The following is a 539,948-nucleotide window of genomic DNA, read 5'->3' on the forward strand; positions in this document are numbered from 1 at the left end:
ATTCACCTCTACACCACCTTGTTCATTACCCAGGTGAGGAACAACCACCTTTTTAATAAACCACAGAACCAAGGAAACTATTTCCAAGTCCAGCATCCAAATTTAGAGACCCAGCATTTATTTTAGTTATTGCAATAAGACAGAGCTCACTCAAATCAATGTGCCAGTTGAGAAGGTCTGCCCCGAGGCACTTCAGTTTATATAGTAGTTCAAACACAGCAAACAAAGAGTCATAAAACATCTTCACATACATCAGGAAAGGTTACAGATAATGAGATGTAAACACACAGGGCTCCATACTGGTATCTTCACCCCCGCAATCACCTTGGAGTGGCCCCAATGTGCCCACGCCATTTGACCATTTTAGGTCTCAGATATCCGACATTCAGTGCAGGAAGAGCATCATAAAATCCTCTTCCTGGGTCTCAGATAGTTTCAAGGATAGCTGATTTACACTCTGGTGCTGAAACATCCTGCCACTTATACCAAATGCAGAACACACAAAAAAGCAAGCCTAATACATTCTAAAAGGTTAAATACAATTAAAGTTAAACATTGAAACATTATTAAAATAATAACAATATATACCTGGGGTCTCTAATTCTTATATCAATGGGAAACTGAGGAACTAGTTGTTGTTTTTTAAGAAAAAAGAAAAACACACACAACAAAATGAAATATCTTCAATAAATTTCTCAGCAGGCATTGAGTTAGACCCTTGCAATCCCACAGACATCCTTAAAAATTTATGCTACCAAACATCGGCACTTCTTTACAAAAGATGCACCTACATTTAGTGGGCAGATGGGTAGTGGCTCATAGTTTGCAGCAGTTCAATGAAGTATTTTTGGAATGTAGTACTGAAAGATGCAAGCTTGTTGGATGATAATTATCATTATTTACCTGCTGTGCCCATTGCTCTGTACCTTTTAAAACAGCATTTGCTGTTTGCCCACCTGTCTCGGTGCCTCTCATTATGATAACATCAAGATCTCAGCCTGTTTCACAGGTACCAATAATATCTGTTATGCATCAGTGGGAAGAATTCTTTTTTATTTTGCGCCGTCTTCAAAGGCAACAAATTTGATATGCTGGAGTCTCATAGACACGGGCAGTTATAGACGGAGCTTTACAACACTGCCGTCCTTTCCTCACATGCAGCTACCCTTCACAGTGCGAGCAGCCATTCAATCCCATTTAGCGGAACCAAAGTGAGGTTGTTCAGAAGAGAAGATAATTAACATGGGGAAGCTGAAAAATTTCACTTGTGCTTTTACAGCCTCTAACCCTATTAGACCAGCTATTTGGAATCCTGGGAGGGCCATTTCTTGCCAGAATGGATTGCAGCAGAATTGAGTTTCATTATATTTTTAATTAAGAGAACAAAGAATGGGGTGAAAAAGTGGCACAGTTGTTAGAAACTTTGGAAGAAGTTTTCAAGGCTTCTCAGCATATCAGCCTGGGTTAAGTTGCTTTGTCCTCCACCCTCCTGGGTGACATTCCAGCTGGTCACAAATAGCAGGTGAGGCTTTGGCTGGTTGCCTGGGATGTTCAAGAGGCAGGAGTAAATAAGAAAATGTGGGTAAAGTTGATAGCATGGGTGTAGGGCAACATAGTTGATCACAGACTGGATGCTGCTGTTCCAGAGGTTCCCTACAGCTGGAACAAGGGACTTGGTGATCTGGTGCTGTATGTGGGTTGTCTGGGTGAAGGTCTTGTGAGGATTGTTTCTTTGTGATTGTTTCTTTGTATAAGAGGGTAGTTCATTGATTGTTTGGGGCGGTTTTACATTAGAGGTTTATTTTGTTCAAATAAAAGTCTTTCCCCTCAACAAGTGCTTTATTGTCTATCAAAGATCCATTAAAGAACCTGTAATTTAACTTGGCAAAACAGTATGTTTAGCCTGGTAAAGAGGAGACTGGGAGGAGATATGATAGCCATCTTCAAATATCTAAAGGGCTGTCACATACTGTAGAAGATGGACCAAGCTTGTGCTTTTTCTGCACCCAAACCAATGAATTCAAATTAAAAGAAAGAAGATTCTGACTACACATCAGGAAAACTCTCTGATGCTAAGAGCTGTTCAAGAGTGGAATGTACTACTTCTGAAGGCAGTGGACTCTCCTTCATTTGAGATTTTTGGGCAGAGGCTTAATGGCCATCAGCATTGGATGCTTAGTTGAGAATCCTACATTGCAGGGGGTTGAACCAAATGGCCCTTGGGGTCCCTTCCAACTCTACAGTTCTATGATTCTAGGAACTTCAAGATTTCCAGTGGTGCAAAATCTGGATCTTCTCTGTAGTGATGCGCTGGCTGTGAGATGAATGCTCTTCCATTGGAAGCACATCTGGCATCAAAACTTCTGGCATTTTGATGAAAGACAAAAGTTGAGCTGTTTGCCACAGCATTTACGGAATGGTAGCCACAGCCGTAATTATTGTTGTCACAACGGAGCCTGTTTATTCTCTTTGCTATTCTCATATGGTTGGAATTTTGTTTTTAAACAGGTCATACCTTGCCCTGAGATCATATGACGAGCACCAGAATACAAATGTATTTAAATAAATCGGTTTCTCAGATGGAACTGATGATAATGATTAAATTTGTACCCCACCCTTCCTCCCACAGGTAGGCATTTCCTATGGTATCTTGGCTGAAATGTAAACTAACATTTTAACCATTTACATTTTAACAAATGTAAACTAAATAAACAGTTGCCACTGTGGGATTTTTCTTTCATGCTCATTGCTCTTTTGTTTACTCATGATTTATAATTAGGGAATATATCATTAATCTTTTTCAAGTTCCTCTATTTTGATTGGTTGATTGATATGGCCTTGGAGGGGTAATATGTTCTGGTCGTCTGCTTTAAAAGAGAGGGTGTTAGGAAAATTGCATTTTTAGACAAACCAGGCCTGAGGTTCGTTGGCTGAGCTGTGTGGCACAGCCTTATTTCTACCTTAGTTGCATTAGATTTTCATGAGTGCCGTAATTCTTCCTGAGTCAATGTATTCATTTTCCTTTTTTTCTTTTTTAAAGCAAGCATGGCCCCATACCCTGTGATGTGCCCTGCACAGTGTGTCTAAGAAGCCCAGTTCTTCCTTATCTGTCTCCCACACTGTCTCAGAATCCTTCTGCTAAGTGTCTTTTGTCCCTAATAAACTGATAAGCTCCTGGTAATCCACTGATTGCTGATAGTGGGAGCAGGTCTGCCCTGGCCTGAGTAGATAAGGAACCTCAGTGCCAGCAAACAGAAGGGTGATATAGCAAGAAGAGGATGTGACACTCATGGGGGTGACAGAGTTTACTGAATGCTTGGTCTCTGGTTTATGTAGACTGCTACAGAGGTGCTAAAATAGCGGTATGACTCCTGAAAGAGCTGAAGATGTCAACTCAGTCTGTGGGGGCTGCGAAAAAGACAAATTCTACGCTAGGGGTCATTAGGAAAGGAACTGAAAATAAAACTGCCCATATCATAACACTGTTATGCAAATCTGTGGTACGGCTGCATTCGGAATACTGTGTACAGCTCTGGTCGCCCCACCTCAGAAAGAATCTGTAGAATTGGGAAAGATTCAGGAAAGGGCAAGCAAAATGGATATTGAGCAATTCTCCTATGAGGAAAGCGTGCAGCATTTGGGACTTCTTAGTTTAAATAAAAGGGGCGTAAGAGGTGACATGACAAGGGACGCGGGTGGCGCTGTGGGTTAAACCATAGAGCCTAGGACTTGCCGATTAGAAGGTCGGCGGTTCAAATCCCCGCGACGGGGTAAGCTCCCGTTGCTCGGTCCCTGCTCCTGCCAACCTAGCAGTTCTAAAGCATGTCAAAGTGCAAGTAGATAAATACGTACCGCTCCGGAGGGAAGGTAAACAGTGTTTCCGTGCGCTGCTCTGGTTCGCCAGAAGCGGCTTAGTCATGCTGGCCATATGACCTGGAAGCTGTACGCTGGCTCCCTCGGCCAATAAAGCGAGATGAGCGTCGCAACCCCAGAGTCGGTCACGACTGGACCTAATGGTCAGGGGTCCCCTTTACCTTTAAGAGGTGACATGATAGAAGTTTATAAAATCATGTTTGGCATGAAGGGAGTGAATAGAGAAACTGAGTAAATAGTTGCATCAGTATCCAATGCTGCAGCTCTGCTAGCGCAAGGGATTTCCAAGCAAGTGATTAATGTCCCTCTCCCTCTCCTCTCCAGCCCCTGCACCCCCACAAAATCAGCTCCAAGGGGTTTGTGGACCCTCCAGAACAAATTTGGGGTAGTGCATGGGGGGAAGAGAACAGAAGTCCTGTTTCACCAACAGACTCCCTAGGGGTGTGCATGCGGTTCAGATGAATCACAAATCCCATACTGAACTGGGCAGAATTGGAAAGATCTGGGGCTCTTCTGAGGCAAGGTAGGTGTCTTCTGGGGCTTCTTGTACCAAACTGGGCTGCTCCCAGAGTCTCAGGGCTGCCTTGGAGATTTAAAGTGCCCAGAGTCAGGAATTCAGGCACAACCTGTCTATCTCTTTGAAATGGTTATATTTCATCTCCCCAAGCTGTCCTTATAAGAATAGGGAAGAACGGGGGAGGGAGAGAAGTGGGTGTTCTCTACTACCAAAATCAACTTTAAAAGTGGATTTAATAAACACTTTAAGGACCCTTTAAGAAATTCAGCATGTTTCTTATCTAGGGACACCTCTATGAGCTGTGCTTTTTCAATACAAATTGTTCACAAAACAGAGGGCAGAAATCAATCCCTTCTGAACCCCTAACGAAACTGTAAACAATGCCCTTGCAGAACCCCCTCTATCTATCTTTTTGAAATTTGAGAGGCTTTATCCATTCAGGAGGGGCTGCTAGTCTGCAAATTTCATTCAGTGATGTCAAAAGATAAAGGGGGCATATTGAAAATTTCCTTTATATTTGTCAGTGGGAAGGCAGAAAGTTTTGGTTTTTCCCAAAGTGAGGTTCTGATTTTGCCTTTAGCTGTCCAACTAAATTGGTCCACTTTCTGAATTGGAGTCCAAAGTGAATTCTGTGTTTGGTGCACACCCATAGCAAAAATAAAAATAAAAATGGTGTATTGATTCTTCTAGGTTCCTGCTCATTCCGCTTTGTTTTGGACATATTCTATTGAGCAGTTATTAAAATTGCAGAGCCTATAGATTTCTCCCTGGCCTAACAATCTGTAAACAAGTGTGCTAACAAGCAATCCCTCCTCTATAAAAATGATTAGTGGCAGTACTTTCAAGGAACCAACTTTTCTGTATTTTAATTTGCTGGCAGAAGCCACAAACAAGGGATGGTTAAAATCTATCACTCTAGCATCATGTCAGGGATATTTCTGGATCAACTCTTAGAGGACTAAGCAAACAAAGAAAAAGAAAATAATGAAAGTGTTTCAGCTACCTTGATAATTTCTCAATTGCTGCATTTTGCATTAGGCAAAGCTCAAGACCCTGGAATTGATCATCTTCCCCTTTTACCAAATGTTCTGAAATCCAGATATAACTCATTCTCAAGTTACAGAGGCTTTCAAAAGCATTGCAGAGGGGTATCTAAAGCAGTGACTTTCTGTTAGTAGGGGGATTCTTGCTAACAGAAGCTCTTCCATGTACTTCAGAGGCACTTTCCCTGTCCTTTTTCAAACATAATTTTATCTCTCTTCCTCTTTGGACATATTACTGGGATGCCAGGGTTAAAATGAAAAAATGCTGAGCAGTAGGCTGAAGTGGGGATTTGCAGCACCTTATTTGAGAAATGGCCTTCCCAAGACCTTGGCTTCCCTCAATATTTCTCATATATTTCACTTGAAGAGGATCAGTCACATTCTCTTAGAATTTCACTTTAGGAGGGCTTCCACACAAATCCTTTGCTCCCCACTGTTCAATTTTTTGCTCTAAATCAAGGAGTGCTGTGCCAAACTTGAGGGAGCCCTGGGTAAGATATCCTGACCCCACCAACATCCTGGCCACTCTCCTCCCTATTCTGTCCAGGGCTACTCCACTGCTTCTGCTATGCTTCCCTACCACCACAAACACTGCCTCTTCCCTCTTCCCTCATCTCCACTTACTGCTCCTCCCCTGTTACCCTGGTTGCTCTGCTCTCACCCCCTTCCTAAGTTTATCTTGCAGCTGTGGAAAGGGCTTCTTCTTTCCTTTTACAAAGACAGGAGCTGGGTATCGCGAGAGATGGGGAAGAAATTCATTTGGTTCACTTTTAGACAGTGCACCGATTCAAACTGGTGTGGATCGGAATGCAATTCCCTGTCAGGCAATACAATTCTCCGGATTTTGCCACATACTTTCATCTGCGCGAAAGTGCACACAGAAATGCATACAGTCATACCTTGGTTTTTGAACAGCTTAGTTCTCGAACGTTTTGGCTCCCGAACACCACAAACCCGGAAGTGACTGTTCCAGTTTGCTAACTATTTTTGGAAGTCGCACGTCTGATGAGGCTTCTGCGGCTTCCACTTGGCTGCAGAAGCCGTGCTTTGGTTTCTGAACATTTTGGAAGTCGAATGGACTTCTGGAACAGATTCCTTTCGACTTCCAAGGTACAACTGTATTTTAAAAGTATACATTTTCTGTAAAAATGTCCACAAAAATGGGTAAAAATTGCTTGCAGCAGCACGGAATGGAATGGGTCAGAATGGGATGCCATGGAACTGGAGAGAACAGGCCTATGACTGAAATGGGATGGAATTAGCTGCTCAACCTATCCCTAGGTGTCACGGTGTACTTGACCCCTATTCATCTATTCTACCCCCCAAATTCCTACTCGGCTCCCAAATGGGCAACTAGTGAAAGCCCATATGCAGCATAGGGAGGGAGGGGGAGGGGCACTCCAAAGATAAGACTGCAATGTTTGGGGAGGAGTGAGGTTTAAATGGGGCCTGCACCTCCAATTCCCCATTTGGTCCAGGTATCCATTTGGGCCAGAAACACCCCTCCTCTCAAGGAAACCGCACAAGTCTTCTTTCCCTGGGGAAGTTTGCCCCTACTCAAGTGTGGGAGTGGTATTGAATCTCCCCCATTACCATGGTAATGAAGATGGTGATTCCAGAAAGCCTATTCAGATTTGAGCAAAAGTTAAACTTCTGAGTGTTGGCTTTTGTGCAACTAAAGCAATCAGAACCAGTATATCAGATATTTTCAGATAGCTCTATTAGCCAAGGGCAAGATAAACCACAATCCTTCACTGCCACTTAACTTCTCATTACAGAAGAGGTAGCAAATGAGGTTTTCCCCAGCTTACACATTGTGTAAAGTAAACTACTGATTTACATGGCCATGGTATGTGTCTAATTTAGCGATCCATAATGTCCTGTAAATGAGTGCAAGCCACAATTTTTAAATCACACTGTCTAATGCAGATGAACAATTGCGCCTTCTATTTCACTTGTTAATAAAAGTGACATGAGAACACATTTACTGCTTTATTTGCTGAGCAAAAAAACCCAGCAGTTTCCCTTGGTGGGAATGAAAAAATATTACTTGTAGTTGCAAAAGCTCAATCCACTTACAGACTCCACCAGGCATCTTAATAAACTTTTTCCAAGGCATCACTAAAAGCCATGTATCTCTCCTAGCTACATTAACATCAACAAGAAGAAGATGAGAGTCAAGTCTGGACGCAATCTATAGGGAAGTTCTCCCCTGTAAGGTTTATTCCCATTTTACTGATGGGGGACTGAAGCTGAGTCTGAGTGACGGTCTCTTCCCTACTCCCCCACCTCCCTCATTATCCCATGTATAGTCTAAGTGAATACTAAGCCCACTGGATGAAATTCCATCAGATACCCATGGGCCGGCTGTAGTATGTCAAGCTGATCCTTTCTTGAGGAGCCAATAAAATAGTTGAATAATCTCTTCCAGCATCATTTTCCTCTTTGCTTTGGTTTCTGTCCTCAAGCTTCAGACAGCTGTGGAAATGCTCAAATGTCCATAGGAGGTCCATATCAGTCCTATTTCCAACTTGTCTGAAAGCAGAAACACTTAACATTTTATTTGTCAAGAAGATTTCCTGGAATCAGCTGTCTAAACTCAAGAAAGGCAGAATGGATTGCAGGAGGGTAACTGCAGTGACAGTAACAGCCTTCTAGTTGGGAAACAGAACTGAGATGCAAATTTTTAGGTGTTCAAACTCAGTGGCCTTGTTACACAGACCATCAGGCTGGATGGGCAGAATCCATTTTTGCTTTCAGTTCTACACATCTCTCTCCACTGTCATGGCATGTGGCATAACTTCACCATGAATAGAAACTACCTTCTGTGCAGCCATTATGCGAGTCCCCAGCCTCAACCCCAGAGTGATGTTTTGAGACACACATGTTGGAAAATCCGCCATGAGGGTTAATGCAGTTCAAGTCTTATCGACTGCGGTGGTGGTGGAAACCCTGATCAGCCGAGGTGTTGTCAAATATACTTGACAGAGAAGCAGACCCAGCCTCCTCCTCCCCCCCCGGCAAATGTGTCATGAAGATTGGCTGGTGTGTGGATGGCTACTGATAACAGGCACAATTCCAGAGAGTCAAAAGTTGCCACTCGAGAGCTGCTGTAGAGGGCTTGGAACAGAAGTGAGCTGTCAGAGGCTGGGGAGAGGAACAAATCATGGGCAAAAAATGAGGATACGCAGGAGCTTTTCTGGGAGATATATCCAAGACAAAAAGAAGAAGAAGAAGGATTTGCTAACTATGCTTCCTGTGGGCATCTGAGTGGCCTTTGTAAGAATGAGATGCTGGACCAGATGGGCCATTGGCCTCATCCAGCAAAGTCTTCCTATGTTCTCATGCAGTAAAATTCACGAGGCAGAAATATTGATACTGTTATGCCCATCTGACTTTCCTGAGCAGAGAAAAGCTTAGGGACAGTTTAGGTTTCCTTTGGTAGGAGGGATCACAGGAGGCATATTGTATTTGGATTCATTCACACACAAACAGGCTGAGAATACAGTGGTACCTCGGGTTAAGAACTTAATTCGTTCTGGAGGTCTGTTCTTAACCTGAAACTGTTCTTAACCTGAGGTACCACTTTAGCTAATGGGGCCTCCCGCTGCTGCCATGTTGCCACCGCGTGGTTTCTGTTCTCATCCTGAAGCAAAGTTCTTAACTCGAGGTACTATTTCTGGGTTAGCGTTGTTTGTAACCTGAAGCACCTGTAACCTGAGGTACCACTGTAGGCTGAGACAAGCATAGTTCTCCTACAAGCAGTAAATCCACTGCTTTGCACCAAGGGGAGAAATTCAGCTTCATTCACATTTTAATCCAAACCTGCCTTCTGAAACAATGCACAAACTGAAGCACAACTACCCTTGGAAATCCCCACTCCTCAATCACCACATCTGTGCAAAAATGTGCACATTAGGGGAAAGTGTGCATAAGAATGCATATATCAGTGAAAAATCACATAACCAAATGCACTGTACTGGGGGATATTGCTCACAAAAGTGTGTGTATCAGGCAAAATGCATAGGAAAATGTGCATATTAGAAGAAATTGTCACCAAAATGCTAGTGGATTTTCATGTGGATTTGTTAACTGAAGATCAGGAAACCAAGGGAAACAAAGGGACATTGACTGATTTGTTCATCCTTCTCCACATCAGACCCCCCAGCACCCCCATATGCCCTTTTGCCTTCAGTCCATTCCCTCTCCTCTCAGTCTCAAATTGCAGTTTTTCTGATTTGCTTCTCTTGTTCTTTTCTCAGGTCCAGTTGCAGGTGGGGGTGTGTGTATCACCTCAGAGAGATCTCTGTATCTCTCCCATTAAGAAAACATTGATATTCTATTCTGCATCATTACTATTCCTTTGCCAAGTTCCAGACCCTGGCCAGCTATTGCTTTAAGATAAGTTCGTAATGAACGTCCCACCCTCAGTAATCAGATAGCAACTCTACAACAATGCAACAGATTCAAAACAAGTTAGTGGATTCCCTAGTGGAGAAATATAGTCGCATAGTTATAAAGTCTGCATGACTTTACAGTAGTGAGGCTATTAATAGCCTCTGTTCCCAGCACTAGGCATATAAAAATATACACAGGGACAATTGATTCCAAAGATACTGGCATGTAATTCAATAGAACAGCTTTCTCTGTCTATGCCAGAAACTCCAGTGGAGATCTCGGTCAAATTACTTAGTCTCTCTGAGCTTCAGATTCCATATAGCTAATCTAGAAACCGTAGAATGCTAAACCTTACCTGAAAAGTGTTAATAATAAGACTTCATGACCTTGAGTATACTTTATCCACACAATGAACAGCTTTTGTATGCAGTTTCCTACTCCATAGTAGTAGAAAGATATTGTGTTGCATCCAAGGCTTCCCAGGCAGCACTGAGCTTAAGCAATGGGACTTCACTTTTCTTTTCTTTCCTCTCTGCTCTTCAGAGGGTCCCACAATCTTCTGGAGAGGATTTTGAGAGTGCTCAGGGGACTGCAAGGGAGAGAAGGAGAGGTGGAAATCTGTTGCATGATAAGAAAAGTAGCACAGGAGACCACCCATCATCTTGAAATACTCTATGTACTTGCAGATGATGGTGGTGATGATGATTCTATTTTGGAGCAGAAGGTCATTATTAAAGTTTTCAAATTTCAACAAAAGTTAGAATCAATATGGAATGGCTTCAAAAGTCAATGAGAGCCCTAACAGAATCACACTATTAAGATATCTTTGGACAGAGCTGCTAACAAGTTTGTTCTCAAGTGCAATTTATTTTATTTTGAGAAGATAAACATGCTGATTTTTTATTTTATTTTTTAAAAAAATGCATTTTAGAGATGACTCTGAGCTATTTGCATCAAACAAGTTGGAATTTATATACCACTGCTATCAGTAAGTTTGTCTCTTGCAGCAGCTGGTCCTTAAGGGAGGAGAATCTGCTTCTTAGTGCCATTCATTTGGGGTGTTCCTCTCATAACCATGCTCCAAGAACCTTTGTCCAGCACATATTGTCCAGCACAATATGGCCTTCTGGTGGTTCCCACACTGCAAGAAGTGACGCTACAGGGAACCAGGCAGAGGGCCTTCTCAAGTAGTGGTGCCCACCCTGTGGAATGTCCTCCCATCAGATGTCAAGGAGATGAGTAATTCTAGAAACTTTAGGAAATATTTGAAGGCAGCCCTGTTTAGGGAAGCTTTTTAAAGTTTAAAGTTTTACTATGTTTTTATATATGCTGGAAGCCACCCAGAGTGGCTGGGGCAACCCAGTTAGATGGGCAGGATACAAATAAATTATTATTATTATTATTATTATTATTATTATTATTATTATTATTATTATTAGGATATCTGCTATCCAGCATCAGCATCTGAGATCGAATCTGCAGCATTTGACAACATCTCCTAGCTAGCACTGGCTTGCGCTACCATTCAGCATTTGGTGGTATCTGAAATACAGCAGTCAGACAACATTTGATACCTGATGGGCAACAGATGCCAAATTTTGATAATATCAGACATGCAGCAATCAACATTTACTGATGAGTGACAACAGGCATGCAGTAGCAATGAGCACTTGATGGTATCTGACAGATGACTTGCAGTAGAATTAAATACATATATTGGGTGGTAATCAACTAAGTTTTACTTGGAGTAGAGCTACTGGATTTAAGGGGCATGACTAAGTTAGGTGCTTTTCAAACTGATGCCAACCAGTGCCTGGATGGTGGGTGTTTTTTTTTTAAAAAATAGGGAAGAAATTGCTTTCCTGGGGCAGGGAAGGGGATCTATTGGATCCCAAGCTGGCCCTGCTACCATCACATGGCAGCATTTGGCCCAGTCTAGGCCCAATCCATATGCCAGCTCCAGGCTGGCACAGCAAATTTGCCTGCGCCTCACCTTCCACCTTGGAATAGGATTTCTCCAGCAGTCCATTCAAGATGGCAATTTTCAAAAGTAACATACACATAGGCATAGTGTATATATCTGCTACCAAGTATTGGGCATGGGCACATATAAACAAGAATCGGGACTTCAAGTTTGCTTTTGGAGCTCTTTCTGGTAGCCTCCTTTAAACTCAGGCAAACCTGGACTCCTCAATTAAATCCCAGATTTGAGTATTGCAAGATAGCAGATACTTCTTAAAGTGGTGCTCTTTGGTTTATAATCTGTTTAGCTCTTATCTCCTCAATTGTTTGGGGACACACGGAAATGAAAGTGGATGCAATAGGGGAACACTTTGTTTAGGAGGACCCAGGTTGTCATGGTTTTTACAGAACAGCATTACAGTCTGAGTGCTCTTGAGCTCAAAATCTAGGAGATCCTTTGTTTCCTCCTGTCCTTTGCAAAGGTATTTCTCTCAACCAGCAAGCTCATCACATGGCTTGAGTTTCCCTGTGATCAAGGGGGGGGGGGGAGAGATGAAATCTGGTGTCAAAAAAGAAAAGAATAAAAGAGCAAATTACATCAGGGACAATTCTTCTTCAGTAAGTACCAATGGCAGAAGGTGGGATAAAGAAACTGAGAATACAACAAGGAAGCGGATGTGATTTTAGGAACATCATTTAGGCACAAAGGAAGTAGCTGGATCCTTCTTCTCATGTCTAGAGATATCTACATTCGGTTGTTGAATTACTTTTCTTAGAGGAAAAGTGGACTCATCACCACAAAGAGTTAGCAAACTTGGTGGCCCAAACCAAAGGTTCTCAAGGGAACTCTGTTTACATTGTGAAAAAGGCTACCGGGAGGAAGCCCTGTCTTGGAGGCTGAACCTAGTGACACACAGCCGTGGAGCCTGGAAGCAAATATCTGGGCAAGAATCCAGAAAGTGAAGACAGAAAGGGCAAGGCTAACCAAGAACAGGTTGAGAAACAGCCTGACAGAGGAAACACTGTGTCAGAAGCAGGTCTGCTGCAGTGCAATTATAGGGCTTCCTAACATTTGTGGAAGTAATGACCATTCCACAAATTCCTGCTATCTCTCTTAGGACTTACCTTGGAACGGTGCTCCGAACATTACAAGGTAAGGTAGTTTAATTTGCCTCAGGGTGAATATTCTCCTTTCACTAAACCTTGAGATCAAACTGGGTCAAAGAGGTGGAGTGCTTCTTTTAAACAGTGCACAGGTAAACTCTGGGATTTGCTCCCACCAGGGTAATGATGGCCTCCCACTTAGATAACTTTAAAAGAGGATTAGATAAATTCATGGAGGAAAAGGCTGTCACTGGCGACTAGTCATGAGGGCTATGCTTTATCTCCAATGACAGAGGCAGTCAGCCTCTGAATGACAGGTTGTTTAGAATCACAGGTGGGGAGAGTGCTGTTTCCTCTAAGGTCCTGCTTATGGGCTTTCCATAGGAATCTAGTTGGCTACTGTGAGAACAGGATGCCAGAGTCAATGAATCTTTGGGCTCATCCAACAGGACTCTTCTTATATTCTTATGTTATTAACATATTGATATTTCAATGATTCCTCTAGGCTGATTAGAAGTGTTAAATTGCTACAATACTGCCTTGTTCTTTCAGATTCTTTATAGGTGCACATGTGTGAGCATACATGAGAGAGAGGGGGGCTGCAGGACATGCTTTTCATTCCTTTGAAGGAAGGAGACCTCTTGCATGATATGTAATGGCCTCACTGTGTTGTAGTAGTGACATGGCATCATGTGTTTTTCCTTCAGGTAGGAAAGTATATAAAATGAAGAGGTAAAAGACCCTACAATTCTCAGAAAGTTCATAGCAGCACAATTTCCAGCAGTGCCACAATAGAGGAATCCCAAAGTATAATAATGGGTTCAAACAATTTTTCTTTCAATTTCTCTTCCCATTGTATCAGCAATATGCTGGATGTTGCCTTCTGCCTCTAGCAGAAATGGGTCTCTTTGGTGTTATTCATTCTGAGAGACAGGCTACCTTTTTATTTTATAGTAATATTTCAAAACGATATAGGGTATATTTGTGCCAGTCTCAGGGCTTATAATATATGTCAGGGCCTTATACATAGAATATTCTCTTTCACTCTCTCCCTGGACTAATCATATTAAAATATCTGATGCAAGCATTTCTCTTTGTTGGGATTCCTATATGGACTTTATCTCACCTTCAACTTCATGGAGACCAAAACAACAAACAAAACACTTAGGCTTCTCTCAGGGGAAGCATGAACCAGTTTAGAGTTAGGGCCAGACTTCACATTACATGAGAAACCAGTGATTGGAACTCTTAGCATTTTTTTAAATAAAAATGCAGCCCAGTTGGGAACTAAATATGATGTGTTTGATACTTTCCCCATGATATTTTCTCAGGGAGCTTCTAGACCATCACTGTTTTAGGGTGAGTTTCAATCACAAACTGGCAAATTTGAGTTACACAATTATAGTTCACTGAGACACAATTATACTTGACCTTGCCAAACAAACCTTCCCCAAAAGATTGGACTTTTTGCAATAAGGCACATGATGGATAAGTTCCCTGTGAAATCGGAGATACCACTCACTTTAACACAACATTGTCTAACATTCCCACCAATTCAGAATGAAATGTTCATTAGCAAATCTCCCTGTAAACAAATCAGGACAAATGCTCAATAAACAAGCTGTTTGGACACGTGCTCTGTCCAAATCATTACTTCCAGTGGTGACTGGTGCCTATTGAGACTGGTAGGTCAGAAGGCAGAGAGGCGAGCAGTAGGTAGAGCCTGAGCCAATGAGATGAACCAGAATGAATGACAGGTAGAGCCAACTAACTCTAGTTTTGCTCCCATCCACCTCCCTAATGAGTTTTATAATGACATCACTGAAGCTAAGAAGCAGGAAGGTTAACAGCCAGTGCCACCATCTGGACTGGTTGTAAGAAAGCAGGCATGTGAGGATTGGCAAAGGGTAGACCAAGGTTGGTGAGGCAGCACCCCATTTGCCCTGATGAATCAGCCTTCAATGACTGCTCCAAAACTACTGCTAGCTCCACAGCAGCAGGGAGTGGTATTGCTATTTTTTTCTACAGTGGAGCAAACTGTGACTGCAAGATGGGAATTTAATATAGGGAAATGGTCCAGAGGAAACATTAAGCAAATTCTGATTCGCAAGTCAGATTTGTAGGGGTTTCCCCCAGCTGCATTTCCATAAACATAAAAGCAGAGGAAGGCCTGTTCACTCAGTTTAGCCCTCAGTATTACAACCCTGGAACTCTTACTACTGTACCTGTTTTCCTGGTGTCAGTACAACCAGACATGATAGGTGGCTGTCAAAAGGTTTGATTTGTGACATTCTCGTGCATTACACAAATGTGTTCTACTCCTTTTGGGCTTAATATGACATGCAATATTCTTGTGTCAAACTTACACTTGAGAAGCTGCCTTATGTCAAAATCTGAAATATGGAACACTGTAGGGCTGTGCACAGACAGCTTTGCCTCTCCCCCACCTCCAAATGCATGCAGAGATAGCAGGATTGTGCTCACTGGCTATGAACATGCCCCAACACATCTACTGGCAGCAAACCCCATGGCAAGACATAGGGTATTAATGAGAAAGGGCACAATGCCCATACACCTGTGTGCGCACAGGACCTTTTCTAAGGGCTTGCCCACCCTTCTGCTTGTCCCATGCCTAGAATGCTCAGGTTCAAGAACTTTCCCCCATGTCCCACTCCTTTCCCCAGGAAAACCTGCTCTTTAGTGCTAAATTGGAGCAAAAGTCACTCCGGAGAAAGCCCATACTGCCATTTGCTCTGACTGAGTGCTAAATAGCAGTTTTCACCAGAGAAGAGCAGCAGGACAAGAGGAAGCATGGATAATCCCTTAGTCATGCTGAACACATGGCTGCTGGACCGTGAGTGGACCCAGTGGATGCAATCATATTTTCAATGAACTGAAATGTGGGAGGGTGGTATAGATCTTAAAATAAGATTGCTTGGCTTGTCAATAATATGATTGTTAGTCCAAAGCCCTGTAGACTTTGTTTTTTCAGCAAAATAAAGCATTCTTCTAATCCAAATACAGTGGCACCTCGGTTTTCAAAAGTCTCGGAAGTTGAACGTTTCGGCTTTCGAACTCCGAAAACCGGGAAGTAAATGCTTCCATTTTTTAATGTGCCTTGGAAGTAGAACAGCTTTCTCAATTTTCTCAATTACATTTGCAGACCACTCTTTGCACCTTGGTTTTTGAACGTTTTGGAAGTTGAAGAGTCTTCTGGAACAGATTACTTTAGAAAACTGAGGTACCACTGTATTTATCCGAAGTCTACCATTAGAGCAAATCCCTACAGCTCTTGTTGGCATTCAGAATTCTTTGAAGTTTCTTAACAAACCTTGCTGCCCTAGGGCTCTCAGTATGCTAGGTATGAGGTTACTGCTTGTCTTGCCGTCTCCACAACATTGCGAGGTAGAAGCTGGGCCAGCACTGAGACTGATGTCAGGGACTAATTGTGCCTCCATGACCAACATGAAGACCTCTACCTCATAAGAACATAAGAAGAGCCTGCTGGATCAGGCCAGAGATCCTAGTCTCACAGTGATGGACCAGAGGAATCCTGCAAGCTGGACAGGAGTGCAACAGCACTCTGCCCACCTGCAATTCCAGCAACTGGTATTCAGATGCATAATACCTTTAACAGTGGAGGTAGAACGTAGCCATTGTGGCTGGTAAGCATTGATAACCTTGTCCTCCACAGATGTATTAATCTTTTTCGTCACAGCCTCCTTTGGGAACAAGTTCCATAAACTAGGTACTGAGTTTTGCTCCTATGCACCTGTGTTCACTCCCAAGACTTGGCCATTCAATACTTTCTGAAGTTACCTAACAGCGCTCAACAAAAATGCTCTTCTATGCCCCATGCCCGACATCCAGCTTTACACCCCATGTCTATTAGGTTCTAAATGTAACCTCACAAAAAGGGTGAATTGGAAAGAGTGAGAAAAAACTACCTAACTTTACAGTGACTGCTAGATTTATTAGCATCCCGTATTCTATCGATTCTGGTATCTTCCTTTTTTTAATGCCGTTGTTTCTTTTGCATTTGCTATACAGCCAATGAAAAAGGCGCTGGTGGTGAAGTTGCTTAATAAAATGGAATTTTTATGTAATGCTCCCAAGCAGCCACAGCGCTGCAGTTTAAAGGGAGATATAAAACCATGTAATGAATGCCATGAAAAGCTTTGCTTTGCTCGATGCCAGGATAGCTCAGACTTGGTTGGTTTCAACAGGTTTATCAGCTTTGTGTAATATGATTATATTGTGTTACATTAACTGTGGATATTGTTGAGAATTGGCAGAAAGGAAGGGCAATTTGCATGCATTAGAAAGCAGCTAGGTTCAATGCCAACATGACATTTTTACCCTTCTCCGCACCAGTTCTCACGCTATTGAATCAGTGTCCAGCCAGCTCTGCTGTTGTGCAGCTTGAGTATTGCTGCAGTGCTGTCTCCACTATATCTCCAGGATATTACCAAGCTGCTATACTTTGATTAAGGAGTGCAGAAATTGCTGAGGAAAAACCTAAAGGGGAGCAGAGAAACCTGCAAAATATGGCCACCAAGGATGCCCAAGATGCTGTATGGAATGCTGAACAGTTCTTTCCTGGATAACTTACAGCAGAATGATGAACATCGGATTGGGTCATGTTTGCCTCCACCCCTCCTTTACTGCAAGATTTGGTAGTTTCACTCCTGAAGGGTAGGGGTTTGACTAGAGAACAACATAGGGTGGGAAGGACTCTAGGAAAGGGGTTGGATACTGGCTTTATAAGCCAATCCCCCCCCCCCGGCCTTCTTCTCTTTCTGCTGCACTTTCCCTACCTAATATAGTGCTAGTTGCCAGATATAGGGTCTCATAAGGATTTTTTTTTTGGTGTGGGGAACTCCTTTGACCTGTAGGATCCCTCTTTTTCACCTGCTCTTCAGTGCTGGGAAATTCTAACTTGCTTTTGGGGAGTGGGGTTACTTGGTATTTATGGTTTGGCATTTAGTGTGGGCAGGCACGGAAGTTAAGAACATAAACATCATGTACACTGGTGCATTATTGGGCAAGGGACATCCTCTATGCACCTGCCACTGCCTTTGGCCTGGTGAGTCCTTGGGGACAGAGGTGTCCTTTAGCCCTGATCATTGAATTTTGGTGAATGTTGGACAGTGACGTTGTGAGGTTGTTTCGTTTTGTTTGTTTCGTTTGTTGGAAGTCACTTTGGGTTGCCTTGGACAAGATAAAGCAACTAACAAATTAAAATAACAGCAACAGCCAAACCTCTGCTTTTGTGCAATTTTCAAAAATTTTGGCATCAATAATTCACTTCGCTAACCCTTCTTTATTCAGTTTTTGTGGACTTTCATTAAAATGCCACTTTGGGGGCTTATTTAACAGATTAGTCACAGCACAATTTGTGATGTTGATGATGCCAACGCAGAAGAATGCTCTTTGACATTAAATCCCATTGTGCAAAATGCAACTTTCTAAAGCGTATTGCATTTTGCAATTTTCACGTTAGCTTAGACCTTTGACAATTTGCCCTCTCAGCCTCTGCCTGACCACCATTCCTGTAAATGAATGGAACTGCTGGGGGACTGACATGGAGTAGGTCTGAGATGGAACATCCAACCCCCGTCATCATTGTCCTTTGCCAATTCTAAAGAAGTAGCTGAAGTCAGAGCACAGTGTCCCTTACATGGTAGCACAACCCATTGCAAAGAGCAAGACCCCAGAGAGTGTTTGAATGACAGATTAATTAATGGGGGTGGTGAGAACACTCAGCTTAAACACACACATACACCTCTGCTCTGCACAAAGATAAAAATAACCTTCAGCACATCTTGCACTGAATGGAATAGCTCTGAGTTATAAACAAGGATGATGTAAGAAAGCTGCCCCCCCCCACAAGGCTAGAAGAGGCCCAGTATTTAATAAATATGTGAATGTGTAAATACAGTGGTACCTCGGGTTACAGACGCTTCAAGTTACAGACGCTTCAGGTTACAGAATCCGCTAACCAGAAATAGTACCTTGGTTTAAGAACTTTACTTCAGGATGCGAACAGAAATTGTGCAGTGGCGGCACGGCGGCAGCGGGAGGCCCCATTAGCTAAAGTGGTACCTCAGGTTAAGAACAGTCCAATTGCTGATTGTTTAAGAGGGCTACACACACTCGTAGCCCTGGCTGCTGCCTTCACACACATTTGGATCAGAGCCAGTTTCTTCTAAGTGATTTTTGAAGTTCATTTACAGGGCAAAAACAAAAATAGCTACCAAATAATTTATTTCCACCAGTAAGACTATCTATCATAGCACACAAATCCTGCTTTGTAAACTAAATTCATTAAGATTCAAAACATGACCATCTTATTCCAGTCTAGATTCCACACATTCTCCCCACCCTCCCCTCACAACTATTGTGTGGGCTGCTGATTATTGACTGAGATTATGCAGAAATATGAAGTAAATTGTATGCTGATGAAACCCAATCCTGTCTTTCTTTATCTAATTTATGTCCTAGAATTTCCATACTTGATATTTGGATTGGATAAAGAAAAGGAGCTGCCTTAAACAGAACCAGAGCAATGTCCTATCCTCTATACTTTGCAATCCATCAAGCTACAAACATCATTTACCAGCTATGTATGGTGGTTCACCAGGAGCTCAGGAAATGCACTGCGTTTGGTTTCTGTCTTGACCTTCCAAAACTGTGGAAGAACCTGGAGGCCATAGCAAATGTCTGCACATGAGACTACCCTAGAATATTGCAGTGAATACTCCCAGAACTATTGGTTGCTGCAATGGTCAAGGACATCCTTTTCTAAGTCCATCTGTTGAGAAAGCAGTGGCCTATATTGGTATGTGCATGAGGATTCAAGAACTCTTCTCCATTGCTCTTAGGGACTTACATTCCATTTCATAATCTGTGTACATTGACAGTGTCTCCATGGTGTTCTTTTTTTCTAGGATCAATCTTTGGCAACAGTGGTACAAGTAAGTAATAGCCTGGGCCAAACCATAGATTCAGGGTGAGTTGTTCACTTCCAGATGATGTTTGAGCATAACAGTGGATGACTGTTCTGGGGAAAATGCTTATAGTTTTCTAAAGCAGGAATGGGGAACCTGTGGCCCACTAGGCAACATGGGCTCAAAATCCCACCAGCAAGGTTACAGACAAGGGCTACTGGCACCCATGCCAGCAAGGGCCCCAGACTTTTAGCTTTCTTTCTTTCTTTCTTTCTTTCTTTCTTTCTTTCTTTCTTTCTTTCTGTCAATCAGACATTTCTGAAGAAAGTTAGGATACAAAACACAGAGGCAGCTCTTGTGTTTTGGCACTCAGCAGGTTGTACCATATTTCACTTTATCACTGTTGCTGAGCAATCAATGCCCACGTCACTTCATTTACTCATTCTAGGCTGCTTTTACATACTAAAACACAATTGGCTAGCTTTGGTCTGTTTTACTCAGAGGTAGAAACAAATGAGGTCTTTTTCCTACTGAGATTTCACCATGGTCAGCATAACCAGTAGGCAAGGGATGATGGGAGATGTAGTCCAGCAACATCCCTGCAGGTTTCCCATCCCTTACGTTCACATTTGGCAGCTGTTCACAGAGCTCCAGAAGCTCACATCATCTTTTTATCATTTCTCCCTCTGCTTATGGTCTTGTATCTTGAATAAAATGTGGTTTATGAGATACAGGCTTGTTAATTCATAGCTCCACTTTGTGGTGGGGAAGCAGGAGCCTGGTTCCCCATGTTTGCCAACATATTACTAGTTGCACCAAAAAATAAACTATTAGCAATTGTGTGTTGGACTCTGCTCTGCACAGTATTTGCTCTACGCTGCCATACAGCAAGAAAGGAAGAGAAAACATCACATGTTGCATTCAGTTCAATAAAAGTTCATGGCCATTTCCACCAACTATTAAATTATATAGGATTTTTCTGAAGGGCAAGACAAGGATTTGAGCCCCCAAATGAGAAAATGCACTGCAATATTCTTATTATTCAAAAAAGAGAGTGGCCGTGGTTCCAGTGTGGCAGCAGGCAACCCTAAAGTTTAAAGGCGTATTCAGCGGTTGTTCTAAAAGAATTAGACCCTATAGAAAGTGATAGGAAATTGCCTAAACGGTTAGTCTGAATGAAAGTGGATTCCTTTAATGGCTAATTCCTTGTTCATGGGGCGGTCCTGCTTTGAACAGCAATTCTATCCAAATGGCATCCTGGGGTTCCATGTTTGTTCACGTCTCTGTGGCTTGGTGTCAAATTTGCTTTAAATGAAAAACATCTGCTGCATGAGTAAATGTAACTGCCAGAGCCCTCTGCTCAAGCTGGGATCTGAAAACTAAGCTCTGTACTCTCTGGTTTTCATTCTGCTGTCTGTAATGGATAGCTGGAATTGATGAGTACAAAAGGGGAAAAAATCACAAAGGCAAAAATTGCAGGTGTCTAAATGTCCACTAACTTTTTCAGTTGAGATAAGGAGCCTTGGGGTATCATTACTGAATCAGGGGTTTGCTCATTGTGGTCCTTGTATCAGTGTGTTTCTATCAGTTCTTGATCTTCCCAGCTTGATAGTCTTTTCAAGAAACTGATGCTACACAACCATGATAGCTAGGTGTGTTCTTGACACCTATCCTGCTGCTTGCAGTGCCCCAGTTCTCAGATTTGCCCCCCATTTTTTACCCAGGCTAAATGCTTAAAACAGCACTTAAGGACTGCAAGAGGAGCTGAATCAATTTCAAGAAAATCTGAACAATCATGCCAGCAATTCCTGAGGTTTACAAAGCTGGTCACCATTCCATGCACGCCATCAATCTCTTTTACATTGTGCTGGTTGTGTAGTCCATAGAACACAGCATAATTATCTAAGGCCCGTTCATTTAAAGCAGTATCACACCACTTTAACTTCCGCCAAAGAATTCTAGGAACTATAGTTTGTTAATAAGACTGCTGATAGTTGTTAGGAGACCCTGCTTCCCCTTACAGAGTGGCTCAACAATCCAGGGAACTCTTAGAAATTGTAGCTCTGTGAGGAAGATATAGGGGTCACCTAACAACTCTCAGAACCCGTGATTCTTTGGGATTCATGGCTGTTTAAAGTGATATGATCCTGCTTTAATTGTATAGTGCAGATGGGGCCTAAAGCAGCAGTCCCATACCCCACCAAACTCAAGGGAACTTACACCTGAGCGGAAGCAGTGGCGTAGCGTGGGTTGTCAGCACCCGGGGCAAGGCAAGTAATTTGCGCCCCCTAACCCGTGGATTTGCGCCCCCTAACCCGTGGATTTGCGCCCCCTAACCCATGGATTTGCCCTAACCCCCAGATGTTGCGCCCGGTGCGGCCGGCCCCCCCTGCACCCCCCACGCTACGCCACTGAGCAGAAGTGTATAGGAGCAAGCTGTAATTCTAAATCATCATCCACCAGTTTCCTGAGACTGAGCTGGAAGAAAATTTACCACCATCAAAGTTTAAACTTCAAAGGAAGCAAATTTGCAAGATCAGAACACCAGCAAATCTGGGGCCTCAACAAATTAACGGACAAAAATTGATCATGACCACAGTCCTCTTCCTTAGTATATTCATTCATTCCTTAAGTGCCATATTTGCCCTTGAAACTGTATCTTTCCTTTCATCCTGCTGTAAGTCGTCAGAGTAGAATGCTTTCCTGTAGCTTCATTGACCCAGCAAGGGGAAAGAAAAGTTATTCCCAGAATCACTTAAACAAGCAGTTGTATTTCTCTTGCATCATAATGACAGCACTGAACATCCAGCAAGCACTATTTATAAAATTAATGTTATGCACTTGGCTAATGATATTTAGCTTCTAAGTTGATTAATTCAGCCACATCATATGTGAAGAAACAATTAACCTTTAGCTGCAGATGGGATTTCAGAGAGGTTAAATGTCTTTCCAACGGTAGCTATGCCAAAGATAAGAGTAAACCCTATACACAGGGCTCATGCTATCTCCCAAAAATCCTTGTCTCGTTTTCATTTTATGCCTGCTCTAGTCCCCCCTGCTGCACAGATATATGTGCTTTAAATGGAGAAAATATTTCAGGAAATATAGATGAACATCTAGAACAATGGGAAATAATCCACCTCTGAAAATTCATATAGATATAGGTTGGAGGGGGTTCTAGTGGATCCTCGCAGAATCCACAATGATCTGCTTTGCAGAGGTCTGCAAGCTTGAGAATGCATTTCCAGAAGATGCTTAAGGAATCTGAAAAGAGTTCTGAAAAAATGTCTGCATTGGCCTGATGGAGTTTCCTTACCCTTTTTGCATTTGAATTCAGATTGTTGCAGTTTTTTTAATCAGGCAAAAATTCTTCCACACCCAACATTATTGGTTGTAGGGAAATCTCAAAGCTACTGGATTAATATACTGGCCATTTATTGAAACAGCAGGGCAGAATTACCTCTGTCTGTCCATTGCAGAGGAAATAGGTGAAGTTGGTCCAAAGAACAGGTGAGGCTTGGGATTCTATGAAAGACTCTTATCTGTGGCAGAAACACAGAGACAGAAACATTGGCAATAGGTGCAAAACTCCAATTTCACTTTAATGGCCCCTTCTTCTTCTTCTTCTTCTTCTTCTTCTTCTTCTTCTTCTTCTTCTTCTTCTTCTTCTTGTCTAGTTCATGAATTATTGAGTTTTCCCCATAGTATTTAACTGCTGGGAAAAACTACAGTGAGATTATCTTTAGGTTGTGTTAAATGTTATGTGAACATTCAAGTCATCCACCGGTTGTTGGCACATGATAGCCTGTTTAGTAATTGATGACTGGGCAACATGTACATCTTCAGCAGTCTTCTGTACCATTAGTCTGCTGGACAAAAGATGCACATTAACTTTTGTTTCTCACAAGCTGCACATCTTACCTCAAGCCAATGTGGTTTTTTCCTGTGAGAAAACTGCTTTCTTAGCCCTCAAAGCACAATATTCTATACTGGAGGCAAGGGGAAATTCTTTCTTTCTTTCTTTCTTTCTTTCTTTCTTTCTTTCTTTCTTTCTTTCACCTGTATACAGTGATACCTCAGGTTACATATGCTTCAGGTTACATACGCTTCAGGTTACAGACTCTGCCAACCCAGAAATAGTGCTTTAGGTTAAGAACTTTGCTTCAGGATGAGACCGGAAATTGTGTTCCGGCAGTGCGGCGGCAGCGGGAGGCCCCATAAGCTAAAGTGGTGGAACAGTTTCAGGTTAAGTACGGACCTCCGGAACGAATTAAGTACTTAACTCGAGGTACCACTGTACTGCCCTTCATTCGTAGAACTCAGGGAGGTTCACAACATAAAAATACAATATAAAAAACCACAAAATACATAATAAGATAAAGAACAAACTAAAACGATAACTTCCCTCCCTGCCACACGCATTTGCACAGAATACACCCTTGATAAAATGGTTTAGACATCCCTCGTGCTAACCTTTAAAGTGTCTTGGGACTAGGAATGTCAGAGAATTCCAACAGAAAAGGAAATGGGAACAGAAATTGCCAATGTTCGCTTATGTCCAGAATGGAAATGAATCCAGCAAATACATGCAGTATTTGCAATTGTTGTGTTCAACCCATAAACAATATGTAATTGATCACACCCCCCCCCAAAAAAAATTGGATAGTATTTCCTTTATATTGAAATGAATGGCCCTTTCATTGAAATGGATGGCATTAAATAATGTAATAATAGTGTACTTAATTATGTAAATAATTGCACAAAATTCTACCACAGCAGACAGCAAGCTAAATACTGTCTAGAACTGCAAATGAGAAAAATGGAGAGAAACTGAAATTGACAGATTGTACCCATCTCTAGCGGGAATGTATCACTGTTATCTCATGCTAACCATCTTTGGAGTTTCCATTGCTGTGTCTTCCATCCTCTGTTCCAGCTTGACAAGATGAAGTCTCTTGACTCTTGAGGTCTCTGCTGTCAGGCATTAAGCCAAGAAGCCACGATAATATTCCTTCTGACTGTCACACAGCAGGTGGTCTGTAAAGAGTCTTCTACTTTTCAATGCAGAAGCATTTATCCATGATACTGACTCAGGTATTCCATGAAACATGAATGTTTCTCTTTTTATACATCCTTGTTCATGTCCTATCTGTGATGTAAAATTTATGATGGCCATTTCTACTTCCCTTATTGATGTAATCACTGACGTTGTAAGAATCAACGTATATGTATATGTGATCTGGCCTTCAGAAGAATAACTGAGAAAGCAAAGAAAGACTAAGACAGGTAAGATTCAGGTAGGTAGCCGTGTTGGTCTGATGCAGTTGAAATATATAATAAATAAATAAATAAAATTGTCCAGTAGCACCTTAGAGACCAATTAAGTTTGTTCTTGGTATAAGCTTTTGTGTGCATGCACACTTCTTTGGATACCTGAAGAATACCTGAAAAAGTGTGCATGCACACAAAAGCATATACCAAGAACAAACTTAGTTGGTCTCTAAGGTGCTACTGGACAATTTTTTATTTTTTTGTATATTAAGACAGGTAAGGACATTTATCACTAAAGTCACTAAGAAAAAAACATTCACTGACTCGCATAGTGAGTGAGATCCAGCATGTGATGGCATCTGTTCATAACCATCTCCATCTTTAGCTTTTAAATGCCCTCCTTTGCCAGGGGCAAGCCAGCAATAAATCACACAAAGAAGCAAAGTTAACCCTTTATTGGAAAAATCAGGATCTGCACATGAGTGTCAGACCTAATGAGACAGCAACTCTTTCCTGGTAGGCCTTGCCCCTATGAAGCAGTTGCAGAGACTGAAGGTATGCAGGCTGAGACCCTACCTGCCCATGGACTGCCTCGCCAGAGTAGTGCATGCTCTGGTTATCTCTCACTTGGACTACTGCAATGCGCTCTATGTGGGGCTACCTTTGAAGGTGACCCGGAAACTGCAATTAATCCAGAATGCGGCAGCTAGACTGGTGACTGGGAGTGGCCGCTGAGACCACATAACACTGGTCTTGAAAGACCTACAGTACGTTTCCGAGCACAATTCAAAGTGTTGGTGTTGACCTTTAAAGCCCTAAATGGCCTCTGTCAAGTATACCTGAAGGAGCATCTCCACCCCCATCGTTCTGCCCAGACACTGAGGTCCAGCGCTGAGGGCCTTCTGGCCATTCCCTCACTGTGAGAAGCCAAGTTACAGGGAACCAGGCATTATTATTATTCCCACAGCTGCCTAAGACCCCTCTTCTCCAGAGTTTCTCCAAAGCAAACCCAGACTGCACCTGCATAACTCTAATTTCTCCTCCTTCTGCTCCTGTGGAATTCCCTCCCAGTTGAGATTAGACAGGCCCCCTCCTTGCTGAACTTCAGGAACATGACTAACACTGTTAAGTTGTGGGTGAACATATCAGACGACACAGTGATTCTTCAAACAGCTCTTGTTTATTCACAGGCCAGAACAGAACTGAACTGAAGGGTTCAGCCAGCCTGCTTATATAGAGCTCCACTAGAACGCAAAAGTAACCATTTTCTGTAACTATCCAATCACTGAACATCACTTTCGATCCCTTATTTGCATATGTGGACCTGAACTATCTACAGTATCCCCCTGCTGGCCTAGGGTGAGAACTTCAGTACATAACAAACACTTTCTTGTGTCAGTGGGCATATTATGGTAGTGTTCAGTATTGGGATGGTGCGGGATCCTTCTACATGCTAGTGGGTGCCTTGTGCAATAGGGGCTCCTGAGCACATGGTAGAATCTGTATAATTGTGGCCTGTTTCTCATTCAGACCTTTACCCAATGCACACAGGTCAGGGTGTGTGGTACTGTGGGTACGGCCTATAACAGGGCCTGCTGCACCCGAAACAGCCCTGTATTGGGAAGTTTTTAATGTTTTATGTTATGCTTTGTTCCTTTATATTTTGTGGGAAGCTGCCCAGAGTGCCTGGGGCAACCCAGTCAGAAGGGTGGCATATAAGTTGTGGTGGTGGTGGTTGTCATGTTAACCCTCCATGTGGCCAGTGTATAAATAGGGCTACCATCTTAGTAGGGCTAATAATGTAAGAAGACATAGACATGATGGCCATGCAGTGTCATGCTGCATAGAGGCAGGTTTTATTATTGTTGTTGTAAAAAGAAAAGGTTGCAGCAGTGTTGTAAATCATACCTGCACATATCAGGGCATGGCTGCAGGTAAATGGATGGATTGCCATTGTGCCTGATCCTGCAGCCATATCTTCCACAAGAGACAGAGAGCAGGTGGGGGCTCATGCTCTCCTCCCTTCTTTGTGAGAAAGAGATCAGAAGCATCTGCTTACACTTTTAAATGAAATACAGTTCTATGTTACGATCAAACAGGGAGAACTTTCGTTAATTTAAACTATAGTTTGCTAAAACAAGTCAGAATCAATCTAGTTTATGATCTTGTTAACAAACTATAGTATCTAGAGCAGGCATCCCCCAAACTCAGCCCTCCAGCTGTTTTGGGACTACAACTCCCATCATTCCTAGCTAACAGGACCAGTGGGCAGGGATGATGGGAATTGTAGTCCCAAAACAGCTGGAGGGCCGAATTTGGGGATGCCTGATCTAGAGTTCCCCTGTTCAGGCACAACAACAACAACAACAAGCTGCCCTCTTGTTTGTTTAAAATGAGAAAGGCAGACTTTTGATTACTTTGCAGCCACAGATGAGCATTACAGGTGTGTGTTTAAGTCCAAGGCTCACATTGATCCAATGATACCAGCTATTCAAAGTCTGATAGTCATTTGCATTTCTAGCACAACCCCCGCTGCAGCTTAGCGCCCACTAGGTAATTCCACTGTCCCCACCCCACCCCAGTGGATAGTACCACCCACTTTGGGAACTACTGATTTAGTGTTATGTAGAAAACACACCCTTGAGAATATTCAAGGAAGCAGCAGTTGCATCAGAGCCACTTCAGATATAATCATTTAGGGACTGCTAGGCAATGACCGTAGGAGCTGGTCACCAAATTGGACTGCCAATCTTTACTATACTTCAAGCTGCGAAAGAGACAGTTTGCAGTGATATGAGAGGGGGATTAGAGGTTCTGTTCAAGGGTGCCACAAATAACTGAAATGGGGAACACACTTCAATTACTCATGAGGTCCAGTTTGAGCAGACTATAAGCAGGGCCCTAATCAAACCAAGATGGTTGGATAGTGTTCTTGAAGCTACCAGCATGAGTTTGACCAAACTGCGGGAGGCAGTGGAAGACAGAAGTGCCTGGCGTGCTCTGGTCCATGGGGTCATGAAGAGTCGGACATGACTAAACGACTAAACAAAATCAAACCAAACTCTGAGTGCTTGGCTTCCACCACACTTACTTATTTTCCACAAAAGATATACACTGCTTGATTGTAATGCAAATCTCAAAGTGGTTTATTTACATAAGGCATGAGGAGGAAAGGTTTCCTGCTCCCCTTTCTTTCCTCCCCAACAAAATGAGGTTTTAAAGCTATTTTTTTAGGAAAAGCACAAAAAAATCAACACTTCCGATGTGGGCTGCCCAGGTTTTCCTGGACATTTCAGGCAATTTTCAAACATTCCATCTGGACGCCATTTCCAACTGGCGAATCCCAGTTATGTCCAGGAAATTACAGACGTATGGCAGCCCTATCCTAATGCCACCTTCATCAGGAATGTATGCACCATCAAGGAGCTGCCTCCACCTTTCTTCTGCCCCAAGTAAATGTGGTATGCCATGGAGGGAAGGAGCTGAGAGAGGAGGTGGTGGAAGAGGAGGAGATAGTTGCAGAGGTGGAGGCAACTGCTTATTCACCTGTGAGTGTTTTTGTGAGGCTTACTTGGAGTGCTTGTAAAAGGCCAAGTCCCTCTGGGGCAAGCAAAGGGATGCTGAAGTATCCCAAGAGCAGTGGCACACACACAGCCCACTAGCAGTTAGCTTTATCAATATGAGCCCAGAATGCAATGCCCAGGCAAAGCCAGTTTCAACCACAATGGACACCTTCATTTCCTCAGAGTGCTGGGCCCATGTGGCTCCAGAGGCTGGGTGTGGCTCTGCTACTGCTTCCCTGAGGAGCAGGGCACCCAACTGAATATTGCTTTTTCAAGAGGGAGATTGTGGCGACTGGGCTGCATTAGTCTCAGAAAGCCAATGCTGAGTGCTGATGCCTCACCTCTTTCCCACCACATTGCCATCCCTTATCATCTGCTGCTGCATCAAGGGATCTTTTGAGACCACTTGGTCTACCTGCTCCTGGACTTGGCCCTGCAGCCCATCAGTTATGGTACCACTGTCCACAGTACTAAGAAGGGAATTATTATCCTGCAGGTGAATGAGCTGCATGGCTTTAGAAGTGTGATCAATATCCATGCATACATAGGCATATCATTTCTGCTTGACCTCAAGAAATAGAAGAGTAAGCCATGGTTTATAGCAAAGAAGAGAAATAAATAGAAAGATGGCTTTAGTACAACTTTGTGCACTGCTACCCATACAGGCATCAGCTTTTAAAGATCCAGGCCAACTATCTGGCCATTCCCTTACCAAAGGATCTGACATTCAGTAAGTCATGGGCCAAAGCCAACAGTAATAATCGCTTTATGACTTTTCATTGGCAGTGTGGATTGATGCTTCTCACAAGTTGGTCTTGGAGACTGCACAGTTATTTTCGACTTGGCAAAAGACTTGGGGGAGTCTTTGCAGGCAATTAGTGTCACTAAACACCCTTCCTCCTGCAACAGCAGACACAAGATGAAAGACAGCCTGCTCTGCACACGAACAGAAACTCAGATTGATCTGTTGACAGGTGGAAAGTCATGTTTTTTCTGCCTCTCTTGCATGGGACTTCTCTTTCCCAGATAGCTTAAAAGATGCTTGCTGCAGAGAACTCAGAGAGGTGCTTGTTGCAGAAGCAGCTAGGCTGAGTTATTTAGCAGCTCTTCCCCTTAAAAGGAACTGATTGCATCAGAGCTGTTGTCTGTTTACAATGGGAGGGGACATGCCCAATATACTTGTCTTTGCACCATTTCTTAAGATATAACTTTTTAACCATTCATAAAAAAACAACACTCTGCTGGATCAAACCAAAGCCAGTGTAATCCAGCAAAATCTATGTAATCCACAATGGCCAACCAATGTGGATCTATGTACAGTGGTACCTTGGGTTACAGACACTTCAGGTTACAGGCGCTTCAGGTTACAGACTCTGCTAACCCAGAAATAGTACCTCGGGTTAAGAACTTTGCTTCAGGATGAGAACAGAAATCGCGCGGCAGCAACGGGAGGCCCCATTAGCTAAAGTGGTACCTCAGGTTAAGAACAGTTTCAGGTAAGAACAGACCTCCAGAACGAATTAAGTTCTTAATCTGAGGTACCACTGTAATCCGCAATGGCCAACCACATAAAGCCCATCCCTGCTGCCCCCTAGATGTTTATTTAGCTCACATGTGCAATGCCTAAATAATGCTTCAGTTGGTGCCCATCTTAATGGTGGCAAATTCCCAAAGTTAGCTACGTGTTGCATGAAATAGCTTTTTATTTTGTACCCCTCTCCAACTCTTCTCCTTGGTGGCAGCTGCTGCTTTTACACCATTTTGTTTTCCTAGCAGATGCTGCATTTTCCTTGGAGCAATCATGTAGATGATCTTGTCCAACTGGAGACTACACAGGGAATAGAATGATGACACAGTGCTTCAGATCTGTGAATACAAAGACAAAATAGGGAGCAATGTGAAGAGGGAGCACTGGACTTCCCCAAAGGGAGAGGGGTTTTATTTCTTTCTATGTGTATTCACCAGCAGTCTTGTAGCAAGCATTGCTTAGGAATTCTAATAAATCAAAAACTTGGTGCAGTTTTGAAACTGGGGATTAAATCAGTGCGGATTTGAAAGCTTCAGCCCACTGTCTTGATTCAAAATGGCATCCAATTGTATCCAAGCATAGAAAAACACTGCTCCATTTCAGTAACCATCATGCAAAATAAGATTATGATATCTTAAGAGGCGTCTAAATGCATAGCAAATAAACAACATTCCAAGATATATGGTAGCTATATCTGCTACTGCCAAAAAAAATATAGAAAAGAGGACTTCTTAAATTTCTAACACACACATACATTTTTTTATTATTATTATCTTGCCACCTCTCTTTTCACTATACTGTATTATCCGCCTCAGAAAGATCAGGAACTGAGGCCTCCTTAATCTCCTCAGTAATTAATCCAACCTTTTCTTGTGCGCTCAGTAAGTAACAGAAGAAGACAGATTAAGCAGGATACAGGCTCATTGTTTACCTCAATTCTTACCTCAGAATTATGCCTCTGTATGAAGGAGCTGGTGTGGCAAAAGAAGCATAGAAACCTCCCCTGAATGCAAGCGGGAAAGTTGTCAAGCCACCATGAACAGTGGGCTGTATAATTAAAGCATAATTGCATCCTTAAAGCCCATGCTGCATTTAATGAACTCATTCCATTTAAATCGGCTATGAGTCAAGAGCAGGCAATGGAACTCTTCCCCTCCCTCCTTGGTCCTGGAAAGGGAGGGAAGTGAAGGAGGGGGCGCAGAGAGAGAGAGAGAGAGAGAGAGAGAGAGAGAGAGAGAGAGAGAGAGAGGTGGGCTTTTTCCCATTCTAATTACAGCAGAAACAGCCAGTGCTTGACCCTTACCTCTCCAGCACCTTTCCTGCTCAACCACTTAATCACTGTAAACCAGTTTGTGTAATTAGTACTAGAAGCTATTTATCTTGGGTCCATAGGGCTGTGGTGTCAACAGAAATGTAGGTGCCAGAAAACAGGATATCTTACTAGGCAGTAGGGAGGGAGCGCTAGAAAGAGCAAAGAACACTCAATCTATGCAACATTATAATTTTTTGTTTCAATCTACCTGCAATAACAGTTGGAATTTTTAGGGTTTATTGTTATTGTTACGTCATAGGCCTCATGAAGGTGTTGGGCACGTGTTCAAGATATCCAGCACGCTCTGAAGGTTGGGGCCATTTTCCTGTTAGGAAAGCTGGTTGTCTTCTTGGAGAGCTTAGCATGGCTTCAGATGAATCACACGCTGCCTCAATACAAAAAGGAAGGCTGGTGTGAAGTTTAAAAGAGCTGCGGCTGTTGTTTGGGTTCCAAGTAGCTTTATCGAGTTACCAAGAATTAACGACAACCAATGTGGGAAGCCATTCTGATACAGAAGGCGGTGAGAATCCAAGCTGTAATTTGATTCCTTTATTTGGATTAATTGAAAATCACAAAGTACTTGAGCTGGCTTTCCATTATCACAGAACATTTTCTCAAACATGATGTTGGACTGTAAATAAAGGCAGGTGACTGGGGGAGGGGAGAGGGGGGAAAGTTTGCAAGCTGCACCAATTAACGCTGGGATAAAGAAGCAAAATATAAATGCCAGTGGTCATTCAAATTTTTCTTTAGCACCATTGAGAACTCAGGGGCCCCTGTAAGGCAAACAGCAGAAATTTAAAACAAAACATGACATTCAATACATTAGCAAAGTTGGAGACTAATTTTAGATTCTGCTTGCAGAATGAATGAATGAATGAATGAATGAATAATGCTTGTATAAAGATTATTTGACTGTAATTGCTCTGTTTTTAGAAGAGTTGGTATTTTAATCCTTTATAATTAGCTAAGCAATCAGATTGCGATTTTTAAAATATACTTATAAACATATAAGATGTCCTACAGTTGGTTAAAAAGCAACACTTTTTAGTGACTTTGAATAATGCACTGCGCCCGTGCTCACACAATAAAAAATTGGTTTTTGTTTTGTTTGCAACTGTATAATTTACTCCCATAAACATCCACCGTAAAAATACTTTGCAATAATAAAGTATTTATGTTTTTTGCTTTGGAGTGCTTAGGTTTTGAATGGGATGTTATAGCGTTTTGGGCTTTGTAAATGATACACTGCTTAAATACCTTAACTCTTTGCAGTTTTTTTAAAAAGGCTTTGTCCCCTAGCTTTGGGATTTTCCAGCTCCTTTAGTATTGTCTGCTTCTCATCAAGGCTGGCTACTCTGCCAAGGTGCCCTCTATCACTGCTTCTAATAAATCCTGCCAAATGGTGGGTAGCACTCCCAGCAGTGGTGGGCAGTTTATAGTTGCCCTTTACATATCCTGTGGAAGCTTGGATGTAGCAGCACTTCAGGGCACCACAGAAAATGTCAATGGGAGTTCAAAGACACTTGCCAGTCATTGGACTGCTGGGAAACGGGTCTCATGACAAGCCTCAAGGGTGAGGCACCCTGGCAGCTGCCCTAGGATGCTGGATGCTCTGTTTCTTACAATGAGAATTCTGCAAACTGCTCATAAGACTTTATTCTCTGAGGGCCCCTTCCCATGTTAAAATGCCAATGGGTTATATCACAGACCCATTGTTTGGGCAATGTGAATCTGGGCCTGGATGACATGTTGCCCAACTCAGCACCCCTGAGGTCAATTTCTGGAGCTGAAAGTAAGGGGCTGGACTCTGAGGAGCACCACTGCTGGCCAGGCAAGGACAGAGGGACATATACTATACCCATATTTATACTACACCTGCCCTCCAAAACTACAGCTCTCATAATCCCAACAATTGGCAATGTTAGCTGGGGCTGGTGGGAGTTGTCTGAAGCACCATGTGATTCCTGCTGACAGGGAGGGAGAGGCAGCTGAGGAAGAAGACTCTGAGTGGGAGGGGGGAGATATTACATAGCAGACCGTACCTGGTGAAGCCCCCCACTTGCTGGCCCCAGATGGGCCTGGGGCACTGATAAAGTGGGACACTGCTTCTTTACCACATGTAGAAATTGAGGAAGGCTCAGGACCGTGGCCTGTTCAGACAAAGCAGAAAGATTCAGAGGGAAGGTTGAGCCACTCCTGTTTCCTAGGGAGAGGTGGTAGATCAAGACAAAAGAGGAGACTTGACCCACTAGATGGAGTGACTGCCTGTAGGCCAAGAATTCTGCAAGGACAAGGATGCCCGTGAGTAACCATTTTCCATCTCTGCTTAGAAGCTTGGTGGGTAGGTAGGGAAACTCATTGGAGCAACTTGACAGCTCCCCTACAGTCTTGGAACCCCTGTTGCTAATCTTGGTCTCCTGAACCTTCGCTCTTACTCCTTTGCCTTGAAAGAGCACTTGGACTAGAGTCTGTTTTTGCATTGATGCTGAGTTTGCACTGTTAGATTGCCAAAATAAAAGTCAATTGCTTTCCTTCTTTACTTTTATTTAAGCAAACTTGTCGTTGGTTTGGGAAAGGAGTCAATACACCCTGTCCCACAGCCATTCTCTGGCTGTTCCTTCCATGGAAGAAGCATGATGATTGGAAAGCCCAGCTACAGGTTTACCATGGCTGCTTGCTATCCAGATTTCAGAGCTCACCTGTTCTCATCTTCCCAGGCTGCCTCACCTTCAGTTGAATACTTCTCTTGCCTGTGCTGTGTGAATAGAAACACCATGTTAACAATGATTCAATCGTGCATTTCTAAGGTGCATTTTTAGATGACCATGCCCTTGCAGGGAGTTTTATTTTTATTTTTTGACTGCCGTGTGCAGTACATTGTATGCTGCTGTGTTATCACAAACTCCCCCGGTATTCCTTCCTGAACCAGCAATTTGGTGTGTGTGTGTGTTAATTTTAAATTATCAGTCCCTCAGTACGGGAGGAAGGTGAGGTTGAGGCTGAGTAATTGGAGGCCAAGAGGCAAAAGTCTCTGACAGAACAGAATTGATTGAAGCTTTTCACTGGAACACTTGAAAAAATCAATGCCTGTTCCCTAGATTGCACGAGTGTGTTTACTGTATTCAGCTGCTAACATTAAAAGTGAATTCCAGCAATTGCAATTACAGCTTTCTGCTTCCCCTCGCCTAGCCCTTCTCTTTGCTTGGCTTTCGTTTTGTCTTGCTTTCGAGCCTAAGGCAAAGCTAATGCAGTCAAACTGAAAGCGGCTTTATAAATTGCAACTCACCCCTTTCCCTCTCCTCTGGGACCCTCTTTTTCTTGAGCACTGTCAAACTTGATTCAGCTCAGAGGCATGGAGCTGCCTGGCTGAGGAGATTTCAGGGCTCAGAGTGTGGCTCAGTAGCTAGGCGCATGGCCAAAGTATGTTAATCCTAATGCTCTCTGATATCACTATTTGATTTCCTAGTGCCTGATGGCAGGAATTTTAAATGCTGTTGAGAGAAGCGTCGGGGATAAGGAGGTGAGTGATTTACTCTATTCAGAGGTGTGGGTGTGTTTTAGGAGATGAATAAAAATTTGGGATGGGACGTGGGTGACCCTGATTCATTGGTACCACTTCACACAATAGAGGTTAAGATGGTACAGATATGCAAAATCTGTGCACTCCACAATACCTGAAGCAGCTGTGTATTGCAAGTCCAGCTGGAGGAAAATATGCCTATATTTGGTTCAAACACAATACGTACATAGCATGTCTATGCATTTGCCAGGCAGCTTTCTGTACTATTCCCACCACAAGCTGTCATCCTCAAGAGACATTTGTAGAAGCAAGTCTTTCCTAGGCATCCACAATATTTTTTTCCATCACCCCCTTCTCCTGTGCAGGTTCTCTTCTTACCATGGATAACAGGCTGCATCCCCAAAAATGCATGGTGGTGGGGCACAAGCCCACCACCTCCCAACAACCCTGGGAGTAACAGGGTCCTTGCACTGGGAATGACTTCATCCACTTTCCTGGGGATTCATGATCCTTTTCTCTATAGCAACAGCCCCCTTTGATTCCTCTTCTGCCCACCCCAAATAGTAAAGTCTGTCCTTGTGGGAGAACCACCACAATTATCATTTCAAAAGTTAGGAGGTGTGCCTGTGCCTGTGAAAGAGAGAAAAAATTATCACAATTTTTTAAGATTTTGCATTCTAGTGATGGTGTGGGGAGGACCAGAGCTTAGTTTTTAACAGATGTAATTTGTTTCTGAATAGCAACTTGAATGGGAAAGATGCAGAGCAGCTCTGAAACAGATAAGATGCTTCCTTATATAGACAGTAGTGGAGCAACAAAGTGGGGCTGTGTTGCCCTCTTGGCTTCCAGCACTGAGCCTGCACCCCGCCAAGTTCCCTGCTGCCTTGTCCTTCTCCCGCTCCGTAGCCAGCAGCAATGTAAGGTGTTGGGAAGCCAGCATTCAGCTTCACTGGAGGCCTTCATTGGATGCAGTAGTAGAGGAGAGGGAGAAAAAGTTCTCTTTGCCCACCTCCACCCCCCCCACATGCATTCTCTCCTGCCCCATTTCCTCTAATCTATTTGTTGAATCTATATTGCATTTTGTGAACAACTGTTGCTGTCATTTTTGCTAGCGGTTGGTTATAATTTTGTTCTGTCCACATTTTCAAGGAGCTGGCCTAATTCACACCTCCTGGACTAATAATATGGATTGTATCGCAATTTTCTATCAGATTTCACACTCCTCTGAATGTTGTGGTACAGTTCTTGGCTAAAAAACCCCACCCCACATCCATACCAAAAGCCATATAGTTGCTTATTTTAGGATGGAATTAACTGAGGAAAGTGTATGTTGAAATCTAATGTGTATTTATTTTTTAAAAAAGAATAATATACAGTACATAACCCCTAATGCATCTGTTACTGCCAAAGGCAATAATGCTTCTGAATACCAGTTCCTGGAAACCTCAGGAAGAAAGGTTCTGCTTGCAGATTTCCCTCAGGAATTTGGTTAGCCACAGTGAGAGAGAAAATGTTGGACTAGATGGGCCATTGGTCTGATCTAGCAGGACCTTCTTATGTTCTTAATAAAACACATATTTAAGTCCATTTTAAAATGTGATCTGGGGCTTTTGGGCTCTCCCCATTGTGTCCCCTTACTGACCAATTCTAACCTAAAATCTCAATGCTGTGCCATTCTTAATTAATGGCAGTCAAGCTCTTTTTTTACATCTCTCTTCTATCTCCTGATCAGCCTTAGGGGAAGCTAATTTCGTGCTCTTGTAATGTCATTGGTTCACTCATAGAAGCAAGAGAATCACTAGAAAGTGGATTGATCTGCAAAAATACTTAAGGCCTTACTTCTACCTATGAAAGCCAACATATGGCTTGTCATCCTTAGTTTAGTTTCCTTTTAGATCTCAGTATGAGAGTGCGAATTTAACCCTGCTCATAACCAAGCAGTGTTTGTTTAGCATCTGTTTTATTTGCTTAGAAGCTGGGCTACAAAAATGAAAAGAAAACAACATCACTCCATTTGAAATTAGTGTCCATATGGATCTTACTAGAGTTTCATTTCATGTACGTTCATTTCAGCAGCTTGGCTCCAGTGGAATCGTTTTCCCATATGCATATAACTTACATTATTTCCAAGACATCCAGCACCATTCACTGAAGCCAGCAAAACTTGCAGACAAACCACCCAGTCATTTGCATGTTCACTCTTAATAGAGCCCTGTTGATTTCAATGGAACCTGCTTCTAGGAAAGTGTGCAGAGAATTTCAGTCCAAATATATTAATTTGTTGTGGCTGTGGTGGCCAAGCATGGGGATCAGTCTTTGCGTCTTCAGTTCACTGTCCATGAGATGACATACAAGTGCTCAGTTCAGGAGATGATCTTAGGCAGATGGGATTCCAGCAGGTGAATTCAGATTCTGGCGAAGGAAGCCAGGCAAACTCAAGCAAGTCCATGTCTGAGTTCCAATAAGGCAAGGTAAACAAAGCCCATAGCATCCTGGATACCTCTGTGTGATACTCAAGCTGAAGGATCTTCCCAACAGGCACCAGTGTTGCTTTAACAACATGCCAACATACACTGAGATAGAATTGAAGCTCAATCTGGGTATCTAGCTCTGGCAACCTCAGCTTCTTCAGCTGAAGGGGAATAATATTCTGCTGTTGACTCTGGTGGAGGCATTACTATAAAACCAGAAGATTCCCCCAGAGAGCAACCTCTAAGACTGCACCCACATTTTCAGCCCATTCTACTTAGAATTTCTCTCACACCTTCATTAATTCAGTCAACTAATTCCCAACACAAACTGTAAAACTGCTGTTTTTCACACACATGCATACAGTTACTCCTTCCCTCAGCTGAAAGGATAGCACCTTGCCTAGTTTCCAATGGGTATCACTTTCAGAAACACAAAGTGATTCCCAACTAGTGCCGTGCCAAACAATTTCCCTGTGTTTCCCGCCAAGCATTCTCTAGTAATTAAGGAGAAATGAAATCACATTTAAAAATTATCAACGGTGTGAGAACATTTTGGTGAAATCCTCATGAGCATGCTACAGGATTTTTCTCACACTTGCTATATTTACCCAAGGTAGGCAATGAATGTTTGTGGGTATCCTCTCTTTCATTCAACAAATCATCTCCCTCTGGTGTTCTGCAGACTTTGTGCCTGCACCTCTTGAAAACCCCATAGTATCCATAGCTGGGGACTTTCTTTCTTTCTTTCTTTCTTTCTTTCTTTCTTTCTTTCTTTCTTTCTTTCTTAGTACAGGAAGGTGGGGAAGCCACCTAGCATGTTCCTGACAGCTATTCCTTATTTGTTTTTTAAGTGAAGGCTTTTAAGAAAGAAATTCAAGTGCTCCCAGAGTATGAGGCAGAAAAATGGAAGCCTCTTTTGCAGGGGAAATTTGAGAGAATGGGTTTCCCCATAGCACTATTCCCAACCATCTCCTAATCATTAGCTCCAAGATAAAACATAAATGGCCACCCCAGACTATTAACCAGCCATCCCCCTAACAAAGGAAGGGGTCAACCAGCAGCCATCATATTCTGGGGATTGGCTGACTTTAGAAAGTCACTCAGCAGCGGGGAGGTTCAGTGTTCTTCTTGATACTGTTGCAAAGACTCTATATAGATTTTACAGCAAGCTCAGGACTGGCTTTGATTCCCATTTGATGCCTAATTCAAGAAGATGTGATAGCTAAACCCACCCTAGGGGAAGAAAACAAGCGCTGCATGTACTGGTTTGTTTTTGATATTTCTTATATTATTATTATTCTTATTTTACCCTCTTGCTACTGCATACGTTTGTTAATAAGACTGAGAGAACAAAGCAAAGGAGGATGGAGGCAGAAGAAACCAAAGGGGGAACAAAAATTGTATTAAAATAATAATAATTTTACTCTGAGACTGAGCTTCAAGAAAAATGAGCAATGCCTTCTCTCTGTATCCCCAGCTGGGAATAAAACGGGTTTTCTGCCATGCTTCACAACATAACAAGTCTAATGATTCCATGCATACTCAGCTATTTGTATAAAACCAGCCACAAGAGAGTACAGTAAAAGGGTACAGTCCAAAGCCTTGAACACTTTTTGCAATTGATTTCAATGAGATGAGGCCTGTCCTTTGAACCTGCCACTCCAGCTTCCAATAGATAAACCAGCATGCCATTCTTTCCCATTAGATAATGGGAAAGAATACTGAGCCTGATAAGTAGGTAACAGAAGGAGGGCACAGGAGTTAAGCTGGTAGGAAGTCAGGGCAAAATTCATTTGGGAGTGATGGAAGTGACCGTTCCCTTGCCCTACAGGTCATTTTACTTCCTCTTAGTACGGGGGGAGGTTTTTGTTTTCCAGTCCACAGAATGTCTAGATCACTTTTACCTGGACATGGCCTCATTCACACTGTTTCAATTCCCTACGTTTAGGCAGAGTGAGAAGGGCACTTCAGGTGGCAGATATTGGCACAGGTGGCAGTCTCCTGCCACACCGTGGAAGGTCCCTAGTCATTTCTCTCTACCTGAGGACAGAGCTGTTTATGCTACAAACCCTGCTACCCTCTGGTGTTGAAGTAAGAGTCAGCTTCCAGTCTAGTTAGTTTCTGCATGTGAAATGGAAGGGGAGGAGCCATCTTATCATTGCCTCAGGAAGCAAAATATATTGGCAGTAATGCTCCTGAACATCAGTTGCTGGAAACTATAGGGGGAGAGGATGCTCTGTGTTCAAATCCTGCTTGTGGGTTTCCCAAAGTCATCTGGTTGGCCACAGCAGGATGCTGGATTAGATGGGCCATCGGTCATATCCAGCAGGCTCTTCTCATTTTTTGTATCAGTGCTGGTGGCTAACTAAGGACAGCATATTCCTTTGGAGAAAAGACTAGAGGTCTATGGGATCTGTTTGTTTACAGGTGTACAGGCTAAGCAGATTTTAATAGAGAAAGGGGCAGAAGTGAGCACATATGCAGGCAGTGATAGACATGAAGCAACATCACATGAACACAGCCAAATTAGGAGGAACGCAAGAACTCCTTAGAGTTCAGTGTATTAGCTCTACACTGACTTGGCAGCAGCTGAACTGGGTTTTAGACAGGATTCTTTCCAAGTCCTCCCTGGAGATGCTGAGGACTGAACCTGGCACCTGCCATAGGTAAAACATGTGCTCTGTCCCTGAGCTATGGCCCTTTCCAGAACTCTAAGGTTTCCTCTCTGCAGGTGCATGTTCAGCCAGGCTCAGTCTGGGCAAACCAGTGACAACCTCACATATCCATGCAGGTGAGTATGACTTAAAATTAATTCCATATTACTCGCCAAACAAACTGACATGAACCACTTCATTCACTGGCTGTTAGTGTCCATTGCCCAACATCAACAACTAGGACATGCCATTCCTGGGGAAGTGAGCTATTTCTCTTTGTGCAACAGAACAAAGCAACACATTTCCAACCTGCTTTCTTTATAACCTGGTTTGGGATTCCCCCACTGCTATGTTGCCAGCTCCTCCTCCTATGTTTGCAAGCAGCTGTGAATAGGTGTAGTTTGGGTTGCCCATGGGACGAGGAAAGCTACTATTATGGGCAGCATGCCTGCTTCTTCTAGCAGCCCCAATTTCCTGGGAAATGGTTTAACTAACCTTGACATTTGATTGCCCTTATCCTGAAAGGGTAATATGGACCTCAGGCTTAATAATCAGAATTGCTGAACCTTCACATCTCAATCTAAGGAAATGGAACTTCTTGTACAAGCTCTAGTCTTAAATGGATACTTAGGGACTCCAATATACAACCTGTGAAACCAAGGGATATAGTCTATTTCAGTGCAAGGAGCTCTGAAAATGAACTCCACATGTACAAATACTGAGCTCTTTAAATCTCTGAAGGGTACAGGCCCTGGATTTTTAATTGAGACCTTTTTCTGGACTGTCATCCCAATATCCATCTGTGCTTAGAGGCCATCTATATTTGAGGCTTCTGCTATCACAGCTTGTTCATCGGTGATCAGCCCTTTGCTGTGGCAGGTACCTCTAGGGATACTGGCCTTAGGGAGCTTTCCTACTTCCCTTGAAGAAAGTACCAGAAATACTGCTTGAAAAGCATCTTTAAAAAATGAAACAGTCTATGTACTTTTAGAGGAGTGACAGTTAATTCCCTTTAATTCCTAAGCTGTTCCTCATTAAAATTGTTAAAAGAAATTTCTTAATGCCGCTTAATTTTATTATTTTTATGCGAAGCATCCCTTTTCCCTGACTCAACAATGCTATATCATAAACATTAATAATTATGCATGTATATTATTATTATTATTTGCCATTTCATGCTTTAAATGGATTGAGGTGCTCAAAGATCTTTAGCACATATGAACTCTTTACTTTGTGGTTTGGTTTATTATAAGGATCTCCTTGCTCAGTGCAATTGGAGTTGCGCAGGGAAGCAATTTTAGAAAACTGGATTTTCATTTCTACTCTAGGAAAGAAGCTTTCCCCTAGGGTTTAAAGAAGGAATGTTATTCTGTTCCCTCTCTGTGTCGCCCACCCACTCCACACACATAACGAAGAGAAGATACATGCCTGATTTATTTGTTTGAAAACACCATACGAATGTGACCAAAACAAGAGTGTAAAATCAGTTTTCTGAACATGATTAACCTCGCATAATTGCTTTGTTTGCTGCTCATTAAAAGCCTCCAGGTACTTTCAGCTCTGGCAAGTGGGTAAACAAAGCAAAAGTCAAGATTTTCTCCATAGGCAAATGGCTGTTTCCAGTGTTAAAGTTCTGTACTGGTAACAATGAACATTCTTAGAAGCCTCCACAGTCAAGAGTCTTGATCACGCAGAGTTCCTGATTGCAGAGAGGCTTCTAAGTGCAGACAGTTGTGTGTGCTTAGAAACCTCCTTCAGACCTTCCTCCTCAACACAGGACTGGGGCAGACAAGGGACAGCATGCATGCATGCCCCTGCATCCCTTACACACTCAATGCCAGGAGTAACCATCATGGTGCTCTAGATGCCATAGGACTGCAGTTTCCATCAGCTCCAGCCAGCATGACCAATGTTCAGGGATGGTGGGAGTTGGAGTCCAACAACCTCTGGAGGGCACCACATTGGCTATTCCTGCTTTATGCCCTCGCAAGAGCAGCAGACTGCCTGAACAGGGTCTGGGTTGCTTGAGCATCATTAGCTTGCCTGCCTGCAATGCTTCCAGAGAGCAACCCAACCTCCTGTTTCAGAGGCCCCGTACTGAAACATTTCACTGCAAAGAATGGCGAAGCTCCCCATTGCCACTTGCATGAGTTTCAGCTGCAGGTGACCGCATCCAGAAGCCCTTACTTCCCACGCTAATTCATAAGCATGATGCATTACTGTTCTGGATAATCCTAGTGTTCATGGTGGTGTGTTAGGGCATCACAGGGTTATGCTGTGGAAGGCAAGCACAGAATAGCTATTCACATGCCTGAAAGATGAATACCTATTTTCCTATCCAGGTAATTTACTACTGAGTGGAGAGTCCTTGCTCTCTCTCAGTTCAAGAGTGGTATCCTGTTAGAATCTGCAGAGCTGTTGCATTATCTCCCCTCAAACCTCTCCTTAAACCTGCCTCTGTTATGATGCCTGCAAAAACACTTGAAGGCAGTAAGGCTTTGCCAATTTTAACAGATTCTTACTTATTATGCCAACCCAGTCTGACTTGTTTTTTTCCTGTCTTTTGACTCCTTCACTGCAATCCTGAAATGGTTTCAGGCCCAGTGAATCCCATAGGACACATGATGGTTTGCACAGGGCCCAAGACATTTTGCTTCTTATGGTGCTCCTCAAGTCAATGTACATAGAAGTTTTGAATTTAATCCTTTCTTTAAACATTTTTGTTTCAAAAGGGTAGGTTTTACAAATATAATCCACACAAATATGTCAACTGCCACCCCTTCTCATAAGGCTGACAACTCCTCATGTATTTATGTATTTATTTATTTAGGTAATTTACAACCTGCTCTTCATTTAAAAACACACAATCCCAGCAGGATGTAACATTGTGTGTGTGTGTTACATAAAACAATCTGAAAAATCAAACCACAACCACAGTAAAACACATTTATATCACATCACTGTGAGAGCAACAAAAATATCCTTCAATCAACTAACCCAGTGCCTCAGCAAATAAAAATGTCTTTACAAGACACCTAAAACCCAGAGAGACAGTGTGGTATAGTGGTTAGAATGCTGGACTAGCACCTGGTAAGACCAGGGTTCAAATACCCACTCAACCATGAAGTTCACTCACACTCAGACTAACCTACCTCACAGAGCTGTTGTGAGGATAAAATGGGGAGGAGGGGAACTATGTATGCCTCCTTGAAGGAAATCTGGGATATAAATGCAATAAATAAATACTAAATAAATTACTAAATCAAGGTTTATGAGTGTGTGTTTGTACATACACATGCGCACACACATTCGCCAGGTGCTAAATTTTATGAAGCTAAAATTGCAACATCCACACAGATGAGGAAGGAACCAGTAGCCTTGGGGGGGGGGGGACCCAATATTTGCACAAGGCAAAAAAAGGATTTTATTGAGGGGGTGAAGCGGAGGGGGGCCAAACAAAAAAACACTTCAGTTAGGTGTTCCCTCGGCTGACCTGGGGAGATAGAGGGGGAAAATTAGTGAGTGGGGAGGGAAATCTTTAGAAAGTATCTTTAGAAAGGGACATGGATTGGTCGCAAACTGAACAGGATCAATCAACACTGAAAATTTTGTTGCGGGTTTCATTTGTGAATTCCAAACTCTCCCCCTCCCCACATTTTGCTGCATTTACCCATGAGAAATTACTTGTGCAACCTGATCGTATGCATATTATTTCCTCAGGAGTAAGTGCTACTGATTTCAGTGAGCCTTCCTTTCCAGAGAGTGTGTGTAGCATGTTAACATTGCCCAGATTCTAGCTGTGGCAGGAGCACAAAGGAAGACCAGTAAATTCATTTTGCAAACAGTCACAACCCTCATAAAATTCAGTATTCAGTAAGTACTTTTTTTCAGGGGAAGCCACACAACCACCTCTTTAGGACAGCTGCTGATCATCAACAATGACTTCTTTCCCCTGGTGTGTACCACAGCAGGCTACAGTAACCTTAGAACATGGGTAGGCAAACTCAGGTCCGGGGGCCGGATCCGGCCCAATCACCTTCTAAATCCGGCCCACGGACAGTCCGGGAATCAGCGTGTTTTTACATGAGTAGAATGTGTCCTTTTACTGAAAATGCATCTCTCGGTTATTTGTGGGGCATAGGAATTCGTTCATTCCCCCCCAAAAAAAATATAATCTGGCCCCCCACAAGGCCTGAGGGACAGTGGACCAGCCCCCTGCTGAAAAAGTTTGCTGACCCCTGCCTTAGAATAAAAGGAATCTGGTAAACTCTCCAATAAAAAGTTCAATGCATAAATTCTTACTTGGAAAGGCACCAGATGACCAAATACATGAAATAGGTGAACCGGCTCATTTTGAGCACAATAAAAAGAAAACTGGTTGGACCACTTCTGTTTACCTAATTTTCTTTTGTACAAAGAGTCTACACAATGTTACATAGTTCAGAAGCTGCTTAGTGTGATCAAGAATGAGCGTTTTACATCATTGTTCTACCTTTTAAAAAATAGGAATAGCTGTAACATGATCTGCAACTGAAACACAAAATGTTTTAAGACAAAGATACTACAAAATGTAAAACCATTTTGAAAGCAGCCATAGAGCACCTGGGCACTTTATCCTAAGGGTGTGCTTTGATTTGACTGATCCACAAATCCTAAGAGGAAAAGGGATGCATCAGAGGTATTTGGGGCTTGCAGGGATGAAACAGGATCTCTACAAGATGGTGCAGCCTAAGAGAGGAGCCCTGGACTATTTTGTGGTACACTGGCAATGCAAACATCGAAATGATGCAGGCAAACATTTGCTAAAAGCAAAAACAATGCCTCTACGTTTGTTACGAAGGTGTGGGAGAGAACAAAATCCATAGTGTGGGGAGGGTGCAGAGGAAGCACGCCATTTATGCCTGAAAGTCTAGCTTGTAATCAGTGGTTTTAGCAGCATTTTCTAATCCTGGTGCTTCTTGGAAGGGAGCAGTCTTATCTCTAAAGTTAAGGAAGGAAGACGCCAGGATGTTGTGGGGGGGGGCAGTATTCTTTTGCCTCTGGTCTTTTGCCTCTGTAATCAGAGGGAATGATTTTTTTTTTACCAAGGAAGTGAATCCCTTTTAGGTTTCCCCACTCCAAAATCAACTCTAAAGGTGCCTAGCACAAAAGTCACTGGATCTTTTTGTCTATAGTTTGGTAGGTTTCTTACCTGGATGGCCAGACTCCCCCAAATACACTTGCTGGCCTTGGTACTAGAGAATGTTGCTGCTGAATACCTGTTGCCATGAAACTAGCCCTCTTCAGATGTTGAAGGTAAATATGCGAAGAGTGCATTGAATAGGAAGATCTGAAGGAGGCATCTAAGCACATTTGTCCCAACGCATTCAGAAGACCACTCAGGCCTTAGCACTCGATGTGTATCCAAACACACACAGTGGAAAGACCCACAGGTATGAAAATATACTTATAATATACTCAAAACCATCTAGAAAGGGGGAACAAACAGTAATACAAATAGAGCAAGAAAACAATACACAATAGAACAACTGGTTATGGATCAATTTCAACCAATAAGACTTTTTCAAATATGTCCGAATAATCCTAAATCCTGAGGGAAGTTATTTTCAACAAAGCTCTTGTGTGCCTAATCTGGAACTTGCTTCTAGGTGCTAGCATATTGGTTGAGCTTCTCACATACCCTCCAACATCTTGAGTCCCAAAATTGGGACACATGTCTTCCTGCTCTTGCACAAGATCATGGAGCCCAAAAGGTGTGCTTTTCTCAGGGTGCCATGCTCGCACAATGCCCTAAAACACATTTTTTGAGTGCCACACAAGATCATGGCCCCCCAAAAGTGCTTTTGTCAGAGTGAGATCATGGCACCCAAAATGGCCGCCATGTTCTCGCTCGAGAAAATGGGATGCCCCATTTTTTTCTGGGACACTTGTGAGGGGGTATGTTCTTCCCCTTTCCTTTTCTGTTCAAGGCAGTGATTGTTCATGAAGAATCACTGCTCTGGGAAAGCTGAACAACACACACATGCCTGGACAAACACTCACTGCTGTTTTTAGGGAAAGCAGGCCGTTGCTCATTTTTCTAGGCCTCTGGCTTTTAATTTAATTGGATATGTTGGCCTCCCTTCAATGACTCCTGCTTATGAGTGGGTTACTTCAATCTCTTACGGCATGGTATGGTCAGATTAAATAATCACAGCATTTTTCTTTGACTATAGAAATCTTTGAACATGGAGTGAATATTTTTAAAGAACCCTAGGAGTTCTAAGAACACAAGCTTTATTGAAAATCAATAGCATATTGACTCCTGTTTTCCTCAGGAATGTATAAAAGTTGATCTTGCCAGAATGTTGATCCTGAAAACACCTATGAGCAACGTGACACTGTTTCTATATTTCAGGATTTGTAGGAATAGAATTAATTAACATAGTTAATACAATATAATTAATTATTTTTTTTTAAAAAAAACCCACAGTCAATCTTTATCATCTCTATATTATGTTGCCCTGGTCCAGCAAGAGCAGGGGTGAGGAATTGCAGGACTGGTGGGTGGTTCAGTCGTTGCCCTCCAAACCTCCCTGTTTGGCCCTCAAGACGCTCCACGGCCTGCCCCAGTAGTGCTCTGTACCATCCATGGCTGAATTTCCTGGTTGAAATGTGTCCTTGAACTCTGATCATTTTTATTTATTTATTACATTTTTATCCCACCCTTCATCTGTAGATCTCAGGGGGCTTCACAGGCAAGTCATGTGACCCACGCCTCACTCTCAAACCCCCCCAAACTGCTTTCTTGTGTGGTGCCCAGCAATGCGCTTTTTTGGGCGCCGTGAGAGATTGTGGCCACAAAAAAATCACTTTTTGTAGGGTGAGAGCACAATGCGAGAGCTTGCAAGATCATGGCGTGCAAATGAGCTCTCATGAGAAGAAAATGGGATGTCCTGTTTTTTCTGGGGCACTTGGAAGGTATGGAGTTTGATACTCAGATGGTGGCAGCTGTTTAAAATTATTATAAATTGGAGATTTCTCTACTTTCACTGGGAAGCTACCCCATTTACAGTTTTATTTTCAGCTGCTCTGGCAAGCCTCCCAATGCTCAAGCTGTGGAGCAGGGGCAGGGAACCTGGGCACGAACACCTCACTAGCCCCAAGCGACCAACCAGCGTGACCAATGATCAAGGATGAGGGGAGCCCAACAACACCGGGAAAGCTTCAGGCTCCCAACCACTGTTGCAGAGGCTCAAACATTAGCTGGAATAAAGCCTGAATGCAAAACTGCAAACTCTGGGGAACCTACTGGAACAGTTAAGAGGAAAGGAAGAGTGCAACATAAAATCAGAAACAAGGTTGCCCTTGATAGATCTCCCTCGAAGGTTGACAAAGCTGCCAGGAGATGCAAAATATTTTCCTTATTGATCTATCAAAGTCCGTTTTACACAGAGGGGATTATACACTGCTGATAACATAGCAAGGTTGCCACTGATGAAAATCAATAGGTTTGGCCTGCCCAGTCTTCATTTAATTAGAGAACCCTGTAAATACCAGGAGAGGATGTGTGTATTTGCTATTGTTAACTTAGGCTACTGCTCCTTTCACCCTGTTCTGCTGAACCCTTTTTCATGGTTATCAAGATGAATGGGTTTAATGAAGACCTTTCTCTGCCACCCTCTCTCTATAAAATATGTCTCTAGCCATTGTTTCAGAACTGCATCATCTCTATTTCAATACAATTAGCCTAAAATTAACAAAAAGTGCAATAAACACATGAAATACTCACCTCTCCTTTAAAGAAAAAGGTAACATTCTAATCTCTAGGTTGCATAGTAAGAAACATGAATGAGTTCCAACGCAAAATTCATATATAGAAATCCCCCCCCCCCCCGATGTTACTAAGCTACAACAGCGGTGCTATAATTAAAAGTGAAGTATTCAGCCTGAGCAAAATACGATTTAAATTAGAAGAACTTCAACATGACAAAGGAATGCAAGAGCCTTGTATTTTAGAGAATGTTTAGTAAGCTCTGCAATGGTATTGAGTAGCAATGCAATTCAGAACACAGCAGATGAAAAAAAAGTCAAGGGAAGCCTTAACTAGAGGAAGGGTTATATTTGACTAAGGCGCCATCTACACAATACATTTTAAAAAGTATCATACTGCTTTGGCTCCCCCATAATAATCCTGGGTACTATAGTATGTTTAGGGTACTGAGTTTTGTTAGGAGACCCCTGTTCCCCTCACAGAGCTACAATTTTAAGACTTGTTTAACAGTCAATCCCTCTTCCCAGGCATCTGCTACTGATATCACTTACGGGTGTGTGATACACGTCTAGCTCTTTCCTAAGACATGCAGAGTGGACCAGCCTGTGGAATTTCTGAAATGCTTCCCTTCAGCAAAGAAAGAGGTACGCCCCTGCCTGCCCTATTCTTTAGTGGTATTTGCACACATCTCTCAGAATGCAACAAGATACACCTACAGAAAGAGAAGCAGCAGTAGAAATGGTTCTTAGACAACAGCACGAAGGGGAAACCTTCCAGGGAACTGAAGGAACATGCCAAACCATTCCTTCCTTTTAATGCTGCCAACCTGGGTCCTTTCCAAGTCAACCAAGAGCACAATGTGTGCAAAAAGCTCCCAAAGGATTCTGCAGATTCCGAGCTGACTGCAGCAGTGTGCAAGCCTGAGAATGAATGTAGATGGTTGTGTGCAACATCACCACCTGTCGGCTCATATTTCAAGGATGTGAACAAAAGCCAGATTTCTATTGAGCTCCCCTGAGATGAAGTTAGCAACCTGCTTGTTACCTTTTTCACTTGTGAAATGTGCCATTATAAACACTTTCACAGAAATTGCACACAAAAACTTTGAAAACGGGTTGTTTGAAGCATATCAAGCCAATATTAGGTCACCAGTTAATGGCCACCTAGGCAAGCAGCCCAGGACAACTTTGGTACTGCATGCTGTTCATAAAGGAACCTACCGCTGGGCCAGCTGGGCCATGTACACACAACTACAATCCTGGGTATAGCCATAAATCTGCAGGATCACCGGCCTGTTATCTGTTATTATTGCTATTTCCCAACCAGCCTAGGCGCCAGTCTCCTTAAGAGTTATAGCTTAGATCTGATCCAGTTTGGCTTCCCCTGCTCTGAAACTGCACTGGTCAGTGTGCTTGTTTCTCAACTCATATTTGTCTCAGTGCAGGGTATACAAAACCCCGCCAGACCCTGTTTTGCAACAGAATTGTTAAAAATAATGACCTGGAGCCAACTGAAAGGCATCGAGGCTTCCTAAAAGCTGTTGTTGAGTTAAACCCTTTCATTCTAAAACATTGGGGCCTATCTATAGCACATACTTACATTTAAACTAGTTTAATTGCCATTGTTTTCCCCAAAGGGTTTCAGGGGTTTTTTATAATGAGGATGCTGAGAATACATTAAAGATCTCCCATACAGAACAACAGTTCCTGGTGTTCCCTGGAGGGAGGAGATGGCTGTGGAACTAGTAAAGTGTATATATGCCCTCAGTGAGGATCCCTTGTAGCATCAACCAACCAGCCCTTATTGACAGGTGTGGTAAGTGCCAAGAGCATCTATCATTGAAATCAGATCTCTGCCATGGGACCAGGCAAGGAAGAATAGGCCAGCACAAACTGCATGCATTGTGCTGCAGGCGCCCAGGTGTATCCCCAGGCAGGAGGGAAATGAGACACTCGCTTGGGAGCTGCCCTGCTGAAACCTTGCATGTTTAACTGGCCAGGCATACTCTAGTTTGGACTCATTCCAAGCAAAAAGCATATGCTGTCTGCAATTTGCCTGCCTGAGACCATGGCTGTCAGGCACGTGTTGTTGTAAAGGATCCTTGAAGCATGTGACAGACCTTGGCAGGCAAGGGGACAGCTGGGTGAGTTACGTAGAGTCAGATAAACTCTGGAGGGAGTGTCAGAATGGGGTCAGGGGCTGCTGCAGACAGTTCTGTTGAACTTATTATCATTATTACTCCTCTTCTCCACGACAGCTGTGAAAGTGGAACTACAAAGGACTATTGCAATGTAGCCTTACTCCTAGTAGGAGAGATCTTGAAAACTATTCTCTCCAAGCAACCCTTCCACTGTGCACACACCTCAATTTAGATTTTCCATTTTTATTTTGCAGTTGTCACTCATATACTGTATATACTCAGTCCTCATTAAAGTAAGTGGTGTGTGTGTTGTCCCCTAAGATAGATGGATAGATATTACTTCTGCAAACCTCCAGGTTCCCCCAAGTATGAATATACCTCAGCAGATACGGCCAAAGATCTCTTCTACCCAGAATCTGCTTGGAAACGTTTTCCACCGTGAGAGACTTCAGCCAGGAAGGATTCTCCTCTGCACAAGAATAAAATAATGGTGACTAGTACAACAGCAGCTCAGCGGTAATTAATCACCATGCCAGCTCAACCCTGCATTGCCCTTGAATTCTCTTCAAGTTAATTGTATTTTTAATTTAATTTCACAAAAAAATGTTGACTAACTCATGAAGATGTCCCTCAATGCGGTGGGGGCAGAGGTAGCGTGGGGAGAGAGTGCGCCTGGATTAATCATACAGCCAACAAGGCATAAAAGCATACAACTCATCTGTCAAGATTCTGTAAGCACATGTTCTCTTGCAGTTGGCTGCTGAATTGGTACAGAAGTCCCTTTCTTCTCATAGGACCAATATTATTTGCTGGTGCAAAGGGTGCCCTCAAGGGTGTCCCACCTGATGATGCTTTCAGAGTGCTGCCTTGCGTTTGCACCCAGCCTAACTTCAGCGAGTGCCACCTATGAAGCTGGGCTCCTTTTGGAGGAAGGGTGGGATAGAAATGTAGCCAATAAACAAATGAATATAATTCTTCCATCTAGCCTTAAACAGTAACTTGTCCTTGATGGTTAAGGTGACATGGTGGTGTACATTCAAAAACCCTTATATATTGATGGGGTCACACCTAGAATCATAGAAGTGTGGAGTTGAAAGGACTCCCAAGGATTATCTAATACAGCCCCTTGCAATGCAGGAATCATAGCTAAAGAATCCCTAACAGATGGCCAGCCAACCACTGTTTAAAAACCTCCAGTGAAAGAGAGTTCACCACCTTCTGAGGTGGTTCCACTGTCAAAGAGCTCTTACCCTCAGAAAGTTGTTTGTAATGTTTAGCTGGAATCTCATTTATTGTAATTTGAATCCAATGGTTCAGGTCCTACCCTCTAGAGCAGCAGAAAACAAGCTTGCTCCATCTTCTATGTGGTGGTACAAGTTCATTTTTTGCTGCTCCAGAAGGTGGCTACGGGATTCCCCCCTCTTGTGTGGAGGTGCTCTACATGGGGGTGAGCATCATGCATGTAGAGCCTTTCACAGCCTGGCCCTATGTGTGGCTTGTGGTGGGTACACACCCCCTCCCTCCATCAACATGTGATGGGATATTGTAGCAACACTCCTAAAGACAGCCCCATTCATAATAACCTGCAGGGCTGACTGGATACATTTTCACTTTCTTTCAGATGCCGTGGTTCCAGCAGTGGAGGTAGGAGCCAAGGGGGGTGGTGACAGGATCAGAGCGTGGCCCAGTGGCTTCCCCCAGTTCATATGTGCAACAATGTTTATAATTCTGGACAAGTTACCAAGTGTAACTCTTGGTACAAGTCAGCAAATAGAATTTTTGTTCCCATCAATTTGCTAATGCCATTAGATACCATGCACACATTACATTTGCATACATGCAATTATATGAGGGTGCGTGTGGTTTCTATTGCCCTTCATCTTAACCCTTGAAATAAACAACATGGTATACAAAATTGAAAATATTACAGAGCCCCACAACCACTGAACAGTTGCATCATTTACATAAACGCAATACATAACTGCAGGAAATGTGCACATAAGATATTCAAGCCACGCTTCAAGGGTTGCTTCCGGAAAACACTTGGGAGCTCATTTCAGTCTGAACGGCAGCTTTCACCCTGTGTGGATTTGAACTGGCAGATGGCAGCAAGCTAGTCCTGAGAACTGGTCCATATTAGCCCAAGTGATCAAACTGTGGATTTGAAGGAAGACTGTTGCTTGGTGACAGAGCACATGCTTTGCCTGCAAAAAGTTCCAGGTATCGCCAGGTAGGACTGGGAAAGACCCCTCTTCAAAAACCTGGAGAGCCACTGCAAGTCAAGTCAGTGTAGACAGCTGGATAGACAGATGACTTGCCTGACTCTGTATAAGACAGCTTCCTCTGCCCTGATAAGGACACTGAGAACATTCACCCCATTTAGTGGGTGATTGCAGCTGAACTGCAGAAACCCTCAAACCACAGAAGTGCCTCTGCAGCATCAGGACAGATAACACAATGCCCATCCTTCTGCAGTATGGTAATTAGACAGTGGTACCTCAGAAGCTGAACAGAATCCGTTCCGGAAGTCTGCTGAACTTCCAAAACATTCAGAAACCAAGGCACAGAAACCAAGGAAGCTCCTGCAGCCAATTGGAAGCCACGGAAGTCGCATCAGACATTTGGGTTCCAAAGAACGTTCTCAAATTGGAACACTCACTTCCAGGTTTGCGGTGTTCGGAAGCCAAAACATTCAACTCGCTAGGCGTTCGGCTGTACTCTGCTTTGGTTATTTGTTTGTGTATTACAGTGGTACCTCTGGTTGTGAATGGGATCCATTCCGGAGGTCCATTCGCAACATGAGCAGAATGCACCCCACGTCTGCGCATGCGTGGGTCGTGATTTGCCACTTCTGCACATGCACGTGACATCATTTTGCGCGTCTGTGCATGCGCAAGTGGCAAAACCTGGAAGTAACCCTTTCTGGTGCTTCCGGGTCACCGTGGGACGCAACCTGAAAATGCTCAACCTGAAGCAAACGTAACATAAGGTATGACTGTCCCACCTTTCATCCAAGGAGCTCAAAATGGCAGCATACATGTTTCCACCCTCCTCATTTCATCCTCACAACAACCCTGTGAGGTAGGCGAGGCTAAGAGAGAGTGACTGGCATAAGGTCCCCCAATGAGCTCTTTGACCAAGTAGGGATTGAACCCTGATCTCCCAGGTCCTAGTCCAGCATTCTAAACAATAGACTCTGTTTTAAGCACTATCACATAAAAAAATTGTAGGGATCACAACTACTTGTTCACCAAGAGGCCAACCATGCCACAGTTTAGTCTAGGTCAGCTTGATTTATTTATCTGGCCCAGTATCCTGTTCTCACAGTGGCCAGCCAGATACCCATGGGAAGTGAAAAATGCTGAGCAAAACAGCATTTTAAATGCATTTTCTCTCAAACGATGCACTTCTGGGTGTTTTGTCTCAAAATAAACATCTCTAAGTGTTTGTTGTGTCTTTTCCAGGTAAGAAAATTTTGCAGGAAGATTTGAGCGCTGTGAAAGCTAGTGGACTGCTAACACAGTACAATCCAAGCCATGTCTACGCAGATGCACGCCTTATTGGATCCAGTGGAACTTACTCCCAGGCAGGTGGGGCAGGGGACTGCAGTATGTTTCAGTCTTCACACTAGACTGGGAGGTGTGGATCAGGTCAGTTTGTGTTAGAATTCACAAGGATCAGATTCCTTAAGCAGCCTTAGGCCCACAACCTGGAAATTCTATTGGGCAAACTTCATGGAAATTGAAATGAGCTGTCTGGGTTTACTGCACCTCACTGTGCACAGCTCCCATTCCTTTCAGTGTGGCTTTTGCTGAAGAATTTTATTGCGGGCCATGGTCCATGCATCACATCTGTTCGGGCAGTATCCAATGCACTTGTTCCATTAGTGCAAGTACAACAGAACTCCCTCTCCCCAGTGCCCAACCTGTGTCCCCCCCCCCCAGTCTGCTCCATTGGGTTGGAGAAAGCCGTGGAACAAATTGAGGGGGCACTGGCGAAGGAGAGGGGAAACTGGGTTGGGCTAGTAAATCCTTGTGCTGATGGAATGAGTTACTTAGCACTACATTGGATCCAAGCCTTTGTTTCTTGCTCTGCCACGCTCCATCATTTCCCAAATCAGCCACCTAAGGCGACACTTCACCCTGCTTCATTGAAGTACTGCTTCCTTTCATGCAAAGACCCAAGAAGGGAACAATTTTGCAGCCCAAGAGAGATGCCTTTTTATCAACTCATCTGGCACTTCAAATAGGAGCAGCAGCCAGATTTCCTCTGTGTGTTTGTTTGTGGCCTGTTTTTCAGCCAAGATTGATTCCCAAAGCAGCTTACAATTAAAATTCGTGCGGCGATACAGTCAAATTGGGAATCTGCTGGTGTGTGTATGGCAATCTCTTCTGGACCTGGTAGCTGGTGATACTGTCCAGGCTCCAGGCTTTTCCTTACCAAGCGGGTGGGAGTAGAAGCTGCAGGTGGACTCAGGCTGGGCAGTGGTAGGCTGCTAACCTATGAAAGAGGCCTTCCATTGAGCTACAGGGTCTTCTGGCCCCGGGAAATTGAGGGAACAGTCCTGATTCGAGGTTCTGTCATTTTCTTCAGGAAGGGGGCTCAAAGAGCTTCAACTTACTGATGGTAAAGATGCTACAAAGACTTGAGAGATAACCCACTATCCTAATGCTCTGAATAAATGCCATAACATACTTGCCAGCATTTAGAACTGCTGACATTGGGTTACGTAACCTCACCCTCTGTTGTATTCACCAAAGCGTCCAGTCTGGGAGACTTTGCTGGAGAATTCTACATTAATTTCAGCTGACACTCTAGCCACTGAACAACCCTGCCTCTTCAACTCTGCTTGAAGATCTCCCCTCGGCCTGAGTAGGCTGGGTGGGACTACTAAGGGTTCCCTGCAGCAGATTTGTGCTCAGCGGAGGAAGATGCAACGATTTACTTTTGTGCATTTTAACCAGTTCTATTGTGAATTTCTGTCAGTGCATAAAGAAAGGGTTTTGAGCAGAAATTGACATTGGAAATTACAGTGTTGAGAAGACCTAGACCTGTCAAGAAACAATGCCCTGACCCCCAGGCTGCCTCAGGAGTGCTGCAGATTTCCAAAGCACAATTGTAAAAGCCTTTGTTTCTTCTTGGGTAGATGAAAGGCAAGCATTTTCCCTTCCTCCCACTCGGTCCCCAGCAGGTAGAAACCTGGGGATGGCAGAAATGGCTTGCAAGATTAATAGGAACGCTTTCCTTTCCCTTGGTGATAAACAGAAAAAAATCCACAAGTGAAGAGAGTTAGAGACATACAAACAATCCCCTCCCTCCTACCATCCGCCCACATCTTTCTTGAAAGGAAACACAGGCAGCTACACCAAAAATGAGAAGACATTTACAACCTGGTGCCCTCCAGGTTGGCTGGGACTGATGGGAGTTGTAGTCTAAAACACCTGGAGGGCACCAAGTTGGTAAAAGCGAATTCAAAGCAACATCTTCTGGGGGTTGGCTGGCCCAAATCGTTTTTGATGGTCCAGGAATAAAGCAAGCAAGCTTATTTTCCCACTGCTACTCCCAAGCTGACCAGCCATTTCCCTACTACCTAGGTGCCCATTTCAAATATCAATGGTTTTCAAGCCCTACCTGAGTTTTCTGGCTAAGATCAGCCTCTGATTCTTTTGCCTTGCTGACACACCTTGGGATTTTTATTTCTGAACCTTGTGCTTGCTGCTTAGCCTGTACTGCTATTTTGCTTACTCTCAAGTAAGAGTCAATGCCGTTCTGTTTTGGGATGGGAGCCTAACGCAAGCTGGATAGCTCAGATGGTTAGAGCACAGTGCTGGTAATGCCAGGATTACAGGTTCAATCCCTGTATGGAACCACTGCATATTTCTGCATTGATCCTCAGGGTCCCTTCCAATGATTCTATGAAATTGTGTTTGTGGTCTGTGGACGTGGTATGTGAGTATAGCCTCAGGGGCCCAATTGGAACTTGTGCAAGGCCCAGTTAAGTTAGTGAGCTGGAGGCTTCCCCCAACTGTTCCAGACTGGCAAGGGGTGGGTGGGGGGAGTATAAAAACTCTTTGACTTACACAGAACTCTTTGTCAGGGAATGCACAAAGGAAGCTGCTGACTCTTCAATATCTGTGGAGATCAAGGGTGGCTCTAAATGCAGATGTTTTTAGCCACTTCAGCAGCAGCTTATTCACAAAGCTTTTGGCATTCAGATTAAAACATCAATTAGGCAGTGTGGGGATGGCGAGGTTCACAGACTGCTGCTTTGCTGGTTAACATGCTGTGTGGTATTTATTTAAGATGCTGAAATGTTTCGTGATTAGGAGGGGGCACAACAGTGAAAGTGATTGCAAGTATTTGCATTGTTCTCTAGATAGCTGAGAATTCAGCTACTCTTCCTCTACTGGTCTAAGATTTCTCCCCAATCCAGTCTTCCACCTCCTGCCATTAGTCCAATAAAAGAGATTGTTTTACCCAGTATGAATCTTTCCTACCCACGGATCATCAGGGCAACAGCATAATAGACCAAAAGAGCTAAGGAATTATTTAACGTAGCAGTGCGGCAAGCAACTACAGTTAAACATTTTCTTTCAGTCACAGGTACTAGCATCAGCTGCAACTCTCATCCCTCAGAACTATGGCTCAGGGATTAGATGGTGCAGAACCAGCACCTACCCTGACCAACCGTTGGAGCCATTATTAGCACACTCAGCAAGGGGAAGGGATCAAGTCCAGGGGGAGAGAAAGAAAATAGCAGGTACAAGAGAGAGACTATATGGATCTTGACATTCTCCCCCACCCCCACCCTTCAACATGTTCATGTAAGTTTGGTTCAGACTAGTGTGTGTATGACCCAGCAGTAAAATCATGTGATATCAGGGCATACTTGTATGTCCACACTGTTGCTGTTACTATTGTTAGTAGCAGCAGCAGCAGTGCTGCTTTTTGCTCTTTTTTGTACCTCTTTTTCTGGTACCCATAGCAGCAATTTGGGGTGACACCAATGACACTTTTATCAATATATATGTATTGGCAACTCCTGAATGTGAGAAGTTAGGATACATAACATCCCTATCTTTTCATGACTTGGCTTCAATTTAATGGCTCATATCCTACACATCACCACCTCCAAACACTGGTTTAACACCTCAGCCACCTCTCCCAATTCAGATGGAACAGAGAGACAGAGCTGCATTATATCTGCTTATTGATGACATTTTGCTCCTAATCTCCTGATGACAGCTCCCAGAGGTTTCTGTCATGTTACCTGTGTGTTGGCTAGAATTCGCAAAGATGGAGTTATTCAGGAATCTCTATCAGGGAATTCTTTTGGCCAAAGGATAGTGAGGAATGGGGTGGGATGTGCCAACATAGTATTTACTATGATAGTGTATCTTTAAACAAAATGGCTACCATCTTCAGTATATATTCAGAAAGAGCTTTAAGGGATGCAAGCATTAGGATATCTTATACCTCTTATTTTCCATTTCTAAGATACCTATTCCTCAGGAGTAGAGCATATATTAGCTTATACAGGCAAAGCTTGTTCAACGAAGCCCATTTTCCTGGATAAATTACATAGAAAAGGCCAGTATACCTGGTTACTGGACTGCATCAACCCAGCCACTCAATTTCCCTCCCAAAACCAAGTTCTCTTGTGTTGTAGATGAACCATCTACCTGCCTTGAAAAGCAACCAGGTTGGCAGGCCTGACCTGAATTCTAGTGGGGCTTTGATACCAATGGCCAATACCAGCAAAACTATTAGTACAAAGAGATTAAACCAACCGTGCTCACTTACACGGTTACCGTGGTAACGCCTGCTCTGTACAGTGTGTGAAACACTCCATTCGTTTATTGATTGAGCCCCAGTCAAATTCAATCACAAGTGAAAATGGATTTTTTAATGCGACTATTAGCTGCTTTTGAAAGGCAAATTGAGTTCAGTTATACCGAGTCAGCCATCAAAAAACAATTTACCATCAGCCAGGCAGTCCAAATCGGAGGCTGACTCTGGTGAGACGAGGGGCAGGGGCGGGGGGCAGGGAGTGAAAAAGTGAAAGCGAAATAAATTTTTAAAAGGTAGAAAGAGAGCAGAATCATTCTGAGAAGATTTAAAGGATCTGGCATTTTGTGTCTCAGTTCTGTGCTGCTTTGGCTACCCATTCAGCCAGAAATACATATTCTCCTGGGAAAAGGTGTGTTTTGTCAGCAGGTAAAGCACTGCATTGGTGCTTGAGATTTTTAGGTTCTCCTTCTAAGGGTGCTGTGGAACTTCCAAATGTTTCTCTGAACATGGACTTCGGTATTAAAAGTCACTAATCGGGTGGAAAAGAAAACTGTTGTCAATTATAAAGGGAGCCTGGAAGACAGTTTCTCATTGTTTCTCATTGTCTTCCTGAAAACAAAGAAGCAAAAAGTAAGATTTGAATGCGTCTGTGGAAGAAGAGGCAAGACGCAGATTAGCCTTGCCCAACCTATTCAGATCCAGATGTTTGGGGCTACAACTCCCATCAGTTCCTACCAGCATAGCCAACAGTCAGGGATTATGGGAGTCGGTGTCCAAAACATCTGGAGGGGAAAACTAGATTGGGGAAGGCTAGCAAAGATCCTGAGTAACCTTCCATTGCTTTCATGGGCATTCCATTCCAGATCGTGATCTGAAACAAGGCCAGCCCACACACAAGGCAGACTGAAGCAGCTGCCTCAGGTGGCTGGAATCCCGATGAGGTGGCGCCCCCATGGGCACCCCACTCACAGCCACCACCAGAGAAGCATGGAGAAGTGGCAGTGGTGGGTTCCAGTGAAATCTCACAGGCCTCTGCATGAGCTCTTGCTGATGCCACTGCTTTTTTTCACTTCTCCAGTGCCACCACAGATGCCTCCACCCACCACCAGAGAAGTGAGAAGAAGCAGCTGCAGCACTGGTTTCCTGTGGCGGGGTGTGTGTGCAACTGTGGGTTCGTATTGGTTTGATTCCAGATTTCACACTCAGTGCCTCCTAAAACAGTATAATGATGATGTTGCCAAAGTTTCCTCACTGCCTTGGAGTCCGTTGGTTCACTCCCCTGCCGTGATTTATTGACTGGAAAACAGGTCAAAGCTTTGGAGCTTCATTTGGGATTCTTAAGAGGTCATCTCCACCTACTAAAACTTGTGCCTTGTACAAGCACACAGACCGCACTCAAAAGGGGCTTTCGCCTGTTTACTTTCTATCAGATTATCCACACACAGAAAGCCTTACAACTAAATGTACCAGCCCATTTACTGTTATATCTTTGTGACTTGGTTACTGATAAACCTACAAAGTGAAGGGCTAAATCTCATTAAACCAGAGCTTGGATTTATTTTATTTTTTAAGAGTGTATTGATTTCTAAGTAAGTCACCTGTCCTTTGTCTCTTTAAAAAAAGGGATGAACCAAATTCACTAAACAGGGGGGAAGGGAAGCCCTGCAGAGTAAAATGTCCCATGTATTTGTCACATTTGTATCCAACCCTTATTACAAGGAAGTTTAGATATATATAGAAAATGTTCTTCAAAACACAGCAAGGCAGGTTAGGAGGAGGGGTATTGATTGACCCAGTGTCACCCACTAAGCTGCATGGCTGTGAGATTTGTCTACTTAGCTGCAGAAAAAAAGAAGGAACTGCCATCTTGCTGAACTGTAGAATTCAGAGGCGGCCATTCTCTGTGGCAGTGCCTATTTTGTGTAATGAACTCGTCAATCCCCCACCCCCCAACCCGTGATATCACAGTCATCAAGAGTAGTGTGTAGAGATGGGTGGATCTATCAAGTTCTGTTTCAGTTTTTCAGTTTTCTAATCTTAAATTTAGTTCACTTTCCCACATCAGTTTGCAACCTTTTCTTAAGCCCTCATGAAAATTCATCAACATTTTCATTCCTCTACATTTTGTTGTGCAATTTTGCTGAATATTCACATTTTAGCAAAGTGTTCTGAATTGAATTTCTCCCCATCCCTAATAGTGTGTCTCTCCCATTTACTAAAAGCTCACATTTCCCCCCAAGCTTTTCCTAGTTATTGATGTGCCATTTTTAAATTGCCTGGATGATATTTTATTTTATTGTATTGCATTCATATGCTTTATCATTACTGTATTATTCAGATTTTTAAAAATGAAAAGCGGTCTAGGAATGGATTGGGAATAATATTATAATAATATAGCATAATAGTCCAGGAGCTCAGGCTTGCCAAATAGCAGCACAGCCAACTCTTGCTTTCCTAAGACTACTGAACCAACTCTATATTAAAGAGAGAAACTGATACAAATATAAGTTTATTTATTACATCCATACTTCTGCTCTTATCATTCTACTCTACTGCTCAGTCCCTAATGCCACAGTGTGCTATTTTCCTGCAGTTTCCCCCTAATTTTCAAATTCTACGCTGCAATCTTCCAAATCCATCACAGCACATCCCATCTATGGTGACCGAGTTAAAGAAAGTCATCTGAAGCAAGAAGCCTCAGCTAGCTAAAAAGGACCATAACTTTCAAAAGGAAGTGTTTGAAAGCCACACTGCAGCAGGTATTTCCACAGGGTTTCCACTTTTTCCCTTCCTTGGCAGAGGCTTTGAGCCTTTAGCAGCTGCATATCATGCAGAAACCCTCAGCATGGATATTTGTGCAGCTATACAAGGTGCAGTGCTTGTGCCAGGAAGATAATGTGGCAACTTTTCAAAGCAGCTCGTGTGTGTGTGTATGTGCACACACACACACACACACACACACACAGAGGAGATTACCGTCGTCATTTGCCCATGCGATTTAATATTATCCAAAGATTATGGGCTATGTAGTGAACCATACTTCCGCCTTGCCACAATTGCTGCTACTACAATTGCCAACATGTTTGTAGCGATATGGCTAAAACTTGTAATTAGTCAGTTCATTATACAGTTCTGGCCTCTTTGTAATTCCCATGTGTATAATGAGCCCTGACCCCGATGTGCCCAAACTGGAATATGTTTGCAATTAAACATGAGATTTGCGACAAGTTAATTTCTCTCTCCTTTTCTTTTAGCATGTCCCTCACAGCCAATGCCTCTGCCAGTAAGCTCCATGTTGTAAACAAAACCAGTGTTTAAGCAGACAGTGTGCAAACGAAATACATGGGATAGCAGCACTCAGGTAATGATGTGCCGTGACATATGATGTGTCACATGGGAATGGGGGCTGGGAAGTGTTCTAAACGTGCCCTGTCCCCAAGGTGCCCTTTGGTGAGTGACACATAAAGATCTGCTTTGTGAGGAAGGGCAGGATATAAATCCAATAGATAAATAAAAGCTGCCCATCATTGAAGAGGTAGGAATTTAGGAGACTCTTTGTCCAAGGTTGTCCTGAAAGATTCATAAATCAGCTTCCCAATGCCTAATTGCAGTGGGGTCAGTTTGCCCATCACTCCTGATTTTCCTGGCTGGGAAGATGAGGCTGGCATCATACCTGAGCAGCTCTGTGTAGGTTTTCTATACTTACTGATCCTCGTCACTCCATTGCCACACTAAAGTACCTGAGTCGTGGCTGGTGCAGATTGCAAATAGGCCTTTATTCTGCAAGGAAACTGCTCTCAGGTGTCATTAATTATGAGTAGGGATAGTGGGGCTTTGGTTCAGTATGTGAAACTACCTAATACGTATTATTTATATTTATTAAAATTTTATACTGCCAATCATCCAAGGATTATGGGGTGCTTTACAGTATAAACACACAAAAATACATAACATAGTAACAAACACTTATCAAAACAATACATGAACTGAAGCACATATCTCCTTTGAAATTCTCACTTCTCTGTTTTGATGCTGTCCTCCAACCAAATAATGCATACATTAAGAGAATGTGTGCATAAAATGCATATATTGGTGACAATAATATAATAATAGTTTATGTCAGGACCAGGGAAATTGCTTGTAAAATAATATATATTAGGGGAAACTGCATATAGAAGAAGTGTGTCTATCAGGGTAAATGTGTACTAAAATGTTGAAAAATTTCCACGAGGACTTTTATTTTAAAAATTGCAAACTGATGCAGAAATGTGAAGTACTGAATTTAAGATTGGGAAAATGAGAAACTGACAGAAACCAGCATTGACAAATTTGTCCATTCCTATTTATGAGTCTAAATACTTGTAGGATCCATGTCATAAATTACACAGCTATAGCTGCATGATGCAAACAACAAGCATCCAAAGAAATTTGTTTTCAGAGGTTCCTTGTCTCCTTTTCAAAGCTGCTGGTCTGAATTAATGAAAACAGATCTTAAACCACATGTTTGTAGTACAGGAAATAGTGTCATTTTACAATTATTGTCATTCAAACGTTATTTATTTAACCTGCAGCCACATTGCATCGACTGCAGAATTGCTTCCATTTTTACATTTGATGGCTCACTTATTGAGCAAGGCTTGGGTAATTTGGCTTTGCATTCTCAATCGCACATGGTGTTTTTCAGATACCCATGCTAAAATAGAAATACATAATATTGCTTCAGGACTTTGGGCCTGTGATGGGAAACAGTTTAGAGGCCAGCAACAGCTGTCTTTCACCTTCATCCTTGTGGGCTTCTTCTCATACCTGACATTAGCAGTGAATACCTTTCTCATATGGAGTCATCTCTGTGTTGTGAGCTCTAATGAAAATAAAAGGCTTCTGCCTGCTGAATTGCAGTGCCAAGCCTTTTAGTGTCCACCTTCCTCATCCCATCTTGCAACAGGCTTCTTTGGAAAGATTGCTTCAACCCAGCTAAACTTGAAAAATTAACATTAATATTTTAATATATTAACATCAGAGAACCTTGACATTCCATGATTTAGGAATGGACAATGGATGTTCATTCTATCCAGTGAGTGGCTAGATGATGTTGCATCAGGCAAATGTTATCCCACAGTTTTCAGTACAAATGTTATGCTCTGGTTTCTCTTCAGATCATATGAATATTTCACCTTAAAGTGCAAATGTTTTTCCATCACTTTCCTTATCATAAAAAGTAAGGTTTTTTGTGGGGGGAGCAGGTTTGTTGCTCAAGAGCTCCACATCAACTTTGACAGGATGCAATTGAATCCCACCCCAAAACAGGGACAATCTGGAAGTGACCTCAGGGAGCCAGTGTGGTGTAGTGGTTAAGAGTGGTAGACTTGTAATCTGGTGAACCGGGTTCGCATTTCTGCTCCTTCACATGCAGCCGCTGGGTGACCTTGGGCTAGTCACACTTCTTTGAAGTCTCTCAGCCCCACTCACCTCACAGAGTGTTTGTTGTGGGGGAGGAAGGGAAAGGAGAATGTTAGCTGCTTTGAGACACCTTAGGGTAGGGATAAAGCGGGATATCAAATCCAAACTCTTCTTCTCAGTCTTTAAAAGTGCACCAGGACCCTTTATGGGGTTTTTTTTTTCTAAACTATGTTACATGAAGTCCAAATATTGCACCAAAACATTCTCAGCTTCCAAGTTTTCAAAGGCCAATATTCTTAACCTTCTAGTTGCAATCTGTGGGAGAAAGTCCCATGACAGCGACAGCATTATGTGGCCAACCACTAATCTTTCCCTTGAGATTACATCATTGAAGCTTTTCCTTAGGTTGTTTGTGCACCTCATCTTCCTGACACTTGGATGCAGCAGGAGGCAGGATGAATTGCTGGGAAGCACTTCCAAACACAAATGCTGGTTGGTGTAGGATCTCCTACACCAATAACTGTATAGGTCCTAGTAAATGAACTCTGGGGTAAATTTGTAATGGATCTAAAAGACCACTGTAAACAGTTAAAATCAATGGCAGGTTTGTAATGACACTTGTAATATGGATTTTTTAAATCATAATCATGGATATTTTAAAGATGGATAATGGTAAAAGATACAGCAAACTGAAACATGGAACCCATGGAGGGAGATAAGGAGGTCCGAAGGTTCTGTGTCCTTTAATGTCACTGTGTGATCAGCCATGACATGATCCTGAGCAGAAAGAATTACCAGTGCCCTTCAGGCTGCCATTGGCTTGCCTACCCAGATGTCATAGAGCAGCCCAGTGGTAAAAGTTGTCAAAGCCCATTAGCAAGGAGCGAGGGAGAGTGAGTGGGAAGAGGCCATCCTGCTGACTTTCTGGCTTCAGACTTAACGGCTCCCTACAGTGGTACCTTGGGTTAAGAACTTAATTCATTCTGGAGGTCTGTTCTTAACCTGAAACTGTTCTTAAACCGAGGTACCACTTTAGCTAATGGGGCCTCCTGCTGCCACCGCACCGCCGCCATGCAATTTCTGTTCTTAACCCTGAAGCAAAGTTCTTAACCCGAGGCACTATTTCTGGGTTAGCGGAGTCTGTAACCTGAAGCGTCTGTAACCTGAAGCGTCTGTAACCTAAGGTACCACTGCATTCTGTTCCATGTGTCAGAGGGGCTGTGATTGGAAGGACACACCTAACTGCACTACCTAGCATTTCCAGGCTTCCACCTATAAGACCAGGTATGACATCAAGGCCAAATGCATTCACATGTGACCTGGGGGTGACTGCCCAATATGGCCAGGTATATGTGTGGGATTGGAGTACTCTGGAGCAACACCTCCAGCCCCAGCAACTTGCATGGCTTGGGAGCTGTGTCACAAACCAGTCCCTCTGTCTTCTGCTGACTCTCTTAACAGGAAAGAGGAAGGTCCTTTTGCTCTATGCCAATCTCAGCCGACAGCGCTACCAGCCTGTGGTGCAATATAGCCTCTTCCAATCTCCACCACCACATCTAATTACACAGAGGAGTAAATCACTAAACAATTTTTACAAAGCATCTGAAATATAGTAACAAAGAATGAATCATTGCCAACTAGCCGGGCAGCCGTTTTCTCAACAGCCTCATAAGGCAGGGAAACACTAGAAAACATGTTGAACAAGATGAAGCTTCTCGGTGCCAAGAGGAGGGAGAGTGATATTCTCAAATAACATGTGGATAGGCAGGAAGGAGACAGCAAATGCCCAGAAAGACAGAGGGGCTCAAATTTGGGGAAGTCCATTGACCCTCAGAAAGAAATACTGGTAGCACCATTGGAACATGGTGCTTTAATCTGACCTGCCAAATTTGTCCTTTTGTTTTCCTATATCTGTACTACCACATCCACATTCCCTCTCAATACTAATCCCCCACCAACCAGGAAAAAAAGTGAATCACAAATAACATAAATATTGCAGATATTTATTCGATTTTTATGCTAACAACTTTTGAGAACATGCTATTAAGCTTTGCATATGATGCCACGTAGTGTGAGCAGAACATGCCCCACTTCACTTTCAATAGTGCTGCCTTCAAGAGCTTCACTTCCCATTGAATTCCTGCACTCCAATGCTAGCTATGAAAAGTATAACCCACATTCACTTTCAAATAAAGAGGCATAAATAGCCTCTTTTAAACCATGGTGGTTCTTCCCAGCAGTCTTAACTCTGCAGCACTCAGAAGGCACATTATGGAAATATTGTTTGTCCCCATTTTTATTTCCATTTTACTGTTCCCACTCTTTGTGTTCAGAAGTCATTTCCCCAAGTTCATGTTTAAAACCTAGCAAATGAAAAACCCAGTGTAAAGACTATGGGGAAGGGTTTGGTTTCAATATGGACATTCCTCCTGCAATTATTTGGTTGGGCTTGGTTCTTCTGTATTCCACCCCTGCAATATTTCTCTTTAAAATCTGAGCTAAAATGAATCCCAAATGTTGAATCAGAACCCACCAATAGCTTCCAGAGATCTAACAGGTGAATCATGGAACTGTGAACAAGTGAGAGTTGGAAGGATAGTGCACAATGCAGGCAGCCTAGAGGAGTTCAGTTCCAGGGCCAAAAGAAGAGATCTCTAAGTGGATTAAATTTACAAATCTATCTTCTTGTTGTTTACAGTATTTGTTACACATCCATCCTCCCTTTGCAACAAATGGTACTCAAGGTGACACAATGAGAATAAAGTAAAACAAAATACAGTAACAGGACAATGTTTCCATATCAGGGGTGGGAACTGGAGAAGTAGATGAACTGCCATATCCAAAGTTCATCTGGGATCTCACCAGAAGATCAGAAGGTGGGTATAGGATATCTTTTCCCTGCTCCCCTCATGTTTTCAGCCCCTCCACCCCATATTTCCTTTCTCACTGGGCCCAATAGGGAGGATAATCCGTTCACTTGCCCCAGAGTTGGCATATTTTTCTCCCCACTCCAGGGATGTGTGGGGAGAATGGGAGGTCTTTGAATCTAGTAGATCTAAAGTTGTATCTGATCCACCTCCATTTTGCCTCCCTTTTTGCCCTCTTTGCCATCATAACTTCAATTACATAGGGAGAACAGCCAGTTCTTTTCACAATGGATGCAAAATTCCAAGAGTGGCTTTCCCTTTCCAAGGTGGACCTCCTCCATCCACAGAGAGGGAGAGCCGCTATATCCTATAACCTCTGGGTTTCTTTCCCATGGACTGTAGGCTTGTGCCCTAAAAGAGCAATAAGATCCAAAATAAAATAGAAGGCAAGTAAAATAACCAGCTAAAATCTTTTTGAGTTCAGCTTTTGAGTCCAAGTGCATGCCTAAATAAAATTATTTTGCCTGCTGCCAGAAGGTCGTCAAAGAAGGGATTTGTGGGGCCTCCCTTGCCAAGGAGTTCAGGAGCCTGGGAGTTTCTGCCAAGTATGTTTCAAATCAAAATGAAATCCTGTGGGTGGATCTTTGCAAAGTTATAGAAATCAATCTGTTGCTCAACTGAAACAATTAAATGAACCAACTGTGGCAGTGTAACGCAGTGTATTGTCAAATCTGAGAAATAACAAAAGCAAAGGTACAAAGAACTCAAACTCAATCTCCTTTTCTTGAGGAAACTTTTGGGAAGAGTTAGGTTCAGTGTAAACCACCATATTTCCAAATACAGCAATAGATAGAATTTGGTAGTGATTGCCCCCACCAACCCAGATGACTTTAAGAGCAGATTAGATAAATTCTTGGAGCGTAAAGATATCAGTGGTTCCTAGCCATCACTGTCTAGGTCCAACCACCAGTATCAGAGGCAGTATGTACATGGTATCACTATATCATAAACACATTCCCTATGCGTCTTGCATCTTCTCATTTTCCAATACAAGTCCTGCTTGTAAGCATCACATATTACCTAAGGACTTGTCCACACTAAGCTTTGGGATGGGTTATTTCAATCTCAGCCCCAGTGGGCAATCAATTCATGTTCTTTATGCAATATCATCTGGATGTCAATATGCAATGGATATGAATATGGAATGATCTGAAGGGCAGGCAAGCTTCTTCCTGGTGTAATAAAATTTCAACAGTCTGAACAATTACATGACAAGATTTACATAATTACAAACATAACAGAAGTCATAAACAATAAATAAAACACATCAAAAAGTACACAACCAAATGGAAACAATTTCCACGTAAATCATAAGATCTAAAACTAAAGATACAACAATAGTATCCATAACAGCAACAGCTCTCTCAACCCCCCCTAAACAATACTCCGGCCTGTTCAACAGCTTCAGCTTTTGTAGCTGGAGTCAGTCAGCGCTCCACTCTCCCAGGCCAGATGGGAAAGGGCCAGCAAGGCAGGGTGCAGGTCTTCCAGGCCTCACAGCCAAGATAGTCTCTTTTAAAACAACACAAATAAAAATTAAAAACAATTTAAAAGCAGCTGCAGTCCTTGTGAAGTCTGTCAAGCTCTGCCCCCTCCCAAGTGAAAAGAGGCAAAGGCAGGGTCCTTCAGGTCCTCAGCAGTCAGTCATTCTGTTCCTCCTTTTCCTATGCTGTACCACCGCCCGCTTTCTCAGCAGGTCCATATATGTGATATTGGGTTACTATTGTGCACCAGGTGTGTTGTATAGATTATTCAGATAAAAAGTGCTATATGCAGGTTGAGCATTGTTATTACGAAACAAGACTTAGGGTTTTCTCTATGCCATTCAGATTGTGCCACGTTTGTCAAAGCAGCGAGCGCCACCGAGAAATATCATTCTCCTGAAGAGTGTGATTTAAACACCATTTGCACAGGGCATCTGGAGGTTTAGGAAACAGAAGGCAAGAGCCTGGTCATCATGAATAGTATTTACTTATTCTCATTTGGGGAATATGAAACATGGCCGCTCTTAGCTGGGATAAAACACATTAACTACCAAACTATAAAGGGGAAATGGCACCATATCATAAAATAGATGGGAAGCGGTATGCCTGATGTTGCAGGCTTAGCTATGATGTGTTACCCTGACAAAACCCCAGCCAATTTATCCATTGAGAAAGTTTACATTTTCTCCCACCGGAAGAAAAATTGATACTTTCTAAGATGAAAAACATGACAAAAATGTTGTTTTATCAGTTTTCCTGCATACCTAAGATACCTAATCTCTTTCTTCCCTTCATCAATGTAAAACTCTGCTACTCCTCTTCAAGAAGGTCATGAGCTGATACGTCTTTGGAGGTTGTTCTAGACTGAGTTATTTTTTTATTTAAAAGAAAACTATTTCTGAGAGCAGGGATACATTTCATATCTATGATATTTATTTACAGGAGTGAAAATGCCTTATTGTTTCTGCAGAGGAGTGTGCTGAATATGCTACTAGTGACTGGGGCAGAGGAACAGAGCCAGTCTTCTGCCATTGGCATCACTGCAGCTCACCTGGACTGTGCTGGGTTTCTGCATCTGCATCTGCTGCAGTGGTTGATTGACGCCATTGGAGCATCCGCCAGCCCTGACCTCACCACGGCCTTTCTTCTCCATTTCATAACCTCCTCCAATTAAGCTGCAGTGATGCATATGTCAGGAGGGCGGTGCTATGCCCCCACCCACTCACTATTGGCTGCTGATAGTAGGTTTCCAAACAGGTTTCTTGCATCCACAACAAATAAGGGAAGTGGGATTTAAGAAAGTGATGGCCTGTTGTGAAATATGTTGGACACATCTGTACAGAATGGGGAATAATGTCAACTAAACCTGTGCTGCACCACCAATCATATTTAGCTCAATGAATATTTCATTGAGAGTAGATGAAGTCAACTGAGAATGAAGGCAATGATTTCTATATCATCACATGATACTTCCTAGCCAATCAGGAATCACACACAGAGTGTGATGTCATTGAGACCAAAGAAGACAATTAAGCTTTATAAATATGCTTTATAGCTAAAAAAATAGGGTGCTGCATAGGCCCATCCTCACCAATTACACATGACTTTATGAGGCTACTTTATGTGACCTACAGAAGGCTTATGTGATCCACATAAGGCTGCAAAAGACTACTGAACCTTCTGTCTATTTTATTCCAAATACAATAATGTACTCCAAACATTGTGTTGTTGTTGCTGTTGTTGTTGTTTGTTTCTTTATTGTTTGTATGTTGGCTGGATGGTTTGTGTGTTGTTTTAAAAAATTTTTTAAAAAAGATCTGACCAGTCATGTAAATATCATGCAATCTATTCAATGAGAATTTCATGTCCTTGCAAAGAAAATGTAGGTAGCTTTTTACAGATAGAGAAGACATTTAAAATCAATAATAACAGGAAACATTTTGCACATCCTAACCAGGAAATTATCTGACCTTGGGGGTTTATATTCTGGTAAGCATTCAAACTGGTACTGATTTCTTTGTTTGCCTTGTTGTCACCAGCTCTGAGCCTGAGCCTAAGATGAAGATAACTCCGAATGAATAAATAGAAAAGGAATACACAACAAGTGAGGAAAGTATGCTGACATTTTGTCATAGAAAATATTTGCCACTCTGAGTCTTGTTTACTTCAATCCAATTTATTTGTTGGTTGATCACCATTCCGACGCTCCCCTCCACATGTGCGCAAATGCCAGAGAACAGGTGTTTGTCAAGAATGAATAACGTACACCCAAGTCCTTATTAAAGTGCACGGTCTGCAACACATTGCAGAAACAGATGAAGTGCAATGACCCTGCAGCAACTTGGAGAAAAATTAATACACAGGGAAAACTCCTATCACAGCACAGCTGGTTTCCCTGTGTTGCTACAGAAAGGTCAAGTCCCTCTGCCTTGTAGGTCTAAGCCAAGATATTCCTTCTGCCAGTAAAAAGGGCTCGGGTCCTCTTAGCGCTCGTGTACATTGTTGCTATAAATTCTCTCCTAGGAGTCCCCACTTCCGCCGCCAGCCACATTTATTTTTGCAAACCGACACAGAAGTTCATTTTGAGCAGTTTGGTCAGTGACAGGGGAAGAGGGAAGAAACAGAGGCAATATTGGAAATTACATTATAGCAGACTTCCCCAATGATTCCCATCAGCCCCAGTTAGAACCTGGTTGGGGAAGGGTGATATGCAGAGTGGGCATGGATGCCTGCAGAAATCATTCTAGGGGAGGGCAAGAGCAAGGACGTGACTATTTGCAGTCTTTGTATGACTGAACCCCTCACACAGTGCTGAAGAGAAGCAATGAGAAACAATGGGGATTTACTTTATTGTATAGGATTATACATTTCAGAATTAATTTCTCACCAATTGCTTTATTTGTTCATTTAACAGTAACAGGAAAAGGCGCTAGAAAGACATGCAGTTTTAATGCGTCCTTTGAGCACCAAGACCATAGGACTCTAAACCAAAGTTCAAAAATTGCTTTGCAAACTTCTCAGTGTTAGGGGAAATTGCAGGCAGAAATTGGGATAATTTTTCACTAAAATGCTGATGAAGTTTCATGGGAATTTTTTTTCCTGATTTGCAAAATGATGTGGAAATGTAGAGTTTGGAAAAATGAGTAACTGAAATTGACAGATTTGACTACCAGCACCTTCAGCGCAACATATAACGAATATGAAGCAATCTAACCCTCTTTTCTGCCTTCCTTCTTGTCTGAAAAAAAGGGGGAATTACCAAGTCTTGTTTGAGACTGTAGGCAGCTAGTTATATATTAGAAAAGGAATGTTAAAGACACAAAGCAGCAGGATAAGAAACCATTTTGACAATAAGGAGTTGATGAAGGAGGGGAGAGGGCACCACACTGTATTTATGCTGCTGTAAAATAAATAAATTAAAATTCTGTGCCCCGGCTACCGAATTCCTGTGCCAATAAAAGTTAATTGCTTATTTTGCATAGATCATGCCAACTGAGTACATTTGATGCAAATGTGCGTAATTTCTTTAGGTTTGCATCTTTTATTCTGCACTTACAGTTTTCCTCCTTGTTTTGGCTTTGCTCATCATCAGGTGGGGTGGAACTTCAAGGACCATCTAGTCTGACCCCCTGCCAATGCGGAAAATCTACAAATTCAGCATCCCTGCCAGGTGGCTATCCTGCTACTGTTTAAACATCTCTAACAAAGAACAGCTCCCACTTTCTGAGGCAGTCTGTTCCATTGTGGAACATCTCCTTCTGCCCTAAAGTTCTTCCTCAAGTTTAGCTGAAATCCCATCGCTTGTCATTCGAAACAGTTGCTCATTTGAACCCAGGAAAAGGAGCAGAGCAATACATGCTGCATGTTCAAAAGCTGCCCTGTAATTCTGGCCCCACCTGCACTGTGCATCTAAAGCAGAATCATGCCACTTTAAATAGTCGTGGCTTCCCCCAAATAATCCTGGAAAATGTAATTTATTAAGAGTGCTATGAGTTTTTGGGAGACCCTTATTCCCCTCACAGAGCTTCAATTCCCTGAGTGGTTTAACAGTCAATCACTCTTTCCAGGGAACTCTGAGAATTGAAGCTCTGTGAGGGGAATAGGGGTCTCCTAAAAATTAACAGCACCCTTAATAAACTACAGTCCACAAGATTCTTTGAAGGAAAACACAACTACTTCAGATGTATGAGGCAGCACTACAATCCCAGTTTGGCTGGGTACTTCTTTATAACTTACTCATCAGAAAAGCTAGTGTAGCCTAGGCAGAAGTTAATCTTGGACTTCTTGCTTGGAAGAATCTGTCACAGTAGCTTGAATAGTAGCAGATAGCTAATTATAGGTGAGTATACTCATTTAGGGAAAGTTCTTTAGTCATGCAGATATGATAGCTGCTACCTTTTTTTACCTGGTGAGAAAGGAGAGGAGGTAGAAGAAGCTTCTGCTAGTGTGTGTGTGTGTGTGTGTGTGTGTGTGTGTGTGTGTGTGTGTGCATGCGTGCGTGCGTGCGTGTCAACCAAGCCCTCTAACTCAGGGGTATAAAAGCAAATGTGGCCCTTCAGCTTTTTCTATGTGGCCCTTTGGACTCTCCACAGTCTAGGGTCTCCTCCTCAGGCCACATCCCTCATTGGCCTTGCTTCACATATTGACCATTTTAACCTGCCTGGAATGTGTCACTGAACTCTCATGATGATGCTTGCCTGCTTGGATAGAGAGGGGTGTTCCAGTGTTTGTAGAAACTAGCTGCCTGTGAAAAGGTGAAATCTGTTGCCCTCAGAAAGTTGCCCAGAAGGGAAAGTGGCCTTTGGGTCGGAAAACATTCCTCACCTCTGGTTTAACAAAATTGCAATAATTGCCCATTTGTTAGCAAACATCTACACTAGTTAATAATAATAATAATAATAATAATAATAATAATAATAATAATAATAGCAGAATTGGTATTGGAAATTGGAGGATGATACTACAGCGGTACCTTGGGTTACAGACGCTTCAGGTTACAGACTCTGCTAACCCAGAAATAGTACCTTGGGTTAAGAACTTTGCTTCAGGATGAGAACAGAAATCACATGATGGCGGCATGGTGGCAGCGGGAGGCTCCATTAGCTAAAGTGGTACCTCAGGTTAAGAACAGTTTCAGGTTAAGAATGGACCTCCAGAATGAATTAAGTTCTTAACCCAAGGTACCACTGTACAGCCCTTTCCTAATGCACTCAGTGTTAATAGAATTACTTAATTCCACATGGAAGCTTTGAACAGGACCTATACCTCAGTTATGTATAAGGACAGGCATAGGCAAACTCGGCCCTCCAGATGTTTTGAGACTACAACTTCCATGATCCCTAGCTAGCAGGACAGTGGTCAGGGATGATGGGAATTGTAGTCTCAAAACATCTGGAGGGCCGAGGTTGAGGAAGCCTGTTCTAGAGAACCAGTTGGCAAATCACGGATAGGTGTTGTTACATGAATGCAAGGTTAGTCTTAGCCACTGAATCCTCAAGCTCCTCTTTTGTTTTTTACTTGGAGAGATAACATCAGTTGACAAGATAATCCTGCACAGTACATGTCTGCTCAGTGTATGTTCCCCTGAGTCTAGTAGGGCTTATGCCCTGGTAAATGGAAACTGGATTGTATCCTGCATGAGGCTGGCCAGGCTAACTTATAAAAGGTCAGGCAAATGACTTCTTTAACACAGTGCTATCAACTCTTTTTTTTTTTTTAAGGAATATTTATTAAGATTTTACAAAGACAAATATACAAAAACACATAATAAAAAAATAAAAAAATAAGTAAACATACAAAAAGAATAAGAAAAATTAAAAACAATTATTTTTCATAACTTAAAACTCATTTGCTTGTTTCTTTGACTTCCTCACACCTCCCCTTCTTGTATTCCCATTTAAATAATCAAATCAGCAAATCCTTACCCTCTTTCATTTATCTTATCTCTATAACTTAACATTTTATAACTCAGTATTTTCATCCATTATCAATTCATTTTTGCATATTCTTATTAACTTTGTTGCTAAACCCTTCTTCCATATTCTTAAAGCGTTTCAGCTGGAAACCACTTAATTTCTATCCAACATCATTCTAACATTCATAAATTTTACCTCCGACTGCACCAAGTGTCTGTTCTTGTTCTGTCAACTGTGTCTCTTTCTCTGGGCCGTGCAATCCAAAAGATAGGCTTGCTATATCCAGTATTCCTTTTTCCAGTGCTCTTGGCTCTTCTCCAGATTCCACTTCTTTTTGTAGATCTTCTTTGTGGTCTTTCAGAAACCTGTCTTTTTCGTTGACTGATTTTATTTTTATCTTTCTTCCTTTGTATTTAAAAGATAGACCTTGAGGAAATTCCTACCTAAAGAGAATTCTCTTTCTTCTCAACAGGGCCACTAAGTCTCCGTAGTTAAGCCTTAAGTCCAAAAGATGTTTTGGAATATCCTTAAATATCTCCACTCTTGAGTCGTCAATTTCCAAAGTTCTTTGATAGTGCAAGTTCAAAATTTTATCTCTCTCCTCTTTTGTTCGAAATGTAATCAAACAGTCCCTCACCTTGTTCCTCCTTTGTCCTCTTCCGAGTCTGAATGCACTCACTATCTTGAATTCTTCCTTTCCCAAGTCCTGCTGCCAAAAATCTGTAAATTCCTGTGTAAGAAAATCAGCCAGATTATCTTTCTCACGTTCTGGTGCAGCCCTGATTCTTAAATTTTTTTGTTTCTCTTTCAATTCAATCATAGACAATGTCAAACCGTGGTCCTCCAATTGCTTATATACTGGTGGTATCTTCTCTTGAGTGGCAGTTTCAGTATCTTTTGCTTCTTCAGCTATCTTTCTGGTTGAAGCAGATTCCTGTAATAATTTTTCAATAGACTGTGTATTGGTATTCACCTTCTGTCCCAAATTATTAATACTTGTAGTATTCAAATCAATTTTAACTGATGCTTCAGCTACTTGTTTATTTGTCTCCGCCACCTGCTTAGCTAAATTTTCCAAAGATTCATTAATTTTCCCAAGTGCTTGTGCCAAAACATCTTCAGACGACATAACTTTTGGGTTGACCTGTGGAGGTGCAGCCCCTGATGTTCCAAATGCGCCAGATATTGAAGGCCTTCGCTGCTGCGCAGTATCTGTCCTGTATTGTCTTCCAGACCTAGTAATCTTTTCTTGCGCCAGCTCTAACTTTCCTCTCCCATCTGCCATAACACTCTCATGAAAATCCAAGGCCAATCCCACGGTTAGAGATTGTTTTGAAAAGGAATTTTCCTATAGTCCAGTTGTTATTGTAGCAATGTCAAACCTCCTCTAGGGGGACACAGTAACATCCAAAACTTGCAACTTTTAAAGACAAATATAGTCCTTGTGAGTCCCCCAATTCACTTAAAAACAACAGTTTCAGTCCATTTAAACAGTTACTTTAAAACCAGGAGAAGTCCAGAAACACTGTATCTCTTTTTGCAGAGCTAAGTCAAAAGTCCTCTGCTTACCGATAGGCTTTCCACTGAGCGGCTTTCCTTGTCTAGGGGCAGTCCGTTCCCACAGTGCTATCAACTCAGCTGTATAATTTGATCCAAATCTATGACCAAGCCACCCTCACCATATAAACACGCAGATGGCTGGATTCCACTCCCACCCTAACCCAGGTATTTCTTCAGTCATTTTTGAATTGGGGATAGGAGGGTAGGATTTAAGATTCTGCATATTCTCGAGCTAACACACATAGAAGTCAGAGGTGTAATAAACCCCAAACAAAGCCAAACACAGGCCAGTAATGGTGGGATGCTGCTTTTTCGAAGAAGGGGGGGGAAGCAGTTAGAATCACAGAACTGTAGAGTTGGAAGGGACCCAATGGGTCATATAGTCCAACCCCATACAATGCAAGAATACACAGCTAAAGTATCCCGACAGGTGGTCATCCAAACTCTGTTAAAGAACATCCAATGAAGGATATATTGTTTATATTGAACGCACATTTCACAGAGACTAAATCACAGATACTAAACTCATGAGCATCATCCAAACCAACACCCCAATCCTGTAACATTATTGTTTTCATCTTTTCCTGACTGCTCAATAGCTTTTATCTGAGCTGATTAACCTACATACTGAAGGTGCAAACATTTTCTTAATAAATAGATGAAAGTTATATGTGCATAATGATACCATCATTCTGTAATTGCAAACAAGCTAGTAGAGGGAATTTACAACAGCTGGGCCTGAAGAGAAGTTGAATGGGGGGGGGGGTGTCAAAGGGCCCCAGGAGAACATTTCTTTTTCTTGAATTGTTATCCATGATCATGTTGCCTCTGTCGATGGTACTTTTTGCATATGCAAATGAGACCATCCTCCCTGCTATTACATGGCAATCAGAGGCAAATTACATTCTTGCTGTTTACTTTCAGTGTGTCCTTAATTAATCCGGTTATTAGACAATTAATGAAGCTTGTTTGGTGAGAAACAGTGTTTGGGGAGAGGGAGACCTGCACATCTGCCTGTTTGTGGTGATGCCCAGAAAACATGCTAGGAATCAGCAGCAGTTGGTGGGGTGGTGAAGGCAGGGTGAAGTTCTGCACCTGGATTCCCAAAAGTGACAGTCCGTGGCAAGAGACAGAGGGTGAGAGGTATCCCTTCACCAGGGCCTTCTTTACCTGGGGTGCGGGGCACCCGGGCATCGAATTCTGGGAGTCGCCCAGCACCCGCCACTGAAGCCGCCTAAGCTCTTAACTATCTACCTGTTGTGAAATAATAAATAATTTTGATCAAGCTAGAAAAACAAAATATATATATACCTAAGTATTACTGAAATGTACACCTACTGTTTCACTAAAGGACTTTAGACTTTGTGCGCTCATTTACCAAAGATGTGCCGCGCCAGCGGCGGTGCTTGTCATTCGCAAAGGGACATTTTAATTTCATCACTTACTGCTCTAATTTGTTTAGAAAAATTGTTAAAAAAATAATGTTTATTTTCTCTAATTGTCAGCATTTTCTTTGACTAACTAATTAGTACTTAGGGCTCTACTACACATGCGTTTCAGCACATGATTTTGGGGGCATTCAGATTCCATCACTGACTTCTGCTGCAATCTGATTTGGAATCAAGAACTAAGTTTTACTAGAATTTTTCCAGATTTCCATCAGGCGTTTGAACCACATCTAACTGTATGGAAGCAGCCTATTCCAAAACCCCTTTGCCAGATCCTTGCAAAAGTCAAATCGTAAAGGCTTCAAGCTTTTTTGTTGCACACTAAAAATGGGCATCCTTCCAGCTAGCTTTGGGAACTGTGCATGACTTCACTAAGAAATAGACATTTTTTCTGCACCTTTCTACGTGAAACTTAAGCTTGGGTGTGTATATCCATGCCTTAAAAGTCACAGCAGTGGAAGCAACATTTAGAAGCTCCAGGGCTGAATTTCCAAAGTGTTTGGCTGTGGTCTGCAGAAAAAGATAATTGATACAGCACTGGTGAAGATATTTATGTATCAAAGGATGTGTGTTCCTCTGTACACAACTATGACCAGTTTATGCAAGCATGAGCAGGTTGTAAAGATTTGCACCTGGAATTATTCAGTTTAGCTTGGCCATGGGCTAATCAATTGAATAATCAAAATGATAATAATTCCATAAAACCATTTTCTCCATCAGCACATCCATCAAGCTTCTCCCCATGTGGAGCCCTGTCATATAGTGCATGCTGATGTAGACACCAAGATCCCCTTCACACATTGGCCAAATATGTGGAGGAGGTGTGGCTGCAGCTGTGAAAGAACTCTCATACCTTCTTTCACTGTGTGGGGGCCATCCAACCTCCCTCCTCGAAGCCTATCACATGAGGCTCCTGGGTTAAACTTTGAGGTGTTCAGCAGGCTGCTGGGTGGTCTCAAGGATTGCCCCTTTCTGGAGGCTCCTGCCCCAGTAGCTCAGTCCTGATGCAAATGCTCCCTCTTCCTCCTTCGCTCTCCTCTGCTCTCTGTAGCAGTGGATTAGCAGTTGCTTACATGGATACACTTTCAGGAGAAGAGCTTTATCTTGTTACAGAGCAGGGAACTAAATAATTGCTTTTATATCTGGCTGTATACTTCCTGATGCATTAGACCTGCATTCATGAGCAGCTGGGTTATTCTGGGGCAACTGAACCCTCTTCTGGGAAGTGTGGCTGCCGCCTGCAGTTTCAGGCATCCTTCTAGGCTTTCCTTACCATACCACCACCTCATTTAAACCTGTGAAGAACAGGCTAGAGCTGAACCATTCATGAGGCTCTTGTGCTTGTTTCTGCTCTTGCATTTTGTCCTGGGCTTATCCAAGATGTTACTGGGGCTGAATTCAGCAAGTCACAGACACAAACATATTTTCACAAAGAAGCTTCAATCTTGTACATGTTTCAGGTTGCAATTCGATATGCACTTAACATGGGAATAAGCCCCATTGCATTCAGTAGGACTTACCTCCGAGCTAGTATAATGCCAGGGCGCAGATGTTGTCATAAATCAAGGTAGGCAAATTAGATGTATGTTACCATACCAACAATCACGGTTGCCAGTTAAACCCAGATAAAGCATATGCAGCTTTAAATTCTTTGGTATTGGGAGAAGAGGCACCTCTAGAAGATTCTTCCCCAACATCTGGCGGGGGGCAGGGAGACAGAATTAAAACTGCTTTGCTCCCAGACCATCCAAGTGTTCCCTGATTTAGAGAAACTCTCCCAGTTTCTGATTTGATCCCAGAATATCCCACTTTTCCTTAGGATGTCCCTATTTTCATTGAAGAAATCTTGGAGGGTATGGAGTTATCCAACCCCCCGAGCCATCTGAAGGCAATCCTGTATAGAGAGGTTTTCTAATGTTTAATGATTTATTGTGTTTTTATATATGTTGGAAGCTGCCCAGAATGGCTGGGGCAACCTACTAAGATGTGTGGGGTATGGAATGGGCCATCCCTATTTTCATCAGAGAAATGTGGGAGGGAATGTACTCCTAGGGTTGTCATAGCTATCGCTCTGTTAGACTTGAAGGTGAGAAAACTATGCACACACGTGCCTGCAGTGTACCTGGGTTGGAGGGTGATATCAAAAAGTAGTTTTCCTAGCTAGTTTGCACAAATGTATTCCTGTGGACAGTTGTACTTTGGAGATACAAAAGCCTCTGCGCCAGTCCTAATGTATACATCTTAAACATCTGAGGTGACCACCAGCAAGGGAGAAGCAGCCTGTCTTTGCATAAGAATTAGGAGCATCTCTACTTGCAGCTGGCTTCAACTGCAGTTGATATTAAAGTGACAGAGATGTAAAAAATAAGTTTATTTTATGTCTCCCCTACCTAATCTTCAAAGGCCTTGGGGGCTTACAAAGAATCCTGCACTGTGTTTTGAAGCTCAGGTGATCAAATGATACTTCAGAACTGTCCCCACTGATCAGGTGATTGGTATGACTCCAGCAACTCCTTTTTGCCCAGCCACCTTTTTACCTGCCTACATCCACCATCATGCTTGACACCAGGTGACTGGCAGGTGAATGCAGCTTGGACAAAATGACCTGATGTGCCAAAGGTACAGGCCTAATTAGGCCCATGGGCTGAAGGTTCCCCACCCCAGAATCAATGCTTTCTGCTCCATCTTCACCAACCCCACAGGTCAGCATCTCTTATGTTTGTCTAAACCCTGTATAATTAAATAGCATGTTAATCTAGAAATCCAATTGCTGTGGCAGAGGAAAGCAAAGAACTAATTAAGGAGCTCATTTGCATACTCCAGAGTTTCTGGGCTGTGAATGTGGTGTACGTGAGTAGTTCCCATAGAAACCTGCGCGCACAAACACAAACTCTCTCATGTATGTTTTCAGGGTTTTTTCTTCCCTTTGTGTATAAATTCCTATTGTTCCTGGGAAGATAGCAAAGGCTTTGTAATCAAGGGTGCTTGCAACCCAAAGAGGGGATCAGTTCGATGAAAAGCAGAAAACAGAACAAGGCACCAAAGGAGCTCACCATTGTACACGGGTTTAGTATTTCTACCTTTATATCTACATACTTAATGTCACTGCACTTGCTCTTGACACAGAGGAAGTGCACATGAGATGACCAGATGCAAAAGGCTATTTTCTCTTCTCTATGGCTGTTAAAGGTGCAAGAGGCTTATCCCAGCACCCTAACACCATTCCTAGTGCCTATTTTTAGGACTGGGGAGATCTAATGGGAAGCAGGGCGAGGGTCTATTTAAATATTGTATTGAAAAGCGAGTTTGAGCAGGTGGAGCTTGTCATACAGCTGTGAGAAAACGAAGCTGTGCCTGCCAAAATCGTCTCTTCTCTACAGCTATTTAAAGTCTGGAGTCTTCATCTTGCCTGCCAGTCACTGAGGAGAGGCAGATGTTTAAGCCCCTATTCCAGCCTTCACCAACATAGTGCTGTCCAAATATTTTTGGACAACAATTCTGTCCATCCTCGCCCCCAAGGAAAAGTATAGAAGAAATCTCATTCTCTTTTGCATCTGATCGCCCCACACCGAATGCTTTTGGTGCATAGCTGTCAACTTTTCCCTTTTCTTGCAAGGAATCCTATTCTGAATAAGGGAATTTGCCTTAAGAGAAGGGAAACGTTGACAGCTATGTTTTGGTGTGATACCATTTGCTTTATTTATGCTGTGTCAAAATAACCCTGATGTAGCCTCACATCATGTCACGTATTAGGGTGCTTTTAGATACCTGCCTTGCAAAGGTGTCAAAATCCTGTAATCTGTGTTCAGGAGAGGATGTAACGCCACGAATGCATTCTTGGGCATCCTTTTGGCATTCTGATGAGAATGCTAATCAAGTGTTATGGAAATATGAACAAATGACACTAAATAAAGTTAAGGCAGCGGGCTGAAGCAGGTTCTGCAATGCTGGAAAACAGAAGGTTGTTGCCAACGTTCAGGCGACTTGCATCAAAGCTGTGTTTTTAGAGCTGGGATGGACAGCACTTTTCTATGCATCAGTTATATGTGTGTGCTCAGCCATTACATACAATGGCTTACATAATTTGAGTGTTTCCTTTGCAATGTGCAAAAGAGGAACTTGTGTGAATCTCACCTGCTCATGCAGTGGAGATGCAAGTATCCAAAACCATATAGTCTGCTTATTTCTTTGTCCCTGCTTTCCTATATTCCAGCATAACTCTTGAGATTCCTATCCTTCTTCCATTGTTCCAGGGGATCAGGACAATAAATACACTGCCTTATGAAAAGTTCATCAAAGCAACCCCTAGACTTCCAGCTATCTGGATTAATTCTCATTACTAGGGATGTGCACAAAGTTTGCATTTTTTGAAATTGCTTATGAAATATCACATAATTCACTATTTTGTCCCTACATCATAATGAATACACATTGAGTGAGATTGCAAAAGTGTTCATGGAATTATGATGCCCTGGATTGTATTATGGTGGGGCGGAATTTAACAAACTTTTTTTTTTGTAAAAGCTTCACTTTATGCAAGTAATCTCCATTCCACTTACACATATATTGTATGCCTGTAATAAAATTATCAGCTATGCGGACAGAATGCTCGTTACAAAATGCACATCAAAGTTTTCAAAAACAATTATGCAGGCAGAGTGTGTAGGGATGAAAGAGCAAAAAAAAATTGAAAAAGAAAGAGCTGCAAAGCAGAATGGGCTCAATAATTTATGGAAAATGAATGAAGCGAGACGACATCAGAAATTACATCACTACTCATTACTGTAGGATCAGTCATTTTAGATAATCAGATTAATCTTTTATCTGGTTTGTTTTCGCTGCCATCACAGCATGGTAGCAACTTCCTCCCCAACCTTGAGGAATACCTGCATGTGACAAGCAACGTGTGAAGCAGTTCTCAGACTCTAGGAAGCTCTTTATTAAAAAAAAATTCCAGTGAAATATTTTAGCTTTCCCAAGCTAGAATGATTTGACTTGTGTGCCGTAAACAATATGACAGACTTCCCCTCTTTCTAGCTGTGAATTGCTTGTGAGCAAAGTAAAATTCTCTTCAATTTACCTGAAGATAATTCACCAGAGGATTCCCAGTCCCCAGACTGCAGAGAAACTGCACGGTATAAGTGTCTTAATAGTGTCTTTTGCATTGTCAAAACACCCGCAGCCTCAGAAGATCACGGTGAACTCAGGTGACCCATTTGTGTGACAAGGAGCTTGTTGTATGTGAAGCTCCATTTCCCATTGTTTGTGCATCTTGAAAGAACTGTCAGAGATAATCATCAAGATGAGTGTGACAGACCATTCAAAGAACCAGACTACAACACTGGTTAATTGATAATTCAGATAGGCCAAACCATTTCATTTCTTTGCTTTCATTTGGCATGTGCATGTTAAAGAAAAGGTTGATAAATTCTGTTTTCCTGGAAGAGTGTCATATTTAAAGATGTGAGGTTTCCCACAGGTCCTCATTTGAGAGGCAATTTGCTCCTTGTTTTAAACCATTGCTTGCAATGTATGGTCTCCTCTGTTGAGGAACAAATCCATAAACCCGACTTCTTTGATTTCACTGGTATGAAATCAAGGCTATTGGGGATTGGTTTTATGCAATGGAAGACAGAGTTCTCCTTCTTTTAAAACAGGGGTGGAGGACCTCCAGGGCGTGGTCCGAATCTGTACCACCAGACCTCAGGATCAAGAAGACGTGACCTCTTTCCCCAAACCATGTTCTGAAGTCAACCATTGAGTGCAACACATGAAGCTCTAACCCCATGTATGATCAACAGTGTGCCTGACTGCCTCGCAGAGTTAGTGTCTCGCTTGAGAGGAACAAGGAAACAGGCAGCCTTACATGCAAGCAGGAAGCCTGAACTTCTCATTTCCCTTAGGCCTCATTCTTTTTCTCCATGGACATCTTGCTGTTTTTTCATGCTGTATTCTGAGAAAGGGAGCTCATTTTTCAGTACATTCTCCACCCTTACTTTAAAAGGTGCACAGAAGAGGACATTTGGGCAGGTGTTATTTTTGTCATCATGTCTATTATTATTATTATTAGTAGTAGTGGTGGTGGTGGTGGTAGTATTAACAGTTGTCTTCTACTTATTAAGTATAGGAGCTCTCTCTCTCCTGGGTAGCAATCCATGAGGTATTCGATCTTTGCACATTCTTATACAGTGGTACCTCAGGTTACAGATGCTTCAGGTTACAAGCGCTTCAGGTTACAGACTCCACTAACTCAGAAATAGTACCTTGGGTTAAGAACTTTGTTTCAGGATGAGAACAGAAATCGCGTGGCAGCAGTGGGAGGCCCCCTTAGCTAAAGTGGTACCTCAGGTTAAGAACAGTTTCAGGTTAAGAATGGACCTCCAGAACGAATTAAGTTCTTAACCCGAGGTACCACTGTACTGACTGGCCTGATCACAGGTTAAATGTGTGCATCAGCATTTAGTTTTCCACAGAATTTGAACTTCCCAAGTGTCCTGACATAGTTTTTGGCTGAAAAAGAAATGTATCAAAATACATTAAAAATGCATAGTTTAAAAGAAAACATTTGCACTTAAATGTGTGTTTTAAAAGTCCACAAATAAAAGTCAGATGTCAAACAGATAAACAACTATTTGACTTTTAAAAGACACAGAAAGGGAAGTTTTTAATGGTTGCTGTATTGTGTTTTTAATATTTTGTTGGGAGCCACCCAGAGTGGCTGAGGCAACCCAGTCAGATGAGTGGTATATAAATAATAAAACTTTTTCTTTTTTTTTAAAAAAATCTCTCAGATATATCTGAACACAGGAAAAAGTGGCATGGAACAAAAGTAATCTGAACCATTCTTCTCTACACCTGAACAACTTATTTTCCACCCTAGCCTAAAATGTGCTGAGAGAAACTTGCAAAATAACACTCACCTCAGGGTGGTTGAATCTACCCTTTTCAACAATGTTAATCATTCTTCTTGTCGGTAGAACATGCAAGGACTTCAGAGTGAAAGGAAAAGAAATTAACAGCCTATCTCAACACATCTTGCAGAAAAAAACATGCTGTGTTTCTGGTGCTAAGAGCTTAGAATTAATGCACTAACACCCAGCATTAGAGTAAATTAACCATTAGCTTTATTGAGCAGGTCCACTCTGCTGGATATCAGAAAACATATTGAATGTAAACAACAATGAGAAAGACTGGCTGAAGTTTGAACATGTTCATGGGCTGGATTTGAAATTCTCTTCTACCTGGAATAGGAAGCACATAGGGTTGCCATATGTCCTCTTTTTCCAGGACATTTTCTCTTTTTCATGGGTATGTGAAATGAGAGTCATCATAGTGATTCATAGTTAAAAGTTGAAGTCGACAAATGTGTCCTCTTTTTTGCTCTACAAAATATGGCAACCCTACATTGGTTTGGGAAGCCATCCTTCAACAACTGGAGATAGTAAGCCCCATAAAATGTCTTTACTTTTTTTTAACCCCTGAGCATTTTCCAGCTTGAACAAATATTATATTTATCTACAATGTACCCCCAGAGTTCAGAAAAAATGAACATATTTTTTATGGATTAAATCACTGCACAATCTGTGGCTTCACTGATGTTTTGGACTCAGGTCCCATCATCCCTGACCAAAGGACATGCTTGGCAACTTCAAGACAAACAGATTTTTTTTGTAGCATAAACTTTGGTGGATTACAAGCCACTTCATCAGACACAAATTTCTTAAAGCTCCTTTTACATGTTAACGTTGGGATTATTTCCATGTCAAGAGTAAGTGTAGTGACATCAGGTACAGAGACCTAAAGGTGGAAATACGACACACACTTACAAGCTCCTTTGAACACTGTGCTACTTACTTCAAAGTAAATATGCATTGGAAATGTATATGACACCAAATGACCGTTGGGAGGAGTGCAGAGAGAAGAAATGCCATGGTGCATCTGTGGCAGAGCTACTGGATGCCTTCATCTGCCCCAGCTGCAACAAGACATGTCTACAAGAACAGCATGCGCTGTAACTTTCCAACAGTTTGACTTCACCACCAAAGGCACACTCCTCCACTGTCTACCAAGACGGTTAGATTCCAACCGAAGACCCATGCTGGCTGGGGAGCTGAAGACCAATAACATCTGGAGGGCTACAGGTCCTTCATTGTTGCTTTTAAAGTCATTTCAGTATCTACAGTTGACAAGTGTGCTTATTTTTTGGGTGGGCCCTATCTCGTTCTCTTAGAATGGCAATGGTGCCCACCTGAGAGGTGATGGAACTGGTGAGTTCTGGCTGAAAATAAAGCCCTGGCCCTACCATTAGTCAGAGTCAGGCTAAACAGATTCTAAGTGCCACGAGAGGGAAGCAAATTGTTAGCTGTTCTGCAGAGACGCGCTTGTGAGATTTTGTTATTTTGGTCTCAGGTACTCAAATAATTTGCGCATACAATGCACTTGTACTGGAATGGGGGTGATGGTGTCATTTGACACTCTACATCAGTCAGAAAAATGCCTTCAGCCAGCTCTGCTTCTACTTCAACCATCCTGAAATAATGGTTTGAAAAATTTCACCTACAGAATTCTGCACAATAGATTTGGTTTTGAAGAGCAGCAAGGTCTAAAGCTGTGGGCTTGAGTGGGCAAATGAAGAACTGACAATTTACCACAGCTAATATTGGATGGTTCTGCTATTCTCCTAACCTCATCCATCCGACGAAAGCTCCCATAAATCAAAACCAGAAGGAATCCCATTTAGCTACCCACATGCCTTTCCTCCCTTAACATTGTTTTCATTTTCTCGTCTTTTTTTAAAAAAGAGAAATCTCTGTAAAAACATAATTACTGGCCTTAAAAAAAAAATTCCAACAAATTATAGTGACATACTTTAATTATCTCTGAGCAATGGAGAACTAAATTACACAGCCAGGGAATCTGAGGTTACCTAAAAATAAAAGGAAGAAGTCTCATTAAAAACTAATTGCATCTTTTGCCACTGAAGTGAAATTTTAACACAATTTGCCTTTGACTCACTCGACCATTTATGAGAGTATTTGTGAAAATCTGGTTTGCAAACTGAGACAGATAGCCACTTTGTGAGGGACTGCAGTAATGGTTACTCACACATATTGTAGGGAAATCCAAACGGTGTTCTTTGAATGAGCATAGCCATTACTGTGAAAATGTGCCCTTTTTAAAATAAACTTGCACATGAAAAATGGGATCTGGATGATAGGCACATTAGATTCATCATCATTATGGAATTCACTCCCCTGAGATGCAGTGGTGGCCATGAACTTGAATGACTTTTTAAAAAGGATCAAAAAAAAATTCATGAAGGATAAGACCATTAATGGTCATTAGTCACAATAATTATGTCTCTGGATACCAGTTGCTGGGAATCACAGGTGGGCAGAGTGCTGTTGCACTCAGGTTCTGCTTACAGGCTTCCTATAGGCTTCTATAGGCCTGCTTCTTGGGAGAAAAGCGATGACAAACCTAGGCAGCATCTTTCAAAGCAGAGACATCACCTTGCCGAGAAAGGTCTGCATAGTTAAAGCTATGGTTTTCCCAGTAGTGATGTATGGAAGTGAGAGCTGGACCATAAAGAAGGCTGATCGCCGAAGAATTTATGCTTTTGAATTATGGTGCTGGAGGAGACTCTTGAGAGTCCCATGGACTGCAAGAAGATCAAACCTATCGATTCTGAAGGAAATCAGCCCTGAGTGCTCACTGGAAGGACAGATCCTGAAGCTGAGGCTCCAATACTTTGGCCACCTCATGAGAAGAGAAGACTCCCTAGAAAAGACCCTGATGTTGGGAAAGACTGAGTGTACAAGGAGAAGGGAACGACAGAGGACGAGATGGTTGGACAGTGTTCTCAAAGCTACTAACATGAGTTTGCCCAAACTGCGGGAGACAGTGTAGGACAGGAGTGCCTGGCGTGCTCTGGTCCATGGGGTCACGAAGAGTCGGACATGACTAAATGACTAAACAATAACATAGGCTTCTAGTTAGCCTCTGTGAGAACATGGTGCTGGGCTACGTTGGTCTTTGGTTTGAACCAGCAGGACTCTCCTTGTATTCTTATGTATGTGTGTATGCTATCAAAGCCACATGGAGCACACATCCTCCCACTTCTTCTGACAAAGTCACTTTATGAGCACTTAAAACTGTTTTTCTGTATTTTGCTTATGACTTCCAGGGGTTTGTGGGAGACATACCTCAAAGTGGCATGTTGTGGTGGTTTGCTAAAATGGGAGTGTGTTGAGTCTGAAGTGATAAGATCAGGTTACACTTTAAATTTGACACAGCTGGCATTGTTTTATCACTGGGCAAGGACTTAGTGGGAGTAAATGGTTGAGGTACATCATAACACCCCCACATAGCAACAGCCACATACCTATTTGCCCCAGTGGGAGAATTATTATTTACTAATGCTAATTGTGTGGGGGCAGGGTTATCAGGGGTTATAAAGTTCACTGGGAAGCAAAGGGTTAAAGCTGTTGTTCTGATATTAATTGCTCCCCACCCCCAGCCCGTTGCTGCTGCTGTTTGTTTGGGGTGTCGGGCACCCCCCCTTAAATCATGGGTCCAGTAGAGAATTTAATCAAGCCTCCTGAACCCCTGGATTCAGCAAGGATTAAAATATAAGAGAGTTTCCTGAGTTCAAGAAATCACATGGAAGAAGAGCCATTAAGGAGAATAAAAGGAAGGTAATGGGCCATTAGCAGCGCAAAGACTGTGTGGTGGATGGCAAAGGGGTGATACTCCGCCCTTAGTTCTGAGATAGTCAGAAGACAATGCCAGAGTTTTTAGAGTGGAGAGTTTAGGACTGCAGTTGGGGATGATGTGGGCTGGAGGAAAATAGTTGCAGGCTGTAAGCGTCAGCAAGCTGGGGAAATAAAAAGTGTGTTTGTTTTCTGTTCGAATCAAAGACTGAAGCTGTGGATGAAGCAATGAGCTCTTGGTATGTCAATGCTATAAGCCCCCCTCACCGTAGGATTGGATTGTAGAATATAAATAAACCATATATCATAAAGACACCACAGTCTCCACTATGCCTCATTTCTAAACTATGAACCCCTGGAATCTTGCACGACTTAGAGATTGGGGTACTGTATAACATTATTATTTTTAAAAACCAGACATGGTTGCTAATCGTAGGCCTTTTTGGTGGTGACTCCCCATTTGTGGAATGCTCTCACCAGGGAGGCTCACCTGGTACCTTCTTTACATATCATTAGGCACCAGGTGCAAACATTTCTCTTCAACCAGGTGTTTGGCAGATTCACATACTATGGCATTTTATATGTATCTGTGGAAGTGGGGTTATTTGTTTAGCTTTTGCTTTATTATGCATTTTGTGTTTTCATTTTGTATTGTTATGCTGTAAATCACCCTCTAATCTGTGGATGAAGGGTTGTAGAAACATTTAATAAATAAAATAAAAACATAATCACACTATTAATCTCTGGTTTGGCCCTTATTGGAACCCTTCGAATTTCTCTCAAAATTCTTCCACTGTTTTGCCTGCCAAATTCCCTTCAGAGTTCACTAGCACTCCAATTCAATGGCAAGTCTAATTCACGAGAATGAAAAATAAAAGATGTTCCGCATCAGAGAAAGTCGTGAGGAAGAAAAAGCCCCGCCACTGCCACTAGTCTCCCCTTCCCAGATGCACCAACTAATGGAATAATTATTTTGCTGGAACGTGGCTCTACAGGCCCCTCCCTTGTGCACCCCCCGTCTCCCTGCCAGCAGTGTCTATCACCCCCTGTCAAAGAAGAACAGCAGCTAATTTCACTCAGGCTGTCGTATTCAAAGCAGGGGGAACAGAGTTAAAAGAATTCGCAGAGAAATGATTTTGTTTTTCCATTTCCTATAGCATTGGCCTAATTGTGTCGCTAAGTCTGTAATTTGCCTCTCACAGAGCTGAGTTAATGATAGGCCCCACGCTGCTGACTCTCTCCCTTTTGATGGATGAGCGTGTAGACATGCAGGCACAGCCTTTGCCTGTGCCATCCCGACACTTACAGCCAGGCCCACTGATCACAAGGCTACACAAGTGACGGTGCACCCCTGCCAGGCTGGCTTTTTGCCATGGTTTGCTTTTTTTCTTTTCTTTTTGGTAGAAGCTCTGTAAGGCCAAGGAGAGCCTGCTGGGATCTCCCACCGGCAGGCATTTCCACTGAGGATTCTTTTAAAGTGCAATAATATATCCAAGGGGACTTTAGCAAGAACCACAATCCTCTGTGGTCTCATCTGACCTCGGTTCCTGCTCCCATTCTCTACAGAACATCTTTCCTATATCAGACGTCTTCGGACGAATCCCTTGTAACTTTGACTAAAAAAGGAGCTCAAGAAGGCAACCTTCTCTCGTCCATTCTTACTGGCAGAGGAATCTGGAGCTGTGTTAATATGTCAGTCAGCACAGCTCTGATGGATCCTAAAAAAAATCAATTGGATGCTGTGTAATGGTGCCAAAGAGGCCTATCCTGTCCTACATCTGTTACAGCTTAACCAGTGCCACATCTCAGCCAGATATTTTTCTAATAATATTGGATTAGAGTGGCCATGTGTCCTCTAGCTGAAGGGCTGTCTGATGCAAGTCTGGTGGTTTAAGAGAAAGAGCCATAAGAACAGAGAGCAGAGGCCTTGAAGATGCCCATCAAAAATTGCCACCTCGTTAGCAGACTGAGTAGCAACACAATTCACCTGGTTACAGCTCCCTATAGTAAGGTGTGTTGCATTTATGTTTAAATTATAGAAATTATTTCTAAATGTGTGTATTTGCATATACATAAATTAGTGCAAATTGGCAACCTCTTTTGACCTCTTTTGGGTGTGATGCATTTTCCCCCATTTTGATGATGGTTAACTGGCCACCCCATGTTGGATATAGCTGTGCTAGCCTTGTAGCTGGGCTTATGGCTTTAGTGCAGGGGTCAGCAAATGTTTTCAGCAGGGGGCCGGTCCACTGTCCCTCAGACCTTGTGGGGGGCCAGACTATATTTTAAAGGGGAAAAAATGATGCAAGAGCACCACGAGCCCCGGTGGCTGCTTACCTGTGTCTTGCGAGCGGCAGGGGCTGGTGGTGGTGGCAGGACGATGAGCGGTGAGTGAAAATGCTCCGGAGAGGGGCTGCTTAAAATGGCGGCCACTCGAGCGCTGCTGCTGCTGGCACCAACAAAGCCCAGCTCCCTTCCTCCTCTAGGCAGGGCGGTGAGAAGCCAGGAGGAGGGAGGGAGGAGGCGCCAGCACCGGTGCCGCTGCCGTGTGAGGGAGAGGGAAAAACGTGCGTGCTGGCAAACCACGCAGCAATTCCTGGACCGTCCACGGGCTGGATCCAGAAGGCAATTGGGCCTGATCTAGCCTGCGGACCTTAGTTTGCCGACCCATGCTCTAGTGCAAAGGTATTTTTGCTGATTATCGTGACCAGAAGCAGAGGCCTGCAGAGAGAAGGTGGGGCTTCTGCACCTTTAATAGTTGTGGAGAACAAGGAATTTCAGCAAGTGTAGCTAAGCCTGTTTAAAGGCGCAGGTGCCCTGTCCTACTCTAGTGCTGATGTAGTACCAAATCTGAGGGTTTGACTGAAATCCTGTGCTTAAAATTGAAAGTCTCTTCAAACATGTTTACAAATTGCTTGCTGTAGAGTAGCTGCAGGTCATTCTAAAGTCTATAGGATTACCTAAGAGTCAGGGATGCGTGGACGACAGTATTGTGAGCTAGTATTGCATAACAGTTACAGTACTGTGAATCAGATAGTCCCTAGTTCAAACGTTGACTCTGCCAAAAGCTTACAATGCAACTTGATCATGCTAGCTACAACGTCTGGGCCTAAGGCTCTATCATCAATATGAGGATAATAATAATACTCCCTTACCTTACAGTGTTGCAGTAAGGAAAACTTTTCAGATACATGTGAGGTGCATTGAATTATCTAAAGGTGCTAAGCATTATTTATAAGTGAGTGGTCCCAAATGCCAACAGGCAATTTCATTCTCCTAAAGTGTCTCTGCTGTGCCTTTCTGACCCTCCCCCCTCCTTTTCTGTGACTATCCATAACTCACCTGGCTACATTTAGTTTCTGCTGAACCTTACACATGCTCTGCTGGCAGCATCGATATCACCTCCTTTCACTGTGAGTCATAATCAGCTTCTTTATTCGTTACAGAAATGTAAGCCTCCCCTTCTGCTCTCTAACAAAAAGGAACTTGGCGCTTGGCTGTGCCAATCCAGCCCAGTGGTGCTGATAATAAAACAACCGTCGTAGTGACTCGACTCCCAGGAGCAGCCCTCTGACTCCAACCATGGGAAAGCTGTCAAGGAGTTGAGGCTGCAGAAATTTCCCCACAGGAGACGTTGGGTTTAAACAGACATTTTGAGGATTATGGCGGTCTCTTTTTATTTCCTATGTTACGGTAATATGGCTGTATTTTAAGCTGTAAAAGGGAAGGGAGAAATCCAGAGTGTCATAGGAACACGAGAAGAACTCTGCTGGATCAGGCTAAACCCCTGTGTAGCTAAACCCAATACAATGCCCATGGGAAGCCCAAAAGCAGAACTTGAGGGCAACAGCAATCCCGCCCCCCAATTTCCCAGCAACTGGTATTCAGCATACTGGCATATTGTTTCTGGCAGTGGACAATAGGAGGCAATAGAGATCACAGAATCATCAAACTGTAGAACTGGAAAGGGATATCAAGGTCATTTAGTCTAACTTTCTGCTTGATGTGAGAATCTACAGAAGCCCTGAGAGATGGCTTTCCTACCTCAGCTTAAATATCTCCAGCAAAAGAGAGACCACTACCTCTCGAGGCAGTCTGTTCCACTGTTGAATAGTGTCTCCTAATGTTTAGCCAAAATCTGCTTCCTTGTAATTGCCATCTATTGGTTCAAATCCTCCTCTTTAGAGCATTTTGGGCAAGGAAAAAGTCTGCTCCATCTTCTGCACGACAGCCCTTCAGATAGTTGAAGACAGCTGTCATGTATCCTTTTAATCTTCCCTTCCCCAGGCTAAACATACCAAGCCCTTTCAACTTTTCCTTATAGGACTTTGCTTCCAGACCTCTCACCATCCACCTACATATATGCATGCTCTCTCTCGCTCTCTCTCTCTCCCACACACACACACACACACACACACACACACCTCCTCCCTTCCATTTTAGGAAGTCATCTGAAACAGGTAAAATTGAGCTTCTCAAAGGCAGTCATCACCATAATACTCCAAGGCAATAAAAAAATAAGATAAGGTGGTACATTTCACCATTCATAATTTTATTGGTGCAGGTGCAATGAAAAATGCCTGCTGAAGACTGCTCTACAAGTCAAAAGCTTATATGATACAAGCACTAAACAATCACTCAGCTTCCAATGCTGCAATCACTCAGCTTGGTAACAAACAGCAAGTAATCTGTGTTCTTGGCATCTACCTTTCCACTTTGTTCATCCTGAATTTCTTGCAAACTCTGGTCAACCGTGTTGAATAGATGACACTGGAGAAGGAGCGAGAAACTTTGTTGAAAGCTAAAGTAAACCTGCTATTCTACAGTTAATCCAAGCCACAGGAAAACCAGTCACACACATCATCAGTCATTCTTTGTTTTGTCAGTGCTGACACCAAAACTATGAAAAAAATCACTTGATTCTCACATGTAAACACTATAAAAGTGCCACTACATGCACTCTGATGAATAAATGTAGTTTATGCCCTGTTTTATTTTACTTCAACAAATGCAGCGGATACAGAGAAATTCCTACTGATAGCTACTTGATTTGGTGAGATCAGAGTAACTGCATCACAGATTTGCAAGACATGTACAATAATCCCTAATCAGTGTTATTATTTCTTTTTGTATTTTAACTATGAAGAAAAATACTTCCAAATTGTGGTGCCACATTAGCAGAGGAGTCCATGCCATTTGGTGTGGGATCATGTAGAGGAGCCTAGAGGAGCTCAGTGGGGGTTCAGGAATAAGGACTTTGTGCAAGGATGGCCTATATTGAGAACTCACCGTGGCTCTTATGAGCTAGTTGATTGGAAGGTTATATGAAGACATGAAGCTACATTATACTGAGGGAGACTATCAGTCCACCTTGTCTTGTTCTGACTATTCTCATTGCCAGCAACTTTCCAGGGCATCATTTTCCGAAAATTGAGATCCTTTTAACTGGAGAAGCCAAGGAATAAATTTGGAAATTTATGTATGCAAAGCAGGTGCTGAATGATTAAGCTATAGGCCCTCTCAGCCTTTGGCTGCTTAACATTCAATGTTCTTTTAAATGTGTTTGTGGGAGCTTTGTTTTTGTTCTTGTTTTTATTATGTATTATGTATTTTTATATTCTATTTTTATGCTGCAACTGCCCTGAGATCTTCAGGTGAAGGGCAGTATACAAATTTAATAATCTCAGGTTCAGAACTCACAGATATTGATGAACTACAACTTCCATCAGCCCCAGCTGTCATAACCAATGTTCAAGGATGATGTAGTCTAAGAACAGGGGTGCCAACTATAGGGGAAGAAGGGGCTTTGGCCCCCTCAATATTTGTGGGTAGGGGGTTGAAACCCCCCCCATATTGAGAGAGCCATCCCTCACTGCCTGCCACTGCAGGGCGAGCACTCATATGCTAGGTGGGTGAGGGCCACCCAGAGGCTGAAGATCACCCTCTGTGCACCCCATCCCCTGTCTCCGTTGGGTAAGTGCTTGTGTGTCATGCAGGGGTGGGACCCACGGAGGGTGAATATTGCCCTCTGTGCACCCCTTCCCCCACAGCGTTTCGGGTAGGGGCCCAACGCGTGGAGGGGCTCATGATGTTGTGTGTATGACATCATGCGGTGCCCGGTCCCCTCAGTGGGGGGGGGGCAAGTTGGCACCCTGTTTAAGAACAGGTGGAGGGCACCATGTTGGCTATCTCTACTTCAGCATATGCTGTCCACTTAGCCATAACCTCTCATTTTTGCTTCTAAAGTGGTACCTCGGGTTACATACGCTTCAGGTTACGTGCGCTTCAGGTTACACACTCCGCTAACCCAGCAATAGTGCTTCAGGTTAAGAACTTTGCTTCAGGGTAAGAACAGAAATCGGGCTCTGGCGGCGCGGCAGCAGCAGGAGGCCCCATTAGCTAAAGTGGTGCATCAGGTTAAGAACAGTTTCAAGTTAAGAACGGACCTCCAGAACGAATTAAGTACTTAACCTGAGGTACCACTGTATTCTATTCCCCTCTCCAACTCTGCAGAGAATCCAGCTGTTGCAGAACAAGGTTTTAGTAGCAGAAACGATGCTACAGGCTGACTGATTCTAGACTTCTTAATATGTGTTTAGGGACCAGGGCACAATTTTGTTTACAGCTGCCTACAAGGAGGAATATTGACTGTCTTAAGAAGATCTGTTTAGGTGGGAGAACTATAACTAGCCATTTAGCAGGATTCTAGGTCTCCACTGCAAACTGTTATATGCGGTCATGACTTCCGTCCCACAGCTCCTTCATAAAACCCACAGCATCAAGATGGGCAATATTTGGTTGAAAAGTGACTGACAGCACAAGCTGCTAAATCAGAAAGTTGCTTTGCTGCCATCTGCTTCAACCCACTTCCAATACCTTCATCAATCTGACAAGGTCCCATCTCAGCAAGGTGCAGATAGACGGATGTTTCTGTCTTCCTTTGACATCCATCATCTAATCCCCCAATTTCTTTGATATTCATCAAATGTTTGTCCATTCCTGCTGGCCGCTGACAGGCTTGCAATTTCATCCAACTATGTAATTTCAAAAGTTACTTTCTTCTAACTCTTCACAATACTGTATCAGAAAAGAAGATGAGGCACTGCTAAGTTATGGGAGAGACAATGTGATATAGTGGACAGTGTGTTTGCTGGGCTTGGAGTGGGGAGATCTGGGCCAAAACTTCACTCTCTCTCAACCTAACCATCCTCAAATCATTAGTCTTATTCAGGTGATAATGATTCCGTGTTCCTGAACACAGGAATGGGGGCATGCAAAATAGCCTCACCCCCTAGCTTTTGCATAACCATCTGTGCCAATATCCATATACAGGGTTCTGTGTGACATTGTCACAAGAGCTCAGCTGGTGTGGGCAATGTCAGTGTTCATGTGGAAGCTATGAGGTAGGGCAGCTTGGTGCATGCATGTTCAGCAGTACAGGAGTGTTACCATTTTAATACAACTGTTACTGTGAGGATAAATAGGATAATGCCATTTATGCCTCCTCTAAGAAAGGGCAGGATACAAATGTGTTCAATAGAGTTACTGTTTGTAGGGGTAACTGGGTGAAACAATAATGCAATGCCTTTGTAAGCTGGCCTCTTTGCAGGTTCCCCAAATTGTCATTGGGTAAGATAAGTCATATGGGAATACATTTAAAGGCTTACATTTCCTAAGGTTTCTACACACACACACACACACACACACACACACACACACACTTCTGAAAGATGCTTGCTGCTGATGGAACCGGGATAATCAACCCCAGAAGGAGCATTTCTAGTCTCTGTTTGTATGTGATCTAGGGCTTTATATCTCAACTTCAAATTGGGTAATATTCCCTGTTAGCGCCATGAATAGTCTCAACATGTGTAAGATAGCAGCAACCAAAAGCTTCAAGGGAGAGAGGAAAAGAAAGAAAGGAGAGAGAAAGTAAGGCAGGATTAGGTTTACATGGCTCTTCTAAACTAGCTAGTGTTTCACATCCAATCGGAAAATGATGAATGTGGAGGTATGGGGTAATTTTTTTCTTTCCAGAAGCACTTTTGACAAGTGTGATCTTATCAAAGTTTCAGGCTTTTCATTATCTCTGGGGGTTTTAGCTTTGCACTCAGACCTGCCCCCTCCTCTTCTTGCTGGCAGAGGAACACTCACTTTTTCTTGTACTGATTGATTGCGTTCCCTTGGCTCAGGCAGCCATGCCCTCGCACTCAGAGCTTGTAGAACAGAGAGCTCCTTTCCTGCTATCTAGGAATCAGGGAAGATGGGAGGATGTTTCAGTGCCCAGACCTGGTCACCCACTTCAGATATGGTGTAACATCATCACTCGGCTCTGGTCAGTAGGTGTGTACTTTGTTAGGCTGCCGCAGAGCTCCCTTCCAGACCTACGCTTGCGGGTGTTGCAAATTATTACAAGATGCACGTACACTAAAGTATGAATTCATCAAGCTCCAGAAGCAGGGGGGTTGTAAATGGGGTGAGTGAACAAGCACATGCACACATAACTTACCCACACATCTAGTCCAAATGCACGGACACACATGTCTTCCTCACACATTTTAATCTGTGTACAACGAAAGAAGTAGCATCCCAGTGGCAGTCTCCATCCCCATCATTACATGTGATCATTGTACTCTGAAAAGACCAGCACACATACCACTGTATGCACAGAGGACTCTTCCCCACACCCTGCATTTTCAGGTTTCCTGAATGAATAGATATGCAGACAGATGCATACTTAGGAAGCTTTTATTTATTTATTGTATATTTTTATCTTGCTTCTCAGGCAATGATTGCCTCCCAAGGTAGCTCTCACAATTTTATTTTGCTTTTGAAAATGAAACACAGGCTCCGACATCAGACTTGCAAATGCAAAAGGACAAAGACACAAAGGCAAAAGAAAAGGCAGATAAAAGGAGACCAGCTCTTCCAAGGCCAGAATGAAGGGTTAAGCTATCAGCGAGCATTTATATCTTGTTTAGTCCAGGTTGATCTTCCCTTGCTGGTATATGTGCTTGAATATCAGTTGGTGTTCCTACTTCCTTCGATGGATGGAGGGGGCCAGAGTGCCCTTTCTGCAATCCCAGGAGAGATGGAACCAAGTTATATTTTTGTCTGCCAGGAAATGGTGAAGCAATATTTTTGCAGCTGCTCCTTAGTTGGCCAATGTTTAGGGCTAAGTTGGTCTCCCCTTGCCACCACATTATTCCAGCCTCTTGGTTTTCCCAGCTAATGGAAATTACAATTTCCACCAGTTGCTTGTGACTTACCTGTTCACCTTGGCCTCTGGAAGAGAAGTATAAACTTACAGTTTTTCTGCCCTGAAAATGTAAGTTTTAGTAGCTATGTGTTTTATGTTGTTGTCTGATTTTTATTGCTTATCTTTTTGTGTTTGCTGTTAATTATTTGATAATTTCCAATGAAGCATCTCAGTGCAATATCACGATTGATTGTGTTTTAATCTGTGTTGGCCACCCTGTGACCTTACCATGAAGGGCAGGTAAGAAATACCAGGAATATAATAAATAAATTAGACTTTGGAAGTCAGCAACTCTCTCCATCTTTCCATGCTACCTTCAGCAGCCATCTCCTTCTCTCTCCTGTATGCTGCACATGCCACTTCAGTTATTTGTTCTTGATTTTGCTGCTTTCTCCATGCCAAATGATTCAGCTTTAGCTGTGGAGGCGTTTGCAGCCAAAATGACTGTCGAGGACTAGAACAGCCCAGTCAATTAGTACAAGAGTTTCCAGGAGCTGCAAACTTTATGGACACCTGTGTTTGGCTCAAGAGTCACAGTCAAACTCTCCAAGTGCCATGTGCAGCTCCCAAGCTTCAGTTTCGCCATCAACATATATAGATGATAATACAGAAATACATGAAGAGTGTCTTTCCATCATGTAAGTCTGGTTCAGCAATTGGGGGGGGGCAAGCTACTTGTCTGGGGTTGCTTATCTCCCACCTCCACCCAGAATTGCCCCTGAAAATGTAGAAACAGCCAATCAAAATTGGTGTGGTGGGGGGATAGGTACTGGACAATATTGCAATCCTTAGGAACAGGTTGATTTTGCCCTCATGTCTCTTCAGTCAACTATCCCAAATGCTTTCTCTTCCCCCCTGCTACACTCATCCACTTTTGCACCCCATCTTGTGGCTTCCCTCTTTTTGGCCTCTCTGTTGTGTGTCCCCATTCCTTTTGCAAAAGATTCCCCATTCTGCAACAGCACAAGACACAATAGGTTTTCTTGAAAAGTTGGAACACTGCAGGTAACAAAGCCATGCCGCTGCTGTGCAGTGCCTTTCAGCTTTGAAGCTTTGATGGGCTGACTCAATCATTCCAGCACTGCTGTTTCACTAGCAACACCCACCACCTTTACCGACTCCTGTTCCTCTCTATCTCCCCCTTGATGAAGTGAATGTCCAGTGGGAGAAACAGGAGCTTGAGCATTTGGCCATCGTAGACCCACCACAAAAAAGGACTGCCCAGGCTGCCCATTTTCTGCCATCAGTCACATAACAAGTGCACACAGCTTCAGCACTCTTATGCATAATTTAGCCAGCCAGCAATATTTAATGTTCTTTCCTAGGCCACCGTCTCCCTTAAGGTACCTGAAGTAATTACCTCTTCTCGGAGTATTGCTGACACACCTCGCGCTTTCTTCTGAGCCCTCCCATCAGGGGGCCTGGTCCTTCCCAAGACTGCCGCACAAGGCTGCTTCTCACCTCCCATCCCTAGAGGCAGCTCAGTCTGCGTTCTTGGCTCTTTGCTATTCCCCCACCCCCACCCCTCCCTGGCAATGTGTAGCTTATTATAAAACTGTAAACCAAGAGAATAAGCAGTGCCCCTTTCCCCGAAATGGTCCCCTAGAGAGTGGCAGCCATAGAAACAGGAGCAAAGGCTTCCATGGGAGCAAACACAGCAAAAAGCATGGGGGTTATATGGGGGGCAGTGTGAGAATAGAGCAGAGAAAGACATTTGGATACTTGTGTTCAAGGGCGAAAATGATGAGTGATGCTGCTCTCTTGAGACAACCTGCAACATAGTCAGCCCTGTGCGGGTGGCAGGGCACGGACAAGTAGCAACTGGCAAGGAGGCCACAGGAGACGATACTGAGATGGCCCAGTGGGGAAATCATGGAATAAAGCTGGCTCCACTGTATTGTCCTGAAATATTGGCAACTCAATCTCTCTGCAAGTTTCAGTTCTGGCTTATAAAATTTGTCTGGGGCAGGCTTTGCATTCCTCTCTCATACACAGCATACACCATATAGGGCAATGTATTTGAGGTTTTTGTTTGTTTGCTTGTTTTTACAATCAAGCGGTATATAAATTTTATGAAATAAAATAAATAGTAATAAACAACTCCAACATCCCTGGGGCAGTTCAGTTGAGATGCTTCAGTCTCAAGTAGGCAAAATATAAAAAGTAAAGGCATCAACAGATGATTAATAAATAATTATAAGGCCCAATTTTTCAGACCAGAGTATTTGTTCATGCATTTCTCTGAACGTTAATTGCTGGATCTTTCCCCCCGCTTTTAAGCCAAAATCAGTATTTTGGTGAGCACATACAGAGGTGCAGTGCTGCATTTTCTACACAAAGAAATATGTAGAATGTGGAATGTTTGCTTTTGTTTACATGTGTTTTAATCTGTGTTTAGGTTTTTGCTGATTTTAATGATTATTTTAATGTTTTCAATAGCTGCTTTTAACTGTTTTCTCAGCTAATTTTATTCTTTATTCTTTTTGTTAACTGCTTTGATGGTTGGTTTCTGTTTTGTTTTTAGAATTGAGCAGCATATAAATCATATTAAATCAATCAATAAAAACAAATGTGGCAGCATCTGTTGGGGCCTGAAAGAACATAGAAGAGCTGGCAACATCAGTTGAAGGGAATGACAGTGGTAGCCCACAGAGTCTTTGATCACCATCCACAGTTCTCATCTTCAGTCTTCCACTTGGTGGCTGCTAGCTGCTATCTCCCATATGGTGTCCCTGCCCAAAGAGGCACAAGCCCGAGGCTTCCCTCAGAGCAAGCATGCCTAAACAAAAACAAACTGAGCAGCATGTATGATATGCATAATGGTAATCATCTTTAAATAAATTATATTCCCCATGCGACAAAAGCGGCTTGCTAACTCAAGGGAAATCTTGAAGCAGACTTTCTGATGCTTGCCAGTTGAGACCGTCTCAGAGTGCTGCGTGCATCAGCTCACATCATTCCACAGCTAGGCAGTGCCCAGCACACACAATGGGGCACTTACTCAAGCAAGGTCTAACTGAGCAATCCATAAGCTTCTTATGTTAGTATGTGTGTGTTGAAAAGAACAGAGATGTCCTTCTGCCTGATCTGACAGCTAATCTGGCCTCCTGCCATCCATATGACTCTTATGCATAACTTAAGCATCCCAAAATATTTATTGTTCTTTCCTAGGTCACCGTCTCCTATAAGGTTCTTGAATACCTGACTTTTGAGTCTTGGGTTTATTTCTTCCAGCGAGCCAGCTCTTCCAGGCTCTCTCATTCAAATGACATCTTCCCTGTTAGTACAGGACGGAGAAAGCTTAGTTTCCTCAGCACATCAAATTCCAGTCATTCTCAGCCAGCTTTTGGCATGCTTCCAGCAAGTTTATCCATATCAGTGAAGGTTGACTTTTGTGCTGCTTTATTGGAAGTCTATGAGGCCTTGGCAGTTCTGCTGCAGTGAGAACCCTCCTTTGGGACTGATGTCAAGCTTTGTGCCATCAGGGTCCAATTGGACCTGGCATTTCCATTAATGCCCCCCTGACTCTAATCTCGTTTTGTGACTTCCTTTGCTAGCTCCAACCCTTGCCAGTGGCTACGATCCCTCATGGTTTGTGCAGCGGTAATACCCAATTTTCTGCTGCAGAAATACAGCCCAAAAGCTCCTCTCTATTTCAACTGGCATATTCGCAATTAAAAAACAATAATGAGTAATTAATGTAGAAATTAGAGAGCACCTTATTATAATTTAGGGACCCTTAGTCTCTGATCCTGAACCTACTGGCCTTGGTGTAAGCCCCATTTAATTCAATGGGGCTTGCTTTTCAGTAGACAAGTTTAAGATTGCTGCATTACAGATGTATGGAAATGGGACTCTGGAGAGCTATTGCTGGCATCAGTCTGTCTCGAGAGACAATGGAGTGTGCCTCCATGTGAAACCACTGTGTTAGCAGCACCAAAGTGATCTCTCTGGGGCACAAGCCTGGTCAATGTGTATGGAGGTTCTGGGCTGCCCGGATGACAAGATGCCCATCTTGGCCTCACTGATGTGGTCCAAAGGAAAGCAGAGCAATACATTTGGCACTAACTGGGTTGCAGGGGTTGCTGGAAGGAGATGTACAAGACACCATTCAGCCATCTTGGGGGTCTCCACTCCAGATTTGTGTAGGGTTTACTCTTTAACCTTTTATTTTCCTGAATATGTCCAGCAAGGCAGTGAAGGTTCAGAACAGGCTTCCTTAACCTCGGCCCTCCAGATGTTTTTGGCCTACAATTCCCATGATCCCTAGCTAGCAGGACCAGTGGTCAGGGATGATGGGAATTGTAGTCTCAAAACATCTGGAGGGCTGAGGTTGAGGAAGCCTGGTTTAGGATCAGACTTTTCCTTCTCCTACATGTGTTACCTTCCCAGGTTGACAAACCCCATTCACACCTCACTTCCCACTACAGCACATGAAGAAACTGCCTTCTTGACCATTGGACCCACTATTGGTCTCATCCTCTCAATCTGATGGAACCTGTATTAGCTTGCAGGGGAGGTCCCTAACTCACTGAAGGTTTGAGACCCATTGACTACCCTCACCTGATTTAGCCAGCCAGCCAAAGTCATTCCTGGCATATGACTGCTGCTCCATGCTGACAGCTTCTAGGAGCCACAGGTAAGAGCTGAGTGCAGAACGGGGACCAAATGTGGACGGACTACCCTAGAAGGAGCACAATGTGTCCCACACCAGAGAAACTATCCCTCCCCTAACACCCCGATACCCCTCCCCTGAGTGCCATAGGTACACTGAATTGTATGCATATGGGAAAGAGTGAATTAATGGAGGAATGTAACTCATTTAAAACTGAAGCAAACTTGCAAAAGGCAGCCTGTGTGCGAGAGCACTCGTGCACATGTGCACATCTTCATGTACTGAGCTGGAGAGAAGAATGTGATATAGCCATCTGATAATTTTCTGCAAAGAGCAGTGGGTCTCTACCATTGGTACAGAATTTGTCCTGCAGTAATTTCCTTCCACCGTGGGCCCCCAGAACATGTATATGCAGGCACCCTATCTTCATTGCCGCTCTTGATACACAAGCAACTAGACTCTCTTGACTGTGTGTTATGCTAGAGACATGGGACCCCCTTCTGTGTGACCCCCTCCTGTGGACTGTGCTGAGACGTCTTCCACTGTTTTGTAGCAATATAAACTGCACAGTGGGTGCTGCTGAGACCAACTGAGCGGGTGGGGAAAGATGGATTTCAGTCACTGCTGAGAGTCTCCCATTGGGCTGGGAAGCCCTTGCTGAGGTAAGAGGATTCTGAAATGCTTGCAGAACAAAAGGGCAGACTGTGCTTGGAAAAGAAAAGAAAAGAACAAGTGAGAACAAGAAACTGTGCCGGACATGTTGCAGGGCCCCAGCTATATATACACCTTGCAAACAGGAAACTGTTATGTTGCACCTTTGTGTACAGTCATCCAGGAGACAAAAAGACCACCTGGGGCGAGAACATAATTAAAATGCTAATAAACCTGACTCAGAGAGAAAATCTTTTCTCTCCACTCCCACCTAGGGAACGCGCGCATGTACCCTTTTGAAATGGTAACAAGAGGTACTGGCTGTAAACAGGGGCACCTGAAAAGAACCTTTCAAAACACCTGCCCATTTGGGGGGGCGGGGGCTGGCAGTGCTTGTTATCGCTACAAAACCTTGCGTCCTGGTGGCAAAGCCATTATGTACAAGGGTGACCTCGAGCGTCAGCCACTGGAAAGAAATGTGACAGGCAACCCAGCAAAGGACAAGGTGGTGTGGTTGAGAAACGAGGAGAGAAACACCACTAGGACCATACAACCTGGCAATCAGATGGGGAGCCATGTCTCTCAAGCTCTCTAGGGCCTTGAAACTGATGGGCACCAGCCTACCATCCACATTAGAGTGAATGGGAATGCCTTGTTTATATAGAAACTCCATATGTGCACTGGAGTTTCCATGGGCCTTATTTGAATATGAACCTTAGAGCTCTGATTTCCAAACTACAGTACAGTGGTACCTCAGGTTACATACGCTTCAGGTTACAGACTCCGCTAATCCAGAAATAGTGCTTCAGGTTAAGAACTTTGCTTCAGCATGAGAACAGAAATTGGGCTCCGGCGGCGCGGCAGCAGCAGGAGGCCCCATTAGCTAAAGTGGTTCTTCAGGTTAAGAACAGTTTCAGGTTAAGTACGGACCTCCGGAACGAATTAAGTACTTAACCTGAGGTACCACTGTACAATGATCCATAGTATTTGACCCATAAAGTTCACATTTCAGAGCACTTCTTGTTCTCAGAGACATTATTTAGTAATAACTTGTGTTTTGCAAAGGTTTTCCCTTTGATTTTTCTAGCTGAACTTTGCACTGACCACTGCTGAGAATGACACCGAGGGTGAATTTAGCTTAACACCGTAGTGGGCAATCTGTGTGCATTTTCTACTTAATGAAGTTTGGGATAGTCTTTCCCAAAGAACATTTGTCTAACTCACGGGTGGGTTGGGACCCCCTACTGGATTGAAGCCTGACTGACCAATGCTGAACTGAAAAGGCAACATTTCCACTATGTGAGAATGCATGTTTAGGTGTAAAATGGGTACCAGGTTTGAAAATACTGTACTGCAGATAATACAGGCTATCAGTGTCAACCATTGCGTCTAGACTCATTAAATGGTTGAAGTTGAGGATATTTAACTGTCACTTTACAGAATCAAGATATCCCAACAAAAGCATTTTCCCCCCAATCCACATTCCACTGAACTAAATGGAACTAAACTCATACCTTGGTTCTAATCCATATGCTCCTGTCGGTCTTGTGAAAAGATCTCCACTTGGAACATCCAAAACAGATGGTTGCTGCATCCAACTCTGACAGTGTCATAACACTCACCTGTTCCATTTAGAGGAAGGGAGGGTGCTATATTCAGGATTATAGTGTACATCTCCTTCAGATGATTGTGTCAAAGGTGATTATAGATATTGTATTATGTTATGAATGACCCTGTAATTTACTTTTGTAAAGCAACACTTCCTTAGACCTACAGAGCCACACACAGACCAACATTAAGCAAGGAAATGCAACTCCTGAGTGCAAAACCATGGTTTTTATTAGAAATATTCTGGTATAAAAATGATCATGCTCTACACATCGTCATCGAATAATTCATAAACATCCAGGCACTGAACTTTTGAATTTTTTTGTGTTTTTTATCTTTTTTTGATTGGTCAGTACATTAAAGCAGACATATTTCAATCCATATGATCATCACATACATTAATTTACCACCTATAGAAATCAGCACTTTGAACACAGTCTAGGTTTTGTTTTCACTTTTGTTGTTGTTGTTGTTGATGGTTGTTGTTTTTTTTCCCCAAGGAATTTTTATTATTTTTGCAACACAGAATTTGATAAGGAGGAGAGAGGGAAGACAGAAGGGAAAGCAAGGTGGGAAAAGAGTGAAGAGGTCAGGAGACAGGAATGGAAAAGGAAAAAAGAAAAGAAAAAAATGAGAGAGAACGAAAGACTCTTCACAACCACAAACCATCTCACTATTTTGAAGGGGGGGAAGAATAAAAGGGATTTTTTTTTCTTTTGCCAAGATACAGGAATTTTAAAAAAACAAACCCAAAAAGTTGCTAAAGGTCTGTCACCTTCTTTCCACCTGGTGTGTTGTTCAACCCCATTGGCCTCTCCCTCCAATGGAAGGCAAATATTTCACGTGGGGTGTGTTGATTGATTCTTCCCTCTACTGTTGGTGGCCATCTTCCAAAATAGCTGCCTCCAGCAGCCCAGTTATCAGAAACAGGCACCCTTGATGAGTTCTTGGAATCACATTTTTTCTTGCACCCTCTCCACCACCATGACGTCATCTGTGCTGAGGGGCTCAACTCCACTTTCTTGTTCCTCCTCTTCAGCAGCCCTTTTCCTGTGGCCAGTTGCCACTGGCTGGTTTTAAATTGCGTGGTTGCTATAGCTGACGTAAGTCTGTTTGGTAGCCAAAGCTGGAAGGCAAGAAAAGCCACACATGAAGCATCATTCATTAATTTTCTCCTCTTTTCTTCCCCCAAATATGGAACCTTACGCTTAACCTTCATACTAGACCTGGAAGGTGCCATGTTCTGTGCCTCTCATTATCAAAACTAGAGGTACCAAAGAGGTGAACTTGGGCTGCCTTTGCCTTTTAATGGTTGCACAAAGCAAGAGCAGCTGCTTGGACTCAGTCAAATATGGGCATTCTTTAACCTTCAGGTCACTATTCCTTCCCCGTCTTCACAGAGGTACGACTTAATGGTCCCAGACTGGCTTTTAGACCATCTTCGGCAAAGAATCCACAAATCTCTTAAAGAGACCAGCTCATCTTGGGTTGAACTGCCGTCCTCTGTATTGGCGGAGATAAGAAATGTTCAATCCAATAAATAAATAAATCCCCAAACCCTAACGTTGTGGAGCCTGGCTTAGTCCTGGGGAGAATTTTTCACAGCTCAACCCCACCTATTGGGTGAGAATCAGAGGGACTGATAGAGCTGAGCAAAGGCAATATAAGATTCGTGTGAGCAGCAGTGTTTGGAGAATAGGGCTTGCACTGAGCAATTTACTTCTCCCCTGGGGTGTAATACGCATTAAACTGCAAAAGATAAAAGAAAGGAGAAAAGAAAAAGAAATCATTTCCCTGGTTTTTACTTCAGGCACTGGAGTCTGTGATGAGTTGCTCTTAATTAAATACCCACTTCCAGACAGGAAGCTGACTTTTGCAAGATAACAGATTAACCTCCCTTATGGACATTAGAACAGGAGAGCCAGTCCCCTGATTCTCCTCATATTACTCCAGATAAAGAAGGGTGGAAATTAGTCACATTTTGAGTACCAGAGGGCTTAAAATTGATGGGTGGAGCAGCTTCAGTCTTGTGATAGATTTCACATGTAGCCACACTAGCAAGGAGTCTTCTCAAAGTTTACAAGGAACAGAGACAGAGGGTTTTATTTTGAAAGAGTACAATGCCGAATCACCCAAACACTAGATATTGCTGCTGTCTCCCTACCTGCCTGGTGTGCTTTGCAAATTATTATTATTATTATTATTATTATTATTATTATTATTATTATTATTATTTCCAGTGCTAATGTGAAAACTAAAGGCCAGTATTGTAAGGCTGATGTTAAAAACTTTGGTGCATCCATATTTGGGATACAGTGTGCAGTTCCACTCATCCAGTCTCAAATCTGAGCTGGGAAGTTACAGAAAAGGTTGACCAAATTGATGAGGATGTTGAAGCATCTTCCCTATGAGAAAAGGCTGGAGTGTGTGGGTGGGTGGGTGTTAGAAAAAGAACAACTAAAGGAGGTGGGGATCTGAGAGATGTTTCTTATGCAGACATACAGTTTGTGGCTCTGAGAAGCAGACTGCTGCATTAGTTGGACCTTTGGTCTGATCCAGTGGGGAAGGTCATATGTTGTCACGTGGTCTAGGCAAGTCAAATATAGATGCAAAATCAAACCGAGTTTTTAAAAGCAGACTAGAATTTCCTGGGGTTTTTTTTAATTCTGCAGCCACATCACTATACACAAGCCAATTTCCCTTTCTCTTACTAGCTCTGCAGCGGTGGACTCCTGTCACTCCCCATATTGCTAACTGGCAGAGGGGTACCAGTATTTAATTTCTAACAGTGCACCATCTATGCAGTATTCCTGGGATCTCCCCAGCCCCCTGTCTGACAAGGCTAATGCAGGCAGCACAAGCTGAATGGTGCTGCTTTTTCTCCACCTGTGATGATGCCTCCCTGACAAATGAACCTTATTGAAGATTTCAGGCACTGTTATCCTCAGATAACGATTAGATGGGCCATAAGAAATCAGAGCTGACAGCGCTATTTGTTAGCCACAGTGTTTTCATAGCCAATCTGCCTGCAATCAAGCTCTGTAAATTATTTATTCTCTTGTTTATTTAAAGATACGTGACCTGCCATTGACAGAGTGAAAAATGTCCCTTCCTTCCCATGCTGACAACTCCATAGCATCTCCTGTCCTTGGTGTTAACAATGTGATCAGTCTCTGATATTCTCCCACAAGCTGCCTTGGCATTTGTACAGCCCGTCATGCCAGCTTCCATTTGGGCTGAGTTGTCGCATTCCAAACGTGAAGCACATGCAAGCACAAGGTACCGCAGACTGGGAAATGGCTTCGTTCTCTGTGTTGCGCACTAGTGAGCAACACTGCCAAGTGCAGAGAAACAGATCCAACCCTTCCCAGCACTGAGGAGTGTGGTGACAATGGAAGATGACAAAAACTCATGGCTTGACCAACGTTCAGCCAAGCCCCAGAGGCAACTGTGGATGCTGAGTCTGTGGGAGATGGCAGTCAAATTCAACAAATGTATACTTTTGATATAGTAAGTTTAGGGGCCAACTACCACAGATCTGAAAATTTCTAGACAGCCAGATTCAGACCACTGGAATGTAATTGGTGGAGAGCATGGGTGCCAGCTTAAATAAAATATTGGGGCCCCAGGTAAGACTCACTCCATATAACCAGTCACATGATGCAGCACACACACATGATATGAATGGCAATGCCCATCAATTTTGGGGGCCCCCAGCCCCTTCAAATATTTTATTGAGGGGGCTGAAGGGAGCGCTGTCCCAGGAGTTGGCTCCTATGGTAGAGAGAGCGCTCTGTATGATGTCATTTCCTGTTTTCAGTGGTAGGAAGAAATGAGAAATATAAATCCTTCTTCTTCTTCCTCTCTCTCTCTCTCTCTCTCTCTCTCTCTCTCTCTCTCCCTCTCTCTGCTCTTCTCTTCAACCAACAACAGGGGCAGATGTGTTTCTGCTTGCCTGAAACTGGTTATATAGTAAATATCAGTATTTTACTTGCATACTTTTTACTGATGCCTTTGCTGTGAACCAATGCAAGACGATTAAGTCAATCTAATTTCAAAACCTACTTTACAAGCCTGGTTAAGCTGCATAGGAATGGAAAAGCCAGTTTACTTTGTTAGCTGGACTTGCTCAGAAAGGGAGACTTTGCTGCCAAAGCTTCTATTTTGCTTCCAAGGATGGGATTTTAAAATTCTGTTTAATCCACATGCATGGGAGACTGGAGTGATAAATGGTAATTAATATATCCTCTCCTACCCATCAAAAGCCATCCCACAGAGTCATTGGTTAGCATGTCTGCATTTTACCTTGCCTCGACCCCCACCTGGGCCTTTCAAAAGTAAGTGGCCTACCAGGGAACAACTTGGCTTTTCTGGTCAACATAATAGGTTCCGCTGTTCTAAATAATGCCTGTCGCTGGGGAACATGAACGAGAGAAGGCTACTGTGCTTATGTTGCCACTCCTGCAGCCCCCACATCACTTTGCAAGATGTTGAGGGCTGAACTTCTAAAGCAGGGAAACTCTCCTATTCAAGTAAGTTCCTTGCATGTTTTAGAAGAATTGTGGAAGAGAAGGATTCTAAATTACTAGGGGTTCCCACTGAGGAGGAAGAAAGGCAGGAAAGTGCCCGGGGGGGGGGAGGGATCCCTGGCATTCACCTCCACCCCAGCTTCCCAGTCCACCAGGGGGGAGGCAACACCTGCCCCACCCTGGGTGCCCGCAAACCACAGTACACCACTGACCAGCTCATTCCTACTCTTCCCTGCATGAAATGGTAAGAGGAGGGGAGAGGATGACATGAATCTCTGCCATCTGCTCCATTCTGGATGCAGAGCCCTTTCCCCATGGTCTGCATATGCTAATTACGCATGATGCTCCTAGCAGTTCATTTCTGCGTGGGAGCCCTTCTCTTTAATCCCACATCTGTATAGACTGGTTGTGTTTACTTGACTTGACAAGAAGGCCTTCTGCGTAAGTTCAAATGTGTTCTCTTCCTGATTATTGCTTTCTGTTTTAAGAATGTAAAAAGAGCCCTGTTGGATCAGATCGAGGATCCATCAAGCCCAGTGTTTTGTTTCCCACAATGACTAACCAGAAGCTTCTGGGAAGCTGACAAGCAGGGCATAGCAACAGCATCCCCTGCTATTTGCCCCCCTCCAGCATCTGGTGTTCAGAGGCGTACTGCCTGAACACGAAACAACACTTAGCTACAGACAAGTGAATATCTCACTCCAGTTTGCATTTAAAGGCAAAATGTGAATCGAAACACAGCCATCCTTTGCAATTCATGCTTTTCTGAATTTTGTAATACAGTTTGCCAACCAACTCAGGTGTACAATAATACATATACTGGATGAAGTGTGCATAGAAAGGAATATGTTAGTAAAAATCTTACAAAAATGTGAAGAAATGAAGGTTGGAAATATGAGAAATGGAGATAAACTGAAATTGACACATCTCTACCATTAGCTACCATTGCTAATAGCCAATAATAGGCATCTGCCAGAAATTTGCCTGATTTCTTTTTAAAGCCACCTAAAGACAATGTGGGAGATCCTTGATCAGATCTCCTGCCATGGTTGTTTTTGGCTTAAAAACAACAATGTTATCTGCATTTATGAAATGAATCAGGACTGTTGTACTGGTATTGGCTTAGACCTTTTCCTTCCACTGCTTCTCCAATTTAAAACCACTACCCAGATAGTAAAAAAAGACTGGCACAATATGGATATTTATGTTCTCTCCCCCACCAACAGTTGCTAATAGTAGCTTTGGTGAGGTAAGAGAGATTTAAATTAAGGTAATGGAAGAGAGAGAAAGAGTTAAATCCCTTCTCCCAAGACAGTGACCCAATCTAATTTCTGTCCCCCTGACTCCTTTAAATTTAAAAAACAAATGTTGGGAGATGTGATCCTGGATCTCCCCTTTGGTTGACCTAAATTAAAGATTCCCATGGTGGCACTCAGTGGTTCCATTAGGCCTAAGTCCAGAGTCCCACAGCCTGGGGCATCCAAACCGTGCCGGAGGGTGGTGTTAGCAGCAGTAGAAGCAACACACTGTAAGGAGCTATGGCAGAGGCCACTTGCATTTTTAATCGCAAGCATTTCCCCAGAGGGAAAAGAGTGGCAGTGACATCAGCCAATCAGATGAACACAGCGTGGGGTGGGTGTTGCCAAGGTGGCAGGCGGCTCCTGCAAGGCACCTCGCCCAGAGCTCCCTTAAATTTGACAGCACCTCTGGTGGCAAAGGGACAAAGAGTTAAGTGTGTGATATTGTGAAGAGGTGCTTTCTTTTGCATGTCCTGAGTCTATCGTCAACCAATTTCTTTGGATGATTCCAAATGAGAGAGAGAGAATACTCTATGTCCAATTTCATCACACCATGCATACATTTATAAACTTATATGCCACTTTTCAACACGTTGTCAAAGTTGTTTTCAAACATCTGAATCTTTTTTTTTTTATGAACTATAAAGCCCCACATGTTTTAACCTTTCCACAAAGATTGCTCCATGGCATAAAACTCAGCACACATTGACCACCCTTAGCTCAAAAGTAAGCCATGCCTTACTACAGGACTGCATAACCTGAGTTTTCTTTTAAATTGGCTTTTATTATGATTCATCTAATAGCTCGCAATAGTTGTGCAACGATGCATTTGCAGGATACCAGAATCACACTCCACATGCATAGTAACGATAATGTTACTATAACTTTGATGTCTAAAATTTGTTGGATGTCTGTTCACATACTATCTAAAAGCATCACTAGCTGATAAAATTTCACCTCTTCAGATTGTTACAGTTTGAAGAGGGAACAGCTTTAAGAGGCTTAAGAGCCTCAGCCAGAATCGCCCCTAAGGAAAAACGTTAATACTCAAAATGTGTTGTGCAGTAAATTTGCCTTCTGTGCACCTTCTGAGGCCTCCCTGCTTGCTTTCCCACATTTGATACCTTCCCTTATTTCCTTTGTTTATTTAGTTTGAAGGATGGCAGCCTTGTCCCCTCAAATCTGTCTACACTGATGCCCAGTTGTTTTCAGTGCAGGTCAGATATATACTAACGGAGCTTCACACAAAATCATCTAAAGCAGGCCAAAGTCAGGAAGCTTTTGTAACGGCAACAGCAATTTACAGGCACCTAGCACCTTTCATCTTAAGATCTCAAAGTACATAGTAAAGGCGAATTTATTGATATGGGTGACTCATAATCCGATTAAATGGAAACCCACCAGCAGACTGTTAGGGAAGCTGGAGGAAGACAGAAGAGAGGGACAAATACTGAGGATTAAGCCAGTGGAAATGTAGCTATTAAAACAGTACAAAGCTGCTAGACAACCTCCTCCCTTTTAGAGTTTGGTTACTATAGAGTCAGTCACACAGTAGGGGCTTGCATAAGCAATGCCCGTGGACTGTTAGGCCAGAAAATACATTTTCTCAGATTCTCTGTAAGCAAAAGATCTGAATTTTTTTTAACGTGGAGCCTTTTGTTCCCTGTGAACATTCCTGCCTGCTGACTGCTCACAGCTTTACGGATGGAGAAGTGGAAGACCTCTGCTGGGCCATCACCACCCCGTTTCCTCCAGTGTCTGCAGCAGCAGAGTAGATCTGTAACATGCCCCAGCTGGAACTTTAGACAGCAGGGACACTAGTACTATGTTTCTTGCAACCTTCAGATGCCGACAGTCACCTGACAAGCATCGCAGCTGGATGAAAGGAAAAGAGGCTTTTGCAAGAAGGATGCTAAGGACCCAGAGCAAGGCAAATATGAAAGGAGGGTGGGTTGCCTTCTTTGTTGATGTGCATCTGGTCTACAAAACATGCAAGAGGTGCCCAAGGCCTTTTGCCTCACAGTAGATTGTTTTCATACGAAAAGATGAGAAATTCAGACAGCATAAAAGAGCAGAATTCTCCAGTTAGCTCTGCCATTCATGCAGCTACTGGTTGTGGTATGGAGGCAGGAAGAAAACCATAGTGACACTCCAGTGAACAAGGCCACATGAGTTATTTATTTGTATATGTCAGCATGTGCTATACCAGTGGGATGAGTTGGAAGAGCTTTTGTGACCTCATATGGCTCACAGCCTACAGCTATTTTGTCCACAATCTGTGCTGGCAGTAAGTTTTCAGGGGGAAAGAAAAGAAAAGAAAAGAAAGACAAATGGAATGTTTTCCAATAGATGGGAGTATTATTATTTTTTTACCATAAACTCACAACCATGACTATGAATTAATATGATGGAAGATCCCGCTTGGACTACTGCAATGCGCTCTATGTGGGGCTACCTTTGAAGCTGACTCGGAAACTGCAATTAATCCAGAATGTGGCAGCTAGACTGGTAACTGGGAGTGGCTGCCGAGACCATTTAACACTGGTCCTGAGAGACCTGCTTTGGCTCCCAGTACGTTTCCAAGCACAATTCAAAGTGTTGGTGATGAACTTTAAGGCCCTAAATGGCCTCGGTCCTGTTTACCCGAGGGACGCACGTGGCACTGTGGGTTAAACCACAGAGCCTAGGACTTGCTGATCAGAAGGTCGGCTGTTCGAATCCCCTCGATGGGGTGAGCTCCCATTGCTCGATCCCTGCTCCTGCCAACCTAGCAGTTCAAAAGCACATCAAAGTGCAAGTAGATAAATAGGTACCGCTCCGGCGGGAAGATAAACGGCGTTTCCGTGCGCTGCTCTGGTTCGCCAGAAGCTGCTTAGTCATGCTAGCCACGTGACACGGAAGCTGTACGCTGGCTCCCTCGGCCAATAAAGCGAGATGAGCACCACAACCCCAGAGTCGGTCATGACTGGACCTAATGGTCAGGGGTCCCTTTACCTTTTACCTTTACCTGTATACCCGAAGGAGCATCTCCAGCCCCGTTGTTCAGCCCCGACATTGAGGTCCAGTGCCAAGGGCCTTCTGGTGGTTCCCTCACTGTGAGAAGTGAAATTACAGGGAACCAGGCATTGGGCCTTCTCGGTAGTGGCGCCCACCCTGTGCAACGCCCTCCCATCAGATGTCAAGGAAATAAACAACTATCTGACTTTTAGAAGACATCTGAAGGCAGCCCTGTTTAGGGTAGTTTTTAATGTTTAATGCTGTATTGTGTTTTTAACATTCGGTTGGGAGCCGCCCAGAGTGGCTGGGGAAACCCAGCCAGATGGGCAGGGTATAAATAATATATTAATAGTAGTAGTAGTATTACTACTACTACTACTACTATTATATACACTGGGGTGAGGGTGGTGCCTATAGCGCTGTCTATTCTCCTGGGAAAATGTTGACAGGTTTCCTTCTCCCTTTGATATGGAGGGTCTGATTAATAATGTGGTAGGATATGTTCATTTTAAGCTGCAGAGAATGGATAAATTTTCAGCAAGCTTCTTTTGTTACTGGGAAGGCCATGGAAGAAGACGGATCATTTCCTTACAAGTGCTTTTCTGATAAAATATCAGAAAAATATGTGTGACTCTCATTTAGGAAGGTTATGCAGGAAGGTAATTCCCAGCTCCCAGAAAGCTGCATTTAGCAAAATCTAGAAGCCAGTGACCCAAACTTGCACCTTGAAATGAAGAACTGCTAACCCTTTCTAGGTGGCATTGTATGCATATTAAGACACAAGTGTTCAGGACTTATGTATGAAGAAAGTCATATTGAAAACCACCATGAATTGAAGTAGCACATAGATGTAATAATGTAAAAAATATCACTGAATCTCTTAACTCCAACTTACTCTGCTTACCTAGATTGCTGTTCTTGCAGAGGCAGAAATGGGATGGGAGAATGAGGTAGGGGAGAAAAACCTCCCTTTCTCCATTGCACTGCTAGGTGTGCGTACAAGCAAGGAGAAAGTGTGGAAGTTCAAAGGGAGGCTAAAGGCAGAATCAGACCCGCCTGTGCTGCAAATGACATCATCAAGGTGTGACAGAGTCCAAACTGAGCTCACAAGTAGCCAAACTATATTCCCAATTGTGAGGAAAACAGCTCAGTTGTCTTTGCTAAATTCTAAATGCAAGTGCCCTGTCGCTAACTCAGAGAGGGGCTCAAATGGAAGAGCATATTGAGACACTTGGCAATGGAGCATGGGTATTGAATTGCTCTCAAGAAAACTTGGTTCTTTTGCTTACACTTCAGCTACAGGTTCAAGTGTCCATTTACGGAGAGAGCTGAACTTGGACTGCTGCCAAAAACGGAATTTCTGCTTTGAGTTTACCTTCCCTTCATTAACAGAGCCCCAACGTAAGCATATGGGAAAACAAATATATGGGGGTTTTCTGGGAGTGTGGGTGAGGGAGGGGGGAAGTCAGCATGTAGCTGTGCCCTATAAAAAGTTCCTCTCTGCAAGTGCAACCCAATCACAGAAGACAACAACGTTACTGTATTACTGCTGCCCAATTTTCCATGGCTACGGTAAGCTGAAGCCAAGCGTGCAAATATAAGATTTAGATTTCCCATGATTTGGAGTGTTGTGTTTTTCTCCAGGATTTGCACCCATGCCTATTTCAGAGGGTAGAGTTGAAGAATGTGTACACACACACACACACATTTTCAAAGGCAATGAGCTCTGCAGCCTCCATTGAAAGCAACAGGAGTTCCAGGTAATTGGTACTTCAGAACATCAGGCCGTGCTGGTTTTGCTATTCTTCTAAGCACTGCTGAATTTCACAAGGGTTCCCATCCCAAGGGAGAAAGGGGAGGGTTGCCATGGAAACAGATTTCTAAGGGGGGGGAATACGCCCAATTTCTCTTGTCTTTGTTCTAGGTTTGGCAGAACGTGCTGCATACATATACTGAAACTATAAGAGTCAAGCTACACATTACACTGAGCAATCACATCTTAATGTACACATTTACATATTTAAGCATTTAACATCTAACTATGCATTGCATTTTTAAAAGTATGCATAGCACTGGATGCTTTCTTTTTATAGGGAAAAAAAGCAGCTGTGCAGGGGCCTGATCCTGATCAGGACTGCAGCATTGTAACACTTTCCTTCCCGTACATGTTTGCTTCCTATGCTGTTTTCTCACTGAAAATCTACCAGAGTGCTTAATTACTCTCAAAGATGATATTTGCAGGAAAAGGCACAGCCAGAGGAAATAGCAATCAGGGTATTATCAATGTTCACTGGGGAAAGAGCACAGGGCAGAAAACATTAGCCCAGGCTTCTTCAACCTCTGCCCTCCAGATGTTTTGAGACTACAATTCCCATCATCCCTGACCACTGGTCCTGCTAGGTAGGGATCATGGGAGTTGTAGGTCAAAAAACATCTGGAGGGCCAAGTTTGAGGAAGCCTGCATTAGCCCCCCTTTCCCACATGCCAGAGTCCTGATCCAGATGTATATGGCTACATTCCCCCCCCCCCGAAAAAGAGAAAATGGCAGCGCTAAGCATGCTTTTAAAAATGTTTGCTTGGCATAACATGTTTTTGACCCCAAGGTGCACTGGCAGGATTATGTGATCTCCTGTAAGCCATGCTACACACGACATAAGCAGGGAAACATGCCAAACAAGGTTTCTTTAAACCACTTTGTTAATCAGCAGGTTGGAAGATTTTAGGCTTGTGGGATCAACTTTGTTTTTCACTAAAACCCTGAGGTCTGCCAACAAGAACCAGCTACACAATAGGAGCCCAGGAAGGTGAACACAGAATTGCACAAGGTGCCTCTGTGCATATACTTGGTCTTCATACACAATTTTATTCCTGTTGAGCCCCCCACCCCCAAGTTTCTTGACTTCAGCAATCTAGGGTGTTTTGTTTTGTTTTGTTTTGTTTTGTTTTGCTACTGTTCAACCATTGAGATTCAGAAACCTCTATAGCTTTCAATCTAACTTCTGTGCACCCCAATGATCCTCCTTTATTTTATGCATCTTCCACAGACCCTTCAGATGTCCTTTATTCTGAACTTGTGAAATTTCATATGATAGGCCTCCCCTACTTTAAAACTTATAGAGGTTATGATTGTGTTGGTAGTGCAATTACATGGCTCAGAAATGGAGCTGCAAATCTAGAACGCAGAAACTCCATGCCTTGGCTATGAATTCATTTAGCCAGCTTTCTTGAGCTCTGTCATCCTCCTTTGCAATATGAGCACACTGCTCTCCCTTATAGGGTTGTTTTACTTGAGTTCACAATTAGAGGAAGATGTTTTAAAGGGGGCAAGGCAACATGGACTCAGGTGAGTTTAGAAGGTTACCTTGTGTTTCCAGATTTTCACACAGTTCAGATTTGGCCTCTCCATTGGGGCGGAAGCCTCCTTTCTGAGTAAATTTGTTGGACATTGTGGCTGCTGTCACAACTGCCTTGAGGCTGCGCTTTCGTTTGGGCACATTTTGCTCTGGGTGGAAGAGGATGATGTAGACTTTGGGCATGTAGAGCATACCCAGTGAGACAGAGGCGCTTAGGCTCACCGAGATGGTCAACGTCGTGGTCTGAATGTACATCTGAAAGACATAAGAAAACAGACTCAGCTCTGAAACCTGCTTCCTAAAATATCACAACCACCTTAAAGTTTCTTTGTGGGCAGAGTTGCTTGGAGCAAAACCAGGTGAGAGATGAGCATGTTTCAATTAATCTGAGTGGAAGAATCAATTAACTGAATATTTATTTCTAGTAGCAAAAATGGTCCTCGGGGATGGCTTTCACGACACACATAACTTATGGATGACCTTACCCCTTCCAATACAAATACACCATACAAACTAGTGTTAGTTATAGGAGCTGGCGAATCTGTCAATTTCAGTTTCTCATTCCTCTAATCTTAAATTCAATCCTCTTCATTTACATACCCATAAGATAATTTTCAAAGCATTTTAGTGTGAATGTTTCTTAATAAGTATATTTTTACATGGAATGTTGCCTAATATACACAGTTTTGTAAAGTTTTTCCCCAATATATAACATTTTAATGCTATTTTCACTAATATATGCATTTTCATGCACACTGTGGAGGACTGTGTTTTGGTTTGTCAATTGTTTCAGAAAAGTGCCAAATAACTCGGTTTGCATTTAAGAGTGAAATGAATTGAATTTCTTATGCATCCTAGTTGGGTTTTTTTTAGCAAACCTCCCCCTTGATCCAATAACTTAAATCTGAAAATATAACTCAAGAACAGGATATTACATTTACAGCCCCGCTTTCCTTCTATGATGCAATTCAAGGTGGTATTCATAGGATTCCCAGATAATCTTCCATTTCATCCTGCATTGGGCAGACCTATACCTGTTTGGTTCTCATAAGGTTGCAGTGTCATGGGCCTTCAGAGACTGCCCGGTGGCCAGAATGCCAGCTATTGCAGAAATAATGCCTGTCCAACACTATTCATAGCACATTAAATAGGGCAGAGTTTAGTTGTGCTTTCCTTCCATCCCATCTCAGAAGCTTTATAACTTTACAACATCTAAAACAGCCCCATTAAAATGAAAAGATAAAATACACCAATGCTTCATCAATATTGAGTCCTATCACATATTGCCAGTCTCAGTAAGAGGACAATTTGTAAGTTACCAAGGGAAGATGATCCCAGAGTTCAGGTGGCAAATATATTCAATGAATTCTCCTGAATAGTAGGATTGTCTAACAATTAAAAAAAAATACTTGCTTAAATGTAAATAAACTTTCACATTACCAAACCTAAATACGGGCGTATTTTTGACAAAGTGAAGGAAGTATGAGATGATTTTCAACTTAAGCAAAAGCTACCATTCATAATTAGAAGGTAAACACCCAAGGCTTCATTTTCATTCCCTGTAACAGTAACATACCAGAATCAAAATAACCACCAAAAATAAACAACTTGCAGATCCACAAATTCAAATTTTGCCCACATTAAAATTGGGTGCTATCAATTGATCAATGAAGCTTTAGCAGACTATGTTATAGATAGGCAGTTGCAGCTCTACTGAATAGCTATAGAAAGGAGCAGTTGCTGGACTCTAGCTCACATCAAATTATTTGGCCTTGCTAACTAGGGAGCTAGAATCCAGCAACATGTGGAGGGCCACAGCTTATCCACCTCTGCTACACAGTGTTTGTGATACTTTGTTGTATTGCAAAGCTAAGACACACTGTTGTACAAGGGATATTTTTGCATAACATTCCCTTTTGTTGCATCCACAAAGGCATCTTGGCTGCACTTCCTTCATCCTCTCACCTTTTACATTAATTCCATGGCAGCAAAAAAGGAGCTGAGATACATTGCAATCACAGAAACATTGTATGGGTGGGTATCCCCGCTCCCATTTTAAGCCTCTTCTCCGGATTCCATGCATTGCCCCTCCCATCCCAGAGTATGCGGGGAAACCCTTTCTCCTTTTAACAGGTAATTCTCATTCACCAGCTCGCTTCCTGAGCCGTTGTAATGTTAGTCACATATTACACACCGACGTAGCCTTTCTGCAGTCAAAACTAATTTCACGCTCACTGTCCAGGACTAACGGTGACAGATGTTTTGCAAAATGAAAGCCCATTAATCTGACTGTAGAATAATCCATTTTTCTATGGAAAGGGCCTGGCAGGCATCTCGCAAATGGGGGATGTGTAAATCAGATAGCACCAGGAAGAGAAGCTCTCTTCATTTTGCCCAATCACAGAGAGGTGGCAGGGATGGGCAATTCTTCGACACTTCAAATGACAAGTCATCCTCTACTGGTTTGTCCCCCACCCTCTTTACACGGTTGCATGGTGAATCTCTATCACACATTGAGTAACATCATACAAGATCCACATTTTATTCTTTGTTATTTGTCTTTAATAAAATTTTGGATCCATCCTACTAGAGCTATGCCAAAACATTTCAAACTTTCCATTTTTTCCTGGGGAAAAATAAGGCTGGTATGGAGGGTGGGGGATAGATTTCTTTAGAAATTTACAGGAAGGGTTGCCGCTTATCTTATTTAACCTTAGGAGGTGACCAAGGGTTTTCCATTTTTCCTTTGCTTTCTTTTATTAAAAGCTCCATGCCATGGAATAAGCCCCTGTCTACAACTTCCCACCAGCTGAATTCCTGAGAATGCCTTGGGGTCAACACTACATCAAGGTGCAGAAAGCAACTCAATGGTCTCTCTACAGCTTCCTGCCAACTACACTTCATGATTAGATCCAGTAACATAAGCAGAAACCTCATTCCAAAAGTGTTAAGGAAACTTCTTCCTCCGACTGCCACATCCAACAAGAAGATCACAGAACACGCCCCCCCCCACACATTTTTGCAGGGGGCAATTCCAGCTCAGACATACAGTCTACAAGTTGCTAATCAGGGTAGAGACTAGGACTAAAGTTTGTATAGATCTTTTCCCTACACACCATCTTCCTTATAGAAGCCACCTGTCACCACATTTTGGGGTTGGGTTGCAATCATCTTGATAGAAAAGAGAGGTGACTCCAGGTAAAATACAATGAGCTGGGCCAAGAAGGAGTATGGTAGATTTGTGAGACACATCCTGAATGTTGGCAGGTTCTCTCTAGGCCCGTTTCAAAAATAAACAAAGGCCTCCATTTTGGGCTGCTCCCATTCCCAAGGCTTCTTCATGGGCACAGTCTAACAGTGGGACAACTAGCATACATCATTGTAGGTATGGTGGTGTGCACATGTTCATGCAGAGGTAGCTTTATAAAGAGAAGGGGTTTCTTTGGGGGGGGGGATATAGTGCTTATAGTGGGAGACTAAGATGACAGGCTACACTACTTGTTCCATCCTCACTATGCTTAAAGATTCTAATGACAGGTTGGGCAGATGATGGACAGGCAAATCTTAGGGCGGGTATTTGCTCCCACCTTCTCTTCCCAGCTCCAGTACTGCCTAGAAACTTTCTAACCTCTAGAAAATTACTTCCTGCCATTGTTTATGAATAGTCTTTTAGCTACCTAAAGATAGATATAAAATTATCTCTTGATGCAGAAATGAAAAAAAGGTGAAATGAAGAGGTTTCTCATTGGCACCCAAAGAAGAAGATGGATTACTAAAGGTTGCTGAGCTTCCAACTACTGAAGAGGAGGGAACACACACACACACACACACACACACACACACACACACACACACATCATGGCAATGTTGCAGATCCTTGCTACAGTCTGTATGAATTCCTATTTTCAGATATGTGACATTGACAGCATTATTTCCCCCCCTCAATATATGCCACAGATGAACTTTATGTGAACCCAACCACATAGAATCATAGAGTTGGAAGGAACCATGAGGGTTATCTCCAACTACTGCAGTGCAGGAATCTTTTTGTTGGACTTGAACCCACAGTCCTCAGATTAAGAGTCTCATTGTCTGCTGACTGAGCTATAGAGATGGGGCACATGGATGGAGTATATGGAACATATGTATAGAAAACATGGAATATTCTGAAGAATCGTGGTATAATCAAAAAATAGTTTTGAGCCAAAATGTTGAAATGAGGGCTTACTGAAGATGCCTTAGTGATGATCGAGTCAATCAGACCTTCGGATGCAGAACACTAGTCCATATATTTGTTAGCAAGGATTTCATGTGCACACGGTATCAAGATACATGGCAGTAGGCATGGTGGGGGAGGCAGGTCACAGGCACAATGGCTGAGATTAGCAAATGGATATTTTGTGAGTACTAATGTTCTTACTGACGGTATTGCACAATCAGTACAACTGCATGGTAGAGCACACAATCACATCACAACATTTTCTGTGAAATGGTCCTTTGTATTTAGCAATTCAAATTATAAGGAGTGCTTCATTTTTCTCCCATTCATCTAACTGTATTCTGCTGCTCACAAAAGCAGTGGGATTCAGGGATGGGAGGATGACTGCAAAACCATAAATCCTGCAGCCATGGGGGAGTCTCCAAAGTTTACAGATAGAAGGCTATGAATTTCAATTACACTCTCAGCGTCCTTTTCAATCAGGTAAAGTGGATACAAAAGAGGACAGGGATCTTACGCTGTTCATCACTCTGTATAAGAGGGAATTTCAGCCAATGCACCTTTTCTCCCTATTGTATGATGACAGAGTATTTCCAGGCTTGGAAATATGAATGAGAGCTGGTGTGCTGCAGGGGTTAGAGTGTTGGACAAAGACCTGGGAGACCAAGGCTCAAATCTCTACTGAGCCAAGAAGCTCACTGGGTGGCCTCGGACCAGTCATTCTCCCACAGTTGTTGTGAGGGGAAAATAGGAAGAGGTAAAGCTATGTATGCCACTTTGAACTCCTTGGAGGCAGGCTGGGATGTAAATGTAAGAGATAAATAAATCACAGGGACTTCCAATGTTCACCTCAAATACTAGGCAAGTATTACAATCCAAAAGCCAGCTTAGATTTTAATCTGAGCCAGATAAGAATTCCTCTGCTTTAGAGTTCATGAACTGAATTCATCTTCTGCCATTCCCCAGTCCAGGCATCCCCTTTCCTCTCTCCCCTTCCCACTAATCCTCTATTCCCCTTCTCCCACTCCCCCCCACCCCCACTATACTGCCTCTAGCAGCAAGTAGGCAGAGGGAAGGGTCGCTATACAGTGGTACCTCGGGTTAAGTACTTAATTCGTTCTGGAGGTCCGTACTTAACCTGAAACTGTTCTTAACCTGAAGCACCACTTTAGCTAATGGGGCCTCCTGCTGCTGCCACGCTGCCAGAGCACGATTTCTGTTCTCATTCTGAAGCAAAGTTCTTAACCTGAAGCACTATTTCTGGGTTAGCGGAGTATGTAACCTGAAGCGTAGGTAACCTGAAGCGTATGTAATCCGAGATACCACTGTAATTGGCTTCTATACTTCTTTTCCCCCAATGGTCCCTGTCAATGACAATGTCAGTAGCCCTTGGAAAAATGATGGTTAGCATACAAGTAACAAGGGTTTCTGCTTATGCAATGTGACCTTCCCTATTTTCCTCCCCCTGTGTTCCCCACACCCTCTTCAAATCTGCTCCATAGGGTTGGGAGAACCCCTTGATCAGATTTGGGGGCATTCTGGAAGAGGGGAGGGGAGCAACTTGTTATTTTCTGCATTAACTGGATGCACTTTTCAGGCATGGTTGCCCCTGGTGAGAGGATGAAGCCTGCCAGCTTTCAGAATGATATGTGTAGTGGTTCTCCCACAAGGGCAGGCTTTACTGTTTTGAGCTGGTAAAACAGAAATCACTTCACTTCACCTCTAGTATTTTGTGGACAAACAGCCTAAAAACCAGTGACATGATGAGGGAGGTGCCTCTGGGTAAGTTGGTAACAATAGGCTGTCAATGAGCAACACAACTGAGAGTTTACTTGAGGGACAATCAGGTAGAGTTGAGGGCGAGGGAGAGAAGGGTAGTATCAGAACTAGAGGGGGGGGGAGATGATGATGATGATGATGATGATGATGATGATGATGATGATGATAAAGAATTCAATGTAATCAAAGCACAGGTACCCTAAAACTGCAGAGAGGAGAATGGGACTTTAAACAAGCAAACTAAAAGTGGGAGAAAAAACTAGGGGAAATCAATAGAACCAGCAAACACACACAGCGGCAACAAGTGGAAACTCTAAGAGAAGTCTGCACAAACCTAGTATAAATGAGGAAAATCAGATGGAATGCAAGGCACATTAAGGTAGGAGGTGTTTGTTGGAAAACAGAAAGGGATTGAATTAAAAGGAACAAATAAATCACATGACAAGCCCCAGAATTGAACTGAGGGAGAGGGAAAGTGAATGACCCTATACTAGGGACGGGCTAAGCTGTCAGTTTTGGTTTCTCTCATTTCCTCATTCTTCCAGTCTTAAATTCATTTCACTACATTTCTGCAGCAATTTGGCTGTGTGTTTTTTCATTCCCTTGAAAATTCATAAGCAGTATTGCTCAAGCATCTCCTAAAAGGCACATTTTTGTATGCAGTTTTTACTACTATGAACATTTTGGAAGCAATTTCCCTAAATAGATTGCATGTTTGTATGTTATTCCCATCAATATATGCATAATTATGCACATTTTATGCAGTATGTGCATTTTTGTATACGTTGGTTGATTGGAGAGCTGCTTTGCAAAACTCAGAGAAGTATAGTGTCCTGATCAAAGGAAGGTAAAGGACCCCTGACATTTAAGCCCAGTCGCGAACGACTCTGGGGTTGCGGCGCTCATCTTGCTTTACTGAGGGAGCCAACGTTTGTCTGCAGACAGTTTTTCCAGGTCATGTGGCCAGCATGACTAAGCTTCTTCTGGCGAAACCAGAGCAGTGCATGGAAATGCCATTTACCTTCCTGCCGGAGCGGTACCTATTTATCTACTTGTACTTTGACGTGCTTTCGAAAGGCTAGGTTGGCAGGAGCTGGGACTGAACAACGGGAGCTCACCCCATTGAGGGCATTCGAACTGCCAACCTTCCAATCGGCAAGCCCAAGGCTCAGTGGTTTATACCACAACGCCACCTGCGTCCCTAAGGAAGCGATAGTCCCACTCTATTCTGCCTTGGCCAGACCAATGATTATATGATTCTACGAAGTGTGAATTCTTAAGAATGACCATGTTTTGGCTTGCTTATTGTTTCAGAAAGTGTGAATTTGGTAGCTCCACCTTTAATTGAGAACCAAATCATTCTCCCCCATATCTACTCTGTACTCAGCTGTCCTAAGAGTTTGCAAACTAAGAATCAAAATAACTCAAAGTGGGGGGTGGGGCCAGCAGCAGAATGGAAACAAATTGATTTAAGTATTTATTTTTAATTGTTTTTTTGGAACCAAAGCAATAAGATAGGATACCAATAGTCTACCACAGGCATAGGCAAACTCCAGCCCTCCAGATGTTTAGGACTACAGTTTCCTTCATCCCTAGCTAACAGGAACAGTGGTCAGGGATGATGGGAATTGTAGTCCCAAACATCTGGAGGGCAGGAGTTTACCTATGCCTGGTCTACCACACTGCTAAATATTCTGCTTTCCCAGGCAAAACTCATAGAGGAACAACAACACAAAAACAACCACTTTTATTTACTTCAAGTTCCCTTGCCCAAGTCACTGTGATTGGAATGCACAAGGGAAATAATTCACTGAGGTTAAGACTTAGGTCTGTCCATCGAAACAAAAGATACCCTTCCCTCTCTACTCCTCCCCACTTGTGCTCAGGGCATTTCCCTAATTGGGTGGGTTTCCCTTTTCAAAATAACAACAGTAATAACGCAGCTACTTCATTTTAAGGGCAAAATGCAGCTTGGGGGGGCATCCAGATTCACAGAATGACTCAGTAGTTTAGGGTGTCTGGGATCTGACTCAAGTTACCTTGTTAAATTGCAGAATTTGACAGAGTCATGTGAAAACCGTACGTGGATCACCTCTGTTCTAGTTTTGCTGCAAACAGAGCCAATGTGCACCCCTAGTATATACTCAGATAGATTTCCCTGTGAAATACATGATACAGAATTTTTCCATTTCTGGCGATGCTCCCTCTGGTTCACGTGGCTGGCAAGGAGCATGTAGTGGCCCAGTTCAGGCTGTGGAGTCTGCATTGCTGGCCAGTTACAACCACAGAAATGAGGCATCCTTCTGGAAAAGGAGCCTGATTTTTCAAGAGGGACACACCTTCCATGTTCAGTTACGTGCCATTCTGGGATCACCACTCATGGCCAAGTCCTTAGATGAGCCCTGATCCACTAGCATGATCCCTACTAGTATGAATATTCCATTGAAAATTATTCGCTGATGAAGACTTTATTCCGAAACAGTTGAACTATTCCGCATATACTGTTCTTTTGAGACTCCAGAGAGACGTCTTCCTTTAGACTTTTGTGAGACGTCTTCCTTTGAGAGACAACTTAGCATTTCTCGCTATTCATTGATTTGTTTTATTCTTTGTCTCTGATACATATAACAACTTGTAGTTACTTGTATATTTTGTGAGATGTGTTATATAATATATACATCATTTTAAAGTGGCTTGTTCATATATTTTGAATGACATCATAACCGATTGTATATTCACTAACAGTTATTAGCCATCGTGTTGCATTTCCATTTTTGTAGATTGTTACATTATGCAACACAGGGGTTTGTGTTTGTTCAAGTCCTTAGATGAGCCTAGAAACTGTACCAGATTTCTCTTCTGCTAGAAAGCAGAGCTTATCAATGTCTCTGTTCAAAAGCTGTGTTTGTGCAACCGATTTGTCAGAGGAAGAAAGTGCATACGCTGAAGCATATCCATGGGAAAAAGTAGTATGCCCATTGCTGACTGATTTTCTGGCATTCTGCAAAAGTCTTTTACTGTCACAGATCAGTCGCAGCACACCTTAGCAAGGTATGCTATACACACACACAGATGCACACAGACACTCTCTACCATCTCAAGATCTCCACTAAAGGAAGGGGGAACAGCAAATTTCTAATTGCATTGGCTACAAAAGGGCATTCATGTTGTGATGACTGCTGCATTACCTTCCCCAACCAGGGACCAATCAGGCTGTCAGTGACAAACATGTTCACCACAAAGACTCAGAAACAATTGCAAGCATCACTGCAAGTGGGGCATTATTTCTGTTGGCTTTAACCAGGACACTATTTAATTCAGATCTCTGCCAAGGAGACCTAAAGGGGTATAGTCCCAAATGGCCAATTTACACCAGATGGGGACTTGATTAAACACACCGTGTTTTCCTCATTACACCTTTGCACTAGAGGCCTGTCCAGGCAATTGTTTACTGTGCAACACATTTGTAGCTTTCATTCTGCTGTTGTTGTGGATCCAAACTCTCTACCACAAGTATTAATCCTGTTTTTCCTTCAGTGAGTGCATCAATTTGGGGTAAATTGCATCCTCCCAAACTTCCTGTGGCTATTGGTGTAAACAGGGACAAGATTTTGTGTAGCGTGGAGCTGTAGGGTTCACTTCCTTGGGTAGAGGCCATTATTTGTGCTTTCCTTCTTAACACGGCCTCTGTATTAATGTGCTACATTTCATGAGAGACACTAATGTGCTGGTAGCTGTCATCTGTGAGGAAAACTTTGTTGAGCCTGAGGGTCCCATTCCCTTCTGGGCAACTTTCTGGTGGGTGGGGCCAGAAGCTAAAGTGGGTGGAGCCACACAGGTACATTTTACCTTTGTGCAGCAGGTTAGTTCCTCTGTACACTCACACACTCCTCTCTATCTTTCATCTAGTTAAGCAAGAGACAAGGACAGTCCAACTAGGTAAAAACACTGAGCATGTGAGGCTGGACCAGAGTGAGGTCTGGCCTGGGGAGAGGGGTGGATGGCATGGGAAGAGTTCTGGGGGCCAGACACAGAGGACTGCATTTAGCTCCCAGACCTGCAGGTCCTCACTCTGGTAATAGTGGGAAGGTGTGTAATAGCATTCAAGTTGCCACATAATAGCAAAGCTATGGAACTGAAATTGGGGCTGGTGGGGAATTTGCAATGCATCATTTCCCACATCTCTGGAAACAAAACAAAATATGTTATGCCTCCCAGTTTCTTGAGGAAATGTCACAGCACTGTCAGACAATGTCCATAGGGAGGACCTTTTTGTCTGAATTACACTTACAAGTTAGGAAAAGGCATGTCCTACTTCTCTCAGCTACTCCTAGGTGTGCACCCAATTAGGCAGTTGTCGCAACAGAGAAGCCTCACCCGGGACTTCAGCTTCCCCCACCCAAGCTGAACACAAGCAGACGTAGGCTCCTCCAGCTTCAATCCTGTCCTGGGAGACCATGGAGCAGGAGGTGTGGGGGCAGGAGGAAGAGGTGGGGCAGCCCTTGACTCTACACCAGCATGAACTATTTCCTCCTCTTTATGCACCTCTTCTTCACTGTCCAATCCTGCAGCTTCTCCTGCCTCTAATCCTCATCTCGTGGATGTTACATGCTCCCCCAGTTCTTCCAAGTCTGTCTCCAACCGTCCTTCTCTTAGTGTCATCAGTATCTAGCCATTACTCCGCATTGTCCAGCCAGTCCCTGACAGGGAAGGTTGCATTTTGGGTACATCTGCTTCACTGTACACCTAAAATTGCTAACAGGAGATGTAGCTTCAGCTTCATTCTCTCTTCTTCTGCTTGTTCGCTGGGGAGGGGAACTATATACTCCCTAATCCAGACAGCTGTGATGTGCCAGTATCTCACGGGAACCAAGCCAGAATATAGGTGATGACATCTGTCATGCACCAAAGCTCATCAAAGAGAACAGAAAACTATGTAAAACTTCTGCATTGCAACAGCTCTGTTATGGAATATAAAATACTCTGCAGTCAAAGGTAATGGCTTTGTTTAGAATTTACCAGAATCTATTTAATCTAAGTTCTGAAAATATTGCTTTTCATGTTCTAATGGGCTTATTTACAGATACACTACAGAATGGCTTCTTAATTTTGAGAATTATGACTGTTTGGTGTCTGAGAAATTATATTTAGGCTATAAATATGGTGTCTGAGAAATTATATTTAGGCTAAAAATGGAGCAATAACCATTACTGCAGAGGTTGCCAAGGTAGACCAACAAAGCCCCCTTTCCCTCTTATATTAGTCTTGAAAGAAGCATTCTATTGTTGCCAATAGACTAGGTTGTGGTGTGTGCTTGGTTGTGATGTGGGTGTAGGTGTTTGTGGTGCCTACCCAGTTTCTTTAGGTTGCAAATATACTCATGGGCCCAAAAAGGTTGGTGACCCTTGAATTGCTCTAAGGCTGAATGAATTGTGGATTTTAAAACATCTGCCATATTAAAGGTAAAACTCTTTTCAGGCAACCCAAGGATGTGAGTGCTCGATATAGATAATTCAAATTTAAAAATGCATCTATCTAGCTATCATCTATCTATCTATCTATCTATCTATCTATCATCTATCTATCTCTATCTGAAAATAAATGAACGTTGTATGATCCACTGGTCTGAAAGATACAACTTGCCCAATTAACATTTATCAACAAGCTAGGTCTTTTGAGGTCAAGTGACACTTTCAATAAATATTAATACCTTTATATTAAAAGCCTAACATCTATCATTGGATGAAAATGCATCATAAATGACACAGTAGATCTGGGTAAGACTCTGGCTGCAGGTAAATCAATTTTTAAAAGAAGAGATTAACAAGTTATCAGTTTGTTGTTAAATTAAAACAGCACAAACAATCGTGCTTGGATGGTAAAATGCTTCTCTTCAGATTAAATTAACATTGAGACAGGGTTATACCGTATTTTTCCAAGTATAAGACTAGTTTTTTTTCCTAAAAAATAATGTGGAAAATTAGGGGGCATTTTATACACAGCACCATCTCCCCCCATTTTCTTAAATCTGAGTCCCCCAAAATAGGGGGCATCTTATACATTGGGGGGGTCTTATGAACGGAAAAATCCGGTAGGTTGTTTGGGGAAGTTGTGAGGAATTAGGTTTGCATATTCACATCTTGGGTCCATGTATATAAATTAAGGCTTTGGGGCAGGAAGTTGTAATGGTTATTCAGTCAATTAGTGGTCTCTTTAGATCTCCGTCTTGTGTTATTGAATGGAGGAAGAAGGAGAGAAAGAAGTCCCAATTCTGACTCATAGGAAATTAATTATGCAGCAGATGCTATCTGCTGCTAAACTTTGCACAGCACAAAGTGATTGAAAGCAACAACAGTTCCTGCATCAAAAACAATTGCTTTTAAAAACTTTCGCCACTGTGCATAAACTTAGTGGGCAAGTTCAAAAAGTGAGAGGACTTAGTGAGAGAAATCAATTCCACTATAATGGTAGCCCACAGTGAGTGCTGAAGGAGGTAGACATGTTTTATGGTGGTAGCAATTTTGAATTTCCCAAGCTGCAAAAAGGGCTTCAGAACGCTAGGAAAAACAAAATGGTGGCTGCTCCCATTCTCTTCCCCTAAAAGAATTTGGCCTCATCCCCCAAATACCAATTGCTAAGAAAGGCAAATATAAATACAAGTCACTGAAAAAAATGGCCCTTATCAATTCAGTGCAGCCTTAATGTGTGTGCAATGACAAAATGGGTGGGGAGGGGTAGAGAAAAATGATTTGAAAACTGAAGCAAACTGCAAATGCACAGCATTTAAACCAAATTCAGAAATTTACAAAAACGGAATAATCAAGGGTCCTTAATTCATTATTCCCACTTCAGAAATAAGACCAGATAATGCAAAACTTTGGAATCTTGAGAGAAGTTTTCAGAGCAAGAGAATTTTGAAAGCATCCCTAATCAACACACACCATAATGGGGTGATGAGGAACAGGGTGGTCTTTCCTTTTTCCTGTTTGTCTTGTTATTTTTCAAAATTTTACCTGTTAATTTCCTGTTGGGTTATGACATTTGCAAAGCTCTGTGTATTTTTCCACTTTAATATGCCGATTGCTATAAAAAATAATTTTAATTTATGCTGTAAAATCATATTCAGAAAGTGTTTAATAAAATTTAACCAACAAAAGGGGAAAAAATACTACCATGCTGCAAAGATGGTTGCATTTGGGGACCTTCTGTCACAGAGGCTCTGGGATATTGATAAAAGCTGAGAGGCAAGAAGCTGCTCTTAATGAGCAGAGCTGGAGGAGGAAGAAAAAGGAGGTGCAGAGTGGCTGCTAATGGGTTTGTGTAGGCAGCAGCCACTGTCATGATGCTCCCACTGGAGTACTTACCAATGCTTTCTATTTAAAACAATAAACCTGCCTCCATTGACTAAATCAAAAGTGGCTTAGGCAGGGCACAACGTTTCAAGGACAGTGGATGCTGTCCCTAGAGAGAGGCTCTTGCTGAGCCCTGTATAGGTATCCTCAAATGTGGTAGCCCAGGCTGGAAGATTATTCATTCCAAATGGTGCTGATACTTAGGTGAAGAACATGTCGACCTTTTATTCCATTTGTGGGTGATAACTCCAACTTTGAGATATATTCTAAGCTAGAACCATAAGACAAAGCTTCCTGGAGCCTCCTCTTTCCTCATGACAGTTGGTATCTTGACTGAGGGCAAAGGGAGCTCGCCTGAGAGAATATCTGCATCAGATACTGGACTATATGTCAAGGAGACATTGTACTACCTTCCTGGCTCACTTCAAGTACCATTCTCTGATGTTCCAGGGAGCCAATCAGCCTTGGCTCTCTTGGATTTCTCAGGGTCACTTTTTTTTACTTTGCCCTCTTGGACAGCTCGCATTTCTCCTTTCTTGTGTCCTTCCCCTTTCTGCCCACCTCAGCCTCAATCAACTTCCTATATCTGTCATAGGAAGTAACCGTATACTGAATCAGATCATTGTCCCATCTTTTTCAGTCCTATTGACCCTGACCAGCAGCAGGTCTCCAGGATATCTCTGACTAGAGATGCTTGAGATTGAACCTAGGACTTTAGCCCAAAAAGCAACCACTCATCTTACAGAGTTCCCCCATTCTTGTTTTCCTGATGACTGCAATAAATGAAACATCTGTCTGTCTGTGGATCTAGTACTCCACCTCAACTCAGCATGCTCCAGTGTATCTACATGAAATGATGGGCAAAAAAGGAACCCATGTGGGTGATGCTGAACATGGATGCAGATACACTCCATGGTACCTGGATTCCATGGCAATAGATCAGGCTTCCTCAACCTCGGCCCTCCAGATGTTTTGAGACTACAATTCCCATCATCCCTGACCACTGGTCCTGCTAGCTAGGGATCATGGGAGTTGCAGGCCAAAAACATTTGGAGGGCCTCGGTTGAGGAAGCCTGCTCTAGAAGCTTTCCTTGATCAAAATTGTTGTGTTAGTCTAGTATAGAGATGGGCCATATTATCCAGCAGAAAGCTGTCAGAGCTTATGTTGCAATAACAGTGGGACCATACCCAAAAGTGGACAGAGCTGGGCCAACACAAAATCACAAATATTTTCCATAGGTGGGTGATAGGAAAAGAGGAAAAGAGGAATATATTTAATTCACAGAAACTCCACATACATTTTGTCCATATCCTTTTTTTGGGGGGGGGGCTTTCCAACACCCTTCATCAGTCCCCAGAACTTAGTAGCCACCATGGAAGAATGCACATGTCCCTTTCCCCAGGCTAATGAGGGTTGAGTTTGGAAGGCAGCCTAGCTTCTGCAATGAAGCAGCTCAGATTGGGAGCTGGAAGCTCCACCGCTTCCTGGTTCCTAACCAGGCTCTGATCTAAGCAAATGCTTCCATGCACTTCCCCTTCCTCCCAAGTAGCCTCATGTGCTCCTGACCAGGCACTTAGTGGTGGCTCTAAAGTCCCTACATGGATAGCTATATCCTGCTCCTATAGCCCTGGAAATTGTGTGTTGAGAGCCAGCCAGGCAGCTGGTGTGGGAACCTCTAGTCCTGGGGCAGTCATGTCTGGATCCAGTGGCTCTTCAGGGTCCCTAATAATAGTGTAGAGATCTGCTAGGGGTCTTGTCCTCCTAAGTTCTGATTAGGGTTGAAGTGTTGCAACAAATAATGCCCGTGTACATCTGAACTGCTAAGCCCAAGCTGTTCTAAATTAAACCCTCTGTTTATAGACGCTCCAGATTTTGGATTAATTTGCCTGTGGAGTCAAAACCTAGATTGCCTTTGGTGGACTTCATGCCTCTTTTCCTCCCTTCCTTTGTGTTGGAACATTATGGGGTCCTGGTCACCTGGGCAGAATACCCAATTATCACTTTTGTTATTTATCATCACCATGAGCCTTTGCTAAAGAAACAAAAGGAACAAGGAGCACCGGATTATTTCCCTCCTCTGCTTGCCATATCTCTGAAAGCGCAGGCGATAAATAGTGGAATAGACAATGATGATGCTATTTGGCTTCCCCCTTATCAGCACAGGAAATTGTCTCTTTCTTTAGATCCTCGGTTATTGCTATTTCTGTAATCCACCGGGATCTGTTAGGATAAGAGGCTCCTCTGAGAAAGGGCTTGGGGGACTTGTTAGAATAATCTGCTGCCTCCGTGTAAAGTTGTAGACACAGGGTGGGAAAAATTAATAAAATAACACTGAGATCTCATCAGTTGCTCCCTCGGGAGAAAAGAATGAGGCAATTTCACTTGGGCACACAGATCAAAAAGCCACTTCCATGCAGATGCTGTGAAGAAGCAAACAGGGTGCAATTTCAGCTCCACACAGTGCAGAGGCGCATGCACACACCACACACTCCCACAACTTGAATGCTTTTCTAGATAGGAGACTGTTAGACCAGGGAATGTAATAATCTTTGTACTACAATCACACCTTGAAGCCCCAGATTAGTTCCAAGGCCCCATTTACACTATGAAGACAAAAGATGCAGTACCTGCCTTGAATATTTCACATTCACCTTTACCAAGAGACAACGAATAAGGGATTGTGCTTCTCAGTCTTAAGGGGGAAGAAATATGAAATAAAATGTCTAAAAAAGTGAGTGTCCAGAGCAGGAATCAGAAATCCACCTCTTCTCAATTAGCACAGTTGTATTCCTGAAATGATCGTGACTGGCTGGTATTTTCCTGATTTGACCTGAATTCTTAAGAAACTGTTAAACATAACACTTCTGCATTTACAGCTTCTCCCACCTATTTCCTGAGTTTGACTGCAATCCAACGGTCACTGCAGCTACAAACCATTGTGATAAATGTCCAAAGTAAACGAGTGAAACATCAGTGCATCATCTCCAGACCAAGCACAAGTGTTAGGCGATGAACTTTATTTCAGAATGTTTCTGTTCCATTCAATAAACATTCCCCAACAGCTTCCTAGGTCTCTGGTCATAAAATTATCTGGATCACACACTTTAACTTCTGTGGACTCCCACATCTTATCTTCTAAATATGGGCATCTCACTTAAGTCTGCCCGAAGGAGCAACACATTTTCTTGTTAATAGAGAGTTTGATGCCCCTTCACTCCAGGGGTTTTCTCCTTGCCTCTAACTTAGGAAGCTCCTGCCCCTGTGCTGGCAATTAAACACTGCTGTGTAAATGCATCCTACTGCTATCTTCCTTCAACACAATTGGGCTATTACCTAGACTTCTTAATACTCATTGTTTCCCCCCCCTCTTTAGTTCAGCTTTAATGCTAATTAATAGTCAGTTTTGAATTTGCAGAAACAAATGATACAACAGCTGCTAGAGTCCGTCAACACCAAACAATAACTAGTGTTTGGTGCACCTACTATGAGATGTGGTAACACAGGGGTGTGCAAGTACCTCCATTTATTAGAAATTATCTCTCTCTGCACATCTGCCTGCCAGGCTAATGTAGATCGAGGATGGGGAATCTGCCAATGCCATTGGTTTCCAACTCCCACCAGTCCCAGCCAGCATGGTCAATGGTCAGACACGATAGGATATGTACAAAAATAACCAGGGGGTCTTCACCTCTGATGTAAATATTTCACATAGAAAATGGCAACTGCAATGATAGGACAATTGTGTTACACAGCTGAAAATGGCACAATATAAACCAGGAGTAGGCAAGCTAAGGCCCAATCGCCTTCTCAATCTGGCCCACGGAAGGTCCGTGAATCAGCATGTTTTTACATGAGTAGAATGTGTCCTTTTATTTAAAATGCATCTCTGGGTTATTTGTGGAACCTGCCTGGTGTTTTTACATGAGTAGATTGTGTGCTGTTATTTAAAATGCATCTCTGGGTTATTTGTGGGGCATAGGAATTTGTTGATATTTTTTCCAAAATATAGTCTGGCCCACCAAATGGTCTGAGGGATGGTGGACTGGCCCATGGCTGTAAAAGGTTGCTGACCCCTGATATAAATAAAGCCCTTTTGTGGGGGTATGCATCAATGACCCTGGAGACATTTCTCAGGGATCAGCTATTGGCATCTTGGAAAAGTAATGATTTTTTTAGTCCTCCTTTGCCTGGAATCGAAATGATGCTCTCAATATGCTATGAAATGCAAGAAGAGTGGATTGGACCTGACTGAGAATGGACCCCTTTTGGGTGGATAGTCATGGAAATTCCCATCTCCCTCCCCACCACCAAGCTTTTTCCATAATCCTAGCAACATTTTTGATATTGGCAACTGCTTCCATCAATCAGAAGTCCTGGAAGATTTCACAGTCACTCATCTACACTTCTTTTTGTCCTATGATTTCTTAGGATGGGTAAATGATTTCTACAAGCTGACATCTGATTTCTACAAGCTGGGTCTGATTCAGCAGTAAACAGTGGGTTTTCTTGGGCAAAGTGCTGGGACAAAAGAAAAAACTCTTCGACCCCCGCTTAGAAGGCACAGAAAAAATGGAAGCATGGATAAGCTGTTAGTCACACTTCATCCAGGTTTGGTAAACTTAAACGTAAAGGTAAAGGTACCCCTGCCCATACGGGCCAGTCGTGTCCGACTCTAGGGTTGTGCGCCCATCTCACTTAAGAGGCCGGGGGCCAGCACTATCCGGAGACACTTCCAGGTCACGTGGCCAGCATGACGAAGCTGCTCTGGCGAGCCAGCCACGGAAACGCCGTTTACCTTCCTGCTATAAAGCGGTACCTATTTATCTACTTGCACTTAGGGGTGCTTTCGAACTGCTAGGTGGGCAGGAGCTGAGACTGAAAGACGGGAGCTCACCCCTCCGCAGGGATTCGAACCACCAACCATGCAATTGGCAAGCCCTAGGCACTGAGGTTTTACCCACAGCGCCACCCGCGTCCCTGGTAAACTTAAGGGGACATAAATATATAATAGTTACTATGCACATTTGTTTTACTTGTAGTTCCACTGCATCTTGAGTAGTAAACATCTCAGGGAGTTAACTAGCCTTGGACAAGACTGTACAAAACTCAAAGTGGGCTGGGAAATTAAGACTAGCTACAGTCTTAAATGGGCCTCAAAGAAAGGATCTGAGGAGACTGTGGGATGTCAATTCTCACAAAAGGATCAAAGTGCTGTGATAACAAAGATTTTGCAAGAGAATAAAGCATTCTTTGCTCAAAGCTGATGCTGAAAGCAGTAGACAGATACGTTACAGATCTTATAAATGCAACTGTGGAATGCTCTCCCCAGGGAGGCTCGCCTGGCACCTTCATCACATATCTTTAGGCACCAGGCGAAAATGTTTCTCTTCAACCAGGTATTCAGCTGTTTAACATTCTATGGCTTTTTAAATGTGTTTGTGGGAGGGGTGATTGGTTGCTTTTTTGTTTTGTTTCATTATGTGTTTTGTATTCCCATTTTGCATTTTTCTGGGATATTTGGATGAAGGGCAGCATACAAATTAATAATAATAATAATAATAATAATAATAATAATGGCTAGTGTTTTTATTCTATTTTTAAGCTGTCCCCCTTACAACAGTTAGCAATGACAAACTGTCCAACTGAGCAGGTTTGGTATCTCCCAAGGAGAAGGACTCTGGTTGGCTACATTGAGAAGGATGTTTGTTCTTGGTTGCACGCAAAGAGCAGAAAACCTCAGCAAGGTGGTCTGTTGTGTGGGCTCCAAAGGGAGCCAGGAACATTGTTACGATAGCCTCTAATCAGCTTGTTAGCTGCCTAATAGAAGAGGAACACTGTATATTACAAGCCCCCAAAGTGAGGCAAAGCTTCATGTCGAATTGCAACTTGACAGCTAGCTTTCGGCAGCCCTAAATTATCCCATGACAAGCTGCAGTGAGGAGGTGAGCAACCTTGCGCATAATCTACAGTCATTATCATTTCCATCTTTATTACCCACAGTATGCTGAGCACATTAAACTAGCTTTAAGGGAGCTTTTGTTTTGGGAAATAATTTCTTAGGAAACCTGCTTTCTTGTTAGCATCTCCCCTGCCATTTCATCAAAATGGAAATCCTGCTCCATTTGTTCTTTCCCCCTGTCCTTTTTTTTTTTTTAGTGGACAACCTTAGCATGACACCAGATTAATTTTGGACCATAAGATTGATCAACAATTGAAATCGCATGCATGGGTTGGAGCTGAGATCCGGATCTAACAATGCACCACACTGGTCTCATGGCATATCCTCACAAAGAAAAATATTGCTTGATGTGCACAGGCAGATCCTGTTCTTGGGGCTTAATTTGAAACAAGGCTCAGAGCCAGAACTAGTTCTGAATGCCAGAAGCATGGCCTGGAACACATTCAGAAATAATAAGGATGAGTGCAATTGACGTGGAGCATTTGCCCCTATTGCTAGAGGCTGCTTCACACGTGACATTTTTTCATGTCTACACACAGAACACTCTACGCTGTATACCCCACAAAGTCATGTATGAATTCTCAAGTGTGAATCTTCAGCAAATCTGCTTTCACCACTGTGTGAAGAAGAACACAGTAGCACAGTTTACACAGCTAGGATTAATGGTAAGGCCTTCTAGATGACAGTTGCTTCCAGATACAAAACCAGCATCTATTTATTTATTTCCTTTCCTTTTTAAAAACAAACCCACTATAATAGAGCTGGCTAACCTGTGGCCCTCAAGATGTGGCTGAATTATGACTTTTACCAGCCCCAGCCAGCATGGCCAATGGCAAAGGATAATAGGAGTTCTAGTTCATGTGGAGGGTCACAGGCTAGCCACACCTACACTAAAAACTCCTCCTTCTGTGTGGCATGAAATGGATGCTATTTCAGGTGCTTCCAGATGGGTGTTTATTGTGGAATGGGTGCTGCTCATGCTTGCAATTCTTTTGCAGTATCCAATCAGCAACAAAATGCCAGTTCCTGTTCTCCCTTCCCCATTTAATCTGGATTTATCCCGGAGAAAATCCCAAAACTTAAAATAAACACCATAGTACGTTGTCCATTTGCTATGTCTGCATGACCGTTTGCAGTATTAAGCTCCCATGTGGAAGCACCCTTCCCCGAAGCTTTGGTTGAATCGGTAAAAGCCGAGAGCACATCAGGGGCATATTTAGTGCACAGCTCTACTGAAAGCATGAGACCGTTAAGTGTCACTTAGGCAATATAGAAAAGAGGCAGAGAGATACAATAGATACCACAGAGAAACAGATAATTACTATATCAGACTCTATTTTTTCCCCTTTTTGGAGATTGTATCTCACCCACACGGCTTGCAAAATGACACTTGTAAAGGATAACAGACACCTAGAGTAACACATACACACACACAGCAATTGAGAATGTTTCATTCTGTTCTTCCAAGGAGAAGCCTACAAGCCACACATTATAAAGTGTAGGAGTAAAAACTGCATGGGCTGTGGTTCAGCAATGCTAGCAGCCACCAGGCACACCTTGAGAAGAATCTTAAGTGAAGATGAGCAATAAGGGCACTTGCTGCTATACCTGGAGGACGAGGAGGAGGGACTGTAGTTACTGTAGGACACAAGCAGCACAGTGACATTGGCCCTACTTCTGCTGCTTGAGAAAGCAACTGCCTCTCTCTAGCTAAGAGGAGAGAGCAGTAGCTGGCAACTACATTTTTAAAAGGCTGTGTACCATCATAATGTGCTGCCACCTCCTATAGGGGATCATGGCAGCCACAGAGCCTCTCAATTTACCATACTATATTACAATGTAATCAGAGGCACCAACTTCTCAAGATGATTGAGGGGGCATGACGTGAATTCAGAAGCAACTAATGGGTTAGAGAGCTCATTCCATGCACCATCATAGCTATACAGATATGTAGATGCTCGACTGATAGAGAAAGACCCCTCTAAATAGAGCTTAGCAGAGGGGAAAGCTTTATCTCAAACATGGGCTGTAGACTAACTTGCATGAATACAGGAGGCTAGTTTAAAAGGTATGAGACTACTGGTCCATCTGGTTCAGTATTGTCTATACTGTCTGCCAGCAGCTTTCCCTCCCTTAGAGAGGGAGTGTTTCCCCACCCTACCTGGAGGGGAGATGCCAGAGTTTGAACCTAGGACCTTCTTCATGCAAAGCAGATGCTCTTCTGCTGAGTTATGAAACTTACCTAATGTGTTAATGTTCGAAAAACATAAGTCCAACTTTCTCTAGAGTATGCAGAAATAAATAGCCACATGGTCCTCTAGATCCCAGCCTTTTGTCTTAGGCAAAATGATAGATTCATAGAATAAAACTTCCCAGCTTTTTAATATGTGTGTGTGTACAGACACACACACACCCCAATATAGTAAGAAAAGTTGCTATTGAAAAGATGAATACAGCATACTAGAAGGATCGCTCATCCATTTAAGTAGGGTTGGTATGGAAAACCCTTAAAATCCACATTAATACAAACAGTTTTTGCCCAGCACCAGTGACTGATGGACTGCATCCACATCCTCCCTAATAAACCTGTATTTACAACAGATTTATACAGATGTCAAGAGACATTAGGTCAGGGATGCTCAGGGCCCAAAATAATGCCTTTCCTTGTGTTGCTAATAGAGCATGAAGGGACAGATTCTCACCAGGGCCAAAGCAGGCCTCACAGTCTCCGGCATTAGGCCGCTCTACACCAGCTGTGCATCAGGCTTAATGCGCTTCCTTTCCCACTGCTTGCCAAGTTGTGTTTAACATTGGATTAGCTAATGCGATTCCTCCGGGTCACGTTCTAGCTCAACCTGATCTGCCACTGAAGACAAGGCCCTGGAGAGCTTGTGACCAGAATGACGGAATTATTTTGTTTCTTAGCCTTGCTGCTGCAAGATGCGCCACTTCTCCCACAGCAGTGGAATCTGTCATGGGAGCTCAGTGTTGCCAAAACACCCAGGTGTTAATTAAATTCCCAACTACACAGTAATCGAGTGGGGAAGCGCACAGTTCAATGAGTGAGCAGTAGCTCTTGTCTTTCTCCCTCAGCCAGATTACTTGTGCTGATAACACAGGCCGGAATATGCAGGAGAAATCCTCTAGACTAAGTTAGTGCAGTGCTGGTGAATGGTGCCAGGTGGCTCTGTACATTTTAAACCATTTGAAAAATAACAATATATATCACATTGCAGGGACAGGAGAGGCAGTTTACCACAGCCTTAACTGATAAGAAGGAGCAGCCATCTCCAGCAAGGAGATAGGAACAGAATGTAAGACCAAAGAAGTATTCAGGTTTGTTTCAGGCAAAAGGCATGAAAGCTGTGTGCCAGGTTCTCTTGTATGTCCTTCCTTGACAGTCTGAAGAGAAAGCTCACAGGTGTACTAGAAATGCGGGTTGTTTTGCTTTCTTATTACATTTTGAGCAAAACTCTGCAAGGCTCCAGGGGAGACCTGAAACCTGGATAGAATGACCACTTTCACACTGCAATAACAAAAAGGCAAATAATAATAATAATAATAATTTATTATTTATACCCCGCCCATCTGGCTGGGCCTCCCCAGCCACTCTGGGCGGCTTCCATAAAAACCAAAAATACAATAAAATATCACACGTTAAAAACTTCCCTGAACAGGGCTGCCTTAAGATGTCTTCTGAATGTCAGGTAGTTGTTTATCGCTTTGACATCTGCTGGAAGGGCGTTCCACAGGGCGGGCGCCACTACCGAGAAGGCCCTCTGCCTGGTTCCCTGTAGCTTTGCTTCTCGCAATGAGGGAACCGCCAGAAGGCCCTCGGCGCTGGACCTCAGCGTCCGGGCAGAATGATGGGGGTGGAGACGCTCCTTCAGGTATACTGGACCGAGGCCGTTTAGGGCTTTAAAGGTCAGCACCAACACTTTGAATTGTGCTCGGAAACGTACTGGGAGCCAATGTAGGCAAAGGAGGACAGAGGCTTGCATAAAAGTTGTGTGTGCTCATTTATATGTATAGATGCAAATTATGAAACTAAACTATAATTTAAACAGAAATGGAATATATTTCTGTTTAAACTGAAATGGAATACAAACAGAAATGGAATACAATGGAGGGCCTTCTCGGTAATGGCGCCCGCCCTGTGGAACGCCCTCCCATCAGATGTCAAGGAAATAAGAAGCTATCCTATTTTTAGAAGACATCTGAAGGCAGCCCTGTTTAGGGAAGTTTTTAATATTTAATGCTGTATTGTTTTTAACTCTCAATTGGGAGCTGCCCAGAGTGGCTGGAGAAACTCAGCCAGATGAGCGGGGTATAAATAAATTTATTATTATTATTATTATTATTATTATTATTATTATTATTATTATTATTACTATCTCCTCTAAGCAATGGGAGAGCAATGTGACTGAGCAATCTATGTGCCTGCCTATTCTGCTGTCCAGGGTGCTAACTGCTGATGGGCACCTTCAAGGCCTCTGCTCTTCCTTCTCATGGTTCTTTATCTTCAAACCAGGCAGCCCTTCAAAGGACTGTAAAGCTGGACACATGGCCACCCTAACCTGAGACCAGCATAGAGGCTTACCTCCTGCAACACAAGCATCCAAAGCCCTACAAAATCAATACTTCTATGCCAGTTGCATCAACTCATCCTCTGATAGCAACATAGCCTTCCTGGCTCAGCCAGACCAGCCATGATCATGCTTCCTACCTCTGGGCCCTGGTTTTTGTTTCCCCGATTCAGTAACAGACCTCCAACCCATTGACCCTATCTCCTATTTCTATTTTGACCCACCTGTGTCAGACACAGACCTCACTGCTGAAAAGCTGTATCCCAGGACTAAGAGAAGCTCTAGTCAGGCAAAGTAGCCTCGATTATTACTCTGTAATATCTCTGATATAATACAGGAGGCTGATTTGCATGAACAGTCTCCTTAAAGAAGAGGCTTCATTGAAATGCCTTGGGCCTAATAAAAAATACATCCAGTTCATCTTGGAGGTCTCCTTTTCAGCTGTTTTCTATGCTGATGCCTTCCTTTCCTTTTCTCTTTCAGGAAAAAGAAAGCAAGTGCTGGGTACACAGGGGCTATGAGCAGTCGAGACAGGAGCCGCCTGATCTTTACTCAAACAACAGGAGCTGGGCCAGATAGTTTGAGACTCTGTAGTGCCACATAGAATGATTCTGCCCCTATGTGTTAGCCAAAGACTAGAATTATAATTACAGCAGCACTGATGCAAAGTAGACGTAGCAGATAACCGGACAGTAAAGGTTTAATTTGTGCACGCAGAGGTGCTATTTGGCTTTTTGACCCTCTTATTATTATTTCATAATAAATGAAGAGAGAGGTGGTGCCAGAGCAAGTGGTGTAAAGATGTAGGCAGAATTAAGCTGAATACCTACTGCTGGGAATCACAAGTGGACAGAGCTGTTGTACTTAGCTCCTGCTCGTGGGCTTCTGCTTGTGCAAACAGGATGATGAACTAGATCCAGCTCTTCTTGGGTTTTGAAAGATCTGACCCTTTCTAACAGTGACAATGTATTAAATGATTACTTTTGGGCTGATGGGAGGCAAGGAAAAACACAAGGAACTATTCAGAGAAATGTAGAAAATGTGTATGTTTGATGGCCAACAAATCACGAGGGCAAAGGAGCAATGTAATTTGTTTCTTCGTCCTTTTTGGATAGGCTAAATGTTTAGGAAATGCTGCTCAACATTCGGAGTTCCTCTCTACTAAGTGACAGGCAAGAATTGCCTTCATCTGCAGCTTACTGGGGATATCCTCAGGCTTACAAGCTCAAGGCCCATGAGGTGTGCCCTCAGTTAACTTACACTCTTCAGTGAGCATCAGTCCTTTAGGAACCATGGATGGCTTCAGTCACTACGACCTGTGCTTGCGGTTGCCAGCAGCCTTACAGCTGGCAGCAGCTCTTACCAACAGTGCATCCACATTTCAAGCATTAAGAATAACTTCAGCGGTAGAAGCTTGCCTGAGCAGGCTGGGTTGTTTTTTTCAGGGATTGGATCTGTTCACACAGATGTATAACTTGTTCCCACAATCAACACCACATGTCTTCTTGGGCCATGTTGATCCCCTTCCATCCTGCACTGCAGTTAGAGACAGTTTCATTTTTCATTTTATTATATGTATATCTCCCCGTTTTCTCCATCACGGAACCCAAGGCAGCATACATTTCATTCTCACCTATCCAGGCACTGACCGGATCCAGTCCTGCTTTGCTTCAGTAAGGTGACACTTCATGTGCCTTGAGACCATGATCAATTGTGCAATGGACACATGTGCATATATGCACATGATACTATTAGAAGATCTTCCCATGCCACATTGTTTATCATTTTAGAAAACCTTTTGGTGCTCCTACTGGTAGCCACAAAACTTTGACAGCAAAAAACTTTGGGAAGCAGCTAAATTATTCCAGCATGATCCGCTATCCTATTACCAACACCTTTGGGAGCAAGAGAAACAAAGATGCAGACTGAAATTATTCCATCAGGATTCCAGAAGCATGTGCTTTCAGAATCCAAGAATATCTATCTGCTATTACATAGCCTTGTTGGGCTAAAGACAGGCTGCTCTCTCCTGACAGATATATCCCTGTGCATTCTTTCAAGTCAACTCATATTCTTCATTAAGCATAGTCAAAATTAGGGCAAATTTGCATGTAGTTGTTTATCATGCATGATTTACTCTGCTTTTGTCAGCTCTTCCCCTGAACACTTACAAGCTCCTCCAGCTTTTGATAAATCAGAAGGATGTGTTTCCAAGTTTATCTGCTCAGCCATAAAAATGTGAAAGCTTGGGTTCTCAGAATGTTATATCCTGTGTCCAGTATACCAAACTGCATTTGGGGCAGTGCAGTGGCACAAGTGTAGAATATACTAAGACCTACCTGTGGACCACAGTTCAAGACACCTTGGCTTAGGATTCAATAGCGTACATTGCCTGTCTTCCACATGAAGCAAATGTCAAGAAGGCAAAGGAAAGAGAGTGGGGAAAGAGTGAGGAAATCACATTAGCACTGCTTTGGAAAGAATGTGGGAGAAGAGAATGCAGGAGGGGGAAATAAGGAGAAATGTGTCTGGAAGAGAGATAAATTGGGGAAGTAAAGAAAAAAGAAAGCAGCAGAGATTTGTGCAGGGAAATCCCAACAGAAAACAGGAGTAGTACCATTTCTACTGCACTAGGACACCAGCAGCCCAGATGTGTTTCATCACAAATGCACCTGAGAGTGAAGCAATCAGACCTACCAGTCACCCCCACCCCATTTCTGCCCTTGCCCTTTCTTCATTACCTTCTCTGCCGACTGTGATGTCCCAAAGAAGATAGGAATGAAAGCTAACCAGACGATGCAGGTAGTGTACATGGTGAACCCAATGGGCTTGGCTTCATTAAAGGTCTCAGGAACCCCACGGGTCTTTATAGCATACACAGTGCAGGTCACCATGAGCAGCATGCTGTACCCAAGCAAACAGATGAGGGAGAGGTCAGAAATGTCACACTTGAGAACCCCCCGGGCAAAGCGGGGGTCCGTAGTCCGTTGGTCCTCATAGTCGATGATGGAGTGTGAGGGGTCCACAATGAACCAGATGCAGACCCCCAGCAGCTGCAGAGAGATGAGGCTGAACGTGATGACCAGCTGAGAAGCAGGACTGATGAAGCGCGGGGCGCTGACTGACTTTTTGCCCTGCTCAAAGATGCGGTAGATGCGGTTGGTTTTGGTCAGCAAGGCAGCGTAGCTGATGCTCATGCCCAGCCCCAGGAAGACACGCCGCAGGGAGCAGGTTCCCAAGTCAGGCTCTGCAATCATCAGAAAAGTGGTGGCATAGCAGAGGAAGATGCCTGTCAGGAGCACATAGCTGAGCTCTCGCCCCGAGGCCTTGACGATGGGTGTGTCATTGTAGCGCACAAATGTCACCACCACAAAGAGGGTGGCAATGATGCCCACAATGGCAAGGAAAACGGGCACCACAGCCCAAGGAGAGCTCCACTCAAGCTTGACGATGGGGATGGGGATGCAGCCAGTGTGGTTTTCGTTGGGGCGCTCGCTGAGCCGGCACACCTTACAGTGGAACTCATCCTGCTGATACTGGTACCCATCACAGCGCTCACAGTGCCAGCAGCACGGGATGCCCTTCACCAGCTTCTTCCTTTCACCCGGCCTGCATGGCTGGCTGCAGATTGAGGTGGGCACACGGTTGCCTCCCCCAGGCCAATGCAGGCGCTCCATCTGCAGCAGAGAGAAAGCAAGAATCTCACCAACCACCATGAACTAACATGGCATGAGCTGGGTCACAGCAGGGGCTGGGTCAGCATCCCCCGCCAACTCTGCAAAACACTTACTCTAGTCTATGCCATGTCCAGCTATTCTAGCATTGCTCCCTCTGATTCAGTATCATTTTCAGGTGTGAGGAACCTGTGGTCCTCCTGATGTTCTTGGACTACAACTCCCATCATGCCCAACCATTGGCTATGCTGCCTGGGGCTGGTAGAAGTTGCAGTCCAACAACACCAGGAGAACCACAAGTTTCCAAGCCTAATTTAGTTTTTGATCTCTATCAGCTGTGCATGAAATGCTACTAATTCAAGCTTAGACATACCTGTTCTTCAATTCCAACCTGATATCATGTCACAGAGTAAGTGTTGTTGCTAGTCAAACCACCGACACTAACTTTGCTGAACTAAATCAACTGTTCATGGATACTACGTGGTCTAATACATCTCTCATTTCCCTCCTTCACAGTTCCTCATATTTACTACAGACCTGCAATTCCACACTGCAGTTTGTTGCCCCTTCCCCTTGATAGGTTAATTTTTGTCTTGATACTCAGCCAACTCTGAATTAGACCTGAAATGAAACTTTGCACAGGTTTAGAATTCCACAATATTTCAAATTCTGGATTTGTTTACTGTCAAACTTTACTGTTGAAATTCAGTTCTGTTGAACAGTCAACCAAGAATAAACACTTTGTCCCATTGACAAATCGGGAGTCTTAAATTAAAGATTGACAAATCGGGAGTCTTAAATTAAAGATTTGCCAAATTGAGATTGTGGCCTTAAATCTTAAGTCTTGCTGGTGAATTGTTGCTAACGTACCCATAAATTTGTCAAGTGCAATACTTTTTAAAGCATGTGTTCCCATTAAAAATCCAGTTTTCTACTGTGCTTTATTACCCATGGCATAAGTTGGGCTGTTGCAATGAAAGAGATCAGAGAGAAACCAGAGCTAAATGCTTTCAGAAATCTCTCTGTATTATATTAATGATGCCTATGTATAAAGATAATCCCATTTAAACTAGAGCCCTTGAGCATACAATAAGTACAGCTCCATTTCCTAATTAAAACACTGGAGCTTCAGAGTAAAAGTTTATTCCCTTCAGTGTTTAGGCAAATCTAAGATCTTGCTTACTTTTAAGTTCAGATGATCAGCCCAGTGCCCAATAACTTTGTACTCAGGTGTAGTGTTCTTGATCTGGTACTGGTAGATGTCATAACGGCCTGGGGCATCTCCATTCTCATTGAATGTCACAGGGGTCCCAGCAATACCTGCAACACACAAAGCATTCAGTCTCAGAAAGAAATACATTGCTGGTTTGGGCTGTATATTTGATCTACCAAAGGTAGGTTTGTCCCTTTTCTTCTCCTAGAAACAAATGCACATGCACACATATACATGGGAATCCTGAGTGTGATCCATCCAAAGTACATCCATTCATTCATATCTCACCTTTCATCCACAGAGTACATAGCTCTCCATTTTATTATCACAACAACCCTGTGAGGTAGGTTAGGCTGAGAGTTCATAACTGGTCCAAGGTCACCCAAAGAGCTTCATGGCTGGATTGGGATTTGAACCCTGATCCCACAGGTCCTAGTCCAACACTCTAACCACTATACCACACAGGTTGTCTGCAGTACATCAGAAGTCCAATTGGGCTTAGCTTACCAGGTTCAACTCTGCCACTATTATCAAGGGGACACAGTTAACTCTGCCTGGATTTTGCTCCAATTGACCTGAGGGCTTTTAGCAAATGCAAAGTTGTGAAGTTGTGGAATAAGTGAACTAAAGCTGCAGGATATGTGAACTAAATCTCCTTGCTTAGGCTGCACTCCAACCCTCTGATTGGTCATGCTAGAGATCGGGTAGAGGTCTCCCTCCATCCAGTCCAAAACAACTCTGCTGGCCTCCATGTGTGGAGTGACACCACCGTCACTTCTCCAGCATGAAGCTCCCCATTCCACCCACCAGACACAGGTAGATGGAAGTACGGTGGAAACCCCACCAGCTGAGTGTTCCTGGATCTCAAGCTGGTCCTACAACCATCACTTGACATTGTTGGGCTTTAGGCTAGCATATATTAGAGAAGGGAGTTCCTTGCTCCCTGGCTGGTATGGGTATCAGGGATGCAGTAGTGATTACACAGAGGTTGGGATTCCTCTGTAACTTCATTATTATTATTATTATTATTATTATTATTATTATTATTATTTAGGAGAACAGATGTAGGATACAGATTCCCAGCTGCTGTGTACCCAAACGGCTCCCCAACTTTTGAGTTGGACTGGCTCTACTGCCATTAATAATCTAGCCCACACTCTTATCTAAAATAGTTAAAAGCTAGTTCTTTACCTTGGGCAAGCAGAAAATAACATTAGTCTTACTCCTCGGCTCCTTGGGTTGCCTAGAGAAATCCTTGTGGCTTTTTCTGCTCACATAGTGATAACGCCTACAATTATATATTTGCACAGAGCTAGGGCTCCAAGAAACTCCTTTCATGGATCAGGCCTCCCGCTCAGTTAAGGTATAGTGCAACCTGAGAAGCAACTGACCATTTTTTAAAAACACATAAGGCTGAAATCAGTTTTGTTTAACATCAGCTTCAAATAACACAGTGAAACCTGCACACAGACCCATAGTGGGGGATGGTGGGGCTAGCCAGGTTTTTTTTGCCCCTGGTGAAGCCATCAGAATGGCACTATTGAGGCTCCCAGCCTGTGTGTGTGTGTGTGTGTGTACGCAACTGCACATTGGTGTGTGTGTGTTGTGTGTGTGCCAAACTGGGTCTCTGATCTGGGTGAAATAAATCCTAGTTTCGCTCCTCCCTGCACAGCTGCATTAGGAACATAATTTTCTATAATAATAAAAAAATCTCAATGTTGGGCTTATCTACACAGTTGTTTCCTATTTTTGTTTTGCTCATTTAGCTCAATGGGAAGCAAGGTGGAGGGCGGGGTTATAGTTCTGCTAAAAATACGAACAAACCTTGCTTATTATATGAAGTATCACACAAATTATTAAGTGCATTATTTTGGGCAAATTATAGACATATACATGCCAGGTTTCCGAAAGTAGCTGGCACATAACCAGATGCATGCACACAACAATACATATAGCTGTATAGAAATACTTAACGTATCAATACTTATTCAATCACGCTACATAAATGAGCCATGGCTGGTGTCCATTCAGAGTGATGGAGCAAAAGGCAAAAAGGCCAATAGGAGCTCGAGCCAAAGCCAACGATGACAGAGCCAACTAATTTTAGTTTTGGCTTCATCCCCCTCCCTGCTGAATTCTACAAGAGCAACACTGAGGACAGCATAGCTGCTCCTTCCATTTAAAGCAATTCAATACACCTTTAAACTTCCTTTCAAAGGATCCTGGGAACTTTAATTTCTTAAGGGTGCTAGGAATTGTAGCTGGGTGAGGTGGAAACTGCAGTTCCCAGAAATTTTTGAAGGAAATCATGTGCTTTAAATGTGCATTGAAGGTGCTTTAAATGGATGTTGTGGATCTTTGCTAAGGACCAGTTGTGAGTAAGAAGACAGGCAGGCGGGGCTGACTAAGGCTGACAAAGCTGGCTAATTTTGCATATAATTAGGCTTATTTATTTATTTATTTATTTATTTATTTATTTATTCATTCATTCATTCATTTAAAAACTAATCCCAAAATACATGGTCCAATTTTGGACAAAGCTCAATCAGACTACTGGAAAAGTCCAATCCTGTGTTTAATTCCATTTGAAAAGGATTCCTCCTCTGCACCAAGCCTGCACATGGAGCCCATTTGATCCCTTTCCCAAATTCCCTCCTGCGTTAACAGCATTCATGAATGGCACAAAAATCATAACGGAGACCCAAATATGCTGTTAGGTGACACACAGAGAAAAAAACACTTGGAAGTGCCTTGCCAAACAAGTTTGTAATTTGAATATAAAATGAAAAGGCCTAGAGAGCATAAATTTACGATTGTGTTTTATCAATTAAATTGTTTGCCACCAACTGTGTGAATGTGGTCAAATTTCTTGTAGGCACCAGAGCAGAGAGAGAGGGAGGGGAGGGAGAAAAGCGGGGGGTGGGGGTGCAAGTTTCCTGTGGGTTATATAAGGAATCAGATTGCATAAGGGACAAAGAAAAGGACACTTTCTTTTTGCTTGTCATTCACCCAATCAGTTCCATTATGTACATAAAGCACGCTCCAAAGGACATCATGCAGGCCTCCCTCCCTCTCTGGATCTTCCTGCATATTGTTACTCCCCTGCTGGATGTCCAGGCATATTCTTCTTCCCTAAGCCATTGAGCAATGAATCCATACATAGTGACAGTACATCATGAGGCTACATCATTCATTCACCGAGAGCGGTAATCCCCTCTCAGTATTCAACCAGAGAGCTTGAGACAGAAAATAACAACACATTTATATAGAGTCGGATGAACGTGCATGTCATGAAATCAAAGAGCTGAAAGCTGGGGCTGGAAGGAGGCTCGGTGCAGGCAGGTGCTGAAAGGGATTCTGCAAGACGTACCTAACAGAGCTTCCTTCCCGCACCTTGCAATGTGCCTCCACTCCCAGGAGACTAGATCCTGTCCCCACAAACCCTGAAGAAATGTTCTGCAACCTAGAGCCCCTGTGCTCTAGATCACTGAGATCTCAATAGTCACTGGAGACAATTAAGAACATAAGAAGAGTCTTGCTGGATCAGGCCAAAGGTTTATCTAGTCCAGCATCCTCAAAGTGGCCGACTAGATGCCCACAAGCAGAACCTGAGTGCAACAGCATTATCCCCACCTGTGACTTCCAGCAACTGGTATTCTATTTGGGCCAATGGGGCAGTGCCACCCCACTCTCATGTGTCCTCAGTCAGCCCTCACCTGCCTCTCTTCTTACTTTCAACCTGTCCAGGGGTGGCTCTGCCCATCAGCTCCTTCCTCCTTTGTCTCTTTGTTGTCCCTTGTAAAGCTCAGCAGGGCAAAGGATGGGGACAAAGCTAGGATTTGTTGGCTCTGCCTACCTTTGGCTCTGGCTCACCCTACTGTTAGGCTCCCTGCATTTTGCCCTCCCTTCTGCCAGCCACCCCTGCTGGTATTCAATATCAACGAGCCTTTTTCTGGTCCTGCTCCAATGCCCTGACACAATGAAGTTAAGTGAAGCTTGCCAACCTCACTTCAGGAGTGGTAGCAGGGAGAATATTGAGTATATACAAGTACTGGGCTCCATAACTCCCTCCACTTTAACAGGACCGTATATCCCCAGCGAAAGAGGGGGAATATTGTGTGACTTTCAGGGGGCAGTTGAATTTCCATCTCACCTGAAATACAAACTGGGCAAAGCTTTCATCTTTCTTAAAAAGAAAAATGACAACAAAAGCCTTGTTGTCATTTCACATGATGGCTTGGCTGCTCCACCACATTGTTCCCAGAGGCATTGAGTCCCAGGAATGCAGCTAGATCAGCCAAGCCTCTCTCCACAATGGCAGCAAGGAGTTTATAAGAGGTTTTATAAAAGCAGGGGGAAAGGAGGAAAACACTCAACCATCTGGTATTTAAAGCAACATGAACACTCTTTAGCTTGACCCCCTTCCCTCCCAAATAATCCAATCTTGGAGGAAGGTTGTTCTGTTTTATTTGGGGGCTTTGGCAAAAATTGCTTGGGTGAACTTTTCATCCCAGCTCTATATACAGCAGGCTGGGTGGCCAGCTTTTGAACCAGGGATTGTGTGCTTTTACCAGAAATTTTATCTACAGCAATTAGCAGGTGGCAATGTTTATCTCTCGGCTATGAAAAGCTTCACTTGCTAATTCCTGAAGATCAAGCCTCCATTAAAGGACCCAGCCATGGTGACCAGTTCAAAAGGTGATGGTGTTTTTCTTTGCATGGAGATAACGAAACTCCACTTGTTTCTTTAGGTTGAACTGCTTTTAAAACCACGAATGCAGGGCAGCAGGGGTAACAATAAAAGGCCAACATCTTTTCACACAGTCACCTCATTCACATATGATGAAGAAGAAGAAGAAGAAGAAGAAGAAGAAGAAGAAGAAGAAGAAGAAGAAGAAGAAGAAGAAGAAAATTTGGATTTGATATCCCGCTTTATCACTACCCTAATGAGTCTCAAAGCAGCTAACATTCTCCTTTCCCTTCCTCCCCCACAACAAACACTCTGTGGGGTGAATGGGGCTGAGAGACTTCAGAAAAGTGTGACTGGCCCAAGGTCACCCAGCAGCTGCATGTGGAGGAGCGGAGACGCGAACCCGGTTCACCAGATAACAAGACTACCACTCTTAACCACTACACCACATTGGCTCTTCATATGAAGTGAGGGGTGGGAGTCTAACAAGAAAAGAAGCATGGAAGCTCCAGTGTCCAGATGTAAAAAGGGGAGCAGGGCTTCTGCACCTTTGCAGGGCATTTCAACAGGTGCAGCTTGCATGAAGCTCCTCTTGCTGAAATTCCTGCTTGTGCAGAATGGTTAAAGGTGCAGAACCCCTGCCTTCTTTCGCATCTGGACACCTTAGATTCCCACCTTCCCTCATAGTCAGATTTCTCCATTCCTTGCTTGCTTGCAGTATGAGAGCTGGAAATGAAGAAAGCAAGGAAATGGAGGAAGGAATGGCATGGTTCAGCAGCCCTGTCCTGTTTGCTCCTCTCATTGTAACAGCAGGACCTCAGCTTCCCAGGGTCCAGGTGGATTGGGTGGATGTGTGGATCAGGCCAGGTTAGATCCTTTTGTAATTACTACGCAGCTGCCTTTGTATACTGTATGTGGTGTGTGCAACCCATCGAGCTGAAAAAAAATTCACTAACCATGTATGGCAGCACATCAGTGGTGCACTAACTACATGCCCTGTTTCAACAGGGCTAGACCATTATAGAATAAACCATTTATAAACAGATTAGTCTTCAAGGTGCCACAAGATTCTATGTTGTTAGATCTTCTGTTGTTGTTGTTGCATGCCTCTAAATGAGGCAGGTTCTCAAGCATCGTGGGCATTATTACATGGTGTAGGGGCATGCTGTATTCAGACTGGAGGTCACACATTGTGCAGTCCTGTTTGGGGCTGCCAGCCTTTGAACTGATTCCTGAAGCTATCCTTTAAATAGAGGTTTGATCTGCAAGGATTAGAAAGTGGAGCTTTTCACACCATGGAGATAACCACTTTAGCCGTGCCTCCTTTCCCCTCACCTTTCTCTGTCGTCTCCCCAGTGTCACATTTTAGACTGAAAGTTGCTTTGTATAGAAGTGTATGCTTTTATATTTTATAAAAGGCCATTAACACGGATAGTGCAATAATAATAATGAATAATAACACTAACTGCTGCAGTGCATATCAAACTTTTGAAAACTGATCTATGGGTTCCAAAGCTGAACTGCTGTTTATGCTCAATATTTTCACTACTACCATTCCCGCAATGAGATTGGCATGTGGTCACAGGTGGAGGAGTGCTGGTCTGCACTACTACTGCAGCTTTCAAGGAACAGAGGTTGCATTTAGCAAAAGTCTTTCTGCTGAAAACTATGGTCCACAGAAAAATGCCTGAACAAACAGAAGGGGATGCCAGCTGCTCTCTCTAAGTTCTGTTAGGCTGACCTGCTCACCACAACAACACCTGGAGTCCCACACAGATCCAAGCAGGCTAAAAGGCAAGCTGAGAGGCAGGATGGTTGGCTTTCCCAGCCCTGCTCTGGATGCCTTTGCAGACAGCTCATTACACTTGATGTGCACAGTGAGTGATCAGCATTGACATCCCTGCCACTCATGTGCACAGGGGACAGCCACAGAGGAGCACTGAGGGATGCAACCTAGGAGGGAGAGTGGGTGGGAGTGAGATGCAGCCCTTAAACACAAGAGCAGTCAGCGCCTGATTGGGCATTTGCACCAGCTGCTCAGTGCCCGGAAATGTGTGGGCAGATGCTGCAGACAGTACATTTGCTCACCCCCTTTGGCTCTGTTTAAGATTTCTATCTCTTTGCCCTGTGCTTGCACACATGCACATGGTAGAGTGATACAAATAGAGGCTACTCCAGTCTTATGATTGCACTGAATAGATTGATTAGTTGTTTAATTCTAAAAACAGAGGCAGAAAGCTTTAAAAGAGGGGGACCTGTAGCCCTCTAGTTAAGACTCCAACTCCATCAGCCCCAGCCATCATGGTTAGAGATGATGAAAAGTGTAGTTCACCACACATTTCCCATTCCTGGTCTAGAAGAAACTAGGATGCAGACACCTAAGCTTTTCAACTTCCTTCTCTCACTGTGGGACAATACATAAATGGGAAGTGGCAAAGTTCTATCCTAGTAGGTTTTCAGCAGGATCAGAACCCAATTGCTCCTTCATCACCTGTCCTCTTCTCCTCTACCAGAGCCCTTCTCCCCAGAATGGAATGGGGAATAATTCATTTTGCCACCAAATAAGGGAAAAGATGATGAGCAGAGAGAAGCAGGAGGAAGTCCCCAGCAGAATTCTGCACAGTGAATCAATAGCTCATTCCAAACCTTCATGGGGCTTGGAATACACAACCACTGAAAAAGTGTAGATGGAGAATATGATAGAGCTCTCTAACACTTGTGAATGGCATCTATATAATCTTCATATTACAGACGCAGACTCCAGTGGTGTGTTCTAGTTTGGTTACTTCTTTCAGCACCATGGACTTCTCCAATCTGTTTGGGAAAGTAATCTCCCAAGTCCCTTTACCTATACAGAGATCACACGCCACTAAGTTGTAGCTGTGCCCTACCCCCTATTCATGGATTTGCCAAAGACTGGTAAGTTACAAATGCTTACAAAGCATCCAGAAGACCTTTCTTCACCATGTCAAAAGTGCGGGGTGGGAACTGAACTACTGATGAGATCATGCAGTGAAAAAATGAGATTGCCTCTTTCCCTTAGACAGTTCTTAAAACATGCTAAATTTCAAAGATAAGCCCAATTAAAAAGAGACACCCAGTTGCCTGGCTGTAAATGGATAATCCAACATACAAGCGAGGTTTATGTAGTCAGATTGTATTTATCAAGAGAAGGATGTGACCAGATGAGAAATACTATAAAATATTTAATTACACTGATTTAGCAAGTTGCCTCAAAGCAAGACTCTTTGCTGTGCCCCCACCTTCCTCAAAAGTTTATCTCGAAACAAAATCAAATGAATTGCACAAATAAATCCCAATAACATTAAAAAGCAGGAAAATCAAACAAGAAGATAGGGAAAGAATAAATAAAGGAGACAGATTGTGAGGAGATTGCAGAGGAGAGATAAATAGATGTAATAAGGAGGCAGAAGCAGAAAAATGTATATTAAAGAGATATAATGTGAGGATGTGATGAGTTTCTAGAATATGTAAAGGAATTACTAATCAGGGGCAAGGGAAGATTGTCTAACAAGAAAGGAACAAAAATGTGGAACGAGAATAAGGAAATGGAACTGGGGATTGTTCATGTGCATAGAATTATGATGGGACTTTAGGAGATGCCAGCTTTCGTCTGTTTTTGCCACATGCTTCCTGGTCAATTCACATAAAAAGGTAAAGGGACCCCTGATCATTAGGTCCAGTCGTGACCGACTCTGGGGTTGCAGCGCTCATCTTGCTTTATTGGTCGAGGGAGCCGGCGTACAGCTTCTGGATCATGTGGCCAGCATGACTAAGCCGCTTCTGGCGAACCAGAGCAGCGCACGGAAACACCATTTACCTTCCCTCTGAAGCGGTACCTATTTATCTACTTGCACTTTGATGTGCTTTCGAACTGCTAGGTTGGCAGGAGCAGGGACCAAGCAACAGGAGCTCACCCCATCGCAGGGATTCGAACCGCTGACCTTCTGATCGGCAAGTCCTAGGCTCTGTGGTTTAACCCACAGCGCCACCTGTGTCCCAGTCAATTCACATAGGGAGGGCTAAAAAAATAGCCCAGCTATCAAGATGCAGATACATGCAGATTCCACTTTCACTTCTGCACATGGAGCTCCTTATCAGAAGCTCCTACCCCAATCTAGACGGTTTCCTTCAGCTACTTGAGCCACTTTGTGGGAGAGCTGAGTTTTCCCACCATGTGTGTTTGCAACTAAAGATGTGGAAGCCCAGAAAAATCTGAAAAACTGGAGAAAAAACTGAGATGGGAGGCTCCCCATTTTTCTGCCTTTTTCTCCTTTTTTCACATCTCTAGTTGCAACCAAGACTGTATGTGTGAAGAGAGGCAAACTGATGAAAATGATGAGTAAAACTGACCCTGGGAGGTTTGGCCAGTCATGCTCCCTAGATTTGTATGTATTTGTTATGAACTTTCATGGAAACATTTCCCCTCCACATATGGTCACTTCTAAAATATGTGCAATGGACAAAGAGAAGCTGATCTTTCCTATGGTGCATGATGAATGAACTCACTTAAAGTTAGGGATGGGGGGGGTGGAATTCAGTTTGGTTTGCATTTTAACATGAACCTACCTATTCCACATTTCCCTCCAAAATGTGCAAAATGAACCTTACCTGTCTTTTGAAATGTACACATCTTCAAATTATTGCAGTGCTGTTCTCCAACCAACATGGATGAAAATGCATATATATGGGGGAAATGTGCATAAAATGTATATATCAGGGGTAGGCAACCTAAGGCCCGGGGGCCGGATATGGCCCAATTGTCTTCTCAATCCAGCCTGTGGACAGTCTGGGAATGAGTGTGTTTTTACATGAGTAGAATGTGTCCTTTTATTTAAAATGCTTCTCTGGGTTACTTGTGGGGCATAGGAATTTGTTCATTCCCCCCCCCCCAAATATAATCACCCCTCCCCCCGGTCTGAGGCAGCCCATGGCTGAAAAAGGTTGCTAAGCCCTGGTATATATTAATGAAAATACCATAGAGCAATGCATTATATTGGGGAAAATTGCTTGTAAAAATATGTTATGTGGGGTAAACTTGCATACGAAAAGGTAAAATGCTGGTGATGTTTCATGAGAATTATTTTGAATGCAAACTAATGTGGAAATGTAAAAAAAAATGAACTTAAGATAGTAAAAATGAGAAACAGAGAGAAACATAACCTCCCTTCTTTGCAATTCCACAATTGTATGATTCATGTACCCAGTGGTTTTTTTCTAAAAAAAAAAAAAAAAATGTTTACGGGTACTCTCATTTTCCTACTCATATTGAAATACTGCCCCTCAATGAGGCCAAACTTAGATTCCCAAAATGTTTAGGGGTATGCGTACCCCCAGAAAACAGCACTGCATGTGTCATAATTTACTGATCTTTATAACCACTGTAGGGCAAGGAAGAACTACTCCCATCTCATAGACATGACCCAAAGCAACCAAAAGCCAATCATCTGACAAGTAGGGTTGCCTGTTCCCCCATTTCACCTTTATAGAGGCTCCGTGCCTTTAACTATGTAGCCATGTGGTCAAGAGGGGATAAATGGTGTTAATAATATGAAGAAAAATAAGGAGGAGGAGGAGTTGTTTCAGAATTTGCATAAAATTCTTTTAAGAGCTTTTGCATTGTTTAGTGCACATTAAAAAACCAATTAAATATAAAGTAATTGCTAAAACACATTACTCAAAGGTGTGCAAAGACATGCCAACAGGGTTCAATTGCCTGAAACCTTCCTGCACACATCAAACCTGTCTCTTTTCAAAAGATGGGCAGCACAAAGGTAATCTACACCGGTGGACCAACTGTGCTGTTGCTTTTTTATTTTTCCCAGAAGGTGGATTTTTGTTTGGGCTCCCAAACGAAATGGAAGAAGCCAGGAGAAACATAGGGAAACAACTGTTTGATGAGAACATTAATTAGATCCTCCATTAAAAAAGTGGTGAATGAAGAGTAGCAATTACAGATAAAACACCCAACGCCATTTCAACCTGGTGTGCTTGTTGTTGCATCTCAAGATGTATTATTTTCAGAGTACTGGGAGGCAGGAATACATCTTACACTAAGTCTGTGGCTGGGGGATGCAAAACCATAGAAAACGTTGCAAGTGGAACATTTAAACATTCAGTCAGTGTTTTATATTAAGCCAGGCATGGTTTGATGCCCCAAGAAGCCCCAAGCAGCTGTATGGCCTTGAGGGTTATCCCACCCAGACAGACAGACCTGAGAAATTGACGCTACGGATGTACTTGAGAAGCTCTGCACCATCTACTGGGTCCATCTTGGGGCAGAGGCCAATCTTCCCAGGGCACAAGTTCTTGTGCATGTTGTGAAGCGCATGGCCCATGGCATAGACAGCATCGATGACAAACTGCACCTTTCCTTCCTGCTCATAGGCAGAGTCCTGGCCAATCCGCTCACGATCTGGAAGACAAAAGGCAAAGGGCGGGGTTCAATCACATGCTTTCATGGGCAACTGCAGACTTACAGGGTTATCCATTTGCTTTGAAATCTAGTATTTACTGTGGAATTTCAGTTCCTGAAAAGGATTCAAAGGACTCCTGCTTCTTGCAAGGAGAGTTTCCACTGAACTCTTTCATGCTGAGGTGAAAATGTGTACTGAGATGCAAAATATGTGACTCATATCTTTATATAGGTGGCCACAACATTCCAGCCAAGTAAAACTCATAGGTTTTCTACCTATACCCACCCACCTCTCCATTATCTATTATCACAATTCATGAACATATTCCATCCAGGCAAAAGCTCCCAAGGAGGGTTTGGTACAGGGCCAAAGAGGGGTGTGGCCCACAGAGAGGAGGTGTGGTCTGAAGAGAGTCCCAGAGGCAGGGGGAGAAGCCTGCGGGGGCCACCTGTGGCACCCAGGCCTGATGTTCCCTGCAAGTGCTGTATACTGTTTTCAGTGAAAGAGCAAGACCTGCAGTTTTTGCCCATATAGTTTTCTAGTGTGAATGTAGAACTTATAACGATATTTCCACATTAACGACAATCACATCTTCTCATAAATAGCAGGAGAGGGAGACTGGAAGGTGATTTACTCCTCCTGTGTGAAAAATGCTTGTAGTGGTGTTCCATCCTGTTAGCAACAGCTTTCCTACGCAATTTTTCCATCTTAAATTGCTGTGTTTCACATTAGCACACTAGGAACACAAATGCCCCAGCTTTGATTGCAGAAAAACCTGTCATGCTGTTCTAGCCTCTGAATACTCAAACTTCTTATTTGTTTTGCTAGGGCATACAAAGTCCATCCTTCCTTGAAGGTTTTTAAAAAGAACTTGGAAGGCCATCTGTTATGATTGATCTAGTTGAGATTCTCACATTGCAGGCATTTGGACTAGATTACCCTTGGGGTCCTGTCAGTACGCCTTTCAACTGATGTCAGTGACTGGGCTCAAGAAATGGTTCTGCCCCGACTGGGCTAGGCGACTGGAGCACTTTCAGAGACCTTCCAATCCTGGAAAGCAGGTCTCGGTGCACTGGACTCACAACTGTGCATTGTGAGCACCAGACGCAGCAGAGTATAAACAACGCGGAAGCTAGCTGTGAAGCATAACTTCTTTTATTTCTAACAGCTACTACAAACTAAAGAACTACTGGCTTGCCTGAGTGTTACAGCTCCCACTCAGCCATCTAGTCACTACATAGATAAGACTCTCTCCGCACACAGAATCAGGCAGTCAGGCAGGAACGGAAGAAGTCAAAGAGCTGTTTCTGCCCCCTCCTTTCTCAAAACAGCATATTAGGAGATTCTCGCAATGGGAGGGGGTAAAAATATCAACAGGAACCTCCCAACTTTACAATTCTTTGATTCTCTGTTTTCTTTGTTTTAATAAATTCATACTGAGTACAGTAAATGAACTAGATGTGAGCTGTTAATAACCTAAGGTTAATCCAGAAAAGACTGTGACACTGTTCGTCAGCAGGAGAGCCGAACCAAGAGCTCCTGTTGCTCGGTCCCTGCTCCTGCCCACCTGGCAGTTTGAAAGTACGTCAAAGTGCAAGTAGATAAATAGGTATCGCTCTGGCGGGAAGGTAAATGGCGTTTCCGTGCGCTGCTCTGGTTTGCCAGAAGCGGCTTAGTCATGCTGGCCACATGACCCGGAAGCTGTATGCCGGCTCCCTCGGCCAATAAAGTGAGATGAGTGCTGCAACCCCAGAGTTGGTCACAACTGGACCTAATGGTCAGGGGTCCCTTTACCTTTTGCATCTTGGGAGTGCTTCTGACTCTGGTTGCACTCCTAGAAACTCATATGCTAGCAGGAGCTTGGAGAGCTTTTGCACAGATTTGGCTAGTAAATGAGCTATGCTTGATAAAACAAATCTGGCCATAATTACACATGTCCTGGTCACATCTAGACCAATGCAACATTCTCTGTGAAAATGCCTTGGAAAAGTGTTCAGAAGCTTCTGCTGGTACTAAATGCAGTGGCCAAAGATATTTCCAGATCCCCCACTGCTGATTATATCACCTATGTTTTATGTTGGCTTCTAGTTCCTTTCTGAGCACAATTTGAAACTCAATGCTCTTATTTACAACAGTCTAAGTGAAGACCCTTTGAAAGGTCTCCTCCTCCCATAATATCCTCCCTGCCCACTGCATTTAACACTAGAGGCCCCATGTCCTACCAATTTGATGAGCACAATTGGTTAGGATTTAAGACAGGGTCTTCCCAGCTGCAGCCTCCAGCTTGTAGGACTCCCTCCCTAGAGAGGCTTGGTTGGCTCCCACTCACTCTCTTAACCTTCAGGTGAACTGAGCTTTTAATGCTCTGTCTTTTTATTTTATGCCAAATTGTTTTATCCCACCTATAGTTTTATTGTATGAAACTAATTTTAGCTATTTGGGCTGTTTCTCATAGAATCATAGAGTTGCAAGGGATCACGAGGTCCCTGCATCTGTTCAGTCTTACTCCATATTTTATGAACTTTCTCATCAGTCACCTGGAATATTTTATTAAGAAAAGTGGGATATAATTTTTAAAACAAATAAGTGAATGCTTTGCAAGCCAACAGCTTCTGTCCATCACACAAAGATGCGTTGTACATAACTTAGTACTCATGATCTTGATGGTCCAGAAAAGAAAGGTCTAGAAGTAGGTTTTCAAATCTCCCCTGAAATTAAGAAAGATGAGTAAAAAGGTAAAGGGACCCCTGACCATTAGGTCCAGTCATGACCGACTCTGGGGTTGCGGTGCTCATCTCGCTTTATTGGCCAAGGGAGCCGCCGTACAGCTTCCGGGTCATGTGGCCAGCATGACTAAGCCGCTTCTGGCAAACCAGAGCAGCGCACGGAAACGCCATTTACCTTCCCGCCGGAGCGATACCTCTTTATCTACTTGCACTTTGACATGCTTTCAAACTGTTAGGTTGGCAGGAGCAGGGACCGAGCAACGGGAGCTCACCCCATTGCGGGGATTCGAACCGCCGACCTTCTGATCGGCAAGCCCTAGGCTCTGTGGTTTAACGCAACTTTCATGGTGGAGCTACAGATAATGATAGCACTTTCATCACAAAACCCTGGGAGGAACCAGGCCCTCTACAAGATATAGGAGGATGTCACTCATTCCAAATGCTATGACAGCAACCCTCTTCTGTGGATTGCTTCCTTTACAGTGCAAGATCTGCCTGTAGCTTGCAAGGGAAACCACACACACGCTTTCTTTGAACTCTCAAACTTGTACACCCAAGTCACAGCCTCAGTAGCAGCATATGCAAATATTATTCAGCCCCTGGCATCATCCATCTCACCACCGGTGGCTCTCACATCAGTCTCCCAAGTGCTATCAGCTGTGTCAAAGGATGGTCTGCACAGCATCCATCAGTTCTAGGATGTGCTCTATCAAGTCCTTGCCACTGCCAAACACACCTTCAGTTTTTCTCCCATCCTGATATTCCTCCCCCACCCACCCACCCACCCTCCCGCCCCCTCTCCAGCCAGCGTTGGATTGCAGGATCATTCAAGTATACGGTAATTACCCACGACAGCTGCCTGCCTCTTCCTGTCATAACCGCTCTTAATGGGACTTGAAACATGTTAATCATTTGGCAAAAGATACCGATTAACACAGCACACTGTTAATTGGAGCTAAAATAGGGTTCCCTGTGGTATGGTACTGCCAGAATAACACCAACCCAGCCTCCCAAATACTGCCCCTTCACCAGCAGAGAGGAAGGGTGTGCGTGTGCATGTCTGGCCATGTGCATAAAGCCATGAAACTCAGGAAGGAGAAGAGGATTTAAAAATAGGGGACATTCTGAACTGGGAAGTCTACGACAGTGGTGGGGAACTGGTAACCCCTCCAGATAGTCCTGGGCTACAACTCCAGGCTTCCCAAACTATTGATCATCTGTATGGGGCTGATGGGACCTGGAATCCAGCAAGAAGTGGAGAGTTACAGGTTCCTTACTCCCAACCTAAGGGAATAATCAGAGAAAGCACTGACCTACCAGAAGTGAATGGTGTCTCATCTCCTCTCTTGCATTCTACAGTCAAGACTGGCAGAGGTTTCACATATATAACAAGTTCTCTGCCCACCCAGTGTGCTCCTTCCAGCAGTATCACAGCTTATAAAAGCCAAGTAGAATGTTTATGTGCTTCGTATGACCCTGATGCTGTGATATGTGGTGTGGTGATTCATATCAGAGGGAAAGAGACTCCTATGGCTAGCAAAGGATGAGGCAGGGAAAGAAAAGCACATAAATGTATTTCTTTATTCACTTGATACTACACTTGCTGCTTGTTCAGGAGAATCAGCCAACCAATAATCAGTCAGGATGGGCTGCAGGTGGGTATGGGCGGGGCTGATGAGCAGCTACAAGCCTCCAGATTTCTCCTGATAGCGTAAAAACCTCCCCCCGTCTCTCTCTCTCTCACACACACACACGCAGAGGCAGACAAGCAAGCAAGCTATCCTAAGCTTGAAGGGGTCAAGGACAATGACACTCCATCCTTTAGCACTTCTTGAAGAATTTATTTTAAAATGTTCAACTGTCAACAATCTGAGTTTAAAAATATATTCCTTTTTTAAGGAATTCAGTTATTTGTTTTGGCCACACTGAAGTGACACCTGGTTGGTCAATAAGACTGAAATGGGATGTATAGAAGTGAAAAGTTTCTAAAATATACAAGGTATAGAACCTGCAGGAATTTATGTAGGCCTTCTGGAGATTCTATTCCAGATATTGCTTCTTGTGTCTGCAGTTAGTCTTGTAGGGGAGACCGAACCTAACCCATGTTTACAAAGAAGTATGTCCCATTGATTTTGCAATTCAGCTGTAGGATTGCATTTCAGGGGTCACTGGATAGCTTAGAGTTCCACAGAGCCTCAGATTGTTCAACTGTGAACCTTACGTATTAGGAATCTTAGACGTTTTGCAACATCAAACTAGCACAACTGCTGGAACATAAAGGATGCCTCGTGAAATTCAAAGTGCAAGGTTTGACATTGTTCTGAATCATACTATTCAATTGTGCAAAGCAAAGAGATGACCTAACCCCTTAAGCTTTTCTATAGCTCACTTAATGGCCTTCAGTGGCTGGTGGCTGCTGTAAGCCACTGGAATTTCCTGGATGTGAAAAGCTGTTTTGCTGTTTGATCCTGGTTAGGGAAAGAACCCTGGGCTTTTGTGATTGGTGGCAAGAAACAGTTAGGGAGTTGCAAGGGTAAGCTGTTGCTTTTTGTAGGGGTGGGCCTGTTCCAAATCTAATACTATTTGTCTGGGTGCCTGCTTCCTGTCCTCTGCTCAACCAGTATATTCTGCAATGGGAGCAGATGTTACAAAAATGCAATAAGCACATTAGCATTCTTCATACAAGGAAAATGACCCTGTAAAAGGCTGACCTGACACTTCCTGCTGCTTCGGAATTGGAGAATGCAGAAGCAATGTTCTCCTATAAAGGTTGCTTCGCTGTATAAATGCCAGACTACTTTAAAATAATGTCCTACAATAAGAATTTAACAACATTTTAAGTAATGTGGTTCTTCCCTGAATACAGTTGTAACTAAATCTATATGAGGGGTTTGCATCAGCACTGTGTGTACCTCAACTAAGAAGGCAAATTGGGGCGATTCTGAGTAGCTTTTCATTTACAGAGTTGGACCACACCATTACCCATGTGTGCCAAGGAAGGGCCCAACCATCTGAGTAGCTCTTTGCCTTGGGGGGTTTTTTCCTTCAAAAAGTTAAACATGGCCATCTCTACTTTCTTTTCCATGAAATCAACTTGAATGCAAGAGGAGAGGAGGAGATGGATTTCTTCTTCTTCTTTTGATGGGCAGGCCTAGCTTTTGATCACAGTGAATTATTTCCCCAGTCTACTCCAATCACAGTGAGCTGGGGAAGGGATGCTGAAGTAAACACATGGTGGAGTTAGATTGTTGGGGATGGCCTGTCCCCCCCCCCACTTCGTTTTCCTAACAAATAATTTTAAAAACCAATATATGTGAGCCACACATTTGATGGAAGGCCAGTCTGCTCTTCCACTTCATTCATGACCATGTAACTATAATAGATCCCTGCTATATACTTAGCTACTTATCATTTCCTCACAATATGTACTGTATAACTGATAGTGGAAATTCCACACACAACTATCATTAAGTTCATAGACTCAGTTAAGTGTCACTGGCTTCTTGTGCTCATGTTGTAATTCATTCCAGATAATTTTGTTCTATACTTGTGATTCCAAGTTTTAAGTAAGTTATGTGTTCCACTTTTAGTTTTGGTAGTGCTGAAAGTTGCTAACAGTGCATACACCAGCCTCTTGAAGAACTGCCAGAAATACTATTATTATGACCTCATGAACAGTGGCGTAGCGTGGGGGTGCAGGGGGGGCCGGCCGCACCGGGCGCAACATCTGGGGTTAGGGCAAATCCACGGGTTAGGGGGCGCAAATCCACGGGTTAGGGGGCGCAAATTACTTGCCTTGCCCCGGGTGCTGACAACCCACGCTACGCCACTGCTCATGAAGACATATATTCAATACCAAGCATTCAAACTGCCCACAGACAACATTGCCAGCCAAATAAGGTGATCTTCACTGACTCCTAAGTGACAACTATTGAAAGAAGAGCTGGCTTAATTATTGAGCCAAAGGAAGTAAACACAGTTAGCCTCCAATTCTACAAGTTCCCAACTGGAAGAAATGGAATAATCGTATTTTAGAAACCAAGGCTTAATGGGAAGAGGATGACATGGTTTTTCATCAGTTCTTCCTACCAATATCATCACAGAAACAGGTTTTATCTTTAGAAACTACCTAGTCTGGGGAAGGGCAGACCTAAGATAACCCCTTCTCTTTAGCTGTAGAAGCAATGATAGAGGATGATTACAAAACTCCCCCCCCCCCAAAAGAAAAATGAGATACTTCCTTGCATCAATGCCTTGATTCTGAATTTTAACATTCCTTGAAACATAAATCAAATTCACAGCATGGGACTCTTGACTTTTTTCCATGGATATGGAAAATCAATTTATGTTTGCATTAAATCTGCAAGATTAAAGACTGTCTATTCTGGTGGACCATATCTGTTTTCAGAAGCTTCTTGAAGGAATGAGGAAGTTTAAGTGGGTCCCTGATTCACTCATTCTTTCAAAAGATGCCAGCTTCTGAAAAGGTTCTGATACAACAACCTTGTATGTAACCACATAACAATGCCATATGGAATGAAAAACAATCTGGCCTTGCTCCTGCTGCTCCTTCCTGTGCAACATTCTTAACTGGGACATGGACACTATTCAATATTCTGATGTTACTTTAGCAACAAACAACTGCAGGTAGGTTACTGTCTTCCATGTAAACCAGCTGGTAAGTAGCAATTAACACAAAATGTACGCAAAAAATACCTGAGCAAATTAGGTATCAGCAGCCAGTCCCAATCCTCTTGATGTCTAGGGGTGTTTGGGGGCCAAATGAACACCATCTATAAGTCACATACGGCACCTTCACAAATGACACAGACAGAGCAATCCAATCCGGGTGGGGTGTGTGGAGTTGGTTTAGATGGAGATATCCCTCCACCCAGCTGTCCTGCCTCAGCTAGTCTCTTACCAGTTGCTGAAGGGGTGAGCAAGTGGGAAGCCCACTGGTGGTGTCCTGGCCCTCACTCACACCCAACTTTCCGTTCCTGCCCAAGTCTTTAATGCATAGATCTGAATGATAGATAGGCTAAACAAGGGCTAAAGGCACAGCAGGTAAACTGCATGGCTATGTGTGAGCTGAGGCATTGATCCAACAAGTGACATGCCTCCTGCCTCTTCCTTTTGAAGAGAGGCCTGGGAGGTGTTTCTGCTATGAGCAAGCAAACAGGCACTTCAGTGAGTGTGCAGGACCTGTGTGGTTTATTTGTGCCAGTGCTTGCGTCTTTGTGTCCTGGGTGACAGAGCTGCCTCCTCAGCAGCATCTGGCTGACTCTCATATGCCTGCCCAAGATGAAGTTCTATACTGGCAGGAATGACAGGAGGGACTAGCAGCTGTGGTAACAGCCCTTTTGGAGATGTCTGGTATCTTAAGGGTGGAACACCCCTCTGTCAACCCACTTGAGCCTTCCTCCGGATAAAGCCCTGAGCTTTCTGAACACTGGTCCCCTCTGCCAGCGCCAATATTTCCTGAGGCACTAAGGCCTTCCCTTGGGTTGTCTAGCTCCAACTCCCTGACCTCTGCCCTCCCCCACTTCTTTGGGATCCCCACATACCCTCCAAGGTGGCCCCACAAGGTTCACAACTGGTGGAAAGCAGCAGGAAGCCCCAAGGGGAGAGGCTGAGCTGACCCAGGATCTGCTGGAAATCATGCCGGTCTCACTACCATTGTATGATAATATCAGCCCCGATCATCTTGGCCCTCAACCTTTAGCCATGGTCACTGTGACTGACAGTAACTCAAATATCTGACTCAAATATCTGAAAGATCCAGCTCCCTCTCTACAGACTTTCTCTGGTGTCCACTCTCAGAAGCTGGGGTATGTGGACCAGGGGTGGCTCCATGGCAGCCCCATAGTCATGGAATTCCCAACCCACAGAGGTATGTCTGGCATCTGCACTATATGGATTTCATAGAATGCTGAAGATGTAGCTCTTGGTTCTGGTAGGGTTGGCATATTTCAAAAAGTAAAAACCAGGACACCCCAAAGTTGTTGTTTTAATTCTTTTTCATACTGAATTTAACCTGGTGGTGAAGGGCAGGTAATAAATTTCAACCATGATAATGATGGTATCCAGAAGGATGCTGCATGACACTGTGCATGCATCTCCCTCTCCCTTATCCCTCTTCTGTGCACAGTGAGAGAAGACGAAGAAACACAGAGATGCAGGAATGATACCCAGCAGCATTCCCAGTCTCTGTCATTGTAACCTTCACTTCAGGATGGGAGCACCATGCTCAGCAGCTAATGTATCAGGCGGAAGAGATGCTACAACAAATTGATAGAGAACTGACCAACAAAAAAAGATTATATCAAGGAGGTAAATTTACAGCCCATCCTTCAAAGTTATAAAAATGCTCTTGGACTACACTGAGATTACTCATGTGAAACCCGTCAAGTTATCCTTTCTTTCCCATTATTGACAAGGACTATTAATCTTCTCCCTCAGCTCAGAGCCCTTCCCGCATTCGTCTCTCAATGAACAGACAAGCCACTCTGTCTTGTCAAGATAATTACATATTTTTAAAAGAAGGTTGTAATAGACTTTAGTCTTGAGCTAAAAACCTCTGGGAGTTTCCTCCCAGCATTTTGCTATGTGGGTCCTATCTGATCTTCCATAAAAGTGGCTATTATTCAGTAGCACCCAAAATGTGGATGTTGCCATTTCAGACACTGGTGTAGATGTGATCTTGGGACTCTAAGCAATGGGACTTGTACCCTATCCATGAACTTCATGTGACCTTCAAAATAGGCACCATCTTAAATATGTTCACTGAAGCTGTGCATGACAGCACCAAGCACACCGAGCCCATAAAGTTAGATTAAATTATTGATTTAATTCCTTTATTTTCAACTTTCAAAAACAGTTCTATTTTCATTACAGGAAAAGGAAAAGGCACATTCTTGTCTCAGAGTCTCTGCTGAGATCTCACTAGAAGTGAGACCAACAAAAAGACTGAGAAAGTTAGGAAAGCAAAAGCCTCAATAATTCTGTCTTTCTCAAACTCTCATGTGGGGTCAAAATACATTGAACATCCTTCACAGCACAATAAATACTGCTTGGATTAGCTAGGAGCATTATTCTGAAAGTTTTGGGGACAATCAGGAAAGGTCCATTTCTAGTAGAAGCTACTATGACTGAAAACATAGCTATTAGTACTCATCTAAGTTTATACACTTCCGTTAAGAAATTCTTTCAGAATTAAAAGCTGAAGTCTCACACTCACAATAAGATCAAGACCATAGCTAAGCCTCAAGGCAGGACTGGAACTGAATTTCAGGAATGGAAGAGAAGGATCGTTTCTCAGCTCACTTTTTAATACTTGAAAGTCTTGAATCAGAGCTGATTCTGTGATAATTGAGAAAAGGTGAAGGTGTAATTATTCCAGTGGATGAGCACTTGGCAGCTGGGCTCCTAGCAAGCTAGTTTATTGAAAGTAGGCCAGCAACATCAAATGTATGACACAGTTTGGAACCTAGTTCCTGAAAGGCAGCCCCAATATCAGGTTTTGTATATGCTCATTACTTTTCATCCTCTCCTCATCATGTTGCTAGGAAAACGCGTAATTTAGCAACTGGGGCAGGATGTGTCAGCTGGCATTTTATGGACTATGTTACACCTCTTCTGTGTCAGTTGCCTATTGGCGTGGGTTGCTGGGAGCTGGGTCAAGCAAGTCACTGAAACCACTCGAGTGCCCCTCATCAGAGCCACCAGGCTGCACTGTGCCACCTGTCCATGCAGGGGGGAGCCCGGGCGGACAATGCAGCCCTTGGTGGGCAAATCCTCCCAATGCCTGTGGAGAAGAGCGCCGGGGCAGGCCTCCCTCTCTCCGTGCCTGCTCACTGTGGGCCTGAAACTGCTCTGTCACCTTCTCCAGGGTGGGGTAGGGATCCCCATGGTAGCTGCTGGTTGCACCCCCTCAGAAATTTCACTTCCGGGGCCTTGCCCCTCTCCCAGGCCCCCATGCTATCACATTGCTCTGCATACTTCCAAGCAGCCTTCCCTAACCTTTAGCCCTCCAGATTACAACTCCCATCAGTCCCAGGTTACTGAAGGCTGCCTTGGAGACAGCCAGCTTTCCACCTCATTTTAAAATCTAACACGATGAATGAACTAGCACAGCAGTCACCCCTGCAACCTAAATGGTGCTTCAGGAAACTAAATGGTGCTGCAGGAGACTAAATGCATTTCTTGTGTCTTAGATTTCTTGCACCTCTGCTATAAAGACTAACACGCGGCTAGCTAGCTATTAAGATGCCAACTATAATATTCTGATTTGTGTTCTGTGGACATTCTCCTCTGAGCTGGACAGAGATCCAATATAGGGCATAGCAATTCTAATAATACTGAAAACCCTTCAGTGAAGACAGTGTTGGACATTCAGCTTAAGAAGACCCTGATCTTTTTTGAAGCCCCCAGGGGAAAATATTAATATTTTTTGAACTGTGGTCCTTTCCATGCTGCATTCCCTCCAAAATCCCTCCTCCCAGAAAATAAGGTCAATTGTGTGAGCCTGACCCCCCTCTGCTGCTGTTTTTGTAGACTGGACACAACACCCAAGCTCAAAATTTGCCCAAGAAGACTGATCTACCTTACTACATGCCTGATGCTGAGTAGTGGGTCCTCTTCTTTGAAGGGCCTATAAGAAAAACTTTTGGTGCATTTACTCCGAAAGCACCTGTTCTCTGATGCGCTGAAGCCGTCAGCCCCAACGCCTTTTCACAAGATGCCAATAACTACTTTAAAAATCTTTTAAAGGACAAGATTAGGTTGGAACCAGCAAACCACAGATCAGAAAACAGTCGTGCAGTGGCATGTTCCAGACAGGAACACAATGAATCTCTTTGAAACTCACAGTAGATTAGGACAGCATAGGGAATGTGACCCTGCTGATTATAATAGCAGGGTCGTGCATCGTTCTACCCATCTGATAATTAATTTTCAAGTACGCAACGAGTCTTGCCGGGCACCCCTCTGAGAATGAATGCAGCTATCTTTTCAAGCGCCGGATGAGAAAGGATTAGCATCAATTCCGATCACATCCCAGCTCTGGCTGCGGCTTTCAGCAGGAGTTAATCAAACTCACTCACTATACCACTCTCTGGAGAGCTCAATTGATGGCCCCCCGGACCACCAAGGGACTTCTGAACCATAACCTTCCCTGCCGTGAGTCACTTCAGGGAGTAATAAATGGCTGCAGACAGCAAACGAGCAATGTCTCAGGGCCAGGTCCAACAAAATATCTTGCATCCACTCAATGTCTTCCCTTGGATGTACTTTACTTTGGAATCTCCCACCCCTGTGGCTTGTTAAAGTATGATTGCACAAACTGTTTCAACTACTTTGAAGGACTGTCCTGGAATGAGCTGAAAGGCCTTGGAAGAAGGGTGGTAGAGCATCTGCCTTGAATGCAGAAGATCCCAGATTTTTGATTCCTTTGCATCTCCAGGTAGCACTGGGAGAGACCCCTGTGGGATACCCTGGAGAGCTGCTGCCAATCAATGCAGACAATCCAGGGCCAGATGGGCCAGTGAGTCTGACTCATGGTAAGGCAGCTTCCCATGCTTCTACAAGAACACATTATGATTAAATATTTTTGCACATAGGAATTTATGGGACTCATTTCAAAAATCATCCAGTGGATGCAGAATGTTATAGCACAAGATCCCAAAGCACCACACAGCCATTTGCATCAATGAGCCCTCCACTGATCCCCGTATTATCATCTCCCAATACTATGGAGGAGAGTATTGATCCCGTGTTATGTGTGTGACTGGTGAAATGTTGGGGGAAGCCCTGCACTCCTGTCACAGACAACAAAGCTTTCTAATTACTATGCTTCCCATCAGCCCCAGCCTGCATGGCCAATGGTCAATAAGGGCTAGAGTCATAGTCCAAAACATACAGAGGACACCAGGTTGGGGAAGGCTGCTGTATGAGGTTATGGGTACCAGTCTCTCCAAATTCCTGGGTCCAGTAAATGTCAAAATATAAGCCAAGCCAGTTTCCTGACTAGGAAATTGCTTGGGGCGGTGAGCCATCAGGAGGACAAAGGGAAGGTGATGAGCCATTAGGGAAGCCAAAAAGAGGGGAGCTCCCTCTGCTCAGAGTTAGAAGATAAAAGGAGAGTTTAAAGTAGAGTCTTGGCTGGGTGTGACCTTGGAGGGAAAATATTGCAGTCTAGTAAAGGCGGCAAACTGGAGAGAAGGTCAGAGCACAATGGCTAATGTCTGTTTGAATCTAGGGCTGCAGTTATGGGAGACACTACCTATTGGGGTGTCAGTGATGTGAACCCCTCCATTGCAGGCTCAGGTTGTATATATGTATAAGTAAACCATATATCATAAAGGCACCACAACCAATGCTGTGTCTCATTTCCAAACGGAAACACGAACCCTGGGTAAGAGTGCCTGGAACCCCTGGAATCTCTGAGACTGGGGTGGTGTGCAACAGTGTGTATTCTAAAATGGCACCATCCACACACATGAGAATGGTATAGGCAGGCTTAGTGCTCTAAGGTTTGCAGAAGTATTCTTTTTGGAGGGAAACTCTGAAGAAGAGAAATAGCCCAGTGAGGACTGTGCATGCCCCCAGAGTACCTGTGTGGCAGTGGAAGGAGGAATTAAATGGAGGCGATGGCTGGCTAGAACTCCAAGCAGGTGCACTGCAACCCTGTGCTAGATTCCATTTGCATTTTCTACCAAAAATAGAACCATTTGCTGATTGTTGGAGGCCTCCTTAAATGTATTTGCCTAGCACTTTGATGGCCTTGAGATGGCAAACAAAATAATCCTCTTTTTACTAAGGTTTTTGGTGGGTTTTGGCTGCTGTCTTGGATTTTGTTTACTGTACCACTGCTTGTTCCCCTGACTTGCATGTGTTCATCCTTGTTTGGATATATCCTTGTATTTGTTTTAGCTTCATGAGTAAGCTGCCTTGGACAAAGTAATGGAAAGTGGATCAGCCAGTGAAGGAGCATCTGCTCCAATATTTTGTGTTCTCCCACCCCCCACTCCTTCCATCCCCCTTTTATACTATGTCTTAAAAGATTGTGAGCCAGCCTGCCGGCAGGTGCTGCCTTTTCCTGAACTGGCACACCCACCCAGTGGCGTAGCGTGGGTTGTCAGCACCCGGGGCAAGGCAAGTAATTTGCACCCCTAACCCGTGGATTTGCGCCCCCTAACCCGTGGATTTGTGCCCCCTAACCCTAACCCCCAGATGTTGCGCCCGGTGCGGCCGGCCCCCCCTGCACCCCCCACGCTACGCCACTGCACCCACCCAAAATCACTCATGAGCACCTGAAACAAAAACCTGGAGGTAAAATACATTACAAAAAATAAGATAATATTGGTTGTGTTGGTCTCCTTTGTGGCACCATCTGGATGACAGACAGATGTATGTGGGGGGAGGGTTTATCAGATGGGGGGGCTAGACATCTCCACATCAGTTTGAGTTACAGATAGGTAGCCGTGTTGGTCTGCCATAGTGAAAACAAAAAAAAAATTTTTCCTTCCAGTAGCACCTTAAAGACCAACTAAGTTAGTTCTTGGTATGAGCTTTCGTGTGCATGCACACTGTGTATCTGAAGAAGTGTGCATGCACACGAAAGCTCATACCAAGAACTAACTTAGTTGGTCTTTAAGGTGCTACTGGAAGGGAAAAAAAATTTTTGTTTCCACATCAGTTTGCTAATCCTTCCTTTTTAAGTCTCGTGAAAATTTGTCAGTATTTATGTTTCAAATTTCCCCTAATATGCACATTTCTATGCAATTTTGTCCCAAATCCCTGTGTTTGAAAGCAGTTTTCCCTAACATAATGCACTTGTGTAGGTTAATATGTATAATAATTTTATGCACACTTAGCCCTAACATATGCATTTTTGTACAACCTAGATAGCATCTTAAAAAGCAGAGACATCACCTTGCCAACAAAGGTCTGTATAGGTAAAGCTATGGTTTTCCCAGTAGTGATGTATGGAAGTGAGACCTGGACCATAAAGAAGGCTGATCGCCGAAGAATTGATGCTTTTCAATTATGGTGCTGGAGGAGACTCTTGAGAGTCCCATGGACTGCAAGAAGATCAAACCTATCCATTCTTAAGGAAATCAGCCCTGAGTGCTTACTGGAAGGACAGATTGTGAAGCTGAGGCTCCAGTACTTTGGCCACCTCATGAGATGAGAAGACTCCCTGGAAAAGACCCTGATGTTGGGAAAGATGGAGGGCACAAGGAGAAGGGGACGACAGAGGACGAGATGGTTGGATAGTGTTCTCGAAGCTACAAACATGAGTCTGACCAAACTGCGGGAGGCAGTGGAAGACAGGAGTGCCTGGCGTGCTCTGGTCCATGGGGTCACGAAGAGTCGGACACGACTATAACTACTAAACAACAACAACACATTACTTGGCTGGAGAGCTGCATTGCAAAATTCAGACAAGTGCAGATTTGCTAGGTTAGCCTTGAAATGCAAACTGAACCAAATTTCTCCCGCACACACAAACAGCAAATGAGAGCATTAGCTAGATATCAGGAATGGTTTTACACAGTGAGACACACATATATTAAGAAAAAGGCTAAATGGCTTGGAAGAAGTGTTCTAGGTGAATGCTTGCAAGGGGACAGATCAGAGAGATTGGTAAGGCTGAAACAACTTTTCTCTTGGTTGCTTGGGAAAGAATGAGGTTAGTAGTGCTGGAAGGAAAAGGTATCGATGGAGGGGGAGAGGCAGAGGAGAAATGTACGGGTACATGAGACAATGGGGGACACTCATCTCCTGTAGCTAGGAGAAGAGATAAATTCACCAGCACACGGCACTGATGAGGGCATAACAGTTTGAAGATGTCCTAATTGTGTCCCGGGGCACAATGAGCCAGACAACAGAGAGGAGTGACAATTGGGGAACTGACGCAGAGCTCCTCAAAGCACAGCAGTCACCCGTTACTACGGAGACGCACACACTGTTTGTTGGCAGGTTGTAAACTGTAATTGAAATGAATTCTCAAGGTTGAAATAATCAGGTGAGGTAGCCCCCTTCCTCCTGCTCCCCTCCAGAAAGAAAGGAATACAGACATAGTATTCACATGTTCAGATACAGCCCTTTGTAGCAGACTGTTGAAGGAGAGGGGAGGGGGGTTGTCAGTTATTTTACAGAAATATTATCTGCTTACTGATTCAGGAAATCAGGAAACATTTCCCCAGTTCCTTCTTTCCCACTCACTCTGTCTCCCCTTTGCTTTCACTCATTCATTTAGCTTGCATCACTGAATCCATTAGCTCAAGCTTTCCACAACCTGGTGCTTTCCAGACATTGGAGGACTCCAACTCCCATCAGCCCTAGCCAGAATGACTAATGACCTGGGATGGTGGGAGCTGTAGTCCCAAACATCTGGAGGCATCAGGCCAGAGAAGGTAGTAATAGATTATGGGAGGCGAGGCCACAGCTCAGAAGCACAACACACCCTTTTACACGCAGTTCCAGATTCTGCCTCTGTGGCATGTCCAGCTCAAAGGATTTCAGGCAGTGGTCCTTGAAGAGCTACTGCCAATTTGAGCTGACTATACTGACGAGAGGTATCAATGGCCGGATTTACTAGAAGGTAGCTCCATATTGATCATATGTCTGTAATTCAACCAGTCAGCATTCCCATGGGGTCTTCCCATGTTAGAAATAAATCCAATTTTTCACCTCCTATTTCACAAAGCCCATACCATATTATGTTGCCTGTCAAAAATGCTTGAAACAACCAAGTTTGAAAAAGTTCACCACCATTCAGCATTCCTCTCATTGGTCTGGAAATAGTTGTGGGTTGTATCTAACGAAGTTCTACTCAGAGTAGATATACTGAAATTACTGTATCTAAATTAGCACGCCCATCCATTTCAATGGGTCTACTCTGAGTAAAATTAATGTTGGCTTCCACCTCTAGGCTGCAATACAACTTCCCCATCTTATGTTCACCTCTGCAGGCTCAGCTAGCCTTCCACCATTGCAGACCTCCCTCTTTCCCTCACCAAATGTTCAGGCAGGTGGAAACCTCACCAATGGGGAAATCAAATTGACTTCACGCATGTTTTGACAGGCTGGATGGTGATGCTGTCAACGAAGTAGAGAGGAATCAAAGAGAGGAAGGCTTGGAAGGGAAGATAAGCAGCTCCATCATATATACATTGAGTTTGAGATGGCAATGACGAGACATCCTATTACAATATCAGACAGGCGGAATACAGAACGGTTCTTTCTTCATTACCTTTACTAAGGAAGAAAGACGAAGGGATCCTCCAGATGACCTGTTTATTGAGCCTCCAGCCTCATTTGCTTGCGCAAAGCTTATGTGGAGGTTAAACACTGTCTTTCTTGAGCATTCATTCTGATTTGTTTGCAGAGAAGCAATAAGAATTCATGCTGATTTGCTTTCATGATGTTTATGTATCTTCCTGTTAATCCAGCATCTCTCAAACTGTGTTCTATGGAACCCTGGGGCTCCACAAAGTAGTCCAAGTGGTTCCACAATGAAAAAAGTTTTAATGGCAGACAAGCACACACAATGTCTAATTTCCATTGAGCTGCAGCCAGGGAGATGAAATGCAAATACTCAAGCAATTGTCCTGGAAGTCCCTTCCCCTTCTTTCCTTCCATTGCCATATTTTCCAAGAATTAAATCAGGAGCAACCGTCAGGCTAGTGTGCGCAGGGCAGTGCTGCTTCCCTGGCTTTTCAATACTATACATTGCTGCTAGTTGCCAAGAGCAGTGGAGAGCTGAGCAAAGTGTGGATTCATCAGCCAAACCAATCATATGCTCTTACACTGTTACGTGGAGGCAACCATATAGGTGCAATGGCACAATGCAAGCCCTTTTGAATGCTCATTTACCAGGAATGGTCCCCACCCTGACATAATCCATTACTCCAAGGGCTGGAAGAGAAGACAGCCATTGGTTTACCAATGTGGATGTAGCTATGATTGGACCTGAAGGCAGCAAGTCCACCTTATGCAAAGTTCCCATGAACTTTGTTGATCACCTGCACTAAAAATAATATCTGTACATGAAAAAAAATGGGGACATCACGGCCTGTTCATATTATCACTTTCTGCAGGAGATTGTTTTTTGGTTTTTGGTTTTTTAAACCAACCCTAAAGTTGGAACCGGTCTTCAGACACAGCTTCGCTGTGAGATTTGGAATTCAAAGTGCTAAAGGGAAATGCCAAAGGTCAGGCCCTTCCCCAGATTGACGCTGGATGGAGGAAGTATTTCTACAACCCTCTGGGAAGCAAAATCAACAGGCTCCATCTGGCTGCATTATTTATTTCAATCTGTGCCACAATAAAATGCTATTCCCCCCCGTCTATTTGGTAAGCAAACATTTCTCAGACAAATGCGGAGATAATTTATTTGCTGACAAATTCGAATAATTTAAAGACACTCCTCGGATTGCTGAATTTCACCTGCCTCTGCAAAAAGAATGCTCTTAAAATATTCTCGCTTAATGCTATGTTATCATTAAGATGAAGTGATCAGCAGCTTGCAGCAACTGGTAATGGAGCCAGTGAGTTGCTCTGCAGCACCAGGGATTTCCAGAAGATGATAGTGCCAGTGTATTTCTTAATGAACAAGTTTCCCAATTTATGTACATGAAGACATAATGCGCATATCGGTGTAAGCACATAACTCAAAAACTGGTGCTGCTATCATTATGAGGAAAGAGGGAAAGCAGAAAGAGACTGATGATCTGAGGTTTATGTTTCAGATCTATGCTGTGAACAACTTTAAAACTGGAGAGGAAGCATTTGGGTATGAAACATAAGAGGAGGATAAAAAGGAGGGTGAAGGATATATATGCACAGGCTACAGGGAAATGATAGGTTAGAACCAAGGCCAGATTAAGGTGGTTTTGGCCCCTGGTACAGTTCCCCAAATGGGAAGGGCAGGGCCTGCCCACGCATGAGGTGAACTGAAGCAGCAGCTTTAGGTGGCATAATCCCACAGGGTGCCCTCCTACTGAGCCTCATTACTGGGATGGCACAGTGGTGGTTTCCAGTGAGATCCCACTGGAAGCCACACCCATGTGACTCCAGTAAGCAAGGGGTGGGTAGCAGCAACTTCCCATTTCACCTCAGGCAGCAAAATAGGATGGGCGTCCCTTGTGGAGAGAAGAGGGGCTCCCCCCCCAAAAAAAAATGCAGGAAATAAGGTCCAATAAAATACATCTTGGGGTATCTTAAAAACTAACCAATTTATTATTGCATAAACTCTCGTGGACTACAGAAAATACTCTGAGCATGTGCAATTTCACAACTCTCAGCAAAACACAAACAAGGAGTTTGGAATAGGTAAATCTATGCCAGCTGATGTCCCTCATTCTGGCTCAGCTGGAGATATGCCAGTGTAAGTCCTCCATTCTGACTCAGCCTGGACTCTGCCAATTTGCTGGGCTGAGGCCAGGGCAAGTCCTGGGAATGGGGCATTCTGTGGGGAATGGTAGGAACATTGCCACAATGGAGCAGGGGGAGACTTACTTCTTTTCTAAACTCCATTCAGCTTAGTCATGTTTGGTGTAAGTCAAACTATTTTAAAGGCTTCCTCTCAACCCCCATGACAGGCTCAGATCGGCTTAGTCAGGAGTTGCACTTAGGTTTTGTCCTTAGGTGCAGTACTACAAAAGCACATAAGTTAGGCATGAGTTCTCACAGGTCCAGAGCAAAACAGAGTAAAGACAGTGAGTTGAATACTAGATAGATGAATGGAGTATGAGCTAAATACGGCTCTGCTTTTATTCAATGTTCTATATGCACCCATCAGCTACATGGCTGATCTGCAAGGCCCTGATCCTTAACTGTGCAGTCTTGACAGTCACAAAGACATGTGCTCCAACCTCTCAGCAGTCTTTTCAAATGTGCAAGTGGTGACGCATAGCAGAAGGCAAAGAGAGAGAGAGAGAGATAGTCCCCATCTTCTCTTTTTGCCTGTCTCTGAAAGGAAATAAGAAGCACACAATTTCCCTCTCTCAATGCCTGTAAGTAATAGGCCATTTTCCTGAGTTTGACGTTGGGCTCCACGTCTGATTTCACTCCTGAAAAAACAACATCCTTCACAGTAGCCTAGGAATGAGCCGTCACTAACCAGGCAGGTTATATGAGGACATGGAAAGTTGCAGCCATCTTGCTGGAAGTTTGGGGGGGGATGGGGAAGAAGCTCTGCTGAACTACAAATAAATACCCATCACTTTCAGCATTTTATTGGCAGACATGAGCATCTGAGTAACAACACTCAAATTGTTCTTCTCAGCTACACAGAACCTTCTAAGCTCCATCAAGTTGCAGCCATGTACTGAATTCTCCTTCTTCAGGACTTGAGTAACTCTCCTTTTAGGAATCTCATGGTCTTCTGGCCTTATTCTTTACAAATTTTCCCACTTCCTTGTATCCATGTGTAGCTATACTTGCCAGTTTCATGCCTCTGACAAAGTGGGCTCAAGTCCACATGAGTTTATGCCACAATAAATGTATGAGAATTTAAGATGGCACAGCAGCCTTGCTGTTTTGGCTACAACAGGCTATCATGGCTACTCGTGATGGTAGGCTTCCCTTTGAGGCTAGTGCTCAAAAGAAGCTTGTTTCAAATTGTTGGCACCACAATGCCTTTTTAAATATCAGACATGGACTTGGAACTAACTTGAAGTTCATCACACAGAGAGCCAATTCCTCTGTCATGTTTAATGCTCAGGAGATGACAACTTGAAAGGGGCCTTGTGAGCGTGTACATGGAAAAGCAGCAACTGAATGTATTATCTGTATCTTTTCCAAGGACAATCTCCAGGTTTTGCTGTTTCCTTTCTAGTCACTGAATTGGCAGCAGCTTCCACGATCAAATTCCAAGCATAATTATTTAAGCTTCCTTAATTGTGGAAGGTGAGGTCATTATGCATAATCCTCAATGGGCCTTGGGAAACATGCATATCTTGAATGAATGTTGTATACACACTGCTTACTACGGAATCAGAACAAACAGCAACCTGGTTTTCTGAGGATTGCCATTTGTTCCGATTCAGCGGTAAACAACAGGTTTTCCCGGGGAGAGTGGTGGGACAAACAAAAAACAAAAAAACACCCTACTCGGACCTGGACTTGGAAAACACAGGTCTGTGCCTGGAAAGCACAATGCTAAAGGAAGTCTGGATGAGCCCTTAGACTTGCATTCCATGTCAAAAATTATACTGCACCAGAAAGCACCAACCCTCTTTATTTCTATGATCATTGTTATATATTTGAATCAGAATCATTTTTCTAGATGTGCTGTAAATTTCTCAGAGTCCCTGGAAATTTTAACAGATGCCTGCCTCTATGGGCCATTTTGAGGCATCAAGAAATCAAATTAGGATAAACAGAAAGCAACACCTGTCCAGGAGTGTCTGTTTGGAAGCACATGACTTGCATCCATGAAACACAGGACTTTGCTGCTGCCTGCTCAAAAGACTTTTATATATATTTGGAGACTGTCTTACATTTTCTTCCTTTGTCACATTTGCTTTCTCTCATCTCACCTCACCCTTGAACCTGCAAACCATTCTGAGATGCTGGCATCATGGAAGAGGAAGAGGGGGCACTGAGGAGCATCTCCCCCTGCTCTGCTGAAAGACCAGCAACTTTTGTATCCTCCTCTCCTTGAAATATTTCCATTTCAGCTGGTCATTACAAGACTATATAACTTTTTTTTAAAAGCTTTTCTTTTTCCGCCTCTCTCTCAAACCCTTTCCCCCTTTTCTATCATGCCTTTTAGATTGTAAGGCTGAGGGCAGGAATGGTTTTATCACTGGTATTTGTAAGTCCCTCTGGGAAGCCCCCCATTCCCACAAATATTTTTGTTGAAGTGCAGGATAAAAATGCTTTAACTAAATAAGAAATAACAAGAGAACCCAATAATGTCCAAATCAATTGTGTAGTCACCCACAAGCTTGCTGCATGGCAAATGACTTGGTGATGCTGCAACAGGTAACGGTGGTTTGGTTCCGTGGCACATCAGCCCAATGATGGAACAGGGATTCTTACAGCAGGCAGGAGGCAACCTACAGCCCCACCACGTCTCTGCCTGAAAGCCCAGACACCTTTATCTGTCTTTGCCCAGCGGGAGGCAAGCAGTAAATCTCTCCCATCTTTCAGTAAACATATCACCTCAACCACATGGCTGTCAAGAAGACAGATTCCCTGTGTGCCTTGTTTACTACTCTAATCCCTCCCAGTCAGTTTTAGTTGGAAATAGCAAAAAATACAGATGACCACATAATGACAGCAGAAATGGACCAGGGGCCGACACACACAGAAACAACCCCACGCCCTTGTAATTTATAGTCATTACAAGACAGGAAAGGACGGCGAAAGGGAAACACTTTTGCAGTATTGTAACAAAGCTCCGTGGTCCTGACCTGTGCAAGTTCAGTGACCATAGCATTCATACTTACTCAACTATTGGAGATTTGCCTTCTATAGCCCCAGAACTATCACCCTTGAGAATTTACAGGGTCCGTTGCATCAAGCAGAACCACTAGTGTTGATGCCTTCCTTGGGCTTCCTGGGCCAGGTGGCTGGGTGCACAAACCACCTTTCTAAATTTTGCACAATGCCCCAGGGCCACAATACTCATGGGCATTGTGGGACATGGCAGGACAAAGCTATCCAGTACTATTTAGAGATAGCCATTCACACAGGGCCAGGCAGCTGCGACCTGCCATTTATGACATGACTGGCTGGGGCTGATGAGAGCTGCAGTCCAACATGAAATTGGACACCAAACTGGAGAAGGCTGATGCAGAGCTTTTGGCAAATTACTGGAAATGCTGTGAGGTCAATTGCTAAGTTGGACTGATACCTCCCTTTCAATGTCTTTTTGAGTCATGTAAAGGGGAAAGTGCAAAGGATGTGCTTGGTGCTTTTAACCTCTGCACTCTCGTGGGCTCAAAAGTGAGCAAATCCATTGCAGTGCACTGCTCGTGAACAAGATGCCTCAACCACAATTGCAGCTCCACACATTATTGCCAGCTGACATGAAAGTGTAGATTCTGTGACTTAGAAGAACACAGGGTCTCAAAGCACAGAAACATAAGTAATGATTTTACATGCTTACATGAGCGGGGAGTGGATTTGTGAGTATTATTTGGAGAGGTGAAGCTAGTCCTGTTCAGTGCATGACCAATGTGAATCGTAGCAGGGAAGACTGGATACCCAGGGTGAATGGAGAGGGGTTCATTTCCACTCCCACCCTCTCTGATCTTAATAAAACTGTGCCTCTGATGTGAAATGACAGAAGCCCTGGTGCTGGGCACCTCTTGCCTGAAGCACCAATTAAAATATTTCACTCCATAAAAATATATAGCCTCATGCACAATACAGTGCAAAATTAATGTTAAAGGGAGAAGAGAAAAACCCCCAGAGAAACTGGCTGCCATGTAAATGATACAAAGTCTTCAAGCCAGGAGTACAGAAAGTGACTGGGACCTCTCCTTTATCTGTGCGTTGTCACATCCACTCACCCTCCTCACCAGACACTGTGCCTCTGTGGAATTCATGGGTGCCACAGTCGCTCAGAGGAGAGTACAGAAAGAAGAACAGGGACAGAGCAACATACCTAGACCCAGAACCGTTGCCCCTGCTTCTTCGTCTCTTTTTCTCTTGCTCAGGGTATGTTCAGATGATGCTGTCGCTACTTAGCAGCCTGCCCTGCATTGCTTCTAACTGCGTGGAGAAGAAGACTTCAGGCCCAGAAGCTATGAGCCTTGTAACACTTCTTTCTTTGTCCTCCATGCCCATGTTCCTGTTTCCCCTACGCAAGTGGTACTGCAACACAAGGTTGCACTATGGAGTGCCTCTGTTGCAATGTGGAGGGCTTCTGTTCAGGGTTCCATCCACCGAGCCATGCCTTTTCGCAGGATACTCCATTACATTACTCCCCATCCCACTGCCTTTTTTCTGGTCTAACTCCCCCCTCATCCCCCCCCAAAAGGAAAAACCAATCAGTGTGCTGGAGCAACTGAGCATTTTCAGTCTTCATTAGACTGGTTTGAAAACACCGAGTTTGTTTCAGCAGTTTGCTGGCACTTCTGCAGACCTTGAGGTTCCCCAAAGTCTACAGATATCTCGTTCTTCTGTGTAGATAGGGCTATTTTGACGACATAAAAGATTGGCACTTGGATACTCTGTTTGTGATTAAGATACTGGGTGAATAGTCTGCACAACAGCACCGCACAGATAGGATTCTGTTGTACAAGCAGAAACTTGCATACACAGATTTAAGAGATCTTATAGCAAAGAATACCAAGGCAGTGGTGAGAGTATGGGACAGAAGCTGGGATGGAAGGATTCAATCGGAGGGCAGCCAGCCAGATATGTAACAGAAAGAATATGTTTGTACTCAGCACTTATGAACAGAAGGCTCAAAATGATAGCAGACTCTAAGAAAGATGCATCCATGCCTTCAGAATAAACTAGTACTAATCCCTTTATTCTGTCTATCTATTTAATTGGCAATTTTCATCCTGCCCTTGGTTCAGTGCAATCAATGCTGTTTCCGTTCCACTTCAGATCAGCTTCCACTAAAGCCTATATGGTTTGTCTCACTATCCTCTATGGCCAAAAAATAGTCAATTAATTTCAATGCATTTGGGTGGAAGGGAAACAGCAAAAACAATGCAGTAAATAACGTAATTATGCCACTGTGCACTGGGGAAAAAAATTATAGTAAACATTGCTTATATTTGCTTGCATGATTTCTGTTCCTGATCTCTGATGAACATTGCAGGAATTTCTGCTCCCATTTCCAACAGGATTCTCTGACATCTCTAATATGAGCACCAACAAAAGAAAAAAGTATGGACTGTAGAGCAAAGCTCAACTTCTATGACTCTCATGTCTTTTGGTCTAGCTCTAGTGGATGGTGTGGTGTGGTGGTTAGTTTGTCAGACTAGGACCTGGGAGTCCAGAGTTCAAATCCCCATGTGGTCATGCAGCACACTATGTAACTATAGCCTGGGTAGCTCAGCTGGTTAGAGCATGGTGCTGATAACACCAAGGTTACAGGTTCGATTCCCATATGGGACAGCTGTGTATTCCTGCATTGCAGGGGTTGGACTAGATGATCCTCAGGGTTTCTTCCCACCCTACAGTTCTATGACCTTGGGCCAGTCACTGCCTCTCAGCCTAATCTACCTCACAGGGTTGTTGTGGGAGAGAACCATGTATGCCACTTTGATCTCACTGGATAAAAAGGTAGGATATGAACATGATGAATGGATGGATGCTCCATTGTGCATCTTGACAATACAGGCACATAGGAAGTGGCCTTATACCAACCAAGCCAGACCACTGGGTCCATCTAGCATAGTACTGTCCACACCAAGAGACAACAGCTCTCTCAGTTTTCAGACGGGGGACATTCCCAGCCCTACCTCAAGATGCCAGAGACTCAACCCAGGACCTTCTGTTTACTAAGCAGATGCAATACTACTGAGCTACAACCATTCAAGGGAATTTAAGCATGTACCTGTGACACCATTCTTGGTGTGCTCAAACACACACACACACACACAGTTACAGGTAGGTAGTTGTGTTGGTCTGCCGTAGTCGAAACAAAATAAAAAAAATCCTTCCAGTAGCACCTTAGAGACCAACTAAGTTTGTTATTGGTATGAGCTTTCGTGTGCATGCACACTTCTTTAGATACACTGAAACAGAAGTCACCAGACCCTTACATATGGTGAGATGGTGGGGAGGGGTATTACTCAGAAGGGTGGTGGGAATGGGTGATTGGCCATTTACCAAACTTAAAACCATGGAGAGACCTGGTCTGAAGAGACACATTGGATTCTTATCTCATTATACAGGATAAAGCTATTTTTAGCCATCTCACCCCTTGCTTTTTCCTGTAAGACCAATTGCAGTTGTTAACAGTCGTCAACAGGTTTACCACACCTATCAGCCAATCACCCATTCCCACCACCCTTCTGAGTAATACCCCTCCCCACCCTCTCACCATATATAAGGGTCTGGTGACTTCTGTTTCAGTGTATCTGAAGAAGTGTGCATGCACACAAAAGCTCATACCAATAACAAACTTAGTTGGTCTCTAAGGTGCTACTGGAAGAAATTTTTAAAATTTTGTTTTGACAGAGAGAGAGAGGGAGGGAGGGAGGGAGGGAGCTACATGCCTTCTATCCCTATTGTTGCTTTTATTCAGATCCAGCATACTGAACATGCCAACATTCCCAGCTGAGGGCAAAGCACTAAACACAGAGTTGGTACCAAGCAGAGGGAGCTGGAGAGCTTCCCAACTGTCAGTTCCTGTTTCAGAGAAGAATCAAAGGCAGCAACATGGCAATAAGGATAGAAAGTGGGCTGATCTGAGAGGCTGTAAGAGGAAACCAAATGAAAGATTTCTAAAGCAGCCCCGAGTAATATGAATGCCTTGAATATTTTATATAATCACCGAATGGGGGCTGGGGAGACATTGCCATGGCACAGGATCCCTACCCAGCACACAGCTCTATAACCTGCCGAAATGGATTTTCAAACAAATCATTTTTAAATGTGTGTTCTCAGGGGAGGAGAAAAAGGGGCGGGGGGGAGAGAATACAGAGGGAAGAGTTACTGAGATAGATACGACTGATGCCGAGATGGGGTAATGGACATTTACGAGCAAACGAGGGAAGAATTAGTGTGGCGTGGAGAAGGGACGGATGGTAAATAATTCAACAGGAAATGAATGTGTGGTTGGAGGTGCATGTGGAGAGACAGCAAGGCTAAGGAGAGCGGCACCCAAGGGGGCTTCGGAATGTGCCCAGTGGGTCATGAGATAAATGTGGGGTTGGCATTATTTAATGATCACAAAGAAGGCAAGGCATTTAGCTGCCTCGTTTGCTCATTTCTGTCATACCCCTTCAGGGCTTTCAGCACCCACTTTTGATTCCTGAGTCACGGCTCCTGGGCTTATATGCCAAAGAGGCATAATCCCCCCCAAACATGCTTCTGTTCCACCATCCCTGATGTCAAACAGTTCTGCCAATGCACATGATCTATAGCCCTGCCTTTGTGCTAAACAAGACCCACATACAGGGCCAGCCCTACTGTTAGGCAGAATGAGGTGACTGCTTCAGACGGCAGGCGCCAGGATGCAGGGGTGGCAGCCCCCAGCCATTCCTCCTGAACCTTCTGGCTGTAGCCTTCTGCGCAAAGCTCTATGTGCCATGGAGACTGTCCTGCACCCTCAAAGTTTCCCTGTGGCTCTCAGGTGTGGTGCAGGACATAGGGACATAGGAAGCTGCCTTCTACTGACTCTATCTAGCTCAGTATTGTCTACACTGATTGGCAGCAGCTGCCTTGGGTTTCAAACAGGAAGTCTTTCCCAGTCCTACTTGGAAATGTCAGCGATCGAACCAGAGACCTTCTGCATGCAAAACAGATGCTCTGCTGTTGAGCCATGGCCTTTACAGTGCACAGCCTGACTGCTAGTTTTAAAGGAGGATTTAGCTGCCACTTCAGTCAGGTTCTGCATGTGAAATTCTGGGGTGCCATCTTGTCCTTTGCCTGAGGCAGCAAAATGTCTTGAGCTGGCCCTGCCCACACAGCCACGTCAATCTTCTTCTGAGACAATCCTTTTCTTCCTCTCCTCCTTCCTGTCCCGCTGATGCACAGCAAGTCTTCCTCCCCCAGAACATCCCTGACTACTGCAGACCCTGCCACTTTCCCGACACTGAAAAAACAATATCAGTAAAGGATAGCAATAATGATATAGTGCTTTCAGATGTCCAATGAAAGTTCAGAGATCTGTAGCGATCGCTTGCAGAGCACTTTGGGAAATTAGGCTGAGGACCACATAAAATTAGGTTGAAAATCCTCACATGGATTTAGGAGCCATAGGATGACTCCCCTTGTTTTATAGCAGAGCTATAAGGTGGTTCAGAGAGGGGACGCGGGTGGCGCTGTGGGTAAAACCTCAGCGTCTAGGACTTGCCGATCGCATGGTCGGCGGTTCAAATCCCCGCGGCGGGGTGCGCTCCCGTTGCTCGGTCCCAGCGCCTGCCAACCTAGCAGTTCGAAAGCACCCCCGGGTGCAAGTAGATAAATAGGGACCGCTTACTAGTGAGAAGGTAAATGGCGTTTCCGTGTGTGCTGTGCTGGCTCGCCAGAGCAGCTTTGTCACGCTGGCCACGTGACCCGGAAGTGTCTGCGGACAGCGCTGGCTCCCGGCCTCTAGAGTGAGATGAGCGCACAACCCTAGAGTCTGTCAAGACTGGCCCGTACGGGCAGGGGTACCTTTACCTTTTAAGGTGGTTCAGTACTATTATCTGCATATTGCTGGTCAAGGGGAAGGCTAAGGTTGAGAGAAAGTCACATACCTGGTGAGTTCATGGTAGAGGGAGATTAAAAGTAGGGAGAGGTGTCCTGATTCATAATTCACTCATTTATTTATTTTCTCAAGTTTATATCCCACCCTTTCTCCCGAAGGAGCCCAGGGCAGCAAGTCACTATGACTCAGTCACTATGGTATACCAGTTCTGAGTGTTTCCACCCTGATCCCCATCTCAGTGCACCATCATTCCAGTCAACTTTGCTCCAGACAAGGCCAGATTTAGGTTTGATGAGGCCCTAAGCTACTGAAGGTAATGGGGCCCTTTATACGTCCAGCTGTCAGCAATAAATTGTCACTGTTTTTTGTGTTGAATATATGCTATATGGTAATTTATGGACCTAACAGGTATCTAAAGCCATTGGCACATGTTGCCATGCAACCAGTCCATGCAGAATGTAGGCACCCTATATATAGAAATGAGCAAATCAGTGATATTTTAGGGAGCAGGCTAGCAGGCGGGGCCCATTACTTACATCATTGGAGCCTACACAACACAAAACACTGTTGCTGTATGTAGGTTTTATTTTATTTGGTTTTTAACTTATATTTTGGAAATGTACACCAAGGGTTTTTTTCCCTTTAAATTTTTTTTGGGGGGCCCAAGAGAGTGGGGCCCTAAGCTATAGCCTATTTAGCTTATACGTAAATCTGGCACTGGCTCCAGCTCATTCCCACATCTCTAGAAATTTACATCAAGATTTATCTCTCTCTCACATCATGGCACTAGACGTCATGGATGATCTGATAGTGTGTTCTCTTGTTACAAGCTTAGGAATGGGATTTGGTAACAACATCCTAGCCTGGTTCATCCACACACACCCTCCACGCCCCTCCCATCTGCCCACAGCATCCTACTTGTGCACTTCTTGAAGGCGCTGCCTTTCTTGAGAGCATGTCGGCTCAGCTTGCAGTGGAAGTTGTCCTCCCAAAATTCAGCAAACCAAATGTTACGACGGTTATTGTCCAGGGTCCTGCTGGAGAAATAGCGATCAAAACCTAAGAGGAAAAGGAAGAGAGAGGTGATAGAAACATGAGGAAGGTCTTGCAATCAAAACATATGAGACCTGCTGCAGCTGTAAAAGGAAGTCTGCCACTTTCAGTGTCTACAAAGGTGAAAGGGGCTTTTAAGCTATTGAAATCAAGTGTTCAGAAATGAATAGATAAGGAAAGGGTGGATATTTATTGTGGAATAAGTGCTCTTCATGCTTGCAAATTTTGGTGGTGTCAAAATGCCAGTCTGTTTTTTCCTCCTCATTTAATATGGATTTTCCCTGTATTTAATCTGGTAAATTAAATAAAACCTGTTGCCAACAAACCATTTATGATAACTCGTTGAGCGGCTGCAATATTGAGTCTCCATCTGGAAGTACCCACAGAGATTCAAGGTACTGATGGTCAAAGTGATTTATTTCCTGTTCACCTGCATGTGCTCATTCATAAGTCCAAGTTGCCCTATTTCTGCAGTAATCTGTGAATCTTTAATTTAGAAAACCACATGAAAAATTCATATTTAAATTCACATTTTCTCATAAAATATGCATTTCTAAATATATTTTCTTTCAAAGTACACATTTCTAAATGTATTTTAGCCTAACTATGCGTTTTATGGACATTTTGGTATTTTTTAAAAAAACCAAGAACTGCATTGCAAAATTCAGAAAGGTAATGATGCTCCAATCTACACATCAGTCCAGGAGGTGGGGATCAGGTCTGTTTATATTGGAATGTGCAAAGAACAACTTCTTCAAACACTGAGGACCTTTATAATCCTTCAGCTGATTATCCAGTCCAATGATGCACAGGTTGAATGGTCAGTTCAAGATATAGATATATATATCTTGAGAGGGCAGTGATTCTGAGTCACAGCTCCAATGCTCAAAGCAGGATTTTCACTGTTTCAGTGCCATCACACGACAGTTCTTTATAACCAGGTAAGCCCCTGTTTGGGCATTCTCCCCACTACTTATAATTACCATCATGAAAAGGGGTTAGCAAAGATAAAGTCCATTGACTCTGTGACAGACACCCTCACTTAAGCACCTTCTGAGAGTCCTCACTCCTGGGTTAGAGTCTTGGACATCAGGTTCAAATCTCCACTTGGCCATGATCCCAGCCAGTCACAGACACTTAGCCTAATTCACCCCATAGGGTCGTTCTGAAAACAAAATGGGAAGGGGGACCATATATGCTGCCTTGAACTTGGGGGGGGCAGAGCTGGGATATAAATGTAATAATAATATAATATTATATATACCCCAGTGTAAATAAATAAATAAATAAATAATAATTTTATTTATACCCCACCCATCTGGCTGGGTTTCTCCAGCCACTCTGGGTGGCTTCCAACAGAGCACTAAAACAGAATAAAACGTCAAACATTAAAAACTTTCATTAAAAAAATAATAATGCAAAATTACTTAACCAATAAAGAAATTGGGAGCGGAACAGACCTGCACAAATAAGAAAGCAAGCAGAAAAACAGAAGTGTTAACTTACAGTGCCCTAAGCTGAAATTGGTATACATTTAAAAGGCAAGTTAGTCGCTTATAGCAATTGTTAAAGCAATTGTCCATTAGCTCCTCCACCAGCTTTGATCTTAAGCCAAAGCAAACAAGTTGAGGTTTCTGCACCCTCAAATCCAGGTGCACATGAGTTTCACAGCCTCAAGTCAAGCAAAGACTAACAGGCAGCCTGGAAAACACCTCTTTTTAAGGGAAAACAAGTGTGCGTGTGATGGGCGTGCCCCGATCCTGTCACTCTTGAAAACTGTTCTGCTCTGAGCCAATCTCCTGCAAGTTCCCACGATAGTAAAGTCTTAATTAACCATGCATATTTTAGTCACGCAGAACACAAACCTAATTTCCTTGGCATAAGTGGATGTCAGAGGGGGGTAAGGAAGAGACAGGAAAGATGGCGGCTTTGTATCTCTCTCCCTGGGGTTCCATCTGGCGTAGCCTTATTAATTGAATGGATCCTTTAATAGGCTTGGGGCACTTGACAGCTCTTTCCTTTCTAATGAATGACACCTCTACAAATGAAACTTTGGCCGTGAGCTAAATGTGGATGCACTTTGGTCAAGTATACGAAAAACTGTGCTAATAACTAGCGGAGAACTCGATAATAGGGTAGCTTGTGAGCGTGCGCAAACCTCACAGGACACTCTTGCAATCTCTGGCTCTAACCTTCTGCAGCACCACCACCACCACCCTGCTCTGGATTCAGTGGTCTCAGTCATAGAGATTCGTTGCCATGCCTTTGGCTGCCAGCGGTTTACCTCAGGTGTAGGGAATCTCAGGCCTAGAGGCTGAATTCAGCTCTCCAGGCCTCTCTACCTGGCCCTCAGAATTATCCGAAGACTGTATTCCACACTCGGGCTGCTTCATACCCCAAGTGTTTCTCCCTGACTGGAATGTGTCCTTGAGGACAGTTGGAGGCAGCAATGCTTCTGAATACCAACTGGTGGAAACCACAGAAGAGGGCTCTTGGGTTCAAATCCTGCTTGCTGGTTTCCCACAGACATCTGGTTGGTCACTTTGAGAACAGGATGCTGGGGTAGGTGGGCCATTGCCTGATGCAGCAGGTGGTTCTTATGATCTTAACTCCAATAATGGTTTTTGATTTTCTAGATAAATGACAGAGAGGGCTGTGAGAGTGTGTACAGAAACTAATCTACTAGCCTAGTCTACTGGACATTTGTGGTTCCACCACCTTTTGCCTATGGTTCCACCCACCACTGACTCATGGTGCTTGAAATGCCCTTGTCCTGAAGGGAATACAGAAGGGAAAGGGCTCCCAACCCCTGATATAACAATGTTTTCAGGCCTTTTCCTGAAGCAGCTTACAGGATCTTTTGAACTGATGGGATTTGCATTTTGAGTTCTGTGAGCAACCTGCATAAATTGATCAAAGAGTATTGTGACACCTGGAAGACTAAGAAATCTCTTGTCAAGGTGCTGACAGACAAGGAATGTCCAGAGGAGAGAATTAACTCTATTGTCAAAAATACGCTTACAAGTTAGGGAAAGGCATGTCCATCAGGCCCATGTCTCTCAGCTGCTCCTAGATGTGCAACAAATGAGGAAGTTGCTGCAACAGAGAGACCCTGACCTCAGCTTATGTATCTTCCCCCATCTGAGCTGCATATAAGCAGGCAAAGTCTCCGCTTGCATATAACTTTTTGCTCCTCCCACTTCAATCCTATTCTGGTCCTGAGAGACAGTGGAGTAGGAAAGGTGCAACAGGAGGAGGAGGTATGGCAGCCATTGATTCTATATGAGCCTCACCTGTCTCTAGCTCCTCCTGCACTTACTCTTCACTCTTCAATCCTGCAGCTTCTTCTGCCTCTGCCTCTTGCCTCCAGGTTGTTACATGTTCCCCTGGATCACTGATCCCTTCTTCCAAGCCGGTCTCTAACCCCGCTTCTCCAAGTGCTCATTGTCCATTCATCAGAATCCAGCCACCATTCCTCAGTTTCCAGCCAGTCCCTGTCCAGCTTTTGTGGACTCAAGCCACTGAATCCCATACATCTTTTTAGGAAGGCCATGGGCTTTCAAAGAACACCTTGCTGGTGTAGATCGTGCCAATGGTGTCTATGTATGTGCCAGCACACACATAAATCAAGCTGATGCAAAACACTGCAAGTCTGGATTAATCTAGTGAGTTCCAGTAGTCAAAGCCCACACAAGGAAAGCAATGAGGCCTTTCCCCACCCTCACATCTACTCGTGCCCTCCACTCTCAAATTGGCTCAGGTAGGGTGCAGGGATCAAGAGAACACCCAGAACAGCATGCAGGGGGATGAAATTTTTTTATGGGGGTTGTTGCTCCATCTAGCAAATTCATGCCAATGGAACTATTCCTCCCTCAGAAAAAAATATTATGCCTTTCTAAAAATATTCTTTTTCAAACTCATGAAGATGGTGAATTTCAGTCCTTGTTTGAAGAGTATTTGGCAAAATGCCCCCCCCCCCAAACTTCAGTATCTGTGGATTTGGGGCACAATTATGGATCAAGTTTAAATATTGCTTAATAGTCTTTTAATTTGGTCCCTTCGCTTTCCTGTCCTCCTCTTTAGCCTGCCATTCCTTCATTGACCAATATGAACTTACAATAGAGTATTACTGAATATTAAGCTAGCTGAAATTTCTTGTTGAATAATTTGTTGTTGTTGTTGTTGTGTGTTTAATGAGCCCTTCCTGGAGGAGTTCAGTGCTATCCTAGAGATTATTCCCAGTTTTGCTACCCACAAAAAGCATGGAGAATCTGAGGTCATGTTCACTTAGTACTCTAGATACACCCATTTTCTTGACAAGCAAAGAACATATTTCTTCTTGGTGTATAGACAGTGGTTAGAAGCTGGCTGACATGAGAAGCAAAGGGGAAATACCTTGGTCTGAAGAAAAAAATACTGCTGAAGGTCAGCAAGAGAATTTCAGTAAGTTGTTAGGGCACTATGAAATGTATATCAGGTACATCCATCTTTCACAAAAGTTAGATGCTTGCTAAATATTTAGATTATGGAAGGTAAGAGAATAACACAGGAAGGAACTATGGGAATGGGGTTGTTGAATGGGCCAGAATGCAACAATGACATGACACAGTTAAGGATGCACACGTCTGTCTATTTCTGGCCTGTGACATTTTTTCTTATTTTACTCCTAATTATAGTCAATCCTGTTTCTACATTAATCTACATTTTTTAAAAAAAATCATATTGGTATCCATATTTAAGTGTGTACTGTACTTGCATGACAACATTTGGAGAAATATAAGATTTCATGGATTTTAAAACTTCCAATCTCTGCATTAGGCCAAGGGTTACAGATTGGGTTATTTTGCATAGAAATTTTAAAAGATCTAATTCATCAACCACCCCTATTTGAAGCAACTTCATAATGGATAAGAGTTTACTGAGAACATATCCCATTTGACCCATTTGTTATAATGAGGTTCACATAGGAGAATTTATCTGTGGGTTGTGTCCATTGACAAATTCAGCATCAATGAAGATATCCAAGTGATATTTGAACTCCTTGCAGTAGAAAGAACTGACCTTTGAAGAAACTTCAAGGGGAAAATGCTCAAGGTGTTATAAAGGATACCCAGAAAAACATGACCATTTCTAAAGCATTAATATATACCCCAAACACCCAACTGAAGATTATCATTTTCAGTAGATGTATGCCATGACTCCTTTCAATTAAGCATGCATTAAAAGGAAGAAGGAAAATGCTACTCCAGGTGAAGGAAACATTTAAAGAGACCTAGAAAAGTCCTTGCAATAATTAGTGGCAGGACTGGGCTGGGAAAGAGAAAGCAGACTGATGTTTAGTAATGGCTTGGGCATATTGGCCAAAGAGCTATGAGAAGCTCTCTCCTGAAATTGTGACCCATTTATCTAAGTGCTGGGATGGGAGCCTCACCCGCAGATCTAGCCCTGAGAGCATCCTGCAAAATTGAAAAGAGAAAATGCATCTGCATGAAAAATGTATAGTGGCATTGGGACATTGAGGATCAAAGTTTTCGATAAACAGTTAATTTAAAGAAAGAAAGAAAAGGAATGCAACAAGGGGCATTCTATCCTGCTTTTCTTCCATTGCAGAACTCAAAGCACCATAGATGGTGTTCCCAGCTGTCACTCATCGAGACACTGAGCAGACTCAAACATGCTGAGCTTCAGCAGGTGGTTCCATTGTGTATGCAGGCATATATGTATTTGAAAATGTATATACTGCCCATTGCCAAAGGGCCACAGGATGGTATACTGCATAAAAACAACGTAAGATCCATACAGCACAAGAATGTAAAAAAAAAAAAATATTTCAGCACTTCTAGTAATAAAATCAGCATTGTCAAACTAGTCATAAATAAATACAATAAAAAAAATTCCTTCCAGTCGCACCTTAGAGACCAACTAAGTTTGTTATTGGTATGAGCTTTCGTGTGCATGCACACTTCTTCAAATGCACTGCATGCACACGAAATGTCATACCAATAACAAACTTAGTTGGTCTCTAAGGTGCTACTGGAAGGAATTTTTTTTTATTTTGTTTCAACTACGGCAGACCAACACGGCTACCTACCTGTAACTATAAATAAAAACAATTACAGTCCCCATCAACTGAGAACCTGCAGGAAGATGTGCGCCTTCATCTGTTTCCTAAAAGAAAACAATGATGTGGCTGTACACACTTCCATGGGGCCCTTCATTTTGCATGTGGATCACAAACTGGCCTCACTAAATGACCTTTCTCTTGTTCTCACCACCTTCACAGGTACTGAGAGAGGGCCTTCTCAGTGGCTGCTCCCAGATAGTGGAACTCCCTTCCATGGGAAGCTAGGCTGGTCTCCTCCCTGCTATTGGTTCACCAGCAGGCAAATATTTCTTTGTTTAGGACTTTGACCACTAACTGGCTGTTGCAGCAGAGTCTTCTAATCACAGGTGCTGTATATTTTCTCCTCCTCTTCTTGTGTCTTCAAATGGTTTCTAAGCTATTTGGATTCAGTGTTGCTTTTAATATGGGGTGTGTGTGTGTGTGTGTGTGTGTGTGTGTGTGTGTGTACTGATTGAAGGTTTGTTTTTAAGCTGAATCTGTTTTTAATGCATACCACCTTGGGCCCTACAGCGGGGAGGAAGATGGGATATAAACAATAAATAAATAAACAAATTAATGTGGACATTTGCGCTCTCAAAGCCTAACACATAGGCTTTCATGCAGCCAGGACACCATGCAATCAGGAGTTCTGATTGCATGAAAGCTGATCATGAATATGCTTTGACTGTGTGGAAGTCCAGGTGATGGTGTCCATGGTGCACCTGATTCCAGAGATGGGACCAGCCAGGCAACACCATTCCTTGGGAAATATATGGAGCACCCTTCAGATGATTAGCACATGAAGGAGCTTCTAACAGGAGAAAACAACAACTGTACAGTTCACACAACAATGGCAAATGTTTTTCTGTGCCAACCCTGAGAAGCAACCAGCTGACATTGTTGAGCAAACTGCTAGACATACCTCTAACAGATGCCCTCTTGGGCAAGATGGTGACGGTTCCTTCAGCCACCTCTTCTAGATCTCTCACGGGGGCAATTTTGGAACCCCAGCTGTCAGAGCCAATCCAGATGAAATGCCCAGTCTGATTGGCCCTCTTTGCTGCCATCAACACATTCCTGAAGAGAAAAGAGAAAAGTACCAGTTCATAGAATCACCTTTGCCTTTGTGTTCAGGCTAATGCACACCTCACAACGAAAGGGCGGGAGTGCAGTGACCACACTGAATACACTGCATTCACTGGCTTTATGTGCCCAGTCACACCCAAAGGTTGTGCATCCAACTGCTGATTACCACTGCACAACATATATTTGCTACATTCACTCATCCTTAGAGCTTCAGATAAATGTGGATCCAAACACAGATTCTGTATTAAGTTTTAACTGGCCATCTCATTTCTTCTCTCTCTTCAAAACCAACCTAGAAGAATCTATTCAGCCCATTCCTCATAAACCAGAAGTGCAGTAGTTCCCACCTGACAGACCTAAATTACATACCTTTAGGTGCCAGGTGAAAACACTCCTTTTATCCCAGGCATTTGACTAGTTACACAATGCATGGCCTTTTAAAATGGGGGGGGGGTATTGTTTTGTTTATCATGTTATGTCTTTTTGTGTTTTTATACTATAAACTGCCCTGTGATCCTTAAATGAAGGGCAGTATATAATATTAATAAATAATAAATAAAATAAAATTAGCTGGGTTGCTGGAAAAAAAAAACTTGTGGGAAACCAGGAGTGGGACTTAGGAGCTGGTTCTGGTACAAATTCCTGGGCTGATCTTGTATTCAGAGGCACCTTATTCCTTAACTTTGGGGGGGGGCAAGGATAAGGAATTTAGCATGACCCACAGAAGTGCATGAGAAGGGATGGAGAGAGATGGAGACCCTGCCTTAAGATCAGTCAGAGGGAGCTGAGACCCTCAGGAATACAACAAATAAAGCAACAAATGTTACTTCTGTAATCAAGGCTGATTGATGTTCTACGATGTTTAATTTGATCAGTTACCGGTTCTTAGATTTCTTTCTTTCTTTATTGAAGTGCATGTATGATTTCATAAGATTACTTCAACAGCACTGAATGTGACAGCTTATAATGCTATTGTTTTCAAATTAAATAAGCAGATGTAAAAATGAACCTGAGAAATAAATGAGCAGTATTCTGAGAGCCTTGAGCTGCATTACTCACCTACCAACACTTCTGAGTCCCTGGCCTTAGGTTAAAAAGAAGAAGAAGAAAAGCAGAAGGCTATGAATGAAGAGGATGGGACTGAAATTGGTGGTGAGTGTATAGCAACTGAGCTAGTAAAGGAGCAAAACAAAGAAAAGGGTGTTCGGCAGATCAATGGAGACTTTGTCAATAGCAAGGTTGATTAAAAAACAATTAAGGGAGTAGTGACAGCAAGACTTGAATGACAGACATGCCAGAGCCCTAAGGGAAAGGGAAGTATTTTTGGAATGCAGGGGGAGGGGAAATAAATTGAATCAGACAAGGGGAAAGAGCAAATGTGGTGGTGATCTGGATAAAAGAAAGAGAGAGATCATGGCAGTTATTGTGCAGTGAGCCTAGCTCCAATTGAGCTCCAGCTCTTCTTACTACACCATCAATTATTTCTATTACAGCAGCACCTCAAAAAACCATTGTATTGTGTTGTGACACTTAATAAAAGCTATTCATTGGCCTGATGAACCTACAGTGTGTGGGTGGGAGAGAGAATAGAGGCAAGGAAGTGGACTGGAATCGCTCAAGGTCACCTAGTAGGTCAGTGTTGCAGTCGAAAACTGAAATGGTCACGTGTAAGGCAGGCCTTCTAACACCAAGTCATAAAACGGTTGGGCAGATTAGACGGAAAAACATTTGAAAGGACATAAGAAAAGTCTCCAAGTCTAGATCAATTGCCCACCTACAGTTGTCCAGAATCCTGTTCTCACAGTGACCTGTGTGTGGGGAAACCTGCAAGCAGGACCTATGCACTTCTGAGGTTTCCAGCAACTGGAATTAAGAAGCATTACTCATCCAGGCATGAGGTATCATGGCAAGTAACCATTATTTTATCCTTCATGAATTTGTCAATACCTCTTTTAAAGTCATCCACATTGGTGGCCATCGCTGTCTCCAGTGGATGTGAGCTTCATAGCTTAACTACATGCTTGTTGGAGAAGTACTTTCTTTTATCTGTCCTAAAACTTCCAATATTCAGCTTAGTGTTCATAGAATCATAGAATCTTAGAGTTGGAAGGAGCCCAAGGTTCATCTAGTCCAACCCCCTGCAATGCAGGAATATCAGCTAAAGCATCGATGACAGATGGCCATCCAGCCTCTGCTTAAAAACATCCAAGGAAGGAGAGTCCACCACCTCTCGTGGGAGTCTGTTCCACTGCCGAACAGAAAGTTTTTCCAAATGTTTAGTCGGAATCTCCTTTCTTGCAACTTGAAGCCATCGGTTTGAGTCCTACCCTCGAAAGAAGCAGGCTCTCTCCTCCATGTGACAGCCCTTAAGATATTTGAAGATGGCTATCATATCTTCTCTCTGTCTTTTCTTTTCTAGGCTAAACATCCCCAGCTCCTTCAAGCGCTCCTCATAAGGCTTAGTTTCCAGACCCTTGATCATCTTGGTTGCCCTCCTCTGCACATGTTCCAGCTTGTCAACATCCTTTTTAAATTGTGGTGCCCAGAATTGGACACAATATTCCAAGTGTGGTCTAAGGCAGAGATGAAGAAAAATCTTTATCCACTTTCTCCATGCCATGCATAATTCTGGAAATTTCCATCATGTTACCTATTATCTGCCTTTTCTCTGTAGGTAAGTTACATGTATATTTTGAATGTATTTTTCTCTGAAGAGGCACATTCCTAGATGTATTTTATTGCAAAATATGAGTTTCAAAATGCAGTTGCTGCATTTTTTTCTCCAAGGACTGTGTTGCAAAATTCCATTTCAGGGAAGTGCAGGTCAGATTCTCACTAAAACTGAAGAGGATCAAATTTGAGGAGAGTGCTGAGAATGCTGTCATGTTGCGCTTGTGGGTTTCTCTTAGGCATCTGCCTGACCACTGTGAGGACAGGAAGCTGGACTAGATGGGCCTTGGGGTCTGATCCAACAGGGCTCTTCTTAAATTTGTCAAGCATCCCTAAACCCAGCACATAACAGCTGCCAAGATGAGACAGTAATTTTGCCAGCATTAAAGTAGAGTTCAATGGGTTGCTCAGATGAAAGTCTCACAGAGTTGAGCAGCCTGGATATGTTCCACCAGTCATTCCCCAAACCCTCGCTCCCTCTCTCAGCTTGTATAAATCAGCACATCTCCACTAAAGACAATGGATGAGAGCTGCAGACAACAGAAAACACTATTTTTCAGTGCTTTACACCTCTGGGTTTTTTTTATTGAACTGAATTTTTATCCCATCATTCCTCCAAGGAGCTCTGTGTGTGTGTGTGCGTGTGTACATGCTCCTCTTTTTTATCTTCACAGCACCGTGCAAAGTAGTTTGGGCTGAGAAAGAGATTGGCTCAGGACCACCTACTGAACTTCTCAGCTATGGGATAATTTGAATATGAGGAAAACAGCAGTAACAGAAATACTTGGGATGCTTTACATCACACAAGAACAAACCTGTACTAACAAGAGTTGCGTCTACAGGCCAGGTGATCTGAGAAGGGTGAACCATTTTCAAGGTTCTGGAGGAGAGGGGTCACCTTCAGTCAGTCAATATTTTGTAGGAGAGATTCAGGCACATACTGGAAATTTAGGTTTCCACAATTAATGTGAACTAAAGTGCTCTGTTGCCCTATTGCAATGAAACCACATTCTTTTAAAAAATGAACTTTTTGCAGATAGGAAAGTGATGGGGAAAGGCACTCAAAAGTGTGAGGTGAACAAACGATTAACAGGAAGACATATAAACTGTGCCAGAGAATCAGAACAATCACTACATTAAAATAAAAAAAAATCTAACCTCCATGTGTAAGCTTTGTGCTAGCAGATCAGGCTGAATGTTCAATAAACAAATCATCTGGAGGAGCCCAGGATCTCTCACTCATGAAGAGTGTTAACTCACTTCGTTTTGTGGCATAATATTGCTTTCTTTGAGCTGTGTGTGCTCTGCATGCATAATTTAATCTCCTTCACCTTTTTCCGGCAACAGGTGTGATGCGAGCCCAGAGAAGGGGAATCAAGAAAGGCAAGAAGATAGAATCATAGAATTGCAGAGTTGGAAGAGACCCTGAGGATCATCTAGTCCAACCTCCTGTGATGCAGGAATATGCAGCTGTCCCATATGGGGATGGAACCTGCAACCTGGGTGTTATCACCACCATACTCTAACCAGCTGAGCTACCCAGAAGATCATAAAGACTCCGATTTTTCTCCCTAGCCCATATTTCACCCACAAATTACTTCACTGCTTTTAGCACTACAGCTTCAAAAAGTGAGGATTCCTGTCTGAATCTGAAGGGATGAACCCACAAAAACAATGCCGGCCTCCACTATGCTGGGCCAGGAGCACAGGGGCGAGAGCCAGTATGGTGTAGTGGTTAAGAGCGGTGGACTCATAATCTGGTGAACCGGGTTCGGGTCTTCGCTCCTCCACATGCAGCTGCTGGGTGACCTTGGGCTAGTCACACTTCTCTGAAGTCTCTCAGCCCCACTCACCTCACAGAGTGTTTGTTGTGGGGGAGGAAGGAAAAGGAGAATGTTAGCCGCTTTGAGACTCCTTCGGGTAGTGATAAAGCGGGATATCAAATCCAAACTCTTCTTCTTTCTTAAATTTAGAGGAAATTAGCAATGCGGACCACCACCTCTTGGTGGCCCTATCGGACAGCTGTATCACCTTTTTTTTTGCAGCTGCATTTATTTAGCGCTATGAGAATGAAGGAAGCCTTGAAAAGCAAGCATGAAAATCAATATGAGATGGAAAGTTTATGCAGGCTGAAGAATCGTGAAAGCTCTGATGATCTGCACCGGGTGGTATCCAGAAAACACACATTTGCAAACACACACAGACAGACAGACAGACACACACACACACACACACACACACACACAGAGTGCTTTCATGACTCAAGAAACGATCACATGGCTAAGTCCCAAGAGAGGCATCTGGCTCAGCAGTAAACCTCACCCTATCACTGCATGAAAAATACAGAGTCTCCAGATGTGTATAAGCTACAGCCAACAGGGTGCAATTCTCCAGCTTACAGACTGTTTTCAGATAGGTAAATGTTTACAAATCCCTGTTTAATGGTGCTTGCCATTTACACTGCGAGGCAAATCTCTGATTTTGCTGGGAGTAAACGAGTGTAACTGTCTGGGTTTCAGACATATCTATTAGCCAGCTTCCCAGGAACTTAGATTGTTTGCATATTTGATGTAAACTGATTGAAAATGTCAGTTTACTCACATTTGCATAATGTTTGCTGATTAATAAATTAGACACTTGCAAAATCAGGTGTAACTCAGTGCAAATTGCTAGGCTCAAAAATATCAAATCAAAACAGAAGTATTGTGTACTCTTAGGTTTTTCTTGCGCTTCATTAAGAGTCCCACTTATTCTGTTGGAATGGACCATATTCTGACTTCCAGCGACTAATCAGAATACATCAACTTTAGTTTTGTACGACTGCAGGAAATTTCCATGGAGTCAGGCATTATAATCTCTTACAAAAATAAGAATTTTGGTGGTAATTATAAAATGGAAGAGTTTCAATATTATTTTTTTGAACTGCGATTTTTAAAAGTAAAAATAACAAGAACTTTTAACATTTTCACAAAAGCAATCAGGCTATATTTGACAAAGTTTTTTTGCTATTATTCCATGTTGTAATGTGTATTAAACAGAAAGAACAATTATAACAACTGATAAAAATTAAAAGATAAAAACAAACTATAAAATAGGCATGTTGAATAAGTAGCTGCAAAATCAGGCTATTTAAACTTAAAATAACAGCAGTTTTACATTTGAGAGGGAATGATTTATAACAGCTGTATCAAAAGACAAGCATCAGAAGACCTGGGTTTTATTTTATCAGAAACTGGAATTCTAATGGGAAGCCCATTATCAAGTTCCAAGCCATTTTGAAATATCTTACAGTATCATAAATGATACAAGAGCTGGATCTTGCGTGGAATCCATGTTTTCCTTCTTCGAATTTGATCTCATTAGTCCACCCATGCATACAATTGCATTTGCAGTTGAAGATCAAATACACTTGTTCCTGTCCATACCTGTAGGTGTTCCTTTTCTCTTTGTACCTGCCTCCCAATTTGTTGATTTGAATGTGTTAAGTTTGCACAAACGGGGCATGCATGCAGGAATCTGCTTAGCAGTGCACCCATCTATAATTTTCTTTTAATTAAAATTATTTTAAAAGCAATTTCACCTAAAATAATGCAAATTTCAAATGTTATTTTAGCTAAGAAGTGGGTTTTCTTTGAGCACATCACACTAGTATATCCATGTCTGTACCTGGCTGGAAAAGAGCATTGCAAAATTCAGAGAAGTGCAAATTTCAAAGGATGGCTATATTTCAGTTTACATATTATATCGGATATTGTGAATTACATAGACTCTCCTTTGAATGTGATCTTAATCAAATTTTTGCTCTTTCCCTACCACCAAGTGTCTGAGATGGGTGCACTTACTAATTTTTGTTTGTAAGGGAAGCTATTCCTTTTACATTAAAAAAAAAATCTCCACTAATTTCTTTAAAAGTACAAAGGCTGTACTTTAAAAAACCAGCAGCAATGTACAACTGTTAGACACAAAGTATGCTGCCGCCCTGTCTTTTTGTACTTACAGGAACACAAAGCTGAGAATAGCATAGGTGTAGGTATCTGGGAAAGCTGCAGAATGCAGACCGCTGGAGAGCAGATTTGTAAAATGAAAGGACAGTCACTGAACCCTTCAACAACTCCAGAAGAAAGGTAAATGGAACAAAAGCCCTGTACCCCACCCACAAGGATTTCACGAAAAGTTTCTCTTCCCTTTGATCATTTTCAATGTGATTTCTTTTCTTGTTAGTTGATGGAGAATGGTTGGGGTGAAAAAACTAAAACTGTCCAACACAGCAATAGCTTATTTCACCTCTATCTATCTGCATAATACTAAGCTACTGCACAGGTAGGCATATTGAGGACCTGGAGAGAATGCAGAAGTGGGATGCAAATTTGGAGGGCACAGTGACCCAGATACAGTGTCCACTTTGTTCATTAACAACAAGGACACTCATTCTTTGTGAAGAACACTCATGTTCTGTGACACATCAGGAGAGAGTAACAAAGGAACATGTATTTGGAACATTTTGCCTTCTTCTCTTGTTCTTCTCCTTCCCCTTCTCTCCCCACCCACACACTGTCTTTCTCCCTGCTTCCCACACAGACCCTCAAACCAGACCATGACCTTCTTACTTGATATCATCTTCATTAGCAAAAATGATGACGGCTCGGGCATGGGATGTTTCCAAGAGGCGCCGAATGATCTTATCAAACTCTCCTGCCTTGGGCTCCCGGGGGATCTTGACTGATTGTGCCACACACACACTCCCTGTAGTTGGGAAAAAAATGGCATCATTAGAGAGGCCTTGGAATGGAAAAATTACCAAGCAATCCAAAGCCTGGGCTCCTTTGCTACAGCCCAGATGGGTGGTCTAAAGGAAGCCACCCAGGGCACATCCTGCCATAGCCCATGCTGATGACCTTTCCATGTCAGTAGATGTAACTCAAATATAGGAGGAGATATGAGTGATGGACCTTGATGAGCATGCATATGTGAGCAAGCCCCAAGATGATTACATAAGACATGCAGCTAACGCCAAATTTCACCTGCGTTTTAAATGCCTGGATGCAACCATGAAAACTACATAGAATGACATGAATGGAAACCTAAAAGGCTGCACATCAGGTTCTTCTCCAATAGTAATGGCCTATAATTGCTCTGGAGTTTCATTCAGACCTGGATTATTTTACACACGCAGGTGCATCATCTGATTTTTCTAACCTTGATTACTGCATTACTGACAAAATGCCTGTAGGTAAAGAATGGGCAGGTTAGTTCAAATCAATATGTGTAATTCACTCTCTTCCTTTTAATGCCCTCTTAGAGTTGCCAGGTCACAACGATGCAGAGACAATAGAAGCCATAATTGGCAGAATTCAACATCTCTGAAAATCTAAACATTACAGTAGCCTGTATACCATCACCATCACCCCCTCACATGAATCACATTTAGTGGTATTACCATGGAGTCACACCCCAAAATCATCCCTATGGTTGTGTGGCTTTTGGCCCCACTGCTGATGCCTACATCTAAAGCATGGGTGTATGCAGAAGAAAGCTGGTGAGTGCAGATCTCTATTTTCATAGGCTTTCTGCACAAACTGGAACCCCAGGCATGAAGGGTTCCAGTCCATGCAGAAAGCATATGCACATAAATGACTGTGCACATAGGTTTTCCCTGCAGAGTTCCACATGTACCTAATGCATGCATAAGAACACAATAAGAACTCTGCTGGATCAGTCCAATCCAGGCAGTTGATCTAGAGCAGTATCCTGTTCTCACAATGGCCAGCCAGATACCTAAAAGCAGGACCTGAGAGCAACAGCACTTGTGGTTCTTAGCTACTGATATTCCATTGCCTCTGACAGTGGGGATAGAACATTGCCATTGAGGCTTGATGATAACCTTATCTTCCATGAATACCGTATGTCTAATCCTCTTTAAAAGCCAAAAAAAACCAAACCCAGCAACCCCCATGCATTGTATGAAGAAGTACTTTCTTTTGTCTGTTCTGAGGCTTCCAATCTTCAGCTTCATCGGATGTCTCCATGCATGTCAAGCATCCAGCCAAGGACCCCTTTTCTACACGCAATGCCTCTGCATGCAGTAAATGGGGCTTAGCACATTTTGGATATAGCAATGCTATGTCCCTTTGGCTCCTTGGGCCCCCACTTTCATTTCCCCGCCCCCTCTGCCCTTTCTGTGCAAGCCTCATTCTCCTTACATTCTTTCGCATTCCTGATTCTCAGTCCATCACCTACTAGGCATACCTCTTTCAACCACCATGTCTCCAGGCTGCCTGTCACATATCCAGCCCGCCACCTGTTACCCTGCACCATTATTCCCTAGTAGTAACATTTATTTTATCTAAATGAAAGTGGGGACTGTCCTGCCAAGACATGCTGCTTACCTTGCTTGTTAACAAGTGCACCCATGTGCTTAGAAAATATACAGTATATGTGTGTGTGTGCAAGAACAGGATAAATGGGATCCTCCTTATTGAGGGTCCTGGTTGCATGAGGGCCCCTAGGACACCCCTGCAAGGGTTAAAATTTGTTAGGGGCGTAATTAAGCCTGAGCTCCCTGAATCACGTATGGTGGCGTGATTCCTGGGGTTTGTAAATGCAGCAGCGCGAAGTAATTGGGGCACTTGCCTCGTGCTGCCGGACACCCGCCCTCCCTCCCTCCCTGATGTTAGGCAGTGTCGCTTTGGTCTTGCTTTGGTTTGGGTCACCTGCTTTGGAACAAGGGCTGAGTAGGAATTTTTTCCATTTGGCAGATTGGCTATAGCCACTTGGTTTTCGCCTACCCCCTCAGCAATTGTCACAACTTGGAAGTTTTGGCAGTTAGGCATTGGCTTATTGAAATGTGGGGGAGGGGAGGGGAGGCCATCACCTGCCCCTCCAGGAATAGGGTATTCCGGTAAAGGATTCTGGGGGTCCTGGATCTCATCCGAAGTCCGCTTGGGGGGCTAGGGCCATGCCAGGACCACAGGAACCCCGAGCTTTGGTTGGTTTTGTTGCTCCCTCATTTTGTGTTTACCCTTTCAGCCTGCCAGCCAGAGAGGCAAGAGTCAGTTATAGTCTCTTGCCAATGCCTAAGCCAACACCACTCACTTTTTCTGTAATCAGTAAAGTTGTGGCCAGAACTTTGCCCAATAATTTAAACTAATATATGTGTCCGTGTGGAGTTATTTACTGGGGTGGGGGTCTTGGGGGCCTCAGAGAGGCAGATAACAGTCAATTTATATACCCAAGTGGACTCACTTGAATACAGTTCTTAGTACATGACATTTTTTAAAAAAAAAGAAATCCATTTATAAGGAGATTCACATGGATAGATCCTAGGTTGCATTCCTACGCTTACTCATAATGGGGTATGAGTAATCCAGGCAGTTGATCTTAGAGCTGATTCATCTTGGAAGACTGTGAGACTCCTGCAGATAGGCAATCCAGATTCATACTCATGGGAAGTTGCTTTATACCAAGTTAGAACGTTCATCCAAGTGGCTCCTGCGTTGGGATAGAGCTGCAGAACAGCCCTCCCAGCACTGCTCTTGCTACAGCTTAGCTGGGCAAGGCAGTGGCAAGTTGGGCTGTGGCTGCACAGACACACTGACACAGCAAGCCAGTCAACTCTGACTGGCAGCAGCTCAGTGGGATTTTGGAAAGGAGTCTTTTCCAGTTCTGGCTGGAGATACCAGGTTTTAAACTTTCTACATGTGCTCTGCCACTGAGCTACACTCCTTCCTCATCAAGTATTAAGTATAACTCTCCTGTCTTACTGTTCTTTGTGGATCTTTGTGTAGCTTAGTATTATAAGATGTGAGCTAATTGTGGGAACAAAACGGTAGCATGCTACATACCCAGTTTTTATATTACTGGTGGAAAAAATCCGTAGTAAAAAGTTTTAGTTATCCTCCTCTAAGTATCTGTTTCCCCTTTGGAGATGGGATGTTGCAAACTCCATTGCCAGCTTTACTGCAGTTTTTCCTGGATCAATTTGACCTCTGGGCTGCAGCAATGAGAACCTTTAAACCTGACCGCTCCTGAGGGTTCTGTAGAAGCAGCTAATTAAAAACAATTTCTGAAAATCAAGACAGAAAACTGAAAGGATAGCTGGATGAGCTGGATGCTCTGGCTCGCTGAGACTTAACCCTCAACATCTGTTTGCTCCGGCCTTTGCAAAAATACCAGCCGCTCCTGCTCTGTGCGAACTTTTGCAGTGGCCAATCAGATGAAAAGGGAGCAAATATATGAGACAGGAGATGATGAAATGTTTCAGGACCTTCTGGATATAATTGATAGTCTCAATTTGCATAGGAAATGACAGGGCTGCTGCTCATATGCCACAAAAGAATCCCTATTTATGCAAAGGTCAGAATAATTAGCATAGGGTTGCTGTTCCAGAGGCCTGCCCCCACAGTACATTTTACCTGCAGAAAGGGAGCCTTTCTTTCCATCAGGAAAAGATTGAGAAAGAATACAAGGAAATAATAGCTAGTCCTCCTAGCAAAAGGCTCTGTGTATAAATTGTTCTGTAGGCCTTATCAGTAACCTTATTAGTTGGTGCTGATGCCAAGGAGATCAGCAGCCACACATCAGAGCTTTATTTCTAAAAAGAAAATAAAGAGTGGTACTGCAGATCAAATTTGCCAGCAAGTAGTAGTCTCAGGATTGCAGACCATCCTCAATTTTCAGACTTGGAAGTGGAAGTTCTATATATATGGAACAGTATTCTTATCTTTAAGAACGTTTTATATATGCCAGTGCTATATCTTGGCTTTTCAGAACAAGTTCCAGGGCTAAACCTTGGCTTAGATGAAATCCTGCTTATAGTAAAACTGAAAATATGAGACCAGATTAATGGAATCATAGAGCTGGACGAGATGGTTGGACAGTGTTCTCGAAGCTACCAGTATGAGTTTGACCAAACTGCGGGAGGCAGTAGAAGACAGGAGTGCCTGGCGTGCTCTGGTCCATGGGGTCACAAAGAGTCGGACACGACTAAATGACTAAACAAGAGCTGGAACCCCCTGTCCAACCCCCTGTACTGAAGGAATCTTTTGCCCAGAGTAGAGCTCAATCCTGGTACCACTGACTGAGCTGTCCCAGGAAAAATATCCCGTCTTGCCCTGTTGCTGTGGGCTGACATCTATGACTTGCCATAAAACAGCTACTACTGCAGAGATGTGAATGGAAAGGGGTCTACCAGTCTTGGAAGTGGTCCTGGAGAAATCCATTGCCAGAGAGTGAGAGACTGCAATGGATTCCTGAAGAAACTGAAAGGAAGGGGCTTCAGCCACAGAGCTCACATGCTCATGGTTGGACAGCATTTCTTTACACAAGGAACTTCAACCATTTGGGGCCCAGGAAATCTAAGAACTCTCATGGGCACCACTTTGCACAGAGGAAGACTGGTGATGTTCAGAACACACCCCACTAACTAAAACCAGACAACATACACAAGTAAAAGCAGGCATTGCATAAAAAGGCAACCTGCTCAACCAAACAATCTCCAGAAAACCCTCATTAAAATTATATAAAATTAAAGAGGGGCAGGGAGCTGTTTGGAGCAAAAAGGGGGCTTTCTGGTGGTCTATAGTGTCCAGAGTCACCATGTTGGGAGCCCCAGATTTACATTTTCACAAATGTCCCTCTTTTTCAATAATAAGAATAATAAAGCATTTGGGACTCCCACTTTCCAACCTCTCATTCAGCTTGAGGGAATCAGCCTCACTGGGTCATTTTGCCCTACACACCATCCACAGTGAATATCCTGATTACTCATCCCATATTTTGACATATCAGAGCTACAACTTCAGTATGATGTAGCCACCATCTCAGTCCTTTTATCCAAACATCATTTGCACAAATAAACACAAAAAAGAAATAAATCTTGTTAGCAAAACTGACAGCAAATGAGTGGGGAGATGGTTTCTCTATGGCAGGAAGAACCCCTAGAGGTAAGAGGTTAATGGAGAGCAGCTCATGAATAACCATGAGCAATAACTATTTATAAGGCAAACACAAGGTCCAAACTCTGGGATATTTTAATTATTTTGGAATAACGAGTAGGGAAAGGCAGCAGCCCATCATCAAGGAGGCATCTGCTCCTTCCCAGTTTTATCACACAATAGCCAATTGTTTGAAATGACAATTGCAAGGAGATCAGTTGTCACAGAGCTTGATTAGCATCTTGTCCTAGTAAACATCAATGGAGGCAATCCAAACTTATCAAATAATGACACTTGCAAAGAGGCAGTTATGGAAAGACAAGCTCATCACATGCAAGTTCCTTATGCGCTGCTAATGGCTACATGCTTATGATTAGGAATGTCAGAGGAATCCATTGAAAACAGACTGCTCTGTAGATTTACACCTGCCCTTTCAACCCCCGTTGCAGCTCTTACTATGGATGCTTTTCGCCTTAGTTCTCTGCAGCAAATGATATTTTTACAGGCACACATTATACATAAATAGATACACATATACATATAGAAACAGCTTGGTGTTATACATTATTTGCATATTCACTGACGTAACTGCTGATATTCCGAAGTGTTGTTTGTTGCCAGAAGTAGCCCAAGACTACAATTCTAACCAGGGATTGTATACATGATAGTTAAGGTGAATGTTCCATGATGTCATGGTAGGGTGCTGGCCGAGCCAAGACAGAGAAAAGGCATGACTGACAGATAACCCCAGGGAGGGTTCCCGTGGATTGGAAAGGTCTCTATCCGAATGGGGAGAACCCAAGGAAGAGGATCCTGAGGGAGGGATTTCCCTCACCTCATCCCATTTCCCCACCAGTCCCTGCAGCACAAGGCACAGGCTCCACCTCCACCTTCAGAGATGTTACAGGCTGGTTCTGATTCATCCACTTTGCTGATCATGCAAGCAACTCTGCCTCCAGAGTTGTCTTGGAGAAATGTTAGGTTGCTCCCTCAATCTGAGGCTCAGAGTCACTTGCCATGCTGAGTTGTGTTTGTTCCTTTCCCTTATGGTGGAGTTGTAGAGTGTGTGCCATTGTCAGAGCAGTATATTTGCTTGTGTAGCACCTGTTGTGCCTTTGAACAGCATTTTGCCTATGTAGCGCACTGAGCTGAGTATTAAGATTTTGGTAGAAACCACAATCTGAGTTTGAGTTCTTCATCAAGTGGGAACCAGGACACATTAGCACAACAACTTCTCCTTGGGCAACAGAATGTTCTTCCCTGCTCTCCCTCTGTGTGCCCCCAAAGTCTGTTCTGGGGTATCTCCAGAAAAGGCATGGGATGGTGTTGATGCAGGAAGAGAGGGGTCAATTCACATTGCACTAGTGCTAATCCTTCTGCTACTGGAACTTTTCCCATACTTCCCCATGTCTACTCAGACGTAAATCAGATTGAATTCAAGGAGGCTTGAGGATTTCAGTCTTAATATGCTTCCTACTGTGATTTAAAAAACAACAACAATGAAAAATATTGCTCATTATTGTTCTTTTTACATGAAAAGAAGTGAACTTCTTTGTTCCTGTGCTCTTCTGTTAAAGTTTGAACCTCTTTGTCAACATCTTGATGTGACTGCTCATGTTTGATAACTCATCCATCCCCCAAACCTTACTATAAAACTAAAATTAAATTTCAAATTCTTTTCCTCTTTCCCGCCTGAAGTTTTATTGACTTAAAACTTGTTATTTGCTACAAGCAGCCTCTATGCACGTAATCAAATGCCTTTGTACTGTACTGTAGATTTAAAAACTGAGCATTCATCATAATACTTTTCACAGGGCAGGAATACATTGGCATAAAAAGAGGATTTCAAGGTTTTGAAAAACAAAAACATGTTTACTACAAACAGTAAAAACATAGGAGAATGCCTGTAAAATGTTTTAATATACCCACAGGATTCATGCAATCCAGGACAAAATGAACAAAACATTAACAGGATGCGAAATTGTCCCCCCCCCCCGATGCCTGAGTGAGGGAAATGAGACAGTATGACAAGTTTATACTGAACTGTGAAATTAAGTTAGTAAGATAGGCTGCAATCCTAACCACACTTACATGAAAGTAAGCTCTGCAGAATTCAATGCAGCTTCCATCTAAGTAGGCATGGTTAATTTTGCAGCCATAGATGGGTTTCTGATGGGTCATTAGCTACTTCATTAACTTTGGTTTTAAGGTGTCACACGACTCTTTGGGTGTTTTGCTGCAAAAGACTAACAGGGCTACTTCTGTGAAAATTCATTAACTTTGAAAGGGAACACACAGGTAAGGTAATTGATTTGCAAATATCTGCTGATAGCCGAGATACATTTGTGTGCTATGTAAAAAAACAAAAACAAAACTGTATTTCCATATCAGTGAACAATAAAATGGAAGGCAAATGTTTGAAAAAACAAAACGGCTTGCAGCAGAACAGAAAATACCTGAAGTGGGAATGACTGACACAATGGACCGAGGCAGGTTTGTACATCCCTATTTATGATTAAAAGGCTATTGTGCTGCTTGATGGATGACATGATTAGCATGCCATCAAATGATAATTGCAGCCCCAGCCCCTGTGCAAGGACACAGGCACAGGGAATGCCCACACCACGCTTATTTGTGGGACTAAGCAAGGCAGAACAAGAGGTGTAAGGCACCTCTGGATATCTGGTGTCAGTCTCACTGGAATCCTACATATCTTTGGGGCTGGATAACCTCAGCATCAGGACAGCTTCCTGCGTTAGTACATGGATGTCTGATGGAGATAAAAGGATACCAGGAACATGTCCCTTGTTTGTGCAGCTCTGTGTGTCACAGCATCCAACCTGGAATGCATCCAGCTGCCATGTGGTGGTGCGAAAGGATTAAACACGTTGCGCGTCCATGCACAGGCAATGAAGAATCAGGACCCTCCTATCTCTGGCGCCAGCTTCCAAGGCAGTTTGTCAGGCAGGAAACTCGTTACAGAATGCCTGTGTGTTCCTTATATTAGGCTGTAGGCTATAAAAGTTAAGAGTCCATAGCTATCCATCTCAACACCTTGGCTTAATCCCTGTGCACTGGTGAGGGTGGACAGAATACGAAGACAAGAAGAGTATGTTAGCAGGCTAGTGCAGAAGAAAGATAAAGAAGAGATCTGTTTGAGAGTCAGACAGCTCTGGGGATTTAGCTTTTAATGCCTTTGATATATTATGTAAATCTTTTTTCATCTGGGGTTGTTGTTATTTTGAACTTTACATTTTATTAATTGATATCATAATGCAAAACTTGAAGAAAGGGGAAGGGGATTTAGCTGTGTGCACAAGAACCACAGACAGGCTTTCTGTATACATTATCATCACCAATGTATATAAAAGCCAGCTCTGAGAATTATGTCATGCTCCAGGGCTGTCATGCTGGAGCGTGACCAAGAGACATTACTCAGGGAACCAACAGGGGAGGAGTAGCACACACACATGCACAAACACACACAAACACACAACAAACAGAACTAGCAACGGAATGGGAAACAGAAGTGGGGGCATCTCCTTGCCTCTCTCCCCGTTCAAAAGAATCTTCCGAATTTGAAGCATAGGAAATGCATTGGGGAATTCTCAGCTGAGTAACTCTTAGATCCTGGCCCCGTGAACATTCGTATTAATCAGAAAGGGCAAAGTATCTTGAGGGCTTTCCTTTTTCAATACTGAATCACAGTGAATTATTGATCTCTGCATTCTCCTGCTACTCGCTCCTTCTTACCAAGGAGGGGAGATGACGACTAAAATTCTTATAAAGTGAGATTTATTCTCCCACTTCTTCCCATGTATCACTACTTCCCAGATTTACAAGAAGTTTCTATTTAGTATGTCTTATTCCCATGTCTTTCCAACATCATCTGGAAAAGTAGAAATATAGATATAGGGAGAGAGAGAAATATATGTGGCTCTGGCTGCCTACTGTTCACGGACTGTTCACACAAGTGACAAGTCCACTATCCATGACAATTTACTGGTGCACTTGGAACAGGATTGGGGGGCAGAAGCCCAGGGCCCCACACAGCAGAATGAGCAACTCACAGCAGGGCTGGCTTATTTTGAATTGTGAAGGAATACCCACTAAATTGAGGAGGAGTGGCTGTAAGACCAAAGTCCAGAATCTAATGTAACCTAATGGCACTGCTGTGTCCATCCATCCAAACCTTTCCCATCCACTGAACATTGGAAGGGCTACTGTATCTAGAACTGTCAGATCTCTGAAGTTGGTCCTGAGACTTAGGTTTGGGGAATCGATTCTCGGTGCCAAAGGCTGGCAAATTAAACCTCGGGGCTGTCAGCTGCTGCACACTTGATTCTTTCTTTCAAAGTGTGCAGCCCTGCTGATTGAAACCTGTGCTATACAATCTCTGCACATGCATAGCCACATGAAACTGTGCTGATGGGGGTACACTTAAAAGACTTTCATCAAAATATTGGAGGGGAACTTCTGGCAGGGAACTTCAGACTGGTTTCTCAAGCTCAGTGGGCCCATGAGTTCATTTACAGAGCAATCATAATAATAATAATAATAATAATAATAATAATAATAATAATAATAATAATAATAATTTATTATTATTATTATTATTATTATTATTATTATTATTATTATTACTCCACCCATCTGGCTGAGTTTCCCCGGCTACTCTGGGCGGCTTCCAATCAAGTATTAAAAACAATACAGCATTAAATATTAAAAACTTCCCTAAACAGGGCTGCCTTCAGATGTCTTTTAAAAATAGGATAGATGCTTATTTCCTTCACATCTGAAGGGAGGGTGTTCCACAGGGTAGGTGCCACTGCCGAGAAGGTCCTCTGTCTGGTTCCCTGTAACCTCACTTCTCGCAATGAGGGAACCACCAGAAGGCCCTCGGCACTGGTTCTCACTCCTTCAGGTATACAGGACTGAGGCCGTTTAGGGCTTTAAAGGTCAGCACCAACACTTTGAATTGTGCCCAGAAATGTACTGGGAGCCAATGCAGATCTACTCAGAAGAAAGCCCCACATTGTTTTCAATTAGACATTCCCTGATAAGTGTATCTAGGACTGCAGCCTTCATTTGTTTTTATCATGCAGTAGCTTCTACTAACTCTCAGTTGAGCCACTCACACATTTCCAAAGGGCCATCATGCTATGGAGGCTGAGGCAGAATGGCAAATGGAGCGCTGCCCCACCAGCCTCAGTCTACGTTCAGCCAGCCCCCACATGCCTGAATTTTTATTGTGCAACTACTCAGGGGGTGGATCTGCTTGTCCTTGGTTCTAGCACCACCTACTGTTGGTCTCCCTGCCTTCTACCCTGTCAGTCTATGTGGGTACCATCTACCACTGCCATCCTGTCAAAACTGAAGCTGATGGCTTTGCCTAGAAACTAGAGAATCTGGAGAATATTCTTTGTGCTAAGTGCTCCTCCCTGGCTCCTCCAGCTAAAGAGGTTCTGAGATCGTGTGGCTTGGCCATAGCTGTGCTTAAGATCTGTTGCCAGTTAAAGTAGACAATTTTAAGCTAGATGTACTAGTGTGCTGACTTGCATAAGTCAACGTCGTATTTCATATGAAGTGTCCATTGACTTAGACCTTCATTTTACACCAATAAATGGTATGGGGTACTTAATTTAATCCACAAGACTCACTCTCTAACTTGCTCCAAGTTCAGCCAAAATCATGTCCCACTCCCACAGTTTGACCCGTAGTTTGAGCATTGATTCTATGAAAAATCTGGTGGAATTCCCAGGGTGCATTGTTGCAACAGAAGCCCACTGATTTCTGTGGCATACTGCAGGGGGCTGGAGAAGATGATCCTCGTAGTCCCTAAACTTCTATGATTCTATGGTTCTATATGTCCAATGCAGCACTCAGTAAGCGCCCCATCTGCACAAGGATTCCCACTTGCACAATGAGACTTTCCCCCTCCCATCCCCCTGTGCACCTCCTAATCTAACTTCCCAGAGCAGATTTAGGATGTGCATGGGCGGGGGGGGGGTCCCCAGTGCACAAGCAGTAATCTCTGCACTGGTGGGACGCTTACTTAGCATGGCATTGGATACAAGCCTATAGAATTTAGAAACCATGAATTTAGCCTTCGTCACACACAAAAACAACCCACATTATATGAAGTGAGTTCAGTGTCCTAGAAGGCATCTCCAACAAGAAAACACTTGAAATTCTTTTTCATTAAAAGGATGATTCCGAATCTTTAGTTCTCGTGCCATGTTTTTCCCAGTATTGCTGCTTTTAAAAAAAATATGAATGCTTCTACCGTTCTCAAATCTTTGTGAGTTGAGTCTCAGAGACAAAATAATAAGATTCATGCTCAAACCACGAGAGCTGTAGAACTTATATTTGTTTTGTCCCTATTCACATTCATCCAAAGAACACTCGGGCTATGGATGCATTGCATTTTTGAATGCAGCTACTGTGGCTCCCCAATTACAGTTCAAAGCAAAGTAACCGCTCCCAATTTGAATGCCTGTTCCAGTCTGCAGACTAGGAACAGGAAGATTTCTATTTGCTGTTGGGAGTAGGTGAGGAAAAGAAGAAGGCTAGATTAAATCCATTCACAAATAACAAGATTTGCATGCTAAACACCTGCAAGCTGCTTTGGTATTTCACTTCCCTGAATGAAAAAGCAACATCCATGACTTTTAAAAGAAAGAAAGAAAAGTACAGAATGAATGAATTCCACAAAGATAAAAATGTTAAGTTAGCCTACTGCCGGCTCTGAAAGAAATAGACTTTTTTACATACACATTTCTTCTACTATTACGCCTCTCTTCTGAAGAGAGGCAACAACAGACTTAGTGCAGTTTCTTTTGGAAGTTCCACGCCCAATTTAGGGGTAGCTAATGTGACCATTGTCCATGCTGGCTGGGACTATATTCCAACAACACCTGGAGAGGATAACTCAAAATGTTGGTGTTGAGCTTTAAAGCTCTAAAACAGCTCCTGACACACCCTGCACCCTCCCCAAATTTGATCCAGATGGTTGTGGGAAGCCTGAAAATGGATTTAGGGGCATATTGGGGGAAGAGGGGAGGAACTTTCTGTCATGCAAGTAGAAGTCCTCATACTGATGGAATGTACACTTAGCACTATGTTGGATTCTACCCAATCCATTATGGCCCTAGTTAAGTCAACAATCTTGTGTCTTGTCTCATTATTCTTGGCTGCACTCACAATAGCTTGGTTGCTTAACATCTCAAACAACCCTCCAGAATCTATGTGTGCCCCACGCACAGCCCAGATGAAAACACTGGTTCTGGGGCTGCATACACACTGTACCTTTAAAGCAGCTTCAAAGCACATTCCCTCCCTCAAAGAATTCTGGACACTGTAGTTTGTTAAGGATGGCTGATAACTGTAATTCTGTTAGGGGTAAACTACAGTCCCCAGAATTCTTTGAAGGAGTAAATATTCATCAGGCATGCTTTAAAGGTACAGTTTGTACACAGCCTGGATACTATATAGACCCAAAGCAAAAGCTAAAGCAAGAGCTAAAGTGAAGAATGTCCTGCTTTCTTTTGACAGAAAACTGAATCACTAAATTCCAAGGTCAAGGGGAGAGCCAATATCTAAAAGCAGCACTACTGATGCCTGATATACTGAGTCTACCTGCCAGTCTGTGCAATGCAGCTCACTGTGGCTAGTGCCTCATACTTTTCATTTAAAGGCTGGGAGTGTGGCCAAATTCATTGTTTTTGTCCTTGTGGGGAAGCAGATGGATGGGCAGGAGGGAGTTGGATCAACAGATTCTGGGACTAACATAGACCAGGAAGGCAAGCAAAACAGATAGCAGATTCTGAGCAGCCAGAGAAGAGCAAACTCTCTTACACAACTGATGAGCCCCTGAGACACACTAGGACCAGCATTCTCTCAGACATCAGAGGTGGCTGCTTTTGTAAGGAGCTCTGGCAACTTAGGGCTCATCCACACTTCCTTTTGTGCTGTGCTTTCCAGGCACAGGTCTGGGATTTCCAAGTCTGTATGCAAGCAGGTTTTTGTTTTTCTTTGTCCTGGCACTTTCTCCAGGAAAACCCACATTCTACTGCTGAATCAGAGCAAATGGCAATTCATGGAAAACCTGATTGCCTTGGCTCTGGTAAAACACAGGTTTTACCTGTGACAAAAAAAGAAACCAGTCTAACATGGACCTGAAAATCCTGGACCTGAGCCTAGAAACACAACACAAAAGGATGTGTGGATGATCCCTTACTGATTGTTTCCATAGCAATAAAGAGGGAGATGCAACATCAGCAGCAGTTTGCAAATTTTGTTTGCGGAGAAATACAGGCACCTGCATGTGTGCATACTTCTGATTTATCTAGTACACATGCACACTAGTTTCATACAAATACATACATTTATGTAGACAACCATTCCTACCCACATAAAAATACTTCCTACCATATACACAAAAATGTTATTTTGTTTTGGAGGCAAAGGAGGGGGGGAGACTCCATATTATCCTGCTCCACATCTCTTGAATGTGTGCTTCAACAACAAGTGGATTTTGTGGTCTGTAACAAGGGCTGTTAAAATTCACTGCTTTTATGCAATGTAATCTTCCAGAGTAGACCTTTATCAACTTTACTGAGGATCTTGCCTCCTCTGCTGAAATCTCCTCTGTTTTCATTCACCCCAGAAAGCTGAGAGCACCAGGGCATGTACTAGAGCAGGGGTGGGGAATCAGTGGCCCTCCATATATTGTTGGACTCCAACTCCCACCAGCCCCGTCCAGCATACCCAATTGGTCAGGGAAGATGGGAGCTGTAGTCCAGCAGCAGATGGGAGCTGTAGTCCAGCAGAGGTTCCCAAAGTGGGTGGTACCACCCTGATGTTGGGAAAGATTGAGGGCACAAGGAGAAGGGAATGACAGAGGACGAGATGGTTGGACAATGTTCTCGAAGCTACCAGCATGAGTTTGACCAAACTGCGGGAGGCAGTGAAAGACAGGAGTGCCTGGCGTGCTCTGGTCCATGGGGTCACGAAGAGTCGGACATGACTAAACGACTAAACAACAACAACAACATCCCTAGCAGGGGGCACTGGGGATGAGTTTATGGAACCAAGGAAGCAATGGCACAGAAAAGTATGAGAACCACTGATCTAAAGGGCCACAGCTTCCCCAGTCCTGCAGTAGAGAACCTCTCCTCCACCTTAATTCCTTGTCAGAACCTAAGCAAGTATGAAGAAGTGAAGCATCTTAGCTCAAGTTCACCACAAATACAAAGATCCCCAATTCTGCCAAATATTAGTTCCATCATGCACGTCATGGCCAATTCAAAGAGCCTTGCATGGCCCAGGGAATGTGATCCCCAGCAGGGGAAGGCAGCGTCATGCTGGTTTAGCGGTATGTAATTCCATTAGCCTCTCAACCCTTGTTCTCTTTGCTTATCTGCTACGTGCTCAGCTCCAGCTCAAGCTAAGACTTTCATAGGGCTCACCACGCTGCTTGGCAGAAAACCAAAAAAATGGCCTTTTTACCTTCCTCTGCAAGGACTCCTGGGGATCACATCAATGGAGCTGCCAGAAAAGGATGGACTTAAAACCACCAATGCTATCAATAAATGATGGTTTTACAGGAAAGCTTGCTGACAGTCCTCCAAGGGCAGGTCCAAAATACTGGGTTGTTTTCTGCTCACTCCAATAGCTTGCTCTGATCAAATCCCTGGCACAAGAGAAAGGCTGGATGCAGCCAATGATCTGCTAATTGAAAGTGCTGCCAGTTTGGTCACTCAGTGCAGAAACTCTCCCAGTAGAAAAGCAACCCAAATGGTAGGGTTGCCAGTAGAAATCTGATTCAGTTCACATCTAAAGGCAAATCTACCTAATATTCACTTTTGGAAACATTACGCAAACTGAAGAACAGCCCTTCTTCAAAACATATGCAAAAGTGCATATTCTAAAGTAAAGGGTACATTAAAATCCATATGATACTGAAAACAACTACAAAAATGTTTTGTAATGGGGAATGTTGCTTTGTAGAAATATGTGCATTAGGCAAAATTTTCTTGATGACTTTTTTTTAAAATTGCAAACTGCTGTGGATATCTGGAAAACTGGATCTTTCACAGTTTTAATTGCTTTTGATGGGTTATACAGTGGTACCTCTGGTTGCAAACGGGATCCGTTCCGGAGGCCTGTTCACAACATGAAAAGAGCACAACCTGAAGCGCCGTATCTGCGCAGTGCGATTTGGCGCTTGTGTGCATGCGCGAGTGGCGAAACCTGGAAGTAACCCTTTCTGGTACTTCCGGGTCACCGCAGGACGTAACCTGAAAGAACGTAACCTGAAGCAAACGTAACATGAGGTATGACTGTACCTAAATGCATGGGAACAGTACAGACTTATTTCAGTAGAGGTCTGAAATGCGTTCTTTGTCAACGAGTTTCTGCCACCCTTGATAAAATTTCATAGTTGGGACCCTGAGAAAGAGCGGGGGTGGGGAGGAGGCAAATTGCCACAGTGCATAGTGAAACTATGGAACTCACTTCCACAAGAAGTTGTGATGGCCACTAACTTGGATAGTTTAAAAAGAGGTTTAGACAAATTGGTGGAACAGAGAGATATCAATAGCTACCGGCCACAATGGCTATGTTTTACCTCCAGGGTCAAAGGCAGTAGGCTCCTGAATGCCAGCTGCTGGGAACTACTCAGCCTTTGCTTTTGGGCTTCCCACAGATGTTTGGGTTGCCACTGTGAAAAGAGGATGCTGGGCTTGTCTTCTCCTTGTTTTCTCCTGCTTTGGAGGGTAGGACTCGCACCAACGGCTTCAAATTACAAGAAAGGAGATTCTGACTAAACATCAGGAGAAAATGACAGTAAGAGCTGTTAGACAATGGAACAGACTCCCTCGAGAGGTGGTGGACTCTCTTTGCTTGGAGGTTTTAAGCAGAGGTTGGAAGGCAACCTGTCATGGATACTTTAACTGAGATTGCTGCATTGCAAGGGGTTGGACTAGATGACCCTACGGTTCTATGATTCTATGACTCAATGAATTATTGGATTGATCCAGCAGGTTCTTCTTGTGTTTTTTACGTTAGGAGCCCATCCTTCTGCCAGGGACAGCAGCGTCTCCACAATTCTGTCTTCTCTCTAGAGTGGAATGCAGCAGCAAACAGATGTGAGACATCAGGGCACAAAGTCCCCCACCGGCCTTATTTAAGCCATTGTGTTAATTCGGCTTTAAAGCCAGGAGCTGTTCTGGCAGCAGCTAAATTTAGAAAGAGCTGCAAGGTGCTCCTGCCTGAGGATGGGGGTATGCTGGTCAGTGGAATCCAAACGGGCAGATAATCAGAGTGGAAAATGTTGCCTTTGAATGTGTTAATGGCCTTACATGTGCCTTGCACGACAACTGAACTCACTACCTGCGCATCTGTGTTGGAGCAGGGTGTTCTGGTGGAACAGGCTTCAGAATCCACAGCGTATGATCCTTGGGTTCTGTTTTTGTACTCTGGGCATGACACAGAAAGAACGGGGTAAAGGTAGCTTCCAACGGGGCAGGTTCTTTCTGGATCTCTGGGTTATCCTCTGTAGCACATCATGCCGGCAATTCTTATCCACCTACCCTCTGCTGTCTCTCACCTTCCATGCTGAGTGACAAGGCAGAGTCAAGTCCTGACCTACATTCCTCAAGGTGAAATCCTTCTCCTGTTTTCGAATGAAATTCAGATATTTGTTTGGACTGACAAATACCACAAATCCCTTTCACACCTCGAAAGAATGTTGGTGAAAGCGACACAATCTGCATAATTCCCAATTTGCAATTCATCATTTATGAATACGCTGTTCAAGTTGTCTGCCAGATGCCCAGGATGGTTCTCAATCAACGCTGCTCTTCAGCTGTTTGAAAGAACTTCAGGATGTCACCACATAACAAATATCCGAGAATGCAATTAGCCAATACTGGACTCCCAAATGAATGAGTCTCTTGATACCCCTGAATCTAGTCATGTGAGTTGTCATTTTGCATTAGCTAATGAATTATAAAATTATGAATTGCCTGGTAATAGACTGCAAATAGGGTATACCAAATTAATGAAATATAAATTAACTAAGTGCGAATAGGCAATTCAAAAGGCATATAACATAATAGATTGTTTTTTAAAAAAAAAAATCAGGCTCGTCAATTCCACCCAATTATGAGACAATCACCTTTCTTTTTAATCAAATCTTAGAATCCAAATATATCAGATCTGAAATGGGAAAAGATTCGTCTGGCTATCTATAAATCTGGCCCTTGGGTTTGGCAACAATGGAAATCAGAAGCTTGAATGCTGCTTTCAGTTTCTAATTTATGGAAAGCAGTGTGCTGAGCTTAATATGTCTTCCCTATGGTATATATAGAATGGGTGCTGGCTTCGCTGAGAATTGCCTGTGGCATATACACTATTTGAAAAACAACAGAGAGTTAAGGTGCAGGATGCTCCCTCTCCAGGCTAGGATGGGATTTTGTCTCACCCATCTCCTCTATGAAGCCCTGTAAGACTTGCTTATTTCACTAGAGGGCATGGTACACTGGTACAGTGCCATAAAAGTAAAGGTAAAGGGACCCCTGACCATTAGGTCCAGTCGTGGCCGACTCTGGGGTTGTGGCGCGCGCTCATCTCGCTTTATTGGCTGAGGGAGCCAGCGTACAGCTTCCGGGTCATGTGGCTAGCATGACTAAGCTGCTTCTGGCGAACCAGAGCAGCACACGGAAACACCGTTTACCTTCCCGCTGGAGCGGTACCTATTTATCTGCTTGCACTTTGACATGCTTTCGAACTGCTAGGTTGACAGGAGCAGGGACAGAGCAACGGGAGCTCACCCCGTCGTGGGGATTCGAACCTTCAACCTTCTGATCGGCAAGTCCTAGGCTCTGTGGTTTAACCCACAGCGCCACCCCCGTCCCACAGTGCCATAGGGTCAGTTATATGAGCCAGTCCATACTGTGGGCACTATCCTGGACACCCCACTTCCTTTTATGCAGTCTGGTATTAGTTAGCTGCCTACTTTAATTAGAGCCGAGAAAGAATTGGGTGGTGGGTGCTCTCTCACTAGCCTGTAGGGCATTCCCCCACACACACTTTTTCACCTAGAAGTCTCTCCTAGAAGAGCAGGCACTGAAGCAAATTAGCTGGGCCTGATGGGAGTTGCATTCCAAAACATCTAGAGGACACCAGTTTGGCCGAAGCTGGCTTATCCCTTAGTAACTGTGGCTCATCTTAATCATACGTTTCTTTAAGCTTTTTGCTGCTTTTGCAGTGGCAAACTAATGCAGCTACATTTCTGGAAGGCTTTCAGATGCCGCATACTTTGTCCCGTTGGCTAATATGCAAGTTGGCTGGATCCATTTGGTCATTAGTAACACTTTCCCCCACAAAGAGTAAGAGAAGCAGCGGCAGCAGGGGAGTTTTCTGCCAGTATTTTGCCCGGAGTCTGGGCACTGACTGCTGCTGCTGTCTCCTTTTGCGTTGCTTATCTCATCAGCCGGTGCTGAAGGCATCATGCTTGGTGCAGTCTTTAATAACCCAGAAGCATGCTGACAGGAACACTTTGTTAACAGTCTCTGAAATCTAAATCCACCTTGCCTTTCACTCTCCTATTCATTTCCCTCCACTCCTTTGAAATTTATAGCCCAACAACACATCCAGTCACATTTCCTAGACTAATGTGCATCTCCCGAGCTTTAGCTAATATACAATTTTGGCGCTGCAGAAGAGAGGGTGCAAAATTTCTTCTTGACCCCTGACCACTGGAGGCAGGTGCTTGGAGCAAAACCTCCCTCCTTCCAGCTCATAAATCTCCAGGCATATTTCTGGAAGAGGCCAGAGCTAGAGGGTGTCAAAATTCATTGCAGACGAAGTAGGGAGGGACGCAAAGTAGAATCTTCACAGCTCTTTGCCTTTGAGAGTGTGGTTGAGAGCCAGAATTATATGGTCAGGTCACATCCATACCATATACTTAAAGCACTCATATACCACTTTAACAGTCATTCAGAATCCTGGGACTGCTGGATTCACAGAGCTGATTTCACAGAGCTCCAATTCTCAGGACCCTTAACAAACCACACTTCCCAGAATTCTCCATGACTGTTAAAGTGCTGTGGTGCGGATGTGACCTCCATTGTTAGCAGAGAGCACTATTCCACAACCATTTTGGATGTCTCTTCACTAGCACCTTGGCTCAGAAAAGACTAGACTTTTTTTTCTGGGAAAGTGTCTGTATAGGCATAGGGGCCACTTCAGACTGATGCTGAAAACCTGTCGGGCAGTGAGCAGGCCTAAGATGCATGTCAGTGTCTAGGGAGCCAGAGCTAATCAGGTATGTCAACACCCATGGTTGCTAAACAACTGAAGAGGCCTGATGGTGGTGAGAAATGAAGTCCATTGTTTATCTTAGGCTACAGTCCTCAATGCAATTTTTGTTGGTGTTTAGTCGTTTAGTCATGTCCAACTCTTCGTGACCCATGGACCAGAGCACGCCAGGCACTCCTGTCTTCCACTGTCTCCCGCAGTTTGGTCCAACTTATGCTGGTAGCTTCGTGAACACTATCCAACCATCTCGTCCTCTGTCGTCCCCTTCTCCTTGTGCCCCCAGTCTTTCCCAACAACAGGGTCTTTTCCAAGGAGTCTTCTCTTCTCATGAAATGAAATTAGGTTCAGATAAAATCTTATGGTTGCACCTCATTTGCACTGTGGGTAAGACTCTGCTATGAGAATTCTTAAGCAAACATTTTCAAGGGCAGTTTTTTACAAACTGGCCCCATCAAGTGCAAGGATTACTGCTCTTGCAATGGGAATTTCCCCTCTCTCTTTTCCTGCATGCACCTCACGCCCTCCCCAAAACTGCTCCAAGGGTTGGGGAATCTCCTAGAGCAAATTTAGGGAGGTGCTGGGAGAGGAGGGGGAAAGTCCTGTTGTGCTGACGGCAGAGATGGAAGGATTTGTCAGTTTTTGTTTCTCTGTTTTTCTCATTTTTCCAATCATTAATTTGGTTCTCCACAGTTTGGAGCAATTTGCAAAAAAAAAAAAAAAAGTCACTCATGAAAATTCATCAGCATTTTAGTGCAAATGTCTCCCAATAAACACATCTTTATATGTACTTTTGCCTAATATATCCACTTTATGCCTTTTTAACATTTTGGTACACATTCCTTGGTTGGAGAACTGCATTGCAAAAATTGGATAAGTGTAAATTTCAAATAATAGTTGTGTTTCCATTTGCATATTGTTTCAGAAAATGTGAATTTGGTAGATTTGCTTTAATACATACTGAACTGAATTTCTCCTCAGTTGCTAGCTAGAGGTAATCCTTTGCTGGTGGAACCCTGATTTAGCACTACATTCAAGAAATCAATCTGTGTAAGTTATAATTTGGCCTTGGCTTCTGTATGAGCCAATACCATTACCTTCCAGAGCCTAATTTATTTGAATTCTATGAAATAAGCTTTGTTTTATTTTGTTCTTTTTAATGCTGAATATTAGTTAAAGTATACAAATTATTAATTACAAGATTTGTATCCTGCAATATAATTAACCATCCTCAAGACAGAATACAAAAATAAAATATAACCTGTTTGATATACAAGACAAGACAAAACTGCTTAAAAACAAAACTATTGAACAAACATACCCCAAAGAGTGAAACATACAGAGGAAGCCACCAACAAAATGGTTAAAAAGCTTGAGGGGTGTGGGGGGGTGTAGGTAGAGGAGGAGCCAAGCAGAGTTCTCAGAGGAGGGAATTCCACAAATGTGGGGCCATTACTGAAAAGGCCATGTTACTGGCACCTGCCAACCTGGTCCACCTGTGCAGCGGTGAGCCACACATGCATTGGAGGAGGATCTTAGGGGCAGGTTCATATGGGTATAGGTGATCCTCTATGTAACCAAGCCCAAATCCACTCTTTTTTTAAACAGAGCCCAGAAATAGGTAATGAAAGCAACTATTGCAAAATGGATGTGATAGGGTCAGATTGCCTTGCCCCTGCAAGTGTTCTGGCAACTGAATTCTGCACCAGCTGAAGTTCCAAGATTGTCATTAAAGGCAGCCCCATGCAGAGAGAATGTCAGTAGTTTAGTCTGGATATAATCAGCACAGGTATAAAGGCCTGGTTTACTTTCTCCTAATAGAGTCAGATTGAAGCATCCTAAGCTGGTTAAATGCACTCTTGGTCATTAAGGCTATCTCTGCCTCAGTAGGTAATGCTGGGTCCAGGAGTATCCCAAACTGGGTATGTATATCTTCAGGAGGAGGTTAAATCCATTCCATACTGGCTGCAAACCAGATGCTTTGTAACAACAATAGGCAAACAGCTCTAGGGACAGCATTTGCAGGGAGCCACCACATAGAATACCACTTCTCTAGTCACCACCTGGTTAAGGTCTGAGGCTGTTGGCACTCAGGGAAAAGCCACTATTCTGGACTGGTATTTCAGTTATGAAATGGAGAGCTGACTCCTGTGGAATGTTTGGCATCTTTGCAATTAAAAGCCTTCCAGTTCTGCCAGCAGCGACCTAATCCAGAAGGTTACATAAATACCGACAGTAAATGGGAAATGTACCTGCTACGATGAATTATGGACACCCAAAAGAGGTGGCCATTTAGCATAAGAAATGTGATTTCTGTAATTATGTAAATGCAGCCTAATTAACTTTTCCCCTTGTTTTTCAAAATCCTCTCTCAATTAAGTCTGGAAATCTTATGTTTGTTCTCAGTTATTCCCCTCTCTCACGTCCTACTCCCAAGCTAATTTTGCATTATTTCTGGTCCTTGCAATATCACTAGGTTGAATATCATTTGCAGACTTAATTTGCCTGATGTTTACTTTCATTTCCAGGTCATTTAATAAAGAAGTTGGGGGGAATCAGGTACACCTGTCCATTCTGTTGTACCCCTTCCACACAGCTCATGATTACATTCCTCCAGGTAGGCTCCACCTCATGATAACCTTTCTATACCAAATAGCTCATATGAGGAGGAACTTGGATAAATCTCATCCTTATATAGGCATAGGCAAACTCAGCCCTCCAGATGTTTTGGGACTACAATTCCCATCATCCCTGACCACTGGTCGTGTTAGCTAGGGATGATGGGAGTTGTAGTCTCAAAACATCTGGAGGGCCGAGTTTGCCTATGCCTGTCCTTATACATAACTGAGGTATAGGTCCTGTTCAGAGCTTCCACGTGGAATTAAGTAATTCTATTAACACAGGGTGCATTAGGGAAGGGCTGTAGCTCAAAGGCAGAGCAGATGGCTTGCATGCAGAAGGTTTCAGGTCCAAGCAGGAGACTCATGCCTGAAACCCTGGAGACCTGCTGCCCATCACTGCAAATACTAAGCCACATGGGCCAATGTGCTGATACAGTATTAGGAAGCTTCCTATGCACAGGGAGAGAGCAAAGAATAATGAAATTATCAGATTGTTTTCTATGATAATTTATTTACACCTATTATTGCCCATTTTGAAACTTCATGTTGAGCAAAAATGATGTAGGCGCAAGTCGCCCAACATCAGAAGTGACTTCTTGACAATTGGCCCATCAGGCCCATCAGTGGCTATACCAGGGTGAGTGTACAAAAACCACATCCTTCCTTCCTTTTGAATCCACTGCAAGCCATTCTGATATGGTTCTTTCTATTCAGTTCTGCTTCATAGAATTTTCAAGGACCTGATACCTAATAATAACCCAGCCTTCACAAAAGAAAATAATGAAAAACCCCAAGTTTTTAAAGGGTCGCAGAGGGTTGCCATGGCCTCCTGACCCTGCAGGACATAGATCACTTATTCAAGGCTAATTTGTGTCCATCCTTTGCTGTGCTTGGAAACAACAATTTCAAGGATGCTGGGGAGACGGGACTTGAAACACCATTGTGCTGAAATGAGTCATCCTTCTTCAGAATAGAAGAAATCTTTGAAAAATGGGGAAAGTATTGCAGTATAATGTGATTTTTCCCCCTCCTCCCTTGGATTCTTGGGGAGTTTATAAGAAGCCAAGAACAAGAGCTGAGAAGGAGGGCATTCTTGGGGTGTTTCTATCTTTTCCTACCAGCCACTCATATATCAGCCATGAGAATGATATGTCAGCCATGAAAGGACCTTTTATACTTCTCTTTGGCTGTTGCCTCTCTTTGAGATAGGTTTATATAACTACCCAACCACAGAGTTCAGAATTATTCTCTTATTCTCCTTTGGTTCTTAGTTGTCCACAAAATGCTTTGCCTGTCAAAAGAAATGAGGAAGGCACCCATTTGGATATACCACAGAACACCCTGGTCATTCACTACATTTTTTAAAACTTGCATTCTCCCCACCCCACCCGTCATCTAAGTATGTTTCTGAAGACTGCAGGGTTATTGCTGCTGCAGAGAACACATACAACTTCCATTATCACCCACCGATGTGAACATGTGAAAATGCCATCATTGATTATCACATTATCAGCTCTCATGCATCATTGCCTCTTATCAAATCAGGAAATCCTTCTGTAAAGGAAACTGCGCTGGAAACTCAGCACACTGTCTGTAACCAGGACCAGCCCTATTATTAGGCTGAGGGAGGCAATTGCCTCAGAGGGCAGGTGCACAGAGACAGCAGCTGCAGCTCACCACCTCCAGCCATTCCTCCTGAACCTCTCAGCCATTTCCCTCTGTGGGAGATCAGAAGTATGTGTCAGTCAGAAACTACTGTACTTCAGCAAGCCTACTATCTTCAGGTTAACTGGAGGATGCCATCCCATGGCTAGTATTGAAATCAGACACAACTGCCAGTCCAGGTAGCTTCTGTATATGGAATGTGAAAGGGTGTGGGATCTCAGCCTTTGCCTCAGGCAGCAAAATGTCTTGAGCCAGCCCTGCCTATCTCCCAAGACATGATGACTAATTAGAACAGGCAACTTTTCCATCATTGTGATAAATGGTCTGTCTGTCTGTCTGTGGAGGGAAGGCTTAGTGACTGCACAATCATGATCAGTGAAGCTACTTGGGTTTTGTCCTCACCACAACAGGTACCTGAAGTGCAGTGCTTTATTTCTCCCTAGGAATGAATGAGAACCATTCATTGCTATAAGAGAAAGTAAAAGATTGTAGGAGAAACCTCCATGCCAATGAAAATCAAGCCTTCTCCCAGCTGCATAGTGACATCCTTTTCTACTTTTCAAATAAGTTTCAGTGTAAGAAAATACTGGGAACTGACATATACATATACACATATATGTATGCAAATGTAAACCCGAATCTTGTTAGGTCTCACACCAGGTGGTTGCCTCCAACTATAACAGCTAGGAGCTATTTCATTTATGGGGCTCAGACACACCTCACAGGGCTTAAGTTCCAGGAATCTGCTGTATTATTTACAATGCTAATTATTCGGGACAGCTCTAGTGAAGATGGGCAAGCTTATTGGGCATCATTACAACTTGATGTTCAGATCTCAGCAGAATCATTCAGGCAACTTTAATGATGAGCCAAGTTCAGGCAGTCCAATAAAGTTCAACAGTGCACATCATAAGTATGGGGTTCATACTGTACTGTGCAGCATATTTATTCAGTGTCTCCAGTTGATGGGGTTTATTCTGTGGGTGGATTCTGGACAATGACTATTACTGTCATCTGCCAATGTCACCAAGATCAGTTTCTAAGCATTTTCAAAGTAGGCTTTTCAAAGAAAAAGAAGGGGGACCTTTTCCTCTAAAAGCCAGGTAAGCATGCGCCAGAATTGATTAGGAGAGCAAGTGTTAGAACTGAAGTCGCTTCCCTTTAATAAATGCTTAGTGTACAAAAACCTGCAATAACATTGTTCATTGGCGCCCCGTAGCATTACGCTGGGTGAGGAATGGTCACATTTTCTCAATGGAAATTACACGCTTCCCAGCTGTTTGCAATAATCAATGTGCCAAGCCTGCATGCTCACTGGGGAAAAGAATATGCATTAAGGAATAGATCAGTCTGTAGCCTTGTTCATAAGAGGATGGATGTAAACTGTGACTACCAGTTCTGTGAAGGAAAAGGTCTCAAGAGAGGGAATTCAACTCACGTTTTTACAGTTATGGTATTTTATGGTTATGACTGATAATTGATTATTACATTGAATATATATGTTGGAAGCCACCTTGAGAGGGTTTTAATCCAGTAAGCTGCCTAATACATATTTTAAATAAATATTTGAAGAATGTGAGATGGTGAAGGAAAGGAATACTTAGAAAGGAGGTGACACTATGTGTGTGTGTGTGTGTGTGTGTGTGTGTGTGTGTGTGTTTGGATGGATAGATATACAGACAATGGTACCTCAGGTTAAGTACTTAATTCGTTCGGGAGGTCTGTACTTAACCTGAAACTGTTCTTAACCTGAAGACCACTTTAGCTAATGGGGCCTCCTGCTGCCGCCACGCTGCCGGAGCACAATTTTTGTTCTCATCCTGAAGCAAAGTTCTTAACCTGAAGCACTATTTCTGGGTTAGCGGTGACTGTAACCTGAAGCGTATGTGTCAGGGAACTGCCATCGGGAGAACTGGAGAGGAAGAGGCTCACAGAGGCTGGCAGAGACTTGTCAGCTGATGAGGGAACCAGCAGGGGGAGAGAGGCAGTTCCAAGGGATAGTGAGTCGGAAGGAGGACTCAGAGACAATTCCAGCGAGAACAGCGAGGAGGTTTCAGGACCTCCTATAGGGACACCCACTCCTCGCCGGAAACTGTCACGCAGAGAGTCCAGAAGACGTGTTTCCGTTAAGGAGCTTTTATGCTGGAAGAAATTCCGTAAACGCCCACTGTCGGATTCTGCCAGCGACTGACGGAGCCATGTTTATGGGGCTCCGTTACAGACAGTGGTTTGTGGACTGAGCCAAACACTGAGGGATTAGGAACTTTACGCACAAGCAGCTCAACATCCCATCACAGTATGTAACCTGAAGCGTATGTAACCTGAGGTACCACTGTACACGTACTAATATGCTCAAGAAGAGGGTGGCTGTCCAGGTGCTAATGGCTAATTTGGGTAACTTATGGGCAGGAGCTTTTTTAAAACTTAAGAACATAAGAAGAGCCCTGAGGGATCAGACCACAGCCCTGTCTATCTAGTCTAGCATTCTGTTCTCACAGGGCATGACCAGAAGTCTATGAGGAGCCTGCAAGCAGAATACGACCACAGCAATGCTACCTCTGCTTGTGACTCCCAGAAACTGGGACTTGTGGAAGTTCTACCTCAGAGCTTCCCACAAACAAACAAATGGGGTCTGGGGTGATTTGATATATGGGATAGTAAATGATACAAGAATTGAGTTATGTTTCTTACATGTGGAAAAAGCAATAAAATCCATTTTTAAAAAAAGAATGGAATAATGCCCTGAGGCAAATTAGCCACAAGTAGTAGTAGTTATCCTGTCCATCCACAAAGGAGCTCAGGGCTTCCCCTCCCTGTGCACACATTTAATTTTTACAGCTACCCTGCAAGGTAGATTAGACAGTGACGGGTCCAAGATCTCTCAGTGAGTGGAGATTTGAAACCAGGTCTTCCTGATTCTGCTTTTAAACCAGCCACCCACAACATTGTTTCCTCCAGATGTTTAGGGCTCCAAATGCCATCATCTCTGAACACCGACCGGAAACATCTGGAGGGCATCAGGTTGTGGAAGCCTTGCTTGGAGATTCCACCAGCAGCATACTTGCTGGGAAGTCAGCTGACTCTAGGCTGGAACAGCCTACAATCCCTACAAGCCTAGTCTTCCTGGTTTACTGAGAATGCAGAAGGCAGTGGCACAGGAGGTAAGATGATGTTGGAGGCTGTCAACTGAGGCCCCTCCCCTTTACTGCACCCTACAATGTGCGATATTGTGGTCATTCACTCATCGGTACAGATGGCTCAGCTTCCCCCTTGATCATCAGTATGGGCTCACACAATAGTTATGCTGGCTGGGGCTGATGGGAATTGTAGTCCAAAACTTCTGAAGGTCGCCAGGTTGGGGAAGGCTGCTCTCATCACATCACCACATTGGCTCTCCATGATGGCAGGTACTAGCAGAAACACTCAGGTAGTTGGTGGGGGAGCCATCAGAACAGGCCACAATAGTCAACGCTTTCTTCTCTCGCAGCCCATTTGCCTCGTGCAGCTGAAGCTTTTAGCACCTACATTATTCATGGCCTCTCAGCTGTTGCAGCAGGAAGGGGAATTTCTGAGTGATATTCCTAATACCTTAACACAAAACCCATTTAGTCACAACACTGCTTTGAGGAGAGAAATAGAGCGAGGTGGAGCAGAAATTCCTCCCCCCACCCCCAGTAGTGACAGTTGAGGCCAGGCAGGAAGATGAATATTCTAATTTGTTTCCTCTCTTTTCACATTTGAAAAAACAAGTCAATTATGCAAGCATAAGAGCCGACCCAATGGATCCAGGAGACAAGCCTAGCTACCTGGTAGAATCAGAAGCCTTGAATCAGAGAGCTAGGTTTGCTTGCCAAGAATAATTTGACCATGGCAAGACCAACAAGGCTGGACTTGAGAAAGCAGAGAGTGTTGACAACTTCTCTGCAGTTAGACAAGCAGCCTTAGAGGACGCTTTAATTGCAGGAGATTTTTCTCTTTGTTTCTCTTTCTCTACTGCACGCTTTTGTTACTTCTTCTCCGTCACCTTATATTTCAGGCAGGGATGGAGATGAATTTTGATTCCATTCACCTTTAAAGGTAAATATACCTAATTTTCACTTACCAAAATGGAATGCAAACCAAAACGGAGCCATTCTTTGAAATTCATGATTCTACAAATTTTGCAGTGTGGATCTCTGGCCTAGGAATGTGCACAGAAATGAACATATTTGCAAAAATAGCATAAAAATACATTGTATTAGGAGAAACCCCGTTGCAAAAATGAATATATTAGGCAAAATCAGACACAAACATGTTCCTTTTAGAATGTTTTCTTTTTAAAGAAATAGATAGAAACTGAAATTATCAAGTTTGTTCATCCCTAATTTCATGCAAGCTCCCTTCTGCAGGGAACCACATACTTTAAGCTCTTTCTCTCCCCTGATACCGAAATTGTAATTATCAGCAGCTTTTATTCAACGAGGCCTTAGCCCCGAAAGGATCCTAGTCAAAAGATAATCCACTAAATTTAAGCAAGCATTTAATGTCATGATGTCGCCTGTGGGGAAGACTAACCAGCTGGATGACTTTTACATTTCAAGGCTAAACTCCACAAACTTCTTTCTAAAAACGGTGGTAAATTGTTCAACACCAGGAAAGGGAATCAGGGGTATCTGTACAGCAGCATCAGAAAGCTACAATGTTTTATTTATTTCATATATTAACCACATGAAATATCCCATGAAGTGATATAACATTGACCAAAAAACCAATCAGAAAATGTACAGACAATATATCATATATAAGTACATTTCTAGACCAGTGCAGATAAAGACTGAGATAATAAAATCTCTGCTTGTCACAATGCTTGAAATTTTTCTTGCATGGTATCCCTATTTTAAAATTCTGCATATCGAAATTAGAGTTGCCAGCTTTTTAATTGCCCTGTTTCTGTGCACTTAATAGCAGCTTGGCATGCAAAACTTGCCATTTTCCATGGATGGAGATACAGATATGAGAAATGCTAAATTCATCTGCTAAATGCCAATTGTGCCAAAGTGTGTTTAAAGTCACAGGAGCAGGACCACTACAATAGGTGGCAATGTTAACAAATGATTGGCCACAAGCTTCTCCACAGTCTGGCTTTGAGGAACAGTTGAAGAAGGTAGGAATGTTTGGTCTGGAGGAAGGATAATTAAAGATAATTTTAAAAAGAAAATATAATATTTTTTTTAAAAAAAATAGGACAATCTATTCGTATGGCAAATATGTATGCCATAAATAAGGCGATAGAAAAAGACAGGCATTACTTAGGGTGGGCATAATCAGTGTAGTGCTCTTCAAATATTTTGGACTACAATTCTTGCTGTGAAATTGTGACTGGCTGGCTCTTCCCAGCACATTCCTGCTAAACACACCAACGTGCCACCATCCTTCATGGCAGGCTGTAAGTTAGTGTTATTTTCTCTTTGAAAGTTTGCAGTTCTCATGTAGGAATTCTGTAGCTTTCGAAGCTGCCCTTAGACAGAGAACCAGGCGACCATTAGTACAGCATCAGCCCTCATACCTTCACCCCCGCTCCCAAGCCTTTACAAGAGCCTCCACATGGCTGCAGATGGCAAGGCAGCGCTTCTCTTCAGATTCACCTTGTTATGGTGTGGTTAATATATGTCGTCAAACATGGGTCAGGGTTTAATCTCCAGCATTAAGAGCTCTGTGGGAGCTGAGGCTCAGAGAAGTACACCAGTAAAACTCTGTCTTGATTGGAGGCAGATAATCAGCTCTTGCCGTTGCCAGGACCAGGTTCCCTGGTGCTCCCTACTGAGCCAACTGCTGCAAAGAAATGCTTCAGAATCAAACAACCTGGGAAGGTGTCCTGCCAGAAATTTACTCAGAAGATTCTGAAGGCCTTCTCTTCCCACCCAACATAATGCCTGGAGGGACATCTTCCCAGGTTGTTTCATTCTGAAACATTTCTTTGCTTCAGAATTGTTATATGTTTGGAGGAATCAGTCTGGATGTATCTTTATTATAGACCTTCCTGCAGAAATTGTTCAGTTTGGTTGTATATTTTTTTAATGTTTTATTTATTGTTGATAACTACTTTTGTTATACCTTGGTTGTTGAACGGCTTGGCTCCCGAACAAATCAGCTCCCAAATGCTGCAAACCCAGAAGTAAGTGTTCCAGTTTGCAAATGTTTTTCAGAAGCTGAAAGTCCAACACGGCTTCCGCTTGAGTGCAGGAAACTCCTGCAGCCAATCAGAAGCCATACCTTGGTTTTTGAATGGGCTCTGGATTCAAACGGACTCCCAGAAAGGATTAAGTTCAAGAACCAAGGTACCACTGTATTGTAGTTATGTATGTGTTGTAAGCTGCCTTAAGCTGTGGAAAGGTGATATACAAATAAAATTATATATGCATATATAGAAGACATTTTGTGATGGGTTCTGCCCCCAATTCCAAGCTGCCATTTTGTGTTTGGGTCTGGATATTTAAGATGCTGGGCTTCCGGTTAAAAATAAAGTGAATTTGCCTACTGCAATCTATGGCCCTGCTTTTTTTTCCCAACCAGTTGTAGCACTCTCTGGGTCAGCAAAACGAGTTGTGGTTTCACCCTTTATTCATCATTGCCATCAAACTACAGAACCAAGTGGGGGTCTCATTTTTCCTCACAACAAGCTGTAAGGGGAGGGTTGCTAAAGATACAGTGTTCCTATACTTCATTGCATCTGGTCATCCTAGTCACAGAAGTTGTCAGGAGATGTGGGTTTGTGGAAAGATGTCCCATGTGGTGAGCAACTGAACTACAGGTGGCAGCATCACAGTCAAGTCCCTCAGGCTCTGAACTGACCCCACCTATCAGGCTGGACAATGGATCCTCCTTGACATGGAGGTATGTCCATGTTGCACCTAAGCCTTACTTGAGTAGCAAAGGTCTTCTGGAGCTCACACAGGTTCCTGCATTTCAGTGACAAAGTTAGGTGGTTGTAAAATTCATACACACAGTCTCATGGCTAGCTGCACTCTGCCATGCGCTAGGCCCTAGCAGCAAGCCGCAATTAAGAATAGCTGCCTGCTCCCTCAGTGGTATAAGGTCATATCCATCACCGCATATAAATCAGATGGGAACTAATAACCTTGATTTAATTTCTCTTTCCCAGGGAAGGCACTCCCTTCTCTCCAGATCCTGCTGTCCCTCGTGTCTCCTCCCCCATCCTTCCCAAATGAGCCGATTTAAATGAAATGGCTAAGCCTGGGGAATTTTAATTGACAAGTTGGAACTCAACGCTCCCCTACCTGGAAAGATTCATTATTCATGTCACCTTGTAGGCCCCAGGAGGCTAGCTCATTAGAAAAGGTGGGCCAGATCCTGCCACCCAGGCTTGGGCAGTACTCTTGAAGCCTATTAAAAAGTGGCACAAGCACAAACTATTAGGGAGGAAATGCAGCCACTGCATTACCCTTCCCCATTCTCACCCCACAGTGCTCAACATCTAATAAATAGCAGTGACTGAAGTGAAAGAGAGACTATAGTTTGATGTGTGTGTTTTGGGAGGGAGGATATTAGCAGTGATGCATTTAAGTTATTTGAAACCAGGACTACGGATGTGGAGGAATTTGACTCTGTTCACATTTAAAGGTGAATCTACTTAATTTGCACTCCTTGAAACAACACATGAACCGATATCTCAATCCATCTTTTGAAATGCACACTTATCCATTTTGCAATGCAGTTCTCCAGCCAAGCAATGTGCCCAAAAATACATGTAAAGTGTATATAAGAATGCATATATTGGCGGGAACAGCATACAAAAATGCACTGTATTATGGAAAACTGCTTTGTAAAAAGCACTGTTTTAGTCTACTAGAATAAATTTGCACTAAAATGCTGGTAAATTTTCATGAGGACTTCTTTAGAGAGAGAGAGAAATCACAAAGTGATGGGGAAATGTTGAGACCTGAACTTGGAGAAATGAGAAACTGAGAGAAGTCAAAATGAATGCATTCACCCATCCTGACTCTGAATTTAATGGCTTTGGTGCAGGGGGCTGTTTGATTGATAAGGTGTATTACTTCACTTACTTCAAAATGTGGTGCATTTGGGGAGCCCTCCCACCCTTCCTGTTGAGTGGGGCCCTGGATGCCTGCCTCCAAATCCTGTCCTGATACCACCACTGTTTGTCAGCAACTGATTTGACTCTGCCAACTCCTCTAAAGCCAATCTCCCTTGCTCTGCCTAGGGAAGAGATCCATTTTGCTCGGCTAGGTGCAACCGCAGTGGCAGCTGAGAGCCATTCTGCAGAGAGCTTAACATCGGGTTAGGGAACAGGAATGCTAAGCAAGCAGGCTGCTTCCCAGTGAATGTGCTCGTTTCATCTGTCTCAGAGGAAAGAGTTTGGGGAGGAAATATCAATGAGCTGCCCAAGCCCTTTATTAGCAGCTGCTCTAATCTTCCCTTTGTCCTATCAAAGCCCTAATGAGAATGATACCCAGATTAGAGCTGCTCAGAGGAGACTGCAATGCCTTCCACTTCCCACTGCCAGACACAGCTTGCCTAGTCAACTCACTCATGGAGGGAGAGGAAGCAAAGGGAGCCAGAACTACACAGAAGTAGGACAGACAACCTGTCACTTCATATGGCCAAAGCAGGGGAGAGAGGAGGGCAGTTTTGTGGCTACTGAAGATTTACGTGAGGGATTCTGGAGTTGTAAGACACAACGCAACCTCTATGAAATGATCTTTCTTGGGGAATTTTCGTCTCCATGGCAGGTACATCAGCAACCATTAGCTGGTTTTTCCTTTGTTTCACAGGAAGTTGCCTTCATAAAAGCAATGAGCCTTCAAACTACAGCAAAACCTTCCCCAACCTGGTGCCCTTCAGATATTTTGGACTATACCAGTTGCATCAAACATGAACAACGTTCAGGGATGGTGGATGCATAGTTCAAAACACATGGAAGGCACTATGTTGAGGGAAAGATGCCACAGGTGTTAACTGAACCCTTAAATATGTAGGAATGCCCTTGAATGACTTGACAGCAAGGAAGGATTAGATGTGAATCCATTCTCATACAACTAGAACCTTCTTTAGATCATACCCTCCATGCATTACAGAAGGCGGGGGCAGCAATGCTGAAATCTCATCTGCTCCTTCCACACACTCTCATCTCCTTCAACTGCTGCCTGCTCTGCTTTGGCAGCCAAGCACTTATTTCCCGCATTGGGAAGGAAGCCCTGCCTCATGACCCAACTGGCCAGCATTCCTACATGTGTCTACAGAGGGGCCAATCTGGAGTGAGCCAATCCTGGGTTGGCCCAATGTGGAGCAATGAAAGTGGTGCAGTCACAGTTCCCACTCAGGGGACACAGCTACCCAACATCATTTGAGCCTGTGGAGCAACTCTTTTCTTGACAGTTGCAAAGGAGACAGCCTTTGGGGTGACCCCAAGGAGACAGGAAATAGGGCAGACACACCAGGCAGGAGCATCACACACACACACACACACACACACACTGATGAGCACCAAGAGAGGCACAGCCCTCAAGGGTGCAAAATTTTAGGACCACCTTTCAAATGTTAATGCCCTTCTAGTTTTGCCACCTTAGGCAGTTGCCTGTTTTGCCTTGTGGCTGAGCTGGCTCTATCTACAACATAGACTATTTATTATTATTATTATTATTATTATTATTATTATTATTATTATTATTATTATTATTTTATACCCCACCCATCTGGCTGGGTTTCCCCAGGCACTCTGGGCAGCTCCCAACCAAGGACTAAAAACAGAATAAAACTTCAAACAAAAATTTCCCTAAGCAGGGCAACTTTTAGATGTCTTCTAAAAGTCAGATAGTTGTTTATTTCCTTGACATCTGATGGGAGGGCGTTCCACAGGACGGGTGCCACGTCTTAATCCAAGTTGTTCATAAACTAAGCTCTTCTTAAACCAAGGTACCACTGTACTTGCATATCAAGCTGCTGTTAAAAGCACAGGAGTAATTCTGGGCCATTTGTTTCCTCTCCTGGTTAGCTGCAAATCTTTCAGAGCAGCAGAGTAAACATTAAGTAGGTGGTGGTCATGGCAGTACAGAGTTAATAGAGGCCTCTGCTTGCAGCTAAACATATAAGCCATGCCTTGGGAAATGGCTACCTCCTCCCAACGTATCTGCAATGCCTTGCTGTGCAGACCACCCTCTCCTCTTTTTAAACACTTTCCCCATGATCATTTCTCAAAAAGCTCTTGGCAGGCTGTATCTCCCTCTGGAACTGGTTCAATCGCTGCTCTGTACTGTTTTGAAATCTCATTAGACGTTATGAATTTGGGCAATTTAGCCTGCTTTTCAGCCAGCAGTGATGTACTGCTAAATCAGTAATTAATGAATTTGCAGTAATAAAAAGAATGTGATCAAAAATCCAAGTCTCTCCCTTCCCTCCCCCATCACAAAGCTTTGGACATAATGCACACCAAAAGGCGGGTTAAACTCCAAAACGATACTAAGAGATGGATCTGAAGTTTTGAAAGGCGGAGTAAAGATGAGCTGGATTTTAATATCAATCAGTGGGGAATCTTCAGTAAATGCATTTCAAGAAGGTTTCAAGAAGAGAAAAGTGGCCTCCTATCACAGGCTTGTTTTTGGTTTTGGTTTTGTTTTGTTTTTGGTTTTTTTTAGGAGAGAGAGATCCCTTATTTCGTAAAAACCATTATTTTTATATGGTGGTGGTAGTGGTGGTTGTAAATTGAATCTCCTGTGCTAGCCATGGTGTTGAAGGGTACAACCTCATCCTCAAGGTGATTCTTCATTTTTGGTTAGCAGAAGCCAACGAATGAATGACAAAGTATAGGCAATTTCTCCCAAACTGCCCTATACTCTTGTAAACTTCCTCAGAAGCACCTCATATTGATCAGTGCTGGAAATACAATACTGTGTTAGCTGGAGCAGACTTGCAGCTATATTGTTCTTTGAGGCAGCGATATCTATTCCTTGTGTGTGTTTATGGTACCTAGCATAGTAAGGCTGGGAACTAATTGACTACCACAATTCACAAGAAGAACCCAAGCATCCTATGCAACTTTTCCCCAAAACCATGACCAGCAAGTCCATTTCAGATTTTTTTGCCAAAAGGCTGGAGAATCAGCACATTTCAAATTTTGCCCTGGTTTAATAACTGTTCTGTTAAGTTTAATTTCCCTGAACAGCCTGCCCTACATTTGGAACACTTTACAACCCAGGGCTTATTTTAGCCAGAAGAGACTTTCAAACGGTACTTTAAAAGCGGATTACATGCTGGTTCAAAGCAAATGTCCCACCACAGTGAGGAGCTTGAGAGATCCTGGTGATAGCAGGGGTGTTAGTGAACTAATCTAGGAGAACTTTGATCACATGTGTCTAAGGTCAAACTTTGAAACAGGTTTAGTCAGTGATAAGTGCATGCTTATACTCCACAGTGGAGCTCCTTGCTTCCTGGCAATTTTGCCTTCCCATCTCTTTTTGGACAACTTGAAAGTAATTTCAGGGCAAGGATTATTATATACATTTGGGGAGCCCTCCAGGGTTTTGTGGACTGCAAACCTTTATGGAGAAACAACAGGTTTTTTTTCTGTGCAGGGAGTTTTGGGGTTGCAATGTGAGTATGTTGCTCCCCCCTCCATAGCATTTGCTTGTAACATAGTATCTGATTTGCAGGTGTGAGCTTCTGCCCTTAATGGAAATTCATTAGCAAAATACAAAAAAAAAAAAAAGGCAGTAGAAAGGAAGGAGGAAATAACAGAAGCCAGGAACGTTGTAAGCTGTGAGTACAGCCACAATGCAAGTACATCCACACAGTGATCAGAATAATGAAAGATTGCTGGATACAATTGCCACATAAATCCATTCCCCTAGAACACTCAAAAAGTACCATTTGAGATCTCTAACATAATACGCTTTGAAATAGGGCTGATTTTCAGAAAATACCTGCCACCTGTTTTTGGTGCAGCTAGTTGTCCATTGTGCGGAAGAGGGAATGACACTTAAATTGGGTTTCACTGTTGTCACCAAGAGAATCTCTCTCTGATCAATGTAAAGAATTTGTGGCAAAGTGCTGATGAGCGCAACCTCCATCCATACATCACCTGTGCTACTTCAACTGAAGCGAATGGGAGCAGTCAGCTGCACAGGAGATCTGGACGCAAAGTGTGGTGATCCCTACAGTTCAGCCAACACATAATTCCATGTGTTGTCAAGTTCCAAATAATTTACCAGCCCTCATCATGGAGAAGGATGTGAATTCTCTGTGGGGAAACACTCGTGAAATCATCATGATTTGTTGTCTGCAGAAGCTTCTTGCTGATCAAATGATAGGCAGTGATAGGCCCTCTTGAGTGTTCTAAGTGATGTAAAGAAACACAAATGCAACAAAACAGATCTGAAGCATAGCAGTAAAATGTCACAACAGTGTAAACTGTAAGAAATGAGTACAAGTTTCATTAGGCAGTGTATACATACAGCCCTTCCAGTCCTTGTAGCTGCCTTATATTGAGTCAGACCATTGGGTCCAGATAGCTCATGATGGTCTATACACCAGCTCTCCAGGGCTTCAGATAGAGAACCTTCCTAGCCCTACCTGGAGATGCCAGAGATTGAACTTGGTACCTTCTGTATGCAAAGTATACATTCCATCAATGAGCTAAGTGACTGAGCTTGCATCAAGCACATCCAGGGATGCTGATTCCATGAAGGCCTACTCCCCCCACCCCAGTAATTCATTTCATCTTAGTTCAGCACTTCTTAAGCCAGACACTACTTTCGACATCCTTTCATATTAGAAAGATGAGTGCTTCAGAATGCTCTTTTTGCACTTCTGATGTAACACCTGAATGGGAGGTTTCTGTACTGCCCCCTTGCCCAGTCTATGTTGTACATGCATCTCAGGATAGGGAGTTGCACTAGCTTCCCATTCGCACATTACCCCAGGAGTACAGAAATGTGAGGGACAAATCACGTCTATCTGCTTCTTTGTAACATGTGATGCCATACGTAAAGAATTCAATGGATGGTCAATCCAGCAAGAGCATTTATTAACTATTAAAAGGAAGCATGGGAATGAGATTAGTAAGAAGCAACAGCCTTTGCAAAGAAGGAAACACAAACTGCACATTCTATCTCATGTGTCCTTGGAGTAACACTTAACTAACAAAATGGTTGGGTCCTCTGAGCACAACTGCAACACTTCAAAGCCAGACCGCTACTACCCTCCCAATATTTTGTGACTAGACCCCCAGGTAGGGCCTCCTCAGACAATTAGCTGGCACCCATTGTCTATCTTTCTGGTGCCATTATATTCTCCTAGGCTTTTAAGAAAGCGTTTTAGTATTCTTCAGACCTTTCAAACTGCTGTAATCCTCTATTGCCGGTTTATGCTTGTTTGCATTATGATGTTTTTATTGCTTTCAATTTTAGTTATTCTTCTGTTTTATGGTTTTAACCTTTATTGTAAACTGCCCAGAGAACTCTGGTAATTGGGCAGCATGGTAGTGCAGCAAATAAATAAATCCCGATCCCCATTGCAGGTGACGCAATCATCCCCTATACTGCCAGGTCAGACTAGGAAATTAGAATTGCTCTTTACTCTGATTCAGCGCTAAAGAGCGATTTCCCCCAGCAGAAAGCAGTGGGACAAGAGGAAGTATGGATAAGCCCTGAGTGCCATTTCTTTTTTTAAGTGGATTTTAAAGTGTACCAAGGTGACAGGGTATTTTAAAGCACTTTAATTGCACAAAACTACATTTCTGGTATGCACTCAAATCCTTCCTGCAAACTACCAACGGTATAGGTGTGGTCTTGGTTGTTGCTCAGAGGCAGCAGCCTAACAATGCAACAGACACCCCTATACAGGCATGCAGCAGTTAAAGTTTAAGTGGTATACAGGTGGTAAAGGGTCCCATGTTTTTCTCAAGCCACCTGACTGTAAGTCAGTGGCCAAGTAGGATCAGAAAATTTATATCTATTAAGCGTCATGGCATGCAGAGCTCCTCTGGGGATCATCTAGTATTGGTAAGAGAGAGATAAATGCAACACAGGCTAGAGTCAGATGGTTTTGCAAAACTTGTGGGTCTGAAACTACAAATGCAGCTTATAACTCACAGTTGCCTGCACTCATGCAGTCTATTCACCTCACTGAAACCTCTTGCACTTGAACAGCGAACATTAACTCGCTTAGCACCTGTATGATGCTTTCAGTTTATCACTGACAGTCCTAGGGCACGTTCTTAAGAAACACTGGATAGCTTTCAAGGATCATCTATGACGTCTGTGGAATGTCTTTGTTTGTTGGAAAATGTTGAAAAACGTTGCAATAAATAAAACAGAACTGTATACTGTCAAAAGAAAATCTAGCCTTTTTGTCATTGCTGACCTTTAGCATGTAGTAGCATCCCCAAGTACAGGTGGCTGGAAAAAAGATAATTATGTTTGGACAAATGTAGCAGGGTAAAGCACCTCCATTTAGTTCTGAAATATGTGAAGGTTTGAGTGTAAGTTATCAAAAACTAGAGTGGCAATTTCATTTTCTTAATGCTCAGCTGTAAGTCATTATCACTCACTCCAATGGGATTTACTCCAAAGTAAGTGTGCACAGAATTGCGGTCTAATGCTGAGCACTCCTGTGCATATATAGTGGACCAGCAGTGACACGTGGGGGGGTAGAGTTGTGGAGCTGCAATGGGGCAGGACAGAATTGAGGTCAGGACCACATATAACTGCACCAGCAGGGCTTCCACTACCGGTCTGGCATCCCCAATGATGCAGTCACCTGTCCATGATCCCACCATAACCCTATCTGCCCCAGTCCTGTCTGGGTAAGTATTAGCAACACAGTGTTAGGAAAGCAATTCTTCTCTACCACCTACACTTCCTCTGCACTGGGCTGAGAAAATCCCATTCAGAGAAGGGCTTTGCGTGCCAAAAGTCCCAAGTTAAGTCCTCAGCACTGTCAATGAGGGCTAGCAAAGGCTCATGATTGGGACCCAGAACAGGTTCTTCTCTCAATATAGACAATACTGAGCTAGATGGACAAATGGTCTGATTCAGTATAGGACAGCTTCCTCCAACTGAGCAGAACTTGCTTCCACTTAAAAAGCACAAGACAAGGCTGTAACATTCATCATCACAGCCATCCATGTGAAGTACAGAAGTTTCATTAGACCCATTTCAGTGCATGGCCTAGGTTCACGCTCAAAGTTATGTGGTTGTACTCCTGTCGACAATTTCCTGGGTATTCTGATGTGACACTCCCACTTTGTTTTTAATAACGTAACACAGGCATAGGCAAACTCAGCCCTCCAGGTGTTTTGGGACTACAACTCCCATGATCCCTAGCTAATAGGACCAGTGGTCAGGGATGATGGGAATTGTAATCCCAAAACATCTGGAGGGCCAAGTTTGCCTATGCCTGACATAACAATTATTTCATGAAAGGAGGGGGCTTGGCCTAGGAGCTCTGAAGGGCACAGAAGTGCCATCTTCCTTGCACAGAGGATTTTCAGCCTACAACTGGGAAATGAGGAAGTGAATATCAACTATGAGTTGCCTTAGGCTGCAGGAGGGGGAGGGGGAGAATGATGACAACTCATTAATAAATTTCAGGAAATACCTAGTCATGGAGGCAGCCCGTGAAAGAGGGCAAAGGAGCAGTGGAGGATGTTGTGAGGCTGATTTATTTAAATCTTAGATACTGCATTTGCTGCCAAGCAGGTGACATTGAAAGCCGTGTAAAATTACAATAAAACCTGTATGAGCGGATACCAATAATAACAACCCATAAAATGGATACCAACAACGCTATTAAATCTGAAGCCGCATCTAGAAACAACTAAAAATACAGCTAAATGATGTCAACAAAAAAATCCCAGCAGAAAAGATGCCAACTCCAGCTGCCATTAACTGGTGAAACATGCTTTCCAAAACAAAAAAGTTGTGTTTTGACGGGGTGCCAGAGAGCTAGCCAGAGCTGTAGCAGGACTTTAAGCACTTAGCCACAAAGCAGAACTGGGGGCGGGATGAGAAGGGGGTGGGAGCCTGACTGGAGAAAGAGGAATTTAAGAAGCTACTCTAACGTAGGTTACAAGGTGTGACTGTCTCAATTGCCTTGAATGAACCAGGATAATTTTCAGGATAATATCAGGATAACTTTGCCCTGTAAACCTGATGGATGATCAGAGTCGTAACCAAATGATTGAATGACAGCCACTGTGGCGTAGCGTGGGTTGTCAGCACCCGGGGCAAGGCAAGTAATTTGCGCCCCCTAACCCGTGGATTTGCGCCCCCTAACCCGTGGATTTGCCCTAACCCCCAGATGTTGCGCCCGGTGCGGCCGGCCCCCCCTGCACCCCCCACGCTACGCCACTGCAGCCACTTTGGAAAACTGTAGCCACCAGAGTTTAGGGAAGATACAGGGAGAAAGCTAGCAGGAATTTGGGCAAGGAAGGAGAGAGCAGAGAGCTTTTAGCTAGAGGTAGCTAAAACTGGGCAGCAACTTTAAGGGTTTTGGCAGTTGGGAATTTGTTGCGTGGCAAGTCCCCTCCCCCCATGAGAAATGAAGACACTGGACACATTATTTAAGGTTAATGGGCATAAAAAAGGCCACAACTTTATTGATTACAGAATTGAAAGGTATTGGCCTTAGGCATTGGCTCCTATCGTCTACCCGGCATGGAAGGGTTGTCCACAAGCCGTGGGAGTCCTGTTGAAGTACGCCAACTAGGATCCCACAGGTGTCACCGCTCGGGGGCGTGCCGGGGGCCCTTACCTCCCTAGGTTTCGGACAAGGCAACGCCCCCGGAGTCCTCTACCGGACTACCCTTTCCATTGGGGAAGGTGATGGCGCTTCCTTTCCCCCATTCATTTGCAAAACAATTAAAGGTTTTGGCAGTTGGGAATTTGATGCAGGACAGCAGGTTATAGTAGCTGCCTTAAAGTGTTCTGCTTTGTAAATCAAAGGTATCAGGACCATGACTTGTGGTAAGAAGGGGGGTGTACCTTTGTGCCACAACCCAAAATCTGCTCCAAAGCTGCAATTAACCTCCCAGGGTTAACAGAAGTTGGGAATCAAATTTGGGTTGGTCTCTATGGAATGTTTGAAACGATCCTCAGCTGAGTGTTCAAACCTGTGTCTTTTAATGTGAAACATACTCACCACCTCCAGGGAATAATATTGACTTGAACCTACTGCAGTCTAATTTCAACACAGTGCATTTCCACTTCTCCATCAATAAAACTGTAGCCATGATGCCAACTATTCATGCCCCCCCAACATACTTTGAACCATGTGCTGCAGGAAAGCGCAAGACGACGACATATTGTTGGAGCGGAAACAAACAGTGTTTATCCAATCTGAGTATTAATTTCCTGTGATGAATACTCAAAATCTGCATCCTTTGAAAATTGATTTCTATTGACTTGCTTTGGCAGTTTCAGCAAAATGCGGACGCCGATTCATTATTTCCATTGCCATGCTACATATTTAATCAAGCGCAGGTGATGTAACTGAAGATGTGAAGCTCAAATTCGCTAACTTGCAAATCACAACTTGACAAAAACAGACACCACAAATTTATACATTTTTACAAAGTTTTCAGTAAAAAGCAATAAAAAAATAAGACTGCCTTTGGGACATCTGAATGTGACAGGCACAAACTTTAAAAAGAGCTTCACGTTTTAAATTCACCCAATTGCACAGCTATATGAGATTTCTCAGACATTTGTTGTGAATACTTGGTTCTACTCTATAAGCTGTCCTCTGCTATGTGGCAATTACATTTGCTGGGGAAGAGAACCTCACTCAGAAAACTCTGGGACATCTATTGCTGGGCCATTTGGCCAAAGGAAGGAATCAGACAAAGAGCAGCAATAAGCCTGCTATATTACCTGGGCCACTGCTGGGATTCAAGGCCGGGCAGTGCCAGCCAGTGCCAACTTGTTAATGTCTCTCATGTGTGAAGAGCAATTTGCAGTAACTACAGGATCGATTTGTAACTCACTCTTCAAAAAATATGAGAGGGGCTAAAGAAAGAAAAATGGGAAATATGGCCTTGCTGGACAAAAGCCCACAAAACTACAAGGGCAACAAAATGCTGGCCCTTCTCTTGACGTGATTCATCAGAGAAGACGCTAACCTGGAGACATGAATTCAGCAGCAACTGTCTGCAGCAGACAGATCAATGGCTATATCACACAGGAGACTAGTTCCATTCCTGGACTCTTTGTGCTGTACAAAATCAAATACCAGGCTGTGTCTGGAGGTTTTGGGGGTTTTTTATCCAGAGGTAAGGCATTCAGCAGTGACGCCTGCTGGTTAGGCTTGGAAGCGGTACATAGAACCATGAGTAAAATTTGTAGGCTTTGCTGTGGAAGCCACCATAATACTCAGTAGAATTTGTCTCGCCTAGCTCCTATATCAGGAGACAGGGTCAGCATTATACTGACTTGTGTCCTAAATAATGCCAATACTTTCTTGCTCCTCAAAAGCATTCAAATTACTCCATAAAGGGAGGAAGTAGGAAGAATGCCACCTGCTGGCTCTTCTCTTTCTCTGTCCTGTATCAAGCGTTCAGTGGTAGTAACGTTTGAAGTTGGAGGGAGACCACCAATATGGCATAAGGTAAAGGTTAAGGTACCCCTGACCGTTAGGTCCAGTCGCAGACGACTCTGGGGTTGCGCACTCATCTCGCTCTATAGGCCAAGGGAGCCAGTGTTTGTCTGCAGACAGCTTCCAGGTCATGTGGCCAGCATGACTGAGCCGCTTCCGGCAAACCAGAGCAGTGCACGAAAACGTCGTTTTCCTTCCTGCCGTTCTGTGGGGGGAGAGCAAAAAATGGGGGGTCCAGGAGGGTCAGTTGGTGGGGAGTGAGATATCTCCCTATTTTCATCTGAGGAGTGTTGGAGGATATGACGTTCATGAATTCTTCCTAGGTTTGGAAGAAGAGGAGGGCCTTTTTTTCTTACAATGCGCACTTCAGCTAATTATATTGTATAAGCCCTGCCAATCCATGAAGCCTGAGAGCCAGTCAAATTGAACCCAACGTCAGACAACTCTGCTGCTCTCACTGCCATGCCCATGTTGCAGGCACAGGCCTGCTGACATTCTGGAGCCTTGCTAGCACACAAGCTATTAAACAGCATTTAGTCAATCACACATTGGCAAGGAGGAGTAAGAGCTGCATCAGGGTTGGGAATTTCACGATACTGCCTTCCTCCCTCTAGTTCCAGCCAGTGGGCAGCCTTGCACCTGGTATCCCCGCATATGTGACATTCCTAAGTACTGCAAACCGAAGGCCAAGCTAGCTATGTCAAGGCTGCCACTAATCATATTATTTTCTTGGCAAGCCATAAATCACTCAGCTGGCACCTGGAAGATAAAGAATCCTTTTGCAAAGGACACGCCATAGGAAGCTCAGTTGAAAGCTCTGCTCTGCCAGCCTCCCTTGGCAAAACCAATCTCTCCTTTCGCCAAGTGGCTTTTGTTGAGCACCTTTTTTTCCAAGTGAGTGTACTGGCAGTAGTCCTTTGTAGCCCAACCTTTATCTGCCAACCTACTTTAGTTCAGCTTCTGTGAGCTCATAAATGAAAGTGGTGGGCCTCACTTTGGACCCATAATGGAATGTGCTGATAGCTTGGCATGTCCTGCCTTCCTATCCAGTGGAGAGAGACCATCTAGCCGCCAAGCCTGGGCAAGAGGCATCAGCCTGCTTGCCAGTGTCTTGGCTCCAGCTAGGAATGAGGGCACAGGTGCTGCCAAAGTAACTTCTGCCATGGCTGAAGTTTACTTTGCAAAATGGATCCTTTGAGCCCCTGGTGGATATGGGAAATTATGGGTAGGGCAGAAGAGGCTCATAAGCACTGGACATGAGAAACATGGGAAGCAAGAGACCGCATGGTAAAATGGAATATGATGATTAAAGCATAAGAACAAAAGAACCTGCTGGACTAAGCCAATGGCCCATCTAGTCCAACATTTTGTCCTCATACTGGCCACCTGGATGCCTATGGGAAACCCTCAAGCAGAATCTGAGCACAAGAGCACTCTCCTCTCCCATAGTTTCCAGCAACTTATATTCAGAAGCATCAGTGGTTCTTCAAGTTTTCAAGTACTGGAGGGTCTTCACAGAAACATTCAGATCATCTCTAAAAATTGGATTGTCTACTGAGACACGGTGAACCTCAAGCTTCCAGGGAGATTGAATGCTGAATAATTTTTGCAGGACATAATTAACAGGAGCAGTTATGAGATCTTCAACTCCCCACTTCCTACAACTGGGGTGGAGACCTTGTTGCCCTCCAGGTGTTGTCGGACTCCAGTTCCCATCAGCCCAGTCAGCATGGCCAGTGGTCAGGGATAGTGGAAGTCATAGCCCAAGAACATCAGAAAGGCCATCTGTGTTCTACAAGCTTGTAAAACAATGTGCTAGGGATAATCTGCCAGGAACCTCACTGGAGCAAGTCCTATTCGGATAAATAAGTATATTGAGATAAGTTATGGAAGCCCTACTCATTACAATGTGACTTGTAGTAGAGGGCTTCCTTGCAGCTCACATCCTTTCTATTCTATGTTTTGGGGGGAAACATTGTGTTGGGTTCAGTTTTACATTTTTAAAAAATCTTTTCCTGAAGCATTAAATAGATAGATAAATGTATAACAAACAAAGTCGAATCAGTTAGCAATTACATAGAAAGAATACAAGAGGTAAATGGAAGAGCAGCTAAAATGGGGTTCAGGTCTCTTGACTCTTACCATCTCTTGTCCCGTCTACTGCTCACTCAATTTTTGTTAAAACCAGCAATTACCACAACATTTTAAAAGAAACATGTGATAATGGGCTGTCAGGCATCATGACATGGAACAGTAGTGTGAAACGCCTAATTTCTTACTGGAAAGAAAGGTCTATCCTTGTGATTTATGAGCACTCTTAGTTTGATATCACTATAGCTTGGAATGACTCTGTGGATCAACAGTAACTCAGAAATTCATCATCAACTTGACTTTTAAAAGTGCTTCACTGTGCTGCCCACAGCTGTGAAATCTCCATCCATCTAATCACATACATATGGAGGTTTGCTTTGGTGGATAAGTCTTGTCAAGATAAAACAAAACTTGACCTTGGTGAGCTGTCTCCTCTAATCTGGCACAACGCTAATAAAAATAATAACAGCAGTTGTAGATCAGGCAGATAGGACAGCTGGGGATGAATGAGGAGACGGGAACCAGGAGAGATCACCTGCCCTTGCTAACTCCCTGATGATTTGCACAGAGCCTTTTCTTTTGCTGCAGCAACATTTTACAATCCCTTGAGACAGAAAGCAGTTAATTAGACTTGGTAACCCACTGCTTTCTGATGAAAGGAAAGTGTGATCAGCGGTAATGCATTTTGGGATTGGTGGGTGTGCTGGCAGGATTGAACCAAGCTGTTTCTGCTCCCTTTCATCTCTCAACATTAGGGTTGTTTTGTGCAGCTAGCGTTCAATTACCCCTTCTCATGCGAATGCATTGATTCAACACCCTAGACAGAGCCACAGCTTTCTACAACAAATAGTTCAAACGAAAAGACTTGATGGCAAGCCAGCACAGGGCTCATTTGCACAACTTATTTTTTACATGACAGTGATGTGCCGCTTCAAAGTACCTTTTTCATAAAAATAAATAAATAAAATGTGGTGAATATTGTGAATGTTCCCGAATATCCTTGACAACATGCCAGGATATGGGATGAGTCAGTTTCAGGTACTAGGAGTATCACACATTGATCAGTTTAGGGAGAAATGCTTCAACTTTTGCAGACACTTTCTGCAGCCTTTTGTGATTATCCAAATCTCTGAAGTGCCCCAAAGCATGTCAGAGCACTTCAAAGATCTCCCACTTTATGCCAGGTATTGGACTCAACAGGGCGAGGGCGAGGAGGAATGGTGGAGATCACCCCCCCTCCTTCTCCTGATGCTGCAGGAGAAGAGAAATGCAGCATAGATATACAGCAGGGGTTTGAGGGGTTGGAAGATCACAGCTCAGAGATAGATGAACAAAAGAGTTGGCAAGTGTTAGAAGGAGGAGGAAGTGAAACAGAGGCAGGGCAGCCAGTTGACACTTTGTCACTGGAGAGTATTTCTGATCCCCCTTCTCCCAGAACTCGGCGCTCGTTAAGAGTGCAGGAACAATGGACTCAGAGACAACCGAAGCTCAGTTGGAGCAACGCCATCGTCAGGGCTTGCTGCGTTCTCTTGTCTCTCGTTATTATGAATGAATAAACTCAAACAAGGACTCTACCTTGTTTTATCTGCTCTTGCTGCCACTGGGGCAGCAAGGAATTGAATTCCTGAAGCCCTGACACTTCAGCTTGGAGAAGTCCTCGATGTATCTGAAGCAGTCCCAATTCAGTTCTCTGTTTGGGATTTGTCAGCAGGTGGGGGGTGGCGGGTGGGGGTTACATCCCTACCATATATGTACTTAAACCAAAAATAAATAGAGTGCTGAACTTGCTCTGCAATTTAGCGAATTACCTTCTTAAGGAGTTTGCACATAATACTTCTACATCATTCTGTGATTAGTTTGACCACAATCCAACAGTATGCTTGGGCCCATTAAAATCAGTAGGCTCAAACCCATTTAACTCTCTATTGCATTGTGGGCTTCATAGGCAATAAATCCTGCTGGTTTGGTTTCCCACTATGCTAACACAAGTTGTAAGCAACTTCCATTCTCCCATTTGCTTTCTTGAGGTTACGTTTGTTATTTATGTATTTAGTAATTCACCCCACCCCACCCCACCCCACGTTGAATCAAAAGGCTCTTGAAGCAGCTTACAAGATTCAATCGATCCTGTATCCCAGGGTTTCCCAATCCTGGGTCTCCAGCTGTTTTAGGACCACCATTCCCATCATCCCTGACCACTGATCCTGCTAGCTAGGGATGATGGGAGTTGTAGTGCAAGAACAGCTGGAGAACCAAGATTGGGAAACCCTGCTGTATCCGCTTATCTAGGAGTAAGCCTCAGCAAACTCAGTGAGACTTACTTCTGAGTAGACATGTAGAAGGTTGGGCTGCTAATAAGAACATAAAAAACTGCCTTCTGTCAAGTCAGACCACTGGCTTGGTACCATTAACAATGATGGACAGCAACTCTCCAGGGTTTGGGAAAGGAGTCCTTCCCAGCCCTGCGTGAAGACTCCAGAGGTTGGACCTTCTGCATGCAAAACATGTTGCCTATCACTGAGCTATGACACTTCCCCAAATGTAGGAATCATTTGCTACTAATATTTGAGTACTTTAACCAACAAATTAAAAACAACAGTCATGCAATGCAGGAAAAAAAACCAGTACCAAAGATTCAGAATATCTAAAAACAATAACACAGGCATCTAGGAATTATAGCAACACACACGTGCCCAAAAAACTAAGTTGAGACATATATATCCAGTTTTTCCCATCCAAATAAGTCCCTCAAAGCTGTGACCATTGTTACCGGAAAAATCCGAGGGCTCCCTTGGACAAAAAGTAAAGACACCAACCAGAGTAAATTAGGGCAAATCAGCAGCCTGTAGGCTTGGCCTTTATTGAACTGTTGCAACAGGGTGTTTCCCTCACTTGCAGGAGAGAGGAAAGACACAGAAAAATGGTGTGCAAGACCTTATAAAAACTTTTGAAATTCCCATCCTCTAGGTCAAGCCCACCCCCAGAAACATCATGCATACATTACAGAAAGGAGGGGTTGAGGGAGGAGTTGTGGTGGTAACCTGAGTGTCCTGTCACCTGGCTGGTTCCCTTCTCCTCCTCCCCATGAGTCATTTTCTGAAGACAAAAGGTAGTCGCAGTTTCCTGCCCCCTGAGGGAAGATCTGATCATTGTCCTTTGTTCCAGTCCGTGCTGAATCCACTCCCATATGCAAGTTCTTTGTGATCTTGATTGTCTTCTGTCTAGGACCATCAGGGTTGGCATAGCAACTGGGCAGGGCTCCTGTGGATGTGCTGGGCTGGTCTGTATCAAACCTTCCCCATTTTGTAGTCCTTCCTTCATGGAGTAAAATAAAAGTGGAACAGTGCAAATCCGATGTATGGTTGATTTTCTAGGAATTTATAACAGAAGTGTAGCATTTGTAGTGTGTGAGTGTGAGTGTGTGTGAAGTTTGTACAAACTGAATGATTGGGGGGGGGGGTTTCCTGCTACACCATAAAAGCAAACTCTAAGGCGAAAACAACCATGATCCCATAATTAAAACAATGACCAGCAAACTAACAAACCCAAGACTAAAAGCAGCAAAGGGGGTGGGCAGGGAGCCAGGGCTAACAATAAATACAGAATCAATGTATGTTCATTTTAAAACAGTGCCAATGTTCTCTGCAGAGAATATTAGACAATCCTATTATACAGCCCCTGGATGATATCAACAACGCAGTGACAATTTGACACACATCATGGCTTTGCTTGCAACTCTGTTGCTCATTTTTTCAAACAGGGTGTAAGGAGATCATTGAGGATCAATTTACAGACATCCGGCTGGAGTTCAGAAGCCTGGCAATTGGAGTCCAAACTATGCTTTGATGTGCTAGAAATCTCATCTGTAGAAGCAGTCTCATGACCCAGCTTGAGAGCAGATATTTAGTAAAGTAAACCTAATTTGGGGACAAGGCAGACCTGGAATGGCAGATTATCTACTGCTGCATTTGTCACCTTTCCGTCTCCTGCCAGCCAGGGCAGAAGACGAGGGGAGCAATTTTGCTGTGCTACCTCCAGAATGGCACAGCACAGGGCTTCAAATCTGTCCCCACTCTAGGAACAAGACTGGCTTTAGATCCAGCAGATCCATCACAGCCCTGGTCCATCCCATTCTCCAAAATGCCTTACACTCACAGGGATGGAATTTTGTCCACCACACTGTTCAGTGCAGCCCTTTGTGGTGGTGGAGCCTCCTGCTTGTAACTCCTAACCGCCAACAACAGTAGAGGTCAGGAGGTTAGATTACTCCGTGAATTATATTAGGAATGGGGAATCTGTGGCCTTCCACATGTTGTTGGCCTCGAACTCTCATCAGCCCCAGCCAGAATGGCCAATAGTCAGGGATGGTGGGAGTTGTATTCCAAAACCATGTGGAGGGCTACAAGTTCTCCATCCATGCTTCAAGTCCTGGGGAGGCCATTCTTTCAGGATATTTATACTTTTCCAGCATCTACACAACAGGTTGAAATTCAGTGGTGTCTATTATAGGGTGGAACTAGGTACATCTGTTGAATTTCTCTCACAAAGCTCTTAAAGGCACAGAAACTCCATCAGAGACATACATTTAAAAAAAAAACCCCAACAACGTAGCCCTTGGACTATTACCATAAAGTTTTTAAGGTTTGATGTTATATTGTGTTTTATCATAGAATCATAGAATCATAGAGTTGGAAGAGACCACAAGGGCCATCGAGTCCAACCCCCTGCCAAGCAGGAAACACCATCAGAGCACTCCTGACATATGGTTGTCAAGCCTCTGCTTAAAGACCTCCAAAGAAGGAGACTCCACCACACTCCTTGGCAGCAAATTCCACTGTCAAACAGCTCTTACTGTCAGGAAGTTCTTCCTAATGTTTAGGTGGAATCTTCTTTCTTGTAGTTTGGATCCATTGCTCCGTGTCCGCTTCTCTGGAGCAGCAGAAAACAACCTTTATCCCTCCTCTATGTGACATCCTTTTATATATTTGAACATGGCTATCATATCACCCCTTAACCTCCTCTTCTCCAGGCTAAACATGCCCAGCTCCCTTAGCCGTTCCTCATAAGGCATCGTTTCCAGGCCTTTGACCATTTTGGTTGCCCTCCTCTGGACACGTTCCAGTTTGTCAGTGTCCTTCTTGAACTGTGGTGCCCAGAACTGGACACAGTACTCCAGGTGAGGTCTGACCAGAGCAGAATACAGTGGCACTATTACTTCCCTTGATCTAGATGCTATACTCCTATTGATGCAGCCCAGAATTGCATCGGCTTTTTTAGCTGCCGCGTCACACTGTTGGCTCATGTCAAGTTTGTGGTCAACCAAGACTCCTAGATCCTTTTCACATGTACTGCTCTCAAGCCAGGTGTCACCCATCTTGTATTTGTGCCTCTCATTTTTTTTGCCCAAGTGCAGTACTTTACATTTCTCCCTGTTAAAATTCATCTTGTTTGTTTTTGCCCAGTTCTCTAATCTGTCAAGGTCGTTTTGAAGTGTGATCCTGTCCTCTGGGGTGTTAGCCACCCCTCCCACTTTGGTGTCATCTGCAAATTTGATCAGGATGCCCTTGAGTCCATCATCCAAGTCGTTGATAAAGATGTTGAATAAGACCGGGCCCAAGACAGAACCCTGTGGCACCCCACTAGTCACTCTTCTCCAGGATGAAGAGGAACCATTGATGAGCACCCTTTGGGTTCGGTCAGTCAGCCAGTTACAAATCCACTGAGTGGTAGCATAGTCAAGGCCGCATTTTACCAGCTTCTTTACAAGAATATCATGGGGCACCTTGTCAAATGCCTTGCTGAAATCAGGTAGGCTACATCCACTGCGTTCCCTTCATCTACCAGGCTTGTAATTCTGTCAAAAAACGAGATCAGGTTAGTCTGACATGACTTATTTTTCAGAAATCCATGCTGGCTATTGGTGATCACAGCATTCCTTTCTAGGTGCTCACAGACTGTTTGCTTAATGATCTGCTCCAGAATCTTCCCTGGTATTGATGTCAGACTGACTGGGCGGTAATTATTTGGGTCCTCTCTTTTCCCCTTTTTGAAAATAGGGACAACATTTGCCCTCCTCCAGTCTGCCGGGACTTCGCCTGTTCTCCAGGAATTCTCAAAGATGACTGCCAGTGGTTCTGAGATCACATCTGCCAGTTCTTTTAATACTCTTGGATGCAGTTCATCTGGCCCTGGAGACTTGAATACATCTAAACTAGCCAAGTATTCTTGTACTATCTCCTTAGTTATTCTGGGCTGTGTTTCCTCTGCTGAATCATTTGCTCCAAATTCTTCAGGTCGGGCATTGTTTTCTTTATCGGAGAAGACTGAGGCAAAGAAGGCATTGAGGAGTTCAGCCCTTTCTGTGTCCCCTGTTTGCATTTCACCATCTTCTCCTCTGAGTGACCCCACTGTTTCTTTGTTCTTCCTTTTGCTACGAACATACCCATAAAAGCCTTTTTTGTTGCTTTTAACCTCTCTAGCAAGCCTGAGTTCATTCTGTGCTTTAGCTTTTCTGACTTTGTGTCTACACGTGCTGGCTATTTGTTTGAATTCCTCTTTGGTGGTTTCCCCCCTTTTCCATTTTTTGTACACATCCTTTTTTAATCTTAACTCAGTTAAAAGTTCTTTAGATAGCCACCCTGGCTTCTTTAGGCACCTTCCATGTTTCCGTCTCATTGGTATTGCCTGAAGTTGTGCTTTTACTATCTCCCTCTTAACAAACTCCCAGCCATCATGAACTCCCTTTCCTTTTAGTATTACTGTCCATGGGATCTCACCCAGCACTTCCCTAAGTTTTATGAAGTCGGCTTTCTTAAAGTCAAGAAATTGAGTCCTAGTATGCTTGGCTGCTCCTTTCCGCTGTATAGTAAACTTCAGAAGAGCATGATCACTCGCGCCTAATGATCCTTCCACTTCTACCCCACTAACCAGGTCATCAACATTGGTTAGGACCAGATCTAAAATGGCTGTTCCTCTTGTTGCTTCTCCCACTTTCTGGACAATGAAGTTGTCTGCAAGGCCAGTGAGGAATCTGTTTGACCTTATGCTCTTGGCTGAGTTTGACATCCAACAAATATCCGGGTAATTGAAGTCCCCCATTACTACTATCTCCCTTCCTTTTGCATGCTTGGCCATCTGTTCCAGGAAGGCATCATCTATGTCCTCCGTTTGGCTTGGGGATCTATAGTAAACTCCCACAATGAGGTCCCTGTTATTCTTCTCTCCCTTAATTTTGACCCAAATGCTCTCACTTTGGCTTTGAGGTTCTAAATCTTGGATCTCTTCACAGGTATACACATCCCTGACATATAACGCCACTCCTCCTCCTTTCTTGTCTGGTCTGTTTCTCTGAAATAGCTTGTATCCCTCCATTATTACATTCCAATCGTGGGACTTATCCCACCAGGTTTCAGTGATGCCTATTATGTCATATTTAGTTTGCTGTACCAAGAGCTCAAGCTCATCTTGTTTATTTCCCATGCTTTGCGCATTAGTGTACAGACATTGAAGTCCATTAATCATTCCCCCGTGTCTCTTATTTAAGGATTTTTTCCTCCCACCACTAGGTCTGCGTGCTGTTTGCTCCATTTGGTCTATGACATTTGGATGATCATCTTCATCAATTGATAGACTCCTACCTTCAGGAGCACTCCCTCCCTCCCCCACATTAGTCAGTTTAAAGCCCTCCTGATGAGGTTTCTGAGATTTTTGGCAAAAACATTCCTCCCAACCATTGTGAGGTGCAGCCCATCGCTTTCCAGAAGTCCATCTTCAAGAAACTGCAGTCCGTGATCTAAGAATCCAAACCGTTCCTGTTTACACCATTTGCGAAGCCAGTTGTTCACTTCCACTATTTTTCCCTCTCTCCCTGGGCCACGTCGTTCAACTGGGAGGATAGATGAGATGACAATTTGTGCATTTAATTGCTTCAATTTCCTGCCCAGAGCCTCGTAATCTCTTTTGATCTTCTGGAGGCTATTGCTTGCAGTGTCATTGGTTCCCACATGAACCAAGAGGAAGGGGTATTTGTCAGTGGGTTTTATGATTCCTTGCAGTCGTTCAGTTACATCTTGGATCTTAGCCCCGGGGACACAGCACACTTCCCGAGACATCTTGTCAGGCCCACAGATCACTGCTTCTGTTCCCCTCAGTAGGGAATCCCCTATCACCACTACACGCCTCCTCTTAGGTCTGGTCGGGGTTCTTCCGTGAGCTGTCCGTTCCAAGGTCGCCTGCACATTCCCTGAGGACTGACTTTGCTGCTCGTCTTCATATACCTGATCGACTGTAATGAGGGAGAGATCCTCAAATGGAGTCTGCTCTTCGTCTTCCATGCTAGGGGAGAGGATCTCAAAGCGATTGTGTATTTCTAAACAATCAGAGCGAACCCTGGGCCTCCTACTTCTTTGAGTCATGTTTCTCCATATATCAGGCTCCTGTGTTGGTGAACTAGCCTCCTTCTCAGGGGAGTCCCCTGTCTCCTCCTTGGTGGAGACGGTGTGCTCTGTTGCTTCCAAGAAGAGCTCCAGCTCTCTAATTCTTTGGAGCGTAGCTACACGTTCCTCCAGTTGCTGGACTTTGTCTTTTAAGACATGCAATTGCTGCAGGTAAAGCTGCCTGCAACCTTTGGCAAGATGGCAAACATTGCGCAGGAACCGCAGGCGACTGCAGCTGTTCCCTCACCCTCCATCTTGAGAACGTGTTGTTGGGGGTGACTACAGCGGTCCTCCATCATAAAAAGTGTGAAGACAGGACAAATAAACCCCCCCAAAAAAACCTAGGTATCCCCCAACAAACGTTTGAGACTAGCTCCCCTAAATCTAAAAGAAGAATCAAACTGCGCACGTCGCTAGGCGCGCGCCGCTGCCCTGCAAGCTCTGTTTTAATTTGTTGGAGGTTGCCCAGAGTGGCTGGGGGAACCCAATCGGATGGGTGGCATATAAATTATTATTATTATTATTATTATTATTATTATTATTATTATTACTACTACTACTACTACTACTATTTCTTCTTCTACTACTACTACTACTACCACCACTTGTGCATAAAAAATGGGGGATCCCACATGCTCAGACGTCATGTATAAATGAAGTAAAGATGGACAGATCAGTCATGTCAATTTCCTTGTTCTACCCCCACTGTTGGAGGCAATATACCTCTAAACACCAGTTGCTGGGAACTGCAAGTGGGGAGAGGTTAACTCAGGTCCTGCTTTTGGGCTTCCCACTGTCATCTGGTTGGCCATTGTGAAAGCAGGACACCAGATTAGATGGACCTCTGTCATGCCCCAGTAGAGCTCGTCTTATGTTCTTAAGGCAATTCCAACCAGTTTCTGCATTAATCTGCAGATATTTTTAAACCCATATGATAATTCATATTTAATGTATAAATAATGATAAAATACATATTTTAAATGCTACTTATTAAATATGACAAAATACATATTTATCAAAACTTGTATTGAAATATCATTTGACTTCTAAATGTATTTTATCATCTAAAAAAACCACACCACAGTTCTGAATGTATTTCAGTACATTTATTGAGCCAATAACTATATTGCAAAATTTTTAGACATGCCAGATCTGAAGAATAATTATGCTTTGATCCATGTGTCAGTCCAGGATGTGCAATTCAGAACAGATCACCTTAAAATGTAATTCTCCTCCATCCCTAAGACCAAGTCCTTGGCAACAATCGTGCACCAGGGATCCATGACCCCAGAGTTTGTGATGCTGATGTGTGGATGTGTTGGGTGATGTGCCAATGCTGCACATACAAGCACTGCTGACCCAGCTGTTGCCTGAAGCCAAGCACAAACAGGGTGCTTAACAAGCCCTGGACCATGTTTTAAACCATCCCTAAGAACATGGAGAGTAATGCTTTTCATTTCTACACTACTTTCTCTTCTTGTCAGCTTTGTTTGATTGCTGTGCGTCCTCTTTGGCGTCTTCTCCCGTTTCCCCAACACTGCCATACTGCAGTGCATATTAATCTGAGAAATGCTTAGCAAGATATATGAGCATGTTGTAGCATTTTAACCTTTCCAGTGCTTTTCCCTTGGCCTCTGTCGTTCTATCCCTTCGCCTATAAATTAGCATGAGCTCTCTCTGGAATGCAGGGCCTGCTCATTTCTTTTATGGCACAAAGTTAAAAGGCAGCTTCACCTTGGCTTACACTGAATCGAAACTGCTGTATAACGGGCTAATTGGAAATTACCTTAACCTGCATCACATGGGAGCCCCTGTTGAGAGAGAGTGTTGCATATTTAGCTGCTGCTCTGGTCACTGCTGTAATTATAAATATCCTTCCACTCAGTGTATTTGACTCTTTGTTTACCCAGCATCCAAGAAATGCAGCAGCTCACTTTTCTGTCCTTATTACAAAGGACAGCTGGCACCTTGAACATTGAAGTTCAATAAGTTTTGCAGACTTCAAAAATAGCATTTTAGTGCAAATGGCTTTTGGAGGATGTGTAGTGGTTGCAACCAAGATTTAGTTTTTGTTTCCTTCTGCATTCATAAGCAGGAACATAGGAAGCTGCCTCATGAGTTGGATTATTGGTCCATCTAGCTCTGAATAGTCTACATTGGCTCGTGATAGCTCTCCAGGAATGCAGTCCTGTTTAAAGACACCAGAGATTGAACCTGGACCCTTTGCATACAAAGCACCTGCTTTATCACTGAACTATGGCCCTTCCCTAAATGTAGAGAAATGAACTATGGCACTCCTCCAAGGCCTGCTTCTTGTTCTTTTGCTTTCTTTGCTCCTGGGCCATTAACAGTTTCCTGGTGCGTGGAATTTAAGGGAGGTTATTTTTTTCCCTATCTCTGTGTCATGAAAAGCGAACACCCTTCTTAATATCTGTGTGGTCAGGAGACAATTAAAGGCCCTGGAAGATGGTGGGTGGGAGGGAAGGTGATCCCAGTATTTTGTTCTGTATCTTATTTTAGGGTTTATTGTGGTCTTAAAACAATTTGAAGGGTTCGGAGATCCAAAACTAATAAACAGCAGAAAGGGTTGGCAGCTAATGAGGGAAATGGACACGTATGTTACTGCACAGAAGCTTGATGTGCCAGAATTAGCAGATGAGGCTTTTCATAGCTTTGATGTGCATTTTATCTCCCGCTAATTGTTGCAGATCATATGACTACTAAAGGCACAGCTAGAGGGACTGGTTCAAAAGTGGGCTAACCTAGGAGTTTCCTGTTGCACAGTCAAAAAAGGAAAAGGAGAGATAAGGATGGCTAGGCTTAATTTGAACCATGACTCTTTTCAGACATGTGGAGTAAGTGACTGTCAGCAATTTACTCTGCCATTTCCATCAGAATTTTCTGCCATACCCAGTGCCAGTACATAGAACAAGAGATGATGATTATTATAATTAATAATAATTAATAATAATAATTAATAATAATTTATTTCTACCCCACCCATCTGGCTGGGTTTCCCCAGCCACTCTGGGTGGCTTCCAACAAAAGATTAAAAATACATTAAAAACCAATGTTAAAATGTTAAAAACCAATGCAAAACAAAGAAGATCACTCCCTAAAAACAAGAACACCCCTCCACGCAAACACACACAAAAAGGTATGACCATCAAAGACTGATCCAGCAATTTCTGCAGGAGAATAGAAACTTATTTGCCTAATACCAAAAGCATGTCAATGTCTGTGCTTGGCAAACCTCTCTGGTGAGAGTAGCTAAAGCTCTTCTGGTTGCCTAACCATCTTCTAGGGCAATTGCATGCTAGATGGAGAACAGCAACAGTTTAAGACATAAGCCATGCCCACACTAATCCCTTAGCGCTCATCTAATATTACTATCAACACATTTGTTAATGTAGGCACAATGGGGTGTGGTTTCATTGCACCAAACTAAATGTAATGAACCCAACTGAAAAGCAAATAGACTGACACAAATGTCACACAGTAATGAACAAATGCATTGCAAATATATATGAGCCTCTTAACTGAAGAATGCAGGGAGGAGGGGGGAACAGGCAAAGGACAGAACAGAATGGAGGGAGAAAAATGACAGTGTGAGATTGATCCAGACAGATGACTAAAGAGCTTTGCGTTCTGTTAGAAATATTACTTGCCTCACACAATCAAGAGTGCCTCGTTACAAAACACTGTGTAGCATGTGCAGCACACCAGTTAAATTGCATATATATAAAGCTAATATTTCATCTCAAGAGTATTCGGTGGCAGAACAAGAAGAGATTGGGTCGAAGGCATGTCTGAGTCATGCAGAGCTCCGCAAGGAGAAGTCATTTGTCCTTCAGCAATGATTCATTTCTTCTTCATTTGAATTTCTGATAGGATTGCTAACTTTTCAACTGGCCTCTGTAGCTGCGCTTTTCTCGGCAGCGTACAGGACAGACCTGAGCCGGTAATAATGTTTATCACCATGCTGTGAAAAGCATCATCTGAAGATCAAACTGATGCAAAAGGCACAAGAGCAGAACAGCTCTTGTTTTGTTTTTATTATGGTCCATTTGCAACCTTAATTTCTAGCCCTGCAAATTCAGGGTGAGTTACAATTAAGGTTGCCAATGCTTTACCTGGTCGGATTCCTGTGCCTTTAACAAGTAGAAGTTCGGCAGGGGAAGCTGTTCCTGCCATGCAGACGTAGCAATGGAAAAGCATGACCTGCTGGATGTTTGCCATGTTGAATCAAAGCAGCACCCATCTTGCTCCAGAGATGGGTCCAAGGTGTGGAACTAGACAATGGGGTGCATCTTTCTAGATGCTGCTGGATAATGCTGGCTTGTATTCCAAGGGAGAAATTCTTGTGCTTCCCCAAAATGCCAGGTTTTAATATGAGACTTCAGAAAATATTGTAGCTGAAGGTCAAGTTGATAGTGCATCAGACAGAAAACAGCTTGAATTCAAACTAGTAACTACAGTAATAAACATTATACTATGAAAATAAACATTCATTTCAGAAATGTAGGACTGGCATAAAGAATAGAGGCACAGCTGTGTTATGGAGGAGGAAGAACACACACAAACTGGAATAAAGCCGCACCAAGAAAAGATGAGGGGTGGGTTGAGGCAGCATGAGGATTATTCTGAGACACACACACACACAGCTGCCTTTCCAATGCTGCCCCAGCTTTGTTGGAGCCATTTATGTGTGAGCGTCTCCTACGCAGCTGGGAGGATTTCCTAAAATGGCGTGGATCTCTCTCAAAGAACTGACAACCCTCCTTCCTGACACAGTGCCAGTTCCATTGGGAAAACCTATATGATTAGGCTCATCCATGTGGCCGGGTCATTTAAGCATTAGCCCAATGATATTGGAGCTGCTATCAGATCAGTCCCTAATATGTGAAAGGCACCACATGCCAAGGAGATACTGGTTGGCCTCTGCAAGGAAGGAAGGAAGGCTTAGTTAGATGTAAGCCCACTTGATTCCCTGTCAGGGGAAAAGGAGGGGAGATATATATGTTGAAGGAAAGGTTAATTGTGAGTAATCAAAAAATATAGAGGTGACACACTTTAGTTAGCAACTGCGTTTGTCATGGTTACAGGAGTGTGATTCACCAGACCTGAACCCACAGGCATAGCAGCAAGTGCAAGCATTCCTGTATGGCACCCTGATAATCTAAATTGAGTCTGGGTTCAGGTCTGGTTTGGGGATTGTATCAGTCTTGGTAGCCCTGATGGATGACCTGTACTGAGGGATGGCTCAGGGGGGTGCCACCCTGTTCGAGGACTCTTACACTATATCTGTGGCCTTTGATACCATTGACCTCTGTTACTAGGAGTGCCATTTATCAGCTCCGTCTGGTGTGCCAGCTACAGCCAAATATGGATTGAGCTAGCCAGGCTACTGGAGTCCAGACTGGATTACGGTGGTGTACTCTATGTGGGGCTGCCCTTGGACTTGACCCAGAAACTCCAGCAGGTGTAGAATACAGCAGCTAAACTGCTGATAGATTCAGGTTCGAGGTTCTTGTATTAATATATAAAACACAAAACAACTTGGGTCCAGGACACCTTAAGGACCACCTGAGCCCTTATATCCCAGCCCAAGCACTGAGATTATCCAAAGAAACACTGTTAGTTGTCTCTCATGTTTCAGAAACCCAGCTGACTTTGTCCCAATCTGTGGAATACTTGGCCAGAAGAAATTTGGCAGGAATCCTTACCGCTAATTTCCAGACGTCTATCGAAGATATTTTTATGCTGACAGCTCTATTCACTTGTGTGTGTGTGTGTGTGTGTGCGCGCGCGCACGCACGCACGCACGCACGCGCTCCCATAGGCCAGTCAGTCACTTATTTATCTATTAATTTATTTATTTGTGGCATTTGTATACTGGTTAATTATTCACAATTCTAAGCAGGGCACACAAAAAACAATCCATAGAAGATGGGACAATATAACAATAAGAAAGCCAAACACTACCTTAAAATGCCTGCTGAAACAAGAAAGTCTCAGTCATGCACCTGAACTTCAGCAAGGAGGCTGCCTATCTGATCTTAGTGGGAAGAGAGTTCTACAGATTTGGGTCCACTACACTAAATTCATGGTTTCTAGTAATTACAAGCCATGCCTCTGAGCCACTGGGGACCACCAAGAGAGACTCCCTAAAAATCTCAGTGATCAAGCTGGTATATAAGGGATCAGGTGATCTTCAAGATATCGTGGACCCATGTTGTTAAGGGCCTTGTAAGCTTTTAAACACTGGAGTGGGGGTAGTCTGTCTCCATCAAGAGTCTAGCTGCAACATTTTGCGCTAGCTAGAGCTGGTATATGAAAGCAGAAAGTATTTGCCATATCTGACAATTGGCATGCAATAGCAAGCAGTGTTTGACAGTATCCAATATGTAGCAGTCAACACTTGGCAACAATGTTATCAGATCTGAGAATGGCATCTGTAGCAGTCTGTGTTTGACAGGCTCTGACACAACCAATATTTGACGGTAGACATGCAGTAGCAATCATTATTGGACAGTATCTGACTATTAGCTTAGAATAAAAAAAGACAGCTGTATTTTAACATTCACGTTGACAATCAAAAAAGGCAAATTCCACATTTTAATTCCAGCTTTAAATTCTGAAATTCAAATGTAAACTGTTGAGGTCAGATTTGCAACATATGAACTTTCATCAGAGTTTCAAATTTTGCAAAAGTCTGAGCACTGACAGAGAAATCCCAAAGCCTGCCTTCTTCACTGTGGAGCTGGCACAGCAAACAAGTATTCTTTCCCACCTGGAACCATCCACCCTGGCTGATGTGGCTGTGGAAGTAAGTGGTGGGGACGACATGCTCCATACAGCCCCACAGCTGCCAGCCAAAGGATTGGACTGACCCCTAAGCTAGGAACCTTGTACACCACATTAGAAGTGACAAACCACTTCAAAGTGGGTTTGCAAGTGATGCTGATGGATGATCTCCACAACTATGGAGAGTTAAAAACTCTGGGTTGAATTTAGTTTTTATGCAGTTGAATTTTGAGGTGCTTCAAGTTGATTCAGACATTCAAAATCTTCTTGATGAAATACAACCTAGCTGGACCTGTGGGTGGCCTTAGTCACACCTGACATTCTTTGTGCAACTATGAGGCTCATGAACATTAAAAGTGAAGCCCAGTATTTATCTGCATGTGTGTGTTATGAAAAATACCAACCTTCCATTCACCACCATCAGATGAGTGGGCTCCAGTTGGGATTTTGCCTTTAAGAAAAGGTTAACTCTCTTTGTGGCTGGTATATTCCTAGCCAGAAATTGCATCAGAAAATGGTGATTGGTGGAACCAATAAGGCAAACTCAGTATTCTCACTTTCACTGTCTCGGCTAGTGAGATAAAATGAGGGAATACAACTTGTGCTCATCGGAGCAGGTGTTTGTGCAGCCCTGGAAAAGCAGAACACCCAGCAGCACTCACCTGTGCAAGCTGGGCAGGGGAGGACTGCTATTGCAGGTGGAAAATCTGTATGAGGGACAATTCAAAGTCATGACAAGGAATAGGTTGCTATCCCTTTGCTCGTGTCTCTTTGTCAAGACAGATCACATTACCACTTTGATCCAGATGTGGTTGATACTCAGCATTTACAAGCATCTGAAGGGATGGCAGCTGCCAGGAGCTGAAATCAGGAGCAGGTCAGCAATAAAACACCTGATTTCAGTGAAATTAACCCTTTATTCAAAGAAACCAAAACAGCTCAGGCCTAGTGATCACAGCAACTTTGGCCAGTAGGTCTTGTTCCAATGAGGCAGTTGCAATGACTGAAGGTCCCTGCCATCCCACTGCTCTCTAAGACTCCTGCCCCAGGTCCTTCCCCAGCAACCTGAGGCTCCTTTGTCTTGTCTTTCTTTGCTCCACCCTCTTCATTCCTCTTCATGTTCTGGACAACCAGGAGGGAGGGGAGCTGATCGCAGCAGGAGGGGGAGATACCCTGCCTTCTTCAGTAGCTTGCGTCATCTTCCTCTTGGCACCCTTGTTCTCCATCCTCCACTTCTGCCTCTGACTCTGGAACACTGCCCTGCCTTAGCACCCTTAGGTCCCCAGCTTCTCTTCTACACCAATCACTAAAAATTCAAACATGAATACTGACATTTATATCCAAAGAACTAGTCTAAACACCATTAGGAAGGACCACAGTGCAGAGGCAGAGCATCTAATTTGCATGCAGGAAGTCCCAGGTTCAGTCTTCAACATTTCCAAGTAGGGCTTGAAAGCTGCTGCCAGTCAGTGGTGACATTACTGTGTTCTTATGGAAGCTACATGCAAACATACCTATAAACATGCATATATGCATGTATGTGTGTAGGCAGAAAGCATATACACACATCTGTACAAATATCCAGCTACACTAAGTGTACAGTTCTATCATATACACAAGTATACAGTCATACTGTCCACATAAGTATATAGGGAGAGAGAGGGGGAGGAAAAGGTTCAGTACATAGAAATAAACACACTTTCAGGCTCGTCTATCCATGCAGTCCACAGATGTACAAAACCAAACCAAGCATGCAGAAGTAAAGCACTCTTTGTCATAGAAATTCATCCTGACTTATCCTCACCCATTTGTTCTAAAATTCAGACACAGGCACACACACAAAACGAAACTGCCTTGACAAAGGCAATGCTTGTCAACTTAAAATCCTGAAGAGCAGAGAGTCCCAAATGGGTTCACCTTATATGAAAAGCACAGCCAGTTCTCAGAGCTGTGGTAGCAAAGAAGAAGCCTAGAATTAACACAGTTCCTATTTATAGCCCTTTGATTAGAAGCTTGTCACCTCAAAGTTTTTATTCCCTTTATCCATTTATAAGGCCATAACACAGTTTGACTAGAACTAAATAGCCTAGTGTCCCACAGATCTCACCAGAACTTAATGTGCCATTCAGATACAGTTAAATTAGTAATAGACAGCAGCCTGTGCACCACAGGGCTGGAGTTGGCTCAGAAAACACTCTTTCCTTCCTCTCTCCCTCTCTATTGCTCTCTTGGTGGCTTATGTGTAGTAGAAAGCCAAGGGGAGAAAGGCAGCTCAGAAATGGTGGAAAGCTCTCATGATAGTCAGCCCCTCATTTCCTGCTGCATGTCCTGAGGAGAGAGACTGGGTGGAACTGGGTTTGTTCGATGCTCACAGTCAGTAGCACCAAAGCAACTGTACAAAAGAGGAGTTGAGTAGCTGTGGGGTTTGTCAATCCAACGTTGAGTGGAGCATGCTGTAGTGAGCATTTCCAGAGCCAGCTCTCCTGAATGAGCAGAGCAGAGGTTGCCTAATCGACCTCACAATGGCTAGTGCTCCCATTTTCTCCCTGTTTGTGAGCCTTGAGAGATGGAGCTGAAGAGCGGAATGTCTTGCTGCCTGTCTTACATAGCCAATGGCAGTGCACTGTGCTCCACAGTGGCCTCTTAAGGGAGAGGCTGGGAGTGCCTGCAGCTCACTGCCAGCGCTGCTTCGCAGCAAGGTAATCCCTTCTAAGCATCCTGTAGCAACAGTCAGCAGAATGCTTTCTCATTCTTGACAAATCCTTGCCAAGTTTTGCTGAGCATGGAATTTTGGGCCATCCAAAGTCTCCAGACAAGTTAAAGCACCTGCCTTCAGGGATAATTCCACTAAATTGGGTGAGCCGAACAACGGTGCCAACTTTATACTCTGTTAAAACCTGCTAGTATTTATAAACGTCTCCTCTCTACTGGAAAGTACCCAGCTTGGTGATGGGGAACAAAAACGGAGGGCTTGAGCTATGTTGTTTGTAATAAAAAAACGCCAGTTCGTTTCAAGTCTCCTTGAAAACTGCAAATGCATTGGGTAAATCTTACCAAGCAGCAACCTAACAATAATAGATTTATTTTAAAGAGAAAAATGGAAATATTTTGAGATACCTGTCTAGCTATCTCTCTATCTATCTATCCAGTGCTTTAAAAAAAAATAAAGTAAAAAAATGTTTAGGGATACTCTCATTTGGATTCAAGAAAATCACCATTTTATCGTTCAAATCAGAAAAAATAAATACAGTAAATGGGCCAAAGTACAAAGATTCACAAAATATTTAGGGGGGGTCCCCCTGCATCCCCCCCTGAAAAAGCACTCTATCTATCATCTATCTATCTATCTATCTATCTATCTATCTATCTATCTATCTTCTATCTATCTATCATCTATCTATGCATAATAGCCAATGGTGTGCACTGTTTGGCCTGCAGAGTTGTGCTCAGTTGTATATATTTATTTGTGGTTTTATTTATAGAAGTATTTCTTTACCACCTTACCATGAAATATCAGAGGGGTGTACAATGTTAAAACATAAAATACACTTTTAAAAATACAGATAATCATAAAATTGTAGCATTGCAGGGGACCCCAAGGGTCATCTAGCTCAACCCCTTGCAATACAGAAATCACTGCTAAAGAACACACACACCCCTTCATTATTATGGTGGCTGGCTAATCAAAATAAAAATTAAATAGTTGCAAAGGCCTGTTGGCATAAAAATGCCTTGGAGAGATGCCTGAAAGTCAAGTGCGAGGATCCCTGCCAAATCTCTGCTGGAAAAGTGTCCCCAGCATGGGAGTGGCAACACTGAATGCCCAACTTGCACCTGTGGCCAGCTGGGCTTCTGTAACACAACTAACAGTGCTCCTTCAAATGATATTGGTGTTTGAGCTGGGATATAAGGGCTTAAGGCATCCTGAGCCCACGTTGCTCAGGGCTTTGTATAGCAGCACAAAACCCAAATGTTCCCATTTTGTATCAGCAGTAGTATGTGAGGGACTGGAGTGGCAACAACGGCACTCCATGGGGCAGGGTGAGGCAGGGTGGGCAAAGAAAGTTTCCTGTCTCAGTGGAATTTTGCTTGTGCAACAAGGTCTAGGGTGGTCTTGCTGTTTGGTTTGGTTTGGACTTGCTCTGCAGTCTTGATCCTGATTTCTCTTTGGTTCTGATTCGTGATTTGCCCTCAGATCCTGATGGCTCTTCAGTTCCAGCTCCCAGGTCCTGACTCACTCCAGATTGTTGCCCATAGCCCAGCACTGAGATAGCCCACCTCAACTTGAGAGTACCCTAAACGAACACTGAATGTATGATAAGGCTGAAAGAGATGGAGCAGGGACTAAGAGGAAACTGTGTCCAGATCCAACAAATAGCTACCCATGTGAATGAGCACAAAGTTGCCTTTTGCCCTCTTCAGCTCAGTCCACCCATTCCCTAGGCACCAGTACCTAGGTCCCAGTGCTTCAGGTGTCAGTGCTGGTAGGTTCCCGGATGAGCCCCTGCCTACAGCTTCAATGAATCACTTCCTTTTAAAATTATGACAGCTGATTTTCTGGTAGTCATAAAACTTGATTATATGTTTTCGCAGAACTCCCAAAACACTATATACAGCAGTTACTTAATGACACATGTTGATGGTAATGTTTTGCTGATACCCAATAGCTGTCTAATCCTGCCCACAATTATTCCTGACCTCCTCATTTCTCTTTCAGAAGTTGATGTATATCATACCATCAGGGGAAAGGAGATGATTAAATCCATCTGCTCTGCCAGCCTTTAATGCTTCTTGCACTCATGCCATCCCCAAGTGCTTTCAATCCATGCTAGCACCACAGTCTCACTCACAAAAACCACTTGTTGGTGGCCATGGATGACAACATATGATCTTCAGTAATATGGTGCAAGGCTCTTCTCGCAATTACAGGTTGTTTTTAAGGTAAAGGTAGAGGGACCCCTGACCATTAGGTCCAGTTGTGGCCGACTCTGGGGTTGTGGCACTCATCTCACTCTATAGGCCGAGGGAGCCGGCGTACAGCTTCCGGGTCATGTGGCCAGCATGACTAAGCCACTTCTGGCAAACCAGAGCAGCGCACGGAAACGCCGTTTACCTTCCCACCAGAGCGGTACCTATTTATCTACTTGCACTTTGATGTGCTTTCAAACTGCTAGGTTGGCAGGAGCAGGGACCGAGCAACGGGAGCTCACCCTGTCACAGGGATTTGAACCGCTGACCTTCTGATCGGCAAGTCCTAGGCTCTGTGGTTTAACCCACAGCACCACCCGCGTCCCTATAGGTTGTCTTTACCTTTGAAGTTACATGGGTGTAACTTCCATCAGCAAGAGAGAGACAGAAGTTGGGTGTAAAGATATGGGGGGGGCACTCTTGAACGAGGTTGCTTATGGTGTTCGGCACTTCAGCAAAGCGTCTCCTCTTAAACCTTGGCCTTGAGCAAACCCAGAGAAGGCAATACTATGGATCTGTCCCTTCCTAGTATCCTCAAATATACATACAAACACAGAGATAAATACATGCCCCCTCCCCTTTTCATCCTTAAACATTCAACTGTAAGCACTGGTTGGTTGCCAGCCTGCTGGTGAACGAATGATTTATACTTCAGAGAATGAATCAATACAATATATGGCCAAAGACATCTTTAATCTTTCAGAAGGATTAGGCTGCAAGGGGACGTCAGCAGCATTGCACAGCCTTTCAATTCAGTTTTCAATTTGGAGAGTGAGAGAAATGGCTTCTCTCTTTCTTCTCTTCCCTTCCTACCATATGTCTCCCTTTTTCTCTTCCTTTCTTTTCCTAAAATTAAAGATGGGTGAAAAATCCAGTTTCATACAGTTGCAGGTGCGGACTTCTGTAATTTATCAGCTGTTTATTTTGCACTACCAAAAGGACATCACTTCCATAAGCCCTATTTTGGTCTCTGTGTGTTCTACTCCACCCTAGGAGAGTGCCAGTTCAGGTTTCTCCCACACCAAAGAGAGAAAGGAGTGCCTCTCCTCTCTCTCACCTCTCCCCAGTGCAACATGTCCACCCACAAAAAAAGAGGGGGGAAGAGAAGAAAAGCATCCCCCCCATGAGTCATGGGTGTCATAGAATCACAGAATTGTAGAGTTAGATGGGACCCCAAGGCTCATCTAGTTCAACCCTCTGCAATGCAGAAATCACAACCATAATATGCCGGCAGATGGCATCCAACCTCTGTTTAAAAACCTCTAATGAAGGTAGTCCATTTCACTGTAGATCAGCTCTTACCACCAAAAAGTTCTTGCTTCGGAATCCCCTTTCTTGTAATTTGAATTCATTAGGTCCTTTGTGGACTTTTGGAGCAGAGGAAACAAGCTTGCTCCATCATCCATGTGACCACTGTTCAGATATTTGAAGATGTCTATCATAGCTACTCTCAGTTTTCTCTTCTCTAGGCTAAGCATGCCCAACTCCCTCAACCATTCTTCATAAGGCTTAGTTTCCAGACCCTTGATCATCTTGGTTGCACATGTTCCAGCTTGTCAATACCCTTCTTAAACTGTGGTGCCCAGAACTGGACACAGTACTCTAGGTGGGTTCTGACCAAAGCAGAATGGAGTGGTACTTTTATTTCCCTCTTACTATCCTTTTGTTGATGCAGCCTAGTTGTTTTTTAATTATTATTTTTCCACTGCTGCTGCATCACACTGTTGACTCGTGTTAAGCTTATGGTCTACTAAGACCCCTAGATCCAATTTAGATATACTGCTGTCAAGCCAGCTGTCCTCTATCCTATATTTGTGAATCTGGTTCTTCCTGCCTAAATATAGAACCTTACATTTGTTCCTATTGAAATTAATTTTGTTAGTTTGGGCCAGTTCTCCAATCATTTTAAGGTCATCTTGAATCCTGATTCTATCTTCTGATAGTTCTGACAGCTGCAGTAGCTGGGTGAGCACATCAGTTCCCCTTCCATCTGGATATATCCTAAACCTAAAGAGGTGTGAGGAGTTCTTTCACATGGCATCATAAAGAACCAGAAGACTCTTTCATAACAGAAAGTTTCTGTAGATGCAGCAGAATTTTCACGCACCTCCTAAAACTGTATGCAATCGTGAAACTATATCTCTGAGCAGCAGAGGATAAAGGGACAGTCATAGGCTAATTTAGGTTGCACACAGTGTCCACCTAGGGCTGCCAAATCGACACCCAGAAATCTTGCCTATACTGTTAAATATTTCAAAGCAGTGAGAGTGGATCCAGCCACTGCACCTCTTGTCACATTTCTCTGCCAGTTTCTGCACTAACCTTCCTTCCCCAGCCTGCTGTGGCAAGCAGGATTCTCTTTTATCTTACACAGTGAGCTAGGAGGGAACATCGAGGGACCAGCAAACATATGGCATGGAAGACTCACTGGCTGTGTTGCCCACTGCAGACATCCACTTTTTGTAGACAAAGATTCTGTACCTGCAAAACAGGCAGAAATCAACACCACCTAAAACTTCCCCTGGCAGGATGGTGGGAGAAGTCTGTTAATTTCTGCCTGCCAAAGTTTCAGTCCATTATCAGGTGGCCATCCTATGTCCCAGCAAATATATGCTTGGGATTCCCACTGAATTATCATCCATGACATTAAGCTGGCATTGCAGAAGCTGCTTGAGATGCCCAGAAGCAAGTCTTATTCATCCCACAATGCAAATCATAGGAATTATGCAGCAAAGACTGAAGTGCCATCTACCGGTGCTGCAAGTAATCACACCTACCAAAAACTCATCTCAGCAGTCTTTTACACTCTCATCATTTTGAATAGCCCACAGTGGCTGGGATAAGAAGAAAGTCCACATGCACAGGATTTTCAAGAGTTCTAGGAAGTCTGGAGAACTGGAGATAATGAATGAGGACCACATTCCTACTAGAAACCATGGCCGTCCATTCCTGCTTAAGAGAGGGACTGCTATGCTCGCAGTTGAGCATTGTATTCTTCTCCATTATGTCCTCCTTATAGCCCTCCTAGTCTTTAGGAATAAGTTGACTCTACTTTCAATCAAAGAATGGTGAGAGTTGAGTCCCTGGCTTTCAGAGCAGTGAGCATTATCATCAACATTAATTCAGAAAGTCCCAAATGTAGCCAGAAGGGAGCTTCCTGTGTCAGGCAAACAGCTATTGGGCACCCCTATACAGAGGTACCTCAGGTTAAGTACTTAATTCGTTCCGGAGGTCCGTACTTAACCTGAAACTTTCTGAACCTGAAGCACCACTTTAGCTAATGGGGCCTCCCGCTGCTGCCGCGCCGCCGGAGCACGATTTCTGTTCTCATCCTGAAGCAAACTTCTTAACCTGAAGCACTATTTCTGGGTTAGCAGAGTCTGTAACCTGAAGCGTACGTAACTCGAAGTACCACTGTATGCGATTTAAAAACAAAGGCTTCCCCAGTAACACTAACTTTTGACTCAGTATAAACATTTTTTTGTGTTTTGGCGTTTTTTTTTAAAAATGAGGTGTGTGTGTGTGTGTGTGTGTGTGTGTGGCAACTAGATGTATAAAAAGAACCCATCTGGCTGTAACTGCTAGGTACTCCCTTGTCTTCCAGCACTTACTGTCCCTGCAATGAATGGAATAGATGGATGTCAGGCTTTATGCTGATTGCATATGGAGAGAAGGTATGGCCCATTCTGCTTCCTGGCTCAGCAAAGTCACACATTCAGAGTAGTGTCACTCATACCTGCCCCTGGCAACTGCCATGGCTCCCTACAAAGGACTGAGTCACACTTTGAGAACGTTTGTTCCACCTTACTTGGGGAAAATGCCTGCACCATTTTGCCTTCTGCAAGCCCTTCTTGTGCAACCCACGCCTTCTTATAGAGGATGTCTGGGCCAAATCCTAGAGTCCTTCCCTGTCTCTCTGCAATGCCCTGAAAACTGCCACGCCTCTGCAAACAGTAGCAATAATGAATTCAGCCCAGGCTGTGCAATTAAAAGGGCTTAGGCAAGATTTATAGCAGGATTATATCTGCAGGGTATTACCAATGTCTAACATTTGGACACTATGTGGTCCTTGAAAATAAGCAATTACAATGAGCTTGATGTGCTGTATAAACACATAAACACAGAGGCTTTGGCTCCAGGTTGGAAAATGTACCTCTACTGGCAAGTCTGGCAGATGGAGAGAGAAGGGCAAGCAACACGTACACCAAGCTGAAAGCAAGCTACCAAGGATTGCTTCCAGCTAAGGAAATTAGCATTTCAGCATCTCTCTCATAAGTTTGTATCACAGGTTGAGTTTCCACTATTTGTATTGTTGGCCCTTGCTCCTGTGATTTTACAGCAGTCTGAAACACAGCAAAGCTTTTTCTGGCAAGTGGAGATGATGGGGGTTACCTTCTCTATTTCTGCTTCTCAGGTTGCTGTTAAAAGCAGAAGAACAGAGATAGAACAAATGTGGTGGCAATCTTACAGGCGCCACATTTGATTTGAACCTTTACTCTGTTTAACAGTTACTATTCTCTCCGTTGAGCTTCTCATTCAATCAAAGGAAAGAAAGAGCTGGGACTTTGCTTCATAGATTATGTTGTGTGCACTAGGATCCCCACTTGGTTGGCTAGGATTGTGAATGAAACAGCCTCACTGTCCAAGGTTGGAAACAGGGTGTGTACAGTAATTTGTAATGGACCATCACTGACACAGTGATGGGTGGAGCTTTATCAATGAGTAGACCTTAGCAGACAGCCCCACACTTTCCATTCTGACACTTTACTACTACTTGCATAACTGTAGCTTAGTCTTGCTGCCTCATGGTATGCTGCACACTAATGCAGTGGTACCTCTGGTTACAAACTTAATTCGATCCGGAGTAACCTGAAAACATTCTTAACCTGAGATACCACTTTAGCTAATGGGGCCTCCCGCTGCTACCCTGCCGCTGCCATGCGATTTCTGTTCTCATCCTGAGGTAAAGTTCTTAACCCGAGGTACTACTTCCGGGTTAGTGAAGTCTGTAACTCGAAGTGTTTGTAACCCGAGGTGTTTGTAACCTGAGGTACCACTGTATAGCAGTAGTAAAAGAAAAATGGCCTCTAGGCTCAGGATGTACAAAACATGCCTCTTAATTTCCACAGGTATTTCTGCCTTTCCACATATTGGCACTCCGAACACTTAGCAACACAAAATATGCAGTCTTCTCACCGGACATGGACAATTCATGCACATTTATTTATTTAACAAAACTTATGTAATGCTTGATTTAAAAAACAAACAAACCTCTAAACAGTTTACAAGAACATAAAACATTAAAATTCTCCATGGCCACATCCCTTCTCTGTGACCTCCTTATGGCAATCACTTTTTCTGCTGCTACAGTTAAAACATTTAAAGGCAACATGTTCTCCTAACTGGATTGTAGCATGAAATCCAGCACACACTCAGTTTCTTAATGATTCTTTGAAAGCTGGTCATCACCATCACATCTGCCTCATTGACAGCATTGTTTGCACTTCATGAAGAATGAACCTCCTGAAGAACATTTTCAGCAACATCAACCAATAGCAATAACTTTCTTGTCTCCTTCAGAGATTATCACTTTCTAAACAATGTAGCCAATGGGGACCCATTATTCACTCAACTGTTACCTTCAACACAACGGATATATAGATGTGCTACAGTGAAGATTTGTAACAATCTTTTCTGGCTTCCAAGACTCACATATAAGTTAAAAGATAAATCCATCAACACTCAAGATACCCTATTATCCATGGTTTTTTTTAGCACTGTAGCCCATATCTCATTCCACAGCAATAGGAGCAGCTATCCTTTCCCCATGGTTCAGTATATTATCTCTATCCCATACATCATCTCTTTATAGGAACAGCAGTTTACCTACCATTCTCTCTGGATTTCTGGATGAAGGCCTCCACTCCACTCTCACCATAGCTGCCTTCAGAGGCTAAGGTCGAAACATAATTCCACTTGAATGCTTTGACAATATCCACCATGGCCTGGGCTTGGTAGGTGTCTGAGGGGACGACACGGGAAAAGAAGTCATATCTGCTGTTGTCACTCAGGTCAGGGGCGGTGGAAGCATAGCTTATCTGAGGAATCTGTGAGGGTGGGGAGATAGAAAGAGAGAGAGATCTCACAATGTCAAACTGGATAATCCATTCTAGAAATCCATAAACCCCATACTAGTATTTGAGCATCAGGTCTCTAATGGACTGTCCCATGGGAAGAACACTTGTTGTTCTTTGAAAGCAAAGACTCAGAGATTAATAACTGGGCTAGGGACAAGCAGTCCCCAGTATCTTACTGGATTCAGGTTAAGTCATGTCACAACTTTTGGAAAGAACATAGGATGTGGTCCTTCTAACTCAGTATTGTTGACACTGAATGGCAGTGGCTCTCCAGGCTTCCAGGCTAGGTCCTTCCCAGCCTTACTTGAAGCTGTCAGTGATTGAATATGGGAACTTCTGCATCCAAAGCATGTTGTGTGCCTCTAAGCTGCAGTCCTTCCCATGGGATGAGCACCACAAATTAGAAAGTGTCTGAATCATTATTGGGAACCACCAAAGAGCCAATGCAGAACACTTTTCTAGACATCCATACACAAGGGCAGAGCATAACTAGAAATGTTGAAACATTTTTATAGCAACCAATCACCCAGTGGAGAGGGAAACCATTGTTCTATTTTAAAATGGGATGGCCTATTTTGCCAGGCGATCAACGGTCATCAAAACTATTTGAATACTTCTAGTTGCATGGTCACTTCTCCCCTATAGCTATCTAAGTCTGTGTGGCCACAGTGGCCTCATTCAGACACTGTTTTAACTATGTTGATGTAGTATGTGAAGATGGCATGCGTCATTATGCTACTCCCACCCTCAGCATCTCCCATTGCTACACTCTCTCTCCTCCCAACTTTTGCATTTCAACCAGCAAGATCATATATTTGGATGAAGAATCTTCTTGCAATCAGAAGCCCTGATTGTGTTGGATTCCAATGCATGGGGAGTCCTAGAAGTTCATTCAGCCCAAAGCATGAATGATTTCCATTCTGGCCTCAATATAGGAAAAGTGGAATACAGAAAACAGTGATGTTGGAGGTAGGGGCAAACCTGTGCCCCCTCCACATTTTATTTCAAGATAGCTAAAAGAAAACCTAAATGTAGCTAGTGTATTGTGCTGCTTGTAATTCATACTTGGTTTATAGATGAAATAATAACTAGGGGCATGCACAGGACCCAAGATTCACATTTGATCTATATTTATGCTTTTTAAAAAAATCAGATCTGTTTCTGAGTCACTCTGGGTTCCCTCTGCTTCAGTCTGTGCTCCAGGTTCTGAGCTATTTTGGATAAAACCAAGCTCTGTGTTTCCCATTTGCTATAATAAGGAACCTAAAAACAGCTGCTGTATAACCCTCCGGCTTTTGGTCAAAGGGGTGAGATTTACAGGCACAAGAGCCCCTCCAGAGTGGATGGAATCTGCCAAATTGCAGACAGATTGGTGCAGGGACTAATTGTGGGTGAAGTAATTCATAATCAATATTAAGCAAACTAAAACTCCCAAGTCCATCAGCTTCTTATTTTTGAAAAAAGGGAGCAGGCAGTTCTCTTCCATTTTTTCTTACCCTCAAAGAGGCAGCCTAGTAGTGTGCAATCTGGCTTGTACATTTTTTAAAAGCTTTGCAGCCTCACACTAGCCTCTTGGTACTTGCTTGTGTCCTCTGAATCCTTAAGAGCAGACTAAGGTTTGCAAGAATATACCAACAAGCACCAGTTGGAGACAGAGGACCAGGTAGTCGTTTCATCCCACTGCACCTTTGAGACTTCTCATATTTATACAACGCCTGCAGGGACTAGGAAGCTCTCCCCAGTGCCAACCAGCCAGCATTCATTCTATGACAAACTGTGGGGAATGAGTGTCTTCTCTGCCACTTCTCCATCCTTAAGCCTCAGAATGTTGCAAAGGGAGGTTGAAATGGGAACTCCAGATCAGAGAGAAGAAAGGAAATGTGCTCACATTGACATAACAGAACAGCCTTCTAATGGAGATAGAGCTCAGCTCCTCAGCCCATAGATCTTAGTCTAGAGCCCCAATCAGTTTCCACTGGCTGTTTATTGGATTCTTAGCACTACCAGCAATAAGATGTATGTAGCATGACAATGGGTAAAGAGAGGGTGAAGAATCAGGCTTTGGAGTAGTGTCCATCTGGCTCCAAATTTCTTCTGAATCATCCCAAGAGGTTTCTTGTTCATTGCTAGAAGGTGACGGCTGTGATTAACAGCAGCAAAGCCAACGTTAAAAGGATATTCTTTCTCCTTCATTCCTCCCCAAAGAACACATTTGATCTGATCACAGAAGAGGAGCCTGGGAAGCACTAGAAAATAATAATGCCGTCACTATTCTGCATTTTCTCCCATGAAATTTGGCACCACTACAGACGATGGCAGATGAAAGGAAGGCTGGAGCATCCCCCAAGAAGGAAGAAAAGAAGACAGACAAAAAGCCTCGGTCTCTCATCTCTAAAGGATACACGTTGGAAGACGGGAAAGGGTCCAGATGGATTCCAGGCCCAGGAGCAGCTACTGAAGGGAGATCTGAAGAGCTCCTAAGACCCAGGTTTCAGATTGCCAAAACCTCAGACAGAAGAGCTGCTACTTTAACTCCTGCCCGCCCCCCTCCTTTCATGGTTTATCTTTGCTTAATTGGTGCAGCTGTCACCGCCCACCAACTTCGTCTCCTCCCACGCTTTGAGCCTAATTATGACAGGCTTCAAAAGGGCAGTCGGGAACTCAAGGGATAAGGATAGAGAAGAGAAAGATGTTTTTATAAAACATGGCAGCTGAAGCTATCAACAAGTCACTTTGGCAGCAACAGTCCTTGTTGAAGGGAGAGAGAACAGCAAGCAACTTCTCCCCACCTCTACCAGAACATTCCTGCTCACTTTTTGGCACACTTTTTGTGTGCACACATGAAACCCCATGTGTGCACATATATACTACCCAATCAACACCGACAGCTGGGAAACACTGGCCTGCAAGTGCTCCAATTGGAGAATAGCCTTTACCAAAGGTGTCATGGGTTTTGAAGACGCTCGAACTCAGGACGAAAGGGAGAAATGCACTAAGAGGAAGACACGCTTAGCAAACCGTCACCACGATCAACTCTCACCTGGAAACATGTAGCCCCACTGTGGAAGGATGTGTGGATCCAGAATTGGCCTCCACAGTCACTTATGGACTCACTGTTAAAACCGTGTTTATGGAAGAAAATCTTACTTGGCTACGGGTGATCGCCAAAGACTACCCAATCAGCTCTGGTACCCCTCCAGATGTTCTGAATTACAACTCCCACCATCCCTTATCAGTGGTCATGCTGGCTGGGGCTGATGGGAGTTGACATGTAATAGTATTTTTTACCTGACAGCATTTGATAGATGCAATTAGTAATTGCAATTAGTATTTGAGAGTTGACAGGTTATGAGACTTGACGGTTAAAGTCTTCCAAAATAATTGAGAGATAGCGACAACTCAAAGCCACTTACATTTTCAACTTTGAGAAAAATTCACAGGCAATATTTGGTGCTTTTTTCAAATATTTGGTAAATTTCAAACATTTGTATTAGTTATGCTAAAAATGGATGAAACTATTATGAAATGGATAAGATTAATTTGATTTCCCATTTAATGGTGATGCAGAGAATTAACTAATAATTTCTGATTGTTTGAAAATAATCTATGGCTCAAACTGGTGCTATTCAGATTTTTGGAACTACAATAATCAAATACTGTCTAATATTAAATCCAACTTCATGCCACCCATCAAACGTGATATACCAGTGATTCCATGCTCTACTAAATACCATTGCATGTCAACCATCAAATATTGAAAAATATCAGGTATCAAACATTAAGTTCAAATACCATTGTTTGTCAAATGTAGATAACAAATATTAAGGAAATTCAAGGGATTATTTGAGTGGAAAAGAGTTAAAGAACTTTGGCTATCAAAATTCACAGAGGACTATGTTGAGGTGAATGTTTAGAAGCAAATTCATTTATTCTAACTCCTGGAGACCACACCACCCATTAGTTAAGGTGCATAATAAATATATATCCAGTGCTTCTTTTTAACAAGAGTCCAATAACTCTACAATACATTATTATTGACAATATTTAGATTTATAACTCAAAGGTTCAGAGCAAGTAATCTCTTTTCTTATTAACCTACTGAAATAGATTGCTACTGTTTCCATTTTACTGATGTGGAACTGAAGTTGAGATTTAAGCAACCCACCCAAGGCCACAAAAAGCAGAGATGAAATATGAACCTAAGTTCACTGGAGAAGATGAAGGGAGTGCCCTCACAAATAGAACATAAGAACAGTCTTCTCAATGAGGCTTATGGCCCATTTAGTCCTGCATCCTGTTCTCACAGTAGCCAACCAGATGCCTGTGGGAAACCAGCGAGAAGAACATGTGCACAAGAGCACTCTCCCCTCCCATAGTTTCCAGCAACTGGCATTTGGAAGCATTGCCAACTGTGAAGGTAAAGCACAGCCACCATAGCTAGTAGCCATTGATAACCCTCTGCTCTATGAATTTGTCCAATCCTCTTTGCTCGCCTTTTCTCTAAGCTAGAAAGTCCCAAATGCTGCAACCTCCTTCTAGGGAGAGTCACTCCAGCAGCTTCAAAGTTCATTTGTTTCCAGAAAAGATGGAAGAGCAAAAAGGATTAAGCCAACCTGGCTTAACCTAGGAATGGCAGGAATGAAAACAGCATCAGTTTCAGATCACCTCTATTCATTACTCAGAAAAGCAATTGTTTCTTCCAATGGGGAACAGTCACAAGGCAGGGGAAAGAGCAGCAAGACTAGGAACAGGATTCATCAATATCAACAGTGGACAACATCCCTCTCAAGCCCGGCCAGCAGTGCTAAGGCTGAGCGAGGAAGATCTAAAGCTCCTCCAGATGACTTGTTCCTACAGCATTCATTTTGATTTGCTTCTACAAAGCTTGCACGGTGGCTAGCCTATGTCCAGTCTTTACTGAGCATTCATTCTGATTTGTTTACAGAGTGGTTATATGACAACGAGCATTCATCTTGATTTGCTTGCAGGGTGTTTAGACATCTTCCCATTAGTCAATCATTCATCCCACACTTTTCAATGCATTTCCCTGTTGCTTCTTCGAACCGTATAAAGTCCTGTTGGTTTTAAGTGTGTTTGTTGTATTAGTCCAACAAACCAACTAGTGCAAACCTAAAGTTCTGGTATGCGTTTGAATCCCTCCCGCAAAACAATGACAGTCTGAAGGCAAACCTAGTCCAAACCTTGCTGCAGGTCAGCTTTAATACACCATCTCCCATCAGGCAAGGAGCTGTCTTAGAGGGAAGGGATGTGGAGAGGCAGTTCCACCCCTTTCTGGGTGTTGGTTTTAAAACTCCTAACCAATGAAGCAATAAATAAGCCTCTTAACTTAATCAGTGCTGTGCTGTCCCCCACTGAATGGTACATTAGAATGATTTAGCACCAGAGGATCTTACGCGCTGCCAAGCACTTATATAGCACTTTACATCTTCAGAACGCTCTACGGGCATTAATTAATTTTGGAGATGGAGAAGGCATATTAAATCATCACTGCCTCTCCCTCTCCCCACTCTGCCCAAGTTTCCACGCAGATGAAGAAAGTTATTCAAGCAGCAACAAAACTCTGCCATCTTCATTCTCACATTTCTACAGTGGATTTCTCCCCAGAGTTGGTTGCAAGACTGATGCATTCAGGGAACACTACAAGTCCTCCAGCCTCCTCTGAAGCAGAAGATGACAGCTGATAACCAGAGTGCAACAGTGAGACATGGTCACTGAGGGAAATAGCTGGTGGAGAGCAACAGAACCCAACGGGGACATTAAAAAAAGTCATTTTACAGACAGAAGATCTTGTTATTGGAATGAGCAATTTGGTTATGGTTTGCAACCTCCCTCCTCATTTAGAAGAAATGGTTATGGCTGCATTTGGAGCCACAAGAGAGGGCTATTGCCTTCATGCCATTCTTTTGGGTATGCCAGAGACATCTGGTTGGCCACTGCAGGTAACAGAATGCATGAACCTTTACTCTGATCCAGAAAGGCTCTGCTTATAACCGACAGCAGCATATGTTGGTGAGCAAAGTCATTCTCCTGACATTGATGCTACTGCTGCTTCATTGGATGGTACTGGAGTGAGGCAAGGCTCACTGATGCAACAATACAGCACTGACCTCCCCACTGCTGTTGCACTGCCACACCACAGCCCCATCTAAATAAGCAGCTATGATGCTCTGTAGCTCACCCACCCCTACCCCCCATAAATGCTTATGGCCACAATCTGGGACGGCATCTTAGCCAAAAGATGGTAAATCTGGCCTGCAATAGTCTCTCACTTGTTTTATTTCATAGACATGGGATAATGGAACAAGAGCAACTTGAGATAAGTTGTCCATTTCTCGCTTTTTTTCTTAAGGGCCAAGCTACTTGTGACACTTAGGGCTTATCTACACATGCTCTTTCTAGGCCCTGTCCATATTTTAAGGTTCTATGCCCAAGTACCTGTTGAGGCATGTGCAAATTACCAATGGAACAGAAAAACACTAGATGGTTCTAGGTAGGGTAAGTCGCTTTACTGACAGTACAGTGCAGTTCTACAGTTTATACAGTTGTAATACACAGTCCTCTCAGCAGTGCACAGTCTCCTTGCAGCATTCCAACACAGACAAGGCTCTGATCAAGGGCAGCAGCCAAGAGCAAACATAAACCCTTATACATTAAGCCCCTCCCCTCCAAGCTTTCCTGGCAAAAATCTGCTCTTTAAAGCTTAATCAGAGCAAACAGCAATCCTCAGAAAACCCAAATTGATGTTTGCTCCAATTGAGTGCTAAACAGCAGGTTTTCGCAGGGCAAGATCCAGGGCAAAAAGCAAAACAAAATGCTCAGACACAGAGCTTTTAAAGTGCGGACTTGAAAGAGTGGGGCAAAACCCAAAGTCTTGTGTAGGAGTCCACACACACACACACACACACACACACACACACACACTATGTTTTTCATTTGTTGGGTTGGGCAAGCGCTGCTGTTATTGTTTGCTTTTTGTTTTTAGAGGTTGCAGGCTCAAATATAAGACTGGCTTGCAGACTAGAGTGGCTTCTTAATCTTTTTTCCCCAGGCTGTTTTCTGCTGAAATCCTTCCCCTGAGGAATAACGTAGGCATCCACGTCTTTATATATTGCAGGGAGAAAGGCAGCTAGGGGGCAGATGATGGTGTGCCCCTCCCACACATGCTCACACACCGCTTTCACAGTCCGCTTTGCAGCCTCCATTTGGCAAAACAAAATGAGGAAAAAAACACCAAACGAAAAACCCAGAACATCGAGGAGAAATGCCACATGAATCAGTCAGAAGCAAAGGAAATGAGATGCAGAGTTATAACTCCCTGGCTCCTTTTGTCCCCACATGCTAACTGCAGAGTTCATGGTCATTGAGCAACCTGCAACTCTCCAAGGGATGATGAAGTAACACTACAATGATGGGCTTTTTTTGGAGAGAGGCTGACCATGCAAAAGAAACATCAGGCACCCTGACAGAGCTTTGCAACCTGTGCTAAAGAAGCAGCCCATGGAAAAGGGGGGGGATATAAAAGAAAGCAGGAGGTCAGCACCGCTGGAGAGTAGATTCGCTGAACTGAAGTGCTATGTTGGGCTGGGTAAGCTACTGTGCCTCACAACTGTGCTGTCAGCCTCAAGATAATTATACACTCCCTTAATTATGGTGATTTACATAAAGCACTCGGCTGCTGCTTAAAATATTATCGTAACCTGCTTCAGTGTGATCATATCCAACATATTCCAGCCCCAGCATTTTGAAAACAGGAAGCAAAAAAGGCACCTTCCAGATTAGACAATTGCTGTCAGGTGCAGAGACTAAGGTAGAAAGGAAGTCTCTATTAGTAATGGTAGTGGTGTTTGCCTCCCCTAAATCTCATCGCCACCGCCAGCTCAGAGAAAAACATGTTGGTTCCATCCTTGTACAAAGCCCTACAGCAGCCTCAAGCCAAAGCCCACCACTTGTCTCTCAGGAGAATTAAGGGCAGAGATCAGACTTAGTACTTGCTTGTATTTATGAAGTTGTCCTTGATTACCTGGGTAGGTGAATAAGAGTGGCTTGTTGGCTGAGACACAAGGAGCAACGAAAACAAAGACTTGACGCATTTGCAGAGCCATTAGAGAGGAATAGCAGACACAGACTACAGCTTGGGAGAATGGCTGAGCCAAGGGCCTTACAACCCTTGTGGAAGAGGGGCATGGGAAACCAAGTTTTACTGTGTAATATTGAATCAATCACTGTCTCTCCACCTAATCTCAGAGGGTTCGCCACTGAAAACTTTGTGCAGTGAAAGGCACCCTAGACATGATTACATTTAAAAGCTCAGTGAAGTCAGTGCCTTGTACTCTTTCCACAACCATGAAGAGGATCCAGAGAGATGTCCCTTGTGAGGATCCCCAGTTAGAAAACCCCTGAAATGAAGCCCCATGACAGAATTTCATCCCCTACCACAACTGCTTTCCTGCAGAAGACAGTCCTTGCTTTCCCCCGTCTCAGTCAAGTTTATCTTTCATCTCTCCTCTCTCCAATTGAACATTTTCTATATATTTTCCCATTGCTGCGTAACTCCCCTTTCTTATTTATTTCCTTCTTTCACTCAGACTCCCCTCTCTCTCCCTCCCTTAAATGTGATGCCAGCTTTGTAAGTGCACAACTGCACCTGAATGCTAAGAGAATCTTGTAAAGTGGTATCTTCTCTTTTAACTACCTGCAGAGAAGGAGAGGGAGAGGAAGGGGAGGAGAGGGAAGGGGGAGAAACGAGAGGGAGAGAACCTTTGTCAAGGCACAAATAGGATTATTATATGTGACAATCTGCTTTCTGCTCCATTGCAAGGGACTGTGATCTGCTTATTAGGTATTTGTGACCAAGACTATTTATGTGATGCTTGATTAAAATTCTGCTCGGTGAGTAAAACTCTAGCATCCTAACAATTCTTGCTGGGGAGGTGGTACCTTGTTTTCTCCGCTCTTTCTTCCCCATTCTCTTCTTACAGGGTTATATCAGTTAAAATATTATAGGCACTAAAAGGGAGGGGCGTAGTATTGCAGAGCACTTAGATCGTCTGGGGAAATTTTGGCATCAACATGCTACAGAATGTTACAGGGTGGTGATCCAACAACAGGCATTTTTCACCATTGCCCCTGAACTATGGAATGCCTTTCCTGCAGCTGTACATGGTTGCTTCAAGGCCCTCTTATTACTGAATTCCTGTTTTTGAAATACATTTTTATAATACAGTGGTACCTCGGGTTACATACGCTTCAGGTTACATACGTTTCAGGTTACAGACTCCACTAACCCAGAAATAGTACCTCGGGTTAAGAACTTTGCTTCAGGATGAGAACAGAAATTGTGCTCCGGCGGCGCAGCAGCAGCAGGAGGCCCCATTAGCTAAAGTGGTGCTTCAGGTTAAGAACAGTTTCAGGTTAAGAACGGACCTCCAGAATGAAGTACTTAACCCGAGGTACCACTGTACTGGTTTACTTTATATTGTACCGCTGTTTCATTGTTGCATTGCCACAAACCTTGAGAGAAGACTCAAGGAAAGGTTATATTTATTTAAATATAATGATTAGAAGATCTGCAAAAGGATAAGGCAATTGGATAAGTGCTGCCTGGTAAGGTTAAATCAATGTGTATGAAGAAACCATCGCTCCACCCGGCTAGTCATGGAAGCAGCCACACTCTCTGGCTTCCCAGTCAAGGACTGAGAGAAAATTGCTTAAGTGAGCTTTCCGTGTGAGAACCCAATGTGTGCACCTGGGCTCTGCTGTCTAGAGTTCAGCAAGGTGTGGATACCAGGCTGTAAATGCAATCCCAAGTACCCTCATGCTGTGAGCGATGATTCAAGAGTGCCCTGGCCAAATAATGCCTCAAGATTACCTTTAAAATGTCTTAATTTTCTTTACCTGTCTGCCCTGAATGGCAAAATGACCAAATCAACCATATGGACACAAGTGCTACCCTATTAGTGTGAAGCAGGTGAAAAAGAGGCGTTCCAACTGCCAATTAGTGATTACCTTAAAAATATATATATATCCTACCCAGCCTTGGAAAGGGTGACTAGCATAAGCCCACCTTGTACAGGGATGGAGGGCACTGTGGTGCAAAGGAAGGAGAAGAGGTGGCAGAGCAGCTCTTAATACTATGCTGGGTCACCCCTTCCCACTGGGCACTCCTGTCCACATGGGTTGAAGCCCCCCTCCCCTTGGGAAAGGCCTCCTCAAGGCAAATTCACCCCTGTGAAAGGCAGGAATGTCATTTTCGCATACCGCTTAACATACTGAGCGGATTGGAAATTATTTTGTATACATAGTATGTTTTGATGCACAGAGGCAAATGTGTGGGACTGTGTGTACAAGCATGAGGAGGGAAGCTCACGTGTGAATGTGTAAGATAGAATTCTGGGTACAGTGGTACCTTGGTTCTCGAACGGCTTGGCTCCTGAACAAATCAGCTCCCAAACGCTGCAAACATGGAAGTAAGTGTTATGGTTTGCGAACATTTTTCGGAAGCCCAACGTCCAACGTGGCTTCCGATTGAGTGCAGGAAGCTCCTGCAGCCAATTGGAAGCCACGTGTTAGTTTTTGAACCATTTCTGGAGTCAAACGGACTCCCGGAATGGATTAAGTTTGAGAACCAAGGTACCACTGTATGTGGGATTGGATGTTTGAATTGGAAATCTAGATCATCAAGAAAAAGGCATTTCTATTGGCAAGAGTGTGACCATCTATGATGGATCATCCACACAGGGTAGACCCACAGTCAACATGATGCACAGGGTTCTATCCTGTTTTGCATCAGATGTGTGGATTGTGTACTCTGTTCAGATTCGGCCACTGTTCAGCAAGACTCACATGAGCAGCACACTTTGTTTGCTTCTCACATTTGGATTTAGTACACAAGCAAGGGCCAAGAGGATCTGGAAGTTCACAGTTGCCAAACTTTTTTAAAAACAAAACCAAACCCAGACTTAAAATAAATTTTATTTTTTCATCATAATAATGAATAATAATATATTTTTAATGTACATCCTACCCATCTGGCTGTGCTTCCCCCGCCACTCTGGGCAGCTTACAGCATATATAAATAGCATCAAAATTACTGTCAGAGGCAGGTGTGGGGTAAATTACACTGGATCCTCAAAATATACCTGCAACAGAAGCCACAGATGAGACACAAAGGCCCCGTTTTGTGTCTGTCCTGCCTTTCGCTACCCCTATGGAAGACCATTTCATTTAGCATATGAAGACTGCAGATTTGGATCCTAAAACCCAAATATCGCATGGCCAGCTGCTCCAGTTCATGGAAACATCTTCGCAACTCATTCCTCCCCTTCAGCCAGAATTCTCCTCCTCTCTTTTTTAATCTAATCCTCTTTTTATTTATTTATTTTTTTATTGAGTTTTACAAGCAAGAATAATGTTATACAAATAAGTATACCTTCAGTGGCTCTGGGCTGCCTACCCCACATCCTTTCCCAGGAAACTCCCTTTTCCAACTTGGCCTGGAATGTCAGTATCAGTTGCGATGATCATAGATGAATTTGTCACAGTCACATATGCTTACCTCCACCTGGGAACTTGGGGGAGGGAGCCTCCTTCCCACACACCTTCATCTGACTTGCTTCCCAGCCTCTCAAGCAACAGTCCCTCTACTTCTTGAAAAAGATTATATCACCTTTGTCAGTCCCTCCCGGGTGCCACTAAGCACAGTGTTATGTAAATGTGGACACAATGGCTGTCCTGCAATGGTCCCAACTCTACAGATGCAATAAAGTCACTTTTTCAGCTATCCCTCTAACCTCCAGCTCATCGTTCCAAATTAATTTGCCAGCATCTGCTTCCCCTGCAGAAGCCTGATGCTCATCCATCCCAAAGCATTAGGTGATTGTGCATTCAGTCTCAACTCCCAATCTGACAGTTGGGATCCTTCATCTTCACATCCAAAGACTCTGCTCAGAGAATCATACATTTATATCTTTGTACTTTCGAGTTCAAATCCAGCTACAGAGTAACAAAGCATTGTTTCCAAAGTGAAGGGTGGTGGAAAATAAAATTGCCAGGTTAGTCCCTTTCTATTAATGTTCCCCTTTGCCAAATCTGCTCAGATGATAGTATGCACCAAAAAGAGAAGACCTATCTCATATCAAGAGCCAGTGTGGTGTAGTGGTTAAGAGCAATAGACTCGTAATCTGGGGAACCGGGTTTGCGTCTCCGCTCCTCCACATGCAGCTGCTGGGTGACTTTAGGCTAGTCACACTTCTTTGAAGTCTCTCAGCCCCACTTAACCTCACAGAGTGTTTGTTGTGGGGGAGGAAGGGAAGGAGAATGTTAGCCGCTTTGAGACTCCTTCAGGTAGTGATAAAGTGGGATATCAAATCCAAACTCTTCTTCTTCTTCATAGCAAGGCATTGCCCTGTCTTTTTCTGAGATCTGTTCCTGGAACTTAATGTTTGGTAGCTCTCTGCATTCAGGTGCCACCTGCCCTTTGGAGATCCTGCCTGGATTTGGTGAAGCTCCATAATAAAACTGCACTGACCCAGCTAGGGGTGTGGATTCCTGAGATACAATGTGAGGGGTGGTAACGCTAGCCAATAGGGTGTCATGCAATATATAGACCATAGCAATTGCACAGTCACTTATCAGAAGGCTTTCAGTCTGCATTAGATGTGTGGAAAGGCCAGCATGCACATAACAGGAGATACAGCAGAGCTACCCAGTAAGTTCTAGAATGCAACATCTGCCTGAATATTTCTGACATTATCAGACATCTGTCCTTTTCATGAAGGAAACAATGAGAATATGTTCTGTAGCTGTCATTTTAGGCTGTTGTCTAAACTCAGTTTAGGATCACCTGATGATTTGCAAGCTACAGGCTTTGAGCTCAGGAAGGTTTTTTCCTCCATTCTGCTTTGGAGAGAGTGTGAATATGATTGTAGCTCCCAAAATGTTGGGTTTCACAGAGATTCTCCCGTTTCTGCCCCACCCCCTCACCCCCTAGTGCCTTTTTGATCTCACATACTGCAATAGCCTAACTCCCTACATCAGCTATTTTCTCAGATAAAAGTCAAAAAGTGTTTTTGATACATAAAAGCAAATACAGTGTGGAAATTCAAGGTCTTTATAAGAAAAGAAAGAGATAGATTTGCTGCACTTCAGGCTCAAAATTAAAACACAAAATCCAAAAATCAGATCTGTTTCCTTAAAGACTAGTTCACCTAGCTGTTCTTTGTGTATGGTGATGATTACGAAGGACTGTTTGCCACATGGTGGCTGATTATCGGAATGATTCCCCAGGTGTCTGCAGATGTGCTGCAATTACTCATAACATCCAGTCACACATGAGACTAAATTTTACCACATCCTGGTATCCCATACTTCCAACTGATTATGAACATGATACAGTGTTCTTCAGCATATATGTTGTTGGACTACAACTTCCATCATCCCCAGCTGGTTCAGTCAATGGCCAGGGATGATGGGCGTTGTTGTGCAGCAATACCTAGAAACTCAAGATTGAAGAGGACAGAGATAAAACATCTCTAAGCTGGAATTTTACAGATCACTGGCTCCCCTGTGTAATTGCAGTTGCTCTGTAATGCATTTACAAGAAGCTACTTAGTATTATTGCACATTTTCCTAAAAATTACGGGTTGTATTCAATGTAGTGCTGTCGGGGCTCCCATCAGCACAAGAATTTCTCCTCACATAATGAAATGTTCTCTCCTCTCTTCCCTCCATGTTCCCCCTAATTCTGTTTGAGGGGTTCTCCTGATCCTCTGGAGCAGATTTGGAGGTGGTGTGGTTTATTTCTCCTCCTGGTACAAGCCACAGTTTCCAAAGACTATCCAAAAAAAATGAGCCATACATTGCAAAAAGTCATTTTGTAGTGGCTTCCCTACATAATGGTTACATGCAAAATAGCTGTGTGAATTGACTCTGACCCATTCCTAGGGTCTGCATACATTATTACACCAATCCCACTGACATATTTTCGTATGGTTCCTCATTTCTCTCTCACTGAAATATAACAAGCTGACAAATTTTCTGTCCTCACTAAAAGCCATAAAAATGGTTAGCAAAATTGCCTAAAACCCCTTCCAAAAATTATGGAAGCTGATGTGTCCGTAGAGAAATGGGGAGCCAATGTAGTACCCTCCAGATGTTGCTGTTACTCAGCTGCCATCACCCCAAGCCAACATAGCCAATGGTCAGGGACAATGGGAGCATCCAGAGGGCATCATGTTGTCTACCCCCGCTATAGGACATGCAGAAGTACACCAAATGCAGATGAGTTACAGCAGAGAAAGAGAAGATACTCAGGGCAACCATCTGCTTTGCTGAGAAGACACTCCATCAGGCACCTCCTTTCACTGCTTGCCATTCTATCAAGCTGCAGCAGAGGGAGAGAAGGGAAGCATGACTATCATCAGTTCTACTGAAAGATAATCTCTATTATGGCTTCTCTCCTCCAACCATCACTTGCCAGCATCCACTTCCTCAGGCCAGGGGCAGAGAGAGAGAGAGAGAGAGAGAGAGAGAGAGAGGACACATCTAAAACCCATGATTCTTTTGCTGCATGTACACGTGGAAGGGCATGATGTAATTAAACAAAACAGAGCTTATGTGTGATCTTTTACACACAGCAGTGCAAACGTTTTGTTCATGTTTTCAACAGTCAGAAAAATGGCATGCATGAAGCAACACTGAGAAGGGACAAGGTTATCAACACAGTACCAAGGTGAACATTTGGTCAGCCAAGGAATTCTCCTTGTGCAAATGAATGTTCTCCCCCCTCTTCTCCCTAACTATGCCCCCTGAATCTGTTCTAGGGGTTCTCCAACCCTCCAGAGCAAATGGGGGGCATGGGCCACTCATGGGGGGGGGAGAGGAGGAGGAAATCCCCTTGTGCTGGCCCAAAATGGTAGTAGAATACCATCCTTGGGGGTCAAACTAGATGAGACAATGAAGATCCCCATTCAGATCATCTGATTCTTTAATGTTTTGCAAAAAGCAGCCATGGGGGAGGAAGGCAATTTATCTTGGGTTCATGGTGCTGGAGGAGGAGAGTTTGATCCTCTTCCTCCACACAAGATTTCTCTAGTGACAGTTGCAACCCCAAAAAGTTATATTTAGCTCTTTAAAGAAAAATGACATATACACAGGCTAGACTTCTCAAGTGCTACTTGAAGGATTGCTGCATGTATTGGGCTGGAGGCACTGGTCCTTCTCAAGACATTCCCTATCTGGAGCAACAGGGTCACAATTTCTATCAAAGGACTGTTACACTTTACTTTGCCTTCCCTCCTCCTCAAATTGCAGAAGCATCTCTGTTCTGTACACCCTCCTTTGCCTCCAGTTTATGAACTAATATAGAGTTTCCTTTAATAGCAGTGCAAGGCACCAATTTAACTGAATCAGTTTCAGATTGGAGAGTATTTGACAATGACGGCAATTTTGTGTTTGCCCACCAGTTGGGATGCTTGGGATAAAATTCTCAAACTTAAACCATCAATTTGAGTCTCAGCACGATTAGCCGAAGCAGCAATATCTGAAGATTTTATTTTATTTTATTTTAAAATGAGTTTTAAGGAAAAGAAGCAACAGTGCACCATAGCTGGGTCTCTGGGGTACAAATTCTGAGTATGGATGTGAAGTCAAGGAGATCTAAGGCCATACGCTCTCTGCACCGCTTCATCCCAATGATGAACAATGGTCAAGCAATCCCCAGTTGCCACCTCCCTTTTCTGATGAGTGTTTATCTCTCTTTTTTGGAGTCACGAGCCTTTCAGATCAATACGATGTCTGGCAGATCCTCAAAATCTTCACTGAAGAACCCCAAGGGCATCTTTGTTGCTTTCTAAACAGCAGCTCCCAAAATATCTGCTCACTAAACTGAAGTAATATAAAGAAAACTGCTTGCGAGAGCCTAGATGTCCCTGTCAATAAAAACAAGAAGCTGTTGATCAGCCACAGACTCGATGGCAGAATCAAGAAACAAAAATAAGCCCAAACACGTTTAGCAAAGGAAAAAGAAAACTAGAACACTCTCTTCTTGTTCCCCACAAGAATCTGTCGTCTGCATCCTGCTACTAGACACCACTACTCAAACTAATTTGGGTTCCTATTAGGGATGCAATGTGGTTTTTAATAAACAACACAAAATTCCTCAGAGCTAGAAAAGTGTTACAAATCAAGCAATGGTTTATTAACAATTACTGCAGCTTTGCAAATTAGAGGGAGGTTGGTATTTTATTTTTATTTTTTTGCATAAGTTGTTGTACTGGTTACAGAGAGTGCAATGAAATATTTCTGTGTTTTGAACAGCCTAACATCAAATACGAAGAGCAAGCTGGTCAGGACTTGATGGGAATCTTACTTTTGACTACATGTGCACTGCACAACGTTGTTATTACCAACACACACTTTCAACAACAACAAAAAGAAAACATCATAGAGGCACCCTCGGTCGAACCACTGGCAGGTGTCTCCAAAAAATTTTACACAGCACTTGGGAAGACAGGCAAACTAATGCCAGTGTACTGGAAGAAGCAAATATCAAAGCAATGATTCTTCAACATCAACTTTGTTGGACTGGTCACGTTGTTCAGATGTCTGATTATCGTCTTTCAACTACTCTATTCTGAACTTAAAAATGGAAAGTGTAATGCTGGTGGTCAACAAAAGAGGTTTAAAGACTCTCTGAAGGCAAATCTAAAATAATGTAGTACAAACACCAACAATTGGGCAACACTGGCCTGCAAACCTGGAGAACAGCCTTTACCAAAGATGTCATGGACTTTGAAGACACTCAAATTCAGAACGCAAGGGAGAAACTTGCTAAGAGGAAAGCATGTTTGGCAAACTCTCACCGTGATCAACTCCCACCTGGAAACATATGTCCCCTCTGTGGAAGGACGTTTGGATCGAGAATTGGCCTCCACAGTCACTTATGGACTCACTGTTAAGACCGTGTTCATGGAAGACAATCTTACTTGGCTACGAGTGATTGCCAAAGAAGAAGAAGAAACTAAGAAATCAACTAACGTTTTGAAAATTGCATGTCTGCTATTGTACATAAAATGTCCAAAATATGCAATGCTACATTTCGTTGAGATGGAAAGATCCACCTCAGAAATAATGATGGCTTTTCACATCCTATCACTTAGACAGCACCTCTCCGTTAGTTAGATGGTTGTTGAGTAACAAATTGAGCTTTTTCCGCAATCAGTTATCCTGGGATAACAACCCTGTGATCTCTTTGCAACATCTGTTTTTGTTTCATTTGTTTGTTTTTATGTAATTATGAAGTTAGACTGAAGTGAGAAGTCTGTTTGCTCTCCTTGGGCAGGCAGCTTTGTGGGCGGGCACTGCGACTCCCCTATGAACCGGCCTATTGCTGGCTGGATTGTACTCCTGCCACCAAATTGGCCAGTGGTGGCAGGTATGTAGGGCATGGTGCCAACTGACCAGTATCGATGCTTGGCACCAACCCAGGGGAAGGATAAATACCTGGCCAGCAGGGCCTTTCATACTCTCTCTTACCAGTTTTCCTGCCCACCCTCCCTCAAATTAGGGTTTTTTTACCAACAGTACGACTCTGCTATGGACAATGTCAGTCTCCAGATTCAGGGGCCGGGCAGGAATTTTTCCCATTTGGCAAATCGGCTCCGCCATTTGGGTTTTCGCCTAGCTCATAGCAATCGCCACAACTTTATAAGGCAAATAGGCATTAGATAACCCTAGTCTTGGTTGGTGGGGAGGTTGTAACCTCTGCCTGCCCCTCCATGGGTAAGGGTATCCCATTAAAAGGATCTGGGAGGAGTGGCTCCTGTCCAATGCTCAGACAGGGGCTAGGGCCATACCACTCCTCCAATGGGGACTGCTTGGGAGATGCCCCAATTTGACGTAGGTCATAGGGCGCGCACGCAAACACGTGCGCACACGCACACACACCCTGCTGGCTGCATCCTTAGAAACACTCCCGGCAGACAGGCAGGAGTGACATGCGCCATTGCTTACCTCAATGTCAATGGCCAAATCTTTCACATCTGTAACCAATAAAGTTTTGGCTTTATTTGATCCCCAAACCCCAATAAACTGTGCGTTGTCTAGTTATTTGCACCTTGGAGAATAGGGTGGTCGCAGGGCCTCACAATGCAAAAACAAAACCCAAAAGAACCTGCAACCTTGGCAAGATCAGGAGTTCTTGGCTTACCTCTTTCATCGCATGATAAGGCATGGAAAATAGCAAATGGGTTGAAATATGGGCCACAACTTTATTTGTTCACATGTCTCATCTACAACATTATTAACTAGTTAAAGCCAGCCTTCCCAAATTCAGTGCAGGAATACTTAGTACCAAGACAAGGACTAGGAACTGTCATTCCCACCAGCCAACATGGCTAGCTAGCCCCATTCTGGATCCAATCATGGAATCAATCACATAACTGAGATTTGCTCTTGAATGCACGCATATGTAAACGTTGGGAAGAGGAGATCTGGTGTTAGCATCCTCACTCAGGAGGAATAGGGAAACTCTTCTTGGCAGTTGTGAGGATGCTTCTTGGGAGCGAGGATGCTAACACCAGATCTTCATGGGCCTGACAGTCTTAGGTTGTTGCTTAGGGTATAATTCATCACTCTTGACATCTCAAAGTGCTCTCCAGTGCCCACAAAGTGTCTTCATCCCTTGAAGCTGTGCTGAACCTGCTGTGATGTATTTATATGAGAAAAGTCTCAGTCCAACTGAAGCCAATACTTAAAACCTTCACTAATGTGGCAGTGCCGTGTAGGCAAAACCAGCTCTCTCCCTGCAGCCAGATTAGGAAAAGGATCAAAATAAAAATTAAAAAATCATAACTGTCAGCAACTGGCTAATCCTTCACTGCCCAAAATCAGGTGAGGAGTGGAGTATCACAGTGGCTAGAGGTGCACTGGGAGTCATGAATGGTCAAGCAGGAGGAGATGGGAGGCAAAATCCATGTTCATAAGGCAGACTGGGGAGTGTAATACCTTGGGATGGTGGAGTTCATAATTCTAGAAAGGAACACAGTGGCCTGTGATTGATCATGAATTGTATTTCTCTTTTTCTAAAGCATGTTTCAAACACCCATGAATTCAGAAACAACAGACTGGGTCAGATCAGGGTTGCAAACTGAGTACCATACAATGGGCAAATAATACAGTTTAGTAAAAGGGACACACACACACACACACACACAAATTAGTACAGTACATCCACTGTAGAGCATTTTTTTAATGGGATCAACCAAATATTGATCAAGGTTTCGTGATCTTCAGAACTTTTTCTCCAGCTGGATGTTAAAACTGGGAGGAAGGATGGAGAGAGAAAGAGAGAGAGAGAGAGAGAGAGAGAGAGAGAGAGAGAGAGAGAGAGAACAGGCTGGTGCTGGCAGGATGTTAGAGCCACAAACTATGCAATTTGCAACACTTAAAATGAAGTGCTGTAAGAGTTATACAGATTTAATTAGATTAGCCTCTGCTAGATTCTAACCAGATTTCAACACAGAGGACTGTTGGGACAAGGAAACTATAATAACTGAGCATTTCCCCCTCCCACTTCCACTCATCTATATAATCAATCAGCTACTCAGATCCCTCACTATATAAATGGAACACACCTTTTAAGTCCAGGCATTGCCATGGCATGTACACCATCATCAGTATCTGGGCTCTCTGCATTTTTTCGAAGCCAGGGAAAATGGGATGAGGGAAGGTGTTCCAGATATGGCTCTGAAACAGCTGATCCCAAAACAATTAATAATTTCATGCTTTATTTTATGCAGACCTTAGGTTCACAAAGAAGATGGGGTTGATTTAATTAGAATTTCTGCCATCAAGCCATTTGGTTTGAGCTTTTAATTAGGGTAGCATAAGAAAAGAAAGGAAAAAAACCCTGTAAGGGCTGCCAGAACAAGGTGATGTTGCTTTTAATTGATGGCTTCTGGCCTTTTTAATCAGGTATTCTTTGGCACAGCACCCCCCACCCCCCCACCTCACAAAAGAAAAACAGATTATTTACAGTCAGGAAGGAAGGGACAGGCAGAAAGCTAGCTTACAGATAGCTGTGCTGTAATTGCTTTCACAAATCTTCCATTTACTGACTAATACATAGGGATTCGGGTCAACTTGGTCTCATAACCCTAAAGAAAAGTCTACATAGACTAGAGATGTTCCTGAAGAAGAGCAAACAGAACACCCACATGCTTTCTTGGTCTATATTGTTTAACCTGCCTAATTCAGTGCTCTAGTTGGCTAAAATCAAAATTTACATACTATCCAGGAAAGGGTTAAACCCCTGCACTCCTTTGCTCAAAGTGGCACCTTCATGCCGTTGCTGTGAATTTATGAGTCTATTAATGAGTTCTGTATACCAGATATTCCAACTCAGAAAAACATACATATGCTCATGTCGTCTCCAAAATCACTTTTTCCCATGACCTTCAATAATTTGTTGTTGGCTTTTTTCTTTCTCTGTACATCATCAACCCCCAAATCAAATCTCATTCAGAAATTTCTATCAAGAGGAAGGATTTATCCAAATAGTCAAGGATGCCTGTAATCCTATACCCACTTGCTTGGGAATAAGTCTCACTGAAATCAAAGGAGATTGCTTCTGAGAAGACATGCGCATGTTTGCACTGATTTGAAAACAACAGCATGGTATAAAATCCACCCATATATGAAAGGAGACCTGGTGCCAGAAGGAGACCTGGTGCAATGGTGTGGTGAGCTTCTTTTTAAAATAAGATGAGGCTAAGTATTTACCATACTTTTCCGTCTAAAAGACGCCCCCATGTATAAGACGCCCCCCTATTTGGGGGGACTCAAATTTAAGAAAATGGGGGGAGATGGCACAGAGTTGTTGAGCTTTTTTACGGAGGATTGCCCAGAGTTGTTGATCCTTTTTTGGGGGGGGTTACCTGGAGCATCAGCCGACCAACACCACCCATTGAAGCAGCACCCAATAACATGCACAATAGCTGCTGACAGCCACGGCAGCAACCAACCAAATGTCCACCCTATGCACTATCCATGTATAAGACGACCCCCACTTTTTAGCATGGTTTTTCATGAAAAAAACATAGTCTTATCCATGGAAAAGTATGGTACTCGAGCACATGCAAACTTCAAATAACTCAATGAAACTGTAGTGGGTTGTTGTTGTTTTTAAAGGGCATCAGGGAGCAATCCTAACCTCAGCCGCCCAAGCTGGTGGCGTTACAAAATGGGTTTAAAAACCCATTGGTGATACAGGGGAAGACAGCAGAAATCTTCAGAGACATACCAAAACAACTGTTGGATTTAAGAACAATATACAAGGACCTGGCAAGATTATTAAGAAACAACACAATCCCCTACAGGTGGGAATTTCCCCAAGGACTATCTTTTAATTTGAAAGGGAAGAAGGTGAGAATCAGAACAGCAGAAGAGCAAGAAAAATTCCTAAACGACTACGGGGAGGACCTTCGAAAAGGGACAGCAGGTACCTGGCCACCCCCCACGTCAGACACAAAAGATCCACCTCCAGACATAGACGATAAGGGAGACAATCCCATTGGCTAACAAGTGGATCCAGGATGTCTCTGCAGCTTTTTAGTTGGAATATTCATGGTGCAAATTCCCCTGAAAAAAGGAAAAGGATTTTCCATATTTTGAGGAAAGAACAACTAGACGTCATTTGTCTCCAGGAAACCCACGTGACTAGGCTCCACAGAAGAGTGCTAATAAACAAGCGACTAGGCCAAGAATTTATTTCATCAGCTAAAGAAAAGAAAAGGGGAGTCGTGATATATGCAAAGGAGAGCCTAGCACCAAAATTTGTGTTTAAAGATGAACAAGGAAGAATTCTGGCGATTGAGATACAATCACAAGGACAAAAATTTTTGATAATTGGAATTTATGCACCAAATGAGGGGAAATCTGAATTTTATGGGAAGCTGCATGAGACAATGCTGGACCACATGGACTATAACAACATCATTCTGATGGGAGATATGAATGGGGTTGTCTCCACACACATGGATAAGTCACAAAACCAAAATGTGACTAAAGATGGCAGACTACCAAAGACCTTTTTTGAACTCACAGACAATATGGATTTGATTGACATTTGGAGGACAAAGAACCCCTTAGGTAGAGAGGGAACATTCTTTTCTGAAGCCCACCTATCCTGGACAAGAATCGACCAAATCTGGATATCTGGAGGACTGGCACCTAAGACCAAAAAAGTAGAGATCTGCCCTAAAACTTGCTCCGACCATAACCCCTTGAAAATGGACTTGAGACTTACACCAGCTGGATCCTTCAGATGGAGAATGAATGACGCATTGTTTAGAGACCAGGAGATAGTGAAGAAGGCCCAAAAGACGATGAAAGACTACTTCGAATTGAATTTGAACACGTCGGTGGAAAAAAAAACAATCTGGGACGCAAGTAAAGCTGTCATGAGAGGGTTTCTGATACAGCAGAATTCTATTAAGAAAAAACTCTGGAATGGTAAAAAGGACAAGATTTTGGAAAGGATAAAAGACGGAGAGAAAAAGTTGAGACTAAATCCAAAATCAAAAGAAGTTTTGAGAGAAATAAAATTCCATCAAGCACAATATGCTAAATTGATAAACCAAGAAGTTGAATGGAAAATTAAACAGATGAAACAAAGATCATTTGAATCCGCAAATAAATGTGGGAAGCTGCTTTCATGGCAGCTGAAAAAGAGACAAAAACTGAACTTTGTTACCAATCTAGAGGTTGAAGGAGAATGTATTCAGAAACCAGAGGAAATTAGAAAGTGTTTCCAGAGATATTTTAAAAAATTGTTTTCCCAAGGACCCCAAGTGGAGACTGAAATAAATAATTTTTTAAAAAGCTATGGCCTACAAAAATTAACACAAGATAAACAAACTGACCTGAATTATAAAATAACCCAACAGGAAATCGAAAATGCCATTCAGCACATGCAACTAGGCAAATCTCCGGGCCCAGATGGACTTACCTCCAAATACTATAAGACATTAAAGGAATACCTGACCCAGCCATTGATGGAGGTATGCAACCAAATCATGGAAGGGAAGGGGGCACCAGAATCGTGGAAAGAGGCATTCATCACTTTGATACCAAAACTGGAATCTGAAAAGACTCAACTTAAGAATTACCGTCCCATCTCACTCCTAAATGTGGATTACAAGATTTTTGCTGACATTTTGGCAAATAGATTGAAAAAAGTTTTAAATGGAGTTATTCATAAAGACCAAGCAGGCTTTCTCCCTGGTAGGCATCTGTCAGACAATACTAGGAACATCGTCGATGTTCTGGAACTTCTACAGACAAATTTGAATACGAAAGCAGTATTGATATTTGTGGACGCGGAGAAGGCCTTTGACAATATATCTTGGAAATTTATGAAGAAGAATTTGGAAGGGATGGGAGTGGGAAGGGCGTTCCAAAATGGTATAGATACAATATATTCAGAACAAAAGGCTAAATTGATAGTAAACAATGTGGTGACAGAAGAGTTTAAAATTGAAAAGGGAACACGACAGGGGTGCCCCCTATCACCCTTGCTATTTATTTCTGTCCTGGAGGTTTTGCTAAATTTGATTAGGAAGGATCAGCGGGTGGAAGGAATACAGGTCGGAGGAAAACAATATAAACTGAAGGCCTTTGCAGATGACTTGGTTTTGACATTACAGGAGCCGGTGTCCAGTACAAAAAGAGTATTGGAACTAATTTCTGAGTTTGGTCGGGTGGCGGGATTTAAGTTAAACAAACAAAAAACTAAGGTCTTGGCAAAAAACTTGACATCTTTAGAAATAGATGGGTTTCAGAGGGAAACAGAACTAAATGTTGTTAATAAAGTGAAATACCTGGGGGTTAACTTGACTGGGAAAAATTTGAATCTGTTTAAAGACAATTATGAAAAATGTTGGTCTGAAATCAAAAAGGATCTAGAAATCTGGTCAAAATTGAAACTTTCCTTGTTGGGAAGAATTGCAGCAGTAAAGATGAATGTATTGCCAAAAATGCTGTTTCTGTTTCAGACCCTACAGATCGTGGACAGAGTGGAATGTTTTGGAAAGTGGCAGAGGGACATTATGAAGTTTGTCTGGCAGGGCAAAAAGCCCCGAATAAAATTTAAAATATTAACAGATGCAAAGGAAAGAGGGGGTTTTGCCCTGCCGGACTTAAGGTTGTACTATGAAGCTGCATCCCTCTGCTGGCTGAAAGATTGGTTTTTGCTAGAAAACACTGATGTCCTAGATCTGGAAGGGTTCAATAATGCTTTTGGGTGGCATGCATATTTGTGGTACGACAAGGTAAAGTCTCATAAGTTGTTTAAAAACCATATTGTAAGGAAATCTCTGTTTTCTGTCTGGACTAAATACAAGGACTTATTCGAAAATAAGACTCCGAGGTGGTTATCACCGATGGAGGCTAAAGCCATAAAAACACTTAATATGGGGGGTGGCTGGGCAAAATACTGTGAAATAATAGAAAGAGTGGGTGACACTTGGAAGTTGCAGAGCTTCGAAAAATTGAAAGGGAAGGTGCGAGACTGGTTTCATTATGCCCAAATTTTAGAGATTTTTAAAAAAGATAAAAAAATTGGTTTCCAGGTGGAAAAATCAAAATTAGAACTAGAATTGCTTGAACCTAAGACGAAAGTGCTTTCAAGAATGTACAACTTGTTGCTTAAATGGAATACTCAAGATGAGACAGTTAAATCAGCCATGATAAAATGGGCTCAAGATATTGGATACAACATTATGTTTGAGGACTGGGAAAGGTTATGGACCACCGGTTTGAAATTTACGGCATGTAGTGCCTTAAAGGAAAATATTATGAAAATGATGTACAGGTGGTACATGACCCCAGTCAAACTTGCAAAGATATATCATTTGTCTGATAATAAATGTTGGAAATGTAAGGAGGCTGAAGGAACCTTTTACCACCTCTGGTGGACATGCCCGAGGGTGAAGGCCTTCTGGGAATTGATTTATAACGAGTTGAAAAAGGTATTTAAGTATACCTTTCATAAGAAACCAGAGGCCTTCCTCTTGGGCATTGTGGGCCAGAGGATACCCAAGAAAGACAGAACCTTCTTTTTATATGCAACGACCGCAGCAAGAATTCTCATAGCTAAATACTGGAAGGCACAGGAGCTACCCACACTGGAAGAATGGCACACACAACTGATGGACTATATGCAACTAGCCGAAATGACTGGCAGAATCCGAGACCTGGGAGAAGAGGCTGTGGAAGAGGACTGGAAAAAATTCAAGGACTATTTACAAAAACATTATAAGATATATGAATGTTAAAAATTTGCTAAGGTTTGAGGTAAATAGGCTTCAGTATTGAAATTCGGAGACGATAGAAACAAAGTTAATGATTGAGAAAGTTTTAATTTCAGAGTGAATAACTAGACGAAAATACAAAAACACAGGAAACAAGGTACTAATTTGCTGTTTACATTTATTATAAAGAATGCAGGGATGGAGGGGATGGGGAAGTCCAGTGGATGATGGAAAAAGATGTTGAAAGATGAATTTTTTTCTTGCTTAATCTCTTTTTTTTTTCTGTAAAACTGCTTTTGTTGTGTTATTGATGATGGATTCAGATTCTGGAAAAAAAGCAATAAAAAATATTTAAAAAAAAAAAAAAAAATAAAAGACGCCCCCATGTATAAGACGCCCCCCTATTTGGGGGGACTCAAATTTAAGAAAATGGGGGGAGATGGCACAGAGTTGTTGAGCTTTTTTACGGAGGATTGCCCAGAGTTGTTGATCCTTTTTTGGGGGGGGTTACCTGGAGCATCAGCCGACCAACACCACCCATTGAAGCAGCACCCAATAACATGCACAATAGCTGCTGACAGCCACGGCAGCAACCAACCAAATGTCCACCCTATGCACTATCCATGTATAAGACGACCCCCACTTTTTAGCATGGTTTTTCATGAAAAAAACATAGTCTTATCCATGGAAAAGTATGGTACTCGAGCACATGCAAACTTCAAATAACTCAATGAAACTGTAGTGGGTTGTTGTTGTTTTTAAAGGGCATCAGGGAGCAATCCTAACCTCAGCCGCCCAAGCTGGTGGCGTTACAAAATGGCAGCGCCACTGCCCCATCCACACAGCGGCCAGAGCAGAAAAAGGGGGCAGGCAGATAGCTGCACTAGCTTGGAGCTGGTGTGGCAACTGGGCCTGGATTAGTTCCAATATGAACACTTGTTGGCAGTGGGACCAGCTTTGGAGCCAATGGATCCCAGGAAGGATAAGCCCCGAATGCCTTGCCACCCCCTGGAAAGCAAAGTCCTGTTTTGAGGATTTCTGCTGCCAGTGGTTGTAATCCAGATCCCACCAATCCCACTTCTGCCCACCTACGCTGGCAGGGCAGATGTGGCATAACATAAAATTGGCTGCCATGATCCAAAAGATCAGAAAAAGAAGCAGGAGCACAAAATGGTCCAGGCATGTCACTGTATCAGTGAGGGAGGCAAAGCACCTACCACTGGGCTCCTTCACAGAAGGAAGCTCTTTGCGCCTCTCCTGTGTTCAGAGTGGGGTGTGTAATCCTGGAATCCAGTGAAATGTGGGCATGTTTAATAAAGTGTGTTCCATGCTGCAGGAGAAGACAAGCTAGTGCAAATCGGAACTGAGAATAAAGAGCAAACAGCCTCTCGTACATTGTGGGTTTTCAATACAAATACAAAGTACTAGCATCTTCTCTGGCACCCATGGGCACCAGGTTGGTTGCCCTTAAACAGACTTGAGTGGTAAGGTATATCTGGAGTGTATCTGGCCCAATGTGGTTTTTTTAGGAGCAAAGGAAGATGAATGATAAGTGTGGAAGAAGAGAAGAGGCTGCTGAGCCGGTGTGGCTGCTTCGAAAAGCTAACAAAGGACTGGAGAGTTTTGATGCAAGCTCAGAGGAATTACAAAAGATAAGAGAAGCGAAAGCAAGGGAGGGGAAGGAGAGAGACAGAAGGGGAAAGGGGGAGAGGAAACAAGATTCTCAAATCAGCACTTGTCCTATTTCATAAGCAAAATGTAGATCAATAAATTACACTCACTTTTCAAGATTTAACATGCTGACTCCATAACCTTGTCAAGTGTGATACATCAGCCAAGGAAGCAGGATGCCAAGCCAGGAAAATGAGCAGGGTTTGAGGAGAAACACATGGGGAGAAGAACAAGGGAGAAAGGAAACCCCTGTTACCAAGATGGCCTGCCATCTCTTAGGAGAGAAACCCAGCTTCGCTTTCTGTTCTGTAAATAACTATACTACAGAAGATATTAAAATAACCAAGGGTACAAGGCAGGGATGCCCACTGTCGCCATTATTATTCATTATGGTGCTGGAAGTTTTGCTAAAATCAGTAAGAAAAAATGAAGATATAAAAGGGGTGTTTATAGGGAAAAATGAATACAAAGTTAAAGCATTCGCGGATGACTTGGTAATGACAGTAGAAGAACCAGTGGAAAGTATTGAAAGAATCTTAGAAGAAATAGAACAATTTGGACGAGTTGCAGGATTCTATCTCAACAAAAAAAAGATGAAAATTATGGCTAAAAACATGAATCAAGAATTAATTGAGGAAATACAACAAAGGACAGAGATAGAAGTGGTGAACAAAGTGAAGTATTTAGGAATATGGTTAACCCCCAAGAACACTGATTTGTTTCAAAACAATTATTTACCTATGTGGAACCAAATAAAAAGGGATTTGGAGGTGTGGGGAAGACTGAAATTGTCCTTTTGGGGGAGAATATCTATGATAAAAATGAGTGTGCTACCAAAGATGTTATTCCTTTTCCAATCACTGCCAATAATCAAGGGGGCATCAACTTTTAAAGAATGGCAAAAAATAATTTCAAGATATATCTGGCAGGGTAAAAAGCCAAGGATTCAGTTTAAGTTATTAACAGATGCAAAAGAAAGAGGTGGCTTCGCCCTGCCAGATTTGAAATTATATTATGAAGCATCATGCCTCTGTTGGATAAAGGAATGGATTAAATTAGAGAATGGAGAGCTGTTAGATTTAGAAGGATTTGATAACAGATTTGGTTGGCATGCTTATCTATGGTATGAGAAGAAAAAAATTCACAAAGGTTTCGAAAACCATATCTTCCGAAGATCATTGATAGAGGTGTGGGAGAGGTATAAAAACTTGTTGGAACCTAGACTCCCCCATTGGATTTCACCACTAGAAGTGATGAGTGTGGGAAAAAAAATATGAGGGGGAGGTGGATAACATATGGAGAATTGGTAACAAGAGGGGGGGGGAATGGAAAATGAAAACTTATGAAGAGGTGAAAGAATCTGTTTACGACTGGTTACATTACTTTCATATTAATGAAATGTTTAAAAAAGATTGTAAAATGTATGGGTATGAAGGTAAAGAATCAAAATTCCAAGTGGAGGTATTGAATAATGAGTATAAAAATCTGTCTAAAATGTATAAAATGTTGCTGGAGTGGCATACAAAAGATGAAGAGGTAAAAGCAGTAATGATACACTGGGCAAGAGACTTTGGTTATAATATACAGTATGATGAAATTATGGAATGAAAGGTGCCGGAGGCGGCGCCATCGGTAATGGCGGATTCCCTCCAGCTGTGAGGGAACAGCTCCACGGGAATCGGGTCTAGCCGCAACGGCGACGCGGGGACCCCTTAGAAAACTACAGGCGGGAGAAGCCTGTGTTCGTGGGACTCAGCGGGCACCTTCAGCGCCCCCCCTATTTGCGAGGGAACCCCACAAGGGGTCCTGGAGCGAAACGGGGAGTTAGGCGCGGTGCTGAGAGCCAACTGCTTCTTCCGTGGAGCGAAGCCGCACAGCTGTTGCCGGAGAGCGCTGACCTTTTTCCTGGGACAATTCAGCTAACAAACAACTACCCGTGAGTAGGTCAAGTTCAAAGACCAGGGAATTTAAGGAAAAAGAGGATTAATTTGGCACTGAAACGGGAAGGTGCAAACAGGAAGTCCGCCTTCCTTTTTGTATATAGATCAAAGCTCAATATGGAAAAATATAGAAAAAGCTCAATATGGAGGCCAAATGGCCGAAATATTGGGAAATATTGGAACAAGAAGGAGATAAATTGAAATTGCAGAGTTTTGAGAAATTAAAAGATAAAGTGTGAGACTGGCTTCATTATTATCAAATAAGAGAGGCCTATAATTTGGACAAAAAAATTGGCTTCCAGGTGGAAAAATCAAAATTGGAAACAGAATTGTTAGATCCCAAAACTAAGATACTTTCAAGAATGTATAACTTGCTGTTAAAATGGAATACGCAGGATGAAACGGTTAAATCTGCTATGATTAAATGGGCACAAGATATTGGTCATAACATTATGTTTGCTGACTGGGAACAGTTGTGGACCACCGGTATGAAATTTACGGCATGTAATGCCTTAAGAGAGAATATTATGAAAATGATATACAGGTGGTACATGACACCAGTCAAGCTTGCAAAAATATATCATTTGCCCGATAACAAATGTTGGAAATGTAAAGAAAATGAAGGTACATTCTTTCACCTTTGGTGGACGTGCCCAAAGATTAAGGCTTTCTGGGAGATGATCTATAATGAAATGAAAAAGGAATTTAAATATACCTTCCTGAAGAAACCAGAGGCCTTTCTCCTGAGCATAGTCGGCCAATTGGTGCCAAAGAAGGATAGAACTTTCTTTATGTATGCAACAACAGCAGCAAGAATACTCATTGCAAAGTATTGGAAGACACAAGATTTGCCCACCCTGGAAGAGTGGCAGATGAAGGTGATGGACTATATGGAATTGGCGGAAATGACTGGCAGAATCCGAGACCTGGGAGAAGAGTTGGTGGAAGAAGATTGGAAGAAATTTAAAGACTATCTGCAGAAACACTGTAAAATTAATGAATGTTAAAAATGATGTTGGATTGAAAATAAGTGGCATTAGCAACAAAGTTAATGAGAATATGCAAAAATGAATTGATAATGGATGAAAATATAGAGTTATAATATGTTAAGATACAGAGTTAAGATAAACGAAAGAGGGTAAGGATTTGCTGATTTGATTATTTAAATGGGAATACAAAAAGGGGAGGTGTGAGGAGGTCAAGGAAACAAGCTAATGAGTTTAAAGTTACAAAAAATGGATTTGCTTTTAATTCTTTTTTATCTATCCGTTTTTTGTATTTTGTATTTTTATTTTTATTTTTTATTTTTTATGTATTTTTGTATGTTATCTTTTTTCATCTTTTTCTTTTCATATGTTTTTTTGTATTCTGTAAACCTATGTTTTTGTAAAATTTCAATAAATATTTTATACAAAAAAAAAAAATTTACGGCATGTACTGCGTTGAAAGAAAATGTAATGAAAATGTTCTACAGATGGTATATAACGCCAGTTAAACTGGCCAAAATGTATAAAACATGCAATAAGTGTTGGAAATGTAAAGAAAAAGAAGGTACTTTCTATCATATGTGGTGGGAGTGTAAAAGGGTGAAAGACTTCTGGGAAATGATATGCAATGAATTGAAAAAGGTGTTGAAATATACGTTCGTTAAAAAACCAGAGGCCTTTCTATTAGGAATGGTAGGAAACGAAATTAATAAGAGAGACTGTAAACTGTTTCAATATGCAGTGACTGCCACAAGGATACTTCTGGCCCAAAGATGGAAACAGGAAGAAATTCCAACAGTGGAAGAATGGAGAAGGAAATTGACTGAATATGCAGAATTGGACAAATTGACTGGGAAGATTCGATATCAGAAAGACCAAAAGTTTATCGAGAACTGGGGGAAATTTACAGAATATCTGAAAAATATATGTGATGTACAGACAACGCTTGTTGGTTTTGAAGAGACTCTGTGAGATAGTAAGAAATATTGCAAAAAAGAAAGTAAGAGGAAAAGGAGTTGGGAAAGGCAATATCATGTTTAGAAATGTGTCAATAAATAGAAATTTTACGAAAGATTGACAGAGAAACTGAGGGAAGTCAAAAATTGAAGAATGAGTGCAAAATAATTTGTTGATTGTATAAAATTTGTTTGGAAAATGAATAAAAATTATTTTTTTAAAAAAAAGGAGAGAAACCCAGCTTAATCTGTTCTTGAGGGTTTCGGTTCCCTTGGAGTCCCTGAAGTACAGCCAGGCTGCATAAGCTCCACACATTTAAAGAACATGGCTTCCCCCAAAGAATCCTGGGAGTTGTGGTTTGTTAAGGGTGCTGTGAATTATAGCTCTGCGTGAGGTAAACTACAGTTCCTGGGAAATGAGTTTTAAATATACATAGCCATAGTTCCTTTTTATCTCCTCTTCCTCTTCTTTTACATCCTCTCCCTTTTCCTGTCCTCCCACTAAATGGAGGCAATTTTCAGCCTTTCTGAGGGCACGAGGAATGATTTCCTTAACAAATTTCCCAAGAGAAAGTGGAAGAGGAGAAAATATGGGTGTCAGTTCCACTTGGCTCAGGGTGACTGGGCATCTGTAGCTTTCAATGGCATAATTATCTACTACTGCTAGGACTACTGCTGTTTTTGCTATTACTGCTGCCACTACTTCATTTATCAGTTCCCTTTCCAGTGAACTATCATACATTTTTTAATATATAAAAACCCCCAAAGCAATAAATCAGAGCAGTTCCCAACAGCGGTGCAAAAGTAGAAAATCCAAAGTTCAGCTCCCAGCCTGCATATATATATATATATATATATATATATATATATATATATATGCATACATACACACACACACACAGAGAGAGAGAGAGAGAGAGAGAGAGAGAGAGCATACAGGATTCATGGAAGCAAAAGTACACCTCCCCAATAAAGATCCACAACTCAATAATTCATTCACAATTGGCTTTTGTGTAATGACCCACAACCTGGGTCAGTGTGTATTGCCTTGGATCCACTATTGGTCTCATCCACTCAATCTGCCACAGCCTGGCATCACATGTAAGAGAAGTCCCTAACTCACTGAGGGTTTGAAACCTATTGGCTACCTCTCACTTGGTTTAGCTGACCAGTCAAAACCATTTCCCAAGGTGTGGCCACTGCTGAATGCTGACAGCTTCTAGGTGCTACTGGTGAGAGCTAAGGGCAGGGTGGGAACCAAAAGTGGACAAACTACCCCAGAAGGAGCATGATGTGTCCACCACCAGACATACTATCCCTCCCCTAATACTCCATACACACAAAAAAGAAAAACCCTAAGCAATGTCATGTTAGCCTAAAAGCAAAAAGGTCTGGAGCATGGAACCAAGATACAGCGGTACCTCAGGTTAAGAACTTAATTCATTCCAGAAGTCCGTTCTTAACCTGAAAGTGTTCCTAACCTGAGGTACCACTTTAGCTAATGGGGCCTCCCGCTGTTGCCACACCACCGCCGCACGATTTCTGTTCTCATCATGAAGCAAAGTTCTTAACCTGAGGTACTATTTCTGGGTTAGCGGAGTCTGTAACCTGAAGCGTCTGTAACCCAAGGTACCACTGTACTTTCTAGAGAGGCCAAGTGTTGCCAAAACTATGACGGGCCAGGGGTCAGGGGCAGCCCTCCAGGCCTCTCCTAGCTGGACCTCCTTGTCACCAATCACAGACTCATTTCCACACTCTCCTTGAGTGTTTTTGCCTGGCTGGAATTCTCCCTCGAACTGTTCCCACAATGGCTATGCTCTACCTCAATGGTCAGAGGCGGGAATGCTTCTGAATACCAGTTACTGGAAGCCATTGGAGGGGAAAGGGCTCTTGTCCTTCGGTCCTGCTTGAGGGTTTCTGTCAGGCATCGGGGGGGGGGGGGGGCACTGTGAAAAAAGGAAGGTGGACTAGATGGGCCAATGGCTCTTCTTACGTTCTTCCAATAATACCTCATGTTTACCTGGCTGAAGGATGGAGAGGTGTGTTTGCATGGCTGGAATTCAGTCCCTAATGCAAAGGTAAGAGTCTCATCCAGTGCTGTGCCTATTTTTGCACCTGGCCCTGACAACCAGAGTCACATGGCTCCTGAAAGTTTGCTAAAGAGTGAGTGTGTCCCTCAAGCTAAAAAAGCACTCCCCACCCCTATTCTAGGGGGCAGATGCCTAGGAATATGTGTCAATCCTACAAGTAAAGGAAAAGGTCACATAGGATTCAATGCATCATAGTTTCATGGATTATACCCAGGCAGGCATACATGGAAATGCATCTGGTCTTTTAAAAATAGAATTGGAGAAATCAGCTTACTTAGTAAAGAATGCTTGGACTAAGCAAGTTATTTTAACTTTTCAGAGAGGAGATTGTTAACGTTGAAAAGGAATATTTAAACCTGAAGGAAAACAGATAAACAATGATAAACAATGACTTAAATTACAGTTTGGCTCAAATAGACAGTAAGGTTCTATTCAAACAGACTGGAAACTAACTAATGGAAGAGCTTGGGATCACTTCCTATGTTACAGCTCCCATGTGGCAGTCAGCTGAAAGCACTTCAGGCATGAAGACACTCAGTGCAATTGGGCTGGTTCATCTATTAAGAGGCTTACAAATGTTTCAGCCACCACAGGGAAGCTATTTTTAGCAGCCCCCATAAGGGGTTGAAGTGGTGATCTGATTTGGGGGTATTGGTGTAAATTGTGGGTTGCTGATATTGGGTTTAATAAAAGAGGCTGTCGGGCAGATTGCAAGAAGCTATTGTATTGTTGGAATGATAATCATGAGTGGAATAGATAGGCACTGGTGAGTTTGTGTTCCACAGGAAATGTAGAAATTAAGGTGGGGGGAGGAGAAGAATTGTGCATCAACAATACAAATAAAAATGACAACAGAGGGAAAATGACACCAGAAATGACAAGGCAAATAATACCCCCCAAAAAATGGGTTGTATTCAACTAAGTCCTGATTAGAGTAGACCCACTAAAATTAATGAACCAAAATTAGTCATGGTGATTAACTTCAGCAGGTTTACTCTGAGTAGGACTAGCACTGAATACCACCCTAAATAAATTGGGCTAAGATCATTTGGGGCAATACTGTGACTGGTTTCAGAGCTTTGTTGCAGAAACAAATACAAATTTAATTCTATGGTGTTTTTTTAAAAAAAACCTAAACTATTAAAACCAAAACAAAACAAAAAAAATTTCCTTCCAGTAGCACCTTAAAGACCAACTAAGTTAGTTCTTGGTATGAGCTTTCGTGTGCATGCACACTTCTTCAGATACACTGAAACAGAAGTTGCCAGATCCTTCTATATAGTGAGAAGGGGGGGAGGGGTATTACTCAGAAGGGTGGTGGGAATGGGTGGTTGGCAGATAGCTGTGATGAGCCTGTTGACGACTCTTAACGACTGCAATAGGTCTTACAGGAAAAAGCAAGGGGTGAGAAGGTGAAAGTAATACCCCCTCCCCACCTTCTCACTATATAGAAGGATCTGGCAACTTCTGTTTCAGTGTATCTGAAGAAGTGTGCATGCACACGAAAGCTCATACCAAGAACTAACTTAGTTGGTCTTTAAGGTGCTACTGGAAAGAAAAAAAATTTTTTTTGTTTTGACTATGGCAGACCAACACGGCTACCTATCTGTAACTGTTATTAAAACCAATTTAAAGGAATCCTACTATTCATTGTGGGTGTGATTTTACAGTATGTGCCTCAATATGTGGAACTGACATTTTCACCATGCCACTTAGTGTTTGTTTCATACTTGTGAGATATTGATATTTTTAGCGTGGCAGCACCTATTCTGTGAAACTCCCCGCCAATTGATATTGGGCAGGTACCCTCATTGTACTGTTTTCAACACCTGCTAATAACTTTTTTGTTTAGGAGAACCTATCCAGATAATTTTAACATGTACATTAGTTTCTAAAATCTGTTGATTTTATTTATTTTGTAATCATTTTATTACTTTTACTATTTTAAAGTCTATTTTTATTGCTATTTTTAATCATTTTATGTAAACCACTTAGATATACTTTCTTGATTAAACAGTATATAAAGGTAAAAGTAAAGGGACCCCTGGCCATTAGGTCCAGTCGTGGCCGACTCTGGGGTTGTGGCGCTCATCTTGCTTTATTGGCTGAGGGAGCCGGCGTACAGCTTCTGGGTCATGTGGCCAGCATGACTAAGCCGCTTCTGGAGAACCAGAGCAGCGCACGGAAACGCCATTTACCTTCCCACTGGAGTGATACCTATTTATCTACTTGCACTTTGACGTGCTTTCGAACTGCTAGGTTGGCAGGAGCAGGGAACGAGCAACAGGAGCTCACCCCATCGCGGGGATTCAAACCGCTGACCTTCCGATCGGCAGGTCCTAGGCTCTGTGGTTTAACCCACAGCGCCACCCGCGTCCCTTAAAACAGTATATAAATCTTAAAACAGTATATAAATCTTGCTAAATAAAAATAAATACATACATTTTGGTTTCTCTGCTATAGATTGGGGAAATAATGCAACCAGCAGTAGCTGGAGCCTGTGCATTCCTGAGCATAATGAAAAATTTTCTACCAATGCATTCAACCAGAAAGAATGGATTAAAAAAAGACCTTTAGTTATAAGGAGGATGTGATAAGGATAATGAGATAATTATGATCATGAGCCAATTTTATTTGATTAAATCAGAGGGTTCTTGGGAACCACAACTGTAACTTAAGGTGTTTGCTTACCTTTTCTGATGCACCTTTTCTGAAAAAGAGTTAGGAACATGCCTGAAGCAAGGGACCTACTGTTTATTTATTACATGTAAATAGATACAAAACAGGTTTGATATTATTCAGTCCTGTTGTTACACGACATAATCCACCTACCCAAAAATGCAACCACCTCTGCATGAGCAACGACAATTATTTATGGAAGGGCAAAGATGGTAACAAATCCCTGCATCTCACGTCCCATTGAGACAATGCATTCCTTTAGGAACGATCACCAATACATTTTGCTGCCCTGTGTCATGGGTCAGTCCAAGCCCAGGTTTGCATGCCAAGAGGTTGAGTGAAAGGATATACAAGGAAAACTACATCTTTTCTGCACAGTTTATTGCAGATATTGATCCAATTCTCTTAAACGTGCGCTGGAGGCCACTGATTTGTGTTGTTGTTTTCTTGCCTTCGATAAGGATTTGAGAGTCTGAACCTCAGCTGGTACAAAGTCATCGACTTCAACAGAGCTACTTCATTTAGCCACCTGGGGGCCTGAAAGTCATGGAATTATATGGGAGCTATTAACAAAATAAAATGGCAAACAATTATAGCTGTCACAGGACGATCTCACCAGCCGCCAGCATACCTGCAGCAGGGCACCCAGCCATCTGCTGGCCCCAGCTTATGCTGATGGCTTCTAATGCAAAAGTGCATTTCAGCAATTGCCTTACAATGATTTAAAAAGGAGAGAAGAAAAGTGGAGAACAAATGTAAACTACTGTGTGAAGCAGGCGGAGGTGGTGATTGTCCACCAGGTGTTATCATCACATTTGTATTCCCAATTGAGAGAGATCAGAATCCATACAAGATCTGGAGGGTCAGATTTCAAGAAGGTCAGCACCCAATTAAAAACCAAAATAGATGCTCAATTCTCAAAGTGCTGAGCATCCATTGTATCATCCCAGGGCAAGGTCCCAGAAGATAGCAGCTGGGTAATGAAGCCAAAGAGGAGCTTTCCTTGAGACTCCTACTCTGGAAGGAAAACCAGGTGCCTTCCTTTATGCCTTGCTGGAGAAACTGGACATGGAGGAAGGGTTTAATTTATTTCATGGGCACAAACCACCCCATGGTCTGAGGTGCAAGGTCAGCCAAGCCATTTGCTGTGGCAATGGTCCAGTGCCATTTATATAAGTGACTGAGGCATGTCATCACATTAGTCAGTCAGTGGGTCTGTCCAGTGTCAGGGTCAGTCTTGAGGAGTTGGAATCTGTATGACAACTTGAATTGCTGGAGCAACAGAAGTACTTTCTACTTATATATATCTGTACCTGTATCTGCAAAGCCTACAAACTGTATGTATATATGGAACTGTATTACTGAACCCTGATCTTCTGCAGCAGTAAACTGTTTTGGACCTTAAGCTGCCTCTGTGTGGTGACTGGAACTGGGGGTAACTTCCACTTTGTAGGTATCTCACCTAAGATTCCGAACATGCCCTTCCTTCTCCAAAACACCAGAGAAGTGCACCACTGATGGATGTCATGATGTACATAACCTTGTGGGAGAATGATGTATGTGCCCAGGGTATAAATATCCATGTTCATCACAGAACAAAAGCCAAGGAAGGGAGCTGGAGAAGCGATTGAGAAATGTATCCAAAGGCTAGGGTGTGATTCCTTAAGCCTCAATTTCCTTTTCATATGCTTTCACCCTGAATTACTGAGAGAGCAGGCAGAGCCATAAGGATGAAGAAAGAATGACTGCCACAGCCAGGAGAATTGATTCTCAAACTTTTTTGCTGGAAGCCAAATGAAGTGAGACAATCGACTCACAGAAGTGAGACAATCGACTCCACATGAAGCATTGATCATGGAAATATGGCAAGGACTTCTACCTCTGCCCTTCTTCATTCTCCTCCATGTTTTTTGTCCTCTGTGGGTACCCATCAACCCTCCTGATCAGTTTGCCTTCTGAGTTGCCCTGTCAATTTTCCCTTCAGTTTACCATGCACCAGTGCTTCACTGCTAGTCTGCGAAGGCCTGATTTTGACGTGGTCTGATCTATAATTAAGAGCTAAGGTAATTGGAAACTGAAGTCAGCCTATTATTCCTTTGCCAATAATTCTGAAAACACTCGGGGGTTCTTCCTTTCTTAGAAAAAAGTTTTGAGTTTTTCTCCTCTGATTGCTTCTCACATTTACCCCTCCTGTTCCATAAAACCCTCATTTAATTTTGGGCTTTGAAAATGTCCTACCTAGATACTATAGCTAGTCAGTCTATAAGAGTGCATGGCTACCATCATCACACAACAGAACACAGCCTCCAGTGTGGATCACAGCAGCTTGGGCAGGTCCTTTAAAAAAAAAATAAGAGAAATGTTCCAACTTTCATGTTTGAAGATCAAGTGCACAATGTAAGAGCCAAGTAAAGCCATATGAAATAAAGCCCCATTTAAACAAGTGAATGATAAAAGAATAAAAAAGTTATGACATTTCCATTGCAATGCACCAAAGCATAAGTGCTATGACAGAAGCCAGCCAGTTAAAAGAATTGCTCTGAGCAAAGAGATACATTTCTGGTGCATCAAACCAAGCTATCTTTCAGGAGCATGCCAAACAAGAATTCCTATTAGAAGGGCAATGGGTCCATTAACCTCCTCAGCAGTACCTTTTATAATCCTTTTATAGCCCAAGCTAAAAACTCTATCTGAAGCTGTGCATGTTAAGGTTTTCAGGATGTTCTCTGAACATCTATAGGGATCAAGCAGGAAAGGTCCCCAAACCTCCAAGGTGTGTTTCCTATCCTGGGGGCTAATATACCCTCCCAAATCTAAATTATCTTCACAGTTAAATATAGAGTGCTATAACATTAATAATGAAATCTAAGTCTCCTAATGTGTTTTCTTCTAGGACTTTCTTGCTACTCCGGTGGAGGAGGAATAGGGGAAAGGAGTGAGATTTCCCCCCCCCCCTCAATGAGTGGCACTTTGTTCCAGTTGCAAGGCAAGCACTGATCGCATGTAGAAATACAGTTGTTGCAATGTTAATGTCAGCCAGTGCTCCTGGTATTGAGCTCCTAACTGCAGGAGTAGACCAAATACAGAGGGGCAGGGAAAGAAACCTGACTCCCGTCCTCCTTTCCACTACCAGAGTACAGGTGGGGAAGCTTTGACCCTCCAGATGTTATTGGACTCCAACTTTCATCAGTCCCAGCCAGCATCGCCAGAGGGCAGAGATGGTGGGAGTTGTCCATCAAGAGGGTCACAAGTATCCCCATCCTATGGTAGAGGAATAAAGGAAGAGGAGGGCATCTGAAGGGAGGTCGAGTAGGTGTATGGGAGGGGTGGGGTTGAGGCACACCAGTGGCCTGGAAGACTGGAGCCTCTTTCACTCCCTGCGGGCTTGGAATAAACTGAGCTATTTTCCAAGATCAAGAAAAAATGCTCAGTTTTCTAAGCTCAATTCCAAGCCTGAATAGGGAGTTCACTCCATTATTTCTCCCTGCTGCACTGAACATGAGAAGGAGGGGTTAACTGCATAGCTATGGCTCTCCAATTTCAGTTCTGCACTTTCTCACTGTAGATTTCAGCACCAATTCACAATGCTTTCCCCATTAGTCTGCTCAAAACCCTACCCCCTGTCCATGACTTCCAGCGATACATTAACCATCTAAAAGCCAAAATATTCTGTGGCACCTGGTTTATTGCGACACAAGCTTTTACAGGCCACAACATCTGTCGTCAGCTTTGCAGAAGCTGTCAAAAAGGTTAGGCAGTGTACATGCCCCCCATATGCCAAGACACTAGGTCAGCTAAACCCAAGTAAACAGAGTAAGAATTCGAGGCAACAGGAATAAAGCAAACACATTTTGGTTTCTAGATGTGAGTACAGCACATAGAGGCTGGTGTAAAATATTTAACATCAAAGCTCTGAAGCTGTAAGTATTGTATTGGGGTGTAGCCCCCTCCCCAAACCTCGAGAAGCCTCCATCCGGGGAGGGTGGGGGGGTGTTCTGTAGCAGTAGGACACCTGGGATGCCCAGGCAGGTGTAGAGCATGTGATCTGCATTCTGAGCAGTGTATCCATCTGCTTTGTTTCTCAGCTAATCAAGGCTTCATTCTTCTTTGTCTGATTATCCTCCACAGGATCTCAAGTGGAATAGAAGACATGGAAGGTTTCTTGCGGGTGGGCAGGCAAGTGGGGACTCTCTCTCTTTTTTTTTTCAAAGGCACACAGCTGATTTTGTTTGTCAGAAGGAAGAGAGGGAAACAAAAGCCGGCAAAAAGTTGCAAGGAAGCTGTTCGGAAGTAAGAAAGTCTGATCTTCGGAGAGTGCCCCTTGGGAGAAATGCAGCTGTAATTTGTTTTAATAATCCCAGCAAACAGGCAGGAAATTAACAAGTGAGAACAGAGTTAGAGATTCATCAAAGTTTTCCCTTTACAATTGCCACCTTCCCATCTTAATGAAGGTTATTTATTCACTAAGTGATAAAATGCGGAATCAAATTATGTGATTTTTGTCTGCCCCACACCACTTAGTAAGGCCATGTGTTGTGGATGGATTATCTTTTTACACAATTCCAGGATTGTGGGGGACCTTGATCCTCTGACGCGATGGGAGCAACTCAATGTGCTCTTGACATTTATATTCATTTCAAAATGAGTCCAAGCTGCAATTCATTAAAACCACGAGACTACAGAGCTTTGTAATGAATACTCCAGTTATTTAGTGGAAGATAGGCTGCATTGACATTTGCAGGGGTGCCAGGAAAACCCACTGGAGTTTTGGATTTCCCGTTATGTGCACAGGTCACAACAGGTGTGAAAATAGCAGCCTCCAGCTATAAAACCCAACCTACCTACAGAGACTCTTAAGCAGGGATGTGACCATGTTAGACTCCAACTGCTAGCAGCCGCAGTCAGCACAACCAAGGCTCAGGAATAATAGTAGTAATAATAATGAGATTTGTAGTCCTGCAATAACTGAAGAGCCACAGTTTACACATCTTGCTTCTAAAGACTACGTAATGCCTTTATGATTCTGCAGCCCTCTGGCCAAAGAATCCCTTATGATTCCCATGGTAGGGCTGGGACTAGTGGATACTGGAATACAACATCCTCTGGGAAGCACCATATTGCCTATCCCTGCTGCAGAATACAGAGGCAAAGAGCTGGTTAAAAAATGGTTTTTGTGTCAAGGGTGTTTCCCATCCAAAGGAATTAACACGACAGAGAGTTAACTCTTTGTTGTGAAAGATAAAACTGACAGTCACTGGCAATACCTAAGCACACCGATCTAGCGTCTAGGCAGTTATTCCCATGTCTACGTCTTATGGAGCAGCTGCAGCAACTGGGGAACCACCAGTTTTTGTACCTGCCCCCAATGGACTGCACACACGCCAGAGACTATGCCTGTATGGAAGTTGCTTCTGCTCTTCCTGCTTTAATTCTCTCTTGGTTCTGGGAGACAGAGGTGCAGGAGAGGGTGGGGAAGCAGTCAGTCATTCACTTGCCAGGCCTGCCTCTTGCTCTAGCTTTGAAGCTTCCCCTGCCTCTGATTCTTGCCTCCTGGCTGGTCCAAGCCTCCACAAGCCACTGCCCCCCTCTTCTGAGTCAGACTCCAACCTCCCCCCTTCCCCCAGTGCATACTCGTCAGCACCCTGCCACTTCCTGACATTTTACTGGCAGTACTAGTTGAGCAGATTTATACTGGGTAATGTACCCCAGTGGATCTTGAGTCCTCTCTTGTTTGTGTAAGAACCTGATGACACTCTGAGTCATCAAGAACTGTTTCCCAAACCAAGATATTGTTGTTGATCCGTTTACAATAGTGGCACAAAAGCAAATGTTTGGCTCCATTGTACCACATAGGAATATATTAAGCATAGTCACGGGAGGTGGGCAAACGTCCCTCACTCTGCATGGAGTAATCTAACTATGTGGTTTACACATGCACCACACACCCATGCACACACAGCTTCACCATTTTGACCTGCACAGAACTTCTTGAAGGTTCCATATATAGGAGGAATGCCAACCAAGAGGCCCCTTGGTAAAGAGTCAATATGTACAGGAGACTCACATGACATTAAAGCAGCAGCAGCTAACCTTTTATAGCCAGAGAACTGCATTCAGTTGTAGCCAGACCTCTCAGGGCCACATGTCAGCAGTGGATGTGGCCTCCCTTATACAGTGGTACCTCGGGTTAAGTACTTAATTTGTTCCGGAGGTCCATTCTTAACCTGAAACTGTTCTTAACCTGAAGCACCACTTTAGCTAATGGGGCCTCCTGCTGCTGCTGCGCCGCCGGAGCACAATTTCTGTTCTCATCCTGAAGCAAAGTTCTTAACCTGAAGCATTATTTCTGGGTTAGCGGAGTCTCTAACCTGAAGCGTATGTAACTTGAGGTACCACTGTATTCTCTTTCATGCACAGCATCCCTTCTCAGGTGCCCTGTGCATATCATCTGAGTATATCAGCTGTTCCCCTCCCAACTCAGCAGCTGATCACTTTAATGTATGGAGAGGAGATGATTCTTATTCATGTAAGGGCACTGGGCTGAATGAAGAAGTGTTAACCTCTCTACCCACCTCAGCACTGCCTCTGCTTAACTGCTTTCCTTTTTTTTTTCTACCACCGCCCAAATCAGGGTCTAGAAAAAAATTGCTTGGGGTCTTGATTTGGGCCCTGGTTCTGAAGTTAGCAAACCCTGCATGGGAGTATTTGCAGCAGGGAGGAGTCCCTTGGCATATTTTGGCTTACTAATCCCTAACCCACCCATGGCGGGCCTGAAATGAAACATATGAATAATCCATATAGAAATATGCATACCCTGAAGAGGAAAAGTTACTGGTTAAAGTGACTAAGAACTGGATTACACTATCTGCTGAATGCGATGGTTGTGACAGTACTATCTGAAGAGAGACACAGTGAGCATCTTGCTAATATGGCAAGTTAGGATCACAGGCAGGATTATGAAGACCTAGTCCTCTTGAAGCCTAGACCCTTAACCAGATGCTGCCCTCTGTTGCCTTTTAGCTTATGTGCTGGATAAAACCTTTCTACAAAACATTCCCTACGTGCATGTATTCCTATGAATGCAGACACTAGGCAAATGCCTCCATTAACTGAATTATTTATTCTATACATTGTTAGCATGCTAAAGATAGCAACTGTGTCTCTAGGCCTCAATTAAAACATCAAGAGTGCCTATTTGTCTAACATGTTTTGCTCCGGCTCCACATTCCACTCCCACAGGAGTGTTCTGGACATCCATGGATCTCTGCCCTCTTCCAGCTGGGCTGACAGTCCTCCAGCTTGCATCTGTGCCTCATGGCAGTGGCACCAGCAGAGCAGAAGCTATTTCAGGACCACGGCCAGCATTATTCCTAAGCCTCACGTTCCTGGAAACCCTATGCACACAATTCTATTTCAGGCCTACATTACATTAACAGCAGCGGACACCAGCTAAAAAACTGGAATCAGCCTTGCCTTCTTCCGAGAGAGAGAGAGAGAGAGAGAGAGAGAGAGAGAGAGAGAGAGATCTGAATACATCTTTAATCATACAAAAATAAGCAAAGGAGAAAAAATTCACCCACCTACAACAGATACTAATACCTCCAGATCTGTGGGATAGTGGGATACAGTGGGAGGCATAAGACAAATGGTCTTCTGCCTTAGGTTCAAAGTAGGAAGGGGAGTGAGTGAGTGAGTGAGTGCTATTTTAAAAAATCCAAAGTGCCTTCAATAGACTGTGAATTTGTTCTAAGGAATAGCAGAGGGAGAAGATCAAGGGAAGTAATATGTGCCACTGTATTCTGCTCTGGTCAGACCTCACCTGGAGTACTGTGTCCAGTTCTGGGCACCACAGTTCAAGAAGGACACTGACAAACTGGAACGTGTCCAGAGGAGGGCAACCAAAATGGTTAAAGGCCTGGAAACGATGCCTTATGAGGAACGGCTAAGGGAGCTGGGCATGTTTAGCCTGGAGAAGAGGAGGTTATGGGGTGATATGATAGCCATGTTCAAATATATAAAAGGATGTCACATAGAGGAGGGAGAAAGGTTGTTTTCTGCTGCTCCAGAGAAGCGGACACGGAGCAATGGATCCAAACTACAAGAAAGAAGATTCCACCTAAACATTAGGAAGAACTTCCTGACAGTAACAGCTGTTCGACAGTGGAATTTGCTGCCAAGGAGTGTGGTGGAGTCTCCTTCTTTGGAGGTCTTTAAGCAGAGGCTTGACAACCATATGTCAGGAGTGCTCTGATGCAGTGGCGTAGCGTGGGTTGTCAGCACCCGGGGCAAGGCGAGTAATTTGCGCCCCCTAACCCGTGGATTTGCGCCCCCTAACCCGTGGATTTGCGCCCCCTAACCCATGGATTTGCCCTAACCCCAGATGTTGCGCCCGGTGCGGCCCGCACCCCCTGCACCCCCCACGCTACGCCACTGCTCTGATGGTGTTTCCTGCTTGGCAGGGGGTTGGACTCGATGGCCCTTGTGGTCTCTTCCAACTCTATGATTCTATGATTCTAAGATGATGAACACTTTGCCTTTTCCACTCAAAATCACACCCACCCCTGGATATATTTTCTCACATGTAGGGAAAGTCGGCTTGGGGATGATTTTGAGTGGGGCAATGGACAGAACAGAAAGGGGCTGAACCCCAACTTTCTCCATGAGCCCAGTTTCTCTGTTCTAATTCACAGTCTCCCCACACTACTGATGGCTAAAACATGTATCTGGGGAAACCATGTGCAATAATCTCTGCTTTGGCTCCCAGTTTCTTTGCAGATGAAAAGTATCCTGGAGGATTCGATAAAATGCAAGGAGCTCAAGCAGCCTGATTTACGCTTCTGACCCCATCTCAATTTTCTTTTCCAACTGGCACTCAAGATCCCATGGCTGAGCATGCTATGACATAAGGGAAGGGAGGGAGATGTCAAGAGTCATGGTGAGTGTGATATATCCCATAGGCATTCCATTGTTAGCAGGGTCTTAGGACACACCCACCATTCACAACACCCTTTCCTGAACAGAATCAAGATCTCCAATCTATCACAGGCATACATCTCATTTTTGGTTGTTGCAACAAATGGACATCATACATATGTAATTGCCAACTGTCCCAAGAGGAAAATCATCCTCTCATGCTATTATGTATACAACTCCAAATGTGATTTCCCCAATTTTAAAACCCACCATTTTTAAAGAAATACTAACCCATTTAACCAACTTTCATCATGGCCTGCATTTCCCCGAATCATGCAAACACCAGGATCCAATTTTTTCCCATAGAAGTAAAGCTTCTTACACTCTCCTCATTATGTCAGGACTTGCTTCCTGCATCCATGTGGCTCTGTACTATGCTAGCACCAAGAGTTACTGGTCTAATCTGTTGGGCAGCCTTCGCCAACCTGGTGCCCTCCAGATGCTTTGGACTACAATTCCAATTAGCCCCCACCAGCATTAGCATCTTGCAATTTCATGTATTTGTTCCCTTTCTCTTCTGTCCATAGGACAGATTATATCAGGCAAGGGAGCCAGCAGACCAAGAGTGAGAGACAGGTTAAATCCAGAGGTCAAGCTAAGTCATTTCCAGGAAGGACATCACACAGCCAGAAACCATTAGATCAGCACCATGTTTAGCAACTCTTTTGTCTTCTAGTTGTGAAATGAGATAGCTTCTATGCATAACATCTCTACACCTTAGCTATTTAGCCAGACTGAAAAACAAGCTACAATTTATCATCATCCGCTACTTAGCATCTTTGGGAATAGGTGATATCCCACTTTTGTAACAACTAAATTAAGAGTAGGCTGATAGTTGAGCATACTGAAAGTCACTTTTAAAAGAAAAGTTAACACCTATCAGGGCATGTTAAAGAGTAACCTTTTTAGTTTGCTTTTTCAAAACATCAATTGCATTTTTGTTCAGATTCAATGAGTTATATGAGGGAGGCAATGTAGTGTCTTACAGATGTTGTTGGAATACCATTCACATAACCTCAGCAAGCCTGGCAAATGGTCTGGTATTATGGGAGTTGTAGTCCACAAATTCTGGAGGACACTGTGTTAGCTACCTCTGGGTTATATTTGTGTTCCAAACACCATGCACAAAAGACACTAGATACAATCCAGAGAAAACTGGCAAAATTGCCATAGGGTTCACTGGACATAAAGCATTTGAATGTTGTTCTTATGTTCCACTGGTTCCAGCTAGTGCTAAGCTGAAGGGGGCCTCTTTTTCACAAACATTTTCTGTAGCACTGAAAAGTGTAGTGATTTGGCAATTTTTCAGGAAAGGGGGTGAAACGTGATAATTCTGTTTTCCACTGGAAGTCATGTCATGTCATAGACATGGCTACGTGATAACATCACTAAACCAAACCAATTCAGAGTGAGGGCAATGCTTCCTAAACCATATTGTCCAGACTTTTAATTTACTCTTGGTGGTTTCATTGGGTAGGTGGCATCACGACATCATCATACTTACTACATTATCCCCATTCGGCTGCAATCACTCCAGGATAAAGAAGCTGCCAGTTTAGTCTTGGTTTAGAATTCTGAGAAGGGAACATATAATCCCTGTTCACATGACATATTTGGGGATATGAATGCCACAGAAGGAGAGCAGAACTGTGTCTATTGTCCCCCATCCCCATCAATACACATTCATCCAAAACTCTCAATGGAGGCTACATTTATGAATAGGCTCTAGTTAGCATGCAGAGGATAGAGGCAGGGTAACCAGACACAATCCCCCCTACACACACACACTCTGCCCAGGGCTGGCCTGAAATGTTTTGCTGCTGTAGGCAAAATGCCCCAACAATGTTCCCCATGCTTCTGCCTGCATAGATCCATGCCCCTTCTCTGCCCCTCCCTTCCCCCACTGCCCCCAGCCCTGCCACTACAACTGCCCCATTGCCTGCAGCTATGCCTGTGTTGCTGCCACACTGCAGCAGTGAGGGTGCAGCAGGTGCATTGGGCATAGCCAGAGGGAAACGGCACAGGGGGTGAAGCCCCAGCAGGGCTGGCAGTTGTGCAGTGGTGGAGACAAGAAGGGGGTGAATCTTTTGCCCAAGGCCAATGGCTTCACCTCTTCTCATGGATGGACTGGCCCTGACTCTACCTCCCAGTCTGTACATTTAGTAATGTGCCATATATGAAGAGAGCTTTTTAAAAAAAAAAAAAAAAGTATCTTGAGATGCTTAAAGGAGGCTGTTTGAAATACAGTGAGATTAGTTTCCGGGAAAGAATCCTACAAGTATATGGAGGCCACAGAGAGGCTGCAGCAAATCTGCAGCTAGAACTTTAGCCCAATACAAGTCAGCGTTTGGGAGACAGTGCCCCATCTGCAGACTGATCTGCTGATGTACAACTTTAATTAGTCTATGGCATCTAATAAAGGGCAGCTCTTTAGTCCAGCAAAATGACAGAATGCACTCTGCATAACTGAAGTCCTCTCAATGAATATTTAAAGAACATGCAGAATAACGGTTGGGTGTTTTTTTAAAAAAATTGTCATTTCAAGTGGGGAAAGCAAAGATTAAGAGAAAATGTATGCCATTTAACTACAGAAATGAAAAAAGAAGTGCATGTTCCAGGAGATGGGTCTGCATTTACAGAGCAGCATGAGGACAGAGGTCATTGATAAGAAATAAAAGCTCATTCTTAGTTACAAATGGTAGATTTACAGGCTGGGATTAACATGATTTTGTGAGAGCTTCAGGACAGTGGGGCTGAGTCAGGGAGTGGGTCTGGGTTTAGGATGCTAAACAGGGGTTAGGTACAACCACTGGTGATTCCACTGTCACCAATCTGGATGGCACCAAATATGACATTACCCAGAATACCTCAGTTCTAAGAACAGGTTCTAGAAAGCGTTAAGATATGATGCACAGAAAGGACAATTATTCTGGCGGTTACAGTTTTGCCGAGGAGTTTGGGGATTCAGATTGAATTCCATTCTCCATCACAGACAAAATAATTTTCACTCCCCTCCTGTTAAAATAAACAGGATAGCCGCTTACCCAGCACCAAAAACAAGGACAAAATAGAACACAGATTTGCATGTGCAAATGCAAATATAGAAATAATTACCATCATTTAAATTGAATTTCATTCTCTGCCACAGACAAAGTAATTTTAGTCAAGAGTCTCTCCCCCCTACCTGTAGCATGAATAAGATGGAATCTCAGCCCTGAGGGTCAGATGTGGCCCTCCAGGCCTCTCTATCTGGCCCCCAGGAATCCCTATTCTACACTGCTTCTTCAGCCACATTCTCTCTCCTCAGGCCGCCCCCTCCATTGACCCAGCTTATATCCTCCTTGAGTGTTTTTCCCTGGCCAGGAAGTGTCCTTGAACTTGGATAATACCGTATTTCCATGAATCTAAAGTGCCATCAAATCTAACATGCACCTCAATTTTCAAAACCTTGAAACCAAAGAAGTATTTGCTGGCAAATGTAAATGCGCCATTATATCTAATGCACACCCTAATTTTCACGATGTAATTTGGGCAAACAAAAAAAAAGTGTGCACTTCACCAGAAGACAAGAGCAAAACACGATACAAAGTTGAATAAAAAATTGCATATGCTCACTGACATGTATAGATGCAAACTTGAAGATAATTGCTATTATTTAAATGGAAAGACAATACATTTTGCCATAGTGGGGGAGACTACTATCCCAGTGTAAACTGCTGCTGGGCAACTTCAAGGCTTCTGTTTCCCCTTCCTAGTTGTAAACTGGCCGTGAACTAGGTAGCCCTTCAGGCAGAGGACACTTTCAAAGAGAGAACTGCCCTCCAAAGAAAGTCTTCTGTAAAGACACCCTAAAAATTAAGTCTGCCCTTCCACACCTCATGAAAAATTGTGAGGAGAAACTATCTGCAAGGTGATCAAGTACTATAGACAGAAGACAACAAACTCACTGAGGCTGGTTCCTTTCTTTCCTACGTGGGTATCTATCAAAATGAGTTCCAATAGGGATAAATGTAGGGTTCTGCACATTTTGCCCCACACAAAGAGCCCTCTCCGACACTCTCTATCCCAAACTTGCCTTGGTGCCTAAGGAAAGGCTCCTGGATTTGGCAGTTGTCATAGGTTTAAGGTGCTTTAGATCCTAGCTGCTCCTTGGAGCATGAATAGCAGCATTCAGGTCTGCTGGGAATCAAGGGAAATGTCATTTCCACGGTTCCCAGCTTTTCTAAATATTGATGCAAGCATGCATGGCAGTGTCTGTGTGGATGGGAAACATAGGAAGTACATTTCCCATGGGTTCCTACATCTCTAACGCTGCCACGTGCAGCATTACTGCAGTGCCTGCCCCCACTGATAAGTAAAGGGGAAGCGAATGGGAAAGGGGACTCCTGTTGCAACACAATCTCTACTAGGATTAATAAGGTGGCCATATTTATTTTTTTCCTCTTTGGCCACCTAATTAAGGTTCTCCAAATTATTTGTGGTGTGAACCGGAGAGGCCCACCCTATTACAAATCCTGAAGAAGTAGAAACATTTCTTTTTACCAAATACTTTTCTAGAATTTTCCACCACTTCATCCCACAATGTACTGACTTCAGGTACAAGGAGAGGAAAACTGCAGGCTGCAATTTTCTTTCAGGTTATCGATTGGACTCAGGTCAAATCCCAAAGGCCAAGAATCTCTTGGAAAAAATGCTGACTAAAGCCACTCCCTCCAGACCAGCTCTGAGCTTCTGCATACTTAAAAGCAAAGGAGGAGAAAAAGGCTGTTTTCTTTAAATTACTTTGTTGTACTTTATAATTGATTTTGTGCCTATGTCACTTACGGGGATGTGTTACGACCATCTCAGAAAACCACTTAAGCAATTTAAAATAATCAAAGTACTTATAAGCCACTTAACATTTTCTAACCCTTCAAATTTGGGACAAAGCCCCCATCTCACACACACACACTCCCATACACAGCTAAATTCAAACAAGAATGGAACTGCTAAACACTCTGCAGTAGGGAATTTGTAAGGATAGGGACAAGGAGGTTTCCTCATAAGGCCCCCCACACACTATACAGTTAAAGCAATATTATACCACTTCAATACTTATTTTGAGAGATGGCATGGTGTAGTGGTTAGTGTTGGACTAGGACCTGGGAGGCCAGGTTTCAAATCCCTGCTTTGTCATGAAACTCACTGGGTGACCTTCAGCCAGTCACAGTTTCTCAGCCTAACTTACCTCACAGGGCTGCTGAGCTCACTGGAGAACAATTGGGACATAAATGTAATAACAAATAAACAAACAGCCATATCTTCTCCCACAGAATCCTGGGAATCTCAGTTTGTGCTGAGAGTGGTTAGGAGAGTCGTTCCCTGGGAGGAGGAATTCATTGTTAGAGCAGTCTGGAAATTGTAGATATGTGCCGGGAATAGGGGTCTCCTAACAACTCTCCGCTCTCTTAAGATACTACAGTTCCCAGAATTCTGTGTGGGAAGCCATAACTTTTTAAAGTGGTGTAATGCTGCTTTAAATGTACAGTGCAGATTCGGCCTGAAGACACATTTCTTAGGAGAGATTATAATAGAGTTTCTCACTATTCTTTTCTCACTTGCTTCCCCTCAGCCACCCTTTGCTCTCAACTGCTAAAGATCCTTGCCATCTCTGTGATTTCTCATATTTCTTTAGTATCCTTCTCAACATACAACAATGACCTGCAGTTTTATTAATCCTTCGAACTATTTCTGCAGTGCATTAACCAAAACCTTCGTCCTCAACGTGTGTCTGCTTTCTGTGTTCCAAGGATTAGAACAAAGGAGACACCCTCTCTGTAGATAAAATGGAAGCTATTCTGGGCCAATATTGTTCCCACTCTTGTAATATGGGGGGTATGTTTGCCTGCACTTACCCCTTCTTCAAAGAGGACATGGGAGAATGGCTCCCAAAGGAGCATGTGTGGCCCAATCAGGAACAGGTTGGAACCTGGCTTCACAACTTTCCTCCTCCTTTTTACAATTTACTGCACTCATCCTGCCCAAATACAGTGTGGGCTTCTGCTAGTGTGACCTGGAACAGAGACATGACTTGTGAAGAGTCCTGAGGACTAGAGAAACCTGGATGGCGCATTTGGTTCCCTTGGCCTGAGGTTCTCCACCACAGGTTTAAGACACCTAAATATTTAAAGCAAGTGGCACTGCCAACAAAATGTTGCTATGTGGAGTGATTGTGTTCAGGGTTCCAGGATACTCCATTCTTCCTCTTCCACGCATTTCTCTGTTTTTCCTCTCAACAAATAATCAGCATTCCATGACAACTGAGCATGCTGGCACCTGGTATAGGGAGCATCAGATAGCCTTGGGAGTTATCTGTCAAGTATTTGTTAGCCTTTCACTCTGTTGGGAAACCGTTGTATTCCCCAAACAGCAGGTGTGACTTACTCTGGTGGGAAAACTCAAACGCCAGCTGTGAGTTATAAAATGGTCTTCTGCTTTAGTGAGAGACTGATGTGTTCCCCAAATACCGGATGTGACTTGCATAACCGGAATAGCAGCAGGTGATCAGTGCCTTAATTAGCACTGACTAGTATAGCAGCCTTGCTTAGTGAGAATTGCAGACCATAGGCTAGCATATAAAATCTGTTAGAGAGTAAATTTGGTGTTCTTAATTGCCTACTGTTGCCCTCTCGGCAATACAGCAGCTTTTCCTAAAGAGTTTTTGTAATTTTGTAAACTTTGGGTTCCCCCAAGCCTGCTGATACCTTCCTCTTGTGGGTGGTGCCATTTCTGCTGCATGTGGATCCACGCTCTGGGATTGTGTCCTCTTGGTAGAGGGGGCAAGGCAGTGGTGATATTGAGGTTGCCTGGGTATACTGGTGGAGCCACTTTTGCCTGTGTGTCCCTGGGACTTAGACATGTTCCCGCACTATCCCAGTAAGTAGCAGTGATGGTGGCGTCATGAGGATTGTTCTGCCCCACCATGCTGGCCACTCCTAGTTTCTAGGTTTGAGCAGTTAACTGTGACAGCAAAGATGGTTGGTTTGAAATCTGGAAAGCTCTTTTCTGAGCCCAACTTCGAGTAGACTTTTAATATCTGGAAACCCAAGATCCTTTCCCTCCCCTCTCCTTCACAACAGCCATTAAGAATGTCAAAATGCATCCCAGGCATCCTGACACTTGTTTGTACTTTAATATTCAGATTTTCCAACTGGTAAATAGCAAATAGCCCCAGATTAGCAAAGCAGCAGGCTTGAAAGACAATGCATGATGACATTTTGAAATGCTGATGACAAATCCCCTCCCCAGTTGCAGTCAGCTATAGTTTACCAGCCTACATGGTAGGGCTGCATTGCAGTTCATGTGGCTTCCATTGTGCATTTGTAATTAAGGCCCATAGGAGATTTCTGAAACAGGAGGGGAGAGTTGTGTGTCTTGTGGGCAATGAACATGTCACCAGCCACCTGTGCCATGCAGCTGATTACGTACCACTGCGTCTGCACTGTAAAAGCTGGATTGTTTGTCAAGGCTAATAGAAGTACATGATTTGACATGGGACCCCTGAGAGGGAGAAAAGCAGAGCAAAAGGCAGCATGCCCACATCGTTTTCTATGATTCCAAAGGGTAAAATGAAGCTCTAAGCCTCAGCACTGCAACTTAAAGGTCACTGGCAGCATGAAATGGAATTTGCATTCTTTTTCATTTTTAATGTGATGAACCAGTGATGATAATAGATTTTGTAAAAATGGAAGGCATTGTTCCTCCGCCTTGTTCCTCCCCTGCTCCAATAAATAATGCCATTTCTTCAGGTGGGAGAAGAATGCTATTTTGGCCACAGTTTAATCCTTCGGCTGCTGAGGGAACAAAAGCGCCTTAAATAACATCGTGCAATCCAAGAAACTGTAGAAATTAGGGGGCTCTTATAACACTCTAGTGGAAAATCCAGAGTTTTAATCCAGTCTCCTCATTGGCAGTACTTGACATCATTACTGAGCACAGAATTAGCTGTGGTTGATGCAGCCTTTGCCAATACCTAATGATTCAGAGATGAAAATATTTATTTTTTATAATATTTATGAGATGCCTTTCTAACTCAGAAACTGAGGACTCAAGGCAATAATACAATTAAATCTAAAACCATCAAGTTAGAACACTATCAACAATCTAAAAAACTAATTGTACAACAACTGTGGCATAAAATTCCCAAACTGAGCATACTCAGCATGAATGCCTTAGAAAGGAGACGTGTGTTCTGCTGAGGGTGAAAACTGTGTATAGAGAAGACACCAGCTGAATCTCCCAAGGAAAGGCATCCTTCAAAATGGATGCCTCAGGAGAGAAAGTCCCTGTCCACACACTCTCACGGTTGTCACCAAAGTAAAGGAAGGCATATAATACCAGTACCAGTACAGTGGTACCTCGGGTTAAGAACTTAATTCGTTCCGGAGGTCCGTTCTTAACCTGAAACTGTTCTTAACCTAAAGCACCACTTTAGCTAATGGGGCCTCCTGCTGCTACCGCCGGCGCGCCACCGCACGATTTCTGTTCTCATCCTGAAGCAAAGTTCTTAACCCGAGGTACTATTTCTGGGTTAGTGGAGTCTGTAACCTGAAGCATCTGTAACCCGAGGTACCACTGTATAGAAATTAAATATATTATTATTTATTATTATTATTACTATTATTATTATTATTATTATTATTATTATTATTATTAATACAGAGCTAGCCTTCTTTCTTTCTTTTTCCTTTTTCCCTTTCAAGCACTTATTTATTCTTTTTAAGAAAAAATAGGGTTTCGAAGTTAATTACTGCAAAGCTACTTCATATGCTTTCTTGTGTTTGGAGCACACCTCTTACAGGCAAAAATCCAGACTAGCAGGGGCCAAATTCTTTCCCATTCTTGCATCATATACCCATGTCCTTTAAAACTACAATTTCTGCTTATGGGCACCATTCTTCAAAAAACTCTGTGCACACATTTGGTACTCAGAAAAAATCAGTTCGTGCATACAAATTTTAACATATGTTAGCTAGCCTTCTTTAAATACCTTCAAGGAACAATACCCTCCAAATGTTGCTGAACCACACTGCCCATCAGCCCTGACCATTGACTATGCCTGTTGAATGTCATGCAAGCTGGAGGCCAACCACATCTGAAGGGACACGGGTTCCCCATTTCTGTACTCACAGAATGCACTCCTCAAGGCCACAGTTGTATAAATTGCAAATTGGGTCTAACTACTTTGGCTCCAAGCTGGGAGATCTCTTCATATATTTTTTTTTATTTTTATTTCTTGCAAATTTATTGAAGGAAGGAAAAGGGAATGAAAAAAAACACACACAAAAGGAAGGGGACAAAAAAGGCAACAGAACAGAAAAAAAACCTGCAGTTCACATTCACAATACAATAAACATCCATCTTAATTTACACCTGCAGATCAATATATGCCATCCAAATGTTGGAATAGGTATCCAAATGAAGTTGGTGTTTACAGAAAGTACGTTTGAAGGTAGCAAGGGTGTTAAGGTCTTCATTCCATTGCATAGTAGATGGTATTTATCATTCCAGTCACAGAGTAGGTCTCTTAGAGGCCATAAGAACTCGTAAACTCCATTTTTGTTGTCCTGCTGTTGGTCCACACACTACAAGGATATAATTTTAAGATATATGAATACCTGCAAATATCAAGGATTTTGAGATGTCTTCATCCTGACACATTGGCAATCTGTCTTCACAGAAGCAACAGATGACATCACAGCTTTGGATAAGCATTTCTTTGCATAGTAGGCCTAAAAAACTTGTGGTTTTGCAACCCCTCTGTGAGATAGTGTGGTCATCCCAACCTTACAGGGGGAGAAAGGGGGGTATTGGTAGCCCAGAGAAACTGAGCCAGCCAGGTTTGTGAATTAAACCCTCCTAACTCCAGCACAGGCACCCTGATCCAGGCAGAGAGCTACATTTTTGACAAATGGAACAACATACGCAAGGCCAGATGGGCTGAAAGGAGAAGCGTGACTGCAGTACCCTTTGGAGGATATTCATTCTGCCATCAAAGGAACTTACAGCACTGCCTCTAAGCTAAATGAGGAAGAAGATGAAAGCCAGGACAGCACATTAAAACGCCAATATCATCACCTTTTCTCAAATGAAAATACAGTTAAGTCTGATGCAAAGTAAACAATCCCATCCAGCTTCGGGGAGAAACCTAATGGTTTGTGATAGCAGTGCACACATGTACCTAGCTCTGAATTAAGTGGCTTGTTCTGCCTGAAGCTCACAGGTTGTTCTATGGCGTATCCAGGGTATTTGAAAGAACACGTTCTGAAAGGCACAGCCCATCATCCGCCAAACCCCAGTGTGGGGTCAAAGACAAGTACTCTTGTGAACGGTGCTTGCTGTGGAGATGTTTGGTCCAGTATTTAAAACCACACAGTGACGGGTTTGATAAATAATCCCCCAAGATTCTACAGGTTTCTCCAGAAGAGAGCTGGGATCAAAAAACCACAAACTTGCATTCTGGGTTAATAAATTCAGAAAAGCTGCCAAACCGAGTTATCTGCTCATTTACTAATTACAATTCCTAATAGTGTAGGTGTGTTTTTTAACCAGTTCAGCCAAGAAATATACACAGTGAAAGATGAAAAACACAGGAAGATGCTCAGTCTGGAGAAGGCTGCACATGTGCCCAAAACGAGGTGAGCGCAAGTCCAGAACAGGCTCAGATCTAAAACTGGGTACATCTATTTGCACCCTAAAGTTATGAGATAAAAAAAAATTCCAGTATTTTAGTTATATATATTTTTTTCTTCTTTATGCTTTACGCTATGGTTACACGACTCCTCTCTTATTTTGCTTATGTTTCAAAGTGGCTGGCAATACCTTTGAGGCACGTGAGCAAACAGCTACAGGAAGGCTGTTTTTAAAATTGCTCCCTTTGTAGGCTGTGCCACTGGAGCAGCAGCAAACACAGTTTTCAGGCAGGTTATGGCTGTGTTCATGCTCCTGTTTACTGTGCACTTGCTGCACTTCCAGTGCTGGGTATTTCATCCATGTTTACATGCAGGTGTATTGTGTAGTTTGCTATAAAATATTATGATTTGATGTTTTGTTTCTCAAGCCAACTTCACACCAAGTAGAGTCCTTAATCCACAGCACTTTTTCAGAGCAATAGCAACAAGGTCATGTACAGGCCCATCCTTGCTCTGGAAGGTGAATGAGATGACAATGAGGCCTTCAAGTTTGATTGTGGCAGGGTTGCCTAAAAGAATTTATAGAATGAGGGCAAGAATGAAGGAGAGGCTGCTTATTTCTTTCCTTTTCTTTGATGGGGTTCCCTCCTCATGCTAGCAGGTCCAATGGTAGCACTTTATCTGCACGACTGCTTGCATTTCTAATTAAAAGCTAAGGATTCCATTTCAGCTAGCTGAAGATCTTTTCTTGAAGCTCAGCATATTTTAGCAGTTGGAAATAAATGCCACTGTGTTCAATGGAGTTTGCTTCTGGGAAAGTATGCATAGTGTTGCATTCAAGTCAGTCTTAAGTGAGTCTCTCTCTCTCTCTCTCTCTGTGTGTGTGTGTGTGTGTGTGTGCATGCGTGTATACACATGAGTGAAAATGTAATAAAAAAAATACCACTGCCTATATGGGGATATGACCATGTACTGTCTTTGGGGCCTTTATAATGAGCTCCTACACTTACCAGTACCCTACTGAAGATGCTATGGTGAGCAGCGGGCAAAGGGAGACTTCAGCTCCCTTCACTCTCATGTCCTCTTTTGTTCTAAAAATCAGACCTCGCCTCTTGCAAACCCATGTTTCAGCAAATTAGTCTGCAGCGTTCATGTGTCGTCTGAGTGCCAGACTCTTGCCCCAGTTTTGCCTGTCTCTTGAAACATTCATCTGCTTTCCCAGACTACAGAGCTTCAGTAATGATTCACTCAGGGATTGCCTTGCTGAAAGAAACCTGATGCCGGAGCCAAGCACCCAAGGATCAATGAAGTCACCAAGCTAGCATCTATGTACATCAAGAGCTCTGTCTGATTAGAACAGCACATTCCAGTTAATTTCTTGGATTTCACTGGCTGTGGGGAGCCACCAATGAAAGTAGCACAACCAAGAAAAAGAAAAAGAAAAACCCCACAGCTTCGTCAGACAGGGCCAATGGTACATTGCTCCATATCCTGTCTCTGAGAGAGGCTCAGGTCTCTTACCAGCACAAAGCAATAAAAGTACCAATCCCCTCCCAACTTTGTCAAAAAGCAGAGAGAGCACAGTGAATTTTGTAGCCCCTGCAGCTCCCCATTCCTCATATGGACTGCAGACTCGGTATCTTGAAAAGACTCACAAATTGCCATCCCATCACGGATTCAGCACTAAAGCACAGTGGGTTTGTGACTGCCAGCACATCAAAATTAATTTTAATGACAAAAGAGGCTATTCTCTGAACACCTGTTCCTACTCGCTATATTTTGCACATCAGAGAATGTCACTTGCTCTTTCCTCCATCCAAAACATCTGGATCACCTAGATGCAGGGAAGGGATTCCTCTTTCTCAAAGAATGAACAGTTTGGATGGAAAACTTAATTTGAGAGTTGAGGACTGAGGAATATATCAACATTTATATCAACATTTATATATTCCTTGATTGTAAACAGAACTTTTTAAGTGATTTACAGTTTTTCTATTAAGTTCTCTTTCAGGCGCATACATTTGCCAAAAACTCTGGTTATGGTCTAACCCAAGTTAGGAAAGGAAGGACAAATAGTGTTTTGCTTTCCCGTCAGCTCCACCCAAGATCAATCCCAGAAGGCAAGGCACCTGAAGCTGCTGTGGTGGCTGCTGCCCATTGGAAGTGGTAAGTGAGAAGGCAAGGAGGCCATGTAAGAGAAGCCAGAGCCATTGAGAGGTAGAGCCAACTAATTCTAGTCTTGTCCCCATCCTACCCACTGCTGAGATCTACTTGGGCAGCAGTAATACTGAGGAGGAAGCTGGCAGGGTTGTAAGTAAGAAGGCAGGCAAGTGAGGGCTGGTTGAGGGCAGCTGGTGGTGCAGTGCCTCATTCACCCGAATGGACTAGCTGCTAAGCTGCCACCCAAAAAACTGTTCATACATGAGTGCCTAGTGGAAGTTTTCAGCATGCCTTATTACAAAACTCTCCTAACTTTCAAAAGCAGCAGAAAGGTTACTGCTCAAGAGGAGACATCTAAAGCTCCTTTGCGCTCAGAGAATACGTTTTATCATGACTCTTGAGTCCTGACCCGTATCTCAAAACACCTTTCCTTCTACTGGGACTACAGGCCTTCCAGGTGGGCACAGATTTACTGCAGACATTCCTCCTCATGCAACTGTTGTTGTTGTTGTTAAGTAATTTAGTCATGTCTGACTCTTCGTCCCCCTATGGACCAGGCAACTCGTGCAACTAGCCAATTCAAAATATGAGGCCTTTTTAAATGGAGAAAGGAAAAGGAAGAATGTAATGTAGAAACTCTGGTTGGTGATCATCCAGCACCAATGGCAACTTCCCTCTTAGGGCAGGTAGCAGCTTGGAAAGCTGGGTCCACCAGGACCTCAGTACAGGCAGTAAGACCCCTTTCTATATATACACTATGAACCATGTTCCCAAACAGTGATCCCCACAGCTGCTATTTTTAAAATGAAATCAGTATGTATACATATTCAGTGTATACATGAGTGCTGGAGGAACTAGATCTGGTCTGCAAGCCAGGTCCTTACATTCCTCCACCCACCCACAGGCCAACTTTGATAGGTGGTCAGATATTATGACATCTGGTAACAACTTCAAAGTGGCTCACTCTCAGAGTCAATCAACTGATTGGCACTAAGAGCACACCTCTTTGAAAGTTTGCTGTCAGTGCCAATCATCTGATTGCCACTGAGAACACACCTTCAAAAGGGTTCAATGTAATCATTGATTTGATCAATAGTTAAACAAGCCCCTTTGAAGTCCCTTTGCAGGCATGGTTGGGATTTAAATCACACCTGCAAACATACATTTTTCCTCTGTGGGCCACAAACATTTAATGAGACAATTACTTTTGTCACTTGTGAATCGCTTTTTCGTTTCTCAAAGCTCGCCACCCTTTGCTCCTTCACATAACCTTCTCTGGGGAAAATGCAGCTAACAAAATGTCATGGTGAAGCTCTGGTTCCTCAAAACAACACTCAGTTTGTAATTATATTTTCCCATTGCGAAAAAAACCAAAAAACAAAACAAAACACAAATGAACTCCAAATGCTTGTTTTTAATTAAATCACCACAAAAGATTCTCCCTGGAACAAAGAAGGAAGTTGCCTCTTTAGGATCACCCTTTTAGCTGAACAACAACAGGGCTTTTGTTTATTGTTTTTTACAGCTCAATTTAGAAGCACAGTTTTCTCCAAGGTTCTCCTTTCTGTTTTATTTTCAAGTCAATTGCTTCTTAGACCAATTTCTCCATCTGCATAAATGGCCCTTTTATCATCATGGGCTGAAAGGATATGGATGAAGTAAGCAAACATTAGCTATCTCCCAGGGGATTCCCTTCTTTCACTTCTTTGCTGCCAGCAATCTATTTGGAAAGCATCTCAGCCAGAGGAAATATGTACCTTCAAGGCCACAAACAACCTGGCTTGGCAAAGTTTTGAATCCTGGAGCAGTCAGGAGCTGTAACTGGAAACTCCAGAAAAGCAATGAAACAATTTGAATGAAGCATTGCCCTTGAAACACCCTGTCCCATTGGTACGAGGGGGACCATTTCCCCTTGGTCTAAGTCAGTTCCCCATTCCTGGTCTAAGGTATAGTCATGATTGAATGAACCCCAATAGCTGAAGTGTGGCTTCCGAACCTTTGCACTTGATGGCTCCCCAGTAGTGTATCCTCTCAAGGTTTCTCTCATGACAACTTTGGACTACAAGGCATGTTAGAGAAAAACTATGAAGGAATTTGAAAGACAAGGTGTTTACACTGACTGCTGAGGGGATAGAAAGCCAACGGAAGCAACCTTGGTCTCTATTTGCTTGTGGGAGGCGTACCTTGGAGCATATGCTTCCTATTTTGCTTGATTCAAAGGGGACCAGTTTACCACAAGGAAACTGGCAAATCACTCAAAGATGTCAACATTCCAGAATGACCACTCCGCACATCAAATGGGGGGGCGCCTTTTGCTTGGTCGCGCAGCCCCCCGGATCCCAGTGCTGCTCCCGGTAGTACGGGCTGGCTTCACTCTCCCCAGGCTGGATACCTGGAGGTCTCTGCTTACCTCAGCCAATCGCCCAATCCTGCCTGGGGAGGCGTTGCCAGGGGATCGGCCAGGTGAGGGGGGACCGCCCTGCCCACACAACAGAAGGTGAATCTTACCTGCAAAGCGTCAGTTGGCTCCAGAGTTTCTCCCACCCTGCCCTCCCTCAGTTAAGCCTTCTTTGCAGATTAACCTCTTCTCCACAGGTACGCGGGCGCTGCTACATCATGGTCACTGTTGAAGGGCTGGAAAGGAATTTTCCTGCATTGGCTAGTTTTGCCTTTCCTGTAGCAAAACGTCACAACTTTGGCAGTTTCAGGCCTTGGGCGGAATCCTTTAGTCTATCTTCCTAAATGGGGGGGGCGTGAAGCAGTGACCCATGCCCCCCTTGCAGCAGTGATCCCAGGGTTCCCCGTTAAAAGGGTCTTGAGGGGAGGCATTGGCCATACGCCGAGAGGTTGTCATTGTTCTCCCCCGCAACGGCGGCAAAATGGGGGGCGGGCTCTCTGCTTGAACATATGTTCTCCAGAGCCAGCCCAATCCCCACACATTCTGGATAACTCTGATGTCTCCCAGATCCCCAGCTGGGGACTGAGAAGGATAAACGCCCAGTGCCTGAGCCAAGGACTCCCTACATCTGAAACTTAATAAAGTTGTGGCCAATTTTAACCCCATAGCACGTTGTCTTGAGTCATTATTCTGCTTGGGGGTTGCCTGGGGTTGGGGGGACTCCACCTGTCCATGTAATAAGTCTTGTAGTCCAGATCCATGATGGGAATGTTGGTACTTACCTCCTACCTACCCAGGATAGAGTCAATTGTTGTGAGAACCATAACACAAATATCATGCAACAAGAGCCATTGATGGCTGCCATTGTGCCCAAGGACTTCAAGCATTACACCTGCCAAATGAACAAGCAGGTTTTTGCCATCCAGATCACAGAGTCATCTGAGTGATGATGGGGGTGCTTGACACAAAGTTGTCATTATTTGGCCACAGTCCCATGTTCTTCATCCACCATTAGATACATACACAGCAGTATCTTGCCACCCTTAAAGATTTAGGTGACAGTAAGGATATTCCACTTATCTGGTTGCATTAAAATATCCCACCTGCCCAAGTCTTTGGATCTGGCAAGCAGTGTTAGCCATTGCCACCAGCAACTGAAGAGGTCCATATGGTTGTATATAGGAATGGGGAGGAATTCAGTTTAGTTCCCATATATATTAATAACAACCTACCTTAATTGTGCTTCCCAAACAGTATGTGAACCCATCAAAATTTGTACTTCGCAATTTTGCAATAGAGTTCTCCAACCAAAGAATGTGTACAGAAATGCATACAAAAGAATATTAGTGAAAATACAAAAACACACTACATTAGGGGAAATGGAACCACATAAAATGTGTATGTTAGTGTCAGGGAACTGTCATCTGAGACGAAGGAGGTGAAAGGGCTCATGGAGGGTGAGAGAGACCACTCAGCGGAGGAGGGGACCAGCAGGGGGAGAAGTGGAGCTCCAAGGGAAAGTGAGTCGGAGGGAGGGCTCAGAGACACTTCAAGCGAGAACAGTGGGGAGGTTTCAGGACCTCCCGTAGGGACACCCACTCCTCGGCGGAAACTGTCACGCCGAGAGTCCAGAAGACGCGTTTCCGTTAAGGAGCTTTTATGCTGGAAGAAGTTCCGTAAACGCCCACTGTCCGATTCAACGAGCGATTGATGGAGCCATGCTTAAGGAGCTCCATCACAGACAGAGGTTTGGGAACTTAGCCAAACTCTGAGGGATCAGGATTTTACGCACAAGCAGCTCACCATCCCATCACAGCAATCGGACAGTCCCTGAAAGCAGCTTGTGCAGAGAGGCATCATGAGCAACCCAGCCGGAGCCGGAGGAGCAGCAGGAGCTGGAGAAGGTCCAAGTCTGGAAGAAAGGTACAGAGTGTTGGAACTCCAGCTAGCAATGCAAACGGCGAGGCTAGAAGAAAGGAGGGCGCAGGATGCAGAAAAGGCAAAAGGCGCTACACTAGCAAGAAAGATGCCAGGAATGGTGCAGAAGTTTGGGGGGGACCCCAGGAACTACCAAGCCTTTAGGACAGAGATGCAGTATGCTCTCGAACTGCAGTTTAACGACTTTCCCGATGAGGCATCGCGAGTGGCGTTTGTGATTGGCCATCTCGAAGGCGGGGCGAGAGACTGGGTGAGGCCCCTGATGGCAGGGAATAGTGACATGCTGAAGGACGCGAGGAAGTTTTTTCGCGCCATGGATTTGATGTTTTCCAGCGAGATTGAACAGGGACTGGTGCGCAGACAATTGATGGCTTGCAAACAGGGGAGCCGATCGGTTCGTGAGTACTGGACTGAGTTTACAATGTTGATACATAAATTGGGGTGGGACCTATCGGCGGAACCCATTCAAATGCTCTTTGAAGAGGGGCTTTCTTCGGCGGTGAAAGACGAACTTTCCCGGGCGCCCAGGGCGGAGTCTTTGGACCAGCTGACCAAATCAGCGCTGACCATTGGAGCGCGCCAGGAGGCAAGAGCCTTGGAGAAGCGGGAGGGGAAAGGAGAGCGTTGGAGGGATTTCCGCATTCCAGAGATTCCAGAACCCAGTTTCCCGCCCGGAGAGCCGATGGAAGTTGGAACAGCGCGCGCGCGCGCAGTTTCAAATCCCAATGAAGGGAGGAAGAAGGAGGGAAAGAGCGCCAAGAAATGTTATCTCTGCCAGCAGCCAGGTCACTTTGCCAGAGTCTGCCCGCAAAGAAAGGAATGGCAAGGGATGGCGGGAGCTGTTGGGGGGAAGGAGGAGGAAGTCCAGGAGCCAGTAAAAGCCAACGCCTGTCTGCCACTGTCAGGGCACTGCAGACAGGCCAAGGAGCAGTAAAAGTGCCCACTCCGGAACCTCCAAGACCAGCCCTAGTAATAGAGGTGTTGCTAGAGCTGGCAAACGGATACCCACTAAAGACCAAGGCGCTGTTGGACTCAGGCAGCTCCTGTAATTTTATGAGCAAGGAGTTTGCAGCTGAACACCAGATACAGACACTCCCTTTAAGCAACCCCCTGCAGGTCACCACAATCGATGGGAGGGAGCTGTTGGGGGGAGAAGTTAGCCTACAGACCGTCCCAATGGTTATGAGGGTGGCAAGGCACACCGAAAGGATAGCGTTCAATGTAGCCACCCTGGGAGGGGCGCCAGTCATTTTGGGAATGAGCTGGCTAGCGTTGCATGACCCGCTAGTGGGCTGGCATCAGAGAGTGGTCTCCTTTGGGTCAGCACATTGCCTGGAACACTGCAAAGAGGGAAAGGTGCCAGAAGGGGCAAAAGTCTCCCTAGCAGGGACGGAAGTGGCGGACAAAGGGAAGGTGCCCAAACAATACGCTGACCTGAGCAAGGTCTTCAGCGAAAGGGAAGCAGATAAACTACCACCGCATAGAGACTTTGACTGCCAAATTAACCTGGTCCCTGGGGCCCAGCTCCCCGTGGGCAAGCTGTACGCCATGTCAGACAGGGAAATGCAGGAGTTGAGGGAGTTTATTGACAAAAACCTGAAGAGAGGTTTCATCAGAGAGTCCAGAGCGGTGGGGGGCAGCCCAGTGTTTTTTGTGGACAAAAAAAACACGGATAAACCGAGATTGGTCGTGGACTACCGGCGGTTAAATGCCGTGTCAGAACCAGTGACTTTCCCCATGCCCAGGATTGATGACATTTTGACCAGGGTGAGGAAGGGGAAGATATTCACGAAACTGGACCTGAGGGGAGCATACAACTTGATACGAATAAAGAAGGGGGATGAATGGAAGACAACGATGTTCACCCCCCTAGGGGCTTTCGAATATCTCGTTATGCCCTTTGGATTACAAGCAGGCTCCGCCTGTTTTCAATCGCTCATGAACCATGTACTGGGACCTTTGCTCTACAAGAATTGCGTGGCCTTCCTCGATGACGTGCTGATATATTCAGAGAATGAGGAGCAGCATGTAAAGGATGTCAGGGAAGTGCTGAGCCAGCTGCAAGCAAACCAGTTGTGGGTGAAATTGGAGAAGTGTCAGTTCCACACCAAGGAGGTGGAATTCCTGGGGTACCGCTTATCAGACAAGGGATTAGCCATGGATCCAGGCAAGGTCCAGGCGGTGCTGGAATGGAAGACACCGAAAACGAAAAAAGATGTGCAAAGGTTCTTAGGGTTTGGGAACTTTTACCGTAAATTCATCAAGAACTTTGCCCACTTAACAGCTCCCATCACGGACTGTCTAAGCAGCAAGAAGAAATTCGTTTGGACGGCGGAGGCGGAGCACGCTTTTGAGGAATTGAAAAAGGCATTCGCTTCGGAAGAACTGCTCCTGCATGTGGATTTACAAAAACCCATGAGAGTGGAAACTGATGCCTCAGACCGGGCGGTGGGGGCGGTGCTGCTTCAGCCAGGGAGCAATAAGTCGGAATGGAGACCGTGTGCCTTCTTTTCGCGTAAGCTGAACAAATCCGAGAGGAACTACACGGTATATGACCGAGAACTACTCGCCATTCACGAAGCGTTCCGGAGATGGAGACACTTACTAATTGGCGCACAGCATAAGGTGCAAGTGTGTACGGACCACAAGAATTTGGAGTATTGGAGAACGGCACGAGTGCTCAACCAACGACAAGTGAGATGGGCCCAGGAGTTCTCCAAATTCCATTTTGAAATCTGCTATGTGCCAGGTCCAGAAAACATCAGAGCGGACGCTCTCTCTCGCAAACCTGAATATTTGGAGGGGGAGGGAGTGCCAGAAGAGAGACATATTATCCCAGAGGACCACTGGGTGTGTGGTGCGGCCTGGGTGGGGCAAAGAGAACTGGCAGAGGGAACGGTAAATGATGAGTACGCCCAGGATAAGCTCAGAGGTTTAAGGAGAGAGGGAGAAGACCCCGGAGGTTTTGAAGAAAGAAACGGGGCATTGTATTACAAAGGGGCGCTATATATTCCCGAAGGGGAATTGAGGGGGAGAGTACTCAAACAGCTGCACGACAATCCCACAGCGGGGCATTTTGGGCAACACAAGACCATGTGGTTGGTGACCAGGGAGTTTTGGTGGCCCAAGGTGAGGGAGGATGTACGGGAGTATGTGAGAAGGTGTGACCAATGCCAGAGAGCCAAAGGAGAAAGGCGGGCACCAGCGGGGTTATTAGAACCGTTACCCACACCAGAACGACCGTGGGAGGCGGTGTCGATAGATTTTATGACTGATCTGCCCAAATCCCAGGGGAAAACCACCATACTAGTCGTAGTAGACCTGTTAACTAAGATGGGTCACTTTGTAGCTTGCTCACATGCAGTCACGGCGGAAGAGACAGCGAAATTGTTTGTAGAACATATTTTTAGGCTGCATGGCGCCCCCTTGAGGGTGGTTTCCGACAGAGGGAAACAGTTCACGTCCAGATTCTGGAGGAAGCTTATGAGCTTGTTGCACGTAGAGGTCAACTTTTCGACTGCCAGGCACCCTGAGACCAATGGGCAGGCGGAGAGGGCAAACGGTATCCTTCAACAATACCTGAGGTGTTATGTCAATGACAGAGAAAACGATTGGGTCGAAAAGTTGGCACTAGCGGAATTTGCTTACAATAATGCAGAGAATGTGTCCACCGGGATGAGCCCCTTTTTGGCTAATTATGGGTGCCACCCCAGGGCGTTTCCAGGGGAAGGAGGAGAGAGATGGAGTGTTCCGGCCGCTGAACTTTTTGTAGAAGAAATGGAGGCGATCCATCGTCAACTCCAACACAACTTAGAAAGGGCCAAAGAAGAATATAAGAGGCAGGCAGACAAGAGCAGAAGGGAAGGTGAAACAATTAGGGTGGGGAGTCGGGTCTGGCTATCAACCCAAGGATTGCCGTTCAAGGGGGGTTGCAAGAAATTGAGACCCAAAAGATTGGGACCATTTGAGGTCATCCAACAGGTCAACCCAGTGGCTTTCAGACTCCGGTTACCGAACCACATGAAACTGCACCCAGTATTCCACAGGTCATTACTGTCACCATACAGGGGGGAAGGTGAAGGGGTATCCACACGGGGGCCAGCCATAGAAGAAAGGGAAAGCCACAACTATGTGGCGGAAATCATCGACTCCAGGTGGAAGGGTAATCAGGTGGAGTATTTGGTCGCGTGGGAAGGGGAACCGGAGTCGGAAAACACCTGGGTGAAGGCAGAGGAGGTCCATGACGAGATCTTGGTCGAAACGTTCCACCAAAGGTTCCCCAGGAAACCTCAGCCAGTAGCGAGGTTCCGGAGGGAGTACTTTGGCACCACCGACGAGGAGGAGGAACTGGAGGGATTCAGGGAATCGGAGGTGGAAGGAGGTACAGACTCCGAGGAGGAGGAGTACTTGGAAACCGGAAACAGCAAAAGGTGGAGGGAAGTGTTCGAAACTTCGGAAGATGAGGGAGGTTCCTTCAGGGGTTTTGCTCCCTCGCCTCCCGCAGAGGAGGGGAGGGAAGGGGGTGAAGGGGGCCCTGGAGGGGAGGTGGATGTCAGGGAACTGTCATCTGAGACGAAGGAGGTGAAAGGGCTCATGGAGGGTGAGAGAGACCACTCAGCGGAGGAGGGGACCAGCAGGGGGAGAAGTGGAGCTCCAAGGGAAAGTGAGTCGGAGGGAGGGCTCAGAGACACTTCAAGCGAGAACAGTGGGGAGGTTTCAGGACCTCCCGTAGGGACACCCACTCCTCGGCGGAAACTGTCACGCCGAGAGTCCAGAAGACGCGTTTCCGTTAAGGAGCTTTTATGCTGGAAGAAGTTCCGTAAACGCCCACTGTCCGATTCAACGAGCGATTGATGGAGCCATGCTTAAGGAGCTCCATCACAGACAGAGGTTTGGGAACTTAGCCAAACTCTGAGGGATCAGGATTTTACGCACAAGCAGCTCACCATCCCATCACAGTTAGTCAAAACTGCATGCAAATGTGGCTATTGGGAGAAATACATACTAAAATGCTACTGAATTTTCACAAGGACTTTTAAAAAAGTCACAAGCTGATGCGGAAATGGGCTGAACCAAACTTAAGATTTGAAAAAATGAGAAACAGAGAGCAACCAAAGCTGACAGATTTGTCCATTATGTGTGGCAACATCCCCGTTCCACAAAAGTCCCCAGCCTAAAGTTCATGTAACACCTTTCATGCTAACAGCACAAGGTGCTTTCCATTAAAAAAAAAATCAGCTAACTGAGGTTTAAAATTAAATTCCCCCAAAAGCCATTTAAAAGCAAATACGTTAACGCATCTCCTCCTCCTCCTCTCCTGCTTTCGTACCTTCTCCCTTCCACCCCCACCCCATCTCCCAGCGAAGCAAGCATACTCAATCTTTTTTGTCTCAGCAAATGGCTTTTAAGTTCCTCTCGTTCCCTCTAATTTATATTATTTTAATTATTGAATAGCCCTCTCACTCATCGCCTGGAACATTAACGCATTTTTAAAAGGGACCTAGGAAAATCAAACTCCATCAGTGATCTGTTTTTCTGTCTCAACTAACAGCCTCCAGCTCTCCCAGGAGACCCAGCGTTTGGCTGCTGCTTGCTGGGTAAAGGGATTGAGGAGGGGGAGAAAAAATCATGAAGAGGGGGGGAAATGATGTCTTAGAAAGAAACAGATACCATTTGCTAATGCTGAAATTGTGCACCTTGGGCAGAGAACACGCTTGTGCTTTGTGGATATTACATTGCAGCTGCTTCAGCATTTGCATGATATTTACATTTATCTATGCTTTTCCCTGTATCTGTGTTGCTGCTAAGGGGTTTTTTGTTCAAACAAACTTTCTAGCCTAGGGAGGTTCCTATGTATAATAGGTGCTCAGCAAGAAAATATGGTAATTATAAAGTCTTCTTATTTCTGTTCAGCTTGTATAGGGGTGGGGGCACAAACTGGAGTAGATTAAACCTGACAGCAAAATGCTCAAATGCTGGTATTTGGGTCAAATACTGCTCTTCGGTCATTTCTGCACCCTCATCCAAAAAACGATGGCAGAATCTACCATGTTATCAATGAATTGGCTTCAGAGCCATAATCGCATTCATGGGTATTTGCATAGTCTTCCCCACAACATTTGCATATTCAGATTATTTAAACCTTTTCACTGTCAGAATAATCTTATTCTTCATACCAAACTCTATCCATTGTCGCAGTACTATAACCCTTTCACACCAAGCTATTTTCATCCTGGCTGCTTTAAGCTTTAATTCTGCCTACCTACAAGGGAACGGCCATTTTCTGCAGCTTTAAAAGGTGGGCTTTGAACCCAAGTGTCAGCTCACTAGTCTATCCACTGAACCACACTGAATCACTTTTACATGACTGGTGTCCCATTAGCTCCCTTTCAGTCCTCCAGTTCAGAGACTGATTTAGCGATTGGTTACAGCACAGCAAACGATGTTGTTTTGCAATTTCATATCTGAGTTCTTCAAAACTCCAGGATGAATATCCGGTGCTCCTGGTGACTTATTACTGTTCATTTTATCAATTTGCTCTAAAACCTGACACATCAATTTGTGGCAATTCCTTAGATTTATCACTTCAAAAGAATAGCTCAGGTGTGTTTCTCCCCAATGCCTTTTGCAGCAAAAGCTGAAGCAAAGAATTCATTTACTTTCTCTGCAGTGTTCCTATCTTCATTGAGTGCACATTTTACTCCCTGATGGTCACAGCTACAACAGCTCTCCTGCAGCTTTCCTCCTTCTAATGTACTTTTTAAAGAATCTATCATTTTTGTTATATCATATTATGTCCTACAAATTCCCGACTGATCAGAATTAATAAAATCTTACAAAAGTTTGTGCTCCCAGCTATTCTCCTGTGCTTGGCTATTTAGTCATGTTGGGATGCTTGTGCCTATATAAAATGGGCTACTGGGGCTGCTAGGTCCTTGCCAGCATCTGGCCCTTCAAGTAAGTCCCGATCCACAACACCAGGCAAGGCTCTTGAGGAAGCCACATTTGTTTTTTGTTTTTTTATATATAAAATATTTATTGAGATTTTACAAAAACATAGGTTTACAAAATACAAAGAAGACATATAAAAAGAAAAAGAGAAAAAAGAGAAAACATACAAAAATACATAAAAAAGAAAAAGAAAAAGTAAAAATACAAAATACAAAAAATGAGTAGATAAAAAAGAATTAAAAACAAATCCATTTTTTGTAACTGTAAACTCATTAGCTTGTTTCCTTGACCTCCTCACACCTCCCCTTTTTGTATTCCCATTTAAATAATCAAATCAGCAAATCCTTGCCCTCTTTCGTTTATCTTAACTCTATATCTTAACATATTATAACTCTATATTTTCATCCATTATCAATTCGTTTTTGCATATTCTTATTAACTTAGTTGCTAATGCCACTTATTTTCAATCCAACATCATTTTAACATTCATTGATTTTACAGTGTTTCTGCAGATAGTCTTTAAATTTCTTCCACCAACTCTTCTCCCAGGTCTCGGATTCTGCCAGTCATTTCCGCCAATTCCATATAGTCCATCACCTTCATCTGCCACTCTTCCAGGGTGGGTAAATCTTGTGTCTTCCAATACTTTGCAATAAGTATTCTTGCTGCTGTTGTTGCATACATGAAGAAAGTTCTATCCTTCTTTGGCACCAATTGGCCGACTATGCCCAGGAGAAAGGCCTCTGGTTTCTTCAGGAAGGTATATTTAAATTCCTTTTTCATTTCATTATAGATCATCTCCCAGAAAGCCTTAATCTTTGGGCACGTCCACCAAAGGTGAAAGAATGTACCTTCATTTTCTTTACATTTCCAACATTTGTTATCGGGCAAATGATATATTTTTGCAAGCTTGACTGGTGTCATGTACCACCTGTATATCATTTTCATAATATTCTCACTTAAGGCATTACATGCCGTAAATTTCATACCGGTGGTCCACAACTGTTCCCAGTCAGCAAACATAATGTTGTGACCAATATCTTGTGCCCATTTGATCATAGCAGATTTAACCGTTTCATCCTGCGTATTCCATTTTAACAGCAAGTTATACATTCTTGAAAGTATCTTAGTTTTGGGATCTAACAGTTCTGTTTCCAATTTTGATTTTTCCACCTGGAAGCCAATTTTTTTATCCAAATTATAGGCCTCTCTTATTTGATAATAATGAAGCCAGTCTCGCACTTTATCTTTTAATTTCTCAAAACTCTGCAATTTCAATTTGTCTCCTTCTTGTTCCAATATTTCCCAATATTTCGGCCATTTGGCCTCCATATTGAGCTTTTTCTGAGCCTTCGCTTCCATTGGTGACAACCACCTTGGGGTTTTATTTTCCAGTAAATCTTTGTATCTTATCCAGACATTGAACAATGCTTTCCTGACAATATGATTTTTAAATGCTTTATGTGCTTTAACCTTGTCGTACCACAAATATGCATGCCATCCAAAAACGTTGTTAAAACCTTCTAGGTCCAAAATGTCTGTGTTCTCAAGAAGCAGCCAGTCTTTCAACCAGCAGAATACTGCTGATTCGTAGTAAAGTTTAAGGTCTGGCAGGGCAAATCCGCCTCTTTCCTTTGCATCAGTTAATATTTTAAATTTTATTCTAGGCTTCTTGCCCTGCCAGACAAATCTAGAAATGTCTCTCTGCCACTTCTTGAAACAGTCCATCTTGTCCAAAATTTGCAATGATTGAAACAGAAATAACATTTTTGGCAATACATTCATCTTTATAGCTGCAATTCGACCCAACAAGGAAAGCTTCAAATTTGACCATATTTCCAAATCTTTTTTCACTTCTATCCAACATTTCTCGTAGTTATCTTTAAATAAATTTAAATTCTTAGCAGTCATATTAACCCCCAAATATTTTACTTTCTTAACTAATGTTAAACCTGTCTCCTTCTGAAACCTCTCTTTCTCAATTGGTGTAAAATTTTTCTCAAGCACTTTACTTTTTGACTTCTTCAGCTTAAATCCTGCCACATGACCAAATTCTTGAATCAATTCTAATACTCTTTTCGTACTAGATTCTGGCTCCTGTAACGTCAAAACTAGGTCATCTGCAAACGCTTTCAATTTATATTGTTTGGCTCCGACCTGAATACCTTTAATCAGACGGTCCCTTCTAATCATATTCAGCAAAACCTCCAGAACCGAAATAAAAAGTAATGGGGAAATTGGGCAGCCTTGTCGTGTCCCTTTCTCTATCTTAAATTCCTCTGTCATCACATTATTGACTATTAACTTAGCCTTTTGTTCTGAGTAAATTGCACTTATACCATTTTCAAACCCTTGGCCCACCCCCATTCCCTGAAGATTTTTCTTCATAAAATTCCAAGAAATATTATCAAATGCTTTTTCCGCATTTATAAAAATTAAAACTGCTTTGGTATTGATGTTCACTTGCAGCTTCTCCAAAATGTTAATTATATTCCTTGTATTGTCAGACAGATGTCTACCTGGGAGAAAGCCGGCTTGATCTTTATGTATCTCTTCGACTAATACCTTTTTTAATCTGTTAGCCAAGATATCAGCAAAAATTTTGTAATCCACATTAAGCAGGGATATGGGGCGGTAGTTCTTGAGTTGTGTCTTTTCAGACTCAGTTTTCGGTATAAGTGTAATGTAAGCTTCCTTCCACGACTCTGGCGCCTTTTTCCCCTCCAAAATTTCATTACAGACCTCCTTTAGTGGCTGAATTAACCAATCTTTCAAAGATCTATAGTATTTGGAGGTTAGACCATCCAGCCCTGGAGATTTACCCAACTGCATGTTCTGAATGGCACCTTCTACCTCCTGTTCTGTAATTTTGTGGTTCAACATTATCTTATTTTCTTGAGAGATTTTTTGTAGTCCATTTGTTCTTAAAAATTGGTCTAAATCAGTCTCTTTCTGTGGCCCTTGTGTGTATAGTTGTTTAAAATATCTCTGGAAGCACTTTCTAATCTCCAATGGATTCTGTATGTTCTTTCCTTCCACATCCAGATTTGTGATAGTGTTTAATTTTTGTCTTTTTTTCATCTGCCAAGCTAGCAGTTTCCCGCATTTATTAGCCGATTCAAATGTCTTTTGTCTCATCTGCTTAATTTTCCATTCTACTTCCTGATTTATCATTTTCATATATTGTACTTGATATAGCTTTATTTCTCTCAGAATCTCTTGCGACTTTGGTTTCGCTCTTAATTTCTTCTCTCCTTCTTTTATTTTTTCCAAGATTTTATCTTTTTTCTCATTTTGAATTCTCTTCTTTATTGCGTTCTGTTGAATCAGAAACCCTCTCATGACCGCTTTGCTTGCATCCCAGATTACTCTTTTTTCAACCGTGGTATTCAAATTTATCTCAAAATAATCTCTCAAGATTTTTTGGGCTTTCTTGGTAACCTCTTGATCTCTAAATAAGGTGTCATTCATCCTCCATCTGAAGGAACCAATTAGTGTTAGTTTCATCTCCATCTTCACCGCATTATGGTCGGAGCAAGTTTTTGGGCAAATTTCCACTTTTCGAGTCTTAGGTGCCAGTCCTCTAGTTATCCATATTTGGTCAATTCTTGTCCATGTCATTTTGGCTTCAGAGAAGAATGTTCCCTCTCTTCCAAGGGGGTTCTTAGTTCTCCAGATGTCAATCAAATCCATATTGTCAGTCAATTCAAAAAAGGTTTTTGGTAGTCTGCCATCTTTAGTTACAACCTGTCTCTGCGTCTTGTCCATATTTGTAGATACCACTCCATTCATATCTCCCATCATAATAATATTGTAGTCCATATAGTCAAGCAATGTCTCATGCAATTTCTTGAAGAATTCAGATTTCCCCTCATTTGGTGCATAAACTCCTACAATCAGAAATTTTTCTCCTTGTGATTGAATCTCAATTGCCACAAATCTTCCTTGTTCGTCTTTAAAAACAAATTTCGGTGATAGGCTCTCTTTGGCATAAATAACAACTCCTCTCTTTTTAACCTTGTCCCATGAGATAAACTCTTGACCCAATCTTTTATTAATCAGTACTTTCCTGTGAAGCCTTATCACATGTGTTTCCTGTAAACAAATTAAGTCCAATTGTTCCTTTTTCAATAAATGAAAGACTTTCTTCCTCTTCTCTGGGGAGTTAAATCCATGAATGTTCCAACTTAATAATTGCAGAGACATGGTGTGGTTATTCTATTCTCCTCCAACTGCTCCGAAAAGTTCTTCTTGTTCTGACGGTGGTATCGCTTTTTTTAGTTTGTCCAGTCCCAAAGGTGGTGGTACTATGTCTAGTACTCCTGATCTTAAAGCTGTTAGCTCTTCTAGAACTTCTTTTTGCAGGTCTTCTTCGTGGTCTCTCAAAAATTTTCCCTTGTCTTCCACTGATCTTATTTTGAACTTTTTCCCTTTAAAGGTAAAAGATAGTCCCTGGGGGAATTCCCACCTAAAAACAATTCTGTTTCTTCTCAGTAGGGCCACCAGATCTCCGTAGTTGGTTCTAAGATCCAATAGATGTTTCGGAATGTCCTTAAAAATCTCCACTCTCGAATCGTTGATCTCCAAAGTCTTCTGGAAGTGCGCACTCAGTATTTTGTCTCTCTCTTCTTTCGTTTGGAGGGTAACCAAACAGTCTCTCACCCTGTTTTTTCTCCCTCCTCTTCCAAGTCTGAACGCACTTACTATCTTAAAGTCTTGCTCCCCCTCCAAATTCCAAAATTTTCCAAATTCCTGCGTAAGGTAGTCACTTAGGTTATCTTTTTCAAATTCCGGTACTGCCCTGATCCTCAGATTGGTCTGTTTCTCCCTCAGTTCAATCATAGACAGAAGTGACTGATGGTCCCCAATCTGCTTGCGCATAGGTTTTATTTCTTCCTCTACAGCCACTGCTTTTTCTTTTGCTTCCTCAGCTATTTTTCGATTAGACGCAGATTCTTCCAGCAGTTTTTCAATAGATTCTGTATTGGAATTCACCTTCTGTCCCAAATTATTAATGCTGGCAGTATTCCTGTCTATTTTAGTTGATTGTTCCGTAACTTGTTTGCTTAAGCCTTCCAATTTTTCATAAATTTTATTTAACACAGAAGTAAAATCCCCTTCTGAAGCCATTCCTTTTGACCCAGCTTGTGCAAAATCTTCCCCCTGTGTCACAGGAGGGCCAGGAACAGATGATCTACGTTGCTGGGAAACTGTGCTGGGCTGCTGCACTCTAGCCTTGCCCGATCTTGTTGTCCTATCAGTCATCACACTTTTGTCTATGAATCAAGGTCAATCCCACAGTCAAGTCTTGCCGTGGAAAATCCCCAGAGTCAAGAATGGAAAAATCCCCCAGCTGGGTGTGCAATTTCAATGTTCCTCTAGGGGGACACTGTAGCAGTCTTTAAAGTTACAATAAAGAATATTTTCCAACTTTCCTAAGTCCCCCTAAAGAGAACAAGCAACAGTTTCAAATCCAGAGAAGACCTTCAACAAGTATCTCCTTTGCAGAGTTAACCATTAAAAAGTTACATTGTCTATAAATAGTGCGACTCTCAGTGCAACAGTTCTAGTGGACCTGGCAGTCCGTTCCCAGGGGTTAGATAATTGTCTCTATTTTTTCCACAGGTAAAAAAGTCACTTTTCCCTCTCTCTCCCCCCCCCCCCAATAGCCTGGGGGGGAGTTCTTTTACTTTGATGTTCAGATTTGGAGCTTTTAAAACACCGCTCTCTAGGTCTTTAGCTTAAAGAGTCTTTGCTTTGAACTGTGTACAGAAAACGGAAAGGCGGACTTCCTGTTTACACCTTCCCGCTTCAGTGCCGAATTAATCCTTTTTTTCTCCTTTAAGTCCCAATTCTTAAACTTCACCTACTCACGGGTAGTTGTTTAGCAGCCGAATTGTCACAGGAAAAAGGTCAGCGCTCTCCAGCAACCCCACGGAAAAAGCGATCGACTCTCAGCACCGTGCCAAGCTCCCGTTGTGCTCCGGGGCCCCTTACGGGGTCCCTTCGCTAATCCGGGGGGCGCTACAGGTGCCCGCCGAGTCCCACGGTCACAGGCTTCTCCTGCCTGTGATTTTCACAAGGGTCTCCGCTTCGCCGTAGCGGACAGACCCGATTTCCGCGGAGCTTCTCCCTCCGAGCTAGAAGGAGACCGCCATTGCCATTGGCGCCGCCTCCGGAAGTCTTGAGGAAGCCACATTTGGACACTGCCAGGAGGTTCCACTTATAAAAAATTAGGGGGTCTAGCCTGGGGCAGAAGGAAGGGAGCAAAGATAGGGTGGATATCAAAACCTCAGAAAGATGGGGGAAGAACCCCAGTGGAGACACAGGCTGGCATACCTAGACTCCTAAGTAACAACAACAACAACAACAATAATAATGATAATAATAATGATAATAATAATTTATTCTTTATACCCTGCCCATCTGGCTGGGTTTCTCCAGCCACTCTGGGCAGCTTCCAACAAAATAGTAAAATACAATAGTCTGTTAAACATTAAAAACTTCCCTAAACAGGGCTGCCTTCAGATGTCTTCCAAAAGTCTGGTAGTTGTTTTTCTCTTTGCCATCTGGTGGGAGGGTGTTCCACAGGGCCGGCGTCACTACCGAGAAGGCCCTCTGCCTGGTTCCCTGTAACTTGGCTTCTCGCAGTGAGGGAACCGCCAGAAGGCCCTCAGTGCTGGACCTCAGTGTCTGGGCAGAACGATGGGGGTGGAGACGCTCCTTCAGGTTTACTGGACAAGGCCATTTAGGGCTTTACAGGTCAACACCAACACTTTGAACTGTGCTCAGAAATGTACTGGGAGCCAATGCAGGTCTTTCAAGACCGGTGTTATGTGGTCTCAGCGGCCGCTCCCAGTCACCAATCTAGCTGCCGCATTCTGGATTAGTTGCAGTTTCCAGGTCACCTTCAAAGGTAGCCCCACATAGAGCGCATTGCAGTAGTCCAAGCAAGGGATGACGAGAGCATGCACCACCCTGGGGAGACAGCCCGCAGGCAGGTAGGGTTTCAGCCGGTGTATCAGATGAATCTGGTAAACAGCTGCCCTGGACACAGAATTGACCTGCGCCTCCATGGACAGCTGTGAGTCCAAAATGACTCCCAGGCTGCGCACCTGGTCATTCAGGGGCACAGTTACCCCAGAGAGTATGGAGACTTGGCCTTCCCTCCCATGCCAGAGGCCACTTTCAGGCTCTCTCCCCAACCCCATTTGGTGGCACTAGGATCTTCATGGGTGCCTCCTTGGGGCCCAAGGAACCAATTTCCTCCCAAGCTGCCTCATTTGTCCAACAGCACTGGGAGTGCACCAGGTGGGAGGCCATGAAGTCAAAATCAGAGGTGAGAAGCAGTATTGCTTCTGAATACCAGTTTCTGCTTGAGTTCTGCTTTAGGGTTCCCCTACAAGCATCTGGATGGGAAACAGGATGCTGAACTAGATGGCCCATTGACCTAATTCAGCAGGCTCTTATGAGTGCAGAAGAAGTGTCCATTTTCAAGCCAGAAGGTTGACCCTTCAAGGGCTCTAGTGCTCAGAAAGAGGGAGGGGGTAGAAGTAGAGGTCCCAAAGGTTTTAGTTCACCTCCAACCATTCTTGGGTCAAGTTGCTCTCTTGGTGCTCTCCATGGTGCTGTGTCAACTGACCTGCCTTGCTGCCATTTCCCATGAGCTCTAATACTGACCAACCTTAAGGAAGCAGAGTCAGAATCACTAGCTTAGCCTTCAACAGCAGTGGGGAACCTCCAGCAGACAGGCCTAATGACGCCCTCCAGGCCTTCCCATTAGGCTCGCAAGGTTGTATTGAGCAAGCCACCTGCTCTATACCTGACATCATATGTGTGTGGCTCAGGTAAAGACTCAACTTGGTGAAAAAGGCAGGGCTTACATGTGCTGCTGATCAGCAGGGTCTGCAAAGGCCTACAGAGGCAAAGGAAAATGCTTGCCAAGCGCTGATGATCAGCTGGTTGTCAGCGCTTGCAAAGCACTGCTCCTTTATCCACACAGTTTGATTTCAAACTGTTCAGGCAATGGAAAATGGATCAGCTGATGTGATTGTGATGTCAAGCAGCTGGCAGTGAGGCCACCCATCAAACTTGGTCCACAGAGGGGGAGGTATGGATCTGGCCCCACCCCTGTTCTTCAAAGAAACCCATACTACTTGCCCAACACACATGCCCATCAGCCCATCTCTCAGTGTTGCTGTAGTTCCTACCCTATCGTCTGGAATAAGTACTGGAATATGGTGCAGGAAATAATATATAATATACTAAGAAATGATGAGGTGATAAGGTGAAGGCCGCATAAGCACTTCTTATGGGCCTGACATCTCACGTTGCATCAACCAATCACACTTTATTCCTATTTGTTTGGCAATAGAGTCTGTACCATGACTACTTAGCAGGTAGCTGCCTCTGTTCCGAATGATAAACGTGTCAAGCTATGGCAATCATTCAGCTATTAGGAACTGAGAGAAGATGTGATTTCACACTTTGGGTGTATAATCCGCAGCCCCATTATCCAATCATCTGCAATATCTGGTGTCAGGATGATATATATTAATATGGTTTCATATACTATCTATTAACGGGTTGGAAAGCAGATAAGTTGAGAGCATTAGTCTGTACAAGACAACCACGCAGAGGCTTCTGAACATATCTTAACATTACAACGGAAGTGAAAGATGGTTGAGATTTATCATCAGGTCATATTTTATGAAAGAAAGAGTCGTCATTCACCATTAGCAACTAATTCAACTGGATGAAAGAGTGTTCCCATTGGCTGTTGGATTATTTATGTGGCTCAGTTCCACTCCTGCCACATATTCACTGTGCAACCTGGGACAAGTTCCCTAAAATGCTCTTTGCAACAATGTAGCAGAAATTGGGCACTCCCTCTCAGTTTGAATCGTGTTAATTATCCATTTAGCATTTAACCATTTAGCATTTAACCGTAGTAGCCAGATAAAGTAAGTGCTCATGCCCCTCAGAATGCCAACCCTTCTTCAAAGGGGGAGCATTTTTTTACACACCCCAACTCACCCCTCATTTCCCAATCATCTTGTTATAAGGCTAGGCAGATATTCGTCCCTCCCCATCACCCACCTTTCTTATCCATCTTTCCTGTTCAGACTAAGTTGGGAGAGGGCAGCATTAATCTCTCAGTCGCAGCACATACAACATACTGTTTATTCTTGCTGAGCACCACATCAGCATAGTAAGTTACAACTCAGCCTCTGTAAGACAATCCACTGATCGGCAGGACTCTCTTAATGTCACACTCAACTTGCTCTTTCCTATCAAATGCACAGCTGCTTGCCATAGATTGCTCGCATATCCTGTGCTCATTCCAGACATATTGTCAGGAGCACAAATAACAATAAGGTACCCCAACAAGCTGAACTTACCTACACTGGAATGCAGTCAAAACTGCAGATAAAAATTAAAATGCTGATGGAATTTCATGCAGTTTTTTTAAAAAATAATAATTTACAGATGGCTGCAAAATGTGGAGAATTGGACTCAAGACTAGAAAAATGAAAATGACAGATCCTCCTTTCCCTACTTGAGACAGGGCTTTTCCTGCTGTAGCCCCCCAGCTGTGAACTCCTCTCTGGAGAGAGGTCAGACTGCTCTATCTTTACCTAACTTTAGGTGTGCTGTAAACATTATTTTTTTCTGCCTAGCTTTTGCTGGATTCTAAACTTCATCCTTTATATTTGCTTTTTTCTGTTTTAATTAATGCTTTCATATGTGTGGTTGTTTCCATATTGCTTGTTTTATATTGGCTATAACCCTGGGGGCAGGAAGGCAATTAATAATAATAACAGCACCAGCACTGCATCCATTTGGCAGCTTCCTCACATACACACATGCACCTGATTTTAGGGCACAGGAACAAATAGCAAGGTGCTTTGTTTTGCTGACACTTTACCAGCACTAGCTCCATTCTACACTACTAATACACTATCTGGTCATAGTGCCATCAGGTCAGGACTTTGGGGCAAATATCCAGAGCCCCACTCAGCAAAATGAATTGGTGAGCCTCCAAATGCAGAAGGGCTGGCTTCGCACATTTGGAAGGAAGTGTGAAGTAATACACATTATCATCTAAAGAAGTGGAGCCAGAAGACCATTAAGTCCAGAGTCTAAAATTACTTAGCCGCACCACTGTGTACAGTCCCCACGCTATGGCTAGCTCTGTTCTGCTGATATGCTGAGAATTTCACATACTCACACTTTTCCCCTGCAAGGAAGAAGAAGAAGAAGAAGAAGAAGAAGAAGAAGAAGAAGAAGAAGAAGAAGAAGAAGCAGCAGCAGCGTTTGGATTTGATATGCCGCTTTATCACTACCCGAAGGAGTCTCAAAGCGGCTAACATTCTCCTTTCCCTTCCTCCCCCACAACACTCTGTGAGGTGAGTGGGGCTGAGAGACTTCAGAGAAGTGTGACTAGCCCAAGGTCACCCAGCAGCTGCATGTGGAGGAGCGGAGACGCGAACCCGGTTCACCAGATTACGAGTCTACCTCTCTTAATCACTACACCACACTGGCTCTCAGTGTTTCTGCTGCCACTGCTCCTGTGTCAGAAATGTTCCAGTGGGGGCAGGAGGCAGGGACATTTTCTTTTCCTCCTTTTAGAAGGGTACTTATGTGCTGGTATGCACAGAACGTATTGAATTTTAATTTAAACATTATTATTTAAATTTAAAAATATTATCAACTAGAGCCAGAGGTGCCAGGTTGTCCCCAAGATTGGGGTGGTGGTGCGTTTCATGCGCATGTGATGTCATGTGAGCGACACACAAGTGGCATCACATCATCCAGAGAAGGTTGAGCACTTTGCTGGAGCTGGCTGGCTGCCCTATGTGTGGTGCGTGTGACATTGCATGTGTGTGATGCACAACAGGCCCCTTTCCAACAAAGATTAAGGGTGCCGGAGACACGTCAGCCACCTAGAGTTGGCACGCCTGACTATAGCTAACTTCACCCATTCCCCATCAAAGTTCCCATAGCTCTGCTCCAGCTGTGATGGGAAGCTCTTCCACAAACACCCTTTTCCCTTAAAGCAGGAGTAGGAAACCCATGACCCTCCCAATGTGATTGGACTCCAATTCCCATTAGCCCCAGCCAGCATAGTCAATGGCTATGGATGATGAGAGTTGTGGTTCAGCAACAGTTTCCCCATCCCTGTTGTAAGAGCTGCTGCCACTGGTACGGCTTAGCAAAAAGAGACAAAGTCTGTTGCTTCTCTCTCCTCGCCCCCTACTTTAGCATTTATTCGAAAGTGGATGAAAAGAATACTAGCAGCAGCAAAGGTTCCTGCTATAAGCTTTGTTCTAGAGCCCATGGCAATATTCCCAGCTCCCAAGAGGCTTGGGTTGTAAATCACTTTGGGTTGCCCTGGGCAAGATAAAGCAACTAACAAATTCAATAAATCATCATAATAAATAGAGTACAGTCCCTACATAGCTTGAAGATGTCGGACATGCTGCATCTCAGAACCCCTAAAACTCATTTCAAAAAAACATACTATCTGGAAGCATTCACTTGCTCTCCCTCCTCTGGAGTGGTTTTTGCAAGGTGGGCCTGACATAGGCAGGTCTAACGCTGGCATCCATAACAACGGCATAATCTACCTTGTTATTTGGAAAGGTTTTATATGTACTTGCTCCCTCTCCCACAAAGGGTCACCGACTGTACCAAGTATCCCCATCTCCCAAACAATTCAGAGAACACAATGAAAAGGGATGTTTCATTCAACAGCGGCCGTGACCTTCAAAGAATTTATGCAATAGTAAGAGTTGAATCGATGAAAACTCCACTGCCCACCAGAACTCTTTCAAATGCTTTAAACAACCCACTGTGAAAGAGTCATCTGGATTTTTCCTATTTTGCAGCTCTTTGTACTTTCAGTCTTGTAAGTATCCATTCAGAGCAGAACTATTTGAAATGGCTGATAGCACTTCCAGAAAGAACGCGCGACAACAAAAGATATAGCAAGGCAGCTCCATATCTTATACTAGTTTGCATGTGGATGCGAGAACTTTGCAGCTGTGTATGCATACAGCAAGCAAAAGGAGTATTCAATTAGCACACACTTTACTCCCTCTAATGTCCTGTCTCTCACTGGATGAAGAGCATGAACTCAGATTCTGGTTTCTGCCAAAAACTTTAATGCTCATATCAGTACACTACATAGGCAATGCAACAGCTAAAGGCAGAGCAGGTGGTATGTCTGGCTAAGCAAGCTAAGGCATTGATCCAGTGAGTGACATATACCCTTGGTTCCTGCTTTAAAGGATGGGGCAAGCACAGTTTTAGCAAGGGAAGAAAGAGACAGCTTTGGACTGGGTGGGGTCTGAGAGTGGGTGGGGTCTGTTTGCTGATGTCACAGAGTGTGCCAGCCACTCCTCACACAGTCCAAAGTTGGCATTACCTCTTTATTATCAAAAAGAGACTTGGAAGATTTTCATCTCCACAGACTTGGCTGAGTGTCAGGCCTAATGTCAGTTCATGACATCCAGAAACATCTGGAGGGCCAAAGGATCCTCACACCTGATGTATATATAAACATAAGAAGTAAACCATATGGAGAGGCAGTTGAACTTTTTTGCAGATATCTCTCCTCCAGCCAGCAGGAACCTCAGGAAATGCCACTCTGATTCCTCTTCCACGCTAGGAGTGATGGCATCATCTGCTGGTACAGTATTAGCCAGGATTATAAGCTTGGAGGCTTGGAGGACAGATACTGAAGAGTAACCTCACTATTTACAGGTTTGCCCAATCTACAATAATATAAGAGCAGCCTAGTTCAAACATTTAAATATCCCAGTTGGGAAATCAATTGGAGATTTGATTAACTTTTTATTAGAGGCAGGTCCCCCTACACCTCTGAAAAGTGGCCTGTTTTGCCTTTAGAGTGGCAATTTTAAGGGGAAAGGTTTGTGGGGATTATAAATTAAATTCTTCAGGGAAGCAAACTCTTATCTGATAAAATGCATGGTTTTAATCATCACTTTAACTGTGTAAAGCATTTTATTCTGTGTTATGTATTTTGATTTTTTTTAATGTCTTCACCGACACAAATTAATAATATTTGTATTCATAACATATGGATCCATACAGTTGGCATGGCTATGGATTCTCTGTCTCCCTGGGGGCATGACTATGGAGGGTTCCTCCACTTCAGAATTTACCACTGCATTACAGCTGCTGTTTCCACCACTATGGAACTGTGAGACACAATTTACAAGGACATTAATCCACAGCACATGTATGGGGTAAGTTTCCATCCAAAGGATTTTATCTTGATGGATTTGCCTTCGAACTTCTCTGACACCTGGCAAAATGGCTCACTCTGTCTAAGATACTATGGAGACTTGCTGTGCTAAAAATGCTTCTGCTTCCTGCATTTTACATCACCTCCCGTGGCATCCTTGAGAATACGCCTATGTGCGTATGTGAATACAGCCCACTAGCCAGACACCAGACTCTATCCTGCTTTGTTTAGCAGGTAAATTAGAGCACAGGGTGGTATGTCTGCCAAAAAATAATAATTAAGCAGCACTGTGAACAATGCAACAAAATGCCTATTAAAGAAGGAACATCAAACTTCCCTCAAACAGTTTCTCACATCACTGCAACGCCGCAAGAGGATAGGTTTGAAGGCGAGGTGTGTGCTTCTTGACCTCTCAGTTTAGAGTCTAACAAATCCATGCACTTTGGAACCTCACAGCAAGAATCAACGCAGATCTATGAACACTTCCCACTTACAACATAAACTGCCTAACTTTTCAGCTAAAGGAAAATTTGGGAGTAAGCTTTTACTGGATCCATGGAATAGAACTAATTCTGAAAGCATGATCAGCAGGAGACATTGATTATTTGCAGCTAGGAAGGGGCTTACATGCTCTACAGGGGTCCATTTAGGGAAAGTAAGAAGGACATTTTTCTCATCACCCCAAGTTTTTCATACTCCATTCAATTAAGCGTGTGTGTGTGTGTGTGTGTGTGTGTGTACATGGCTCTCATCTTCTCATTTAACTCCAACAACAACCCTGTGACATAGGTTAGTCTGAGAGGCAAATACTGGCCAAGGTCATCCAGTGAGCTTCATGGCCAAGTTGGGATTTGAACCCTGGTCTCCCTGGTCCTAGTCCAACACTCTAACCACTACGTTATGTTGGTTCACTGCCAGAGAAAATAGATTGCAACACAGCAAAATCCAGTTGCTTCTCAAACCAGGAAAGGTATCCGCCCTCCCAAAAAGATTCTGCAAACACCCTGGATGTGTTCTGTACAGGTGACTAATAGCATGGTGAAAGACTGGGAAATGTATGTTCTGACATTTCACAGGCTCTCGGCTTTAGTAGACTTACACACATAAAGATTTCATGCAAATAATAAAGTAAACCCATGCCTACAAAAGCTCAGGACACAATACATATGTCAAAAGGTATCAAATGATTATTTGTTTGTTTGCTACTCTTACTTCTAGAGAGAGGAAGTCTGCAGTCTTCTGCACATTTACCTGGCAGTAAATCCCATTGACATCAATCAGACTTCCTTCTGAGTGCATATGCTTGGAATTTCTCTATTAGTAACAAATGATGCTTGCACCCTGTGTCTTGTTTTCATATGCAAATAGAGGCAGTAAATAGAAATGCAAATATTTTAATATTTCTTTGACATCTTCAGAATACATAAAGAACAATATTAATTAAAATGATACCCTTGAAATGACCATTTAACGAGGGAGTTCTAATCCACAGCATAGGAACTATCCAAGGTTCTTAGCACTGGAAGCTGGCAGAAGAGAAAAGTCTTTGCCAGTTTTCCTGAATGGTCCTTAGAGCCACTGTAGCCACAGTAATGTTACTCATTACAAAAGTTCATCCCCTTTGGGGATGGAAAGTGGCTGCTTCTGGCATTTGCAGCCACCGGAAAGTATTTAGGTGACTTGCTGAATGCACCTGAGCATTTGCCCAAGTGTATAAAGTGTTGCTACTGAGAATGAAACATCTGGGCAAGTTTCATGCAAGTATTGCCTAGTTCAGCAGGACCACAAAGACATCTACATGGAATTGTACTCCTAAGCAACCAGTTCAGCAGTCTGTAGGAGAGATCTAGCCTTGTCACAGGAGACCTCTGGCAAGCTACAATTCAGAGTAAAAAGAGAAAAATAATTCCATTCAAAGAAAGAATGCATTCCACATCCCGAGGGTTACTAAAGTTGCAGGTAGCTATGTCGCTCCACCAGAAAGAGTCAAGAGCAACAGTGGGTGGCAGCCTTATTAGGACCAACCTCTCCCTGAGGCTGAGAGGCACCGTCCCTTCAACACACACCAGATTTGCTGTCAAATGTGAGCACTTCCTGGATAAGGTGCCTGGCTGCTCTCCCCCTCTCTCACACCACCCTGGCCATTCTGCTCTCCTCCCACATGGAGTCCAGAACCGTTCTGGGGGAGAGGCAGATGGTGGGTGGCTTCAGCCTTGGCTGGCCCACTGATTCACAGCACATTTCTCCATGCTGCTGCAGATGCCTCCTCACCCGCATCATCCAGTGAAGTGGCACTACTCTGATCTTCTACTCTGGGGTCCATATCTAACAGTGCCACTGATACGTACAAACACGGTTCCAGTGCCAAACTGGAAAAGAGCTCAAGAGCAGCTGCCTTAAGGAATTAGACAGAATGACAGCTCCAACACAGAAGAAGAACGTGGCAGGAAATCAACTGACCACTGTCCACTGACCAAATTAATAAGTAGTATTAAAACCTTTTTAAATGAAGGGCTGAGAGGTCAGGCACTGAACCCATCGTATCCATTACACAATCCACACCCAAACTCCACACAGACATTTGAGTAACAGGGGTTCATGACTATTAAGCTAAAACAAGGGTAGGGAACGTCAGGCTTCAGGGCTGAATGTGACCCTCCAGGGCTCACGGGCTGGCCCTTGAGACTTTCTCCAGACCATACCACATGCCCCCCCCCCCTGGCCTTGCCTCACACCCTCCTCGAGTGCCTGGCTGGAATGTGTCCTTGAACTTTGACAGATCCTCTTGCTTCCCTGGATGGAAGCAGGGAGGGTTTTCTGAGAGTATGTGGAGAAGGTAAAGGTAAAGGGACCCCTGACCATTAGGTACAGTCGTGACTGACTCTGAGGTTGCGGCACTCATCTTGCTTTATTGGCCGAGGGAGCCGGCATACAGTTTCCGGGTTATGTGACCAGCATGACTAAGCCGCTTCTGGTGAACCAGAGCAGTGCACAGAAACGCCGGAGTGGTACCTATTTATCTACTTGCACTTGATGTGCTTTCAAACTGCTAGGTGGGCAGGAGCAGGGACCGAGCAACGGGAGCTCACCCCATCGCAGGGATTCGAACCGGCAACCTTCCAATCGGCAAGTCCTAGGCTCTGTGGTTTAACCCACAGCGCCACCCACGTCCCATGTGGAGAAAGCATACTGTATAAAGGCAAAATTTTACATTCATTGTTGTGCCCATTTTTGCCTCTGGCGAAAGGGCAGCCTCCAGTGGCATACAGCCCTCAGAAGGTTGATCAGAAAGGCATTTGACCCTCAGGCTGAAAAGTGTTTCCCACTCCTGATATGAAATTTGCCAAATGCCACTTGCTCCTATTAGACCCATAGATACGGGTATTACAGTAAAGAAACCACTGGTTTACATTGGAATTTAAAACACATCAGCAATGTCAGGTGTGCTGCCTTACACAGCAAGTCTGCCACATGAGTAGTAATTCCATGAACACAATTATTTTCTCTTAAGAGGAACACACCCCCTCTCATGATACACTTTGCAATTCCACCCAGCACTATTTTTTTTAACAAAATTGTAGTGGGGAGGGGGAATATGTTGCTGTCAATGTGACTGAGAATTTTTGGAATGAGAGGTACGGGATAATTCTTCTGGGTAGCCTAGTGCTGGATATTCTGAGGTAAATTAGGCCAGGGAGATGTCTGTCACATGCCCCTAGAGCCAACTGCACCCTCCCCCAGGGTTAGAAATTACCACGTGCATTAGAAGAAGGTCTTTCCCCTCATGCTGGTTTATAAACGCTTTCACGGAGCAAGTCTCTCATTCTCCACACCCCCTCACCCTCCCACAGCAGCTTCCGGGATACACGCAGCATGAATATTCTTCTCAGCTGTAAAATGAACCATATAATTCCCTCCACCCTTCTCCACGCTGAAGAACGCCCTCCCCACAATATCTAATGGCATCGGCTCACCAGCTTTCCCTCACACAAGTGGCAGATGCAGAAGGGGGGAGGGGAGAAACCCTGCTCAAAATATCATGGTTGGAAGGGAAAGGAAGGGTCAGCCTCCCCAAGGGAGACAGGGAGCTCTTTAAACACCCACAGAGACGCAGAAAGAGATTCTGTTCTCCTCCCTTTTCCCCGCCAGGGAGCAAGAACTTAGCCTGTATAATTATTGTAAAAACTACTTTAATGTTTTTTCCACTTAACAGTCGCTGGTGGTGATTTTAGCAGCTGCAGCGGGAAGGAGAAAAAGGATTGAATTGCAAATGATCCTGTGCAGTGAAAGGAGGAGGTGGAAAAGGAGAAGAGGAAGCTCACACTCACTTACCTTGAAGAGGCGCAATATGTTGGCCACCATGATGGAGACGGAGCTGCCGGAAGCGCCAATCACCCCAACCACGCGCTCTGGCTTGGTGATGATAGGTGGCCCACCATTGACACAGCGCACCTCTGTGCTGTCCTTCTCAATCAAGGCCTGGACAAAGGTGAGGGACTGTTCCAAGGCATGGGTATCTCGAGAGCAGGTGTCAAGGATGCGAGCCCCCAAGGTGATATTGGGGAGTAAGTCAGGATCGTTGTTTATGCGATCCAAAGCAAAAAGCATAGCCTCTAGGCGGTGAATCCCCTTCTCTTTCTTCAGCTCACCACATGCCTTGCCCTCCGAGCCCCTCCCATGGACAGGGAAGAGGCCTCCAAGGGTGATATCCCCATCAAGACGGATAGAGTTCATGTGGGGATGTCCTTGACCTTTCGGTTTAGCTGAGCTGACTGGATGATACCACCAGTCACAGCAGACACTCAGGAATAGACAGAAGGAGAGTTGCTCCATGCACAAAGATCCCCAGTTCTTCCCAATCATTGCCGAAGACCCCTTGAAACTCAACCCTTCCAACCTAAAGACCCATGGAGATCAGGGACTCTTGTCATCAAAAACCACTTAGCTTTGCTGGCTTGGAGACTGGTTCCACATTGAACTCTGGAGAGGGGATAGGAATAACCTTCAAAGGGCCAATACTGAAAGGGGAAACTGATCAGTGGTCTTCTGGAGGGGACAAACCATGGTTCTTTTCCCTGTCACTTTTCTGTCAAGATTTCCAGTCTACTCCAGTATCCATTCCAAGGCAGGTGGTGAAGAAAGTGCAGAGTTTGGAGGCGTTTACAAGGTCCCCTTTTCGGTCCTCTGGAGGATTGCAGCCAAGCAACTAAAGAAGGGCTTCAGGCTTTGCATAACTTCACGTGGAGATGTATATCCCTTTTGTTCCTTTCTCCACAATCCTTGAAAGGGAAAGAGAGAAACAGAAAGAAAATCAAATGGAAGCATAAAAAAGGACATTAGCTATTCAGATCTTTTTATCAGGGAGCTTGACAGAATGGTGTGAGTTATTGTACAAAAAGCTTCAGGATTCACTTGATCAGTTTCATCACCCTTATTTCATTATGCTTTGAGAGAGACCATGTTTGTACAAAAGCAACACAGAGAGGGAGGGGGGAGAAACATTGTTTTTGAAGATGCCTAACCTCTGTATCTCATTCACAGATTTGAAGCAGGTTTGCACTACTGAGAACTTGCTGGGCTACATAACACAGCCAAATCCATGAAAGCCAACCTTTGCTTTCCCCTTTGGCAGGAAAGGATGAATAAATTCATTTTACCTTGTAAGTGCTTATTAACAACCATATTTATATACAAAAAAAAAAACCAAGGGGAAAGGGGAAAGGGGAAACATTTGCCTGCTTTGTTGATTTCAAAAAGCTGCTCATTCCATCTGGCAACCAGAACTGAACAGCAAGATTAGCACACAGTGGAAGTACAGGAAAAATATACAAACTCATTGAATCAATACACCCATCTAATAGATGCAGGATAAGTACCCCAGAGAAAATGGGTAAAGTACAATTTTGTACTAGGCTGATTTGGCATAGAGCAGATTATGTAGTGTTCATCATCAGGGCAGCTGAATTCCACTGCCTAAGAGTAAGAGATGCTAAGAAAGAAATGCAGTCTTTCATTGGCCATGGGGCTCAGCTGCTGTGAACTTATTTGGAGGGTTGAGAGTGGCTACTTATATTGAAATGAAGGCAAGTCAGAGAGACTCCTTTCCTTTCATCACATCCCAAAACATTAATGACTGTCATGGTCCCCATTATCCAGCTGCTAGATAAAAAAGTGTATTTTCCCCTATTGACTCTCCTGTCTCCTTAAGTCAGCAAATGAGGCCCTCCTAATGGTCCCTGCATTGAATGAGATACAAAGCCTGGAACCTGGGGAAGGGCTTTTCCAGTGGTATATGGAACTCCTACCACACTGGGGTTTATCTTGCCAGCTCACTCCATTATTTTACATAGGTAAAGACCCAACTCTTTCTCCAATATTCAGGAAAGCGGTAGAATTGTTCTGATGAATTTGATGAGTTTTCCCATTGCACTTTTTTAATGAAGTTGCACTTTATAGCTGTTGTGATTATAAATATATTTTCTTTTAAGTGTGTACTTGTTTTATCTGTGGCCATTAAGATGAGGGCAGGATATAAATATTCATATAAACAATAAGAAGAAGAATACCATCATAGGAGTTGCACCATATACCAAGTCAGATCATTGGTCCATCAAACTTGGTAATCTCTGCACAAGGCTTGGGCAGAAGGTAGATCTGAATCTACAGTAGATCTCTAAGTAATTTCCAGTAGATCAGCAAGGCTTTCTGAATTTCTGACAGCAGATAAATTATTTTCCCCTGCTGTGAATAATATTGCTGAAGTGAAGAGAGTTTGGGATGACTAGGAGTGGGGGTTTGTGTGGAAGGGCTGTGTGCTAGAGTTCTGTGTGTCCAGTTCTGACACTCAAAACAAACCCCCAAGCTAAGAATTATTTAATGGTAAACAAATGTTGTTTGCACCTTGCTCAGTTTTGTGCAAGAAGTGGTGGCTCAGGATCTTGGCGGGGGGGGGGGGTTAGTAAAACAACGACAACAATGTAGGTTCTGAAAGCCTGAAGTCTAGCCACTCCTGCTCTGCTTTGGCTGGCAGTGGCCCTCCAGGATTTCAAGCCTACCTGAGTCTTTCTCAGTCCTACCTGGAGATGTCTGGGCCAGACCTTGAGATCTTCACATGCAAAGCATGTACTCTTCAGCCCTTTACAGTGCAGAGACATAGGAACAGGAGTGTGTGTCTGACAGATAGGTTTAACAGAGCACTGAGAAAAAAGGTGAGCCAATTAAAAACTAAATTATGAATTAAACTCCCGAGGCTCTTTGGGGCCAGTTGAAGTTGGTTTCAAGCTAATGATCAGGATGGAGATTTAGAATTTCATCATCTACAAGGAGGCTAAGCTTCATAAATTTCAGGGTTCCAGTCTATCCCGAAGGTGTCACAGTCACACTCCTTTTAACAGAGAAGGAGTAGAGCCGATCATAAAAAAAAGCTGAGACAGATAGATTTTGCAATTTGCAGCCTAGACACTAACTTATTCACACATTTATTAAGAGCATCATCCACAGTAAGTTTTGAACCAAGGACCCTCTGGGGGCTAAGCTAGAGCCATGCTTCCTCAGCCACCCCTTCTTGCATGAAAATTTAGGACCCCAAAGCCTCATCAGACCTGTGATGGTATCCCCAAGGTAATTGGGCACTGTCCTTTACTGCTATATAACATCCCCCTCCTGTTAGCAGCAGACTTTGTGCAGTTGCATACTCCTTTGTGCAGCTCAGACTCAACTATTTATATTAGGGAAGCTGTGTTTCTCTCCTGCATCCTAATGTTTCTGGAATCCAACTCCCATCAGCCCCAGCCAGCATGGCCAGTGACCAGGGATGATAGAATCTGTAGTCCAGTAGCATCTGGAGGACCATAGGTTAGACACCTCTCTTTTATGTCACTCTTGACTGTTTCTGCCTCACTCCCTGGCCTTGCTAAACTTCTCCCAGTTCCCAGTTCCATTAGGCAAAGTGAAGACATCACCACAGGCATTGAGACCCTCCCTGCCTCCAGTCATTCCCATCCTCCTGAGCCAACACTCAGTGGCCATGCTAGACAGCTAACTCAGACCATACATGTTTGTACAAGCTACTCTGCACTGTGGCTATTACTGCTATTGTGGAATCAGCAAACAGACACCAGGAGGAGTAAGCAGAAGTACTGGAGACCAAAGGCCCTCTTAGCTAGTGTGCTGTCCTCTGATACAATGAAGGATGCTGTCTTGTCACCAGTGTTGAAGTGAGAGCCAACAGCCAGTCCAGTTGACTTCTGTGTATGGAATGGTGCAGGAGAGTGAGTGCCATCTTATCCATAGCCTCAGGCAGCAAAATATATTGGGCTGACCCCAGCCCTACTGTTTACTTCTCTCCACCCCACCCTTCCTGCTCTGCCAGTGGATATCCTGCCTGACCTTGGGCAAGCCATTATGCTGCTATTTTCTCTGCCTGGTAGAATGTGATAATAGCAGTTCCTTACCTCTGCAAAATAAATAAAACAAACAAACAGCCCATTTAAGCAACATGGGTCACAAGTGTTCATTCCGCATCCCTGGTATCACTGCATTCATCTTGATAATGTGATGTCCTCCCGGAAAATGCCTTTCTACAAAAATTGCACAACCAATTCTAATAAAAGCTCAGGAAAGCACAGGAAAAGAAACAGGATTGTTGGTCAATGCTGATATCTGTCCGTATAAGTAAACTCCCTCGAGGGGAGATTGTTATTAACAGTTGAGTGCAATTCTTAGGCCACAACCTTCTGGCCTTCCTCCTCTAGGGAAGAAGCACCTCCTGAAGCTGTTTGATTAAAATGTGCAAACACTTCTAACATGACAGCTCTCTCCCAGCAAAGAATAGCTGGGAGTTTAAAGAGAGGACCTGGTATGCAGAATATATCTGGAAACCCCCGTCTTCCAGGTATTCATCCATACACTACCTGAAAGTGAGCATCAGGGACTCAGAAAGTCTCGTAGTTAAAACTGATCAAACAGCACAACATTGCATAAGGGGCTGCATGGCAGTGTTGGAAAAAGTCAGAACATGGAGATTTCCATGCACAGCACTAAGCAATCCCCGGTGATCAGCTTATCGTAGGTCCTTGTGAATCTCAGTCCATGGGGCTTTGAAGGTGCCTTCTGCAAACCCCCTCTCAACCCAGCCATGTCTTTAGTGGCCCCACACCTGATGTCATGTATGATGTCAGGTGTAGGGTACATTGGGGAGGCTTGGCTAAAACAGCCCCATAGGCCAAATGGGGAGGCACAGGAGGTCTTAAGAAGCCTGTGATCCATAGGTTTACAACTGCTGCATAAACAGTCAGGCAAGTAACATACAATGTTCTGTTTCTTAGCCCTTCAGTCCCAAAGGTCTGGCAAACAGAGTCTTTTTGCTTGTCCTAAGAGGGATACCACTACAAAGAAAGATCTACTCCCGTCAATGGCGAATCTTGCCTCCGAAAGCAAATATATCCAGAGCAAGTCCTCACTCAAAGATGCTTGGCCAAAGTCATATAAGAGGAGGTGCTTGATGGGACATTCCTTGAGGCCGGTAGAATTCAGGTATGCAATAGTGCCATTGCTAAATTGCAGGTCCTAAAGGCTTCTAGGTGCTGATTTGAATATACCTCTGATTGGATTTGGGATGGCCTGAAGCCTGGTTCATAACTGATCCATAGAGGACAGAATTCCCAAAACTGGGATTGGTGGAGTTTGACAGTATCCTAGTTATAATCCACCAAGCCTGAGGCTGTACTCATAAGCCACATATCAGGCAAATATAGAGCTGTGCTCTAGCCCAGGCAAGCCATTTCTCTCCCTTTGCCTAAATGAGAGATAATTGTTTGTTGCTTACCTTCTTCACAAGGGCTGTTGTGTGGATTAATTGTATGCTGTTTGTAACCTACTTTGAAGACGAAAAGCCCTGCATTATATATTCGTATTAGAAAACAAATAACTTTTCAATACTAACCAGTGAAATGTCAAGATTACTTAGCAAAAAGGGGCTGAATGAAAGGATCACTAATGCAAGTTTTTAGGCTCCGAAAAACACTGTGAGTCCAATCAGTGTCTCTGTACGTCATCTACTGAGCCAACAACAAGCAATGACTCGACTTGCTTTTGAAATCACTTACACAGAGATGCCAGTCCTTTAGCTCACTCCATGATCCTAGCATTCACATAAACTCTGTTTGGCTGCTGCATGTTTTCAATGCCAGCTCAAAATATGATAATATTGAATTGGCTGTGTGAGCTATGCATCTCAAGCCCAAACAGCAATTCTGCAAACCATTCATCACCCTATTTAGGAAGATTATTTTTTTTATCATGCAAAAGTGTGCACTGACTTTGGACACTTCCAGATAACCTGCTGATTGAGCATTCATCCTAGTTTGTTTGCAGGGAGATTAAATGGTGTTGGCTAGTTAATGAGCATTCATCTCAATTTGTTTGCAGGCATAAGCACCAGCTCCTAGAGGCCAAGGCAGTTTCAGGCCTTCCCAATGTTTTTTGAGGGGGCCAAACCCCCTCAATATTCAGTGTGCATTCAGCAATGCCCCCTGGCTACTCGCGACGTCATGCAGGCAATGTCAAGGCATTGCACGACATCATGTGTGCGACATCAGAACATCACGTTGGGCCCCCTCAACCAACTTGAACAGATGGCACCTCTGTTTACAGGACAGGTCAAGGATGATGTTGCATCAAAACAAGTGTCATCTCATACTTTCCAGTGCATTTCCCCATCCCTTTCCCCATTGCAAAAAGTCATATATTTTGGGGAAGTAGGCTTGTTACACAAGTCCTACCAAATAATTGTGCAGCCTGAATTTGCCATTATGTGATTGAATCCCATCCAAAAAATAGCAACACTCTGAAAGTGTCCTTTGTGGCAAAACTCATGCACCACAAACATAAGGCTTGTGGGAATTATTTTATCTTTATGTATATATATATAAAACAAACCCTTCCTCCAAGGAGTCAAGGCAGCATGCATGGTTTTCCCTCCCCATTTTATCCTGTGAGGTACACTGAGCTGAGAAAAAGAGGGGGAGAGTGGCTAAATCAAAGTCATCTAGTGAGCTTTGTGTCTGAGTGGAATTTGAACATGAGCCACCCCAGTTCTAAAGTGCGACATTTTAACCACTAGGCCACACTTGCCACTACTTACATAAGTGGAGGTACATTTGAGTGTGGTGATAAAAACCAAGAGCCCCTAAACCTCTTAGCAGTGTGTATATGAACATATACAAGTGCTAGAACAACACATGGAAAATTCTGAAAAGGTGAGCAGGATGTGGAAAGGTCTGTCCCTTTTCCTTCTGCTTTCATACCTGTTACACAGTCTCATGCTAAACATGGACTACACATTTAGGCCCAAAGCGTGAACAGAAATGGAGCTATTTCCCTTTTGATTTGTTTTCCTTTTAAGGATGTGCCTTGCCTCGTTCCATCTTTGAAGTGCCCCTAGCTGTGTTTTATCATTTTAAAAAAGCAAGCAAGTGGGCTTTCCTACCCTCAAGCCTTTCTTCTCCCCTTCTTTGTCCCATCTCTTGTTCCATATATAGAGTTGAAGAGCTGCTGTTTCTAGGTAGGCCACAGCAACACGGGACATCTCTCCCATTACAGAACTCATAATCACCTCAATGATTATGCCTCAGTGGTGCAGTTGTTAATTTGCAATAACAAACCCATGTTAACATCCTTTGAATCAACACTGGAACTCTTGAATATGCAAACAAGCCCTCAGTAACGGTGCTAGGTGATAGCTGAAGCTTTAATTAAGGGTCAATATGCAGTTAGGTCAGGGATTTATGATGCATGAGCAGCCAGGCCATAGTGTTAAACTGAGGGGAAAACAATTTGTTGAATGATATGGAGATGGCTCACAGAATTCACAATCAACTTAAAAGAAAGAAGTCGGTGCTCACAGAGATGCCCACGGGCCAGGCTGGAACTGTCTTACATGTTGGGTAATATCAGAACACTGGCAATACTGAATTTGGGGGGAGAGGCAAATGAGGTATTGGAATGAGGCAGGATAACTTGAGGTCTGTCATTGTTCTCATATGCTAGAGCAGGGGTGGGGAACCTGTGAAGCTCCAAGTATTGTTGGTCTTCAGCTCTGATCATCCCCGCCCATCAGCCATGCTGGCTTGTCTGGTAGAGTCCAATAACATCTGGAGGGCCACAAGTTCCCCATCTGTGTTCTAAAATCAAAGCTGCCATGAGCACAGGGACCTATTATTGTCAACCAATAGGCAACCAGTACAAAATTAAGGCTGCAGTCCTCAAATCACTTACTCCAAGCTATTCACAACAGAGGCCTCTCTGAAAGAATATCTCCAAAGGTACCAGAGTAGAAGAGAAGCTCTGAAATGAATCAGACCAAAGGGGTCGCTTGAAACAGCCACAGCTATACTGTCAGGACAAGGGAGCGGGAACCGCAGGCAATTAAGCAAAACATCTGCCTAGCCAGAAACTCCCAAGGAGAACTGTCAGCTTGCTACCGTTCAGAGAAAGCCTGCTATGGCTGAAAACCAGGTTCCCTGGGACAGGAACTAAGAAGCAGGGGGTCTGTTAGGAGGGGGAATGCATGGCCAGGCTAGATGGCCCCATTGCAGTCACTCAGCACCCAAAAGGAAGGGAAAGAACACAAAGTATTATTAGTATTCCAGGCACAGAAAGGTTAAGAGGAGGGGGGGAGGAATCTTAAATTGGAAGGATGTTAGCATTAGCAGTTGGTCCCCTGAAGAGCGGCAATTAAAGAGCCGTTTAGTGCTGAAAAGCAGCTTTCAGAATATGGAAACGTGGGGTTCCACATTCATTACCTTTTGAGTAATTTTTGTTCAGTTTGAAAGGTTTTAAAAACATTTCCCCCAATCTGCAATTTTTGTTTATGACTTAAGGGCTTGTTCCTATTTTACCTCTGCAGAATGAGAGCTGTTGTCCTGTAGATCCTTCCCAGGGATTATATTCCTGACATCTGTGGAAGGGAGAACTAGCCTGGTTTCTGTCCACACAAGTCCATATAATAGGGCCTTAGACTAGCAGCTTCTTGTGAGCCTTGAACTAGCTGCATGGGAAAATACCACTGCATTCAGATTCACATGGAAGGGTTAACATTTTTTCATCTCTTACATTATGTTTGCTGACTGGGAACAGTTGTGGACCACAGGTATGAAATTCACGGCATGTAATGCCTTAAGAGAGAATATTATGAAAATGATATACAGGTGGTACATGACACCAGTCAAGCTTGCAAAAATCTACCATTTGCCTGATAATAAATGTTGGAAATGTAAAGATAATGAAGGCACATTCTTTCACCTTTGGTGGACGTGCCCAAGGATCAAGGCTTTCTGGGAGATGATATATAATGAAATGAAAAAGGTATTTAAATATACCTTCTTGAAGAAACCAGAGGCCTTTCTCCTGGGCATGGTCGGCCAATTGGTGCCAAAGAAGGATAGAACTTTCTTTATGTACGCTACAACAGCAGCAAGAATACTCATTGCAAAATATTGGAAGACACAAGATCTACCCTCCCTGGAAGAATGGCAGATGAAAGTGATAGACTACATGGAACTGGCAGAAATGACTGGCAGAATCCGAGACCAGGGAAAAGAGTCGGTGGAAGAAGACTGGAAGAAATTTAAAGATTATCTACAGAAACACTGTAAAATTAATGAATGTTAAAATGATGTCGGAATGAAATGAAGCGGTTTTAGCAACAATGTTAAAAAGGAATATGCAAAAAGGGGTTGTCAATAGATGAAAATATAAAGTTATAATATGTTAAGATAAAGAATTAAGATAAAAACAAAGAGGGAAAGGATTTGCTGAATTAACCATTCGAAATGGAATACAAAAAAGGGAGGTGTGAGGAGGTCAGGGAAGCAAGTAAATGAAAGGCAAGACATGGAAAGATGGATTTATTTTTAATTGTTCTTTTTTTCTTTTCTGTATTTTGTATTTTTTGTTTTCTTCTTTTTATTTCCTTATTACTTCTGTAACTTTTTTTGAAATCTTAATAAATATCATTTGAGGGGAAAAAAACATTTTTTTCATCTCTTTCCCTTGTTGAATGGAAGAGAATGGGTTGGGACAGCCTTAGATAGGACAGATCATAATTAGATGATGATGAGGATAGATAGATAGATCCAAAAATACTCCAAAACATTTATTGTCATATACAAAAAAACACACAAATTTTCTTCTTGACTTCCCACCCCCATGATGTTCCTTTTTTACTTATTAGCTGCTTTAACAACGTATTATTTTATTATCTAAACTTCACTATCATTAGTTCTTTCAGTAATCCACTGCTTATATTTCAAATCCTACCCACAACTTCATGTATGGGTGACATTTTGATAGATAATCCATCAGTGGTAATGATCGATTGTTTAATTAGTCAAAGAGCTTGACAGAGTATAATGGGTCCCTGTCCCAAAGAGCTTACAAACTAAAATATCACACGAGGGAAACAACAGACCACAGGGTGGCAAAGAAGAAGAGCATGTGATTATTTCAGTTGCACACACTTAGGTGCAGTTATCTTTTACAGTGGTACCTCGGGTTAAGTACTTAATTCGTTCCGGAGGTCCGTTCTTAACCTGAAACTGTTCTTAACCTAAAGCACCACTTTAGCTAATGGGGCCTCCTGCTGTCGCTGCGCCGCCGGAGCATGATTTCTGTTCTCATCCTGAAGCAAATTTCTTAACCTGAGGTACTATTTCTGTGTTAGTGGAGTCTGTAACCTGAAGCGCATGTAACCCGAGGTACCACTGTATTTCAGGGGGCCGAAAGCCTGTGGGTCAAGCATAGTCCTCCAGGCCTCACCATCCAGCTCTGAGGTCTTTCCCCATGCCATCTCCCTTGCAGACACTATTCCATGCCCTCAAGTGCTTTTGCATGGATGGAATATGTGCTTGGACTGTGCTAATTCACCTGGCTAGTTTTTATGGCCAATCGGCAGAGCCTGCAAAGGCAAGTCCACACTTGCCACATATGTATTTTGGGTATGGCTTGCTCAAAATGCCTTACAAGCCAAATGGAAAAGTCTAGTATGCCAAATTTGACCCACAGGCCTGAGAGATGTGTGTGCATGTAGAAATGGGCCAGAGATTATTGCAACCTGCAATACCTCTTCCAGATGCTGGGCTACTAATTAAGTACATAGGAATCTGCCATACATAGAAATCTGCTTGGATACACAGGAAGTCAGACCACTGAGGTTTTCAGGGTTTCAGACGGGGTCTGTCCTGCCCTACATGGAGATGCCAGGGACCGAACCTGGGACATGCAAATCAAATGCTCTGTCCTTTGAATTATGGCCCTTTTCTACAAATTACACCCTCGGGTCATCAAAAATGGTCTACCACAGATGAAAGGGCTAGGGAGTAATCTTTTGAGAAGACACACCAGAATCTACCCGACACAGGTCTCTGTGCTGCTGGAGTGAATTATATATTTCTTTCCCTGTGCACTTGCTCACTACTTTGCAGACATTGTTCTCCCCTATGAATTTTCCACCGGAGGGAATGAAACACCTGGGAGCTACCTGAGCCACAAAATTAGAATGGTTATCATATTAGCTAACCGTCCTATAGTGGTGAGTCATGTGCCTGATTAGGACCTTGTTCCTTTGCTTTACTGTGCCTGTCCTGGAAGGAAAATTGTTAATGTCTGATATACATATCCATTGGGTAAGATGGCACCTTTCTCCTCTGAAGGGTTGCTGCTGCAAGCAATTAAGTACAAATTGAGCAATTAGATCATTTAACGGGAGTCAATCTGGCCAAGCCAAGATTAGGGTTTCTGCCATAGCCAATGGGTCTAGCAATGAATCAACCAATTAAAACGTTTGCTTTCACTTCTATCAGCTCACATGTTTGCTCAAGGTACATACCCAGCCTGGAGGCTTGTTATTTCCCAAGTGGTTAGTTTCCATTTTCTCCAATCCTGCATTGCAGTTGGCTGGACTAGATGACCCTTTTTGTCCTCCCAGTTCTATGATTCTAGGAAACCTGTGTCAGATCTCTGTTTGCCTTTGTACTCTGGCAAGGTGAATCTCGCCTGGGCCACTGCTTAGGTCACACCCAGGCATTTCCATATTTTTCAGTTGTAGCGATGGGCTGCTCTTCTTTCTTTCCCATCCATCAAAATTCAGATGATACCTTCTGCCATACTCTCCTCCCTGCCATGCTACTGGCCAGGGCCTGTCCAAGACATGCTGTCTAAGACAGAGAGCAAAGCATGCCTCTCAGACCACTGCCCTTGAACCCTGACCCATCACCTGCCTCCTCTCCCTCCACCCAGTGAACAGGTTATCTCATCCAACCTCTGCATGGCTGTTTAAAACAGGACCAGCAGGAGGAGGCTGCCACTATCTGAGATCCCTCAGAAGGCAATGCCCAGTGAGAAATTGATGAGGCAATGCATTGGGAGAGGGGCACAGGTTGTCCAGGATGGCTGGTGGTGGTGGTTTGAAGCTTCAAAGTAGGATGGAAGCAGAGGATGGGCTGGCACATGGAGGCAGTAGTGAACAGGTGCTTTCCTAACTTTCCCAATCTGCCACCTGTGCCCTGGGGCTCATTATAGTGCTGGACTTACTGTAGATGTTGGGGAAAGGATGAGTAGAAGGGAATTACCTCCTTTCCAAACTTTCAAGTTTTCTTTTCCCTGTCTTGCAAATTCTCATCATCATTATTTCACATCTTCTGTCCAGCTGCCAGAGTTACTTGCTTGCAGGTGCAAACGGCTGCCAGCATATAACACCCTCCTTGCACCGGTTGCCGATCTGCTACCAGGCCAAATTTAAGATACTGACATATAAAGCTCAGGACCAGGTTACTTGAGACACAGCCTCATCTCTTATATACCCAGTAGATCCCTGTGGTCTGCAGGGTAGTTTCCCCAGAAAGTTCCAAAGATCTCACATGCCTGCTCTATAGCAACTCAGACTTTTAGTGTTGCTGCCCCTGTTCATAGCATTCCTCTCAAGATAGGACATGTATCCAGTATCTGCGCTTTCCAGAAACGATGGGTGACATTTTTGTTTCAAAGGGCCTTCCCAGCTAAATAAATGGGGCTTTGTCTATAAGGTAAAGGGGACCCCTGACCATTAGGTCCAGTCGTGACCGACTCTGGGGTTGCAGCGCTCATCTCGCTTTATTGGCCGAGGGAGTCGGCGTACAGCTTCCAGGTCATGTGGCCAGCATGACTGAGCCGCTTCTGGCGAACCAGAGCAGCGCACGGAAACGCAGTTTACCTTCCCGCCAGAGCAGTACCTATTTACCTACTTGCACTTTATGCTTTCGAACTGCTAGGTTGGCAGGAGCAGGGACCGAGCAATGGGAGCTCACGCCATCGCGGGGATTCAAACCGCCGACCTTCTGATTGGCAAGTCCTCGGCTCTGTGGTTTAACCCACAGCGCCACCCAAGTCCCTTATAGTCTTTGTCTATACAGCAAGGCATATCCTCATGCAGCTCTCTTTACATTTCTATTGCATCCCACTGGCTGGTCTCCTCTAGCCACCTCCCTCAGCCATCCAGATTGCCTTAACCTTCATCTCTGACCAATGATTTTGCCTCTCCCTTTGGTTTCAAATCAAGCCTATCCCACCCTGTCTTGAGGTCACAGAATCCCTCCATTCTATGACAGATTAAAAGTGTAAAAAATTGCATATTGGTAAGGTACCATGAGTGGTCCCAGTGCCATCCCCAGGTCCAGAAATGTCTCCCAAGGAGGCTGGTTATTATTGTCCCCACCAGAGGAAATCAAGGAATCCTCACATTCCAGGTTCCTGCTGTCAAGCAGTTGTACAACAAGACTTGCAGCTGCAAGATGACCCCCACCAGAGGATCTGCCTCCAGCCTCCAGAGAACATCAGGTTCCCTTTCAAGTGCACTTATCTGCCCACTTTATCGATATACCTGACAGCACATCACAAGCAGGCATCAATTTCTTTTTATAATCTCCTCTGTGAGGGAGCGTAGGGCATTGTCCCCATGTCGCAAGTGGGAAGTCAAGAAAGAGAAAAAGCTAAAATCACAGGGAATCAGAATTAGGGTTGCCATTTTCATTAAAGAGGACTTGTGTGGCTAGATTGGGCAGGGTGGGCGCTCTCTTGTCAGAGGACTGCAGTGGTGGGTGAAAGCAAAAGGCTGAAAAGGATGCCATCTACAAGCCATAGAAGACACCGGGGATCTGTGCAATACTGAAAGCACCAGGCTTGAATCAAATCCGGGCTAAGCCCCAAGCTAACAGCCTGGAGGATAGAGCATCTGCAACCTTTTCTTTTCGACACTGCCAGGATAAAGTTAGACTCTAATATAACAAAGTAGTTTCTGAAGCAAATTTTACAAATGACTCAACTTCAGATGTAGATAAGTAACAATGACAGGCACTCCTTGGCTTCCATGGTTGCCTTCAAACACTCGGAACCAACAAGACAAGATATAGCTATACCTGCTGTATACTATAACATCAAGGCTTGTATCGGTCCAAACGCTGCAGGGCTCTTTGCAGGTCACCATTTAGGAGGATAAGAGACTCTGGCAATCTCTGCCAAAGTTCCCTTTTGCAAAAAGGACAGCCCACACGTATCACTGGGGCAAACTCTGCACAAGGACCCAGCAACAATTGACAAGATGTTTGACAATGACTACCAACTCTAGAGAAAGAAAAAAATTGCAGTGCCTCTTTTTATTTCCTAACCTTTATCTTTCCTGAGCCAAGATGCTCAAGATTTAAAATAGTTCTCCTACAAGGGAATATCCTGCTTTCTCTCTGGGTGGGTGGCAGTGGTGAGGGTGGATTTGCAGCTCCATCAATGAACACGGACAAAAAAATCAAACCAGAAAGCCATAGATGGGAGGCGGGGAGGCACAAAAGAAAGGTGAGAGGCCCTTAGGAAAGCCAAAAGAGAGTGGGCTCTGTGCCATTAAGATCTTTATTACAGTTAAAAACTACAATAAGATGTAGAAAATGAATGTAAACTAAAAACAGAAGGAGCAAAAAAACAACCCCAAAACAAAGACTTCTCTTAAAGGTAGTTCTTAACCCTTACCATGCAGAGAAGGTGGTAGCCCCTCCCAGCTTTCCCCTGGGATCTTCCATTTCCCCTCTCACCCTGGGAGACCCTGGGCCCCTGCCTCCCACCCAGGGTCCCTCCACCCCCATGAGTGTACAATCCCTGAACCCTAAGTCCTGAGCAGAGGACATCAAATAAGAAAAAAAGAAATAATAAATAATAAATAAACTAAAAATAAAAGGATATATAAAATGGGAGGGACCCCTACCTCAACTCAGAATTAGTCAGAATATAAGTGTTAAGTGGAGTGTTAATGCTGTGAACCCTTCCATTGTAGGCTCAGGTTGTATATATATGTCGACAAACCATATATCCTAAAGACATCACAGTCTCCCCTGTGCCTCATTTCCAAAAGGAAACACAGACCCTGGGTAAGTGCCTGGAACCCTTGGAATCTCACACCACTCAGGATTGGAGTGGCATTCTACAATACCAGCACAGCAATCCTGTGCACTGTGTTCAGCAGGGCTTTACTCCCAGGCTGGTACTTGTGCATAAAACTTCAGTCCTTAACATTTCCACAGCCCTGTTTCCCAAAAGACTCTCCTGCAGCTCATTCATCCAAGATAGAAGCACTCTAAACAAGGAATGGGCAAAAGGTAAGATCAAGATCTTCTGATATGTCTCTGAGCAATTTGCAATATAGCAACCAGGGCTTCTGGTTTCCAGCTGCTTAACAAAACAGCAACAACTAAGGGCCTGTCCATACCTTGGCTAAATGTGAGTTGTGAACCCCTTGTGCCTTCTTTAATTTCCCCACATCCATACAGCATTCTCTTCCTATTTGGCTTTTCAAAGCATGGAGATTTTCCAGATTTAAGGAGGAGAAAGTGTAGTAGTAGTTAGAGCAGTAGTAGTTAGAGCAGAAAGCCACACAGACAAGGGGAGATTAAGGGAGGCACGAGGGGTTCACAATCCACATTTAGCCAAAGTATGGACCGGCTTTAAAAATATTTCAGTCTGCTAAAAACAAAGAAGATTTAGGTGGGGTAGAAAGGAGGCCAGGATTGGTTTTTGTGTGCGTGAAATGCCTGGGAGCTCAGCTCTGGTAATGAAAACTAATTCGTGGGCTGATCGTGGGCTCAGAATTACTCTTTCCCCTTCTTTCATGTTGCCTGTTCCACTGAGACACTGTGCAAACTGTGAACTCCAATTGATGGATCTGAGGGAACTAGTTAAAAAATAAAAGACGTTCCCACAAACCTGATGGCTGCCCACAGCTGCTCTCAACTACGCACATGAGTATCTTTGTCATTAATGTACTCATTGAGCTGCTAAAGTTTCTTTTCTCCAGTTGCTTTTCACAGCAATATCAGGTACAGCAGAATCCAGAACCAGTGCTTTCAAATTTACCATGGAAAATAAGTCAGAAATGTCATGCCAATGTGAGGATTGGAGCATGAAATTACTTGGGAGGCTAGTCTGAGTAACACATCAGAATATCTTTAAACCAAAAATAAAAAAGGACACAGAATAGTGAGTCCCATTTCAGCTCCCTCCTGTTCCATACCTTCACACACCTCCGCAGTTTAAATTTCCCAAAGGGCAAACTTATTCCTCCGTGCTGCACTACATATATCAAAACATTACACCAACTTGAGATCACTTTCCCCTCCCCAAATCCCATGGCTATTAATCATTTCATACACATGTGGCTCCAAACTGCTGGGCTGTCAACTCCAGCAGCTCCTGATACTTGCAGTGCTGGGGTGTTAAGCTGAAGGCTAGGCACACAGTGACAAAACCCAAGGTATCATTGTTGGGATCACCTAATGCTGCTCAGGTAGGAAAGGGAAACAAAACTGCCTATCAGCTCCTTCACATCTATACAACAACCACCAAAGATACTTCTGCACAACACTGAATCAGCCCATCTAACCTGTCTGTGCAATATGCCCCTATAGAAGTTCCCTATGTCTTGCAGATGTAACCAGTTAAGTGGGCTTCAGTGACAGATGCCTAGTTTTGTTGTTGTTGTTGTTTTGCTGATGAATTCTTTTATGGGTAGTGCCATAGCTAAGTGGCAGAGCATACATTTTGCTTGCAAAGGGTCTCAGATTCAGGTAGAGCTAGGAAAAACAGCTACCTCAAGCTGAAAAGTCACTGCCAGTTGATAGAGATAATTCTGCGCTAGATGGACCAATGTTCTGACTAGCCAGGAGGAAGCTTCATATGTTTCTGTGCTCCAAAGCGGAACTATTTAATTTCACCAGGATTTATCCAAGGCAGTCTTGTGCATTTTCATTGACGATGGAAACATCCCTAGGAGGGCGTTCTTTGTTTGCTGGCTCCAAAACTCAATTGCCTTGCACAATGGGATATATCTAGGGCATGCAGCAAAACAGGTTCTCTCAGCTTTTTACATGCCAAGGAAGCACAGTGATAACTGAACCATTTTTTTTCCTAACAACTCCCTAGAACCTGATCAAGCCATGCTCTAGATTCTAAGATAGTGGAGGCACAGAGCTAAACAGAAAACCCAAAGCATTAGAGTGAAAACAGGGCAAAATTTTGCCCCAGTGCTAAAGATGCCTGCCTCTGTTCATTGCCTGCCCCCGTTCCTTTCTATGCCTTAGTTTCCCCAGTCATACAATGGGAAAAGCAATTCTCACCTACCTCTGAGAATTAAGGATGCACCACGCGTGAGTATTTTTATAGAAGGGTACTGTATTATTTATGCAAGCCACAGAAAATTATTACCGAGGAGGAGGTGGAGGCAAAATGCATTCCCCAAGTGGGAGGCTATTGAGTACTTAGTGCCGGAGAATAGTTTAGTTTAAGCTCATTTTGTACTGAACTAGAGAGCACATTTCTGTTGGCTGGGCCAGATCCTCACCTCCACTCATCTCACTGCCAAAGTCAACGTGAAAGTGCCAGTTTTCACCTGCTGGGGAATTTGCCTTACTCCACAGTTTACACCACCTGAGGAGCGCTTCTCCTCGGCTCCATTAATCTGTGGCTTTCTTGAGTGGGAGGGGCCCAGCCTGAACTCACCCTGATAAATTATGTACATCAGAGCCTGTCGAAGCCACTTTGAAGGCCCAACTCCAAAGTGCTTCTGACAGTTGGGGCTTTTAAGCAATCAGAATTACCCAGAACCAAGCTGCTTGCTTTAACAAGGAAGGGGCCTCGAAAGCACAGTGGCATGAAAACCTCTTATTCTCGGGCCACTTGCTCCCATCCCAGCCCTGCCTTAGATTTCACAGCAACTACTATCCAAAAAGTCCTAGCACTCAAAATCTTTGAAAACAGCATTATATATTATATTATATTATATTATATTATATTATATTATATTATATTATATTATATTATAATATTGCCTTTTTCTGGGGGTACTCAAGGATACACAGTACAGTCGTACCTTGGAAGTTGAACGGAATCCATTTGGAAGTTTGTTCGACTTCCAAAATGTTCAGAAACCAAAGCGCAGCTTCTGATTGGCTGCAGGAAGCTCCTGTAGCCAATCAGAAGCCTTATCGGGCATTCAAGTTTCAAAGAACATTCGCAAATCAGAACACTCACTTCCAGGTTTGTGGCAGTCAGGGGCCAAAACGTTTGACTTGCAAGGCGTTCGGGATCCAAGGTACGACTGTACTGGCACCTTTTTTTTCAAATGTTAAAAGTGTGGCACTTACTGTAACAATTTCATGGTGAGTTCCATCACCTTTTTCCTAAAAATAAAAAGCACTGGTGGTGGTGGTGGTGGTGATTATTTGGTGTCACCAGTATGCTGATGACACCCAGCTCTATTTCTCCTTTCCACCTAAATCCAAGGACACTGTCTCAGTTCCAATCTAACGCCTGTCATCAGTAACAGACTGGGTGAAGGTGAATAAATTGAAACTTAATCCAGACAAGACAGAGATGCTTTTTGTCAGTCGGAAGGCAGAACAGAGAATAGGGATTCAGCCTGTGCTGGATGGGGCAGTACACCAGCTGAAGACACAGGTTCGTAGTTTGGTCCTCTCCTGGACCCATCCCTGAGGCTTGTTGCCCAGGTCCTGGTGGTGGCCAGGAGTGCATTTGCACAGTTGAAGCTAGTGTGCCAGCTGCGCCTGCTCCTGATTTGGCCACAGTGACACACACCTTGGTGACATCCCTTTTGGATTACTGTAATGCACTCTACATGGAGCTGCCTTTGAAAAGAGCCCAGAAACCTCAACTGGCTCAAAGAGCTGCAGCCAGATTGTTGACCAGGGCTAGTTATAGGGAGCAGACGACTCCCTTGCTACAATGGCTCCACTGGCTACCCATCTGTTTCCAGACACCATTCAAAGTTCTGGTGAAGACCTAAAAGGCCCTAAATGACTTAGGTCCAAGCTATTTGAAAGATCATATTCTTTCACATGAACATCCCCGGGTTTTGAGATATTTGGGAGCGGCCCCTGGATCTGCCATCCTCACAAGCACGCTTGGTGGGGACACAGGAGAGGGCCTTCTTGGTGGCTGCTCCCAGACTTTGGAACTCCCTACCTAGAGAAGCTGGACTGGCTCCCTCCTTGTTGTCTTTTCATGTTCCAATAGGCTTTTGAGAACTGACTACTTTTAATTAACCGGACTGGTGCTGTGCTGTGTTGTTTTTATTGTAATTATCTGTGTGTTTTAATTGTGTGCATGTGTTTTCATTCTACTAATGGTTCATTGTTTTTATTTTATTTTTCTATGTTTTTAGCTGTTTCTATTTTATTTGTAATCCACCTTGAGTCCCTATCAGTGAAAAAGGCAGGATGTAAATAAATATATAATAAAATAATAATAAATACTGTCAATGAGCAGGGCACACTAAGCAACAAACAAAAAAAACAGGAGAGAAACTAAAATTCAATGTGGGACAAGGCAAAAGGGTTCATCCATACTTCCTTTTGTGCCACACAGTCTGGGAACAGGTCCAAGCAGGTTTTTTGGTTGGTTGGTTGGTTGGTTGGTTGGTTTTGTCCCACCACTTTCCCTGGGAAAACCCGCTGTTTACTGTTGAATTGGAACAAATGACAAGACACAGAAAACCCAATTGCCACTTTCTCTGATTCTGCAGTAAACAACAGGTTTTCCAGGGGAAAGTGGAGGAACAAAAACAACAAGAGCACCACTCATACAGGAACCTAGAAATCCAAGATCTGTGCCTAGAATGCATAGCACAAAAAGAAGTGTGGGTGAGCCCTAAGATGTGTACACAAATGCACTTATTAATGGGAAATGCATGTTATAATGCATATATTGGTGACAATAATATACAGAAGTGCATTGCACATTAGGGGAATTGCATACAGAAAATTGTATATTAGTAGAACTGTGCACTAAAATGTTGATGAATTTACCTGAGGAACTATTTTTAAAAATGCAAATTAATGTGTAAATATTATTATTAATTTATAAATCACCTTCTAAGCAACTGCCTCAAGGCAATTTAGAGACAGTTAAAAACAAAAAAAAGCAAATGCATTTAAAGCAAGACTAAAATGATACAAAGCAGTCACTTGCAGTAAAGGACCCATTTATCCAGCTGAGAAATCCTGTTGAAACAAAAAATACCACCCATTGTTTCTGGAAAGTGCAGCTACTGGAAAACTGTCCCATCTTGACAGGAATGTTATCCCACAGAACAGGAGCAGCAACACTAAAAGCCCTACTCCGAATTGTTACAGAGAAGGCATGTGAGATCTCTGGAAACTCGCCTGCAGACCACAGGGATCTACTAGGTATATAAGGGATGAGAAAGTGTCTCAAGTAACCTGGTCCTAAGCTTCACAGGTCTTTGTATGTTAGTACCAGTGGCGTAGCGTGGGTTGTCAGCACCCGGGGCAAGGCAAGTAATTTGCGCCCCCTAACCCGTGGATTTGCGCCCCCTAACCCTAACCCCCAGATGTTGCGCCCGGTGCGGCCGGCCCCCCCTGCACCCCCCACGCTACGCCACTGGTTAGTACCAACACCTTGAACTTGCCACCACAAGCAACCTATCAACCAACTCCAAGTGTAGCCCCACAGAGTGCATTGCAGTAATCTAGCCATGAGATTACCAATGCATGGAAAACTGCGGTCAAGGTATCCTGATTATCACCTTGCTCCAAAATTGCTACTGACCACTCCCAATGGTTTCATGTGGATCTTAAATAACATCACAGATAATAGCACCACACCCTCATGCAGAGATGTGTTCATTATACCCTGACTGCACCCAGTGGCATGTTGAACCCACCCGTGGCAAGTTGAACTTCAGACTAGATTTATGAAAGACTGAGAAAAATTGAAATTGACAGATTCATTTATGGTGGTAGCTTGGCTGAAAAGGCGCCTTTACACAAGCAGCTTCATAAAGTGTTACAGCATCTAAACAGTTTTATTATAAGAGACCTACCACACTGCTAATGTATCATGTGAATCAGTCCTGAGTGTTTTGGCCTTTGCATTTACCACCTTCTGGTATGTTGGAGTTCTTTTGTTGTTGTTGTTCATATTATTACACATCTAGTTATACGTCTGATTCTGTTTTGAACAAAACCCTTAAAAAAACTTTAGGTAATTCTTAATTTCACACTAGCTAGTGAGCCTTATTGTGTTGCCTATGGGGAATATGAAATTTCTAAGGAGAAAATGGCAAAGTGGTAGAGTCTGTTACCACAATCAGGCCTCAACATTCAATCTTCAGACATTGCAATGATCTACGAACTCATATCATGCCATTTGCCCATTTTTGGATCTGAATCCAAGCAAAGAAAGCGGTCACTTCTTTTACTGCTGTAGATCCTTACAAATTCGAAGGAACTAGAATGGGGAATTTGTGGGCCTCCAGATGTTGTTTGGGCTACAGCTCCCATCACCCCTGGCTATTGGTCATGCTGAAGAGCATCTGAAGAGTCACAAGTTCCCCATCTCTGCCCCAGAGCTTCCAGCAGCATCCGAGATTCTACATTTTATAACCCATTGCAGTCCATGCCTTCCTCTTTTCTACCTGTTCAAGCTGTTCTGAACTCCTCATGTGTCCTCTAGGTAGCGCAGTGTTGCAGAACTTAGCTCACTTCTGGCAAATAATATTTTTATGACAGGCGAGTAAAATGTTATTAGTTTTCCTTTCATCATTATTGTAAAAGAGTAGCTGAAGAGATTCTGTGCCTCGACTGGTAAATTTTCCACATGATTTTTGCAAGGCTGAGGTAGATAAATATTCATTGCATTGATCATAATAATAAATGGCTTCCAGGTATGCAATTCCTTTCTCTTCCCAGCTTGCTTCGCATGCTGGGCCAGTTCCATTTATTGCAAGGGTTTGCTGGATCCACCTACCCTAAAGATACAAGCAATGGTACCAAACAGAACAAAAGATGTTTCGTGTCAAAATGGACAGCGAGAATGACAGAAAGGATCATCCTTCCCTTTTTACAGTTATGATAGTGAGGCAAAAATCAGTGATGGTCTGGTGAACCCTGAACCACAACGTAAGGAAAAACATACCAATGCGCCTAAGATTCAGTGCTTCTTTTCAAAGAAACATTTCAGTCTAGACAGAATCTCAACAAGTTGAAAATTAGATAGATGTCAAATTCTATCCATAAGCGTGCTGTGCTCTGTGTGGATCACAGTCTTAAAACCATTGACATTGTCCTATTAAATAGCTCTATTTCTCTATCCAAAGTCAGTTATATGCAAATCATCTGTAGCAACTATTGTACATATTTTTAATGGCATCCAACAGAGAATTCACACACTTGCTTAGTAATCTATGCTCCTGTCCAAATCTTATTATGATAATGCTTGATAGTTAACCTAATCTGTACTCTTAATTAAGTCTTATTTATTATCTCTTATTTCCATGGGAAATCTGGGGTCCTGTTAGGAATCTGGATTCCTAAAGACCATGGTTTTCATATTGCTGTTGTTTTAAAAAACACTTCTTAAAATATGTCTGAATATTGCCATTGTTCAATATATTATTAAGAGTCATATGTGATATATAGAGAGTGCAGAAGTGACCTGATTCCTGCCCAGAAGCACTACAGTTTAAAGATGCAAAAACATAGGTGCAGTTATGCTTTAGGTGCCGTTAGTAAAAGTATGACCAAGTCATTGAAAAACGTGACACTAGCATAATTTGGAGCACTGTGCCAAATGTTTCTCCTGCATTTTTAAACCATGCCTCATCAATTAATCGTAAAATAAATTGCATTCAAAAATAATTGGGGGGGGGTTGACATTTTCATAAGTGGGGTTTTTTAAAAAAAAAAGATAAAGAGAAGGCTTTCCCTTTAAAAAAAAAATCAATGCACCATTCTCAGGTGCTGCATACTCACCCACCCTCACTCCAATTAAAACCTGGGGAAAGTCATCATGAGGTACCTCTCTTACACTCATATCCAACCAAGCACCTTGTCCATCATTGCACATTAGTGCCTAATGATTAGGCAAGGATGCCTATGTGGTATTTTTCTTGCATGTGTGCAGCTCTTAACATATGTAATTACATCCTTTCATCGTATTGTTTTTAACTCAATTCTCCAGCGTAGCATTTACGGCTGCATGAATGCTCTGCAGGTGACATACAGAAAGGGAAAAGGGAAAGCAACAGGAATTGCTTCTCCCACAGCGCAATTCAGCCTAGGTAAAGGGTATGATCTAAGCATTAACCTGAATGAGATTATCTATTGCATTAAAAATTAACCAAAAGGGCTTTGGGGCTTTTCATTTGATCTTACCGCGGTGCCATCCGAAGTCGAACGCCTTGGTACGGTGGCTTGTCTTGTCCGCTGTGCTCCCTAGCATAGTCTCTTGGGAGTGTGGATTTCCTAAACCACTTGGAACATGGGTTGAGCCAGAATATGCGAACTATAGATTTAAGTGGTGCTGAAGCATCCGAAAGACTGATCACCATTTCAAAGGCATAGCAAGTGGCCTTGGCACAATGTTAAAATGCTCACATGACGTGGGTTCCGGAAGCAAGGAGATGAAGGTGTGTTTTGGCCGGGGGACAAGAAGTTCAATTAGCCCCCAAACTGGCTTCTGCTAATACCCACCCATCCTCCCCATTCACAGCTGCCTCCAACCTCTGCGTCAGCTTGGAGATGGTCTCAAATCAGTTGGGAAATGATGTGTACTTACAAAAAGGTCTTCCCATTTCTGCTCTCACATCAGCTTTGACCCCCATTAATGAGATCACTGTGGCGGTTTGTATGCCAGTGTAGTGGCAATGATGGATTCCAGGAACAGTTGTAGGTGCCCCCTGCAATGAACAGGAGGATTTGTTTGTTTGCTTGCAATATTTCTACTGTGCCTTTCAAGACAAGTCTTCACAAGGTGACTTATGATGAAACAGTTAAAAACAAAACAATGTCAAATTAAAAACAAATTGTTGCATGCCATCCCAGTCCCCAAGTGGTGTGAGATGCCAGGGGTCCCAGGTGCTGGCCAGGGTTCAGTTCCCTTGGAATGAGGGGCAGCAGAGACTGTGGTGTCTTTATGATTTATGGTTTACTTCAATATACATCCAACCTGAGCCTACAATGGACAGGGGCTTACAGCATTAACAGCCCAGGTGGTCCTGCTTCTCTCATAGCTGCAGCCTTGGATTCAAGCAGAAATCAAGCATGGCTCTCACTCTTAGGCTTCTGCCTGTCACCTGCTTGCAGCCCAGCTCACGCATACGCAACTCTTCCCCTGGCCTTTGTCCTATGTGTAGAGCATTACTGTATCTAGCTGGGATATAGCCAGTACATATGTAACAGAGGGAAAGTTCATTTTCTCCATATATGGTCACTGTTAGCAAATCAGCCAAAGCAGGCCACTTAGGTCACCTGTGCTTCCATACATAACACCGGGTCCAGGAGTACAAGTGATGCACCAGATACTTCTAACACATATTGAGCACTTGAACAAAAGCTGAAGAAACAACTAAGAAGTACTCTTAGTTGTTAAGCCTACCAGACCAGCAGCGTTGGAATAATTCATTTATTGCTCATCGCAACCTGGAGAAAGTTAAAAAAAGGGGGGGGGAATGCTGATCAAGTGGCACAAGTAAGTTGATCTGCAATTTTTAGGGCTATAGCTCAGTTGGTTAGAGCATCGTGCTGATAACATCAAGGTTGCAGCTTTGATCCCTGTATGGAACAGCTGCATAATCTTGCATTGCATTGGACAAGATGATCCTCGGGGTCCCTTCCAACTCTATGATTCTATGGAAACCATAAAGGAATTGAATACAGTATATAGATCCTACTGAACTAAGTAATATGAGACTGACAAACTGCAAATCACTGAGGCAGTGTCTGAAAAAGAATTACTCATCTGAGCCCAGTTACAGATAGGTAGCCGTGTTGGTCTGCCATAGTCAAAACAAAAAAAACAAAAAAACAAAAAAAATTGAGCCCGTTGCCATTATGGGCAATGCTGGTGTGGCATTGTGGGTAGTGTTGAATTGGGACCCCAGGAGACCTAGTTCAGACCTGCTTAGCTTTGAAGCTGACTGGGTAGCCTTGGGTAAGTCTACCACAAACTTTTCTCGCAGGGTTGTGGTAAGGATGATCCAAGATGTGCTGCTCTGAGTTTCATGGCGTAAGAATGGGAAATGGGATCAGGGGGGTGAGGAGTGCCTGGCTATTAATGCATGGAAAGGAAAAGAGCATCTGCCTAACAAGCTGACCAATGCAGAATGTGCATCTTCTGTATCTTCTCAGAACATTGCAACAGTGGGAAGCTCTGCTCTGCATTAATCAATCACATGGTTTCAGCACTGCAATGGATTTATGGACTTAAAGCTCAAGAATATTAAAAAGGCAAGTGCCTCAGCTTAGAAGACTTCTGGTACTTAGAATGGGGTTCATGCAGGTGCCTATGCACACAGATTTCCCTGGTTGGACTCGTGGGTGCCTCCTTGCCTCTCATATAAATGCTACATTTTGCAGGTGAGAAACAATGTCCAGCAAATGAGACTTGCTCCAGCATCCATGACCCTAACTTGTAGTACCTATGTCATCTGTCCTTGCTCAAGAAGCACAGAGGGCAGGAACAGTTCCCTGTTTAGAGGCAAGAACTCTGGATTGCCTCAAGGTGGTGTCTGATTATGCATGTTCTGCACAGTGCCCAAGAATATTTCAGTCTGATCTTTTACACATCATCCAGCATTTCTGAATGTATTGTTGGAAGGAAGAGAGCCCATATAAATGGTCACCAGTTCGAAGTGAGCAGGTTTAATGCATGTTATTGCTGAACATGGTCACGGAGGGAGGGGTATTCCTGTTTAGCCCATTGTTCCTGGACTCAGATACAGGAGCCCTGGAATGTGAACACAAAGGGAAAAATCAGTAAAGTACAGAATCCCTACAGCACCCTCATAGAACTGGTAAGCAGGTCCCCTGCACATATTTTGCTGAGCTCTCCTCTCTTTGTTTGTGCCTCATCTTCCTTCCATTGTGCTGCAATCTGAGCAAACAGCAGGTTAAAAAAAAAACAGCATAGTAGCATGTAACTAGGAAGCACAAATCATGAGAGTTTAAAGAATTCCTGCTCACAACAGCCAGACAGATAAGGACAAGTGGATGCCTTCTCATTACAGGAACAGAGCAAGATCCTTTCTTGCTTGCCAACCTCAACTTCTGCTCTAGAAAGCATGCTTCCCTGCCACATTTACAGCTCCACGAAGCAAAAAATAGAACTTCCTCCTTCCCTGTAACCCAGTAGGAATTAAGAAGAACCAGGCTGGGTCAGACAAGAGGCCCCTCTAGTTCTGCCCACTATTCTCACAATGACCTACATGATGCTTGTGGGAAGCCCATAAAGCAGGACATGAGTGCATCAGCATTCGTTCCACTTGGAGTTCCCAGCAACTGGTATTCACCACCTTCAATAGTGGAGGCAGCACACAGCCGGTATACTACTTCTGTTATTCCCAGTTACATCACCAAATATTTTCTAAAGCAAACAGCAGCCAGGTGTCCCTCTGCTAAGTGTCCCAGTTCTTTCTTTTTTACCTTCCCCACTCTCTCCTGCCGGCTTCCACTGATTCTGACGTCTCGGTGAGCCAGAAGGGAAAGATGGGGGTAAAGCTTGGCGGATGAATAATTCAGCTGCTAACAGCTTTTCTGGTGCATCCTCTCTGCCTGGGGATTCCTTCCCTGGGTTAGATTATCCTTTTACATATTCCTGACTTACTTTTAGACCGTCACTTTCATGCTAATGCACTTTGCAGTTCGCTCAGAGTCGCTTCTCCGTGGAAAGGCACATGTTTCCCAGGTGGAGGGCAGTTAACTTCTTGACCACCTGAAGCATGCTCATGGGATGACATGAAGTTGGGGGAAGAGTTTCCTGGCTCTAGAGGTCAAAGCAAACCCCCGCCTTTGCCCAAAGGCATAATTCTTTAACTGGAATTTGATGCTGAAGAACAGAGGCAGCTCTGGACGCGTACAGGCCGTACAACTTCATAGGGTCTCTGACTTTTCTGTGTCCTCTAAGGCTGCTGGTTGGAAGTGAAAGAGAGTGGGAATATTTGCTAAGAATAGCATGAATGAAGCTTCACACAGAATCGTTGCAACTACCAGGCAGATGATCTTGAAAGAAACAAAGTTCATTTTTAAAACTCACTCCTGGTCAAAGATCCATCTTATGGTCTCTTATATAACAAGACAAGGGGTTCTGTTTCATAAATGCAGGTTTTGCATTAGCTATAGCTGAGGTTTTGAACCTGATGTAGACAGGGCCAGCTCCAGGTTTGAAAAGGCTCCCACTGGTGAGACCCCTCCTTTGTCAGGGGACTTTGACTGCCATGTCATTGCTCCCAAACTGTGCTGGGAAGTGGCTGGGTCTAGCCACCCTTATAAGTTCCCACTATGTCCCAGTGCAGCTCTAGATTGGGGCACTGTGGAAAGTGAAAAGAGTGACCAGATCTAGCCACCTCATGTCGCTCAGAGTACTGGGTCAGAAAAAAATATCGGGGGGGGGGGACCTCAGCAAGGGCCCAGGCACCTGGCTCCATGGGCCCAGGCACCTGGCACCCTCCCTAGAAGTGAATTTGCCTGTAAATAATAAACCATCCTACCACTCATGGCAAGCCATGTCCACTTAGAATTGAATGAACAATAATAGTCCAGGCTGGGAGAAAATAATTTTTGGTACAGACAAAGTCTTGAAGTATGTGGAAGATGTTTCCCAAAGCATCACAAGAACCCAGGAGTGTATTACAAGAGCTCACCTGGCAGCATATAATTGCATAGGAAATTTCTCAATAGACCCTAAGTGGAAAAGTAAAACTGATCTCGGTGTACTTGTAGAGTCTCTGTAGAGTCTTATGGAAGAGTCCCAAGACCCTGAAATCGCACAGCAGCTACAACCCCTCCCTCCCCCATCCTGATCCACTTCCCATCCATAGAACAGAGTAGGGTGGTGGCCTTGAGGCAAGAAAAACCAAATTGAGATGGCTACCCTCCCCATGTTCCATTGCATTCTACTATTTCAAGATCATCACCATTGCGCTGTCATTATCCTATGCTTTGAATAACAAACAGCACATAACAGCCTATGCAGCAAAAGTATATGGCTGGCTATACTCCCACGTTGTCTGTCATCAGCACATTCTGCGGTTAGATGAACTGCCTGGACTGAGCTGGAGTCTGTTTCCACCTAATGCGATGGAAGCAGTGTGCAGACACACACCCTGACAATCACATCTTGCTGTGCCTGGCAAGCACCGCATTGGCCCTTCTCAACAGCTTGTTCTCTTTGAAACAGAAGGAAATCTGCACCCACCTCCTGCCAGGCTGGAAGGATGGAGCTGGAACCTTGCGAACGGAGCCGTAATGGCAGCGTGTTACCAGTTCCTCAGTAATAAATCCTGAGCCATAGTTAATCTCACCCTGCCTCACTCAAGCCAAAATAAAGAGTTGCAGGAATTCCAGGCCTCAGTAGTGGTGCTGCTGGCCAGTTCTCATGCGCTTGCACTATCTGTTATGCTTCTAGCAGGCTGCCAGTTTCACTCGCCCACCTCTGAGAAATCCAGTGCCTGCCTGCCTGCCTGCCTGCCTGCCTGCCTGCCAGCACTGGCTTTCCATAAGCAGATTGTCAATTAGCATGTTCAGAGACACTGGATAGCTTAATACTATTGATCGGTTAATTAGCACCCATTAGTGTCATTGTTTGCGTGGGAAGCAAGGTGCCGAAGGGAATGGTGCCATAGATGGGAGCCATTCCTGGATATCTCCTTTCCCAAGCGCAGCAGCAGCCCTCACCAAATGTGAGTTGCTGTAGAGAGGGTGCAGGCCCCATGCTACAACACTGTTTGTGGTTTTAATGTAAAGTGAAGGGGCACCATCAGGGCAGGAGCCCATGGCATCGCACAGCAGAATGAGTAGGAGGGCCCCAGATGCAGCAGAACTGGCTTGCCACCAGACAACTAAAGAAAATACATCACCATCTAAAGAAGGAAGCCTCCTATAAGACTATGAAGTCCAGGCTGAGTCTACCTAACTGCATAACTGTTCAAGACTCGCTCTAAACATGGAACTCCTCCTTATTTAATCCCCACAACAAGCCTGTAGGGTAGATTAGGTTGGGAGTCATTAACTGATCCAAGGTCACCCAGTGAGCTTCATAGCCGAGTGAGGATTTGAACCTTGGTCTTCCACATCCTAGTCAACACGCTCTAATTATTGCACCACACTGGTTCTCCAGTTAAATACAAATTGCTGCTTTCTGATGACACCCAGAATCAGCTACCTGAAGCAGTTGCCTTGCTCTGCCTAATGGTAGGGTCAGCACCTTGGCAGGCATTTGCTTATGGCACCAATGCAAATTACAAGGATAGTATTCTTGAGGTTGTCACCACCATAACCCACTTCACCCCTGTCTTCCCCAGCTTCTGGGGGGAAAGTCTTCTCGCTGAATCTGTGGTACCATTCCACTATAATCTCTCTTTCCCAAATTCTTATAACCAGCTACTGAAGCTGCCTGGAGAGACCAACCTGTCTAGAGGCCCTCGAGGATGGTTGCTTCGAGAGCCAGTCAACAACTATAACAATTCAGACTAGAGGCTGAAATGAAACTAGCCAGGGATCTCCCAGGCCTGTTGTTTCTGATCTGATATCTCTAAAGCATTAAATACACTCTCTCAGCAGACTCCCATGTCATCCTCCTCCAGCACTTTGGTTTAGTACCTGACTAGCAACCTGCATTATTGATAGCAACATAAAATGCTTTAGCTAATGAGGTAGCGTTGGAGTCAGATATATGGCCCCTGTAAAACCAGGCCACCTTTACAGACTTATTTATGTTCCCTGGAAGCGGGTGATAGAATCGTGTTTCTTTTCCTTCTGGGAAGTACAACGGAAGAAACTGTGGCTGCCTGCCTAGATGCAAAAGGGAATGCATTCTGATGAAATAGGGACCCTACGAGAGAGACAGGGATTTCCTCACTTCAGGGCACAACCTCCACTTCCTCACTAACTCAGCACCACAAACACAACCTCCTTGCCCATCAAACCAGCCCTCCTTCTCACAGCCAACCTCTCTTGCATTGCTGCCTACATAGTTACCTCTAGCATTCGGTTCTGCATGCTGCTGCCAGCATATCTCTCTCTCTCTCTCTCTCTCTCTCTCTCTCTCTCTCTCTCTCTCTCTGACCAGAGCCTGTTGTGTGGCATTGTCCATCCGTAAGTCTCCATGCCTTTGGAACCCCACTGAAGACACAGACCCAAATTGCTCATACAGAACAATACACTGTACATTTGCAACCATGTTCATGCCTTCAGCTGAGTGCATGGATGCCATGAACTGGCAGGATGACAGGAAGGAGGAAGAGGATCCCGGCAAGCGGAGTAACCAGGACTGGGACACACCAGGGCAAGCAGGGAATGTGGAAGGAAGTATTCACAGGATGATGGAGGATGGTGAGGGGATGGGAGTCAATGCACAGGAACCAGAGCAACAGGATCCATCACTAGAGACAGAGGGGCCCCTGTCTCCATGAACATGGTGGGCTCTGAGCTGTAGGCAACAGTGGGAGGAGCGCTCTAGGAGGCTGAGACAGGCAAGGGCCCACAGCTCAGCTCCCTAGCTGGCCAGGTGGGGTTCGCTAGCTCTGAAGGAGCGGTGTGATTCCTCAGCTGGAGTAGACTTGGAACAGGTGAGGGTCACATGCTTCATCGAGACCAGATGATGCAGCCAGCATGTTTCCTGACCTTTGGAACTTGGGCTTTGAATTTTGGACTTGACATAGTGACTTGCTGCCAGGTAGGCCAGGGGTTCAGGATTATGGAGATCATAAGCAAAGCCAGTGAGTGAGACCCCTATGACCAAATGTGGTTTTGATTTCTACATCATGAGCCCTGTTCTTATGATCAGAGGGGAGATACTAAACACAGAAAGGGGAGCAGGATCTTGACAGCGGGCTTTGTGCAGAAGAGCTGATCAGGGGAGGGACCTGCTGCCATGACTCTACATACACACATACAAACAACTTCAGGAATGGATCATGCAGGGGAAGGAGAAGGCACATTGTACAAGCAGGTGTCTATGATGTAGCTCCTTAGGCGAATCTCACCCATTTCCCCCCTAAAATGTGCATTTCAGCTGCATTTTATTAAAACTTTGAGACCAAACTGTATTGCAAAATCCAGCAAACTGCAAAATCTGAAGAATAATTACATTCCAATCTCCACATTAGTTAGGAGAAACCAATCTGATCAGTTCACATCAGAATTAATAGAAATACCTCTACTGTTCCTAAACCCTATGCCTGCCAACCTGTTAGGATCAATAGTACTGATTCCCAGGTAAGCAAGAATAGGATTGCCACTCTAATTTCCCTTTGAAGGCTTGCACTTTACAAGGAAGCTAGTTATTATCCTTCATCCTCAACTGGAGTAGCCAAACAAAGAGAAATAAATCTACCAGCCTTGCAAGTGATCAAAGGTGCCTCAAGAAATGCAATGGGCTGCCTATCTTCCCTAATTCCCATCACATTGTCTTACTACTCCATCCTTCACCAATCTGGTACCTTCCACATATTTTGCACCACAACTCCCATCAACCCCAGCCAGCAAGAGTTAAACCAAATCCATTTGCTCTGCCTGTTCCTTGAGAGAACTCCATGTAACAGAGGCTACACTCCATGTGTTGGGCACAGTAGTAGGTGAATGGTGCTTGACTGCCAGGAGTGGGAGATGGCTATACCCTCAAAGTGAGGGAGGTGGAAACATCAGCTTATGGTTTTTTTAACGTCTCTCATTAAATGCTCAGTAAAACAGCCCCCTGGATGCAGTTTTGGTTCCCTCCAGTGTACAATTTGGTGTTTTCTGCAGGCAGTGCTGTAAACAACCCGTTGGAAAGTGCATGCAAAATGTTGACAGTTTTTAAATGAAGATCTAGGAGCTGTGACTGTCTCTCAGCTCCAGCAGGGGAGGTGAGCACATTCACATTAGCACAGGCCAATCCGTTGCATGGGGAACCTGCTGCTGAGCTCATACTTGTAAACTGCATTGTGCTGCAAACACGATTATCCTCAGACATTTGCATCCTTCCTATGAAACAATGCTGGAGAAGAGCACAGGCAAGGAAGAGAGAGAGAGAGAAAAAGAATCATGAAGTTTGGTACATTGCATGAGATGCTGAATGCAAGGAACACACTATCCTGGTGCCAGTTTTGTCTTTCTTCATTGCTGAGACCTCAGGAAGGCCCTGTTACGTTCCTCTTCCTTCTAAGAATGGGGTATTGCCAGCCAATCAGGAAAAGGCACTGCATTGCTTTAAGACTCAGCTCTTCAGGGCAGGGACGTAGGAAAGGGGGAAGGGGGTGGGCTGCCCCAGTGCCATCATGGAGGGGGGTGACAAATTATCAAGGAATAATTATTGCCCTACTAGGGCGGTTCATAAAAAACTTTTTTAAAAAAAATGCCTGCTCCAAAGGTCTTATCTTACTACACTAGGGATTATATAGCTACATATGAAATTTCATGCATATCAGTTAATATCTTGACCCTCCTCCATGAAAATAGCTGTTTACTTGGCCACTTTCCTATGTCATGAAGGCTGAAATTTCAACAAAGCACAGGCCTTTGCTAGACTCTTTTCAGGCACCTGCTAAAAGCATTCTTCTTTAGGCAAGCATACCTAGATGCTTAGGAAGTTGAAGTAATTTTAATCTTACTATTTTAGCTTTGTATGTTTTAAAGTAGGATTGTTAATTTTTCTTGATTTTACTGCTGTGGTGTTGGGGTTTTTTTGTTTTTGTTTTTTGTTTTTGCAGGTTTTTTAAAATAAATAAAATAAATATAAATAAAATAACACAAGCCAAAACACAATCCATCCTGTAGATTTAAGTATCTGTCCATAGTCTTGTTATCAGAGGCTCAGAATCCACATTCCTTTGTAAGAAAATAGGAAATAACATAAAACCATTTTTGCAGGCAAAAAAAAAAATGTGGGGGGATGACAAGAATTTTTTTGCTCCGGGTACCACCTGACCTTCCTACACCTCTGCTTCAGGGTAACTAAGTGCTCCAGGTGGGTTCAGCCTCTGCACCAGGGATGGAGAACTGGATATAGACCCTTGCCTTGCCTTCCCATCCTCCACCCCCATTGGACAAGTTTGGCAGGTGGGCAAGGGGGCCCCACCTGTCAATTACTTGAAAACACAGCAACTTCCAGTGACCCATTTTTCCTTTGAAATCAAACTGCGCAAAGGCACAGCACTTTGCAAACATTGATGATCAGCTGTTTGGCAGTGCTAGAATATGTCAGTGCCAGTCAGCTCTTTGCCTGCCCCACACCTGACATTATATATGACATCGGCTATAGGCAGTGCTTTTATTCTGGGGGGATGCAGGGGTACACATACCCCTAAACATTTTGTGAATCTAAGTTTGGCCTCATTGAGAGGCAGTATTTCAAACATGAGTAGGAAAATAAGAGTACCCCTAAACATTTTTTAGGTGGGGGGGAGGCACTGGCTATAGGGCAGATGGGCATGGCTTTGCCAAAGTGGCCTCACAGGCCAGATGAGAAAGCCTGGTGCACCAGATTGGACCCACAAACCCAAAGGTTCCCCACTGCTGTTCTACACATAGCATTGCCCCAAGATATGGCACATTCCTGAGGATCCAGATTGCAAGGGAAGTTGCTGAAAAGAGCACATGGAACACAGCTATGTGCACTGCTGTGTAAATCAGCAGTGGGTTTTTTCAAATTAAAAAAAAAGCAAAAGAGTTTACAGAAATAAGCCTAATTACCAAAATCACTGTCACTGAGCCGTTTCCAGGAAAAAGGATGACACAACATCCGTAATTTCAGCAGCATGAAAATCTTTTCACTGGTGATGAACGCCAGTGACTCCTCTTTCGTCAAGGCCCTTGACACTTTTGTACCCAATAGATTTAGACAATAATTAACTTACTACCTAAAATACCTTCAGTCGCATGATGAGAGCTAGCGACACACATAATTAGCATCCTTCTAATTGAGTCCAATCAAAACTAGAGGATTTATTGTACATGTACAAATAACTAATTTAGAGTTGGAGGGTTGGAGTGATGGCCACAAAAGGGTCTGTATGACATCAGTCAGGCTCATAGAGTAACCTGATACCAGCCTGATACAAAGATGGCAAAGAATGCCTGTGTGTCTTTTGTTTGAGCGTGTGGAAGCCAACCCCAGGGTACATAGATCCATCATTTTTATTTATTCTGCTTATTTGTTCTGCTTGAGCAAAGAGTGTTTTGCTGGATGAAGGCAGGAGCTCCTAGGAAAAAAGGCATGTATGCAGATACAGACATGTTCCTGATGGAAACACTGAGGTTTTCAAAAAGGAGAAAGGGCAGAATTTCCGCAGGCTGCAACAGCATTACTCCACTGCAGCAAAACCAACAATGAAATTCGCCACACAGTTGGGAGTCTGAGAAGCTGCCATCTAAAAGGTATGGCCTTACTTCATTCAAAGAACTATTAGAAAATTCTTCTCCAATACAGGAGGAGAGCATTTCTAGGGGAAACTGTTAGAATATGGCATTAGCAGGACTATTTTTCCTAAACCTAACTGTGACATGGTGGAAGGGGGGCAATTTACATTGTGACTGCGGCAGGAGGCCATGGTTGGATGCAGAGCCATCCCAAGCCATTTTGCTGCTGGAGGCAAAACAGAAAATAGCACCCCACCCAGCCGCCTCCCTCTCTTACCAGAGTGGGCTCACCCACAGTTAGTTAGAATCCTACACAGTTGTCACCACTGCCGATCTGTGGCTGTTTAAATCAATAAATGTGGCGGCCATTCACCCAGCCTTGTGGCTAGCCTATCATCTTATTGTTTCCCTGTGAGGTTGCAATTAGTGTCATGTAAAGTTGAGCCCCTATGTAGATTTCTGCTCGTGAAAAGGAGGTGAGCCCAGACTATGGTTTTTCGTTAAATCCTTTTACTGTACCCGTAGCTTTGTTCCTCTGCAACATTCCTTGCTGCTGCAGAGGTAAGTCTTTCTGTGGGTTCTGTTGCAGAAATACATTGTCTGCATGTTTTTCAATGCAGTCATACTGCATCATGATTTTGTAGTCACAAGAGGGCATAAATGCTTTGCTGTTCTGCTTGCATATTTGGCTTGGGATCAACACCAAAAAAATTAACCTTAACATAAAAAATTATACCTATTTTGAAAACATTTTGTCGTCCAAGAGTGCAGATTTGGCTTTTAGGTCATACTCGTGCTTGGTCTCAGAAGCTAAAATATCATGAACATGCTTATAATTTAGGGGGCAGGTTAGGTAATGTGGAAAGAAAAATACAATGAGAATATATAGTCATCATTCATACTACTGTGTCAACAATATAACTTTTCCCTGTGAGAAATGGTTACAGCCTTTAGGGGAGTATACTACAGCATACCCAACAACTGTCCTGGAAAATGGGACGTCCCAATTTTTCTCACAAGCAAAATGGCTGCAGCAATCTTATGCTATTTCAGACTGCACTCTTGCCCTGAAAAAAGTGCTTTTTGGGGGCAACAATCTTGCACACCACCCCAAAACATGTGCAAGATTGCTCCTCCCAAAAAAACCTTGTGCCACAATCTCGTGTGGGTCACATGACACACATGGGAGTGAGAGCCCAGAAGATAGCACCCTGGTTTGGGGACACTTTGTATTGGAAGGTATGATAAAGGTGTATAAGATTATGTCTTGTGTAGACAAGGTAAATAGTTTTTATTGCTCTCTCTTAAGGCTGGAACGTGGGGGCCATCCAATGACAATGCACGTTGGGAGATTCACAGCAGACAAAAGTACTTCTTCATACTGTGCATAATAAACTATAGAATTTGCTTCTGCAAGATGAAGTGATGGTAACAAACCACAAAAGCTGTGTCTCACTACCAGTATGGGAGCCAGTAGTTGAGGAGCACAAGTTGGGAGAGTTTTGCTGTGACTCTGCTGCTGCACTCAAGTTCTGCTTATGGGTTTCCCATAAGCACTGTGTTGCCTAATGTAATGCTTTGATTAGCTGAACTTTTGGTCTGATCCAGAAACACTCTTCTTATGTTCTTAAGGTCCTGACGAACATGTAGCATCAAAAGAATAGCAGACTTTGCTGTGGCTGCAACATTATCAAAACAGGATTCTGAATTGTCTAAAGTGTCAAAATCAACCCAAAGCCCAATTTATTCTGAACTTCGCTGGCAAGTCTGGGAAAAGAAGAATAACCATCAAATATTTAACAGGCTCAAATAAAAAAGACGGAGAACAGTAAAAGAGAACACTGAGAAAAGTAGAGTTTAGTTAAATATTAATTAAAATAACCTACCAGCAATATCAGGCAAGTGACGAAACAAATTGCAGATTGTCCTTTTGGGAGAGTAGCATGAAGAAAAGATTGTGTTCCGTTTTCTCCACATTAAATAACTGTGACAATTGATAAAATTGTTAATTCAACCAGCTGTTAATTCACCAGCTCAGGGCATGCAGAGGGGGATGTAATGTGAGGAGAAGCTCCCCCCACTTTTTTTTCAGGGAGAGAGAAACTTTGGAGTGGGGAGGGGGCAAGGTAGGATAGGAGTGTTTCTTCTGTCCAGTGGGATTTCTAGAGCATGTAAAAATATAATCCGGCATGCTTCATAGAGCAAAGACTCTGCCAGCTTGGATCTGGAGCATGAGATGGGAAGCATAATTTGGCATACTCCATAGCCAGTGCTTGGCACATGACAGCAAGACAAAGAGCAAGCACTCAGATTCCCCCAAGAGCATGCAAGGAGATGGAAGAAGGTCTCCCCCTCCCCTTTGGCTGGTGCATAGTGATGTGCAAGGCAATGTGCCTAGTCCCTGGGAAGTGCATTTTCCCCAAGAACCTTCCACGAAATAGGCTAGATGGAACTGAGACAGAGGTGCACTGTTCTGGGCCACTGGAGCAAGAGAGGCAGTGCGGGGAAATCCTTGGTGCCATTTGGTATATTCCTAAGATGGTCTGAGGAGGAAGGCAGGGCTTGATCCCTTCTTAAAGGTGTTGAATGGTTTCTTTAAATGTAAAGGTTCATCATTGTTCCACCCGATGTGGATGTCTTTAAGGGGCCAGAGCAAGGGCCAGAGCAAGATAACGAGACCCAGCTTTACAGCTGTGAAACATAGCAGGTGCTGCTGAGTTGTATTTGATTAAGGTGTTGGTTACAGATAGGTAGCCGTGTTGGTCTGCCATAGTCAAAACAAAAAAATTTTTTTCCTTTCCAGTAGCACCTTAAAGACCAACTAAGTTAGTTCTTGGTATGCATACACGAAAGCTCATACCAAGAACTAACTTAGTTGGTCTTTAAGGTGCTACTGGAAAGGAAAAAAATTTTTTTGTTTTGATTAAGGTGTGTCAGCATTTGGGTGTAGTATATAAGGAGCAGCACCTAGCTCTCCCATTACCCTGAGGGATGGGTTGGTGGTTGGGTCTGGTTTGGTTGTTAATGTATTTAGTGTAAAAGGAGTTTTTGTTTTTCTTATTAAAACCTTGTTTAAGTTATTTTTGAGTCCTTTTCTTTTTAATGCATGGTCTCCCAAGCAAGCTCTCTGCAGCGCTACCATACTGCAAACAGCCAACAAAAGGATGGTCTGTCTTCTCTCCAGCAGCGCCCTCCCTCCCTCCCAGTGTGCTTTGGGGTTACCACATAGGATTTTTCCCCAAACTGCATTTTGGATCGCAAATTGGCTCTTTGCCTACTTCGCACTGAATAGCGGGACAGAGTGCTAGATGGTCTATTGTGTTGTTTCAGCAGGTTAATCTTCTTGATTTGGTCACTTTGGACCAGGCATAGGCAAACTCCAGCCCTCCAGATGTTTGGGACTACAGTTCCCATTGTCCCTAGCTAACAGGACCAGTGGTCAGGGATGATGGGAAGTGTAGTTTGCCTATGCCTGCTTTGGGCAGTGTAGGTGCAGGAAAAGAAATAGTTCGGTTTAGGCTAGTGACACCCTTTAGGCACTTTTCAGGTGATGGGTCAGCCCTGAGGCTCACTTCTCAGACTCCACAGTTCAGTGGGTGGGATAGGGACCTCCTTTGAGGCCAAACTTCCTCATCCACTAGGAGCTCTGCAGTCCCAGGGGCATGATGAGGCAAAGTCTCTGTTCTCACCTTCAGAGTATGGGCCAGGAAACAGGGCACAGCTCTCTAGCCTGCCCTAATTCCTTAGGCAAGGGTGGGTCACCCAATGGCTATAGTTATCCAATTAAGTTAGTTCCCACCCCATAGTCATCTCCCTCTGCTGATTTTAATATAAGTTCTAAATAAATATAAGTTCAACCCCAACTTGTGTGTCTGCCTCTTTATTTGCCTATCTGGATGCAAGGGCTACTTAAGTAGCAATGCCAGTAAGCCATTGGGAAAGCTACAGTTTCAAGAGGCTACAGCAGGTATAGGAAACCTCTGACGCTCCAGATATTGTTGAATGACAACTTTCATCATCCCTGGACATTGGCCATGCTTGTTGGGGGTGTTGGGAATTGGGCTACAGCAAGGCCTTGAGATATAGCGTGCGGAATGGAGACACTTCCATTCCTTTCCTTTCCCCATGATTTGCTGATGCTGGTATGCAACTATCAACTACCAGCATGTGGGATGAATGGTAAAGAGGGAAAGGGATTGGAGGACTCATGGAAACATAGGGGGAAAGGGCTGGGGCCTAGAGGTGGCTCATCTTCTTCTGAAGTTTGCTTTCAAACCTATCTGATATATATATCTTCTGCCCTTCAGGGCAGTTTAGAAAAACTGAATTTGGGAGAAAATACCTCACCATATTTTCAATCCAGCATGAGCAGTGAAGGGGAAGGAAGTTGCCCATCTAATCATGAAGGTGCCAAAGTACTGTAAGAAGAAGAAAAGCAAGCACAAAGTGTCCCTGTTAGCACTAGTGTAAGAACTGTGTAAACTGTGTAAGAACAGCAGTGCTGATTCTCATGAAGGGGCATCAGAAACTAATACATGCTAGGATTTCTACTTATAAATGGAGAAAAACATTGATGTGGTAGATCTCCTGGAACAAACACATTCACTCAGATTGATTGAGGAAAATGAAATTAAAGATGAAAAAACAGTGAATAAGGTTTTCAAGAAGGAGAAGAAGAAACTACCAATTGTTTCACTGAAGTTTTCCAGCTAACAACACATATTTTATTGTTCTCCAGCTTTTCTCTTATGTAGCAAAGCTTGGTAACCCTGATCAGTACAGTTGTTCAGAAGAGTGTGCACTGAGTAAACCATGTGTAACAAGTACCAGAATAAGGAGACCGTGTTTGACAATAGGATGTCCTGTCTAAAATTGGACAAGTAAATTTTATAAAATCTGTCCAGGGTAAAATAGAAAAATACAATATATTGAACCAGATAGATATAGATGCAGATATCTCATGCACACACTTTTAAAGAAATAACTAATTCTCAAGTAAGTCTCACTCGGCCAAGCGATAACTAATGATGAAAGTAACTATGGTTCAATTTATTTTCCCATAGATACATTTTGCTTTTTAACAAATAGGAACAGGAAAGTTTCCCATCAAAAAAAATATGTGGGTTGCAATCCTATACACACACTTATCTGGGAATAAGTCTTACTGTGGCTATCTTCTGAGTAGAATTGTATAAGATTGCCCTGTTAACCATTAGAGTTCATTTCCTCTGGGGGAGGGACCACATGGTGTGGCTTGAGTTTAGGGTTTCCAGGAAAATCTGGCTACAGTAGTAGAATTTATATAGATACCTAGAGCAGGGATATGATCTAATTTGCCATTGATTTGAACTGCAGGTGAATTGTTCTCCCAATTCTCCCAATTGCTCTTCTAAATTATCAAGTTCACTTAGCCTATCCCTGGGACCAAATTTATTCTTGCTGTCCAAAGTGCTTATGCCAACATTTCTGAACTCTTTAGCAGCCAGGCCCACCCAGATGACAGGGCCGAGCTCTTACAATCCAATGCCATTTGCTCAATAAGGACAAATGGGATGTGGCCTATGGTTATCTGAAACAATTTGTTTTAGATAAGCCATTATCCATCCTGCTGATTTTATTGTAGTTGCTACCCCTACAGAGATTTATTTGAAGGAAGTAATCGTTAGCCAATCTGCACATTAGCCTTGATTACTATTCTTTCTGTAAACCCAACTGAGTACTAAGAATCTTGCCTATAGTGGCGTTAGACTATAGGAAAATTAAAACAGCATTGTTCTGTAAATACTAGGGGTATGCAACGGCCACAAGTTTCTCTTTTTATCTGAAACAGAAGGATTTGGAAGCAGCCCGGTCTGCTTCAGATCCACCTTGTCTTGTTTCAGTTAGATTTGCTATTCAGGTCCAAGTTTGATGGGTTAAATCTGAAGCCCTGGTATGCCCCCTTCAATAACTGTAATGGGGAATCTAAAAGTGGCTGTAACTTTGTTCCCCTTTTCACACAAGTGGGTGGCATTTACAGGCAAATGAGCTCCTCCAGAGTGGATCAAGTATGCTATATTTTGGACAGATCCAACCTGCAGTTTTTGTGTAGGAAACCCTACCACTCTCCACCCAAACTCTGGGCATTTCCCCATTGAGCTTGTTTTTGTTTCTCTGCTTGCATGTTTTTGACCTAAACTAAGAGGAGCCAATCTATTGGAAAAGAAACGTGGGGAAAGAAAGAAAATGGTTGTGTGTTTAACTTTATGGGGAGGAAAACAAAGCAGCAGATCTACATGGAAGGTTGGCACATGTCCACCTACTATGACATGCTTTGATCTGACTTGGTTACATGAAAGGCTATCATAAATCACCCCCATTGCACCTAAATTAGTTGAGGTACACACAGAGTTGATGCAGACCCCAATTAAATGTCACTTAGTCACTTTATACAAAAGGGGGGGAATCTAGTTAAATAAAGTATAATTAACAATGACCTTTACACACCTACTAGTCCACACTTTGCTGCTTCAGTGCTATTTGTTGTTGTTAAAATTTGTATATATCGACCTCAGTGTGGTTCGCAACATAAAATTATAATATAAAAAAGACAAAATACATAGAATCATAGAATCATAGAATCATAGAATTGGAAGAGACCACAAGGGCCATCGAGTCCAACCCCCTGCCAAGCAGGAAACACCATCAGAGCACTCCTGACATATGGTTGTCAAGCCTCTGCTTAAAGACCTCCAAAGAAGGAGACTCCACCACACTCCTTGGCAGCAAATTCCACTGTCGAACAGCTCTTACTGTCAGGAAGTTCTTCCTAATGTTTAGGTGGAATCTTCTTTCTTGTAGTTTGGATCCATTGCTCCGTGTACGCTTCTCTGGAGCAGCAGAAAACAACCTTTCTCCCTCCTCTATGTGACATCCTTTGATATATTTGAACATGGCTATCATATCACCCCTTAACCTCCTCTTCTCCAGGCTAAACATGCCCAGCTCCCTTAGTTGTTCCTCATAAGGCATCGTTTCCAGGCCTTTGACCATTTTGGTTGCCCTCCTCTGGACACGTTCCAGTTTGTCAGTGTCCTTCTTGAACTGTGGTGCCCAGAACTGGACACAGTACTCCAGGTGAGGTCTGACCAGAGCAGAATACAGTGGCACTATTACTTCCCTTGATCTAGATGCTATACTCCTATTGATGCAGCCCAGAATTGCATTGGCTTTTTAAGCTGCCGCGTCACACTGTTGGCTCATGTCAAGTTTGTGGTCAACCAAGACTCCTAGATCCTTTTCACGTGTACTGCTCTCAAGCCAGGTGTCACCCATCTTGTATTTGTGCCTCTCATTTTTTTTGCCCAAGTGCAATACTTTACATTTCTCCCTGTTAAAATTCATCTTGTTTGTTTTGGCCCAGTTCTCTAATCTGTCGAGGTCGTTTTGAAGTGTGATCCTGTCCTCTGGGGTGTTAGCCACCCCTCCCAGTTTGGTGTCATCTGCAAATTTGATCAGGATGCCCTTGAGTCCATCATCCAAGTCGTTGATAAAGATGTTGAATAAGACCGGGCCCAAGACAGAACCCTGTGGCACCCCACTAGTCACTCTTCTCCAGGATGAAGAGGAACCATTGATGAGCACCCTTTGGGTTCAGTCAGTCAGCCAGTTACATAATAAAAATAAGATAAAAAAACAAACCAATAATACCCCCTCCCACAACACATTTAAAAGGGCATTGGATAACAATCAGCCCAAGGCCTGGTTGAAGAGAAAGTCATTCACCTGGTGCTTAAAGGTGTATAACGAAGGCCAGCTGAATCTCCCTAGGGAGAACATTCCACAAACAGGGAGCCAGTGCAGAAAAGGCCTGTTCTTGTGTTGCCACCCTCTGGGCCTCTCATGGAGGAGGCACACAAAGAAGGGCCTCAGATAAATGATATCAGGGTTCCTTCTTTCTTACATCATGGATTTATGTTGTGGATCACAATACAAAATAGCTCATTATATTTGGCACTGTAACCTTACAGAGGGTGGATGACGCCAATTCAGAGTGAGGGGACATTACCCTCACTCTGAGTGGGCAAGGGGTGAGCAATAGGATTGTTCTTGCCTACAAGAACAGGAAGAGGTGGAATGCCTACATGGTTATTGTCAACACCTGGGCTACTGCCTACCACCCAACGCAGGCACTTCCTCACCTTCTGACCCTATTTCTAGTAAGACAGGGAAGAATTTTGCCTCTGTCATCCCCACTCCACAAAATTGCCAAGCACAGAAAGCTGTGGTAGCCCTATAAATGACTGTGAATTTGAGCTTCAGTCCAGACTTGCATTCCAATGACAAGAGTTGAGAGGCACTGTCTACTTTCAGCATAGTACTGTTGAGAGAGCTAACTACAATCAAAGAATCCTCCTTCAGAGACTGAACTAAATGAACCCACTGCCCAATAATTAATGTTTATCGAATTATATAAACAAATTCTGTCTAATCAACTGTCTTAAATATAATAATATGTCATAAGCAAACGTACAATTAAATCTAAGTAAAGCCTATCAAGTCAGTAGAAAAATTCCAAATGTAACCAATCTTAGAGGCAATCGTTTTCAAAGCAATCAAACAGTCCCAAGTTCATGCAATCTTAGAAGCAAATCAGCTCAGTCCAATCAAAAGTGCCACATGCATTTTGACTCCTCTTTTCATCAGTGGCTGTTAGCTAACAAGTAAAATTGGTTACATTTGGAATTTTTCTACTGACTTGCTCAGATATACTAGAATTTAATTGAATGTTTGCATATGGGTTATTATTGTTATTATATTAAAGATAATTGTTTAGCCTGAATTTGTTTATATAATTAAATCAGCCTTACGTTGATTATTTTACACAGCCTTGGGCTATATCTCTAATTTGCAGGGTGTTTGGGGGAGTAAGTTCATTGGTCCATATTAGCCTTTTAATTATCATGTTCACATTGTTTGCTACTAGAGCATCTTGCATCATAGCTTTCATCCAAACATCTCAAAAGCCACTGGGATTTATCAGTGGGACTAGAGGGGCACCACATACACAAATTCACCTTGCAAGGACCATTGCCATTTTACCTGGCAAGATCTACAAAGAAAATTAGATATATTAAAATGAGGTTTCCTTTTTGCAGACTTCCTCCCAATCTGATTTGCTGAATAGATAGCAACAATAATCCATAAACAGACCCCTGTGTTGCAATATAGACAAGCTGAACAAAATAACACAACACAATGGCCAATAACAATGGCACTAAACCCTATTTATAGACTAATACAAATGATCAGAAATTGCAACCAAAGTCTCTAAATCTTCTTCACCAGTCGCAGTAGAATAATTCAAAAGTTTGATATATACGTAGTCTGTCACCAAATATCACCGGAACAGAGTTCCGGATAACCAATCTGTTTCGTTCAATGCTAAGATACATACCCAACTAAGATACATACCCAATCTTACATGTAAGTAAATGTAAACACTGTAGAAAATATGCTCTGGATCAGTACTCATATGATACTGTAGTCACTGATGCTGGTAACAAATTGTAAAGAACATAATATAGTTAGCCACAGGTGAAACTAATATACAGTGGTACCTCGCAAGACGAATGCCTCGTAAGACGAAAAACTCGCAAGACGAAAGAGTTTTTCGTTTTTTGAGTTGCTTCGCAAGACGAATTTCCCTATGGGCTTGCTTTGCAAGACGAAAACGTCTTGCAAGTTTGTTTCCTTTTTCTTAAAACCGTTAATACCCAGGGTGCATTTCTTGAAGAGGTGCAGTTCCGTGCTTCGCAAGACGAAAAATTCGCAAGACAAAAAAACTCGCAGAACGAATTAATTTTGTCTTGCGAGGCACCACTGTACAGTAAGGGAAATTAAAGACACAGCACAACATTAACAGCAAGAATGCCTGACAACCAGATGAAAACAGTACCCCGTCCAGTCAGTGGATCATTGCTTTCTACAGCATTTATATTTACTTATATGTAAGATTGGGTATGTATCTTAGTTGTATATATTGTATTATGCAATTTATTTTATACAGACGCAGGTTTCATCGCATGTATATTGTAATTTCAGCTTGTTGAGAAATTGAACTGCATCCTTCTCATATTAATTCTTACAAGTCTGGCTGATGAAGAATTGATCAAGATTGGCTGATGAAGCATTGAACGAAACAGATTGGTTATCCGGAAACTCTGTTCCGGCGATATTTGGTGACAGATTATGTATATATTGAACTTTTGAATTATTCTACCACAACTGGTGAAGAAGATTTAGAGACTTTGGTTGCAATTTCTGATCATTTATATTAGTCTATAAATAGTGTTTAGTGTCATTGTTATTGGCCATCATGTTGTGTTATTTTGTTCAGAATAGATAGCAACAGCAGATAGTGTGGTGAGACTATGCCAGTCACTTGAAATGGCAGCACACTGGGGCTGAGAAGGGGAGGGGTGCAGCAATGAGGACAGTGCAGTGCAATGCACTGGCAGGAACACCAGACTGCACCATGCCAACCTCCCTCTCTCTGTCCTGATATGCTGCAGGGATGCAGCCAGGTGACAGTCAGTTGAGCTACTGAACCCCAGCATGCCACCCACTGCTTCTGGAAAGATCACCAACTTCTTGTTCTTGCAAGCAGTCCTGCTACCTGCCCTAGCACCCAAAAGGGGCTGGTATCTACCCAGCTCATACTTCATTAGATATATTTTTTAAAACCTTATTGTAGTTAGAGTCTGGCCTAAGTAGACAATATGATGGAGAAAGCTGTCCATTAGGAATCTGGATAACTCTGGGTGGCTTCCAGCAAAAGATTAAAAATACATTAAAACATCAAATGTTAAAAACTTCCCTAAACAGGACTGCCTTCAGATGTCTCCTAAATATCATATAGTTGTTGATTTCTTTGACATCTGATGGGAGGGCGTTCCACAGGGTGGGTGCCACTACCAAGAAAGCCCTCTGCCTGGTTCCCTGTAACTCCGCTTCTCGTAGTGAGGGAACCAACAGAAGGCCCTTGGCGCTGGACCTCAGTGTCCAGGCAGAACGATGGGGGTGGAGACGCTCCTTCAGCCCTAAAGTTGGGCTGGATGAAAAGAAAAAGGCATCAAATGAACAACCTTCTGCTGCAATACAGCTGACCCATCTCTCCTATGGTCTCTTTATCATATCCTCAGATCTAAAGAACCACAAGCCTAAGGTGGCTTCTCACAAACAGCATGTGTATTGGTAAACTTGTGACTAGGTTTTACCAAATTCCTGCCCATACTAACTCCTCCCAGATCAGGGAGTGTGGGCAGCCAGGGAGGCTGCAGTGTTCTGGAGAAATATTTGCTGGAAAAGGAAAACAAGCATACCACCTTCAGCCACCTCACAATGTTAGGGGTGTCTAAGAAACCCCTGAAATTCTAAAATGCCTCAGGAGTGAAGAAGAAAAACGCAGGAGAAGAAAACATGAAAGAAATTGGAGGACAGATTTTGGCACAGCACTAATTTTAGGCTGTTCATAAACCAAAAGAACCTGCTTTAACCCAGCAGAAAAATGCAACTCAGATGCTGGCGGGATGGGGTAAGAGAAAAATCCATTAAACTACTATAACTCTATTGACTTCCATATAACTGTACCGTGTTACATCAGCACCTGTAACATAAAGTATAGGACTATAAAATGATTTGGCCTCATCTCCTGAATATTCTCACATACTTTACTCATTAGCCCCACTGAGCCAGTAGAGCCATAAAGAGCAAACCTGGATCGCGGTTCTTGCAGAAGAGGGCCATCCATCAAATGCTAGCCAAATTCTAACTGCAGCATCTTTAATACTGGTGTTTATGTACTAGTCAGGAAACTCTCTGGTGGGTTATTCAGGTGTCAGGTGGAGTTGTGGCCTGTTTTTGACATGTTAATGGAACGATCTGAGAGGTGCGGAAAAGAAGAAATATTATGCCACATTATCTGCCTTAACTGCGTCACTTTTCAGAGTGCAAACCACACACTGCAACCACAGCTCTTCAAAGAACCTCCTGTTTCCCAACCACAGTGCCCCACACAACACACACACACTTGAGCCACAGAAAAAAGAGGATATTGCCTTTTCATAGTTTGTTGACTTGGGTTTTTTTATCCTAAGTATTCAGTTAATATAAAGCAGGAGTTGCTCTGCTCACTTTTGCCTCTGACCCCACTGGGCTCCTCAATATTTTGGGGAGAGCTGGGCCAAAAAAATAAGGGGGTGGAGGGGGCTAAGCGTGGAGCCAAGTACAAAAGGAGAGGGGAAGGGTACAAAAGGTATGGGGAAGGAGGGTCAAAGGAGCCCCCTGCCATTGGTAGTGGCAGGAGGACAAGGAGAGGGGGCCACTGGCCATTGAAACCATGCTGCCGCCACATTCGGCTCCACCCCTGACATCCTGTTGTTGCGTGCACAACATTGGGACATTGTGCATGTGTGACGTCGCCCTCCCCCTTTGCCCTCTCAAGCTAGTGCCTCTGCTGACCACTGTCATGTGGCCCCCAGAAGGTTGCCTGGAGGGAAGAATGGCTCTCAGTCTGAGAAAGTTCCCCTGATATAGAAGAAAAGTTCTATAAGCCCCAATAGAACTGAAGCAGAGAAAGAGAGTTCAGGAGAAAAGAAAGCCTAGCAAAACAAAGCATAAAACCCTAAGAGAAACACAATTCGTTTCTTGTGCTACTATGAACATCTAAAATAAGTCCTCAAAAAAGCTCAGTTAGACATGGTGTGTTGTTGCAAGTTTATCCACTTATGACCATAACCATGGAAGAGACCAACATGGGAGAGAGTCAGAATTGATCCAAGGAGACCTAGGTTCCCACCAGTAAGCTTTGGCCCATCACAATATTTCCACCTAACCTACCTCCTTTGCTTGTTGTGAGATAATCTCAATGCCTCCCACCCTGACCTCCTTGATGGGAACATGGAATACAAATGGAACTCATTAATAAATGCTGCTGAAGTCAAAGCTAAACAACTTCAAGCAGCCTCACTGTAGGCAAGCAGAGAATATCACTTCATTACGCCACAGATGAAGGGGGAAAGTAGAGAAATAAAATATTAGTCTGTTTATTCATTCCAGCATTCATTCCATGGCAAAATGGTACCTAAAGTGTCATAAAGGGAAAAATCACTCCTAGTTGTTTTTCTTAAATACTGTATAATAATAATAATAACAATAATAATAATAATATATTAGACATGTGTTGTGCCCAGATACTGTTTTAATAGTATTCTGAGAACTATTGCCCAAACATATGTGTATGTCACCTAAAGATCTAGCTTTTTGGTGTAAATACTCACAGTGACACTACAATAAATTGATTGCATTCCCTGATTAAGAGGTATCATTAAGAGCATGCAAATGACGGGCCAAAAAAGGTACAAAGACAAAAGTTTTCTACAGAATGCATACTTGTTTTGCATACTTTGAAAATGCTATCGTACATGGTATTTACTGTAGATTAGGCGGTCTCATTTCCTGCTGCACAACACAGCTTCACTTGTTAACCCCACTATTAAAATGTCTTTAGACTCCCCAAATGTTAGTCTGAAGAACAGCAGGATTGAAATGATGTAACAATGAATCACAGAAGCTCTTGAAAATCCACATGGTGCATAAAGAATACCTGCCCATTTTATAGTTGAGTAAAAGGCAGCACAAAGTTGTTGCAAAAGATATATGCAATTTGCTGTTCAACAGAGGACTGAGTTCACATGTGCAGGGTTTTCTGCACAGATGTCACTTCAATGCAGAAAATTTGCATGCATCCACATGTACACTGGTGTGTGTAATGAACCTGTGTTTTGCTGTCCAAATCTGCTGGACAGACCTGCCTCCACATTTCGCCTGGTGTGATATGTGCCTGTGGCAAAATATGTATAAAAGTGATATAATACTCACACATGAATTATATTATGTGTAGAAGAGCCATTACAGACCCCCTCCCCATTCTATGTTTTCCCCTTCCTCTTCAAATGTGGCATAAATCTAGAAATCCTATTTTTCTGTCTGCAGCCTTAACCAACCAGCTGTAATTTCTCTTTCTCAGTCCCTTTTCTCCACCCAGGAAACAGAACCTGCCAATAAAGTGATTAAAACCCATTAATCCTAAATAACCTGATTTCCCATGTTGATAAGCTCAAATGGACAGAACTACCACCTTGCTTCTGCTGCTCTGGCAGTCGTGAATTGTATCCCTGTCTATTCTTCCCCTTTAATTCAGGACCATTTCCTCCACCTGCACTAATCCTCTGGAGAGCAAGGGCAGTCTTATATCAGCATAATACTCCGGTTAGCTTACACTGGTTTCCACACACATGCACACTTGAGAGGTTATTATAGGGGACCTTGCTTTGGCTGTGGATTTTATTGCAAAGACTGTGTTTAAGTACAGCAGAACAAAAAAGAAGGGGAGCTGGTTTTAAACCACCTCATGAAAAATAAAGCTCACATTGTTTGTCTGCTTTAAAAACCTTTAATCCGCTGGCTATGGATGGTTTTCTTAGCAGCAAGTTAACAGCCTGAACATTATAAAATGATTAAAATACAGCCTTAATTCACTGGTGCCTATATGAATTAGCATGAACTCTTATATAATCATGGCCCAATTAAAAGCCAGTTAACAGTTATCACCACTGAATGTGGTCCAGCTAATGACAGTTATCTCCTGATGCTCCCGATGTTCCTATCTCTTATGAAAGCTCAAGGCCATGGGGGGGGAGGGTAGCCTGTAACCAATCATAAGCCTGCCAATTAATAACAATTGACCTCACAGTGCAGACTTTTAAAGAAGAACATTTTCATTGCCTAGAGCAGGGTCTGCTCAACTAAATCCAGGTGGTTAGCAAAGACTTTGGCTCAAAGCTCCACAGAGTTTTGGAAGAAACGGATGACATGCCTCTAGTGGTGGCACTGATCACAGCCTGACTGTCACTGCCTGCTCTATTCAGCATTTCCACTCAGCCTTCTGCCACAATCTTCTAAAGCAAAACCATTTTTTTCTCACATTGAAAATTAAGAGCGCTGTGAATTGGGCGACCATGATAGACAGATCACAGGATTCTACAACAAGAGTGACAGGTGGAAAGGCAAGCAGAGCAACGGATTTGTCCTGGCAGCAAACATGTGCTAGTAAACAAACTCACCCAGCACATCTCAGTCAGGAGAGGGAGGAAGGAAGAGGGGGGAAAGTCCATCTTTATTCCTGAGCTTGCCAAACGCAATGAAATCTTGAAATGAATTTTTGATAGCCTCTTTCTAACTAGGGCAGCACAGTTTCCAAATGACAGTGATGCCCATGTTGTAAGGAGGCACAAAGTAAAAATAGGTGCCCAGGATCTTCAAACAAAGCTTGCATTTGACTTCAATATATCTGTGTACCAGGATAGCAACATGCGGAACACCTGGCACCCCTTCTTTTCAAACCAGCCAATGTTAAGAATCTTTAGGGCTGAGATATATGCAAAGTATTTTCAGTGGAGCAGCTCTTGATATCCCCAGAGTAGTTTCTTCCCAGGCCATGATGCGTAATGCATGTGAATGTTAAGTCATTAATTTCAGTGGGAAGATTTTCTTATTGCTACAAGATAACAATAAGCAAAGGAGACTAGATGAGCAAAGCAGCAATGAGCATGCTCAGCTGGGCAGCAAAGATTACACAAGTGGAAATGGAGGTGGAGGTGGAAGGCTTGCAAATGGCTGTTTGTTCTTCAGCAGTTCTCTCCTGACATATTTGAAAAAGGGGCACAAAGAGTTCTTGGGCCACTCGACAGAAAAGTTACAAAGCTATGCATCTTTCTGGTGCTCAGTGGCAACAGTTTTGGGGTTTTGCCAGTGGGAGAGATACCAAAAATTAGTCCTTGGTTGTTTTCCAGCACTGACCAGCAGTGGCGTAGCGTGGGTTGTCAGCACCCGGGGCAAGGCAAGTAATTTACGCCCCCTAACCCGTGGATTTGCGCCCCCTAACCCGTGGATTTGCGCCCCCTAACCCATTGATTTGCCCTAACCCCAGATGTTGCGCCCGGTGCGGTCCGCCCCCCCTGCACCCCCCACGCTACGCCACTGCTGACCAGAAGCCAGCCCAAGAATGGTATAAAGAAATTGTCTGTAAATATTGTCAGGGTTTGATAGGAGCTTAAAAATGCCAGACTTATACAGTGGTACTTTGGGTTAAGAACTTAATTCGTTCTGGAGGTCTGTTCTTAACCTGAAGCACCACTTTAGCTAATGGGGCCTCCTGCTGCTGCCGCTGCGCCGCCACTGCATGATTTGTGTTATCACCCTGAAGCAAAGTTCTTAACCTGAAGCACTATTTCTGGGTTAGCAGAGTCTGTAACCTGAAGCATATGTAACCTGAAGCATCTGTAACCCGAGGTACCACTGTATTAATACGACACAACCAGTGGTGCTAATATACATTTATCATGTTAATATTTGTGTGTGTGTGTGTGCACGCTAACAACCACTTTGGAAACAATATGACTTCAAAGAAGCATCATTCTGATTTGGCTTCCCTATACTTCCCACACAGTTAATGGTGCTGATGGTGTCCCTACAGGTTGTGGGCCTAGAATGGCCAGCTGGCCAATATGGACAGCTAAATGCTACATCCTATAAATCACATCCTCTGGACTCCTTCAGAAACCAGCTAAATGGTGAACAAAAATAAATGCTATGGTCATGAGCATTATGCTTTGTGTGTCCTGGTGGAAGAAGAGGAGTGATTGTAGCTTTATCTTATCCGTGAAGCTATTTGGTAGCCAGAAGCCTTGAAACTGTGGGGTAGGATTTGGCATTTACACTACCCTTCTTCTACAACAGCTTGGATTGGGACACAAATATTGGGAAACAAATGTGATGATTCTATCATTCAGGAGGTATCTTCTGGGCTTCTTCCTCCTTCAGAACATCAGGAGGTCCTGAAGAAAGGAAATCTTGAGCTCCTCTGCATTGCCATTGAACACAGTGGCAAAACAGATAAATAGATCTGGAGATTATCTCTGGAATTTAGGTAGGAAAAGGTAGAAATTATGACATTTTATTTATTTCATAAAAATTATATACCGCTTGATGGTAGGAAAAAACCTCAAAGCTGAATTAGGGATGTCCTAATGCTGAGGTACCAGATAGGTCTTTTGTCCACAGGTTGTGTTTAAGATAATCCATTATGCTATGAAGCCTCCTGTTTGTTTGAGTACTACCTTGTAAAATCCTCTTCAACTCTTCAAGCCAAAGGTGAGTCAACAACAGCAATGACTCATCCTTGAGCCTCATAAGTGCTGATATAATCAAATTGATGGTGGTGGTTTTCTGATAGGAAGTGGCTCCCCGCCAGGGCTGAAATGGGCATGGCAAATTTATTACAGCAAAACAAATGAGTGTAGAAGCTTAGATTCAGAGGGGACTAGAAACTGTTGTTTAGACTTTATGTCCCATCAGCTTTCCTTATATGCAGAAATCCCTGATCCGTTTTTACAAAAGAACTGCTCAGAGAGCTGTCCTAAAGGGAAATACACAACCAATTATGCTTGACTACACTGCACAAACAATGCCTCAGCCTGGTGTCCTGAGATGTGTTTCAAGAGCAACAACACTTTAAACAAATCTGAAGGAGGGAAGGTGGCCTGGCCTTCCTCATTTTGCCCTTAACCTCAAAATGCCACCAAGTGGAGAGGCTTCTTCGCCTCTCCCTCATCAGTTTATAGTCAAATTGGAGCACACAGGCTGCCCCAACATAGATAGCTGTTATTTACTGCCTGCAGTGGACACACAGACCTTTGGTCTTGTGCTGCTAGTGAAGCCAGATACAAATAGAAGTTTGTTAGTCTTCTCCTTCCCACTGCCAGCTATTAGTACCTCCTCCTCCTCCTGAGAAGCCAGGAGGGCTAAAGAGACCACTGTAGCAATGTAGTGAACTTCCGGAAAGATCTAGCCAGAACAAGTGACTAAATGGATATAGCTACCTTGTACAGCTCCCTGCGTGGGCTATTATTACAGTATTGGGTAGTCTCCAACATGAGTTCTACTCAGAGTAGACCCATTGAAATCCATAGACATGACTGGTTCAAGTCCATTTATTTCAGTGGGTCTACTGTGAGTAGAAACGAGCTGGCTGCAAACCATTGCATATAGCTCTTTGCTTCTCAGGTGTATTCTCACCCCGCGACTCGTTATCTTTTCTGCAGAAGGTATTAAAAATGCATCCCCTCCCCAAAGCGGCAAAACAATTCCATCCTGAGCTCGGTGGACAGGAGTTAAAGAGACGCTTTTGTTGTTCAATATCCTAAGCAAAAGAGCCAAAGGTTGTAGCTTAGAGGTAGAAGAGTGTGTGTGTGTGTGTGTGTGTGTGTGTGTGTGTGAGAGAGAGAGAGAGAGAGAGAGAGAGAGAGAGAGAGAGAGAGAGGGGGGGTGGCATATAGTAAAAGGGGTGGAGAAAGAAAGCTTATCATGGGAAAGATTAGCAGAGCACCAAGAAGCGATCCATCCACCGTGATCTAGGGTTTGCAAACGAAAACTATTAATGCAATTAACTCAGAAACAGAGGAGCGGAAAGGAATTGAAACAGCTCGCCAGGAATCTAAACCATGATGAATAAGCATCACACAGCACTCCGTCGCCCAGGTGCTGTCTGGGTCTCTCTTCATAATCTCCCTCTTCCTCCCCATCCCCCACCCGTCTTATTTCCTTTGCTCACCCAGCAGCGAAAAGCACCACTCCCCGCTGTTCTGGCTTCATTTTTTTAAAAAAAAAATTAAATTTAAAAAAAAAACTGTTGTGTTTAAATGCCTTCTTAAATGCTGCAGCCCAAATTGCTGCAGGTTTCCTTTCTCGGCGCCGATGAACCGCTCACGCTTTAAAACAAAATAACTAAAATGTGCATGCAGATGCATTACAGAAATGAATGGGGGAAAGGCAACGGTGCCTGATCATTTGATAGAATATTCCTGTTTTCTGCTGCAGCTCTTTCCCCGCCTGCCCTCCATGATAACGGAGTCCTGTTATATTGACCACGGCATCTGGGGAATGCTTTCCCATCTCGCCTTCCCAGTTCAGCCCTACAATCCCAGTGATTCACTGCAAACCATTAGCAGGACCCCGGCGCTCATCCTTCATCGCCCCATCCAATCCCCCTGGCAGTGCTGAGACGTTCATTAGCATATCCTCCAACATCAAAGCCCTCAACCCACAGCAAAGTTCCTCACATGTGGCGAGTTCTTCCCTCGCTATAGTAAGAAAGCTGGGCTAATAGCTCGCCACGGAGACACACAAATGCAGAGCTACACGCCCCTTGTTAGCTGCAATCTTGGGGATCCGGTATTTTCTCAAAGAGGGGGTGGGGAGTGCATTTCTCCAGCCCTGGAATATAGGGCAATTGCCTGCTTTTCAAGTTTTTGCCGGAGAGGGAAGGCTAAAAGAAAGCAGGGGTAGAACATAAATCCCCAGCCTATACGAGGGAGATCCCCTCAAACCCCAAACTTCACCGCTATCAAGGCAGATCGCAGGACTCACCCTCAGAAACCAGGCGAAGTTGGGCGAGATCCTCCCATCCCTGCGTTTTTTAAATCCACGTTTCCCCTACTCCCTGCAAGCTTCACTTTCCTGAGGAGCTGAGCACGAAGCTATTCCCAGTGCTTGTGCTGCAAAGCTCCTTCGGGTGTTGTGCTTTTAAAACTCGCTCTCCCTTGCCTTCCGCCTAGTAGCCGAATAGATCACACGGTGGTTGGACGCGTCTATTTCCTCTGTCCAAAATCAGGATGGGTCTTGCATAGTTTAGAAGGCAGTTCGTGATGGCAACTCTCGCTCTTTCTTTTCCCTCCTGTCTTTCACCTAAACATAGCCGGAAGGTTGTGCAGCCCCTTTCCTTCTGTGTGGGATACGGCAAGCCTGTGACTGTTGCAGGTTTCCTGCTTCCCTCTTTCACCTCCTGATATAATTAATGAATATTGTTGGCTCTAACCAGGCTATCTAGCGGTCTGAGTCCCCCTCCTCCTTCTTCGACACACACACACACACACACACACACACACACACACAAAAATGCTTCTTTCGAAGTGCCTTAGATAAGCAATGCTAGCCCCAAGGAGCTGTCCGCTCGGAATAGTGCTGAAAAAGTCGTCCGTTCCAGAGCCAGCCGTTAAAAAGCTCTAGAGGCTGCGGGGGGACGGGGACTCTTATCGTCCTCGAATCTTGCCGAAGAAAAGCTGTATTCCAGGGTCAACGAAGCTGAAACAGGCTTCGACAGTACACACCATCCAGTTGCCCCCCCTTTTCAATTTCAAAGAAATCCTATAATCTTTTAACACATTAAGCAGCGAAATTCCTGCCGGGAGAGAGCCTGAACGTGCGGTATTGAATAAAACGCGATCCTTCTTGTCACTTAGGGGAGATAGAAAAGCCCCCTCCCCAAAAAGTCCTCTCTTGTTCTTTCGGCGTTTGGGAATATCAGCAGGAGGAGAATGGTCCTTGGACGGAAAGATATATATGGAGAGGAAGCAGAGTGAAAGGGCGGGGGGGATCTACAGTCACGCTAAACTAAATTCAATCTGATAACATCTGCTGAACAGCATGCACAGCAGCCAGAAAGGAGGGAGGCTTGGAAGTTTTGCATTAAGAGCTGCTGCGAAGCTCAAGGCTTTGATTTCTGCCAGCCTTTTAAAGAACTAGTACACCTTGATATGGTGGCAAAGGAAGCTGAAAATGATCCTAGGAACTCATGCAATTCTATATAGGGCCATTCTTGGCTTCCCTGCATATATTGGAGTGGAAAACACAATGAAATGTGGGGGGGGGAGAGAGACCCTCCACCTACTTTTTTAATGAATGTTTTGAAATGCAAACCTTGGAATGTAGAAAGCAGCAGAATGAATATTGAGATCAGATGTGACACGATGGCATGATGTATTTATAGGCACTGACGACATTATAGATGTTAGCCCTATTATGTGTTTAACGCTGTGATATAAACATAATGGATGAGGACTATGGAACTGATTGACTTTTTATTATGACATCTATCACCCATTTCTTACCTTTTAAGAAACAAACAGTGTTGCCAATGAACAGCATTGGCAAATATGCTTCTCCTAATTATATATTTGTTTCACCATCTATAAAACGGGACTAGATAAGGCTCAGGGAACTGCAACGCATTGTTGGGTTCTGAAATATTCAGATGAATGGTGGTCAAATTATCATAATCATTAGCAGCTGTTATGTGTAGCAAAATCATGAATATAAATATTCCAAGAAACAGTCCAAACAAAAAAGTAGTGCCTATACACATACACATACACACACACACACACACACACACACACACACACACACTTGTCTACAATGCTGTCTTCCTACACTGTCATGTTTAATAGGATTTTCACTTAACTTTAGTGGGCACCAAAGAATATATGTGTGCTAGACTGTGACCTTGTATACCATTGTATGACATGAAGCTCACAGCAGAGCTTCACTGTGCATAATACAATCAAGAATAAATATGCTTCTCCCACACATAGTCAGCATAGTTCTCAATTTGTAACTCATCTTGTGCTAATGAGCAGACTCACTGGCAGACCCTAGTGGTGCTGAAGTAGTCACTGCGGCCTATCAATTAATTAATCCAAAACTGGGCCCTCTAGAAATCACCATTGACACAATTAACTACTCCAGTCCATCAAGATAATGATTGATAGATAAATTGGTCATGAAAATCTATCTGAAGAGTATTGTACACTGTCACCTTCTCGGGGCTGATAGATTGAGGCTGGCGCAGCTACACCTAATTGTGCTAAGTGTTCCTTGTGTACAAATAATCCAGTTTCATATTCTGTTTTTGTTTTACGTTCCAAGAGGGCTGCATATCTGAACCTTTGGAAAGCTCAAATCCCAATTTTAAGCAGAGGGATCCCCTAATCTTTGGATGCAAGCCACTCCTTCTCCCACCACCACCCTAAAATCAATGGCAAAATTCCACTGATGAATGGAAATGGGTTGCAGCCACACACACATATGCAGGGAAATCTGCAGCTCATGAAATGACCTTAGGGAGAGGGAGCAGGATCCTAGCCCCTGAATGATTGTTCACACAGTTCAACAGAACAAGGCAGAGTTAGCTTCTACTTTTGAAAAGCTTGGAGTAATCACAATCCTCCTCCACACAGTCATCCCCCCCCCCCACCAACAGTAGATTAATGGTATTGATTGTCCCCTCAGGATTTCTCTCAACTGTTCACATTATAGCACTCCTGTAGAAACATGGTACATCATCAAGATTGGTTATTTCAGCTGTGATCGAAAGGCAAGGAATTCCCTGGGAAATTAACAACTAGCTGCATGCAGTGAGTAGATGCAGATGAGCAAGATGAATTCTGCATCATCAAGGTTATTACTGTACTTGTTTGAGTCAGAGCTGGCTCCGGCTATTTTGCTGCCTTAGGCAAAAATTAATTCCCCCTCCCCCAACATTTTGTTTTATGTAGTGAGGAGGGGGGATTGTGTTTCCTCTTCAAGGATTTTCTTCATTGCAGCCTTGTTAGCTTTCTACGCAAAGAAACAAAAGTAAAGGACTCTTACTCCATCGTCTGCACAGAATGAAGGGGAAGGTCTGCAAATGGAAAATGAATGCATAGTTGACTTCCAATACCTTAAAGCATATTGCCCCATAGGCCTAAGAGGGAGGATACTGTTCACCCAAGATTATTTTTACAATTAGTTTAGAGCCCCTGAGATTCTGCTATCCCAGACAACTGCCTGTACTACCTATTGGGTTAGGTTTACCCTGAGAAGAATTACCAAATGCCAGACGACGGATTGCCAAATTACAGGTTCTGCCTCTTCCATTCCCCTTTCCAACAAAAATGCCATATGGGAGCCAGGGAAAGGGCTGTTGCTGTGCTAGTACCAGGACCAAGCTATTACCCAAGGGAATGGGTAATACTTTTATTCTGAACCGCCATATACACATGGAATGGAGGGTTGAATATCGTCTGTGATGCTCTATTCCAGCTATGATAAATGTAGGGTAAGGTTGATTGTATTGCACAGCATTTGTGGCTAGAATAGTCTACCAGAGCAGCTTGCAATCTAAAAGACACAGCACAAAAGGAACAATGGGCTGGGTGGGAGAAGAAGAAAAAGCAAATTTAGGCACCAGCTGAGATGAGAACTGTTCAGATAACCCGATACAATGGTTGCTTCTAGATGACAGTTGAGGAAGAGCCAAAGGTCTCTCACTTTTCTTGCTCTGCTCTACAGCCTGATGGAGTGGCTGCTACCAGGTGATAGCTGAGGAGAGAAAAGATTGAGTAAAGGTTTTATAAAGTTTATTTAGATGTCACTTTAAAAAAAAAAAGCTCAGAATGATTCACAAGAGCAGTGATGGTGCAATCCTACCCCCATCTTTGCTTCTGGAGGAAGTTATCATCCAGCAGACATTCCTTCTATCAGTCTCTGCATGCTCCACTGCCATGAAGCCCCCCCCCCCCCGGCAGCCATGGAAAGTATGATAGAGGCAAGACCGCTGCTGGTACCGGACCCCAAAAACACATGTTTCAGGGGTAGGGTGAAGCTGGGCTTGTCTTGCTCTCAAAGAAGAGCCCAACCCAGACTTCCTTGCTGCACCAACCTGGAGTTTGTGCAGCAAAAAAGTGGGGAAGTGCCACCTCCCTTTTCCCTGGCCAGCAAAATTTCATGTGCTCCACTACTCCCCTCCACCCTGCTGCTCCCCAACCACAGATAGGATTATTCTGCAAACAAGTCAGTACAGTGGTACCTTGTATAAGAACCACCTGTTTACAAATGATTCAGTTTATGAACTCCGCAAAGCCAGAAGTAGTGTCCCAGTTTGAGAACTTTACCTCAGTCTAAGAACGGAATCTGAATGGTGGAAGGGCACTGGCAGTAGGAGGCCTCATTAGGGCAAGTGTCCCTCGGTTTAAGAATGATTTTGGTTTAAGAACGGATTTCCGGAACGGATTAAGTTCGTAAACCGAGGTACCACTGTATACAGTTACATCAAAAACATAGGCCTAGATACATTTCTTACTTACTTACTTACTTACTTACTTACAATATTTCCACATTTAGCAAATTGAAAAGAAAACATTCATATCAACATTTCCCTAAATATATGCAATACATTCTAGGTGGCAGCAACCTCTGTTGCTAAAGTCAGAGCATCCCACTTCCCAGGTGGAAATGGCCTAGACAGAGAGCAGGGACCAGGCCTGGCAGGACTCCCAGCTAGAGGGTGTCTAGGTACATTCAGCCTTTGTAGCTAGAGTACATATAAGCAAGCATTGTGTAAGCATTGGTTTCAGTCCCCCAAACCAGCCACCCCTCAGTTTCTCCAATTGTTTCTCATCATGGTTGTCAGCAGCCTTTCTAAAATATGCTGAGTCTTGGCAGGATGGAAAGGATAGCACAAAAACAACAGCAGCTCTAAGTTTAAAATTCGTTTTATGAGAGATGACTGGTCCTTTCCTTCAGTTGAATTAAATATAGAAGCAGCTGCTATAAAAGCCATACTGGGGTTTGATTGACAGCTACAGAGCCTCAAGGACAATATTTGTCTGTAAGACATGCAGGGTACAAAACACACACTGTTCAAGACCCCCTGTGCTAAAACACCAACATCATCACTTGAAGAAGCCCAACCTTCACACCTGGCTCAGAGTGGGGTTCATCTCTATTGATCTGAACCTGTGGCAGAAAATATGATTTAGTCCTCCAGTGTTGCTGTGCAGTGTGACCATTACTGCCATGCAGATACAGAACTCCTCTAAAGGTCAGTGGATAATTCCCTGTTCACTCCCATCCATCCACTGACATGTCTGCAGAAAACCATCAACAGGGCACTTTTTCGTGTGCTCGCTTGACATCCAGCAAGCTGACTGAGGACCATTCTAGATAGGTCACATAGGATACAAAAGAGCTAAGCATTATTACCCATTCCTAAGCCAGGAAACCCAATCAGAAAGGTATATCAAAGGTAGTATCTTTCTAAGGTGCGTACACATCCTCATTTCCCCAAGGAACTTGGCATTTGCACTACATTGATACATGGGTCCTCAATATTGTTCTCTCCCATAAAGGAAAAAGAAGACCCTGACTCAGAGAGAGGTAATTGTTTAATATATGAGACCTATACTATTGGTTTCCAAGACTAACAAATTGCAAAGATGCATGAATGAACCCATATTTGAAATGGAAAATTGTGGTATTTGGACAATACGCTAGATTTAGCATAAGCTGTAACCATTGCCTTCCTCTTGATCTTAATTATATTGATTCAACAAAACATGAGGGTGCATATAACTAAGTAAAAAGCCTGGGATATAATAAGAAACTTAAGAGACATAATGGCTCAGCTCTCAACATGGCAGTAACTGTCTGCAACTGGGAACATACCTTTATTTGATTTTACTTTATTTTAATCAGTCACCAGAGTTATATTATGAGAGCAGTCAGGAGTCTTTGCAACATCTGGCCACAGCCTTCAAGGGCTTGCATCTGCTCCCTTCCAAAGGACTCGACTTTGCTGTCACTACAGCTAGGTAAAATTGCATTTTCTTTATTTGGCTCTACTCCAGATGAGTGCTTTGCACTTTGTGGGATTGCTTTGAAATTATCAAAATGAGCAGGGGAAAGTTGCATAATTTATCTGGTGACAAATCTTTTAAGGTATGACTAGCTAAAAAGAAACTAATATTGATTCTGCTCACAGGAACATCTCTAGAAAAATTACTTAAGATCAATCAAACTATCTAATCAATCTAACCAATTCTAGCAAGCATGATTTTTCCATATATACAATAGCTTTTTAAAAAAAAAGTTATTCCATGAGCTCCAATTAGATTAGAATCACCTCTGGTGAACCAAGGTTGACTTTATTTCATCACCAAAGGTTAATCAGTTGCTGCTTTGATAAAAATAACTTTAATGTTTATGTTTTATTTATTTGCAAATATTTCTATTCTGCCAAAAAAAATTAAAAATAAAATACATCAAGGTAGTAAATATCCGGTATGGAAAGGTAACCAGCCCTTTGGGATAGCATGCAATGGCTGATTCTCATGTGTGTGCACATTACTTGATAAGGTTCAGCAAAATGTCTGAACTATACATGTTGAATTCTTCATACTGTTAGCATAGTAGTCTTCATATTGTTGGCCATGCATGTATAAATCAGCCCTTTGAATTGTACAGGCATCTATTATATGAATGTCATTTGTAGGATTGAGATTTCCCTCATCCTTGCAAAAGCAAGGTTAGCAAGAGATCTCTTGGCACCATGGTCACCTGTGATCAAGAATCTAATACCTAGCTAGGTGCCAACTAAATCCATTCATTCAGAGCAATTGGGTACTCCACCATACTAAACATCAGCTGGGTTGTCACTTTAAGACCACTAAAAATATTTTGCTTTAGCCTCCCTATCACTACGAAATGGGGTGGCCAAGTTTATTTACAATTATTGATGAGTTCATTTTGTGTGCATGTGAAATAGCATCTCCACCCATTAAAAATAACCGTAGGTGATTATGGAACCCTGCATCAGTACCCGGGGCGGTGGGGGGGAGGGAGACGAGAAAGAGGTTTTCCATTTCACTGAGGATTAGTCAGTCACAGTGTAAGGGGAATAGTTAACTTTTCTCAAAGAAGCAGATGCAGCCAGAATTAAGGCACCTCTGAATCAGACAATCAAGCATACAGAAAATCCTACAATTCTTTGCACCTAGCTTTCTGGGTAAAGGAACAGTGAACCTAAACATGTCATCTTCTAAGAGTGTAGACAGTTTTACTGGTAACATACACTTAAACCTCACTGAAGTCCAAAGGAGCATGCAGAGGATTGTCAGCCACAGCCTTAATTTCTTCTTCCTTTCAGTCATCAACCTTCCTAGCCTCTTTTCACCCCAAACAGTGCAGCTTGTTCATTCTGCACAGAGTGGGTGACATAAAGGAACAGCTCCTAGTCTGAGATTTCACTTTGGGCCCAATTCTCTGAGAAAGCCAAGCGACTGTACCTCTAGCTGCAGCTAGGGAACCATGCAGGTGTTGATTTAGTCTCTTAGTTTCCTAGGAACAGAATTGCTTATAATTAGAAGCCCTTGTGACTCTGTAGCTGAATAGATGAGCGTCACTTCCTTGTTTTCTCCCAAACTCCTGGTCAGGGTGGCTGCCTTTACAATAACTGTGCGACTTATCCTTCTCTCCATGTGCCTCTCACTGTCAGCCCAGGAGCCAAACATTATCAAAATGTGTGTCACAACCAGGAATGTCAAAATACAATTAACATTTAAAAACCCAGCTCAACCCAGCCAACGCTGTGCTGTTGAATGGCATTCTGCCTCCCCAGCAGAGACCTGTGTGTGACAATCAAAGAGGGAATTGTGTTTAGCTACCAGAGTGACTGGCAGGGGAAGGAGGAGAGGGAAAATTGGCTGTAACAATGAAATGCATTTGCTTCATTAGGGCCAACTCTAGCAGTTTGAGAGGAGAGACGCCTGAAGATCACGATTGTCCTTCGTTCTGCAGGCTGTGCTTGTCTCCTCCACTGTTTGCAGCAAACTGCAGACATTTATCAAATAATGCAAAGAAGCCTGCTGGAAAAGACTGTCAGGGTGGGGGATCTGGTTTTTTAGACAGCTGGTCATCGGTGGGGTGGAGGAAGGATGGGGAGACAGGATGAAATACTCAAAGATAATTCAGTCCCGTCAGCAAATGGCTCGCCATAAGCAGCACATAATGCAATATTTATCATTCACAGGAATCAATACAGCTTCATCATAGACAAACAAGAGGGATTTGAACAACTCACCTCTTGCCCTCATCACATAAAGGAGAGGAGCAGTCACTGGAAGCCTTTAAAATATCTAAGAAACAGCTTCCCAACACTGCTGAATACAGTATCAAAATTGTGTGCGGCAGTTGAGCAATATCAACTTGCTCAAGGTAGGGAATCTGCCTTATATTGAATTAGACCATTTACCTGGAGAGCTGTCTGCACAGGTGCAGAATTCTGTCGACCTTTGTGACTGTAGGAAGTCAGCCATATGCTGTGGATGAAAGCAAGGCCTGGGCATGGCTTGGTTCCTTGCAAAAGTTGCAATAATCATTTGCAATATTTTTACTTAGGCTGTGGGTGCTAGACAAGCCTTGAAATCATGACATGATCCTGTGAATTATATAGACATACCAATTGCCCAGAAATGGGTCGTGCTATGCCAAAAAGAATTCTGGCCAGATGCTTGTCCAATCTTTTCCTGAAAGCCTCCACAACAGAAGATTCCACAGTCTCATTAGGCACCTTATGCCACTGGTGAATTGCTCTTTTAATTAGAATGTCCCTTCCTAAATCTTCCTCCTTGTAGTTTAAACCTATTAGACAGGACCCAGCTAAAGTACTCACAAGTCCAAATGATTTCACTGGGGAAGGAACTCCATGCGCAGAATTCCTCCACTGAAATCAGAGGCTGCATACCTCTAAAAACCAGGTACAAAGGGCAAATGACAAAGGGAAGCCATCATATTTTGCCTTGCTTGTAAGCAACCAGAGGGAACTATATCTGGTCACTCCTGGAAACAGAATGCTGGACTAGTTGAGTCTTGCCCTGATCCATTGGGGCAAATCTTACATTGCTTGCTTTTAAAAAACCCTGATCTTAAATGCATTCAAGACATGGACCAGAGGTTCTCCACTACTGGACTAACAGATTATGACAGGTCGAAATCCTAGGTGGAGATTTGGAGCCATTATTTTTTTTCACATTACGTAATCCATGCAACTAATATTGCTGCTATTTATTTATTTATTGGCAGTGTGGCTTGAAGCTAAGCAGCACATAGAAGTGACATAGTCACAACTCAGAGACCTTGCAAGCTATTGATGGATACAACTGAGGTGGGAATGATTTCAGGGCTAACAAGTGGGAGGGGATGCTGCAGTGGTCACCAGACTGTGTTACAGGGAATCCTGGGGGTGGTGGGTTGGAAGCTCATCAAGACTTCTTCAGTCTTCAATAGCAAACATGTTTCTCTGAAGACCCACTTGTCCACCACAATTAATCTTCCTGAGGCACTCCAGGTTAGTGTTGGGTAGGCTCTAGGCAAGGATACTGGGGGAAGGGAGAGAGAGCGGTGGTCTGTTCAGCACTGCTTAAAATAGATTTCTGCCCTCGTGAGAATGCTCTCTCGAGCTGCCAGTCCAGCCAGCTTCGGTATGCAGAATGGAGAGTGCCATCTTTGTCCATCAACTCAACCACCCAAATATCTTTAGCTGACCCTGGCTCTAGATCACACCACCAGTTCAAGGTGAGCAACAGCGAGGTCCAACAGGTCTGCCCAGTGCCCCATTTGAACTGAGTGTACTCCTTAGAACACATCCTAGAATCCTTAAGCATGCAGGGGCTATATGGTGGAAATACAGAAGTTCCCAACTAGAAACTCGGAAAGGCACAAATTGAAAGTCACATAAAGACCAGCTCTTCCTCCATAACATGCAAAACTAAGAGAGTTCTGTTATTTATTTCAGCCAGAAATGACACAGGGCAATCTCTCATAGAGCTGCTGGCCTCAAAACTTCCTCCATCAGATCATTTCCCCCTTCCTTACAATGTGCAGATTAACTGCCAATAGCTCTTCTTGGTCCTTTCTAAAGAAAATGGCCATCCTCTTAAAGACTCCAGTTTGTTGGCCTTTTTCCAGTCACGAAGGTCATTTTCTCTATTGGCCAGAATTGCTATAGCAGTGGGGATGAGAAGAAGGCAATACAGATGCCTTTACTGAAACAAACAAACACTAAGACAACATATTCTGCACAAGAAAGCCACCACATGTATTTAGCAAAGCACTTGTGGTTTTATTGGTACAATGCTTTTTTAAAGATAAAATTGATCTGGTACAAGCTGAAATTTCCTCTTTGTGCTAAAGGAAAGGTGTTAGGCTGGGCATCTTTAACTCATCAAACTGAAATATCTGTAAAACTCTAATGAGCTGTAATGTCTATAGAACTAAATCCATAAAAAGTTCAGCTGGAGGAGACAAAAAAGAAACCACAAATGATAGACAGACAAAAAAAAGTAGAAACGCCTTTTGTAGCACCCTGTTTCTAGACCAGCATGCACACAAAAAATTCCAAAAGCATCACATCTTCAAGGTCCAAAAAATCATAACTAAGAAATGAGGAAGAAGTGGTATTGTTCTGCTCAAAGCCCATGTTGCACAACAATGAAGAAGCAGGCTTCAAAGGGCCTCTTCCCAAAGAGAAGGGAAAAAAGATTACTAAGAGAGAAAAAGGCTCTTCTGTCCTGTTCTCCATTTAAGAGAGAAAATAAAGAGAGAATAGATCTTCAGCTATTATAAACCACTAAAGCTGCAACAATTCACAACTCTAGGAAGTATAATGAAATTCCCCAACAGAATCCTCAGCCGACATACTTCAACACACAGAGCTCTATCAGTTTTATATGGCCCCATTACCATGGCATGCTGTTCGCTGCATTCCAATGTATTCATCCTCCAAGGTACAGATAGATTCAGATAAGGTACAGATTGCACATTCACAGTCCTAAGCATGTGCACCAGCACAGCTTTCTTCCAAACTGCAGAAAGGTTTTTGTTTGCAAGGCTGTACTGCAGTCGTTACATTATGGAGGTGCCGCTGGCTGGCACTGGAAGATTTAGGTTGAGTTCACATGCCTGGGTACGACATAGTGACAACAACATCAATGGATGAATTTTATGTGCAAAACAGCCACTACAGCAGTGGAGGCTGGTCCATTATGAATAGAACGTTGCCCCACCATCCTCAGTCTTCCCTCAGATAGCATACATCTGCCTGCCTTCTTACTTACAAGCATTTAGGGTGGATCTGCTTGCCATTGGCTCCAGCTCCACCTACTCTTGGGACTGGTAGGCAGAAGACAAGGAGACCAATGGATTCCAACCACCACTGCGCTACAGATTGAAACACCAAAAGCAGAATTCTAGTATCATTTCATGTTACCATTAGGTCTAAACTACACATAACAAGAGAGACTGATGAGTCTTCTGACTTCTCTCTTTCTTTTTTACCGTAATATAAAGCTTCGCAGCACTTCAGATTTGATTATGGTGGTAGTATTGGAAGAAGAAGTGCTTAACCTGTTCCCTGAAGGCTGTTTTTTCAAATAAAAAAGCATTCCCCCAAACTACTTCTCCACCCTGCGGTGGAAAGTACAGGAATCTCATCTTTTCCCCCCCTTGCAGGTGGGAAAACTACTTGATTGCAAAATAGTCCATGGGGAGGGGGCCACACTGCTGCTGTGATCCAATTCACAACCTCCACAATTGCTTTTCAATTTTTAAAAAAGCCAGAAGAGACACCTTGCATCTCACACATCACATCTGATGTTGGTTCTCAAATACAATATCAATGGATGCCATTCACACATTCAGATGAGCATCATTGACTAATGGGATATGAATCAGGTGATGTCCATGCATGTACTTACAAGACCATATGATAGAATAATAAAGAAGCTCTTCAGACGGGACAGAGCATGACTGAATAGGGACATTTTTCATATGTCCTATGCAAAAGCTCTGTGGTTTGATTTGCACATGCTGCACAAGCATGATAAAAGCATTGCATGTTGTTCTGGCAGCATAATCTAGATATGATGTAGCCATGATGTTCTGCAAACCCACATCCTTTTTATTTTTTCATAAAAAGCAAAGATAACCACTTTAGTCCATAAAAGAAGGAGGAAAAGCACTCCAAATTCCGTAGGTGGGCAAACAACATGTTGCAAAATAATATGCAAGCTCAGGTGAGATGTTACACAAAGCAAGTGTTGTGGGGATGTGAAGGAGAAATGAAAAGATTGGCCTGAATCTTGAAGCATTGAGGTCTGCATTTTGACTCAATCTAAAGATAGAGACTGCAGACTGAATTAGGCATTGTTAGGTGCTTGTAGGCACCAGGTTACACCTCAGATTTTGGGGTGATTTCTTTTTTCAGGGATAGCCTCACATATACCTGGTAAATCATTAGAATGCCAAACCAGAAATTAAAGAAGTTTCCAGGAAGATGCAACTCTATATTTAAAACAGTGGCAGTCATGAACAGATTGCATAATGAAAGTATCACAAAGATATAGAAAACTGGTAGAACATACCTGGCAGCAAGTCAGTGTGTCAAGTCCAAAGTGCAAAAGTCAGAAAATGCAGTCCAGGGACGATCCAAGTAGCCAAGTCTGCAGTTCAGCAGTCAGGATACAGTTCAGAGTCAAACCTGAAGCACAGTCCCCTAGAGGTCCAGGTGCATCCAAGTCAAGGCCCATCAACATGAGCAGTTGAGCAGACACAGCACCTCAGCTCTGCTTCCCTTTTGCATGCTGATTGCAGCATCTGGGCTTGATGAGGCATGCAACCCTCACCTGTTCCAAGCCTTCTCCAGCTGAGGAATCACACACCTTCTCCCAGAGCTAGCAAGCCCCACCTGGCCAGCTAGGGAGTTGGGCTGTGGGTCCTTGCCTGCCTTAGCCTCCTAGAGCACCACTCCCACTGCTCCCTATGTCTTAGAGTCTACCATGTTTGGGCCTCTCTGGCTCCAGTGATGGGTCCTGCTGCTCTGGTTCCTGTGCACTGACCCCCATCCCCTTGCCATTCTCCGTCACCCTGTCAGTACTTCCTTCACCACCCATGACTTGCCCCAATGTGTTCCAATCCTGGATACACTCCTCTTCCTTCTCCCCATCATCCTGCCAGTTCATGACACTCAGTGGTAGAAAGCATACATTTGGGTTTAATCCTGAGCATTTCCAGTTAGGACTGGGAAACGTTTGTGCCTGAAACACCAGACAGCCACTGCCAATCAGTTTTGAGGACATTGATCTACATAAACCAATGGTCTTAAATGAAGACTGATTTCTTTATTTATGAAATGTGATGGTAGCCATTAATTTAGATGGCTTTGAAAGGGGATTAAACAAATCCATGGAAGACATATTTATCAATTGCTATTGGAACATTAATATTCAGTAGCCACTGGAAACCTCAGTGTCACTCAGAGCAACAGTAAAGGTAAAGGTAAAGGTAAAGGAACCCCTGACCATTAGGTCCAGTCATGGACAACTCTGGGGTTGCGGCACTCATCTCACTTTACTGGCCGAGGGAGCCGGCGTACAGCTTCCGGGTCATGTGGCCAGCATGACTAAGCCGCTTCTGGCGAACCAGAGCAGCGCACGGAAACGCAGTTTGCCTTCCCGCCAGAGCGGTACCTATTTATCTACTTGCACTTTGACATGCTTTCGAATTGCTAGGTTGGCAGGAGCAGAGACCAAGCAATGGGAGCTCACCCCGTCGGGGGAATTCGAACCGCCAACCTTCTGATCGGCAAGCCCTAGGCTCTGTGATTTAATCCACAGTGCCACCAGTGTCCCCAGAGCAACAGTACAGGAGGACTATTGACTTCAAGCTCTGCTTGTGGGCTTCCAAGGGGCATCTAGTTGGTTGTTGCTATAAACAGGATGCTGGGCTAGACGGCTGCTTCCCTCTCTCATAGCACTGTCTCTCTGTCTTGTAATATTAGAACTTCTGGACACCCAACAAACCTGGCTATTCAGGACAGGTGAAAGAAAGTACTTATTTGTGCAGTGCATAGGTAAACTATGGAATTTGCTCCTTCACACAGGAGGCCACCTACTTGGATGGCTTTAGAAGAGGACTGGACTAATTTGTGGAGGCTAATGCTATCGTATACAAGCCATGATGGCTATGCTCCACCTCCACAGTTGGAGGCATTAATCCTTCTGAATGCCAGTTACTGGAAACAACAGGAGAGGAGAGCGCTCTTGTGCTTGGGTCCTGTTTGACAATTTCCCACAGGGGCATCTGGTTGGCCACTGGGTGAACAGGATGTTGAATTAGGTGGCCCATTTGCCTGGTCCATCAGGCTCTTCTTATGCTCTTATGTTTAGCTGGGCTGAAAAGCAGTTGATTCCCCCAAAGCACCTCAATGGCAAATTTAATATGCCTTCCACAGCTCCTTCCTCTGTGAAGATTCAATTGTTTTGTAGCTGCCCATATGGCCGCAACAGCTGCTCTTTAAAGGCAGAGATGAGGAGCCTGTGGCTCAACACATGGGGTTGGACTCCAGCTCCCAGCAGTCCCAGCCAGCATGACCAATGGGCAGAGATGGTGGGAAAATCATGTCAAATGGCATCTGCAGGGCCACAGGTTCCCCCATTTAGGCTGCAAGAGGAGGGCAGCACCATGGTGGCTTTCTGTACAGTTATCCTAGCCCCCAAAGCTAGAAGCCCTTTAATACTACAGGAGTTGCAGAAGCTGCACGCAGGGATATTTTAGAAGCAAGCATGGATATTTTAGAAGGGGGGAAATGACTCACAACAGCAAGGTGAGGGAACAGCAAGGGAGAAGGAGGAGGAGGAGCCCCACAGGTGAGAGGAGCAGGCTGTGGGTGCCCTCTTAAAATTGTTCTTTGCAAGGCTGCAGTGCTGCATTTTGCCACACACACAAAACCCTCCTACACACCAGCCAGCTGCTTGTTGCCAATAATAGGCATGAAATTTCAGCGAGTCAAAATGGGAAAGGATGCTTCCCCGGAAGAAGTCAGATGCTGTTTGTCAGGCCTTTTATACTGTATATCACGCACCACCTCATTATATGTCTCCTGCCTACAACTGCGCTCTGTGAAAAGGCATGGGGATGTGTAAGAAGGAATTAACAACACAGAGGGGTGACATGACAGTCTCCTATTAGGCAGGGACGCCTTCTGTTCTGGAGATGCTAGTTGCAAACTGCTGTGCCAACATTCCGCCAAGCAAGTGCAAGGGGCCATGCAGAGAACTCTGGGGAGGTTTTATTTTCCTCGACTCCATGGACTTATGTTACTTTGCAATATCCGGATGCTGCCAGAGCTCACTGGAGCATGCTGAGCAAAGATCTCCTTTGGTGGACTGAGGCGCCGTCTAGTGCTGAAGCAACGCCTGCTTGGCTGGCTGGGCGGCTGGCTCACTCGAGCAAGCGCATCACCTGAAGCGAGGAGAGCCCACATAGACACAGACATCCTCTGCAGCTGTTCCCCCAGCAGATGTTTTCATTTGGGGCGGGGGGAGAATCTTACGAAATGCTGATGCACAATCTGTATTTTCCAAAGCCATCCCAGTGAACTGATTCATTTCTGCCACTGGAGAACAGGAGGAGGGAAAATGGAATGAAAGAGAGCTGCAGCTTCCCAAAGGGCACAGGCAATCAAAAGCCAGATAGTAGGAATGAGAATTCGGAAAATAATACAACTGTGGTTGCCTTGCACTAGCACCTGATGAGCCTTGCATAGCTCATTCATCTGCTCAAGTTGAGGGTTATCTTCTTTACAAGCACAAAGATAGGCACTCATGAAATCAGGCCAAGTCACATGCTTTCACTGCGGACAATTTGTTTGTTTGTTTCAAAAGATTTATACACCGCTGGGTTGTAATAAAGCCTCAAAGCAGTTTACAGGAACAGGCAAAATGACAAGAGGTTAAAAAGTTAGCAGATACACTATTTGGAAATTGCATATTTCCTCCAAAAAGCCCTACAAATGTTAGTATCAACAGGATGACTGAATGAGAGGGTTCCTGCAGGATTTCCCCTCTGAGACTGACAGTATATGATCTGGCAAAGTGGGCTTCAGTCCATGAAAGCTTATGGCCACAATAAAGAAAAAGTGCCCAAATATCCTTTGTTGACATTTGCTACTGCAATGGACTAACATGGTTTCCTCTCTCAAAACTGTTAGCATGACCAAGAATCAAAACCCAGGATGGAGCTTTGCAGACAGTGGGACTATAGAGTGATCAACACTCAGTTCTCAGAGACTAGGGTGATTAGCTGCAAAGAGAAGGTATAGCCTCCCTTCTCAACTGGTGTCATTCCTACATGCACTATAAGGAATGATTAGCATTAACTTGTGTGGGTAAATGTTAAAGAGGTGCTGTGCTTGGGGATGTTGTTGTGCTGCAGGTAAAGATGTCCTCAGTCTCTGGCATCAGGTGGCCCAGCCCCACAGTGGGAGAAAAGTGCATTACTGTATGTCTTAGTGAGAAGAATCACACTGCACCCTCAGGGATTTTTCAATAGTCAAACCCTCCCTTTACCCACCAGTCATAAAGACGAGCATTGTTCTATTTTTAAAACCATCCCCACCTTCCTCCTGAGTAGTCTGCCACAGTCTCCTTTATATCAGCAGCAGGGTGTTTTTTTATTCTAGCCGGTAGTAAATTCACACATCTCCTTTTGCTGATTTTCATTCATTGTAACATGTATGCCAATTGCCACATATATTGCAAAAGACAGAAGAATCAGAGATAATTTTGTTGCACCTTTCTATTCTCTGGAGCAAGAAGGCAAAGAACTTCCTTTCTCCAACACTTCCCTCTAGTGGCAAAATTGTATATTGAAAAAGAAACAAATCCTGATGTACCCTAATTCAGGGTTTCCCAGACTTGGGTCTCCAGCAGTTTTTGGACTACATCTCCCACCATCCCTGGCTAGTAGGACCTGTGGTCAGGGATGATGGGAATTGTAGTCCAAAAACAGCTGGAGACCCAAGTTTGAGAAACCCTGGTCTAGTTCATCTTTGTCTACCCTGACTGGCAGAGTTTCAGACAGGAGTCTTCCCAGCTCTATATGGAGAAGCTGGAGAGTAAACCTCGAATCTTCTGCATGCAAATCATTGATCTGCCACTGACCTCTGACCCTCCCCTGCTTTTGATATAGCCATGGCAGTATGAGAAGTGCTGTTTCTCAAAGCAATCTTACATGTCTGGGGTCTGCAGCAGAGTCACTTTACACATTACATGTATCATGTGGTGCTGGATCAGGCCAGTGGCCCATTTAGACCAGGATCCTGTTCTTGCAGTGGCCAACCAGCTGCCCATGAGCTGGTTGGCCACTGCAAGAACATTAGCAGGACCTGAGCACAACAGCATTCTAGGAAATTAGCCAAACGTATTACTTAGGCCAGGGCCATAACCACTAGCGTATTAATTATCTGTATTTGTTTTAAATTGCTAAGCCATCTTTTGACCCAAGTCAGGCCCTCAAGGCAGCTTACAAGCAAATAATAATAATACAATATTAAAAGCCACCTGAAATCAAAATTATTTTTAAAAACCCAGCAAACACTAACAACAATTTAAAATGCAGCACCAGGCTAATCAGAAGCAAAAGCATTCCTTTCTTTATAAAGAAAGCGTTTAACTCTCTTACGTATGAGTCTATGAGGCCCGAAATCCAAAGATATCCTAACAAATCCACGAAGCATTTAATCATGTACAGAGCCCCCGATGATGGGACAAGTGTTCAATTTGTAAAGGCCGCTTCCTCGTATAAGACGCTGGCTGTAAGCTCACAGACATTGTATATGGATGGTGCTTGCATCTTGCTTTAGAACTCTTTGTCATTCAGAGTGTCATCTGTTCAGCATTTATTACCCATGCAATCCATAACATGTCGGATATCACATTATTAAAGAACCAGCATCACTGCATGTACCAATCATTTCAGGAAGATGAATAATACATTTATAAATAACGTTGCCTCAAACTAAAGTGTAACAACTGCAGGGGGAGAGAGAGAAGCAAGTAATATTCATCGGTTTGGCACAGGGATGCTGCCAAAAAAATAAGAGCCCTGTGTCACATTCTCCCCCTTTCTCCAGTGATGTCACCCTGTTGTGCATTTTCCTACCCATGCTAGCAGCAGCCAGTGATGTAGAGGACAATGTGATGACATCATAACATGGGTAAGTGTTGCTGCTCATTATGCTGTTCAGAACCAGTTCAGTGCTGCCTGTAGCTTGTAGTTCCATCCTTGGCTATCATGCTCTTTGAATACAAGGAAAACACCAGTTTGCTACTGCGACTAGAAGCCCAGGTTATAAATCATTCTGCAAAACCACATGTGGAGATGAAACAATATTTAGAGCTTCTCACTAGGATCACTCAGGAAATGGTTTCCCTCTCCGATGTGGGAAATTGCATGCCCTTGGTAACATTTTTCATCCCACGGCAGAAGGAAAAATAAAATTTGGGAGAAAAGTCTGATAAGGATATCCAGAATCCTTTGTTCTGCACCAAATACCACTCCTTAAATAGTTGTTCGTGTCCACACAATGCATGTTCTACCACACATATTGCTTTCTAGGATATTTCCCCCCTATACTGCCTGCACGTGTGCAAGGTGAATTCAGAGGGGATGCATCACGGTGAACTCACTTCTCTGCTGAAAAGAAAACGAAGTACTTTTTGTGAATTAAAAGAAGTGAGGTTTTTCTTTTACTTGTTTTTCACTTCAACAAAGCCCTTGCTCTGATTGGGGAGGGGGTGTTAGAAATTAAATTAGGGTTGGGGGAGAACTGCTTCAGTTCAGATTTTAATGTGAACCTGCCTAATTTGCACTGTAGAGATGAAATGCAGTTATCTTTTGAAAATTGCACTGCCCCAATCGTGTGATACAGTTCTGCAAACAAATACGTTTGTGTAAAAAAATATGTATATTATGGGAAAGTGTGGAAATAGCTTGTAAAACAGGGGTCGGCAAACTAAGCCCCGGGGCCCAGATGCGGCCCCCCAGGCTTATAAATCCGGCCCGTGCCGCGAAGCCAGAACCTGCCACAAAACTGTGACTCCTGGCGATGGTGATGGGAGGAAGAGACCGAGTGGCAGTGGCTCTGCCAATCAAACACCGTGCCTGGTTTAGCTCAGCACGGCACGGGGACATCTCTGCCAATCAAACGCTGTGCCTGGTTTGATTGGCAGAGCTGCCACTGCTTGGCCTCCTCCTCCTCCTTCCCCTGCCGCCACCACCCTGGTGCTCTTGTGGGCCAGAGAGCAGAACAGACAAGCTCACTCTGCCTACCCACTTCACCAGCAGCAGCGACGGTGGCAGCAGCGGCGGTGGCCCCTGGGAAGGTAAGCGTAGCGCCGTCTTTCTCTAGACAGGGAGGAAGCCCATTTCGCGCCACTGCCACCAGCCCTGAGGCAGTGCTGAGGCAGGCAGCAAACCGAGAAGGCGGCTGGGGTTGGGGGGGGACTACTTGCCCCCCTCACAGTGTACATAGGAATTTGGTATTTTTATATACATATATACACACATACATATATATATATATATATATATATATATATATATATATATATAGTCCAGCCCTCCACAAGGACTGAGAGACAGTGGACCGGCCCGCCTGCGGAAAAAGTTTGCAGACCCCTGATATAAAACAAATAATTTTCATGGAAAATGCTTGCATCAAAGGCAGGTGTAGGGGAGCATGACCGGTTTGGTCACACCAGGAACAGAGCTTATGGGGAACCGCAACAGGAGCTGCAACTTTGAAGTCCAATGAAAGGCGAGAGGCAGAGGGCGCCATATTGTGGTGCCACACTGGGCACCACTGAAATTTGAGATGCCAAGGTCCACCACTGCTTGCATAAATGTGTGTGTCAGGCTCTCTCCCATTTTGGCACTGCCCTGGGGTGCCTTCTGTCCTCACAAAGCCTCTGAGCAAACTGAGATCTGATTTAGAAAAATGCTAAAAAGAAAAGGCTACATAACTTGACGCTCTTTAAATATATTCCATGATTGTGATGTCTATTTTGCATCCCTGTCCTGATTGCATCTGGGACAGGTGCCCCCATAATTCGACCCTGCTTGTTGCAGTTCCGATCCATTCTAACACTGGATTGGGGGCAATCGAGAAAGAGGAATAGGTTGTGGCTTCCTAGAAATCTTTCCAGTGAGGAAACCATGGCAGAGTGATGTGAAAAGTGTGAGATGAGGCAGCTGAAACCACTGCATTCCTTGTACTTCTCTCTCCTTCCCCCATGTACGTCAATGCTTTCCTACCTTGGCTCCGAACATATTCACATTCTCCTGAACTAGCAGCTTAAATCACAAAGCAATATGACCTTTCATCTCTATATTGCCACTTATTTTCATATTTCTATCTCCTTACTTGACAGACAAATCAAACTGCTATGCACGCCAATGCTTTAATAGCATATTCTACCTTCTCCTCAGGAATAAGTTATACTGAAGATCTTCTAGCACAACGGTGGCCACTCAGAACACACATGCAAATCACCGTTTATATATTGGACTAATGTGTGTGGTCTCTTGTCTGTTGTCTCTCTCTAGTGGCTGGATTTGGTACCTATCTGGCAATAACAATGCCTATGGAAGTCTGTTAAGCACCTGAAGAAATCAGCCCTTCCATTCATGAAGCCATGTGTAGTTAGCTGGAACATTCAGACTGGAAACATACTGGACAGGCAGTGGTCTGTCACTACTTGAAGTCATGCTGATTGCAACTAAGCCAGTGGAATTATTGTTCTCTTGGAAACTCAAAGTGTGTTTCTGTTCCTCATGCGTTCTTGCTTTAAAATGTTTGTTTTGTCAAGACACAGATGATCAAGTTGTATTATGCTGTTTCCCAAAGCAATGCTTTAACATATGAACATAAGAAGGACCAGCTGGATCAAACCAAAGGCCTATCTGGTCTAGCATCCTGTTCTCACTGTGGCCAACCAAATGCCTATGGGAAGCCCACAAGGAAGACTTCAATTCTATCATACAAATGCCAGTGTTGGGTCCTATGAAATAGAGCAGACATGAAACTCCACAAAGGATAGACACCTAACGTGTATGGGGCAGGTTGTGAGAAGCATTAATATGAAGGTAGAGGTTGCAGGAAAACATGATCTGGAACTGGGTAGGTGATATAGTAGGAGATCCGAGCCAAGTAATCCGGAAGCAGGAAACAGAAATAGACACTGGGGCTCAAGGTCAGAGACCGACTGTTGATCAAGCAAAGATCGAGGCTTGTGCTAGAAGTACCATATTTACTCAAATGTGATGTGGGCTTTTTTGGCCAAATTACGTCGTGAAAATTACGGTGGGCCTTAGATTTGATGGCACATTTACATTCACCAGCAAATACTTTTTTGGTTTCAAGGTTTTGAAAACTGAGGTGCGCATTAGATTTGATGGCGCATTACATTTGAGTAAATACAGTACACAGCAGGCCAGGATGTACCAATGGGCTGCTGGGGTGAGCAGAGCCATGTTGCAACGTGAGAGAGCAGGGCTAAATCAGTTGATTTTCTACTCTGCATCTACAAAGGAAACCAGGACACAAATGAGGAAGTCACCATTCAAATCCTAGTTGATCCTAACAACCAAGCTAGATCCAGAATCAAAGCTAGATGTTCACCTAGTCAAGCACACTTTTTCTTTGCTTATATTTTATTTCAACTACAATGTGCCATCTCTCTCTCTGTCTCTCAATGGCATAATCCCATCCACATGCCCAACCACTTGCAGCTGGGATCCTTGCTGATAAAGTAGATGGCCTCATAATGCCTTAGAAGACAGAAAGGGTTAGGGTTAGTCAATAGGCTTTTATTTGGACTCAGATTTCAACTCAGATTGGGGACGGACAGAGACTTGCAATGGAAAGCAGTTGCTAAAGACTCCCTCAAGGCCACTCCGAACTTGAAATCAGTCACCTGTGAATGAAACACATATGTATTTCTGTTGATTGAGTGGTATATAAATCATGTTAAATTAAATTAAATATGCAACCTTTGTATAAATCATAACCATTTCCCCCTTTCATTTTTGTTCATGATGTATAGCTTCTGCTTCAAGACTTGCAGGTTTGATATATTCGTTACAATTTTTTTTCTATGTAGATAATGCAAATAAATGAATGGAAAAAGAGACAGATTTATTTGTTTGTTTGTTACATTTCTAAATCACTCTTCCTCCTAAGGGAGCCTAGGGCAATGTACAACAGGGTATAAAATACAAAATAATACCATAAATAAAGCATAACAATAACCATTATAACTATAAAATAACTATACAACTCAGAACCCTCAAAATACGCGCATAGTACAAAAAAGCATCTGCAGCTGTTTAGGAAAAGGATCACTTGTGTAATGCCAAATGTGGCCATTGTTGTCATGCAAACAAGCATGGATAAAGAGCAGGCCTTCTGAACCAAATCAGTGATTCCTCCTGCCCATTGTCCTGTCCCTGACTCTGGCCATTGTCAGATGATGTGCTAATAGAACCTTCTAATGGGGAACCCGTGGTTCTCCAGATGTTGCTCAACTAACTCCTATCAAGCCCAGCCAGCATGGCCAGTGGTCCAGGGATAATGGGAGTTGTAGCCCAATAGTTCAGTCGGTAGAGCATGAGACTCTTAAGCTCAGGGTTGTGGGTTCAAGCCCCATGTTGGGAAAAACATTCCTGCATTGCAGGGGGTTGGACTAGAACACCCTCATTGTCCCTTCCAGCTCTACGATTCTATGAACATCTGGAGGGCCACAGGTTCCCTATCCATGCAAGAGAGGAGCCTATTCCATGCCATCCATTCCCACCCTCCAATAGTGAATGGCGTAGAATATAAATGTGAGGCATGAGAATGCCATCTTCACTAAAGATGCTGCAGCCCATGCACTCACTGGACCATTCTTCTCTTGTCCCATCACAGAAGTATTGTTAAAAGAGAGTTTATCCAGGAAGCAGGAGCCTTAAAGTCAAGGCTTTAAGCTTTCCAACTTTGTCTCACTGTTCTCATTTTGGAGTAAGTGAGTTTTAAAAAAACAACAACCTAACTAACTAACTAACACCTTACTTACATCAGTTGTTTGCGCTGAAGAAGAACGTTGTCAGTTGCCAAAATTGCCATGGAACAATTTATTCACAAGTGTGCCTTTCACCCAATATCAAAAAGATACAAGGTTCTCCCTCTTGGTGGGATTCTTTATGTTGCAGCTCCTCACAGCGAAGAGATGTGCGCTCACTCTCTACCTATTATGTAAAAGAAGAAAGAGCAAATGAATCTTTTATGGAATCCCGCCTAGCACTTTACTGAAAAGAGCACAGTAATGTTGTGTTTATCCATCCATCTCTGAGCAAGCAAAAACTGATGGGGAGGAATGGGGGGGTTGATTAATATGAGATTTGAGGATCCTCTTGGCTCTCACCATTGGTTCTTTTTGAAAACTAATGAATCAAGGCTGGAAGATCAAAGGAGATGATGTTCAGTCTTACACTAATTAACCTTCCCAGCAACAGAGGAAGCTAGATGAGGGCGGGAGAGGACGTGTCACCATAATACTTTGCACGGTGGGAAAGCCTACACTCAGCAATTAGAACAATTTTCAACTCTGCTGCTGATTACTCTGTCATGTTCAAAGAAGGGCAGATCATGCTCTGCCCAGGGCTTCATGCATATTATATATAAAGGGGGCCGGCTCCCACCTACTTAGGCAGTGAGAGAAGATCTGATTGCTCCCTGCCTTACATAGCAAGGGAGTTTTTAAACAGAGCGTATAGTTATGGAGGATGCATGATTGACAGGCGCTAACACTACCCAAATACCTGAGATGCAATCAAGGGCTTGCTGATTTTGTAACTGCACACATTTTAAGAAAATTGATTGATGTGTAATAACTTGTAATGCTTTGAATCCCTCCAGAAAAGAGTACCCGTGGTTGCTGAACATAAAATAGGGTGATGCAAGGCATGATTGTTTACTTCTGTTCTGATTTCTAGGAGATAGTGCAACACCCACTTATTCAAGAAAACTTTTGAGCAATAAGAACTGCTGGCCTGTCTTTAGTTTGCCATTAACAACTAGGTGAGGCAGTAGACAGAAATAGTTTTTTACTGATATTTTTGTGTGATTTTTATTGTTACTTATATTGAGGGGGGGATTCGTGTTAAGGTATGTCAGCTAGGGATGCTCAACAAATCTGCTGGGTCTGCATTTCAAAGTGAATTCACCTGATCTACACTTTCCCACACCTGGGAGGTTTTCTCTGGGCTGTTGCCAGCACATTTGGAACAGGAAACTCCAAGCTCCCTGTCCAGTGCATAGCCTAGTCATCCTGGTCAGCTGCTGAGATTAAGGTGAGGTTTTATTATGGTACTTTGAATTAAGTTGGTTGTTTTATTTTTTAAAAATCATATGATTAGACATGAAAACCCCACCTTCAAACCTTATTTTGTGGCTTTAAGTAGGTCACTCTCGCACCTTCCTTTTATAGGGTTGTTGTGAGGAGGTCAAGTGATAATATATTGCAACACACCTTGAAGGCACAGCAAAGGAGGAAAAAGAAACCTAAATAAGATCAAGCAAACGTCAGTATGGGTTTGAGACAAACTCAAGATGCTACTGGAAAGCATTTGCTTGTTCCAACAGCCAACCTAGACCATCATCCTAACATAATTTCAACCCCTGCTGCTCTCTCCCCCCCCCCCCCCATGCACACAAGCCTTGAAATGGGTCTCGGGTCTGGCAGCCTTGCATCCATCTCATGTGGGGAGGGATGTCAGGAGCTGGACAGGGCAAGGCTTAGAAGAGGTTGTTTGTGTTTCTTTTTTGTAAGCCCAGTGCCCACTCCTCAGTTGGCATATTCAGAACAGATTTGGCATCCAACCACCTGGATCACAATGCAGGAGCAGATGGTCATGTAAAGGCCTAAGAAGGAATTTATTTTGGTTTTGGCCTGCTAACTCAATTGACAAATGGAAGCAAAGTCGTGTGTGTGTGTGTGTGTGTGTGTGTGTGTGTGTGTGTGTTTTGCCTAGTCTGTACTGTGCTCTGGAGAAGGACTGTAGCTCCATGGAAAGGTGCATGCTTTGCATCCAGAAGCTTCGAGGCTCCAATCAGAGCTGGGAGAGACACCTGTCTGAAGTCCTGAAGGGCACCTGCCAGTCAGCACAGATAACACTGATCTGGAGGGACCCATGATCTGACTCTGTATAAGGCAGCTCCCTAAATCTACTCTGGGGATTAGCTCTCAGTGCAAGGCACAGGGTCAACATAACATTCACTTGTTGGTCACAACGCAAGACAGTGCTGAAAAACTGAACCTGAGATGAGGAAATATTTTGGATGCTTTGGGAAGGAGCCATTCATTGCTCCCATAGCTCAAGTGATACATCTTTGGGTGAACGTTCATATCATCTACTCTGAACCCAATGGTGAATCTGATATTGTCATCAGATTTGCAGATATCCATGCAAATCTGATATTGTCATCACCATTAAATTACCAGCTCAGCAGAGACTGGATTCTGATTGTGCAAAGTGTTAATATGGTTGGCTTGATCGGTGTTTAACAACATCTGGAAATCCACAAGTTCCCCATTCCTGTTCTGCGGGCTTTAGATCCCTTGAGAATGTCAGTCTGTATGCGGAGGATATGTGAACAGAGACACTTTGGTGTGTTCACATTTGATCTGTCTGCAAGATAGTAATGCACAGTCATGTTGTGTGCTTGATACATTTTTCCACTTCTGTGTGCCCACTTTCTCTGGCTCAACATATTTCATCTCATCCATTGGCCTTTTAGTTCATTAAGCAACAGCCACAACTCTGCTGGCAGACCTTTCAAATTGGGGAAGAGTTCTATATCCAGATTAAGATGATCTAAATTGCTAATTTTGATGGATATGAGTTGTGCTGTGAATGCTTAGTTCAGCTCGAGTGAGAAACAATCCCTGTCCTAAAGCCTTACAAATGAGACACCCAAGACAGGTCAAAGAAGCATAATCATTTCCCATCTTAAAGATGGAAAACCAATGAAATTAAGCAGCTTGCCCAAGGTCACGCATGGATCCAAATTTAAAACAAATTGAATAAGTTTCTTTGTGTCATCTTCTTGCTGAGCTTGGAATCGTTTGTGTTCTCTGATCTCCTTGGCTCAGAGCTCAAGGAGCCATGCTGTTACAGTAATAACATGAGGCCAATAAGGTTTATTAAGCCCTGGAGGGATTCTTTGCAATGCCCAAGCCACAGAGCTGCCTAATAAGCAGAGAATGTTGGCCATGCTAATGTCATTAGTGGTGCCATTTGTTTTAGGCTAAATGTTGTACAAAGCAAAATCCGTTTTAATCCCAATTTAGAACAGGCTTGCGGCTGTCACTGGGGGCATTTTTTCCCCAGCCTATTTTTAAAAATAATCTGTTAGGCATGCTGGTTGCCAAAATTCCACTAAGAGCTCTATTCCAGGGCCTTATGCTTTCAGAAAGGCTTCTGCATGGTGCACGACACGTGCAAACAGAGAGAAGGGCTGCAATTCTTGCTAGACAAAGGAAGCACGAACAGCGAATTGTCGTTTGAGGAATGAACCACACAGAGGGCCAAATTCAGCCTAATAGCAAATTGATAGCAGGCATCAGATGTCAGCTGGCACTGTTTCCATATCAGCATTAGATTAGAATGCAGGTGATGGACATTATACTTTTCTGCAACTCTGTCAGGGGAAGGGACTGTAGCTCAATGTTACAAAAACTTTGCAAACAGAAGGTCCCAGTTTGAATTTTTAGCATCTCTGGTTATATGACTCAGATGGGAAAGAGCATTTGCCTAAGACCCTCAAGAGCTAATGGCAGTTAGAGCAGACCATACTGGGCTTAGTGGAGAAATGATCTGGCATAGAGTTGTTGCCTATGTTCCTCTGCCTTCCTAACCTGTCCTTTCTTGCTCTCACCATTGCTAGAAAGGTGGTGCAGACCTTATTTTCAGACTTATACTCTGGCAGAAGATAGACAGAGAAACCCAGATTGAACATTTCCTCTGATTCATCTTTAAAGAGCAAGTTTTAGCTTGGAAAGTGCAGGGCAAAAAAGAAAATGCAAAATGCTCGGGCATGGAGCGTTGAAGTGAAGACCTCTGCCTGGAAAGAGCAGGGCAAAAAGTAAGTGTGGGTAAGCTCTTAGTAGAGTTCTGAGGGTAATACGTTGAACAGAGGTGGCTAACTGGCATCCTCCAGATGTTGTTGGATTCTAATGCCTATAAGCTCCAGAAAGCATGGCCAACGGCCAAGGATGGCGGGAGCTGCAGTTCAACAACATCTGGAGGACCACAAGCTAGCCACCCCTGATTTATATAACTTGGTGGACAAGGACTGACCCATAGGGTTACCCTTCTACATAATGTTTGAGTATTTCTCCCATTTGTAAATGATGTGTTGTCTCCAACATTTATTGGTAGAAGCCTAGCAACCTTCTTTTAGCCAAGAGGAAATTATGAATGAAATCCATACTGAAGCATGCACACCTGTGAACACACACACATACACAGAGGTAAAGTTTTTGCTGCAAATGAATAATTTAGATCTCAAAAGTAAGAGGCTACAGAACGAAACAGGCACTGCTGTTCTGGTATGAGTTCACAAAACTGAAATATCAGCAATAGAGATACCCTCCTTGCAGTACCCTGTTCACTTTGGATATCACTAACTGGGGACGGTTCAGAGGAGATTGAGGTCAGCTGCATACTTTATTTAGCATTCATCCAGATTTGTTTGCCCAAAGTTTACAGGGAGGTTAGGCGACATCAGTTATTTGTTGCACATTCATTCTGAGTAATTTGCTAGGAGGTTATTCAATGTTGTATGAAACAAGTGTTATCACATGCTTTCCAGTACAACTCCCATCACTTTCCTTACCGCAAAAAGACTGATGGGGGCAGATTTGTTGCACAAGAGCACCAAATCAAATTAATCGTGCAACCTGAATTTGCCAGTATGTAATTGAACCCCAGCAGAAAATAGCAACAGTCTGGAAGTGCCCTAGCACAGCCTATGAGAAAAAGACAAAACAGATGTAATAACCAGGAGTGTTCACCCTTCCGAAGGCTAGGGAGAGATCAGAGATTTAAAATCTGCAAACATGAACTAAGAAAATGTCATCAGTCCATGCTTCACCTTTTTTGATGATAGCAGAGAAGAAACAATGGCTGTAGATCAGAAGAACATCAGTTTAAATAATAGAATGAGGGAAGTCCATTTTTTTGCCCACAAGGGCTGCTGAACAGCAAGTTGAGCCACCAATTATTGTTTTCATCAACAGCTTTAGAGAAGCAGCAAATGCTCTGAGAAACATCAACAAACATGATAATCAATATCTGTACTTTCCTGCATTTCACTTTCTTTTGACCTCACTGTTTCCAACCTCCCTGCCTTCCAAATCACATTTCTATATACCCATGCAACTCAGGATAAAGTTTATGCATCTGATAAGGTGGACTGTAGTCCAAGAAAGCTCATAGGCATAATACATTTGTTAGCCTTTCAGGTGCCACAAGACTCTTGGTTGTTTTTACCAGCCAAAAGAAAACCCTTTGACTTATTTCATTTTGCTTTGTTGCAGAAGAATGGTGTACACACAGTCTTCTCAAGAGGCTCTGTGATTATGTTTTTCCAAGGACATATTTCTAAGACAGCCGGATTGGGGACTTGAAGTGAGCTTGATGCAATTCCTGCCTTTTCGTTCCATATAATTTGGGATGAATCAAAGAGTTTCCCATCTGTAAAATGGAGCTTAAAGCATAGTTTATCTTTTGCATTATAAACACATTTGGAAGCCCTGCCTGCATTAGACCACAGGATAAGCTGGGGCCTTGGAGTCCTTTACATCATATAAAATGCTCTTATATGAGAGAGTGAGCAAATTATTGAGCCAGGAAATTCCTTTTTCTGCATGCATCTCACTGCAGCCCCATCTGTTATTCTACATGTAGCTGGAGGGTAAGTTGAAAAAGAAAAAATGTGCCCTGGTTCCTTCTACTGACATATAGCACTCCAGAAATGTGATCATGTTTGCAAATGCCAGATATAATGATTTCCAGAGGGGAGGAAGAAACAGACGCATTCTTAGAGCTCACATTTTGAAATGTGTTGAGGGTTTTTTAAACTTCCAAAATCATTTGGTAATACTAAGCCATCTCTATTTTTCACTCCTTTATGAAAGTGTTTGGTGGTGAAATTAACTGTGACAGATAGTAAGCACATGCTCTCTCTGCTCCTGACATGACGATTAGAGAAAAATCTTCCACATATTAGCAAGAACAAATGCTACCAAGGAGAGGTCTAATCACTCATATTCCAGTCCCTACATTTTTCAAATGTTATTACAATGAACTTCACTTCTTTATAGCTTTGCAGCGTTTAGAGGCTTGAGAAGTGAAGGCTAACCTACTAAGGGCAGCTTTCTCTGGTCCAGAAACAGCCATGGCTGGGGAATTAGTGTCCTGTCCATGTCATTGGGCTGGACAATTGAAACTGATCCCACAGGTTGAAAATCAACATTACTCCAGGGACCTCCAACAGACCTGGACTAGTTGTAGCATCAGGTTCAGCACATATCTGAGCAATTTTTGACCTCAAAGCGTTTCACAAATCTTTTGCAGCAGGTTATTGAATAGCATAGACATCTTGCTTTTTTGAAGACTTCAGTTTTGGACATCTTGTCTTAGCCACAGCAGCTATTCTCTTGCTTCTCTCTGAAACCCTTCAGGATCCTGATTTGCCCTGTCTCCATCCCTTATCTCCCACTATGCATTACATGAATCTTCCTAAAAACAGTGAAACACTTGAATGAGTCCCATTATGATGGATATTTTAAAAGGTCAACTCCCACTGTGTTTGATAAACTACTGCAGTCATTATCTGAACAGCATAATAAGATCATTTCAATGAAGCAAGCAACATTTACATGTACCTTCTGTATTTTAATAGTAGGTTTTCATTAAATCTTGTATTAGCAAGCATTGGTCCATAGTAGATTCTCAGTCACCAGAGTTTTTATGCTGCAATTCCACATTCACTGTTTATATGTGGCTGCAGAGGTACATATGGTTGAAAGTTGTGTTCCACTATCTGACAACTTCCTGCCTCACTAATGGCATACACAACCAGTACTGCACCCAATATTGAAGGGGCCCAGTGTTGCATGTATGAGCAGAGTCACATACCTGTGACATCACACATGCACATCATCAAGAGGAGGCTGAGCATGCAGTCCAGCGCTTGTGCAGCTTCAATGTCCAGTGGCTCCTCGTCTCTTGTGCTCAGGAGGAGCCAGCCACTGATGCTGCACCATGCATGGCTCCATGCTCACCCCCTCAACATTGTGGGGGCTCAGCCCCCTGCCAACAAATATTCAGGGAACCAAAGACACCCCCACCCCTAGGAGTTGGCACCTATGCACATAACATGGGCCCTTTGCAATCTTGGAGTACAATGGTAAGCACAAACGTTTCCAAAGCACTAGATGGTTCTCATACTGTTGCTGAAGATCTGCCACTTTCACTGTTTTATTTAAAAATGGCCTTCACCACTAAACTCATCTAATGGGCTAGCAGGGCACATGTGTGAAGCCTACCTGCTGAGTTACCTTGACCTCATTTCCTCGATCGTCGGAAGCCGAGTTGTCAGAAAGAAGATGCAGCAGATAAAACTAATCTTTCACTATCTCCGGCAGCTTTTCCCTGGTGTTTGCCCATTTGCAAAATTGTTCAGATCCGCACAGGAAAGCTACTGCATGTTGCCAGTAACCGAAATCCAATTAGCTTTAATTGCTACGTCGTCACTGATCCATTCAGTAGGACCATGAGAATAAGGCATGGACCCATGTGAGTACTTTGCCAATTGATGAAGCAATGGTGTCACACAGACCTGGCTCCTAAAGAAGCACAGTCATGTTTCTTGTATCTATTATGCAATAATGAAGTCAATACACCTATCTTCACATAAGATGAAAACTTCAAGGGCACATGTGCACACACAAAACAACACTATATCAGCTCACCTTGCCTGGAGAAAACAAAAAATGGTCACAACACAACAAGAATCCTGGTTTATTTAAGAACATAGGAAGCTGCCTCAGGCTATTTGTCCATTTAGCCGTAGTATGTCTGTAAGGGGTTATCCAAGGCAGAGGTCTTTTTCACATCTCCTGCTCTTCCTGGACCTTCACCTGGAGCTGCCAGGGATTGAATTTGGGGCCTTCTGCATGCAAAGCACATTTGTTAAGTCTCTGAACACCTCAGAGGCAGTATGTCTCTGAATACCAGTTGCTGGAAATCGCAGGTAGGGAGAGTGCTGTTATCACTCAGTTTCTGCTTACAGGCTTCCCACAGACATCTGGTTCACCACTGTGAGATGCCCTTTGGCCTGATCCAGCAGCTTCTTCTTATGTTTGTTTGTAAGTTTTTACATTTATACCCCATCTTGTGAGAAATAATCTCACAGCCAAAATAAAACTTCAAGCTTTGCTAGACAAGCAAAGAGTTAAGACACGTGGAGTTCTCCCCTGTAAATTCCTAGAGAGAATACTCTGTGAGGTCATATCCCCTGCTTTCCCTGGCAGGAAAAGTAAGGAAGATAATCCTTACTACTTTGTCCATCCTCAGAGTTTGGTCATTTTTCTCTCTCCGTGTAACTGAGGTAGGTTATGGATTGAAACTGGGACCTGATACATGCAAGAAATGTGCTACACCACTGAGCTATGGACCCCCACCTTGTCACTGAATAGTTGCAGGACAGAGCAGCAGCACTCCACCTAAGATGCAGAGCCTTTAATGAGCATTCATTGGGTATGGCTGTCCAACCAGCTGTTGGTCCACCAAACACTGGTACTGTCCACCCCATGTTTTACCATCTTGACAACAAGGATATTTCATGTGCAAGAGAGGACTATGCACAGAACATGAACTGCAAAGTCATCATATTGCAGCACAAAACATAAAAAAGTGAAAAACACCACTCAGAATGTGAATTACTGCCAAGGCCACTGAGAAATGTTATACATAAACACCTGGAATTAAAGGTTTAAAAAATGACAGGGTGTTGCTGCAGAGGGTTAATGCTGCTGCCTTTCAAATCTTTTTAAAAATATTGGGATGAGCCTTTAAGTGCTGAAGTTGCAAGTGGGAAGAGAGACTGTGAAGAATAGCAGTTTAAGAGAGAGACTACAAAAATGAGGTCACAGACATGGGGAGGGAGGTGTGCTATCATTAACAGAATCACAAATAAACGTGCTAGCTGCGGGAAGTCTTGTATTTTCCCAGGTACAATTGCAGTTGGATCGCTGGGAAGAATTGATGCTCTCGCCACAGAAATGGATCTTTGAGGGAAGGCATATGGTCTGTGTGAAACTTGCCACTGTTGTACCAATAGCTGGTTGCATCAAAAGGCTCTGAGGCAAGCAAAACGTAGCCGCTAAGGCTGCAACCGTAAGCATATTTGGCAGGGAGTAAGCCCCAATTGGTAAGGGACGCGGGTGGCGCTGTGGGTAAAACCTCAGTGCCTAGGGCTTGCCGATCGCATGGTCGGCAGTTCGAATCCCCGCGGCGGGGTGAGCTCCCGTCTTTCGGTCCCAGCTCCTGCCCACCTAGCAGTTCGAAAGCACCCTTAAGTGCAAGTAGATAAATAGGTACCGCTTTATAGCGGGAAGGTAAACAGCGTTTCCGTGTGCTGTGCTGGTGCTGGCTCGCCAGAGCAGCTTCGTCACGCTGGCCACGTGACCCGGAAGTGTCTCCAGACAGCGCTGGCCCCCGGCCTCTTAAGTGAGATGGGCGCACAACCCTAGAGTCGGACACGACTGGCCCGTACAGGCAGGGGTACCTTTACCTTTACCTTTTTAAGCCCCAATTGGACTCCGTCAGAGCTGCTTCTCAATGAACATGCTTAGGAGTGAACAACGCCTCTTTGATGGGGCAGAGACTCCCTCTCCCAAGACAGCAACAATAAGCACCACACAGATTCTGCTCTAACATGGACCACGACTCCCCTGACACATCCTTGCAGAGAAAAGAGGGGGTTGCCCAGCAGGTGTTTGTTCCTCAAGTCAGCAGCAATATGGCCTTCCAGCAATAATGGCTTGTGTTTCTTTTGGAACTTTTCCATAATTCATACAGTGGCCTCCTCTCAGCCATCAAATATTTATGCCCTGATGATGCTTAGTAAGAAACATATTCTTCCTTGGAGCATGGCTGAACATTCAAGGCTAGCATGGATTTTCCTTTGTTCAAGTCATTATGTTCAGTATCGATTTAGCTTGTCAGGTGGATGGGGTGTGCTTCAGGAAGGAAAACAGCACAATTCTTTTCCCTACACCCAAAGAGCAGCTGCCTGATTCTGCTTTTGCAGTCTAGTTCCCCCTTGACCACGCCAAGGAGATAATAATCCTCTCTTTGCAGCAATAAAACATGGACTGGGCGGAAATGGCCTGCCAACGTTCTCTGCACTGTTTGTGGGTGGCAAGATTCAGGGGACATTTTGCTGAGCATTCTCCTGGGGAGAGCTGAAATTCTCCAACATTCAAGAAATTAAATTTTCAAAAATTATCCGGACAATTCTTTTCCGAGACTCTCTGGCTGGGCACTAAAGAAAACCACTCTTGTAGAGTTTAAGAGCCTTTGAAAGACAAAAATGGCTCTATCTCCCTCTAGTGACCAAATGGGTTAGCATTTGATGGCTCGATTCAGAGGTCCGCTTCTCACATGGTTGGTTTGGCAAAGTAATGCTCTGAGAAGCTCCATCAATTGTGAAGGGCCACTTTGCTCTTGGGTTTGCTCAAACGGCAGCCTCCAGCCACCCTGTCCAGTGTTATGGAAGAGAAGGCAGTAGACATAGCCTTCTTCCAGTGCATCCAACCTTCAGCTTCCTCCTGGTCACTTGTGGGTCATAGTGCCTGCTTTTTTTTCTCTGCTGGAGGTTGAGTCTTTGTCAGAGGGGTCGGAACAAATCCTTTCCCCCTTCCGCTCAAGCCCTGCATCAAAGCAGTCATTTATTTGAACAGATAACATTGTCCCATCCGCCAGCCTGGGTTTCGTACATCCTCGGGCATCTAGATCTACCACATTGTGCTCAAGGAGAGAAAATCCATCCCACACCATGGGGTTTGCGGCTGACCTTCTACTGTGCCACTGCTAACCCATTGACGAAAAATCCTAGAGTGGCTGCTCTCTGTGAGAATGGGAGGGGGGTGAAAGGAAGCAGATACAATAATAATTAATGCATGACCCATAAAACCCCAGTTTGCAGACGTATGCTCTTGCTGGGCAGTTAGAAGGCAGTGTTTTAAAATCCCATCCATTATTCATAGGGCAGTGCCATTTTAATAGTTAAACTTGTTTCCAATTAATTTTTAATTAAATCCACTTTTCAAAAAAAACCTAAGACACAACATTTTGACTGAAGCAAGATCCTCTGACCTACTGTGGAATCATAGTCTGTTGTCAGGACCAATTCACACATTGCCAAATTCTTACGCAGAAGATGCTTCCATGGAATAGAGATGTGATTTTTAGCATATTTGTTTTCCATACTTTCTCAAGGGACTCCAGAGTTACCCTCACAGCTCCCATGCAAGGTAGGCTACACTGAGAGAAAGTGACTTTTCCAAGGCCACCCAAATCTTCTGGATCCAAGTCCATTACTGATGAGGACGCCACCATCTATATACATAATGCTTTACGAAGAACATGTTTGAGAAATCCATGTCGCAGAGGACTTACGAACATTAAAAAGGCATGTGGAAAACAAAGAGGAAAGGGGTGAAATGGAGACAGGAATAAACAGGGAAAGAATATACAATTATTTTAAATACAGGTATTTTGGCTTAGTTGTGATATAGTATTGGGACCAGGAAGTTGTTCCAAAAATGTCCTGGAAAAGATCAGCTTTGAGGAGAGTGTAGTGGTCACATAGATGTGTTTTGGAGGACAGTTCCAGGCATAAGGGGCAGGAAGGCAGAAAGGGTGGAAGCCAATGAACTATATCCAGTGCAGCACCAAGCAAAATGTTCTGTCAGCACAAAGAGTTCTCCTTGCACAGCAGAAAGTTCTCCCTCTCTTCTCCCCCTGAGCGCCCCCTAAATCCATTCTGGGGTTCCCCCAACCCTCTGGTGCAGATTTGGGGATGATGCTGGGCACACATGGGTGGAGGAGAAGGGGGAAATCCCTTGGGGGGGAGACACTCTGCATGTACTCAGAGGCACCCACTGCCATCACTTTACGCTGACATTCCCTGACATTCAAAGCAGATTCAGGGGCTTAATGCTGATGAGCCTTGGCTCAAAAGTATGCCCTGAAAATGGGATTGGCATCTTCTGTGACGCTGAGTAGGAAATGAAATTCTTACCCTTCAAAACTGCATTCCTAAGTGCCTACTCCTCACTGGCTTAGTGATCAGAACAAAAACATTATAGTGTCTGGAAGATAAGTCCACTTAGCAGCTGCAAAGCAACTCCACGCACTAGAAGGGACCGGCTTAGCAGAAAATTCTTCTCTTACAAAACTCGTAGGAAGGCTAAAGCTCCCATTTGTTTTAGCGCATAGACGGCAGGACCAACCAGGTTATGGCAGAGAATAGAAATGTGCACACACAAAATCCCTGACTTTGCTATCAGAAGGCTGCGCCGTATCTATAATGCTTAAAAATAAACCCTGCTTTGAACAGAGCTGAGCTGAGCTAAAATGACAGCATGAGTTTAATTACTCCCATCTTGTTCAGAGCGATAGGAACTATAATAAAACATGGCCCAGATTTCACGGTTTTTCACACCATAAGCCAATTAAAAAGTGCCTCTGACATGAGCCCTGCTGCAATTAACCAAGAGCAGACTTGCACTCAAAGGACATGTGTAAACAGAGGGCAGCCACAAAACCATCTAGCTCGCTCCCCTATCAAGCAGCTTCAGTGACAGCATCCTAAAGGGGAGGCTGCCTGTGCTGGGGGTTATTCCAACAAGAGGAGCAGGAAGTGCATCAAGTCCTCAACACCTCTAATGCAAAAAAGATCCAAGACTCAGCAGATGTGAAATCAAAGAGGGATAGATCCGTCTAGCATGCTGTGAGTAGGACAAGGGGGTGTGAAATTAGACAATGCCACAGGCGATACAAGCAAAGAGCTTGATGGATCAGTTTTCCTCCTGAACAACGAAAAATGATCCGGAGAAACTGATGCACAGGGAAATCCAAAATTAAGAGCCAAGCCTTGGCAGGTGCCTGAAGCTATTTCACATAGCTCCTGTTCCTGTTCTGCCTTGAGGCCGAGATTTGCAGAAGTGAAAAGAAGCTGAATGCAGACCCAGGGCACAGCTTGTAAAACTCAAGGGAAGCAGAGAGGCCGGGGGATGGGGAGTGAATGTAGTGCAGCAGAGTACTGTGTTCTGGTACTCTAACCATCACAGCAATAAGAGGAGCCAAATAGCACCCTACATTTGGAAAAGGGTGTCTTTCGTCAATACATCTTGCCCAGGTGAGACGCCCTTCAAATGCAGCAGCAGACTTACAAGAGACCCTTTTCCATAACATGATCCTGCATGGCTGACTGCTCCATACACCCAATGCAACCATGCAGTAGGACCTTTCCTATATAGCTGGCACCCCTTTCTAATGCAAAAACAATCCTTGATACATCCTGGGATGTGGTTGCATGAGCCACATGTACCCAAGGGGTGTAACGCGGGAGGACCAGGAGAGCCATGGACCTGGACGCATAATTTTGAGGGGGCACAAACTAGGCACCCCCACGCAGACACGGGCTGCTGTGGGGATCATTGGCCCACCCAGGTGCATTGGGCCCTGTCCCTGGCTCCCTATCCTTCCCTGTCTGCCCTGAGGGGGTCTCTGGGACCCAAAGCCCAGCTTGGCCTCACCGCCACGTCCCCAGCCCCCTTGCTGAATGGCTGCCCAGCCAGTACTCAGTCTCTCCTCACTTGGCATGCTCCCTAGACAGTGAGTGGGCAGGGATGGAGGGAGGTGGGCAAGGGGCGACCCCACCATGGCACTCCAGCCCAATGCTCCTCTCCACGGGCATCAGGGGGGTTCACAGGGTCAAACCATTCTATGAATAAGGTGATGGAAAAGGAGGGCAGGATTTTACTTTCAGGAACAGGTTTGGAACATAACCGTGCAGACAGACGCATTTGCAAGATGGGCACTGAACATGGAAACAGAAGCTGATAAAAGAACCGTCAGAGATGGTATATGCTGTTTTTAGGGGCTAGTTAGCGACACCTTGGCTTGGAAAGAGCATGAGACAGCAATTGGATCTGGGAAAAGAAGGCTCGGCATACCATGCCAGAAGGCCTAGCAGTGGAAGCCAATGCCAGAGAAAAGGGTGCCAGGTGCCAGGCAGACTGACAACAGCTAGGAGAGACAGAGACACCAGAACCCCCTGGGACTGCTAGCAGAACAAGCCTGTGCCGTGCAGAGGCGCCAAGGTGTCACTGATTCTTGTCCTTTAGCTTAGTAGTGTCAACATGCTTTCTAGTCTGATTGATGACTCAGGAAGTCACAGAGCAGCCCTGCTCTACTGCGCTCTGATCTCACCCACGAGTCAGTGCATCAGCAGGAACAGCTGCGACCAGATTTACTGAGGGAATTATTGCTGCAAGGGTCGCCTGCTTCAGATGCCTTTGTCTGTATACGTCCTGCAGTAAATTACTCCCTATAATTTTTTTTAATCATTGCAGGAGTCCGGCATCATAGGGAGCAATGTAATGTGGGACAAGTGAGAATGTGCTTCCCAAAATAAACCCCACAGGAAATCATACCAAGAAAGGTGGTAGCCCCGCCTTCCTTTCTGCCACCAATATTTCCAGTCCTGACATACAGTTTATACACTATGCACACTGTGGAAGTGCACTAGGTGGAGGGTTTTGATGTCCTCCCATTCTTGACAATTCCGCTTTTCATTCTGGCCACAAGATTCAAGTTTCCTGCTGTGCCAGTTGCATGGCGAGTTCCCAACCCTCCTGCCCCCCCGGTAGAAATAATGACACATTTATTAAGGTTAATGGGCTAAAGAAGGCCACAACTTTATTGGTTACAGGTGATGAGCGGTATTGGCTTAGGCATTGGACCTAACTGACTATATCTGACTCCAGCCCGTCTGCTTGAAGTCCGGGAAGGGTTAACACCAGTAGGGGGAGTCCTGCTGATGCACATCAACTAGGAGCTCCCCGGGGTCACCAATAGGGGGCATGCCTTAGGCCCTAACCTCCCTAGGCTTCAGACAGGGCCACACACACCCCCAAATCCTTTAACAGACTACCCTTCAAAATGTGGGGCAGGTGGTGGCGCTACCTCCCCTTTTTCCCATCTACAGAAGTATTCCAATGCCTAAGCGCCAATACCCAGAAAGTTGTGATGATTTGCTACAAGGTAGGCGAAAACCAAGTGGCTGGTGCCAATCTGCCAAGTGGAAAAATTCCTACAAGGTCCTTCAACGGCGACCAACCAAGGTCCATAGCAAGGTCAAAGAAAGCAAACCTTAGATGGCGGGAGGGCGGGAAAACCGGAGCAGTTGGCAGGCACACAAAGAGGGAGATCCCCAGCTGCGTCCTGCCTTTAAGGGGCAGGCCACACCCCCGGAGCAAGCCAATTGGCCGGGAATCCCCCCAATCACTCAGGGGCTGGCCTCCCCACCCCCTGGACACGTGGAACCCCACCTCATCCTTAAGGCAGAAGTGGCTTTTTCTAGCAAGGCATATGCAAGGCCAGCTACCTGCTGATTTCCTCCATAGATGTCTTACCTAACCTTGAATTATTTTTTAACAGGAGACGTTTTCCTCTGCCCAGTGTTTTTCTGCTACTAATTTTTAAAGTCAGTCTTTTAGGCCCAAATTACCGGTAGATGCAGTGTGGGATAGTTATGATTCTCCTGCATTAAAAAGATAGGTGCAAAGAGGAGATACTGGTTAGATTAGGAATATGACACTAGAATAGGTAGGGTTAGCTCCATATTATTTTTCTGATTAAAATTCTCTTGCCCATATCTTCTATTTGCGCCATGCAGAATAAAACTTACAGATCTTGCATGGATACCTCGGTACCAGTAAACTACAGACGGCAGTGAGGCCTAATTGGAATAAAGGATTAATCTCATTCTTCAGTGCTATGGTCCTGATTCAATTCAAGGGTCCCTGTGGCTTCTATTAAACGAGAAACAACAACCCATGTCTTGTTAGGTTCTTATTAATATGTATAGTGAGTGCACAGTGGAATCGGCCTAATCTCCAGGATTTTCTGCAGAGCAGGTGCCGACACTGGACATTCAGTCCCAGGAATGTGGTCCTTCTCATTTAGGGATAATGCTTGTCTTCTTCCACCTTGCCCTCTGTGGGCTTCCCATCTATCTAAAATTAGGTTGTAAGCTCTTCAGAGGAGGGATCTGTCTTTTGTGGTTGAATGCAAACGGCACTTCTAAGCTAAATCTATAATTTTCCATACAAGGGGTTTGAGACCATCGCTATCAATCTGCACAGGGCATCTTTCTAAAGAAAGACACTCCTGGCTCTCCTACCAGATCATATCTGCTTTAGCCCTTAGAACAAAAACCAGCATCTATTGTCTCACAACTCCATGCACTTTCTTCTGTGGCTTCTTATCTTTGGAACTCATTTGCCTCCAGACATTCAGATGGTCTAGTTTAACTATATGAATCTTCTCCAACCTGGTGCCCTGCAGATGTTGTTACCTCCACATCAGCCTCAGTCTGCATGTCCAATGGGAGTTACTAGTTCAATAACATCTGGAAGGAGACAGGCTCACCATGCTGAAGAACTGCATGAAAAGTTGGCTCTAGCTTTGGAAAATAGAAATCTGTTCATTTTTTAAGGTGCCACCAGAGTCCTTGTTGATTTTGCCTTTTCATAAGTCTGTTTCAAACCATAAATCTGAAACTCTTGACTGTGGCAACCAGTTGCTATTGAAATGAGGCTTCAAATATAATAACATGAGTCAAATTTCAAACCCAACCTCCAGGACCAACGTCTCTCTCATCTTCACATTTTGTCTTTCCAATTGGGGCTATTTTGTCTGACAAAGCCAGCCAGCATCTCTCAATAGGGAGCACTTTTCTCTTTTCTTTTTTCTCTGGAGGTCACTTGGAAAGAGCAACAGCTCCTTCTAGAGGCCCTTTGCTAATAACACAATTTGACCCGTAAAGCACAGTACAAAAGGCTTCCCAGAGAGAGGGAAGGAAAGATTTTGCATGTGCTATTAACAATGGTAAATAGATCACAATTCAAGTTACAAAATCCCACAAGAACCTTTGCATTCTGTGGAGCTCATTCAGCTTCCAAGCTTCTTCAGATTCTGTCACAGCATTCCTGAAAGCTCGTACATTCAGAAAAACCAAAGGAGAGTTTCTTCAGTGCCAGGGAAGTTAAGTGACTGAAAATAGATGTTTTTAGCTTTGCTGAACCTCCTGCAGCAAAGTAATGGTAATTTTAAAAAAGATCCAGAATCAGATCAAAAGTAGAATACATTTGAATGATTTAGTTAAATCAAAGCAGACAAATAATGGGAACATAAATGAAATTTAAGAAAGCCATATATATTTATTTATTTTTATTTGAAAAAATTCTAATTTGTATTCAGACAAGGAAAGATATCAACTTAAAAGGCTAATTGAGAGAGGAAGGCCAGGGCCATCTTTAGCAGATGCGACGCCGGGGTGCAAATATCCGCCCAGCACCCCCAAATTACCACGGATAGTTTTGAGGTGGCCGTAGCTGCTTTTATTTAAAATGCATCTCTGGGTTATTTGTGGCGTATAGGAATTTGTTCATTTTTTTCCTTTAAAATATAGTCCGCCCCGCCCCCCCAAGGTTTGAGGGGCAGTGGACCGGCCCCCTGCTGAAAAAGTTTGCTGACCCCTGTCCTATGCATTGCCGTGTAGACATCATCGCCCACAGGACTGGACTATCTGAGCCAAAATACTATATTGTACTAAGTGAAAGATCCATGATCTTCTTTTCCACAGTTTTTCAAAAGTATAATCAAGCATAAGGTCATTATTCAGTTTGGGGTCATGGTGCTAGTAAAATGGAGATTCACCCCCATACCACACCACTTTCATCCCATAACTGCAATTTGCCCCATAGGGAGGAAGCATGGGCCAGTCTTCCCCAACCTGGTGCCCTCCCTGCTCCCAGTGTTTTGTACTACAACTCACATCAGCCTCAGTCAGAGATTCTAGTAGCTGTAGTTCAACAATATCTGGAGACCACCAAACTGGGGGAGGCTGAGATAGATAGAGGTCCTGTTATGGTACATTTTAAATAGCACAATCCTATATACCCCTGCTCCAAAATCAGTTGCACTGAGTTCAATAGAGCTTATTCTCATGAAAGTGAATATAAGATTACAGCCCAAAACAGATCTCCCACTGTCGTGTCTAGTTGCTGCTCCATACATCTTGACTAATGGGATTATAAGAGGTTTTTCTGCATAAAGAACATCTCTCAATATAGGCTCTTTGCTGCCACGGTAGCAATTTTCCTCCATTCTTTTTCCAGGCATGTTCTCTTCCAGTTTGTAAACACACTACTCATTTAAAAACCACTTTCTATCTTATCTATGCATCTTAGTCAAGGCCATCCTGAAGTTCTACCTTATAGCAATGCATCTAAAAATTTGTCATGGTTTTCTTTCAGCAGGCATTCCTAAAATGCAGCCAATCTATCTTAATCACTTTGATTTAGTCTTTGCAAAAATATCTGTTCTTCATAAAGCCAGTAAAATTCCTCAATCTTTCTGGTCCATAAATTCTCCTCACCATTTCCCATTAATTTGTTTTTCTTCCCTTTTTGTCATTGTCACGCACTTTAGAGAAAGGCACAGTGTTCGAATTATAATAATTGAAGTTTAACATTCTTGGAAATGTTTTTGCTTTCGAAGACTTAGTTGCAAACTTTGTATTAGTACCAAGGACTGTGTTCAAAGATCAAGAAGTTACTTCTTGCTAACCCTACTGACTCAAGCCCCCTCCTGCTGCTGCCGCAAAAAAAAAAAAAGTGGACCCCATTTTTTAAGATTTGGGTAAATACTTTCCTTATCACACACCTGAAACACACAAAAACAAATGCATTTGTTCAAACACAAGGAAATGAAAAATAACATGAAAAACTAGCTGCTTTGTCAGGCACAAACAGTGATACCCTACAGGTCAAAGAAAGCTTTGAGCCAAAATCTAGGTTGACAATTGAAAATATATTGAAGATCTCCACTTACAGTTCTGGGGTGTAGCTGGTGCTGGTTTCCCTGGGCACCCTACTTCTGTGGCAACTCTGAAGTTGAGGATCCTGCTCTTGACATGATGGAGTTGGTCCAGTGCATGTAGCTTGTTTCTTGATTGTCACCAGAGGCATAAAACTCCCTCCCTCCTTCTCTGTCTCTCTGCCTCTCTTTCTCGCACACTCTGACTTATCTCCTTTTCTCTCTATTCCCTCCAAATGCCCCCTTTCCACCCAGGCATTTCCACCCACCCCCTTTCTATTCCTTCTCTGCCCCTCCCTGCCACCCATCACCAGAGGACTGAAAGTATCTCATGCTTTCTTCCATTAACCACTACCCTTCCATCTCTCGCTCTCCACCACTGACACCTTACCTGAGTGACTCTTCATCCTACAATGCTTAATTGTCTACAGTACCATTGCGAAGGAGGATGGGGGGACCAGAAAAACCGGCCATGCCCCCATGATCTCATTGGCTATGTCCCCATGACTGCCTAGCACCCTACCAGGTCTAGTGGGCATGAGCCACACTGAGTGACCACAAAAAGACTCAGTAAAAAAATCCAAATGCCCCAAGCTCCTGTTTGCACTAGCTTGGCCTCTCCTACATTGAATACATCCCCTTAAACATGCCCATCCATTTCACTGGATGCCAGGATTGTACTCCCATCCTTCCTGAACAGAGAAGAGGTGCGCACAATCTAAAAGGACATGGCACAAGAGAACAAAGCCATCGGAGGAAAAAGCAAGCTCTTAAAGACACAGTTTTGAGTCACTTCAGTGAGTCCAAGGCAAAAAAAAAAGTAATCAGGTTTTGTTCAAGCAAGTCCCATTCTCCTTCCCACCAGCATTTTCTTTGTTTGAAGATCAACAAAGAAAATGCTGGTGGGAAGGAGAATGGGACTTGCTTGAGCAAAACCTGATTACTTTTTTTTTTTGCCTTGGACTCAAGGCATTACTCTGGTGCATTACTGAGTGCACACCACTGCTACTGTTGTTGTTGTTGTTGCTGTTTAGTTGTTTAGACGCGTCCGACTCTTCGTGACCCCCATGGACCAGAGCATGCCAGGCACTCCTCTCTTCCACTGTCTCCCGTAGTCTGGTCAAACTCATGCTGGTAGCTTCGAGAACACTGTCCAACCATCTCGTCCTCTGTCGTCCCCTTCTCCTTGTGCCCTCCGTCTTTCCCAACATCAGGGTCTTTTCCAGGGAGTCTTCTCTTCTCATGAGGTGGCCTAAGTATTGGAGACTCAGCTTCAGGATCTGTCCTTCCAGTGAGCACTCAGGGCTGATTTCCTTCAGAATGGAGAGGTTTGATCTTCTTGCAGTCCATGGGACTCTCAAGAGTCTCCTCCAGCACCATAATTCAAAAGCATCAATTCTTCGGTGATCAGCCTTCTTTACGGTCCTGCTCTCACTTCCATACATCACTACTGGAAAAACCATAGCTTTAACTATACAGACCTTTGTCAGCAAGGTGATGTCTCTGCTTTTTAAGATGCTGTCTAGGTTTGTCATTGCTTTTCTCCCAAGAAGCAGGTGTCTTTTAATTTTGTGACTGCTGTCACCATCTGCAGTGATCATGGAACCCAAGAAAGGAAAATCTCTCACTGCCTCCATTTCTTCCCCTTCGATTTGCCAGTAGGTGATGGGACCAGTGGCCGTGATCTTAGTTTTTTTTATACTGAGCTTCAGACCATATTAAAAGGTTCTTTAATTCCTCCTCACTTTCTGCCATCAAGGTTGTGTCATCTGCATATCTGAGGTTGTTGATATTTCTTCCGGCAATCTTAATTCTGGCTTGGGATTCATCCAGTCCAGCCTTTCGCATGATGAATTCTGCATATAAGTTAAATAAGCAGGGAGACAATATACAGCCTTGTCGTACTCCTTTCCCAATTTTGAACCAATCAGTTGTTCCATATCCAGTACTAACTGTAGCTTCTTGTCCCACATAGAGATTTCTCAGGAGACAGATGAGGTGATCAGGCACTCCCATTTCTTTAAGAAATTGCCATAGTTTGCTGTGGTCAACACAGTCAAATGCTTTTGCGTAGTCAATGAAGCAGAAGTAGATGTTTTTCTGGAACTCTGTAGCTTTCTCCATAATCCAGCGCATGTTTGCAATTTGGTCTCTGGTTCCTCTGCCGCTTCAAAATCCAGCTTGCACTTCTGGGAGTTCTCGGTCCACATACTGCTTAAGCCTGCCTTGTAGAATTTTAAGCATAACCTTGCTAGCGTGTGAAATGAGCGCAATTGTGCGGTAGTTGGAGCATTCTTTGGCACTTCCCTTCTTTGGGATTGGGATGTAGACTGATCTTCTCCAATCCTCTGGCCACTGCTGAGTTTTCCAAACTTGCTGGCATATTGAGTGTAGCACCTTAATAGCATCATCTTTTAAAATTTTAAATAGTTCAGCTGGAATATCATCACTTCCACTGGCCTTGTTATTAGCAATGCTTTCTACGGGCACACCACTGCACTCTGTGCAATTACTGAGGTGGGCGCTGAGGCACTCTCCTCAGTGTCCTCTGGGAGCACCCAGTAACAGTCTCTCCCTCCTTCCCCCGCCTTCTCCTTAGTCTATCCACTCCCTAAAAGAGCTAGAACTGACTCAGCCCTTCAGGGGCATGGCGAAAGCAGCAGTTCACAGAGGCAATGTTCTCACCACGTCCACTCCACTCTTCCTTCACTGATCTGTTCTGTGATCCCTTCCTTTAGGGTATTTCTTTTCCTGGAAAGGATTTTTGTTCTTCAGCAAACCTTAGGTGCCAGATGAAGATAGCTCCCTGCTGTGTGAGGATTGCACCATGTCGACAACATAAGCAGTGACACTCACAGTTTCCACATAAAAAGTGGAGGGAATGAAGGAGACCTGCAACAAAATGTTGTAGGGCTTTTGTACAGGATTCCAGACACTTTATTCCCCACCCCCACCCCAACACACACACACACATACACACACTTTCAGTTTTCATCCCGCTCCATCAGTCAGTCAGCATTTCTTGCCCACTGAGCCCTGCTTGATCAGTCTAAAAGACCCATCTAGTCTTTCTCATGTATCACACGCACCATGTTTTCTGCTTTTCTACCCCACTCTATTCTATTCTCTCCTCCCACCCAATTGTTAGGATTTCCCCCTCTCATTAAAATGTCTCAGTTATAATGAGGCCCTTTTGGTATGGATTTTACCCAGGCCTTTTTTTCAGCCAGAACTCACTACAATTCAGTTCCAGCAGAACTCAGGTAGGAGCCATTGCCATTATAAGAGAACAAGGGAGGTGTTCATGGCAAGCTTTGGCACCTCTTTTTCTAGAAACATACCACTGACTTTACTCCTTAGGTTTTTTTCCCCTAAAGATTTTCAGACATCTGTAAACCTTAGGTTTACCCCAACTTTGCCAATATTTTTCCGTCCGTTGTAAGTGGTGAGCTTCTGACTACATAAACACACAAAGCCTCAAATTGGTATTTAAATTTTAAAATTCTTATCACTTGATTAAAATGGTTATCCAAATCTTTGTATAGACACTAGCAAGGATTTTGTCTAACTTGGTCAATTTTAGAATCACACTCATCCCTATTGAGTAATGTAATTTTGTTCTCAAAGATACGCACTGATGAGTTCCTCAGTTCAAAAGCTTAGCATCTTTTGCTGAAAATACCCTTTTACTGAAGTTGTTTTGTCTTTGTATTCTGGGTTCCATTTTTCTCATTTTGAAAATAAATGAAGCCTGCTTATAAGTTCCCAGAGGAACATACCCTTAATGTTTCAGAATCTAAGTGGAGAACACTGCTGAATATTTATATCACTTATTTTTTCAGTGTATTGTGCTTGCTCTCAGAAAGCTTAATTCCCGCTAGTTTATTCTGAATCGTATTCCCCTAATTCAGCCGTAACATGACATTTCTGTCTCAGACACAACAAGCTTCCTTCTGTTCCTCCTCTGGGTTCAGCAACAATATTATAGATATACTTTAAAAAGCTACTGCTAGGCCAGTAATTCATCAGTTCCTGGTGAACTGAAGCACAGTTTTAAACTCCCACTAAATTGGCGACACAAGGAAGGGAGAGCAGTGAGCACATTTCATTTTATAAGGATGAAAACAGATAGTACAAGGGCACTCTCAGACCTTTATAGCTTTTAATTGCTTAGACCAGTGTTTCCTAAACTTGGGTTGACAGCTGGCTTTGGACTGCAGTTCCCATCATCCCTGACCACTGGTCCTGCTGATGGGAGTTGTAGTCCAAAAACAGCCATCAACCCAAGTTTGGGAAACACTGGCTTAAACCTTTATAGCTTTTAATACCAGCAGGAAAAAAGCTTCAGATGTGTATACATGAACTCAAACAGTAGAAAAAAGACAATTATTAGGGATCATAATCTGAATTTAAAAGCTGAATAAATATGTTTGACTGTTCAACCCATTTGATAGAGTACATTCTTCTTCTGCTGGATGTTATTAGATAGAATTATCTGCATCATTGCAAATGTATATCAGAAGTTGAACTGGTCAGTATGTTTGTGCATGTACATTATTCCATGTTTTATTTAGCAGGAAAACATTTGTGCACCTAAAATACCCTCCTAGAATGCAAGGCACTGCAAAATATTTGCCAGAACAGTTTTCTTGTTTCAGATTTGCAAAACTGAAAGCAGTCAAACATTTTAAAATGTATTTGCAATGCTCTCTTATTCCCCTCTCCATAACAGAAACTCTGGTTCCCACTTCACAAAGAAACAAAATATTCCACCCACAGTCATTCAAGGCAGATGCAGCATAGTCTCAAAGTGCTGATTACAACTTCCGGGTTAGCGCCAGCGGTAATGGTGGAATCCCTCTGACTTGGAGGGACCCGCTCAGTGGAAATCGGGTCGGAACCGCTACGGCGAAGGCGGAGACCCTTTAAGAATCACAGGCGGGTGAAGCCTGTGAGCGTGGAACTCGGCGGGCACCTCTTGCGCCCCCCAATTCGTGGGGAGACCCAATTACGGGCTCCGGAGCGAAACGGGGCGAGTGGCGCGGTGCTGTTAGTCAACTGCTACTTCCACGGAGCGAAGCCGCACAGCTGTTACCGGAGAGCGCTGACTTTTTCCTGGGACAATTCGACTTTAAAAGCAACTACCCGTGAGTAGGATAATTGGAAAAAGGCAAGAAAAAGATATAATTTGGCACCGAAGCGGGGAGGCATAAACAGGAAGTCCGCCTTCCGCTTTTGTAAATAGACTAAAGCAAAGAGGCTGCAAGCTAAAGCCTTGGAAAGCTGACTGAAAAAGACTAAAATCCTAACATCCAAAATAAGTGAAGCCCCCCTTTGTTGCAGGAGAAGAGGGGGGAGAGGTTTGGACTATAGGTACCTGCAAGACAGAAGGAAGGAATTTAAAATCTACCGTTCAAAACCTGGGAACGGGCTGCCAATGAATAATAAGATTGCCGTACTGTGAAATGCGCACTGTTTGTGAACAGAGCACTCTTTGACAGCTAGCTCTGCAAGAGAGATACATTGTATTTGGCTGTCCTCTACTGATTTTAGAAAGAAGGGAAAGTAACTGAAAAGTAACTGAAAATTGAAACTGACTTTCTTCTTTTTTTTCTCTGCTTGAGTTGGGGGTTTAAAAGGTGCTACTTTGTAATACAATAAGTACTGACTGCAATTGTGTCCCCCTAGAGGAAGTTTCTGAAATTGTTACAACAATCGGCTCAGGGAAATTTTCCACTTCAAAATAAACTGTGTGGCTGTGGGATTGACCTTGGACTCTTTGCAAGTGTTGTGGCAGATGGGAAAGAAAAAGTAGAGCTCCAAGACAAAACAACGAGGTCTGGGAAATCTTGGCAGCGAAGAGCATCAGCATCTGGCCCTCCTGCCTCATCTGCGGCTGTACCCACACAATCTAAGTCAAAAGGTATGTCATCAGAAGAAGCTTTAGCACTTGCATTAGGTAAGATAAATGAATCATTGGAAAAGCTAAGTAAAAAAGTGGATGCTGCCTCAACTAAAATTGACCAAAATACAATAAGCATTAATAATTTGGGACAAAAGGTGAATACTAATACAGAAACTATTGAGAAATTGCTACAGGAATCTACTTTGATTCAACAGACCGCAGAGGAAGCTAAGGAAAAAGCTGCTGCCATGGAGGAAAAGATAACAAAATTGGAAACAAAGAGTGTTCCAGACCTACAGAAGCAACTTGAGGACCACAGATCAATGCTTTCTATGATTGAACTTAAGGAGAAACAAACAAACTTGAGGATCAGAGCCGTGCCTGAATTAGAGAAGGACAGCCTGATAGACTTTCTCACGCAGGAATTTGCAGACTTCTGGGATTTGGACTTGGAGCAGGAAGAATTTAAGATTGTGAGTGCTTTTAGACTTGGAAGAGGGGGGAAGAAAAACAGGGTGAGAGACTGCTTGATTACCCTCCGAACTAAAGAGGAGATAAAATTTTGAGTTTGCACTTCCAGAAGACCTTGGAAATACATCAGTCAAGAGTGGAAATATTCAAAGATATCCCGAAACACCTTTTGGACCTTAGGTCCAATTATGGAGATTTGGTTGCCCTGCTGAGAAGGAACAGAACCATCTTCAGGTGGGAATTTCCCCAAGGCCTATCCTTTAGCTTTAAAGGAAGAAAGATAAAAATAAGATCAGTAGAGGATAAAGAAAATTTTTTGAAAGACCCTGCAGAAAGGACTGGGAGAACAGCCAGGAGTATTGGACAGAAAATCACCGGACAGAGGATTAGAACAAAAAGCACAGGACAGAGGATCACCAAAAAGAGGAATACTAGACATAGCAAGATTACCCTTTGGATTGGACTGTCCAGAGAAAGTAACATTAATACCACCGACAGAACAAGAGCAAGCACTTGGCGCGGTTGGAGGAAAATCGGAGTAACTACATCATGGCACTGCAACTACTAAGCTGGAATGTTAATGGACTTAACTCCCCTCAAAAAAGGAGAAGAGTCTTTCATTTATTAAAAAAGGAACAACTGGACTTGATTTGCCTAAAGGAAACACATGTGATAAGGCTCCATAGGAAAGTGCTAAGCAATAAAAGATTGGGTCAAGAATTTATTTCATCAGACAAAGTTAAAAAAAGAGGAGTGGTAATTTATGCAAAGGAGAGCCTATCACTGAAATTTATATTTAAAGATGACCAAGGAAGATTTGTGGCAATTGAAATTCAAATACAAGGAGAGAAATTCCTGATAGTAGGCGTTTATGCACCAAATGAGGGAAAATCAGAATTTTTTAAGAAGTTGCATGAGACTTTGATGGACTATATGGATTACAATATGATCTTGATGGGAGATATGAATGGAGTGGTGTCTACAAATATGGACAAGGCACAGAGACAGGTAGTTACCCAGGATGGCAGACTACCAAAAACCTTTTTTGATATGACTGACAATATGGACTTAGTCGACATTTGGAGAGTAAAGAACCCCTTGGGCAGAGAAGGAACCTTCTTCTCTGAAGCCAAAATGACATGGACAAGAATTGACCAAATTTGGGTAACTAGAGGACTGGCTCCGAAGACAAGAAAAGTGGAAATTTGCCCTAAAACTTGCTCCGACCATAATGCCGTGAAGATGGAGATGAAACTAACACCAATTGGTTCCTTTAGATGGAGGATGAATGACACCTTGTTTAGAAACGAAGAAGTGACCAAGAAGGCCCAAAAAACCTTGAGAGATTATTTTGAGATAAATATGAATACTACTGTTGAAAAAAGAGTAATCTGGGACGCAAGCAAAGCAGTTATGAGAGGGTTTCTGATACAACAGAATGCAATAAAGAAGAGAGCTCAAAATGAGAAAAAAGATAAAATTTTGGAGAAAATAAAGGAAGGTGAGAAGAAGCTGAGAGCAAAACCAAAGTCGCAGGAGATTCTGAGAGAAATAAAGTTACATCAAGTACAGTATATGAAAATGATGAACCAGGAAATAGAATGGAAAATCAAACAGATGAGACAGAAAACATTTGAGTCGGCAAACAAATGTGGGAAATTGCTGGCGTGGCAAATAAAAAAAAGACAAAAACTCAATACTATTACAAATTTGGAAGTGGAAGGAAAGAACATACAGAATCCAGTGGAGATTAGAAAGTGCTTCCAGAGGTACTTTAAACAACTATATACACAAGGGACACAGAAAGAAATTGACATTGATCGATTTTTGGAAACAAATGGATTGCAAAAAATCTCCCAAGAAAACAAGCTAATGCTGAATTATAAAATAACCGAGCAGGAGGTAGAAGGTGCCATTCAGAACATGCAACTGGGCAAATCTCCAGGGCCGGATGGTTTAACTTCAAGATACTATAGATCCCTGAAAGAATGGTTAATACAACCATTAAAGGAAGTTTGTAATGAAATTTTGGAAGGGAAAAAAGCACCAGAGTCGTGGAAGGAAGCCTACATCACACTTATACCGAAAACAGACTCTGAGAAGACACAGCTTAAGAATTACCGCCCCATATCTCTGCTCAATGTGGATTACAAAATTTTTGCAGATATTTTAGCTAAAAGATTAAAAAAAGTACTAGCAGAAGAGATACATAAAGATCAAGCAGGCTTTCTCCCGGGCAGACACTTGTCTGATAATACGAGAAATATAATTAATATTTTAGAAAAACTACAAGTGAATATTAATACTAAAGCAGTTTTGATTTTTGTAGACGCGGAGAAAGCTTTTGACAATATTTCTTGGAGCTTCATGAAGAAGAACCTACAGGGGATGGGGGTTGGTCAAGGTTTTGGAAATGGTATAGGTGCAATATATTCAGAACAAAAGGCTAAATTAATTGTCAACAATGTAGTGACGGAGGAATTTAAGATAGAGAAAGGAACACGACAAGGGTGCCCAATTTCCCCATTGCTTTTTATATCGGTCCTGGAGGTTCTTTTAAATATGATTAGAAGGGATCAATTGTTTAAAGGAATACAAGTCGGAGCTAAACAGTACAAATTGAAAGCATTCGCTGATGACCTAGTATTGACATTACAGGAGCCAGAATCTAGCACTAAAAGAGTATTGGAATTGATTCAAGAATTTGGTCAGGTTGCGGGTTTTAAGTTGAATAAGATAAAAACTAAGGTTTTAGAGAAAAATCTAACAGAGATTGAGAGAGAAAGGTTTCAGAAGGAGACAGGATTAACATTGGTTAAGAAAGTGAAATACCTGGGGGTCAATATGACTGCTAAGAATGTGAATTTATTTACAGATAACTATGAAAAATGCTGGATGGAAGTGAAAAAGGACTTAGAAATATGGTCAAATCTGAAGCTTTCATTGCTAGGCCGTATCGCTGTGATAAAAAGGAATGTATTGCCAAGAATGTTGTTTTTGTTTCAAACATTGCAAATTTTGGATAAAATGGACTGCTTCAAGAAGTGGCAGAGAGATATTTCTAGATTAGTCTGGCAGGGCAAGAAGCCCAGAATAAAATTTAAAATACTAACTGATGCAAAAGAAAGAGGTGGATTTGCCCTGCCAGACTTTAAACTTTACTATGAATCAGCCGCATTTTGCTGGTTGAGAGAATGGCTGCTTCTTGAAAACACAGACATTTTGATTTTTTGTTTTTTTATAAAATATTTATTGAAATTTTACAAAAACATAGATTTACAAAATACAAAAGGAAAAAAAATGAAAAAAATACAAAAATACATAAAAAAGAAAAAAGAAAGATAAACATACAAAGTACAAAAAAAGAATAGATACAAAAGAGTTAAAAACAAACCCATTTTTTGTAACTTTAAACTCATTAGCTTGTTTCCTTGACCTCCTCACACCTCCCCTTTTTGTATTCCCATTTAAATAATCAAATCAGCAAATCCTTACCCTCTTTCGTTTATCTTAACTCTATATCTTAACATATTATAGCTCTATATTTTCATCCATTATCAACTCATTTTTGCATATTCTCACTAACTTTGTTGCTAGTGCCTCTTATTTTCAATCCAACATCATTTTTAACATTCATTAATTTTACAGTGTTTCTGAAGATAGTCTTTAAATTTCTTCCAATCTTCTTCCACCAACTCTTCTCCCAGGTCTCGGATTCTGCCAGTCATTTCCGCTAATTCCATATAGTCCATCACCTTCATCTGCCACTCTTCCAGGGTGGGTAAATCTTGTGTCTTCCAATACTTTGCAATGAGTATTCTTGCTGCTGTTGTTGCATACATGAAGAAAGTTCTATCCTTCTTTGGCACCAATTGGCCGACTATGCCCAGGAGAAAGGCCTCTGGTTTCTTCAGGAAGGTATATTTAAATACCTTTTTCATTTCATTATAGATCATCTCCCAGAAAGCCTTAATCTTTGGGCACGTCCACCAAAGGTGAAAGAATGTACCTTCATTTTCTTTACATTTCCAACATTTGTTATCGGGCAAATGATATATTTTTGCAAGCTTGACTGGTGTCATGTACCACCTGTATATCATTTTCATAATATTCTCTCTTAAGGCATTACATGCCGTAAATTTCATACCGGTGGTCCACAACTGTTCCCAGTCCGCAAACATAATGTTATGACCAATATCTTGTGCCCATTTAATCATAGCAGATTTAACCGTTTCATCCTGCGTATTCCATTTCAACAGCAAGTTATACATTCTTGAAAGTATCTTAGTTTTGGGATCTAACAATTCTGTTTCCAATTTTGATTTTTCCACCTGGAAGCCAATTTTTTTGTCCAAATTATAGGCCTCTCTTATTTGATAATAATGAAGCCAGTCTCGCACTTTATCTTTTAATTTCTCAAAACTCTGCAATTTCAATTTATCTCCTTCTTGTTCCAATATTTCCCAATATTTCGGCCATTTGGCCTCCATATTGAGCTTTTTCTGAGCCTTCGCTTCCATTGGTGACAGCCACCTTGGGGTTTTATTTTCCAGTAAGTCTTTGTATCTTATCCAGACATTGAACAATGCTTTCCTGACAATATGGTTTTTAAATGCTTTATGTGCTTTAACCTTGTCGTACCACAAATATGCATGCCACCCAAAAACATTGTTAAAACCTTCTAGGTCCAAAATGTCCATGTTCTCAAGAAGCAGCCAGTCTTTCAACCAGCAGAATGCTGCTGATTCATAGTAAAGTTTAAGGTCTGGCAGGGCAAATCCGCCTCTTTCCTTTGCATCAGTTAATATTTTAAATTTTATTCTGGGCTTCTTGCCCTGCCAGACAAATCTAGAAATATCTCTCTGCCACTTCTTGAAACAGTCCATCTTGTCCAAAATTTGCAATGATTGAAATAAAAATAACATTTTTGGCAATACATTCATCTTTATAGCTGCAATTCGACCCAACAAGGAAAGCTTCAAATTTGACCATATTTCTAAGTCTTTTTTCACTTCTGTCCAACATTTCTCATAGTTATCTTTAAATAAGTTTAAGTTCTTAGCAGTCATATTAACCCCCAAATATTTTACTTTCTTAGCTAATGTTAAACCGGTCTCCTTCTGAAACCTCTCTTTCTCAATCGGTGTTAAGTTTTTCTCAAGAACTTTAGTTTTTGACTTGTTCAGTTTAAATCCTGCCACATGACCAAATTCTTGAATCAGTTCTAATACTCTTTTCGTACTAGATTCTGGCTCCTGTAACGTCAAAACTAGGTCATCTGCAAAAGCTTTCAATTTATATTGTTTGGCTCCGACCTGAATACCTTGAATCAGACGGTCCCTTCTAATCATATTTAACAAAACCTCCAGGTTTTTGCTGGCTGAAAGAATGGCTGCTTCTTGAAAACACAGACATTTAGGACTTAGAAGGTTTCAACAATGTATTTGGGTGGCATGCATATTTGTGGTATGATAAGGTCAAAGCACATAAAGCATTTAAAAACCATATTGTCAGGAAAGCATTGTTTAATGTCTGGACAAGATATAAAGAGCTATTTGAAAATAAAACCCCAAGGTGGTTGTCACCGATGGAAGCGAAGGCTCAGAAAAAGCTCAATATGGAGGCCAAATGGCCGAAATATTGGGAAATTTTGGAACAAGAGGGAGACAAATTGAAACTGCAGAGCTTTGAGAAATTAAAAGACAAAGTGCGAGATTGGCTTCATTATTATCAAATAATGGAGGCTTACAATTTGGACAAGAAAATTGGCTTCCAGGTGGAAAAATCAAAATTGGAAACAGAACTGTTAGATCCCAAAACTAAGATTTTATCAAGAATGTATAACTTGCTGTTGAAATGGAACACTCAGGATGAAACGGTGAAATCTGCTATGATTAAATGGGCACAAGATGTTGGACACAACATTATGTTGGCTGACTGGGAACAGTTATGGACCACAGGTATGAAATTTACGGCATGTAATGCTTTAAGAGAGAATATTATGAAAATGATATACAGGTGGTACATGACACCAGTCAAGCTTGCAAAAATATATCATTGCCTGATAATAAATGTTGGAAATGTAAAGAGATTGATGGTACATTCTTTCACCTTTGGTGGACGTGCCCAAGGATTAAGGCTTTCTGGGAGATGATCTATAATGAAATGAAAAAGGTATTTAAATATACCTTTTTGAAGAAACCAGAGGCCTTCCTCCTGGGCATGGTTGGCCAATTGGTGCTAAAGAAGGACAGAACTTTCTTTATGTACGCTACAGCAGCAGCAAGAATATTCATCGCAAAGTATTGGAAGACACAAGATTTACCCACCAAGGAAGAATGGCAGATGAAGGTGATGGATTACATGGAACTGGCGGAAATGACAGGCAGAATCCGAGACCAGGGAGAAGAATCGGTAGAAGAAGGTTGGAAGAAGTTCAAAGACTATCTACAGAAACATTGCAAAATTAGGGAATGTTAGAAGGATGCTGGAATGAACTTATGTGGTTTTAGTAGCAATGTTATAAAGGAATATGTAAAAATGGGTTGTCAACAGGTGAGAATGTAAAGTTATAACATATTAAGATAAATGATTAAGATAAAAACAAAGATGGAAAGGATTTGCTGAATTAACAAATTGAACTAGAATACAAAAAAGGAAGGTGTGAGGAGGTCAAGGAAACAAGTAAATGAAAGACAACTATGGAAAAATTGATTTGTTTTTAATTTTTTTATTTTTTAGTTTTTTGTAATTTTCTGTTTTATTATTTTCTCTTATGTTTGTAATTTTTTGAAATGTTAATAAATATTATTATATAAAAAAAACAAAGTGCTGATTACACAGCAGCCTCCCATACAATTATCTGGACAAGTTTATATTTTTATATATATTTCGACTGCATCAGACCAACACAGCTACCTACCTGAATACAATTATCTACTAGACACTATGCTCCAGCTGCACACAAGATGGCAGCAAATCCCCACAATCTTGGGAGGGAGGCATTGCTTTTACTGTGGTACTTTGGTTCTCATACGCCTTGGTACTCAAACAATTGAAACCCAAAACCCAAACACTGCAAACCTGGAAGTAAGTGTTCTAGTTTGCAAACCTTTCTCGGAAGCCGAATGTGCTCCGTTTTGAGTGTTACACTTCCGCTTTGAGTGCCACACTTCTGTTTCGAGTGTTACACTGAGGTCCATCTGTTTTTGCTATTTATTTTGCGTTTTTGTTTTTGCAGCTCTTTTTTGTTTTGTTTTTGTGACTGTCCAGCTACAGATTGACTGATTGTGTGACTGCAGTACATTCTTTATTGCTTTCATGTTATGGATCAATGGTCTCGTTCGATAGTAAAATTCATGTTAAAGTGCTGTTTGGGGGTTTGTTTTTAAAAGCCTGGAACAGATTAATCCATTTTGCATTACTTTCTATAGGAAAGCGCCTCTTGGTTTTGGAATGGACTTCCAGAACAGATTAAGTTTGAGAACCAAGGTACCACTGAACATAAAGTAGCATTTTCAAGTTCTCTTTAAAGCAAAGTCACAGCCTCTCGCTGTGATGGATACAAGACAGTCGGTAGTGAGTGAGTCAAGGTGCTTGCATGCAATTACTTTTGATGGTCATCCCAAATTGTGGGGGGAAAGGAGGAAGAAACGGACTTACCCAAGGACACCTTGCAAGTCTGTTGCTTGAAATAGAATCATATAACCGTAGAGTTGCAAGGGAGCACAAGGGTCATCTTGTCCAACCCCCTGCAATGCAGGAATCTTTTGCACCATGGGCACCACGTTAGAGACCCCAGGCTTACTACCTAGTTGTAAGATATTGTGGTGCTCTACTACTATTCCTAGGGATAGCTAAGTCGGCAGAGGATGAACCCACAACTCTGAGGTTAAGAGTCTCATGTTCTCCCGACTGAGCTATCCCACTGAATCCATGAATGGGATTGCGGTACTGAAAATTTCTCTATCCCAAAAATCTCACTAGTAAGGTAATGGTTAGGTAAAGGTAAAGGGACCCCTGACCATTAGGTCCAGGCGTGACCGACTCTGGAGTTGCAGCGCTCATCTCGCTTTATTGGCCAAGGGAGCCGGCGTACAGCTTCTGGGTCATGTGGCCAGCATGACCAAGTCGCTTCTGGCGAACCAGAGCAGCGCAGAAAACGCCGTTTACCTTCCTGCTGGAGTGGTACCTATTTATCTACTTGCGCTTGGATGTGCTTTTGAACTGCTAGGTTGGCAGGAGCAGGGACCGAGCAACGGGAGCTCACCCCGCTGCGGGGATTTGAACCGCCGGCCTTCTGATCGGCAAGTCCTAGGCTCTGTGATTTAACCCACAGCACCACCCGCGTCCCTCCCAAGGTAATGGTTATTCTGCCACAAAATCACCTAAGCCTGACACAGACCTCGAACTTGTTTGTACCTAGAACTCAGATCAGCCACCAGTTTTACAGAGCAGCAGCTTCAAGGATGGGATGGACGGCAGTGGGCCAAGGCACCCATCTGCAAAGCAGACTGCCCTAAAATCCCATTGTCAAATCCATCATTCTCGCCGCCCAATGCCTGTCTTTCAAGTTGCAAATGGGAAGCATTTCTGTGGCCAGATTTGGCTTTAAGATCTTTGTTGGCTGGCGTCAACCATGAAAACAAAAGGATAGTATGTCACACTGGTGCTCCATCAGCTGTTTCAGCGGAATTTGTAAGAATCTGGGATGGGGTCATAGCTTAATGGTGGAGCCCCAGCTTTGCATGAAGAAGGTTTCCAATTAAAAGCAGATCTCAGATAGCAGGACTGGGTGCAACCTCTGCTTGAGACCATGGGTGCCATTCACTGCCAGAGTAGACAACACTGGTCTAGGTATACCAATTGTTTGACTCAATCAGCGGCCAATATTTAGTATTATTGATTAAATTTGTACACCAGCCTTCATCCAAAGATCACAGGGTGGTTTACAACATCAAAATACAAAATCAGAACACAAAATACATAATAAAAGAAGAACAGAAACAAAACAATAACCCCCCCTCCCACAAACACATTTAAAAGGCCCTAGAATGTTCAACCTCAGGTTATCCATTCACTCTCTACCAGTGCTTTACTATACTTTCACTCTGGAAGTATGCTACATGCGATTGAAAATAGCAGCAGACAATGGGGTGGGTGTGACAGAGGATGGCTGCTGCGTACGGGGAGGGAGAGTGGGAGGGGTGAGGTGGCAGGGCGGTTGACACTGTGCAGTCCCACCCACAGGTGCTCCTGCTGATGCATTTGCACAGTGCTGACCTCTCCACTGCTTAATGTCCCACTCTCCCTCCCAATAAGCAGCAGAGACTTGGTTGCCGGGAGGTCAGGTGATGCCACCCCATGTAGTTATAGTTCCCAGAGTTCCCTGGGAAGAGGGGTTGGCTGCCCAAGCCACTCTGGGAACTCCAACTTTGTGGGGGGGATGGTTGTCTCCCAACAACTCTCAGCACCCTTAAACTACAGCTCCCAGGGTGCTTTGTGGGATGCCATGCCAAGTGGGATGATACTGTATTTGAAAAGTATCGTGTAGATGGCACCGTAATTGACTCTGCCTGTTACTGGCTCTTGCGCCCCCTACCCTTGTCCCCTCCTCCTTCTTTCTGCCTTCAACATGCGCAATAGGCATTTAAGCAGAGACTGGATAGCAATCTCCCTGAAATGCTGTAGTTACATCCTGCATTGTAGCTCCTGTACAAAACAAGGGGTTAGAGTAGAATCAGGCATCCCCAAACTCGGCCCTCCAGCTGATTTGGGACTACAATTCCCATCATCCCTGACCACTGGTCCTGTTAGCTAGGGATGATGGGAGTTGTAGTCCCAAAACAGCTGGCAGGCCAAGTTTTGGGGTGCCTAAAGTAGATGATCCACACAGTCCTTTCTGAATCTTAAATTCTGTTCTTCTCACCACTCGGGGAAGTGAAGTTATTCAGCAATATGTTCTTATCATATCCAAGTTAGAAGCCAAGGAAAAAGAAAACAGTGCTTTGTCTTGAGCCTGTTGAGTCATGCCTCCAGTGAGGGGTGCCATCTTCTCGTTTCATGTGTGTCAGACAAAACAACTTTAGTGGCACCCTTTTGAGTTTTCTGGTAAAGAGCCCAGAAGTATAAATGTGCTAAAGGTACAATAAGCCCGTGTATAGAGGGATCTCTACCAGCTCAGAAAGAAAATATATTTTGTCCCTTTGTGTGTCTGTGCACACGATGGTAAGAAAGACCATGGAAATGGTTTCCTCTGAGCTCCTCAGATGTCGGTGCAGAAAGCCTGCATGGGAACAATAAATGGAACCGCAGTCATTTATACCTGCTGGAACCTATCCCATTACTTTGAAGACAGCAGCATTGATTTTGTGGTGGCCAAAGGTCTTATCCATTGACTGAAATGGAGCTACCTTCACTAACTAATTGAGAATATAGCTCAACCAGTGGAAATCCATGAAATGTTGCGTCTGAGTTTACTTATTAAATAAACCCTTTCTCTGCATTATTTCACCGGGATGCTTCTAGATGGGTGTTTATTGTGGAGCTGGTGCTTCTCACGCTTGCAGTGCCCATACTATGTGTGGGGAAGGACTGTAGCTCAGTGGTAGAGCATCTGCCTTGCATACAGAAAGCCCCCGGTTCAATCTCCAGCGTCCCCAGGTAGAGTTAGGAAAGACTCATTGCCTGAAACCCTGGAGAGTCTCTGCCAGTCAGTGTAGACAATACTGAGCTAGATGGAGCAGTGGTCTGACTCTAAAAAGCAGGTACCTAATGCTGGCAACAAAATAACAGGTCATATTTCCCCCTTATTTTTGTGTGGGAAATCCACTGAGTTAAAGGGGGGGGGACCAGTGCTGTGGCCAAGACCCATTTGAGGTATGTCAACAACCAGTTTACAATATTAAGCCCCCATTTGGCCTAGAAACCCTCTTTCTTTTCTCTTTCTTTCTCTCTTTCTCACTCCCAATATCTCTTTAATACACACAAACACACCATGTAAACACACAGTGTTTTTCTTCTAGAAAAAAGGTGCCGGTACTGCATACTCTTGAGTACCCCCAGAAAAAGCACTATAAACACACATCCAGTCTCACAAACGCATCTTACAAAGTTCTCTGGCACACATCTGACCCCTGCATAGCAAGCTCAAATCGCAGATGTCCTTTATTGTTAAAAATTTGTTCATGCTTTTCCAGTCCTTACGCTGCCATTGTCCTCAATTGTTGGTTTTGCTTTAGTTTTATTCCAGGAATATTTTGATTTATTTTTTTTAGATTTTTATTATATTTTATTGTGAGACTCTCTAGTCTGATAGAGTTATTGCTTTTATTTTTGTTTGTTACTATGCTATGTATTTTTGTGTTTTTGTACTGTAAACCACCCTGTGATCCTTGCCTGAAGGGCAGTATAGAAAACAAACAAACAAATATTCTGTGAACCGCCCAGAAAGCATGGCATAGAAATGTAGCCAGTACACATAATAAATGTCCTGGTGGGAGAAGCATTTCTGAGGGACCTCAGCTACTGCTTCTCTGCTAGGCTCTCTCTAGCCACTAATTTGCTTTGGCTATTGGAGGGTGGAAGAATAGCATGAAGAAATAGGATCTCTAGTACACAGTAGGGGAGGTGATGACCCTGGGGCATGAATGTATTAGCAGAGTACTAAGACCACAGAGTAGCCTTCCGCAACCATGTGCTCTCCAGATGCTGTTGGACTCCAGCTCCAATCAGTCACAGCCTGCATGGCCAATAGTCAGGGGAGATGGGAGTGGTAGTCCCGTAACATTTGGATGAGCACCAGGTTGCAGGCTGGTACTATCGAGCATCCAGTAGTAAGTGGGGAAAGAAATATTTTGTTGTTGGATAAGCATTTAATCAATTCATGGGCTGTGGTGTCCCGGAAGTCAAATTCTATAATCAAACAACGACAAGTTTGTTTAATTCCGCCCCAGTGTTGTTGTACTAAATGAACAAAATGTATGTTCTTACATACAGTATGTTCTTACAAGCTGCCACAAGATGACATTTGCTTTATACCCCAGTTGTACACAACCACAGAAAGCACCCAATATGCGAAAGAACTGGGAAGGTATAATATTAAGATAAAGGAAAAGGGTGGAGACGTATGCTGACTTGCAATGACTTGCTCAAGACAGAGAACTGTGGAGAGTTGTTGGAGATATCCCCGGTCTGTGGGATAATGAAACCTGAGAAGCTATAAGCTAACCTTGAATTATTAATGCTTTCCAAATGTCCTAAGCAGATTGGTGTGGACAGTGACAGAAGAGCACATATGGGTACATATGGGTCTTTAAAAAAATAAAATTTGACATTACTTTTAAAATGCACTTGTGAATTGTGGCTTGCTAGCCAAGGGATGAGGGACGCGGGTGGCGCTGTGGGTTAAACCACAGAGCCTAGGACTTGCCAATCAGAAGGTCAGCAGTTCGAATCCCTGTGACAGGGTGAGCTCCTGTTGCTCGGTCCCAGCTCCTGCCAACCTAGCAGTTTGAAAGCACCTCAAAGTGCAAGTAGATAAATAGGTACCACTCCATTGGGAATGTAAACGGCGTTTCCGTGCGCTGCTCTGGTTCGCCAGAAGTGGCTTAGTCATGCTGGCCACATGACCCAGAAGCTGTACACCGGCTCCCTTGGCCAATAAAGCGAGATGAGTGCCGCAACCCCAGAGTCGGTCACGACTGGACCTAATGGTCAGGGGTCCTTTACCTTTAGCCAAGGGATGATAATGAGACCTGGGTGGTAGCAAACAGTATGATGGGGCACTGCCATTCACCTGACCTCCAGTCAGTTGTGACATGGTGGCTAGGTCAGCATGGTGCAAACACAGTGGAAGAACCAATCCGTTGATCCTGCCAATGCATTTGCACTGCGGCAAACTCTCCATCGCAGCGATGCAACCATCCAGAGGTCAGGTGAGTGGCAGCACCCCAAGTTGACTGCAACTGTACCTGAGAGAAAACCCCTGCTGTCCATTGGTCGCTGCCTGTAGCTACTTTCTCTTTGGTTTCAAAGCCCACTGCAAAACATTTATTGGGCACCACAACTCCAACTTTTTTCTGTGTTTTCTGTTAGCGGTTAATTTTTTAAAAGCCTCATTCTTGTAGCCCCTTTATGAAAGCCTTTTGTTCCTCCTGACAGCCTTTGTCCTGTTTCAGCTTAGGTAGGATTAAAGACAGATGTCACATTTGTAGAGCAGATGGCATGTTTTGCTACTGCTCTCATTGAGACCAGTCCAAAGGTATCTTTTTTTCCTATTCCAAAGAGAGCTCTGAGGAAACCTGTTCAGCAACTTTATGAAGTGGTGCAATTTGAATGGGAAAGCACTAGCTGAGGTAGTGCCAATTGGCTAGCACAGATAGTATCACCAACACCATCTTACCCCCAACCTCTGGAGCAGTTTGGCAACTGGTTTTAAAATACTGGCAGGTGGGTGGGGCTAGATACAAAAGTGGGTGGTATAGTAAATGGGTTCTTACCTACACCTTCTGTGGCACAATGGGTCAGTGTGTCTGGCTATTAACCAGAAGGCTGGTGGTTCAAACCCACCCAGGGACAGCTGTGGACAGGATTCCTGCATTGAAGGGGGTTGGACTAATTTCTCAAGAACTTACTCCAAAAAGTCAAAATCAGACAATACTGGAGCAGGGTAACTTTTGAACAGCTTCACGCAAGCGACAGCAATTCACAGTAAGGACATGCTAACGCAGAGATCTCTACCGTTGGACAGAGCAATGAGTACTAGGCCTCTACCCGGAGCCATGTTGAGGAGAGTGTCTGGTGTTGCTAAGCAACCATCAACTATTTCCCCTCTGGAATTGGCAAAGCATCTGGCTGAGGCTTAATGCATACAATGGCCAGGGGAGTCGTGAGGGAGGCACCCTCAGTAAGTTGGGCCTAGATGGAAATGATAGCCTTGTATTTAGCATACTAAAATTTCTAGAGCTGGAATGGAGCACCTCAAGGCTTCTGGCCCCTACGACTCTTCCCAGGCCACATAATCTCCTGAGCCACATCCAGTGCTAAAAAAGCCCTGGCCAGCATCACCTCGCCAACACTTCTTGTGCCTTCCCCAAATGTTTTTGCCTGTCTGGAATGTATACGTGAACCCTAATAGTGCTTATTGTTTACCTGAATACAGCACAGAATTAAATTTCTCGTTCATTGCTCTGGCCACATTTTTCTCTGGCCATGTCCACTTTTGCCTCTGGAGCCACAGGCATATTGCTCCTGGATAATTGTCCAAAAGGATTGCAGTCCTTGCCCTGGAAAAGATTCCCCATCGCTACTCTCTAGCCACAGGGGAGAGTGCCAGACACTTGTGGCAGAAGGACAAAGGGAGGCCAGCAACAACAAAAACCTTTAGAGACTGAGAGCACATTATATATATATGGTCCCAGGTTTAATCCCTGCCATCTCCAGTAATAAGGCCCTCTGCACCAGAGAGCCAGTGCCAGGCATAACAAGCAATGCTGGGCTGTGTTATAAGAATTTAAGGTCTCGAATATATAAATTGAATGTACAAGGCAAACACGTACATAAATACATAAACCACATGTCTGAAACAGTAGAGGAAGACAGTCCTGAAACCATTTTGACTCTCCCAAACTGACCAAATGTTTCTCTGCAAGGAGGGAAGAACTGAAAAAAACCTCCCCATTGTCTTTGTGCTCACAAATCCTGCCTTAAGAGCACATTTAAGGTGTGAATAGGGTGAGCCTGTGACCTGGATTCAGGAATTAAGTAGTTATACAGTCATACCTCTTGTTACGTTTGTTTCAGGTTAAATCTTTTCAGGTTGCGTCCCGCGGTGACCCGGAAGTACCGGAAAGGGTTACTTCCGGGTTTCGCCGCTCGCGCAGACGCTCAAAATGACGTCGCGCGCATGCGCAGAAGCGGCGAATCATGACCCGTGCATGCGCAGATACGCAAACGCAGGTTGCATTCTGCTCATGTTGCGAACGGGGCTCCGGAACGGATCCCGTTCGCAACCAGAGGTACCATTGTAATAACAAAAGAGTGGCCAAAACCCAGATAATACAACCAGGTAACCTGCCAGACAGGAGATAAACGACACACTCGGGATTCTCTTTTAAACCACCCCCTGTGATGTATGAATGATGTATTGGGGGAGGTGGTCCTGGGCTACACCCTTTCTGTGATGTATGTATGATGTTTCTGGGGGTGGTCTGGAGTTTGAGGGTGGGCAATTCCAAAAGTCTATAGAATGGTGGCCACACCTTTGTTCTGGGTCCCTCCTCTCTCCTGCATGTGGGGGGAGCACCCTGTTGCAACAGCTTTAATACAGATCAGGCTGACTAGCTGCCTTGCTTCTCAATATTCTCTGGTTGGCCTCTGTTATTTTCTCCTACCGATAGAGAACCTAAAAGAGAACCTATATGGGCTCTTGGGTACCCCATAAGGGAAAAGGAGCATGTTTTTTCCCTTGGATCAGCTGATAGACAAATAATTTGACGCGTTACAAGGTGGCTTTGTGTATAAAACAGTACCTAGTCCTGTATAACAGCCCCAGTCCTCTTGCCATGAATCCCTGGCAGTTTTCTCTCTCTTTCCCTTCTGCCTCTTCCCTCTGCCCTCTCCTGTGCTGTTTGCCCTTGATTTCGCCTTCTCCTCCCCTCCTGCTGCAGATCCCGTGAGAACATATGGCCTGGTGTCAAACACTGCTGAGTCACCGCTGCGTATGACCGACATGTGAGTCATGAGAGGGAAGTCCCTTCCTCAACTGGGTACTTTTTCAAACCGGAGCTGAGTAAAAGGGAAAGTTGTCAAGGAATGTTGGCAACCGAGAAGGTTGCCTTGGAGCAAGGACAAGGTTCCTGCTATATCTCCCCGAGTTATTTCCCTTTACCACAGTGAACTCGTGCCACTGACGTCGTCCAAATCCTCGAAAAGAACAGCAGGCCTTGAACAGCTGCTGGAGAATTGTCACAGACGATGCTTAAGATTAGTGTGTGGAAAATGAACCGTTCCCAAATTCTTTGGATGCTATGCTTTTGGTGTGCCCCAGGATTACCACTGCTGCTAAAACTCGGGACTGCTTTGAGAGAGCAGTCCTAATGGGAGAGAGGAAGATGGGGGCTCAGCCTGACCTCACAGAATCAGGCTGTGGAAGAGGAACAGAGCCCAAAGGTCAAGCGGCAAGCCTCTACCAACGCAGGAAATATGTTGCTGCAGCACTCCTGATAGGTGTCCTCTAGAATGCACAGCTCTGCATCCTAGGAACCTCTCCCTTACCATGTATCAAGGATTTTGTGTGAGCTCCTCACCACACACACACACACACACACACACACACACACACACACAGAGTGTTCATCTGCTCCCTTGTATGAACAGCAGTAGAGCCTGATCATGATTATATACCTCAAGCTGCAATCCGATATACACTTACTTGGGAGTAAGCGCCATTGAAAAATGAAAACCAAGAGACTTTCTTCTGAGAAAAAAGTTATTATTACTGTTATTATTATATCACCTTCCACATATATGTCTCAAAGTGAATATAAAAACAACAACTTAAAACAGCACAGAAAATAAGGAATGCTGTTTGTTATGCAGAACACAGGCAGCCACGCTAAAAGCCCTGCTCCAAGTTACTGTGGAGCCGGATTCTCGCCACTTTGGAATTTTTAGGAGAAAATATCCTGCAGAAGTATGTAAGGGAGTCTCTAAAGCACCCTGCCTCTGAGCTATATAGGGGCTTACAGGCTAGTGCCAACACCCTGAATTTCAAGATGTATAGGTTTGTGCCTCTCACTCCAGATCACTGGCAAAGGGGCTCTTAACATATGGGCCGCAGCAATGGGCTCTGTGAAGGTCTCTGCTATAGTGTTGGCTGGTCCTCTTGAGATTGGTGGGGCAGAAGGCAGGGAGGCCTATAGTAACTGGAGCCAGAGCCAGTGACAGACAGGGCCAAGTAATTCTAGTTTTGTCCCCATCCTCCTCCCTGCTGAATCCTACAAAATTAAGGAGAAGGAAGCTGACAGGCAGTGCGAGCCTTCGGACTGGATGTAAGTACGAAGACAGGCAAGTGGGGGCTGGCTGCTGAGGGCAGACTGTGGTTGATGGGGAAGTGTCCCAATTGCAGTACAGTGGTACCTCGGGTTACATACGCTTCAAGTTACATACACTTCAGGTTACAGACTCCGCTAACCCAGAAATATTACCTCGGGTTAAGAACTTTGCTTCAGGATGAGAACAGAAATCGTGCTCCGGCGGTGCGGCGGAAGGGGAGGCCCCATTAGCTAAAGTGGTGCTTCAGGTTAAGAACAGTTTCAGGTTAAGAACGGACCTCTGGAACGAATTAAGTACGTAACCAGAGGTACCACTGTACTGTAATGGACCAGCCACTACTGTGTCCCTTGGGCACCTCAGCTGCTAACTCCCACATGCATGCAAAAACATTTAATTTTCACAAAAACGGCTTGGTTTGTATGTTTTAACAACTTTTAGCTATTTTATTTTAGCTATTATTTGTTGTTACTGGGCTGGTAATCTTTCTGAATTTTCTTCCGCGTAAAAACATATATTCATCACTTTGGTAAACACAATAATGACTCAGGAATTAATTACAGTTAACCATCTTTCTACTTTATTCTTATTCTTGCTTCATTTTATTGGGTGGACAAAATCATCTATTTTGCATTGATCTGCTGTCCTTTTTCTTGTTAAGCTTTAAAAAAATGTCCATAGTTAAAACAAGAATAAAGTATGGTGGAATATTAGCTGCTGGTTAGGGATCTACACAGTTTCTTTTTGTGGCAAATCACACATGTCATAGAACAAGTCTGTCTTTATGACCACTGGCCAGCACCTCCCCTCACCCCCTTATCTGGCTGTAAAGCAAATGGTTAATTTAGAAATGCTGGTTTTGAAAAGAAAAGTCCTTCCAAGTGTCATTTCCAGATCATGCCATTGGTGGTGTATTTAAGGCATGCTCATTCTGCAGCCTCTAGGATGCAAGCAAATTGTGTTGCCAGCATGCCTAATTGCCTATGATCATGTTTATATTATCACATTAATAAATAAAATTGCCTTAAATCCTTAGTATTCTTTAAAACTCCTGCACTATTGAGAATGAGGAGCTACCTACAAGTTACATGCAAATACACACGTCTCATCCCCATTTTTAAAAACATATTCAGAATAGAGGAAATTGTAGAGAAGCAGCATTTTGGAAGTGGTGCTTAAACTATTCCCTTGCAGCAGCTTTTTCAATCCAAATTATCCCCAAGCTGCTTTCTCTCCAACAGAATATTTCCGATTGTATTCTCATATGCATCCCAGTTTTCCCAGCAGTGAGAACTCCAGGGTGCAATGTGTCTCCAGCTTCCATTTCCTTTTGAATCAGGTCCCCGGAGATGTATGGCATTTTGTAATGTTTGCATTTAGCTACAAACACAGAAGTTAAACATAAATGGAAATGCACAGTTAATTCCAATGGTTGTTGAAAGCTCACTGCTTCTTCAAATCCCCTAAAGTCTGTTTCCATCCAAAGTCTAAAACTCAGCCTCTCTCTCTCTCTCTGACTTTGCAGTTACAAAGCTGCCAGTCTATTATTCTCTTTGTCATAAGACTCCTGGGTAACACCTCCGCCCAGCTCGGAAGAAGGAAGAAAAACATACCCCTCTTTTGCTGTTATGTACTGAGTTGAATAGGATCCAAACTGCAGCAGTCTGATTGGTCCTAGAACAATAGGATTCAGAATGCAGCAGTCAGATTGGTCCTAGAACAATGCAGCAATATGATTGGTTGGCAGGAACCACCCAATCATGCTCCAGATAGAAGTGAATCCACAACCTGATTGGCTTACAGTAGAATTCCGGAATTAGCCAATCATGTGCAGCCCATTGTGTAAATAATGTATATAAAGCAGATACCTTGAGGGGACTTTCATTCATTCCTCCTCACCACTATGAGCTGAATAAAGAGCATGAAATCACTTTGCGACTCTGAGTATATTTCACTGGCGACGAAGGTGGGATCCCGCTGAGCTGACTGCCACACACAGCACCGCAGCACCGCCACCTGCCGCACCGCTGCCTCGCACCGTGTATCCAGGCTTCAGCTCCGGGACACAAGGAACTCAGAATGGCAACCGACAGCAGCTTCTCGCCGTTCAACCCAGCATCTGGAGACTGGGAAGCGTATGCCTCCCGTTTCACCTTCCTCCTAGAAGCCAAAGGGGTCACCGATGAAGAAGACGCCAAGAAGAGGGCGATATTCTTCAGCGTCTGCGGAGAGGAGACGTTTGAAATCGCCCGGGCTCTCCTTGCACCCGAAGACGTCGCTACTGTTCCATACAAAACAATAATGGAACAGCTGAAGGGGCACTTTTCGCCACAGCCCTCTGTGGTGGCTCGTCGAAATGCCTTCTATGCAAAGCGGCAAGCCCCTGGGGAAACCATAACTGGGTTTGTGACCTCTCTCCGCCAAGCTGCCCGGTTCTGCAACTTCTCAGAGCTGGAGAACATGCTTCGTGACCGCCTCGTCGGTGGCCTGAAGGATGAGAAGCTGCAACGACGCCTCTACGCTAAGAAGGACCTAACGTTCCAGGTCGCTCTGGAGGAGGCCCTGGCAACGGAAGCTGCCGAGAGGTCGACGCAAGAGGCACAGCCGAGCCAGCCGTCCCAACCGAGGGTCCACCACGAAGACCTCACCGACGACTCAGGATCCAACAGGGAGGAGGTGCACCGAGTACAGCAGCGCACTCAAGCAGCCCACATACCACAGCTGCCTCGACGAGAAGCAGGGAACTGCGCAAGCTGTGGAGACAGTCACGAGAGGAGGACCTGCCGTTTCCGCAACGCAGAGTGCAGGCAGTGCAGAAAATTGGGACACATCGCCCGGGTGTGTCGAGCTCGGCCCACCCGACGCCAGGCATCAGATGACCAATCCAAGAGCCCCAGGTCCCGGGGCCCAACACACCAAGGCAACTCGACGGAGCTCACGGACTTCCAGGTATACCAGTTGCCCCACCCCAACGTAGAGAAAATTTATGTAGAGGTACAGATAGAGGGGGCCCCATGCCGCATGGAGCTTGACACGGGTTCAACTCTATCCATAATCTCGGCAAGGACCTTAAGGAAACTGTGTCCTACTGGGGGTCCCAAACTCAGGCCGGCCCCATTCACCCTCCGGGACTTCCAGAAACGTAAGGTCCCCACAATGGGGGTGGGGACCTTCAGGGTGCAATACCGAGGGCGGACGCGGCAACTGGACTTGCTTGTGGTCAAGGGCCCCTACATTAGCTTACTGGGATTGGCATGGTTTGGACCACTGGGGCTAGCCGTCACCGGGGTGAACCACACGAGCTTACAAGTGGACGTGGACGCCATATGCAAGGAATTTCCGGGGGTTTTTGATGGGAAATTGGGACAGTATACGGGCCCCCCCATTGCTCTACAGCTTGACCCCGCAGTACGACCAGTCAGGCTCAAGGCCCGCCGGGTCCCGTTCGCCCTGAAACCCCGTATAGACGAGGAATTGGACCGACTCGTGGAGCAAGGCGTGCTGGAGCCGGTGCCTAATGCCCCCTGGGAAACCCCAATCGTCACACCCGTCAAGCCGAATGGTTCGGTCCGCATCTGCGCAGACTACAAATGTACCATAAACAAGGCCCTCACGGCCCATGCATACCCAGTGCCAGTGGTCAGCCATGTCCTTGCCACCCTGGCTGGGTCGAAAATTTTTGGCAAGCTGGACTTGGCCCAAGCATATCAACAACTGCCAGTAGATGAGGCCACAGCAGAGGCACAGACGATTGTGACGCACAGAGGAGCGTTCAGGGTAAAGCGGCTGCAATTCGGTGTCAGCGTGGCACCAGGCATATTCCAGAATCTAATGGACTCTCTCCTTAAAGGGATTCCTGGCGTCACCCCCTTCTTCGATGATGTGTTGATTGCCGGGCCCACACCAAAGGAGTTTGAGGACCGCCTCCGCACCGTTCTGCACCGTTTCCAGACGGCGGGTCTCAAGGTGAAGCGGGAAAAATGTCTACTAGGAGTGCCTCAGGTGGACTTTCTGGGATTTATGGTGGACGCAGAAGGGGTCCACCCGACTGGGGACAAGGTACGGGCCATTTGTGATGCCCCAGCGCCCAAGAACAAGACTGAACTTCAGGCCTTCTTGGGACTATTGAACTTTTACCATTCCTTCCTTCCCCACAAGGCGGCGGTAGCGGAGCCCCTACACAGACTCCTGGACAAGCGGGCCCCTTGGGTGTGGGGCCAGCGCCAGGAGGCCGCATTCCAGGCAGTCAAGGACTTGCTTGTCTCAAACTCGGTCTTGGCACACTTCGACGAGAGGCTGCCGGTGGTGCTAGCATGCGACGCCTCACCCTATGGCATTGGCGCTGTCCTGGGACACCAACTCCCGGATGGAAGAGAGGTACCGGTGGCATACTTTTCCCAGACACTCAACGCAACCGAGCGGAACTACTCGCAAATCGACAAGGAGGGTCTGGCAATCGTGAAGGGAGTAAAAAAATTCCATGATTTCTTGTACGGGCGGCCCTTCACCGTGGTGACTGACCACAAGCCCTTGCTTGGCTTGTTTGCCTCCGAAAAGCAGACCCCCCAAGTGCTGTCTCCTCGTGTCCTCAGGTGGTCAATTTTCCTTGCCAGCTACCAGTATGCACTGATTCACCGCCCTGGGAAGGCGATGGGCCATGCGGACGCCCTCAGCAGGCTACCACTACCGGAAACAGGCCCCGACCCAGCACCTGCACAAGAGGTTATGAGCCTGGAGCTGCTTCCCGACCGCCCCATTCAGGCACAAGAAGTTGCACACCATTCCAAGAAAGATAGGGTCATCTCCCGCGTCCTGGACTGGGTGTGGAGGGGATGGCCCAGCAGCAGCCCCGGGCCAGAATTCGCCGGCTACACAACCCGCAAACATGAACTGTCAGCCCACAAGGGGTGCCTGTTATGGGGAAGCAGGGTCGTTGTTCCCCAGCCCCTCCGCAAAAGGGTCCTCACAGCCCTACACGAGACACACCCAGGGGTAGTAAGAATGAAGGCCCTTGCCAGGAGTTATGTGTGGTGGCCGGGGATCGACGGAGAGATAGAGGCCTGGGTCAAACACTGCCAGGCCTGCCAAGAATCCCGCCCAGATCCCCCAAGGGCCCCAGTCCAGTCCTGGGAGTCCGCCCGAGCACCATGGTCATGCCTGCATGTGGACTTCGCTGGCCCCTTTCAGGGGAAAACATTCTTCATAGTGGTGGACTCCTACACCAAATGGCTGGAAGTCGCACTGGTACCGTCCACTTCTACGTCCGCAGCCATCCGGGCACTACGCAGGCTGTTTGCAACCCACGGGCTCCCTGACACTCTCGTCTCAGACAACGGGACTGCATTTACGTCAGGAGAATTCCAAACCTTCACAGCGCAGAACGCCATCCGCCACATCAGTTCGGCGCCATTCCACCCTGCCACCAATGGCCAAGCAGAACGCATGGTGCGGACCACCAAGGACACCCTTCGCCGCATGACGCAAGGGGATTGGGAGTACCGCCTTGCCACATTCCTCCTAGCACAACACAGCACCCCCAGCTCAACGACTGGCCGGAGCCCCGCTGAACTACTAATGGGTCGGCGCCTTGCAATCAGATTGGACCGCCTTCACCCCGATAGAGCTCAGGATGAGGTAGTGGTGGGGGAAGGCAGGAACCCCCGGACCTTCGAGGCCCAGGACCCAGTGTACGCAAAGAATTTTGGGGCAGGCCCAGCATGGGTACCCGCCACAGTCACCAGGGTCACTGGTCCCGTGTCGTACGAGGTGCTAACGGATGGGGGGCAATGCTGGCGCCGCCACTGCGACCAGATACGGCGACGATTCCCGGGAGAAAACCAGGAGGAGGAAAGGTCAGAGGAGTCCCAAGGGAACAGAGGGGCAGTGAGGCCCATAGAGCAGGAGGGGCCAGCAGGAGAGGCAGAATCAGTAAATACAGAGAGGACCCGCGAAGCCAAAAGGACACCGGAACCAGAACCACGACTGAGCGAGCCGGTTGCACCAGACCAGACAGGCCCATCACAGCCAGCATCCTTGGAACATGAGCCAGAACCTGAACCCCGGACCAGGGAACACCCCAGGCCGCAACGCACACGTAGGCCACCGGCGTACCTCGAGGACTATGAATGCGACCTCCCGGGCAGGACTGGAACTTAGAGGGGAGGGGTGTTATGTACTGAGTTGAATAGGATCCAAACTGCAGCAGTCTGATTGGTCCTAGAACAATAGGATTCAGAATGCAGCAGTCAGATTGGTCCTAGAACAATGCAGCAATATGATTGGTTGGCAGGAACCACCCAATCATGCTCCAGATAGAAGTGAATCCACAACCTGATTGGCTTACAGTAGAATTCCGGAATTAGCCAATCATGTGCAGCCCATTGTGTAAATAATGTATATAAAGCAGATACCTTGAGGGGACTTTCATTCATTCCTCCTCACCACTATGAGCTGAATAAAGAGCATGAAATCACTTTGCGACTCTGAGTATATTTCATTTGCCATACTGGCTATCAACTTTCAGCAGTGTCTCCAGTTTTTACCCTAGTGGGCTTACTGATGGTGAGCAGCAGGACCACCTCCACAATAGCAGCAGGTAATTTTCTGCCAATTTCCCTATGGAGACACCCACTGCTACATAAAACCAAGCAGGGGGAAATGGATGAGCAGGGTGGGGGTGGGGTAGCTAGAACAAAGCATCAACAACTGCCTGAGGATGCCAGCCCTGCATATCCTCACAGCACCTATTCACAGGGCACCTCCTGAGAAGCCAATCTCCTGATTTGCTTGCACAAAAGTTATAGGATGTCCACTCTTTGCTTGAGCATCTGTTCTGATTTGTTTGTGGGGAGGTTACACAACAACGAGCATTCATTCTGTGTTGTTTGATGGGAGGTTGGATGTCTTCCAGTCAGTGATAATGATAATTATCCCACACTTTTTAGTGCATTTCCCTGTTGCTTCCCTAACCACAAAGAGACATTTTTCAAAAGTGGATTTGTTGCCCCAGAACGCTTTGATCCACTTTAATTGCACAAACCTCAATTTCTAATAAGCGGCTGCATATCTCTCACAAAACAGTGGCAGTCTGTAGGCAGCCACAATCATCCTTGCTTCCCTGTCTCTACATATACCGCACAATCCACACAGAGTGATGAGATGGCAACAAAATCCACACACAACACTGATATTACAATTTCTCAGCAACACTGCTTTGCAGCATCCCTCACTTACAAGTTATAAGAGACCGGGGTTGGGGGGGGCAGGCAGAGTGGTGTCCTGAGAACTAAGTTCTGTTAACAAAACAACTTTGGGGGGAAGATCTCCAACAATAGTTGTGATCACTGACCTGCCTCCCATGCATTTGCTACTGTTGTTCTGTGGCAGCCATACCCGTTGCAATAAAGACTTTGATTGAAGAGCTTGCCAGATGGACTCCCTGCAACCTGAGCCCTATTTAATGACTCTTCATATCTCTCATTGAGAATCCTTACCCTAGTTAATCAATAACACCTTTTTCCTCTCTGTGGGCCTCTTTCCAATCTTTTTTGGGTGGTCCCTCTGAATCATCCTAATGAAACTTATCAGTCCACTAATACCGTAAGTCACAAGCACACACTGATTTCTTGTCATGCTTGCTCATGTGTGTTTCTGAAAATGTTTCCTCTCCCTGTGTATGATGCTTGTGACTGGGAGACCGAGCAAGCAAGATGTGCTTGGCAAGACGGCTTTCTAGCTGAGACTGCTCCTTCCAACAACACAGTGATGATGGGCCACCAGGGTGTCAAGCTTTCAGCAGAGCATGGTGCCAGGCAAGGGAAGCTGCAGGGAAGCAGGACTGAGGCTAGGCAGACCAGGTACCAAAACCAAATACTGTACAGCAGGGGTGTCAAACTCAAATTCATCGGGGGCCGAATCAGCAGTTTGGTCACCCTCAAAGGGCCGGTTGTATCTGTAGGACTATGGCATGCGCTCAATATAAAAACAAGTGGAGGTTTCCTGAATGCATGTAAAGTGGAGGTTTCCTGTATAGAACGGCCGGCGCCGCTAGAGGGCAGACGTTCTCTGGCTTGTAGGCTGCCGCGCATGCGCTGAAGAGGCGGCTTTCTTGTGTCAAAAAAAAAAAGCGAGAATAAAAGGTGAAGGCTGGCGGCCGGCGGCGGCTACACGGGCCACATGATGAGGTCTGGCGGGCCGGATTCGGCCCGCGGGCCTTGTGTTTGACACCCGTGCTGTACAGTAAAGCTCTTTTTACCAAGAGGTCCGAACAGAGCTTTCAGAATAATATGACCTAGGAGATTGTGCTGAAATCACATTATTTTGGTTACAGTGTATCATGCTTTGCATATTTTGACAAGGAATGCATTGAAAGTGTCAGGAGTCAGGGTATAACCAAGGTTTATCAACAGAGGAATGCGGAAGAGAATTAGATGGGATACAAGTAGGGTAGCCAGATGGGGAAAAAAGAGAATGGGAATCATTTGCTTGCATGACAAGCAACAGCTGCTGAAATTCCCTTTTTAAAAAACATTTAAAAATTAAAAATTAATTAAAATTCTTTTTTCTACACAACCGTTCAAAAGTGCAGGAGGCCTGTCCCCTTTTTCACTTGAGCACTCTAGGTCAGGGCTCTGCGGAGACTCAGGCGGGAGTTCCAGATTGGCTCTACCAATGTGTCCACTGTGCAGCCCTGACCTCGCTACCACCTAGCCTCTCCCCACTCCTCTTCCTGGCAAGTGATAGGGACAGTCTTGCTAGGAAACTATTGCTACAGCCCCACCAACACCAAGTGAGCCATTTCTACCGAATAGTGTGGCAAGGCAATGAGGCGCGGGGTGGGCTGGACAATAAGGTCTCATACCAAGCCAAGTTTTGCTTTTACAATAATTGTTTTCCAAGACTAATTGCTGGGGAGCAAGGAATGAGTGACTGTGCATGTCTGTTGTTTGTATGCATTTGTGTGCATGTACATGTGTGGTATGGGCTTTATGTATGCATGGGAGTATGTGGGGGGGTTATGTGGGGGTTTGGCCATCAAGCTAGTGGCCATTGGAGCCCTTTAATCTTTCTTGGGAAGGGGTGGCAGATGCCCATGACGATTCAAGACAAAGATCAGGCACCAGTACAAGCCTTTTATTTTAGTTCTATGAATTTCAGAGTGGAACATTCCTTCTTCAGGAGCTTCAAAAGCTCACAAGTTCTTTAAACTTAGAGACACCTTGTTCTTAAAACCTGAACTTAAGAACCACTTTTGGGAAAGTGGGAAGGCAACATTTTATTTTCTCCATGTCTATAGAAGAATCTCTTTGTTGTTGTTGTTTAGTCATTTAGTCGTGTCCGACTCTTCGTGACCCCATGGACCAGAGCACGCCAGGCACTCCTGTCTTCCACTGTCTCCCGCAGTTTGGTCAAACTCATGCTGGTAGCTTCAAGAACACTGTCCAACCATCTCATCCTCTGTCGTCCCCTTCTCCTTGTGCCCTCCATCTTTCCCAAAATCTCTACATAGAGCTAAATGAGTCTTGAACTTCAGAGACTGATCTCCTCTTTGTCTTGATTCTTTGTGGTGCTTTTTTAAAATACTGTTTTACCCATGACTCTTCCCCAGAATTCCACATGTGCCCACAGGCCTAACACAGTTGGCAACCCCTACTCTAAGCCAAATAGAGAACAACCAGTTTATAACCCAGAACAAAATATAAAACGCCAGAAACAGCTCACTTTAGGCAAGGAAAAGACAGAACCTTGTTGAATATTATTAAACAGATATTGAGCTACAAACATTTTGGCCAGGTAGTGGTCAGAGTGCTGGACTAGGACCTGGGAAACCAGACTTCAAATCCCCATTCCACCATGAAGCTCATTGGGTGACTTTGGGTGACAGCTTCTCAGCCTAACCGAAATGGGGAGTGAGAAAACCATGTGTGCCACCTTGAATTCTTTGGAGGAATGGTGGGATGTAAATGCAACAAACAATAAATAAAATAAACTTCAATTTCGCCCACATTAAATGGTTGATCTAATAATCCAGACTGCGTGACCAGAGTTCTTGTAACGGGCTAGAAGCAGAAAGCCCTATGTACCTTCTTAACACTTCCCATCTTCAAAATCTTGCCATGCTAGTATTAGAATATCTGTGATCAGTTGCATCCACATGCATGTCAAGACATGGAAGAAAAGGACGTCAACACCTGTTCAGTCTGAGCTAAGCGGTGCGCTTCCCAGCAACACCTTTAGAAACATTGGTCTCCTCTTTCCCAGGGGAAATTCCTATCAGGGAGTGCACAGGTGTTCAGAAGCAGAGCATGGCTCCTGAGTAAACAAGCATCTGTGCCAGCAGCAGACCTCAGCAGGATCAGCACCTGGGACCAGGGATTTACCTAGCATGTTTGTGCATGAGGGACTGGGGAGAGAAGAGACAAACAGGAAGATTTTTTTAAGGTGTGGCTCAAGGTTTTTCTAAGAGACATTTCCTCTGCAAATTCTCCCAGCAAGGAAAAGAAAGCCCAGCTCCCTTGCCTTATTTTTGTCCCATGCTGAGGTTAGAGCATTGCGTGCTAGTGTCCTAGGAACTCAGTGGCCTTGTTGATACTCATCCGAATATGAGAGAAAGATCACTAGCCTTGATGAACTGGTGGCAGTATTTCCTAAGGCATGAGTTGCCAGGCTTTTTAGGTCAAGGGGCACATAAGACACCCCCCTAATTTTTGACATTATTCTTTAGGGGGAAAACCTAGACTTATACACAGAAAAATATGATGTGTATTTGAGTAAGTTCCATGATCACTGCCTGGTCAGTTCTCTTCCCCCTCCCCCTGTGCTTGTGCTTGCTCTCTCTCTCTCTCTCTCTCTCTCTCTCTCTCTCTCTCTCTCTCTCTCATACACACACACACACACACAGAGAGAGGGGGGGCAGGCAGGCAGGCAGGCAGACAGACAGACATAGTTCGCTTTCTCAAGGAATCTGAATGAATCTGACCTTTAAAACCACATAGAGCTCAAAGAGGGAATTGGAAACTACTATTTGTGGGGCAGCGGGTACCACCCTCCCCACCTCACAATTAAGGGAGCAATGGGGCGGGGGGTTGGGGGGCTCAGAGGTTTTGTGGGTCTGAAGGGAAGCCATCAAGAGCACCATTGTGCACATGGGTGCCATGTTAGTGACCCATGCTCTAGGGTTATGAAGACAGCTTTGTTTTGATGAAACCTGTAAGGTAGATCTGTAAACCAGCAAATTCAGTGAGGCAATTCCCCACCCAACATGATGTGGCTCTTGCAGAGAACCTGGTAACATCGATGAAAGCCTGGTTTCCTAAAGAGTTGGTATTTAATTTGGATTTCTGACTGCTTTCCATGCTCTTTCATTGTCTGCCTTGTTTAATGGTAACTGACATGGCCATATGGCCAGCTACATACCTGCAATCCAAACATCAACCCAGATTCAGTCATGCCCAAGTGGAAGTGATTTGTTATGGGCAAGAAGTAACGCTCAAGAAGTGTATGAGCTGCTCCTTATGTGTAACCATTTGTGGGGCCTGTCCTAAATTCTAATCATAGGCCTTCATGATGTGAAAGACAATGCATCTCCACATGACTCATCAAATTATTGCACCAGAAAAATTCAACATAATTAAGGTTGCTCCCTCTTTTCCTGATACTAGCTCTGTACCTTGAACAGCTTCATACAGGAAAACCTTCATATGCTGAATAGCTGTCCATCCTCCAGTTGTTAAAGGCACAGCAGACCTGCCAGGAACAAAGGAGGCAACCCTCAATTCCCATAGCAGTAGACCAGTAACATTCAAAATAGTCAAGGGGCATAAACTAACTCTGTTTTGTAATATGCCAAATTCATAACACAGTGAATTTCCGAAACAAGGAGTGAAGCAACCACTTTGGTCAAGGCTTCCCATCTCTCATGGATGGTGGACCTACACCTTACAATTTGCCTAACGAAGGTGAAAGTAGCATTTGCTTATTTTGCAAAAGAGATGCAGGGCTTCACCTCTTGTGTTCTTTGACTTCCTAGCGACTCCATAGTGAAATGCTGTTTGTTTATATCTCCAAGGCCAATATCCTACTCCGGTGCCAACAGAAGCACTTGGCAAGAATCTGCATGCCTTCTGGTCTATGCCTTCTCCTTGCTACCTTCTCCTTGCTACCTTCTCATCCCTCATTCCCACTTGATGTCTTCCATCTTCATCTCCTGAGCCATCTGGCATAGCATCTTAGTCTGAATCATGGTTCATTTTACCTAACACAGGGGGGCTTGCCCCATCTAACAAGGTGCTACAGTGTTCTTAGCAATGAACAGCAGCAACATTCATTATCTGCCATGCCTCTTAACATCTGCACAGTATGTGTGCGTGCATGCATGCATTTTTTCCTGCATACCTACAGGGGAGGGAGACCACTTCCTAGTCTGCCCAACCCTACCCCAAATTTGACTCCCAAGCTTCTCTGTGCAAAAGTGTGCATTTCACTAAGAAAATGTTAAAGCATACACATATATGGTACTTCCCCTTTTCTCCAGAACTTTATCTGTGTACTTTTGGTGCTCATGCAGTTCTTTTGCTGATTGTTCAGAGTTCAGGAGCTCTGTCCATAACCAAGATAAAATTTGTGGAATTTGGTCCATATTTTAAGCAAAGGTGGAATTGTGCATCGGAGCAAATATCAACAAGACCCACCTTCGGTTTCAGAAATATGTCTATTGGGGCTTCTAAGAGCACAGGAAGCTGCCTTATACTGAGCCAGGCCATTGGTCCATCTAGTTTGGGATTGTCTATATAGACTGGAAGCTGCTCTAAAAAGTTTCATACAGGAGAATTTTCTATAGCTGAACTGGGATCCTCTGACCCTGACAAGTGAGTAAAGATAATAACCAAGCAGAGAAAGAGAAAATCGCCACTGCCTCATTGTTTCACCTCTGTCTTCCCAACTACTGCTCTGATTCCCTCTTCTCCTTCTAAGCCAGTGAGGAAAGGGTGTGTAGGCGTAGTGTTCCATGGATGAGACAGGTGAGCTGGCAGCAAGCTGGTTGGCTACAGAACCAGACTTTTGTAGAATGGGGAGCTGGCAGAAAGAGATGTGCAGGACCCCAGCCTCCGTAAAAGCTGTCTCCAAATCCCATTGCTGAGCTTGTCGTCTCACTCAGCCTCATAATTGCACCTCAGAACTGAATTTATTTTATATTCTGCAACATTTGAAAGTATTCTTCCAATGGGTGTGCCACAGAATACCATCAGCGTAAGTCTCAATAAAAGTTTTATAAGGTGTTTTGATGGTATTTAACAGAGAGGCATCTCAACCAGATGTATAATATGGCAAGCCGTCTATGCTGAGGATGCAAGATGCCCATATTTTCATGAATCGTCCTAAAATAAGGAATTTTCAGACAAGTAGTACTAAAGAATTTGAAGTAATCAGAGGACATGTTTTACCAATGAACCCATTGATATTTTTGTTTGCTATATTAAAGATGCAGTACCAGCAGATGATAGACAGATGGTCCTTTACTTACTGAGGGCAGCACATATAACTATTGCTTATTACAGGAATAAAACTTTGTTGAAAAATTGACTTTTCCAAATCACTGGTGTAACAAAGGATAAGAAAATGCAAATTCTTACACTGTGTTGGGAATACTTTGAGCTCTTCAACTCTGAATTTAGTAAAGTGGGATATTAGGGGGGAGGTTTAGCTGACTGGCTTAACTGTATTTTAAATCATTGTTGGTACACTCTTTTAAAAATTAAACAATAAAAAAATTAAACAAGCCAACAAAAAAACCCTTGGCTTCACATCATAGTTTGTTACCAGAAGGCAAACCACAGTTAGTCTGCTGGACTGGGTTGAGAAATTCAAACCAAACTGCAGTTACACTTTGGCTAAACCAACCAAAGTATTGTGCACAAACCAGGTGAATCAGAGAAAACACTTAGCGAAAAGGAATGAATATGGATAACTATGAGACTTGAGTTATAGATGTATACATGCAATGACACAGCAACTGCCTACTGACATCAGGAAGTCCCCACCACTATATTCTTTTGGCACTTGCTTAAAACATTTTTGTTTAGGCAAGCCCATTCAGACATGTAGAAGTTATATGTGTTTTTAGCGACTGTTGATTTTAGTCATCTTTTGAATGGAATACTTGTTTTTAACTGTTTTTAATCAAGAATCTTAGTTTCTTTTTTACTTTTTTCCAAACCACTTAGAGAGGTTTTTTTTACAATCAAGTAGAACAGCACGTAAAGTTTGTAGAATAAATAATAAATAATGCCAATCCACACCAATATCTTGAGTACAGAAGTATTTAATTGAATAGCAAGATACGACTGACATCACAAGAAACAAACTGTGGTCATTCTCACTCTCTAAACAAATACAAAGAAGAAAAGAAAATGTTATTAATTGTAGTATTAGGGATATTCCTAGTCTAATATTATTACTTAGTCACTAATAACAACAATAAAGATCTGCATGGCCTCAATTAAGCAACTTGGGGAAGAAAATTTTAAAAGGAATTGGATAGGTAGACTAATCTTAAACTGTCAAATTTTGGAAGAATATTGACCATTAAAATGATTTATTTATTTTTTACAAATGATTATTATCATTGCTGTAAGAAAGACCTGTCAAAGTACGGCAAGGGATGTTTTACACATTCCTTTGAAGGAGGGAAAACGAACACATCAGTTTTAATGTTAAAAGAGTTGACCTTGTAGTTCCATATACACCTTTATTCAAAGTGCAAAACCACTACTGTCAGGTACAACTTTTAAGGCTATAAATTTATAATCAGACTTTCGGGCAGTGTACATGGTACATCCAAGTTGCCCTGTTTAAATCATTCCTCCATCAGATTCATAGCTCTAAAAATCCAATCCCTTCTTAGCAGATTTATTATGCAAGTATAGCAACATAGTATAATATAGTAACACAGGTGAAAAAACACAGATTTGTTTACAATCATTCTGCACAGCACGGGTTATTATTCTGCGGAGAAATAACTGGTCACATGGAATTGACTTCTCTTAACCTCCAGCTGCTAAAATCACATTAAGAGACTTTAAAAATGCATAAAATACTTTCACAATATTATTTTTCCATGGAAACAATTTCTACTAATACCACTAGAATGAATATAAAAGGAAACAATGCAGAAAAGAAGGCGCACTCGTAAAATCACCTAAAGGAATTCTCACCTATTTTCATAGGTTGCAGTCTTAAGTACATTTATCTGGCAGCAAACCATATTAAAACATATGAGGCTTACTTAAAGTACACAGGCATAGGCTTGTGATGTAAATATGATTACCCAGTACTAATTACGCTTATTCAGAAGCAATCCCATTGATTTCAATAAGACTGACTACTGCATGTGTTCCCTTACTAGGAAATAAGTCTAATTCCATTAAGTGGGAATTGCTTTCAAGAACATAGGTAAAGGGCCCAATTCTATGTATGCTCACTTATTTATAAAGCTTGGAAGACAGACAGCCTATTCACACTAACCTTTATGTGCCACTCCAGTTGAATTCAATGGAACTTATGTGCAAGTAAACAATTTTGGCTCTAGGTGTCATGTTTGTGCCCAGATATAATTTAGGAATAATTCAACCAGCCAGTAAAAGTCTGTTTAAATTTGCGTATCAAGGACTTGGTCCAGCCAAAACTAAGCACTTTTAAGTCCCATGTTTGTTAGCCCCATATAGGATGAAGTTGGCTACTGGTTCCCACTTCCAAATTCCTTATTCACAACAAAGCCGTATCAGAACCTGAATAAGGAACTCCAGTTCATATGCCCCTTCACCCCAATGTAACCTTAATAATTAAATGTACAGCACACTTTCAACCTTCAACAGCCCTGGGCCAAAACTGCAAATTTACAGTTCCCTGAGAAGGAGGATTGATTGTTAAACCACTCTGAGAATTGCAGCTCCGCAAGGGGAACAAGTCTCCTAATGCTGCTCAGCACCCTTAAGAAACTACATTTCCCAGGATTCTTTGAGGAAAGCCATGCTGACTGTTTAAAGTGGTATGATACTGCTTTAAATGCCTGGTGCAGATGAGGCCTAAGCTTTGGAGAAAACCAAATCATACCCATCCCACGTCATCAAATCATCCTCCACTGGGAATTAGTAGCCTACCTCAGCCTCACTAGGACCCCTCTTTCTCAATTTGCATGAGAGTAGCTGTTGTTGCTTCTTTAAAAAAATAAATAGAAGCCCTAATGCTCGGAGCTTTCTCCTGTTTTAAAAAGTTTTGGAAGCGAATGCCTGCGTATTTCTTGCTCAGCTCATCGGGTGAGGCTGTCGTGATTCTGCCATTGTTTCCCCCCCTTTTGTTCTTGACAGTTTGCGGCTCCTGCAGCCACCTTTCTTTCCAGCACTTGCTTCAAACTGGAGCAGTCCTTTTAAATCACCCTTGCTGCTTTCTTTACATTTCCTCCACCCACAGGTGATGATGCAGTCTCCGAGTGGCTCCGCCCCCTCCCCTTTACCCTCTCTCTCTCCTCTCTCTCTCTCCTCTCTTCTCTCTCTCTCCTCTTCCATTGGAAGGGCTAAGCTCCCCTTAGCCAGCCTGCCCTTATTTAATTTGGAGTGTGATTTTGCTATTTTTAGCTTCTGGATTCTCTCCAGTGAGACTTAGAGGGGTATTTTTCCCCCCCTCCCCTTCCTTTTTTCATTTTTTTTTTAAATTCTGCAAATGATTTTGACCCAGCTTCCTTCCTCTTAGAACAATTTTTTTAAATTTATATAAATAAGAGGGGGCCTGTCTGCTCTCGCGCTCTCTCTCTTTATCTCCCCCCCCCCGTGCGAGTCTCTCTGCCTTCTGCTTCAGATCTGCATTTGCAACCATCAGCAGCCAGAAGGGGGGTTTATTTTAATTTCATCACAACACACAAGGAAAAACACACACAGATTCGCGAATAAGAGCAATTGTAAGTTTCTGATTTCTAAAGGGGGGAAAAAGTTTGCGTTTATTTTATTAGCATTTGCAAAATTTATAACTGCGTTTTGCAAAGTCATTTTTAATTTACAAAAAAAAATGAAAAATGTGTGTGCTCGGAATTTGCAATAGGAAGCAAGTAAGGCATGCGGAATAATGCACCCTCCTGCCTTTTATTCTCATCGTGCATTGCGAGTGGAGGAGGGATATGTAAGTAGCGGGGGGATTCTTGGCAAAGCTTGCTGGGTTGGGAGAGGCAAAGTGGCCTTGTCTTTTTGAGATGGCGGGGTGCGAAGCACTCCTGCCTTTAATACGAAATCCCACTTGGTTCTGTTTTCTTTCGGGGGTGGGTGGCTTGACGCGGGTCTCGGTGTGATGGATGGGATTTCTCCCGCCTCCCCACCCCCCACCCCGGCTCAGTGCGGAAAGAGAGGAGGTGAAGGTTGGAAATGCTTTGCCTGGAAGGTTGCGCTCGGCTCCGGGTTGTCTCTCCCAACTTGCTCGCTTCTGCAAGGCTCCGCTCCGCTGTGGCGGCTGGTGTTTCAGGTTGCCCTGCCCCCCTCCTCTTTCTCGCACGCGGGGCTGTTTCGTTTTCAAATCGCGCGACACTACTTTCCTCCACTTAATAATTTTTCTTTCTTTTCTTGCAATATATTTCTTCCAATAGACATGCAGATCTGGAAATTGTGTGTGTGTGCAAATAGCAGGTAGTGCATTGAGCTAACTAGAAACACCCCCTTCCGCTCTTGTTTAAAGGGGCAGATCCCAGGCTATTCCTTTCCATTTAAAGAGAATCGGGATGATAATCAGAGCGGTAATATTGCAAGTGTCAAAAAACGGCTGGTAGGTTTGATTACGCTTTCTGCTTGGTGGAGTTGCTTCCCTCTCTCTCTCTTTTATAAAAAGGCGTTGTACTGTATAGCCTATATAGTTTCCTGGCTTGCATTCCTGAGCAACTGGTTTGCTATTGTTGGGTTTCCACGCTTCTCCTGCCCATGAAATGTGTGTGACTTCAGTTCGGTGCAAGGTGGCACTCGTCTCTCTCTCTTTTAATTGCATGCTCTTGCTGTATCTGCCTATCTTAGTCGGTGGATTGCTCACTTTGGAAATACTGGAGAAAGTAGAATTTTTAAAATGCGCCCAGTATTAAAGCGGTGTGACCGGCCGGCTTAATACTGCTGCTTGGCTAACTCATAGTTCAAGTGAGGTTAAACCGTGGGGAGGAGGCAGTGGAGAGAGAGGAAAGTTCAGCATTGCATCTAACTCTTGGAGATTTTGTGGGTGCTCCCCCCTCCCAACTATCCTTTCACTTTAAGACATGTTTGATATCAGAAACGGGGGTGGAGGAGCCGTAACTGTTGTAGCTCAGCCTCCCTCTCTCCCTTTCCTGCCCTAGAATGCCTCCTGCACAGTTTAAAGGAATTCTTTACCCGATGCTTCCTTTTTGACGAGGGGGACCACCTATGGAATCTAGGCTTCCTGGGGCTGGATTTATGATCTCTGCAGGACGCCTAAAGTCTCGGGTTGTTACCCTTTCTTCAAACTCCTCACCACCCCTTATCACTTCCTTTTATTGCGCTAGTTTAAAAGCAGAGTAAATTGCTTTGCTTTTGAAAGCCCATCATCCGGGGCTTCAAAGAATCCCCTTGGAAAACCTCCTGCCCTCCTCAATCAAACAGGCTCTTCAAGTTCTCGGTTTTTGTTGTGTTTGTGTGTGTGTGTGTGTGTTGTAAGAAACGGATCCATCCCTTAGGAGATGTCCCCGGGACGCCACGCTGTTTGGAATCGGGCCAGCCATCTTGGGCTTGAAGAGTTCTGGGTTTAAGCAACCATTTGCCTTTCAAAACTTATTTTGGCTGTTCAGCAGAAAGAAGCAAAGTAGTTAATGGCGCAAGTGAACTATTACCACATCCAGGGGGCGTGGGAACCTGGGAGTGGAATCGGCAGGTTTGTGTGTTGGAAGAACAACAGAGGACTGTTGTTCCTTAGGGTGGCAGGTTGTGGCTGCTGCTGGCATTTTAACTTCCTTTGGAGCGGAGGTGGCTCTCTGTCTGGCCTCCAGGGATGCAGAGATTTGTGGATAAGAGGATGATGTGACCTGGCACTAGCACCTTCTTTGTCTTTTTTTAAAGGGGCAATTTTATAAAAGAAATGTAATCCTAAATTTGGTGGGAGGCATGCTGACAGCAGTCCATGTTGAAAACAGGTCTGTGGTTTGCTTGTGGTCCCAAAGGCAACTCTATTTGTGGGGTGCTGTTAATACAGAATTGGCATATTGGTATTGTTGTGCAGAAATAAATAAATAAATAATCATTGTACCAAGTCATATAATCGTAGAATCAGAAGGGACCACAAGGGGCATCTAGTCCAACCCCCTGCAATGAAGGAATCTTTTGCCCAGCATGGGTCTCAAGACCACGTCTCTGATATTAAATGTCCCATGCTATACCAATTGAGCCACCCCAGTCTTACTAATCCAGTTGTTAGTCTATACCCCATGGACAATTGTGGTTGTTGAGATGCCAAGTGTGATGTAGACCCACTAAGGTAGAAATTAGAGAGCTTACTGTCCTGTTTCTGATAGGAAACAAAGTTCTAGAGGCAACTGGATGATCTAACTTTAAATGAGTCATTTCTTTCTCTACTAGAGAATTACATATATGAAACAAATCGGAATAGCACTAGCTTTTGCAGTTCAACTCAATAACTGATTTGAGCATGTCATGCTAGAAATCTGGATAACACTTCACTTTCAGTTATTTGTACCAGCTTATTTTAACTGACTAACTGAAAATATTGCTGGGCAGTGAAGTTGTAGTTCTATCTGAATCACATGGGCACTAGACAGACATATACACAAACAAATGGATTCTCTGCAAATGAAATTACCATCAGAGTTGCATACCCTCCAACATTTCTCCAATGAAAATAGGGACATCCCATTTCATAATGATAATTATACCATTTGGCTTCTCTAAATCAGCCCCTGGAAAATAGGGACACTTGGAGGGTCTGGAGTTCTTAGTACTTGTGCATATACTTTGATCATTTCAGGAAATTTGTTACTGTGAGCACAAGAGACAAGGCCTTTTCTGTGGTGGTAGCGTGACACTAGAACGCTCTCCCTATTACATTTATTTTTCTGTTGACAAATATGTTATTTGGATTTATAAAATATTAAAAGCCAATTATGATAGTTGTAATAAATATAGTTATGTTCTCATTAAGAACTGACAAAATCTTCAGACCACATACTCCTTACAGGAGAGGTTCACAAAAGACCAGAGTTTATTTTCTTGGATAAACTTCATCACTGTATTTCTATGTCCAGCTTGTATGCCCCATATATCTTGTTACAGTGGTACCTTGGTTCTCAAATGCCTTGGTACTCAAACAATTTGGAACCCAAACACTGCAAACCCAGAAGTGTCCCAGTTTGCAAAGTTTTTTTTTGGAAGCCGAACATGCTCCGTTTTGAGTGTTACGCTGAGGTCTGTCTGCTTTTGCTATTTATTTTGCGTATTGTTTTTGCAGCTTTTTTGTTTTGTTTTTGTGACATTGTGGAACCCAGTTTAGCTACTGATTGACTGATTGTGTGACTGCAGTACATTCTTTATTGCTTTCATGTTATGGATCAATGGTCTCGTTAGATAGTAAAATTCATGTTAAATTGCTGTTTTGGGGGTTGTTTTTAAAAGTCTGGAACAGATTAATCCATTTTGCATTATTTTCTATGGGAAAGCGTGCTTTGGTTTTGGAACGCTTTGGTTTCGGAACAGACTTCCAGAACAGATTAGGTTTGAGAACCAAGGTACCACTGTAGTTGTCCGGGTTCCCCCCCACCCCACTCTCCAATCTGCACTTCTATTCAGAATACATGTAGAGTGTCAAGACACTGTAGCTGCATACTTCAGTTTTGTGAGAGTCTCTTCTTCTGTACTAGGAAGGGAATCTTTGTGGGCAGTAGATAGAGGATCAGGGCTGAGTGTTGCAGCAAAAAGAGACCATATTTGCCCAGTCTTCTACAAGAGTTTCCTACTGTGGAGAAACCTATTTTATAGGACCAGCAACATTTCCTGCAAGGAAGGTGTGCAATCTTCCTCAAAGATGTATTGATGCTTCCAGAATGTGATCTGATGGCAGTGGTTTAGTCTCTGATGAGCAGATCTATTTATCTGCACTGAAACTCATAACTGCAATGTTCTTGACATATTTGAGTTTCTAAAAGCAAATACTTTAAGTGCAACCCTGAACTAGCTTACTCAAAAGTGTCCCACTAATTTCAGTAGGACTTACTCCATAATAAGGTTTCATAGAATTGCAGTCATAAAGTGCCTTTTAAATATTTAAAGTTTTAAAAGAGTGTTTATATGAGTCTGTTGCTTTTCGTTAAAAAAAACAAAAACCCCACACACAACAATCTTGAGGATGTTTTTAAACTCATGAGTCACTTCCATAACTGAACATGAGTCAATTTACATATTTGTAAAAAGACTATGTGTTCAATGTTTGTGTGTCTGTCAAGGGTAGATTTTTATTTTTAAACATTATTCCTAGAAATATCTACATCCTGCAAGCTGCCAATTCCAAATCCTGAAATAACACTTAGCAGCCTTGTAAAAGCCCTTATAATGGGCAGATTAGGATTTTTCTGCAGTTTAAAAATAAATGTAACGTTGGTCAGAAAATGGACCTCTGTCAACGTTTTAGTTTACAAGCTGTGAGGACGGTTTCGTTAACATAATCTTAGCCTTACCATAGTTGGAGCCTTTTTATCTGCTTGCTATACACTTGGGAATAAGAGTCAAAATGTAAATGTTGGTCTTCCATAGACAGCTACAGGTGGAGTTTGGAAAGTGCAATACAGCTTTGAATGAATGAATGAATGGCAATACAGTGGTACCTCAGTTTATGAACTTAATCCGTTCCAGAAGTCCGTTCTTAAACCAAAACTGTTCTTAAACTGAGGCGCACTTTCCCTAATGAGACCTCCTGCCCGCCGATGCCCTTCCACCGTTCAGATTCCATTTTAGACCGAGGTAAAGTTCTCAAACCGAGACACACTTTCCGGTTTTGCGGAGTTTGTAAACCAAATCGTTCTTAAACTGGACTGTTCTTAAACCGAGGTACCACTGTACAGCTTTACCTGGGTTTGTGAATCCTGTTCAAAAGTTCATAGATTTAATAGTCACATTCTTCAAACCTTCACATGAGGAGAACCCATCTCATGTTGCCCTTGCTGTAGACTAAGCATCAACTGAAGACATAAACTCTGATTTATGTAAGGCCTGTGGCCCTCTAGATAACAACTCCCATCAACCCCAACCAGCCTGGCCAGTGGTCAGGGCTGGCAGCAGTTGTAGTCCAACAACATCTGCAGGGCCATGGGTTCCATTTCTCTAGTGTATTTTTTATTATATGACTTGAGTTCTTTACATGTTTGCTGTAGCAATAAAAGGAGGTGATACACAACACAGCCTTTGTTTGGCACAGCCGAGTTTATGTGTTCCTTTGTGGCTGGATCTCGGGTCTGGCCCAGCCCTTTCCTGCAGTTGCTATAAATCTCTCGCCCCCTATAAATCTTTTACCACTGCATACCAAGAGCCCTAACTCTCCTTGGTCATCACAGCCCTCTCATCTGGTTTGGGTTTCCTCTGCCATAGCAGAGTATTTCTATAAGGCTTTTCTAGCAAGATGATGGAGGCTGCCATTCTGAACTGCTGCCACTTTGTGTTTTTCTCCTTTCTTCTGAGAATCTGTATGCCTGCAACTAGATAAGCACACCTGGGCTCAAAATGTGTACAAATGCTGGGAATTTCTCTATGCTATTAGAATAGAGAATATAATGCTGTTCTATCTATTCTGGTCCATAGAAGAATTCCATGTTTACTCTCTTTTTTTGTTCAGGTACTGCACTTCAGTTGCCCAGAAACCACCTCTGGGTAATGAGATTGTCCAGCCAGCCAAGTACTAAATGTGAAGTTGGGGGTGCCAGTCTTCTAGAACTGGAAGCAGGGTGGTGCTTCCTCCAGTAGCATTTCAGATTGGCGCAGTGGTATTTGTTGTGTGGGAGTTGCTGTGTAGTGACTCCTGGTCCAAGGGGTCACCATGGCAACTGCTAGGCAGGTAGTCAATATTTCTGTGGCCCTATTTGTGTTCCCTGTTTGATCCTGACTGCTCTTGAGGTGAGGGGGAGGTAGTTGATGGGGGAAGAGTGCTTAAGGGCCAAATGACACACAAGCCTATGACTAGATCTGTATCCTGACACATTCATTGTTATCATAAATCGGAGGCTATGAGTGGAGCACTTGGGGGACTAGGGTTTAAATCTTTTCCCCAATAAATATCTTCTCTTCCCTACCCCAAGCTGTTAGCTCTACAGCACACAAAAAAGTAATCTCATGATAATTTCCTCTTCTCATTCCTTCCAGGGGCACAATAAACTCTGTATGACTCCTGCCCCACCCAGAGCAAGGTGGTGTTGCCATGGTGATAGTGGGCACAGTGTATGCATGGGTCTGGCCTTCAAGAGAAAAATAAGCCTAGGCTAGTTCAAAATAGCAGCCCTGCCTTGTGCCTGACTCTTCCTTCAATTTTATTAGGACCAACTAACTCTAGGGTTGAAAAGGGGACACTCATCAATTCCTTGTCATCCAGCTCCCTCATTAGTACTAGTTGTTCCCTGAGATCATCAGTAAAAAGTGTTCCTAATCTTAATCTAAAAGGCACAAGCATGGGTGCAGAACTGACCTCCAGTTTAGAGCACTTCCTTACTGTGACAAGCAATTCCAAATCTGAGTGCTTCCTTTGAAACAAGGGGTCTTGCTGCATTAGGGTGCGTTATGTAGAGGTGAGTCTTGCATTACATCAGAGGTTGGGAACATGGGGGCCTCCAGATATTGTTGAGGCTCCAGCCAGTCTGGCCAATTGTTAGGGTTATTATGGGGGTTGCAGTCCGTCAACATCTGGAGGCACACAGGTTCCCCATCACTGCTTTGTAAAGAAACTAAGAAGCTGAATACAGAGAAGGGTCATTGTTCCAAAGAGCGTTGTGAATCCCCATCGTAATTGCCTGCTTCCACAATATTTACTGGTATTACTCATGGGAGCCCATTGTTCCAGTGTAAGACAATGGTGGTAAGGAAGGAGGCACAGACTGCTGAGGGAAGCTGTGAAGGTAATGTTGTGACCATGAAACTTGAGATTATCCTGTTGATGGCTGGAGTGTCACTGATTGCTTTCTCAAGATATCATGAGCTATTAGTAATAATAATTATATTTGTGGGCAGAGATGGAAGGATGAATGCACATAACTCAAACGACTCTGTGGATCCCTTCTGCGTGAACGGAACAAGGAATTTTGTCATCTTGTAACCTCATATTTTCTTTTTAGCCCACTCTTAGCCTTTTCCTCTGCTCCTTATAGCATATTCTCTCCTTTCTATTCCCAGATCTATTTAACTTCCTCTTTTCTACCTATCCTATCACTTTTTCTTATTTTTTTACGCTACCACAGGTCTCTCTATATCCCTATCTACCCCTGCTTTCTTCCTTTAGACTTCAAGTGCTTTTCTGTTCTGTCTTCTACTGAACTTTACAGCTGCCCATAAGTAATTCAATCCTCCAGTCCAGATGTTTCCACTGGTAGCAAACCCAGGTTTACAGTCAAGGGAGTTGTAACCAGTCCTGGATCTTGTATCTAGTGGTATGGTGTGTTTGCAGACATGTTCGACTACTTCATGCACTACATTTTAAGATGAGTCCCAAGAAATGTAACGTGAACTGCCTCTCTGATGGAGGCAGGCTCTCGATCATGGGAACCTAGCTGCAGCTGGTTGGCAAAACAGGGCAGTGCTACCATATGCCTTTGAATTAAAGGGAAGGAAAGGTGATTCAAGCATTTCCCCACTCCCTGCTGTTAATGGGCATATGAGAGCCACAGAAGGTGTCACGGAGAGGTGTAAGGAAGTTGCAGACAACTAGAATTCCCTAAGATCCATATCTGTCCATGGGTCTGGAGTCATGCAGGCCTGTTCTAGAGCTCCAATTTCTTTCTATAAAACATTTGACCCACATATCCAGATTCTGGAGCATGGGAAGCTGCCTTTTACTAAATTAGACCATTGGTTTATCTAGCTCAGGGGACGCGGGTGGCGCTGTGGGTTAAACCACAGAGACTAGGTCTTGCTGATCAGATGGTCGGTGGTTCGAATCCCCGTGACGGGTTGAGCTCCCGTTGCTCGGTCCCTGCTCCTGCCAACCTAGCAGTTCGAAAGCACGTCAAAGTGCAAGTAGATAAATAGGTACCGCTCCGGCGGGAAGGTAAACGGCATTTCCGTGTGCTGCTCTGGTTCGCCAGAAGCGGCTTTGTCATGCTGGCCACATGACAGCTGTCTGCGGACAAACGCCGGCTCCCTCAGCCAATAAAGCGAGATGAGCGCCCCAACCCCAGAGTCGGTCACGACTGGACCTAATGGTCAGGGGTCCCTTTACCTTTACCTTTTATCTAGCTCAGTATGATCTGCACTGCCTGGCAGTGGCTCTCTGGAGTTTCAGACAGGAGTTTTCCCCCCAGCCCTACCTAGAAAGGACAGGGATTTAACTTGAAACCTTTTGCATGCAAGGCATGCACTCTGCTACTGAGCTGCCTTCCTTCCCCAACTTTATCTGATACTGGTGGTCTATCAGTTTTTTGATCAGTGTAATAAAAATACTACTTGCTGTTTTACTCATAAAGGGGGGGGGGACTGTGTTCACATTGTAAAGTCTACACTTAATCTCCTTGGATTTTTCTATACAAGGTCTCAGCTGTGTCAGAGTGCATAGGCTTCAACAGTGGGGCCCTTGCTATTAGATGATGCCAGTTTTAATATAAATAACAGTCTGATGATCCTGAGGTGGCCAGTTCGTGTGACAAAATCTACTTTCAGTTGCCAGGCCAATATTTGGAGACTAGATTGGTCCCGAGAGTACAACTGGTCTACATTGTGGGAGTTTTCACCTACTGTAACTTAACTTTTATTTTTATTTCTGCCTTTTAAAAGAATGAAGATGAGTGAATCCAGTGCAAAATCGAGCCAGCCCCTGGCTGCCAAACAGGACAAGGATGTAACTGAGAAGAGAGGACGAGGGCGGCCCAGGAAGAAGCCTCAGGTTTGTGGAAAGCTTTCCTTCACGTTTTGCAAGCTGTGCTTTATCACTTCTCATTGACTACGGCTAGAAAAAGCTAAAACATGGTAAAAGGGTAATGTGGAGGAGCACTACTACCATGTAAAGGAAAGTTCTTGATACGGTATGAGGCAGGAGATCAATAGGACACCAGCTTTTTATTGTCCTCTGGGGAGAAGGGCAGATTTGCCTGATGTTGGCAATAATCAAAGTAGTGACTTCTCTCCCACCCCCCTCCACCTTGGACATGACTGCCTGAAAGAATCTCACGCTCTGGGGATCCTTTGGTGCTCTGCAAGCATCATAATGTTGTCCTCCCTGACCATGTAGTCAAAGACTTCTGAGCCACAAAATGATAGCTGGCCTACCTGCAATTGATATTGCTACTCTTGTGTGCCTTCTGCATCCCCGCAGGGTTCCCCCCTCCCTTTACCGTAACTATTCTTATCCTAGGGAAAATTGAGTTTCCCTGTAGAGATGGCTTCAGCTCTGGAGCTCCTCAAGGTGTTGAGTTGCATGATCCCCTGTTATGTGAGTCTTAAAAAGACCAGGTTCTAACTGAAGGAATCTTTCTGCCACAAGCCTTCATCATTTCAGGTCATCATTCTGTGCTTTGAGCTCACTGTCCTCTGTCCCTCTTGACTTCCTTTTCTGTGGTTTCTTGATGGGTATTGTTGATTGGTGTCAGTGCCGCCTGCAGTGGCATATAAAGCCTGCCCCGCAGTACCTTTTTATGCCTGCTTTCTAGTGGTGAAAAGGACTAGTTTTCTTACGTTCTAAGAAATGTGCCACCTGTATGACTGTGATCCTTCCTGCCTCCTCCAAGCCTGTTGTGCTATGTGTGTCAGGTAACTTATCAGTCATTGGAAGTGAGCAAGTTGTTACTCAGTTATGGCAGTAGCCTTTTCACTGCAGTATGTTTGAAAGGGTGTCTAGATGTATAGATGCTTCTAGAACTGGGTTCCATTAGGGCTGGGGTGATGGTGTCACTCCAGATGGTGCCAGACTCAACTCCCAACAGCATTTTCCAGCATTTCATTTCTTCACTTTGATTTTAGTTTACCTCTTTTCATGGCTAATCCTCCCAAGGCAGCTCACAACATATTAAAATAATGTATTCCAATGTGCCAATGGTCAGGGGTGATGAGAGCTTTGGTCCAACATCTGGAGGGCCACAGGTCCCTCATCCTTGCATTGGCCCCATGAGTAACTTTTGTATGTAGCTGGAGTTAAAATAAGGCTGGGTTGAAAGAATTGCCAATATTTTCCCATCAAACTGATTACTTGCCACAGGAGCTTAAACATAATTTTGACTTTGAGTGGTGATACTCTTTAACACTGAGTTGATGTCTTCTCGATTCTCCTGTGCGTCTGCTGTTTTCTCCATATTCTAATATATTTATTTTCTGATAGACGTGAAATAGAAATCTTTTTGTGGTTTCTTCCATCTTAATATCGGGTCCTGACCTCTGTTACTGTGGGTCATATGTGGAAGAAGTAAAACCAAAACCTAGCTGCTACATCTGGCATTTCTATTAGCTGGTCAGAGGCAGCAGTGCCATCTTCCTCCTCCTATCTGCCCAGGGTGGATTTGATTTAGATCAGATTGATTTAAATCACAATTTAAATCACTAGTCAGTAAGACTTGATTTAAAACAATTTTTTTACAGAAAGACTTGCTTGTATAATCCTAATATTTACAACCAGATGAAGGTTTCATTTTTGGAATAATAAATTTCCAGAGCAGTTTTTACAGTTATATAAAAAATACTGATTTGGTTATATTATTAGAAATACATAGACAGATAATTATTATTGTGAGGTTTAATAAGTTAAGTGTTTATTTTTTTGACAACTTTTCTGCTGTATTTTGTTGGAAGGAGAAAAATAATCATTTCCTTAATAACTATTTATACAATTTATTTAACTAAAACAATAACATTATAACATATGTATCCATGTTTGTTAACTGATGTGGTTAAACAATTAAAAAAAAAACAACTTAGCCTGAGTTTTAGCACACAGGAAAAACTTAAAACAAATCCTTAGTTCCTGTTGAATAGCCTTTGGACTATAATGTAACTTAAATAGAAAACTAGAAAGATTTTTTCCTCCAAAAGCATTTTATTTTAAAAATCCAATGTAAATTTTAAAAAAATGATTTAAATAAAAAAAAGAACATTGATTTTTATCCACCCTGCATCTGCCTGAACTCTCTGAATGAGACTGTTACTCCTGGGAAGCAGAAGACAGGCCTGCTGGTGTATTACTGATTGGCTATTAGCCGCAGCTATAAATGGAATGTGACAGGGAAATTAAAAACAGTAGCTGTGTGAAGCTTAACTTGACAGAATTGATATAATTCTCAATATACAAATGAATCTCCAGGTGTCCAGGCTGTGCTTTTGTGCATTGGGGTGGGTGCCTAAAGTAATAAATGTACACTCCTGATCTCACAGAAAAGGATTTTGTCTTAAGATCTCATGGCTTGTATAGAAAAGCAGCTTGTCTCTTTCCACCCTCTACTACTTCCCATTCAAAAAAGTTCTACCAAGTTGTTGGTTTTTTTTAAGGGGCAATGCCTTCTGTGTCAAAAGAGTTACGAAGCTTGTGCATGTGTCTTGTGACCAATTCATCATGCAGTCTGAGTGGATCTTTGCCTTTCACCATGCATTGTGAGAACTCTGAAGAAATACAGGCCCCAGAGCAAACAGCTCTGCAATCCAAGGCTGTGCCCACTGCATTGCAAAACACCAACTTGGTCAGTGTACAGAGAGGAAAATCTGTGTGTCCTACACTACTGAAGGTGTGCAGGCAATCATCAGTGGGGCATCTTCCAGCACTGTGCTTCAAGCACTATGGGGCACATTCTTTGCCTAAACCAAGACTGATATGTAGGTATGGCGTTAACACTTTAACGTGAAGCTTTGCATCATTTCCAGCTGTTAACGAGATGAGCTAATACCAGAAATTACTCTGTAGTGATTTTCCAGTAGATGTCACACTTGTTTAAAAAACAACAACAAAAAAACCTTTGCTGTAGTTTTGTGGGATTTCTTACTTCGGTCACTGAAGCTTCTGGGAAGGAATCAGAAGGAACTTAATCTGCCTGGGACGATGTGCAGGCATATCTGCTCTTTATTGGCCGGCTGCTGACTATAATGTTATTTCTTTCTATAGCAAGAACCCACTGAGGCACCAACACCCAAGAGACCACGCGGTAGACCAAAGGGGAGCAAAAATAAGGCCACTTCAAAGGGAAGGGTAGGTATTCTCGAGGCTGGGCAGCAAATTTGAGTTCCTTTCCACCCGCATGTACTCTTCTTTTCTATACTGCCCAACTGAAGATGACTCTTAAGGCTGCATCTGGAGTTCTGCCTGGACACACACAAAAAGAACAAATCCTTTTCAATGGAAGAATGAGCCAGTCACAGGAAGAGTCAGTGGAATACTCCCCACACTTGTTTTATTGAGATACCTTTTATTAGGACCTACTAACAATAGCAAAGTGGTGAGCTGTAGTTCTAATAAAGTTATGCCATCGTTTTCATTCTGGATTCCCCCCCCCATGGTTTCTTGCTTATTGTCCTTTTGCGGGGGATGTTTTCTAATCTGTTCAGTTTGGGCATTTGAACTAAAATATAATCCCCTGAAGTTTTAAGAGCAAACCAAACTTGTTGGAAGAGGAAAGTTGGGTTCTAAGCCTGGCCAGTCCTTCCAACACCTAACAAAAGGGAACATTTGCAGGCAGAATCAGAAGTGGAGTATTTACTCCTCTCCAGCTGCCCACTGACTCTCCTCTGAAGTCCCCCCCCCCCAAAAATCAGTTTTTAACTCTTCTTGGGAATGGAGGGGGCCTTAAAAGAGAAGACTCCGTAGATGCAAGAGTGTTTGAGCACTCAGTCCTCCCTTGTAAATGCTTGTCTCTGCAAACATTGAGACTAGAGACCATACATTTGGCCCTGTGTCAGACTTGAAAACTTAATTCGAAAAAGAGGCCTAGGATGTTGGATTTGTGGGGAAAGGAATACCAGCATCTTGCATACATCCAAATCTCAGCTATTGTGTGCAGAAGCTTTTTGAATTAGCTGAACAGCTGGTGACATTTGTTTGTTGTGACCATTTGTCCTGGCAGCTGGATTTTGCATGGCCGTAAAGAGCGGAAAGGGATATGCCCCATTCACTTGTGCAGGATGAAGATGGGGAAAGCTTACTTTAATGGGAATCGAGGGGTGGGGATGGGTTCTCCCCTCACACCTTGGCCCCAGTTGTTATACTGTGTCGCAGGCACCTGGCCATCGCATTCTCCATGCTGGTGGAGAGCAAAGTCTTGATGCCACTGGGTCCCATGTGGTTGAAACTGGGAGAGGGTTGGGAAGATAGTAAGCAAATGACCCCACAGTTGGTGACTTGACAGCTGTTTGTATGTGTATGAAATCCAAAACAGTGGACTCATTCACAAAAGAGCTTATTCTTCCTCCCTCCCCCCTCCTTCCACAAGTAGATACCAAGAAGGATCTTTTTAAGTGTCCAGCTGCTTTTGAGCAGCAGATGCCTGGTCCTGAATTGGCAGCCAGGCTGCAGAGGTTATTTCAGTGGACACCTCAGCTTAACCCAAGCCCTTTCGCCATCTGTTCCAGTGATAAATGCAAAGGGAAGGGAGGATCCAGCAAATGCTGGAAACAGTTGCCCCTGCCTGTTGTGCACCTGGCTCCCCACAGCCGCTGTGCTCCCTCCTCCCCTCTCACTTGTAGGCTTTGTAAAGGAGACTCTTGCATAGTCAGTTGACTCCAAGTAGGGAGTTAGGGATCTTGCTTCTGCAGCGGCATGATGCAGCGACATTTCAGTGATTTGAAGAAACTACTTGATAGGTTCATATTGTCATTAGTTGCCTTTGAATGCCTCCTTCACTGTGTTGGTTAAATGGTACCATCCGATTTGCAGTCCACTTCAGCACTGAAGCAGCTGCTTTTGGTGCTCTTGTTGCTTCCTACTACATCATGTGATGGTACTTGCATTGCTCTGCAGGTACCTAACTCCTTTCAGACCATTGCTTGGGCCTTTTTGGACCTATAGTGGCTGCTGCAGAGGTTTGAGCAAACTGACACCGGGCTGCCCTGGTGGCCTTGCTTTAACACCTGTTCAGACCACTTCCGCTACAGCTGGTTTCTCCTCGTATCGCCGAACCAGAACAGGAAGGACATGTCATGCAAATGATGTACCCAAGAGGTCTCCGAAACAGTCGCTCTCCTGTTCTTTGGTCACCCACACTGATCCTGCTAGTCCCACAGAGATGCTTGGGGACTTTAGGTGTTTGGTGTGCTGAATTGTAATGCTCACCTGTCTACTTTGAATCACACAGCCACAGTTTACCCAACTAGTTAAAAGTGGAACAATATGGTTAGGCTGTCAGTAGGTTAGGAATGGTTTGGGATGCTGTACCTGATGGTTGGGGAACCTGTGTCCTTCCGGATATTGCTGGACTCCATCAGCCACTGCCAGAATGGTAAGAGATCAGGAATCATTATTTAGGTATGCCACTACTGCGGCCAGTGTTTTGTTAGGCCAAAAATGGAAAATGAGGGAGTTCCCAGGATGGCAACTTAAACTGATGGAATATACGCAGCTTGTGGACCTAACATATAAAATAAGAGGACAAGAAGAACATACGTTTAAAGAAGATTGGAAAATGTTTATTGAATATATGGGGGGGAATTGTGTACACTTGAAAACGTTGGCAGCATTAAGATAAATTCAACAGTGTAAACAAGTTTTGATGGATGTAATAATGGAATACGGAATGGTTTAATTATGTAAAATATGCAGGGATTTATGATATGCAAAATGAACCATGGAAAGAGAAGAAGGGAAGTTATTGATATTTTAAGGTTCTTTAAATGAATATTCTAAAATGTAAAACAGAAAATTTAATAAAAATTATATATAAAAAGGGGAATCATGGGAGTTGTAGCCCAACAACATCTAGAAAGTCACAGGTTCTCTCTCACTGTTGTAGCCGGGAACCATCTGTCAAAATGTCCGTCCAAGATGATAGGGATCAAACATCAGTCTTCTTCATTGGCCCCTTAAAGGTTTTGTGTATAACAAGCACCAATAAAAGATATTCAGGGAGAAAAGATACTTCCACGAATTTCCAAGAATGGGGTGTGTGTATGTTTTGGTTTTAAACCTGTTTTGAAAACACGCGACTCATATCCTGCATGCTTCTGAGTCATGGGGCTGGAGCCCAGATGGCTCCTTTTGGAAATGGCTGTGATGGTAAGGGATGACAAGGGATGGACTTGTGGCACTGACCCCAAAAGGAAAAGCCAAGAGAACTGCCAGCCCCAAATGTTCAAGCCCTCATGAGTCACATCCTCTGATTGTGAGATTAACTTAGAATTCATGAGATTTTGCGTGTTTGTAATATCTCCTTTTTGAGTACATTTGAAGAGTCTTGTTTTTTATTTTCCTTGGCAGCTGTGAAGGTCGCCAAATGTGCAGTTTATGTGTGTCTACACACCAGTCTTCCCCAACCAGGTGCCCTTCAGATGTTTGGGACTACAACCCCCATCAGCCTCAGTCAGCGTGGCTAGTGGTTAGAGATGATGCGAATTATAATCCCACATCTTTAGGGCACCAGGTTGGGGGAGGCTGGTATATAAAGAGACACTGCCAGGGCCCCCAAACCAAGTGCCGCCTTCTCCCCCGCTCTACTCTGGTCACAGTGTCCCCCACCCACCTGCTCCACTCACACTTCAACTGTACAAGGTGATTTTTTTACAGGATTCTCCACTTAAATCAGAATTGGACTATATGACCCTCTTTCTCAAAGTTGGGGAATCCCTTTGGTTGTTTCTTGACATTTGCATTTTGTATACCTTCTGAAAATTTAAAAAAGGTTTTAAAAATAATAACAGAAATAATAACAGAATCGGACTATATAACCACATTTATATTCTAGAGCAGGGATTGGAAACTTGGAGAGCCAGTGTGGTGTAGTGGTTAAGAGAGGTAGACTCGTAATCTGGTGAACCGGGTTCGCGTCTCCGCTCCTCCACATGCAGCTGCTGGGTGACCTTGGGCCAGTCACACTTCTCTGAAGTCTCTCAGCCCCACTCACCTCACAGAGTGTTTGTTGTGGGGGAGGAAGGGAAAAGAGAATGGTAGCCGCTTTGAGACTCCTTCGGGTAGTGATAAAGTGGGATATCAAATCCAAACTCTTCTTCTCTTCTTCTTGTGGCCCTCCAGAAGTTCAGCTACAACATTCAACCCTGGGCAACATGGTCATTGGTATGGATGGTGGGAATTATAGTTCAACAGCATTTGGAGGATTAGAGGTTCCTTGTCCCTGTTCTACAGCAAAAGGCTTCCTCTCTGAGGAATACCAGCTGTTAACATGAAACCTGCACTGCTGTTGGTATTTAAGAAAGAAGCAAAAGATCCAAAGACTCAAACAATGGTCTGAAATAGGCCTGAGTGTCTGGCAAAGGCTTGTTACATTATCTTAAAGCTTTGCTCTTTCTCTTCTGTCTGCCCAGAAAGCTGCTGTGACACCTGGGAGGAAACCTCGAGGCCGACCCAAAAAATCAGTAAGTTTTTGTTTTCTGTTCAAGAGAAATAACACTTCTACTGGAAGAAATGGCGTGTACTTTCTCTGTTTCTGTTTTAAGACAAGATGCACACCACTGCAGCTAGCTAAAGGCTTTGTATCCATAATCTGTTCCTGAATACTGGGTTCTCTAGTTAGGGAGAGATAGTACAGTGGTACCTCGGGTTACATATGCTTCAGGTTACAGACTCCGCTAACCCAGAAATACTGCTTCAGGTTAAGAACTTTACTTCAGGATGAGAACAGAAATCGTGCTCTGGCGGTGCGGCGGCAGCAGGATGCCCCATTAGCTAAAGTGGTGCTTCAGGTTAAGAACAGTTTCAGGTTAAGAACGGACCTCCGGAACAAATTAAGTATTTAACCCGAGGTACCACTGTATATGGAAACCACGTGGTTCTGTTACGTTTCTAATTGGTGCTTCCTATTGCTATTGCTATTGCTTTTGAACCTTTGGTTCCTTTCACCTTTGAGTGCATGTGCACACAAATATCCTTACTCCTCTACAGTACAGTCAGCAGGAGGCTGGTATACTCTTCCTATTTTCCCCAGGAAGTGATGTGTATCTTGCAAACTAGGAAACAGGAAATACTTAATTTCAGCTTAGTTGAAACCCCAAGTTAAAAAATGCTATGATACATAGAGGATGCAGCATCCCTGTATTTGAGCTTGTTTGGTGGCCCTCTGAATTCAGAGGCCAAATGGGGTAATATGCAACTGTGTTGTGGATCTGGAGGCCCCGAGAAACTGCAACAGATCCTAGTCTTGCCTGGCAGCTATTTATGCAGCATGGAGGAGCTTGTTGGGACTATATTGGAAACCCCAAGGGCTGTGCTGCTCGCAGGTATTTCTATCTTTGGTCCCTTGGGGGTTTCTTCATGGCATATTCTATTTTTAAGCAAAGCATCATTTGGGCTTCTTCCTCACACTATGTTTCCATTTTATAAGTATTCCTAGTGTGTTCTCCCTCTTGCCCACAGCTGAGTAAGAGGAAGTGGCTTGTTCTTTATTAGCTGGCATAGATGTGGTGTTACAAGTGTGGCATTTTGCATTCCTGCAGAGTGAGTTTCAGACAGTTTCATATGGCCTTGCTTGTTTTAAGTAACCACTGTATTTTGCCGCCAGTAAGGTGTTCTGGACTGTCTTCAAGCATTCACAGACAGAATGAGATTTTCCAAATGCAGTAAGCAGTACTACTAGGACCTGTCACTTGCCTGACTTTACTATAACTTCAGGCTGTTTCTCGTTTCTGATAATGTTGAAGCTCTGTTTTATGCCCTTCCTATGCCTGTCGCTCTGGAAATGAGATGGGACCACTGTAAAATAAAGAAGCGGTTTATATGAACATGGGTAGCTATGCTGAAGTATACAAAGTTAGATTTTATGCGTGCACGTGCAAAATCACCTCTGAACTTAGACGACCTAGGAATATTGATGTCAGTTGAGCCTGTAAAAGTGAGAAGTAGAATAATTCACCCCATTGTCTGGATGGGGAACTTCTGGAGTCACACTGAATGCCAGACAGGGACTCCTGTCCTTTTTGCAGTGGGTTCTTGCTGTTTTGTTCATTTTACTTTGGGGGTAGGGGGTAGAGCAACACTGCTGCCCCGACACAGCTAAACTAAAATAATTGATTGCTCATCTGTTTCATGTGGGTAGCTCTTGCTTCTGTTTTGGGAAAGCAAAGTATCAGATTAGTGGTTGAGGTATAGATTGTTAAGTATCAGATGGGGGCTAGGGGAGAGATGGCGCTGTGATCTGCTCAAAAGCCTCAATTCAGTATCTTGGACAGAAGCATTAGGATTGCAGGATGTGTGCCATGAGTCTTTCATTCCCTTTTCTGTAACTGGGATGTTTAAAGACAAAGGAACGAATACTTGTTTCCCGTTCTGAAGAACCACCTCACTGCAATGGCATAATTAATAAAATGCTTATTAAGCATTTTAAAGCATATTGGCACACGGCAACATTTTTTCTGCTGCTAATTTTTTTTAAAAGCTTTTAAGTATTCAGAGGCAGGTATGCCATCGTGTTTCTGAGCGCAGAATGCGCTGCTCTTTCCATCCTACCCCCAGAGCATTAGAAGTAGCTGATGGCGCCACGACTCAAAACTGTCCCCAGCCACCAAAGTATGAGCTGAATGTAGGGCAACCCTGCCAGAAGCAGCTGACTGGAAACACTCCTAATAGGCATAGGCAGCCTTCCAAAACATGGAACCAGAATTGCAGCGAGGGTTTTTTGTTTGTTTGTTTGTTTGTTTGTTTGTTTGTTTGTTTGTTTGTTCCTCCTTGCGATGCTGCCATAGAACAATACAGTCAAAAACACCTGGCCTTTATAATCCCCCCCCAAAAAAATGGCAACAGGAATGGAGACCTTGGGGTGCCCATGAGCTCAAATCTGCAGATGAAGTTATAGGCATTTCTGGATTCCCACGGGCATCTGGTTGGCCACTGTGGGAATCCTAGATTTGATGGACCTTGGCCTGATCCAGCAGATCTCCTCTTACTGTCATGCTCTTCTTGGAAGGGTGGAGGGTCATGGCACATAGGCTTTGAGATTCTTTCTACAACCCTGTGTAGGTGAGAATGAAGCCAACAGGGTAGTTGACAGAGCTACCTAAGAGAACACCTCTTCTCATATGTATCTACCTGTGCCCTAAGATCTCCCTCCTTGAAATGCCCCCTCATTCTGAAGCATGGTGGGTGGCCACAAAAGAGAGGCTTTTTAGTAATGGCTCCCCATTTGTGGAATGTTCTCCCTAAAGAAACTTAACCCAGCACTCACTATAAAGCTTTTTGGTGAATGGCAAGGACCTTCCTCTTATGCCAGGCCGTTTAACACCTTAGTATTTTAATGGTTCAGCATTAAATTTTAGTCTGTTTTAATCTGATGGTGAATGTTTTTGCTTTTGTCTGCCTGATTATGCAGAAGGTGTTTCTTGTTGTGGCTTATCTAGTTGACACTGGATTGTGATAGATGTACATCTCCTAAAGGTTTTTGCATGTCGCTGACAATGCATAATATTTTATTGGGGAGCTATGTGCTGGGCGTTTTGACCAAACTGCGGGGGGCAGTGGAGGACAGGAGTGCCTGGCGTGCTCTGGTCCATGGGGTCACGAAGAGTTGGACACGACTAAACAACAACAACAGCATGTGCTGGGCGTAGCCATTGTGCTGATGATAGCATTGGGTTTCCCCCAACAACTGTGACGGTGAACTTGCAACTGCAAACCTGAAAAGTCCTATACCTTCTTACCTGGAAGCAAGCCCCATTGTCTCAATGGGACTTACTTTCAAAAAGACACATAAAGGATTGTTCCAGTTGTCCTTAAAGCTGCTGCATGCTTTTCTATAAAATCAGATGGAGATGTTAAGTTGCTCTAAATTTTATATTGCAAATGTCCAATGCCTGCATGCAGCCATTCCAGTTCTCTTTAAGCAAGTCTGCCAAACGTTTTCTGGTTTTAGGCTAGCAGCCCACTCTCCAAGAAGCAGAGAGAGGTTAAGTAGCATCAGTCATTTCCTCCTTTGCTAAATGAGGTCTCTAGCCCTGGAACTTGCTGTACAGACTTGGCAGGCACATTCCACAGTGGCTTAAATGTATATTTTTATGAATGAAACTCAAGGAAGTGGAGGTTGCTGACTCACACGCACACTCAGCCATGACTCATCTTATTCTGACAGCATCAGTAATTTTTTTTCAAGAGAGCAGGCGGGAAAGACCTCCTTGAAGAAATATGTTCCCTTCAAACACAAACAATTGCTTTTTAGGGTTGGATGGGTGTGGATAGCGGTTCTACGCATTGAGTGGGCAGAAATGGTGGATTCAGTGCGAGTTTGGATTAGATGGCTTTCTTAATGCTTGTGTCCCCCTTGTGGCAGACTGGATATATTGACTAACCACGACATCTGAGGCTCTTCATGCAGAGTTTGTACTATGGTATTGGAATACATTAACAGCCAGAGGAAGACTTTAAATAATGGGGGGGGGGAGTTTAATGAGCATTCTGTGCTAGACTTCACTCCAGCTTTCCTTCCAATACAAGCCTCCTGTTCCTAGATGTGTCTGCTGCTGCTGCTTTAGCAGCAAAGGTGATACTTGTTGTACTATACCATCAATGCTAGCAGGATGGGGATTTCTACAAGTTTCTGCCCATCTTTCTGAATTTTTGAGGACATTGAGTTTTACTGCAGGTGTTCTTAGGAGCTAGCTGCTGCATGGATTTGAAAATGCAACAGTGCTTATATTGGCTTCCCTTGAAGGAACAGGAGTGGGACCAGCGAGAAATATAGAGGTCAGCCAGTTGAATACTTGTGCAAGCTCTACTTAAATGGCTGGAGAAGAACATTTCCCTTGGGAGCATGTCCTTCAGGTTTCCATTTGACCCAGAGTGCAGTAAATTGGCCCTCCACCTGCTTTTCAATACCATAGTTCAGTCTTGGGTTATATAAAGCAGTAATTTTAGTTCTTTAAGGCAGCCTTCTCCAACCTGGTGTCCTCCATATGTTCTTGAACTCCTGTTGGTCCCAGCCATCATGGCCAATGGTTAGGGATAATGGACATTGCTGTCTAAAACAGCTGGAGGGCACCAGGTTGCAGAAGGCTGCTCCAGAATAAGACTGCGTGGGAGTGTGTCGGATGCAGCCAAATCCTACACATCTTTGACTAGCAAATAGAGTGATCTGCATTGCAGGAATTGGCTAGCAGGTGGCCTGATCTCCTGCAGTTCTCTTACACATGCTTTGGTGATGATACAATGTGGATTAGACTTGATCAAAGTACAATAGACACACACGTCTCCCCAAATGACTCTTCCAATCCTTTTTCTCTCCCTTTACAGGAGAAGGATGAAGAAGAGGTCACCATCTCCCAGGAGTCGTCGGAAGAGGAGCAGTGAAAATAGTCAACTGGTTCTACCTCGCAATTCAGTTTTCCTGTCTCTTGTCAAGTTCTGGGACTGAGGAAGGAACAAAGAATCCTCACCCCTTTCCTGACCCACCTTTCCCAATGTTCTCACAGTCAAAACGGCAACACTGGAGTACAGTGTAAAACAAATCAGCCATCACGTTTGATGTGTCATGTTCAATGGGAGAACCATGTATCTTGTTTTCCCCTCTCATTTGACAGGGTTAAAGTTTTAGCCTACCAGTTCATGTAGTTCTATATTATATTGGTTGTTTGGGGGAGGGTGGGTTTTTTTTGTTTGGGCCTGTCTCTTCAATTACACTCCTTGTAGAGAAAGGAGTATATAAATCTTTATAGTAACCACTTATTCATGTTGAACAGAGTGGGGCAGTCTAGTTTTTCCTTATCAACCCTGATCTCCCCTTGTGCATTGTGTGCATTTTTCTGGAAAGTGAGCATTTTGGAAAGAGCCAAAGCATTGAAATGGAGGCTGATGATAAGTTTTTGCTGTTTTCCTGGTTAATGGTTTTAGAGGATTTTTGCCTGTTTTTATGCTCAGTTTCCTATGCGTCAATAATAATATGGCTCCTCACAGTAGGCCCCATGCAGTCAACAGCAATGCAATCTAGCCCCCGTCAGCTGCCTTGGAGCTAAAACAGTTTAGGTTTGCCATAGGCAAGATTAGTTGGGAGGCTTTGTTTGGCTCTCATCTGCCAATGGGAAAGCTCTTTCCAACAGCTGCAAAAGTCCCCCTCCAGTCTGCTCCTCTTGTAGCCCCAGCTCCTGCACAGGGGTCTTGCAGGTGGAAGCCCACACCCAAAATATGTTTCCCCTTTGTGCTCAGTCATTCTGCACACACAGGACTACTGGATCTTTCTTGAAACCGGAGAAGACTTTGCCAAGACCAAGGAAAACAAGATGGCAGAATCCCCCCTTCCCTGGGTCTCTTTTTGGGTTATTTTCTCCATTGGAAATAGCACAGTTAGTGTGTTTAGTTACAGTTGTCTTTCCACAACATGTTGTCTTTCAAGGTTTTTTCTTTTTCCTTCATTCACAACTACCTCTGGATAATTTTAAGTTTCATTCTCTTAAAACATGGAGTTGCTGCTGTTTTGTTGCTGCTGCTTCTGATGCTGCTGTACCGGTTACAAAGTTTTATTATTCCAACAGGTTCTGTCTGGTTTCTTTCTCTGGAACTGACGTTTTACACTATAGATGATTTAGTTTGAGTTGACTTTCTAAAACGATTGTGCTATTAAAAAGGGAAAAAATACTACATTTGTCAGACTGGTGAGTAATTGGGGAGAGGGGTTGTTGTTGTTTTTTGCAGACTGGCCTCATTTCCATGAGTTGGCTGCCCATGAAGAATACTGGGTTTCTACCATATTATCCAAAACTGTGAGCTACTTCTGACAAACTGTAGGTATGGGCTTCTTAAGGCCCCCATCCTTGAAGGCTAGAGGAGACTGCATTGGATAGCCTTTAATACTGGTTCAAATTTTAAAGAGCACTTCTGGATGAAGAGCTTGGTGTGCGATTGGTCTTGATCAGTATGCCTGACAGCCAGAAACCAGTTTGTTCAGAGGGTGCCATGTAAATTCCTGTGCTGATTGTTTCTTGTTCAGCTTGGGAAATGAGTGTGATTACCATGGTGGCAGTCCAAATTGGAGGCTGCGCTGCACTCCTGTCCCCAGGACCTAACTTGGTTCTAGAATCTGTTGCTTACATGCATATACTTTGATTTTAATAATGCAGTTGCTCAGAGAAGCTGCTGACTGGATGCATAGCCCATAACCTGACAACATCTTAGTTCAGGGCTTTCTATCCAGGGGGTAGCTTAAGATTGCTGCATAATTCTTTAAAATTGCTGGGTCTTTCCTCTTCCAAGACCAGTAAGTGGCTCCGTCTCTCTTGTGCCGAAATGCTCTAGAAATATGCAGTAATAGCCCTGTTGTTGCTGAAATAGACATCTTTCTAAACTTGGATAACATGATTTGCACAATGCTGGAACAAATCACTTCTTCAATTTCCAAGTTGAGGATTAATGTGGTGCTTAAATTATATGTTAGCATGAAGTTAAGGGGAGAGACTAAACTTCACTGTTTACCATTAACCAGCTACCTGTCCGTTTCAAATTTTTACAAGGTTATAGTTGATGTATCAGGGAAATAGGAAGAAAGGGACAGTCTTTTTTTCTGCCTCTTAAAATGTAAAGAGTTGGTTGGTCCTTTTCCCCTCACCCTGCTTGATGTTTTCAGCTAATTAAGGCCATGGGTCTGAAATCAAATGTGAGTTCTGAACTATGATAATGTCTAACTTGCCTCAGCTACTCAAGAACAGACAGCAGAGGGGGAAGGAAGGTGTGAGCAGTGGTTTGTAGGCTGCTATATGAATCTGATCCATTGCTAAAGATTTCTTGATTTCCTATTTGCAGTTTACTTGAATAAAACACTTGATGTTTCAAGCCTTCCCTTTTGTGTTTTGTTTCGGGGGCATCTGTGAATGCTACCTTCTAAGCTGGAGTAGATGAGACCACAGCTTACAGGTTAGCAGTCCTGCAAGCAGCAGGCCAAACCAGGCACCTGAACTTGAATGAGCTTCCCCAAAAGGCACAAAAAGGAATCCTGCCTTGGCACTGCCTCAAATCTGGCTCTTCCTTTTGCTCTGAACCCAAAAGCATTGGGCTGTGTCTTGCTGTTGCATACTTGGAACCTAAACTAGATTTACATTTTGGCATCACCAAATCTGATATGGCTTTAACAGTGAAATAGCTGGCCTTATTAACTCAAATCAGATACTTCCCTCCTTCCAACAAACTGGTCATAGCTCTCCTGAAAGACTACAATCTTATCTGTGCACACTTATTTGAGACTCAAATCCCACTGAGCTGAATGGGGATTCAGTTATGAACAGAGTTGCTTATGATTGCAGTTCAAGGGCAAACCTAGCTTGGATCTGATTGCTTGTAACTATATGCAGCATCCTTCTTAGACAGATGTAAACACTGCTCATGTATATTTGAAAGGGAGACGTTAATGAAATGTGTGTATGCATATATGTATCTAAGGGCCAAACCAAGAAGGCAAAATGCTCTGAAATAGGTTGCACAAAATTCCTACATAGCAAGAGCAGACTACAAACAAGCAAAGACATAAATGATTTATATGTACACTACCCATTCAAAAGCCATAGACTTTAGGTAAGCCCTGCCACCTTACTGTTCTTAGTACATACACCAGTGCAGGCTTCCTCAACCTCGGCCCTCCAGATGTTTTGGGACTACAATTCCCATCATCCCTGACCACTGGTCCTGCTAGCTAGGGATCATGGGAGTTGTAAGCCAAGAACATCTGGAGGGTCGAGTTTGAGGAAGCCTGCACCAGTGTCTAAACAACCATCTCAAGTGGTGAGACCCTTGGCCACAACTTCCTGTTGGGTACAGAGCTAAATCTAGCACCTCTGAAGTAACTTGAGAATCTTATAGCCTACCCCTCATGATAGATGGGTTAGCTAACGTCTCCTGCTGATGCTCATGTAGCTAATAAGCCTTCCACATGGTCAGTAACGGCACAAAGCTAAGCTAAATGGGAATTTCATTTCTGTGCACATATATAGCTACTGCCTGAGAGCAGAACTCAAGTCAACAGGGATTGCCCTCCCACTGCCACCATTAATGTTTCCCAAACAGGAAGGATAATAACAGCACATCCCAAAATAAAAGTGATCATTAGAAGGTGACCATCTACAAAGAGATTCTTTTCTGAGCTGGTTCAGTCAAGTTGATTCATGGCAGCATGCCCATAGGTTGAATAGATCCAGAGCAGCTTAGACAAAAAGCTACACTTGGAAGTGTACAAATGAGTTAAACTGCATTGTGATTGCTTTATTAGGCTCTTGCCTTCTGAAGCCTGCAAACTGCTTACTGCTTTAGTAGGATGCAATTTTAGGCCAGGTAAGCTCAATCCCCAAACCTGTTATATCAGTTTAGCCAACATGTGAATTAGCCAGGTGTGTGCTTAAGAATGACAAGGAGGCAACTGGTGCAACGTGCGCTATGACAAGTTCCCTAGTAGTCAATTTGTCATGTGCAAATTAAAGTCTCTTTATTTCCACATCCACAGACTTCATTTTTGTTTTTCTCTTGACAGCTAGAAATTATCTAGAACCAAAAAAGGCATCATTAGGTGTCAAGACATTTGCACTGCAGGGTCATAGAGCACCAGCCTTGCTCTCTAGTACTGGTTGCATACAAGGAAGACCATAGTGGATAGCGAGAACGCTGAAGATTGAAACACTGTTTGTTGGGACAAGAGAAAGGGAAAGAGAAAAGCAAAGGCAAAGAAAACAGTTCAAATACATGTATTGCCCAAGTCACCTGTGAAGCTCTTAATCATGCCAATAGGTTAGGTTCAATAGCTAGTTCCCAGCTTGGCAGCCAACCAATGGCAATGTGTTTTCTGCTTCGGCAAGGCCAGCAATGTATCTTGCCCCCAGCGCTTGCTTAAGCCGCTGTAGTTGGGTTAAAGGTAAGTTATAAAGCATTACAGGCTACAGGAAAAGCTTGAAGTTTTGCCAGAGATGCTCCTGTTCAAGGCGAACTTTATTTACAAAACAAAGACAAGTGCCCAGATACAAAATCGTCATTGTAGAAAGAAGTACCCAACTCAACTTAAAACGCTTGGTTGAAGAAATATATTAAGGCCCCTTCTAACTGACATACTAACTAGGAAGAAGGAACCTGTGACCTTCCAAAGGTTGTTGGGGTACCACTTTCATCACCATTGACCACTGGCCCAAACTGGCTGGGGATGATGGGAGTCCAACAACCTCTGGAGAGCTACAGGTTCCCCAACCCTGTGCTCCCTGCATGGTGCTCCCAGCAAAACTGCATCCCCCTGGATACACAGTTGGGCATATGTTCATTACCACACGTTTCCAACTGTAAAATGAAGGATAATACTATAACACCCCCCCCCAAAAAAACCCAAAAGATTAGCTGTGCAACTTGTTCACTTTCCCTGCCTCTGTAGAGGGGCACGTCATGGGAACCCAGCGACCAAGTGATGTACTCATTATGTATGGAGACATTTAGGATAGCTGGCATTTAGCAATTGCACTGTAATGTCATAACTGCTGCGGCTATGACACTGCTGTCACAAAAGGAAGCAGAGGTCAGTTGGGTTTTGTTTGTTTTTCATAAAGCTGAGCCTTTTGGGACTGTAGTTCATAGTGCCTGAAGTTTCAGGAGCTTCAGAACCTCCACCTATATCCATCTCAAATGAAATAGGAATGCCATGCCAAGCCAGAGCTTTTCCAGATCCAAACGTGCAACTCTCTAGGCTGCTCTGTGCACAAAATCTTCACGGGCAAGTGTGTCGGCAGCAGGGACCCACACCTACTCACCTCCCTCACTAGGAACCTAGCCAAAAGGACACGGTTCTCAAGTGGAAAGAAAGGCAGTAGGTTCAAACTTAATGGCCCTTGAGAGTACTTAAAGTTGGCATGCATGCCAAGTAGATGAGGTCATGTGTCCACAACTTGTTGTTGGTCTGAGCTGAGCAGCATTAAGCTTTCACGTCCATAAAAGAAGGGCGATAGGGTTGGTATCCTCCCCAGGCTCGCATCACCTGCAATGTACAATAGACACTTTCATTGCATCCACCCGATCAAGTACATCCACCATACCTTCATCAGCAATCGTCTCATTTTCTGAGAATAAACACTTCCCACAACAGAGCAGTCTTATATTTGCAACTGAGAGCAATCAGCTGGCAGTTTCTGTTTCAAAGGGATTGTTTTTCTCCTTGCAGTTTTGAGCCAAATCAGCTGATTGACTGGAAATCTCCTGCATCACGCCAGAGCCAGAAAAAGAGAAAGCAGACACACTCCAAGTTCACTGCTCAAAGTAAAAAGGCAATTGACATTTACCAAAATGAGTACGAGAATTGATTCTACCAGCGCACTAATTAAATTTCTGCTGAACATCTCTATTATGGGACACCTTACATAACTAGCTCTAGACACAACATGGCTTCTGCTGGTCGAAGTAGTGGTTAGACCAATGGAAACTGAACTTCCATTTTTTATTCTGTGGGTGGAACGTTAGCAGGAAGAGAGCTTGCACCATGCACGCCAACCGCACAGTTGCCTGTATTGCATCTATCTTCCAAAACGCATTCGGCTAGCAAAACTCTGCAGACAATGCAGGCGTGTTAAGTTTTGCTCATTAAAAAAAAGCAATGACACCAAGGCTTCAAAAATGCTTCTGGGTCCTAGGCACATGCCCCAGGCCCTGCTCACAGTTGAACTAGCAGTAAAATTCCCAAATGATTCCTCCTCCTCACAAGCTACAGTAGGGTTAAAGCATTTTCATGCTTCTGTTAGCAGGTTGCGGTCTTTATTATGTAACCATGAAAAGGGGCAGATAAACTTAAAACCAAGCTCACTATTAACACAACGGCATAGATACTGATTACTCATAAAAGCTGTAGACATTTCTTTGCTAGAAGAATCCCTGCACAAATTATGTATTGCTTGGGTCACTGACCCAATTTTCAGCAAAACTCCACGTTGGTTAGCGTTATTAAAAATATGCTTTTAGGCTTTGACCACACCCTTTAAATGGTAACTCAGCTGTAGCGCTTGTCTGTGGCATTCCAATGGCTTAATGCAATGGTTCTCAAACTTCCGGAAACTGACAAACAGTAAGCTGGAAATGCCAGAGAACTAAGCATCTCATTTTTCTAAATGCTACCCCCTCCCCATTGCTGTTTTTCACATGAGAGGCTGAAGATGGAAAGACTTGGGGACATTTTCAAAAACCCTGTGCAAATGCAGTCCTTGACACACAAAAGATGTCTACCCCAGCTCTAATGTACTAAAGCGCTAAGAATGGGTGCAGCTACTATTTTTTCTATTGGAGTGAGTCATCTTTGATCTATGGAAGAAGAACACCAAAGAGAGCCAATCCAGTGAAAGATTGCTTTAAAATGTAGTGCTTGTATGCCTTGGAACCAATCCACATCCAAATCACAAAATCACAAAGTAAAAAAACACATGCATCTTACACCAGGTGTGGGGCAACTCTCAGCTGCATGCTATGCAGCCCTTGTTATCTCTGGCAGGCTCCACCCATGGCTTTCCTGCCTGGGAGAGGCACCCTCCTCCCCACTTGAAGAGAGTGTGCTTTGTAAGCATGGATCCCACTGGATTGACGCTTGCAAAATACTTCCTTGCCCAGGGCCAAGAAACTCCTGACAGAGTTATGTGAACCTATTTCAGAAAGGATCCTGAGCTTCTTATTCCAAAGGCCTTGCCCTCTAATCTGCCTAACAAAATTGCTGCACAGGTCTATTCCCCCTTTTGCACCGTTTTGCCATTTTGTTTGTCGGAAAACACCTTGTCTCTCCCGAGATGCAGAAAAGGAAAGAAATGCAGGAAGGGAGCTGGGTGGGTGCATTAATGGATGGTTGGTATGTGAGTGGAGAGAGAGAAATGCCCCAAAGGATGGATGGTTTGAGAGGTAAGGGTATTTTGCATGGGCCTGCAATTAATTAATCATATTACAGTGGTACCTTGGATTAAGAACTTAATTCGTTCTGGAGGTCTGTTTTTTAAAAAATGTATTTTTATTAAAGATTTTCTTGATTTACAGAGGTATGTGCAATGTCTCTCATATCTGGAGGTCCGTTCTTAACCTGAAACTGTTCTTAACCTGAAGCACCACTTTAGCTAATGGGGCATCCCGCTGCTGGAGCACGATTTCTGTTCTCATCCTGAAGCAAAGTTCTTAACCCAAGGTACTATTTCTGGATTAGCAGAGTCTATAACCTGAAGCATCTGTAACCCGAGGTACCACTGTAGTTTGTTCTTGAAAATTTGAAATCGAGCCTGTGTAGCTCAGTTGATAGAAGATCAGACTTTTTCCTGCACTGCAGGGGCTTGGATGAGATGGCCCTCGGGTACCCTTCCAACTCTACAATTTTATGATTCTGTAGGTCCCAAGTAAGCTCACCTTTGTGTCTTCTGGCTCCACCAGAAGTTCCTGCTCAGCCTCATGGAGCTCCTCTGCAGGATCATAGCTGTACATCGGCAGCAAGTGATGGCGTAACCGGTCATATCTGAGAGACAGATCAGCAGAAAGAAATGATACCACTTTCCCACTTCCCTATGTGGCGACTGGCTTTTATACAGGAGCAAATGCAAAATTAGGGTGGATAGATTAGTTTGCGAGCAAAGTGTTTCCGTGCGCTGAAAGCCACCCCTATTCCCAGAAACCATTTCCCCCCAGGTAGAAAGGGAAGGGGCATGCAATAGTTAAAATACTATTAATCCCCACACACCCACACAAATAATTATCATGAGTCTATCTCAAATAATCCCATAAACTGCCCAAAGCATAGAAACTGACTTATCATATGTAGAACCAGCTAAATATACAGCTGATAGCCGTGCACACAAAAGCTCCTGTGTTCTCAATCTGAGACAAAAGCCGTTTTCTTGAGCAAGAAAAGTTGGTTCTGAAGAGCCACATGACCCAAAACTCCCCATTTCCAACGAGAACTAATTGGTCACCCAGCACAAGCCCCTTACCTTCTCTTCTTCTGAATGTACATCATCTGCAATGTGAAAAGAGAAACAGCCATGAGAGAAGCATACAGAGCGTCTACGGATTATTTCTCCTTTCGAGGAATGAAGCATGGAACAAGAAAGAAAAGGATTAACAGGGCAACAGACGCCAGCAGCAGGAGAAGCATTTCCTACACCCGTCCACGGACAAGGAGCAAACCTGACAATGGCGATGTCACACGATATTAGGCTGCAGCATGAGAACCCCTGGCTCTCGGTATTGGATGACAACAAAGATATCAAGAGAAGCCGCTCCATGACAGTATCTATTTATTTATTTAAAATATTTTCATACCCCTTCTCAAGGAGGGAGCTTCGCAAAGCATACTGCACTCCCCATTAGCCCTTTCCACTGAAAGGAAACAAAGGGCTTATCCACACTTGTCTCCCCTGAGGAAAACTGCTCTTCAGCACTTAACTGGAGCAAATGGCAATTTGGGTTTTCCCCAGATTGCTGTTTGTTCTGGACTATCACTAAAGAGCAGGTTTTCCCTTGGAAAGGAGCTGGGCAAGGAGGAAACTGCTCCCCCTTTCTAGGCACGTCACAAGCAGAAGTACGAATAAGCCCAAAGTCCCATCCCATTATCCATTTTTTAGGCGAGGCAAAGGCCAAAGAAGAAACTGCTTATTTTAAGTCCACAGCTTCTGGGCATCCTTAAGGGAAATTGCGGTCACAAGGGCCAGATTTAACGCATTAAAATGGTGGGTTTGTCCAATAATAATTATTATTTATACCCCACCCATCTGGCTCCTGTTTAAGATAGAACAGGAAAATATTTCAAATTCCCTCCACTTGGGGCAGGGAAAGAATCAAGATTTTCAAGAGTCGTACTCAAGTGCTTTATTCCTCCTCTCTCCCAATAGTGCTTTTCTTGTGTTATGAGTCTTTTAGATTGTACAAATAAACGATGATGATGATTATCATGGTATGCCTGAGGGCAGGGAGTGTCTTACTGAAATTTGCAATTTACTCTGGGAGCCTTTTTTGGCTGAAGAGCAGAAACATAGGAAGCTGCCTTTGACAGAGCCAGACCATTGGGTTCATCTAGCTCAGGGGTCTGCAACCCGCGACTCCGGAGCCGCATGTGGCTCTTTTACACCTTTGCCGCGGCTCCAGGGCGGATACTAGCGAGGGGAAGAGGCGCATTGTGCGCCCCGACACTCCCCACTGTGGCGGGCGCTGTACTGGCTGTGACATTGCATGGGGGTGGTGCGTGCGTTAGTCACGCACCGTCCCGACGTCACCTTCCCACCTGCCCGCCCGCTACATTGTAAGGGGCATGTACGCTGGTCACTGTTTTGAAGGGGAGTGAAGAACACACACACAAAAAAAGGTAACTTGTTAAGTTAACGTTTATTTCTATGAGGAGGAGTAATTCTGAGGGGTCAAACAAAGAAATAATAAAGTGACAAAAAAGTTATTTTTATAATGATGAGTTTTGCGGCTCCCAGTTTTTTTTTCTTCAGAAACGGGTCCAAGTGGCTCTTTTTGTCTTAAAGGTTGCAGACCCCTGATCTAGCTCAATACTGCCTGACACAGACTGGCAGCAACTCTTTGGGGTTTCAGAAAAGGGCTTCTCCCAGCCCTGCCTGGAGATGAAAGGAATCAAACCTGGGACCTGCCGCTAAGCTGCAACCCATATGGATGAAAACACTTCAAATAAGTACCGTAAATAAATAATATGTATGCCCTGTAAATTATGAAGGACACACTCATGTCGAGCTTCTGCCTTTAAAATACTTCAAAACAGGGGCCCAGTCCTTTCCCATTTACTCCTTCTATATTCTTAAGACAAACTTAAAATGAAAGAAAGTGCATCCTTCAAAACCAGATCAGCAATTATGTAGTTTAACTCAAGGTACCTACACCCAGGTACAAATTACGTCACTGAAAGCAACCCTTATACAGCAGTATCTAATTTCAGGTGCCCAGTTAAATGAGTACATGAACTTTATCTAGACCTGGCTTAATAACCTAATTGCTGAATCTAATTTGCAGCCAGAGCCAGCTGCAAAAGGTGACGTTTGAATTCAATGGGCCTCTAAGCACATTCCAAAACCAGCCTTCTATTTTTCAGAACTGAACTGAACTCACTGTTCTTCCACACTGGTTAGCATTCTTCATTTCAGCAGCCTAACCTAGGTAGGAAAAGCCATTTTGATGTTGCTATTACTAAGCAGCTGGGAATTGCAAACCCATGCCAATCTAATTCAGATTCCCCCAGAGATCTATCTGAGATCTAGCTCTACCTTCTGCCACTTCTGCTAAGCAGCCGGCTGATTACAGTAGGGTTAAGTAAAAACTAAAGGTTATTGTAGTGCATGGCAGGGGAGTTTGGCTGCCTTCTAGCTCAACAGGAAGGGGAAATGGTTTGGAAAGAAGGTGCAACTTTATAATGCAGAAGTGAGAAGGCAGAAAAGGTGGCAAGGCTCAGCAGGACACAGTGAATGACCGAGCTTCCCCATTCACCCATCTCCCTTTATGGGGCTCTACAACCGGTCAAATGTTCCTCTCACCACAGAACAAGCAAAGCATCAGCCAAACAGACCAAGCGCTCCTCACTGCACCCACTCATGCACCTCACCAGATGTCATGCTAATTCCAGATGAGGCTCAACAGTTTCTGAGACCAATTTGGCAACACCGCTGGTAAGAAACGGAAGCGCAGCTGCAGCCAGAACCAAATACCGAGACAACAGCCAGCTGCCCAGCCGCTTGATTTGAACCAGCTACTTTTACAAGAGATTTGCTCAGGGATTTATACTTGGGGGGGGGGAGGGGCAGCTCCATGTATTCCATTGCTGTAATAAAAATACATTTTTGAACTTAAGCCTCTGCTTAACTTGTTGTTGGTAAAGATGGGCAAAGCTGCCCCACTAGATCAGTGTGTTTCGCTACTGTTGATGTTTCAAAGTATGATTTAGTTTATATAACGTATGTACTATTCTGTTTCCTGGCTCAATTCAAAGTACAGTGGTACCTCGGGTTACATACGCTTCAGATTACATACGTTTCAGGTTACAGACTCCGCTAACCCAGAAATAGTAGCTCAGGTTAAGAACTTTGCTTCAGGATGAGAACAGAAATGGTGTTCCAGTGGCACGGCAGCAGCAGGAGGCCCCATTAGCTAAAGTGGTGCTTCAGGTAAAGAACAGTTTCAGGTTAAGTACGGACCTCCAGAATGAATTAAGTACTTAACCCGAGGTACCACTGTACTGGTTGTGATTAGGACCCCAATGTCTTTTAGAGGACCTCTCCCAATAGGAACCTTTCTCCAAAAGGTCCTCATCTGGGTGCCATCTTTGAGAGATGTTCAGAGGGTGGCAACAAGACAGAGGGGCTTTGGGTGGTGGCTCCCCTTCTGTGGAATGCTCTTCCCAGTGGTGGCACCATCCACCTCAGCACCAGATTAAAACTTATTTCATCTCCTCGGCATTTGGACAGTTTGTGACAAGCTTGTTGATGGCCTATCGGATGAAATGTTCTGGCTGCTGCTGTTTTTGAAGTCTTCCTGCTGGGTTTGTTTCTAGGTTGTCTGAAAAGTTCTAATGAAGTTAAGCCATTTTGGCTTTTAACCTTTCTGTAAGTCACTTAGACACCTTTTTCAGTATAGAATCATAGAATTGTAGAGTTGGAAGGGACCCTGGGAATAATCTAGTCCAGCCCTCTGCAACGCAGGAATATACAACTGTCCCATATGGGGATCGAACCTGCATTGTTGATGTTATCAGCACCATGCTCTAACCGACTGAACTATCCACTAATAAAGGAAATTAAGAAGGAGGAGGAGGAGGAGGAGGAGGAGGAGGAGGAGGAGAAAGGAAAAGAAAAGAAAAGAAAAGAAAAGAAAGAAGGAGGGAGGGAAGGAAGGAAGGAAGGAAGGAAGGAAGGAAGGAAGGAAGGAAGGAGTTTATTAGATTGCACTCTGCTCTCAGATTATTTTTAATGACTGTATTAGTAACCCAATAAATAAATGTGCAGCATTTGGAGCTCATCTGGTTGAATTCAAGACAACTCACCACAGCTACGATGACTCCGACAACAGTGATAAGAAAAAATGGCACCAAAACGTAGCCCACCAAGGAGTCGTTGGGCGGCCCAGCAGAGGTGGGCATAGTGGTGTTACTCATGGCATAGGAAGCTGTAGCTCAAGGGGGAACAGCAAAGCAGTTTCCGTCTTCATCGGACAGTCTGCCTGGCGATCACAAAAACAAACAGTCAAAAGATTAAAACACATTCTTCAAGCAGCCATGATCCTCTCTTCTCCCCCCCCAAAAAAAAACAACAACTGCGCATGAGGCAGTACATTAAGTCACAAGCCAGTCACATGTTCCCGCCCCCCTTCGCATTAGATTCGGTACTACAGTGGGGGTGAATAAAACCCTTTTAAGTGGTATTTAGCCTCGAGGCATGGATCCACAGTGTCTGAAGCAAGATAAAGGATTAAAAGGCAAGTGAGGAGTTTCTTTGCTACTGCTCTGTTAAGCAATGCTGTTTGCCCCAAGGCAGTTTGATGTGAAAGAAGCTGCTCCAATGGAAAGGAAGGACAAGAGCACTGCAAACACAGCAGTACAGGACTGGAAGTTTTGTCCATTCGGCCATGTTTGGCTCGTTTTGCCAGTGGGGGGGGGGGGCAGGAGAAAAGTGAGAGCACCACCTGCACCTCCCTGCAATGTATACAGAGCGTAACTCCCACTTCAGTCATCTTAATATGCTCTATTCCACCAGTCCAAACCAAAAAGTCTATACACCATCTTTTTTAAGCAAAAAGGGGCCCTCCTAATCCAGGGAGGGGAGGGAACCCCATTATTAATAATTATAATTTAAATAAAGTTGTTATGTGCTTTATCTTGCCCAGTGCAACCCAAAGTGACTTACAAACTATTATTGTTACTGTTATTGTTATTTACCCACCCTAAGGGCCCAGGGTGGGTTGCAACATTAAAACACAATATTAAACACTACTTAAAACAACTCACAATCACAAATATAAGTTGGGTCCTAAAAAGATATAACTAAAGTGTCAAAAGCCAAAGTAAAGAGGCACGTCTTTCAGCACCCTCTGGAAGCTGTACAAGGATGGTGCCAAGGGGACTTCTGCAAAGAGGAGTTCCACAGCTTAGGGGCCACCACACAGAATGCCCTCTCCTGAGCTGCTGCCACCACCCCCACGCCTCTGATGGTGGAGGAACGACCAAGAGGGCACCCTCTGCAAATCTCAGCACCTAAGAGGGTCTGTAGGGAACAGAGGCATACCCAGTAGTAGTAGTAGTAGTAGTAATAATAATAATAATAATAATAATAATAATAATAATAATAATTTATTATTTATACTCTACCCATCTGGCTGGGTTTCCCCAGCCACTCTGGGCGGCTTCCAACAGAACACTAAAATACAATAACCTATTAAGCATTAAAAGCTTCCCTAAACAGGGCTGCCTTCAGATGTCTTCTAAAAATTTGGTAGTTATTTTTCTCTTTGACATCTGGTAGGAGGGAATTCCACAGGGCGGGTGCCACTACCGAGAAGGCCCTCTGCCTGGTTCCCTGTAACTTGGCTTCTTGCAGCGATGGAACCGCCAGAAGGCCCTCGGCGCTGGACCTCAGTGTCCGGGCAGAACAATGGAGGTGGAGACGCACCTAGACTTCCTTGCACCCTTAGCAAGGAGTTGTATCACACACACTCCCAGTCCCTTGCACCCTTGGCAATCATTGGCTCTCTCCACCTTACCTAGTGCTTTTTGCCACCCCCTGGGCCTGTGCCCTTGGCAGGGGCCAACCCAACCCAACCCTAGGTACACCCCTAGTAGGCAAGGAGCTCTTAGTGCAGGAGTGAAGTCTCCCTTCAGAGTGATAATCAGGCTCCCCAAGCCCTGTAATTAATTGGGGGGGGGGAGGAACAAGCTGTGTGTTTAAGGGCACATCTATTGGCCACCAAAATCTACACTACTGGCACAGTCAGAGGTGCTACTGGCTAAGCAGAAGGGCACCACTTACAGAAATGTTGCCAAAAGAGCAGGGCGGCTGTGCCTTAAGAAAAGCTTAGGGGGAGGGCCCATGGTTTGCACACAGATGGTTCCAGGTTTGATCCCAGGCATTTCTGGGGACATCCGTTTGAAGCCATGGAGGACCACCGCCAGCCAGGGTAAGACAATACTAAACTGGATGGGCCAAAGTCCTGATTCAGTATAAAGCCACTTCCTAGGTTCCTAATATTTCCAGAGAATACACAGTGTCAAGACAACCTGTTCAGAAGCTTTCGGAGGACTCCCCTTTCATCATTTTGATTTTCATCTACAGAAGGAACCAGTTCATATCTTAGGGATCCTCAGACACCGCAAGGAGAATGCCGTTTCCCCAAAACTAGTTCATCCTAAATGCAAGTGAAATATGGGTCTAATTCTGAGACATGGCCTCGACCTAGCTTTGACTTGGTTCAAGCCATGAGATACAGTAAGCCGTGTGGCATAAGTTCTATGGGGAGCCCCTCCCCCAAAGGGCACAAGTCCTTTGATCAAACAGTTTCCACCCGTCTCCTCACATTTCCTCAAGCTTTAGGATGGGCAGCAAGGTACTTTGGAGTAAGTTCTCAAGAGGATGATGATGATTGCTGCTCCACTGATATCACACATTTCCCCCCAAGGAGCTCATACATGCCTCTCCTCCGCCCTCCATATTATCATCACAACAACCCTGTGAGGTAGGGTAGGCTGGGGACTGACTGGCCCAATCCAGTAAACTTCATGGCTGAGTGGAGGTTTGAAATGTGGTCACCCAAGTCCTAGCCTGCCAGCCCAAGTACATTTTTACGAGGGAAATGTCATCACATCAAACGTTGGTGCTGATGATCATTCCTCCTTATCAACACCAGGCAGTTGTGCAACAACGAGATTAAAACTGGGGAAGGGGTAACGTGCTATCGCCCAAGTAAAATATTGCAGATAACTCTATAAGGTCAAAAACTTGCAAGCCAGCTGACCTGCACGTATACCAGTGTGGCTGCACGTATACTGCAGAGTGGCTTGAGAAACGTATGTCTGGAAAGCTACTCACTCCCCAGGGGGAATTCTTAGTTCACTATGGCCCCATCTGCACTATGCATTTAAAACATTATCATACCACTTTAAACAGCCATGGTACCCCCCAAAGAACCCTGGGTACTGCCGTTTGATAAGAGTGCGGAGAGAGTTGTTAGGAGACCCCTAGTCCCCTTACAAAGCTACAATTCGCAGGCTGGTTTAATAATAATCCTCAAGCTAAAACCTTCCCCAGCCCTTCTTTGCACTCTCCTTGAGTGTGACAAAATATTATTCGTTTGTTTGTTTACTTATTTATTAAATTTCTACACCGCCCTTCATCCAAGGATCACAGGACAGTTTCCAATATAAACACACACAAATACATACCATAGTAACAAAAAAAAACCACCCCAATAACGCCCTCCCACACACACTTCATGGAATTTTGATAATGCTTCTTGCTTGTCTGGATTGGGGAAACCAGAAGGATGTGAGTGAGAGTGTGTGCAGCGCAGAAACAAGCCTACTGTGCAAATATATATTTTATATATGCTCTCCTCACTCGTCACTGGCATCCCTAGGAGGTTCCCTAGGAGGGAATATGGCCCTTGGCCTGTAGAAGGTCCCTCAACAGTATATCCAAAGAGCAACAAGGCCCTGCTTCCCAAAGGAACTAAACTGTTCGCACTAAAGGACTCCACTACACTCTCAAGAGCACAGGTTCATTAGCCTGCCCTGAACTATGGCAGGCCTAGGCTTTAAATCTGCATTCACCAGCGTGCAGCTAGCTAGCTAGTTGATTCCCATCGAAGTTCATTTCAGAAACGGCACCCCTACAGCCAGCCTTCCTTCCACCCCAGCTCACGTCCAGCTTCCCAGTGCTCTCAGGCTGCAATCCTACATGCAAAGAAGCAACCTCAGTTTAACAAACAACTTCCTCCCGAGTAGGCATGCTCAGAATCAGGCTCCAAGGCTGCAGTCCCGCGCTGTGCGCCTTTCTATTCGGGAACAAGCCCCCCTTAATTCCGTGGCGCATGCAACCGAGTAAAAACATGCAGCAGCACAGAGGATTAGGTTGCATAATTACGCAGGGACGCGGAGCAGCGATTCGCAACGAGAGCGCAATCCTAGCAGCGTCACTTGGCAACTGGGGCCAAAATCCGGGGAGGGCCAAGCCTTGCCCAGCAAATTTAAACCCCTTTCTCCGACTCCAAGCAAGAGCGCCACACAGCTTACCCCTCCAGCACTCCCGGAGGCCCACGACAACCGCTCCGGGAACTGTCACGGCCCCAGTTAGGGATCCATCTTCCTTTCTCCCGAACCTAAGAGAGAGAAAAGGACCGCGCGCCGAAGAATCGGTTATGGTGTTTGCTCGCCAGGCTTCCTCTCCCACGCCAGCTCTTCCTTCTCGTCTAATCCACCTCTCCATTGGCTTTCATTGCTACAACCCCCGTCCCACCACAACCCCGGCCGCCGCCGCCGCCTCCGATCGCTCCAAACAGACCCGCCCCGGCCAGGCGATCAATCGCTTCCTCACCTGCGCCGCCGCCGCCGCTCACGCCCCTACAGCCGCCACCAGGAAGAGCCGAGAAACGCGTGACTGACAGCTCAGATCAGAGCCAGAAGAGCCGCGGCCAATCCTCGAGGGGCGAGGAGGAGCCGGGCCCGGGCAAGCGTGGGCCGGACAACGTGCCATGGGCAACTGGGGACGGTAGAGGGCAGCAGGCGCCTGAATAAACCCGAAGGAAGGCCGTAATGACGAAAAGCGTCAGGCTGGTTTTTTGAGATTGCTGTACTCAGGTTGTGTTCACACTCCGGTTTACTGCGCACTCACTGCGTTTTCATCCGTGTTCAAACGATGTTATCCGAAATGCGTATGCAGCCCGTATTTTGCAAGAAGGTACTACGGCCTGATGTGCTGTTTCTCAAACCACCTTCACAAGGATTGGAGTCCTTAAAACGTTCCTAATTTGCCTCCAGCAAGTTAACACCTTAACATAGTAATCCAACTATACTCGGTTATAGCAATTTACTATGATACTCTAGTAATGAGGATTCGGAAGAGGATGCTGCTGCCGCTGCTATCCTAAACACCATCCCAGCTGATCCTTCCTGAAAGCTTTGCTTTTAGCTCTAAACAAGCTGTGTGTGCTTTTGTTTACTTTGCTCATAGGGCAGCTGCAAAATGCACTGCCAGTGGGATACCTGCTACCTTAATTTTCCCAGAGGTATTTTAGACATTTCCTCCACGGGCCCTGAATCCTTTAAGTACTTTGAAACACTCCTACAGTACTCTAGGATCTCTTATGCCCAGTGTGTTTATCACATTGTCAGCCACTAGAGTGCCTTCCCTGACTTGGTGCCCTCCTAATGTTTTAGACTACAATTCCCATCAGCCCCAGCCTGCATTTGTTAGCTGAGGCTGATGGGAATTGTAGTCCAAAATAACTGGAGAGCGTCAGGCTGAGGAAAGCCTACGCTAGAGCTCACGTGGTCTTCTTTTTAGAAATTATGCATCGTTGGTGGCTGCCTCTGTGAATGCGTGGGACAGGGGCGAAGGCACGCATTTTTTTTAGAGGGGGCTCTGAAAAAAGGGTTATATTTAAAATGCATACTTGTCGTTGCTTTACGTATAAAAGTGAAGAACCAAAGAAAACGTATCTGCCAAGGTGAGTCCCAGTCCCAGGAAGGTGGGGAAAGGGGAAAGGCCGGTGGTCTCCGCCTCCTCGTATTCTAGGACTGAAGGTTGGGGCAGGAAAACAATGGTTCGGGAGACAAAATACGTTGTTTCTTGGGGGGGGGGGTTAGGAAGAGACGACACGCCCCCTGTTGCCCCCTCTCTCGCGCAGCTGGCGCTTAATTCGTTTCGCGCACGCGCGCATCCCCACGCCAACACGCATACGCGGTACAACAAAGGGGAGGCGGAGGAGAGGAGCAGTCGCGAGCCCCTCGTCCCGCCCCCAGCCCTGTCTTCCGAGGAAACCGGAGGCGAGGGATGCGCGCGCAGAGAAATGCGGCGGAGACAGAGGCCAGGTGACCTTTCAGCCTCACCTGCCAGGGTATACTGTACAGAATATGGTCTTTTTAAAAAATAATAATAAAGCATGAATTAATGGCGCACAGCTGTGCGTTTCTACTCAGAAGTCCCCTTGAGTTCCGTGAGGCAGACTCCCAGGTAAGTGAGTAACAGGACTACAGCGTAAGGACAGGGAGATTTTCAGATTATAAAAAGGAAATATGTCCCCCTGGCACAAGAGGGTGCAAGTCTCAAGTCATATTCAGCACGCCTCCTATGCATTATATTGAAAATATGTACAACCGTGCTGAGTGGGTTATTATTGTTATCTCCATATTCCATATACTGAAAGAGCTGTGGCCAGGAGAGGGCAGGATTCCTTCTTGAAAGAGGTGTATCTGGCACCTTCATTGTATAGCTTTCCTTGGAGGCTGAAGAAGCGACTCTGAGATATAAATTATAATTAGGATGCACCCTGTCCTCCTGAATGTAAATTGCTGCACCGGCTTTTAATATTGTATTTTTATATTTGTTGTAACCCAGCCTGATACCTTATGCTGAAGGGCAGGTAAGTCAAATAATGTAATATTGTTGTTGTTGTTGTTAATTTATTTAATTTATATACCACCCTATACCTGGAGGTCTCAGGGCAGTTCACAAAACAAAATTAAAATATAAAACCACCAAATATATCATCAAAATAAAAACAACCCAATAACCACCCCCAAAAAACCCTACATTTTAAAAGGGCATAGGATGTCAATCAAATCAACCAAAGGCCTGGAATGTTTTTGCCTGGGGCCTAAAGGTGTATAATGAAGGCGCCATGCGACCTTCCCTGGGGAAAGCATTCCAGACAAGGAGCCACTGCAGAGAAGAGCCATTCTCGTGTTGCCATCCTCCGGACCTCTCGAGGAGGAGGCACACAAAGGAGGGCTTCAGAAAATGATCTCAGGGTCCAGGTAGGTTCATATGGAAAGAGGTAGTCCTTGAAGTATTGCGGTCCTGAGCCGTTTAAGGCTTTATAGGTCAAAACCTGAACTTTGAATTGAGCCCAGAAACTAATTGGTAGCCAGTGCAGTCCGACTACGATTGGTGTAATATGCTCAAACTGTCTTGCTCCAGTGAGCAACCTGACCGCTGAATTCTGCACTAGCTGAAGTTTCCAAACCATCTACAGAGGCAGCCTTACGTATAACGCATTGCAGTAATCTAACCTTGAGGTTACCAGATCATACACAATAGTAGTTAGGCTATCCCTGTCCAGATGAGGGCGTAGCTAGGCCACCAGCCGAAGCTGATGGAAGGCACTCCAGGCCACCTGAGCCTCAAGCAACAGCAAAGGATCCAGGAATGCCCCCAAGCTGTGACTCTGCTTCTTCAAAGGAAATGTAACCCCATCAAGAGCAGGCAATCTCCCACCCATCTGATCTAGGGAACTACCCACTAACAGTGCCTCAGTCTTATCTGGATTGAGTTTCAGTTTGTTGGCTCTCAGCCAGTCTATTACTGAGGCAAGACACTGGTCCAGCACTTCCACTGCCTCACCTGCAGATGTAAAGGAGAAATAGAGCTGAGTGTCATCAGCATACTGCTGACAATGTACTCCAAACCTCCAGATAACCCCACCCAGTGGTTTCATGTAGATGTTAAACAACATGGGGGATAGGATTGAGCCCTGAGGAACCCCACATTGAAGGTTCCATGGGGCTGAAAAGCATTTCCCAAGCAACACCCTCTGGGAACGACCATCCAAGTAGGACTGGAACCACCGCAAAGCGGTGCCACCCGCCCCTGGTTTGGAGAGTCGTTCCAGAAGGATACCATGGTCTATGGTATTGAAAGCCACTGAGAGGTCGAGAAGAATTAACAGGGACATGTTTCCCTTGTTTCTCTCTCGAAAGAGGTCATCATACAGAGCAACCAAAGCAGTTTCTGTGCCAAAACCAAGCCTAAACCCCAATTGAAATGGATCCAGAAAATCAGTTTCTTCCAAATAATATATATGCAGAGACTGGTTTGCTTAGACAACCCAGTGAATTTATAGCGAGGAAACATTTGAACATTTATAAGTGTCTCCATACACAAAAGCACATTTTAGCATACTGCTGCAACACTAAATATGGAATAGTCACCATGTTCCAGTTGGTTGTCAGTCATCTGCCCTCTTGGTATGTAGTGTACCACAGATAATGTTATTTCTGGTTTTTGAAGTTTTTCATTTGTATTTTACTGGTGTAATGGAATTTGATATTTTTTGCCATGATGTGCAGTTTACAATGTGCTGGATAAAATGAAGAACCCAATTAAAATATTAATGTTTTTTCAAGAATGTTAAAAATGGATCATACTTGGAACTACCCTTCTTCACCCATTCAAATGTAGCACAGAGCACTGGGTGCGTCTGTCTTAATTTTGGGACTTAGGAGGGGGAAAGGGGGCCCTAGGAGAAAAGAAAAGGTAGGATAACAAGCAAGCTTTGAAGCCACAAATCTGTTTCTAAGAACAGGGTAAATGCATACCATACAAGGCAATTCTAAAGTACAGTACATCTTTAGCCATATGGCCATAAATATTATTTCCGTTTACAATAAAAACAACAAAGTTTATTTCTTCTTCTTCCACCTCAAATATCACTAGCAGGATGATACATATAGTAGATGCCCTTTTATATAAAAGTAAACAAATAAAAATAAGATAAATAATTTCTCAGTCATAAGGGAGTTAAAAATGAAAAGTTATGGGTAATTTTCTGTTATAACAATGAAGCAAGTTTATATAATAGGATTTAATGCTTGAGTTTTCTGCATATATGCACCTTTTTTTAATCCAACCACTTTTTCTAATTATATGATTGCATAATATTTCTCCTTCCTGGAATGGTTATGTGTGCTTCTACTACCATGGTAACTACTTTGCTTCTGATTCAGCCATATGGTGTTATTCCCCCTTTCCACGCTGATTATCGTGTCTCACATTCTATTATAGCGAGTAAAGGAGTACAGAATACTGTTTTAGGAGGACACACTCGGAAGTTGCTTCTTTCTAAAATGCCAAAAATTGTTTACAGCTTGCAACTGCCTACAATTTTCTTTCCGCAAAGGCTTAGAATGAAATGCTAGTTAAATGTTATATATACCACCCAAAGTATACAGTAGGGGGAGCATCTGTAACCTTCTCTCAGGTGCATAGCATTTATGTGTATGTGGTAACTTTGAGGTGCTAAGAGCACTTTCAAACAAGCAGTTATCCACCTACATATATGAGAAATGTACAGTCTCATAAGGACTGGACCACATGTTTTAATGTTCTACAAGTGCTTGATTTTCCAGAGGTACTATTATTTTGAGTACAGCTGTCACAGTGATAAAAGTACTCCTAGTGGTTGTTCCTGCAATACATCAGTAGTAAAGTGAAAATACAAAAGCACCAATGAGTGAAAGACAGAGGTGCTATGTGTCTCAGGTTCTCACATCCAGGAGACAGCCTGCCCTGAACAGGGGTTACACCGCCCTGGAAGGAGCAGGTTCACAGTTTGGGAGTGCCCTTGGATTCAACACTTCACTGGAGGCTCGGGTGCCCTCGGTGGCTAGGAGTGCCTTTTTTCAACTCTAGCTGATTCCCCAGCTGCAACCTCTTTTGGACAGAACTAGCTTGGCCATTGCACTCCGTGCCCCAGTAACTTCTAGATTGGATTATTGCAAGGCTCTCTATGTAGGGCTGTCCTTGAAGATGACTTGGAAACTTCAGCTGGTCCAAAATGCAGCAACTAGATTACTGGCTAGGCTTCTGTTTATAACCCCTGTTTTAAAACAGCTGCACTGGTTGTCAATTTGTTTCCGAGCCCAATTCAAGGTGCTCACATTAGTTGTTAAAGCCCTAAATGACTCAGGCCCCCAATATTTGAAAGAGCATATCCTTTCCTACAGACTCTCTTGAGTGCCGAGGAGGTCCTCTTGGTAGTTCCTCCACCCTCGGAGCCTCAGGGGAGTAGGGTTTGGCCTGGGCTTCATCCTGTTTCACAACACCTAAAACATGATAAATGAGACCACAGATAGATGGTGCCAAAGCAAGTACTTATGATCTCAACTGATCCATTAGCTCAATAGCTTACAACCAACGTTACATAGCTCGGCATTCCTCCAAAGACTGCAGCTTACTTAGGAGCGTTGGGTAGTATTCAGTTTTGTTCAGAGTAGACCCACTGAAATTAATGAACACGACTAAGGTCCATTAATTTTGATAGGTCTAACTGAGTAAAGCTTAGGTGAATGCCATCCATTAAACTTCCCTGAACAGTCAAGTATCTTAATGCTGCCAACGAAATAACAAAAAAGGCAGGCAGGAGCTGTGCAAGCAAATTCTTAAAGAATCTTCTGGGGTTTCAAAAGGTTGTAGCACGGCATTTTAGAACTGATGGCACTAAACACCTAAAAATCATTGCCACAACATTCTCTCTTTCTCTAACAACCCACTTCACCTTTCCTCAACATGGTCATGATGGCTACTTGCCTGATAAACATAGAAGTGACATTCATAGGCACTAAACCCATGTTGTGTCAACAGAATGAAAAGAGGAAATGGAGCTGCAATTCCCTTACTGGAGAGAATAGAGCAGAGCCCAGGGAGAAAAAGAAAGGTATGATGAAGCTGCAGAATTGCAGCAGAGGAACAGAGAAGAGAAACGGCCCAAGACCATTGCACTTCTTCTGTGGTGATCTTTGTCATAACCCAGCTTGCTGCAGCTGCATTGCCACAAGTACATCTTACAGCGTAATTACTATCACCATATCAAAGCATTATGAATGCAAAGCTGCAGCGTTGCGGCATTTGGACAGAGCCGAGAAACAGCCCCAAAAGTTGTGTCTCTCATTATCCAAACACTGCTGCAACTACTTTGCCACAGGTACATCTTGCAGTGTTATTATCGCTGCCATATCAAAGTATTATCAGCAAAAACATAAATCTAAGCTCCTTACAAGGCTGCAGATTCTGTCCTTGGCTAACATTTCTAGCCAGTTGCAGCATTCAGTTCCTTGAGCACCAACTGCATTCACCTTGAATAACTTCAGTGGCTTATCTCAGGCACAGTTGCCAACCAGGTTAATGTGATAAAGGCTTTCTCCCCACACCCTTAAGACCTACTGAAGTTTTTCCCTTGCCCAAGCTGAGGGATCAAGTGAGCTCACCAATCAGCAGCGTGTTGCGGAGGCTGTCAGCTCCTGTGGGAGAATGTTAAAACTATTGAATCATAATAAGAATTGACATTGTAAATGCAATTAGTACTTGACAGGAAGAATTGAAAGAGGAGGGAAACAAGGGAAGTATACAACCCCTAGGGCAAAACTGAAATGGAAACACATCTTGCTTTCCCAGTTTTAAAATAAGTTAATTCTATGGGCTGGCAAGACTCTGACTGCTGTTATTCAACCAGGAAGTTCATAATCAGCCGCCTATGTCCATGGATAGAAGCTACATCATCTGGTGTTCATAGTCCAAAAGAGCGGCATGGGGAAAATACTTCCCAACATACCTCATGGTTTCTTTGGAGGCAAATGAGCTGCCTCTTGTTTATATAACATCACAGGCTAATTCGTGCTAGCCCAGTCACTGGTTTTTTGTTTAACCAGGGTTGATTCCTCACCTCCAACAGGCATTCATGGGAACTGGAAACAGATCTAATCTTTTCAGTGACCTCAATGGCGTTGGAGAATAAAACTCCATTGGCAGTGGTTTCGGAGCATGCAGCTAATGCTTTTAGCACAGATCTAACATTTCCTCATAGGGTTTTCTTTCCTTCAGTGTTTTCTATACAACTCCTTAGAAATCCTCAGGAAAAACAAGCATTTTACAGTACTGTGCCTTTATTGCTAGTACATGGCAACAGGACAATAAAGATAGATGTAGCAAGAGGACAGAAGCACTTTGGATACCCAAATAGGGTTCTGCTGCCAAAAGAATGACTTCACTTTTCTGCAGCCATTGGCAATTCACCAAAGAAATCATCCCAAATTTATCATTTGACCTTCAAGCCCAAACTTACAGAATGCACAGAGATTTTTCCATTTATAAAAGCAGAAAACAAAGTGTTGCTGTTGTTGTCTGTAAAATCAGTCAACAGTTTTGCTGAAATCCAGTGAATTTGTGAACCCCCTAATGATTTCTAGGCTACAACACAGCAAAGGACTTTTGGAAGTTCTCTGCCTTGTGAAAGAGCCTCAGAGATTCCTTGGCAGCTGAAAGTCAAAATTTGTCAAGTCTGGAGTTAACACGCAAAGGGCTTGTTCATGCTAACTTGGCAACCA

The 539,948-nt window shown here is 43.6% G+C and overlaps 3 protein-coding genes and 2 long non-coding RNA genes across 17 annotated transcripts; 2 read left to right on the top strand and 3 right to left on the bottom strand.

Annotated features, from left to right (window-relative positions):
- Nucleotides 1–103,928: 103,928 nt before the first annotated feature.
- Nucleotides 103,929–411,608, bottom strand: GRM4 (glutamate metabotropic receptor 4). Of its 2 annotated transcripts, none has more exons than XM_083617972.1 (11): nucleotides 410,560–411,608; nucleotides 356,426–357,372; nucleotides 269,834–270,050; nucleotides 199,104–199,239; nucleotides 191,663–191,817; nucleotides 184,503–184,643; nucleotides 155,318–155,518; nucleotides 144,363–144,499; nucleotides 142,247–143,182; nucleotides 115,618–115,864; nucleotides 103,929–104,558 (listed from the first exon to the last, which is right to left on the bottom strand). In XM_083617972.1, the coding sequence occupies exons 2-11, from the start codon at nucleotides 356,954–356,956 to the stop codon at nucleotides 104,509–104,511; spliced, it is 2,751 nt and encodes a 916-aa protein (XP_083474098.1). In that variant the 5' UTR covers nucleotides 356,957–357,372; nucleotides 410,560–411,608; the 3' UTR covers nucleotides 103,929–104,508. The 2 variants fall into 2 exon arrangements, with proteins under 2 accessions (XP_083474098.1, XP_083474099.1); XM_083617973.1 differs by lacking the exon at nucleotides 410,560–411,608 and adding an exon at nucleotides 297,190–297,220 and having other exon boundaries at nucleotides 356,426–356,482.
- On the top strand, nucleotides 392,625–394,895 carry LOC310765226. The gene is made up of 2 exons (XR_014549502.1): nucleotides 392,625–393,611; nucleotides 394,196–394,895. It is a non-coding gene; the product is annotated as an uncharacterized lncRNA (long non-coding RNA).
- Nucleotides 411,609–432,241: 20,633 nt separating the features above from the next.
- On the bottom strand, nucleotides 432,242–488,085 carry LOC310764375. Of its 2 annotated transcripts, XR_014549128.1 has the most exons (4): nucleotides 488,007–488,085; nucleotides 486,120–486,230; nucleotides 433,740–433,911; nucleotides 432,242–432,599 (listed from the first exon to the last, which is right to left on the bottom strand). It is a non-coding gene; the product is annotated as an uncharacterized lncRNA (long non-coding RNA). The 2 variants fall into 2 exon arrangements; XR_014549129.1 differs by lacking the exons at nucleotides 486,120–486,230; nucleotides 488,007–488,085 and adding an exon at nucleotides 473,027–473,073 and having other exon boundaries at nucleotides 433,740–433,907.
- A 4,735-nt stretch (nucleotides 488,086–492,820) lies between these two features.
- HMGA1 (high mobility group AT-hook 1) lies at nucleotides 492,821–517,444 on the top strand. Of its 7 annotated transcripts, XM_083618089.1 has the most exons (6): nucleotides 492,868–493,289; nucleotides 494,054–494,140; nucleotides 502,342–502,450; nucleotides 505,646–505,729; nucleotides 510,007–510,057; nucleotides 514,916–517,444. In XM_083618089.1, exons 3-6 carry the CDS (start codon nucleotides 502,343–502,345, stop codon nucleotides 514,970–514,972), a joined length of 300 nt encoding a protein of 99 aa, XP_083474215.1. In that variant the 5' UTR covers nucleotides 492,868–493,289; nucleotides 494,054–494,140; nucleotide 502,342; the 3' UTR covers nucleotides 514,973–517,444. The 7 variants fall into 7 exon arrangements, with proteins under 7 accessions (XP_083474219.1, XP_083474215.1, XP_083474214.1 ...); XM_083618093.1 differs by lacking the exon at nucleotides 494,054–494,140 and having other exon boundaries at nucleotides 492,821–493,289; XM_083618088.1 differs by lacking the exons at nucleotides 492,868–493,289; nucleotides 494,054–494,140 and adding an exon at nucleotides 493,705–493,843.
- On the bottom strand, nucleotides 516,292–532,326 carry SMIM29 (small integral membrane protein 29). 5 transcript variants are annotated; one of them, XM_083618097.1, is made up of 6 exons: nucleotides 532,165–532,326; nucleotides 531,864–531,949; nucleotides 527,628–527,803; nucleotides 523,573–523,598; nucleotides 522,995–523,100; nucleotides 516,292–520,607 (listed from the first exon to the last, which is right to left on the bottom strand). In XM_083618097.1, exons 3-6 carry the CDS (start codon nucleotides 527,736–527,738, stop codon nucleotides 520,545–520,547), a joined length of 306 nt encoding a protein of 101 aa, XP_083474223.1. In that variant the 5' UTR covers nucleotides 527,739–527,803; nucleotides 531,864–531,949; nucleotides 532,165–532,326; the 3' UTR covers nucleotides 516,292–520,544. The 5 variants fall into 5 exon arrangements, with proteins under 5 accessions (XP_083474223.1, XP_083474225.1, XP_083474226.1 ...); XM_083618099.1 differs by having other exon boundaries at nucleotides 527,628–527,799; nucleotides 532,165–532,291; XM_083618100.1 differs by lacking the exon at nucleotides 531,864–531,949 and having other exon boundaries at nucleotides 532,165–532,266.
- Between the last annotated feature and the right edge of the window lie 7,622 nt (nucleotides 532,327–539,948).

Source organism: Podarcis filfolensis (genome assembly GCF_964270895.1).
Source record: "Podarcis filfolensis genome assembly, chromosome: 6".
NCBI lineage: Eukaryota > Metazoa > Chordata > Lepidosauria > Squamata > Lacertidae > Podarcis > Podarcis filfolensis.

Excerpts from the sequence above, each read along its gene's own strand:
- GRM4 (XM_083617972.1), bottom strand. The coding sequence starts at position 356,956 with ATGATTGGGAAGAACTGGGGATCTTTGTGCATGGAGCAACTCTCCTTC. Across the intron at positions 270,051-356,425 it reads ACATATTGCGCCTCTTCAAG|ATTCCTCAGATAAGCTATGC; the intron begins GTAAGTGAGTGT and ends CCACCCTCACAG. Across the intron at positions 104,559-115,617 it reads TGAAAATCTGGAAACACAAG|CTTTGGCTACCAAACAGACT; the intron begins GTAACCTTCTAA and ends CTTGCCTTCCAG.
- HMGA1 (XM_083618093.1), top strand. The coding sequence starts at position 502,343 with ATGAAGATGAGTGAATCCAGTGCAAAATCGAGCCAGCCCCTGGCTGCC. Across the intron at positions 502,451-505,645 it reads GGCCCAGGAAGAAGCCTCAG|CAAGAACCCACTGAGGCACC; the intron begins GTTTGTGGAAAG and ends TTCTTTCTATAG. Across the intron at positions 510,058-514,915 it reads GAGGCCGACCCAAAAAATCA|GAGAAGGATGAAGAAGAGGT; the intron begins GTAAGTTTTTGT and ends CTCCCTTTACAG.
- SMIM29 (XM_083618097.1), bottom strand. The coding sequence starts at position 527,738 with ATGAGTAACACCACTATGCCCACCTCTGCTGGGCCGCCCAACGACTCC. Across the intron at positions 523,101-523,572 it reads TACATTCAGAAGAAGAGAAG|ATATGACCGGTTACGCCATC; the intron begins GTAAGGGGCTTG and ends TCTGTCTCTCAG. Across the intron at positions 520,608-522,994 it reads TGGAGCCAGAAGACACAAAG|GTGATGCGAGCCTGGGGAGG; the intron begins GTGAGCTTACTT and ends TGTACATTGCAG.